General features: G+C 42.0%; 1 protein-coding gene across 1 annotated transcript; it reads left to right on the top strand.

The window, feature by feature from the left end:
• Positions 1-106429: 106429 nt before the first annotated feature.
• On the top strand, positions 106430-412383 carry ofcc1 (orofacial cleft 1 candidate 1; the record flags this gene model as incomplete). The annotated part of the gene is made up of 13 exons (XM_063042829.1): positions 106430-106486; positions 108976-109215; positions 153142-153405; positions 169768-169999; positions 190066-190154; positions 206056-206180; positions 265283-265498; positions 268612-268864; positions 286144-286307; positions 301137-301296; positions 325347-325553; positions 395938-396047; positions 412238-412383. Coding segments are annotated over 13 exons (2139 nt in total), but the record flags the coding sequence as incomplete, so codon positions are not given.
• Positions 412384-576716: the final 164333 nt, after the last annotated feature.

The raw sequence follows: 576716 nt of genomic DNA, 5'->3' as shown, positions 1-576716 counted from the left end.
GGCTAAAAGAAGGCATGATGTTGCCCTAGCAGATAAGGTGAAGGAGAATCTTAAGAGATTCTACAGATAAGTTAAGATAAAAAGGATTGCAAGGGACAGAATTGGTCCTCTGGAAGATCAGAATGGTAATCCATGCGTGGAGCCAAAAGAGATGGGGGCGATCTTAAATGGGATTTTTGCAACTGTACTTACTTAGGAGATGGACACAGAGTCAACAGAAATTAGGCTGAACAGCATTGACTTCATGCACCCTATATAGGTTACAGAGGAGGAGGTATTTGCTGAGTTGAGAGGCAAATTAGGGTGGATAAATCCCCAGGGCTTTACAAGATGTCTCTCGGACCCTGTAGGAGGCAAGTGTAAAAATTGCAGGGGCCTCAGCAGAGATATTTAAATCATCCTTAGCAACACACAAGGTTCTGGAAAATAGGAGGATAGCTAATGCTGTTTCGCTGTTCAGAAAAATGGGGCTGCATGGTAGCATTAGCACAACATTTTATTGAATAGGCGACCCAAGTTCAATTCCTGTCACTGCCTGAAAAGTTGATGAAGGCAAGGCAGTGGATTTTGCCTACATGGACTTTAGCAAGGCCTTTAACAGGGTCTTTCTTGTATGGGAGGCTGGTCAAGAAGGTTCAATCGCTTGGCATTCAAGATGAGATAGCAAATTGGATTTAGATTGGAGGCCTGTGACTAGTGGAGTGCCTCTGGGATCTGTGCTGGGTCCGTTGTTTGTCATCTATATCAATGATCTGGATAATAATGTGGTTAACTGGATCAGCAAATTTGCGGATGACACCAAGATTCAGGGTATAATGGGCAGCGAGGAAGACTATCAGAGTTTGCAGCTGGATCTGGACCAGCTGGAAGAATGGGCTGAAAAATGGCAGATGGAATTTAATGCAGACAAGTGTGAGGTGTGGCACTTTGGGAGGACCAACCAGGGTAGATCTTACACAATGAATGGTTGAGCACTGAGGAATGTGTTAGAACAAAGGGATCTGGGAATATAGGTATATAATTTGTTGAAAATGGCATCACAAGTAGATAGGGTTGATAGGTCTTTCATAAATCAAAAGTATTGAGTACAGGAAATTAGATGTTATGTTGAAGTTGTATAAGATGTTGGTGAGGCCTAATTTGGAGTATTGTGTGCAGCTTTGGTCACCTACTTTCAGGACAGATGTAAATAAGATTAAAAGAGTACAGAGAAAATTTACAAGTATGTTGCTGGGACTGGAGGACCTGTTATAAGGAAAAATTGAATAGGTTAGGACTTTATACCTTGGAACATATAAGTTTGAGGGGAGATTTGATGGAGGTATACAATAATTATGAAGGGTATAGATAGGTAGATGCAAGCAGGATTTTTCCACTGAGGTTGGGTGGAACGCCAGCTAGAGGTCATTAGAGTGAAAGGTGAAAAGCTTAAGGGGAATATGAGGGGAAACTTCTTCACTCAGAGGGTCAGGAATGTGTGGAATGAGCTGCCAGTGCAAGTGGTGTATGCAAGCTGGATTTCAATGTTTAAGATAAGATTGGAAAGGTACATGTATGGTAGGGGTAAGGAAGGCTATGGTCACGGTGCAGGTTGATGGAGTTGACTGTTTAAATAGTTGAGCATGAACTTGTTTCTGTGCTGTAGTTTGCTATGACTCCATGACTCTGGAAGGATGGTCTAGGATCTGAAGGCACAACCTCAGAATAAAGGAATATCCGTTTAAAACTGAGTTGAGGATTTTCTTCAGCCAGAGGGTCGTGGAGGCCAAGTCACTGAGTGTATTTCAGGTAGGGATTGTTAGGTTCTTGATAGGTAAGGAGATTAAAGCTAACAGGGAAAAGGGGGGAAAATAGGGGTGAAAAACAAGTCAGCCATGATTGAATGGTGGAGCAGACTCAATCAGTCCAATGGCCTAATTCTGCTTCTCTGTCATGTGGTCTCATGTTCTAATCTGAAACAAAAACTGGAAGTGCTGGAAGATTGTTGTAGATCAGACAGAGTCTATGGAAAGAAGGAGAAGCTAATGTTTGAGGCCAAAAGCTCGTTCTTCAGTTTAAACCTGAAATGTTAACTGTTTCACTTTCCACAGGGAGGGAAACATGCCTTCTTAAACCAGCCTGGACTAGATGTGGCTCCAGACACTTCGTAAAATAGCTATTTTTAACTGCCTTCTGAAATAACCCAATCAACCATTAGCTGAAGGGCAAAATAATGTAAACTTGAAATTAAAAGAGAAAATGTGTGGAAAACAGGACAAGCCTAGCAGTATTTGAGGCATGAGAAACAGTTAATGGGGCTGATTTAAGAGGAATAATTTAGAGTTAGAATTGGCTGAAAATGGAAATGCAAACCATATTTATGTAAATATGACTTTTTTTTCAGGTTCAGTAAGTGCACTGTTTCCAATTCCAAACTAAAGGAACAGACTCCAATTTAAAGATGGAAGCCGAGGACCTTGAGTTGGTAGGTGTTGCTGCAAATGACTTCATGGGTTGCTAGTTTAATCCTGTGTACTTTACCTGTTAATTACAAAAAGCCATTATAGACGGTTTTGTTATTGAAGGTAGATATGATGGACTAACCTTGTATTATGGTAGAGTTGAAATTCCCGTGACTCTTGCCTGTGAGAGTAAAATGAAACTGTAGCAAATTCCTCTCGGTGATGTTAGTAAAAACATAAAAAGTAGGAGCAGGAGTTGACTATTTGCCCCCCGAGCCTGCTCCTTCATGCAATAAGATCCTGGATGGTCTCGCCTTTGGTCACAGCTCCTCTTTCAGCCTGATCCCATGACATTTGATCAAAAAACAGGTGTGGTTTTTACAAGAATAGATTCTGAAAGAAATTAAATTTGTAGTACTGCCAAAGTAATGCCATCTATGTTAAGAATAAGAGTGTTTGTGGTTATTGAGGCAATGTTACGGTGGTTCATTCTGTTATACTGGCTTAGTGGCAGGCGATTGCTGCATCCCTCAAATGTCATTAATCTATTTATAGTTTTTTAAATGTATTTGTTTTCTTTAATTGTATGACTCTACAACCTATGATGCATTGTGTCATGTTTGATTGATAACACAATACTATTACATCCTTCTTCTTTCCTTCTCCTCACAGCATGACAATGTCCTCAGTTCTCCTTCACTCCCACCCTGTGTTGGACCACTGCCCTCTGCATTGCCTCATTTTTCTGTAACAGTTTTAATTTACGTAAAGGCTAGGAGTTGGAATTGCACTTACCAATAATCCTTACAATTGACATTAAAATCAATTTCCCATATTTGTTAGCTGCTAGCTTGACTCTTCTACTCCATCCAGGGCCGGATTAAGCTAGTATGGGGCCTGTAGCATATGTTATAAAGGGGCCCTAAATTTAAAAAATGCACATAAGTATTAAAACATAAATTATTTACTTGCATATTAAAGTAATTCAATTTTTTTCATTTGCTATACAGCCAGATAATACGACAAATGTCTGACACTTCAGTAATAGTTTTACAATTTAAAAGTTAGATTTTCTAGATTTAGCATGAGCAAATTTGTTGATGATACTGGAAATGTCTAATTCATGCAAAAGTTCATGTTCAATGCTCATTAGAGTGAGATTGTTCAATCTGTTTTGACCCATGGTGCTCCGTAGTTCATTTTTAATCCTTTTCAGTTTTGAAAATCAAGTCAAGTCAAGTCAAGTCACTTTTTATTGTCATTTCGACCATAACTGCTGGTACAGTAAAAATGAGACAACGTTTTTCAGCACCATGGTGCTGCATGAAACAATACAAAAACTACACTGAACTACGTAAAAAAAAACACAAAATCTACACTAGACTACAGACCTACCCAGGACTGCATAAAGTGCACAAAACAGTGCTGGCATTACAATAAATAATAAACAAGACAATAGGCACAATAGAGGGCAGTAGGTTGGTGCCAGTCCAGGCTCTGGTTATTGAAGAGTCTGATGGTTTGGGGGAAGAAACTGTTACATAGTCTGGTCATGAGAGCCCGAATGCTTGGATGCCTTTTGCCAGATGGCAGGAGGGAGAAGAGTTTGTATGAGGGGTGAGTGGGGTCCTTCATAATGCTTTTTGCTTTACGGATGCAGCGTGTGGTGTAAATGTCTGTAATGGCGGGAAGAGAAACCCCGATGATCTCAGCTGACCTCACTATCCGCTGCAGGATCTTGCGATCCGAGATGGTGCAATTTCTGAACCAGGCAGTGATGCAGCTGCTCAGGATGCTCTCAATACAACCTTTATAGAATGTGGTGAGGATGGGGGGTGGGAGATGGACTTTTCTCAGCCTTCACAGAAAGTAGAGACACTGCTGGGCTTTCTTTGCTGTGGAGCTGGTGTTGAGGGACCAGGTGAGATTCTCCGCCAGGTGAACACCAAGAAATTTGGTGCTCTTAATGATCTACATGGAGAAATCGTTGATGTTCAGTGGAGAGTGGTTGCTCCCTGTCCTTCTGAAGTCAACAACCATCTCTTTTGTTTTGTTCACATTCGGAGACAGGTTGTTGGCTCTGCACCAGTCCATTAGCCACTGCACCTCCTCTCTGTATGGTGTCTTATTGTTCTTGTTGATGAGACCCACCACGGTCGTGTCATTGGCGAACTTGATGATGTGGTTCGAGCTGTGTGTTGCAGCACAGTCGTGGGTCAGCAGAGTGAACAGCAGTGGACTGAGCACACAGCCCTGGGGGCCCCCCCACGCATTTTCTCCCATTGGAGAAAATGAGCGTTCTCCACTACATTTGGTAACCATAAGTGACAAAAAGATGCGCAAGGCATTTTCTACTTTTGGAAAACATGACTCTAAAGAATTGTCAGTTATCAAACGGTACAACTGTAACTCTACAAGGTCTTGTTTGGTGCCAATATGAGAAGTGTTAGGACCACGACACAGCAAGGAGCCAACACACGCCTGCACACATATACTGTACCATGCAGTATGCAGCTCCCCCGACATGACAACAACAGCGTTGCCAGATCGTCGTTGTTTTGGTGTGGATGAAAGCACAGAGCGCTGCGTTACCAGTAGGTACAAGGCAGATTCTTTATTCGACAAAACAAGGTTATAGCAGGCAGAGACCCCTGGCAGAACAGGTCTAACCGCTTTGTAATTGAGGCTCGATATTTATTTGCTAAACACAAAGGACAGTTCATAGTTACAAGTATAGACAATGCTTTCAAGTTTTCACATCTTTTGATTGAATTCATTCTACTGGTGCCAGTATGCCAGTATGGCATTCATGGCCTTTAGGAATGCAAGTGAAAATCCATAATACATTATTTGGTATGTTACGTGCTAACATAGAGGATGATTCATATTCAAAAAGCATAGATACGGTGTCTTCGTAACTACCTGTAAACTTAGCATTCTTGTCTCAGAGGCGCCAGAGATGCATTGTTACAAATGAAACTGGATTCACAGCTTTTAGGAAATGCATTGTTATGAACTCAATCCACAGTACTTTGTCAAAGAACAGAAGACTGATGGCTGAAGTCATTTATTTAAGTGTAAATGAATCGTCTACCCAAAACTCACTCTAACAGTCGTGAGAATACCGTGAGATGCTGATTTCACCAGCCTGCAGCTTGCAAGCATTTAGTGTGGGTTGGGGCCCTTAGCATATGCTACTTTTGTTACTAGGTTAATTCGGCCCTGACTCCATCCTTGACCTGCCTTCAAATTCCCTCAAACTGCACACTCTTGCTGCTTGTTCAGCCAGTTCTGTTCTAAGTTCAAAGTACATTATACAGCCTTGAGAATCACCTCCTTACAGGCAGTCACAAAACAAGGAAACCCAAAAGAATCCATAAAATAGACTATCAAACACCCAGTGTGCAAAGAGATTAAAAAAAAAACCAACTTATAAATGTCTCCAAGTCTTTGCTCTTCACTCTTTTTGCAATCAGTCTAGCCCTTTGACTTGTTACGTACCCCGTAACTGGGTTGCCAAACCAGCAGGAATGGATCACTCAGTTGGAGTCTGGATTACTAGAACTAAGAAAGTTTTATTAAAGAAACAAGCAACACAGTACTCTAATCAAAAGGATAATGAATGCAACAGTTCAGCAATGATAAACACACATGTACACAGAATTAAGATAACAGGATCAATCAAGCTCTATCGTTGTCTAGGGGTAAATGACCAGTTTCAAAGTGATGCAAAGTTCAGTTCAATTTAGTTCAGTTCAGTTCGCAGTAATCGCTGCTGTGGCGATGGACAGTGGGGGGAAGGAGAGAGAGAGCAAAATGAATGAATATTCAAAACGGCTTCCACACAGACCTTCGCAGTCAGCTTACGGGCGAGTCCTTTGTGATGTCATCTGAGGTCACTGACCGTGACCCCTCCGTTTCCAGATACGATCGTTTCTCTGCGGTGAACCTGGCACCCAGGCAAGGGTGGACACACACCAGGTTCCCGCCGATCGTGCCTTTCCACCCTGAGCGTCTATGGCTTGATCCCGCGACCAGCCGTCCAAGAACTTCCCACCGACTTGTGAGAGACGCACCACTTCCAGGGTCTCGTTACCTCGGGGTGTCGTGTGTGTCCTGCCTTAGCGAACCTGTCCCTTTTTATCCCCCTGCTGGGGTATCGCCTGTCCATCACTTCAAACAGTTCAGGGTTCAAAGGGGGAGCCGATCTTGACAGCTCTCCTTCCGTTACTCTCTCCCGTCCCTTCATTAACATCTCCAAGTGTTGCTCCATTGTTTTCCTTATCTCTCTCTCTCCTGAAGACAGGTGGCAGACCAACTGCTGATCCCACTGGTGCCAGCACAGGACAGCTAACATCTTAATCTATGTGTATTCTTGTCACACTTCCCCCCTTTAAGGATTTTTACCGGGGTAAAAATTACAAACATGAATACATTATTTGATACACACAAATACACATCTTTATCAGCTATTTGGCTGATACAGCGAATTTGAAGTTGTCAACACCTGACAGACAGTCAGCCATCACATTTTCTGTTCCTTTTATATGTGTTATTAATAATCCCTTAGACCAGGATCCAACTTGGCAAACTTCATAGTGGCCAAAAACACTGATGAATTGCGATCAATGTAACCTCTCATTGGGTTTCGTCCCGGACCACAATAACAAGGGTCGTCCCATTCCGACTTAGTTTTCTCTCGCAAGGGCTTAGTAGGAGGGGGAGGGGTTGTAACCGCAGAGTTATTGCAAATCTTTCTACAGTACCCCACCATCTCCAAGAGCCTTCTGAGAGCCCTCTTGTCTGTCGGGGTTGGGATGTCAAAGATAGCCCGCACTTTAGCTTGCATCGCTGCCAGCTGCCCCTGTGTCACCACAATTCCCAGGTAAGTGACCTTCGTGTGGCCGAACTCATTTTTTTCAAGGTTCACTATCAAGCTGGCTTCAGACAGCCGTATTACATCGCCAATACACACCTCTGTGTTCGTCAGCCCTTTAGTCACTGAATTACTCATTCTATAGCGGTGTTGCTCGCTAGGCTGGCCTAGTGTAACAAACATCACCCAGCGTCCCAGTTCTTTGCATCGCCTTGGGACAATCAAACACACGTGTGCGAGTCGTTTAATTACTTCTCCTAAAGAGTCACTTTGTTCGGGGATTAAGGGAGAGACCTTATCAGCAGTGCTGGCCAAAACAATAGCCTTCTCCCATCTGGTCGATACCATACTCATCTTTCCAAAATGGTTTTTTTCTCTTATCAGGGGGACCCTAGCTTCATTGATTTCCGCGCTAACACCGACTAGTTTTGTTAGCATATCAAAAGCCTGTGACCGTCTCAGTTCGCGTCAGCCATAATCAATAACATCCTTCCTCCGGTGCGGCCGGTAAACCTCTTTCATGATTCCACCAACTGTTTCCTCCAGCACCGCAAAATGTCCACCGGGGGGTACCTTGTGGGCCAGGTTAAAAATCTCATCCCCATAACTCTTTTGCACCACCCCCCATTCCTCATCTGTGGGTACGGTACTTGGTTTCCCTTTCTTCCTTAGCACTTCCTCCTCCACACAATAGCCTACTGGTTCCCTTGTTAATTCTGTGTCAGAGAGAGCTGTCTCTGCCAAAACCATCAGCCCCTCGTCTCGCTCCTGCGCCTGCACAAATTCTTTCCTGGCTAATGCTAAGTCTGTCTCAGCTCCCTCACTACCTCTTGTTTCACTACACTCCTTCTTTTCACTTTCTACCCCCTTCTTGTACAAGGCTGGCAGAAACGTCTCAGCTAAAGTTACTACCGCAGTCCCTGATGAACCTGTGAGTCCATGGGCGGGGCCTCAATCCTGGCAGGCTGACCTGTCAATCTCACTGCTGGGAACACGATTCCCCCAGCGAGGTCATTACCGAGCAAGACTTCCACGCCTTTCATCGGTAATTCGGGCCTCACCCCGATCGTGACTAGTCCAGAGACCAGGTTGCTTTGTAAGTGTATCTGGTGCAAAGGGACTGCCTCTGTCTCTTCCCCAATACCTTTGACCTTGATCTCCCCAGTCTGGGTCTCTGAGCTAAACTCTAATACACTCTTCAGTATCAGTGACTGACACGCTCCCGTGTCTCTCCAGATCCGCACTGGGACTGGTTTTAACCCCTCCTTCACTGACACCAATCCGGCCGAGATAAATCTCTCGCGCCCTTCCTGAACTTTGGCAGACCTGTCCCCTCCTAGCGGTTCGTTTACCAGCTCGATACAGCCAGTCAAAATCACTGTTTTTCCTTTTCCCGTCTCCTTCTTTGGGGCAAAGCACCTGGACGCAAAGTGTCCGACTTTCCCGCAGTTATAACAGACGACCCCAGGAGACTTCCTACCAGACTGCTCCCAGTCTACCTTATCCTTCTCACTAGTCCCCAGCTTACTTTCTGACTTTTCTGGCGGACTCTCCCCGCCGTCCTGACTACCCTTCTGGTAGCCTTTACTCGGGGCAAACTTCCTTTTATGCATCAACGCATACTCATCCGCTAACTTAGCAGTTGCGGCTAACGTGGCTGCCTCTTTCTCATCTAGGTAGGGCTCATACCCTCAGGGACACAACCTTTAAACTGCTCAATCAGGATCAGCTGTAGCAGTCTGTCATAATCCCCCTCTACCCCCTTCGAGGTGCACCAACGCTCACAATATGTCTGCATCTCACGGGTAAACTCTAAATACGTGCGGTCCCACTGCTTCCTCGCATTCCGGAACCTCTGCTGGTATGCCTCCGGGACCAACTTACAAATCCTGAGGATGGCCTCTTTCACCACCTCATACCTCTGGGCATCTTCCACGGACAAAGCTGAGTAAGCTTGTTGGGCTTTCCCTTTCAGTACACTCTGAAGCAAAACAGCCCACTTATCCCTCGGCCAGTCCTGACTGGTAGCAACTTTTTCGAAATGGAGAAAGTACCGATCCACGTTGGTATCGTCAAATGGGGGAACCAGCCTAACCTCCTGGGTCGCCCGGAACCCTCCATCTTGGTTCGGCACGGGCCCCTGCTCTGCCCTTATCCTTAACTTTTCCAGCTCGAATTCCCTTTCCCTCTGTTTCTCCTCTCGCTCCAACTGTCTCTCTCTCTCTCTCTCCTGCCTTTCTAACTGTTTCTCTTTCTCCCGCCTTTCTAACTCTCTCTCCTTCTCTGCTCGCTCCAACTGTCTGTCCTTCTCTTTCTCTTCTCGCTTCAACTGCTGTACCCGGAACTCGTGCTCGAGTCTCAGTTTTTCAAGCTGCACCTGTACCGCGTCTCCAGCAGGTTTTTCAATAGACACCACCTCCAGCTCGCCTTGGGGAAACACACCTTTAGATACATAGTGCTCTACAATAGCTCTGTGTATCTCCTCTCTCCTCATTGTCGACTTCCCCTTAGCAAGATTCAACCGGTTGGCCACAGCTACCAATTCCAATTTCCTGGCATCCTCTAATGCCTCCAAGGTCGGCGCCTTTATAAATTCCTCAGCCTCCGTTTCTGCTGTTTGTCTTTTCTTTCTTTCGGGAATTTTGACCCAATCAATTTACTCCGTCCCAAATTTAGCGTTCAAAATCGCCGACGAGAACCCCACTTATGTTACGTACCCCATAACTGGGTTGCCAAACCAGCAGGAATGGATCACTCAGTTGGAGTCTGGATTACTAGAACTAAGAAAGTTTTATTAAAGAAACAAGCAACACAGTACTCTAATCAAAAGGATAATGAATGCAACAGTTCAGCAATGATAAACACACATGTACACAGAATTAAGATAACAGGATCAATCAAGCTCTATCGTTGTCTAGGGGTAAATGACCAGTTTCAAAGTGATGCAAAGTTCAGTTCAATTTAGTTCAGTTCAGTTCGCAGTAATCGCTGCCGTGGCGATGGACAGTGGGGGGAAGGAGAGAGAGAGCAAAACGAATGAATATTCAAAACGGCTTCCACGCAGACCTTCGCAGTCAGCTTTCAGGCGAGTCCTTTGTGATGTCATCTGAGGTCACCTACCGTGACCCCACCGTTTCCAGATACGATCATTTCTCTGCGGTGAACCTGGCACCCAGGCAAGGGTGGACACACACCAGGTTCCCGCCGATCGTGCCTTTCCACCCTGAGCGTCTATGGCTTGATCCCGCGACCAGCCGTCCAAGAACTTCCCACCGACTTGTGAGAGACGCACCGCTTCCAGGGTCTCGTTACCTCGGGGTGTCGTGTGTGTCCTGCCTTAGCGAACCTGTCCCTTTTTATCCCCCTGCTGGGGTATCGCCTGTCCATCACTTCAAATAGTTAAGGGTTCAAAGGGGGAGCCGATCTTGACAGCTCTCCTTCCGTTACTCTCTCCTGTCCCTTCATTAACATCTCCAAGTGTTGCTCCATTGTTTTCCTTATCTCTCTCTCTCCTGAAGACAGGTGGCAGACCAACTACTGATCCCACTGGTGCCAGTACAGGACAGCTAACATCTTAATCTATGTGTATTCTTGTCACAGACTTTACAGGATATCATTGCTCTACCAATTTCCAGATCTAGATTGCTTCCAAATTTAATTTCTGTATTGTGGTGACTACAGACTCAAACGCTGTTCCTTATGGAACACAACACAGGGAAATCTGCAGATGCTGGAATTTCAAGCAACACACATAAAAGTTGCTGGTGAACGCAGCAGGCCAGGCAGCATCTCTAGGAAGAGGTACAGTCGACGTTTCGGGCCGAGACACTTCGTCAGGACTAACTGAAAGAAGAGCTAGTGAGGGATTTGAAAGTGGGAGGGGGAGGGGGAGATCCAAAATGATAGGAGAAGACAGGAGTGGGGGGAGGATGGAGCCAAGAGCTAGACAGTTGATTGGCAAAAGGGATATGAGAGGATCATGAGACAGGAGGCCTAGGGAGAAAGAAAAGGGGGAGGGGGGAAGCCCAGAGGATGCTCCCAGTGGCTGCACATTTTAATTCCACATCCCATTCCCATTCTGATATGTCTATCCACGGCCTCCTGTACTGTAAAGATGAAGCCACACTCAGGTTGGAGGAACAACACCTTATATTTCGTCTGGGTAGCCTCCACCCTGATGGCATGAACATTGATTTCTCAAACTTCCGCTAATACCCCACCTCCCCCTCGTACCCTATACATTATTTATTTATTTATATATACACATTCTTTCTCTCTCTCTCCTTTTTCTCCCTCTGTCCCTCTCACTATACCCCTTGCCCATCCTCTGGGCTTCCCCCCGCCCCTTTTCCTTCTCCCTGGGCCTCCTGTCCCATGATCCTCTCATATCCCTTTTGCCAATCAACTGTCCAGCTCTTGGCTCCATCCCTCCCCCTCCTGTCTTGTCCTGTCATTTTGGATCTCCCCCTCCCCCTCCAACTTTCAAATCTCTTACTAGCTCTTCCTTCAGTTATTCCTGACAAAGGGTCTTGGCCTGAAACGTCAACTGTACCTCTTCCTAGAGATGCTGCCTGGCCTGCTGCGTTCACCAGCAACTTTGATGTGTGTTCCTTATGGAATTCCATTTCTAAACCTCTCTTGCTCTCTCTCCACCTCTAAGTCTCTCCCTAAGACCTACCATGTAAACCAAAATTTCAGTCATCTGCAGTACTGTATTTCCGGAGTGCCAACACCATGGACAACTGGAACAGAAGCTCTCCTTGAAAATGATGGAAATCATCAAATATTCTTGTTTTAGCCTGCAACAGCTGAGAACCATAACTGCATCTATGATCTGTACAGTCAGTGATGAAGTTTTAATGTGATTAAATGATCTATCACTACTTAAAACAGATGGAAATAGACTGGACTGTGGCTGGCACACTGCCCCTTTAAGAGGCACCGGTGCAAGAGGGATCGATGTGCTGGTCGGATGGTGCATTTAAAAAGAAATGAGGTTTTCGACTCCCAGTGCCAACCTGTCTTGCTGGCAAACCTACAGTTTCTGGTAAATAAAATTGACGATCTCAGAGCTGGGGTGCTGTATCAGAGGGATGTTAAGATTGAACGTGTCCTTTGTTTTACAGAATCTTAGTTAAGCCCTTCCATGCCAGCCAGAGTGATTCGAATAGACAGTTTCACAATACTTTGTCAAGATAGGTTGGTCGAATCTCTCAAAAGCAGAGGTAGAGGCGTATGCCTCATGGTGTAGTAAAGTGTTGGTGACATTGCAATACGGTTCACCAGACCTACAGTACCTTGCAATTGAGTGCTGTCTATTTTATCTGCTGTGGGAGATTTCAACGATCACTTTGGTAGCAGTGTACATTCCACCCCAGGCCAAAGTCAAGCAGGCTCTAGACGAACTGAGCAGTATAATCAACAGGCATGAAACAGCACATCCTGATGCATTCCCCATCATTCTGGGGGATTTTAACCAGACTAGCTTGATAAAGTCAATAAATAATTATTATCAACAAATCACCTGTAGTACCAGAGGAAATAACGCACTGTTATTAAGTTCAAGAGTGCTTACCATGCTATCCCACACCCACACTTTGGTAAGTCTGATCACCTGGCTGTACTTCTACTCCCCGAGTGTAGGCAGAGACTGAAGACTGCAGCAGCAGTAGTGAGGACCAAGAAGGTACGGACCAGGGAAGCACAGGAGTGCTTTCAGGACTGCTTTGAATTGGTGGACTGGATGAGAATGCTGCATTTGTTACCGACTTCATTAAAACCTGTGTGGATGTGTGTGTGCCCACAAAAACTTGCTCCGCTTTCCCAAACCAAAAGCCGTGGATGAACCAAGAGGTTTGTAATCTGCTGAGGGCTAGATCTATGGCATTTACGTCTGGCAATCCAAGTATGTATAAGAAAACCAGGTATGACTTACAGAGAGTTATTTCAAGAGCCAAGAAACAATACTGAGTGAGGTTGAAGGCAACACTGAATAAATGTCAACCCTGGCAGGATTTGCAGGCCATTACTTCCTACAAAGCAAAACCCAACATCATGAATGGCAGCAATGCCTCACTACCAGATAAGCTCAACGCCTTTTATGCTGGCTTTGAAAGGGAGAATAAAACCACAGCTCCGAGGAACTCTGCAGCATTTGATGACCCTGTGATCTCTGTCTCAGAGGCCGATGTCAGGCTCCCTTTCAAGACAGTGAACCCTCACATGATGGCAGGGTCCAATGCAGTACCTGGTAAGCCTCTGAAAACCTGTGCCAACTAACTGGCGGGAGTATTCAAAGACATTTTCAATCTCTCACTGCTACAGTCGGAAGCTCCCACTGGCTTCAAAAAGGCAACAATTATACCAGTGCTCAAGAAGAGCAGTGTGAGCTGCCCCAATGACTGTTGCCCAGTAGCACTCATATCTATAGTGATGAAATGCTTTGAGAGGTTAGTCATGTTCAGAATGAACTCCTGTCTCAGCAAGGACCTGGAGTTTGCCACTGCAGTTTGCCAATCGCCACAATTGGTCTATAGCAGCTGTGATCTCAATGGCTCTCCATGCAGCCTTGGATCACCTGGATAATGCAAATACTCATGTCAGGTTGCTGTTTCTTGACTATGACTCTGTATTTAACACCATCATTACCACTATCCTGATTGAAAAGCAACCTGGGCCTCTGTATCTCCCTCTGCAACTAGATCTTTGATTTCTTAACCTGAAGACCACAATCTGTGTGGATTGGAAATAACATCTCCACCTCGCTGACAATCAACACTGGCATTCCACAGGGATGTGTGTTTAGCTCACTGCTGTAGTCTTTCTGCACCCATGAGTGTGTGGCTAGGCATAGCTCAAAGAGCGTCTGTAAATTTGCTGATGATACAACCATGGTTGGCAGAATTTCAGATGGTAATGAAAGGGCATACAGGAGTGAGACATACCGGTTAGTAGAGTGGTGTCACAGCAACAACCTTGCATTCAATGTCAGCAAGACCAAAGAACTGATTGTGGACTTTGGGAAGGGTAAGATGAGGGAACACAAACTAATCCTCACAGAGGGACCAAAAGTGAGGAGAGTGAGAAATTTCAAGTTCCTGGGTATCGATGTCTCTGAGGACCTTACCTGGATGCAGTATATTGATGCTGCTATAAAGGAGACAAGACATCAGTTATATTTCGTTGGGAGTTTGAGGAGATTTGTTTTGTCACCTAAAACACTCAAAAACATCTACAATGTACCATGGAGGGAGCATTCTGACTGGCTGCATCACTGTCTGTTATTGGAAGTGGGGGTTTTTGCACTTGATTGAAATAAGTTGCAGAAATTTGTAAAATTAGTCAGCTCCATCATGGGTACTAGCCTCAGGGAGCGGTGCCTTAGGAAGGCTGCATCCATCATTAAGAATCCCCAGCACCCAGGATGTGCCCTCAGTGTTCCCATTGTGAAGGAGGTACAGAAGCTTGAAGGCACACACTTATGATTCACATTGAACCCATGAACACTATCTCACTACTTTTTTTATTTCTGTGTTTTTTGCACTACTTACTTTAACTTAGATATTATATATATATATATATATACACACACACTCACACACTGAATGTATAGTAAAGTAAGCATGTGCTGTTATATTAAACCTGATTCTGATTATTTCCTTATTGCCAATGAGAGATTTTAATTTTATTGCGCTTATATTACATAAAATACTGCATGTTATTACAAAGATGAATTATTCTCTTAAAGAATACATTATTATCTTTCAAAGGAAGCTCAAAGTAGTTTGCTCTTGTCAAGATTGATATTTTAATAATTACTTAGTAGACATTTTTGCATAAATGCAGTCCAAAGGCAACAGTTGAAAAAATTGCATTGTGTAGAAATTTTTGAGCAAACTAAGATTTCATCCAAAAATCTGACATTTATAGAGTGACAGTTTTGACCTTCCTTTAGAGTCTGATCCACACACCGCAAGTCTGACCTTACTTATATCTACATGTGCAGGCTTTTCCATCGAGGTTCATGGATGGAAATATCTTGGGCTGTGTGTGGTCTTTCAAGACAGACTTTGTGCTATGTGCCTCTGCCATCTTCACCAGGTGCACAGGTTGCAAATCCTCTCACTATGGATAGCAAGAAGGAGGCTATTCAGCCCTTTGCAACTGACCTAGCTCTTTGAATATGCAGCCATCTACCTCATTCTAATCTTGCACTGAACGTATTCTTCTACTGTTACACTTCATTCTGTTTGTTTGTTCTACCTCATTTCACCTTGGAATGTTCAGACCTGTATGAACAGTATGCAAGACAAGCTTTTCACTGTATCTTGGTGTATGTGACAGTAATAAACCAATTCCAACTGCAGTTCCAAGCAGCTTGTTGACTGTAAGCTTGTGTATTCCTCCAAGCTGCTGACCAATCCTCTATAAGATTTGTTCACAGAATCAACTATCACTCCCCATGGAAAACACTTCCCATGCAAAATTCAGGGGAAAAAAATAAACCTTTTCTCTGATAAGGTCCCTAAATTGAATTTTAATTCCTGTTCCTCTCCATAGATGCTGCCTGTCTTATTGAGTGTTTCCAACATTTTGTTTAGTCTCAGATTTTTAGCATCTGAAGATTTGTTTTGATGTTCAAGAGTATTCCAGATTTTAACAGCTGTCTTGAGTAAATTTAATGAAACTCCAATAATCTGTTATTTGACCATGCTGGAAATCTTAATGGTTTGACATATGGCTCACCAGGTGATGTTTGTTGTGTTCCCTTCTGACTCCAGGGGTCCAGGGTTCCCATATGCCCTATAAACTCACCACACCATTTCCCGCCCTTCCTTTCTGCTTAGTGGGGCCCAAGTCCCCGTGCATCTTTCCCAACATCAGTGTCCCAGTTCCTGTGCTCCATTTTGAGCTCTGGGTCCCCAGTTCCTACCCTCTGTTCCACTAAGTGCCACTGCACCTATGCCCCATGCTCTCTAGAAACTCACTGTGGCTTTGTTTCCTACATTGCCATGAACTATCAGAGCTTTTCTGTTTACTAACAATCCCTTTAAACCTATAGGATTCACTGGTACACTTATTATTCTACTATGACATCTTAAAAATAATAAAACCGGATGACATAATAATGAATAACATCCAATAGTCTGCAGAATTTAATAGTCTGGCACCATCAAAGTCTCAAGTGTACGGATTAATGAAGTTTTGCTTGCTGAAGAATATCCTCATCTCCCCTCTGGACAGTCTTCAAGTGACTTAAAGTACTGATGTACTCTCCAGACGGACCCATGTCTACTCTAGATCCTAAATATTGCACGGTTCTCCCAACAGGACAACGGTACTACCCTTTCCAACATTTTCTAATCAAACACGGTCCTTCTTGGGAGCTTCTTGGCAAGTCATCTCGATAGCTTTATTGTCTTCAGGTTAGATTGTCTGGGTATGCATTAAGAGAAGACAGTAGTTTTATAAAGTGCTTTCTGCCCTTGGTTTGCATGTGGTGGGGAACCATGGTGGGGTGGTGGTGATTGTAAATGTGAGTGAGTTTGCGGCTTGTCCTGTCTATTGGTTTGTAGCTTGAGCTCAAGTCCTGGCACCTCCCTTTCACCGTGCTGGCCACCGAAGATGGGCGTGGCCAAGGAGAAGAGAGGGGGATGGGAGCTAAGAAGTTGTTGCAGGCCAAGATCCTGGTGCTTGGTGCTCCGATACCAGCACCAGATTAACTGGTGAGGAAGAGGGTTAAAACCATTCTGTGAATGGGGGAGGAAGGGTGAGTGGCGCAAAATTAGATGGTGGGGAAGGGGATTGAAGCTGCTTTGTCAGGGTGGGGTGTCTGATGCAGCCTTCAGATGAGATTTCCCAGCCTGTTTCATCGAGATGGGTTCCCATACCCCCCATCCTTTCAGCAGATGCCTTGAGTCCTATTAACTATATGGGTATTTAATGGGGCTCTTGCTTCTCACTGGCTTCAGGATCCAGGGGAAATGGATGAATTCTGGATCTATGGCAGAGCTGTTTTAACCACGCGTATTTAACTCTTTAGGGAGGGGGGGTTTAGCTGACCCCCAGTATTTGTGAACGCTGTTGTCTAGTTCCAAACAGCAGCAGCTTTAACTTGTTTGACAGTGGAATTGGCCCATGGACATTCCAAATGAGCTTATCTAAGACAACATACTTAGAGTTTCTGAAGGTGGTCCTGCCTCGATTAAATGGCACCAGGCTGCCAATCCAAGCCCTGATAGTGAGCAAAGTGGCCAGGTTTATTAATAGTCCCTTCCTTTCTGCCTTCTTGTCTTCTTGTTTCTCTCACAACATCAAGAGTCTTTTAATCTCTGAATTACTCCCATGCCGTGTGCTTGTCAGGGCAGGAATAGGATGATAGTACAGATGAAAGAGTGGCTGAGGAACTGGTGAAGGGTTTCAGATTTCTGGATCATTGGGATCTCTTCTGGGGGAAGGTGTGACCTGTATAAAAGGGACAGGTTAAACCTGAACCCAAGGGGGAATCAATATCCTTGTGGGCAGGCTTGCTAGAACTGTTGTGGAGGGTTTAAACTAAATTGGCAGGGGGATGGAAACTGGAGTGGGGCTGAGGATCGGTTAGTTAGTGTACAGGTAGGTGCTGTGTGTAGTGAGACTGTGAGGAGAGACAGACAGATGATAGGGCAAAATTGTATTCAGTGAGATGAATTGAAGTGTAACATGGGGGCAATGTTGAAAAAGGTGATGAATACAGGTCTGAAGGTGTTATATTTGACTGCATAAGGAATAGGGTTGATGATCGTGTAGTGAAGTTAGAGATAGGCTGGTGTGAGATTGTATATTACTGAAGATATACATTGCATCGAAAGGACTGTCAGGTAGGTGGAGGGGTGGGGTGGCTCTTTTGGTAAAAAAAATGAAATCAAGTCCTTAGAAAGTAGTGACATAGGATCAGAAAATGTAGAATCTTTGTGGGTAGAGTTAAGAAACTGCAGAGGTAAAAAGACTCTGATTGGAATGATGTAGAGGCCTCTGAACAGTAGCCAGGATAGGGGATATAAATTACAATTGGAGTTAGAAAAAGCACATAAAAAGGGCAATGTTACGATAGTCATGGAGGATTTCAATATGTGGGTAGATTGGGAAAATCAGGTTGGTGGTGGATCCCAAGAGAGGGAACTTGTATAATGCCTATGAGATGGCTTATTAGAGCAGCTTGTGGTTAAACCCACTAGGGGAAAGGCAGGTTTGGTTTGTGTGTTGTGTAATGAACCAGATTTGATGAAGGAGCTTAAGGTAAAATAACCCTTAGGAGTCAGTGATCATAATATGATAGGATTCACCCCATGGCGTGAGAAGGAAGAGATGAAGTCAGATATATCAGTATTACAGTGGAGTAAAGGGAATTACAGAGGCATAAGAGAGGAGCTGGCCAAATTTGATTGGAAGCGGACACTGGCAGGGATGACGGCTGAACAGCAGTGGCTGGAGTTTCTGGGGGCAACTTGGAAGGTGCAGGATAAGTACATTCCAAAAATAAAGAAGTATTCTAAAGGGAGGATGAGGCAACTGTGGCAGACAAGGGAAGTCAAAGACAGCATGAAATGAAACGAAAGGGCATATAATATAGCAAAAATTAGTGGGAAGTTCACGGATTTGGAAGCTTTTGAAAAACACAGAAGCTAACTAAAAATCTATAACGAGGAAAAAGATGAAATATGAAGTTAAGCTAGCTAGTAATATAATAAAATGATACCGGAAGTTAAATAGTAACAGAGAGGTGAGAGTGGATATCAGACCGCTGGAAAATGATGCTGGAGAGGTAGTTTACAGGGGAGAAAGAACTTAATAATTATTTTGTATCAGTCTTCGCTGTGGAATACACTTGCAGTATATCAGAAATTCAAGAATGTTAGGGGGCAGAAGTGAGTGTAGTTGCTGTTAATAAGGACAAGGTGCTCGGGACTGGAATGACTGAAGGTGTAGTAGGTAAGTCACCTGAACTACACCCTAGGGTTCTGAAAGAGGTAACTAACGATATTGTGGAGGCATTAGTAATGATCTTTCAAGAATCAGTACATTCTAGAATGGTTCTGGAGGATTGGAAAATTGCAAATATCACTCCACTCTTTAGGAAGGAAGGGAGGGAGGCAGAAGAAAGAAAATTGTAGGCCATTTCACTTGATTATAGTGTTTGGAATCCATTACTAAGGATGAGGTTTTGGAGGCACGTGATAAAACATACAAAAGTCAGCATAGTTTCCTTAAAAGAAATCTCACCTGACAAATCTGTTGGAATTCTATGAGGAAATAACAGGCAGGATAGACAAAGGAGAGTCAGTGGATGTCGTTTATTTGGATTTTCAGAAGGCCTTTGACAAGGTGCCACATGTGAGGCTGCTTATCAAGATAGAGCCCATGGTTTTACAAGAAAGATACTTGCATGGATAGAAGAGTAGCTGATTGGGAGGAGGCATACAGTGGGAGTAAATGGGGCCTTGTCTGGTTGGTTGCTAGAGACTATTGCTTTTTTGTAGGCATTGGTATCGGGACTGCTTCTTTTCAGATTATATGTCAGTGATTTGGATGATGGAATTGATGGTTTTGTGGCCGTGTTTGCGGACAATACGAAGATAAATAGAGAGGCAGATAACCTGGAGGAAACAGGGTGTCTGCAGAATAACTTAGACACATTGGGGGAATAGGCAAAGAAGTGGCAGATAGAACATCGTGTAAGAAAGTGCATGATCATGCATTTTGGCAGAAGGAATAAAGGTGTGGACTATTTTCTAAATAGGGAGAAAATTCAAAAATCAGAGTGGCAAAGGGACCTGGGAGTCCTCTTGTGGGATTCCCTAAAGGTTAACTTGCAGGTTGAGTCAGTGATAAGGAAGGCAAATGGAATGTCAGCCTTCATTTCAAGAGGACTCAAATACAAGTGGAAGGACGTAATGCTGAGGCTTTATAAAGCATCGCTCAGACCTCACTTGGAATATTGTGGGCAGTTTTGGGCCCCTTATCTAAGAAAAGAAGTGCTGGCGTTGGGGAGGGTCTGGAAGAGCTTCAAGAGAATGACCCTAGGAATGAAAGGATTAAGACATGAGGATCGTTTGATAGCTCTGGGCCTGTACCTGCTGGAGTTTAGAGGAGTGAGGGGTTTTCATTGAAGTGGATGTGGACAGGATGTTTATGATACTGTGTGAGTCTGTGACCAGGGGACACAGCCTCAGAATAGAGGGGCATCCATTTAGAACAGAGACGAGGAGGAATTTATTTGGCCAGAGGGAGGTGAATCTGTAGGATTCATTGCCTTGGAGGGCTCGGGACGCCAAGTCATTAGTTATATTTAAAGCAGAGGTTGATAGCTTCTTGGTTAGTCAGAACATTAAAGGTTATAGAGATGGCAGGAGAATGGGTTTGAGAGGAATCAGCCGTGATGGATAAATCATAAATCAGCCGTGATGTAACAGTGCAGCAGACGCGATGGGCTGAATAGCCTAACTGATTCTATCTTAAGGTCTTATGGTGCTTTGGACCGATGAAGTTTTTCTACTTTGAGGCAGCTGCTCTGAGCTGTGCTATCTGGCGGGTGGGAAGCTGCTTGTAGATACCAGGGTGTGCCTTAAAGAAGATTCTCTGGTCACCTTGGCCCCAGATGCTCCTCAGGTTCCATTCTTTCTGCTGATTTGGCCCTTCCTGTGGGTATGGAGCCTCCCTTGGCTCAAGGTTCATTGACTAGTAGATAGGGTGTTGATGAAGAAACACGGGCTGCTTACCATCATTAGCTGGAACATTGAATGTAGGAACGGGCAGGTCTTGTTTGTGTCATGGATAGAGTATTTTGTGTCCAGTTTCGCCTGTCTCACTGTAGGATGGGCGTGATTGCTCTGGAAGGGTGCAGAGGAGATTCACCAGGAAGTTGTCTGGGATGGGGAGTGTTGGGTGTGAGGAGAGTCTGGATAGACTGGGCTTGCTTTTGTTTTTTGGAACAGAGGAGGGAGGGGGACTTCATATACAAATTATGAGTGTGGCACTTTTCCCCACTGCAGAGGTATCTAAGATCAGAGAGCTTTGATTTAAGTTGAAGCTCAAGTGTGCAGTGACACCACCCAGGACCCCATCATTCACTGTGAATATCCTTCCCTGGTCTGACATTACAAAATGTAACACCTTCACTGGTACAGTAGTTTTAAGAAGCTGGTGCATTTATGAAGCATCTGATGAGCACTTGAATCACCACGGTATAGAAAGCTGCAGTCCAGATGCTGAGAAAGGAGATCATGAGAGATGGGTATTTGATGTTTGGCAGCAACATGATAGATTGACGGGCATGTTTCTGTGCTGTAATGGATCAATCTAGGGTTCACTGGCTCTGTATAACGATCATGCAATGAGGAAGAAGGAAGTTTAACCTCATGAGCTTACCAAACAGTGCAGGGAAGATGAACAGTGAAACAGAAATACTTTTAGAATATTAATGTCCTTGTGTTCATTCTGAGCATTCATGCTACAATTTGATTACTGATGTTGCTGCACCATTTTCAACTCATTATGGAGTGGCTTCGTGGCCAGCTCAGTGTGAAACTGCTGGGACTCATTAAGTATGGGTCTTTTGAAAGCAGGTTCCTGGGAACTTGTCTATGCAAAGCTGCTGCTTCTATGGAGCTAGCAGTTATGGTGCACACCATGAAACCAAGAGATGTGACATTTGTGGGTCAGGTGAGTTTGCTCTCACTTTCTAAGCCAGGAGGTAGACCAAGAACATATGGCAGAATAGCACGATAGAAGAATAAGCTCTTTTGCCCACGATGTTGTACCAAGGTAATTAATGATACCTAATCTCTTTGCCCACAAAAGGTCCGTATCCCTCCGTTCTCTGCACAGTCCCCTGCCTGCCTAAGAGCTTCAAAGCCCAATTCTGTTTTACGCACATAAATCAGAGCTGATTTCCTTCAGCAGGGCTCAATATTGTAGGTCTAAAGTATTGGAAATACTCAGCAGATTAGACTATATCTGTGGGAAGAGAAACAGAGTCAATACTACAGGTTGAAGACCTTTGGTGAGACCATGATATCATCAAACTACATTGAGTATTGGAAATACTAATGGGTTTCGTCCCAAAATGTTAACAATTCCATTCCACCCACAGATGTTACCATAGAACATGCTGAGTTTCTTTGGCAAATTGTTGCTACAGAAACTTGTAATTATATTTAATGTGGTAATACAACCATAATGAAACAAAATCTGACAAGAACAGTGTGTAATATCCCCATAAGGATGTAGCTACGGTTCCGGCATGAGGTCTTCAACTTGAAACATTAACTCAGTTTCTCTTCCCATGGATGTCTCCTGATTGCTGAGAATTTCCAGTAGTTTGCTTTTGTTCTGAATGTTAATCTGAGATCCTGTCTGCCTTTGCAGGCAGACTAAAGACAACCAAAGGCCACATTTTGAAGATGAGGAGATATTCACTTGGTTTCCTGGGTAATACCTAGCCTCAGTCAAGATCACAAAAGGGTTTTTTTTCTTTATGGGCAGTCCCGAGGGATTGAGGCTGACTTGCTACCACCTTTTAAGATGGTGCTGCTGGAGGCAGTGTTTACTTCGCTATGTACTGAACTGAGGCTGTGGCTCTGGGCCTGCTCTGGTTGCCCCAGGCGACGTCTCTGAAGACTCCCTTTTGTTCTAAATGCAATTTGCTTACTTTTATTGTTTGCACTATTTGTTTTTTTCCTCTCTCTCTGCATATTGGGTGTTTTTTTTATGGGTTCTTTTGGGTTTCTTGTTTTGTGGCTGCCTGTAAGGAGACCGACTTCAAGGTTGTATAATGTATGCATACTTGTATAATAAATGTACTTGGAACTTTGTGAGAGCTGTGGTGGCTGATGGGACTGATGTAAGAATAGCAGTCTGTTCCATGGCCAGGACAGGATGTGGCTGATGGGATGGGGTTGCATACTCTTGTTACTACCGCCGTGCTTTTGATGCATGGATTTGAGCTTCTCAATACTATAAGGTCATAAGACAAAGGAGCAGAATTAGGCTATTTGGCCTACTGAGTCTGGTCAGTCATTCCATCATGGCTGATTTATTATCCCTCCCAATCCAATTCTCCTGCCTTCTCACCGTAACCTATGACGCCCTACTAATAAAGAACCTATCAACCTCCACTTCAAATATATTCAATGACCTGCAATGTGGCCACTCTACATTGACAAGAGCAAGCGTAGACTAGGTGGTACCTGAAAAACGGTCAACTTGAGCTTCTGGCTGTATGTCACTTCAGCTCTCTTTCCCATCGCAAAACCAACCTGCCTCTCCTCAGCCTTCTCTGCTGCAATGATGAGGCCAAGTGCAGACTAGAACACCACCACTCCTATTCTGCTTGAATAGCCTACAGTCAATTGAACGTTGAAACTTTCCATTTCTGGTAACTCACCTCCCTCCTCCCTGTGTTTCTTTTCCATTCTCATTGGTCTACCCAGCTTTTCTCTTTCTCTGTTGACCTTTTCCATGCCTTACCTCTTCATTATCTAGACTCCTCAACTAGATCGATCTGTCCTCTCCCACATAACTGTTCACCTGGGTTTCTTCTCTCTTCATTCCCCTTTCCTATACCTCCTGCACCTAGATCTGTTTATCCATTGTCTTTCCTTTATCTGGTTCCACTTATCACCCACCAGCCATTGCCTCATCCCTGTTATCTTCCTACTGTACTTTCGATCTTGATGAGGATCTTATAGCAGTTTAATTTTTTTCCAGATTCCAGCATCTGCAGTCTCTTTTGTGTCTGTTCCCAGCAATTAATTTGGTCTTCATTTCTTGTACCCTACAGAGAGAGTGAGCAGTTTCAAGTTCCTGGATGTCAAGATCTCTGAGGACCTAACCTGGTCCCAATATGTCAATGCAGTTATAAAGAAGGCAAGATAGTGACTATACTTCATTAGGAGTTTGAAGAATTTTAGTATGGCAGCAAATACACTCAAAAACTTCTATAGATGTACCGTGGAGAGCATTCTCACAGGCTGTATCACTGTCTGCTATGGGGGGTGGGGGGAGCGTGGCTACTGCACAGGACTGAAAGAAGCTGCAGAGGGTTGTAAATGTAATCCAGTGATTCTCAACTCTTGTTTGGCCACGGCCCCCTTAGGATCTCTTCTCAGGTTTCAGGGCCCCCCTTTCAAACAGGGATACAACACGAACAGATAGACAGAAAATCATTTATTATTGTACACCAAGAAAACTTGAACATTCTGATATACTGGACAAAACTTAAAAAATGCCTGTATGAAATTAATCATCTCTCAGGCCTAATGCGATCCTTGAGCTTGGTGTTTTTCTGCAAGCTTCATGATATCGGACTCCAAATTAGACAATGACAGTCAGAGGTCACCTCTTGTTGCGATATCAATTCTGTTCCTGGATTTTGTCAAGGAAACTACCTTGCAGAATCTGCTCTCAACCAAATATGTTGAGAGAAAGGCAATAAAAAATCTTTGGGCTTTTTCCCACTGTGTTGTAAATTTATTCGGCAGGTCACTCTTGATCCAAATATCTTTTTGAGCTTGACTGAACTGACGACGTGCAGTTATATCACTCTGAAGATCAATCAAACTCTCTTGAATTTCTGCCTCAACTTGGGTGGGTTGTACTTCAAATGGATTCAAAATCCAATCCGGGATACCGAGGTTTAACAGGTCATTAAATCTTTCTTGCATATCTTTGTGTATCTGCTTGAGATGTTTCACATAAACAGTAAGGTCATCGTCCTCCGGTGCCTCTGCGATCATTTTCAGGTTTGGAAATTATAAAAATTCCCGACGTCCCATATTATGACAATAGACTTTGAGTTTCTTAAAGAAAGAAACAATGGCTTCCTTACAATCTACGAGGTTACTGTTGTTGCCCTGTAATGTCTTGTTTAACAAATTAAGTTTCTGAAAGATATCTGTCAGATAAAATATGTCCGCCTTAGCATCAACGAGTCTTTCTCCATGCTCTTTATCAGACATGAAGGAAACTGTGGTGTCCCAGAGTGTAACAAAACGTTGCAGACAGTTTCCCTTGGAAAGCCACCTCACCTCAGTATGCAGCAGCAGCATCCGGAAGTCTTCATCATTTTCTTCACACAGCTGCCGGAAAAGATGATCCCGAAGGGCTTGGGATTTGATGAAGTTTGCAGCCTTTATGACAACTGAAAGCGAAAGATTGAGACATCCTCCTAAGTTTCTAGCTACTAGGTGCTCCCTGTGAATGGCGCAATGAATAGTAAAGACAGAAGGTATAAATCTTTTTAGATGGGCGATGAATCCTCTATCGACCAACCATAGAAGCGGCACCATCAGTTGCACAAGCAATTATATTCTCCATTGGAATATTGTTCTCGTTTAAGGAACTTTTGGCATCTTCAAAAATAGGCAGTCCCTTAGTATCCGTTTTAATCCTCCTGGCAAACTACATCTCTTCCATCAGTTCGTTTCTGTTCCAGAATCTCACATGAGCCATGAGAAGAGTGTCGTTATCTTATAAAAACAACAGGAATTCTGCAGATGCTGGAAATTCAAGCAACATACATCAAAGTTGCTGGTGAACGCAGCAGGCCAAGCAGCATCTATAGGAAGAGGCGCAGTCGACGTTTCAGGCCGAGACCCTTCGTCAGGACTAACTGAAGGAAGAGTGAGTAAGGGATTTGAAAGCTGGAGGGGGAGGGGGAGATGCAAAATGATAGGAGAAGACAGGAGGGGGAGCGATAGAGCCGAGAGCTGGACAGGTGATAGGCAAAAGGGGATACGAGAGGATCAAGGGACAGGAGGCCTAGGGAGAAAGATGGGGGGGCGGTGACCCAGAGGATGGGCAAGAGGTATATTCAGAGGGACAGAGGGAGAAAAAGGAGAGTGAGAGAAAGAATGTGTGCATAAAAAGGAGTAACAGCTGGGGTACGAGGGGGAGGTGGGGCCTAGCGGAAGTTAGAGAAGTCAATGTTCATGCCATCAGGTTGGAGGCTACCCAGACGGAATATAAGGTGTTGTTCCTCCAACCTGAGTGTGGCTTCATCTTTACAGTAGAGGAGGCCGTGGATAGACATGTCAGAATGGGAATGGGATGTGGAATTAAAATGTGTGGCCACTGGGAGATCCTGCTTTCTCTGGCGGACAGAGCGTAGATGTTCAGCAAAGCAGTCTCCCAGTCTGCGTCGGGTCTCACCAATATATAAAAGGCCACATCGGGAGCACCGGACGCTGTATATCACCCCAGTCGACTCACAGGTGAAGTGATGCCTCACCTGGAAGGATTGTTTGGGGCCCTGAATTATAACGTTATCTTATAAAGTAGTTTCGTCTAATTGTAAAGAGAATTTCTTGGATTGTAACGAACTGACCAATCCTCTTCAATGTCCCGTGCCATCTCATCAATTCTTCTGGCAACTGTAGAATTACTCAAAGGAATTGCCTGAGTTGTTTCTTTGGCACTCAAATTCATGACATCAGATATTATTATGGACGCTGAAGGCTGGATAAGCGACTCACCAATCTTGTGAGCATTTCCAGTTTTAGCAATCAGTTTACTAATTTTGTATGATGCAACAAGACCCTTCTCTAATCTCTGTGACATTTGAGTAAGCATTTGTTTCAGTGTTGGCCTTCTCTCAAAATTATCTTGAAGGTTTTTGAAGAAATGTAAGTGTTTATCCTTCCCCTCTGGATGTGAGGTATCCAAATGTTTTTTCAATTTACTTGGCCTCATGCTTTTATTTGACAACGTGGTCATGCAGTTCAAACACATGGGCAAAGATGGATTTTGCGGAGATGGTGATGAAACCATACAATAAGTATTCCACTGAATACTGCCGACACTTTTTTTCGCTAAGGAACTCAAGGGTAGAATTATTTCTGAAAATAATAAGCACGCGAAATACAGATACATTACTGACAGAAAATGCTGTCACCTGGAGCCAGGGATTTTTTTTTCAGTAACCTCATATGCTGTAATAAACACTTTTCACAACCTTCCTTAACCTATAGTATATCCAAACACATATACTTTAAAGTTACTAGGCTGAAAAAGGTCTAGCTGATCTTCAGAGAATGAAGTATGGCGATAATGGATGCAAGAACCCTTGATTGAATATGTTGTCACGGTGCAGTCAGATTCGCGACTGACTCTGAAGTGAGTGGGAGGAGCTTAAACAATGAATCTACCAGGTGTGCCAAATTCAAATGGTGTGTTGGAAAGATATTATAAATAGGAGGGAATCTATTGACTCCAATGAAGGTTGCTGCTTGAGTATTTCATCAGTTCAGTTACCAGGGCCCCCATAAAACTTTGGGGCTCCCCTTCTCACAGTTTTCAGTCGGTGGTCCACTTCAAATAGGCCATGGCCCCCATTGAGAATGGCTGATGTAGTTGGCTCCATCTTGGGTACTAGCCTACAAAGTACCCAGGACATCTTCAAGGAGCAGTGTCTCAGAAAGGCAACGTCCATTATTAAGGACCTTCGGCACCTAGGGCATGCCCTTTTCTCACTGTTACCATCAGGTAGGAGGTACCGAAGCCTGAAGGTACACACTCAACGATTCAGGAACAGCTTTTCCCCCTCTGCCATCCAATTCCTAAATGGACATTGAACCCGTGAATACTACCTCACTTTTTTAATATATATTATTTCTGTTTTTTTCGCACTATTTTTAATCTATTCTATCTATGTATATATATATATAAATAAATATACTGTAATTGATTTATTTATTATTTTGTTATGTTTTCTCTTCTTCTCTATTATGTATGGCATTGAATTAATGCTGCAAAGTTAACAAATTTCACAACACGTGCTGGTGACAATAAACCTGATTCTATTCTGATTCTGTATCCATGGCTAACTATGTCTCTGTAAAAAATGCCCTTCCCTGTAACTCCGGCTAATCATCCAAACCTCCATACCTCTCATCCCTGATTTGAATTGCTCCATCTTGCCTTAACTGCTTTGACCCTAAGCTCTGGAAGTCCTTCAAAAATCCTCTCTCTTACTCAAGGCAGTTTCTTAATATCATTTTGACTAAACTGTGATCACAGATATTTCCTTGCTGAGCTTTATGCCAAGTTTGGTTTGAGATGGGACTATTTTATTTTCAGAGGAGTACAATAAATAGAAGGAAATTTTTGATGCATTGTGACCCAAGAATTACATTATATAAAAGGAAATACTTGGTGCATTGTGATTCAAGAATTACAATATATAAAAGGAAGTTGTTAATGCATTGTGACTGAAGAATTCTCTGTGCTGGGAGGAGGAATCGGTAACATTGAGATTGCTGGTGTGTTGCTTTGTGCATGAGCTTAGGTAGTTACCTGATAATATTTACTTCTGACTTAGAAAGAGGCCTGCAAGCCCTTCAGGTCGATGGTCTATGGTCAGGCCATTCCCTGAACCTATTTATTCTTGTGTGATTCTTGTTTGAACATTAAATCTTGTTGATTTTTCTATCACTCATCTACCCCAGGTGGTAAGTTAAGGTGGCCAATTAACCTCCCAACCAGCATGTCTTTAGGATGTTGGAGGAAGCTGGAGCACCTGGAGAAAGTTACTGAGGTCACTGGGCGAATGTGCAAAATGCACACAGTACATAGAGTACGATTTAACCTGGGTCACTGGAGCTGTGAAGCTGAATTATGCTACTGGCAATGAACTGAGCATGCCAACTGGACCAATAGAAACCTGAACTCCCCCACAATTATCCTGTCATTCCTTAATGCAATTGATTAAAGGTAATGGCTTCAAATTGACTACAAGTCAACTGGAACTGAAAAACAAATATTCTGCTGGTGGGACTCAGCAGGTCAAGTAGCATCTGCGGGAGGAAAGGAGTTGTTGACGTTTTAGGATGAAACACCTCAGAAGGTCAGTGATGCTGTCTAACATGCTGAGTTTCTCCAGCTTTTTATTTGTTGCTTCAAACTCTGCAGTCTCTTGTGCCTTAAGTGGAACTGAAGTTACTTTGGCTGTGAAAAAGAGGTATGGGTACCTTTGCAGCCTCAGCCTAGGAACTGTTTTATCTGTATGAACAACCTCACACCAATTCATCAAAGAAACTTGCTGGAGGAACTCAAGAGGGTCAGGCAGCATCTGTGGAATTGCTGACATTTTGGGTCAAAATCCTGCATGTTTCAGCTGAGGGGCGCACTGAGTGAAGACATTGGTTTGGAAAGATTCCTGTGTTACACCTTGGGCGTGGTCTCCATTGAAATGGGGGTTTGTGCAATATCTGGTGAAGGGCAGGGACATTGGGGAGAGCAGGTAAGTGAAGCAAGTTGACAGGCAATCTCTTGTGGCATTTGGCATTGACTTGGAACAAGGGAGCAGGAATTGTTGATGTCTTGTGTTGAAACTGCATCAGTTGACAGTTCCAGTCCTCTTCACAGATGCTGGCTCAACTCATCAAATTCCTTCAGCAGACGGTTTCTTGCTCCAGCATCTGATCTTTATCTTCATTAACTAAATGCTCACTGCAGTGTATATGATATTTCTAGAGTTATGTTCTTGAGAATGTACCTAGGACCGGACTATAGATCTGCAGGCATGAAGCCGAACCACACAGTGGTCAGATGGGCATTTAAATTCAATAATTAATTAAATTTGGAATAACTAAGTAAGCAAGAATCAGCAATAGTGGCCCAAAGCTTTGAGGTTATTGTGAAAGCCCACCCGTTTCACTGATATCCCTTCAGCCATTTTAATCCTTATCCTGTCTGCTTATGGAAATGCTCAGTGGGCCGGGTATATCTGTGGAAAGAGAAACAGAGTTTTTGGGCGAGACTGTGAAAGTTTTTCCAGAACATTTTTATATCAAGTTAGAGGACTGGTAGGAAATAGGTGCTCAGCACAAGCACTATTTGTATGCTGGTTTTCGTCACGTAGACAGAGGTCTTCTAATTCTAAGCAAACTAATTCTTCACACCAATGGAGGAGATGGTTCCAAGCATTAGTGTCAGAGCAAGAAGAGCTGATATCAAAACATACATAGGCCAGCACTTAACATAGTGTACTTACTGTACCTAAAGGGGTATGTAAATGAAGTGCTGTTGCAGTCAGTCAGAATTACTTCTGTGATGGATCATTGTACATGTTTATGAAGCTCCCTCATTTTCTAATCCACGACCTCAGCATTCCTTCACAGTTGTACAATTGAATCTGAGGAGCTTTTTCAGATGTTTATAGTCTTGCAAAGTTAAATTTCCACCTCACTAAATTGGCAGATTTGTGTTTGTCTTCTAAGCAAAGTCTCATTCCAGCCTCTTCACCAGGTGCTCTGTGCTTAATGCTGTCTCTCTCTTGGAAGGCCACTGAGCCTTGATTCTTCACTTCTCCATGTTTTATGAGGAAGAGCGGTGACATCTGAGAGCTGCACCAGAATGAAGGTTTAGTGAACCCTCTGACGTAATATAACCTTAAGCTCAGCTTCTGCACCTGCTTACCTTGGAAGGGCTTGTAGAAGAAGAAACTGTGCTAATTATAGATCATGAAAATAAACATGATTTCACTGGCACTTAACAATGAAGGTGGTGCTGTGTTTCCACTGTCTTAGTATGAAATATGAACTTAACAAATGACTTTCAGAAGAAATTTCTTATACTCCCATTGTAGTTACCCACTAATTAGCTTAGCCTCACAAACATAGTGGAGAGACTATCTGAAAATAAGTCACTGACTTGCAATTACGCCCAAAATGAGTGCTTTATTCATCAAGTTTGATGCAGGTTGAATTGGTAATTGGTTTATTATTGTCACATGTACTAAGATACAGTGTAAAGGTTTTGTTTGCATGCCATCCAGACAGATCATTCCACACACAACTGCATCGAAATAATATAAAAGGAAAACAAAACAGAATGCAGAATCACAAATAAGAGAAAATCTGCAGATGCTGGAAATCCAAGCAACACACACACAAAATGCTGGAGGAACTCTTTTTCATAGATGATGCCTGGCCTGCTGAGTGATGAAGGGTCTCGGCCTGAAACGTCGACTGTTTATTCTTCTTTCCATGGATGCTACCTGGCCTGCTGAGTTCCAGAAATGTATTGTTACATTTACAGAGAAAGTGCAGCACAGGTAGACATATCAAGTTCAAACCTTATGATGAGGTAGATTGGGAGATCAAGAGTTCATCTTTATCTTACAAGAGATCCATTCAAGCATTAGGTCTGGCATGTTTTGAATGAATAGTACAGATCTGTACTAATTAACTAATTCTCACTAAGAGTGAACTCAAGTCTGTACTAACCTATCACTAGTTATCCTACTTCTGCAAGTTTTTTGCCTCACCAACTTATGAAAATTTTGGGTTATTGATGCTTCCATCACTTCACAGGACTGAACCACCATACTGAAAAAGAGCAATTCTGCTCAGACGAAGATGATAGGGGGGAATTTCTGTGGTCTGGCTTTGGTTAAGACTCAAGGGTGCTGGTTGTGAGAGATTCAACCTGCATTATAATCCTGCTACCAATTTTAAGACATGAGGAGATGTGAAGACATGTACATACAGGATTGAGCACTGTCAGTAAATTGCTTACACATTTAAAGCTAATTGCAGACATAAACTCAACTTGGCATTACCCTATCCTAACAGAAAATCCCCTCACATAGTTGACCCCAATGGCTTGAAGCAGAAGCATAAAATACTAAAAAATTTTGATATAGATTGCGAGTAGCAGGGACTAAGCACTCATTCCTGAAGCACCATTTGCAGCCTACCTACTGGAGAAAGATGCATTTACTCCCTCCTTTGGCTGTATGTCCAATAACCAATTCTTGTTCCATGCCAGTGTGCTGACTAACCTTCTATATGGGACTTATGGAAATCCAAATGCAGTATGTCAACTGGCTATCTTTATCGTTTCCCTCTTTCCCAACTTCAGTGAGTTCGGTTGAGTGATTTTGCTCTTTGCAAGGTATTTTGCTATTAGCTCTTCCATTATACTATATATTCCAGCAGTTTCCCAGTGACTGATGTAGAATAGAACCAGTCACTGTGCTGGTTGAGCCACTGCCTCACAGTGCATGAGACCTGGCTTCAATCCTGACCTCTGCTTGTGTGGAGGTTGCATGTCATTTGTGAATAAGAGAGTTGAGCCTTCCATTTAGATGAGCATTTCAACTAGTAAAGTAAGGCTTGCTTTTCGAGTGATGGGCTGGTAATTGTTGATGTGGATTCCAACAAAATTTGTGTTTGATTGGTCTTGAACTTAGCGAGATAGAACTCACATTTTATGAAGTAGGCCCCACAGTTAGATGACGAAGAGATACATTTTGATATGCATTATGACCAGTCTATGATGGCTGACTTTTAGTGACACTGGGCCTCACAATGGCAAATTTGGTGCGACGAGGTTCATGTTTAGTGAGATAAGGCTCACTATTTCAGGTGAAGGGCCTTAAATTTATCAAGACAGCTTTCACTATCTGTGAAGTAGTTTAAGGCTCCCAGGGGGAGATTTCTGGGCTATAAATTGGGTAGCTGGAGCATTGCCACTTTGACCACGTACCACTAAAATGGACTTAGTTTTCCTTTGTTCTAATTGTGTTTTCATGTAAAAATTGTATATAATTTATGGTCATTTTTTATTTTTCTTGTGAATGCTGTTTATATGATGCAACAGTATGTGTCCATGATGTTGCTGCAAGTACATTTTCCATTGCAAATTGTACCTGTGCATATGACAATAATCTTGACCTTGACTTTGATACCAGAATATCATGTTGAATACTAGAGGACAAAGCTTTAAGGCTGGAGGGGAAGAGTTGTAGTTTGTAGGAGATTTGTGGAGTAAAATTTTTTAACACTGAGGTAGATGCTTGGAACGCACAGGCAGGGTTAGTGGCATTTAAGTGGCTTTTAGATAAACACATGGATATGTTGGGGATAAAGGGAAGAAGAGACAGTTTAAGTTAGCATAGTATTTGACATAGACATTGTGGGTGACGAGCTTGCTCAAGTGTGGTACTATCCTGTTCTATGTTCACAGTGGATGCTAACAGTGACTGCATATACAGCCATTGTTTTCTTTTCAAATTTGATTGGTTTGCTGCGTACAAGTTCTGGTCACATTATGGGAAGGGTATGATTATCTGGAGAGGGTGCAGCAAATATTGACAAGGACATTGCAGGGACATTGTTGGGACTGGAGGGCTTGAGTTATGAGGATGAGACTGGATAGGCAGGCAATGTTTTTCCTGGAGCAAAGGAGGCTGGGGGGTGGGGGGAGAGTGACCTTAAAGAGGTTTATAAAGTCATGAAAGGCATGAATAGGGTGGATAGTCATAGTCTTTTTTCCCCCCAGGGTAGGGGAGTCTGAAATTAGAGAGTGTAGATTTAAGATGAGAGGGAATGCTATCATGCTGCGTGCCTGTGATGCTGCTGCAGATAATTTTTCATTGCATCCATGCATACATCTTTATACAAATGACAATAAACTTGACTTTGAAGGTATAAAGACGGTCTGAGAGGCAAGTTTTTCCACACAGGGGATAGTGGTTGTATGGGACAAGCTGCCAGAGGAAATGTTAGAGGCAGGTACAATTACAGTGTAGAAAATGCACCTAGATGGATGCTTAAATAGAAAAGGTTTAGAGGGTTAAGGGCCAAACTGGCAGGTAGCTCAGGGAGGGATGAGTTAGACTCAGTGGCATGATTCACACTAGCCTTGCCCTTGTTTCAGTTGGCTTTCACATGTCTTGCATATTGCAAGGCATCCCTCCGTGGCCACACCTTCCATGAAATTGCTTCACTTCGTGACCTGAGCTAGTCCTATCCTCATAGCTCAAGCCCTCCAGTCCCAGAAACATCCTTATGAATCTTTCCTGCGCCCTCTCTATAGTTTGATCATATCCTTCCTATTGCACAGTGACCAGAACTGCAGAGTACTCCAGGTGAGGTCTCACCAGCATCTTGTACAGCTGTAACTTGGCTGTCTCTGCCTGTTTCCGCACTGCATTGCTCTCTGACTCCAGGTGCCTACAAGTAGCCAGTTGATTGGTGTAGGTTGACGACTTGGAAGCAGTTTGAAACAGATAGTTTACTTACTGTAACCATTAACTGGAGGAACTCTGTGAAGTTTTTGGCCTTCTGGAGTTCAGGAGTTGACGCCTCATGACAGTAACATGAGTATGATACAGTATGTGGAATGGTGGCATGCACCTGTAAGGGTGTGGCAGTGGGATCAACATGCAAATGCTCTTGGAAGAGTGCAACAAAAAAGTGGGATGAGATTGACTCTTTCTAGGTTAATGGCACCTTTGGCAGGATGATCAAAACTGAACACAGTACTCACTAATGACTTGTACGCCTGTAACATAACATCCTAACTTCTGGACCCAGTGCCCTGATTGATGAAGGCCAATGTACAAAAACCGTTAATCACCACCCTGTTTACCTGTGACACTACTTTCAACAACCACGTACATCCCTAGGTGCCTCTGATAATTTTTTTGGAGCATCAAGGAATTGAGGACCACGGGGATGTGGCACAGAAGAGGATTGGGGCCGAACAGCCGTGATTATGTTGAATGGCAGGGCAGTCTCCAGGTGCTGCGTGGATACTGCTGTGCATAATTTTTTGCATCTTTGTTTCACCCTGGAGCTGATTTAGAAGAAGCCCGGTGTTTCATGCACTACCGTGCTGACTAAACCGCTCCCCCCCACACCCCCTTTGATATCTTTGGAATATTTCAATGCTGTTTGTGGGGTTTTGCCATATTAATGAGACACCTTGCAAGGGGAAGGAATTTCATGAGAGGTGGGGCCAGGGAGGGATGGCTAGCAAAATGTGAAATGTGTGTGGGGCCAACCGAAACAGCTTCTAGCACTGGTGTGAATTGAGCCGCTGTGTTTCACTGCGGTCCAAAACTAGAGAGGAGGGTAACACCCAGTTGGTGTGGAAATAGGACACTGAGCCATGGGCCTTCTCTTCCCAGTTTACCCTCCAGAATGACGAAAATCATCTTGTGCCTTGACTTCTCGAAACAATTAAGCATCTTAACATTAATGAGGTGACGCTTACCAGGCTGGGTCAGGAGCCAAAATGTGGACGGCTCAAATGAACTAATTTTTTATGTCACTGTGAACTTACTCTTCTCTTTGACATATAATTTGCACATGGACTGCTGTCGGGAAACAGTAACTTTGTGTTTTGCTCCTAAGCTGTTGATAGGGTCTGTCTGTGTGATCTTTGTAAGGAGATAAGGGCAGTGTGGACAGCTTAAAGCAGAGCTTGTTTACAACAAGGCAGGCGCAAACAGACACAAATTAGGGCTGACGGTTTCATGAAGCACAATTGGTTGATTGCAGATTCAATGTGACTACCTTGAACTGAGCGTTGATCCGTACAGTATGCAAAACTCACTTCCTTACTGGTCTGTGCCCACCAGCCTCCAAGCAACTTTCCCAAAGCCCTCAGCCACTGCTTTGAGTGGAACCAGAACTGAACATGCCATTGTTGTCTCCAAATTCTTTTTGACAACAATCACGTTATTTTAAAAACTATATAGATTCTACTTGTCACTGGTTATAAATGAAATTTTTGCTACCAAGCAAGTATTCACCAAATTTTATTTTCAAATGCTGCACTGTAACTGAAACACATATTCGCAATTAAAACTTGTCTGTTACTAGAGCCATTTAATGCTCCCTGTTTTTATTTGTAATTTTAATACTGGCTGCAAGTTTAATATATTTATTTGCTTGGTGCATAAATCCTGGATTCTCCATAACTTTCTCTCTAAGCTGATATCCTGATATAACCATATTAGGCATGGTAGAAAAACAGCATTGCTTGTCCAAATTAGCAACCAGTGGGTGATTGATGATGAAAATTCAAGTCTCCATTTGAAATAAATGATATTTGTGCCATATGCTTATGTATAATGACTATTAGGCATGCAGTACTAATGATAGCTATTGTAGAAAATTCTAAATGATCATGACAATTATTTGCTTTAAAATTCGAACATTTTATCTGTGAAGGAAATAAAATTATTCTTGATTGTGTTTAGAGACAACACCTCAAAGCACTTTGCACGATGAATTAATTGTTTTTTGGAGCACTTTCACTGTTGCAAAGGAACATGATATCTCATCAGACTTCAGTGAAAGTACTTTCTATAATTTCCACTCTGCATTGAAATCCTACAGTGGAATGTCTCTTTCTGTGAATCACTTGATGAGCCAACAATTTATTCCTTGTGGGCTCTGTATTCTTAAGTGACTGGGTAAAACATGAGTTGATCAGATTTTTTTGCCTTAATCATTCAATGATAAGCAACAAATACGTGAGGGTATGTATACACAGAACAGTTTGATGCTGTGCATTGATAAATGTGCTCGATTGACAACCAAGTACAAAGGACGCTTGTGGGATATAATGTGCTCAGATACAACAATCACACCTAGAATATTAACTCATCCCTTTTTCTTTCACTGCATTACTGTTTGGACTAATTACTGATGAGCTTTCCAGTTCCTTTTCTCCTCTCTGTGATTAGAGTTACACTTAACATTAGACTTGAAAGAGTGTTTTAGGAATTGCCCCCAGATGGAATGAGCAGAATGGGAATACATGACAACAATTTTCTCCAGTCTGTTCACAGTGGAGTGAAGGAATTATCTAAAGAGCATAAAGTCAGAGAGTACAACATCTTCAGCCCATCTTATCCACGATGACCAAGATGCCAATTTAAGCTAGTCCCAGTTGCCTGCTAAGCCTTTCCTATTCATGTTCAAAAGTTCAAAGTAAATCTATTAAAGTACAAATACGTCACTATATACAACCCTGAGATTCATTGTCTTGCAGGGATAGGCAATAAATCCAATAACCATCATAGAATCAGTGAAAGACCGTATCAACAGCGCGGACAACTAGTGTGCAAAAGACAACAACCTGTGCAAATACAGAAAGATAAAAAGAGATAATAATAACAGTAATAATAAATAAGCAATAGATATCAAGGACATTGATTGGAGTACTGCGCAGGCGCAGTAGAAGTGTTCCTGTGCAAGTCCAGCGAAGAACGGTAGAAAGCAGGAAGCTTTTTCGACAGGAGTCATTCATTGAAGTACCACACAGATGCAGTAGAAGCGTTCCTGCGCATGTCCAGTGAAGAACTTTAAAAACCTAGTCTCCATAAAAGAGGGGTACCGTCTAGCATGGGGTTGGTTGTTGTTGGTCTGAGTCAGGTTGGTAAGGGTTTGACTCAATAGGGCTTTGGCGAGAACAGGCAGAGGCAAGGTAAGTAGGCTGAGAAGCATAAGGAACTGAAGAGGGTAGCTGTGGTAAGAGGGGACTCTATAGTTAGGGGGACAGATAGGCGATTCTTTGGACGCGGAAAGGAAACACAGATGGTAGTTTGCCACCCACGTACCAGCTTCTGCGATGTTTCCACAACATCCTGAAAAGGGAGGGTGACCAGCCAGAAGTCATGGTACATATTGGTACCAATGACATGGGTAGAAAAAGGGAGGAGGTCCTGAAAGCAGAATAGAGGGAGTTAGGAAGGATGCTGAGAAGCAGGACCTCAATGGTAGTAATCTTGGGATTGCTGCCTGTGCCACGTGACAGTGAGGATGGGAATAAAATGAGCTGGCAGATAAATGCGTGGCTGAAGAACTGGAGTAGGGGCAGGGATTCAGATTTCTAGATAATTGGGACCTCTTCTGGGGCAAGTGTGACCTGTACAAAAGGGACGGGTTGCACTTGAATCTGAGTGGAACCATTATTCTTGCGGGCAGATTTACTAGAGCTGTTGGGAGTCTCGTTTAAACTAATATGGCAGGGGTATGGGAACCAGTATGATAGAGCTGAGGATGAGCCAGCAAGTTCACAATAAATAGTGGATGTAAGTGAATATAAGGAAGGACAAGCCAATGACTGGGTACAAAAGCAGACAGAGCACAGTGTTAAATTGTACCACAGAGGTAAGATTCAAAAGGGTGAAGAATGCAGGATCAAAGGTGCTGTATTGAAATGTGTGTAGCATTTGGAATAAGGTGGACGAATGGTGGCGCAGTTAGAGATTGATCGGTATGAGGTTGTGGGCATCACTGAGTCGTGGCTGAAAGAAAGGCCATAGTTAGGAGCTTAACATCAAAGGATATACTTTGTATTGAAAGGACAGGCAAGAAGTCTTATGCAGTGGTGTGGCTGTGTTGGTAAGAGATGGAATTACATCTTTAGAAAGAGGTGACATAGGGTCAAAGAATGTTGAATCTGAGGGTGGAATTTAGAAACTGCAAGGGTAAAAGAAAACGTGGGAATGATATATACCTGGCATCAGTCTTTACCCATTCCTTCACTGTGGAAGACACTAGCAGTTTGCCAGAGGTCCGTGAGTGTCAGCAAGCAGGAGTGAGTGCCATTGCTATTACAAAAGAAAAAGTGCTAGGCAAACTCAAAGGCCTTACGGTAGATGGGTCACCTGTACTTGGAGACTAATGCTAAAATAAGTCAAAGACAGTATGGTTTCTGTCAAGGGATATCTTGCCTGACGAATCTGTTAGAATTTATCAAGGAAGTAACAAGTAGAGTGGACAAAGGAGAGGCAGTGGATGTCACTCACTTCGATTTCAGAAGGCGTTTGATAAGGTGCCTCACGTGAGGCTGCTTGACAAGATAAAATCCTATGGCGTTACAGGAAAGATACTGACGTGGACAGAGAAATGGCTGACTGTCAGAAGACAGTGAGTGGGAATAAAGGGGTCTTTTCTGGTTGGCTGCCAGTGACTTGTGGTGTTCCTCAGGGGTCAGTATTGGGACTGCTGTTTTTCACATTGTTTGTCAATGATTTGGTAATGGAATTGATGGCTTTGTGGCAAAGTTTGCAGATGATACAAAGATAGTTGGAGGGGTAGGTAATGCTGAGGAAGCAATGCAATTGGAGTAAGACTTAGACAAATTGGAAGAATGGGCAAAAAGTGGCAGATGGAACACAGTGCTGGGAAATGTACAATAATGCATTTTGGTAAAAGGAACAATAGTACGGACTGTTATCTAAATGGGGAGAAGGTTCAAACATAAGCAGTGCAGGGGGACTTAGGAGTCCTTGTGCAAGACTCCCAGAAGATTAATTTACAGGTTGAGTCTGTAGTAAAGAAGGTAAATGTAATGTTGGCATTTATTTCAAAGGGTATAGAATATAAAAGCAAGGAGGTAATGCTGAGCCTTTGTGAGATGCTAGACAGGCTGCACTTGGAGTATTGTCACAATTTTGGGCCCCATATCTCAGAAAGGATATGTTGTCATTGGAGAGAATCCAGAGGAGGTTCATGATGATTCCAGGAATGAGGAGGATAATATGTGAGGAGTGTTTGGCAGCTTTGGGCCTGAACTCACTGGAATTTAGAAGACTGTGGGAGGATCTCATTGAAACTTGCCTACTGTTGAAAGGACTAGATAGGTGGACGTGGGGAGGATGTTTCCTGTGATGGGGGTATCCAGACCTGGAGGGCACAGCCTCAAAATTGAGGGGGGACCTTTTAGAACAGAGGTAAGGAGAAATTTTTTTCACCAGAGAGTTGTAAATCTGTGGAATACTCTGCCACAGACTGCGGTGGAGGCCAAATCCGTGGGTATATTTAAGGCGGAAGTTGATCGTTTCCTGATCGGTTGGTGCATCAAAGGATATGGCAAGAAGGCAAGTATATGGGGTTGAATGGGATCCGGGATCAGCCATGATGGCATGGCAGAGCAGCGTTGATGGGCTGAATGGCCTAATTCTGCTCCTATGACTTTTGGTCTTATGAAGAGTCCTTAAAAGGTTGTGGAAACAGTTCAGTGTTGGAGCAAGTGAAGTTGAGTGAAGTTATCCCCTGTGGTTCAGGAGCCTGATGGTTGAGGGGTAATAACTGTTACTGAATCTGGTGGTGTGAGTCTGGTGGTCTGTGTCTTCTTTGTGATTGCAGCAGTGAGAAGAGGGCATTACCTGGGTGGTGGGGGTCTCTGATGATGGATGCTGCTTTCCTATGACAGTGCTCTGTGTAGGTGTGCTCAATAGTGGGTAAGGATTTACCCATGGTGAGCTGGGCTGTATCCACTACTTTCTGTAGGATTTTCTGTTCAAGGACATTGGTGTTTTCAGGATGTGCTGCAGCCAGTCAATATATTCTCTGCTATACATCTGTAGAAGTTTGTCAAGGGTTTAGATGTCATGCTGAATCTTCACAAACTCCTAAGGAAGTAGAGGTGCTGCTGTACTTTCTTCATAATTGCATTTACATGCTGGGCCCAGGATAGGTCCTCTGAAATGATAACACTGAGGAATTTAAAGTTGCTGTCCCTCTCCACCCCTCATCTCCTGATTAGGACTGGCTTATGCACCTTTGGTTTCCTCCTCCTGAAGTCAATAATCGGCTCCTTGAACTTGCTGACATTGGGTAAGAAGCTGTTGTGGCACCACTTAGCCAGATTTTCAATCTCCCTCCTATATGCTGATTAGTTAACCCCTTTAGTTTGGCCAAAGTAGTGGTGTAATCAGTCAACTTAACTATGGTATTAGCAAGTAGAGCAGGGGGCTAAGCGCACAGCCTTGTGGTATGCCTGTGCTGATGGAGGTTGTGGAGGAGATGCTGTTGCCAATCCAAACCGACAGGGGTCTGCAAGTAAGGAAATGGAGGGTCCAATTGCACAAGGAGGTAATGAGGCCAAGGTCTTGAAGCTTGTTGATTATTTTTGCAGGGGTGATGGTTTGGATACCATGCTCTAGTGAATAAAAAGCACATCTTCCAAATGTTGTTATTGTGCCTGCCTCAACTGCTTCCTCTAGCAGCTTGTTCCATATTCCTCAGGCAGCTCATTTCATTGAAGAAATTGCCCCTCGGATCCCTTTAAAATCTTTTCTCTTTCACCTTAAACTTTTGCCCTTTAGCTTTTGGTTCCCTTTCTCTAGGATAAAAAGATTTACTTCTCCCTCTCTATGCCCTCATGAGTTTATACACTCTGTAAGGTCAACCCTCAGTCTCCTGCAGTCCAAGGAATAAAGTTCTAACCTGCCTAAATCCTACCTGGAAATCAGGCCCTTAGGTCTTGCAGTTGTCTTGTAAGTCTCAACGCACTAGTTAGAAAATAGCAATTGGAGAGATGGTCTCAGAAAGTGTAATTAGATACCTGGTTCTAGCTGCATCTGCTTTGCTGTTGTACTTCCGTGCACCAAAGTCTTTCGCCAGTAAAGCTTGCCAGTTCGCCTCGGTGAGATCCTGCACCATGCAGGGTCCATCCTTGTGAGCAGTGTACAATCGAAAGGTCTTGAATGGACCACCTCTGCAGTGGCTTTGTTGGCCATCAAAGAATGCTCGCAGATTTTAGAAGCAATGATAAACGTTAGCTATCAATGAATGTTTGCATTAAATATTTATATATCTATTGGAACTCTAGTTTTCCATCCTCTGCCAAGGTGGATAACTCATTCATGTGTTCTGGCTCAAGGTTAGTGATCCCAAACTATCAGTAAGCAGCATCACGGGCCATGTCCGTAGAAAGCTGCTTCTCTATGGTTTACAGATAGCTTTCCAACACAAGACATTGGCAAGAAAATTAGAACCTCATGCATTGAATTTATTGAAGGATCTCAAGCATTAACGTTTGGACAACCATCACTGGCATCTGGGGCTTGGCTCATATGCTACCCAGTTTCTGTACATCTGTATGTTGACTCAACGTTTCTGAGTATAGGAAGTGATATTGTTAATTGGTCGGAAGGCTTGAAATGAAGAATACAATCAGGTTAGAAACTGTACATTTTTGGAATTTATTTTCATGTAGAAGGAAGGAGTCACAGATGTAACTGTGGAGTGGTTTCTGAAGGAAATAGTGGAATTTGCAAAGACATTCAGGGCTTTTCCAATGAATCTTGATCTGTAATGATCAGTAGCCCGATTGAAGTATTGGTTACTTACAAATTTTAGCGTGCCATGGTTGGGTAGCGGTTAGCATGACACTATTACAGCTTGGGACGTTCCAGTTTTCGGAGTTCAATTCTGGTGCCATTATAATAAGGAGTCTCTGTACGTCCTCTTTGTGGAATGCAAGGGTTTTTCCAGGTGCACTGGTTTCCTCCCACAGTACAAAGATGTACCGGTTAGGTTAATTGGTCATTGTAAATTGTCCCGTGATTAGGTGAGGGTTTATTGGGTTTGTCATGGGTTGCTGGGGCAGCATTGCTCAAAGGTTTGAAAGGGCCTACTTTGTGCTGTATTGTAATAAAATAGATTCAAAACAAATTGGAAACCTTGGAGCCGTCAACTAAAATCTGATTTAGGAATACAGTTAGAAACATTTGCGGATGTTTAAATTTCGGACCTCTGACATTTATATATCTAAAAAAAACCAAATGAAGAAATCTAAAGCTGTTGACCTTCATTGTATATTCAGTTTTAAGGATTTAATTATTGGGGCTATTTCTGCAATGAGTTTTCCATTCCTGTTGTTCAATTACTGTGTGACCCTTCAGCAGAGATGTAAATTAAGTGACATTTCCTTGTTGTCCTGTATTTAAAATGCAATGTTAGTTGTGGATCATAAATGATGATCTTCATTCTGGAGCTAATTTATTCATTTAACAATTTCCCCCAAGAAGTTCCAGCACAAGCCTCGAAAGCAAACTGAGCAGAAGAAATCAAAGTCGGCTGAATTTCTGATGGGTGAGCTTTGCTTGATGAGTTATTGCTCATAATTTGTGTAAGGATTAATTAACTAATTACAGACAAATGGCTGTAGGCTAAATTTTCTTCTTGCATGTCAGGGCACAGTTTGTAATTATTTTAATCATTTATTTTTTTAAGCTTCAGATTTAATTTTAACCTAATTGTGTTTTGGTGCCATTCGAGAATGATGTGTTTGTCTGCATATTTGATAAAGGAATGTTAAAGGAATTACGGGGAAAATTTTCTCTGGTTGTCATATGCATGTATTTCTTGTGTGTCGTGCAATCCTGACCTTCCTGTTTTTTTGACGGTTGCAGTAAAAGACATCAGATCTGGAGCAGACGGCATTGAAAATCCTGCTTTTAACATCAGTATGAGAAATCTTTCAGCATATCATAATTCAGCAGAAAAAGAAATTAGACATGACAGACATGATAGTACCCTTGCAGCTCACCAACAAAAACTCCTGCTTCGAACCTATGATCAAGCGAGAGGTGAGGTTTCAGCCTTGATTAACCTCAAAGTGACTGACAGCAGTTTTGTTCTCGGTCTAAACCTCACATTCCGGTGTCTAAACCTTACATTCCAACTTTGCGTGCTGGAGCACGTTCTTTCGAAATCGTTCTGTGAAAGGCAAAGAAAGAAAAAAAGATAGCAAATCCATTTGGAACTAGGGATGTATTTAACATGCAAACCTGGAGAAAAAGCTCCACTGGAATAGTTGATCTTGAGTGTCTTCTCTTTACCTACTTAAGCTAATTCTTTTAAAAGGGACTGTGAATAAGGTAATGAAAGTGGGCACCCTTTAAATGCCTGTATGTAACTTCACACACCTTTTCAAAGGACCTTAATCACAGAGCTTACCTCAGTTTTCCTTTTATTTTCAGGCTAAATCCCTTAATTATTTTGCCAAAATGTTCACCTCTGAGTACTAAAAAGTGCAATCATTGGATTAAACAAGCTTACAGCTTCTAAAGAAAAATATGCTGTACGTTGACAGGTTTTTTGATGGCCCAAGTAAATCTTCGGATAAGGAGCCTATCTTGCAAATGATTTTTTTTAGAGAAGGGAACCCTGTAATTTCTTCTATAAATGTTGCATTTGTTTTGGTGGCTCGAACAAAACACAGCACAATCATTAATGACCAAATCATGCCAATCATTTTACAGTATGCTTGTGTGACATCTCTCCCCTTTATAGAATAGTCTCTTTTAAGAACAGAGAGCGTAGCCTATTAAATTTGTCACAGTTTTACACTCTCGTTGCCCAAGTAGTCAAGATGACATGCTTTCTTGAAGATATGTGTAATGTTCATCACAGCTGTCAGTTCCAAATCATGTGCTTGCTGTTGCAGTGGAATAATATAAAGGGGCACACTTCTTTCAAAGAAAAAATGAGTATAAAGTAGCAAAATATATCCTTCAGAGGTGATATGGAAGATCTAATATTATCTGTAACAGTGATCCATGCATATTGTTCAAAGTAAATCTGTCATTTTGGAGTAACAGTGCCATGCTCTTCCCTCGAAATTGCCATGTGCCTAACATTGACAGACTTGATGTGAAGTTTTGTTAATAGCTCCGGTACATTGATCTCGGAAGTAAATTATACCATATTGTGCATAACTGCTGTAATGATGTGTTTCTTGGTCTACTCAGTTTTTGTTCCCGCATTTGTCATTCTGTTTGAGGCTTTGCACTGGTGCCATTAATAACCCAGTTAAATAAACAATTTTCTACTCTTTTTAAGAAATGCAAATATTTTATTACATCACTGATTGTAAGTTAATGAAAAAATAGCTGATAAAGTACTGGAGACCAGGAAATATTGAATTGAGATAAAGACCCATTTTCTTCACTTGCATATTTCAGAAGAAGAAATTAGCAACCTTTACCTAATATGTGACTCCAGCACTTCACCAAAGTAGTTGGTGCTAAACTGTCCAATGAAATGCCCCAATATCTGCTCAGTTTGATGGTAATTAGAGACGGACAGTAAGCTTTTTCCTGGATTAGAGGGTATGAGCTGTAAGGAGAGGTTGGACAGAGGTTATTTACTCTGGAGTGTCAGGGGCTGAGAGCAGACATGATGGAGGTTTATAAAGTTATGAGAGCATGGATATGGTGCACAGTCAAAATCTAGAGCGGCATGGTAGCATAGTAGTTAGCGCATCGTTCTGCAGCACCAGCTGCAAGATCAGGATTCAGTTCCAATGTTACCTGTAGGGAGTTTGTATGTTCTCCTTGTGACTGTGTGGGTTTCCTCCAGGTGCTCCGGTTTCCTCCCACATCCCAAAAATATGTGGGTTAGGGTTAGTGAGTTGTGGGCATGCTGTGTTGATGCTGGAAGCACGGTGCCAAGTGTGGGCTATCCAGCAGAATCCTCGCTGATTTTATTTGACACAAAATGAAGCATTTCAGTGTACATGTGATAAATAAAGCTAATTTTTCTTTCTTTCTTTTTCCTAGAGTTGAAATGTTAAATCCTAGAGAACATGCATTGAATGTGGGAGAGTATTTTTTTTTTAAAGGCATGAGGTTTTTAAAAGGAAAGAGAGTGGTTGAGGCCTGGAATGGGGTGCCAGGGATGTGGTGGGAAGCAGATGTGATAGTGGCATTTGAGAGACAAATAGTTGGGACATAGATGAGCAGGAAATGGAGAGAGATGGATAATGTGCAGGCAAAAATGATCTGGTTTGGACTGGCATTGTGTTTGGCTTTGTCATCGTGGGCTGAAGGATTTGTTCCTGTGCTGTACTGTTCTGTGTCGGTGGTCTCAGTGCCCCGTGATCAAACATTGCAAATGTTCTGCTGTCATGGCTTAAAAAAAGTTTCAAGGGGATTGAACAAAGGTAGTCCAACTATTCAGATGATACCATGCCTTGACAAAAATTTCTGGTCACCTTGACGATTTTAAAAGAATTAAAATAGGCACTGATGCTATCTCCCAGTTGGAGTTCATTTGCAAATGCATTACAACTGATTTCAGTGTGGATTTTAAGTTGATCTGAATCATCTTACAGTAGGTTTTGGCAAGAGTTTAATGTGCTTCATTTAGTCAAGAAAGTGTTTGACAGAAGTTTTATAATTGACCGTATTCAGAAGTGATGTTTATTTTAAGTAATCCAGCATGTGTATTCATTGAGATGCTCGAAGCCCCCCATTCCTTTTTACATGAGCTGCAATGTTTAAGTTTTTCATTGAACGAGCATTAGGAGACGCTCCTATCCTTGGAATGCAGGAGACCAAGCAGTGTCCTTCCGAGGTGTGTAAAATCGTGAGGGGCATAGAGAGGGTCTTTTACCCTGGGAAAGGGAATCAAAACCTAGAGGGAATAGCCTTAAAATGAGAGGGGAAAGATTTTAAATGATCTGAAGGGTGACATAACGCAGAGGACGGAGTTTATATGGAATGAGCTGCCAGAGGCAAGATACAGTAACAACATTTAAAAGACGTTTGGATAGGGACATGGATAGGAAATGTTTAGAGGGATATGGGCAAAATACAGCAAATGGGACTGGTTTAGATGGGGATGGTGGTCAGCATAGATGAGTTTGGCCAAGGGGGCTGTGCAACTCAATGAACAAATATTTTGCTTGTTGTAGGTTAAGACTGAGCTAAATTAAATGGAAGATAGAACAAAAACCCTAAGAACAGCTCCTGATCTTCCATCTTGGCACGTTGCAGCCTTCTGCTTTCGATGTCAAGCTGTAGTAAACTTCTACAGACGTAGCGTTGAAAGTATCCTGACTGGTTGCATCTTCGTCTGTTATGCCACTTTGAATGTGCAGGAATAGATAATAGACAATAGGTGCAGGAGTAGGCCATTCGGCCCTTCGAGCCAGCGCCGCCATTCACTGTGAAAGGCTGCAAGGGGTAGCTGTGCTCTCAGTCTGATGCATCAGTGACATACACTCCCCACCATGGAAAGTATTGACATGAAGTGCAGCTTCATTCTGGCTGGTGACTTCAGCTGCATCGTCGATGTGGCTGGACAATCCAGCAGCGACAAGCAACCGACTGGAGAGCTTCTCCAGGTTCCTGATGGAAATGGTTAAGGTCGCCAAGTCGCACAATGGCTTCAGCAGCCTTACAGGCGGAGCTAAGCCGCAACCCACCTGGTCATGATCGGACGCCTCAGCCCGGCCCTGGATCGACTTCCTTTACACGTTGGAGCCCGTCGCGGTCAGATGCACTGACGTCACGCTGGTATTCCTCTCTGCCCACTGCCTCATCCGTGCCTCCTGTCGCCTACAGGAGGACCAGAAGGCAGGTGGGCGACTCGGAAGCTGAACCCCAAGCTGCTGACCCCAGAGAACACTGAGGAATTAACAAGGGAGTATGCAGGTTGGAGAACCCCGAAAGCCCTCTTTGACTCCCACGTTCACTGGTGGGAAGTGACCAAGGAGACCATTAAGAGGTTTCTCATCCACAAAAAGGTTCGAACAGCAAGGAAGGGTCAGAGGGAACCGCGCAAACTCCTGACAGAGCTGCCGCAACTTCAGCTGCAGTTGAGAGGGGTGGATGTAAGGGAGGAGTTGCAAGTGGTGAAGAGCCAGCAATTTCCAGCTCTTCTCTGCAGAATCCACTAAGGTCATCTTCCAGTCAAGCATCTGCACCATGCAACAGCATGAGATGTGCTTATGCTTCTTCCAAAAGGTTGACAGGTGGTTTTTCTTTGATCCACAGCCTTACGGAGGAGGGCAGCTCAGTAGCATCCTCGTAGACAGACATAGTGAGGATCTGCATTTTCCATCTTAGGATCTAAAATAGGTCATATTGATGGATCTATTTTATTTTCAGAATCAGGCTTAATATCACAGGCATATGTCGTGAAATTTTATTTAGCAATACAGCGTGGAGTAGGCCTTTCTGGCCCTTCGAGGTGATTAACCCTAACTTAATCATGGGACAATTTACAATGACCAACTAACCTGCCTGCTATGTCTTCGGACTGTGGGAGGAAGCCAGAACACCCGGGGAAAACCTACGTATTCTACAGGGAGAACGTACAGACTCCTTATAGGACAGTGTTGGAATGCTCTGACCTATAATAGCATCGTGCTAATCGCTATGCTACTGTGGCGCCCAGTGCCAGTCTGTGTGGCAGAAAGGCCACAGACAGCACAGCCTCCCAGAGCTCCCTGTCCTCTATCATGGGAGGTCTTAGGCAACATCATGCTGGAGAGTCTGAATCAGCCAATTATCCTGGAGGAGCTCCATCTGTTCCTTCAACTTGAGTAGAACTACTGGAAGTGATGGCTTACTGGCTGAGTTATACTCATCTTTGTGGGACTGGATGGGCCTTGACCTGCTGGAAGTGTACTTCTGGCTGGTAGCATGTTTTTTCTCGAGGAAGGGTATTATTTCCCCCATCTACAAGCAGAACAGGGAAAGGGAAAATATCAGGATTGAATAGCCGTCTCACTGTTGAAGGTAGGATGCAAGATCCTGTCCAAGGCCATTGGCAACAGAGTTAAGTCTGCTCTGGGATGGGTAGAGTATGGGTGCTGTACCCGGCAGGAAGATCTTTGACATCCTCACACTACTCAAGAGATACCATTGCTTATGTGAATTACAGAGGGGTTGATGCCTGCCTGGTCATTTTGGACAAGGAGAAGACCTCAGACAGGATATCACACACATACATGATGAACATGCTCTCCAAAAACAGAATCAGGAATTGGATCCAATTGAACTACGCAAATATCAAATCAGTGGGTGGGGAACACACAACTTTCCTATCGAATCTGGAGACAGGCAGGATTGCCTACTCTCCCCTGTCCTGCTTGTGTGTTGCCAAAGCCACCTGGAAGTACGACAACGTAAGAGGGGTGATGCTGCCAGGAAGTGGAGGCATCCAGATGAAAACCTCCCTGTACAAGGACAGCTCGAAGCCCGAGATTGGTTTGCAGACTGATCGGCATCTGCAACCAGCTTGAATTGGCCTCAGGGGCCAAAGTTAACTGCTCTTCAGCAACTGACCGGACAGATTTAGTGTCCCTTTCGTCGTCAGGTCTGACTTCCTGAAGGTTCTGGGTATCTGGTTCAGAAGAACCATGGTATGCAACAAGAATTGGCTGGAGCAGATTGGGAAGGTGAAACAGTAATCGGGACTGTGGGGAGGATGCTCGTTCTCAATAAGTAGGAAGAACCTGGTCACTGGGTGTGAAGTGCTCTCAGGGCGGTTGTACTTGGCAGCTTGGTAATCACCTAGAGGCCATCTTACCATTCATCTGGGAATCCAACATGGAATAATTCAGATGGGTCACGATGCACAAGTCCCTGGAAAATGGGGGCAGAAATGTACCCAACATCACCCTCATCTGATGACTATTTTTGTGTGTGGCTAGATCAGGTGGTGTGTAGAATCTTAACTATGTAGACACCATGCATCGCTACGTGCTGAGGTTCTATCTGTTCCCAGTGTTGTGAAGGACAGGTCTTGACTGGTTGCCATGCAAAATTCCAATCCGTTTCTGCACTACCTGTCTTTCATGGAAAAGTTCTTCCAGACCAACACCATTGACCACAAGTCCATCAGGCAGTGGTCATTACAGAATGTCCTGCAGACTCTAGAGGAGAGGACTTGATGTATACCGTGGGGTGTTCTTTGAGCAGACTGTCCAGATCATTTGGTAGAATGCTTCAACACCAGATGTCAGCAATAGGCACCAAAATCTTGTTTGGTTGGTAGTCACATCCTTCCTGCATGCCCTGAACATCACTCCCACCACGCGCTACCTCCAAGATAACTCGTGGTGTCATGATGGTTGTGCACCCCTTTGTTGGCTGTGGGTTTGCGAAGAGCGTATGGAGAAAGATGCATGGACCTATGTCATGGTTTGTCCCAAGCAAATGCATGACAGAGGACTACGTGTTGTCCCTGGACATGGACATCAAGTGCTGCTAGAAGATCATCAACTCAGTGAAAGATGCCCTTTGCTCTCTCCGAAACTTGTTGGTCTGCCAGCACATTGAGATGTCCGTAGAGAAATGCTACTGATTGGCACATTCTAGGATGCAGGAGTACATGCTGAGGGACACACTGGTTTGATGCAGACTATTGCACAGTGTTCTTCCGCTGCTTGACAGGTGGAGGACAGACTGGGTGAGGAAGCCAGTCAATTATTGTAATAGTGTTCCACCTCAGGGGGCCACATGAGTGGCAACAGTCTTATTGGTTGCAAGCAATGTAATTTAACACTAAACAGATTGTCTACAAATGTAAGAATAAAAAGGCATTACATGGTTTATTCTTGTAAATATTTTTATTATGAATATAGTTTTTTGGGGGTAAAAATAAAAGCTTCTACACTGCACAGCAATGCTGGAAGATGGTGTCCTCACAAAGCTGGTGCAAAACACGTGCAAAAGTAACACCTGCCAGTTTTACTTCTCTCTACACCTTTGTTTCCATTGACCCGAGGCTGTCGACGATTTCACACATTTACGCTAATCTGCCGGGGCCTTTGGAGACACGGGAGACTGCTGTTGCTGGAATTCGAAGCAGAAAAATAATCTGCTGGTGGAATTCAGTGGGTCAAGCTGAATTTGTTGGGCAGAAAGGAATCTTCCAGTCCTGATGCAGCATTTCCTTCCCCCAGCACAGATGCTGCTCGATCTGCTGAATTCCTTCAGCAGATTGTTTGTTACTGTCAGGGTCTTTGCTGTTATTGTTATTTCCTCTTTATAGTAAATACTTTTTTGTTGTAAACCTGATTCTCAGCAGCAGAAATGCATTTCTGAGGGATTAGTAGCAGGTATGTCAGAGTTAGCAGTGTGCCATGTTAAATATTGCCACAGGAAAGGTGCATTGATTACGTGCCACATCATTCCTTGGCAGTCCCAGAATGTGTTTTTACATTTAGCGTTCTGGGCTTGTGAAAAGTGACAGTGCCAGTGCAGAGGCAGCTTTGATATGATTTCAGAATGGTACTATGTAAGACCCCTTGGGCTTGACACTTTGTGGTGCTCGACTCATATACTATGTCACGTTGAGGTTATGTAATGCTTAGGCAGTTCATTGGTTTTCCTAGACAATATGGGAACTTACGTCCTACTTTGAAACCATTCCGACAAAGCAATGAAACTAATCTAGCTCCGAAGACATCTGAGATTTGATAGAACCCCTACACATGTAAATGTGCTGAACTCTTGGAAAAATGGGAATTCATCTCCATAGAAGCTGCACACTATTCTTTGTAACTGTCAGTCTGGCACCACAACAAAATATAGACATGTCTCTGACCAAACTAGAGGCAAATCATACACGAGTATGGTGATGTGCAGATACAGTGAAGGATTTACTGCAGCAGCATCAACTCACAAAGGTACAACACACAAAACAGTTTATGCATAAATTATACAAGACAGTGAGGAGAGAGGAAGGACATGGTCCAAAACAAGACATTGTTGCAGAAAAAGAGACAAGGCCAGGATAGTGCACGAGGTGGACTGTGGTGTTCCATTGCTGAAGGGGGGTGGGGGACGGACGGTGGGTGGTTAGATTTAAGGTTGTGCAGGTTGCTTCAGGAACCTGATGGTTATAGAAAGGTACAAGAGGAGGGCAGGGCCCAGAGGATGGGGCTCTTTGAAGACTGATGCCGCCGTCTTGAGGCTGTGCCTGCTATCTACAGCAGTTAGTGGCGAGGAGGCTGTGCCTATCATAGACCAAGCTGTTTCCATGACTCTCTGTAGATCACTCTCTATTGTGCTATTGTGGATTGGAACTGCTAAACAGGCATCTAATATCCATGGTGACACACACAGTAAGGGAGTGGATAGTCAGTCATTTGAGTTGAGACCTTTCATCTGGACTAAAAGGAGATAGCCAGTATAAAAACACTTGTACGTGATTAAACTGCTTCACTCAACTGAACACAAGGGTCAGGATGTAGCATACAACTCTGGGCGGCATGCATATACAATTGAGTAAGAATAAAACCGAGAAGGAACTAAAAAAATACTGTAAGTACTTAATGCAGCAAACTTATGACAATTAAATCAAATATTCATAAGAAATTAGGAATATATGAACATGAGAAAGTCTGCAGCTGCTGGAAATCCAAAGCAAAACACACAATATTCTGAGGATCTCAACAGGCCAGGCAGCATCTCTGGAAAAGAGTAAACAGTTGATGTTTCTGGCCGAGACTCTTCTTCAGGACGCAAGAAGGGTCTTTGCCCAAAATGTTGTATGCTTATTCATTTCCATTGGAATATATGAAGCTAGAATTATATATAAAATATCCAAAATTATACACACCATGAGTAAACAAAGTTTTAAAGTATGTGACAAGATTAATATAATGTAAACATTCATTAAATTACCAAGGCTGATCAAACACTATACCAATAATCGGGAATAAACTTTATGTAATATTAACACAAAATATTGCTCAGAAACCATTTTCCATTATGAACTAAGTCAATACTTGCAGATGATGACTTATGATGGCATCAACAAAGGAAAGACAAAACAGGATTGTGTAAATGTGTTTCATTCTGACTGAAAAATGCCACCAAAGCAAAATGGCTGCTATCCTCACATGGTCCAACTGAATTTCAAATTTAAAGGCGGCAGCAGTATTGGAATTAAAGTCGGCATGGCTATATTTCAAAATAAAAGCCGGAACAGCACTCGTTCATGTAACCGCAAGAGGTGTAACACCTACCTCTGTACCTTCTTCCTAACCATGATCCAGGGCCCTAAATGGCCCTTCCAGACCTTCATATGCACTTCCTCCAGTGTTACTGATTGCATACTGTGCTCCCATTGTAGCTTCTTCTACGGTCGGTGGTGTCAGATGCAAACTGGGCAACTGCTTCCCTAAGCATCTTTGCTGTCTGCCATGCCCGTTTGGATCTCCTGGCTGCCAGCCATTTTAATCCTCTTCCTCGTGCTCATGCTGACGTATCTGTTCTCGGCCTCCTCTATTGCCAAGTTGAGGCTAAATTCAAACTTGAGGAACAACACCTTATATTTTGTATAGGTAGTCTGTAACATGAAATTCTCCAACTTCTGGTAACTATTCCCCCTTTGTTCCTTTTCTCTTTCCTACTGGCCCCGTCGCCCTATCTCTCACCACACCTCCGCCTTCGCCATCTTCCCATCACCGACACGTTCCTCTGACCTACTGTTGCCATTCTGCGTTTTTGACCTCTCTCCCTTTATGCCATAACCCACCTTCCTCTCCTGTCAAATTCCAGCACCTTCAGCTCTTTGTTACTTCCACCAATCAGTTTCCAGTTTCTGGCACAACTTGCACTCTTCCTACCCCTATTTTCCTATAACCCCACTGTATCTGCCAGCTGTTGCTCCACCCATTCCCACAACCCCTTTATGCTTTCCTTGTCTCCTCTATCCTTCAGTCTAGATGAAGGGTCTCACCGAAAATATCAGTTGTCCGTCTCCCTCCACTAATCTGCTTGATCTGCAGCGTTGTATGTATTGCTTTGGGTTCCAGTCTGGTGTCTCCATTCAGGGAGTGATTCAGATTACTGAGGTGTGGTAAATGGGTTGTTGCCTTGCTGGATAACCAGCAATGTCGATCCACCTGTGAAGTCACTTCCTCCTTACTGAGATCAAAGAAGATGAAACAATCTCTTTACGTGTGTGGCCTCCATTGTGTTTCTGATGCAGCAAGTTAAACGATGTGGTGGGGATTTGCTGGGGTTGCTTGGAAAGATCATGTGGTGAGAATGTTGAGAGTCAGTATGGACTTGAACATCACTGAGAGAGCAGTCTATATGGCCGTGTGTCTTCCCACAGCAGGATCTTGGTTTAGCCAGCCCTGGAAAATCAGAGCCTGTGTACTTGTTGATCATCAGAGAGTTCTTGGTAAGCTGTGGTGTCTCTGCAGATTGGGAGAGAATGCTACACAAATTGTTCCTGGCTGACCCTGATTGCCCAGCCTTGACCCTGACAGTGCCTGCAATAACTGAGAGCCACCACTGGTGTCACCACTGAGCCTCCCACTGAATGAGTACAGTACCTTGGCAATTAAATGCTGGAGAAAACATCAGCTTTGGTTTCACCAAACTCTGTGTACTTTGGAAGCCTGTGGCATTTCTGAAGCTGTGAGTGAAGTTTCCTGATGTCAGCAGAGATAATGAGTAAGCAACGCGTATGCTAAAGTTGGAATATGAGTGAGGGTGCCCTGGCCCCTGCACAAGGAAGACACAATGTTCTGTGGCAGATTGAGGAACACCTGCCTCCTTCGACTGGAAAATAGTTGATGCAAAGTTTGAGAGACTATTTAGGTTGGAGGTTATGTCAAAGTGGATGGAAATAGGCAGTGCCATCACTAAGTGTGTATTTGATACTGGCATGAGCTCTCATACAAGTGTCATTGGAACTGAAGATTGCTGGTCTAATTAGGCTCTGGTGGTAGCAAATCTGAGGCAGGAAACTTTTCTTTTAAGTCCTGTCCAGCCTCTGGGGTGGAGAAATCTGTGTTGAGGTTACAGTGCGGTCTGGAGTGCTGCGCTGATAGAACTGGAGACATTTTGGGTGAGATACTGAATTGAGGTTAAGGATGTCCTCCCAAGTGAGGTTAAGAAACTCCATTTTGAAGAACACTCTTGGAACCAGCATTTATCTCCGATGCATCATTACTGAAGCCAATTATTTAGTCATAAAACATGGAAACAGGCCCTTCAGCCCCACTCATACAGGTCACCAAGGATGCCCATTTAACCAGCCCCCTTATGCCTGCATTGTTCTCATATCTCTCTAGACCTTTCCTATCTGAGTGTCTTTTAATTGTTGCTATTGTACCTGCCTTAACTGCTTCCTCTACTAACCTGTTCCAATAATGTACCACCCTCTGCATGTAAAAGTTGACCCTCAGATTCCTAGAGTCATAGAAAAGTACAGCACAGAAACAGGCCCTTTCGCCCATTTAGTCTGTGCCAAACCATTTAAACTGCCTACTCCCATGGACCTGCACTGGGACCATGGCCCTCCATACTTGTATCATCCACGTACCTATCCAAACTTCTCTTAAATGTTAGGGCCATTAGTTTTAGTGGCACGTTTCATTTAGTTTCCTATTAAATCTTTTCTCTTTGACCTTTAACATATTTCCTCTGGTTCTTGATACCCCAACCCTGAAAATCAATGCCCGTTATGAATTTATGCACCTCTGTAAGGTCACCTTTTAGTCTCTTACACCCCAAGGAATAAAGTTGTAGCCTGCCCAACCTTTCCCTTGAATCCTGACAACATCCTCCTAAATCTTGGCCACACTTTTGCCAATCTAATGGTGAGAAAACTGGGTGTAATATTCCAAGTGTGGCCTCACTAAAGTCACGTACAACTACATAAGACCATCTTAACCTCTATACTCAGTCCCCTGACTCATGAAAACCAACTGCTAAACGCCTTCTTCACTACTCTCTCTCCCTGTGATCTTTATCACAACGCTGTTATTGTGGAGTTCCTTGCCCACAAACGATGAATGGGTTTTGTGCTTTAAATATACTGTATGACTCACGGAGTCATATAGCACAAAACAGGCCATTTGGCCCACATTCAGCACCTTGGACACCACGGTCACGTCGCGGTTAGTGCAACACTATTACAGCTTGGGGTGTCGGAGTTTGTCATTCCATTCCAGCATCCTCTGTAAACAAGTTTGTACGTTTCTTCCAGTGTGTGTGTGTGTGTGTGTGTGTGTGTTTTTTTCCTCGGATGCTTTGGTTTCCTTCCACAGTCCAAAGATATCCTGGTTAGTGGGTTAATTGATCATCGTAAATCAGCTCGTGATGAATAAATGAATGAATGAATAAATGACTGTTTCATTTCACTGTCCAGTACTTGGCTCATTGCCTTCTATGCCAAGGGATTTCAGTGCTCATCTGGACTCTTCTTAAATGCTGTCAGTAGCCCTTTTTTCACCTCTCCCTCAGGCTGTGTGTCCCCAGTACTCATCACTGTTAGTGAAAAAGGTCACTCTCAAACTCCTGTTACTTCTTTCAGCCCTCACCCAAAATCTGTGTTCTCCAGTTTTATCCGCCTCTGATCTGGATAACAGTGTGCTGCAGCCTACGCTATCTATAACCTCTTATGATTTTATTGATAGGAACATATCGATGCAGTTACGGAGAAGGAATGACAGCAGCTATGTATCATTAGGAGTTTGAGGAGATTTGGTTTGGTTTGTCACCAGAGACACTCACAAATTTTTGCAGATGTGCCATGGAGACCATTCTATCTGGCTGCATCACCTTCTGCTATGGGTGGGTGGGTGGGTGGGGGTTTGCTACTGCCCAGGATCAAAAGAGGCTGCAGAAAGTTGTGAACCCTGTCATCTCTATCATGGGCACTAGCCTCCATAGCATCCAGGGCATCTTCAAGGATCAATGCCTCAGAAAGGTAGCAGCCATCATTAAAAACTGCCACGACCCAGGACATGCCTTGTTCTCACTGCTACCATCAGGAAGGAGGTATAGGAGACTGAAGGCACACACTCAACAATTCAGGAATAGCTTCTTTCCCCCTGCCATCTGATTTCTGAATGGACATTAAACCCATGAAAACACCTTTACTCTTTTTGCACTACTTATTTAATATAACTACTTAAAATATATATACTTACTGTAATTCACCATTTTTATTATTCTGTATTGCAGTGTACTGCTGCTGCAAAAACAACAAATATCATGACATGCTGGTGATATTACTCCTGATTCTGATTCTGATATACCTCAATGATGTCCCCTTGCAACCTCCTCTGTGTAATAGCTGTACAACTTCCTCTGTGTAATGGCTGTAAACCTCCTCTGTGTAATGACTGTACAACCTCCTCTGTGTAATTGTTGTACAACCTCCTCTGTGTAATGGCTGTAAACCTCCTCTGTGTAATGGCTGTAAAACCTCCCCTGTGTAATGACTGTACAACCTCCTCTGTGTAATGGCTGTAAACCTCCTCTGTGTAATGACTGTACAACCTCCTCTGTGTAATGGCTGTAAACCTCCTCTGTGTAATGACTGTACAACCTCCTCTGTGTAATTGCTGTACAACCTCCTCTGTGTAATGACTGTACAACCTCCTCTGTGTAATGGCTGTAAAACCTCCCCTGTGTAATGGCTGTACAACCTCCCCTGTGTAATGGCTGTACAACCTCCTCTGTGTAATGGCTGTACAACCTCCTCTGTGTGATGGCTGTACAACCTCTTCTGTGTAATGACTGTACAACTTCCTCTGTGTAATGGCTGTACAACCTTCTCTGTGTAAGGAAAGTATTACTTACTTGGGTCCTGAGCTCCCAGTGGAGTATGGACCATCGATGACCACCGGGTTCCATTATCCTCTGAGGTCGATGGTAGGTTTGGAGTTCATTAATGCTTCTGCAATCCATTGCTTCCACTGTACTATACAACTTCACCAGAGTCCTGTTGGCTGGCTTTACCCATTTCCACTTCTCACGACGGGGAAGTTAAGGTTGGACTTTGAGAGGCTAAAATGAAAGTGTAATTGTGTCTAAATGGTTTTGGGCCATTCTGAAAGAGAAAAGGAAGAGGAATTACAAACAAGAGAAGATCTGCAGATGCTGGAATCAGAGTAATATGCACAAAATGCTGGGGGAATGCAGCAGGCCATGCAGTATCCGTGGGGAAGAGTAAACAGTTCACGTTTCAGGCCAAGACCCTTCGTCAGCACTGGAGAGAAAAGCTATGAGAAGAAGAGTAAGAAGGTGCGGGTTGGGGGCGGTGGGAGAAGTGGTAGGTGATAGATAAAACCGGGAAAGGGGGAGGGGTGAAGTAAAGAGCTGGGAAGTCGACTGGTGAAAGAGATAAAGGGCTGGAGAAGGGGGAATCTGATAGGAGAGGACAGAAGACTATGAAAGAAAGGGAAGGGGAAGGAACGCAAGAGGGAGGTGATGGGATGTAAGGAGATTAGGTGGGAGAGGGGAATGGGAATGTTGAAGTGGGGTGGGCAACCACCAGAAGTTCGAGAAACAAATGTTCATACCATCAAGTTGTAGGCTATCCAGATGGAATATATGGTGTTGCTCCTCCAACCTGAGTGTAGTCTCATCGCGGCAGTAGAGGAGGCAATGGACTGGCATGTTGGAATGGGATGTAGAATTGAAATGGCTGGCCACTGGGTGATCCGGCTTTCTCTGGCAGATGGAGCATAGGTGCTTGCAAAGTGGTCTACCAATCTACGTCGGGTCTCACTGATATACAGGAGGTCACACCGGGAGCATCGAATACAGTGGATGACCCCAGCAGACTCACAGGTGAAGTTTTGTCTCACGTGGAAGGACTGTCTGGGGCTCTGAATTGTAGTGAGGGAGGAGGTGTCGGGACAGGTGTAGCTCTTGTTCCGCTTACAAGGATAAGTGCCAAGAGGGAGATCAGTGGAAAGGGATGAATGGACTAGGGAGTCGCGTAGGGAGCGATCCTTGCGGAAAGCAGAAAGTTGGTGGGCGGGGGGGAAGGAAAGATGTGCTTGGTGGTGGGATCCCGTTGAAGATGGTGGAAGTTATGGAGAATTATGTGCAGGACCCGGAGGCTGGTGGGGTGGTAGGTGAGAAGGAGGAGCCCCATCCGTGGTGGGGTGGCTGATGGACGGGGTGAGGGCAGATGTGCGTGAAATGAAAGAGATGCGGGTGAGAGCAATGTTGATGATGGAGGAAGGAAAGCCCCTTTCTTTGAAAAAGGAGGACATCTCAGTTTTGGAATGAAAAGCTTCATCCTGAGAGCAGATGTGGCGGAGATGGAGAAACTGAGGGGAGGAGATGGCAGTTTTACAAGAGACAGGGTGGGAAGAGGTATAGTCCAGGTAGCTGTGAGAATTGTACTAGACATCAGTAGATAAACTGTCTCCAGAAATAGAGTCAGAGAGATTGAGAAAGGGGAAGGAGGATTCGGAAATGGACCAGCTAAATTTCAGAACAGGGTGGAAGTTGGAGGCAAAGTGGATGAAGTCGATAAGCTTGGCATGGGTGCAAGAAGCAGTACCAATGCAGTCGTCGATGTAGCATAGGAAAAGTTGGGGAGTGTAGACTTGAATGTTCCATGTAGCCGACAAAAGGCGGGCATAGCCGAGACCCATGGGAGTTCCCATGGCTACACCTTTTGTTTGACAGAAATGGGAGGAGCCAAAAGAGAAATTATTGAGAGTGATGACCAGTTCCGACAGACGGAGCTAAGTGGTGGTGGAGGGGAATAGATTGGGTCTGGTGTCCAGAAAGAAGCAGAGAGCTTTGAGGCCCTCCTGATGGGGGATGGAGATGTATAGATTAGATTATGAGGACATGCAGTCCTCTTTTATTGTCATTTAGTAGTGCATGTATTAAGAAATGATACAATATTCCTCTGGTGTGATATCACAGAAACACAGGACAGACCAAGACGGAAAAACTGACAAAAACCACATAATTATAACATATAGTTACAACAGTGCAACAATACCATATCTTGATGAAGAACAGGCAATGGGCACGGTAAAAAAAGGTCAAAGTCTCTCGAAAGTCCCACATCTCACGCAGACAGGAGAAGGAAAAAAACTCTCCCTGCCATGCCCGACCACAGTCCGACTCTGAGTCATCCGAAAGCTTTGAGCCTCCGACACCAAGCACCATCTCTGCCGAGCGCTTCGACCCTAGCCCTGGCCGCCAGCAGCAGGCAAAACCGAGGATTTGGGGCCTTCCCTCCGGAGATTCTCAATCGCACAGTGGCAGCAGCAGCGAACCGGGCATTTCAGAAGTTTCTCCAGATGTTCCTCCATGCTTCTCACGGCTGTCTCCATCAAATCAGAATTGTGAACAGTACCTTATTTAATAAATATGATATCACTTCACCAGAGAGGCTGTGCGCGCTGGCAGAGACCGGACATCCATAGTGAAAATGAGATGACCAGAGCCAGGGAATTTGAAGTCATCGAAAAGATCAAGGGTGTATGAAGTGTCACAGATGTAGGGAGGAAGGGACTGAATTAGCGGCGATAAAGCAGGGTCAGGCTATGCAGATATAAGTTCAGTGGGGCAGGAACAAGTGGAAACAATGGGTCTACCTGGACAGGTAGGTTTATGGATCTTGGGTGGGAGGTACAGGGTAAGGGAACTATGAATTTGGTGGTGGTGGATGGAAGTCCCCAGAGTTAATAAGATCAGTGATGGTGCGGGTGATACTGGCCTGGTGCTCCTTAATGGGGTCCTGTTCAAGGGGCAGGTAAGAGGAAGTATCTGAGAGTTGTCGCCTGGCCTCAGCAAAGTAATGGTCAGTGCGCCAGACTACTACCGCATCCCCCTTATCTGCGGGTTTGATGGTGAATGAAGACAAGTTCTTGTTATGACATTTAATTTCTCTTCGCCTTTTCATTCCCATTTCTACTCCTTCCTGCGCACTAGCTCAAAACTCGATATTCGTAGAAATGTTAACGCTTTTTCTCTCCCCAGGGCTACTGCCCAACTCACTGAGTGTTGCCAGTGCTTTATTTCATGTTTGCACCATCTGCAGTATTCTATCTTTGCTGTGTATTTGTGGAGCTTGTCAGCACACTTGATGTGTGGTGGTTCTTAGCTCGTTTTTTTGGATAATCTTGGGGAAGTTAGAAAAGGTGGTTTGAATTGCTGAGAACCACACTCTGTTGTCACTTTCAGTAGAAGGAAAAGGAAGTGTCTCATGAGCATTGAATGATACATTTGGTTGACATATAAGTCTTAAAAGTTTTCAATTTTAACTGACAGGGAAACTCCAAAGGCTTGCTTGAGGATGTCATGTTGTTTTTGTCTCTGTTAAAACTCAATCCTGAGAATAAATGTCAGTTGTGCTGAGCCAGATGCTTTTGTTTCAGGATGCTACAAGATCAAAAAATACAACTGCTGGAAATGTAAGACAAAAGCAGAAAACGCTAAAAATACTCAACAGGTCAAACAGCATCTGAGGGAAGAGAAACAAAATTAATAAAGAATCAGATGAAGAGTCTTCAACCTGAAATTTGAACTCTGTTTCTCATCCCACAGATGCTGCCTGACCTGCTGAGTATTTAGAACATAGAACATTCAAGTTCCACCTCCACTTAATGCCCTCCGAGCTCCACCACATGCTTAGGCAGTGTGTCCCAGACTGCAGTCATCTCTGGGTGAAAATTAGTTTCCTCAGATCCTCTCTAACCCTCTAATTTCTCACTTTAAATGCGCACACTTTGGCCTCCTTTACCGGGAAAAGTTTCTCACTAAAGACCATCTGTGCCCCTTATAATTTGCTGTACAGGTCCTGCTCAGGTAATAGCAGGGGTATGACCAGTATACAAATTGGAAAGGCAGAGACAAGCAGAAGATGCCTAGAGCCCCAATAAAGCTGGCAAATCCATCCTGCTCCAGAACGCTCACTCGTAGGTGGGGCTGTACATACGTCAGCCTTTTGTAACCTGGAGTGGACCTGTATTTCGATCATGCCCTCCTTCAGCCTGGGTTAGGTTTTATTCCCTTGCTAGACAGTGAGGATGGCCTGTGCTGTTTAGATTTGAAACCTGTTACAGGATAATTGTAGGAAATTACTTATCAGGGTAAGCTGGACTCTCTCCATGGCTTTAACAGGTAATTTTAGCTCTCTATGTTAAACAGCATTACAGAAATGATCACAAGAGGAATTTCAAATGACTACATGGGAGGAAGCTTGTGTGGTGGTACGCTCCTGTGTTTGTTCTACATACAATAACTACATGCAGAGTGTTCAAATACCATAACTCCCTTTCATTGCTATAATGATGAAGAACATCTATCTGGGCACAATACAGCCTTTTGCATTCAATATCAAGCTCCAATAAACTTCTACTGCATACTATTAAAAGAATCCTGACAGGTTTGCATCATGGTCTGATATGGCACTTTGCATTCGCAGGAATGCAAGCTGCAGAGAGTAATGGACTCTAGAGTACGTCGTGTGCACATCTCTCCCCACATTCAGTAATACCTACAGGAGGTGCTGCTTCAAGAAGTCAACACCTCATTACAATTCTACGTTCCATCTCATAGCTACCATCAGGCAGAAGGTTCGGAAGCCTGAAGTCCCACACCAGCAGATTCAAGAACAGTTGCTCCCTTCAGCTATTTGGTTCTTGAACTGGACTGCACAGCCCTGGTTGTTACCTTGGTATAGCTACACTATGACCACTTTGAACACATTGCTCGACAATGGATTTTGTTTTTGTTCTAATTGTGTTCTTTCTTGCATAATTTGTGGTTCTATTATGAATGATGTATATTTGGTGCTATGTGCCCGTGATGCTGAAATAAGTTTTTCATTACACGTGTGCATGTAACTATGACCTTGTCTTTGTCTTTGACTTTGACTTTTGACTTCAAGTTCGCCAATTTTAGGTAAGTTGCTCTTTGTATTTTTATTGGCACTAGCCATCTCTGTATGTCATTATTTTGGTGCTGATTTTGTTTTGATACCAGTTCAGCTGACCTGCAGGGCATGTTCCTCAGCCTCGTTAATACATTACACCTAGAATTGTGTAACTGACTATTGACACATTTGGTTTTGCTCGATCAGAGATGTCACCTTTGCTTTACTCATCCTTTTCCTCCTGTGTCTGCTGTTGTTTTCCTTCTTTCATTGTCATGATAAAGAGTCTCAGATCTGACATGTTAATTGTTTATTTTACCTTGGATGTTGCCTGCCATCTGCAGCAGTTTTGATCTTCAAGCAAGCTCCCAATGCTATTTCAGAACTATTGGCAAGAAATACGAATTATTTATTGTGAAGAAGTTGACACTTCTTTTAATTCTCATTTATTTTGACTCAAGGTTCACAGCGATACTTAAAAAATATGAAGTATTCATGTGGGGAAACCCACTCCTGCATTAACTCAGTAACACACCTAATGATGCGGACATAAGATCGCTTTTAATTGAATGCAAGCAGAGAGGACAGACAGAGGAAGGGCAGACTGTTTTGTTTTGCAGCACAGACAGCAAGGGCTATTTCCTACAGGGAGGAACAGCAGTGCTAGATGTAATAGCTTAGTGGTGTTATTACAGTACATAAGCCTTTGATTAGAACACAATCTGAAGGAGTTCCCAGCTGGATCAAGCTGCCTGGCCTCACAGTGGCACTTGTTACTCGCTGACAGATATAGAAATGAAGTTTAAAAACATTTGGATTTTCACTCTGTTTTTCTTTATTGAGCCCTGATAGCGAAGTGACTTTTACAACCCTTATTTACTGCTGTTATGTATTTTATGACTGATGTCCGGAATTCAGCTGTGCCCGATAACAGAGTTGGTGCAATTTGCCTTCAAATCTACTATTGAGCTGTGGAAAGTGGTGGTTGTTTACATCTGCCTGCTTTTGTACAATATTCGGAGGTCAGGACTTTGGAAATTATGCCTACAAAGCCTGCTTGACCCCAGCTGCTTTTCTGCCGAAAGATCCCTCTGAGGAAATGGCGACTTTATTTTAGAGCCTGTGCCCTTTCTCTCTGCGGCTCCACTCTTATCATTAGCCCATTTCAGGGCAATTGGTATCTAGTTTGACATCCAAATTTGTCTTTGCTCTGCCCCTTCACGTCTCCAGGCAACAAGGGGACATCAGCATGATGGCTTGATGTTTCGTAGTATGCAGTTTGGTGAACAGTACCGTGTTCTGATCTCCACAGCAAGCTGTCAAATATCAGAGCTGTTCTCATCGGATGCGACTGTAAATCTTAACTTGGGAGTTATATTTATATACAAGACAGGCATTTATAGTGTATGAGTAATTCTGATCAGTTGTGTTTCAGGGTGTTTGATTTCAATTATATTGCTTTCATTATATAATCTGCAGTAGCATAGAATTCTTGTTTAGTCATAAAGGTCAAGATACAGTTAGTTTCAAAAATAATGGATGTGTGCAGATATGAAGCAGCTTTCTGCAGTTTTAAAGAGCTTTCAAGTAGCAATTGGTACTGCAGCCTCACAGGCTCAGCCACCCAGGCTCGAACTTGACCTTGTCTGCTGCCTATGTGGAGTTTACACGTTATCGCTGTTTCCCAAAGGTGCAAATTTTGCCAACTGTAAGTTACTTCTCAGTGTAGATGAACGGCAAAAAAAGTCAAACGAGACTGAATGGGCATGCGTGAAAGGGGACAAGTTGCAGGCGGACAGAGAAACAGGAAAAAAAGGAATGGGATGGATAGGATTGCTCAGTCAAGGAGCACGTATGGACCCAGTGGACTGAATGGCCTCCTCTCTTGTCATTATAAATATAAAACAAGAAAACCCTTTGCTTCACAAAATTACGTAAAAATATAGAATAGTTAATCACATCATCTTGGTCCCTGGTTTTTTTTACGATTGCACACGTGCTATGATGAGGGGTTTGGGCTCACAGTCTAAGGACTGATGGTAGTTATAAAGTTAATGAAGGAATAAATTTCCTTCATCATGTACAGCATTGAAGTGCAGTAGCCAGCCAAGAGGATAAACTGTTAAATGGGTCTAAGAATCAAAAGAAAGAATTGTTTATGAAAGGAAGTGTCAGGATTGAATGATTGTAATTCAAGTCTAGAGTAGTTATGATTCACTTTAAGGATATATTTGATATATGGATGGAGCTTCAGTCATTGATGCTAGATAAATGTTAAAAATCTGCAGAAATATACTCAACCTTTGAACCTCCTTCATTTAAAGGCTTTTTCTCGAACTTCAAGTTATGATATGGTTTCAAAGATTGTCTTCTCCGACCTTTCCATTTTTGATAAGTGGGGCAGTGAATGTGTGAAAATCATTAAGTACAGAATCTAAAACTTACAAGGGAGCGGAGCTGACATGCTGTACTGGTATCAGCTTTAGAATTAACATTTTGGTTCATGTGCTTCTAATAATCAGTGACCCCTCCTTCGTGTGCTTTCCACAGGAAATGAATACTGCAGAAATTACTTTGACCTACAGATGTATGAGGGAATAGACCCAAGGCAGTATGGGATAGAGGTCGGCACAGAAGATGAGTGTGAATTAAGTATGTAATTTCTTGTCATTATATTCTCTTCAAATCGCTTTAATGAGGTGGGAATGACCGTTTTTTAGTCTAGCCTACTTTTACGGTTTAGTACTATAATTTGTTTTCTTACTAAAAGCGGGAATAAATACTGTTAATACCAAAAGTGCATTTTCAAAATGTTACTTTGGATATGTGAGACATCTGTGATTGTTCATAACCTGACATTAATATGTTAGATCAAACTTAGTGTTAGTTCCAATTCTCATTTTAAATTAGAGCGATGTCTTCACTGCCCATTTTCTTGAAGCTTATGAAACATTGCAGCAAACCGTGGTATTAAAAATGAATTAAATTGGCCCACATTTTAATTCTTGTATCAATTATCATAACATACCATTTCATTTCTCCAGTTCACTGAAAAGCCAGTAAATTGTTGGAAAAATTTATGAGCATTAAGTAGATTTTGACTAATTTATAGGATGTAATAGGATGATTTCTTTAAGCCAAACAAAAAAGATATGCTGTTTAATGGGACAATATATGTGGTTCACTGAAAAGAAGTTTGATAGGGGAAGAGTTACGAATAATGTTTGCCCTGGCTGGGGCATCTTAAACCAAAACTTCACACAAAAACAAAAATGCTGGAAGAACTCAGCCAGTCAAGCTACATCTGTGGAAAGAGAAGCTAGTTAACCATTTGGGTCAGGGTCCTTTCTTCATAATTTTAAAGTAAGGACTCAGCGGCTTGGGACAGAGTTGAGAATAAATGTCTTCATCCAGATGGTTGTCCATAAGGGAACAGAAGAAGCTCAGCAAATGAATATTCTATACAGGGATTGACAGCTTTTCAGATTTTCAGGGTGCCAGGGATATGAAGTTAGTGCAGGAAAGCTATGCTGAGGTAAAAGCTCAGCTGTAATCTCACTGAATTGCAGAACAGGCACGAGGAGAAGATTGGCTTACTTCTGCTCTGTTTTTTGACAACTTTAGTTCTTATGAGAGAAATGCCCCTCCTCACAGCAGCTAGGGGCACGTAAGAGGATTGGTCACTGAATATACTTACTACCATATACTTGGATGAGTCGACAACAAAGGACCAAATATGTTTGAGGCAAGCGCAGAACTTATGCACACAATCATGCAAGTCCCAGTATGTAAAAAAAGAATTAATTCTAAAATTATGCTAAACAAAGTAATCATCCATTTAACCCTTAGTATACTGTCATGGCCTTTCTGATGCAGCTGTAATTTTGAAGTGTTGATTCCTGATAAAAAGTACATTGGGTTTGAAGCACATAGCATGCGCTACAGTGCAACTCACGTTATGGTGCAGTTCTGAATTGCATTGTTGGAGGTGCTGCCATTTGGGGTGAGGTTTTAAGTTGAAGCTTCTCAGATGAAAATAACAGACTTCACGGACCTACTTTTAATGATCTCTGATGTATTGGTCCATATCGATCCTCCAATCAACACAATAACAGGAGGTAATCTGGGTCAGTTTGTCAAGAAAGCAAAGCAAACTTACTTCCTCAGAAAGTTAAGGAAATCCATAATGCCGCTAGTGACGCTTTATCAATTTTTACATATATGCCTTTGACAGCATCCTGTCCACATGCATCACAGCTCTGCCCAGGTATGGCAGCTGTTCTGCCCGTGACTACAATAAGTTACAGAGTTGTGGACGCAGCTTGCTCCATCATACGAAGCAGCTTCCTCTCCGTTCACTGTCTACACTCTGCACTGCCTCAGGAAAGGAGCCTGCATAATTACAGATCCCTTCCACCCCTTTCACCCCGTTCCATCAGGCTGAAGCTTGTATCCCACTCTTATCAGACTCTCGAATGGACCTCTTCTACATCAGTGATGAACTCACAGTCTGTTTCATCATTTTCCTTTGTACCTTATTGTCTACCTACTTTGCACTTTCTTTGTGACAGTATATTCTGCATTCTGTTACTGCTTTTCCCTTGTACTACGTAGATGTACTTATATATTGATATGATCTTTCAAAACAGTTTCCACTGCATCTTGGTACACATGACAGTAATAAACTAACTCCAGTATCAGCTTCATTAAAATGGTCGTCCACTTGGCTTGCTGTGCCCACATTACCTGCTGCGTTTCTCCTACCACAACTGTATATGTAAAAAAACACAAGAGTGAGAGCCAATGAAAAGAACAACTCTTGTTGTGTGTGAACAGCGAGAGTGTGATGTGTGTGAGGGCAGGAACCTTCGAAAAGAGCAAGTCTCGTTGCTTCTGTGTTTTAATTTGGCCAATAAAAAGACGTGAGGTTTAAATGGGGCGACCATTCTGTGGGAGAAGGCCATTTTTGAAGTTGGACAGAGTTAGTATAGGGAGCTGAGGCTTTGGCTTAAGAGGCTTTGGTGAGAAGAGGTGGAGGCCAAGGTCCCAGAGATCATTTTGGTTCGGCCATTGCATGAGTAGGCTAGTGGAGGAGTTCAAGATCTGAAGCTTTGTCTCAAAAGGCTTCAGCAAGGAGGTACAGGTGAGTAGCAGGTGAGAACAGGTAGTTGTTTTTTTATATAGCAGTTAGTTAAAAGTACAACATTACAACAGAAAATTAAGTAGGGGTGCAGGATCAGGTGATGTGTTGTAGCTGTACGATGTGGCAGCTGGTAGACCCTATTGTGGTTGCTTGTGGCCACATCGACGCCAAGTGATGGTTGCACGAGAAACTCAGGCTCAAAGTTGATGACCTGTCATCTGAGCTTCAAACACTGTGATGCAGCAGGGAGGAGATCTGCTACCAGGACACAGTGTTTCAGGAGGCAGTCACAACCATCAGATTTGGTCTGTCGCTCGGGGCAAGGTGGTGAGACTCGCAGGTAGGGGGAAACTCAGAAGTAGTGCTGGAGGGGTCTCAGACCTCGAGCTTGACCAACAGGTCTGAGATTGTTGCTGCCTCTGAGGATATTTGTGGGAGCTGTAGAAGGAAGGACAACTGAGCTATGGCATTGTGGTTCAAAGAACCGTTCAAGAGGGGGTACAGAAGAGAAATGTAATTAGCAATTATATAGTTTGAGATATAGACAAATTTCTGTCACAGTGATCAAGAGTCCAGAAAGCTGTATGGTCTGCCTGATGCCTGGGTTTGGGACAGCTCATCTGACCTGCAGAGAAATTTGGAGTGGGAAGGGAAAGATCCAATTACTGTAGTCTATGTTGTTGCCAACCATGTAGGAAGAACAAGAAAAGAGTTTGTGCTGAAGGATTTTGAGCAGCAAAGGGACTAAATTAAAATGCAGAACAAATAAGGTAATCTCTGGATTGTTACCTGAACCATATACAAGTTGGTACAGGGTTAATAAGATCAGAGCTAAATGTGTGACCTGAAATTTTGGGGTAGGAGAAATGAGCTTGAATTCATGGGACAAGTATTGGGGAAGGAGGGAGCTGTTCCAATGGGACGAGCTACATCTGAACAATGCTGGGATGAAGGTTCTGGCAAATCACAAACTGGGGATAAGACTTTGAACTACATATTAGGGTGTTGGGGTAGGATCTGCTTGGAAAAGTGTGGATAAAGTAAATGAGACGGAGAGTACAGGAGAGGTTACAAAGTCTGTAGAATAAAGAATAAGTCAAAAACAAATTAGAAAGGGATAAGAATTTAATTTCAGTTGACAATGAGACAAAATTGGAAAGGGTGATGAATGCAGGATTGAAAGTGTTATGTTTGAATGCGTGCAATGTACGTAACAAAGTAAATGATCTTCTAGTGCAGATAGAACTAGGCAGGTATATCATTGTGAGCATCACTGAGTTGAGGCTGAAAGAAGATCATATAGTAGGTGGGAGCTTTATATTCAAGGATACACATAGTATTGAAAGGACAAGTGGGTGGCGTAGTTCTGTTAGTAAAATTGAAGTCAGATTCTTAGAAAGGATTGACATAGGATCAGAAGTATATAATCCTTGTGGATAGAAACTGGACCCTGATGGAAGTTAGATGTGTACTTGTCTGAGCAGTAGCCAGGATGTGGGTACCAATTACATCAGGAGAGATTTACCACAGTACATAATTATCTATTTAAATGTTTATTTTGCTTTTATATCATCTCAATGTGTACTTAAGAATGTATAAATAATTGTAGTTTTATACATATAAAAAAATGGAAAAGGTTATATGTGTGAAAAAAGTACATGATAATTGTGAACTCCTTATCCAAATAAAAAAATAAAAGAAAAAAAAAGAAAAAAAAAGAAAAGGCATGTATAAAGAGCCATGTTATAATGGTCATGAGAAATTTCAATATGCAGGTAGATTGGAAAAATCAGATTGGTGCTGGATCCAAAGAGAAGGGATTTATACAATACCTACACCAAGAGCAGCGTGAGTCGAGTCAGCTAGGGAAAAGGCAATTCTGGATTGGGTGTTGTGCAATGAACTAGATTTGATTACAGAGCTTAAGGCAAAGGAACACTTAGGAGTCAGTGATCATAATTTCACCCTGCAGTTTGAGAGGGAGAAGCTAAAATTGGATATATCAATATTACAGTGGCGTGAAAGGGAACTACAGAGGCATGAGAGCGGAGCTGGCCAGAGTTGATTGTATTCGTTTTGAGAGGACTAGAATATAAAAGTGAGGATGTAATGCCAAGGCTTTAATGTACATCGGTCAGACCACATTTGCAGATTTGTGAGTAGTTTTGGACTCCATATCTAAGGATGTGTTGGTATTACAACGAGTCCAGAGGAGCTTTATGAGAATGAGAATGATCATGAAAATGAAAATGTGAGGAGCATTTGATGGCTCTGAGCCTGTACTCCCTGGAGTTTAGACAAATGAGGTGGGGGGGGGGGTTGAATCTCATTGAAGCATATTTAATATTGAAAGATCTAGATAGAGTGGACTTGGAGAGGATGTGTTGTGTCATGAACTAGATTTAATTAGAGAGTTTAAAGTAAAGGAACATTTGGAAGTCAGTGATCATAATATAACATAAAATAATATATATTAACATAATATAATATTATAGTGGAGTGAAAGGAAACTACAAAGCTTGAGAGTGGAGCTGGCCAGAGTTGATTGCATTCATTTTGAGAGGACTAGAATACAAAAGGGAGGATGTTATGCCAAGTCTTTAAAAGACTATTGTGAGCAGTTTTGGGCCCCATATCTAAGAAAGGATGTGTTGGTGTTAGAGAGGGTCCGGAGGAGTTTTACGAGAATGATTATGGAAGTGAGAGGGGTAACATGCGAGGGGCAATTGATGGGCCTGTACTCATTCAAGTTTAGAAGAATGACGGTGGAATCTTATTGAAACGCACTGAATATTGAAAGGCCTAGATAAAGTGGACTTGGAGAGGATGTTTCCAATTGTGAGAGAGTCTCGAACTAAAGGGCACAGCCTCAGAATACAAGGACATCTTTTTAGAACAGAGATGAGGAGGAATTTCTTTAGCAAGAGGGTGGTGAATCTCTGGAATTCAATGCCACAGATGGCTATGGAGGTCAAGTCGTTGGGTATATTTAAAGTGGAGGTTAGTAGGCTCTTGATTCATAAAGGCGTCAAAGGTTACAGGGGGAGAAGGCAGGGATTGAGAGGGAAAATAAATCAATCATGATAGAATGATGGAGCAGGCTTGATGGGCCAAATGGTCTAATTCTGCTTCTATGTCTTATGGTCCAATGGCCTAACTCTCGTTAGTTGGAGAGCATTTTGGGACATAGCGGGTGAAGGCAGGGACTACAGATACTCAAGTCCATTTCAATTGCCCAACCCATGACTTAAGCATTTTAGATTAAGAATATTGGAATGGGCTGAGGAGGAAGGATTAACATTTTTCTGTTGTAGTTTTCATTGTCTTGGGTGATGTGTAAATCTTAAGAACTGTAAGAGTATAATAAAAGAACTTAAGAAGTAGAAGCAGGAATGGATTATTGAGCCCTTGGCAGCTGCTCTACCGATTGGCCTGTTACCTCGGCTCCGCTTTCCATATTAACCTCATATCTCTTGATTCCTGTAATATCCTGCTCTTGCACTCAATTCTGGTTGTGCTGTTATAGGTGGGATGTGAGGATTTATACAATGACTTAACCTCCCCATATCTCTACGTACCCTCATGGGGTAGCTAGACATTGGAGAGGTGGAGCCATTTGTATAGATTCATGTTAGGCAGATTTTGGAACTTGGGAGGAAGCTAATTTTCTCTTTTCATGGTGACACCCTCCCCCCACCCTGCCAAGATGTTTTTAGCGGGTTGCTGCATGAACTCGTATACTGGTTTCCCAAAGCCCTTCAACCATCTACCTGGCACAAGTCAGGAGTTTAGTGGAATATGTTTCATTTCCTGTTGAAGTACAGTACCAATGACTAAAGAGCCTTGATACCACCCAGAACAAAGTTGCCCACATGACTGTAACCCCATACTCCACCTTCTCGCCCACTTCTTTCTCTCCTCAGCTGGTACACTGTGGCTTGATTGTGAACTGTCAACTTAGACTACTTTAACAGCACCTCCCAGCCCCAGGACCCAAGGACAAGGGCAGCAGGCTCATGGGAAAACCCCATCATCTGCAAGCCACAGTCTGACTTGGAAATATCCCTGTTCGTTATTGTTGCTGGGTCTACATTATGGCTTCCAACAGCACGGAGGGAGCACCTTCTCTTCTACTTTCTCAAGGACAATTAGGGATAGGCACTACATGCTGGCCTTGCCTGTGATGCCCAGAAAGGGCATCTGAGAGCACGTTCAGATCAAGCATCAACTTTACTCACCCTATACATTAATATGTATTAGGGATTTGCTATGGAGTGGTGGTGCTTCATGCAACTAAAAGATAACATTTAACAATTATGAAGTATAAAGAATTATATAAAAATAAAATCAAAAGTATGGATATTGAATAAAATGTGCATAAATACCAGCTTGTATTTATAACATAAACAGCATTATGAAAAAGTGTTTCAAAGTGTTTATGTGCAGTGCTGTGACCGAAGTAATAGATAGCGGGGGATGGGGGTGGGGAGTAGTGGGATAACTGGAATAGTTGATCTGATTATCTGCCCTGGGGAAGAAACTTTTAAGATGGCGTGAAGTTTTTGTCTTAATAGCACTTTCCACAGGGAGCTTTGGGAAAAGGCAGTTTGCTGGATGGGTAGTGTCTGTAATAATTTTTCCATTATCTTTATTTAATGGCGGAGTGGGTTCAAAGGGTAGACTAGCCAAGCCCCGCTTCTACTTCTTTTATTCCTGTGGACAGGGTGTTAGAACAACAGTAGAACCCAATTACTGAGACTATTTCATCATGCAGCACATTTGAATAATTACCAATAAATAATTGTAATAATTATATGCGCTGCAATGTCAAGCTGCTGCCTTCTTGTTTTCTGTGTAAAGTACTTCAAAAGCATCAACGAAGGTTGTTTATTCACCCCGGCTTTTTCTTAACAACATGTCAGTCATATTGTACTTCGGTAATGCAGAGTGCAGTGTGTTCCTGGGATTACTCTTGCAATAATCATAGTCTGTTTCACTGTTACTGTACTCTGCTGCCAATGGGTTCTGCAAAAAGGACATGTCTTTCATTATTCCACCTCTTTTGCGATAGCATAATTTATTGCACATTTTCCAGAGGTATTAGATTTCATTAGTATATTTCCTCTGTCCATTATTAAGTACAAAAATGCCTTGAGGGTTCTTTCCCAGCCTGTCATGTCTATTAAATATTGTGCACCCACAAGTAAAAATGGTTGTGCATTACTTGAGCAAACAACAGGTTTGAAATACAAGTGTATAATTACATCATCCTGTTTTGAATATGATGATACATGGTATTCTCTCATTTTAATTACGGAGCTCAAAATCCAACTTACGAGTAATGACAGTCTAATTATATGAGACTTGATTCTATATATTTTTTCGCAATTAATGTTAAACAATGTACTTGAATCATGAATTTAGTTCAGCAAATAAGGTGTGAAACAAATTAATTTAACCTTTAAGGGGTGAATTCCTCAGCAGCCTTTCACAATTTGGACTGTGAAGCATGGAGCTGAGAGTGGAAAATTAAAATAATCCCACTTAAATTTAAGACAAGCTGCCATTGCCGTTGCAGATCAGAGGTCTGCCAAAGTTTTACTCACATTTGTGATCTGGGAACCGGTTCTCTATCAGTGTGCTAAATATGGATATGTCAGAGTCTGTTATACACTTGTTTCTTAAATTCAGTTTCTTTGGAGCAGAATTTCATCAATGGTAGTGTGATGTTTGACTTAATTCATGGGCCAGGCAGAGATTCAGCGTAATGAATGGGAGATGTGCATTCATTTGCCACAGTGACAATTGAGAGGGGTTTGTTTAAGTTAACTCAGTGCATCTGCAGTAAGAAAATAGTGCCAATATTGATCATGAAGCCATGGTTTATAATAAAAAGTTCAAGTGGCTCACTGATGCCCTTTAACAAGGAAATCTACCCATCTGGTTTTGACTGGGATAACCATGACTTTGGGTCCTCATGTGACAGGACCTACTTTTGACTGTGGGCTGTCATTTGACTCAGAGCTATCATGTGACTCTGCACTCACACTAACCTGACAGGTACAGTATAAAAGCTTAAAATGCAGAGATCACGTATGACATGAGAAATGGTTCTAGCTTGGAACTATTCACTGTTAGTGCTTCCTGAGATACTGAGCATTTTTAGCAATTTCCCTTTTTACTTCAGATTTCCAATATCTGCAGTATTTAACCTTTGTAATATGCTTAATGACTGCAACCCCTCTTCAAAGTACTCCAACAAGTTACATAATTGCAAAAAGCAATTCTTTCTCAATGAATTACTACTGCCAACATTTACACTGCGTGTTTAGCATAAGAGAATTCTTTCCCCACTACCTTTATTTACATAATCATACTTTGATATCACCTTTGTGTTTTAAATTATTGTCCCCTTTTGAACATTTGCATCTGAGGGAACAGCCCGTGACTGATCTCTGCTCATCTCTCTCCTTTGAGAATACAGCTGGCAGAGCCATATACTTTAGGAAAATATAATGTTGTGAAGTCACACAGCATAGAAGCAGACCCTTCAGCCCACTATGTCCATGAGAATTAAGGAACTGTCTATGCTAAATTAATTATTAAAGTCCTGCAGCACTGAACTGCATAGGTGTGTCATAACAATTTTGATGCCAAGGGCAAAAATTGTCATTGAAATTCTGACAACACTCATAAATGATGTAAAATCAGACCCATGTTTAATGTGGGTGAGGGTAACGCCTGCATGAGGAAAGGGGACATATAAGAGGAGTTATTTTGCATATGTGTTTTTGTTCCTCAGAACCTGACACCAGTGATGATATGAACTTCTATCGAAAGCTTCTGAAATTTACAGAAGAGGTGGAAACCATGGATGACAGGGATGCAGGTAGGAGTTCAGTGGGTAGCTCCTGATGGTATTAACATATTTATGTTACCCTCTGTACCCTTATGTTCTGAGACTGGATCATCGTGCTGAGTGTGGAGATACTTTTCCCTTGTGTTTCGAGATTGGTCCACCAAGCCATGACTCCGAAAGAATGGGAAGTGCTGAGACTGGGAACACCTTTTGGAGATGGCTGAGGAAGTGGGAGTGAGGAAATGGGTGTATTTATCAAAGAAGTGACTGGGAATAGATTTTGAGCCTTACTGTCTCAGCTGTATGCCCCAGGTAGATGAAAGGGCAAACAAATGCGGAAAATTAGAAAAAAAAACTAACCAGGAAATAAACAGAAGGAAGTTTAATGAAGAAAGTCTGTCATCTTACTGGTCAGGTGTCCAATTGGGGCTCGCTATGTTTTTATTATTTTGGAGGACACTATTATTATGCACACTTTTCTTCCCTTTGCAATAACTTGCAGCACCCAATGCTGTTCTATTGTAGGTTAGAGACAATAATTAATAGTATCCCAGAAACATAGATATCAGTGTGGGAGATATTTTTCCCACAATACTTTAGGAAGGATGAGGCAGACCTTATCGTGCAGTACTCCTTTAAAAAAAAAGTCCAGTGTTTGTATGGGAAATATTTCAGCTAGTTAAAAATAAAGAAACCCCAGCCCAAGTAATTCTGTTTAAGTGTACATAGGTTGGTGGTAAAACCACATTCCATCACACACACAGTGTAAATTCTTGTGTAATTGGTGTGAGGATTTGCAATATTGTGGCTGACAAATCATCCATCATTTTTTTTTGATGAAGGTTGGGGAGAGGTGGGACATGTGGGGGAGGGTAGAAGGGTCGTAATCCTGTAATCTGAAAAGAAAATTATGTTTTGATATTATGCCGGATGCAGTGCTGAACTCACTTTAAGGACTATCAGACTATTATTTTCTCTGGAATCCATTGTTTGGACAAGAGCAAATAATGCAACAGAAATAACAGTTTGTGTTTGACATCTCACCACATGATTGAACCTCAGATTGTGGAGACACGGTCCATAGAAGTCCATGTGAATCAAATGTATGAATACATTTGGCTGGTTTTGCTTGAGAGGTGTCACTGGATATTTTATTAGTAAGCAGTTTAAAGATCATGAATACAGAATACAGAACATTATACTGCTGTTAACAGTATGCTTTAGAAATAGAGAGTACACAAGTTTAGGATTTAATAAACTCATTTCCCTGCATTAACAAGAAAAAAACTGGAAATGAGGATTCCAGTCGCCATCAAAGGGCTATTCTCCAGTTCAGATGTAAAACGTGATCTATTAAAGGCAAACTGTTTCTATTTGGGAGAGGGTAAAAAAACCCATAAATTACAGCTTCACCTTCCTCATCCAAATTAAGACGAGGAAGGTGAAGATGAGGAATATTCTGAGGGTAATATCAGCACATCAGAATATTTTTGTGAAATAAAAGCAGGAAATGACGGAGATAGTGCGTCAGACTATGGAGAGAGGAAGAGAGTTATCCTTTCAGGTTGAAATTCCACATCAATGCTCTTCCCGTAGATATATGTCGTGGGAGCAGTGGTTGCTTTCTTCCCCAGTGTTGACTCAAGTGGAAATGCTGTCAGTCTGAATAACACCTGTCTCATGTGCATAGGAAAAATCATGACAAGGTTGTTTAATTTTGTGGTTGAGAGAAAGGTGTGGATGTGTTAGTACTCTCTCCATTACATGTATGGAATTTAATTGAAATATACTTTGGTAATCCTGAGTTTCACTTCGTCTTTGATTGGGTTTCATTTAATGTAAACCTTATAACTGCTCAATAACCAATAACTGCAAACACTAATTGGAATCTTGCCTTGACATTGAATAAATAATTTAATAAATACTTCTGGCAGGGCCCCCCTGCTATACATCCTCCTAGCTTGCAGCCCGGTTCATAGATTACCGCTGATCCCTTTGGTGAACATTAGTGGCAATTGTGCCCATGTTTCAGACACGTGTAGGCCTCTGCTGCTGTGGCTGCGTGAGTAACACACTTCCCTTTCACTTAGTGGATGATGGGCTCAAGACTCACACAAAGAAATCCCGGCTGACACTCCGACGCAGTAATGGTGTTAAACTGAGGACCTGCCTGCTCGGTAAAAGATCCCATGGCACTATTTCAAGAAACTGAAGAGTCATTTCTGGTGTCCTGGCCACTATTTATCCCTCAATATTGCTTCAGTAGATTATCTGTTTGCTATCATATTGCTTTCTGTGGCTATGTTTCCTACATTATAGCGGTGACCACAGTTCAAAACATATTTCCATGGCTATAAAGTACTTCATGGAGCTCTGAGAGAGATGTGAGATGCCCCTGATAAATGCCGACCTTTATTATTGTGGTCACCCCACTGTCGCTGATGTCAACTTTGTTTTAATTGTGAAAACAGAGGAAGGGATTTAATTTGTGACATTGAAGTAATAGTAATGCCTTTTAATTGCTGTTGGTTCCACTGTCCAGTCATTAAGTTTTTAAAAAAATTTTCTGATAGCCCAGATCTGTCTGATTTTGGAACTATATAGAGCATACTGTGTGATGGATTCAGAATTATCACGAGGGTAGCATAAATGGCTGCTTTAGATAGTTAGAGTTCTTGAGGCTACCACTTTAACTATAAAGGTCAGCCATAAGGCACCTGTAGTGAACCAGGCTCAGCAGTTTTCTATATATCTGACGACAGAAACCACTGGAGCTTGCATGAGGTGCAAAAGCGCTGGAGTATGCAATAATATACGGGGCCTGCGGCAAGAGGTGGAGAGAGAGATGATCCCTCCTTATGTCGAACAGTTCGAGACGAGTGTGCAAGATGACATGATTCTGGTTGGCAGCCTTTCACTTGAACAGGTCAGACTTCAAAACTAAACAATGCAATCTTACTCCTTTCTGTTATTGTAATGTCAACGAACAGCCTAACAAAACCATTCTTTCTTTGTCAAAAGCTCTGCGTTGTTATAATAATCCATTAAAAATAATGTAGAAGAATGTACTTAATATGTAGTAACCAGAATTTTAATGTTGTAATTGCTATTTTTAATCACAAGTTACTAATGAAGGTCATTTACAGTTATAAATTAAGGATGTATTAATTGAAACCAAATTGAGAGAATGCTAACAGGTAGATTCAAAAATAATTTCTTTGTTTCCTTAAAAAGTACAACGATTAATTTGTAATATTGTACTGCTAAATAGCAAGAAGTACCTTTTTGATTAATGGTGCAGATTAACAAGTATATTTTTGTATAGAGGCAGCTTCCCCTATTTAAACAAAGGAATAATTATGGCTAAAGGTATTAAAAACATTGAGTAATATAATAATTACCCTTCCACTGCAATCTATAATCTGTCATGCCTGAGTAGGCCCAAGATCAACGACAGAGATTTCGTGAAACGCACATGGATTGCTGGTCGCAAGAGGAGCATCTGGTTCAACAACAAAAGCTGTCTGTCAAAACACAGGAGGAAGACACCAAGCAACGAGTAATGGCATTTTCAAGGGAAAAAACAAAGGTATCTAGATCCCTTGCTGTGCATGTTTCAATTGTAGATTGTTGTAGTCTGTATCCGAATATTTTACTAAGGTTTACGATTAATTTCTCAGCAACTTGGTGATTACTGGAGCACAATACAGCCAGAATTAAGTATTTCAGCCAGAATTAAGGGTTTCTTTTAGCAAGTTTTCTCTTACCTGCTCTCAGCACTATTTCTCTTGTAAAACCACTGTAGAATCAATTTATAGTGACTTTATTGACAGTATTGTATTTGAGAGCAATTCCACTGAAAATGTAAAACCCTGAATTTGGAATTATGAATGTGTTAAACAACCAATGTAGGCCCAGAAATAGGGAGTTTTTGAGTTGTGTGTGTTTCCAGTGATTATTTCATGATGCTATTGTTTGTTTTCTATAAGTTACAAGTTTAACTCACTCATAGTCTTTACTTCAAAGGCATTTTTCATCAAATGGATTCAAAACATTTAGAGATATTTTATTAGAACACAAAGCTTAAATGCAATACAAGTAGATCTTATGTCTGATTGGATTTAGCAATTGTGTTACATGACTTCATTTGACAGTTGTTTGTTTTTTTAAGGATTTAAAGATTAGCATTATTTGTCACGTGTACATTGAAACATTGAATCATACAATGACATGCGTTGTTGTGTCAACGACCAACACAGTCCAAGGATATGCAAGTGTGACCATGCTTCTGGCACCATCATAGCGTGCCCAAAACCGATTACTCTAATCTGTATACCTTTGGAATGGGGGAGGAAACTAGAGCACCCGGAGGAAACCCGAGTGGTCATGAGGAGAAACGAACAAGCTCTTCACGGACAGTGGTGGGGATTGTACCCTGATCACCGGTACTGTAAATCGTTACACTAAACAGTACACTACCATGCTGCCCGGCAATGTTTACATTCTTATATAAAGGAAAGTACTGCAACTTTTTTAAATTCCACCTATTTTCCACCGTGGAGGGGCTACTGCACAGCATCCAAGTAAGCTCCATCACGGGCACTAGACTCCATAGTATCCAGGTCATCTTCAAGGAGTGATGCCTCAGAAAGGCGGCGTCCATCTTTAAGGACCCCCATCACCCAGGTTATACCTTGTACTCATTGCAACCATCAGGAAGGAGGTACAGAAGCCTGCAGGCACACACTCACACTCAATAATTCAGGGACAGTATCTTCTCCTCTGCAATCTGATTTCTGAACGGACATTGAACCCACCATGAACACTACCTTATACTTTTTATTTCTATTTTTGCACTACTTATAATAAATGGTAAAAGTTAAAATTTTACATTATAATATATAATATAAATTAAAATTAAAATTTTATATATTATATATACAGAGTAATTTATTTTTTCTATTATTATTTATTGCATTGTACTGCTGCTGCAAAAGCAACCAATTTCACAAAATATGCAGGTGATCGCTGCAGAAGATTGTGAACACAGCCCAGCACACCACACAAACTAATCTTCCATCCTTGGACTCACACTTCACGCTGTCGGAGCCGTGCTGCCAGGATAATCAAGGACATGACCCACCCAAGCAACACACTTTTCGTCCCTCTTCCCTCCAGGAGAAGGCTCAGGAGCTCGAAGACTCGTACGGCCAGACTTGGGAACAGCTTCTTTCCAACTGTGATAAGACTGCTGAACGGATCCTGACCTGGGTCTAGGCCGTACCCGGACCTGCCTCTCAGTTTTTTTGCACTACCTTACTCTCCCTTTTCTATTTTCTATTTATGATTTATAATTTAAATTTTTAATATTTACTATCGATTTGTACTCCAGGGAGCAGGAAGCGCAGAATCAAATATCGCTGTGATGATTGTACGCTCTAGTATCAATTGTTTGGCGACAATAAAGTATAAAGTAAAGGTGATTCTGAATTTTCTTAACTTCAATTGAGTATTTGGGTTGTCTTCTCCTTGCTTAACAGACGGTGCAGGATCATTCTGAGGCAATGTCTCTGTCCACGACAGACTCTGAGCATTAATAGGATTGAGCCTTAGTCATGCAGTGGTTCTGTTTATGTTTGGTTTGTATGTTCTTCATGTGACTGCATGGATTTCCTTCAGGTGCTCCAGATTCCTTCCATGCCCCAAAAATATGCAAATTGCAGATTGATTACTGTAATTTGTCCCTAAAGTGGTTGAGTGGTAGAATTGTGAGTAGGCGTTGACATGAATGTGGGAAGAATAAATAAAGTGAGAGTAGGATTAGTGTAAAAATGGGTGTTTGATTGTTGCCATGGATATAGTGGGCCACAGGGCCTCTCTCCATGTTGTATTGCTTAATGATTGTATGAGATCCAAAGGACTGCTAATTCATATAAGCACTATTGAACAAGACCACATAAGGAAATATCAGGGCAGATGACCTTGATCCTGGTGATGCGAAACATTTTCAAGAGAAGGACAACGTATCAAAACGGAGAGGCTTAGAGGGAGTTTAATGCTTAAACAGTTGAAAGGACTGTCACTGATGGTGATTAAACTTAGCAATAACAAGTAGCCAAAATTAGAGAAAGTGGGGGAGGTTAATAAAATTCCAGAAATGATAGGTGAAGCGGGGGGGGGGGGGGGGGAGAGACCATGGACGAATTTGAAAACTTCGATGAGAATTTTGAAATTGAGACATTACCTAACTGGGAAACAATGTGGGTCAGGGTACATTTGGCCCATGGGTGAATGAGATTTGGAAAGCCAAGTTTGACATCTCAAGGATAATAGCTGTAGGGATATTTGCCTCCTCCTTTCCTTTGGCAAGGTAATATTTACGGCACTGGGTATGGAATTCTCTGTGGAAATTCGCCCAGCTTTAAAAGGAGGAAGAGGTGAGAATGAACTAGGGATCAGAGGCAGAGAATGAGCAAGATGAGGTGTTCCCAATAATTTACAGGCCATGCTAATCTAGGTGAGGAGTGGTGTGATAAATGAAGGTGCTGAACTATGGGTCTATGCCTGAAGATCAGAGGATGAGCTTATACATGTGCAGAGTAGGGTTAAGGACTTGGATTACAATTGGCTGTTTACCCAACGTTTGCAGTGCCTGGCTATTTCAAGCAATCACAGGACTCTATTATTATGGTCTTATAAGAGCCAGGGTGCCAGCTGCTTTATGATTGCCAACTGACTGGCAGACTCATCAGACAAAATGACAGATTGGTCTGTGCAGTAAGGTCACGGGGCACATCCTTTAATATGGTGACCTCCAAAGTAACCGTGACCCAGCTCCCTGTTTAATGTACTATGAACTCCCCTGTGGAGATTGCGGAGGCATTAGCGATTATCTTTCAAAAGTCGATAGATTCTGGCATGTTGCCGGAGGACTGGAAGATTGCAAATGTCACTTCGCTATTTAAGAAGGGGGCAAGGAAGCAAAAAGGAAGCAAAAAGGAAATTATAGACCTGTTAGCTTCACATCGGAAGTTGTTGGAGTCGATTGTCAAGGATGAGGTACGGAGTACCTGAAGGCATATGACAAGATAGGCAGAACTCAGCATAGTTTCCTTGAAGGAAAATCCTGCCTGACAAACCTATTACAATTTTTTGAGGAAATTACAATTAGGCTAGACAAGGGAGATGCAGTGGATGTTGTATATTTGGATTTTCAGAAGACCTTTGACAAGGTGCCACACATGAGGCTACTTAACAAGATAAGAGCCCATGGAATTACGGGAAAGTTACGTGCATAGACAGTTGGCTGATTGGCAGGAAACAGAGATTGGGAATAAAGGGATCCTATTCTGGTTGGCTGCCGGTTACCAGTGGTGTTCCACAGGGGTCCGTGTTGGGGCAGCTTCTTTTTACGTTGTACATCAACGATTTAGATTATGGAATAGATGGCTTTGTGGCTAGGTTTGCTGATGATACGAAGATAGGTGGAGGGGCCGGTAGTGCTAAGGAAACAGAGAGTCTGCAGAGAGACTTGGATAAATTGGAAGAATGGGCAGAGAAGTGGCAAATGAAATACAATGTTGGAAAGTGTATGGTTGTGCACTTTGGCAGAAGGAATAAACGGGCAGACTATTATTTAAACGGGGAGAGAATTCAAAGTTCTGAGATGCAATGGGACTTGGGAGTCCTCGTGCAGGATACCCTTAAGGTTAACCTCCAGGTTGAGTCGGTAGTGAAGAAGGCGAATGCAATGTTGGCATTCATTTCTAGAGAAATAGAGTATAGGAGCAGGGATGTGATGTTGATCCTCTATAAGGTGCTGGTGAGACCTCACTTGGAGTACTGTGGGCAGTTTTGGTCTTCTTATTTAAGAAAGGGTGTGCTGATGTTGGAGAGGGTTCAGAGAAGATTCACTAGAATGATTCCGGGAATGGGAGGGTTAACATATGAGGAACGTTTGTCCGCTCTTGGACTGTATTCCTTGGAGTTTAGAAGAATGAGGGGGAACCTCATAGAAACATTTCGAATGTTGAAAGGCATGGACAGAGTGGATGTGGCAAAGTTGATTCCCATGATGGGGGAGTCTAGTGCAAGAGGGCATGACTTAAGGATTGAAGGGCGCCCATTCAGAACAGAGATACGAAGAAATTTTTTTAGCCAGAGGGTGGTAAATCTATGGAATTTGTTGCCACGGGCGGCAGTGGAGGCCAAGTCATTGGGTGTATTTAAGGCAGAGATTGATAGGTATCTGAGTAGCTAGGGCATCAAAGGTTATGGTGAGAAGGCGGGGGAGTGGGACTAAATGGGCGAATGGATCAGCTCATGATAAAATGGCGGAGCAGACTCTGGGCTGAATGGCCGACTTCTGCTCCTTTGTCTTATGGTCTTATGGGTATCCAGTTGTTGCCTCTTCCTGTGTATCTTGCAGGTGGAACCTGAGCAGTGTGCTAATGGAAGTTTGTAAGGCTGAAGTGCTGGCATTTTCCTGCTAGTGGCTGTGTTGGAGGGTGCCGCTGCTGCTGCCCTTATTTGAGCCTGTGCTAATGTAAATGCGTAGCTGTCACCCCTCACCATTGCAGTGAAGCCCCATCAACCGCCCTACACAACTTTCTTAACACAGAGGCGGAGGTGGAGTTAAGATGGCACTAGTCATAGTCATAGTCATACTGTGTTGATCCCGGGGGAAATTGGTTTTCGTTACAGTTGCACCATAAATAATAAATTGTAATAAATAGTAAATGGCGACTCCTTTGCTTGCATCTTCCAAAACAGCTCTATTTCCATCTTTAATATCTTTATTTTTCCCTTTCAGGGTTCTTTTGAAGACCCTGACCTGCAGTTACATGCAGACTTCAGTTCTTTGCGGGAATGGGACCCGTTCTCGGGGTTTCAGGATTGGCCGTTGTTTGGCACGCCAAGTGTTCGGCCTGTGAGTCCGGCTCGGGTTTGGAAGTCTAAGATCTCGGGGCTTTAGAGATGGGTGGATTGAGGGTCGGTGTCACGGCAGGAGACCCGTGTGTCATTGGGGGAGTCGGAAAATCTACTGCTGTGGGCCCAAAGACCCGAGATCTTTGCGATCTTCAGGCACAGAGCTCGAAAAAAGCAATGTAATGGACTTTTAACATTGTAAACCAGCGAGTTGTTGTTATGTCTCCCCGCTCGCTGGGAAAATGGAGAAACCTTCCTCTCCCTTATCAAGGAGAGAGAGAACCTGTGGTATGTCAAATGCCGGATGAAACGCGAAGTTTTTGTGGTAACTTCAAGACTGTGTCTTTGCTATTGCCTTGCTCACGCTGGAGTGCTTGTTGGCGGTCCCGATGCTTGCTTTTTATTTGCTGGTGGGGGGGGAGGGGGTTGTTGCTCACTGCCGCTTACGCGTGGGAGGGGGGAGTTGGAGACTTTGGGGTTCTCACGTTTAACTGTTGTTCATTCTTTGGGGCACTTCTCTGTTTTCGTAGATGTTTGTGAAGAAAAAACATTTCAGAATGTATATTGTGTACATTTCTCTGACATAAAATTGGACCTTTGAACCTTTGAGTGTTCCAACTCACTCAATATGTAGTGCTTGACTGTAGTAATGATGAATTGACTGCACTTTCAGATTTTTGTCTCTGGGAATTTTGGATGTACAGAGGGATCTTGGAATGTAAGTCTCTAGCTCACTGAAAGTGGTGATGCAGGTGGAGAGAACAGTGAACAAGAAATCTGGTATCTTTGCCCCCAGAGGCTGATGCATTGAGCGTAAGAATTGGAATGTCATGTTGCAGAGATACAAAACATTTGGAGTATTGTATATAATTCTGGTTGAAACCCTGCAGGAAGGATGTGGTAGTAATAGAAAGAGTTCAGAAGAAATTCACCTGGATGGTGTCTGGAATAGAGGGCTGTACTAGAGGGACAGGTTTAGAGTGAGAGTGGAGACGTTTAAAGGAGATCTGAAGGATGTGGTTTTCTACACAGTGGTTATCTGGAACAAACTACCAGCAGTGGTGATAGGGCAGGTGCAATTATGGTATTTAAGTATCTTTTGGACAGGTACAGAAATGGTGGCCATTGCATGGAGCAGTAGAGGCAAATGGGATTAGTGCAGATGAACATCACTGTGGCATGGATGGATTGGACCTCTTTCTGTGCTGACACCAGATCTCATTGGATTCAACAGCATCAGGAGTTCCAGTCAAGAGGCAGGGTTTCCACCCAAAATGTTATGTTGAAGTTGTACAGGACATTGGTGAGGCCTAATTTAGAGTATTACGTGCAGTTTTGGTCACCTACCTATAGCAAAGATGGAAATAATGTTCAAAGAGTACAGAGAAAATTTTCAAGGATGTGGCTGGGTCTGGAGGACCTGAGTTATAAGAAAAGATTGAATAGGATAGGAATTTATTGCTTGGAACATAGAAGATTGAGAAGAGATGTGATAGAGGTATACAAAATTATGAGGGATATACATATATATGTATGTGTGTGTGTGTGTGTGTGTGTGTGTGTGTGTGTGCGTATGTATGTATGGTAAAGGCAAGCAGGCTTTTTCCATTGAAGTTGGGTGGGACTACAATCAGATATCATGGGCGAAGGGTGAAAGATGAAAAGTTTAAGGGGAACATGAGGGAAAATTTCTTCAGTCAGAGGGCTGTGAGTGTGTGGAATGAGCTGCCTGCACAAGTGGCGCATTCGAGCTTAATTTCAACACTTAAGAGAGGTTTAGATATGTGCATGGTTGGTAGGGGTATGGAGGGCTATGGTCTCAGTGTAATTCGATGGAATTAGGCAGTTTAAATGGTTCAGCATAGACTAGATAAGCCAAAGTACCTGTTTCTGTGCTGTAATGTTCTATGACTCTATTACTCAATAAAATGTTGACAGTTTCTTTGCTCCCATCGATGCTGCTTGACCTGCTGAGATCTTTCAGCAAGTTGTGTGTTGCTCCAGATTCCAGCATCTGGAGTCTCTTCTGTCTCCATCGGTTCTTTGCTGTGCTTTTTTGATGATGCTAAGTTCCAGGAGCATGATTAAAGTCTGCTCAGTCAGCAATAACAAAAAAACACTTTTCTCTCTTGAAATTGACCCTACAAATACTGAGATCTCATTGCACAGTGCTTCAGTGAATGAATCTTTAAAAAGGGGCCTTCGAAAGATTCTTTCTGTACTTACTTACCTACTGCCTGTTACACCACTGGAGTTTTGTCCAGCAATGAAGATCCTCCATCTCTGTCTGTCCTTGGTGGCAGTGTTCAGTGCTGCCTTTGTGGAGTCAGAGGCTTTCACTACTGTCAGCCATGCAAGTCCCGGGTGGAGACGCAGGAATACTGTCATACACAGAAGTAGAAGAATACTTCATTGCTTTTTCCATAACAGTTTTGCTTGATCAGTCAAGGTTAGCCCTGAGCTGCACCCCCAAATCCGGAGGACTGGTGGACCACTCTTAGTCTGCCTGTACCCTTTGACCTCTCTGGCATGGGTGACCCTACCAAGAGCCAAAGCATAAGGCCCTGACTCCAGCCAGCATAGCTCTCTGAGTCATTGAGGCACACAAGCCCCCAAACCATGACAAGATTGTGGTTCTCTTGCAGGATTCTTTCATTAGTGTGATGCATTCTGTGGCACAAGTGACATGAAGTGTGATTGGTGGAGACAGGGGGCTTTCTACAATACACTCCAGATCTTGCATACTGATGTTCAGAGTTGACAAGTGCAGAAGCAGCTTTTCAGTGAGGCTTGGGTCATGGTGTTGGCGTCTGGTTGATGTCTGGGCCTCTTTGCTGTTGAGTGACCACATGTCTGCATGGAAAGCCTCAGAGTTCCTGACAAGGCTTCCGTGACCTTCAGGATACAACTGTAGTTCTTCTGCTCTTTGCAGGGGACATGGCAGTTTGAAAGGTCACAGAAGCAGTAAGCTTGACAGCCTGTGATAGAAGTATACTCCAGATGTGGCTTCAGCAGCGTACAGATTTATGTGGCTGCCTGTTTGCAAAGTGCACTCTCCTCCGTGAAGGTGATTTCCTGCATGTGCAACCAGGAATGTCTGACCCTGTAACGACATAATGACGGATGAAGCAGGTGCAAAGAAGGTGCCAATATACCCGTCTGACATGTTTCCTCCGACCCTCCTTGTACGCAGCCTGTAAAAAGTAGAGAATTTCAAAGAGACTTCCTGCACAGTATGAAGACAGACCAGACCGCCTTTGGTGGTGGTTGCAAAAAGAGCTTATCATGGAAACAGAAATTTACAGCACAGATGGAGATCATGTGGAGCACTGTGTTGATCCTGGATGAGAAAGAGTTATCCAGCTTAATTCCACTTAACCAGATCTTAGCTCCCTGCAGGTTACAACACTTAAGCTTTTTTAAAAAATGAGATGCAGATATTTTCCTTAATTATCATTTGAGGCAGTGAGCTTTGCACTCTCAAGTCCCACCCAATCCTTCCCCCAATCACCATCTTCTCTGTTAAGTAAAACGGGTCACGCCTTCCCGTTCTATCTGGTTCATTCACAAATTGTATGCAGCTCATTTAGATCTTCCTTCAGCTTGCTCCATTCTACATCTTGGAGGATCTATCCTGCACCCAGCACATTGATGCAATCACAAAGAAGGCACGACAGGTGGATCTACTTTGTTAGAATATTGAGGAAATTTGTAAGGGTCACCAAAGACTGTGGAGAGCATTCTGATTGGCTGCATCATAGCCTGGTGTGTCGGCTCCAATGCACAAGATCGCAAGGCGTCGCAGAAAGTTGTCGGCACAGCACTCCCCACCATTGAGGACATCTTCAAGAGGCAATACCTCAAGTGCATCCATCACTAAGAACCTTCACCATCCAGGGCATCCTGTCTGGGCGGAAGTACAGGAGTCTCAAGGCCCACAGTCACTGACTCAGAGACAGATTCTTCACCTCCACATTAGATTTCTGAATGGTCCATGATCCAATGAACTCTACCTTGTAGTCAAAGCTCTTGCTAAAATCCATGTAGACAACATTCAGTGCCTTGTCTTCATCGGCTTTCCTGATAGGTTCCTCGAAAAACACTGTAAGATCGGTTAGACATGACTTAACATGCACAAAGCCATGCTGATGATTCCTAATTATGCCTTACCTATCCAAATACTTCTATACAATGCCTATAAAAAGTGTTCACCCCCTTGGAAGTTTCATGGACTGATCATCCTATGGGTGACAAAAGTTTATCCTCAGGTTTGTATTAAATGTATTCCACCTCACCTTAAACCTATGCATCCTGTTCTTGATCTCCCAAACATGGAAAATCTACAGTGCCTGTAAGATGTATTCCACCCTTGGAAGTTTTCACGCTTATTGTTTGACAACATTGAATCACAGTGGATTAAATTTAGCTGTTTTGACACTGATCAACAGAAAAGGATGTTTTTTGTGTCAAAGTGAAAACAGATCTCTGCAAAGTGATCGAAAATAATTACATATATAAAACACGAAATAATTGATTGCATAAGTATTCACCCCCCCCCCGCCCTTTGGATATGACACACCAAATCATCACTGCTGCAGCCAATTGGTTTTAGAAGTCACATAATTAGTTAAATGGAGATCTGGTTTTGGACACTGTGTGGAGTGGAGATGTATCAATTGACTGTAGTAAAAATATACCTGTATCTGGAAGGTCCAGCTGCTGGTGAGTCACTGTCCTGGCAAAAACTACACCATGAAGACAAAAGAACACTCCAAGCAACTCCACAAAAAGGTTATTAAAAGCAAAATTCTGGAGATGGATACAAGAAAATTTCCAAGTCAGTGAATATCCCTTAGAATACAGTTAAGTCAATCATCAAGAAATGAAAGAATATGGCACAACTGTAAATCAGCCTAGAGCAGGCCACCCTCAAAAACTGAGTAACTGTGCAAGAAGGGGACTAGTGAAGGAGGCCACCAAGAGACCTCTGACAGCTTTGGAGGTTACAAGCTTCAAGCAAGTCGAGATGTTGCTGACCCTAGTATATAGGAGGCATGATACTATCCAGGAGTCTCATTCTTGTCTACAGAGCCTCCTTTCTGTTTCCCCTGAACAGCAAACCCTCTTTCACAACAGCTCACCTCGTTTCCCCCCTTCCCTTCTGAGCCACAGAGCCAGACTCAGTGCCAGATACCTGAATGCTTTGGCTGTCCTCTGCCAAGTCATCCCCCCAACAGTATCCAAATCAGTGTACTTGCTTTTGAGGGGGATGGCCTCAAGGCTCTGCACTGGCTGCCTATCTCCTTTCCCCCTCCTGATGGTCATCCAGTTATTCTGTGTCATTCACCTTGGGTGTAGCTCCCTCCCTGTATTGTCCTATCTAGTAACCTTCCAGCCTCCTAAATTATCCAGAGTTCATCCAATGTCAGCTCCAACTCCTTAACAGGCCTGTTAGAAGCTTCAGCTGGATGCACATTGCAGGTGTAGTCACTAGGGACACTGGAGGTCTCCCACCCTTCCCACATCCTGCAAGAGGAGCATTCCATTATCCTGTCTGGTATCCCCATGGTTCTAAATGTGCAAAAAGATAGAAATAATGAATAAATAAGGAAAAATAAATCTACCTACAGCCTGTGCCTCTCGTAGCCGAATCCTCGATGAGCCAAAGCCTTTATTCCCCACTCACACAATGTCTGCTCCCACAATGGCTGCTCCGTCTAAACCTAACTTCTTTTTATTGGTCCTTGCAAAGTGCCTAATTATGTGTAATCCTATGTCTGCTCAGGAACTGTGCTATGCAAAAGTCACTCACAGCCCTTGCTCAGTTCTTTTAAACTCTGTCTCCCTCTATGCAATGCGGTGTCTCCTGTTCTCATCCAGCCTTATATCTTGGTACACCTTCGTTCTTACCATGCTCAGTTCTCATCTTTCCAACACTGGCTGCCATGTCCTTACCTCCCTGGGCCCCAAGTTGTAGAATTTGTACTGAAACATTTTTGTCTCTCTGCATCTCTTTCCTCAATCGAGTCCCCCCTTTAAATCCTACCTTTTTACATCATCTGATAGGTGGGGAACCAGTAACTCGCTGTAGTGTGTGAGGTCATAACATTCAGAACTCTTTAAAGCAGTTAAATAGTTAAAATAAATTTTACCTTATTTCAATTACTTAGCTCCCATAACACCCTCATTCACCATGCACTACTTTCTATGCCTCCACTCAATCACAAACCATATGTTTTATGTTCAAGCTCTTTCCATCAGCAAGTGATAAAGTCAGATTTTGACTCTACTTTTTCTCTCCCCAACACCCCCCACCACCCCCCACCACCCTGATATTGATGCGTCAGTTATTTCCCACACCATGCTTTTCCACATTTTTCTTATATTCCTTTGTTTGTCCAATCTCCCTCTCCCCTTCTCCCCCTCCCTCTTCCCCCTCTCTCTTCATCTCCCTCCCTCTGCCTGCTTCATTAATCTATCAACCAGCTTATCATTGGGATAACACTTACCTCACACTAACACAGATATTACTTAGAATCATAGAGACATTGAAAAATACAGCACAGAAACAGTCCTTCGGCCTATTTAGTTCATGCCAAACCATTTAAACTGCCTACCCCCATCGACCTGCACCAGGATTATAGCCCTCTATATCTCTACCATCCATGTACCTATCCAAACTTCCCTTAAATGTTGAAATCAAGCTCACATACACCACTTGTGCTGGCAGCTCACTACACACTCCCACAGCCCTCTGAGTGAAGTTGTTTCTCCTCATGTTCCCCTTAAACTTTTCACCTTTCATCCTTAACCTATGACCTCTGGTTGTAGTCCCACCCAAACTCAATGGAAAAAGCTTACTTGCATTCATCCTATCTATACCCCTCAAATTTTGCATGCCTCTATCAAATCTCTTCTCAATATTTTACATTCCAAGCGATAAAATCCTAACCTATTCAACCTTTCCTTATAACACAGGTCCTACTTTGGTCCTATCTATCCCTGTTCCTCCGCCTCTGCAACCGAAAATGAAATTGCTTTTCACTTCCCAGTATTGCCGTTGTCTTTGATCTGATATGTTCTCCGTTTCTCTCTCCTCAGATGCTCTTTGACCTGATGGGTGTTTCCAGCATTTCCTTTCTTTAGATTTGTGGTGTCAGCAGATTTTAGATTTCCAATAATTGAGAAGCAAACAAATGCATTAGCTTAAACACCTTACAGTCTAGTGGAGGAAAGGGTTTCATGAGCTGCTGAATTTGTCATTGAAAGAATCTCAGGTGCCCACGAGATGAGCCGGTTCATTCTTTGTAATGCTTCCATTCATTGTTGAGTTGTCAGTGGCACCTCCTGTTGATCTATCATATCTCAATTTCATCCTCTTTCACCATCCTTTCTCTGCCCTCCTTATGAGCACAAACCATCTCCTATATTAGCTCCTTGTCTCACCATCATTTTACAATCTGTTCATCTCCAACTTCTTCCAGTTCTGATGAAAGTTTGTTAACTGGAAGCCTGCTGTTATCTCCACAGATGTTGCTTGACCTGCTGAGTATTTTCAGTATTACCCTGAACTTTGTAAGGCAGTTCAATGTACGTTTCTGTGTCACGTTCTTGCTTTTTAGTTCAAAGCTAGGTATCAGATGTGATACCTGCTAACTAGAGTGTTACACAAAGCCCCTACCTGCTCTCTCAAGTAGATGCTAAAGATCTCGTGATGCTATTTCAATGAAGAGTAGGAGCGTTATCCCTGGTTTTGGGTTGATATTCCCTAACACGAGAAGACAACACAGTACTGTCGGTGGGAGCTTGCTGTATCACATTTCTAACATTATATTAGTGACTATATGTCATTACTTGTAAAGCAGTTTGGGTGCTGAAGTCAGGAAAGATGCAGTAGAAATGTAAATCTGACTCTTGTCTCCTTGTCACAAATGGAGAAACCTGTGGATGCTGGAAATCCAAGAATCACACACAAATGGCTGGAGGAACTCTGCAGGCCAGGCAACATCAGTGGAAGAGAGTAAACAGTCAATGTTTCAGGCTGTGTACACGGTGGGAACAGGAGCCATGGACACGGGTTTAGACAATGGACCTGGTACATGGCCGTCTGATCTTATGTTGCAGAGGTGTCTCTGGAGTCGCACAGCATAGAAATAGGTCAATACTAGTTGTTGCATGAGTCTGTAGTAATCCCATGTAACGTATTAGCCCCATAGCCTTCCCTGCATTGTTTGTCCAAAGAACGTAGAACAACATATACGGGCAAGTGATACAAGGTGCACAACACAGTACATAAAATTCACACACAACACAAGTATTATTACCATAATTAAACTAACAAATAGTTAAATATTTGTTTGTGTTGTTGTTGTTTGCGTAAAATATATTCTAGAAGATTGACATTTAGCATAAGGTGCCTTTATAATACAAGTTTAAAAGTAAACAATGTAACACTCCTGGTGCTTCCTATGAGACAAGATCTGGGCGATGGCAGGGAGTTCATTCATCTCACGGCCTGGGGGAAGACTCTGTTTCCCATCCTAACAGGGCTTGTCTATGGTATTCTGTGGTATGCTGTGGTATGCTATGGTATGCTATGGTACCCGCTGCCTGATGGTAGGGGTCAATGAGATTGTAGGACAGATGGGAGAGATCCTTGTCAATGCTAAGGGCCTTGTGTGTCAGGAAATATAGAAGAGGCATGATCCAAATGGAGATCAGTTGAGATGATTTAGCAGTGAGCAATCACTTTAAAATAATAAACTGCAAAATAACAGGTCACAAAGGGCCACAAAACAAAAGGAAATGATACTTAATGCAACAAGATAATTGAAGGCTAGGAGCAAATGTTTGAGGCTGGCTGGTTTGTATGAGTGAACGAGGATTGTGGATGAGAGCTGGGTTTAAATAGGCTGCAGGTAATGAGGTGGAAATGGGTGGCAGGAAACTCATGGAGGCTGGGAGGAGCTTGCTTGTGCAGGCCTGACACTGTGGACGCAGTACTCCTGATAAATATTTTGGTTGGGTGGACGAGAGACCCTGCAGATCCTCTCAGCAATCCTTGCAATCCTTTGTTTGGCAGTATAGGATCTTGCGGTCACATACATTACGATTTCTGTACACTCTGAGTGGTGCTCCTGTAAAAACGGGTTAGAATGGCAGGAAGGGGGAACCAAGCTTGTTTCGATGTTCACAGGAAGTGGAGACGCTATGATGTTTTCTTTACTATGGAGGTGGTGTGAGGGACCAGGTGAGATTATCTGTTATGTGCACTTTCAGTAATTTGGTGCTCTTAACTGTCTAATGAAGAAGCTATTTATATGCAGTGAGGTGAGGTCAACCTGCACCTTCCTAAAGTCCACAATCATCTCTTTAGTCTTGTCCATGTTGAATCTCAAGTTGTTGAGCTCATACCATTCTACCAGCCACATTACCACCTCTCTGTACACAATCTTCTTGTTGTTGTTGATGAGACCAACCACTGTTGTCTCATCAGCGAACATGGTGATTCGCTTTGAGGTGGATCTAGCAGTGCAGTCATGCATCAGCAGAGTGAATGAACACCAGTGGGCTCAGCACACTGTCCTGGGAGGTGCTGGGGCTCAGCGTGCTGGAACTAGAGATGATGCTGCCCAGTGCAGACTGATTGTGGTTGTTCTGTTAGAGAGAGGTGTGGAGAGCTGTCCTTCAGCCAACAGTGCTTTTGCCAACTATGATGAAGATCCTGATTTATCCCATCTGCCTGCATGTGATCTATATCTCACCATTCCCTACCTGTTCATGCCTCTTTAACTTCGCCATTTTATCATTTTCTACCACCTTCCAGACACCTACCACTCTGTGTGAAAGAAAACTTCCTTCATTAGTCTCTATTAAACTTGTATTTGACTTTTCCATTCTGGGAAAACGGCTCTGACTATCTACCTTGACTATGTCTCACATAGTTTTAAACATGAGAATTTCTGCAGATGCTGAAAATCAGAGTAACACATACAAAATGCTGGAGGAACTCAGTCGGTCAGGCAGCATCTATGAAAAGGAATAAACAGTCGATATTTTGGGCTGAGAACCTTAATTTTAAAGTTTAAAATAAATTTATTATCAAGTACATGTATGTCACCATATAAAACCTCGAGATTCATTTTCTTGCGAAAATACTCGGTAAATCCAAGAATCATATTGGAAGGCAGCACCCAAAAGGGCAAACAACTAGCGTGTAAAAGACAACTAACTGTGCAAGTACGAAAGGTAAGAAAAAAGAAATAATGGTAATAAAAACATGTAAATAAGCAATAAATATTGAGAGGATGAGATGAAGAGTCTGTGAAAGTGAGTTCATATGTTGTGGGGACAGTTCAGTGATGGGGCAAGTGAAGTTATCCCCTCCAGTTCAGTACTGAAAAGGGGTGGGAGAAGAAGCCAAAGCTAGGCAGGGTGGGGGAAGGAAGAAGGAAAACAGGAAACAGTATAAGCTAGAAGGTGATAGGTGAAGCCAGGTGAGGCAGAAGGTAGGTGAGTGGGGGAGCGGGGATGAACTGAGAGGCTGGGAGTTAATAGTTGGAAAAATTAAAGGACTGAAGAGGAAGGAATCTGAAAGGAGAGGTGACTGGACCGTGGGAGAAATGGAGGAGGGGGGCACCAGGGGGAGTCGATAGGCAGGTGAGGAGAAGAGAAGAGGTAAGAGAAGAGGTAAGAGAGGAGCCAGAGTGTGGAGTGGAAGAAGAGAGAAAGAGGAGGGAGAAAAATTACTGGAGGTTAGAGAAATAGGTACTTATGCCATCAGATTGGAGACTACCCAGACAGAATATAAGGTGTTGTTCCTTTAAGCTGAGAATGGCCTCATTGTGGCAGGGAGGAGGCCATGGACTGACATGTCGGAATGGGAATAGAGATTGGAATTATAATGGGAAATCCGGCTTGTTGCAGATGGAGTGAAGTTGCTTGAGGAAGTGACCCCCCCCCCCCCACAGTCTACTGTATGTTGGGTCTCACCAATGTAGAGGAGGCCATACTGGGAGCACTGGATACAGTAGTTGACCCCGACAGACTCACAGTTGTAGTGTTGCCTCACCAGTTAGGGGCCCTGAGTGAAGGTTAATAGGCAGGTGTAGCACTTCTTCCACTTGCAGGGATAAGTGCCAGGAGGGAGACAAATGGACAAGGAAATTATGGAGTGAGTGATCCCTGCAGAAAGCAAGGAGTGGAAGGGGGAGGTAAAAATGTGCTTAGTGGTAGGTTCCCAGTGAAGATGGCAAAAGCTGCGGAGAATGATGGACTTCAGGAGGACACGGAACGACCACTCTCTGCTGAACACCAACGACTCCTCCGTAGAGATGGTTAAGAGCACCAAATTTCTTGATGTTCACCTGGCGGAGAATCTCACCTGGTCCCTCAACACAAGATCCATAGCAAAGAAGGCCCAGCTGCATCTCTACTTTCTGCGAAGGCTGAGGAAAGTCCATCTTCCACCCCCCATCCTCACCACATTCTACAGAGGTTGTATTGAGAGCATCCTGAGCAGCTGCCTCTCTGCCTGGTTCGGAAATTGCACCATCTTGGATCGCAAGACCCTTCAGCAGATAGTGAGGTCAGCTGAGAGGAGCATCGGGGTCTTTCTTCCCGCCATTACAGACATTTACACCACACGCTGCATCCGTAATACAAACAGCATTATGAAGGACCCCACGCACCCCTCATACAAACTTTTCTCCCTCCTGCCATCTGGCAAAAGGCACCGAAGTATTCAGGCCCTCACAACCAGACTATGTAACAGTTTCTTCCCCCAAGCCGTCAGACTCCTCAATACCCAGAGCCTGGACTGACACCAACCTACTGCCCTCTACTGTGCCTGTTGTCTTGTTTATTACTTATTGTAATGCCAGCACTGTTTTGTGCACTTTATGCAGTCCTGGGTAGGTCTGTAGTCTAGTGTAGTTTTGTGTTTTTTTTATGCAGTTCAGTGTAGTTGTTGTATTGTTCATGTAGCACCATGGTCCTGAAAAACGTTGTCTTGTTTTTACTGTGTACTGTACCAGCAGTTATGGTCGAAATGACAATAAAAAGTGACTTGACGACTTGAACTAGATGTGGAGGATCATGGAGTGCTCGGTAAGGGCAAGAGGAACTCTATCCCTGTTAAGGTGAGGACAGATGTTTGAGCAGTAGAGGAGATGTGGGTGAGGGCAGCATCAAAGGTGGAGGAAGAGAAACACTGCTGTTTAAAGAAGGAGGACATTTCTGATGTTCTGGAAAGGACAGGCCTCGTTCTGGGAACAGATGCAGCAGAGAGTGAGGAACCGAGAAAAGCAAATAGAACTTTTAAAAGTGACAGGATGGGAATAAGTATAGTCAAGGTAGCTGTGAGAGCCAGTAGGTTTATAAAATATTCCAGTAGACAGTATGCAGAGATGGAGACAAAGGGGTTGAGAGGTGAGAGGTAACAGAAATGGACAAAGTGAATCGAATGGGAGGGTAGAATTCAGAGGCAAAGTTGATGAAATTGAGGAGCTCAGCATGTGTGCATTTAGCAGCACCAATGCAGTCAATGTATCACGGAAAGAGTTCGGAAACATTACTAGTGAAGGCTTGGAACATAGACTGTTCCACATAGGCAACGTAAAGGTAAGCAGAGGGCAAAACTTCACGTACGAGTCTGTTGGGATTGTCAATGTCGACTGTACATTCCTTTTCATAGGTGCTGCCTGACTTGCTGAACTCCTGTATTTTCTACATTTTACTCACATATTTTATCTACTTCTGTCAGGTTGCTCAAGCCTCCGATGCTTCAGCGAGAACAATTCAAGTTTGTCCAGCTTCTTCTAACACTTAATACTATCTCTCCAGGTACACTCTTCTATATCCTCTCCAAAGCCTCCACATTCTTCTAGTAATGTGGGAAACACAACTGCACACAGTATTCCAAATGTAACCTAATCAAAGTTGGTTACAACTGCAATATGACTTTTCAACTTTTATCCTCAACAGCCTGGCCGATGAAGGCAAATACTTTGTGTGCTTTCTTTACCACCTTCTCACCTGTGTTGCCACAGTCAGTGAGCTGTGAACTTGCACCCCAACATTCATCTGTATACATAACCTTTAAGGTCCTGCCATTTACTGTATAAAAGTGCTTGTTCAAGTTTCAAGTGCTTGTTTAGATTCTTCATAGATACTGCGCGAGTACCTGTTTCTATCACTTCCTCAGACAGCGTGCCTGAGATTGTAGCCATTCCCTGTGTGAACTTTGCTACTAGCCTTCTTCCACCTGTCAAGGCATTCATTCACCCAGTCGCCACTGAACTGTAACATAGCTCCATCCATCTGCCTACATTAGACTAAAAGGTGAATGAATTTAAAATATTTGTGGATAGAAATTTTGGGTAAATATGTTAAGGCAGTCAAGATTTTTTTCCCCTGGGTAGATGTTCAGGTACTAGAGGACGTGCTTTAAAGATGAGTAGGGGAAAGTTTACAGGAGATGTGAGGGGCACAACCTTTACTCAGAAAGTGGAGGGTACCTGGAATGAGCTACCAGGGTGAGTGATGGAAGGCGATAAAATCGTGCATTTAAGAGGTGATTAAACAGATGAATATGCAGGGAATGGAGTGATATTGATCATGTGCGTGCAACTGAGATTTAGTATAATTTGGCATTATGTTTAGCACAGGTATTGTGGGCTGAAGGGCCTTTTCCTGTGCCGTACTGTTCTATGTTTTAATATTTACTGCAGCCTTCATTAAAGAAGAGAAAATAGGTTAAGAATTCATTGTGTGTCAACATGTGCATAGAAACTGTTTAACACAATAAAAACAGTCATACAAATTATGTTAAATTATCAGTATTACACCAAGTTTATTAAACTCTGGTTTAATGATGTGTTTTATTTGCTGAAAGCAGCTTAAATATTAAGCATTTCCTTGTACTGTACAGATTTGTAGTTAAATTAAAATGTCAGGATAAAGTGTATTTACTGATATACACATTACATTTCAGTTGCACTCTACTGCATGTGGGTGGTTTTGATTTTGCTTTTTAAAGCATTTATTAAGTATGTGCATATGTTTCCATTTTTAAGAATTGCAATGTATCATGCACCCATTTTGTCGTTGTGCTTTATCCTTTTGATAAATTTGTGTTAAGGAAACTCGGTTGAAAATTGAACTAATTTCAGGATATGTCATGTTTCTTCAACTTTACAACCCAGTACTAATACAGTAACAAATCTCAGGCACATTACCTGTCTACATATATCTTCATTTATGCATCATAGAGTTTAGTACTTTGTTTTCTTGTCAATGATGTAAGGGGAATCCCAGCTTTGAGATTCCACATTGATCTTGGAATTATTGTCCTCACTCCATCTGGTACAGTCCTGGATCAAAGACACAGCTAGTTGAGCTAACTCACAGCTCCAGTGGTTCACTTGAGCTTTCAAGCTCCTGTATCTTCTCCCAGAAAGTAGGAGAGAGGAAAGGTAACAGCCAGAGTTGCAAGCATCCTCGACAATACTACTAGCTTTCCTGAAACAATGCAATTCTGAGCACTGAGGAGGGAACTTGCATTGTGAGAAAAGTCATAAAACTAAAACATAAATTTATCCCCCTTCTTCATATTGTAAAACCACATGCAAGGCCTGGAATGGGAAGAGCCAACAGAAAGAAGTCTCAATGGGTCCATTAGAATTGATTACTACCCAGCAGTGGAGATAAGAGTTTTGGGTGGATATGACAAGCACGTAACCCCAGAGCTCAGCAATCGGTAAACTAGCAATAGAGAAAAAACTGGTCGACCTGACTTCACCTGCGAGTGATAGCAACCATTCCCTGTCTCCGTCCTACCTATGCATAGTTCACACATTTTGCTGTGGCGGGATGCCACCATTCCTCAGTTGTGTGAGTTTTCTACCTGGCGGCACTTCGGGCAGCTGTTTGTCTAATGTTCCAGTGGCGCCTCACTCTATACTGGTTTCTATTTTATTCAGGGCGTGAAGCCGCAGGAGATCAACTCTGAGCAGTTAGAGTTTCTCCAGGCAAGTCTTCGTTCTGCCTTCCAGAAGTAAGTTCCATCATTGTGAGGCATCGGCTCTGGGTACATATGTGCATGTGTGCATGTTGCTCTGTGATTGTGTGTATCCTATGTTACACGCATTTGGATTTGTATGAACATCTCTGCCTGTGTCCATATAATTGTCTTTGCATATATGTGTTGTGCATATCTGCGTGTGTTGAGCATAGAATATAGAACCGTACAGCACAGTATAGACCCTACAACCCACAATGTTGTGCCAACCTAACCTACTCTAACTTCCTTCCCACAAAGCCCCCCCACCCTACACCATATTTCTTTCATCCATGTGCCTACCTAAGAGATTCATAAATGTCTGTAATATACTGTATCTGCCTTTCCACCACCCCTGGTAGTGCGTTCCACACATATACGTGACTTCCCACCTTATATATATAAAGATTGCAGAAGTTACAATCACCTCTTTGCTGTTGCACAGAATTTTATTGCTAAAACTTATTGAAACAATGAACGCTAAAAAGAAATTATTTTCATTAGTAAGTGGAAAATACTTTGCAGCCAAAGTACTACTGAAGATTGTATCTGTTCCACTCTCTGCCTTATTGCTTGGATAATTTAATAAAGACAATTGAAATAATAATCTCCTGCAGTATTCAGGTAAATTGTGTGCGCCCGGTGTTAATTACACATACATTTTGGAAATAGAACCCTTCCTGATCACATTGATTTCTAAAAATTTCTATGAAGCAATTGTATGAGAGAAGCAGCTGTCTAGTTCGGACACATACAATGGTAGTACCACCCACAAAATGTGGCCCGAGTCTTTTTCAGCACCTCCAAAACCTATTGGTTATGGGGCAACAAGCTAATATGAACACCATCATTTGCGGGGTTTGTTCTATGTTTTGATGCATCATTCCCTCAGAATTTAGAGATTAAAAGTGGTGGAACTCCAATTAATAGCATCCTGGGAGGCCTATTACTACATGGACTGCATAGTGCAAAGTTGAAAGTAAATTTATTATCAACATACATATATGTCACTACCTACAACCCTGAGATTCATTTGTTATTATATTGCAGTAATACAAGAAGGGAGTGATGTGCTAAATACATCTCAGAGCACTTCACTTTTGTGTCTGAAGGTATATCCATCTCAAACTTTGAGGCCTTCGTCAGTCAGAGTTGACTGTGGTTATCGCATCCTCGCTGTGTAGATACTTAAGCCTGGGCAGTATGACATGGAGAGCAAGCTGTTGCCCATGTAGCAAGCTCCCCTTCTCCATACAACTGACGAACCCAAAGGAACAGCACAGACCTGTACAGTTTGGTACCAGCAGCATTGCAGGAGTTGCCAGTCAGCGTTGAACTCAATGTAAGATTGCCTTAGGCACTCCATCTCTGGATTTTTCCCTCAGGGGTTACTCCCGAAGCCTTCCCCATGAGTGGGTATTGCCGGAAGGCGGCGGAGGTTTGAGATCAGAGTTTTCCTTCTCCTAGATGAGCTGTCAACCACAGCTGATGAGCCCCATCTGCCCGACGCGACTGGTTCGAAGGCACCAGTAACCAGCCTTTGCCCCTTCTCCTGTCAGTAGAAATGGTTCCATCGGCTTAGTGGCTAAACCACTTGTGAAGGCCAGGAGCTGGACTTGGTTGTCAGAGGCTATTTGAAGTGCAAACCTCTGGGAGCATTTAATAGGTAGTGAGAGCTTGACACCATTACCACCCCCAGTTATAACAATCTTAAGGAACCAAACTCTATCGAGCTATTTGCCCATCAACCCATAGCTTGATGGCGCTCACCAGTATTGCTAATTGTTGAGTTTGTTCAGCCTAGTTTCCACATCTCAACCCTCCCTTTCTCAGTCTTCTGCAACTCTCAGATTTATCAGTGCTTCTCCACTTCAGGGCTCTTCATTGTCACTGAAATTAATCTTTCTGTCTTTGGTAGCTGTAGACCTAGAATCTAGAGTTTGCAACCACCTCTAATCTCATGCACACCTTTAAGGCTCTCATTACACTTCCTTGAGCAGTAATGTAGTTTGACATACATTTTTGTTTGTGAATTGTTTCTGTGAAGCATCTTTGGATGTCCTGCTCTCTCTAGTGTACAATCCACACAATTTTTATTCAACAGTTGTGGTTGAAGGCTACTTCTGGCAATGTGTCAATCACACTGAAAGGCATTTTCTCCCAAATTAACTTCTTAATGGATCTGTCATTCTAGTGATCAGAAAAGAATTGTGGATAGGCGCAGTGCAGAAGGTGGAAATTTGGCCCGTCGTTAGAGTCAACCTATGAAGTTCTGCATTTTCCGTTCTTTTCCTGTACTGTGTCAAAGTTTTCCTTTTAATAAAATACTGTGTAATTAACAATTAAATCTTCCAGTTTAAGATGGGCTAGTGAAACACAGTGACGCCTCACTGGCATCAAACAAATCTAACTACTCTATTAATCCCACTTTTTCTGGACAACGATCACTGCAATCAATCGCCTGTAATTTCCTTTTCGGAGATGAGCTTCTGAACTGGTCGTACAACCTGGCATTTTTGCAGTGTGAAATGAAATCTTGAAGATTCAGGACGACTGCGGCATGACGTATATGGGCCGAATCGAGGTGGCAGGGCCCCAGTCCAAGAGCAAAGAACTAGATAACGTTTGGCCATTGCTGGAGCAGATGTGAAGCTGATTTGAAGCAGCAGATCCGGGGCAAGTCGAGGCAGTGGGGCCCAGGCCCAGAATTGAGGAAGGAGCCGATGTCTGACTGATTTAAGCACCCAGTCAGATTGGAAAGGTTGGCCAAATCAGTGTGGTGGGGTCTGAGCCCGAGAGCGCACTGAGGCGTCAGGGACCAGGTCATTTAAGTGCTGGGTCTGATTGAAAAGGCGAGGCTGTTGGAGCCGTGGGTGAGGGACAGGCCAGTGCTCAGCTCACTGCTCAATGAGGTTTACTCGTCTCTGTACTGAACTGAGGCTGTGACCTGCAACTAACAGGCTCCTGGACCGGCTGCAGTGATGACTAGCTTCTGGCTGTGAACTCACTTTCTGAACAGGGACGTAAAATTTGCATGGTCAGAGAACTTTGGGATTGTGCATTACAATTTTCTTTTTTTTTTAGTAATTGTTAGGTGGTTCCACTTGCCAACATGTCCCAGTCCCGATACAGAGCTTCAACCTGAGTTGTCGAAAATTCCTTTCCCATTATGGATGCTGCTTCCATTGGGTTGTTTATTGCTTCAGGTTCCAGCATCTGCAGTTTCTTGCATCTTAGTCATGCCACCTTGGGATCACTTTCCTTTGAGTACGTGAACAAGTAGTCCCTGAGCTTCCATTTTGTGGCATATGCGTAAGCTTGAAGAAAACTGCGCTCAGCAAGCTAGTGATCTCTCTCACAAGGGATTCCTTGTTACTGGTTTTGGATGCTGCTGTCAAGCCTCAGATCGGTGAGACACAGCCATTATCATCAAGCTAACAGTACAGTAAGTAAATAGCGCAGACTTCAGCAAATCAGGAAACAACACAATGCTTTTATTGAATTGTCTTTAGCAATAATTAGAGTGTTCCAATGTTTATGATTATAATATCCAGGTTGGATTATGGTAAAGTCGAACTGTTAGATTTTTTAAGATCCCTATTATTTTTAAATATTAATTTGAAGGAATTATAATGCTCATGTACAAATATAGGTGGAGGGTTGGAGAGGCAAATGAGGGGGGATAGGTATATGAAGGGAAAAAGATGTCAGAAGATTGGAGGAGATAGGTAGAAATGACAAAGCTGAGATTGATGGAATCTGATAGGAGAGAATGTGGGGGTGGACTAAAGGCAGGGAGGTGGGGAGGAGTGTGTGGTTGAAGAGCAGATGGGAAATGGAGAGAGAGAGAGAAGGTAGGTAGGGAAGAGGAAGAGGCTGGGGGAAGGGAAAGGCATGGAGAGGTGTGGCCCAGTTAGAACAGGAGGAGGAAGAAGAAATGAAAATAAAAGAAAAAAAACAGCAGTTACTATAAGTTTGAGAATTCAATAACAGTGTTGTTGAGCAGAAGGATCTTGGGGCCCAAGTTCATAGATCCCTAAAAGTGGCTATATAGGCTGATAGAATGGCTGAGAAGGCAAATGACATTGCTTGTCTTTATTAGTAAGACACTTAGTTCAAAAGTCAGGAACTTAAGTTGCAGCTTTATAGAACTCATGTTAGGCCACATCTGGAGTATTGGATACAGTTCTGGTCGCCCCATTATAGGAAGGATGTTGAGGCTTTGGAGAGGGTGCAGAAGAGGTTTACCAGGATAATTTTCTCTGGAGTGGTGGCTACTGAGGGGATATCAGATAGAGGTTTGTAAGATTATGAGGGGCATGGACAGAGTAAACAGACAATATTTTTTCTAAGGGTTGAAATGTCTAATACCAGAGGGCATACATCGAAGGTGAGAGAGGTAATTTCAAAGGAGATATGAAGCGCAAATTTTTTACACAGAGAGGGAAGGGCGCCTGGAATATGCTGCTTGGGGTGGTGGTAGAGGCAGAAATATTAGAGACTTTAGATGGACACATGAAGGTGAGGAAAATAGCAGGATATGGACATTGGGTAGGCAGAAGGGATTAGTTTAGTTAGCTATTGTTTCGACATGACATTGTTGGCCGAAGGGCCTGTTCCTAAGCTGTACTGTTCTATCTTCTATGTATTCATTCTGCCCGGTTAAAGACTCTTCAAGCAGAACATAAGTGTTGTTCTTCTAGTTTTCACTTGGATTTGACCTGCCAGTGGAGGAGACCATGGACAGACTTGAGAGTGTGGGAATGGAAAGGGGAAATGAAATACCTGGGCATCAGGAGATCCCAGCCGAAGCAAAGGTGCTCAATGAGTGACTTCTCTGAGGGATTTCACTGGGATTCTCTTGTGTGCAGATTATACATTTGCCAATGCTTTGAGTTAAAGTTGACAGCACCACGGTAGCATAGCGGTTAGTGCGGTGCTAATCCAGCTCGAGGTGTTCTGGAGTACAGAGCTCAATTTTGGCGCCGCCTGTGTGTTCTCTCCGTGTTTCCTCCGGGTGCTTCGCTTTCCTCCCACAGTCCAAGGACATACTGGTTAGTAGGTTAATTGGTCATTGCCAATTGCCCCGTGATTCGGCTTGAGTTAAATAGGTTGTTGGGTGGTGCGGCTCTTTGGGCTGGAAGGGCCTGTTCTGTGCTATATCTCTAAGTAAGTTACTAAATAAATATGTCATAATATGCTGAATTTAGAAAGGCTGAAGTACATTAATGCATTTATATAATTATAGGACTAAAAATAATTACTTAACAGCATAAAATCAGTTTCTAGAAGTTACAGATTCAATGTGAAATGATTGTCGTTGTGCATCGCAGAGCAGAAAGCCAGTTACTAAAAGCCCTTGAAAGCCGCAGGGGTGAAGTGGTGACTCTGTACGGTGACCTGACTGAAGTCAAAAAGCAATACAATGGTGTGCAGGGCTGTCGCTGGAAGGTAAGGGGACTACATCAAGGCTCATCTCTAGCTTTATGACACCCCCTTCCCTCAGTGCAGCACTAGAGCTGGTTTGAGTGAAACCTTTCAGCAAATGAGGAGCATATCTGTCGCCTTGCAAATGAGACACGCCTGGAGATGTAATGAATCCTCCATCAACCTTTCCTACCAGGGTGACAGCTTGCTTTGAAAAAGGTTGTAAATGCAAGAGAGATTGTGGTATAATTCCTCAGACTGGCATTTCTGCCCCCCAGTCAGCATTCGATAATCTTCCAAATTGCTGTGTTTCAGAGAGATAAAGATTTTTTTATGGCTTTCCGTCTTGAAACATACAGTATAGTCAGAGAAGCAATGGCAATCTTGCCATGCATAGCAATTCCATTGGTGAAAGACAAGATCTTCATTTATATAATTCTGAACTTAGGACAAGGGTGGGTGATGGGAAGTTGCTGGGAGTCGGGAGGGTGGTGGGGGGGGGAAGAAATAATATAAAATGTCATGTTTGGCATGCAAAATTATCCAAATATATTTCTGCACAAAATTTGTTGGGGGTGTTTAATTTAGAATGTGTTTAATATCTTTAGACTGCCTGCACCAGTAATCCTGCCTAGAGGTTTTAAAGAAAGATTACCTCCATTTTTCATATAATGTTAATTTTGGGTTTCAGCAAGCAAAATATAAAATTTAGATTTTTTTTCTTCATTAATTAAAATTTTGCAATTAGAATGAAGGTAATTGACATGTTGCTTAGTGCTTTAAAAATGAGATTTAAGTGTACAAAAGGATCTGGGAACTGCAGACAATTTCTTGCTGAAATTTACAATTTGTAACCTTTAAAGGTGTGAAGTAATGCTGCATAAAATCCAAACCAGCTTTTGGAGACACACTTCCCATGATTTGCCCATGAAATCCTGTAAGGGAATGATGACGTAGTAAAATGTTTGAGGGTGGAATTCTGGACTGGATTTACAAAGACATGTCGTAAAGGCTGTTTTTTTTTCCAAAGGAGAGCAAGTGCTTGTAACATATTTAGGATTTGATTTTGATAGTCTCTTGGCTACACTGGTTCTCTACCCTAGAGGGTTATGGAGAAGAGATCACTGGGGATATTTAAAGAGAAAATAAACGTATTTTCAAAAGATCAGGGAATTGAGTACCATGGGGAACTGGCAGAGGAGAGGAGACAAGGCCTAAGGCAGATCAGCCATGATTGTAAGGCAGGCTTGAGGGATTGAGTGACATATTTTTGTTCCTTTTTTCTTATGTTTTAATTGCTGCCCTTGCATGCTGACTTATTACAGTTTGAAGTTTGCAAAGATAAATCCTAGAAAGTGGTAGAAATGTTCAGCAGATTAGGCAGCAATCTGTTAATGAGAGAAGCAGAGTTCATGGGTCAGGCTGGGGAACTCTTGAACAGAACTGGGAAAGAAGAGAGAACCCGTTAGATGGGAAAGACATGGATGGAACAAAAGGAATAACTGGGATTGGCTGAGGCCAAGGTTGCCTTGGTGATAAGATGTTGATGAACCCATCGAATGGATGGTTAATGAGAGAAGCTAGAAAGAATATGGAGAAACCTGTGGAGTACAGGGTTTTAAGAAATGCCCAGGTAGCAGAGAATACTGTTGGATGGTCAACAGGAGAACTGACCAGTCCTGATACAGAAAAAGTGAGCCTTTGAAGTTGTTGTGAAGTTTACCTTTATGTTAGCTTTGTGACGTTATTACATGTGGATATAACAACAGTATTCCCCTTGCTATCAGAACTAGGTTCTGTAGATAAGAATGACCACACTCTCTAGCTGAAGAATCAACACTGAACATCCAGCATAATGACAATAGAAAGAGTGCAGTATATATTCTGGGTAAGGAACTTCAAATCACCAGATATCACCAGTGAGTTCACCACTTCATGTTCCTAGATGTAGCTTGGCCAAGTACAAACCACAAAGAAACGCTATGGCCAAGAAAGCACCCCAGTGCCTGTACTTTGTCTATTGACCCTCATCAATCTTTATGGACGCACCTTGGAAAACATCTTTATCCAGATGCATCACAATTTTTCCAAGACAGCGAGAAATTACAGAGAGCTATGAACATAAGTCAGTCTGTCACGAAAACCAGTATCCCCTCCATGGATTCTATATGCACTTCCCATTGCCTTGGAAAAGCGGCTGACCTAACTAAAGAGCTCTCCCACTCTGTGCATTCTCTCTTCTCCCTCTACCTACGGGGCAGAAGATACACAATCTTGAAAGCACATCAAGCTTAAGGACCGTTTCTATCTCAATGTTAAAAGACTGTTGAACAGATCATGAGACCGTAAGACATAGCAGCAAAGTTAGACCATTCAGCCCATTGGGTCTGCTCTGCCATTCCACCATGGCTAATTTATTACCCTTCTCAACCCCATTTTTTTGCCTATTCCCTGTAACCTTTGATACCTTTACTATCCAAGAACCTATCAACCTTGCTTTAAATATACCCAATGACAGCAGTCTGTGGCAATGATTTCCACAGATTCGCCATCCTCTGGCTAAAGAAATTCCTCCTCATCTCTGTTCTAAAAGGGTGTCCCTGTATTGTCCTCTGGTTCTAGACTACCGCACAACAAAAAACTTCCTTGGCATGTCCACTCTGTTTAGCCCTTTCAATGTTTGATAGTTTTCAATGAGATTCCCCCCCCCACCCCACCATTCTTCTAAACTTCAGAACCATCAGTGCCCTGATATGTTAACCCTTTCATCCCTGGGATTACTCTCATGAACCTCTTCTGGACCCACTCCAGTGCTAGCATATCCTTTCTCAGATCAGGAGCTCATGAGCTCAAAACTGCTCACAATACTCCAAGTGCGGTCTGACTAGTGCCTTACAAGGCCTCAGCATTACATTGTTGATTTTTTTTAGATTATGAGGACACACAGTCCTCTTTTGTTCTCATTTAGTAATGCATGCATTAAGAAATGATACAATATTTCTTCCCGTGTGATATCACAAAACACAAGACAGACCAAGACTGAAAAAAACTAACAAAACCACATAATTATAACATACAGTTACAACAGTGCAACAATACCATAACTTGATGAAGAAGTCCATGAGCGCAGTAAAAGTTCAAAGTCACTCAAATGTCCCACATCTCACGCAGACGGAGAGAAGGAAGAAAACTCTCCCTGCCATACCCGACCACGGTTCGACTCTGAGTCATCCGAAAACTTCAAGCTCTGATCAGCTCTCTGACACCGAATACTGAGCGCCATCACTATCCGAATGATTCGACCTCCTTCTTGGTCGCCAACAGCAAGCAAAGCCGGGGATTTTGAGGCCTACTCTCCGAAAGATTCCTGCTCACACAGTAACGGCAGCAGCGAACGAGTGTTTCAGAAATTTTTCCGGATGTTCCTCTGTGCTTTCACGTCATCAGAATTGTCCACGGCCCCTATTTAACAGATATGATATAATTTTTCATCGGAGGGCTGCGCACGCGCGGCACGCTGCTTCTCTTCTCCTCCCACCTAAATAATTTTATATTCTAGTCCTTGAAATGAAAGCCAACGTTGTATCTCCCTTTCTTACCACCAATTCAACCTGCAAGTTAACCTCAAGGGAATCCTGCACGAGGACTCCCAAGTCCCTTTACACCTCTGATTTCTGAATTTTCTCCCTGCTTAGAAAATTGGCTACTCTTTTATTCCTTCTACCAAAGTGCACCACCGTATACAATACTTCCCTCCACTATATCGCATCTGTCACTTCTTTGCCCATTCTAAGTCCTTCTATGGACTCCCTGCTTCTGTACTCTACTGGCTCCTCCACTTACGTATCTTTGTCTCATCCACAAGTGTGGCCACAATGCCACAAGTTACGTCATCCAAATTATTGACATGTAGCGGGAAAAGAAGTGGTTCCTACATCGCCCCCTGCAGAACACCATTAGTCACTGACAGCCAAGCAGAAAAGGCCATTGTTCCCACTCTTTGGGTCCTGCCATTCAGCCAGTCTTCTATCCATGCTGGTATCTCTCCTGTAATGCCATGTGCTCTAATTTTGTTCAGCAGCCTCATGTGCAGTACCTTGTTAAAGCCCTTCTGAAAATCCAAGTGAACAACATTCACTGACCCTCCTTTGTTTATTCTGCCTGATAGTTCCTCAAAGAATTCCAACAGATTTGTCTGGCAAGATATCCCCTTAAGGAAACCATGCTGACTTTGACCTATTTTATCATGTGTTTCCAAGCACCCTGAAACCTCATCCTTAATAATGGACTCCAACATTTTCCCAACCACTGAAAACAGGCTAACTGGCCTACAATTTGCTGTCCTCTGCCTCCCTCCCCTTTTAAAGAATGGAGTGATATTTTGACCTCTTGACCTTGCGACCTCGCAATCTGACTCACCATGGCCCTTACTCCTTATTGGTGTATTTGCACTGCACTTCCCTTATAACTATATTCTGCATCTGTTGTTGCTTTTCCTTCGTACTACCTCAATGTAATTATTTTGTGGATAGATGGCATGCAGAACAAAGTGTGTCGTGGTAAATGTGACAATAATAAATCAATTAGCAATAACCAATTCATGCAGCCACAGGGAAAACATGCAAACACCATGCAGGCAGGACTCGAGATCAGTATCTGGATTCTGCCATCTTGGCATAAGGATATTGTCTTGAAAAAAGTAATGGTAAAACCAAAATCAGTTTTTTTTTGCTTACATCATCGAATCTCGCAGCATCAAAGCAAGCCCTTTGGTTTCGGTTATCAGCTGAAAGTCTTCCCCAGAGCTGGAATTCGGACCCAAACATTTGAAGCTACTTATATCTAATTATTTATATCTTTCTTCCTTCATGGCCCCAGAATGGGGAGGTGCATTCTGGGTAAAAAGATTTTCCAACTCTTCCCTTTCCACAACATTGTACCTTCTGGTTGTCTACCTTAACTCCAAGAGAAATGGATTCTTCCACTTGAGGCCAATCACAACTTTATGTGTCAAAGCTTGAGAAATTAACCCTGAAGCACTGAGTTGTACAGTACAGAAGTAGAGCCACAATGTCTGAGCCAATCATTGTATGTAACTGTACTAATTCTGTTTCCCATTTATCTACCAGCCTATCGAAACCTTCCTCATATCTAAAATCCCCCAATCCTCTGAGAATGATAGGGAGAAGGATTTCAGATGAAAGTGTTTGGATTTCTGAATACTGTTCTGTGTTAGTGTACTTATGCAAAGTGTTGTATTTAGGTTGAGTGGTCTGGGACTCCTCAGCCAGCACAGATCCATCTGAAATGCCTACGAGGTGTGAAGGACAAGCTGCCTAAAGGACGGTACATCCTCAGAGTTTGCCTGCACAGCCGGCTCGGAGGCTCTCCTCTGCATTGGTCTAATTCGAAGGATCGGCACTGGGCACAGGCAACCCTACCTGTCCACCATGACGGCAACTTCTACGACGTTGAACTAAGTTTCAACCAAAGCATTACCATGGTAAGCAATGTTAAAGTGTTTACTTTGGTGGAAACGTGTCCTTTGTTAATGGTATCTTGCACGTTCAAGACAGAGATTCATAGGTTTTTGGACATTTAAGGGGATCAGAAGGTATGTGTTAGTGAGAAAAGGTGTTTGAGGTAGCTGCTTCTGCAAGTCTCCTGCAACCTGGGTTTGACCCTGACCTCAGGTACTTTTTGTGTAGAGTTTTCAAGTTTTCCCCGTGACTGTGTTTTATCCGTGTGCTTTGATTTCCTTTCACATCCAGAGGACATGTTGGGAGGATAAGTAGCTGCTGCATTTTACATGTAGAATAGGTAGGTTTCAGGAGAATTAGGGTAGCTGAAAGAATGTTATTGGGAACTAAGCAGGGGGATCTGACTGATGCAGATATTCTGAGAACTGGCATGGACATGAAGGGTCAAGTGGCTTCCTTCATAATGAATCATGAAAGTACATGCTCTCATTGATTAGTAGAATAGGAAATTTGGGCTCTGTTTTGTAATTATGTTCCGCTAAGTAAGATGAGTTGTTTGTTTGAAGGAATTCAGTCTGCCTGGCCTCCCATGGAGTTGTACCTGCTCATGTTTCTATTAGCACTCAACTTGGATTGATTATTTTGGCAGTTGAGCAGTTGGAACTGCACACTCCTTAACCTCAGTGTATGAGCCTGCCTGAGTCCCGTCAGACTGATGGGTAGAGCAGCCCAGTGCAGTGAGGTGAACACAGCTGAAGAAGATTTGACTAGACCAATAAAGCTCTGTAAAATCACATTGTTTTTATGGAGTTACAGGGGAATAAATTGAACCCCAGTCAGTAACATTAAATGCACTCTGTTTTTATAACACCATTTCAAAATCTGCCTCAGAAATCCAGTTCAGGGGAATGGTTTTTGAGTCAGCAGGTAATACCCTGACATGCTTGTGTAGCAGGGGATGAGTTTCTAAGTGCCTGCTCTTGACCTTCTCACTGTCTACTTGTGAATGCCTCTAAGAGGACCAAAATGCTGTCACAGAATTTGGAGGCTTCTGTGCTTTGAGGACTTTATGCTTTGGCTCTTGGTAGGGTCACCTGTGCCAAACAGGTCAGAGTGTAGAGGCTGTACTAAGAGTGGTCCACTGGTCTTCCAGGGTTGGGGGTTCATCTCAGGGCTAAACAACACTGACTGGTAAAACAAAACTTGTTACGCAAACAGCAATGAAGGATCCTTCGACATCTGAGTGTGATGGTATTCCTGGGTCTGATAAAATGAACAAACGTAATTTTATTCGTTTTCTCTACAAGTTACCGAGGAATGGCAGCTTCCAACTGCATTGATAAGTGCTGAGCTCCTATATTGGTGATGCTTGTGAACTGCAGGTGATTTGAAACAGAGTGGCTGTCTTTTTATTTCTGGAGTGTCAACATAACTGAGAAGGCCAGCATTTATTGCTCATCCTTGATTGCTCGTGAACTGAGTGACTGGCCAGGTCATTTCAATGAGCACTGAAAAAGCCGCCACATTGTTGTGGTCTGGAATTGTGTAGATGAAGGTCAGTTTCCTTCTTCTATGCATAGACAGTAGTTAACCAGATGGGTTTTAAGAGCAATTCATTGAATCATGATTGTCATTACTAATGCTAACTTTAGTTTAACTTTGTTAAGTAGCATAGATTTGTTGGGGAGATTTAAACATCCATCTCTGGATTATTTGATTTGGATTGTTTCAATTGCAACAATTGACAGCATCCAAATAAACTTACTTGCACAATAATTGTACTTTCAGGAAAGCGCTGTCACTCCATGATTTTGTTCTTATCCTTGCTATCTCCATGACTTCTGTGCTCCACTAATTCCAGCTTCTTGGCCATCCTGGAATTCAAGTGCTCTGTACTTGGCGGTGTAGGTTTCCGCAAATAAAACGAAGTGAGGTGTTTTAGGGGTAACAAAATCCATAAAACATTTTATTGAACTCCAAAACCTATACAACAAAAGCGCGCTAAAAACATTTTACGTAATAACATTATCACGTCAGACCAGCCTATTAAAACGAAAATCCAACTCAGTGTCGGTAGTTGTGAATTATGTCCATTTCTCCCAATTACGTTACCCTACAGCAGCACCTTCGGCTGGCAAGACCTTAAACTCTGGACTACCCTCCCCACACTTAACTCCTCTCTTCTCATTTAAGATGCACCTTGAACCTCTACTCTTTGACCAGATTTTCAGTTACATTCTCTAATTACCATCTCGGCTCTGTAAATTTGAAGGTGGTTGATTGATTGGCTGGTTGTCAGTCGTATCCAATGATGATAGTTAGATTTGTGCAGTTCTGTTGGGTGTCCGTAGATGGCTGCTTAGACCAAGTTGTGAGCGACATAGATGTCCACAATGAGGACATGAGAACTCTGCTGGATCTGGAAGTAGAGGCACTGCTATTGCCTTCCTCCTTTGTCAAGCAGCAATTAGTACTGCTCAGCGTCTCTCCTCCAGTTTGTTGTGAGTGGTTCTAACCAAGGCTCGCCAGCCACTCCAGTCTTGCGCACTCTGTGCCAGCCATTTCGGTACAGGCATTTGCAGTGTTAGCATTCACGCAGTCCTTGAACACTTACAAGGCCTGCCTTGATACCTCTAGCCCAGCAAAAGCTCACCAAATGGTAGCTGCTTGGGGATTCAGGATTCCTGCACGTATGTGACATGCCCCGTCCACCGAAGCTGTGCTTTTACAATCATACCCTCAACACTCGTGGTCCTCGCGCTGTTGAGGACCTCTAGGTTTGTGACTCAGTCCTGCCAACGGATAACAAGGATTGACCTCGGACGACGCATATGGAATCCCTCTAACATTTTGAGCTGTCTTCTGTATGCGTCTAGGTTTCACATCCATACAGGAGACAGCTGAGGATAACAGCTTCGTACACCTTTAGTTTTGTGGACAGACGGATGTTGTGCTGGTTCAAAACATGTGATCACAGTTGACCAAGGCTCTAGATGGCCTTGCAAATCCTGGCGCTGACTTCTCTGTCTAGCGAGCCATCACTACAAATAGCACTGCCGAGGTACTTGAATTCTTCCACTGTTCTCAGTCTTGTTCCTTGATAGTGATAGAGGGGATGGTAGCAGCTGATCCAGGACCAGGTTGAAATAGGACTTCTGTCTTGTTTAGGCTGATGGTTAGACCAAAGAGACACGAGGCTCTGGCAGATTTGTTGACAATTAGCTGAAGGTCGGACTCAGCATGAGCCATCAGAGCACAGTTGTCGGCATAGAGGATGAGTTTCTTGACGATCTTCGTTCCGTCGCTCAGATAACGCAGATTGAAGCGTGATCCATTAAGTCTGTACTCCAGGTAGACACCACGTTCGAGGTCTTCGATTGCATGGTTCAGCACATATGTGAAGAACAGGTTGAACAGCACACACCCTTGATTCACTCCGTTTGAAATACTGAATTTTTCTGAAGTATCACCATTGGAGAGGACTTGGCCAGTCATATTGTCATGAAGAAGGTGGATGAATTTGAAGATATTGCCATGTCAGTGGGTCTGTACACCAGTCAAATTCCAATTATCTGGAATATTTGGGACATTGATTGTGCCAGACTAGCAGGTTTTCAAGAATATTGAATGTTATTTCTCTTAATACCCCAGCATAATTGATTTAATTAATTCCCCATTCTTCCCAATATACTTATGTACATCAAAACTACAACACCTTAATGAGCTTAATTAACCAATTGACTTTTATTGGGTGTTACATAGTATAATAAGTTTTCTGCTGAACCAGTTGAGTTTAAAGGGAACTCAAGAACCAGGGCTTTGTTGGGTGGAAATTGTGTGTGGAATCTAGGGTGCCAGTGAGTGGGGAAACAGTGCATGAACTGGGGTCTTTGTGAATGGACAGCAGTTCAGCAAATACATCCCTGGTGAGTCAGGTGCTGAACCATTGAGATCTTCACATCATTCGAGTTTGATTGTAAATGGAAGATTATATGAGGCAACAGCTGTAAAACCATAACAAATCTGGAGGATGCTAGATGTCTCCACAGGCAGGACCTGTGGAGAGAAACAGAATCATGCTTTTAACTCTTTGATTGGAATATTCGTGATATTAGAACAGGACCATCAGATAGTACCATGCCAAGGATAGCTAATGTTTCTTCAGTGGAAAATAAATAAATTTATAAGCAAGATGCTATTAAACTGGAAAGAGTGCAGAAAAGATTTACAAAGATATTGCTGTGACTTGAGGGTGTTATAGTGGGGTGGCAAACCTTTATGAGAGTGTGTCCAAATTGATGATAATTTTTAAAAAAACATTAAAAAACTATAAGATACAGGATCTTCTAAAAAAAATTTCTCCTGCAGGTAGATTAGGAAAATCAGGTTGATGTTGGATTCCAGGAGGGGAAGTCTCTAGAATGGCTATGAGATTTTTTTTTAAGAGTAGCTCGTGGTTGAGCTCACTAGAGGATCAGCTGTTCTGGATTGGGTGATGTGCAATGAACTGGAATTGATTAGAGAGCCTAAGGTAAAAAAATCCTTAGGTAAAGTGATCATGATACGATCAAATTCACCTTGCAATTTGAGAAGGAGAAGTTAAAGTCAGATGTATCATATTACAGTGGAGTAAAAGGAATTACAGAGGCATGACAGAGGTGTTGGCCAGAATTCTTCAGTAAAGAAGACTGGCAGGGATGACGACAGAGCAGTAGTGGCTGGAATTTCTGGAAGCAATTTGGAAGGCACAGGATATGTACATCCCAAAGAGGAAGAAGGATTCTAAAGGCTATCATGGTTAACAAGAGAAGTCAAAGCCAATATAAAAAGCCAAAAAGAGGGGATATAATAGAGCAAAAATTAGAAGGAAGTCAGGGGGTTGGGAAGCTTTTAAAAACCAACAGAGAAAATAGTCATTAAGAAGGTAAAGATTGAATACAAAAGTAAGCTAGGCAATAATATTAAAGAGGATACCAAAAGTTTCTTCAGATACTGAGTGTAAAAGAGATGCAAGAGTAGATATCAGACCACTGGAAAACAATGCTGGTGAGGTAGCAAGGGAGGACAAGGAAATGGTGGATGAACTGAATAAGTATCTTTCATCAGTCTTCAGTGAAAGACACTAGTAGTATGGTGAAAGTTCCAGGTGGCGGGTATCATGAACTGTGTGAAGTTACTATTATTAGGGAGAAGGTTCTTGGGAAACTGAAAGGCCTGAAGGTAGATAAGTCATTAGGATCAGATGGGATGCACCCCAGGGTTCTGAAAGAGGTGTCTTAAGAGATTTTGGAGGCATTAGATCTAACAAGAATCTCTAGATTCTGGAATGGTTCCGTAGGACTGGAAAATTGCAAATACCACTCCAATCTACAAAAATGGAGAGAGGCAGAAGAAAGGAAATTATAGGCCAGTTAGTCTGACCTCAGTGGTTGGGAAGATGTTGGAGTTGGTTGTTAACGATGAGGTCTCAGAGTACTTGGAGGCACATGATAAAATAGACTGTAGTCAGCATGGTTTCCTCAAGAGAAAATCTTGCCTGACAAATCTGTTGGAAGGCTTTGAAGGAAAAACAAGCAGGATAGGGAAAAGAGAATCAATTGATGTTGTGTGGTTGGATTTTCAGAAGGCCTTTGACAAGGTGCCATACATAGAGCTGATAAACAAGCTATGGGCCCATGGTATTACAGCAAAGATTCTAGCATGGATAAAGCAGTGGCTGATTGGAAGGAGGCAAAGAGTGGGAATAAAAGGAGCCTTTTATGACTCGCTGCTGGTGACTAGTGGTGTTCCACAGTAGTCTGTGTTGGGATTGATTCTTGTGTTACATGTCAATGATTTGGAAGATGGAATTGATGGCTTTGTTGCAAAGTTTGCCCACAATATGAGGATAGCTAGAGGGGCATTTAGTTTTAAGGAAGTAGAGAGGCTATAGAAGGACTTAGGCAGATTAGGAGAATGGGTAAAGGAGTAGTAGATGGATATAATGTAGGGTAGTGTATGCTCATGCACTTTGTTAGAAGAAATAAAAGGGTTGACTATTTTATAAATGGAGAGAAAATACGACAATATGAGGTGCAAAGGGATTTACGGTCCTTGTTCAGGATTCCTTTAGGGTTAATTCGCAGGTTGAGGCTGTGGTGAGGAAGGCAAATGCAATGTTAGCAATCATTTCAAAAAACTAGAATATATAAGCTAGGATGTAATGTTGTAACTTTACTGGTGAGGCCTCACTTGGATTATTGTGTTCAGATTTTGGCCTCTTATCTTGGAATGAATATGCTGAAACTGGAGAAGGTTAAAAGGAAGTTCATGAAAATGATTCCAGATTGAATGGCTTGACATATGAAGAGCACTTGATGGCTCTTTGCCCGTATTCACTTGGAATTCAGAAGAATGAGGGGTGATCTAATTGAAATGTATCAAATGGTGAAAGGCCTTGATTGAGTGGTTGTGGAGAGGATGTTTCCTATGGTGGGGTTGTCTAAAACCAGAGGTCACAGCCTCAGAGTAGAGGGGTGTCCTTTTAGAATGGTGATGAGGAGGAATTTCTTTAGCCAGAGTGTGATGAATCTGTGGAATTCTTTGCCACCGGCTGCTGTGGAGGCCAAGTCTTTATGTACAAACGTTTGTATATTTAAGGCAGAGGTTGATAGATTCTTGAGATTGGTCAGGGCATGAAGGGATATGGGGAGAAGGCAGGAGTTTGGAGCTGACAGGACAAATAGATCAGCCATAATGAAATAGCAGAACAGACTCAATGGGCCAGTGGCCTAATTCTCCTCCTATATCTTATGTTATGGTCTTCTGGTCTATGCCATGGTAATCTTGACAGCAATGGTGTATACATCAAGGTGCTCTCGGCAGTCAAGACTATCATCTGCTCAAGACTAATCAATAAGCTTCAAGATCTTGGCCTCAATACACCTTTGAGCAATTGGATCCTCGATTTTCTCACTTGCAGACAGCAGTTAATTTGGATAGGCAATACCGTAGATGTGTGGTGGAGGGAATATTGACTGGTTGCATCACAGACTGGTATAGAAACATCAATGCCCTAGAAAAGCTAACAAAAAGTAGTGGAGCAACACATACAAACTGCTGGAGGAACTCAGCAGACCAGGCAGCTTCTATGGAAAAAAGTACAGTCAACATATCAGACCGAGATCCTTCAGCAGGACTGGGGGAGAAAAAGCTGAGAAGTAGATTTAAAAGGTGGGAAGAGGGGGGAGAGAAACACAAGATGATAGATGAAACCTGAAGGGGGAGGGATGAAGTAAAGAGCTGGATAGTTGATTGGTGAAAGAGATACAGGCCTGGAGAAGGGGGAGTCTGATAGAAACATAGAAACATCGAAACATAGAAACATAGAAAATAGGACAGGAAATAGAAGAGGACAGAAGACCATGGAAGAAAGAAAAGGGGGGAGGAGCACCAGAAGGAGGCAATAAATAAGCAAGGATGTAAGATGAGAGACGGAAAAGGGGATGGGAAATGGTGAAGGAGGGGGGCATTACAGGAAGTTCAGGAAATTGATGTTCCATGCCATCAGGTTGGAGGCTACCTAGGTATTATTCCTCCATTCTAAGTGTGGCCTCATCACAGCAGTGGAGGAGGCCATGGATAGAGATAGAGGAATGGGAATGAGGAGTGGAATTAAAATGGCTGGCCACTGAGAGATCCTGCTTTTTTCTGGTGGTTGGAGCATAGGTGCTTGCAAAATGGTCTCCCAATCTACATCAGGTCTCACCGATACACATGAGGCCACAGGGGGAACACCAGACACAGTATATGACCGCAACAGACTCACAGGTGAAGTGTTGCCTCACCTGGAAGGACTGTTTGAGGCCCTGAATGGTAGTGAGGGAGGAGGTGTAGGGGCAGGTGTAGCACTTGTTCCACTTGCAAGGATGTGCCAGAAGAGAGGTCAGTGGGGAGGGTCGAATGGACAAGGAAGTTGTTACGATTTTGTAAGGTACCAGCAGCAAGAGGTGAAAAATTGAGTTGGGTTTTAATATTCAAACCACTGTATTTATTTACATCTACTCAAAAATATAGAAAACTAAATAAACTACTTTCTTAAACAGTTAACAGTGTTATGAGTCTACAGCTCCCTTACAGTCAAACGTAGAACCCGTTCTTAACAAATCTTACTCAAGCACAGTCTTAAAGTGGCAGTTCAGAGAGTCTCAGTAATTCACGAAATGGGTGAGAGGAGAGACTTGTGGATTCACAGTGCAGCGACGAGGCAATCATGACGAATTCCAAAGATTCCTTGGCTAGTGAACGAAGAAACAGTTGCCGAAGATCCCAGCTGAGGAATACTGTTCAGAAGTCTACGAAGAGCGATTTCACAAAGTGACTGTCATGAAATCCACACCCATGGATCATATGAAAGACAGACACGTCTCCAGAATGCACAGTGTGCCACTGATTAACCCAATCCTTTGGGTCTGGGTAAGCTTTAAACTTTACCCTTCTCGATCGTGAGCTGCTCCCAGATAGCTCTAAGTCTACAATCTTCACTCTCTCTCTTTCTTTCTTTCGACTCCTTCTCAGCACTATGCCCACGTTTCTTTTATACTGTCTGCATATGTCATAAGCTAACGCTCACAGAAATGAAACTGTGGACTCCCAGTAAAACGAAACTACGGACACGTAAGAGCAAAATTTTAAATACAATCTACAATATGTGGACAATACATATACGGTTATCATACAGCACACTACAAACTAATACAACATATTTCAGGAGCATATACAAATATTAAATTTCACTCCATTATTAAAATTACATTGCAAGTTTAACATCTGGAAAGATAATCGGCAATTACATTATCTTTGCCTTTAATGTGAGTTATCATGAGATCATATTCTTGCAAAATCAAACTCCAATTCAGCAACCTTCTATTTTTGTTTTTCAGCTTACTCAAGAACACCAGTGGATTATGACCTGTATAAACCACAAGTGGTTTCTGAGCTGTGCAAACATACACATCAAAATGCAACAAAGTTAGAATAAATGAAAATAATTTCTTCTCTATGGTGGAATAATTTCTTTGATGCTCATTGAATTTCTTTGAAAAGTAAGCCACAGGATGGTCAACATCATCATAATCATCCCTTTGTAGTAACACTGCTCCTGCAGCTTTATCACCAGCATCCACAGCTACGGTTTGGCAAAATCAGGTGACCTGAGCACAGGTTGGTGACATAAGATAGCTTTCAATTTATCAAATGCCTCCTGACAAGGTTCTGTCTAAACAAACTTTTCACCCTTCTTCAGGAGGTTAGTCAATGAGAGAACAATATCAGCTAAGTTCTTATAGAACTTGCAATAATATCCGATCATTCCTGGAAATCTTTTAAGAGCCATTTTCCCGGCTGGAATGTGAATCTTGGAAATAGCCTGAACTTTTGCCTGAACAGGAGCCAACCTGCCTTGACCTACAGCATAACCAAGATAGGTCACAGTGGCATGGCCAAATTCACTCCTAGCTAGGTTAATTGTAAGGTTGGCTTTTGAGAGCCTTTCAAACAGCTTTTCCACTGAAGAGATATGGGCTTCCCAGGTGTTATTCCCCGTGACTAAATCATCAATATAGGCATCTGTTTGTTTTAACCCTTGAATTACAGAATTAATCATTCTTTGGAATGTTCCCGGAGCATTTTTCATTCCAAATGGCAGGACATTGTACTCATACAACCCAGAAGGCATCACAAAGGCAGAAATTCCTCTACCTCTATCTGTTAATGGAACACACCAATATCCTTTTAACAGATCAATCTTTGTAAGAAACTTAGCTTGTAGAGGGTTTGTTTGTACAGGAAACAAACAAGCACTTTATCTGCTGGCTTGAATGACCTCATTCTGGCTTGTTTATCATACCAACTTTTCATTCTTTCTTGGGCTGATTTTAAATTTTCTTTGCTAGGTTGCAAGCCCTTTGCAATTTGTCCTTGAACTTCAAAACATTATCTAGCAATTTAACATGCAGGTCATTATTAACCCACTGTTCCTTTAACAATGCCAAAGATCCTCTGACCTGGTGACCAAACACAAGTTCAAAGGGACTAAAGCCTAGGGACTCTTGTACTGACTTCATTGCCGCAAATTGAAGCAAATGAACTCCCTCATCCAATCCTTCTCGTTTTCAATACAGAATGTCCTAACCATGGTTTTGAGGGTAGAATAGAATCTCTCTAAGGCCCCTTGGGATTTTGGATGATACACAGACAACGTAATCTGTTTGGCTCCCAGCTTGTAAGCTACCTGCTGGAATAATCCTGACATAAAATTACTCCCTTGATCAGACTGAATTTCTTTAGGCAAATCAAATAAAGTAATAAAAACTTTACGAGAGCCTTCGATACAGTTTTGGCTTTTATATTTCTGAGAGGTATTGCTTCTAGAAATCTAGATGCTGTACACAAGATAGTTAGCAAATACTGACGACCAGCTTTAGTCTTTGGCAATGGGCCAACACAATCCACAATAACTTTAGAAAAGTGTTTACCAAATGGAGGAATAGGCTGCAGTGGGGCCACTGGGGTGACCAGATTAGGTTTACCCACAACCTTACAAGTGTGACAAGTCCTGCAAAATGTTGCAATATCTTTCCTCAAACTAGACCAGAAGAATTGTTTAAAAACTTTGTTCACAGTTTTATTCACACCTAGATGGCCACCCAAGGGTTTACTATGGGCCAAAGTTAAAATCTCATTCCTATAGGCTTTAGGAACTACAACCTGGTGAACAATTGCCCATTGCTCACTTGCAGGAACATCAAGCGGACTCCACTTCCTCATTAAAACTCCATCTTTGAAATAATACCCTACTGGCACTTTATCAGTATCCTCACCTGAGAGAGCTTTTTCTCTTAAAGCTTCAATCTCAGGGTCTCTGCTCTGTTCTTATCTAAACTCCTTCCTAGATAGAGATAGATCTTTATTATCAGATTTAATACCTGGATCCTGGCAGAAAAGTCCCTGACAAGTCATCAAAACCTGATTCCCTATTTGGGCTATCATGAGTAGCGGAATCATGCTGCACAGGACCATCTGCATTGGCAAGTTTCTTGGTCCTAGCTTGGGTTACTGCACAAGAGGGATAAATGATAGGGTCTATCTTTGAATCATTATTGATTGGCTTAGTTGTCAGCTACACTTTACCACCTGCAAGGTCGTTCCCTAACAACAAAGAAACACCTTCCATCGGTAAACTGGGTCGTAGGCCTATTTTAACAAGTCCTGAATCTAACTCTGACTTCAAAATTACCTAGTGCAGAGGTACTGAAACAATGTCACACCCAGTACCCCGAACAAAGTGACTCATGAAATCCACACCCATGATTCATACGAAGGACAGACACGTCTCCAGAATGCAGGGTGTGCTGCTGATTAACCCAATCCTTTGGGTATGGATACCATTAGACTTTACCCTTCTCGATCGTGAGCTGTTCCCGGATATCTCAGTCTTCAGACTTCACTCTCTCTCTCTTTCCTTCGACTCCTTCTCAGCACTATGGCCACATTTTTTTTATACCGTCTGTATAGGTCATAAGGTAACGCTCACAGAAACGAAACTGTGGACTCCTAGTAAAACGAAACTGTGGACACGTATCAGAGTTATATAGGGAGCTCTCCCTGTGGAAAGCAGAAAGTGGAGGGGAGGGCCCCATTCAGTTTCACTTACCACCTTGTGTTTCACTCTCCCCTCCCCTCACCTTTTAAATCTACTCCTTAGTTTATTTTCTCCAGTCCTGCTGAAGGGTCTTGGCCTGAAATGTCGACCGTGCTTTTTTCCATAGATGCTGCCTGGCCTCTTGAGTTTCTCCAGCATTTTGTGTGTGTTACTTGGATTTCCAGCATCTGCGCATTATCTCTTGTTTGGAAAAAGTAGTGGACATATCCCAGACTATCATGGGTAAAACCCTCCCCAACACTGAGCACATCTACATGGAGCACCGTCACAGGAAAGTGGCATCCATCATCAAGGACCTCCACCATCCAGGCTATGCTCTGTTTTTGATGCTGCCATCTAGAAGGAGGTACAGGAGCCTCAGGACCAACACCAGCAGATTCAGAGACAGTTATTATGCACAATCATCAGGCTTTGGAACCAGAGGGGATAATTTCACCCACCCCATTACAGTTCCACAACCTATGGAATCACTTTAAATGACTCTTCATCTCATGCTCTCTATATTTATTGCTTATTTATTTATTTATTTATTTATTTATTTATTTATTTATTATTTTCTTTTCTTTTGTATTTGCACAGTTTGTTGTCTTTTGCACATTGGTTGTTTGTCTGTCCTATTGGGTGCCATCTTTCATTGGTTCTAATGTGTTTCTTGGATTTACTATGCATGTCCACAAGAAAATGAATCTCAGGGTTGTATATGGTGATACATATGTACTTTAATACCAAATTTGTTTTGAACTTTGAACTTTTGATGTTGGCAAATGGGACTAGCTTAGAATGGTATCTTGGCTGACATGAACCATTTGAGCCAAAGGGCCTCTTTCCACGCTGAATGACTCGATGACTGTTTATTTTTGTCTTGCTCCATGTTCTGCAGTCTGAGGTATTTGATCCTCTCACTTAAAGGTGGTTATACATGCGATAGAATGGGTGCAGTATTAGGTGACTAGATTAATCCCAGGAATGATGACTTAAGAATCATAAAATTATAACCCACCAATATACTTCTGCTGGTAAAATCCCACTGGTTGAAAACCTGGAGCTTTTGGGCAGCTTTGACAAAGATAGATCAATATGGAAAATCTATAATCAGATGAGTGTACAAATGACATTATTTGGAAGTAGGGAAATAACAGATCAGTATTTCAAGAAAAAAAATTGCTGGAAACTTTCTGTAAAACCATATAAACCATGCATGGGATTCTGCTGAGTAAATTATTCTGAAATCAGTTTAGCTTCGCCAAGAATGTTGAATTTTAAGTGCTGATTCTAAATTTTATGCAATTGTGTATTTTGAATTAACTTTATATGCATTACAGATTATTATTTTATCCGTTTGAGCTTGAGTGAGGAATATCCAATTACATTTTTATAATACCACCACGATATTGTACAATGTTAGTCAGAGAACACGTTCTCTCTGGTTTGTCACATTTAATACATTATTTCACAAAATTATACAATAATGAAAACAAAAGCCATTCAGCCCATTGTACCTCTGCCCACCCTTGGAAGGAGCAATTCAATAGTTGCTGCAACTTTGTTTTTTTTTATAGTTATTTTTTGAATTATTTCTTTCTGCTTTCTCTCTTTTGCTTTTCCTGTTATTGTACATTGCCACTTCAGTGTTGAATCGAGAGAGTGCAACACTGTCAAAGGCCCCATCTTTTTGAGGAGACACTGAAGGCAAAAGATTCCATGGCACCATAGTAATGAAGGATATGTATTTCCCGAATAGAAATCAATAGAGAAATGGGTATGTAAATGACATTAATTGGAAGCAGGAAAATACCAGACCAATATGAAACAAAATCTTAAAATGCTGGAATCACTGAATAGGTCAGACAGAATTTATAGGGAGAGAAGTATATGGAACATAAAACATTTAGCAGTACAGCATGGGCTTCTTCTCCCTTCCTTTCCAGTCCTGATGAAGGGTCTCGGCCCAAAATGTTGACTCTTTATCCTCTCCGTAGATGCTGCCTGATCTGCCGAGTTTTAGTCGGAACCAGCACTTGATGTGTCTAACAGAGGAACAGGCACTTCTGCTCACGATGTCTATGATGACCATCATGCCGACTTAAACTGTGTATCTGCATGCATGTGGTCTATATCCCTCAGTCTCTTGCCTGTTCATGTGTCTGTCTAAACGCCTCTTAAACATTGCTATTGCATCTGTTTCTACCACTTCCCCTGCTACCTACCACTGCCCCATAAATCACCATTACAGTTTCCCATCCTATCTTAAAGCTCTTTCCTCTGGTTCAGGGATTCCAAACCTCTTTTATGCCATGGACCAATACCATTAAGCAAGGGGTCTATGGATCCCAGGTTGGGAACCCCTTTTCTAGCTTCACATCAGTGAACCCTCACTAGAATGGTGAGGAAAGGTCATTTTTGATGAAAAGTTATTGACTGGAAGAGCAGATCCACTTTCACCATGGTTGTTGAATGGCTGTGTTATTTCAAGTGCCCGCAGGCTTTTGGTCCAGTTTTTGCCCCGTTATCCTGGCCGATAGTCAGACCTTATTCATTACCATTATGTGCTGTGTGGCATGACGTGGGCAATCATGGTCTCATGATCATGATTGCTGTTGGCAACTTTATCTACAGAAGTGGTTTGCTACTACATTCTTCTGAGCAGTATCTTCACAAAGTAGCTGACCCTCAACATTATCAATACTCTTCAGAGACTGACTGCCACCTGACGTCTGTGGTCGCATAATCAGGACTTGTGCTATGCACCAGCTGCTCATTCAACCTTGCACCACCTGCGCCCATTGCTTTAAGTCACCCTGATTGGAGGTGGGGGAGCTAAGCAGGCGTTACATCTTGTCAAGGGTGACCTGCAGGCTAGCAGAGGGAAGGGACGCCTTACACCTCCTTTGGTTGAGGTGTATCTCCACCCTCATTTAACATCACTAAAGCAGGTTATTTAGCCATTGTTGATTGCAGTTCATGGGCATTTACTCTGGTGTTTCCTATGCTATCACACTGATGACAAGGCTTCATTGGCTATATAGAGATTATAGAGTCATACAGTACAAAAACAGACGATTCTGCCTCACTGGTATATACCGACCAAGAGTTCCCATTTTAATCCCATTTAAGGTAGTCCCATTTGCTAATATTGAATCCATATCCCTCTAAACCTTTCTTATCCATGTATCTTTTAAAAGTTGTTAATGTACCTGCTTCAACCGCTTTCTTTGGCAGCTCGTTCCATATACTGACCATCCTTCGGGTGAAATGTTTGCCATTTACATTCCTATTAAATCTCTGCTCCCTCCCCTTAAACTTGTGCCTTCTAGTTCTTGATTCTCCAACTTGAGTAGTAAGTGTGAATCCCCTCATAATCTTACACTGCTTTGAACCCATGAAGTCCTTTGAAATGTCTTGAAAGGGATGTGAAAAATGATAAATGTGCCAGAGAATTTTTTTGACGCTGGAATATTTTTGTTTCTATGCCTTTAGCCATTCACTTTTTGTATGCCAAATTTGTTTAATTGGGCAGCAGTCCTATAATGAATCAGAATATTGTGAGTTCAAGGCCTACTTCAGCAATCCAAGCATAAGATGTAAATTGACACTGCAATGCATTGCTGAGAGAGTGCTCCCTTTCCAGAGGTGCCCCCTTTACGTTATTGCATTAAATTGAGGCCCTGTCTGTTCAGGTTCTGTGGACTTCCTGTAAAAAGATTACATTTATTACATCAGTGAAAGGAAAGGCAGCATCTAATATCCACCAACATTTACCCTTCAACCAGCATGTCTGAAAGCAGTTCCTACGTAATTACTGACATGCCTGTATGTAGGTGTAACTTCAGGATTACGGGATATGTCAAGGCAAGTTAAGTGCAGTTCATTGTCATGTGCACAGGCACTGAGGTGCAGGTGAAAGGCTTGTTTGCAGTAGCACCACAAGCATGTGGGTTCAGACAGCATGCAGAATATAGATTATATATGAGACAAATTGGCGAAGGCGGAGAGGAAGTAGATTGCGTAAAAGCAAGACCGAGCATAAAAATCAAAGAACAACTGGAGACAAGGCCATGATGGTGTAATCTTCCATTGCTGAGGTCAGGGTTAAGGTTCTGCAGGTCGGCTCAAGAACGCAAAGGTTGTGGAAAGTAGCTATTCTCCTATGTTTCAATTAAAGTGTCGGCACCATCTTAGAGATATGCCTCCAAGCTCAGGCAAACACATGCACTGCCTGTATGTTGCCGCTCAGCCGTTGAGGCTTGGATAACCCTGATTCTGCAGAATGAACAGCTGTAGGTTGAGTTTTCAGAACTAAGGGGAGGGAGACGTGCACAGTGAAGAAGAAAAAGACTTTGCATGCAAATTTAATCAATCCATCAGAAAAGACAAAAATCTATCAAAAAGCAGGTAGTGGAAGTGGCAAATAACCCAGAGACAAACCAAAAATGAAAGAAGCATTTAAGTATCCCAAAGGGCAGAAAGAAATGTCATTCTGACATAAATATTTCAGAGCACATTTAAATATTCTTATGAAAACTACATGATTTTGTATAATTACAAATATCTTATGGCACTGCTCACGGTAAGTCAATATTCTGTGAGAAGAGGTACTATGTCAAATTGTATTATCAAGAACACTGATTTATTAACGTTTCACCCCTGGTATTTTCTGACTTGTTGGGTATCCAGAATTTTAAGATCCAAGGCTCATGGTACTCAGAAAGAGTTCCAGTTTTTCGGGGAGACAGGGGCTGAGGATACCTCAAAATATTAGAGACGAGGTATGGGAGATTATATTATAGGTTATGTTATGTCCTTTTGTTCCAGGAACTATATAAGAAATAAGGAAAAATGAGTAAGTTCCTGAAATCAGCATTCACTTAGATTTCTATCTTTCTATGCCTCGCCTATTCAAGTGCTCGTGTAAATATTTCTTAAATATAATGATTGTATCTTATCCTACCTGCTCTCCTGGCATGAGTTTCAGGTATCAACCAGTCTCACTGTAAAAAAAAACTTTGCCTTCAAATCCCTTCTGAAACTCTGTCCTCTCACCTTAAATCCATGCCCTCCTGTTTTTGGTGCACCTACCACTGGAAAAAGGCTCTTGACAATCTACCCTACAGATGCCACTCATAAACTTATCACGTCACTCGACAGCCTCCATCACACTGGGAAAAACAAGGCCAACCTATCCAGTATCCTCCATATCTGAAGTCCTTCAATCCTGATGACTCACTCTCTCTCTGTGCTCTTCCCAGCACAGCCAGATAGAGTCACTAAGTTATACATTCCTGTTGGCCCAACTTTTGCCTGCTGGCGATGTTGCTCAGTGAACTAGTCTCATCTGCTTGTGCTTGATCCATAGCTCGCATTGGAAAGGTGATTTAAAAAAAAAGATTATATGATCTATAATGGAATTCCTGATTGAGTAACAGAAGGAAATTTAATTTTGTGTGTGTGTGTGTGTGTGTGTGTGCATGGAGGGGTGGGGTGCGTACTATAACATAGCAGTTAGCAGAACACTTCACAGTGCCAGCAACCGGGGTTCAATTTCTGCCACTGGCTGCAGGAGTCTGTGCGCTCTCCCTTTAGCTTTCTGATGCTCCAGTTTCTTCCCACATTCCACAGATGTGTGGTTTAGTAAGTTACTTGGTCACTTGAGTGCAATTGGGCAGCGCAGGCGCCTTGGCCCAGAAGGGCCTGTTACCGTGCAGTATCTCTTTCTCTAAATAAAGTAATGTCCAAGAGAATCATATAAAGCCTCAGGCCCATGATCTCTCAGAGGAGCAGGAGCATCTGGGATGGTTTTGAGGATCTTGAGTGCATGCATCACGAGTGTGATAGATGCAAGGGATGGACCATTCCAAAACTACCCACAATTCACCCCCTCAGCAAGCCCCTTCCCATCTGTGTAAGTGCCTACAGTTCCAACATTAGCCAAAACCACCTTAGAATCAGAGTGGAAGCTTGTCATTCTCATTTCTCTGAGAGTGCATAAGCGGAAGGGGAAACATGTCAACCATAGAACGTGCTTCAGGTGAGAAATTGCAGCAAAGTTTTTGACGGTGAAATGATGGATTCAGAGAATGAGTTTGAGGACATAATTTCACCATCAATAAGGTTATAGGTGTTGATGAAGTTGTTAACAACACATAGAATCCTTTGTTTCAGAGATATATAGAATTGATGACCTCAAGGGTTAAGCATGGCCTGCATTACCATGTTCACATGCTGTTACACTTCCAAACTCCAGCCTTGCAGACTTGCAAATTTAAGGAGGAGTCCGCACAAATTGAATATTTAGTCCGTGCAACTCAGGACAAAACTTCAAACCTGAGGACGTTTTGCTCAACCTTCACATAAATGGCAAAACTTACAGCAAGAACAGTTCCTCAATTCATGGTATCTCATTCTATTTTCTCTCTTGGCATGAAGAGTGTAAAACAGTTTTTCAGAGTTGGGACCAATGAATAAGAGATTTCAGTTATTTGGAAGGACTAGAAATGCCAGAAATAGCTACTTTTAGCCCAATGATGAATTGCAGGAGTAGCAGTTATGTTCAAAATCAAAAGGCTTGGGGAAAAACTAGTTCTACTGGCGAAAGATTTGGTAAATCAAAAACATAGATTAAGGGCATTGTATGTGGTAGTGGTGTTCAAATAATTTTAAGATAGGCACATGGATATGCAGGGACAGAGGGATATGAATCGTGTGGACAGAAGGGACTACTTTAATTTGGTATCATGCTTGGCACAGACACCATAGGGAGAAGCACCTGTTCCTATGCTGCACTATTAAAGAATTGGTGAGGAAAATAAAAGATTATATGATCTGTAATGGATTTTGGACAGTGTACCAGAAGCAAATTTAATTACAAGTTTCTGAAAAATGACGAGTTTATAGAGTGGTGGGAGATTGATTGGAAATTCTAATGTTTATCCAACACAGACGTGATGGGCTGAATGATTTTCTCAGTTTTATCGAATTTAGACAAGACAGACACATTCTCAGGCGATGAGCTTGTATGAACTGTTCAGCCAGGTGAGGGGAAAGGGTCCCACCTGGATAAACCACAGCAATGTAGGTTGAACCACATGATATTATGAGATTTTACTGGCTACTCCAGAGGATGAATCCATTGCTTCCATGCTAACCATCACATATGTTTTCTTAAGTTTCTGATAAGGACCCACTGTGCATACTGAAATAATTCGGTTGGATTTTAATTAAACACAGGCATCTTAATTGTTTTAACCACATCCTGAAAACAAGCTCTGGAGTCATACTACTAATGCAATCAAACATGGAACATTTAATTAATTCAGTCTCGAAACTATATTTGAAATTTGTCAGATTAAATGATTTTCCTGTCAGGTTGATAATCCAGCTTTAATGAATTTCTGCTGTTTGTCAGAGAACAGAATAAACATAATAATTCGCTTTTTAAAACAAATGACTTAAAGCAGTTCCAGCATCCGGTCTCTCAATGAACAATAATTTCAAATTATAGTTTTTTTTGTTTCTTGAATTTAGTTTATTGCCCTATTGGTGCAGGTCCTCCCAGATCACGGCAGGGTTCTGTTCTTGTGAACTGTGCATAACCCGCCAGTGGGGCCAAAAGTAAAGTTTGTACATGCGAGGTGATGCCGACAGCCTCCTATCTGCTCGTAAATCCATTCCACTGGTCTCTCAAATGCTCTTTTATATGTATGGGATGTACTTAAGATAGGTATTTGTTACTGTGGGAAGTCCTGGAGTTGTTAATTTTGCCTCTGCAGTTGTGTGAGAAAGCAGATTTTTTTAACTTTCAAATCATTTCCTTGTTTGGCATTACATAAGATCATAAGACATGGAAGTCATTCAGCCCATTGATTCTGCTCCGTCATTCCATCATGGCTTATTATTCCTCTCAGCCCCATTCTTCTGCCTTCTCACAATAGCGTTTGATGCCCTGACTGATGAAGAACGTATCAATCTTCACTTTAAATATCCCCAATGACTTGGCTCCACAGCCATCTGTGGAATTGAATTCCACAGATTCACCACTCTCTGGCTAAAGAAATTCCTCCTCATCTCTGTTCTAAATAGACGTGCCTCTATTCTAAGTCTGTGCCCTCTGGTCGTAGACATCTCCACTGTAGGAAACATCCCCTCCACATCCACTCTATCTAGACCTTTCAATAAGTTTCTATGAGATCCTCTATCATTCTTCTAAACTCCAGTGGGTACAAGCCCTTGACTATCAAACTCTGTGATAATTATATTCCCTCTCTTTTGTTTTTGTTACTTTTTCGCAGTGCAGCAATGCTTGTTGAAAGAAGACGATGCACAGCAAGGTGCATACCAGTGATTTTCCATGTGCGCTTGTTGTCTTTCTTATACCGTTAACTTAAACCCAAATTTTAAAGTAATAAGATTGAAAAAGTGCCTTTCAAGGTAGTTGAGAACTAAAGTAATGGAGCTATTTTAGGCCATTTATTTTTTTAAAACATCAGGAACTGAAGTAAGAGGAGGCCATTGAACTCTTCGTGCTTTTCTGCATTTTGATGAGCTCATGGTGGATCTTTTTCCTCAGTTCCATGTCCTACACTAATTCCTTATTTTCAAAAATCTGTCTTAACCACACACAGTGACAGATGTCCAAAGGTTCACTAAGCTCTGGATGATGTAATTTCTTCTGTATCTCCACCCTGAATTTTAGACGGCGACCCATTTCAAAGTTCAAAGTTCAAAGTAAATTTATTATCAAAGTACGTACACTATATGTTAGTATACATCAAGGTTCAATTTCTTGTAGGTATTTGCAAGAAAAATAAACTCAGTTTTACAAAAAAGCTGTACATACTCAGACAAAGATTGACAAACAACATATCTTAAAAAGAAGACAAATAAGAAAATAATACAGAGAGCATGAACTGTAAACGTCCCCAAAAGCGAGTATGTAGGTTCAGATCAGAGGGATTGAAGTTGTCCCTGTTGGTTCAGGAGCCTGATGGTTGTAACTGTATCTGTACCTGGTGGTGTGGGACCCTAGGGCTTCTGTACCTCTTGTTTGATGGTAGTAGTGGGAAGAGGGCATTGCCTGAGTGATGGTGGTCTCTTGAGGATGGATTCTGCTTTCTTGTGGCAGCACTCCATGTTTTGTCAATGCACTGATGTGATGAAATGTTCTCATGGATGTTATGCAGATCAAAGTTTCTCACTGTACCTTGGTACATGTAAAAATAACAAGCCAATTCATCCTTTCTTCTAAACTTAAGAGAATAAATGTCTGCTTTATTTTATATTCTCATTGTTGAACAACCCACCATCCAAATAATCGATCTAATATCCATCACAGTGATCATCTTCCTTTGAGAAAACACACAACATGGTGTGCTGTCATCATAACTCCTTATCATTGTGATAATACGTTTGTAGCCTTTTACTCAAATCATCTTGCAGTGAAGGCCAACATACTTCTTGCCTTTCTGATGGCTTGCTGCAGCAGAATTGTCAGTGGTTTGTGGACAAGGACATTCAGGTCATCCTGAGTATCAACCTCCAATCTCTTACTTAAAAAAATAGCTTTGCCTTTCTATTTTTTTCTACCAATGTTGATAACTTCCAACGTTTCACTATATATTTCATCTCATTTACTGTAGCTTGCCAATATCTTTCTGAGACCTCGCTGGGTTTTCCTTACAATCCATACTAGCACACAATTTATATTATCTACAAACTTAACGATAGGCTCCCTAGTAAGGGTTGGGCCAGCTTGTTGTGACTTTGGAAGAAAATGCACGACTCAAAAAATAAATATTGTATTTACATGTCCAAACCAATTGTGTAGGAGTGTAACCTTCTCACCGTGGCCTGTAATAAAACTAGTCTCTCGCTAACTCTGGCTAACAGGCACATGACTCAGTATTGCATGGGTACCAGTGAGAAAGCCACCTTCTGTAAGCAACACAGGTCTAGGGTTGGTATGATTTGAGTTCAACCAAACAGTAAAGTTGGAATGTTCTGATAAGTGAATACTGCCCCATGCAAAGTTGTCCTTCAGCAGGAAGTAACAGATCATACACTGGCATAAAATAAAAGTAGAAGTGTATTACAGGTATGTGCCAGCATCAGCGCCGGACTTCAGAGCGAAGGCTCCGGAGTTGGAATCCAGCCGGCTCCCTTGCACGCTTTCCATCCGTGCTGGGTTGAGCGTCGAGTGAGCAACTCAGCCTTCATAAAAATAAGAAAGCCTGCTAAAAAAAAAAATGCCATCATGACGGTGTCCCGATGACTCCACTTGGAGTTAAGGTCCTCATCCTCATCCTCATCCTCATCTTCCTCTTCCTCTTTCAACTTTAACAAGTGGTTAATAGAAAAGGAAAAGAAAAAGGGCCCATTACCGTTAAACCACTCTAAATGTGCACAGAAACGTTGGAGCTAATTTCTGAAGTAGTCGAGTATATCGCTTTACTCACGGTGCTGGACCTACGTCACCCACCGCAGTTCAAACTTCCCTTGAAGAACGTTATGAACAAACTGGCTAACTCAGAATTATTGGCACTTCCTCCTTGGAATTGTTTGGCTGTTCAAAGCACTTCTTGCAATAGGTTCTCCCCTTTGCGCAGGGTTTTTCAAGCGTCTTCCCTTGTGCTCTTCTCTGCACCCACTTCTCTTCCAACACCTCCCAACAAAAGATACAAACCCAGAACACAGTCCCTCAGAAATCTGATCCCACCCAGCTCACTCAAATGTTCCATGGCATCCACTGAACAGAGTGTTATAAAACATTAACAAAACAAACCCAATTGGCTGACACAACATTCCTAAGCTAAGCAAGAAGTTCCTTATCTATGCCAAAGCCAAAGCACTCGTCTATGAAGCTTGACTATCAACACAATACGTTTGCAGAAAAACTGCTAACATAAAATATCTAACAGCGTAGCAGTAAAACATGTCTTTAGCCAGGAGTTTGCAGGTTAGGTGCATGTTTTGTATTGTATTGTAAAGCCAGAATGGGCTGGGACTCATGATACTAATGGTCTGGTTGGGCCAGGCATCAATATAATTGCTGTGGGTGGTCAGAGGTGGATGGGATATGGTAAGTTTATGGTTTTAGTTTTATTACCCTGAAAATCTCTACAAAAGAGGGTAATTTTCAATTCCAGTGTGTTTTCATGTGGCAAAACACCTTGCCTGCAATGTCTTCTATATTTTTCTGTAAAGCAGTACTGCAATACTTCACATTTTGTTATAAACTTGTCGTAAAGGCTTACTTTGTCTATAAATGTTCTGAGCTTCATGCCTGAGGATGATCCTCGCAAAGGATCTTTATTACTGCTGTTCATACTCCAGAAATAATGCTGAGTAACAATCCAAAATGAACATGAGAACACAACCCCAGGAAGGATAGCTGAATTTGCATTTGATTAGGGAAACTAAGGTAAAAGAAACCTTAGGAGGCCATGATTATAATATGAGAGATTTCACTTGCAAATTGGGAGAGAGAAGCTAAAGTCCAATATATCAGTATTACAGTGGAGAAATTTGATTGGAAGGAGACACTAGCAGGGTTGACAGCAGAACAACAATAGCTGGAGTTTCTGGGGATAATTCAGAACGTGCAGGATACGGTATACACATTCCAAAGATGAAGAAGTCTTCTAAAAGGAGGATGACAAGGGAAGTCAAAGCCAACATAAAAGCAAAACTGAGGACGTATAATAGGGCAGAAATGAGTAGGAAGTTAGAGGGTTGGGAAACTTATAAAAACAAACAGAAGGCAACTAAAAAAGCCAAAATGAGGGAAAGATGAAATTGAATGTAAGCTAGCCAATAATATCAAAGAGGATACCAAAAGTTTTTACAAATATAAATAGTAAAAAGAGGCGAGAGTGGATGTCAGACCGCCGTAAAATGACTGTAGAGGTAGTAATGGGGAATAAAGAAATGACAGAGGAACTTAATAAGTATTTTGCATCTGTCTTCACTGTGGACTACACTAGCAGTATGCGGGAAGTTCGTGAGTGTTGGGGGCAGAAGTGAGTGCAGTTGCTATTATTAGGAAGAAGGTGCTTGGAAAGTTCAAAGGTCTGAAGGTAGATAAGACACATGGTCCAGATGGATTTCACCCCAGGGTTCTGAATGAAGTAGCTGAAGAAATTATGGAGCCATTAGTAATGCTCTTTAAAGAATCACTAGATTCTGGCGTGGCTCTGGAGGACTGGAAAATTGCAAATGTCAATGTACTCTTTAAGAAGGCAGGGAGGCAGAAGAAAGAAAATTATAGACCAGTTAGCCTTACCTCAGTGGTTGGGAAGATGTTGGAATCGATTGTTAAGGATGAGATTTCAGGGTACTTAGAGGCACATGGTAAAATAGGCAAAAGTCAGTATGGATTCCTTAAAAGGAAAATCTTGCCGAACAAATATGTTGGAATTCTTTGACGAAGTAACAAGTGGGATAGACAATGGTGAATCAGTGGATGTTGTGCACTTGAATTTTCAGAAGGCCTATGACAACGGCTGTACATGAGGCTGCTTAACAAAATAAGAGCCGATAGTATTACAGAAAAGATAGTAAGGTGGATAGTGCCTTGGCTATTTGGCAGCAGGCAAAGAGTTGGAATAAAGGAAGCTGATTGGCTGCTGGTGACTAGTGGTGTTCTGCAGGGGTTGGTGTTGGGACTATTTCTTTTTATGTTGTATATCAGTGACTGAGATAACAATTGACAGATTTGTGGTCAAGTTTGTCAATGCTACGAAGATAGGTGGAGAGGCAGGTAGTTTTGAGGAAGCAGTAAGGCTGCAGGAGGACTTGAACAGATTAGGAGAAGGGGCAAAGAAGTGGCAGATGGAATACAGTGTGGGGAAATGTATGGTCATGCGCTTTGGCAGAAGAAATGAAAGGGTTGATTTTTTTTTAAACTGGAGAGAAATACAAAGAATTGAGGTGCAAAGTGACGTGGGGGTGCTTGTGCAGGATTCCCTAAAAGTTAGCTTGCAGGTTTAGTCAGTGGTGAGGAAGGCAAATGCAATGTTCGTATTCATTTCAAGAGGACTAGAATATAAGAGCAAGAATGTAATGCTGAGGCTTTATAAGGCATTGCTCAGACTGCACTTGGAATATTGTGAGCAGCTTTGGGCCCCATATCAAAGAAAGGATGTGCTGACATTGGACAGCGTTCAAAGGAAGCTGATGAGAATGATTCCTGGAATGAAAGACTTATTATATGGGGAGTGTTTGCTGGCTCTGGGCTTATGCTCGCTGGAATTTAGAAGGATGAAGGAGATCTCATTGAAACCTATCGAATGTTGAAAGGCCTAGTTAGAGTGGATGTGGAGAGGATGTTTCCTATCATGGGGGAGCCTCGGACCAGAGGGCACCACTTCAGAATATAGGGACACCCATTTTGAACGAAAGTGAGAAAGTATTTCTTTAGCCATAGGGTGGTGAATCTGTGGAATTCGCTGCCACAGGTGACTGTGGAGGCCAAGTCATTGAGTGTATTTAAAGTGGAGGTTGATAGATTTCTGATAAGTCAGGGCATCAAAGATTACAGGAAGAAGGCTGGAGAATGGGTTGAAGGGAAATGGATCAGTCATGGTGAAATGGTGGAGCAGACTTGATGAGCTGAATTGTCTAATTCTGCTCCTATGTCTTGTGTGCTTGCAGAATTGGATTTCTTCTCTTTCATTGTGCTGAAATATTGTTGCATATAGGCATGTCTTCACAATCATCCACTCACTCCACCGAAGTACAATAGCAGCAGTTTGCACCATTTATTGGATGCCGTGCAGTATACCACCAAGGCAACACCTTTCAATCCCACAACCTCTATCAGCTAGAAGGATAAAGGCAACAAAAATATGAGAACGCCATTACCTGGAAGTTGCTCTCCAAGGCACACACAATCCTGACTTGGAAATAGATTGCCATTCTTTCACTGTCACAGCATCAAACTCCTGGAATTCCTCCTTTAACTGCATTTTGGGTATACCACCACTCAAGGACCACAATCGTTCAAGAAGGCAGCTCACAACAACCTTCTGAAAGGCATTGAGGGCTGGGCAATTAAATGTGACTCACCCTGAGAAGCCCTCATCCCCTGAATAATATGTATGTTTAAAAAAAAACATGGTATTAACTGTAAAGATTACTTCCCTTTGCAGTATTTGGTTAAACTACTGTTCAGTGAAGGGAAATGGAAAATTACATAGTAAATTTATTTGATATTCACATTAAACAAAGCAAGAATTTGGATGTTACCTGCATAACTAACATCCTTCTAATCTGATTTGCATAGTGCAATAGGATATTCTGGAGTGATATTCTCTGAGTGAATATGTAATAAGCTGTTAGTAAATACCTTCCCTGGGTTTGGTTATGCAACAGACTAATAAATAGATTGAAATTAAGCGGTTGTTTTCAAACAAGTGATTGGGGGTTGTTAATGTCCTTGCTGTGCTGCAGAGTGGTGGTCAGAATTCATGCTGTGAGACTCATCGTGGTCTCAAATTCACTGAAAAATATCTGTGTCTGGAACAATGTGCCAGCATACATACCTTTTACACACTGTAATATTCGCTAATAACCTTCTCTTACCCAGAGTGTCAATAAAAGTTCCTAATACTCTGGACACCTTCAGAGCAAATTACATGGCCTTTTGCTCTGGCTCCAGCCTGGACCTCAGCCATCAGCATGTCCAGGCTGAGAGTTTTTTCGCTGCCGCTAGGCCCCTGGGTTCTCCATCTCCCATCACCACTCTCCAACCCCAGGTCTCTCAGGCTCCACCATCACTTCTTGGGTTTTTGGAGCCAACATCTTCCTCCCACCCCACCTCCTACTCCTTTCCCCTTTGGCACCACCAACTCTCTTCCTCCTACTGATCCCAGCTCTAATCCTTGTCGTGTCTTCACCATTCCCTCTGCACTACCCCCTTCTGAGCTGGGACGTTCTGTCCTCAGCAAAGGTCTTGCCTTTGTCCCCCTTCAGCAAGCTCCATGCCTGCCGTGACACCGAGCTCTCCTGTCACGTCCTTCTCCAAGCCCACTTCTTTGGCAAGAATTCCACACCCCGGTCTGATGACTCCTGCTCCCATCTCCAACCCTCCTCCTCTTGTTGGACACCCCGCTCTGGATCTTATCATCGTGAATTGCTGACGAGTCATCAACCGGCTTGATTTCAGCACTTCCCTCTCCTCCTTGGACGTTACCCCCTCTGAATGCACTGCCCTCCTCTCTCGCCACACCAATCGCAGCCTTACCATGAAACCCGAAGATAAAGTGGGTGCTGTTGTCGTGTGGCAGACTGAACTCTACGTTGCAGCAACTCTCCGACACATCCTCATACCGACCCCTTGAAGAGGACCCCACTCCAGACCATCAGAAAACGCCTCTGACACTACCACTGACCTCAACAACTCTGTAGAACTCCCACCCACCGCCACCAAACTCATAGTACCCTTACCCTGCACTGCTCGCTTCGACCTCCTACCCAAGATCCACAAACCTGACTCTCCGGGTAGGCCTATTGTCTTTGCCTGTTCCTGGCTTACTGAACATGTGTCCTCATACCTCGATTCCATTCCATTCCCCCCCCCCCCCCGCCCGGTTCAGTACCTTCCCACCTACATCCATGATACTTTTCATGCTCTCGATCTCCTCACTAACTTTCAATTCCTGATCCTGACTGGCTCATTTTCATCATCGATGTACAGTCCCTATACACTTCTATCCCCCATCAAGAAGGCGTTAAAGCCGTCCGCTTCTTTCTCAATAAAAGAACCACTCACTTCCTCTCCACCATCACCCTCCTCCATCTTTCAGAACTGGTCCTTAGCCTCAATAATTTTTCCTTCGGATCCTCCCACTTTCTCCAGACTTATAGGAGTAAACATGGGCACCTGCATGGACCCCAGCTCTGCCTGCCTTTTCGTTAGCTACATATAACAGTCCATGTTCCAAGCCTTTCCCAGTAATGCTCCCCAACTCTTCCTCTGCTACAGTGACAACTGCATTGGTGCTGCTTCATGCATCCATTCTGAACTCACCAATTTCATCAACTTTGCCTCCTTCTTACACCCTGCCCTTAAATTCACTTAGTTCATTTCTGACACCTCCCTTTGCTTTCTCGGTCTCTCTGTCTCCATCTCTGGAGACAAATTGTCAACCGATATCTTTTATGAACCTACCAATTCCCAGGATTATCTTGATTATACCTCTTCCCACCCTGTCTCCTGTAAAAATGCTGTTCCCCTTTCTCAATACCTTCGTCTCTGCTGCATTTTCTCCCAGGGTGCGTCTTTCCTTTCCGGGACGTCAGAGATGTCTTCTTTCAAAGAATGGGGTTTCCCTTCCTCCACCATTGATGCTGCCTTCACCTGCATCACCTCCATTTCCCAGACATCCATGCTCATCCTATCTTCCTGACACCTTAATAGGGATAGAGTTCCTTTTGTCCTTACCTACCACCCCAGTACATTTACAGAAACTAGTATCTACCATAACACAGAGAGCGAAAGACTTGGCCTAAACTTAAACAAAGAGAAAACTGAAGTAATGGTAGTATCACAGAAACCTGATATCCCAAACGGTAGGATCATATTGGGAAATGAAATTCTGAAACAAGTTCACAACTTCAGGTACCTTGGATCATGGGTAATATCTGATAGCAAATGCGAAACAGACATAAAAGCAAGAATAGCAAAGGCAAGAACAGCATTTACAGGAATGAGAAACTTCCTAACGAACAAGAAAATAGCAATTGACATCCGCCTTAGAACTCTCAGCTGCTATATTCTTCCTATATTGATGTATGGCTGCGAGTCATGAACCATCACAAATGCAATGGAAACAGAATCAACGCAGCAGAGATGTGGTTCCTCAGAAGAATGCTATGCATATCATATACGGACAGGATAACCAATGAAGAAGTTCTACAGAGAACGAAAACAGCAATCAAAATTCTTTGGATACATCATGCGAAGAGAGACATTAGAACACTTAGTTACAACTGGAAAGCTGGTAGGGAAAAGAAACAGAGGCAGACAGAGAATGAAAATGACAGATAGAATAACATCATGGTTAGAAACAGAGGAGGCAACAACTACAATTCGGAGGGTCAGGGACCGTGATGGATGGAGAGACATGATCGCCCACGTTGAATGGCAAGGCACCTGAATATGTATACCACTCCATGATCCTTTGCATTCAAGACATCTTCCTCCACAACTTGCACCATCTCGAAAAGAATCCTACTACTAAATAGATCTTTTCCTCCTAACCTCACTCTGTTTTCTGCGAGGATTACTCCTCTGTGATTCCCTTGTCCATTCGTTCTTCCCCACTAACCTCCCTCCTGCTACTTATCCCTGCATGCATGCCAAAGTGCCACACCTGCCCATCACCTCCTCCCTCACCTCCATTCAGTGCCCCAAGTATTCCTTCCAGTTGAGGCAACACTTCACCTGCAAATCTGCTGGCCATCTATTATGTTTGGTGCTCTTGATGCAGGCTCCTCAACGTTGATGAGAACCTTTGTAAATTGGGGACTGCTTCGTCAAGCACCTCCACTCCATCTGTCAAAAGCGGAACTTCCCGGTGGCCAAACATTTTAATTCAAGTTTCCATTCCTGTTCTAATATGTTTGTCCGTGGCCTCCTATTGTGTGACGATGAGGCCATGCGCAGGGTGGAGGAGCAATACCTTATATTCTGTCTGGGTAGTCTCCAACCTGATGGCATGAATATCGATTTCTCCTTCTGGTTAAAAAATGTATTCTCTCTCCCCCTCCCCTCTTCTTCTATTCCCCATTTTGGCCTCTTACCTCTTCTCACCCGCCTATCACCTCCTGCTGGGCTGTGTTTTCCTGCCATTTATCCTATGGTCCACTCCCTTATCTGATTCCCTCCTCTCTAGCACTTTACCTTTCCTACCTACCTGGCTTCACCTATCACCTTCTCAGCATCCTCCTTCCCTTCCCACCACCTTTTTATTCTGTCATCTTCCTCTTCCTTTCCCATCCCAAAGAAGGGTCTCAGCCTGAAACACCAACTGCTTATTCATTTCCATAGATGTCGCTGGAACTCCTAAGTTCCTCTAGCATTTTGTGTGTGTTGCTTTGGATTTCCAGCGTCTGCGGAATTTCTCATGTTTACATTGATAAAGTGTTCTGTTTCATTCCACAAAACTGTAAATTGGTTTTGGAGAGATTTTTAAAATGTCAAAACAGAAATTGGAAACAATCTTCTCTATCCTTTCTCTATTTCTATTTCTATTTATTCTTGTTATTCATTGGACTGCAACGTAGTGAGAGGTGATCTTGTAGAGGGACATAGATATGATCAATGTGCAGATTCTTTTTTCTAGGGTTGGAGAATTAAGTTGTCATGGTCCCGACTGAACAGTGGCAGGCATCCAAATTTCGACACACTAGTTCCCTGGAGTGTGGTTAGCTGCCTCTGTCCCTTTAAGACTCAGACTGCCAAATATTGCCTGCCACATTCCTTCATGGGATGCCTTTACTTAAAGGCCTCATGCCAAGCAGTCAGTGCTTAATTGTAGGAGTTCCATTTCTAGTTCTACTGTTTGTGATCTTGTTTTTTGGATTTTGTTTGTGTCGTCTTGTTCATTTTGAGCCTGAGTTAACTCTAGATCTTACTCTGCAGGGGTTCACATAATCAGAGGGCATAGATTTAAGATGAAAGGGGAGAGATTTAATACGAACCTGGGGGGCAACTTCTTTACCCACAGATTGATTGATATATAGAATGAGTTAGCAAAGGAAGTGGTTGAGGGAAGTACCCCGAAAATAGTTAAAAGACTCTCAGACATAGGTAGTACATGGATAGGAAATGCTTAGTGGGATAAGGACCATTCTTGGGCAAATGGACATCTTAATCTGCATGGAGCTGTTGAGCTAAGAGCCTGTTTCCTTTTTATATGACCCGATAACTCCATGACACTAATCTTTTTCTCCCCTCCCTTTATTTCTCTCTCCATCTCTCTTGACACTGAATTCATTGATTCTAATTCACTCTCTTGATCCTCCATCTATTTCTTAATCCTATTATCAGGCTTCAGCAAGGAATCAGATTGCGTCATTATCAGCTTACTCACGCAAAAGAAAACTTGCCAGGCAACATGTTTTTGAAACCTAAATGTGTCCAAACATGTTTAAGTAAGGACATCTACTGCAACGTATTGAGCCACTGTCATAACTTGACTTCACATAACTTTGTAACTTTGTTAGCTCTTAGACACATCAGGGTTGATTCCTGTCAATATCTTGACGTAAATCCAATAAAGTAGATTTCCTGACTCATATAGACATGCATTGAAAGCAGTATATTGAAAATACAGAACAACAAACGATGCTGCAGAAACTTAATTGATCACAAGACTATAAAACATTGGAGCAGAATTAGGCCATTTTGCCCATTGAGTCTGCTGCACCATTCCATCATGGCTAATTTATTATCCCTCTTAACTGCCTTCTCCTACCTTCTCTCTTTAACCTTTGATGCCCTGACTAATCAAGAATCTATCAACCTCTGTTTTAAGTATACCTTGATACTTGGCCTACACAGCCACCTTTGGCAAAGAATTCAACAGATTCACTACCCTCTGGCTGAAGAAATTCCTCCTCATCTCTGTTATAAATGGATATCCCTCTAGCCTAAGGCTGTGCTCTCTGGTCCCGGAGTCACCCACTGCAGGAAGCATCCTCCCTTCATCCACTCAAAGTTCAAAGTACATTTATTATCAAAGTATGTATACTTTATACAACCTTGAGATTCCTCTCCTTACAGACAGCTAGAAAGCAAAGAAAATAAGTACACGTCTTTAATCTTTCTACCGAAGTGCATGATCATACACTTCCCTACACTACATTCCATTTGCCACTTCTTTGCCCATTCTCCCACTCTGGCTAAATCTTGTTGCAGACTCTCTGCTTCCTCAACACTACCTATCTTTGTATCATCTGCAAACTTAGCCACAAAGTCTTCAATTTTGTCCTCCAAATCATTCACATATAATGTGAAAAGAAGTGGTCCCAGCACAGACCTATGTGGAACACTACTAGTCACTCTCAGCCAATCAGAAAAGGCTCCATTTATTCCCACTCTTCGCCTCCTGCCAGTTGGCTGATCGTCTATCCATGCTAGTGTCTTTCCTGTAATGCTATGAGCTTTTACCTTGTTAAGCAGCCTCATATGTCGCACCTTGTCAAAGGCATTGTGAAAATACAACTCAACAACATGCACTGACTCTCCATTGTCCATCTTGGCTGTAATTTCCTCAAAGAATTACAACCAAGTTCTCAAGCAAGATTTCCCCTTAAGGAAAGCATGCTGACTTTGGCCTATTTTATCATGTGCATCCAAGCACCCCTAACCTCATGGTTAGTAATGAACTCCAACATCTTCCCAACCACTGATGTCAGGTTTAGATTATAATTTTTTTTCTTCTGCCTCCCCCCAGTCTTCTTAAAAATGGAGTGACAAATTTGCAAATTTCCAGTCCTCTGGAACCATTCCAGAACCTAGTAATTCTTGAAGGATCATTACTAATGCGTCCACAGTCTCTTCATCTACCTCTTTCAGAACTCCAGGGTGTAGTCCATCTAGTCCAGGTGATTCATCTACCTTCAGACCTTTCATCTTCCCAAGCACCTTCTCCCTAGTAATCACTTCTGTCACCTGATACGCTCAAGTTTCTGGTATACTGCTAGTGACTTCCATTAGTGAAGATTGGTGCAAAATATTTATTGAGTTCCTTTGCCATTTCTTTATCCCCCATTGCTACCTCTCCAGTGTCATTTTCCAGTGGTCTGATATCCACTCTCAACTTTCTTTTACTCTTCTTATATTTAAAAAAATATTTTGGTATCTTTAAATAATACTATATTTAAATAATACTTTTACATTATCAGCTAGCTTGCCCACGTATTTGATCTTTTCTCTCTTTATGGCTTTTTTAGATGCCTTCTGTTGGTCTTTAAAAGCTTCCCAATCCTCTAACTTCCCACAAATTGTTGCTGTATTGTATGCTCTCTCCTTTGTTTTTACACTGTGTTTGACTTCTGCTGTCGGCCACGGTTGCCTCATCCCCCCTCCCCCCTCCCCCCTTTAGAATACTTATTCATCTTTGGGATATTTCTATCCCGCACATTCCAAATTGGCCCCAGAAACTCCAGCCATTGTTGTTCTGCCGTTATCCCTGCTAGTGTCCGCTTTCAATCAACTTTGGCCAGCTCTTCTCTCATGCCTCTGTAATTCCCTTTATGCCACTATAATACTGATATATCTGACTTTATCTTCTCCCTCTCAAGTTGTGTGGTGAATTCTATCATTATTATGATCACTGCTACCTAAGAGTTCCCTTACCTTAAGCTCCCTAATCAAACTTGGTTCATTACACAACGCCCAATCCAGAATAGCTGATCCCCTACTGGGCTCAACCACCAGCTGCTCTAAAAAGCCATCTCATAGGCATTCTACAAATTCCTGCTCTTGTGATCTAGCACCAACCTAATTTTCCCAATTTAACTGCCTATTGAAATCCCCCATGAATATCGTAACATTGCCATTTTTACATCCCTTTTCTATCTCCCATTCTGTTTGTATCTCACATCCTGGCTATTGTTACGAGGCCTGTATTCAACGCCCATCAGTTTCTTAACCCTTACAATTTTTTATCCTTGCAATTTCTTAATTCTACCTAAAAGGATTCTAGATTATCTGATCCTTTTTCACCTCTTTCTAAGGATGTGATTTCTCTTTTACCAACAGTGTCAACTCACCCCTCTGCCTACCTGCCTGTCCTTTCGATACAAGGTGCATTATTACATGTTAAGCTCCCGATAATGATCTTCTTTCAGCTAGTGCTCAGTGATGCCCACAATGTCGTACCTGCCAATCTCTAATTGTGCTGAAAAGACACCTTGAGTCCTGTGTTCACCACCCTTTTCGATTTTACCCCCATGTTACACTTCAACTCATCCCACTGACTGCAATTTTTCCTTATCATTTGCCTGTCCTTCCTCACAGTCTCACTGCACACTGTATCTACTTGTGTACCAACTGCCCCATCCTCAGCCTTATCATTGGAGTACCCATTCCCCCTGCCAAGTTAGATTAAACCCTCCCCAACAGCTCTGACAAGCTTGTCAAATCAGACTACATCTGAGGAGGGAAACAGAAAATTGATGTTTTGAGTTGAGACCCTTCGTGTAGACTGTAATGAAGTGTTGATTGGCTGTGTAATATCTCTTCCATTGACCTGCCCTTGCCCTAAATGATACCATTAGCTCTCCCCTGGGAGCGTGGTAGTGCTCCTTAAATGTCACTGTGACTTGGATGTACCATGTCTTTTCTTCATCACAGCCAGGTCAGAATGCTGAAGTTTGCTATCTAGCAGAATGAAAGAGCATCATCACCACAAGTATTGCAGCGATTCAAAAGGCAACTCAGCACCAAGGAGAACTAGGAATGGGCCTCCAATCTTGCTGTGATATATTTCAGGATAGGTGCATCACTGACAAGATAAACTTTTGTTAGCCATGCATAGATGATCTCGAGAAGGTGGTGGTGACTATCTCCTTGAATTGCTGCAGTTCTCTGGTGAAGATGTGCACATAGTACTGTTGGGGAGAAGTAGCAGGATTTATGCCAACAATCATAAAGAGACAGCAATATATTTCCAAATCAGCATTTTGTACGTGGTACATATTGTGGCTGGAGTGCACTCATGTGGAAGGGAATGATTGAATAACCAGAGTGGTCAGGGGCTTATGTGAATCAAAACATTAACAATGGGTAGATGAGTCAACACACAAAATCCATGTAAGTATCTAAGGGTGCCTTGTGCTGCATAATACCCAGCTTCTTGAGTATTGATGGAACTACTGTCTTTCAAACAAATGCAGAGCATTCTGCCACACTTATGACTTACGCGGACCTTGTAAATGGTGGGAAGCCTTTGCTGTGTCAAAAAGTGAATCACACGCCAGAGGACACCCTGCCTCTGACCTCCTCTTGTAACCACAGGATTTACAGAATGCACAGGGCATTCCTTATCTTAATTCCAAAAGAAACTATGAGCAGTTATCTGTCCCATAAGAAAAGATGTGCTGGTCCTGGAGAGGATTTGGAGGTTTACTAGAATGACCCTAGGAATGAAAGGCTTAACGCATGAGGAGCATCTGATGGTTTGTAGCTATTACTCGGTGAACTTCAGAAGGATGAGGGGAGGCACATTGAAACCTTCCAAATACTGAAAGGCCTGGAAAAAAATTGGTATTTCCATTAATAGGAGAATCTCGGATCTGAGGGCACAGCCTCAGAATAAATAGAACTGAGACATGGAGGAATTTCTTCAACCACAGAGGGATGTGAAGAGCAAGCCATTGGGTGTAATCAAGGCAGAGATTGATAATTTTTTGACTGTAAGGAGGTTAAGAGAGATGAGCAAAAGACAAGAGATTGAATAAAAACATCAGCCATGTTTGAATGGTGGAGCTGACTTGATGGGCTGAATGGCCTAATTCAGCTCCTATATCTTATGGACTTATCGGAACATTAATCAGGCTCTGATGCTATAGTTTTTTCCAAAAGTTCATTCAGTTAAAATGCATTGACATAACAAATACAGACAAGAAACTGAACAGCATGCCTCCATCATTGTCTACAGGCATCAAGCAACTGCTGAATTATAATTCAAATATAAAAAGCATTATTTTACTAATACATTCCCTTTTCCTAAAATACCCATTTATAAGCAAAACTGTCTTATGTATTCTTTGATCCAATAATTACATTCTTGTCTATGGTACTTTTGTGCTGTGTGTGATTGGGAAAACTTGTGAGGTAGTGTTAAGAAATCTGCAGAAATGACATTACATATTTCACTGCATTTGTATTTCATTTTATTCATAATAAAAAATACCGTGCCCTTATAATAATGAATAATAGGTCTTGAGTGATTTATAGACAAGGATTAAATGTCAAGTTTGAAAAGTTGCTGTTTAAATCATGGTGGACCCCCTAGGGTGAATCACGTGAAGTATCTAAATACAATCTAATCCTCTGCATTTGTCCGGATTCCAGATTTATATATGAAATAAATTAGAATGAGAGTGGAATTTTTTTAGATTGCATTGGTATCTATTTGTGATTCTAAAGTGTGGTATAAACTAACAAGCTTAAATTAAACAATTGAACATTGTAATATACAAACTTAGACATTACACAGTGTGATTTTAAAAATAACATTGACCAGCTTTCCCAGTGAGTACTGATGGTAATGATTCACATAAGGTCTTGCTCACTCTAGTTATTACAACCCATGACATGAGCACATCCGTCTATTTCTTTCTCCTTCATCCCTATTCCAGGTTCCTCTTAAGCTCCACTGGAAGTACAACTCTCACACAAAATTTGATTCATTCCACGATTATGTCAATGGCATTCTTTACTGCTCCTCCTATTGTCTTCAAATTGGATGGCTTCCAATTCAGAGGACATTTGAGACTAAGCCACATTGCTGGGGTCTAGGATCACACACAGGGCAGGCCACGTCTTTCTCCTCACCTCTTTATACTAGTTATTTCCCCTCTACTTTTTAAACCCAGATGAGTGGTCTTGACTAGAAATGTTGATTGCCTGTTTCCCTTTACAGAAGCTGCCTGATAGCTGAGTTTCTCCAGTATCTTGTTTATATCTCTGTATCCTGTTAACCAATAATATGTACGAGGACTTGGAGGTGGTTGTCCCTCCATTTTTTCAGTGAATACTACTGGTGTGATTTAAGGAAAGAGGTCAATGGAGGAAGCTAATGCTGTAAATCACACTACATAGTCGTGACCTTGCCTCAGTGACTATCACCCAGTTGCATTTACATGCACAGAGATGAAGTGTTTGAGAAGTTGGTGATGAAACATATCAGCTGCTGCCTGAGAGAGGCGACTTGGATCCGCACCAATTTGCCAACTGCCGTTATCGTTTATTGGCTCTTCAATCAATCCTGGAACATCTGAACACACATTCATCAGGATGCTCTTTATCGACTACAGCTCAGCATCCAATACCATCATCTGCTCCAAGATTTTGGACTCAGTACCTCCTTGTGCAATTGGATCCTGGATTTCCTCACTTGTAGACCCTAGTCAATTTTGATTGGCAATTACACCTCTTCCACAATCTCCTCTAGCACAAGTGCACCACAGGGCTGTGTGCTTAGCCCCCTGTTCTACTCTCTTTACACATATGACTGTGTGGCTAAGCATAGCTCCAATGCCTTATTCAAATTTGCAGATGACACCACTGTCATGGGCAGAATCATAGGTGGTGATGAATCAACATATGGGGTTGAGTGCTGTCATAACAACAACCTCTCACTCAATGTCCGTAAGACTAAGGAGAAGGAAACCTGCCCTCATCAGAGGATCAGAGGTGGAGAGGGTTAGCAACTTTAAATTCCTGGGTATTACTATTTCAAAGGACCTGATCTGGACCCAGCACGCAACTGCAATTGCCTCTACTTCCTCAGGAGTTTGCAGAGATTTGGCATGACATCTAAAACTTAAACAAATTTCTGTAGATGAGTAGTGGAGAGTGTATTGTCTGGCCGCATCACAGCCTGGTAAGGAAACACTGATGTCTTTGAAAGGAAAATCCTGCTGAAAGTAGTGGATTCGGCCCAGTCCATTGGGGTAAATCCCTCCCCACCATTGAGCACATCTATATGAAACTGTGTCGATGGAAAACAGCATCCATGATCAGACATCCTCCGACCAAGTCATGCTCTGGCAGCTGGGGCTGGGGTCGAAGCGCTCGGCAGAGATGGTGCTCGGTGCTTGGTGTCGGAGGGCTGGTCGGAGCTTGAAGTTTTCGGACAACTCAGAGTCGGACTGTGGTCGGGTATGGCATGGAGAGTTTTCTTCCTTCTCCCGTCTGCGTGAGATGTGGGACTTTCGAGAGACTTTGAACTTTTTTACCGTGCTCATGGCCTGTTCTTCATCAAGTTACGGTATTGCTTGCACTGTTGTAACTATATGTTATGATTATGTGGTTTTTGTCAGTTTTTCAGTCTTGGTCTGTCCTGTGTTTCTGTGATATCACACCGGAGGAATACTGTATCATTTCTGAATGCATGCATTACTAAATGACAATAAAAGAGGACTGCGTGTCCTCATAATCTAATCTAATCTAATATCTTCTCATTGCTGCCATCAGGTGGAAGGTATAAGAGCCTTAGAACTTGCACCACCAGGTTCAAGAACAGTTAAAACCCCTCAACTATCAGGCTCTTCAATAAAAGAGGATAACTACACTCAACTTCACTTGCTCCATCATTAAAATGTTCCTACAATCAATAATCTCACTTTAAGGACTCTTTATCTCATTATCTCATGTTCTCATTATTTATTGTTATTTATTTATATTTGCATAGTTTGTAGTCTTCTGTGCTCTGGCTGAACTTTCATTGATTCTGGTATGGTTACTATTCTGTAGATTTACTGAGTATGCCCATAAGAAGATGAATCTCAGGGTTGTATATAGTGACATATACTATAGGTACTTTGATAATAAAATTTATTTTGAACCTTGAATCCAGATGAAAGGTCTCAATTTGAAAAGTTTACGGTGAGTTTCCCTCCACAGATGCCGCTTGACTTGCTGAGTTCCTCCAGTAGTTTATTTCTTGTTCTAGATTTTAGCTATGCAGTCTCCCGTGTCTCCAGATGAAGATTGTTGTTTCTCTTTACTAAATTACGGTTGTGAAGCGGATGTAACAATCCAGTAGCTTCACAGTTATTAACATAATTATTAGCTTTTAATTAGGTGTACTTAGGTTTTGCAATGGCTGCAGTGAGTTCCGAATTTGTTTCAGTAGATCAGTGATTATAATAGTATAACCACCATCTCTATTAACAGGCACCGCAACACACTACAGCCCAGAAAGTGTATTGCATACTGCTTGTTTCTTCAAAGCAACATGATCTAAAATTGATCTAGCCTGAAGTATACCTCATTGCTGATCACTTCCAGGTGAAATATTACGCCATTAGCAAAAGCGTAAGGGCCAATTCCATCAAGATCCATGCCAGCTTATCTGACATTTTCATTGCATCAGACGCACATCTCGTGACATCATTTATGGAGAGCAGTGAGCGGTGTTTATGTGTTCTATATCTGTGTTTACATGCATGTCTGCCAATTCTTATGTATGGCAGTGTGCCTTTCACTGTGTGTGTGTATCCGAATCTATCGGTCTATGTGCATTCAGTGTCTTAGTGTGGTTGTGTGTGTGTCTTGTCCATGCTTGTATACACTAGTGAAAAGCAGCTCAATTTGGACTTTGACTTTGTTCAAAAGAAGAAATTTGAAGCCGTCCGAGTTTAAGCTGGGGCTTCAAGCCCCACAAAACAGCAGTCATAAAAGAACAAATAACATACATAGAACATAGAAATCTACAGCACATTACAGGCCCTTTGGTCCACAATGTTGTGCCAACCATGTAACTACTCTAGAAACTGCCTAGAATTTCCCTGCTGCATAGCCCTCTATTTTTCTAAGTTCCATGTACCTATCGAAGAGGCTCCTAAAAGAACCTGTTGTATCACCTTCCACCACCTCTGCTGGCAGTGCATTCCACGCACCCACCACTCTCTGTGTGGAAAAACTTACCCCTGACATCCTCTCGGTACCTATTTCCAAGCACCTTAAAACTATGCCCCTTCGTGTTAGCCATTTCAGCTCTGGTAAAAAGTCTCTGGCTATCCACACGATCAATGCCCCTCATCATCTTGTACACCCTCTGTTGCTCCAAGGAGAAAAGGCCAAGTTTATTCAGCCTATTCTTATAAGGCACGCCCTCCAATCCAGGCAGCGTCCTTGTAAATCTCCTCTGCACTCTCTCTATAGTATCCACATCCTTCCTGTAGTGAGGTGACCAGAGTGGGGTCTGACCAAGGTCTTATATAGCTGTAACATTACCTCACAGCTCTTGAACTCAGTCCCACGGCTGATGAATGCCAACACACCATACACCTTCTTAACAACACTGTCAACCTGCATAGCAGCTTTGAGTGTCCTATAGACATGGACCCTAAGATCTCTCAGATCCTCCACGCTGACAAGAGTCTTGCCATTAATATTATATTCTGTCTTCAAATTTGACCTACTGAGATGAACCACTTCACACTTATCTGGGTTGAAGTCCAGCAGCCACTTCTCAGCCCAGTTCTGCATCCTATCGACGCTCCGCTATAACCTCTGATAACCCTCCAGACTGTCCACAGCACCCTCAACCTTTGTGTCATCAGCAAACTTACTAACCTACCCTTCTACTTCTTCATCCAGGTCATTTATAAAAATCACAAAGAGGAGGAGTCCCAGAACAGATCCCTACGGAACACCACTGGTCACTAACCTCCATGCAGAATACAATCACTCTTTGCCTTCCGCAGGCAAGCCTAGCCTGAATCCACAAAGCAAGGCCTCTTTGGATCCCATGCCTCCTTACTTTCTGAAGGAGCCTTACATGGGGAACCTCATCAAATGCTTTACTGAAATCCATATACACTACATCTACTGCTCTACCTTCATCAATGTGTTTTGTTACCTCCTCAAAGATTTCAATCAGGCTCGTAAGGCACTACATGCCCTTGACAAAGCCATGCTGACTATCCCTAATCAGATTATGTCTCTCCAAATGCTCATAAATTCTGCCTCTCAGGATCTTCTCCAACAATTTGCCCAGTACTGAAGTCAGACTCACTGGTCTCTATCTCTACTCCCTTTCTTGAACAAGGGATCAACATTTGCAACCCTCCAATCCTCCGGTACTTCTCCCATCCCTATTGATGATAAAGATCATCGCAAGAGGCTCAGCAATCTCCTCCCTCGCTTCCCACAGTAGTCTGGGGTATGTCTCATCTGGTCCTGGTGACTTATCTAACTTAATGCTTTTCAAAAGCTCCAGCACATCCTTTTTCTTAATGTCTATATGCTCAAGTGTTTCGGTCTGCTGAAAGTCATCACCACAATTGCCAAGGTCTTTTTCCCTGGTGAATACTGAAGCAAAGTATTCATTTAAGTATCTCTGCTACCTCCTCCAACTCCATGCACACGTTTCTAGTATTGCTTCTGATTGGTCCTATTCTCACATGGCTCATCCTCTTGCTCTTCACATACTTGTAGAATGCCTTGGGTTTTCCTTAATCCTGCTCACCAAGGTTTTCTCATGGCCTCTTCTGGCTCCCCTAATTCCATTCTTAAGCTCCTTCCTAGCAACCTTGTAACTTTCTAGAGCTCTAACAATACCCAGTTTCTTGAACCTTTCATAAGCTTTTCTTCTTAACTATATTTTCTATATACTTTGTACACAATGGTTCTTTAACCCTACCGTCCTTTCCCTGCCTCAATGGAACATATCTATGTAGAACCCCATACAAATGTTCCCTGAACATTTGCCACAGTTCTGCCGTGCATTTCCCTGACAACATATGCTCCCAATTTATGCTCCCAAGTTCCTGTCTAATAGCATCATGTTGCCCCCTACCCCAATTAAATGTTTTCCCAAATTGTCTGCTCCTCTCCCTCTCCAGTGCTATGGTGAAGGAGATACAGTAGAATGATGGTCACTATCTCCAAATTGCTCTCCCATGGAGACATCTGACACCTGACCAGGTTCATTTCCCAATACCAGATCAAGTACAGCCTCTCCTCTAGTTGGCTTATCTACATATTGTGTAAAGAAACCTTCATGAACACACCTAACAAACTCTACCCCATCCAAACCCCTTGCACTAAGGTGATGCCAATCAATATTAGGGAAGTTAAAATGACTTGATTTTGTTTTTTTGTGGAGGCTATTTAAAATAGCTCCCAAACTCACCTGTAATGTTCGCAGATCTCCCAAATTGATCAGATGATGCTGCAAAACTACTGAAGTTTACTTCATGGAAAAGTGCTGAGGAACTCGGTCTCTCAGTGGGTGTCTCCATTCATGAGGACGAGGGCCCTCTTCTCCAGTTTAGTGAGAGACCTTCCCATCTGGAAGACCTCCTTCCTATCCCTGCCGGATTCTGACTAGAGTTTCTTTTATTTATGGAACCTGATGGGGAATTGGAAGGGAGGGGGACTATTGGGTGTAGAGACTGGTGTGAAAGCCATAGGATTCTTGGTCTCATAGCCACGTTATGCATCTGACTACCATAGTTCTATTCCTGATCGATGGTAACCTACGGGAAAAGACCAAAAGACCACAAAATATAGGAACAGAATTTATGCCATTTGGCTCGTTGAGCCTGCTCCGCCATTTCATCATGGCTGATTTATTACTCCTCTAATACCCATTCTCCTGCCTTCTCCCCGTAACCTTTGATGCCCTTACTAATCAATAATCTATCAACCTCCACTTTAAATATAACGAATTTTTATATTCGTTAACCTCCACAGTAGTCTGTGGCAAAGAATTCCACAGATTCGCCACCTGATAAGGAAATTCCACCTCATCTCTGCACTTAAAGGGACCTCCCTCTATTCTTATACTCCCCCACTGTTAGAAACATCCACTCCACTCTATTGAGGCCTTTCAATATTCGATAGGTTTCGATGAGATCCCCCCTCATTCTCCTAAACCCCAGTGAGTACAGACCCAGAGTGTTCATACGTTAAACCTTTAATTCCCAGAATCAGGATAGTTTGGGGACTCAGTGGTGGTAATTCCATTGAATGTCAGGGGATGAGAGGTGGATGCCTGGTACATGTTTGCTTTGAATATTACTTGTTTATTTCTTGAGTGTTGAACCAAGATTAATAAGAGCAAAAGCCTTGATGCTAATGAAACAGTTGACCACGGGGGTACAATATTTGACCTATTACATAATGCTTGTCATCTTGATTCCAATAGATTATTAAAGAATATGCTATAAATATTCAGTGAAAATAATCATTTTATTTCAATTGTCTTCATTAAAGTACTCTTTTCAGGTCTTCTCTGAGTTGTGATAACATCAGAATATCAGATTTCCAATCAATAATCTTGTGAGCAGCTGCTCGGACTTAACTTAATATTCACTCTCCATTTCGCTTGGGTGAATAAGTTTTTGGGGAATTTAATGAGGTGTAATTACCTTCTTTGTATATGAGCTGATCTAGAAGTTGATGTCAACAGTATCTATAATCTTGACAGCAAAAGAAGTGTTTTTAAAGCTTGGGAGAGAAAAGACAAAATGGAACAGGAAATGAGAGAATCCCTTTTCTAAGAAGTTGGAGTTTGAGCATAGAAAAATGGGAAAATTAGAAATAAGACATTGTTAAACCAGTGGGTTTGGAATGCTAGTGGAATGCTAGATTTTCTCCACTGTTTGATCTTATTCCCATTAATGCCCAACACACTTTTCTCATTTTGTTTTGAGAATTACGCATTAGCACAATACATTTTTCAATAAACCTGATAGGTTTAAAGAGAGCACTGGAAAGGGAGCACTGGTGAACTAAGAGAGAGTGAGAGGAAATGGGGCCCCAGAGAGTTTAGAGCAGGGGTTGCCCACCTAGGATCCACGGACCCCTTGGTAGGGGCCCAGGGCATACAGAAAGATTGGGGACCCCTGCTTTAGAGGGAGAACAGGAAATGGTGCCCAGGAGGGGTTAAAGGGTATGCTGGAAATGGGAGCACAGGAAATAGAGTCCTGGTGACTTTAAAGAGAGTGGAGGAAATTGGATCTAGACGTGTTTAAAGGGAGTGTGGGAAATGGACTTTAGAAAGTTTAAACTTAATGCGGAAAATGGGGCCCAAATGAGTTTAATGGAATTGCAGGAAAAGGGGCCCTGGAGTGTTTAAAGCGAACATAGGAAATAGGACCCTGGAAACTTCGAACAGGAACATTGGAAATAGAGTTTGCTGAACCAGATTCTGAGGCTTTGGGATTTCTGAACAATACGATAATGGAATTTTATTATCATGTCTGACTCACTCAGCATTAGTTGTAACACTGGGGCAAGGAGAAGGCTGTTTCTGTTCACCGTGTATTCTTTGTATGCACTTTTATGATATGGAGTAGCAGAAAAATGTCTCTCACCTCACTGCATGGTTTTAATTAACTAGTCCCAGTGAGGCAAGCTCTACTTTGAAGTGCTGTGTACACTTCTTTAGAATAGAGAAGAATACAGCATGGAAGGAGTCCATTCAGCCCATTTAGAGTATGTCAGAAAGAAGTTTAATGTAAACTTGAATCTAAAAGATATAATATTTATCTCTCCCACTAGGTGTTACCCTCTGTGAACAATACCAAACCAGGAATGACCTTCATCTTCGATCTCTTCCTACTGCATGGAATTAGTAGCAGCGTTGACCGGGCAGTGGCATGGGGTGCATTTCCCATCTGTAACGGCAAGTTGGAGATTCTGGAAGGAAAATATAAATGTCCCCTTTTAAGAGGCTGCCAGGATCTCAGAATAGATGAATTCAGAAAAATCGAGGATCTTATGTCGTCAGATATAGATCACTGGCTCTGCAACCTCTATTTTCAGGTACAGAGGTGTGAAAATGGTAATTGTGTTTGTTACCAAGCTTTAGTACAGTGAAACCACAACACTGTCACCTTTGCAAATCTAGCAACTAATGAGCTTCAGTCACCATTAACACCTTGGCTATTCCTTAAAGGGTTTTCTAACATTTTACTTTGATTGCCAAGTAATGTGGTGCTCTGTACATTTAGTTCCTACTGAAGCTGTGGTTATATAATAAAAGTTAACAGTAAGATAAAGTTAAGGGAGTGTGTTTCCTTGCCATCTAGTTTGCTGGGAAAGTGGAAATGAGGACATGCAGCACTTGTGGCATCCCTGCAGTACTCTTCGAGGAATTTTGTGACATTCCAAGAAGAATTGTGGTCAGAGTTGAACCAGGGAGGAAGAACTGATCGAGCCCAGGTTCAAAACAACAGACAGTCTGCTGGAGGAATTCAGTTGGTTGAACAGCATCTGTAGTAGGAACGAAATCGTCGAGATCCTGATCCAAAATGTCGACAGTTCCCTTCCCCCATAGATGCTGCTTGGCTTGCTGTGTTCCAACAGCAGATTGTTTGTTGCTCCAGATTCCTGCATCTGCATTCTTTTATGTCTTCGATCCACTGTGGAACCTCCTGTTGTCACAGAATTATTGGATGGATTTTTAAGTCACAGAAAGTGGACAGTCATCTCATTGAGTTTAATGTCTTCTCTTAGAATTCCATCAGCACCCCGCCCCCCCGCCCCCAGCTCCATCCAAGTTGCCCAGTAAATTATTCTTTCTCAACTACCTTTCTAATTCCATCTGTTCTGGTACCACACCCCAGTGAGTTCTGCATTAAAAAACAGATTTGCCCAAAATTATAGATCTCTTCCTCCCTGACACCTGACAATCCTCTAAAAGCCAACCAACTTTGTTCTCTTTTTAACCAGTTTAAGTTTCACTCTTTTTCTCAGTGTGACTTTCCTCTGACTCTGTGCGTGTGGGTGACAGGGTGGAGGGGCACTGCAAGAACCTGGGCACACAAGGGTGTTGGTGTGAGCATTTGCTGCCATAAGCGTGACGTGGTTCAGGTTGCAAGGTCACCTCAGGAAAAACTTTGGTAGGGGTGAGCGAGTCTTGTTAGAATGGTGCTAATGTTGAATGCCACCAGAGGACTCATGATCATTTGCACAAATTTAGAGAAGCAAAAGGCAAGAATGAGTAGAACCTGGAAGGACTTTACTGGAGGAGTGTAGAGATGCCTTCTTCCTGTGGTTAACAGATTGGAAATCAATTGATACAGAAAGTGGGAATGGGGAGGAATAACAGTGAGGCTGGGAGTGACAGTAGGAATGGAGGGATTAACAATAAGGGTGGAGGGAGTGACAGTGGGGGTGAAGGGAATGGCAGTGAGATGGGAGGGAGTGACAGTGGATGTGGATTGAGTGACAGTGGGAGTGGAGAGAGTGACAGTGACAGTGAGGGGTGAAGGAGTAACTGGGGTTGAAGGGTGAGTGAGATGGGAGGGAGCAACAGTGAGATGGGAGGGGTGACAATGGACGTGGAGAGCATGACAGTGGGTGTGAAGGGAGTGAGTAGGGGTGGAGGAAGTGATGGAGAAGAGAGTGACTGGGTAGTGGAGGAAGTGACAGTGGGAGCGTAAGGGTGGATAGTGGGAATAGAGGGACCAGTTGGGCAGGAGTGATGGGGAGATAAGTGTGACAGTATGTGAGCCTGTAACTAGAATCAAGGGTCTCAGCCTGAACCGTTAACTGTTTATTCTCCTCAGTAGATGCTACCTGATTTTCTGAATTGTTCCAGTATCTTATGTGTATGGATCATTACCAAAATGTTTCCCATTTAATTCAAAAGCCATAATGCTGAGTTCTTAGCAAAGTACTGCCAGTTGCATGAGTTGTACTGGTGTGTAAATTATTCTCATTCCACGTCCCTTTGTCCATCTCAAGCACTATCTTGCTGTAAACTTGACCTGCCCTCTGATGATACGTACTGTACTGGTATTGATTCTGAATTTAATTTGTTTAACTTTAGCTCTTTAAATCCATCAGGTTGAAGCAAATGGAAACCTAAGTCCTAGGGTGAAAGAACTGTAGTCTGATCCATTTTGCCATCGAGATCCACAACTGTGATGATTATCATATAAAAAATGCAAGTGACACTCTCCCAAATCAATACAAATACATTTAATACGCGAGTCTTACACAAGGGACGTATAAGTTAGCCCTGGCTAGATAATTAACATTGAAGCAAAAATGTAATCTATCAACTTTATATGCTGGTAAGATTAAAGATTTTAATAATAAGAAATCAAATTAACATAACGTATTACCCTCTGTTTATCGGTGATGAAGTGTACATGCTAAAAGCAAGTGTGTAGGTTTTATCCTGATAATGGTTGGCTCTGTGAATTAATACAGAGGGACCACATGGCAAAAAGTGGACACAGATCTCATATCTTTTCTGAGAGGGCAGTCCATGCACATTAAGTTGCACTTCCATCATTTTGGCCAGCAATAGAAAGCATTAAGGTTGTGCTGACACCACCATAGTAGGCCAGATCTCAGACAGCAATGAGATGGAGTCCAGGAGTGAGATAGAGAGCCTAGTGTACTGTACAGTAATGGCTAGCATAATGCTCTACAGCGTCAGCAATAGGAAGATCAGGGTTTAATTCCCACTGTTGTCTATAAGGACTTGTACATTCTCTGTGTAACCACATTGGTTTCCTCTGGGTAGTCAAAGTACAAAGTTCAAAGTAAATTTATTACCAAAGTACATATATGTCACCATATACTACCTTGTGATTCATTTTCTTGTAGGCATTCAAGGCAGAACAAAGTGTCACTGAAAAATTACATGCAAAGACTTACAATCAACCAAAAGAAGACAATATGGGCAAATGAATAAATAAATAAAGAGTACTGAGAACTTGAGTGTAGAGTCCTTGAAAGTTAGTCCATAGATAGTGGAATCGGTTCAGAGTTGAGGTGAGGGAAGTTATCCATGCTGGTTCAGGAGTCTGATGGTTGAAGGTTAATAACTGTTCCTGAACCTGGTGGTGCAGGACCCTAAGGCTGCTGTACCTCCTTCCTGATGGCAGCAAGAAGAAGAGCGTATGGCCTATACGTTGGGGCATCCTTGATGGTAGATGCTGCGCTTTTTGTTGCCGCACTCCTCAGTGTGCTCGGTGGTGGCGAGGGCTTTGCCCATGATGGACTGGCTGTAAGCTTTTCCATTTTAGGGCCATGGTGGAACCAGTCAGGGTACTCTCTGCTGTGCATCTACAGAAGTTTGTCAAAGTTTTAGATGTCATGCCGAATGTACGCCAACTTGAAAGAAAGTAGAGGTGCTATCGTGGCTTTGTGATGCCACCTACATGCAGGTCCTGGGACAGATCCACTGATATGATAACATCAAAGAATTTAAGGTTACTGATCCTCTTCACCTCCAATCCAGTGAGGACTGGCTCATGGACCACCAGATTTTTCTGTCCGTAGTCACTAATCAGCTCTTTGGTCTTGTTAACGTTGAGTAAGAGGTTGCTGAGGCACCACTCAACTAGACTTTCAATCTCCCTCCTATATGCCGATCTGTCACCACTCTTGATTCGGCAAGACAATAGTGGTGTCATCAACTAATGTAAATACGGCATTGAAGTTGTACGTAGCCATGCAGTCACAAAATACGATCAGTTTCCTCCCACATTCCAAAGGCATGTGGGTTATGGTTAGTAAATTGTGGGCATACTGTGTTGGTGCCAGAGACATGGCAACACATGTGGGCTGCTTCCTGCATATCCTCAGACTGTGTTGGTTGTTGACGCAAAACGACGCATTTCACTGCATGTTTTGATGTACGTATGACAAATAAAGCTAAATTTATCTTTTGTGGCATGGTGTCAAGAAAACAAATTCTCCCTCAATGTCAGCAAAACAAAAGAGCTGGTCATTGATTTTTGGAAATGGAGTGGAGCGTACACCCTTGTACATTAATAATAATAATAATAATGCCTGATGGTCTGCATCCCAGGGTACTTAAGGAGGTGGCTCTAGAAATCGTGGATGCATTGGTAATCATTTTCCAATGTTCTATAGATTCAGGATCAGTTCCTGTGGATTGGAGGGTAGCTAATGTTATCCCACTTTTTAAGAAAGGAGGGAGAGAGAAAACAGGGAATTATAGACCAGTTAGCCTGACGTCAGTGGTGGGGAAGATGCTGAAGTCAATTATAAAGGATGAAATAGTGGCACATTTGGCCAGCAGTAACAGGATCGGTCCGAGTCAGTATGGATTTACGAAAGGGAAATCATGCTTTACTAATCTTCTGGAATTTTTTGAGGATGTAACTATGAAAATGGACAAGGGAGAGCCAGTGGATGTAATGCACCTGGACTTTCAGAAAGCCTTTGATAAAGTCCCACATAGGAGATTAGTGGGCAAAATTGGAGCACATGGTATTGCGGTTAGGGTACTGACATGGATAGAAAATTGGTTGGCAGACAGGAAACAAAGAGTAGGGATTAACGGGTCCTTTTCAGAATGGCAGGCAGTGACTAGTGGGGTACCGCTAGGTGCTGGGACTGCAGCTATTTACAATATATATTAATGATTTAGATGAAGGAATTAAAAGTAACATTAACAAATTTGCAGATGACACAAAGCTGGGTGGCAGTGTGTAATGTGAGGAGGATGTTATGAGAATGCAGGGTGACTTGGACAGGTTGGGTGAGTGGGCAGATGCATGGCAGATGCAGTTTAATGTGGATAAATGTGAGGTTATCCACTTTGGTGGCAAGAACAGGAAGGCAGATTACTATCTGAATGATGTCAAGTTAGGAAAAGGGGAAGTACAACGAGATCTAGGTGTCCTTGTTCATCAGTCACTGAAAGTAATCATGTAGGTACAGCAGGCTGTGAAGAAAGCTAATGTCATGCTGAAAGTAATCATGTAGGTACAGCAGGCTGTGAAGAAAGCTAATGTCATGCTGGCCTTCATAACAAGGGGAATTGAGTATAGGAGCAAAGAGGTCCTTCTGCAGTTGTACAGAGCCCTGGTGAGACCTCACCTGGAATATTGTGTACAGTTTTGGTCTCCAAATTTGAGGAAGGACATTCTAGCTATTGAGGGAGTGCAGTGTAGGTTCATGAGGTTAATTCCCAGGATGGCGGGACTGTCATATGTTGAAAGATTGGGGTGACTGGGGTTGTATACACTGGAATTTAGAAGGATGAGAGGGGATCTGATGGAAACATATAAGATTATTAAGGGATTGGACACGCTAGAGGCAGGAAACATGTTCCCGATGTTGGGGGAGTCCAGAACCAGAGGCCACAATTTGAGAATAAGGAGTAGACCATATAGAACGGAGCTGAGGAAAAACTTTTTCACCCAGAGAGTTGTGGATCTGTGGAATGCTCTGCCTCAGAAGGCAGTGGAGGCCTATTCTCTGGATGCTTTCAAGAAAGAGTTAGATAGAGCTCTTAAAGATAGTGGAGTGAAGGGATATGGGGAGAAGGCAGGAACGGGGCACTGATTATGGATGATCAGCCATGATCACAGTGAATGGCGGTGCTGACTTGAAGGGCTGAATGACCTACTCCCGCACCTATTGTCTATTGTCTATTGTCTAAAATAACCCCTAGGAGACAGTTATTACAATATGATTTGAGTTCAATTTGAAATTTGATAGGGAGAAGGTAAGGGAAATACAGTGGTAGGAGAGGGGAGTTGGCCAAGGTGAAATTGGAAGGAGATGTTGGCAGGGATGACAGCAGAGCAGCAATGGCGTGAAAAATAAGAAAGTGGAGGATAGATGTATTCCAAAAAACAAAGAAATGCTCAAATGGCCAAATAGTACAACCTTCGCTGACAAGAAAATTCAAAACTAACGTAAAAGCAAAAGAGAGGGCATACAACAAAGCAGAAATTAGCAGGAAGATAGAGGATTGGGAAGCTTTTGAAAACCTACAGAGAACAACTAAAAAAATATGAAATATGAAAGCATGAAATATGAAATATGAAAGCAAGTTAGTAAACAATATCAAAATAGATAATAATAGCTTTTTCAAGTATGTAAAAAATAAAAGGGACATGAGAGTGGATATAGGACCACTAAAAATGAGGCAGGAGAAATAATAACGGGCGACAAGGAGATGGCAGATGAACTAAATGAGTATTACGCATTGGACTTCACTGTGGAAGACACCAGCAGTGTGCCAGATGTTGAAAGGTGTGAGGGAAGAGAAGTGAGCTATTACCAGGACAAAGGTACTCTAAAAGCTGGAAGACATAAGTCACTTGGACCAGAAGAACTGCACCCTAGGGTTCTGAAAGAGTTAATGGTAGAGATTTTGGAGGCATTAGTAATGATCTTTCAAAAATCATTGGACTCTGGCATGGTGCCAGTGGACTGGAAAATTGCAAATATCACTCCACTCTTTTAGATTAAGATTAAGATAAAACTTTATTTATCCTGAAGAAAATTATTGTTGCAGAGTTGCTCAGTCAGAAGTACATATTTTAAAATACAGAATGTAAGCATTGAGATATGAAAAAGAATGCAGAATGTGCATTAGAAAGTAATAGTGCAAGATACAGATATGCAATGTAACCATATACAGTACTTATATACTTAAGGATGGGGAGTTGTAGAGTCTTATAGCCACAAGGAGAAGTGATCCCTTGTGGCATTCAGTGGTGCTCCTCTGTTTGTCCAGTACGTCATGGTGAGAGGGATTGTGTAATGCTCCATAGCTTCTGCAGCATCCTCCTCTCAGACACGACCACCAGGGAATCCATTTCCACCCCCAGACCAAAACCAGCCTTCCTGACAGACTTAGCGATATTCTTGGCATCAGCTGCTTTCATCCTGCTGTCCCAGCACAGGCTACAGCATAGAATAGAATGTTGGCCACCACTGAGTTGTAGGACATCTGCAGCATGGTACTGCAGACGTTGAATGAGCGGAGGCCTCCTCAGGAAGTTCAGTCAGCTCTGTACCTTCTTGTACAGAGCCCCCGTATTTTTAGTCCAGTCCTTTTAAGAAAAGAGGAAGGCAGCAGGAAGGAAATTATAGACCAGTTAGCCCTACCTCAGTGGTTGTGAAGATATTAAGGGTGAGGTTATGGAATACTTGGTGACACAGGACAAGATAGGACAAAGTTAGCATGGTTTCCTTAAGGGAAAATCCTGCCTGATGAACCTGTTGGAATTCTTTGAGGAGATTACAAGTAGGATAGACAAAGGGGATGGAATGGATGTTGTATCTTTGGACTTTCAGAAGGCCTTGAAGTGGATTAAACTAATATGGCAGGGGGATGGGAACCAGTATGATAGAGCTGAGGATGAGCCAGCGGGTTTACCAGTAGATGAGGTCATATGTAATATGAATGTAAGGAAGGACAAGCCAATGATTGGGTACACCTGCAGATGGAGCAAATAGTTAAGTTGTACCACAGAGGCAAAATTCATAAGGGCGAAGAATGCAGGACTGAAGGTGCTGCTTATGAAGAGCAGCATGTGCTTGAGCCTGCTCAGAGAGAGTCTGCCTTACATTGGATATTGTGTCATAACCCAGATCTTATTAGGGAGCTTAACATAAAGGAACCCGTAGGAGGCAGTGATCATATGATTGAATTCATACTGCAATTTGGGAGGGAGAAGCACAAGTCAAATGTGTCAACATCGCAATGGAATAAAGGGGATTACAAAGGCAAGAGAGAGGAGCTTGCCCAGGTGGACTGGAGGGGGATACTGGCGGGGCTGATGGCAGAACAAAGGTGGCTAAAGTTTCTGGGAATAGTTCACAAGGCGCAGTATAGATATGTCCCACAGAAGAAGTAGTTCTCAACTGGCAGGCTTAAGTAACCGTGGCTGATAAGTGAAGTTAAGGACCAGATAAAAGCCAAGGAAAGGGCATATAAGGTAGCAAAATTGAGTAGGAAGTTGGATGATTGGGAAGCTTTTAAAATCTAACAAAAGGCAACTAAAAAAGCTACAAGAAGGGAAAAGATGAAATATGAAGGCAAACTGGCTGATAATATAAAGCAAGATACTAAAAGATTTTTCAGTTATACAAAGAATAAAAGGGAGGTGAGAGATGATATTGGACCACTAGAAAATGATGCTGGTGAGATAGTAACAGGTGACAACAAAATGGCAAATGAACTTTCTAAGTACTTTGTTTATGTCTTTACTGTGGAAGACACTAGCTGTATGCCAGAGGTCCATGAGTGTCAGGCAGCAGGAGTGAGTGCCATTGCTAGTACAAAGGAAAAAGTGCTAGGTAAACTGAAAAATCTTAAGGTGGATAAGTCTCCTGGACCAGATGAACTACATCCCAGAGTCCTGAAATAGGTTGCTGATGAGATAATGTATGCATTGGTCATCATCTTTCAAGAATCACTTGATTCTGGCATGGTCCCAGAGGACTGGACGATTGGACATGTCACTCCACTCTTTAAGAAGGGTGGAAGACAAAAGGAAGGAAAATATAAGCCAGTTAGCCTAACCTCAGTGGTTGGAAAGTGTTGGAGTCCATTATTAAGGAGGAGGTTTCGGGGTACTTGGAGACTAATGATAAAATAAGTCAAAGTCAGGATGGTTTTTGTAAAGGGAAATCTTGGCTGACAAATCTGTTAGAATTCTTTGAGGAAGTAACAAAGGAGGTAGACAAAGGAGAGGCAGTGGATGTCATTTACTTAGGTTTTCAGAAGGCATTTGATAAGGTGCCTCACATGAGGCTGCTTAACAAGATAAAATTCTATGATGTTACAGGAAAGACACTGGCATGGATAGAGGAATGGCTGACAGGCAGGAGGTAGCATTTGGGAATAAGGAAGGCTTTTTCTGGCTGGTTGTCATTGACTAGTGGTGTTCTTCAGGGGTCAGTATTGGGACCATTACTTTTCACATTGTTTGTCAGTGATTGAGATAGTGGAATTGATGGCTTTGTGGCAAAGTCTGCAGATGATACGAAGATAGGTGGAAGGGTAGGTAGTGCTGAGGAAGCAATGCAATTGCAGCAGGACTTAGATTGGAAGAATGGACAAAAACATGGCAGATGGAACACAGTGTTGGGAAATGTATGATAATGCATTTTGGTAAATGGAACAATAGTGCGGACTATTATCTGAATGGGGAGAAAACTCAAACATCAGAGGTGCAAGGGGACTTAGGATTCCTTGTCCAAGACTCCCAGAAGATTAATTCACAGGTTGAGTCTGTGGTAAAGAAGGCAAATGCAATGTTGGCATTTATTTCAAGGGGAATAGAATTTAAAATCAAGGAGATAATGCTGAAGCTTTATAAAACACTAGTCAGGCCACACTTGGAGTATTGTCAACAGTCTTGGGCCCCTTATCTCAGGAAGGATATATTGTCATTGGAGGGAGTCCAGTGGAGGTTCACGATGATTTCGGGAATGAAGGGGTTAACATATGAGGAGTGTATGACAGCTTTGGGCCTGCTATTGAACTTCAGAAGAATGCAGGGGGATCTCATTGAAACCTACTGAATGTTGAAAGGACTAGAAAAGGTTGATGTGGAGAGGATGTCTCCTCTGGTGGGGTTATCCAGAATTAGAGGGCACAGCCTCAAAATTAAGGGGCGGCTTTTTAGAACAGAAGTAAGGAGGATTACTTTTAGCCAGAGCGTGGTGAATCTGTGGAACACCCTACCACAGACTGTGGTGGATGCCAAGTCTGTGGGTATATTCAAAGTGGAAATTGATAGATCTCTGATTGGTTAGGATGTCAAGGGTAATGGTGAGAGGGCAGGTGTATGGCGTTGAATGGGATCCAGGAAATGCCATGAAATGGTAGAGCAGACTCGATGGACTGAATGGTCCAATTCTGCTCCTATGTCTTATGGTCTTATAGCCTTTGACAAGGTACCACACATGAGGCTGCTTACCAAATTAAGAGCCCCATGGTATTACAAGAAAGTTACTGGCATGGTTAGATCATTGGTTAATTGATAGGAGGCAGCGAGTGGGAATAAAAGGATCCTTTCCTGGTTGGTTGCCAGTGACTAGTGTTATCCTGCAGGGGTCCGTGTTGGGACTGCTTCTTTTTACGCTGTGTGTTAGTGATTTAAATGATGGAATACATGGCCTTGCTGCCAAGTTCACAGATGATATGAAGATTCGTGGAGGGGCAGGTAGTGTTGAGGAAACAGGTAGGCTGCAGAAGGACTCAGAGAGATTAGGAAAATGGGCAAGAATGTGGCAAATAAAATACAGTGTTGGAAAATGCATGGTTGTGCACTTTGGTAGTAGAAATAAATGTGCAGTCTGCTTTCTAAATGGGGAGAAAATCCAAAAATCTGAGATGCAAAGGGACTTGGGAGTCCTTTTTCAAAACACCTTAAAGGTTAACTTGCAGGTTGAGTCAATGGCGAGGAAGGCAAATGCAATATTAGCATTCATTTCAAGAGGTCTACAATACAAGGGTAGGGATGTAATGCTGAGACTTTATAAGGCACAGGTGAGGCCCCACCTTGAGTGGTATGAACAGTTCTGGTCTCCTTATCTAAGAAAAGATGTGCTGGCATTGGAAGGGGTTCAGAGGCGGTTCACACAGATGATTCCAGGAATGAAAGGGTTGTCATGTGAAGAATGTTTGATGGCTCTGGGTCTGTACTCACTGGAATTTAGAAGAATGAGGAGAATCTTACTGAAATCTTTCGAATGTTGAAAGGCCTAGACAGAGTAGAAGTGGAAAGGATATTTCCCATGGTGGGGGAGTGTAGGATAAGAGGGGCACAGCCTCAAGATAGAGGAGCATCCATTTAAAACAGAGATGCAGAGAAATTTCTTTAGCCAGATGGTGGTAAATTTGTGTAATTTGTTACCACAGGCAGCTCTGGAGGCTAGGTCGTTGGGTGTATTTAAGACAGTGATTGATAGGTTCTTGATTGGACATGGCATCAAGGGTTATGGGAAGAAGGCTGGGGAGTGGGGCTGAGGAGGGACAAAAGGGTTCAGGTATGATTGAATGGCAGAGCAGACTCGATGGGCCAAATGGCCTAATTATGCTCTTATGTCTTATGGTCTTATAAATCAGGCTCTCAAGTCCCAGCAACATCCTTTGTAAATTTTCGCTGCCCTCTTTAAATCTTATTTACATTTTTCCTGTATGTAGGTATCCAAGACTGGACACAATACTCCAAATTGGAACTCACCAATGTCTTATATAATTTCCAACATAATATTCCAACTCCTGTACTCAGTACATTGACTTATGAAGGCCAATGTGCCAAAAGCTTTCTTTACGACCCTATCGACCAGCAAAGCCATTTTCAAGGAATTATGGATTTATATTCCCAGAAGCCTCTGTTCTACCGCACCCCTCAGTGATCTGCTGATCACCGTGTACCTATCCTCATTGGTCTTCCCAAAGTACAACACTTTACACTTGTCTGTATTAAATTCTATTGGTCATTTTTCCACCCATTTTTCCAGCTGGTCCAGATTCCGCTGCAAGCTTTAATAGTCTTCTTTGCTGCCCAATACACCCCTAATCTTGTTGTCATCTGCAAATTTGCTGATCCAGTTTACCACGTGATTTTGTCCCTTGCTGTCCTTTTGCTCTTAATATATCTGTAGAAGCCCTCAGGTTTCTTCTTCATTTTGACTGCTAGAGCAACCTCATGTCTTCTTTTAGTCCTCTTGATTTCCTTCCTAAGTGTTCTCTTGCATTTCTTACACTCCTCAAGTACCTCATTTGTTCTTGCCTGCCTATATCTGCTAGGCCGCTCCCTCCTTTTCTTAACCAGGGCCTCTCGAAAACCAAGGTTCCCTAAATCTGTTATTCATGCCTTTATTCAGACAGGAACGTACAAACTCTGTATTCTCAAAATTTCAGTTTTGAAGGCCTCACATTTACTAAGTACACCTTTGCCAGGAAGCTACCTATGCCAATCCATGCTTGCCAGATCCTTTATGATACCATTAAAATTGGTCTTCCTTCTATTTAGAATCTCAACCTATCATTTTCCATAATTACCTTGAAACTAACGGCGTAATGATCAGTAGATGCAATTTTTTTCCCTACACAAACTTCTGTCACCCGTCCTGTCTCATTCCCTGATAGGAGATCTAGTTGGGACTTCTATGTATTGATAAAGGAAAATATAATGAACACATTTGACAAACTTTATCCCATCCAGCCCTTCTACAGTATAGAAGTCCCAGTTAATATGTGGAAAATTAAATTCACCTACTACCACAACCTTATATTTCTTGCAATAGTCTGCGATCTCTCTTCAAATTTCCTCCTCCAAATCCTGCAGACAATTGGGTGGTCCATAATATAATCCCGTTAATATGTTCATATTTCTTACTGCTTAGTTCTACCCATAAATCCTCACCAGATGAGCTCTCCAGTCTGTCCTGGCTGATCCCTGCCATGATATTCTCCCTGACTAATAGTACCACCTCTCCCTCTTTAATCCCTCCCACTCTATCATATCCGAAGCAACTGAACTGTGGGACATTGAGCTGCCAGTCCTGCCCCTCATGCAATTAGTTTTCACATAAAGCAACAATTCCATTTACTGATCCATGCGCTAAGCTCACTTGCCTTTTCTACAATACTCCTTGCATTGAAATATACACAGCTCGGAACACTCATCCCAGTTGACTCCTTTTGATTCTTGACTGTATGTATAGGTTTAAACACATCTTTCTCCACAACCACACCACTATCTATTCCTGCGCTCTCATTCTCATCAACTTGCAACTCTCATCTCCTGTCACTACAGCTTGCCTCGTCCTCTCACTTTCCTTTTGAGCCACAGAGCCAGACTCAGTGCCGGAGACCTCACTGCTGTGACTTTCCTCTGCTAGGTCGTCTCTCCCAACAGTATCCAAAGCAGTATACCTGCAGTTGAAGGATTGGCCACTGACAGTATTGCCTACCTCCTTTCTCCCTCCTTATGGTCACCCAGTTACCTGTGTCCTGTATCTTGGGTGTTAACTACTCTTTGTGTGTCCTGTTGATCAACCCCTCAGCCTCCCGAATGATCTGGAGTTCATTTAGTTCCAGCTCCAGCTCCTGAACATGGACTGCTAGAGGCTACAGCGGGATGCCCATCTTGCAGGTGTAGCTGTCAGGGACACCGCGTGTCTCCCTGCCTTGCCAAATCCTGCAAGAGGAACATACCACTATCCCACCTGGCAACCCCACTGTTCTAAAAGCACAATAAAAAAGAAAGAAAGAATAGAATAAATAACGCCTTTGCCTCTTCTCACCGAAGTCTTGATGCGCAAAAGCCTCAGTTCCCCTCTCTAACACTGGCCCAGTCACATAATGGCCACTTCCACAATGGCTGGCCTGCTGAAAAATAACTTCTTTTTATTGGCCCTTGCTGAGTGCCTAATTGTGCATCATCCGCTCATTTGTTTTAAGCTCCATCTCCCTTTGTGCATTCCGATATCTCCTTGGGAACTGTGATCTGCAAAAAGTGCCGACTACCCCCACTCGCTTCTTTTAAACTCTCTCTCTCTCAACTCAATCCAGTGTCTCATTGGAAACTGGCACGCAAAATGTGCAAAAAGGGTGTCAAAATGATGGAAGAAGGCAGGAAAATGGGGTTGAAGGGGATAATAAATTAGCCCTGATTGAATAGCGGACCAGACTCAATGGGCAGATCACCTAATTCTGCTCCTATGATCATAACAAGATAGACATATACTTGAAGTTCACTACGATGAAATACTTGCTCCAGAGTATAGGTTGGCTATTTGCAGGTCTTTTTCTATTTCACTTCTTGGATCTGCCTTCAAGGCTATCCGGTAGCTGGAAGCAGGGATCCACTCTCTGACTGGTAGTCTTTCATTGATCTCAAGAGCTATAAGCAGCCATATTTCCTACAGTTTGAATGTGTAGCAACAGTTCTACCATGTTTGCATTCCCAATGATAAATAAATTCTGAGGAAGGCTTTGAGGGGAATCCCAGGATTTATCCTTCACATTGTTGCAGTATTGCATGTGTGTGTGTCTTCTTGCTGCCTTACTATTCTGCTAATAACCCTCTACATCACTCACTCTTCAATAACCAGGCACCAACAAGGGGCTGAGATAAAAGTTTATTTTTCTGGCCCCTTTTCATTTGGAAGCCATCAGATATATTGACTTTATAGATATGGCCCAAACCATACAAATGTGATATTACTTAATCATAGTCATTAACATTGGACATAAAGCCTGCACCTTTTCTATTCGGAAACAGCCTTCTATGGGTGTGTGACATTTATGTTGGGTTTGATAAAATCAATTGAAATTTTTAGATTAGATTTTGGATTATGAGGATACTAACGAGGACAAATTTTGTTAACGTTTTAAATTTTCTCGACTTTTCTATCAATTTCCAGCTGTTTCATTGTTCTTAATAATGACAGTGACTTGATTTTTTAAAAACTGTTTTAAAATTATTGGAATTTATGGTTAAGAAGAAGGCCATTAAGCACAGCGTTTCTCACCCAGCCAAGAAAAGCTTTTTGGCTAATCCCAGTTTCCAGCTCTTGTTCCCAAGCCCAGGAAGTTATAGATCCAAATGCTTGTCCAGATGGTTGTTGAATTTGATCTAGGGTATTGTCCCCACCATGGTTTCTCCCCTTTCCCATTAGCTTGAGGATTTAAAATATTTTCCATGAGCTTTAGATTGGAGAATAAGGGATGACATTATAGAGGTGTTCAAAATTACGAGGTACATAACTTTAAACCAGTCAGAGAGTTGAAAGTGCATTGTCTTTAACCCAGAGTTTAGGAGTCAAGACGAGGGCAAAAGTTTAAGGTGGGAAGGGTCAAGTTTATTATGATCACGAGGGCATATTTTTCACCCAGAGAGTAGCCAGTGTATGGAATGAGCCGTCTCAGGAAGTGTCTGAGGCAGGTACATGAGCAACATTTAAAAGGCACTTGGACAGGTACGTGGATAATAAAGGTTTAGAGGGAGATTGGCCAAATGCAGGCAAATGGACAAGTTAGGCCGAAGGGCCTGTTTTCAGACTGTATGATTCTACTACTGCCTGACCCCTTAAATTTCATCTTAACCTTTATTCTGTGTCCTGCAGTCATTGTCCGTTCTTTTAAGTGAATTTGACTATTCATTCTGTCTTGGCCTCCAGTTCCAAAATTTCTGTCTAACATTTAAGATACATTTGCAATACATTGTCATGCTTTTCATTATTTATTTATGTATTGAGATTTGGTGTGCAATAGGCCCTTCTGGTGCTTCAAGCCAATCGCCCAGCAATCCCCCAATTTAATGCTAGCCTAATCATAGGACAATTTACAATGATCAATTAGCCTACCAACCGGTATGTCTTTGGACTGTGGGAGGAAACCGGAGCACCCGGATGAAACCCACCTGGTCACAGGGAGAATGTACAAACACCTTAAGGCAGTGGCAGGAATTGAACCCTGGTCACAGGTACTGTGAAGAGACGTGATAACTACTACGCTACTGTGACACCCTACTTTTATATTCAACTTCCCCTTTCTTCAACAATGAATAAAGTCATTCATTCATAGCTTGTCACACCAGACAGCCAGCCACTCTCATGTTGTTTGGTTGACGTTGAGCAGGTCAGTGTCAGCTAAATCAGGTGAGAGTGGGCCGTTGCGCAGAACATGTTCAATGTTCTGCAGCCTTTCGCCACACTCACAGGATTCGTTGGTCTTTAAACCCCACTTCACCATATTGTCTCCCATCCTACAAACTCCCGGTCTCGATCTGTTGAGAGTGCACCACTTCCGTCTGTCAAGCCGTGCCTCGTTTGGCAACATTCCTGTGGGGCCTTGCACTGTATTGTTTGGTGGGGTTCTGGCTTCTGTTTGTTGCCAGAGGTCAATCCTGTATGTTTGGGGGAATGTTCCGTGCAGTGGTTCCTCCACTGCAGCAAAGCTTTTCCTCGATTTTAGGCGGTTGGGAACTGGCGCATGATGATGTAGTGGGTGCCGTGGATCCGAGTTCTGTCTACCTTTTTCAATTTCTGTTGTAGTGTGTCTTCGGATCTCTGGGGGAACAATGCTTGCAAGTCTGTAAATGATGTTAGTGGTTAAAAAGAACGAATAATGTAACTTAGCACTTTCAAGATCCTCATTTCTCATAGAATTGATCTCCATAAATCTGGCTGATAATAGATTCCAGTGAAGTACGCTGGAGTTTGGAGGTTATAATTACAGCCTGACAAGCTTACAATGGCCAGTGCAGAACATGAAGACAGTCTAATATATAAGGCACAGAAGTTTTTGACACACGTGAATTTAATACTTTCTATAGCTGCTCCCATAAAAGTACTACAATCTGAATATAATATGGAAGGCCATCTTATCTGCATTGACAAGTAACAGTTTGATTTGGAACTCTTTCACAGATAATGAAGCTCCCCAGATCCCTTTTAGGACAGGAGCAATGTGCAGTGGGACTGCAGCTTCCTCCGCAACTGCTCACTTCTCATGAGTGCTCTAACTCCACGAAGCAACTGAGGACCAGTGAGAACACAGTGGACCATACCCATGAGCCAAAGGTTGTCTGGACCCAGCAGTCTGAATTTCGAGATCTCCACCTGCTGCCTAAATGCAGTTGGCCTTCTGGTCGACCACAAGGTTAGTGACCTGAATGACTGAATCAATGTGGGCACTGTGTCTTTAATAGTGGTTTCACACTGGTTTTCTGTAATTGGAGCGTGATGAATTAATCATCTGGCCATTCTTTCCACCTCTCCAACAAATGATATCTTCATCTTCATAGTTAGATTTGTTTCCTCTCAAACTCTTGCATATAACGATGCTTACTGAAAAGTACCAATGGGAAGTTACCTGGCATGGAAAAGTGTCCAGATAGATCATAATGGCTATGATAATTTAATTCAAATGAAAAGACTTCGTTTGATATATGCTTATCATTAAAATGATAAGGTGGGACAATTTTCAAAGGATAGACTGAAGTAATAACTGCTTTTCTTTTCGGATAATCATGACCTAGTTTATCGAATTATAGATAATCCTTTTATTGGTCGTTATGTGAGAATGCACTTCAGCTGCCGTATTTAATTGTAGTATTTTCTTGGAATTCTTGACTATCTTGTGCTCAGTATCTTGTGTTCTTGTTAAGCAAAACGATGAGCATTTATGTAGTACCTACCCATCTCGAAGTACATTATGCTTCCAGGTCTTTGATCAAGGGACTTCGACATGAGTGTTATCTTTATAACTCTTTCCATGGATGTGGCATGAATTGCTGAGTATTTCCAGCATTTTGTGATTTTATTCTGGATTTTCAGCATCTGCAACTTTTTACATTTTCACTTGAATCGCAATGAATTGCAGGAATGTAAGAGATGTATGGCAGATACTGTAATTTTCACACAACCTACTCCCAAAAGAAGTAACATAATAATGATTGAACAAACTTTCTGAATGCTTTATGTTGAGAAATAACTGTTGATCCAGATTCCATGAATAATTCTGAGTTCATTCTCACTATGAGTGGCTGGTGATTTCCCAATCCACTTGTAATGTAGGACAGGCCCTTGGTTTAGCTTCTCATTATGGAAGGGGCGTTACGGTAGCATAGTGGTTAGCACAACGCTTTACAGTTCCAGTGACCTGGGTTCAATTCCCGCCACTGCCTGTAAGGAGTTTGTACGTTCTCTTGTGACTGAATGGGTTTCCTCCAGGTACTCCAGTCTCCTCATACAGATTGGTCATTGTAAATTGTCGCAGGATTAGGCTAGGATTAAATCGGGGGCTTGCTAGGTGGCATGGCTCGAGGGCCGGAAGGGCCAATTCCGTGCTGTAAATTAAGCGCAGATGTTCGGTGAAGGGCCCCAAACTGTCCTTTCAGGTGAGGTAACACTTCACCTGTGGGTCTTTTGGGGTCAACTACTGTATCCAGTGCTCCTGGTGTGGCCTCCTGTATATCAGTGAGACGCAACATAGATTGGGAGACAACTTTGCTGAGCGCCTACGTTCCATCTGCTGGAAAAAGCGGGATCTCTCAATAGCCAACCATTTCAATTGTACTTTCCGTTCCCAGTCCGATATGTCAGTCCATGGCCTCCTCTACTGTCACAATGAGGCCACACTCAGATTGGAGGAGCAACACTTTATATTTCATGATGGCATGAAAATCAATTTCTTGAACTTCAGCTAATTGCACCCCCTCCCTTCACCATTCCCCATTCCTGTTTCCCTCTCTCATCTTATCTCCTTACCTGCCCATCACCTCCCTCTGGTGCTCCTCCTCCTTCCCTTGTTTCCATGGTCTTCTACCCTCTCTGATCAGATACCACCTTCTCCAGCCCTTTATCTCTTTCACCAATCAACTTCCGAGCTCTTTACTTCACTCCCCTTCCTCTCTCCCAGTTTCACCTACCACCTGCCACCATGTACTTTTTCCTCCGCTCCCTCCACCTTCTTACTCTGATTTCTCCCTTTTCTTTCTAATCGTGATGAAGGATCTTGGCCCAAAACGTCAACTGTTTACTCTTTTCCATAGATGCTGCCCGGCCTGCAGAGTTCCTCCAGCATTTTGTGTGTGTTGCTGTGGATGTGCTACATTTAGGTTTACTGAAGCTCTTTGGTAAGATTCCACATAAGAGATTATTAAACAAAATTAAAGCATGAATATTGCGAGTAGTGTAGTGGTACACATTTCGGGCTTTATAAACCGATGGAGGTTGGAGATGGTTCAGGTGTGGAGTGGTCTAGCTGGCCCACTCTTGTTCCTATTGCTTACATCTTGTGTTTCAAAGTCAGCTTCCCTATCAGTGCCAGCCTGGATTTCTGTCCTCAAGCATCCAGATCATGACTTGACCCCCATGATCTTCTAACTCAAAACAAAAAGTGTTATCCAATAGTATTGTGATCACTAAGAGAAAATTGGACTTATTAGCTGTGTGCATTACATCTATTCTTACAATCGAAGGAAAAGATTAAAAAAAACTGCTGTGCAAAGAAACATAAAACTAGTGAAAGGGAGAAGGTTTATTGGGTTAAACGAAAGCAGCAAGAGAAAGTAATGGGATAAGTTAGGCAGATCTCTAGAAGCTGCAACATCAGCTGTTCATTTCCTTCTCTCAGGCACTGCCTAACCTGCTGAGTTCCTCTTGCATCTGATTGATTATATACAGTAGGTATTCAGGAAATGAAAGAAAAATTAGACACTCTCTGGATTTAGAATTTGTACACTTTAGGTGGAAAATTGCAAATGTCAATCCATTATTTAAGGAAAAGGACTGAACAAAAGACATATTATTAAAAGAGAATTCATATTAGTTTAAATTTCTCCGCGGATAAAGTACTTTATCCAGATTTCTGAAGAGTATGCATGTTTGATTCAGTGAGTTGAATTCTGTTTTCTGAAGATTGGTTGTGGCCGAATGAATATTTTCAGGTGGGCTGCCCAAAGACTGTTGGTAAGGTTCCTCAAGAGAGACTATGACCAAGAAATATGAGTCCATATAATGGGAGGTAAACTTTGGCATAGATTACAATTGTAGGGAAGGAACAGAGCATAGTGGTAATGGATGAATTTTCCAATTGATGCATGGTGACATGTGTTATTCTATCTGTAATGCAGCCTTAACGTTGAGCCAAGGGTCCTGGAGGAAGAATTATAGCTATAGTCACAAATTTACTGAAAATAATTGGACACCGTGGTTTACATTTATGGGCAAATCTAAGGGCACATGTAAATTCATCCACTTTGGATCTGAGAAGAACAAATCAAATGATTCCAATAATTATATAAGAGTAGGGTGTTATCGAAATTTGGTGTTCTTCTTTCAGGATGCTCTCAGCAGATGTTGGTCACAAAGACCCATGCTTTACTTGTCCAAGGTGGGCACCTGGTAGATATCCTGCTTGCTGAGTATATAATATTTTGATTAAAGGCCTAATGCATTACTTCTCTCAGGAAATAAATCTATGCACTCAGTCTTTTGCATGGTTGGTGAATCAAGAACCAGAGGGCATAGATTTAATGTGAAAGGAGAGGGATTTAGTAGGAATTTGAGGGGCAACTTGTTTTACATGGAGGGATGTGGTGTATGGAATGAGCTGCTAGTTAAGTGGCTAAGACTGGTACATGAACAACTTTTGAAAGACATTTGGACAGGTACATGGTTAAGAAAGGTTTAGAAGTTTATTGGCCAGACATGAGCAAATGGAACTAGTTTAGATGGGCACTTGGTCAGAATGGACCAGTGGGGCCAAAGGGCCTGTTTCAGTGTGGTATAACCCTTTGACTCAATGGCCCAGACAGCTCTCTCACAAATTGTTCACAGTAGGCGAAACAGCCCAACACTCAGTCCCAGGTGAGATTTCTAAATTCTGGGTTGAATCAGCAATCAAACTCTCGGGTCCTTGGAGAGCACAAGGCCTTTGTGAGGTAAACATAAGCTATTTCTGATAATTGACTAATATTATGGATAAATTTAATGATATTGCTTCCATTTTCCCTACCAAATTATCTTCTCTTGCAGATGTTCTTTAACTAAATGTACCGGCCTGAATGGGAAATGAAAATGTTAATCATGGTAATTGAATTATTTTGTTGTTGCTCGTTCTGGATTACTGGGTTTAAAAAAAAAGATTAATTTGATTAGATGGCTTTGCAGTGCTTGCTAATTGATGGTTGGTAGCTTTTCCCATGAATTGTCAATGGAAATGTTTTTTTACTTGGGTCATTGGGATGTTCATGCCATTGAGCATGGTTAATGTACTAGATAGTTATCTGAAGTAGTCATAATATAGCTTGATTTTTATGCGTTATTCTTCTGTAATGCCGTACAGAGGCGTTAAACACAAGGTTTTTCAGTTCATAGACATTCATGGCTGTTGAGATAAATGCAGTTGTCTTAGTTTCAAGTTTTTGTTGATTGTTGTGCATTTGGAAGAAAGTAAATATAACATTGTCACTATAAAAGCCTTGAAATTTGCTCAAACACAAGTGAACCAATGTCAATATTCTCTGTCAGGCTCGCATCCCCTGATAAATTACAATGGCTAAACCAATTATTTGCATGCCCAATACCAGACTCCGAATAAAATGACTTTGTTCTGAGCTGTGCCCTTGAAAAAGGTGATCAGGCAGAGAGAGGGGTGGATTCAGGGCTGTGCTCAGTCTCCTTGAAGAACTGCAACATGTTCTCTGACTCATGAGAATCCCAATGACCATTCAAGGTGGATGCGGAGTATTTGGGATGCTGTGGCTAATCTCGAGGTCAACCATCAAAACACATGGAGGAAATAATACACCATCTCTCGAACTACCCACTTCCCTGTCCCTTTGGCAATCTCCTGCCCCATCTGTGGCAGTGACACTGGTACCCATATTTCAGAATCCATCTAAGTAGAGTGAACATAATCATTCTCAATCCCAAGGGGCAACATTTGAGAATGAGTGGCTACTTGAAACTATTCATTTAATAAATTCCATTGATGTCCCTGTGTTTGCTGTAGGCAGGTGCCAGGCCATGGTTGTTTCCACAATGGATAGATCTCACTACTTACTCTTTAACTAACACCATTGAGTGCTCCACTGACAACATCTTGAAGTTCACTATTGACCATGAAATCAATTGGACCGGTCACTTGATCTGTGCTCTGTCCTTGTGGCTACAAAAACCCTCATGGCTGTTGTTTGCTTCAGTTGTTTGAATGACTTGTATTTTTTTCTTTCTCTTGAGCATCAGGAGTTGGTCTTTTATTTTTATTCTTTTTTTTCTTTAAATTAGATTCTTTCAGGTTTCTTGCTTTGTGGCTACCTGTGAGCAAACAAATCTCAAGGTTGTATAATCTATACATTCTTAAATGATAAATGTACTTGAAATGAAATGAAGATTTTGTCAGAGATGGGGTATCTTGCAATGAGTGACTCACTTTCTGACACTCTTTCCACCATCGACAAGACACAAGTCAAGACACTTGAAATACTCTCCACTTCCCTGAATGGGCAGAACTTCAACAATACTCAAGAGCTTGATACCACTAAGGCAAAGCAGCCACGTGATTGGCACCTCATCAAATATACTAGACATTCATTCCCTCCACCAGCAGCACACGATGCCTGCGGTGTCTACCATCCACAATATGCACTGCTGTTGCTTGCTGTGGCTGTTCCAAATGCTCCCTTCAAACACATAATCCCAACCACCAAGAAAGACAAGCACATCTGTGAACATCAGCAGCTACAGATTACCTGTCATGACTTGGAAGTATATTAGTATCCCTTCACTGTTACATGTGATAAAATGATTCTGAATCAGAATCTGAATTATCTACCCAACATTATTTTAGGAGCATCTTATTAAGGAGTACGGATATTCAAGAATGTTGCTCACCACCACCTTCTTCAGGGCATTTATGGTTGAGCAACAATAACTGTCCATGCAAGAGTGATTAGAAAATGGTTCAAATAACTATTAGGATTTTCTACCATTTTCTGGTTTTGTATTGGTAACAAAGCATTGTGGAGTTCTAATGAACCTGGGTGTGTCCTGCACAAATTTTCCTACAAATAAGTCAAATGGCCATGAAACTTCACTGGAATATGAAAGACAGCTTGGTGCCTAACTGGGACTTTTATCTGTATCGGGTTGGTGTTGAATCACAAGAGAGGGTATTTGTTGAATGCCTACGAGATGGCTTTTTAGAGCAGCTTGTGCTTGAGCCTACTCGGGGAAAGGCTGTCTTAGATTGGGTGTTGTGTAATAACCCAGATCTTATTAGGGAGCTTAATGTAAAGGAACCCTTAGGAGACAGTGATCATAATATGATTGAATTCATACTGTAATTTGCGAGGGAGAAGCATGTCACATGGGTCAGTATCGCAGTGGAATAAAGGGAATTACAGAGGCATGAGAGAGGAGTTTGCACAGTTGGATTGGAGGAGGATAGGAGCAGGGATGATGGCAGAGTGGAGGTAGCTAAAATTTTTGGGAATAGTTCACAAGGCGCAGGATAAATATGCCACACAAAAGAAGTTCTCAAATGGCAGGGGAATGCAACTGTGGCTGACAAGGGAAGTTAAGGCTGCATATTAGCCAAGGAAAGGGCACATAAGGTAGAAGAACTGAGTGGAAAGCTTTTAAAATCCAACAGAAGGCAACTAAAAAAGCTTTAAGAAGAGAAAAGATAAAATATGAGGGCAAACTAGCCAATAATATAAAGCAGGTCACTGAACATTTTTTCACTTATATAAGGAGTAAAAGGGAGGTGAGAGTTGATATTGGACCACCGGAAAATGATGCTGGTCAGATAGTAATGGAAGAGAAAGAAACGGCAGATGAATTTATTAAGCACTTTGCTTCAGCCTTTACTGTGGAAGACACTAGCTGTATGCCAGAGGTCCTGAGAGAGGTTGCTGAAGAGACAACAGATGTATTAGTCATGATCTTTTAAGAATCACTTGATTCTGGCATGGTCCCAGAGGACTAGAAGATTGCACATGTCACTCCACTCTTTAAGAAGGGAGAAAGGCAAAAGAAAAGAAATTATAGGCCAGTTAGTCTAACTTCCGTGGCTGGGAAAGTGTTGGAGACTATTATTAAGGATGAGGTTTTGGGGTCTTTGGAGACTAATATTAAAATAAGTCAAAGTCAGCATGGTTTCTATCAAGGGAAATCTTGCCTGATAAATCTGTTAAAGTTCTTCAAGGAAGTAACAAACAGAGTGGACAAAGGAGAGGCAGCGGATATCATTTACTTGGATTTTCAGAAGGTGTTTGATAAGGTGCCACAAATGAGGCAGCTTAACAAGATAAAATCCTGTGGCATTACAGGAAAGATACTGGCATGGATAGAGGAATGGCTGATGGGCAGGAAGCAGTGAGTGGGAATAAAGGGGGCCGTTTCTAGTGGTGCTCCTCAGGGGTCAGTATTGGGACCACTACTTTTCACATTGTTTATCAGTGATTTAGATAGTGAAATTGATGGCTTTGTGGTCAAGTTTGCAGATGATACGAAGATAGGTGGAAGGGTAGGTAGTGCTGAGGAAGCAATTAATTGCAACAAGACTTAAACATATTGGAAGAATAGGCAAAAAAGTGGCAAATGGATTACAGTGTTGGGAAATGAATGATAATGCATTTTGATAAAAGGAACAACGGTACGGACTATTATCTAAATGAGGAGAAGGTTTAAACATCAGAGGTGCAGAAGGACTTAGGAAAGTCTTAGGAAAGACTTAGGAAAAACTTAGGACTTAGACTCCCAGAAAGTTAATTTTCAGGTTGAGTTTGTGGTAAAGAAGGCCAATGCAATGTTGGCATTTATTTCAAGGGGAATAGAATATAAAATCAAGGAGATAATGCTGAAACTTTATAAGACACGATTCAGGCCACACTTGGAGTATTGTCAACAATTTTGAGCCCCATATCTCAGAAAGGGTGTGTTGTCATTGGAGAGGGTCCAGAGAGGTTTGCGGGGATGATTCTGGGAATGAAGGGGTTAATATATGTGAAGCATTTGGCAGCTTCAGTAGAATTTAGAAGAATGTATGGGAAGCTCATTGAAACCAACTGAATGCTGAAAGGACTAGATAAGGTGACTGTGAAGAATATGTTTCTTATGGTGGGGGTATCCAGAACTAGAGGGTATAGCCTCAAAATTGAGGGGCAACCTTTTAGAACAGAAGAATTTTTTTAGCCAGAGAGTACTGAATCTATGGAATGCTCTGCCATAGACTGCAGTGGCGGCCAAGTCCGTGGGTATCTTTAAGGCTGAAGTTGATATATCAATGGAAATAGTAAGAAGGCAGGTGTATGGGGTTGAGTGGGATCTGGGGTCAGCTGTGATGGAATGGCGGAGCAGACTTGATGGTCTGAGTGGGCTAGTTCTGCTCTTATGTCTTATGTTTTATGTCATCACTTGGTAGGCTGAAGAAAGATATGCAAACAGGCAATAACTTTCATGACCCCAACACATCTGAAAGCCATTGGAGTAGATAATGAAGTGAAAACTCTCTGATGTACCACACATAGTTGCTAGTTTTCAGAATAGCAAGCTCCCATGAGCAGAAAGGGCATATTAATTAAGTGTTAGCTTTACAGAATAAATTTCGGCTGGGAGATTAGTGATGACACCTCTGTTGTTAAAGATGGAACCGGTTTGTTTTATGTCCTATTCAAAGGATAGCAGCTCTGGCTAAGCCTCATATCCTCAGTACCACTTTGGATCATCAGGTTAAGGGCTTGTGTCTGGAGTGGAACTCAAGCCTTTAATTTTCTGTTTATTAACAGAATCACAGCTGACATGAATAACCCTACCTATGTCCCAAGAAGCATGTGCTTTTTTGTAGAGTGAAAGGTTAACATGAATATTCAACTATCACATATTGAAAGAAAAACTTATGCACTTGAATCTTTTTCATTTAATTGTTGGTTAGCACACAAGCATTGGATTAGTTCTTGTTTAAAAATTTTTATAAGTGCTGTAATGCAAAAAAATACCTTAAGTTCCTAGCTGTCGGTTGCCAAATTGATCTCTGGTGAGAGATAAATATTTTCCAGCCTCTTAGGAGACGAATGAACTCTTGCAATATTATGTGATGCAGCCAGAGAAAATAGTGGGATACAACGAGTTATAAAAATGTGATAACCATTATTGGATTACATTGTAATTGTTGTATTTGTGATGGGTTGCAAGGGAAATCTAAAATTACTGCTAGAGTACAGCTGTGCCACAGAACTTAAAGTTTTGTTAAACTCAGGACCTTTCCCAGATTAAAGCTCTTGGTGAACAGACTAGCAGTCATTTATATTAATGTGTAAGTCCACTTAGGGATCATTATGCTGCCTCTGAGGTTCAGAGGTCTATGCTAACTTGAGTAAGATCCCATTAAGATATCAACAAGGAGCCTATGATGTGTGTGGTCATTTGACATGAATATTACTTACATCCTCATCTATTGCAGTGAGGTTACCAAGTTGCTTCTGGCGGTTGGCTTTTATTCTCGAAGGACAGTTTTTCATCTTGCAGTGGAACACTTTTGTGGATCTTAAATGTAATACATTTTTAAACATGTGGTCTGAAGATATATGGAATCCTTTGATTAATTTCTTAGCAAATTATTTGAAGAAAATTATTTGAGCTGAGCTGAATTGCTTTTGTGTCCAAAATGCCTCCTTCCAATCTTTACAAGGGGAAGTCTCCTGTCTCACAGGCACGGTGATCTTGAGGATTTCACTGGTCGCTGTACAGGCAGAAACAATAGAAATGGTCTTACATTTCAGAGAAATCCATCTTCAAAGCTATCAAAGTAGAGGTGATGTTAAAGAAAAGTTTACCGATATTTTGAGTGTCAGTTTGTGATACGCCTTGCAATCTAGAAAATTTGGATGAAGAACTTTTTTCACCTTGGTGGTCTTATCAGTCATGAAAATACTTTTTTTGCAGCACTGCTTGTTAAGTATATATTTTTTCAGCTATATCCTGTTTTAGCAAGCATCACAATTAACACAGATTTCCTTGTTTTTATTAAATAATATTCATGTGTTTGCTACCCTAGGTTATCTGTGGGAAAACAAATTGAACATTTGTGTACCCTCGTTCCTAGCTGATTTGTTGTGTGTACTGTAGAGGAGATAAAGAGGATGTTCATCCCAACATCCCTGTGCCAGCCCTTTGAGGGCTATCAAATATACTCTAATTACCTTGCCTTTTCATTACAGCCCTACAAATTTTTCATTTCAAGTGTATATGACTTGACAAGCTACAACATTCCATAGTTTATTCGTATTCTATCCAGATACCTCTCTATATAAGGTTTATATAATGTGCTAGCATAGAAAAGAACTTGTCCAATGCAATTAGACATTTTTTTTACCTGAACACAATTAAGTTCCTCAGTCGTCAGGTTTTCCTTAATTGGCGAGTTTGGAATTTGTACAGTTAAATTTGAATTTGCACCCATTTGCACTTTGAAGTTGGTTGTACAACAATCTATGTTATGGGACTTAAATATTTAATTTTGTTATTATATAACATGTGTGTTAGTAGTTTAAATTTATTACTGCATGCCCCAGAGTGATGTATGGGGAACAGTGGATCAGCCTGCTTAGGGCCTCCTAACCTGGGGTCCACGGACACCTTGCTTAATGGTATTTGTCCAAGGCATAAAATAGGTTGCGACCACCTGAATCAGCTATCTCTCTACAGAGGTGGTACAAGATGAGTAGGATTATCCTATTTAAAGGTAGATTATTACCTGACCAGGGAACGTTTCCTTCAATGATCTTGCGGACTCTTCTGAGCGTCTTGCAAAGTTCCTGGAGGAAGGCTTGGCAGTCTGATCCAGCCTATTTTTGATAGACTTTGTCTACTTATGTCTGCACGGAGCCACATGAAATCAAACCCATGTGCTGTAGAGTGATGTTGACAGCAACAAAAAAGATGCTGAAGATTACTATCTCAAATTATCAAATCCATAGGTACAAATCATGATATATTTAAATAAGGAATTAAACATCGGAGTTGTATTAAAGTCAAAGAATGGTACAATAAAATAAACAAGCAGATTAACAATTTTAAAGTTCTCAGAAGAATAAGGGAATTCTTAATTTGCTTCAATGAATGTCTGAGTTATGATGAGTTTTACTTGTGCTGCATCTTGAGAAATTGTAAGCTCAAACATTATAGGTTACGTTGCCTTCTTGCGAGTATATACAGACTGTACTAATAGGAGTCCTTCTCAAAGGAGCTCCGTTTAACATCTCCCACTATAAAATGTAAATATATGCAACAATGTACTGAATAAAATCTCCTCTCAGTGCCAAAGGAAGCAAATGGATTGATTTATATCCTGCAGTTAAATCTGATCCTTGTGCAAAAAGGAAAAATTATTTTTGTGTTTAAACAACTTTGAAAGTTTTCAAAGTTAACTTCAAACATCATTTGCTGATATATGTGGCATGTAGATTTAACTTACTAGAACAGTAAAACTTCATAACTAAATACAGCCAGTCTAATTATAAATTGAATTTGACAGGCATGTTATATTGTAACCTGGCCCATTTTAAAATGATATTGGCTGACAACCCCATACAACTTTTAGAGCACAAGAACATGTGGAAAAAATTGTTCTTTTACATTTCGCAGCTTGTCACTTCCTCTCCAGGGCAACCTTTGACCCTCCCAAAGAGATCCTATCACCCACAAGGGAAGTATTCCCACTGGTGTAAAGGAAGTGGAGAGAGATTTTCATGTTGTGTGTGAGAGAGAGAGAGAGAGAGAGACATGCAAAACAAGCACAAAGAGAAAATGAAATGCAAAAAGGAAAAGTTATTAAAATACTTCCATCAGGTTGGACATCTGACTTTATTTTGATGTCATAGGTATCACCACATTCCTTTGGATACCAAATGAATTGTGATTAAATTAGCACTGTTTTCTTTTTGGTGAGTAGGAGCTGCAATAAGGAATGTTTGGAAAAAGTGATGTGAATTTAAGGCATAGCTAACTGCTTGGTGGACCTTGGGTGTAATCATAAAACCATATAGCATAGAAATAGGTTCTTCAGCCTAGCACAATCAAGTGCAGTCATCCTATACCAACAAATAATTCTTGATAGCATTATTCTAAATGTTAGAGTTAAAATAAACAAAGCTAAGGCTACAGAAACTGAGAGTTTTATGTCTGCAGTTGGTTTAACCAATTGCATTAAATAAATAATTTCATCCCTGTTAAGGGAGAGTTTAGCCAGATGTTTGCAGATGTCATACAGATCACCTTCTGCAGCACATAATTTAGTATTATTGCAGCAAGACATTTATTATAAAGGCATGCGTCAATTTACAGTTTAAAAAGTCTTCCTTTGTAATTTAAGTTATGAAGAAATCATCTGACAGAAAATTCTCTCTAATCATCACTGTCAATTCTTGGCAGGAGAATGTTCCTGATGTGTGAATCTTATGCCTTATTCAGCTAACAGGATTTAAAATGTTGCCTCTTTGCATTGGCCTTTACAGAGCACTCATTGTCAAATATTTCACTATTTCATTTTAAGAGGATTCAAGAGGATTGCAGTTAAATACTTCTTCCAGTTATTCATGCCCCCCCCATAACAATTGACTATTTAAGGGTTTGATTCATTTCTTTGGAATAGTAAGTTGTGTGAGAAACTAACATGCATTATTCTAGTTCTTGCATAAAGTAACTGTTATGGTTAGTGAGCTTTGTTTTGATTAAAGTGTGATTTTGGTCATCAGTTTTCCAGTCTGGCTTTGATTAAAATTTATTAATCTGAAATGTTAACTCTGTTGCTCTCTTTGCAAACACTGCCTGACCTGCTGAGCATTTTCTGGTCTTAACTTTCGTAATATTGGAGGCTACTTCCATATTAAGGTAGTACAGATTATGGAAATTTACCCTTACAGAATTCGTAAATCAACGTCCAAATATTTGTGAAACAGGAGAAAATTTGCCCCCTCAGACTTGTGTGAAAAAAAGTGTAAATAAATAAATACACAAAATTTATCTTTCTTCAACTTGTTTTTCTTGATATATGCATTACGGAGAATCGCAGTATGCCTTGTTTTAGAGCATAGAATATGGAACATAGAACATTATAGCACATACAAGCCATCTGGCCCACAACGTTGTTCTGACTATTTAGCCAACTTCGAAATTAATCTAACCCCTCCCTCCTACATAGCTCTCCTCTTAGGAAAGCTTCCTGTAATGACAGGTTGCCTTAGTTAACTGTCACAGTATATGAGTGGTGCTAGCAACACCAGCATTTATTGTCCATTCTTTACTGCCTTGGAACTTTGGAGGCAGTTAAGGGCAAATCTTATTGGTGAGTCTGGACCCACCCATGGATCAGATAGACTAAGGAGAGGGGATTTCTTTCCTAGTTTGACATGATTGATCCAGAAGTGTTATTTCAATAATTCAGTGTTTAATGAAACAATGTTTTGAGTGCAGATTTATTTAATTACTTGAATTTATATTCGCCAGTTATGACAATAGGATTCAACTCACTTCTCTGACCAATGAGACAAAACTCTGATTGCATAACTTAACTGCCATGTTTCTATTCCCAGATCACATCAGTTGTTGAATACATTTTATTCTATTCATGAAGAAAATTTTGCCAGCTTATACAGCAAAGCTTTCAGCCCTTGTGGACCTTTTTAGCCAGCTACACTAATCCTATTTGCAGGATGTAAGACTATATCTTTTGTTCCTTATCTATGTATATACTTGGATTGGAAAGGTTTAGAAGGACGTGGGTAATTGGGAATAATTTAGATGGACATCTTGGTTAGTAGGGATGGGTTAGGCCAAAGGGCTAGTTTCCATGCTGTATTACTCTATAACAATTTAACTAAGTTTAACCACTTGTCTGCTGGAATGTTCCAATGTAGCAAAATTTCATTGTAGGTTTAAGTGCCGAAGAAAATCTAAGTCAATAATTTACGGTTAAAATATGAGCTAGCTATGTAGAAATAATTGTTGATGATAGATTTATTATTCTGGTTTGCACTCATTTGTCATGCAAACATGGTACTTTGCCTGAGATGTGAATTGGTCATTAAGTTTGGTTTTACAATTTTCCTTTCCAAATGCAACTATCTCCAGCTGCCTGAGGAAGAGTTGTTGCTAGTCCTGTTGAGTTTGTTCCAACTATCCAGTCTCTGTGGGTGAGCTGTTGCAGTGGATGTCGGTATGCTATTTGTTCTTCAAGTATCTCTTATTAGAGAGGCTTAATGAATACTGACCATGGCTTGGACTTTCTGTTAGTTCTTTGCCTTTAGATTTTGGCTCATCAAAAGCAATGGTTCAGTCCATGGATGAGGTCTATACACCTTTTAAATATATGCACTCTTCATTTAACATGTTCATTAACAGGAAAGCTTTTAAATTCTTTTCAAGAAATAAAGGATTAGATCGTCCGTGGACTCACTTTACACCGCACGCTGTCGGAGCTGTGCTGCCAGGATAATGAAGGACATGACCCACCCAGCCAACACACTTTTCATCCCTCTTCCCTCCGGGAGAAGGCTCAGGAGCTTGAAGACTCGTATGGCCAGATTTGGGAACAGCTTCTTTCCAACTGTGATAAGACTGCTGAATGGATCCTGACCCGGATCTGGGCCGTACCCTCCAAATATCCGGACCTGTCTCTCGGTTTTTTGCACTACCTTACTTTCCATTTTTCTATTTTCTATTTGTGATTTTAAATCTTTAATATTTATTAATTTTTACTATTTTTAATATTTAATATTTGTAATCCAGGGAGTGGGAAGCGCAGAATCAAATATCGCTGTGATGATTGTACGTTCTAGTACCAATTGTTTGGCGACAATAAAGTATAAAGTATATAAGTATAGACAATCAGAATCTGTTTTTGTTTCTACGGTTGAAAGTTCAAATATTAGTATACATACATTTAAGATGAGAAGAGGAAAGTTTAAGAGAGATGTGCATTTCATTTTATTACACGCTGAATGGGCTGTTGAAGTTGTGGTGGAACCAGATGTGATAGTGGTATATTAGAGGCTTTTAGATGGGCACTTAAAATACATGGAATGAAGGGATATAGATCATGTACAAGCTGAAGAGGTTTAGTTTAATTTGGCAACATGTTTGGTGCAGGCATCATGGGCCAAAACGGCTGTTCTGTTCTATATTTGATCTGTGTTCAGTAAATAATTCTGTAGAAGTGCATAGAAACAGGCCATTGAGCCCAAATCATGCATGCTATTATCTCTGCTCCAAATGAGTTTCCCCATTCTGTCCAAATGGCTCTCAATATCTCTTTTATTCATTATCTCTACTCATAAGCTAAACTAATTACCTTTCAAAAATATATTTGCTTTAACAGTTTCTTATGGAAGTCATGTTCTTTATTCTGATTATTCTTGGACCAAAGAATTTTTCCCAGTTTGATTTTGTTCCATTAGGTGTTTTCAACTTATGAACCTTATTCTTATTTGCATATTTTTGATGTTCATTACTTCCACAAGTTTACAGTCTTAAATAATTTCTTGGCTTCCCTGGAAAAAGGGCAGTAACTGTTCAATCTGGAACCTCGTAGAGCATTAGATATTCAGGATCATGTTCCTGAAATATTACTCCCACCTTGAGTTCTCCATAAATTCATCTTGCATTCGAACCTGCTTAAGTACTTTCAGCGTTTCAGGTTTTCAACTCCAGCTTCTACAGCACTTTTGCTTTTTGGCTAAACTTCATACATGAAGCTTGCCATTTTATTGGCAATTTGCTAATTGAGGAATTTGGGGGGAAAAAAAACCTCCATTGGTTACATGTGCTAAATCTGTTTAATTGTGTCTGTGCACTGCTTGTAGTGAAGTCAAAGGAGCCAAATTTTGGAAATAAAAGTGCAAATGCAGAAGCTGCATCAGATTGTGCATTTAATGGCTCTTGGTGCCGTAGAAGAGATCATGCAGCCAAGTTACTCTGTCACGCAAAGTTGAGATCTTTGGAAAATGCCACAGATAACTAAGTTTAAACTTATGTTTTGTGAATACTGTGTGTGAAATGTGATATTCATTTACTATTACACAAAGTATGTGGATGTTAACCTAAGTGCTTTAGGTCTCTTGTTGATTGTTTGCCTTTATTCCGAGTAGCTGATTATAGTAGATATATTTGAATCCTGAAGCAAAAGAAAAATTATATCGGTTTAGAATTTTCCATATTTATTATATTGCTGGGACTGACTGCAAAAAGAAATTTCTTGTATTGCAATTTTTGCATGCATCAAGCAAAGGTTTACTTAATTAGAACCTTGAGGCAATGAAGAATTCTTTTTTTACATTCTGTGGGTCTTAATATGCTAAATAATGCAAAGCTTCAACTCTTCAAGCATGAGACACACATCTGGTGGCTTAACATTTAAATTACAGAAAAAACACTTTGGTAGTAATTTTCTAGCAAGAGAAGAATGGAAGTTGTATTACAACTAAATTTAATTTCTTTTTAGATTTTTCATCTTCTTTAATTGCGAGCGTTTGACTGATTTTCCTTATATGTTTTATTCAGATCTCAGTGCAAATTATATTGAACTTCAATTTGAGGAGCTCCTTGCTGTTGTTGCGGGAGAGAAATTATTGTTATTGCGTTTTATTTAGCAAATTATTACAAGATATTTGGAGAGTAGGAGTTGAAATGAATTCAGCCAGCCAGTTTTGCAGCATTGGGTAATATTACTGAATCTCAAACAAAAGGGAGAAGAAAGGAAATAATGGCAACCTTGTTAAAAAGAAATTGAACTTACTAGATTATTTTTTAATTCTATCACTGTATGCTGTGTCAGTGTAAAGCCAATGCATACAAAGGAAAACTGCCCACAGAAGCAGTAATTGCTTTGCTTGTTAGTGTGCCTTGCTTTACAATGTTTTAAATAGGATGCGACACCCTCCAGTTTAAGTTTCATTAGTGTAAGGTCCTAGACTGGATGGGAACAATTTCACTTGAAAAGGAATAACATGTAACCTGAGAGCCAAGCGTGGTTGCCCCAAACATTTGTTATAGTCCTCTTTCTATCAAACCATAATACCTTTAACTATTTGTGTCAGCTTGTAGGTCAAAAGATACATTAAAACATTGTAAGTGAATAACTAATTATTGTTTGATTCATAGGATTAGTATATCCTTTTGATTTAAGTGAAGCACAGTGGGATGTAATGGAGAAAGAATTAACAAAATCATAAGCCCTTTGCAAAGAATTAATTTGGATGCTACCATTATATACTGTGCAGATTTTTCTCTTAATTAAGAACGTTGGCTCACAGAGCCAGGCATAAACTATGCAGATTTCTTTATTGAGTTCTTGTACATCTTGGGCTGTTGCATTTCCTCCGCAACTTTCAAAAAGCAAAACATTTGATGTTTGCAAATGTTGCAAAATAGCTTAAAACAAATACATGCCATAGCTCCTTTGTTTTGTGTGTGTGTGTGTGTGTGTGTGTGTGTGTGTGTGTGTGTGTGTGTATGTTACAATGTTCTTGGAAATATGCAATGAGAATAACATTGGTCTTTACCCTCAGAATGCTTCTTCTCAGATAATTTTGATTCTTACCTCGAAGACTTTGTAACTGTTTCAGAATAACCGGAAGAGGTTTCTTCTGGTTGCCATGACCAAAGCAATGTTCCATGTGCTTACAGAAACCATGTGCTTGATTCTGTAAGAATACTAAACAGGGGAAATCTTTGCAGCTCTGACCACAGTATAATTGGGCAGAGTGATCAGAGGAAATTTTGCTCCCTTTCTCTGGAACCTCATGAATCAAAAGTGGCGAACAATCTTGTAACATTACAATATCAGCATCCAGCTGATTTGCTTCACCCTTTTTAAAACTTTATTCATCCTTTTTTCTTTTTTCTTCATCATTGTGTTTTTATCTCATTTTAAGCATCCTACACTGGTTTGGTTTACCAGTTAAATGCTGGTCTCTTGCATACGCTACACTCTCCAACTTTTGACCTCTGTTTTATAGATGCGACACCTCACTTATTGCTTAGTGTTTTCTCACATTTTTCTCCAGATATCTGTTCAAAAACTTGCCGGAAATACTTCTACTATACATTCTGGTCTCTGAATCCATTCTAAATTACTTTACCAGATTAGTTCTAGTTGTAATGGAAATCGCTCCATTTTCAGACTCTCATATAAAGGAAAAGAGATTGTTGCATGGATGCTGGTGGAATTGTCCACTGGTATTCTTCTTCTGGCAACCAGTACCATTGAGGAGAAAGGGTGTCGTCAATAGCATATACCAGTTGCTTTGCCTAAGAATGCATGAAATTGTAGAGCGGTGTACACAGCCCTGTCTATCATGAAAACTGTCCTCCTCTTCATTGACACAGTCTGTACTTCCTGCTGCACTTGGAAAGCACCCAACATGAGCAAAGACATCTCTCACACTGGTCATTCTCTCTTTGCTTGCTCCCATTGGGCAGAATACAAAAGCCTGAGAAAACACTCCACCAGGCTCATCTCCCATTGATAGGACACTTGAATGCACCACTTCAAAGTTCAAAGTAAATTTATTATCAAAGTACATATATGTCACCATATAGAACCCTAAGATTCATTTTCTTGCGGGCATGCTCAATAATAGAATCAATGAAAGACTGCACCAACTGGATGTGCAAAAGTCAACAAACTGTGCAAAGAAGGAAAGAAAGAAATAATAATAATAAATAAATAAGCAATAAATATAGAGAACCTGAGATGATGATTACTTGAAAGTGAGTCCATATGTTGTGGGAACATTTCACTGATGGGACAAATGAAGTTATGTGAATCAACTCCTTCTGTTCAAGAGCTTGGTGGTTAGGAGGTAATAACTGTTCCTAATCCCGGTGGTGTGAGTCCTGATGCTCCTGAACCTTCTTCCTGATGGCGGCAGTGAGAAGAGAGCGTGATCTCGATGGTGGGGGTCCCTGATGTTGGATGCTGCTTTCCTGCGACAACACTTCGTGTAGATATGCCCAGTGTTGGAGAGGGCTTTACCTGTGATGGACTGGGCTGTATCCACTACTTTTTGTAGGATTTTCTGTTCAAGGGCATTGGTGTTTCCATACCAGGCTGTGATGCAGCCAGTTAATATACTCTCTACTACATATTTCTCGAAGTTTGTCAAAGTTTTAGATGTCATGCTGAATCTTCACGAACTGTTAAGGAAGTAGAGGCACTGCTATGCTTTCTGAGTAATTGCCCTTACATGCTGGCCCAGAACAACTCAGGGGAATTTAAAGTTGCTAACCCTCTCCACCTCTGGTCCTCCAGTGAGAACTGACTCATGGCCCTGTGGTTTCCTCCTCCTGAAGTCAATACTCAGCTCCTCAGCCTTGCTGACATCGAGTAAGAGGTTGTTGCTTTGGCACCACTCAGCCAGATTTTCAATCTCCCTCCTGTATGCTGATTCGTCGCCACCTTTGATTTGGCCTACAACGGTGGTCTTGTCAGCAAACTTGAATATGGCTTTGGAACTGTGCTTAGCCTCACAGTCATAAGTGTAAAGCGGGTAGAGCAGGGGGCTAAGCACACAGCCTTGTGGTGCACCTGTGCTGATGGAGATTGTGGAGGAGACGTTGTTGCAAATCCAAACGGACTTGTACGATAAAGCTGAACTCTTGATCTCAGTCTTTCTTGTCATGACCCTCACCATTAATGTTCTACCTGTATAGCACTTTCTCTGTATAACTATTACTGTATTCTCCATTCTGTCATTTTTTTTTTATCCTTTACTACGACCTTAACTTTTGGAATGATCTGTCTGGATAGCATGCTAAAAAGTTTTTCACTGTCTCTAGGTACATCTGTCATTAATGAATCAATGACCAATTAACCCCTATTTACCATTAGAAACAAAAAACTAAGGTGTATTTTATTTAGAGATACAGTGTCAAACAGGCACCAGCAACCCCTGACTTAACCCTAGCCTAATCATGGGACAATTTATAATGACCAATTAACCTACCAACCGTTATATATTTAGACTGTGGGAGGAAATCGAAGCACACGGAGTAAACCCACGCGGTCATGCGGAGAACATACAAACTCTTTACAGAGTATGCAGGGATTGAACTTTGAACTCTGGTGGCCCGAGGTGTAATATCGTCATGCTGACCGCTACACTACTGCAGTGCCCCAATGTTATCTTGACTACATTTTTGCTCAATTTTGCCTTGCAGATCACAACACCTATGGAAGCAGCTCCGAATGTGCAAAGAAATTTGACGAGCTAATTGGAGTTCGTGGCGAGGGCAGAGTGTTCCTGAAGGTGAAAACGCTGTCTGTACACTTGCATGCATGACTGCTATTGTCAGCTTAAGATCTGTCATTTTTTTTTACACCCAGCAGTGTTAGTGATCTTCAAAGGTGCATTTGATATGTTTGACAAGGTGAATGAAGTCACACTTGGCGAAGTTGGTAATGCCAACAGTTTATTGTTAGAACATGTCTATACCGGGCCGGCTGGTGGTGCAATGACATCGGCGCTGGACCCGGGAGCGGAGGTTCCCGGGTTCAAAATCAGTCGGGTCCAATCCCGAGTACGCTTTCCATCCATGCCGGGTTGAGTGTCGAGATCGCAACTCGACCTCGTAAAATAAAAGGGAAAAATACTGCGAAAATGTCTGTGTGAGGAATGGCGGGCCACACAGTCTCTCTCTCGCTCCGTGCCTTGTAAAAAGCCATGAAAAAGACATCATCATGGACGCATGGACAGATGCATGCACAGACGCGCACGCAGACGCACACACAGAGGCTTGCACGCATGCAGACACGCGCAAAAAAAAAGAACATGTCTATACCAGGACTTCAAGAAGGCTTAGCTAAAATTAACTAGTCCTTACTGTAATTGTTGTGCAAGTGTTTTGGCTTTGGCATGCCTCACTGTATAAAATGAGAAGATTGTTCATTCAGAGACTCACAGTTCTGTTTCCTGACAGTGTAGCTTCCTCAAGTATTTTTCATTTCCATCTTTTCTTTATCTGCTGTGTTTCCTTACACCTGTATTTGATGCATGGTATGCATATAGTGAGGAAGACCTTATAGCTGGTAGCCTTCAGAAATCAGAAACATTGTAAATGTTGTTCATCTACTCATTAACAGGAGTTTCCTGTGAAATATTGTTTTTCATAATAAATCCTGCTATGCATGGAAGACCTAGCACCCACCATGAAGGAGGAGAAATCCATCATTAAACGTGTGCATAATGCTGACCTCTACGAGAAATTGCAATACAACCTCAGCAAAGATCTCAGCGATGCCAAGAGACAATAGCAGTCCAAGATTGAGTTCCAGACCAGTTGCAAGTTGTGCCAGGGCTTTATTCTGTAATGGGCTACAGAACAGCATGGCCATTTGTGCATCCCTTCCTGATGAGCTTCATGCATTCAATGCTCATTTTGAACAGAAGGGAGTTAGAGCATCACTACCGCCCTGGCAGCGTCTAATGCACTTGAACTCACAGTCACCATTAAGGATGTAAGATCAGCCACGCCCTGTCCACGTCCTTAGATCTTGTGTAGATCAGCTGATGGGTGTATTGGAAGATAATTTTAACCCCTCTCTGCTTCAGTCACATGTTCCCAATTACTTCAAGAAATCCACTTTCATCCAGGTACCAAAGAAAAATAAGGTTGTGCCTGGTGGCTGTGACATTCACCATCATTGCAATTTGCCTACATTGAAAGCAAGTCTTCAGTGGACACCGATTCCCTGGTCCTACACTCATCTCTAAAGCATCTGGACAGTAAAGTCACTTACATTAGAATATTGTTTACCGACAGAAGCTCCACCTTCAATACTATAATACCAAGCAAACTCATCTGCAAGCTCCTAGACTTAGTACTCAACACCTTCCTTTGCATCTGTATTCTTGACTTCTTAATCAACAGACCACAATGAATAAAAAGAGGCAGTAAAACCTCTGTCATGATTATTTCCAACACTGGTGCCCCACAAGCTGTGTTCACAGCCCCTATCCTACTTCCTACACATTCATGATTGCTTGGCCAGATTCTGCTCAAACTCAATCTACAAGTTTGTAGATGACATCACTGTGGTGGCCCCGGAGATACAGGACTTGGTGTAATTGTATCATGACAACAGCCTTTCTCTCAATATCATCAACGCAAAAGAGTGGGTCATCGACTGCAGGAAGGTGGGAGGAGCAGTGTACATGCACCTGTTTACGTCAATAATGCTCGGGTAGAGAGGGTTGAAAACTTCAAGTTCCGAGGAGTGAACATCACCAAAACCCTGTCCTGGTCCGGTCACGTAGGCACCATGACCAGGAAAGCTCACCATTGCTTCTTGTTCAGGAGGCTAAAGGAATTTGGCATTTCCCTTTCACTCTAACCAATTTTTATCGATGAACCTATCCAGATGCATCACGGCTTGGTACGGCGAACAGCTCTGCCATGACCATAAGAAAGGGCTGTGCGAAAACAGCTCAGCACGTCAAAGAAACCAACCTCCCATCTGTGGACTTCATCACTGCTTCTTGCTGTTTTGATAAAGCACCCAACATAATCACGGACCCAAATGTTCTCTCTTCTCCTCCTTCCCATTGGGCAGAAGATACAAAGGAAGCGTGAACCACCAGCGTTAAGAACAGCTTCTATCCTGCTGTCAAAAAGACTACTGTGCAGCCCAAAGTATGATAAGATGGACTCTTGACCTCACAATCTACCTCATTATGGCCTCGCACCTTATTATATGCCTGCATTACATTTTCTCTGTACCTGTAACACTTTATTCTGCATTCTGTAATTGTTTTTCTCTTGTATGACCTCATTTTACTCTTGTAATGAAGTGATCTATATGGATGGCATAAAAGTTTTTCACTGTATCCTAGTACATGTAACTATAATAAACGATTAGCCAATTTGATAAGTATGCTTATCAGGCGGCTACATGTTCAAAGGTTCCATTTAATATCAGAAATGTATACATTATACAACCTGAAATTCTTCCTCTTTGCAGACATCCGCGAAACAGATGAAAACCCCAAAGAATGAATGACAGGAAAAACGTTAGAACCCCAAAGTTCCCCTCCTCCCCCCATGCACAAGCAGCAACAAAGCACCAACCCTCCTCTGCCCCCTCCCCCACTTGTTCCAGCAGGAAGCATTAGTCCCTCCACCACCCACCAGGCAAGCAATAGGAAAGCCCTCAAAGAGACCATGATCTAGGTCCATCAAACACTACAGTCCATAATCCAGCACTTCAACATCTCTCTCTCTCTCTCTCTCTCTCTCTCTCTCTCTCTCTCTCTCTCTCTCTCTCTCCCCCCCTCCCTCCCTCCCTCCCCCTCCTCTCTCTCCCCCCTCCCTCCCTCCCTCCCCCTCCTCTCTCTCCCCCTCTCTCCCTCTCCCTCACTCACAGAGGTGTTACCCCTTACAGAGCAAGGGGGTAGACCAACAGCTTCCTGTTTCAATGTTAGTCTGCAATGATGCTTATTCAAGCTCACCCGACTCGAGAACCATCGAAGGGGAGAGAGGGAGAGGAGAGGAGAAGAGGAGAGCAGGGGCCTCCAACAGCCGTACCTGTTGTCTCGATGCTCCAATCTCCCGCAATGCTTCAGTTGGCGACACTGGCAAGGAGTCAGTCATCCCCCAAGCCTCACCCCGTAGGCACACGTCCCCAGCCACCTTCAAAAGGAAAAAAGAGACATTAAAGAGAGGAATTTAAGCTGTGTTGCAGATGAGCTTGAAGTAGTCACCCTCTGGTGCCATCTTAGCTCCTCCCACCTGGAGTCTCCTGTGTGACAATTTATTGAGTCACTGAAGGCCATCGAAATATTGGCCATTCTGAGGTCTTCTGATTGTCCTACCTCATGGTGAAATCCAACCTGTTTCCCCTGCTTTTGGGATCTCTCAAGCCTCCTTCTCCCTCCCGTCATCCACAGAGAGATATTTGCATCTTCTGGGGAGAAGTCTGATTTGGTAAAAATAAGTGAGGCTCAGGTGATAAGTGTTCTCAGTATGAGAACTCATCAACACCACTGCTTCTTTCACCCCACCCCCTACTCCTGAGTTAAAGTTGTGGTTACTCTTCATATTTAATGGCTTCTTTTCTCTCTACCTATCACAACAGAAATTGTAGGTGAGTTCCGATATAAGTTTCACTTTCCAATGAATCCCACAACTAGATCCTGAAAGATCAGAATGTAGGCTGTGCCTTTCCTTCTGGATGTTCATCGTATTTCTCACTGATGCGATCCACAATCGTTTCTACGCCAGACCCTCCCAGACATCCGAATTACAGAAGAAGGGCTGAATGTGCATGGGAATATCTCCAGTGGCAACTTCCACTCCAAAGCATAGAACATTCGGACTTTGGCATTTACTATGTTCCTTCATGGAGTCATACAGCACAGAAACAGGCCCTTTAACCCAACTGATCCGTGGTGACCAGGATTCACATTTAGGCTAGTCTCATTTATCTGCATTTGGATCATACCCCACAAAACGTTTCCAATCCATCTACCTATCCAAGTATTTTCTAAACATTGTTAATGTACCTGCCTCAACCACTTCCTCTGGCAGCTCATTTCATGGACTGATCATCCTATGGGTGACAAATTTTATCCTCAGGTTTGTATTAAATGTACCCCATCTCACCTTAAACCAATGCATCCTGTTCTTGATCTCTCAAATCTGGGAAAGAGACTGTGTTCATTCATCCAATCTACAGTTCCCATAAGATGTATCCACCTGCCCTTGGAAGTTTTAATGCTTATTGTTTTACAACATTGAATCATAGTGGATTTAATTAGGCTTTTTTGACACTGATCAAAAGTAAAAGACTCTTCTGTGTCAAAGTGAAAACAGATCTCTACAAAGTGATCAAAATTAATTACAAATATAAAACACAAAAATAATTGATTGCATAAGTATTCACCTCCTCCCCTTCAATATGACACACCAAATCATCACCGGTGCAGCCAATTGAATTTAGAAGTCACATAATTACTTAAATGGAAATCTGATTTTGGAGACCTGTGCACAGTCAAGGCATTTCAATTGATTGTAGTGAAAATACACCAGTACCTGGAAGGCAAAAACTACCCCATGAAGACAAAAGAATACTCCAAGCATCTTTGTGAAAAATAGTTATTCAAAAGCACAGGTCTGGAAATGGATACAAGAAAATCTCCAAGTTACTGAATATCCCTTGGAGTACAGTTAAGTCAATCTTACAGAAATGGAGAGAATATGGCACGGCTGTAAATCTGCAGAGAACTGGCCATCCTCAAAAACTGAGTGACCGTGCAAGAAGGGGATAGTGAGGGAGGCCACCAAGGGACCTATGACAACACGAAAGGAGTTACAAGATTCAGTGGCCGAGATGGGAGAGAGTGCACATACAGCAACTGTTGCCCGGGTGCTTCACCAGTCACAGCTCTGTGGGAGAGTGGCAAAGAGGAAGCTACTACTGAAAAAAACCCTCACATGAAATCTTGGTTAGAGTTTGTCAGAAGACATGTGGGAGTCTCTGAAGTCAGCTGGAAGAAGGTTCTATGGTCTGATGAAACCAAAATTGGGCTTTTTGGCCATGAGACCAAACACTATGTTTGGCGTTAAGCTGAACACTGCACATCATTAAAAACACACTAGCCCTACTGTGAAGCATGGTGGTAGCCATATCATGCTGTGGAAATGCTTCACTGAAGCAGGTCTTCGAAGGCTTATGAAGGAGAGGGTAAAATAAATGCAGCAAATATTGAGAAAGTAAGGAGGCATTGGATCCAAGGGGCCCTTGCTTTGTGGATTCAGAATTGGCTTGCCCACAGAAGGCAAAGTGGGTCGTATTCTGCTTGGAGGTCGGTAATCAGTGGTGTGCCTCAGGGATCTGTTCTGGGACCCCTTCTCTTTGTGATTTTTATAAATGACCTGGATGAGGAAGTGGAGGGTTGGGTTAGTAAATTTGCTGATGACACAAAGGTTGGGGGTGTTGTAGATAGTGTGGAGGGCTATCAGAGGTTACAGCGGGACATTGATAGGCCGCAAAATTGGGCTGAGAAGTGGCAGGTGGAGTTCAACCCAGATAAGTGTGAGGTGGTTCATTTTGGTAGGTCAAATATGATGACATAATATAGTATAAATGGTAAGACTCTTGGCAGTGTGGAGGATCAGAGGGATCATGGGGTCCGAGTCCATAGGACACTCAAAGCTGCTGCGCAGGTTGACTGTGTGGTTAAGAAGGCATACAGTGTATTGGCCTTCATCAGTTGTGGGATTGAGTTCCAGAGCTGAGAGGTAAAGTTACAGCTATATAGGATCCTGGTCAGACCCCACTTGGAGTACTGTGCTCAGTTCAGATCACCCCACTACAGGAAGGATGTGGAAACTATAGAAAGGGTGCGGAGGAGACTTACAGGGATATTGCCTGGATTGGGGAGCATGCCTTATGAGAATAGGTTGAGTGAGCTTGGCCTTTTCTCCTTGGAGCGACGGAGGATGAGAGGTGACCTGATAGCAAGAAGTGTATAAGATGATAGAGGGAGGTGTATAAGAGGCATTGTCAGAGGCTTTTTCTCAGGGCCGAAATTTCTAACATCAGAGGGCACAGTTTTAAGGTGCTTGGAAGTAGGTACAGAGGAGATATCAGGGGTAAGTTTTTTTATGCAGAGAGTGATAAGTGCGTGGAATGGGCTGCTGGTGGTGATGGTAGTGGAGGCAGATACAATAGGGTCTTTTAAGAGACTCTTGGATAGGTACATGCAGCTTAGAAAAATAGAGGGCTATGGGTAGCCCTTGGTAATTTCTAAAGTAAGTTCTTGTTCGGCACAGCATTGTGGGCCGAAGGGCCCGTATTGTACTGTAGGTTTTCTATGTTTCTATAAAATAAAGGCAAATCCAGGAGGAATGCCTGATGCAGTCCGCAAAAGAACTGTAACTTCGGAGATTTATGTAACATGCTGTCTGGTTTCACTGATAATGTAATGGTTTCTCTGTAGCGCAATGTTTGGGTTGTGACTAGAGATAACGGGGTTTGGAATGTTGTTGCTCTTTCTTGTGAGCTGGAAGAGAGATTTTCGTGGTCTTTTGCCGGGGAGAGATGAGAAGAGAAGACGCGAATGGAAAGAGTTGGTAGACCGCCAGACAGGGTGGACTTGGAGCGAGGGTCTGAAAGTCAGCGACGATTGGTGGACGATCGACCTATCAGTGAGCTCCAACATTGCGCAACAGACTGTTTGATAAGATTGGGCCCTTTGTTTTCTTTTACTCGTTTCTTTACTGACCATATAGTCAAAGTAAGAATTCTAAAGCTTAATTGTTTAATCGCATATTGTTTACTGTTTGTTATTTCGGGGTACTGATTTGTAACAGGGGACACATTGTGCAGCATCCACCCAAGCAAGATTTCTTAAGTTTGTCCGGGCTGGGGGCTATCACCCCCTATATTAAGCTGCTAGCCGAAGTGAGAGTTACATTTGCTTTCCATCAAGACAGTGACCCTGAGCATAAAGCCAAAGCTACCAGGAATGCCTTAAAATCAACCAAGTTATGTTCTGGAGTGGCCAAGTCAGAGCCCAGACCTCAAACCAATTGAGAATTTGTGGCTGGACTTGAAAAGGGCTGTTCACTCACAATCCCCATGCAATCTGACAGAGCTTGAGCAGCTTTGTAAATAAGAATGGGGAAAAATTGCAGTGTCCAGATGTGCAAAGCTGATAAAGACTGATCCACACAGATTCAAGGTTGTAATTGCTAGCAAAGGTGCATCTAGTGAATACTGACTTGAAGGGCGTGAGTAATTATGTAATCAATTATTTTGTGTTTTATACTTAGATTTTATATTTTGTGTTTTAATTTAGATCACTTTGTAGAGATCTGTTTTCACTTTGACACAAAAGAGTCTTTCTGTTGATCAGTGTCAAAAACGCCAAATTAAATCCACTTTGATTCAATGTTGTAAAACAATAAAACATGAACTTCCAAGGTGGATATTTTTTATCGGCAATATATGTCCCTCACAATTTTGCGCACCTCTATTAGATTGCCTCTGGATTTCCCATGCTGCTATGAAAACGGTCCCAACTTGTTCAACCTTTCTCCAACTCAGTTCTTCCACCCTCAGCAAATCCTTGCAAATATCCTCTGCACTCTTTCCAATTCAATGACATCTTTCCAAAAACAAGGTGTCCACAATTGAACACACAACATACCAAATGAACACAATATTCCACAAGTTTCTTGTCACAATGTCTAGATCCTGGAGCTCCATATACTGTATTCAACATTAAGATATACAATACAATTTGGGCAAACATGAGGAAATCTGCAGATGCTGGAATTTCAAGCAACACACACAAAAGATGCTGGTGAACGCAGCAGGCCAGGCAACATCTATAGGAAGAGGTACAGTTGACTTTTTGGGCCGAGACCCTTCGTCAGGGCTGACGAAGGGTCTCGGCCCGAAACGTTGACAATTCAATCTGGGAATGTATGCACAAGTTCCTCCTATTAATGGGATTAGTATAAGCAGATGTATGATGGTTGGTATAGACTCAATGGACTTTGGGGCTTTAATTAGTTTCTATTTATTGAGATACAGCGTGGAATAGGTCCTTCCAGGCCTTTGAGCTACGTCGCACAGCAATACCCTGATTTAATCCTAGCCTAATCATGGGACAATTTACAATGACCAATTAGCGTACCAACCATTAAGTTTTTGGATTGTGGGAGGAAATCAAAGCATGTGGAGGAAACCCATGTGTTCACAGGGGAACATACAAACTCCTCCCAGGCAGCATTGGGAATTGAACCCAGGTCGCCTGTAATCTGCTAACCACTATGTTATCGTGCTGCCCTTGTATTACTCAATGCAATCTGTGCTGTTAGAGATAGCTATTAAGTCTTAGAATTAGAGGGAGGAACAGGCCTTTCAGCCCATCTGGTCCATGCTGACCACCAAACACCCATTTTTTTTTAACACCAATCCTGCCCTAGTTCTATTCTGTTATCCATGTTCTCATGAACTGCCCTCTGGATTCTTCTGCTTACTTAAACATTAGGTACAATTCACATAAGCAAATTAAATTTACAACCCACACATTTTTGGGATGTGGCAGCAAATCAGAGCACCTGGAGGGAATTCATGTGGTCAGAGGAATAATGTACAACCCCTACATATAGCATCGAGGGTCAGGATTGAACCCATAATGCAGCAACTATGATATAGTGGCACTACCAACTGCACCTGTATATCGCCCTATGGGCTTGACTGGCTTGGGTCTGGGAAGAGCACTTCATAAAACTAGAGCTTTGTAAGGACTAAATCTTTGTTCTGCAGACCAAAATCTGTTGACATTGCAGCTTGCACTATGTGCAAGTTAATGGGAACATTCACATAAACTTAATAGTCTAGAAATTACTGTTGGCAGTATTAGCAGACGAAAATTTAATTTGCTTTTCAGGTGGATGTTCTAATACTGATGTTGACCCTCCGCCTGACTTCCTGTGTTTCTATCAGTGTGTCCCTCCCTTTATGCCCATGTCCTGTGGCACTGTCCTGTAAAATTTACATTGCATCTCTTATCCATTTCCTATATTCCTGTAGCATATATTGGAATGTAATGGGCCGGTTTGTAGCTGTAATGACAGCAAAATGACTGCATTTTCTGGATTTCCAATTGATGCATCTTTTAATCCATCATGAAAACAAGTCTCCCCTCCATGGACTCTATCTACATTTCCTGTTTCCTTAGAAACATAACCTAAGGCCCCACCCACCCTGGTCTTTCTCTCTTCTCCCCCTTCCCATTGGGTGGAAGATACAAATGAAAACACACATCACCACACCACTGACCTCCAGGCCAGTTTCTAACCACTGTTGGAATACGACTGAATGAAATCTTTTGAATGATAAAGAGGAAATCTTGACCTCAAATGTCTTTTTCCATTACTTTGCAAATGTCAGCTATTAGGGGACATGCAGTTAAGGTGAGATTGGGAAAGTTGAAAGTAGATGTACGGAGCAATTTTCTTTTACCTGGAGTGGTAGGTGCCTGGAATAGGCTATTATGGGGTAGTGGTAGAAGTAACATGATATAGGCATATAAGAGGAGGCAGATGATTGTGTGTGGCGGGGGGGGGGGGTATGGATTATATGCAGAAAGAAGAGATATTTAATTGTTCCTGTGCTTACTATTCTATGTTCATAATCAAGAGGCTTCAGTTGTAATGATTTATTAATTGGACAGTTTTTTTTTGGTTTTTTGGTGTATCTATGTGGGTAGACTACCGTGAGCCCATGAAATAGTCATCTTGTGGGCCGCCTTTGTAATAACGTACATTAAAACTGCACTAATCCCCTCTAACTATTCAAAATCCCAGGTAGTTCCCTATCTGGGTTACAAGGTGGTATTTGCAATTTCCTCCCACCAGAGCCCTGGTATCCGCATTCCTTTTAAACTCACCTGCTTCTGCTGGCCGCACTTCCTTGAGATTTAGCCAGTCCTGTTTCTCACAGTCCCTTCAAACAAATTGGGTTCACCAAAATATTTATGTGTTATGTCTGTTAGAAAAGCGAATTAAGCATGTGTTGGAGTGTTAACAAATAGCCCAGAAAACTGACGAGTCCAGTACTGCCAAAGTCCCAAGCCTACTGGATTATTGGATCTTTGCTATATCACCTCAAGGTTTGAAGTCTCATTATGCATATAGCATAAGTTTACAGCCATGGGTATAAACCAGTATCTCTTTCATTGAACACGTAGCGGCATAATGCATTGGTAAAAATATCGCAAGTAATTACAAATGTTCTTGCTGTAATATATCCAGAAAGTGCGCCTTGTTACATGAAGTCTGACTGTTTTTAATGGTGCACAATTCCATAATTACAGATTGGCAAACTACTCTTTATGTATGTTTATTTTTCATTCAAAAAACTTAAACCTTTCATATAAAATAATTATACTTTTATCATGATATTCCATCATCTGTCTTAATCTTACTTGTACGTGCATGACTTCCAGTGGAACTGAATTTGAAGCAGAATCATTTAGTACAAATGGCTGAGGAGGAACTTTACTCCAGTCTATCCACTGAATTGTCTTTTGATTTTTCTGATCCCTTGTAATATTCAATTGATCACCTCAGCCTCTCTTATGGACCTAGGCTTGGCAGTTTTGAAAAGAGCTCAGTATCTTTTTGCTGCCTGAGCCTTTACTATGTGGCTAATGTCAGCAGTTTACAGGACTATTCAGTCAACTGCATTGAGCCAACTTCTGGCCCATCTTCTCCATGCTACTTTAACTGTAGGAGCCATGTATCTGTAAAAGGGTCTAGTGCTTTCCCGGTGTATTTGATGAACAAGCTCTTCTCGGGCTTTCAGCTGGATACAGGTATCGATTATAATTAAAGTTTCAATGGCAAACTCTGCCATCTTCTTCAGGGATGATGCCTGGGTATGTCTTGTCGGGTGGTATTTATACTCTTATAGTCCATCCCTCCTGATTGGTTAGTCCTCATCCAATCAGGTTTCCACTCTCCCACCTTGTTTGCAATGGAATTTCAATTCTTACTTAGAGCGACACCTTTATCTTTGTTAAAATTCTTGTTCTTTAATTTTATTACAATGGCTTCTTTTACTGGGTGGTCCCAAAAGCCATTGGCATGGCACCATAGTTTTGTGCCCAGACAGATACATCGAGGAGCACAGGAGGTGTATCCATTTGGGTTACCCAGAGAAATCAGCGGTAGCAGAACGCTGCATTCGCAACGGTCGTAGGGTTGACATCGGCACAAATGCTAATCCTATATGCCCATGTTAGACCTGTACCTCTTTATGCCATTCCTGTCCAAGTACCTGAGAATAAAAAATCTTTTTAAAAGGAAATTTTAATTTGTGATTTATTTTTAAGTTGAGATTGTATGTGTGGCCTACTCCTGACACTGTTCGGTGATGGCCCAAGAGAGACACAGCAGCAGAACGAGCAGTTCACCGAGTGTTAATAAGCACTGTACAAAACAAAAGGAAATATAATAAATGTTAGGCTAACAGGATCACTAACTAAAACTCTCAAATTTAAATCTAATGCTGTCACCGTGGCTCAGAAGCAGTAACTTAATACTGAACTAATACTGCTCCTTTGCAGCATCAATCTAAATTGTAATCTTCTTTCCTGGAACATGGACAAGGTGGACAGGGATCATTGCTGTCACTATGCTTTGGTCAGGACTTGACAAGACTGAAACAAGAGGAAGAGTATAAAATACAACCACAAAGAAACTCTGATAGCCTGGAACGTGCATACCTACGAGACACCTGAGATCTGTGCCCAATGGATGGAAGACTTGCTCAGATGATACGAGCCAGAACCCAAAAACATTCCTCTGGACCGTACCCCTTTCAATCAATGAGGTAGTAGACCCTGCTCCACACTCGGCGGGATGTCAGGAGGCACCGCACAAAATAGACCAGGGACCCATCTATGAAGTGGGGAGAAGTTGGGGGGGGGGCGGTGACTGGAGCATGGAGGGGAGGAAGCTTGAGCTGGGAAACATTGAACACTGGGTGAATCTTCATGGATGATGTTGGTCAGGGAAGATTGGTGGCTGGGACATGCCAGAGGAGGATGTCTAGAGGTTATTGTGGACAATCTCTGTGCAAACCAGTTGGGAGCTCCAGGTTATGGGGTTGGAAGAGACAAGACAGTACAGGGATGTCTTCAGCTCCTGATTCTCTTTCTCAGTCTGGTCTTTAGATTGGGGGTGGGGGGAACCAGATGAAAGGCTGACTGTGGTTCCCAAAAGAGAACAGAAAGCCTTCCAGAACCGAGATGTGAACTCTGGCCCTCGATCAGTCACTTTCCTGAGGGAAGACTTGCATCCTGAGCATGTGCTGGACCGTGAGGATGGCAGTTTCATCAGCCCTCAGGAGCGCGGGGAGAGCAATGAACTGGGCAGCCTTGGAGAACCGGTCTACAACAAACAGAATGGTCGTGTTTCCATCGGATGGAGGCAGGCCAGTGATGAAAGATAGGACCAGGGGAGGTGAGGCACTGTCAGCAGGCAGAGCCGACTGGCAGGGAGCTGTTGTGATGTTTCGTTCAGGGCACAAATGGGACAGGCAGAGGTGGAAGTAGTGGACATTCTGGGACATAGATAACCACCAAAATCGGCTCTATCAATTCCAGAATTTGTTGAATCCGCAGATGGGAAGAGTGACTCCACTCCAATACTCTGGGGCACACAGTGGCAATGACAAGTGGTCGGTTGGGACAGGGGACAAACAGCCACCTGGGCCTGGATCCAACCGTTGGGCAGCCCTCACCTCTGCTTCTGTTCCCCCAAATCATCAGGGGAACTGCACGAGTGAGGAAGGATGTACTGTGGATTGATGTTGTCCTCAGCGATAGCAAGCTGGTGGGAGGGAGCATCACTCATAGTATTCTGTCTGCCAGGGTGAAATTAAACTGACTGAAGAAGAGAGCCCAGTGGGCTCGATGGGTCTCATTTTGGATCTCCCCCTCCCCTCCCACTTTCAAATCTCTTACTAACTCTTCCTTCAGTTAGTCCTGACGAAGGGTCTTGGCCTGAAACGTCGACTGTACCTCTTCCTAGAGATGCTGCCTGGCCTGCTGCGTTCACCAGCAACTTTGATGTGTGGGGCTCAATGGGAGTTGAGTTTCTTGGCGACACCAATGTAGGAGAGGTTCTTCTGCTCTGTCCATGCCAGAAAGGGGTGCGCTGCCCCCCTCCAGTGCCCCTAGGGCCTCCTTGACTGCCTTGGTTCTTGGTTCCTGACATCATAGTTGCACTCTATGGGAGTCAAAGGACGGGAAAGTAAAGCACAGGGCTGCAGCCGATTTTTTAGCAGAAGAACACTGGGACAGTGCAGCTCCAATGCCATTGTTGGAAGAACCAACATTGTTGGTATGGGGGGGGCGCTACTGCACAGGACTGGAAGAAGCTGCAGAGGATTGTAAGTTTAGTCGGCTCCATCTCGGGCACTAGCCTGCAAAATACCCAGGACATCTTCAAGGAGCGGTGTCTCAGAAAGGCAGCGTCCTTTATTAAGGACCTCCAGCACCCAGGGCATGCCCTTTTCTCACTGTTGCCATCAAGTAGGAGATACAGAAGCCCGAAGGCACACACTCAGCGATTCAGAAACAGCTTCTTACCCTCTGCCATCTGATTCCTAAATGGACATTGAACCCTTGCCCACTACCTCACTATTTTAATATGTATTATTTCTGTTTTTTGTGCAATTTTTAATCTATTCAATATACGTATACGATTTACCTATTTATTATTATTATTATTTTATTTTGTTTATTTTTCTTCTCTATTATGTACTGCATTGAACTGCTGCTGCTAAGTTAACAAATTTCACGTCACATGCCAGTGATAATAAACCTGATTCTGACTCTGAACATCTGATGCATTAACTTTGATGATGAATGGTTAGGATGGGTCCAGATGTTGCAGGACTGGGGAGGTGGTTAAGCATTGCTTTAGTTCTGAGAATGCTTGGTTTGCTTCACTTGTCCATCGAAATCCTGTAGAGGTCTGCTTGGTGAGTGCATTTATGGAGGCTGCAATGAAACTGGAATTTCTGATGAAGCAGTGAAAAAAGTTTGCAAAACCCATGAAGCGTGACTGTAGTTGGCTTGGGCCACTCTGTGACTGCCTGAAATTTACATGGGTCCATTTGAACACTGGAAGTGGTGAGGATGTAGCCCAAGGATAATGCCTGCTCTTTGTAGAGCTCACAGTTCTCTGGCTTGGCATACACATCTCAGGACATGCTGGATGTGTTCCTGATTAGAGCAGTAATAGATGAGAATGAAGTCCAAATACACACAAACAAACTGATTCAACATGTCCTGGAGCACATAATTGTCCAGGGCCTGAAAAATGCCCAGGGATTTGGCCAGACCAAATGGCATCACAAAATACTCATAGTGGCCACTGGAGGTATTGAATGCTGTCTTCCACTTGTCCCCTCCTCGTTTGTGAAGAGCGTAGCGGTTCTTCACCATGATGTTGTTGAGGGACTGATAATCAATGCAGGGGCAGAGCTTGATAAAGACAAAGAAGCATAGGCTCCTCCACCAACTATGTACTATGTAGTGTGAGAGAGGGTGAAGACGGACCATAATCTAAAATGTAGGAGGCTGGGGGCATTGTCTCACTCTGCCATTGGTTGCCCAGTTGTGTATTCAAATTGCCAGATTTATCAGGTCATCCAGGCTGTCCAGTTCATCTCATGCAGGACACCTGCCTTCAGCCCATGTTGGAAAGCAATGATGAGGAATCTCTCGTTCCACCCCATCTCAACCACAATCATGCATAACTTTACTGCATCGTCCCTCACTGTCCCATTCCCTTGACGTAGGTCTAGGAGTTGGTAGGCAGCTTCCTGACCCTTTACTGGAAGATCAAACACCCTCTTGAACTCAACTGTGAATTGTTGGAAAGACTGGATTGCAGGGAAACCTTGTTCTTGTAGAGAATTAGACAGTTTGAGTGTGGGTCCATCTAAGAGATTCTCCATGTAAGCCAGTTTTCATGCATCATCACCGAACCAACCTGACTGGGTGTGGAAAGTCAGCTCACACTGAGTAATAAAGTTGCTGTAGCCTTTCAGGTCATTGAAGTATCTGCCTGGTGGAGGAGTAACTTAATAATAAAGTAATACCGCTCCTTTGCAGCATCAATATAAATTGCCATCTTCCTTCCTGGGATGTGGACAAGGTAAGCAGGGAGTGTTGCCATCTCTGTGCTTCAGTCAAGACTTAACAAGACTGAAATGAAAGGAAGGGAGTGAAATACAACTACAAAGTAACTAATTAGCTGGAACGTGCATACTCAAGAGAGCGATTGCAGACCCCTTTCAGCTGCCCACTTGTGAGGGTGCCCAGACTCTGTGGTTGTGACAACTCCTGCTCCTGTTTTTAATTGTTCTCTATCCTGGAACCAGCCTAATGAATCTTTGCTGCACTCCGTCTATGGCAAGTACATGTTTTGGATATATCCCTCTTTGAGCAGGTTGTTGACTTTCCCCAAAACATCCCCAATGGGTGGCTTTGCATCAGTTTTTGTTTGATAATGTTGAAGGGGTAGCAAAAGGAATGTTTTTAGTTGTGCAGCATCTGTTGTTCGTAGTGCAGCATTTTTACAGTGATGGACATTACACATTTTGCCTTTTGTTTGCAGGGAAGTCGACATAACCTGGCCGAGTTTAATGGGAAGGATAAGTGCCAGAGCCCTGTTGAACAAAGCAGATTCTCTACAGAGTCACCATGCCTAGAAGACTTGGACCAATACCGATTCTCTATTGTGTGAGTGCTGGTTTAAAACTATCCATTCTTAAAAATGTAGTCAGAGCTTTGCAGTGCAATCTTCAAAAATGCTTTCATTATCTTTATCTAGGTTATCCTTTTGGCACCTAGAACTGGGTTTAATTGGTTCCCTTCCTAATCTGCTGCATAGCTCAAAGCAGGGGGATTATGGTACCTGTTCTTTGATTGACTTTTCTATTATGAAAAGATCAGTGTTAAAAAATTGTGTTAATTAGATTAACTAGGTACAAGAATAAAGTTAAAAGTGCCATTGTCAAAAAGAAACTAAATCTTACCTTTGAATACTGATTATGTGAGGTAGAAGTATATGCGTGTAGTTTAACTGTGTACAAACCAGAAGAAAATACATTCTGATCTTACAAAGAGTCACATGGAGTCACACAGCGTCAAAACAGTCTGTACAATCCACCATGTGCATGCTGACCACCAAATACTTTTCTAATTCCATCACCATCTGCAGCTTTCAATATGTTGACCGTTCAATTGCTCATCTAGATACTTATTAAATGTTATAAGAGTGCATACCTTCACCACCCACTCAGTCACAGTATTCCACATTCCAGCCGCTCTCAGGGTGAAAGAATTCTTCCTCAGAACCTTTTTAAACACACATATCTTTACCTCCCCCCTTCCACTTTCCACAGGGTCACTCCCTTTCGTGATTCCCTTGTCCATTTGACCCTCCCCACTGATCTCCTTCCCCGCACTTATCCCTGCAGCGGCCTACATGCTACACCTGCCTGAACATCTCCTTCCTTGCCTCCATTCAGGGCCCCAAACGGTCCTTCCACTCTTCACCTGTGAGTCTGCTGGGGTCATCGACTGTGTCCGGTGCGCCTGATGCTCACTTCTTCTACATTAGTGAGACCCGTCGTAAATTGGGGAACCATTGCATTGAGCACCTCTGCACCATCCGCCACAAGCTGGACTTCCCGGTGGCCAGTCGTTTTAATTCTGACGTGTCGGTCCCTGGCCTCCTCTCATGCCAAGATGGGTCCACCCTCAGAGCGGAGGAGCATAACCTTGTATTCTGTCTGGGTAGCCTCCAACCTGATGGCATGAATATCGATTTCTCCTTCCAGTAAGCTTATTCCCCCCCCCCCTCCATCTTTCCTCTATCGCCTACTCTGACCTTTTACTTCTTCTCACCTACATATCAATCTCCCTGGGCCCCCCTCCTCCTTCCCTTTCTCCTATGGTTTACTCTCCTCTCCTATCAGATTCCTTCTTCTCCTGCCTTTCCCACCCACCTTTATTCACCTATCACCTTCCAGCTAGCCTCTTTCCCCTACTCCCTCACCTTTTTATTTTGGCATCTTCCCTCTTCCTTCTCAATCCTGAAGAAGGGTCTTGGCCCTAAACATTGATTATCTATTCATTTCCATAGATGCTGCCTGACTTGCTGAGTTCCTCTAGCATTTGGTGTGTGTTATCTTAAATCTTATCCTGGTTTCCCATGATCTCTTTCCAATATTTTTATTAATTTATATATAAGAATACAGAGTACAGGATAAAAAACATATATGTCAATACATTAAACTAAATCCCATATAAAGACTCCTTACCCTATATTCGTACAAATTAATTAGTTTGTAAGATTGAAAAATAATAATTTTTTTATATTAAAAAAATCTAACCCACTACCAAGACCGAAGCTGAATAAGAGAAAAAAAAGAAAAAAGATTGTTAGTCATCATCTGTGCTTTAACAGCAAATCAAAGGTTTTGAAAATAATTCAGAAATTGTCCCTACAATGTTTGAAAGTCTTGATTAGATTCAAAGATTGAACAGTGGTTTCCCATTATCAGTCCTATCTATACCCCTCCGAATTTTGTTCACCTCATTCGGATACTCCCTCAGCCAAGCCAGCTTCTCCAGTCTCTCCTGATAACAGAAACACTCTACTTCAGGCCACCTCTGGTGAATCTCCCCAGTGCAATCACGATCATAGTGTCTTATTGTTAACATCTAAGGGATTGACTTGCGGTACTGAATTAACAGCGAAACCCAATTGCTTGTGACTATTCAGTTGTTTGGTTGTAAGTGTTCTTGTGTATCATTCGTATAGAAAGCATTCTGGGACCTGGATTACCATCCCATGTCAAACATTGCACATTTCATTCTGCTGCTGCCTCTGGTTTGCACGTGCAGAATGGAAACAGTATGGACCACAAACAGAGAGGCAGGCTTTAACAAATTTAGCACAGCACGCAAACTGCTGGAGGAATTCAGGGTCCAGATGAACATGTTGACCCAAAACATTGGAAGTCCATTTCCCGCCACAGATGCTGTCTCACCCACTGAGTACATCCATCAGTTCGTGTGTTGCTCCAGATTGCAGCATCTTCAATCTCTTGTGTCTCCTCTTAAAGGGACCCAGCCTTAACTTGCATCTTTGATGGGGGTGCAATTAAAGCAACCACTCATAGGGTCAATTCTGAAAATCTGAAACCATCTTTTGAGTTCTATATTAGTGCAGGTGTGCAAGTGTTCAGATCCTCTCTCCAATTATACAGCTTTCTTGTCACAATTTCAGGATATATTACCAGCAGGGTGGGGAACCTGCTTCTGGTATTTCTCAGTGACAGTTCACCGAGAGACTTCCAGCTCTTCCAGGATGCTACTATTTTAAGAGGTCCAGATGGTATGCCAAGTAGTGTAGTTTTGTTAGCAGCAGTGAGCAAACAAGAAGTTGTTGCTCTGCTTCCTCCCTAAAAGCCTGACATAATGTGTGCTTGGAAATCTTCTCTAGTAATGTGCAGACAGATCACTGGAGCATATCTGTGCACTGGTATTTAGTGGAGCTCCTTACCCACTAGTGAATGTATTTCAATTTATGGTGATCTAAGTGACTTTGACCGTAGAATGAATGTTGGTGTCAGATGGGGTGGTTTGAGTATCTCAAAAAGTGCTGATCTCCTGGACGATTCACACACGGCAGTCTCTAGAGTTTATAGAGAATAGTACAAAGAAATCCAGTGAGCAATAGTTCCGTTGCCGCAAGTACCTTGTTAATGAGAGAGGTTAGAGGAGAATGGCCAGAATGGTTCAAGCTGACAGGAGGGTGACAGTAATTCAAATAGCCACACATTACAACAGTGGAGTGCAGAAGAGCATCTCTGAATGCACAACATGTTGAACCTCGAAATGAATGGGCTACAGCAGCAGAAGACTATAAACACGTACTCAATGGCCAATTTATTAGATACGGGAGGTACCTGAAGTGGTCCCTGAGCGTAAATCTTCTATTGTATGAAGCTGCAAAATCGTACTGCCTTCCAGTACTTGTCGAATCGAGTGAATTGAATCTCTGTGCTAGTTTCCTTACTCGTTGACTGTAACTTTATTGAACTGTGGTTATAGTTAGTTATCTTCTTCTTCATGTGCCGTGCGCGCTACACGCCTGGGCGATCATGACTCTCCACATCGAACAATCCCTTGCAGCGTCAATGATATCTCGCACTCTTAGATCTGTTAGTTCTTTCACAGTGTCCATATATTTTCTTCTTTGCCTTCCTCTTCCGTGTTTCCCAGGCATATGGCCTTGTAATGTAAGGCATTCTATTTCTCCCTTCCTGATGACATGGTCCAGGAACTTAAGTTTCCTCTCATTTAATGTTCTCATTGAAGATCTTTTTGTATGGGACGTTGGAGTACTGTCTCATTAGTTACCCTATCTCTATATGATATTTTCAGCATTCTTCTAAGAAACCACATTTCTGTTGCTTCTAAGTTTCTTTGGAGTTCTGGTGTTATAGTCCATGTTTCAGAAGCATACAGCAAGATTGACCAGATGTAACATTTTAGTAGCCTAAGCCTTGTTGTCATAGAAATGTGTCTGTTGGTAAAAATGGGTTTCATTTTTTGGAAGTTGGTTTTGGCAATGGCAATTCTTCTTTTTATTTCTACTTTACTTCTAGCATCTTGTGATATAAAGCTACCAAGGTAATTAAAGCTGGTGTTTTGTTCAATCTCTTGGTTACCGATGTACAATTGGCAGTTGGGAGTATCCTGCTGTTTTGATATTACTGTACATTTGTTTTTTTCACAGTTGACGGTTAGACCAAAATCTGCACTTGTTTGTACTACTTTGTCTAGGAGGATTTGTAGGTCTTCTGCAGCACTTGCTATTAGGGTGGTATTGCCTGCATATCTTATATTGTTGATGTTAACACCTCCAATTTTTATCCCATCTAGGTCTTCTATTTCTCTGAGAATCATTTCGCTATAGATATTAAATAATTCCAGTGAGGCAATGCATCCCTGTCTTACTCCTCTTTGAATTTTAGTTATACAGGATTGAAAAGGGGCCTTTTGGCCCAACCTGTCCATGGTAATGAAGATTCATAACTAAGCTGGATCCATTTGCCTACATTTGGCCCATGTGTCTCTAAACCTTTTTTTTTTAATTTATGTACATGCATTTTAAATGCTGTGATTGTTCTCACCTCTGCAAGATCCTCTGGAAGCTTGTTCCATGTAACCCCCATCATCTGTGCACAAATCCTGCTCCTTAGATCACCATAAAAACATTTTTCTCTCACCTTAAACCAGTACCCTGTTGTTTTCAGGTTCCCCTGCCCTGGAAAAAGATTGTGCCCATCACCACTCATGATTGTATAAGCATCTATAAAGAAACCCTTCATCCTTCTTCTGTTTGTGGAAAAAAGTCTAAGCTTGTCCAGTTTCTCCTCAAGCCCTCCAGTCTCTGCAATCGCCTTATGAATTTTTACTCTACCTTCTTCGGCTTATGCATTTCCCATAGTATTATGACCAGATCTGCACACAATATACTCGGTGTTGCATCGCCAATGTCTCATAGGGCTGTCATATGATATCCCAGCTCCTGTATTCATTGCAAGTATGCAATACACCTTCTTCGCCTCTGTCTGACTTTGCCACCACTTCAGGGAACTATGTACAGTATTCTGCAAAAGTCTTAGGTCTAGTACTGTAGCGATTTATGTATTGCACTGTACTACTGCCACAAATAGCAAACAAATTTCATGACATATGTGAGTGATATAAACCCGATTCTGATATGAGTCTCTATTGTGGACTGAGAGTGTGGTGGGGAAAGGAGAACGGAGAGGGCTGGAAGCACCTGAGAGACATTCTGCAATGATCAATAAACCAAGTGCTTGGAATCAAATGACCTTGCCTGGAGTCTCAGGACTGGATGTGTCTGCACCCACACCACCCCTTGCCACTACTCCTGACACTCCTTCTCTACCACCAGTTCCACACCCCTCCCACGGCACTCCCTCCTCACCATTCCCAACCTTATTTGCTCCTGCCAGATTTACAAACTCGCTCTGCTCCACATTGACAAATACAGTACTGTGCAAAAGTCTTAGGCACCCTGGTTTATTTATATATCTCTAAGACTTTTGCACAGAACTGTATTTTAGATCACTTCTAGCTCTGGATCATGTCCAGCAAAGGCTTCCTTTTGGTACTAAGAATACAGTTGGCCCTCCTTATCTGTGGGGATTAGTTCCGGGATCCCCCGCGGATACCAAAAAACGCGGATGCTCAAGTCCCTTATATAGAATGGTGTGGTATTTGCATATAACCTATGCACATCCTCCCGTATACTTTAAATCATCTCTAGATTAGTTATAATACTTAATACAATGTAAATTCTATGGAGATAGTTGTTATACTGTATTGTTTAGGGAATAATGACAAGAAAAAAAAGTCTGTACGTGTTCAGTACAGACACAACCATCATAGGTCTTCTGGAAACACTGATGCTGCCTCGGCAACAGCCAATGCTGATTCTCCCGTGATCTTTAAGTTTTTGAGGCTGTAGCACTTTACAGAGCTAGCCAGCCATCCCTTACTAGCCTTAAACTCCTTCCAAAGTAGCGACCGAATGGGACGCGACGCGAACAATGCTCAAACAACGAGTGCTGGAGAGAGAACCTCCGGGTTTTCCCGATCGACGGTTGGTTGAATCCGGACATGCGGAACCCGTGGATAAGGAGGGCGGACTGTAGTATCATCTGTAGGCAAGTAGTGGAGCTGGTATCTTACTGACAGCGGCCTGGGCTCAGCTCTGACCTTGGGTGCTGTCTGCGGGGAACTTGCACGCTCTCCTTGTGACCATGTGGATTTTATCCAGGTGCTCCAGTTTCCTCCTACACTATAACACAATGATAGCTTCCCCTGGTATGCAGGTGAGTGGTGAAATCCATGGAGAGCTGATGAAAATGTGGGGTGAGTAAAAATACAGGGTTAATGTAAATGGATGGCTGATGTGGAGCCGGTGGATGGAAGGACCTGTTTGCATGCTGTATCACAGTATGACTATGATTAGATAATAGGATGTGGGTCGTCCTGCCCCACAATGCCTACGGGTTCAACTGGCAGCAGTTATGAAGACTCAGAGAAAGGCCACACATCTTTCTACTCTGTGCAGTCTCATCCTGATCCAAGTGGGGTTCTGGTACCTGCCACCCATGGAGCAGATTGTAGCTGTAAATGAATAGCGATGTGCCACCATGGGGCTGTTTGATGAGTTGATTGAGCAGAAAGGTGCCACTTATAACTGGAGAGCGTCTACGATGCAGCACTACCGGAGGTTGTAGTAGAAACGAGTTGGACTGGAGAGCTGGGCAAGTATCTGAAAGGACAGAAGTTGCAGGGCTGTGGGGAAACAGCGAGGGAGTGGATTAGCTGGATTGCTGTAGGGCCAATACTAACTTTTTGGCAGAATAGCCTTCCATGCTGTAATCATTCTGTGATGCTGTGATTGATTAAGGATGTCTTTCTACACTCAAAGATGATGGGATCATCTTTACAGCAGCCAAGCACAGTTATATTCTTTCAAAACCCATATAAAAGGCACAAGGCTACGAAGGTTTAGATCCAACCATTATAAGTTTTGACTTTTGTCATAATTGATTTTTTGTAGTTATAAATGATTCTGAGCACATGAACACTGTTCAAAGGCACCTTCCTTCTGGGCAAATAACATCATTTTGCAGAGGTAAGTGACGCTGGTGTGGCAGCTGCTGATGGCTGCTAATAGAGTGCCTCCACTCAGCCACCTTTTGGCTGAATACAACAGCAGCTAACTGGTGACCGAAGAACCCATTGTCAGTTGCAGTGCCTATGTGAAGCTTGGGAGCTGTTGGAGCAGGCATTCAGTGGGTTCTGAAACTGCGCACTCAGGCCAATAAATAACATAAATAACAAGAAAAAAATAAGTAAAGCATCGAGATAGTGCCCTCTGCTCCTAGATGCACTGATGATACTGTTCTACTGTGATTGCAATTTGCTTTCTAAAGATTCACAGGCAGATAGGATGGTTAGAAAGACTTTTGGCACACTGGCCAAATGTCATCCGTCAAGGGACTGAGCATTGAGCATAGAACAACAGGAATTCTGCAGATGCTGGAAATTCAAGCAACATACATCAAAGTTGCTGGTGAACGCAGCAGGCCAGGCAGCATCTATAGGAAGAGGCGCAGTCGACGTTTCAGGCCGAGACCCTTCCTGAAACGTCGACTGCGCCTCTTCCTATAGATGCTGCCTGGCCTGCTACGTTCACCAGCAACTTTGATGTATATTGAGCATAGAAGTTGGGATGCAATTGTGTAAGACAATAGTGAGGCCGCATTTGCAATATTGTGTTCAGTTCTGGTCACTCTGCTGCAGCGTAGGTGCCATTGAGTTGGAAGGAGTGCAGAAAAGATTTATGGGGGATATCCCCAAGACTTAAGGAATGAGTTTCAGGGAAAGGTTGTGCAGGATGAGGCTTCATTCCTTGGATGTGGGAGAATAAAGGGTGATCTTATGTATAAAATCATGAGTGCATAGATCGAATGAATGCATATAGTCATTTTCCCAGCTTTGGAGAATCAAAACCTAGAGGGCAAAGGTTTAAGGTGTGAGGAAAGAGATTTAATAAGAATCTGAGGGGCAACTTTTTCAACCAGAGGATGGTGTGTATATGAAATAAGCTGTCAGAGGAAGTGGTTGAGGCAGGCACCATAACAACATTTAAAAGACACTTGGATAAATATGTGGATAGGGAGAGGTTTTGAGGCTTATGGGCCAAATTCAAGCAGATGGGACTTGCTTAGATAGGCAAGTTGGTTGGCATTGACCAGTGGACCGATGGGCCCTTTTCCATCCTGTATGACTCCGATATTTGTTGGGAAATGTGGATATGAGTATTATACACATAGTGACATCGCTATACCTGTATGTGTCCAGTCGAATTTTGTGATATGTAGGATTTTACTTGGAAATGATTGCTGGAATGATCTCCTGCAAGTCAAATGGATTTTAATGTGATTGATGCAGAAAAAGAATGTGAATTAATTGCTCCAAGTTCTTGATTTCTGTGTGAGGCTCCCATCTCTGCACTGGCAGTGCTCTCATCTCTGAGAAAAGGAGGCTTTGGATTCAAATTCCACCTCTGAGACTTGGCAGGACAGAACTGAGGAAGTGCTGTCTTTTGATGAGAAAATAATACAAGGGCTCCTCTAGCTTCCTGGTCAAATTTATAGGTGCAATATCAGTTACTTAAAGGAGGAAAGATGTTATACCTTGAGTCCTGCTTAGCACTTGCACTTGAAATCAACTTATCTAGTTCTAATTCTGTTGTAGGATTTTGTAAATAAAAAAGCAGAGGCGTTTTAAGTTTAAGGGAAACTGTAACACCTCGCTTTAATGTCGTCCAAACACAAAACATAAAGCGTGGTAAAAAAAAACTTCATATCATTACATTATCGTGTCAGACCAGTCTCTTAAATGAACCCTAGTTTAAGAATAGCGGTTGTAAATTATGCATATGGTTTCACCCCTACATTACCCTAAACAGGCTCCCACCAGAATTAACCAAAGCTAGCATTGTGAGCCCGTCCAGATTTCAGACAAGGCGCCTGGCTTGGATCTTGTATTCCATGGGTGGAATAACAGCAGGTGCCTCTGGCTAATCCAGAGGTGTGTTGACACTCTTATGGTCCTGTTGTAATGCCAAGGGCATGGTAGTGGAATCCTCCAACTCTTGGTGGGCTGGTTTAAGGCGATCTACCAAAATACCTTCAGATGTACCCTTCCTATCTATGATAAAAGTCTTTTCTTTCTGATCCAAAACACAGAACGGGCCATTGTAAGGGGGCCTAAGGGGATGCAGGTGTGCATTGTGGCAGAGGAGAATGAATAACGCGGTGTGTAGGTCAACAGGAACACAAGAGTGCTATACGCTCTGATGGGAGGTAGGAATAGATACAGAGGAATTGAGTTTACTGGGGAGGGTGGAATACTGCTGAAAGGCCGACCTGGCGGTCGTGGTGTCAGGAATAAAATCAGCTGGAACTTGTAACGGCTGCCCGTATACCAACTCAACCAGGTTCTACTGCAGGTCCTCCTTTGAAGCCATTTAGAGCCCCAGCAGCACCTGCTGGAGATGACATGCCAATACTCATCATTAGGGAAGCCCTCAGAGCAGCCTTTAAGTAGTGGTGAAACCACACAGGCCTTTGGACTGTGGGTGATATGCCGTGGTGTGATGTAGCCTAACGCTGAGGTTCTGGGCCATTGCATCCCAGAGTTCTGATGTGAATTGGAGACTGCAGTCAGAGGAATTATCAGATGGTGTGCCAAACTGGGCAACCCAAGTGTTGTTGAACGCCCGGGCCATGTCAGTGGCCTTTGTCGATGGTAGAGGGACGACCTCTGGCCACCTGCTGATAATGTCCACCGTGGTAAGGAGGTGCATGAAACTGTGGGTGGGGGAAAAAAGGACCAACAAGATCCACATTCACATGGTCAAACCATCGCTCAGGGATCTCGAAAGGAATCAATGGTGCCCAAACATGATGGTTAGTTTTTGTCCGCAGGCACTCAACACAGGCTGCACTCCAGTCACGCAGGTCCTTTCTAAGGCTGTACCACACAATCTTTAGTTGAACCAGTTTCTGTGAGGCCTTTGGGCCAGGATGTGAGAGGTCATGAATGGAGCTAAAAATGGTACCCCTCCAGTTTGCGGGCACCAGGGTGTGAGGATGACCAGTTGAGACATCGAACAGGAGAGAAACCCCAGCTTCCCCAAACTTACTGTCAGCTGATGGCACGGCTGTGACTGCTCTTTGGTTAGCCTGGACCTCTGGGTCAGTAGCTTGGTCAGCTGCCACACCGGCATAGTCAACGCCTACGTGTATGGCCTCAATAGCTGGCCGTGAGAGGCAATCAGCCAGGGCGTTATTTTTCCCCTTGATGTCACTCGTGAACTCAGATATGTCGGCCAGGTGGTGTTGCTGCCATGCAGACCAAGGGTCTAATATTTTGGCTGTCACGTGCATGAGGGATTTGTGGTCAATGAACACTGTTCAATAGCGACCCTGTAGTAGAAAATGAAAATGGTGGACAGCCAGATAGAGTCGAGAAGCTCACGGTTGAAGGTGGTGTACTTCCTTTCAGGAATCGGAGCTGCCAGCTGAAGAAGGCGAGCAACTGCCACATGACTCTGACCTGCTGTTCCTGCACAGCACCCACAGCTTAGTCTGAAGCATCGGTCGTAATGGCAATGGGTGCATTTGGGAGTGACTGTGCCAGTAGGGTTGCTTTGGAGAGAGCTCGTTTGGTGTCATCAAGTACTCTGGTCTTGTCCATTGACCAGTCAAGTACACGATTTGGGGCATTGCCTTTAAAGGCAACACACAAGGGGAGCACAAGTTCAGCAGTTTATGGAATGAAACGGTGATAGAAATTCACCATACCTAAAAAACTCTGCAATTTTTTTGTAGTGCGGGGCGGTGGGAAATCCATAATAGCGGTGATTTTTGCTGGGAGGAGTTTCTCACCTTCTGTGGAAATGTGATGGCCAGGAAATTGAATAGCTAACAACCGAACCTGGCATTTAGCAGGGTTTCTGATCAACCTGTGTTGGCTTAAGTGCTCAAAGTGTGTGGATAAATGTTTGGATTTGGATGCACTGACGACAAATACGTCATCCAGGTAAACAAAAGGAAAATCTTAAGTCATTACCAGTCGTTGGAAAGTCTGTGCTACAGTTTTCAGCCCAAACGGCATGTGCAGAAATTCAGAGGTCAAATAGGGATATCACCCCCACTTTGGGGATGTCCTCCGAGCACGCAGGCATCTGATGGTAGCCCCTGTCTAAATCAACTTAAGAAAAGAATGACTTTCCAGCCAAACGTGTTGAAAAGTCTAGGATGTGTGGGACAGGGTAACAGGCAGAGGTGTGGCCTTGTTAAGCTAATGACCACATGGGTGGCAACCACCATCAGACTTTGGGACCATTGTGGAGTGCTGAAGCCCAGGGAGTATTCAACCTGCGTACAATACCAAGCCTTTCCACATTGGCAAACTCAGCCTTCACGGTTGCCTGCTTTTCTGGGTCCATTCTGTGCGCAGGGGCACGGACTGGTGGGCCAGTTGTGGAAATGTGGTGCTCGACCCCATGTTTTGTGACTGTAATGTTGAATGTGGGCTTGATGAGGTTTTGGATTTTGCCCAGCAGTCGAGGAAACGCATATGCGGTGGTGCATGCACTTGACAGAGTTGTTGTGGGAACTTACTGGGGAAGCAGGATAATGACCCAAACTCCTTGACATCCACAAGCCGGCAGTTCTTAAGATCAACCAACAGTCCTTGGGCACACAGGAAATCTGTGCCGAGCTGAGGTCTAGCCAGGACAAAGTCCCTTGTATAATGTCGCCCACTGAAGCAGAGCGTCACCCATCGTGTCCTGTAAGTCTGGATCCTGTTGCTGTTGGCAGCTTCCAGTGAGGTTTTGTGCTCTTTACCTGGTAGCACGCTCATCTGAGCAGCTGGGTCCCATAAGAAATGTGGCCTTGAAAGGGTCTCCATAATGAACAGTAGATGACCCTGGCAGATGGAATCCACGGTATTCACAGACTTCTGATGTCCTGATGTGCTGGCACTTTTGGAGCTGTAAGAGGGTCAGCACTTCCTGGCGTTCGTACCAAAAGGAGTTTGGTAAAAGCACAGACCTGACGTCTATTCTGCTGCTGTGGGCATGCGTGTGTTGGAGAGCCCTACTGACTGGGCTTATTGAGGTAGGGAAAGGAGGAGGAATTATGCACCTCTGCCTGGCTGAGTGTAGACTAGCAGCCATTTTAGCAAAGCTCCCTGTAGTTCTTTATGGGTGCATCAGCGAGGGCAGTGTGAACATGATCAGGCATTTGCTGCATGAAGAGTTCTTTAAAAATAAAAAAAGGACGGTGATTAGCAGGAGAGGCAACACATGGTCCATTAGCTCTGAAGGCCGAGCATCCCCAGGCAGAGTGAGGGGAGCAACTGTTTGGCGTGCTCAGATTCTGATAGTCCGGAAGTCTGTAATAGGCGAGTTTTTGACGTGCCATACTTTTTGCATTCAGGTGAGTGTTCAAGCAGACTCACCATTCTCACTGTCGTGGAACTACTGAGCGACACGATCACGTAGTAATATCTGGTGCCATCTGTGGAGATTTCTCGCAGTGCGAATTGGACCTTGCTTGTACAAACCGAACCACGGCATTTTGCTCCCAAAACTCCAGCAGTTTCAAAGCAACTGCATTGGCCGATATGTTGAGTAACTATCCTAGGAAATATCCTAGAACATCCACATTACCAACGTAGGTTTTCTTAAATAAAACAACAGAGGCTTTTTAAGTTTAAGGGAAACTGTATCAACTCATGTTATTTTCAACCAAACACAGAACATAAAGCGTGGTAAAAGACTTATCGTCGTTACATCAACACGTCAGACACAGCCTCCTAAAGTGAACTCCAGCTCAGTGTTGGTGGTTGTGAATGATGCGTGTGTTTCCACCACTTACATTAACCTACACTGTAATGCATAAATTGGTGGTAGCATTACTGATGTTACAGAGGTGACTACAGTTAATTGACTGTGATAAGTTTTGTAATGTCCTAAATAGGATCTGGAAGGGACTACATTAAAACACTTTGCAGCACACACAAAATGCTGGAGGAACTCAGTAGGCTAGGCAGCATCTACAGAAAAGTGTAAACGGTCAATATTTTGGGCTTAACCCTTCATCAGGTCTGGGGAAAAAATGAGGAGTAAGAAGATGGGGGTAGGGGAGGAAAAAGTGCAAGGTGGTAGGTGATAGGTGAAACCAGGGGAGGGGGGTGAAGTAAAGAACTGGGAAGTTGATCAGTGAAAGAGATAAAGGACTGGAGGACGGAGAATCTGATAGGACCATGGAAGAAAGGGAAGGAGGAGGAGTGCCTGAGGGGAGTGATGGGGAGGTGAGGAGGTAAGTCGAGAGAGAGAAACAGGAATGGGGAATGGTGAAGGAGAGTGGGTGTGGGGGTGGTGTAGTAAAATACTTCTACTCATTCTTTCTCCTTTAACCCTGGCATGCAAGTGTTTCCTGCTGTGGCTGTGGTTTCTTGCATTATTTTTGTAATGCAAATTGAGTTTATTTTGCATAGCAGTAGACACTTTACAAAACATCCCTGTGTGCCACAAAAAATAAGGGCAAGTTACAATTCTATATTTTCATGGTGTATTTTATGCCCACCTTGAGAGGACCACTGGATTAATGAGATGGTGGTTTCCTTCAGGCAACTATGTTGGTTCATAACATTTAAGTGATATTTACACACCAATTTGAAAAATTACTCTGCTGTGAGGGCAAATTATCGACTAATATAATATGCTCCTGAATTCTTACTTCCTGTTGCACTGAGACCTTAGTGCTGCAGTTTCATTATTCGGATGCGTAAATATGTACCACAGTTGCGAATATCAGTAGTAAAGATTTGCAAAGTTTCATTTGCACCATTTGACACTGATTCTGCCAAGCCACATGTGTACATTGCGATCGTGACATGGTTGATTGCAAAGAAGATTAAAGACACTGATTAAAAAAGCTATGAACACTTCTTTGTAATCTGGACCTGCTACATTAACATGGGTTTAATGAAATAAAGTAGAATGAATACCAGGTCATCTGTAGTCTCCATGCCTGGATAGTTGGACATTTGTTTGTTGGTTACATATAGTGTTAGTAAAAATTACATGGGGAAGAGCATAGTCAGAGATCCCATGAGTGACTTTTACACAGCTGAGGAATCTGGACATCATTTTGTGTACAGAAGTCGTCCACATTCTTCAAGGAAACAAAGCCTGCCAGTTTGAACATTTTTTTTGTACTTACACCAGTCATTACATGGGTCTTGGAAGGAGTGTGTGGCAGACAGAATGACCATAAGAGCCATTAAATGGCTTAACAGAATCACATTCTTTGTTGCATGTGGTTCTCACACCCAGTCACTGGTTGTCTGTTATGTAAGCATAAAGAAAGCACAAATATATGAAGCAGGGGACACAAGAGTCAACATTTTTACTTTCTGTTTGTCCCTTTTTTCATGTTTCTATAAGATCCCTCTCTGAATTCCAGTGAGTGTAGTCCCAGGTGACTCAATCTCTCCTCTTAAACTAACCCTCTCTTTTCCAGAATCAACCCTGTGAACCTCCTCTGTACCACCTCCAAAGCCAGTATATCTTTCCTCAAGTAAGGAGATCAGAGCTGTACGCAGTACACCAGATGTGGTCTCACCAGTACCTTGTACAGTTGCAGCTAGACCTCCCTGCTGTTAAATTCAACAATGAAGACCAACGTTCCATTTACCTTCTTGTTAACTGTTGCAGCTGCAAACAAGCATTTGAATTTCATGCACAAGTACTCCCAAGTCCCTCTGCACAACAGCATGCTGCAATCTTTCACCATTTAAATAATAATCTGATCTATTTTCCTCCCAAAGTGAGAACCTTTCCTTTACCAACACTGTACTCCATTTGCCAGAAGCTTGCTCACTTACTTAACCTGTCTATAACTTTCTGCAGACTCTCCACAATTTGCTTTAACATTTGATTTAGTGTCATTGGCATACTCAAATTCGCTACACTCTGGCCCCTCTTCCAAATTGTTAATGCAAATTGTGTACAGTTGCGCACCCAGTACCGATCCGTTCAGCATTCCACCCACCACTGACAATCAACCAGAGAAACACCCATTTTTCCCAACTCTCTGCCTCATATTGGTAAACCAATCCTCTAGGCTTATGATTAAGTCTTTTATGCGCCACCTTATCAAATGCCTCTGTACTTCCTGTACCTATTAATATGGCCACTGAGTGATTGTTCATGGTCTTCTGCTGCTGTAGCCCATCCACTTCAATGTTCAATGTGTTGTGCATTCAGAAATGCTCTTCTGCAGATCACTTGTAACACACGATTCTTTCGGTTACTGTCACCTTCCTACCAGCTTGAACCAGTCTGGCCATTCCCCTGTGACCTCCTTAATGAACAAAGCATTTTCACCTACAGAACTGCTGCTCACTGGATGACTTTTTGTTTATTGGACCATTCTCTGTAAACTCTAGAGACCGCTGTGTGCGAAAATCCTAGGAGATCAGCAGTTTCTGAAATATTCAAGCTACTCTGTCTGGAACCAACAATCATTCCACGGTCAAAGTCACTGAGATCACATTTCTTCCCCATTCTGATGTTTGGTCTGAACAACTGCTGAACCTCTTGACCATGTCTGCATGCTTTTAAGCATTGTGTTACTGCCACATGATTGGCCGCGGATTACATTTTTGCATTAACCAGCAGGTGTACCTTTTAAAGTGGCCACTGAGTACAACATCCTCCTGTTCCCCCCTATCCTTTGCACTCATTGTTTCCTTCAAGATCTTCAGTAAGTTTATCAAATATAAGCCACCCTTCATGAATCCGTACCGTGTCTGCCTGTGTGAGCACTGCTATCCAGATGTCTCATTATTTCTTCCTTAATGATAGGTTTAAGCATTTTCCCAACTACAGGCTAACATAACATAACAGGCAGCTAACATAAAAGGCGGGTAACTATAGCTAATTATAGTTACCCACCTTTTGCCTATATCCTTCTTTAAACAGTGGCGTGACATTTGCTGTCTTCCAATCCGCTGGGAGCTGTCCAAAGTCACCGATCACTGAATCTCCAGTCTTGATGAAAAACCTTTTGTTTTACAGCATGAAGAGTTCTTCTGGGAGGGCATGATTATGTTCCCTGGGCCAGGTGCACCATATTTGTCCATAAATTGAACAAAGGAAACTTCAAGTTCAAGTACATTTATCACAAAAGAATGTATAAATTATACAACCTTGAGATTTGCTTGCTCACAGGTAGCCATAAAGCAAGAAACCTAAAGGAACCCAATTTAAAGAAATAAAAAGAATAAAAATAAAAATAAAAGACCAACACTCGATGTGCATTTATAACAAGTACAGTTAATTAAACATCTCATCACTGTTGGCCTTCAGACTCAGATATTGATTTAGCAATTTCAGAAAGTGATCCTGTTACTCCTATTTACACCTCTTCCGGATTATTCTTTTGTTTTTTTACCTCTCCAATAACCTATCCTCTAAATTGTGCCAACACCCCTTCACATTTTCTCTCTCCGCATTTGTTGTGTGTCATGTTGAGCATTCTGTTTAATTCCTGCTTTTTGTCTCTGAAACGAAGAAAACTCACAACGACATGCCTGTTTTTACTTTGATCCGAGGATTTTAGAGCACCAACCCTATGAGCCATTTCAATCTCCGGCAGTTCCACGCAAGCCTCTGGAAATAAAGATTGAAACATTTTAGCAAAATAGTCCAGTGTGTTGGCGGATTCCAATTTCTCTTTTAATCCAACAATTCGAATATTGTTCTGACGAGAGCGAGCCTCCAAATCCACGATCCATTGTTGAGCCTTTTCCAGAGGGGAAGAAGTATCACCCACATTTCGACTCACCTCTTTAAGATCAAGGCTCAAAGAGTCAATTTTTTCCTCCAAAGGGGGAAATCTTTCTTTCAGTTCAGTTAATCCAGTAACGATATAGCTGATTGGAGACTCTAATCTATTTACCCAGGGTGGCTCCTCCGAAGTCTTGGCAACTTTTTAGGCTTACCTTTGGCTGCCTCAGGATTTCATTTGGTGCTTCTTGTGTTAGACATAATTATAACTGTCACTCTACAAAATCCGACTGAATAAAGTTAAAATTTCAAAGTTTGAGTCGGAAAAGGGAGAAATTAAAGGCGGACATAAAGAAACTGTGTTTTACATGTCCACAGGCGGAAGGCGGAGTCCTAATTTCTGCTTTTAATGCAGTACTGTATATGATTTTGTTCAACAGTTTGATCCTGAAATAAAATTAGCCTCTGGACACCAATAGAATTTAACTCCTGGATTCCTGCCAGTAGTTTAACACCAGTATAGCAGAGTGAACCAAAGTTTGTCCCTGATCTAGATGGATCATAAGCTGCATTTTTTAATTTGCTTATTGCCCTGATGTTCCCCTACATGGCCATTGACCTTAGAAGTGTAATAATGACAAAGAAATTCTGATTTGAAACGTCCAGCTTCACCCCCAACTGTGTTCAGATCCAGGTCGATAACCACTGAAATACAGCCCTTCTCCTGGAACTATAGATTCCTTCAACCATCTTGGCTCACATTTTTCTTTCCTTCATGATGCTCGCAAAAACTTATCTTTCTGACCTGACTTTTAGTCACCTGTTCCAATGTGGTGAGGACAATGGGTGTTTGCATCCTCAAATTTAAATTTCTAGATTGTGCATTAATTGTTGATTTCAGAGAGCTGAGTGCAACACTTAGGCTGAAACCGATGAGGTGCGGATATGCTGAGAGAGTTATCTTTCATATCAAACGTTGAACTGAGGCTCCATCTTCGCACTCACTCGTTCATGAACAATCCATTTGCTTTATATGAAAACCTGCATGGTGTTCTCGGCCGTCTCTGGTCAATTGGAGGTTCCCAGTTGCTTTAAGAAATATACTATTATCCTGGTGCCAAAGAAAAATAAGATAACTTGCCTTAATGACGACTGGCAGCCCAGACTTCAGAAAGATCCTCACTAATTTTTACAGATGCACTATTGAAAGCATCCTATGCTGATATATCACAGTTAGGTATGGCAACTACTCTGCCCAAGATACCGAAAAAAATTGTAGAAAGTTGTGGACACAGACATGAAAACCAATCTCTTCTCCATGGACTCTCACTGCCTTAGAAAAGCAGCCAATATAATCCTATCCTGGACATTCTCACTTCTTCACTCTTCCAACGAGCAGAGGGTACAAAAGCTTGAACATACATGCACAACAGCCTCAAGGATAGCTTCTACTGTGTGCTGTTAGACTCTTGAATGGACCTTGCATAGCGAAGATGAAAATTTGACCTCATTGTAGCCTTTCTACGTTATTGTCAATCTGCACTACACGTTCTTTGTACCCAACAGCGTATACTGCATTATGTTAGTTTTTCCCTTGTATTACTTCAATGCGATTTTGTTTTGAAATGATCTACATAGGTGACATGCAAAACAAAACGTATCACTGTACCTCTGTACATGTGATAATGATTTAACAAATTCCAATACAATATTAATCCCACATCGATTTAGTATTTTGCACAAGCAATTTGCTGGAGGAACTCAGTGTGTTAAGCAGTGATCTGTGCAGTGAGAGGATTGGTACAGTGTTTTTGACCCAAAATGTCGAGTGAGTGTAGGACTGAATAGAAGTAGAAGTTGGAATATGTGGTTGGAGACGGAGGAGTTTGGTGAGATACATTTTTGTATTTAATAAATTTTAATAATAATAATAAATGCAGAAAATGTCAAGAGGAAAACAGAAACAGTCCAACACATTACAGGATCCTGTAACAGTTTAACTCAATATGATTACTTACACAGCACAATCAAGTGGCAAACATCATTCACCAAAATCTTGCTTTAAAATACAAACTCATAAAAGAATTCATACCTTACTGTAAATACAAGCCTGGTCCAGTTTTAGATTCAGAATCCCACATATTATATTATGACTGATCCATTATTATAGATAGGACAAACCATAATAACTATTCGGATATAATAATTCAGGATAAACAAGCAAGAACAACTTACTTAATAGATATAGCCATTCCAAATCAACAAGTGAAAAATACCAGAAAAATGCTGAATTAAAAGAGGAAATTGAAAGACTTTGGAACATGAACAGGGTATACATTATCCCAACAGTAATATCTACAAGTGGTATCATTTCAAAGACACCACACAGTACCGTTAAACAAATAAGGCTACACAGCAATATCTATATAAGTTTTTAGAAAGCCATAATACTAAACACCACTGGAAGAGTCTGAAAGTTCCCAGCAATTGAGAAATGAGCATGCTTGACTATCCCTGTACCTCAGGTTTTAACAGCCTGAGCTGAGATAAAATGTTTTATAACAATATTACTTTGCTTCAGTATCCACCAATGAGAGAGAACTTGACGAATGTGAAGACAGCATAGGTCAGGCTGATATGGAACATAGACCATAAGACATAAGAGCAGAATTAAGCCATTCAGCCCATTGAGTCTGCTCCACCATTATATCATAGCTGATTTATTATCCCTCTCAATCCCATTCACCTGCCTTTTCCCTCTAACTTTCGACAGCCTGACTAATCAAGAACCTATCAACCTCTATTTTAAATATACTCAATGACTTGGCCTTCATGGCTGGCTGTGGCAATAAATTCCACAGATATACTACCGTCTGCCTAAAGAAATTCATTCTGATCTCTGTTCTAAATGGGTCTCCCTCTATTCTGTGGCTGTGCCTTTTGGTCCTAGACTCCTCCACTATAGGAGACATTCTCTCCATATCCACTCTGTCTAGGCCTTTCAATATTTGATAGGCTTCAGTGAGATCTCCCTTCATTCTTCTAAACTCCAGTGAGTATAGGGCCTGAGCCATCAAGCATTCCTTATACATTAACCTTCTCATCCCAGAATCATTCACGTGAACCTCCTCTGGACCCTTGCCAATGCCACCACAGTTTTTCTTAGATAAGGGGCCCAAAATTACTCACAATATTCCATATGTAGACTGACCAATGTCTTATAAAGCCTCAGCATTACATTCTTGCTTTTATATTCTAGTTCTCTTGAAGTGAATGCTAACATTGCAATTTCCTTCCTTACCACTGACTCAACCTGCAAATTAATCTTTAGCCATTAACCTTTATCATTATTACATAGCACTGCATCATGCACCCGTGCTGAGCTTGTTCAGTTTATCAACTTTCCCTCTGGCTTCCACCCTGCCCTTAAATTCACTTGGTCCATCTCTGACACCTCTTTCCCTGTTCTCGATCTCTCCTTTTCCATCTCTGGAGACAAAATGTCAGCCAACATCTTTTATAAACCTGTTGATTCCTATGGTTACCTTGACCATATCTCTTCCCACCCTATCTCCTGTAAAAATACTATTCCCTTTTCTCAGTTTTTTCACCTCCACCGCACCTGTTCCCAGGACATAGTTTTCCATTCCAGGGCACCAAAGATGTCCACCTTCTTTAAATTACAGGGTCTCCCTCCCTCTGCTATTGATGATTTCCTCACCTGTATCTCCTCCATTTCTCGTTACAAGCATTCATCCCATCTTCCCACTGCTTTAACAGTGATAGAGTTCCCCCTGTCCTTACCTACCACCCCATCATCCTCTGCACCCAACAGTTTATCCACCACAAGTTTAACCATATCCAAAGGGATCCCACCACTAAACATATCTTTACCTCACCCCCAACTGCTTTCCGCAGGGATCACTCCCTCCAAAATTCCCTTGTCCATTCGTCCCTCCCCATTGATCTCCTTCCCGGGCACTTAACCCTGCAGTCAGCCTACGTGCCACACCTGCTCCCTCACCTCCATTCAGATCTGCAGGCAGTCCTTCCAGGTGAGGCAACACCTTACCAGTGAATCAGCTGGTGTCGTTTATTGTTCTCACGATATGGCCTCCTCTGCATCGGGGGACCACTTCGTCGAACACCTCCGCACCATCCACCACAAGTGTGCCACCCTGGTGGCTAAACATCTTAATTCCAATTCCCATTCTTGATCTGACCTGTCAGTCCATGAGGAGGCCACCCTCAAGGTGAGGAGCAATACCTTATATTCCGTCTGGGTAGCTCCCAACCTAATAGCATGAATATCGATTTCTTCTTCTGGTAAACAAATTCTGCCCACCCACACCCCCCCCCCCAACCTTCCTCTATTCCCTACTCTGATGTTTTTACCTTTTCTCACCTGCCTTTTACTTCCCCCGGGTCGCCTCCTCTTTCCCGTTCTCCTATGGCCCACTCTCTTTTGTATCAGATTCCTTCTTCTCCAACCCTTAATGTTTCCCACCCACCTGTACCTATCACCTTTCTAGGTAGCCTTTCCTCCACCTCCTCCCCCCCCCATCTTTGTATTTTGGCACCTTCACACTTCAGTCTCAGTCCTAAAGAAGGGCCTCGGCCCGAAATGTCAACTATCTATTCATTTCCATAGATCCTACCTGACTTGCTGAGTTCCTCCAGCATTTTGTGTGTGTCAACCTTTATGGAAAACTGCACGAGGACTTCGAAGTTCCTTTGCACCTCTGATTTTTGAATTTTCTCCCCATTTAGAAAATAGTATACGCCTTTGTTCCTTCTACCAAAGTGCATCACCAAACACTTCCCTACAATACATTCCATCTGCCACTTTTTTGCCCATTCTCCCAATCTGCCTGCCCTTCTCCAGACTCTCTGCTTCCTCAACACTACTTGTCTCTCCACCTATCCTCATATCATCTGCAAATGTGCCCTGAAAATCATCAATTCCGTTATCTAAATCATTGACATATTACGTGATAAGTGTTTCCAACAGCAACCCTGGTGGAACACCACTAGTTAACGGCAGCTAACTAGAAAAAGTCTCCTGTAATCCCACTCTTAGCCTTCTGCCAGTCAGCTGATTTTCTATCCATGCTAGTTTTTTCCCCTGTAACACCCCAGGTTCTTATCTTGTGAAGCAGCTTGTCAAAGGCCTTCTGAAAATCTAAGTGAGCAAAATCCACTGACTATCCTTTGTCAATCCTGATTGTTATTTTCTCAAAGAATTCCAACAGATTTGTCAGGCAAGAGTTCCTCTGAAAGAAACCATGCTGATTTTGGTCATTTTTTATCGTGACACCAAGCACTCTGAAACCTCATCCTTGATAATGGACTCCAACATCTTCCCAACCACTGAAGTCAGGCTAACTGGCCTATAATTTCCTTTCTTCTGCCTCCCTTCTTCTTAAAGAGTGGAGTGACATTTGTAATTTTTCAGTCCCCTGGAAGCTTTCCAGAATCTAGTGATTCTAGTAAATTTAAAGATCATTACTAATGCCTCCACAATCTCTTCAGCTACCTTTTTCTGAACCCTGGGGTGTAGTCCATCTGGTCCAGGTGACTTAACTACCTTCCGACCTTTCAGCTTCCCAAGCACCTTCTCCTTAGTAATAACAACTCCACTCACTCCTGCCACCTGACACTCTTGAGTTTCTGGCATATTGCTGGTGTCTTCCACAGTGAAGACTCACACAAAATACCTATTAATTTCATCAACACACATAAAAGTTGCTGGTGAATGCAACAGGCCAGGCAGCATCTCTAGGAAGAGGTACAGTTGACGTTTCGGGCCGAGACCCTTCGTCAGGACGAACTGAAAGAAGAGCTAGTAAGAGATTTGAAAATGGGAGGGGGAGGGGGAGATCCAAAATGATAGGAGAAGACAGGAGGGGGATGGATGGAGCCAAGAGCTGGACAGGTGATTGGCAAAAGAGATATGAGAGGATCATGGGACAGGAGGACCAGGGACAAAGAAAAGGTGGGGGGGGGGGGAAATCCCAGAGGATGGGCAAGGGGTATATTCAGAGGGACAGAGGGAGAAAAAGGAGAGTGAGAGAAAGGTGGTGTGTATATAAATAAATAACGGATGGGGTACGAGGGGGAGGTGGGGCATTAGCGGAAGTTTGAGAAGTCAATTTTCATGCCATCAGATTGGAGACTACCCAGACAGAATATGAGGTGCTTCATTTTACAGTAGAGGAGGCCGTGGATAGACATATCAGTATGGGAATGGGACGTGGAATTAAAATGTGTGGCCACTGGGAGATTCAGAATGGGAATGGGAATTCCATCCACCATTTCTTTGCCTCCATTATTACTTCTCCAGCGTCATTTTCCAGTAGTCTGATATCCACCCTTGTCTTTATCTTACTCTTTATATATCTGAGAAAACCTTTGGTATCCTCTTATGTATTATTGGCTCCCTCTTCACATTTCATCTTTTTTCTCCTTATTTCTTTTTAGTTGTCTTCTGTTGATTTTTAAAAGCTTTCCAATCTTCTAACTTCCCACCAATTTTTAATATATCATATTACTTCTCTTTTGCATTAGGCTGTCTTTAACTTCCCTTGTCAGCCACGGTTGTGTCATTTGCCTTTTAGAATACCTCTTCATCTTTGAAATGTATCGATCCTCAACCTTAAAAATTGCTCCCAGAAACTTCCTGCATCTGTCAGTGTTCCCTTCCGATCAACTTTGGCCAGCTCCTCTCTCATCCCTTTATAATTCCCTTTACTCCACTGTAAAGTGATGCATCCAAATTTAGCTTCTCCCTCCCCTGCAGGGTGAATTCTGTCATATTATGATTACTGACACCTAAGGATTCCTTTGCCTTAAGCTCCCTAATAAAATCTGGTTAATTACACATCATTCCCCAAGTGGGTTCAAGCACAAGTTGTTCTAAAAGTACATCTTCTAGGCATTCTACTTTGTAATATGCTGGAACATGTCGACATCAAGAAAGAGGATGTGTTGGAGCCTATGAAAAACATTAGAATAGATAAAGTCCTCAGGATTATACAAAATATCTACCAGGTTACTGCAGGAAGTGAGTGAAGAAATTGCAGTACCCTTGGTGATGATCTTTGTGTCCTTGCTGACTACAGGAGTGGTATCACAGGATAGGAGGGTATGAAATGCAATTTTTTTGTTAATGAAAGGTAATAGGGATAAGTATGGGAATTATGGACCATTGAGATTTACGTCAATGGTGAGAAAACTCTTGGAGAGAATGATCAGACACAAGATTTACGAGTAATTGGCAACGCAAAGTCTGATTAGGGATAGTCAACATTGGTTTGTGAGCTGCAGGTCGTGCTTCATCAGCCTAATTGAATACTTTGAGGAACTGGCAAAACATATTGATAAAGGCAGAGCAGTGGATGTGGTGTATATTGATTTTAGTAAGGCATTTGATAAGGTGTATGGTAGGCTCATTCAGAGAGTCAGGAAGCATGGGGTTTTGGGAAACTTGGCTGCGTTGATTCAGATTTGGCTTGCCCACAGAAGGCAGAAGGTGGAAAGCAGATGAAGTATATTCTGCTTGGTGACCAATGATGTTCCACAGGGATCTGTTCTGGGACCCTGCTCTTCGTGATTTTTATAAATCACTTGCATGAGAAAGGGGGAAGGGTGGGTTCGTAACTTTGTAGATTACACCAAGGTTGAGGATGGGGTTTAAAATAGAGTTGCAGGGGGCTGGGAATCAGAGCGCCAGAACAGACAGTGGAATGGCTGTGGAGAATGATGTTGTTCAGCCTACATACTAAGTCAGGAATCAAAAAGTTGAGCACGGCGGGACTAATATTCTGAGCTGTATATGTTTCAACACAAGGAGTATGGATCAGCAGGTGGAATTATGATATTGTAGCCATTAGTGAGACTTGTTTGCAGAAGGGGCAGGACTCAATGTTATGTGGTTCTGTTGTCTTAGAGTGAGAGGGATGAAAGGGGGAGGGGTGGCATTAGTAGTCAGTGAAAATATCGCAGCAGTGTTCAAACAGGACAGACAACAATTGGCAGGATTTAGAGGAAATTTGTAGAGAGATTTCAGGCTGTTACAAGAAACATAAGGTTTTGATAGGAGGTGATTTTAATTTTCCACAAATTGACTGGGACTCCCATACTGTAATAGGATTGGATGGGAAAGAGTTTGTCAAATGTATTCAGAAAAATTTCCTTGATCAGTACATAGAAGTCCCAACTAGAGAGAGTGTGATACTAGATCTATTGGGGAATGAGACAGGGCAGGTGACAGAGTTTTGTGTAGGGGAATACTTTGTATCTAGTGATCATAATGCCATTAGTTTCAAGGTAATTATGGGAAAGGGCAGTGCTGGTCATTGGGTTGAGATTCTAAATTGGAGAAAGGCCAATTTTGATGGTATCAGAAAGTATCTGGCAAGTGTGGATTGGGACAGGTTGTTTTCTAGCAAAGGCGTACTTGGTAAATGGGAGGCCTTCAAAAGTAAAATTTTCTGAGTATGGAGTCTGTATGTTCCTGTCAGAATGAAAGGCAAGGATAACAGTTTAAGGGAACCTTGGTTTTCGAGAGGTATTGAGATCCTGGTTAATAAAAAGAAGGAAGAACGTAGCAGAAAAAGGCAGGTAGGAACAAATTAGGTACTTGAGGTGTATAAGGAATGCAAGAGAACATTTAAGATGGAAATCAGGAAGGCTAAAAGAAGGCAAGGAGATGAGGTGAAGGAGCTTCTACAGATATATTAAGAGCAAAAGGATAGCAAGGGCCAAAATTGGTCATCTGGAAGATCAGAGTGGTAATCTATGTGTGGAGTTGAGAGAGCTGGGGGGAGAAGTTGAATAGATATTTTTGCATCTGTATTTACTCAGGAGATGGGCACAAAGTCAGAATCAGAATCAAGTTTATTATCACCAGCATGTGACGTGAAATTTATTAACTTAGCAGCAGCAGTTCAATGCAATACAAAATCCAGCAGAGAGAAAAAAATCATAATAATAAATGAAATAAAACATAATAATAAATAAACAAGTAAATCAATTACGTATATCGGATAGATTTTAAAAATGTGCAAAGACAGAAATACTGTATATTAAAAAAAGTGAGGAGGTGTCCAAAGCCTCAATGTCCATTCAGGAATCAGATGGCAGAGGGGAAGAAGCTGTTCCTGAATTGCTGAGTGTGTGCCTTCAGGCTTCAGTACCTCCTACCTGATGGTAACAGTGAGAAAGGGCATGCCCTGGGTGCTGGAGGTCCTTAATAATGGACGCTGCCTTTCTGAGACACCACTCCCTTAAGATGTCTGGGTACTTTGTAGGCTAGTGCCCAAGATGGGGCTGACTAGATTTACAACCTTCTGCAGCTTCTTTTGGTCCTGTGCAGTAGCCCCTCCATACCAGACAGTGATGCAGCCTGTCAGAATGCTCTCCACAGTACAACTATAGAAGTTTTCGAGTGTGTTTGTTGACATGCCAAATCTCTTCAAGCTCCTAATGAATTATAGTCACTGTGTTGCCTTCTTTATGACTACATCAACTTTACTTTATACTTTATTGTCGCCAAACAGTTGATACTAGAACATGCAATCATCACACCGATATTTGATTCTGCGCTTCGTGTTCCCTGGAGTACAAATTGATAGTAAATATTAAAAATTTAAATTATAAATCGTAAATAGAAAATAGAAAAGGGAAAGTAAGATAGTGCAAAAGAAACCGAGAGGCAGGTCCGGATATTTGGAGGGTACGGCCCAGATCTGGGTCAGGATCCGTTCAGCAGTCTTATCACAGTTGGAAAGTTGCTGTTCCTAAATCTGGCCATGTGAGTCTTCAAGCTCCTGAGCCTTCTCCCCGAGAGAGGGATGAAAAGTTTGTTGGCTGGGTGGGTCGTGTCCTTGATCAATATGTTGGGACCAGATTAGATCCTCAGAGATCTTGACACCCAGGAACTTGAAGCTGCTCACTCTCTCCACTTCTGATCCCTCTATGAGGATTGGTATGTGTTCCTTCGTCTTACCCTTCCAGAAGTCCACAATCAGCTCTTTTGTCTTTCTGACGTTGAGTGCCAGGTTGTTGCTGTGGCACCATTCCACTAGTTGGCATATCTCACTCCTGTACGCCCTCTCGTCACCACCTAAGATTCTACCAACAATGGTTGTATCATCAGCAAATTTATAGATGGTATTTGAGCTATGTCTAGCCACACAGTCATGTGTATATACAGAGTAGAGCAGTGGGCTAAGCACACACCCCTGAGGTGCGCCAGCGTTGATAGTCAGCGAGGAGGATATGTTATTACTAATCCACACAGACTGAGGTCTTCCATTTAGGAAGTCGAGGATCCAATTGCAGAAGGAGGTACTGAGGCCCAGGTTCTGCAACTTCTTAATCAGGATTGTAGGAGTGATGGTATTAAATGCTGAGTTATAGTAGATGAACAACATCCTGACATAGGTGTTTGTGTTGTATAGGTGGTCTAAAGCTGTGTGGAGAGCCACTGAGATTGCGTCTGCCATTGGCCTATTGTGGCAATAGGCAAAACGCAATGTGCCAAGGTCCTTGCTGTGGCAGGAGTTCAGTCTAGTCATGACCAACCTCTCAAAACATTTCATCACTGTCCATAGAATTGAGGGAAGTGAAAGCAGCAGAAAGGTCATGGTTAGAGAGCAGGAAATGTTTGCTGTCTCGAGGCAAAGTTGGGTGGATAAATCCCTAGAGCTCAACAAAGTGTTCCATTGGACCATGTGGGAATCTAGTGCAGAATTTGCAGGGGCACTAGCAGAGATATTTAAAACATCTTTAGCCATGGCTGAGGTGCCGGATGACTGGAGGATAGATAATGTTGTCCCATTGTTTAAGAAAGACTCTAACATTAAGCTTGAAATTATAGGCCAGTGAGCCTGGCATCGGTAGTGAGAAAGTTATTGGAAGATATTCTAAGGGACTAGTATATGTATTTGGATAGATAAGGACTGAAGGGTTTGTCAACATGGCTTTGTGTATGGTAGGTTGTGTCTAACCAATCTTATAGAGTTTTGAGGAAGCTACCAAGAAAGTTGATGAAGACAAAGCAGTGGATGTTATCTACATGGACTTCAGCGAGGCATTTGACAAGGTCATGGATGGGAGGTTGATCAAGAAGGTTCAGTGCTTGGCACTCAAAATCAGATAGTCAATTGGATTAGACATTGGCTTTATGGGAGAAACCAGAGAGTGGCAGTAGATGGTTGCCTTTGTGACTGGAGTCCTGTGACTAATGGTGTGCTGTAGGGATCGGTGCTGGGTCAGATATTTATCATTCATCTCAACGATCAGGACGGTAATATGCTAACTGGATCAGCAAATTTGCAGATGGCACCCAGACTGTGGCTGTCGTGAACAGTGAGGAAGACTATCAGAGCTTGCAGAGTGATGTGGACCAGCTAGACAAATGGGCTGAAAAATGGCAGATGGAATTTAATGCAGACAAATGTGAGATGTTGCACTGTGGGAGGAGTAACCAGGGTAGGTCTTATATGGAAAGCAGTAGGGCTTTGAGGAGTGCAGTAGAACAGAGGGAACTGGGAATACAGATCCATAATTTCTCGAAAATGGCTCCACAGGTAGTTGGGGCCGTAAAAAAAGCCTTTGGCATATTGGCCTTCATGAAGTTGTATAAGACATTGTTGGGGCCTAATTTGGAGTATCGTGTGCAGTTTTGGTCACCTAACTACAGGAAAGATGTAAATAAGATTGAAAGAGTGCAGAGAAAATCTGCAAAGATGTTGCTGGGACTTGAGGACCTGAATTATATGGAAAGGTTGAATAGATTCGGACTTTATTCTCTAGAACGTGGAAGATTGAGGGGAGATTTGATTGGGCTATACGAAATTATGAGAGGTATAGATAGGATAAATGCAAGCAGACCATTTCCTCTGAAGTTGGGTGAGACTTGAACCAGAGACCATGGGTTAAGGGTGAAAGATAAAATGTTTAAGGGGAACATGTGAGGAAAAATACTTCAATCAGATGGTGGTGTGAGTATGGAACGACCTGCCAACGTAAGTGGTGGATGCGGGTTCAATTTCAACACTTAAGAGAAATTTGGATAGGTATGTGGATGTGAAGGGGTTATGGACGGTCATGCTCCGGGTGCAGGTCCATGGGACAAGACAGATTAATGGTTCAGTATGGACTAGATGGGCAAAGGGCCTGTTTCTGTGCTGTAGTGTTCTATGATTTTATGGGTTGTTGTGGATAGTGTAGAATGTTGTCGTAGGTTACAAAGGGACATTGATAGGATGCAGTGGGACTTAGGAGTACATTTTCTTAGTTCCCTGAAAATGGCAGCACAGGTAGACAGTGTGCTGCAGAAGGCAATTGCCACAGAGGCCTTTATCAACCAGAGCATTATGTACTTAGACTTTGTTTATATTGCCAACGTTGGTAATGCCACACTTGGGAGTATTGCAACAACATACATAGCACTAGAGGAACTCATTGTGCCAGGCAGCGTCCCTGTGGGGAAATGGTCAGTTAATGTTTCAGGTTGTGATTCTTCATCTGGGTGCTATCAGACCCACAATGAGTTTCTCCAGTGCTTTGTGTGTAGCTCCAGATTCCAGCATCTGCAGTCTCCGGTGTCTCCTGGAATTTTATATACAGTTTTATGTTACCCTGTAATGGAATGGACATCACTAAGTTGCAAAGAGTGTAAAGATGATTTACAAGAATGTTGCCAGGTCTCAAGGGCCTGAGTTATAGGGGCAGGTTGGCTGGTGAGGACTTTATTCCTTAGAACATATGAGACAGAGGAGTGATTTAAAATCATGAGGAACATAGGGTGAATGGACACAGTCTTTTTTTCCCAGGGAAAGGGAAAGAAAAATGATTTGGCAAAAGTTTAATGTAAGATGGGGAAGATGTAAAAGGAACTGGAAAAGAGGGTGTTAACTCCTTCATGCAGAGGATGGTATAACTGAAATGAACCGCCGTAAGAAGTGGTTGAGGCAGATACAATGACAATATTTAAAGGTTATTTAGACAGGTGTATGGATAGGAACATTTTTGGCTCCATCCGCCAAAAATCAGACTCCTTCTTCTCCAGCCCTTGATCTTACTCAGCCACCTGCCTTCACCTAACACCTTCCAGTTAGCCTCCTTCCCCTCCCACCACCTTTTTGCTCTGGCATCTTCCCCGTTCCTTCTCAGCCCTGAAAAAGCGTCTCGGCCTGAAATGTCGACTGTTTATTCATTTCTATAGATGCTGCCTGACCTGCTGAGTTCCTTCAGCGTTTTGTGTGGGTTGATATAGATAGGAAAGGTTTATAGAAGTAAGAGACAGGGAAAGATATGGGCCCTAACTGAGGAGAATGGGGCTAGCTTAGATGGGCATCTTGATCAGCATGGATGAGTTGGGTTGAAGAGTGTGTTTTTGTGTTGTATTATTCTATAGCTTGATGCTATTGTATTACAATGTGGCCTTTAGCAATTCAATGGAGAAAGGATCTACAGCACTATGTTATAATATTCTTTGTTTACTCCACATAGAAATGTGTGGAAGTCACCAACCTCATGGAGAAATCCATTAGAAATTTGATCCATTTTATTCTAGCATATTTTAATTGCTAATTGATATAGTCAGGTTTTTGTATGTACTAAATAATACCAATGAACACCATGGTCTCCTGTCTATCAATGTGGTGTCAGCACGCTACAGTGTATTGTGTAGCAGAATAGCTGTGCTGAAATGGAATTTCATCTCCTTGCTATAGAAGTGACCTCAATGTCTTGCTGTCAAGAGACTGAGAGAGAGAGAGAGAGAGACTGAATCAATTCCTGATTCTGGTTTGATAAGGTCTGAAATTTTTAGTTTTCTTTTGTTTCATTTCTGGGATGCTTTGTAATTTTCTAAATGTGTTTGCAAAAAAATTAATTATTTTTTGTTATCAAAAATATTTCCAAAGGATCAATAGTCAAACTATTTAAAGTTCAACAACAGTTGAAACTGTTCAAATGATATCAATTATAGGCCAGTTCGGACATTACCCAAGTTACTTCTTTAGTGATAACATAACCTTCCTTTTGTGTTTCGCTAAGACTTCTTAGTTTTTCCCCTGTCACCACTCACAGTGTAAGGCTTCCGCCTTTTTACACCATCTATTGTTTGGTAGTCCCTATGAGGATTTTCAAAAACACATATGACATTCATAAAGCAAAACAAATGGGCCTAATTGTACTGGATGTGGATGGGTCGTTCTGCTTGCTGTGTGTGCTTTCTGGCGCTCAGGTGACTGTGCTGATGGAAGCTTCCTTCTCACCTTGCAGTTATGGCCTCCTACAGAGCTGAAGGAATGACTAGGCTTCAGATGGCAAATCCTCAGACCTCCCTTTCAGCTTGTTCTCCGAAACTCCTTCTCACCTGTCCTTAAATGCTTCTGATGAGATATTTAAACAAAGGAAATTCAGCGTGCCTCTGTTGATCCTCACCAGTTTTTACAGATGCATCACTGATTTTTACAGATACATCAGAGAAGGCATTCTATCCAGATGCACCACACCTTGGTATGGCAACTGCTCTGTCCAAGACGGCAGTAAACTGCAGAGAGTTGTGAACATGGCCCAGTCTATCATGCAAACCAGCCTCCCTTCCATTGAGCCTGTCCACATTTCTCACTATCTCAGAAAAGCATCCACCTCAGCCATTCTCTTTCTTCTCATTCCATTAGGCAGAAGATCCAAAGGCTTGAAAACATGAGCCACCAGGCACAAGGGCAGCTTCTATCCCACTGCTATAAAACTCTTCAACGTACCTCTTGCATGTTAAATATGAACTCTTGACCTCATAGTCTGACTCATCACAGCTCCAGCCCCATATTGTCTACCTGCACTGCCCTTTCCTTGTAACTATAACACAATATTCTACGTCCAGTAATTGCTTTCCCTGAATGTACTCCTACTTTGAGATCATCTGTATGGACGGCATGTAAACCAAGGTTTTTCATTGTGTCTTGGTATATGTGACAATAATAAGCAAACTTCAGCTGCAATGGTTGGAACAGATTTAAATTATTAAAAATATTTCAAAGCGTATTTGAGCCCATGGTTAACTTAAAACAGTGGTCTCCAACCACCGGGCAGCAAAGCATGTGCTACCGGGCCACGAGGAAACGATATGATTTGGCGATAAGAAACAATACGAGTCAGCTGCACCTTTCCTCATTCCCTGTCACGCACTGTTGAACTTGAAATAACCTACCAAATCATACCGAATAACACATATAACCTAAAATAACACTAACATATAGTAAAAGCAGGAATGATATGATGAATACACAGCCTATATAAAGTGGAAATAATGTATGTACAGTGTAGTTTCACTTAACAGAATCAGGAAGATTAAGCCAAAACAGATTTGTAAAAAAAAATCGGCACGTACACGCATGCGCACACAGGGGCCCGCACAAAGCTTCATGGTCATGGTAGTCTTTCTCGGGGCAAACACAAATGTCCTGTATTTGACTGCTACTTTTGTCCCTTATTTGGGAGTGAGAAAGTTGGCAACCCTACTTGAACCCCCCCGCGCCTCCGTCGGCCGGGCCACAAGAATATTGCCAATATTAAACCAGTCCGTGGTGCAAAAAAGGTTGGGGACCCCTGACTTAAAACATTACGTTGCCCTTAAATATCCTTAATGAGTAGAGCCACTGCCTCGGAGCATTGATGACCAAGGCTCAACCCTGACCTTCAGTGCTATTTGTATGAAGTTTGCATGTTCTCTCTGTGACCACATGTGTTTCCTCTGGTTTATCCAGTTTTCTGCCACATCCCAAAGACAAGCAGGTTGGTAAGTTGATTGACCACTGTGGACTGACCTTGTGTTCTGTAGAGTGATGGGAATCTGAAGGTGGCTTATGAGAAAGTGCGGTGAATAAGAAATGGAGTTGATATGAGTGTAAATGGGTTGTGGATGGTTGGGACAGACTTAATGAGCTGAAGGGTCTTTATTAGTTCTGAATGTCTTTAACTCTAACGTTATGATGCTAACTAATTTATAAAAATACACCTACTTGCACTTGGACTCGGTGCTGATTCCAGTTTGGGAGTAGGAATTTGGATTCCTGCTGCTGTCTATATGTACATTCTCCCCGTGGTAGCGTGGGTTTCCTCCGAGTGCTCCGGTTTCCTCCCACACTCCAAAGACGTACCAGCTGGTAGGTTAATTGGTCATTGTAAATTGTCCTGTGTTTAGGCTACGGGTAAATTGGGGTTTGCTGGGCGGCGCAGCTTGAAGGACTGGAAGGGCCTATTCTGCACTGCATCCTGGTAAGTAAATAAATAATAAAGCCGATATTCTGGAATCTGATCTCCAGATAGTTCTTCACTTCTGCATTGCAATGCGCAGAGCTCAGGAACAAAGTCACTCATGCTTTGTACCCCACTGGCGATTCGCTGCACAGCCGATGTGCGGGCTAGCCCTGTGAACACCTATTTTCAGCTGGATTGAATTTTACCGATGTCTTACTGGTGAACTAAAAATATGCTGTCTTGTTCAGGTTTTATTCATCTGAAGCAAAAAGAAACAAGCTGCACACATGAAAGATGATGTAAATCAGTCGATGAGAACTTGTAGTCAGTGGTAGGACAGCGGACCTCACCACTGCCCTTGCAACTATGAAAAGGTCTCTGCAGACTGAACTTCCACTGGTGAGATACCTGCTACTGTCAGGCACCACATCAAAATGATCTCTGGTGATCTGCAGCCATGCCGTCATCAAATTTGCAATCATGTTAAACAACAGAAATACTCACAAAGGCAGGAAACTAAAAGCCCAATTGTTAATTATGTCATTGCCAAATTCAATCAAGATAAGATCTTGGAAATAAACTATGAAAAAAACTAAAAAATCTTTACATTGTTTTGAAAGCCAGCCTCCCCCCTATTGACACTGTCCGTACTTGGCAAACCAGCCAGCATAATCAAAGACCCCTCCTATCTCAGTCATTCCCTCTTCTCCCCCATTTCATCAGGCAGAAGATACAAAAGCTTAGGAAACACATACCACCAGCTTGGACAGCTTCTATCCTGCTGATACAAGACTCTTGAACAAATCTCTTGTTTCGCAATGATGATCTCCTGATTTCTCATTCTACCTCATCGTGACTTTTGCGACTTATTTGTCTACGTGTGCTGCACTTCCTCTGTAAATGAAACCCTAATCCTATATTCTGCATTCTTTTACTGGTTCCCCTTTTGTATCTCCTTGATGTACTTCTGTTTGCGATGACCTGTCTGGATAGCATGCTAACAAAACCTCGATGGTGTGTTTCGGCGCAAGTGATAATAATGACTCAATTACCAATGACCAATTTTTATTTTGCAAAACCTGTCGGGGAATTGCAGTACACTGTTGAAATTGCTATTTAGGACCAGATAGTTTGCTGAGCAGCATTTCTGACTAACTATACTTCAAGGACATTTGACCATCGTCTAATATTGAGTAAGAGTTTCAGGATATTTTAATGTGTTTTTTTCAAATGAATCTGGCGTTTACATACAAGTGAAAATCTGCAGATGCTGGAAATCCGAGCAACACACACAAAATGCTGGAGGAACTTGCATGTTTAATTTGGTGGAATGTTCTAGAAAAACTGCAAAAGGTATAAGCTACAGAAGAGCATTAAATTACTGATAGCAATTTTCAGATTTTCTGTCTTAATCCCACGTGATTAAATACAGAAATTGTTACTAGTTTAATGGATTAATTATTGTGAAATAAAACCAGAAACAGTCAACAACTCATGCAGCATTTGGAGAAAAAGACAGCTAATGTTTCAGGATGAAGATCTGATAAAGAATCTTGGACCTGAAACATTAATTCTCTTCTTCTCTCCACAGATGCTGTCTGACCTGCTTTTATTTCAGACTTCCAGCCTCGGAAGATTTCTTCTTTGTCATAATAATGGCACTAGGTCTGAGGTAACATAGGCCAAAATTAGCCTGCTACTTTTGCAAAAGGTGCATTCGAATACATTTCCAAAAGAGAAGTAAAATACATAACAGTGTAATGAAAGTTATTTCACCTGCTTCGTAAACTTGTTTTTAAAATATTGGGCTGAATTGCCTCTTTCCTTGTTGTATGACTCCATGACTCAAAATATATTACCAATTCTTACCTTTTTAACATACAAGCAACTTGAGAACTATTGGTTGAAGACTGCATCCAGGTGTTCAGTTGACAAAACAGCACGGGATAACTTAGTTGCCACTTCTCATCATTGGTTTAATAATAATGACCTACTTGTGAAGTTACAAAACCATTTGCTTAACTCTTAATCCACGAGAGTGCTTGCTCGAACCTAACAACTGTATAATTTGGTTAAATCCAAATAATCTAATTATGCAGGCCCTCCATAATAAAGCTGCTCTTACAGGCCTTTCGACAAATCTGTGATGCACTGTTTAACGGATCAAAAGGCTATGATTCCTTTTTCCTTTCTTCTTCAACATTCAATTGCAGAAGTTAAGTGCACTTGCTAAAAGTTTCATGAAGGAAAATTAACACATTGTGAGGTTTTGATGTTCACAATTTACATGTATTGTAAGGCAAAAAAAAACATCTGTGGGTAGTGACTGCGTCTTGTCTAATCTGCATTTTGCTGCTTAGCTTTATTTGAATTCCATTGCAATTGTAATAATATCAAAACTGAAGCCAGGCCCTTTGGCGAAGGGATTAGTTATTTGTCTGCAGTGTTTGATTAATATGAGACACACTATTTTCCAGGCTGTGTTTTGCAAATGCATGAATAAATCTTATGTGCAAAGAAAATATAAGAAAATTGGTAAAGTATTGTTGGCATAATTAATTTTTTCTGCCTGTCAAGAAAGTCGCACAATGTCTCTTACTCACTTATTGGTATTCATTACAACACCTTGGGGCATGCAGTTAATCCACACAGGTGTGCACCCTTTACAGAACTTGACTCATGATTTTCAAATTTGTTTATTATACTATATTATAAATGACCAGTCTGTTGCAAAGAAGTCCACTTAATTCATAACTTTAGCTGGCATGCTCTGCAAAGACAAAGAAAGCCTTTTATTTATCAGCGGCCTCCACATCTTCAAAGTGCATAAAGGACATACTGTTGAATTGTAGTCACTGATGTAGTATGGGAAATGTAGCAATCAATTTGCACACAACAAGCTCCCAGCTGCAGTGATATGAGCAGGATCAACTAGTTTGCTTTTGGTGAAACGTAAAGGATTTAAAGGATGTAATTCTCCTTCGCCTCTTCAGAAAACCTTATCTGTGTCACCCTTTGAGTGCAGTAAGGGCTTCAGTCAGCGTTGGAGCCAGAAGCAACGATGCAGCACTCCCTCAGTATCAGCCTCATTCTTTGTTTCGGGAGTGGGATGTGAACTCTCAACCTTCAGACGTGGAGGCGGAGAAGCTACCAGATGACTGGTGATGGCTTAATAATTGTGCAATGATCACACCCTTTGTTACAGCATCATCAGCTTTAACTTTATGATAGCTGGCTTGATTTGAACTTCTTAGCTTTCACAACTCAGTAGTAACTTCAGTCTGAACAAGTCTGTTGGGTCAGTCTTTATTTACATTGAACTGCAGAGGCAGCTCATTCAGACCAGTTGGTCTACAGCATTTCCAAAGAAGCCTGCTCCCACCACACATACATCAAACCATTAGCAAATCATTTCATTATTTTCTCTGTCATCATTTCTTGCCTGTAGATAGAGTCAGAATTGTACAACACAGAAATGAATCCTTCAGCTCAACTCATCCATGTCATCTGTGTCTTCTAGTTGACTCTTCCTAACTAATCCCCACCTTTCCAAGTGAACTTAAGACCTATCCCTTAGAATGTTTTTTTTCTAGTCATTTCTCTCCTATTGATGTAAGGCTCACTGCCCTGCAGTTTCTTGGCTTATCGCTATTGATTTTTTTGAATAAGGGAAAACCACTGACAATTTGCCACTCACTGGTACCTCACCTTTGGGTAATGAAATCCGTTAGAGTCTGAAAAATGTCCCCCCTTGCTTCCCGTAGCATACTGGGATTGGTCCCATTCTGCCCTGGAATTGAACCACCTAAATATGTACCGATATCTCTCACACTTCCTTCTTCATGACATAGAGATGTTCCAGAATATCAGCACAGTCTCTCAATCCTCCGCATTTTTCCTCCTGTTGAATACCGTGAAAAAGTACTCATTTAGGATTTCTCTTATGTCCCCTGGCTCCTCAGATAGATTTCCTTTTGGGTTCCTATAGGGATTGAACGCTTTCCCGAACTACCACACATTTTCCCCCCTTCTCATAGCAATGTCCACATTCTTACCATTCCCAAGTTGAAGAAATTTATCCTTAATTCCTTCTTGGACAACAAGTAACACCACTGATCCTGGAACTTGCAACATAAACAAGTGTTGGAAGAACTCATCCAGTCAAGCACATCTATGAAATGTGAAACCAATCGATATTTAAAGTCATTTGGTAAACCATCCACTTTCCACACGATCTGAGGAAGGGTCATTCACTGAAAGCATTAACTGCTTTCTCTTTCTGCAGATACGGTTTGATTGGGTGAATTCTGATTTAGTTCTTTATTGAATTTATTAGCATCTATTTAATATTTCTGACACACAGATTTGCATTTCTTTCAACTATATATACTGAATGCATACCTGTCAACCCCTTCATAATTGCAAGGACCTTTCTTCATTTACCCTCTAACCTTCTTTGCTGTTTAATGCCGACATGTTCTTTAAAGTAATTTCTTTGTTAACTGCCTTTCATGATCAATGTTTATTTTTTTGGTGATTGTATGGTATACATGCCTTCACTCAGTCCTCCTTCATTCCCAACAGCCTCATCTCTTGTGTATTTCACTCATTCGGACCAGACTCTGGTCACATGCAGGAAGGTATACTTGTGTATTTGGAACAGGACAGCAGCTGGTCATGGGACAGATTTTAGATGTGTGCCAGGTCCTCTGCTGTTCACAAACTTGTCTCATGGACTCATGGTTCTGTGGCTTGATAGTTCATTGGCCCCTCAAACCAAGCAGGGACCAGGTACACAGCACATCTGTAATTTGCACCTGAACATCTGCTATACTTTGCCTCTCTCCTTAGCATGCAAAAGCAATCATTAAAATTAATCCTTGTGGGGAACAAATGGAATGCATACAGGTTAGATCACTTGGCAAGATATTGATGTAATCAGCAGAATTCTGAAACAATAGACTAAATTTATATACTTGGATAGAAACACTAAGGTATACAGTAGAGTTAGAGAAATCAGTGGTTAGGAATCTGAGTCCTCAGATGTTTTACATTAGAAAGATTAAACATTATCTGCTTATACTTTTACCTCTAATTCTGGCTCTAGTTAGCCATTGCACAAGTATTGATTTTTCCCCATATTTAGCAGGCAGTGGTTATTGGCATTGGTTTTACTATTGCCACATGTACCAAGGTGTTTGCACTTTTGTTTGCATGCCAGTCAAATCATGCAAATACATCAGGATAGTTAAAGGATAGACAATGCAGAAGACTGTGTAGCAGCTACAGAGAAAGTGTAGTGCAGGTAAATAAATGTAGTGCAAGTACCACAGTGAGGTAGACTGGAAGAACAGCTGCAGGATAGAAGCTGCTCTTTGAATTATCAAAAGTTTTTAGTGACCATTTCCATAATGGGTGTCTTTCTGCCATTAATCTGACAAGAACATGGGGTCACATTGAAACTGTGACTCCACCGGCATGGAACTACAAAGGATTTAGCTACTATTGTTCATCTTTCCACTAGTCCTGAGTATATTGTGTTAGCCAAAAGACAAGTGGTCTCTTTTACTTGATCTGAATATGGCGATACAAGACATATCCTCCCATGAAGAGGTATTTGAAAATGAATGACTCAACCCAATCAAAGAGCAAGTTAGTAAGAAAATTAGAGTGAAGGAAACAACAGGCAGACACTATTAAATCATATAAGGTTAGGAATGATGGGCGGTGTGCTCCGGTTATGAGAAACTGGTTGAATTAACTCGGCTGGTCCAAGCTATAGTGCTGCCTATTCATTGTGAAGTAAGACAATTTATATCTGGCTGTTTCTCACCAAGTTTGGGCTCAGCCCAGCTTTGGAGAATTCATTAAACAGAAATATTTTCTTCATGCTAGGACTTTTGATGTATTACCAGGTTTCTCACTTACTTTGCATGGCTTTTGGTTACTCTTGGAAGTTTCAAACTCTGAGAACAGTTGATACAAGTGTCTTTTTAGTGTCCTATGGTAGATGGCTCTTCAAACTCTGTCCTAGATGATCTCAGTGCCATTGTTCATTTCATATGTGGATGCCATGAACTGGCATTTTCTATTCAGCATCTTGTTTATGGGGAACAACTGAATGCTAAAGACAGTACACAATTGTTTTACTTTAATTAACTTTTCAATATTGTTCTATCTTAGGCAATTGATCTAGGTGGTATGGCATGGTACTATGTTGAAAACATAGAATATAGCACAGTACTGGCCCATCAGCCCTCAATGTTGTGCCAACTCTTTAACCTATTCCACGATTAATCTAAACCTTCCCTCCCAAATAGCCCTCAATTTGTCTAAGAGCATCTCAAAAGTCGCTACTGTATGTGTCTCTGCACGTCCCTAGCTGTGCATTCCATGCACTTATACCACTCTCCATGTAAAATACCTACCTCTGGCATCTCCTCTATGCTTTCCTCCAAACACTTTAAAGTTATACCTTTCTGCTCTGGGGAAAAGTCTGGCTGTCCACTCTATCTTTGCCTCTTATCATCTTGTACTCTTCTATCAAGTCACCTCTATCACGTCCTCATTCTCTCCAAGGAGAAAACCACCAGCTCAGTCAAACTATCCTCACAAGACATACTTTCTAATCCAGACAGCACCCTACTAAATTTCCTCTGCGTTCTCTCTAAAGCTTCCTTTCAAACTGAAGTGACCAGAACAGAACGTAATACTCCAAGTGTGTTCTAACCAGAGTTTAATAGAACTGCAATGTTACCTTGTGGGTTTTGAATTCAGTCCACTGACTAATGAAGACCAACACACCATACACCTTCTTAACCACCCTATCAACTATCACTGCAACTTTGAGGAATCTACAGATAAGAACCCCAAGATCCCTCTGTTCCTTCACACTGCTAAGAATCCTGCTGTTAACCCTGTATTCTACCTCTAAGCTTGACCTTTCAAAGTGAATTGCTTCACACTTTTCCAGATTAAATTCTATCTGCCATTTTTCAGCCCAGCTGAGTTCTTATTCTTTCTCTCTTTGTCTCTCTCTCTCTATTTTGCCATTACAATAATGTTATAAATTAAAATATTCAACTTACGCCATGCCCACAAAATACAAACCTAAAGGTCAATGGGATTATGCATCAGTCATGCATTCTTCATCTCTGGTGAAGCATTCACGAAAAACTTTGAGAAGCTGATAGAACTGAACAACTGGGGCATTGCAAGAGGCAAAGACAAAGTCCTCACTTGGGCCATGACTGGGTCCATAGTGGAAGCAAGTGAGAGCAAAGTTAGAAGGGTATTTATTAAAAATAGAGAAATAATGATAATTTTAGAGAGAATGCTAATGTCTATGTATAGTGTATTTGAAAACATTTGGAAGTGTTAATATAATTCAAGTTTATTGTCATGGGCATACATATCCTCAGTATAAACATCACGGAAATTAGGTTTTTGCATCAGCAGGACAGTATATTATAAGTATGACAAACATAAATTACTCAAACTTAAATTAACATAAATTATACATAACTTGTATTAAAATGCAAAAATAAACATGACAATATTATTGGAAGTTGAGGCAAATATATTCCGAAGTCAAATTTTTCAACATTGGGCGTTGCAGGTCGGTGCAATTTGGAATCAGTGTTAATCATTGGAGTGTCACCCTTAACTTCAGGACGGTCACAAATGTGGAGTTAAGACATTCCATGCTACAATTTTGATGGATAATTTGGGATTATCCCTGGTGTTGATGTCTGTATTTGTCCCTCAGTATACATCACATCAATTAATTACTTAGTCATTAGTCCATTGCTGTTTGCAGGAACTTAATTTGTAGAAATTGTCTGCACTCTTATCTGTATTGTAGCAAAGTACTGAGATGGCCATAAAAAGCCTGAGAAAGTTTTATGGAGACTGAGCTGAAACATTACCACTGTTTCTTCTTCCAGAGCCAACTGTCTGATTTGCTGAGAATTTCCTGCATTTGTTGTTTTATTTTTTTACTTTTACACAGAATGCAAATAATTTAAAATGCTAATTATGAATGTTAGAGCAGGAATTAATGTTTTGTCAGCATTGACAGCTTAGGCAATAACTTCAGAAAGGTGCATACCAAGAAAAGGATGAGTTGTGCAATACCGATGTGTCATGGAGTCAACTTACCTCCAGTTATGAACTATTTTTACATTTATAAGCCAAAACTAAAGTTGTTAATTTATCCCTACTGGAGAACTCCTTCAGGGCCATAAGCAGACAATTATATTGGGTATGGTGTGGAAATTTAGAACTACAGTCCGATAAAAAGTATTCACCCCCCCCCGCCCTTGGAAGTTCTCATATTTTATTGGTTTACAACATTGAGCCACAGTAGATTTAGTTTGGCTTGTTTTTACACTGATCAACTGAAAAAGACTCTTTCATGTCAAAGTGAAAACAGACCTCGACTGTGATCTAAATTAAATTGCAAATATAAAACATCATGACGTAAATATTTAACCCCCCTTTAATATGACACACCAAATCATCTCTGGTGCAGCCAATTGGTTTTAGAAGTCAGATAATTAGTTAAATAGAGATCTGTTTTCAGAGACCTATGTGCACTCAAGGTGTTACAAATGATTGTCATAAATATACACCTGTATCTGGAAAGTCCAACTGCTGGCGAGTCAGTATCTTGCCAAAAAACTACGCCATGAAGAGAAAAGAACACTCCAAGCAACTCCGCGAAAATGTTATTGAAAAGCACAAGTCTGGCGATGGATACGAGAAAATTTCCAAATCACTGAATATCCCTTGCAGTACAGTTGAAACAATCATCAAGAAATTGAAAGAATATTGCAGAGCCGTAAATCATTTGGCAAGTTGGAAATGTAAGTGCCTACCCCAAATGTTCAGTTACCAAACCGTACACATGAAGGTAGCCCTGGCATAACCTTGAGAGGACCCGACATTAAGAGTTTGTCAAGCAAAGGTTGCTAAAAGTACTCAGCAGTTCATGAGATGTCTACAGGGAAACTGGATCGATGTTTCACAGTAAGGGTGCTTTTGAATGGATAGGTAGTGTGGGGGATGTTATGGAGAAAGCAGAAGGGAAGTCTGTGATGAGATGCAGGTGAAAGTTGTCAAGGTAACAGTTAAAAAAGTGGGCAGTCGGAGACAGGAAGGACCAAAAAAGGAAACAACTTGTAACATGGAGATAGAGCCATCTGCAGAGAGAGAGATTCAGAAACAGTGATTACCAAAAATTATTAAATTCATTATTAAGTACTAATGACTTTGACATACTAGACCAAAGGTGAGGTGCTGTTTTTCAAACTTCTTTCAGGCAATGTTTGTGATATAGAAGGCTGGAGAGAGATTGGGATTGGGATCCAGGCTTGCAGTATGTGATGCTGGGGACCACTAACTTTGCATATTAGCCATAGAGCAAATAAGAAGAAAAATCTCGATCCACAGTGAATTCCCAATCCTTTTTCCTGGTAGTTTTTCCTGATCAAAATTATATCACGTAGTACATATACACTTTGCACAACATGATAGAATTTCTGGGTCACAAACTGAAAACTTGTTCATTTCTGCTTAAGAGTTACAGCCTTGAGGGTGCAGGTCAGATGTATTTGGTGCAAGGCCGAATACTTGGCTTTTGCTGTTTGTGGGGTTTGTGTGATCTTATCATGAGTGACACCCAGTCAATGGGGTAAAGGCTTAACTTTTGCAACTAGAGCTTGCCATTTCATACTGGTCTTGAAACTATAATCACCTGATTGCATTCTTTGTTGAAGCTGTAATACATTTTTAGACAACTGGAATAGTTCTGGAATATGATTTATTACTTAAGCAAACCAAATTGGTGAATTTAATCAGTTGAGTAACACTCCAGTTTGACAAGTTTTCTTGTACATGTAGTTCTCCGTAACTATTGGCAAATCTCATTAGAACTAAATAAATATTTCATTTTGAGAGAAAACAGCAGGAACTGTTGGATGCAAGGGTACGTACACTTTGGGATTTTTACTGACACAATTATTACTTTGACAGTTCTTTATTGTTGATATTAAACTTTGAATTATTTGTTGAGTTGTGCTCATTCAGAATTATATACAAATTTTCCCTCCTCTGCCACTCACAACATTCTATCTTGGAAGTATCTTCTTTCCTTGTCACTGGGTCTAACTTCTGTGATCCCCTCGCCAATAGCACAGTGGGAACTCCTTCATCAGAGCTGGTCCAGAGATAGCTCACCACTGTCTTCTCATGGTCAGTGAGGGCACTATGATGGAGTGTTGTCAACTCGTGCAGAAAATTCTGATGTAGATGTCAAATCATACTGAAGCTGGCATTCATAGACTCTCCTAGTTACAAATTTGCCTCTTGGGCAGTCATTCGACCTGGATCACTGTGAGGTTGAGTTGTGTAGAGCAAAAAGCATAAATACAGAGATTCCTGATGCAGCTATGGTGTGTAGTAATTAGAAGGGCTGATGTTAACCATTGCAGGGGGAATATTTAGATTATGAAGACACGTAGTCCTCTTTTATTGTCACTTAGTAATGCATGCATTAAGAAATGATACAATATTTCCTCCGGTGTGATATCACAAAACACAGGACAGACCAAGACTGAAAAAACTGACAAAACCACATAATTATAACATATAGTTACAACAGTGCAACAATACCATAACTTGATGAAGAAGTCCATGAGCACAGTAAAAGTTCAAAGTCTCTCAAATGTCCCACATCTCACGCAGACGGGAGAATGAAGAACTCTCCCTGCCATGCCGACCACAGTCCGACTCCGAGTCATCTGAAAACTTCGAGCTCTGATCAGCTCTCCGACACCGAGTACTGAGCGCCATCTCTGTCCGAACGATTCAGCCTCAGCCTTGGTCGCCAACAGCAGGCAAAGCCGGGGATTTTGAGGCCTACCCTGTGAAAGATTCCTGACCATGCAGTAACGACAGCACCGAACGAGCATTTCAGAAATTTCTCCAGATGTTCCTCTGTGCTTTCACTTCCATTCTCCATCAAATCAGAATTGTCCACGGCCTCTATTTAACAGATACGATATCATTTTTCACTGGAGGGCTGCGCACGCACGCGGTGTGCTGCTCCCATTCTCCTCCCGACTATTTGAGTGAGTTAACTTTCCATATTGCCCACATGTTGGCAATTCTGCTTGGAGCTGGAGATGGTTTACAGAAAGAAGGTGGACATTGCTGAATGAAGATCAAAAATACTTTCAACGATGTCTGATAGAGACATCCCAGGAAGAAATATGTTGCTGTTAGGAGAAGATTCTCTTGCACAGATATTTTATGGGGTTCATCAGGCTTGGCACATACATAAGTTGGGAACTATTACAATCTCTGTAAGTTAGCATTTCATCTTTGTGTACAAATGTGGCCCATCTGTTTGTGCTGCAAGATGGAGTTTACAGGTGATGGACAAGGAAGAGGAAAGGGATACCTGGACTATTACCCTATGGTTCACCTGTATTTATAGGGTGTTTCAGAGTAGCAGTGGCCACGTGTGGAATAGCTGTACAAGTATGCTACATGTTTTCATCCTACATTTGAGACTTGGACAGAGAATCCAGATATGTGATACCACGTGAGTGCTATTTTTTTTTGGAGAGGACAATAGACTAATGCCTCATATACTCTCTCAAGGTCCCCTGACACAATATAGTCCCTTAGCCAAATCGTATCACTGAATTTAGATCGCAAACAGCAGATGACCCTTGGATCTATCCCACTGTTGTTTGTGGGAGTCTGCTGAATGCATATTGGCTGATGTGTTTTCTTTTAATCATTGCAGTTATTGAACTTTAAAAGTACTTCACTGTAAAGTGATTTGGGAAGGTGTGCATAATGCACATTCATTGCCTTAATCTATGTTACCTGTAATACTTAAGATATGCAACGCAAACTCTCAACAATGTAAATACCTGAATTACCTTTACCCCTTTATTCAGAATTCGGTATTCAGAATCAGGTTTATTATCACCGGCATGTGTCATGAAATTTGTTAACTTAGCAGCAGTTCAATGCAATACATAATATAGAAGAAAAAAAATGCAATAATAATTGTAAAAATAATAATAATAAATAAGTAAATCAATTACAGTATACATATATTGAATAGATTAAAAATCATGCTAAAACAGAAATAATATATATTAAAAAAGTGAGGTAGTGTCCAAGGGTTCAATGTCCATTTAGGAATCGGATGGCAGAGGGGAAGAAGCTGTTCCTGAATCGCTGAGTGTGTGCCTTAAGGCTTCTGTACCTCCTACCTAATGGTTAACAGTGAGAAAAGGGCATGCCCTTGGTGCTGGAGGTCCTTAATAATGGACGCTGCCTTTCTGAGACACTGCCTGAAAATGTCCTGGGTACTTTGTAAGCTAGTACCCAAGATGGAACAGACTAAATTTACAACCCTCTGCAGCTTCTTTCAGTCCTGCGCAGTAGCACCACGCCCCCCCCCCGCCCCCACCCTCGTACCAGACAGTGATGCAGCCTGCCATAATGCTCTCCAGGGTACATCTATAGAAGTTTTTGAGTGTATTTGTTGACATACCAAATCTCTTCAAACTCCTAATAAAGTATGGCCACTGTCTTGCCTTCTTTATAACTGCATCGATATGTTGGGACCAGGTTAGGTCCTCAGAGATCTTGACACCCAGGAATTTGAAACTGCTCACTCTCTCCATTTCTAATCCCTCTATGAGGATTGGTATGTGTTCCTTCATCTTACCCTTCCTGAAGTCCACAATCAGCTCTTTTGTCTTACTGACATTGTGCGCCAGGTTGTCAGGTTGTTGCTGTGATACCACTCCACTAGTTGGCATATCTCACTCCTCTATGCCCTCTTGTCACCACCAGATATTCTACCAATGATGGTTGTATCGTCAGCAGATTTATAGATGGTATTTGAGCCATGGCGACTCATGCAGTCATGGGTATAGAGAGGGTAGAGCAGTGGGCTAAGGACACACCCCTGAGGTGCACCAGTATTGATCGTCAGTGAGGAGGAGATGTTATCACCAATCCACACAGACTGTGGTCTTCCGGTTAGGAAGTCAAGGATCCAGTTGCAGAGGGAAGTACAGAGGCCCAGGTTCTGTAACTTCTCAATCAGGATTGTAGGAATGATTGTATTAAATGCTGAGCTACAGTCGATGAACAGCATCCTGACATAGGTGTTTGTGTTGCCCAGGTGCTCTCAAGCCGTGTGAAGAGCCATTGAGATTGTGTCTGCCTTTGACCTATTGTGGCATGAGGCAAATTGCAATGGGTCCAGGTCCTTGCTGAGGCAGGAGTTCAGTCCAGTCATGACCAACCTCTCAAAGCATTTCATCACTGTAGATGTGAGTGCTAACAGGCGATAGTCATTAAGGCAGCTCACATTATTCTTCTTAGGCATTGGTATAATTGTTGCCTTTTTGAAGCAAGTGGGAACTTCCACCCATAGCAGTGAGAGGTTGAAAATGTCCTTGAATACTCCCACCAGTTGGATGATACAGGTTTTCAGAGCCTTACCAGGGACCTTCCACCTTGCGAGGGTTCACTCTCTTTAAAGACAACCTAACATCACCTTTAAGACAGAGATCACAGGGTCATTGGGTGCAGCAGGGATCTTCACAGCTGTAGCTGTATTCTCCCTTTCAAAGCAGACATATAAGGCGTGAGTTCATCTGGTAGTGAAGTATCGCTGCCATTCATGCTATTTGGTTTTGCTATGTAGGAAGTAATGTCTTGCAAACCCTGCCAGAGTTGTTGTACATCTGATGTCGCCTGCAACTTCATTCAAATTTGTCTCTTTGCCCTTGAAGTAGCCCTCCGCAAATCATACCTGGTTACAGTTCTGCATCTTTTTCCTATTAAGTGCGAGGGTGGAAGGTGAAGATGGACGTTTGGGAATGAAAGAGATCATTGGTGATCATATTGAGAGGAAGATTTCAATGTGGTTTATTCACCTGACAACTGCTTAAGCAAATTACCTATTTCCCGGTTTGCACTGTTCAATCAGTGTCAGAATTTCACAGACTACTCAATTCTCCTGTGATAGCAAAAGGCACAGTTATTCATATGATATTATTATTCACTGCTGTGCAGTCTTATGTGCTTTTTATGTTATTGCTTTTTCACGAAGTGTATCTAGTATCCATGCTGCTTCATAATTATTCTTGCCAGGCGTAGCATCACGTCGTTAGGAAGAACAAACATTTTAGTTCTTAAAAGCTCTAATTCTGTTTGATTTAATGATTCTTCCAGTAAGGAATTGGAAGGCCTTGCAGTAATATTGAAAGTTCTAGTGCAATAGCATATCCTAAGCAAGCTTTCTGCATGGCAGAAGTGCATACATTCAGACTAGTTTTCCATCTGAGGTCATTATAATGCATGCTTCAATAGGCCCAAATAAATTTAGAACACAGCATTTGTAACATTGACCTAGACTTGCAGAATGTTTGTAATGATGCTTCTTAAAAAAATGAAGAGTTATTGTTTCAAAGTTCTTGTGCTGTTTCAGTATCATTGCCTGGTAAAAGACCAGTTCGGGTCGAGACTTGCAGCCATCTGCATCAAAATTCCAGTGATTTTTTTGTAGTTAGCAAAGAGATGATTGACCTCTAACATTAAATTGTTTAAAATTCAAATAAGAAAAAATATAAGTTGAAGTTATTGGAGGAAATCGTGTCCGGGAAGCATTTTATTGATCGATTAATTAATTGAGAAACAACGCAGAATAGGCGTTTCTGGCCACTCAAGCCATGTTGGACTGTGGGAGAAAAAAAGAGCACCCAAAGAAAAGCCATGCATTCCACAGGGAGACGCCTTCCAGTGGAAATGGAACTCCGAACTCTGATGCCCCGAGCTGCAGTAACGTCACACTGAGGTATATTTAAACTGAGAAAAGCAAAAACTGAAAGGATTCATGGGAATGGATGTTAGGGAGTAGGTTAAGTGGAAGGGGCAGTATAGTTCATGCTGCTGTCACAGCTACAGTGACCTGGGTTTGATTCTGCCACCTCTGCACGCTTTTTACATGTTTTTTTGTGTGACTGCATGGGTTGCCAGGTTAATTAACTACCATAAATTGTCTCTAGTGTAGATGTGTGTTATGAGACTGGGAAGGGCAAATATTACAATTGTGTGCAAAAATTGGTTACAGGGAAATAATTGTGGCAATAATATTGATGGGATCAGGGGTGCAGTGGTAGCCGGAGCACTCTGAAATGCGTTCGGCACCTCTTTTAGAAAAAAGCTGAAATAAACAAGCTAATTAATTAAGTGCCACCCAGGGTGATGTGGGTCTCTCAGAAACTGCTGATCTCCTGGAATTTTTACGCACAACATACTCTGGAGTTTACAAAGAATGTGCTAAAAACAAAAAAAAAATCCAGTGAGTGGCTGTTCGGTGAGCGAAAACATCTTGTTAAATCCATTTGCTGGATTTTTTTTTTGTTTTTGGCACCATTCTTTGTAAACTCCAGAGTATGTTGTGCATAAAAATCCCAGGAGATCAGCAGTTTCTGACAGACTCAAATCACCCTAGGCGGCACCTAATTAATTAGCTTGTTTATTTTGGCTTTTTCCTTAAAGAGGTGCCAAATGCATTTCAGAGCGCTCCGGCTACCACTGCACCCCTGGATGGGATTAGATTGAAAGATAACACAACTTGATGGACGATACGGTCTCCTTCTATGCCTTCAGGAGGTGTGAGCGGGATCAGTTCTGAGTTAACCACCACGCAGCATGTATTGATGTGAAATATTGCATCACCACATGATAATAATTTGAGAGAAGCAAGTTTCAGTTACTGCTGAGGCTTTATAAGGTATTAGTCAGACCAGTTTGGAGTACTGTGAGCGGTATTGGGCTCCTTATCTACGAAAGGATGTGTTGGCATTGGAGAGAGTCCAGAGGAGGTTCATGAGAATGATCCCAGGAATGAAACGGTTAACGTATGATGAGTATTTGATAGGTCTGGTACTTTATTGCTGGAGTTCACAAGAATGAGGGTGGATCTCATTGAAACATACCCAATATTGAAAGACCTAGATAAAGTGGACGTGGAGAGGATGTTTCCAATAGTGGAAGAGTCTAGGACGAGGGGCACTGCATCACAATATAAGGAAGTCCCTTTAGAAAAGAGATGAGGGAGAATTTCTTTAGCCAGAAGGTGGTGGATCTTTGGAGTTCATTACCATAGAAGGCTGTAAAACCCAAGTCACTGGGTATATTTAAATCAGTTGATAGCTTCTTGATTAGGTACATACGTTTGTAGATAGATAGATACTTTATTGATTCAAAGAGATTTGCAGTGTCACAGTAGCATTACAAGTGCACAGATATAAATATTAAAAGAGAAGTAGAAAGAGTAAAAAATAAGTTACCTCAAACAGTCTAACAGATGGGGATCATCATTTCCCCGCTATAGGTTGACTCAATATAGAGCCTAATTGCCAAGGGTAAGAATGACCTCATATAACACTGTTTAGAGTAGCGTAAGGGCAGTAAATGTTATAGGGGGAAGGCATGAGAATGGGGTTGAGAGAGATAATAAATTATGGAATGGTGGAGCAGACTCTATGGGCCAAATGGCCTAATTCTGCTCCTGTGTCTTCTGGGCTTATGGTTGTAATACCCTGTAAGATCTTCCCTGAGCCTCTGACACTCTCAGAAAATAACCAGAAATTGTTTAATCTTTCCTTATAGCACATGCCCTCTAATCCAGGCAGCATCCCGGTAAAATTCTTCTGCATTCTCTCCAATGCCTCCACATCCTTTCTACAATGGGGTGACCAGAACTGGATACAATATTCCAGACGTGTTTGCTCAGTAGACATTATGAAAATGATGGAATGTGCAAAGTGTTTGGAATCAGAAGGGAAGTGAAACAGACCTTGGAATTTTTGCGGGAGCTTTATGAGTCAAATCTAACACTGGGTCATAAAAGGAGATATTTGGGCAGGTGGCAGATTGCTTGCCTGGAGAGCTGAGCTCTAAGATGCCTTTTCAGAGAGGCATGAGACGCAAAAATGCTTAAGAAAACAGTTTGAGTGTTTAGGGGTTGGCCAGCCCTTTGCTGCCCGCGGTAGAATGATTTAATTCAAGGATTGGAGAAGTGCATACACATGTGGTGTGGTGACAGGGAGGGAACGAGGCCATGGTGGGATGTGATAGCAACTTCCAAACAGAGTCATTGCTTAACCAGGCTCCAACATCAAGCAGTAAGCTCAGGCATGCTGAGCATATCTCGAGCAGCCTAAGGCTCTTCAAACTAGTTTTGCCGATTAAGAACCTAATAATGACTTAATGATCAACCCTTTGTCTCAACTCAAGCTCTGTGCTCTATTCCACATTTCACTACACGTCCAAGTATATGATGTAAGATTATTGCAAGAATGATGGAAAACGGTGGGGGCTGAACGGAGAACACCGGCACATAAAGAATAGATGTAAGCCACTTGAATCGGTGCTGTCATTCATGAAGATTATGGCTGTTTCAATTTTTGATCTCAACTCCACATTGCTGTAAGATATCCATAACAATTACAGTCCAAATCTCTCTCAGCTAAGGACGTGTGCAGTGACATACTCATTAACTGTTCCTCAGCTCTCTGGGAGTAGAGAAGTCCAAAGAATTACAGTCTTCTGCTTTGGGAAAAAAAAATATATTCCTCCTCATATCACTCTTACATCAGCAAACCTCTATCCCGAGAGCCTGCCCTAGGTCTACGTTCCTTCTTAAATAGAACAACACAGGAGCAGGTCCTTCAGTCCATGATGTGTGTGCTGAATCCAATGCCGAATTAAACTAAATCTGTTCTGCCTGAACATGATCCATATCCCCAGAATCCCCGCATATTTATGAGTCTACCTGGCAGACTCCTGACATCAATATCATATTTGCTTTCACCACAAACCGTCTCCTCTGGCAGTCTGTTCCAGGCACCTTCGCGTGTAAAAATACTTGCCTTGCACATCTTCTTTAAACTTACCCCTCTCTCCCCTTAATTGCATGTCCTCTATTACTTGACATTTCTATCCTTAGGGAAGAAGATTCTGTCTGCACTATTTCTGCCTTTCATAATTTAATAGATTTCTATCAGGGCTCCCCTCAGCTGCTGACAATCCAGAGAAAACAAACACCAGTTTGTACAATCTCTCCTTATCACTCATACCCTCTAATCCAGGCAGCATCCTGCTAAATCTCTTCTGCACCCTTTCAAATCCTCCACATCCTTCCTGCACAGCATACGCCAAATGCAGCCCAACCAACGTTTTAAATAGCTGCAATGTGACAGATATTTAATGTCTCTACCAATGAAAGTAAGCATGCATGCACCTTCTTTAATGACCTATCTAATTGCATGGCCACATTCAGAAAGCAATGGACATAGCCTGAATATCTACCCTGTCAAGCCTTTGAAGAATCCTTTATTTTTCAATAAAGCCACTGCTTATTCTTCTAAATGTCAGTAAACATAGGCCTAACCTGCTCAGTCATTCTGCATAAAATATACTCTATGTTATTTCTGAGCCAAAGGAGACTAAAATCAAATGCAGTGTTCGAGGTGTGGTCTGACCAGTACAGGCTTAGCAAGACTAGGTATTTTTACTCTACTCTTCTTGCAGTAAAAGCTGTTTTTTTTTTGCCTCTCATTAAATCAGAAAGTGTTGGAAACAGTCAGCAGGTCAGACAGTATCTGGAAGGAGAAGCAGTTGACATTTCAGGTCAGAGACCTTTTGTCAGAATGAGAAAAGAGAAAACAAGTCAGTTTTGGAACTTTCTCAGTTTTGGATAGAACCAGAAATATTAATTGTTTCTCCCTCCACAGACACTGACTAACCTGTTAAGTATTTCTTGCATTTTCTGTCTCTAGCATCTTTAATTTTATTTTTGATCTTTCATTACAGTTGTCTTTATAATTACTTCCTGTACCTGTACTTAAACATAACCAGCTAACTAGAAAAGTGTTATCCCAACTAAATAGTTTTTTGGTTTACCAATCTTCTATCCACGTATTTAGATGCCATATTGCCTCATCTTGTGGAGTAACCACTGTAATGTGTTACAGCGCACTTAGCCTGAATGACAGCCCTCATAAGAGGCCCTGAAAATGGAAAGTATTTTCCTTTTCACCACTGATGCCCTCACCTTGATCAGTACTAAAAGGAAAGTAACTCTGAGTGCAACATTGACCTGAGCATCTGCTATAACTAATTAGCCACTAATTAACCTGAACACGGAACAGCAATTACACCTTGCTGGCTCACAGGGACAGAGCAAGTTGTACACGACTACATTGTGAGCTGTGAGCTAGAATGCTCCTGTCTTTGTGAACCAATGTGCCCTCCAACCTTCAAGGAACTTATCAGCAGCTTAAAAATTAGGCATGAGCAAGACGTTGCCCAAAATATTTCCTGCTTAATTCAAGGTGATTGTACTGGATGGCAGGGAAATAAATCAACTTTCCAGTAAAGATGCTGCAGCAATAGGCTGGAGTTTTGCTTGCCAACTTTTGTTGGATACTTTCCAAGAGGTATCTTGACCCTTCCCCCTTCAGTTTCACATCACCTCTCCCAGTCAAACAGACCTCCTTTTCCCATTTCCAATATTTCTATAACTGGTCAGTAGACATGTTCTCAAATGAGAAAAAAAATGCCATGCCACCTCTTTCATGCTTCGACAGTTTTTTTTCTCTGTGGAGTTCCTGGACTGATCTGTGACCTGGAAAAACTGACGTACAAAGTGAGATTGGGTTGATAAGGACAATATTCGCCACAGTTAAGTATAATGAAAGGGGATCTCATTAAAACCCTTAAAATTTTAACAGGACTGGATAAAGTAAATATAGAAAGATGCCCCGGGTGGCTTGGAAGTCCAAGATCATAGGTTATTAGACCTCTACGGATAAAGATAAGAGCAATCTTAGACTAAGATAAGAAGTAATGTCTTCTCTTCTCGGGTGGTGAACTCACAGAACACTCTACAACAGAAAGCAGTTGCAGCCAGCTATATTCACAGTGGAGTTAGATATCGTTCTTAGGGCTAGAACATAAAGAACATGAGGATCATATATGAATAATGCAAAGAATTTGGATGATCAGCTGTGATGATGTTGAATGGTGGTGCAGGCTTATCCCTGATCTATGTTTCTGTGGCTGTAGATCCTAGTGATTCCAGGACAGTCCTGGAGAGTTGGAGAACTTCTGTTCCATGTTGGTCAAGATTGATGATGACCTCTTGCTGAGCAGAATGTGTACAACAGAATGTGTACCAGTTAAGTACAAGGAAAAAACAGGCCAATGAATCCCTTGAATATTGTTGCCAATTATTCTTCTGTGCTTATGGGTTTAGGTCACAATAAGAGACATTTGTCTGTACTAATCAGGGTTAAGTGTCGCAAGATGACAGCTGTTAGATGCACTCATCACTGCAGTTTGGTTCCATTGACTTCAATGTAGTTTCAATGCATCCATGACTTCACTACCACACTAGAATTTTATCATTATACTAGACTTGCACACTGAAAGCATGCACCATCAGGCTCAAGGTCTGCTTCTATCCCAACGTTATCAGATTCTAAAACTGACGTCTTGTATGATAAGACAGACTCTTGACCCCACAGTTGACATCATCATGATCTTGCACTTTATCGTTCGCCTGCACAACACTTTTCTTGGTAGACTTTACATATTATTCTGCATTATTAGTGTTACCGCACAAAGAAGCACCTGTACAATGACGGGTCTGCAATCAGACATTTGTCCACAGATGCTGTATGACCTGCTGAGTGTTTCCATCATTTTCTGCTTCTAGATTGCCAGCATATATTCTTTTTAAATCTTCATCCACTTACCTATGGATAAGAATTAGCATCAATATATTAGACATTTTACAACTAAGGAGAAACAGCAGTTCATTGTGAAATGGTTTGTACCCTTTCAGTGATAGACTACAGCATGTGGAATTTCCTTTGCAGAATTCCCCAATGAGATTTCAGCAGAAGTTCTGTGGTCCTAAACTAATAAGAGGTTAATGTTATTTTCCTGCCATTGTTAAGTCAACTGATTGTGTAAGCCATCTGGGCAAATTTTAAGTCAAACATTTTGGGAGGCCTTGGGATATAAAGAACATCTTGCATTTGTTGCCTGTTTGTCAGCTATGTTGCAAGCCTACACTGGTGACAGTCCTGCACTTTTCCTATGCTACATCAATGACTGCATTGGTGCTGCTTCCTGCACCCATGCTGAACTCATTGATTCATCCACTTTGCCTCCAACTTCCACCCAGCCCTGAAGTTCACCTGGTCCATTTCCGACACTTCCCTTTCTCGATCTCACTGTCTCTATCTCTGGAGACAGCTTATCCACCAATGTCTATTATAAACCAAAGGACTCTCACAGCTACCCGGACTCTACCTCATCCCACCCTGCTATTTATAAAACCACCATCCCCTTCTCTCAGTTCCTCCATCTCCACCGCATCTGTTCTCGGGATGAGGCTTTTTGTTCTTGTAAAAAGGAGCAATCCTTCTTTTTCAAAGAAAGGGACTTCCCTTCCTCCACCATCAATGCTGCCCTCAACCACATCTCTTTCATTTCACACACGTCTGCTCTTACCCCATCCTCCTGCCACGCTACCAAGGATAGGGTTTCTCTTGTCCACACCTACCACCCACCAGCCTCCGCATTCAGCATATAATTCTCTGAAACTTCTGCCACCTTCAACTGGATTCCACCACCAAGCACATCTTTCCCTCCCCCTTACTTTCTGCTTTCCACAGGGATCGTTCCCAACATGACTCCCTTGTCCATTCATCCCTCTCCACTGATCTCCCTCCTGGCACTTATCCTTGCAAGCGGAACATGTGTTCACCTGCCCCTACATCTCCTCCCTCACTACCATTCAGGACCCCAAACAGTCCTTCCAGGTGAGGCAATACTTCACCTGTGAGTTTGTTGGGGTCATATACTGTGTTCAGTGCTCCCGGTGTGGTCTTTTGTATATCGGTAAAGCCCAGCGTAGATTGGGAGACCGCTTTGCTGAGCATCTACGCTCTGTCCACCAGAACAAGCGGGATCTTCCAGTGGCCATCCATTTTAATTCCACTTCCTTCCCATTCCGATATGTCCATCCATTGCCTCCTCCACTGTTGGGATGAGGCCACACTTAGGTTGAAGGAACAACACCTTATGTTCCTTTTGGGTCTCTCTGTATCTGACTATCCATCCCATAGGATGATGATGGTTCCTTTCAGTCAGTTAGTGGGGTGGTACCCCACTCCTCAGAAAGGAACAGTGTGAGCGTGAATGGATTTTAGGCGAGTAAGGGGTTGCACAGGTCCAGACCCACCCTCTCGACATCCCCTCCCGGATCCAGCGGCATGGTGGGGTCCAAGACAGCTGGGGGAAGTTCTGTTGCAGTGAATGGCCAGACCAAACTTCGATGCAAGGGATGCCCTTTCCGCGCTTCACGGCACGTGTTTGCTAGATGGCCGTTGACCCTACGAGAGGGTTCATCCGCCCTTTGACAGGTCTTGTTTTTCGTCCTTCGGGGTGTCTAGCCACCCTCCCCACCAGGCAAGCCTGGTGGGGGAGCCGGTTTAGTCGCCGACCACCCGACCATGCGACAGGTAGTACTGGTTTACATGGTACCATTAGCACTCAGACGAGTGTCCTTTTGGGTAGCCTCCAACCTGATGGCATGAACATCGATTTCTCAAACTTTCAGTAATGCCTCCACCACGCCTCCCCCCCTTCACCACTTCCCATCCCCTTGTCCCTCTGTCACGTTATCTCCTTGCCTGCCCATCACCTCCCTCTGGTGCTCCCCCCCACACTTTCTTCTTTCTTCAATGGCCTTCTGTCCCTTTCACCAATCAACTTCCGAACTCTTTGCTTCATCCGTCCCTCTCCAAGTTTCACCTATCGCCTGGTGTTTCTCTTTCCCCTCCCCCCACCTTTCAAATCTACTCCTCAGCATTTTTCTCCAGTCCTGACGTAAGGTTTTGGCCCTATATGTCGACTGTACTCTTTTCTATAGGTGCTGCCTGGCCTGCTGAGTTCCTCCAGCATTTTGAGTGTGTTGCTTGCATTTGTATAGTTTCTTGTACACCTCCCTGCCTGCAACGTGCTTATTGGTTTAGTATTCTCACAAGTACCAAGACACAGTGAAAAGCTTTTGTATGTATGCCATCTAGACAGATCATTCCATACATAGATGATAAGTAAATTGAGGGAAAACAATATCATTATCAACCCACACAAAATGCTGGAGGAATTCAACAGGTCAGACAGCATCTATGGAAAAGAATAAACAGTCAGCATTTTGGGCCGAGACCCTCCTTCAGGGCTGAGAAAGTAGGAAGAAGATGCCAGAATGAAAAAGTGGAGTGAGGGGAAATTGGCTAGCTGGAAGGTGTTAGGTGAAGTCAGGTGGGTGGGAAAGGTCAAGGGGCTGGAGAAGAAAGAATCTGATTGGAGAGGAGAGTGGACCATAGGAGGGGATCCAAGGGGAAGTAATAGGCAAGTGTGAAGAAGTAAAAGGTCAGAGTGGGGAATAGAGGAAGCGTGGGGGATTTGCTTAGCAGAAGAAGAAATCGATATTCATGCCTTCAGATTGGAAGGTAATCAGATGGAATATAAGGTGTTGCTTCTCCACCCTGAGGGTGGCCTCATTGACACAGCAATATCAAAGTACCAAATACAGTGTTGCGGTTACAGAGAGAGTGTTGTGTAGCCCCCCTGGCCAGTCTCAGGGTCGCTGTCATCTAGGGAAACAGCCCTCAGCCCGCCAAACTGGGTAATCAGTTTGTGTGGATGCTGTGTGATGTACCCCACCCCGCCCAAATAACAGACAATACACCAGATACGATTAAATGATTTACAGTTTATAGATATTACTGGAACTATATAATTAATAGAGAATAAAATATAAAAGGGAAAAAAAAGGCGCCACACTTATCAAAGTTCAATCTCTTCGTGCACGAATAGCTGGAGCTGAGGACCCTTGTTCTTCACCCTGCGACCCCTCGGACCACCTCGACTGGCCGCCTGGGACCAACAATGGTGGTCGACCAGACGCTCTTCATGAGTCCATCTCTCCTCGCCGAACGCCCCGCTTGGGGTCCGACCCCGTTAGCGGACTCACAGCACCTGGTCCATCCTCTGTCTCTCTCTCCCACTTTCTCCCCCCAAACCCCGCGCACACAATATCTTACAGACACACCAAAAGCATAACAACTATTGCAGTTGGTTCGTAACATCTTCTTATCAGTAACGTGATCCAAATGAACTGCTAGCGGGAGGACTTTCTCAGCAGTTAACATAACAAAGAAGCCCTTTCAATTATATCATAACAAAGAAGCCATTTTAATTAGACTACACAGTGACATAAGAAAAAGAAACCCCCTTACAAAAGTAACAAGTGCCATGATGAGGTGGACTGAGAAAACAAGAGTTAATCTTTATTGCATGAGGTCAGTTAAATAGTCTTCGAACAGCAAGGTAGAACCTGTCCTTGAGGATGGGCATTTATGATTTCCAGCTTTTGTATCTTCTGCCCGATGGAAGGAGGGAGGAGCAAGAACGACTGGGGTGGGAGAGGCATTATGTTAATTGTTCCCGAGACAGTAGGGAGTATAGACGGTGTCAAAGGAGAGGAGGCTTGTTTCCGTAATATGCTGCTGTGATATTTCTATTGATTGATTGATTGATTCAGATACAGATAGGCCCTTCTGGCTCTTTGAGCCATGCCGCCCAGAAGTCCCCTGATTTAATGCTAGCCTAACCACGGGACAATTTACAATGACAATTAACCCACCAACTGGTGCGTCTTTGGACTGTGGGAGGAGACTGGAGCACCCAGAGAAAACCCTCACACGGTCACAGGGAGAACGTACAAAATCCTTACAGACAGCAGCAGGAATTGAACCCCGGTGGCCTGTACGGTAAAGCATTGTGCGAACCACCACATGGCCAATATGTGTCTTCCTTCAGGGAAGGTCTAGCCAGTCAAGGTAAGGGTGAATTCAAGTCTGGAGGCAGCATCCTTGTTAACTTTACAGCAACAGCTTTTGGCGAAGGTCAGGCAGCTGGTTGATCGGAACTGGCGTGGCTCACATTCTGTGCAGCAGCATTAGCAGCAGAAGAGGGAGAGGCAGGAGCCAGTTTTGCCAGTCCCTATCATTAACAAATGAATAACTCAAACCAACATCCAATTGCTTTCAAGCATCTTCCCCTCACAAGTGCCACAGATTGCTTCTGTATTATGCTCAAAGAATATCCAATTTCTGTCCCAGTTTATTTGTCTGCTGGCAGTGTGTAGGAATTGCAGTATCAAGAGACATAGGATGAAAACAGGTCTTTCAGCGCATCAACTCCATGCCAACCATCAACCTACTTCCTACATTAATCCTGTATTTTATACTCCTCAGCTCCTCTCAGAGCCTACTCCTCACATAACAGACTAAGAACAAATTTAAGGCAGCAAATTAAACTACCAAGTGGCACTGCTTAGGGATGTGAGAGGAAATTGGAGTAGCCAGGAAAATCTCACAGGTCAGAGGGAGAATGGGCAAACAGCACCAGAGGTCGGGATTGAACCGGAATGTCTGCTGTCGGAGACACTGGTTCTAGTTGTGCCACTCTACCTCTGTGAGCATCTTTTGAGAGAAAATATGAGGGAGACCTTAACATATGTAAGTTTTACGAAGTGTTTTTCTCTCTCATTGGGCCTGATAACTGCCCACATCATTCCATCAGTTCAGGATACGCTTGAAGTCATTTCAGTGCACCATATTTATGGAAAGAGGGATGCCTAATTAAAATCTAGAACCATGATTTCCATTTTAAATGCCTTGAAATGCATCCCTGTTTGTTTGCAGTAAGGGCAGCCACGTAGTACTGTCAGTTGCATTGAGAGGTCCAATTGCTAATTAGCGCACACACACACACACACACACACACACACAGCAGTATCAAATGGCATGAATTTCTAGGCACGTTTTTTGATTTTATTTTGGAATACAATGTCATTGTAACTTTCCAGGTCAGATTCTTGCCCCGACAAGACCATGGAAACTCTCGCCTGGCATGCTCGGTTCGTGAGCCAAATATTCCTGGATCAGCTCAGAGCTTCGCAGTGGTGTTCGTCGGAGACCTGTCTGCTTCTGCTGCTCGTGGCCTTGGTCTGGTTTGTGCGGCTCTACCTGCATCACTGCAGTCAGTGGATCTACCTTCAGGCGATCGGTGTCACCGTCAACAAGTGGGTCCTAATGTTTATGTATGATGCTAGGGATCTGCTTAAAGCAAACTTTTGCAGCCACAGTAACTAGTTTATTGCTCTTCATCGGAGGAATCAAAATGACATGACGAATGTATTTGTGTAGAAAAAAGACACAAGGTATCAATTTTATGTATTTATTATACCACATTGACCTCTGGAAGTGTTTATACTGAGAATTCTTATTTATTTTTGAAACATTGTTCATAACCCGCTGGGTGGCAGTTGTAGGATAAAGTTTGCAAAGTAACCACAGGCTGGTTAGAATTTTAAAGTTGACAGAGACTTGCTTTTCTTGTGACAATGCCACCTAATTAATGCTACACCATCAATCCCAGATGGTGTGCGCCATTCTGCCTTCATTTAAAATTGCTTGAAAGCGCGATTTTCATCCATCAAGTGCACACCTTACATCCCTTCTCTGCCTTTGCAGAATTTAGCATTCAAGACTTAGAACAGTCACTGCAAAAGGGAACTGTCTTCATGAAAAAGTGTCTTCATTTCTTTTCAAACCTATGGCATCAATCCCATTGAAATGCTACATCCCGTAACTGGCACGTGAGATTGGAACACAAATCATGCTCAGCTCATTCTGCTTCTGTATTTTTTCTTTCTCTCTCTCTCTCTCTCTCTCTCTCTCTCCTCTCTCCTCTCTCCTCTCTCTCTCTCTCTCTCCTCTCTCCTCTCTCTCTCTCTCTCTCTCTCTCCTCTCTCTCTCCTCTCTCCTCTCTCCTCTCTCCTCTCTCCTCTCTCCTCTCTCCTCTCTCTGTCTGTCTCCATTTCTGAAACATACTGCCACACAACAATTTCTCCTCCAATTAAAAAACAATATGTATAAACAAGCTCAGAATTACACTGTGGTGTGCGACAAAGGGAATGCTTCAGACATTCATTTGATGTTCACATATACACTGTTTGACCAGAGCCAGTAATCTGTTTAAATTAAATAAGATAATGCCTTCATTGGGACAGCGCAGAGAGAGGAGCCTATGGCAAATCCTTCACATGGTAATTTTAAGCCTTGATAGTTTACAGATTCAATTTGACTTTATGGAACGTGGACAGCCGAGATTTATTGCCTATCCCTACTTACCCTTGAGAAGGTGAAGCCTCGATGGTGTTTTATCCTTTCGATGTAGGGATTGGTACATCTGTGCACTGCCAAATCACTTCAGGTGGCACTCAAGAGCCAACCTATTGTTTCAACTCTGGAGTCAAAGTGGGTGAAGCTATTTCCTTCAAGAAAGGACATTAGTGAATCCAAAGGATTTCTTGTCAACTGTTACATTTAATTCAGAGAACATTTAACTGAATTTTAAAATTCTATGTAACTATGTTGAGGTATCTCCTGTTGTTAGTTTAGTTTATTATCATATATGCCAGTGTGCAATGGAATTCCTTGCTCACACGAGGCTCACAGAGTTAACATTTTAAAATATAAATACAACAATAAATATAAGCAAAAGGGCAAAGCAGTAGAAAGGTGCAAAGACAGTAGTGCAGGAGGCTGTTCTAGGAGGAGTTGCATCCAAAATATTGATGCTTTCTGATGCATTAAATGCTTTTGATTACTACTTTTGAATTAATTACTGCTCTAGTGCTATTCCTAATGCTTACATTAAATGTAATCATCCAAAGTAGAAATGAACATTTTTGGATTCCTTGAAATCTTTTCTAATCACAATTTATCCGATGATTGGAATAAAAAGGAAGGAAAACATTTTGACTGGGAACCTGGCAACATTTATTTCAATGGTATACGAAATGTCTTCTTTCCTTACAGTGTAGAGGAATGTTGTTTCTGGTGAGGTCTTGCAAAATATGTGTATGGTCATTGCTTTTCTAATGAGTTTGCTGTGCCAAACGTTTATATGTAAGTGGATGAAGACCTCCAGTCTGAATAATAATAGTTCAAACAGATCCAAAATCTAAATGCTTGCACTTGTGGGTTCCTGAAAAAAAGACTTTCCAAATGTCATTGCTTGCATTTTCAAGTACTGTTCTCTGAATCCCATTTTGTAAATACATTAAGTAAGTAGTTTTGGATATTTATAGAGTAAACAGGAGTGTTGCAAATAAATACTACTTAAAATGAACACTGCAGACACAGCAAAACTTCAGCTAAAGATTGACACAGATCTGTAATCTGAATATGCCAATACTTTATGTATTGGAAAGGAGATCTGGAATTGTGTATATTGCAGGGCAGCTGACCCAGAGCTGTGTCAGAAATATAAGATCAAAACCTAAAACATTTCAACTAAATGGATCGTTTTTATTTATATTTGTACCTGTTTTTTTCTTTAACCAATTCCTCATGTCTCCCTTCCCCGGGGTTTCTCTCACTGGTGGACCATCTGCTACCAAACTGCTTTTAATGATGCTACGTAACTGTCCTCTTGGAAATGTCAGGTGGGCTGAGGTGACTCCACCCACCCATTAAAATCTTCCTTCATGTGGAAAGATGTTGCTTTCCTGATGATGCAGCCGGTTGCCCCATGGGGACAGCATGGCAGTGAGCTTACCTTGGCAAATCAACCATCTTGCCATTTATGAGGACTCTACAATTAACCATCAAAGCATTTAAGCTGATTCAAAGATTGTTATATATGTTCTCAGGGTGAATGCACGCAATCTTTCTCCCCAGGTTCGATAATCAAGAACTAGAGGACATAGGTGTACTTTAAAAGGGGAAATATTTAATAGGAATCTGAACGGCAACTTTTTCATCCGGGGGGTAGTCCTTATATGCAATGAGTTGCTATGGGAAGTGTCTGAGGCAGGTACATTAAAATATTTCCGGGCAGGTATATAGATTGGACAGGTTTAGAGCAGGGGTTCCCAATCTGGGGTCCACGGACCCCTCAGTTAATAGTAGGGATCCATGGCAGTAAAAAGGTTGGGAGCTCCTTGTTTGGAGGAATTTGGGCCAAAAGCCAAAGGAAATAGTGTAGTTGAGAATCTTGTCAGCATAGACTAGTTGGGACAAAGGGCCTGTTTCCTCGCTCTGTGAATGTACCCTTAAGTTCTCGATAAATGAAATTATACACAGAGGCATAATCATATGTATATCGGTTGTCTGTTTTCTTTTTAAGATTCCACTTTTATCCACACACAGTCGAACTTAGCTACCAGAGTTCTCTGCTGGAGACGTGTGCGGAGTTGACCATCGTAGCCCTGGGACCCCTGTCCTTGAACGCTGTGCTGCTTATTATGGCTATAATCAGATGGGTCTGTCATCGACAATTTGGCTCATTCCCATCCTGCTTGTCAAGGTTTATCACAGCAATGGGATTTTGGACAGTGCTTGACCCCCTGGCAACATTTATTGTGGATGGTATCCTCGGGGTAAGTCAGTTAAAATAACTCCTATGTACAGACTTAAAATATAATTCTGTGTATCTCAAAAGAAAAATTGAATGCTAGCTGTACTGTGAGGAAATTGTTACAAATGATTAACATTTTATCAATAGGTGGAAGATCAACATCTCCGAGGCAGGAAGCACTAACCCGGATCTGGCTATGTTACATCCATACTTACTCAGCCCTGTCGCCATCAACCCAAACTTCAATGATTTGGATCCTGGCTGAAACTACCCTGAAGCTGTGTATTTTGGCCACAATTAGCACACGGGCTTTGAGTGCTGTTATCAGCTGGTATGGGGGTACTGGAACAAGCAGCACCCATTAAACTGCTGTGGTTTTCTATTGTGTCCAGTGCACTTGATGTGGCCTCCTCTCCTTCGACAAGACCCATCGTAGATTGGGGGACCACTTCCTCGAGCATCTCTGCTCCATTGTGAAAAGCAGAACTTCCTGGTAGCCAAACATTTTAATTCCAGTTCCCATTCCAGTACTGACAAGATGAGGCTACCCTCAGGGTGGAGGAGCAACACCTTATATTCCGTCTGGTTAGCCTCCAACCTGATGGCATGAATATCAATTTCTCTCCCCCTATCCTCTTCCTCTGTTCCTCACTCTGGCCTTTTACCTCTTCTCACCTGCATATCACTTCCCCCTGGATCCTCTCCTCCTTCCCTTTCTCCTATGGTCCACTCTCCTCTCCTGTCAGATTCCTTCTTCTCCAGCCCTTGTAACTTTCCCACCCAATTGCATCACCTATCACCTCCCAGCCAGCATCCTTCCCATTCCCCTACCTTTTTTTTTCTGGTGTCTTCTCCCTTTCTCCTCAGTCCTGATGAAGGGTCTCGGTTTGAAATGTCATTTATTTATTGATTTCCACAGATGCTGCCTGATCTGCTGAGTTCCTCCAGGATTTTGTGTGTGTTACCCTTTAAACTACTCAGGAATGCTCTAACAGTTGGCTAAGCCACACCCCACGTACCTACCTCTGAAGCTGCCAAGTTTGTTCAATGCTCCTCATTTCCCTAACATTTTGAAACATCTATTAAAATAAAAAAAATACAATTAGAACCATTTAAATTACTAAAAGAAGGCAAATGATTTTAAAAATTGAAACAAATTAGAGCAATCACAGTTAAAAATTGTAAGTTATTTTCTTTCCTTTATATTATGCAGGGCAGATCAAGTGTTACTAGCTTGACTGAGTTTTTCAAGGAAGTGACTAAAGTGATTGATGAAGATAGAATAGTGGGTGTTATCTACATGGATATTACTAAGACATTTGATGAAGTTCCTCATGGTAGGCTTCTCCTGGAGATTAAGATTCACGAGATCCAATGTGACATTAGATTCAGAATTGGCTTGTCCGTAGAAGATAGGGGGCAGTGATCGATGGCTTTCTGGCTGGAGATCTGTGACCGTAGTGTTCTGCAGGAATCCATACAAGGACCTCTGCTGTTTGAAGTATAAGTAAATGACCTGGACAAAAACATAGGTGCTGAAGGGTCTTGGCCCAAAATGTCAACTGTACTCTTCCCCATAGATGCTGCCTGGCCTGCTGAGTTCCTCCAGCAATTTTTCTGTGTTGCTTGGATTTCCAGCATCTACAGATTTTCTCTTGTTTGGATGGGTTGGTAGGTTTGCAGATGATATGAAAATTGGTGGTGTAGTAGATAACGTGGAAGACTGTCATAGGATACAGCGGGATATAGGTCAGTTGCAGTTATAGGCAGATGGAGTTTAATCTGGCCAAATGTGTTGTGCTGCACTTCGGGAGATTAAATATCAAGGGAAAGTAATGGCAGGACTCTTGAACAACATTGATGTACAGAGGGATCTGGTCCAAGTGCATGGTCCCGAAAGGTGTTCACACAAGTCAGTAGGGTGGTAAAGGCATATGGCGTGCTTTCCTTTATTAATTAAGACATTGAGTTCAAGAGTTAGGAAGTTATCTTGCAGCTTGATAAAACTTTCTTTAAGCAGGATCTAGAGTATTGCATTCAATTCCGGTCGCCCCATTATAGGAAGGATGTTGAGACTTTGGAGAGGGTCCAGAAGAGGTTCACCTGGATGCTGCTTGAATCAGAAAGCATTTGTTATGTGGAGAGGCTGGACAAACTATGGTTGTTTTATCTGGAGTGCTAATGGATGAGGGGACAACTGATAGAGGTTTATAACATTATGAGAAGCACAGACAGAGTTGACAGCTTCAAAATGTCTAAAACCAAAAGGCATGCATTTAAGGTCGGAGAGGGAGAGATTAAAGAAGATTTGTTTTGCACAGACAGTGGTGGGTGCCTGTAATGCCCTGCCAGTGGTGGCGGTGAAGGAAGAAATGATAGAGTTGTTTAGGTAGGCACATGAATGTGTAGAGAACGGACCATGGACCACGGACCATTTGCAGGCAAAAGAGATTAGGAATAATTAGATAAAAGTTGCTGGTGAATGCAGCAGGCCAGACAGCATCTCTAGGAAGAAAATAGGAAGTGCCTCTCACTATACCCCTTGCCCATCCTCTGGGTTCCTCCCCCCCCACCCCCTTTTCTTTCTCCCTAGGCCTCCTGTCCCATGATCCTCTCATATCCCTTTTGCCAATCAATTGTCCAACTCTTGGCTCCATCCCAACCCCCTCCTGTCTTCTCCTATCATTTTGGATTTCCCCCTCCCCCTCCCACTTTCAAATCTCTTACTAACTCTTCTTTCAGTTAGTCCTGACGAAGGGTCTTGGCCCGAAATAGGGACTGTACCTCTTCCTAGAGATGCTGCCTGGCCTGCTGCGTTCACCAGCAACTTTTATGTGTGTTGCTTGAAATTCCAGCATCTGCAGATTTCCTCGTGTTAGGAATAATTAGCTCAATTTGTTTGGCACAACATTGTGGGCAAAGGGTCTGTTTCTCTGTTGTACTGTTTTATGTTCCATTTCTTGCAGCCATACAGTGAATAGTGCAGACTATTATCTAAATGGGGAGAAGGTTCAGACATCAGAGGTACACAGGGACTTGGGAGTCCCCATGCAAGACTCCCAAAAGGTTAATTTACAGGTTGAGTCTCTGGTAAAGAAGGCAAATGTAATGGTGGCATTTATTTCAAGGCTAGTAGAATATAAAAGCAAGTAAATAATGCTGAGCCTTTATAAGACACTAGTCAGGCCCTACGGAGTATTGTCAACAGATTTTAGATTAGATTAGATTATGAGGACACACAGTCCTCTTTTATTGTCATTTAGTAATGCATGCATTAAGAAATGATACAATATTCCTCCAGTGTGATATCACAGAAACACAGGACAGACCAAGACTGAAAAACTAACAAAAACCACATAATTATAACATATAGTTACAACAGTACAACAATACCATAACTTGGTGAAGAACAGGCCATGGCACAGTAAAAAAGTTCAAAGTCTCTCGAAAGTCCCACATCTCACGCAGACAGGAGAAGGAAGAAAACTCTCCCTGCCATACCCGACCACAGTCCGGCTCTGAGTCATCCGCAAACTTTGAGTTCTGATCAGCCCTCCGACACCGAGTACCGAGCACCATCTCTGCCGAACGCTTCGACCTCAATCTTGGTCGCCAGCAGCAGGCAAAGCCGAGGATTTTGGGGCCTTCCCTCCAGAGATTCTCGTTCGCACAGTAGCAGCGGTAGCGAACCGGGCATTTCAGAAATTTCTCCAGATGTTCCCCTGCTTCTCACGTCTGTCTCCATCAAATCAGAATTGTGCACGGCATCCTGCTTATAAATACGATATCATTTCACCGGAGAGGCTACGCACGCTGCGTTGCGCCGCCATCTTCTCCTCCCGCCCCGTATCTCAGGAAGGATGTGTTGTCATTGGAGAGAGTCCAGGGGAGGTTCATGAGGTAATTCCAGGAATGAAGGGGTTAACATATGAGGAGCCTTTGGCATCCTTGGGCCTGTACTCACTGGAATTTAGAAGAAGGCTTGGGGATCTCATTGAAACCTACAGAATTGGCTATATTTAAGAGGGAGATAGATATGGCCCTTGTGGCTAAAGAGATCGGGGGTATGGAGAGAAGGCAGGTACAGGGTTCTGAGTTGGATGATCAGCCATGATCATACTGAATGGCTGTACAGGCTCGAAGGGCCGAATGGCCTACTCCTGCACCTATTTTCTATGTTTCTATGCTCCTATGTTGAAAGGACTAGATAGGGTGAATATGGAGAGGATGTTTCCTGTGGTGGGGGTATGCAGAACTGGAGGGCACAGCCTCAAAATTGAGGGGTGACCTTTTAGAATGGAGGTAAGGAGGAATTGTTTTTTGGTCAGAGAGTTGTGAATCAGTGGAATGCTGTGCCGCAGACTGCGGTGAAGGCCAAGTCTATGGGTATATTTAAAGCAGAAGCTGATTGCTTCCTAATTGGTCAGAGCCGCAAGGGATATGGTGAGAAGGCAGGCATATGGGGTTGAGTGGGATCTGGGATCAGCCATGATGGAATGACGGAACAGACTCAATGGGCTGAATGACCTAATTCTGCTTCTGTGTGTTATGGTCTTATAGTCTCATATTTAATTGGTATATATTAAGCTCTCAAAGGATTACAAGTGCTGAGGAATTTTTCCACCAGTGTGGAATCCTTTGGTGAAGGGTGACCAGGAAGTGATTAGTGGACATAGTCGGCAGGGTGACAACTTCCCCGTTTTTTTTGTGCAAGAGTCCCAAAAGTTGCAAGACCTGTTGTCATATCACACAATTTCTAGGCTGTTGCATTATTTGCGGGTTTCACTGAATCAGGCCACTGATCCGGAATGCTGATAGCATGCAGAAGACTGAGTCTGGACCACCATGTCACTTGTCCTTTGGCACATCAATAATTGTGTAGTCACTCAAGAACAACAATAAAGCAGATTAATTAAAATAAATTCCAAAGCCAGTTTAGAATGAGAGGTTCTAAAATCTTCCTCTTGTGCACCCTTTCTTGAAAAGAGCTAATCCAGGTAAAGCCATTGACGATGATTTATATTACTTATTGTTCCACCTGCCTATGCTTGCCATGATCTCCATCCTCAGTCTGCTAACTGTTCCAAATAACTTGTGAAGTTTTCAGTATTTCAAGATTTTTTGGACAGCAGGTAACTTCATTCATAGCCCTATTTTCCATTAATGATAGAACCTTTTCCTCACACCAGATCTGATTTGTCTTTGCATATCTCACTTGCATAATTCTTTTGTTATTCTAAAACAAGTCTCAACTCGATAATCTGATAGCAGGGACACACTGGGGTGCCACCATGATGGCATTAGTCTTGTTGCTTTACAGTTTGTTAATTATTTTGCAAAATTGCTTTTCTTTTATTAAATTAGTTAGGATTACTTTGTAATTCTTTTATTTAATATTATCCCAGATATAAAACAGCCTCTGAATCAAACCATGAGATTGTGAACTTTTGAAGCCAGATTGTTTTGAAATGGATAACGTTTCGTGGGCTTTATGATCTTTTGTGTAAGGCTGTATGACCATGTAACACATTTGATGTAGTGCTCCCAGTGAGACCCAAAGCAAAGTTTTATACAAGGTCAATGCCGTATGTTTTGCTTTACATTGAATCCACTCATGATGTGCCTTCTAATACCTTCCAACTACTAATTACTCTGGCCGTACATCTGAAAAGAATTTTGAAAATTAAAAGAAGATTGCTCAGTTTAGCATCTTTCCAAATAGTCATCAGCTTGTATACAGTAGAGAGTAGAAACACTGATTGTTCATTACCTGGGCACATAATATGGTATTTATCCAAAATCCAAGTGGAGGTCCTTAATCCCCCATTTCACTGAGATCTGTCTGCAGTGTATTCTCATCCACATGGTCATTACAAGTGAAACTTTGTATCAGCCACAAACCTGTTGATTAATCCATTCATAGAAGTCATCACTACAGAAAATCACATAACTCGTCCAGAATTAATTCCAAACATTAAGCATGCCCTTCTCGCTCATCCTGGTAACTTCATAAAAGCCTTATTTGTGCACAGACATGTTGAGGGCCTCTGATAAGACTTTCTCCAGCCAAGTGCTCATGAAAACAATTATTATTCCATCTGACTGCTTTTGATTGAAATAGGTTTCTTTCTATTGTTAGTCAACCAGAATGCAAATGACATCGACATGAGCATTCTTTCAGTCCAAATTCAATTCTAACAAACTCCTAAGCTGTGTGCCCCAGTTTGTTCAAGTATCCACAGAATGCAGCCATATCTTCTGGACCAGAATAATAGAATTGGAAGCAGGCACCACTTGCCCTTCCTCTCCACCATCTTGCAGATTTAGTGTCTCAGACAAAGCCAATGTTCTATGAGGAGCTTAATCAGACAATAAATCAATCCAGAGGCACACTATACTATACCTGCAGACCCAAATATTAAATACATGCTCGATTACCAGGGCACTAAGGCAGATCTGGTACCAGGTGCTGTAAGGTCACCAGAGACTAACCTATGGTTACATTTGTTTAAATTGGCAAAATTCAGATTAAACTCAAATTTAAATTTTATCTCTTCATTTGTAGGAAGTGAGATCGTCAATAAAGTCAACATTTAATGATCGTACCTAAATATACTAATTAACTGAATTTAGGGGAGCAGAGCTGGGCAGCTAGTATGAGCCTCTGCCTTGCCACGTGGCCAACCTGGGTTCAGCCCTGACCTCAGATGGTGTGTGTTTGTGTGTGTGTGTGTGTGTGTGTGTGTGTGTGTGTGTGTGTATGTATATATATATATATATATATATATAAAATGAGTCTACACGCGCTCCCTGTGTCCATATGACTTTCCTCTGCATACTCTGATTTCTTCCCACATCGCGCAGACGTGCAGGTTAGTAGATTTATTTGCAACTGTAAATCGCCCGTTGTGTGTCAGTGAGTAATGGAATCTTGGGGGAGCTGGTGAAAACGTGCAATGGGATTAATGTTGGATTAACACAAATGATTGGTTATTCATTAGCACAGTCTTGGTGGGCTCAAGTGCCTGTTTCTCTTTGATTCTGACTCTGAGATTACTCAGCTGCCCTGGTAGATGTAAACTTGGGTCTTTGGACCATTCATCACTCTGGATTACCACTTCAGTGATGTGCCTCCTATTCCACCAAACCCACCTTACCTTTATTTTGTGGAAGTCTAGGTTTGTGCATTCTGTATACGTTCATGCTCTGTCTTCAGCAATGGACAATTTCCCATTCAGCATCCCCTGAGATATTTTTTGCACTTGTTGCTTTGCACATTTTGTTTCTCTCTGTAATTCTGGCAGGTAAACAATTGGCTTTGGATTTGCAAGAATACTAAAATAGAATTGATGGTCTGTTACCCTACTTATTCCTGCACTTGCTCCTTAAGGTTTTTAATTCAGATAAGAATACTTGGCTATGGCATGGCTTTCTTTGATTGAAAACAAAAATGCTTTAGGGTATCTCAGACTGAAAGGAGCTACAGCATGAGGAAAACCAAATGGCAAGCAATATCATTATGTACTACTGCACAAAACAAATGAATAAAAAATGTGTTTCATGTTGGCCAGTTCAACATACCTTTTACTACAAAGTGATCATAGGTGATTCTGAAATCTCTGAAAGCACAAAATGATATATTACCGACTTCTGCATTTTGCTTCCTGGATTGTCTGCACAATATTGGTGTAAATACAAGAGATTCTGCAGATGCTGGAAATCCAGAGCAACACATACAAAATGCTGGAGGAACTCAGCAGGTCAGGCAGCATCTATGGAGAGGAATAAAAATTCAACGTTTCAGGCCGCGAGCCTTTATTAGGACTGGTAGGGAAGGGGGGAAGATAGCATATTAAAAAGGTGGGGGGAATGAAAAGAGGACAAGCTAGAAGGGCAAGAAGAGTTGAAGTAAGAAACTGGATAATTGGAAAAGGCAAAGGGCTGGAGAAGAAGGAACCTGATAGGAGAGGAAAGTGGACTATGGGAGAAAGGAAAGAAGTAGGGGAACCACAAGGAGGTGATAGGCAGATAAAGAGAAGATGTTCCTGGCCAGAGTGGGAAATAGAAGAGGGAAAGTGGTGGGGGGGGGGAGAAATACCAGAAAGAGTGATCATTTTTATTGCTTTCAGATTGGAGGTTTCCTAGACGGAATATCATGAGTCGCTCCTCCACTCTGAGAGTGACCTCGTTGTGGCAGAAGAGGAGGCCATGGACCAACATGTTGGGAAGGGAATAGGGATAAGATTTTAAATGTTTGGCCACTGGGAAATCCCACTTCTTGTGGCTAGAGCGGAGGTGCTCGACTGAGCGGTTCCCCAATTTATATCAGGTCTCATCAATGCACAGGAGGCTGTATCGGGAATCACTGGATACAGTAGACGACCCCAACAGATTCATAGGTGAGGTGTTGCCTCACCTGGAAGGACCGTTTGGGGCCCTGAATGGAGGTGAGGGAGGAGGTGAATGTTCAGGTGTAGCATTTCTGTTGCTTGCAGGGATACGTGCAAGGAGGGAGATAAGTGAGGAGAGACAAACAGACAAGGGAATATAGAGGGAGTGATCTCTGCTGAAAGCAAGGAGTGGGGGGTGGTGGTAAAATTGTTTGGCGTTAGGGTCCCTTTGAAGATGGCAGAAGTTGTAGATAATGGTATGTTGGATGCGGAGGCTCATGGCCTGGTTGTTGAGGACAAGATGAACTCTATCTCTGTTAAGGTGGTGGAAAGATGGTGTGAATGTGGATGTTCAAGAAATGGAGGAGATGCAATTGAGGGCAGCATCAATAGTGGAGGAAGGGAAACACCCTTTCTTTGAAAAAGGAGGACATTTCTGATGTCCTGGAAAGGAAAGGCTCATCCTGGGAATAGATATGGTGAAGACGAAGGAACTGAGAAAAGAGAATAGTGTTTTGTTTTTACAGAAGGTTGGGTGAAAAGAGGTATAGTCACAATAGCCGTGGGAATCAGAGGGATTATAAACGATGTTGATAGACAGTTTGTCTCCAGAGATTGAGAAAGGGGAGAGAGGTGTCAGAAATGGACCAGATGAATTAAGAGCAGGGTGGAAGCTGGAGGCAAAGTTGATGAAATTGAGAGCTCAGCATGGGTGCAGGAAGCAGCACCAATATATTGGTCTAACAATGCATTTCCTTTCAATGCAAAACTAACACTATTTTATTTAAGTCTCAATCATAAACCTTAGCAAGTCAAAGTGCTTTAGCAATTTTTAAATAACAAGCATTTAAAAACTTGGAAATGAACAGAGTTTAATCTCTAATAGGAAGTTTAATATCTGTCATAAAAGCAAGGAGGAAAGTGCTTGCACTTCTGCGGAACCTTCATGACAATACAGTGTGCAGACTGCATTAGAGCCAGTGATATACCATCACCATTGTAATACAGGAAATACAACAGCCTATCCTAGACAGAAAGCAAACACTGACAAAAATGGGATAAGAGAAAATTAGGTGAATACAGCACAGAAGCACTTTATAACCTGACCACTCCATGCTCTCATGTATCCATCCTCAAGCTGTTGTCTGTCTTTCACAGCTTTCAGTGTCACCCTGTACCCCCTTCTCCCTTATGCACCCATCTTGTCTCTCATGAACTGTGTGTTTCTATCCATAGGCTTCAACTATTCTATGTTGTAGTGAGTTCCATATTACTGTTCCTGTTTGGGTAAATATGTTTCCTCTAAATTCTCTGTCCTTTGTTCTCTTTCCCACATATGGACACATTTTCCCTGAATCCATTCATTAGAAAAAGGGTCTTGGAGCCGAAGTGTTACCTTCATACCACTCAATATACTCATGCTTTCTTGAAATGTGTACCATTGCATTCTTGGTATTACTCTTCTCTGCACCCTCTCGTTCCTCTGTATTCCTGTTATGTGGCAACCAGAGCTCAAAGGCACAAAGGACTGCAGTTGATGGCATCTGAAGTAGCACTGAAGGGTCTCAACCCGAAATGTAGACTGTCTACATAGAAGCTGCCTGAGCTCCTTCAACATCTTGTTTGCTGCTTCAAACTTTCAACAGCACTGGTTTTGCACAGAGTTAGCATAACTTCCCTGCCTCTTTAATGTCATTCTACTGTAGAAAAATCCTGTTGGTTGATTTGCTTTATATATTAATTCTGCTTTATTTGTGTTAGTTCAGAAAAGTAGGTAGAACCCCAATGCTTGGCTTTGAAATAATGCCTTTTGGTCCATTTTGAAAGGCAAACAGGACTTTGGTTCAATATATTATTCCAAGGACAATACTTTGTGTGATCCGTCCTCTCTTGAGTGTCTGGATTTTGTTCTCACATAGGGTTTTATATCTGACTCAGTGAGTGCTAAAAAAGTGGTGTTCATCCTAATGTACCATTACTAAGAACTATGAAATCAGTTCATGGTAACCGGTCATGAAAAATAATCTGCAGATATCATTAGATGTGATGGTGGGACATTCCAATGCGGGATCGAGAGCACGATATATTGGTTGCACATTGTTCTTTGTTTCCAAAATTTCCTTTTATCAACTGCAATCAAATTTTAAAAGTAGAGGATAATATGCACCCACAACTATACTGCACAATTCTATGAGACTTAAGAGTGAATGTTAGCACAATGCTATGAAAACATTGAAAACATCACTTCCTTTCCCTCTTAAGGGGTGAACTTGACTTAGCAAAAGTAGGGACCCTTATGGGCAAGAGCAAAAGAGTGAGCATAAATACAAAAGTAACAACTGTGGATCTTAAGAACCTGGAATAAAAACAGAAAGTGCTGGATGTTCTTTGTTGGTCGGACAGCATGAAGGGGGAGAAACAATGTTAACATCTTTTTTCAATGCCCCCTCATAGAATCATAGAAAAGTACAGCACAGAAGCAGGCTCTTCAGCCCATCTAGTCCATGCTGAACCATTTAAACTGCACCCGGACCATAGGCCACCATACCACTGCCATTCATGTACCTATCCAAACCTCTCTTAAAAGTTGAAGTTGAGCTTGCATGCACCACTTTCACTGGCAGCTTGTTTCACACTCCTCTGAGTGAACACGTTTCCCCTCAAGTTCCCCTTAAACTTTTCACTCTTCACCCTTAATCCATGACCCCTGCAAGGTGCAGTCCCGCCCAATCTCAGAGGAAATAGCCTGCTTGCTTTTAGCTGATCTATAAACGTCATAATTTTGTACAGATCTATCAGATCTCCCCTTAAACTTCTAACATCCCAAGGAATAAGGTCCTAACCTATTCAATCTTTCCTTATAACTTCGGTCCTCCAGTCCCAGCAACATCCTTGTAAATTTTTTCTTTACTCTTTTAACCTTATTTACATCCTTCCTGAAGGTAGGTGACCAAAACTGCACACAGTACTCCAAATTAGGCCTCGCCAACATCTTATACAACTTCAATATTACATCCCAACTCCTATACTCAGTACTTTGATTTATGAAGGCCAAATTGGCAAAGGTTTCCTTTATGATCCTATCTATTTGTGCCATCTCTTTCAATGAATTATAGATCTGTATTCCCAGATCCCTCTATTCTACCATGTTCCTCAGTGCCTTATCGTTCACTGTGTAAGACCCACACTGGTTGGTTCTACCAAAGTGCAACACCTCACACTTGTCTGTATTAAATTCCATCTGCCATTTTTCAGCCCATTTTCCCATCTTGTCCAGATCCTGCTGCAAGCTCCGATAGTCTTCCTCGCTGTCCACTACACTCCAATCTTCTTGTCATCTGGAAATTTGCTGATCCAGATTACCACATTATCATTCAGATAATGATATAGATGACAAACAGTAATGGATCCAGCACTAATCTTGGTGACATTCCACTAGTCACAGGCCTCCAGTCAAAGAGGCAACTATTTACTACCACTCTTTGACTTCTCCCACAAAGCCAGTGTCTAATCCAATTTACTACCTCATCTTGAACACCAAGTGACTGAACCTTCTTGACTAGCTTCCCATGCAGGACGGTTTCAATTATGAATGATTATGGATTGAAAAATTAACCCAGTTTCTCTCCTTGGCTTGCTTAGTACATCAAACACTTTTGTTTTTATTTCTTATAGATTCGAATCCAGACACTGAGAGTGTGCAAACTAATGGCCACTGTTAAATGCTGGCCATGGAAAAGAATGATTGAAATACAAAAGAGAAAGACTGGAAATAAAACATTTGCTTAAAGGTGTAAACGTTTTTCAGCCCTGTAAAACTCAGCCAAAACTGCAACGTTGTGACTGGATAATTGTAATTTCTTTTTTGTCCTATAATAAGTTACTTTCAGCAAATTTAAACTTGTCCTAACTCATACATAACTACTGAGATTGACATACAGTAGTGATCACCCACTCTTCCAGTTTTACCTTTCAGGATACTTGGACAAGAAAAACAGAGTTTAGAAACTATTGTTGTACATGTGAGCTTTTTGAGATGTCACATGATGTAGTATCAAGTCACATGATCCACTTCAAGAATATATCCAACCTGTGTCAGCATTCACTGCATAAGGGAGCAGTGTAGTGCATTCAGCTACTAAAACTTTTTCCACCGTTCAGTTAGATTTTGGAAGGCTTATGGCTTAACTCCTGTTACCCACCCTTGTTCAGTAATATATGCTTGTCCAATAAAAATCCAACTTCCTCAGTTTTGTAACCAGAACCAAATCTTCACTCCCAACATATTTTGAGATGGAGTGTGTTCCAGTTTTCCATGTAGCCACTGATCAATATTTTAGCACAATACCTCAATAAATTATCAGCACTAATTTATATGCTGCCTGCATGGTGGCAGTTTCAGTATTAAATACAAAATAAGGCAATGTGCATTTATTATTAAACAGAAGATATTCTAGCTTTACCATTACTGAATATTATAGAGTTAAGACAAACTATTATATGTATGTCACCGTCTCCTACTCATTTCTCTGCTTGAGCCTTCTTTTATTTATCAGCTTACTCTTCCTATTTCTTTCTCCCTCATATACTTATCTAACTTTCTCTCCGAGGAAGTTGGATTGTCCCCACAGAGAGCTGGCATTCACTCAGTTGGCCAACGGCTTCCCTTCTATTGGACCTATGATTCTATGAGCCAGTTGTACCTGTGCCAGGTTCTAAGTGGTCTGTGGATAACTAGGTTACTTTCGAATGATATTGTATTTATATTGAACTTTCTGTCAAGACTGATACAATATATACTGAGTAGTTATGTCCAGTAATTACTTGTCTCAAGAAAAATGGAAACTTCTGGCGATGTCAAGGAATTTTCATGCCAGTTCACTACTTTCAGTTGAATCATGTTTCTGTTGGTGAATTGCTATCTTATTTTGGCAAACAAAATTAACATTATGCCAAATGGACTAGGAACAATGTCAAGTATCTGCCAGTGAATTTGTTTTAGTGAGACAGATACTGAAGTACATTTCACCATTCTCAGTGTAGTGCTGCAGAAAGATACTGGTCACCACTTTAGTTGATATGTATGGGACATTGATGACAGTTATCAAAGGACAAGAGCTTTCCTGCCAGCTCCTAGTTGCTCCAAGGAACTTAAGACATAAAGAAAGAGAATCAAGAGAATAACTTCACTGAAAGACCCGGAGATACAATAAAGTGGGCAGTCATTACGGTAAGGCAAAGACTCTGCAAACTTGGATGACATTGAAACTGACCTTGAGTGAGAGACTCCCAGGAAAAGAGTCATGGTTTCTCCAACCGCCATAGGCGAGCTTTGTGATTGCCAATTACCTTTGGAAGTCTTTGCCATGTTGTAAGCTTTTACTGAATTTGAGCCAGCTCCTCGATTCATTGTTTCCATTGTCACCACCTGTATCTGCTGAAATTAGACAACTTATTCATACTGGCCAGCAAGATCAACTTGTCCATTCCCCATAAATATCTTCAACGAAAGCTTCACATACATAGTGCCTGAGGTATTGCACGAAGTCTGTGGGGATTCTATGCCACAAGCTTTATTTATAGTTGTCAAAATGTGTTTTTTTCCCTTTTTTCTTATTTCTTTTCCAGGATCCAATTTGGAAGGCCAGTGTGTATTACTTATACCAAGATATCCTTTAGAATTTTCCACAGTGTGAGAAGATGCCTATGTTGTAGCTTACCGAAACAGCTGAGCCGGAAGCGGGGCTATTCCTGGAGTCATGTCACAGGATACTCAGCTACTGCTCTGCTCTAATGGCCAGAATATTTACGTAGCTTCTTCAAACTAAGGTCCAGTGGTGAGCCCCCTGCCTGGATGATGATGAATTACTTGGCAACGGTAACACCTTTGAAAGTCAAGGGTAGATGGATAGGCTCGTTTTTGATGGAGATGGCCACTCCCTGGCACTTCTTTAGTGTGAATGTTACTTGTTGCTTATCAGACTGTGTCTGAATGTTGTGTAGGCCTTGTTTTGCATTTCATTCCCATTGACTGCAGTTTTGTCTTTGCTTCTTGATGCTATACTTGCTTAAATGCTCCTTGGATGTAACTCGCAGCACATGACTCGAACTTATGTCTCTGGTCTATGTTTGGAGTAGGCTGAGGTGAAACCCTAACTGCTGGGTTATTAGTGAGTAAGTGCCACTAGTAGCACGTTTGATGGTGTTTTGCATCATCTTGATGATTGGCTAATTAGATGGTATTTATCCAGATTAGATTGGATTGTCCTGTTTTTCATGAAGTAGACATTCCTAAATAATTTTTCACAATGGCTAGAAGGTGCCCAAGGCAGCTCTACTGAAAAAGCTTATCCGGAAGCAAGGCTATTCCCGGAGTGCAGGCCTGAAGACCGGCAATCAGGATGTGGTCTGCTTGCATAGTGCTTGCTGTAACCAATGGTCTTTGCTACACTATTATATCAAATAGACTGAGTCTAACTAGCTTCAGAATTAGTGGAGAATTAAGGAGAAAGCAGGAATGGATCATACACTTGACAGTCCAGGCTGCATGCTTCAGTTTTGTCTGATGTGCTATCTTTCGCTGGGCTGTGAAGTTGTTAAAAATGAATACTTGGAGCCTCCTATCATTGGTGGATGAATTATCCATTACCATTCAGAACGACATACCGAACTTCAATCTGATCCATTCGTCGTGGAATTCCATAACTCTGTGCATTGCATTCTATTTTTGCTGCTAAGCATGTAGCTATCCCTGCATTGCAACTTCATCAGCATTGCACTTCCTGTGCAGGCATCACTGGTTTTGATCCAGGGTGGTCTTTCGCTCTTTGATTCAGGTTGATCCCTTAACTGCTGTAATGATAGTGTAAGGGATATGCCTGATTTAAAGTTACTGATTGTAGTTTGTATATTCCTGCTGCTTATGGTTCATAGTAGATCATGGATACCCAGTTTCAAGCTGCTAAGTCTAGCATGATGGACAGTGTCCTTGTAATGATGGTGGGACTTGTCTCTACCAGGACCATATAGTGGTCAATTTACCAAAATCATCATTAAATGAAGCTTCTGATTGGTAGATTAGTGAGGATGGAAACAAGTGTGTTCATCCTTTGTGTTGGTTTCCTCACTAATTACCACAGACCCAATCTTCGGACTTAGCAACATAGTCAGTGGTAGTGCTACAATTCACATTTAGCAATCAATATTGAAGATCCTCCCCAAGGATTTGTTATTTTTTTTTCTTGTACTACGTTAATGTACTTGTGTTTGGAATGGTCTGGATGGTATGCAATGGTTTTTAGTGTACCTTGGTACATATAACCATAATAAAGCAATTGCATACTACCAATTTTTTTTTAGGGACGACCATGTTAGACTTATAAAAATAGAAAATGCTTAGCAGGCCAGGCAGTATTTATGGAAAAGAGTACAGACAACATTTTGGGCTGAGACCCTTCATCAGGCCCTGCTAAACGTCAACTGTATTCTTCTCCAGAGATGCTGCTTGGCCTGCCGAGTTCCTCCAGCATTTTCTGTGTGTTGCTTGGATTTCCAGCATCTGGAGATTTTCTCTTGTTTGTGAAACACTTAACAGGTCAGGCAGCATGTGCGAAGGGAAAAAGAGTTAATGTTTCAGGTAGATTATCTTTCAACAGTTATTGCCTTGAAATATTAACCCTTTTGCTCTCTTCACAGATACTGCCTGTCCTCCTGAGTATAACTAATATTCTCAGCTTGAAATGTCGACTGTTTATTCACTTCCATTGACGCGGCCTGACTTGCTGAGTTCCTCCAGCATTTTGTGTGCGTTGCTTTGGATTTCCAGCACTTGCAGATTTTCTCTTGTTTATAACTAATATTTTGAGTTTTTATTTCAGATGAACAGCATCTGTTGTCATTTGGCTTTTGCTTTACCTCTGGCTGTGACTCATCTGTGGAGACAGCTCTGCCAGAATTTAGACAGTAGTCTTCCGATTTTAGTGAGAGCTTTGCAAGATTCAGTAGGTTGCTTGCTGGTGGACTAGCCAGTTATCGTTTCTCCATTTCAGTATAACAGTAATTATTCAATGGAGAAGCTTGCCAAACCATTTCAGAGTGTGTTTATGAGCAAACGATTATAGGTCTGGAATCAAATTATCATCTTTTTGGGATAAGGCAAGCAGATTTACTTCTCCAAAGGGTACTTTTGTGAGTCACATTGGCTTGAACAACAATCCTGTGGCTTTTGGTTATCATTTTTGATGCTGAACTTTCCTTTAAATTTTGAAGAGTAAGGTGTCTTTAATAGTTCTAGCATCAAGTCTTTGTGCTGCTTAAAGTCAAAATGCTTGTTACCTGATCTTGTCAAAATCAAAGGTGAGTTTATTGACATATGCACAAATATATGTGTGTACAGGTACAATGAAAAATTTACTCGCAGCAGCATCACATGCACATGGCATCAGAGACAGAACGTTCACAAGTGAAACATAAATTAAACATCAGTTTTCCCAAAGAACTTCTTCCCCTCCAATCAGGCAAACAGCCAATCAACAGCACAAGTATGACTTTACTCCTCCTGGCCTATTCATTTAAGCCCCATGGACCAATGGACTATTTGATTTGTACACATGTGATTAAGTGCAGGTGCCGAACACTTTGCTGCCCAAACTAGCTCCTCACACGTTGAGTACATTTCGGACAATGGGTGAGTTAGCAACTTACAATGTAACAACCAGAAAAAATGCTGCTAAAATCAAATCTGTTTGCTGGGTAATACTGCAGCATGTAAAACCACAAAGGAGAGGAAATAAACTGCAAGATTATTACCCACTACCTAAGCTGTGTTGTGGATGTGTCTAGAGCTCGTTGTAAACAGAGGAACAGAGAGAAGTCATTGTGTGCAACTCTGATTGCGTATCTTTCTTTTCAGCGACTGACTTACAGCACAACCCGTCCAATAGGAGACGCAGCCAAGCTTTATTGGCTCTTTTACAGAACACAACATTCTGGCATCCCTGGCATACTGATCACAGTCATCTTGTACATTCTGATTTTCCTCTGCTCCCTCAGTATACTGTATTTGCATTTATTAAGGTAAGAGTATTTAAATTAAAATCTAATGATATTTAGGATGAAGTATGTTATTGTGTTTAATTTCCTCTCACTTAGCCCACAGATAAAGGGAAGACCAGCTAATGAAAGTATCAGCTGTAGTTGGGAATCTAGGCTTGAGAGTAACTTTGATTTTACTGTGATTTACACCAGTGGGTCCTGTCTTGAAGTGAGCAACCTTTCTCAGGGACGGATCACCACAGCTTTCAAGTGTCTGTTAAATCTTAATAATATTGAGATGTTTCAGCTGGGGAATTCATAAAAATAGAAGATAAATAGAGCTACACACTGGCTACCTGGCCATAGGAGTATGGGCAATTCCCCCAGAACTTCCAAGAAGAACTGGTCCGTGTCTTAATCTGGTGTTTATGGGCAATCTGGTATATAATTTACTGAGTGAAGAACAAGCAGAGCTTTCATTCAAAAAGGTTGTGGACCATTAATTTACAGAATAGCAGTATGTTTGACTTAGCACAAACATTAATATCTGTCAACGTATGTTTAAAACTCTTCTTGGAGGGTTGTGTACAAATACAGCAACATACGCTGATAATTCTACAATCTGCACTTCAACAGAAGGTTGGGTTTGCATGTGAGGGGGAAGAAGTCTGTCAAAGTGCTTTGCACTGCTTTGAGCCGAAAAGCTGTCTGGCCAATCAAGCTGGTACTTTGTGGCTTCTGTTTTACATTATTCCTTCACTGTTTCTTTTGTACCTCATTGCGGTCTTGTTCCCATTAGACAGATTGATGTTGAATTTATACCAGTTTGATTTGGAGCTCTATACTTTATTGGAGGTTTTCTCCGATCGAAACTTGTATCACTATATTAATTTGATTGCCCGGAAAACGCACTTCTAGTTGGAAGCATTAATTGGCAGTTACACTTATGTGCTCTACATTGCTTCTGAAACTTTGTTTTATTGACTCAATGGGTAAAACATTCCGCTGCCACCATGTGGTGCACTTGGCATTGGGGTGATTTTTGAGGCTTAATGATTTTATCTTTCCCTCCTCTACTTATCCTCTTAAAATGATTCATTGCATTTCATCTCATCTGGATTTAATCCTGCTACTCTCAACCCAGCATTGTTGTAGGAATGCCTTTACTTGGATGGCTTTAGCAATGAACAAAACAGAGAAAAAGTTCTTTAAGAAAATCTGAAAAGGGAGGAAAAGAGGAAGTATAAATGAGAGACACTAACAGTGGAAAGGGACAGAAGAGAAGGAGACTAGAGCCCTGAAAGGAGAAAGAGCCAAGGGATGGTTTGGTGAAATGAAAAGGTTTAATAGGGTTGATGTAGAGAGGATGGCTCACCACTCCCTTCTCAAGGACAAAGAGGGACTGACACTAAATTCTGGTCTTGACAACAATGCTTACATGCCAACAAACTTATTAGAATAAAATTGTGTGTTTTCTCTAGAACAGGGGCTCCAACCTTTTTATGCCATGAACAAATCCCTCTAAGCAAAGAGTTCATGGACCCCAGGTTGGAAATCCCTATTCTAGAAGAAGATTCCAATTGGGAGCTGGTTCTACGGTATTTTCTAACAACTGTCTGAGTAAAGAGGATTCTGCTGGTTCTACAGTATGTTCGAACACATACAAATTTGGAGAAACAAATTTGTAGAGAGATTGCAGACTGTTGCAAGAAACATAACGTTGGTATAGTAGGTGATTTCAAATTTCCACATATTAACTGAGACTCCCATACTGTAAAAGGATGTAATGGCATAGAGTTTGTCAAATATGTTCAGGAAAGTCTCCTTAATCAGTACATAGAAGTCCCAACGAAAGAGCATGCGATACTTGATCTGCTATTAGGGAATGAGCCAGGGCAGGTGACAGAAGTTTGTGTAGGGGAACACTTTGCATCTAGTGATCATAATGTGATTAGTTTTAAAGTAAATATGGAAAAGGATGGGTTTGGTCCTCAAGTTGAGATTCTAAATTGGAGAAAAGCCAATTTTGATGGTATCAGAAAGGATCTGGCAAGTGTGGGTTCGGACAGGCTGTTTCCTGGCATAGGTGTACTTGGTAAGTGGGAGGACTTCAAAAGTAAAATTTTGAGAGTACTGATTTTGTATGTGCCTTTCAGAATAAAAGGTAAAGACAACAGGTTTAGAGGTTTAATAAGTCCTGACGAAAGGTCTCGGCCCGAAACGTCGACTGTACCTCTTCCTAGAGATGCTGCCTGGCCTGCTGCGTTCACCAGCAACTTTGATGTGTGTTGCTTGAATTTCCAGCATCTGCAGAATTCCTCGTGTTTAGGTTTAGAGAACCTTGATTTTCATGAGATATTGAGGCACTGGTTAAGAAAAAAGTGAGATCATTGCAAGTATAGGTAGGTAGGAACAAATTAGGTACTTCTGGAGTATAAAAAATCCAAGAGAATACTTAAGAAAGAAATCAAGAAGGCTCAAGGTTGCCCTAGCAGACAAGGTGAAGGAGAATCCTCAGGGAGCAGAAGGATTGTAAAGGACAAGGTTAAGGGTGAAAGGTGAAAAGTTTAAGAGTAATGTGACAGGAAACTTCTTCACTCTAGAGAGTCTTGAGGGAGTGGGACGAGCTGCCAGTGTAATTGGTGCGTGCGACTCCGATTTAAACGTTTAAGAGAAGTTTGGGTGGGTGCATGAATAGTAGAGGTATGGATAGCTATGGTCCGGGTGCAGCTGGATAGGACTAGACAGTTCAAATCGTTCACCATGGACTAGATGGGCCGAAGTGCCTGTTTCTATGCTGTATTTTTCTATGACTCTAACTTTCTGGGTAATGAGATTTCTGCTGGATTCACCTGAACAATAGCAGGTATCCAAGTTTTGGCACTTCAATAACCCAGAGTATAGTTAGCAGTCACTGTCCCTTTAAAACTCAGACTGTTAATTATTGCCTGCCATATTCCATCATGGAAAGTCTGTACTTAAAGAACTTGTGCTGCCCTCTCCTTTCTGGAAGAGCTCTTGGGGATAGCTCTACATTTTGTTGTCCCAGAGAGAAAAAGCCATGGAGGACTACATCCAAGAAGCTCTGATGCTGGGTTTATTCAACTGTCCACATCTCCTTTTGGGCTGGGTTTTTCTTTGTAACCAAGAAGGATTGTGGACTAAGGCCTTGCATAGACTATAGGTAGCTAAATAAGATCAAACTGGTACCCTCTCACTCTCATGAACGTGGCCTTTGAGATTCTCAAGGGAGCTTCAATATTTACCAAAATGAACCCCTGTAGCACCTACAACTGAATCTGCATTTATGAGGGAGATGAATGGAAAATGACATTCAACACACTTGCAGGCCACTATGAATACTGAGTCATGCATTTTGGGTTGGCAAACACTCCAATGGTATTTCAAGCCTTTATCAATGATGTGCTCCAGGAGATGCTACACTACTTTGTCTATCAAGACGATAAACTCATTTTCTTCCAGACCACTCAAGAATGTGTCCAGCACATCAAGCAGGCTTTACAATGGCTTCTTCAGAATCAACAATTTGTCAAGCTTGAAGGGTGAATTCTATGTAATTAGTCTCTTCCCTTGTGCTTTTACATATAGTAACCGCCTACAAATGGACGTCGATAAAACCCAGGCTGTGTGGGATTGGCTGCAACCCACCTCTGAAACAACTCCAATGGTTTCTAATTTTTGCCAACTCTTACAGAAGGCAATTACCACAATTTTAGTTCAGTGGCAATGCTGCTCACCAACCTCATCAAGAAATTGACTGAGCCCTTCCGCTGGACCATGGAGCCGGATGGCTTTTGCAAAGTTAAATCAAAGGTTCATATTCACACCTATCCCGGTTCCACTCGGACTTGCCTTTCGTGGTGGAGATCGACACGTTGGACATTGGAGTTGGGTCCTTCTTGGCCCATTGACATGCCTTGGACCACAAACTGCATCCCTCTGCCTTTTTCCCATGGGGTCAAACTATGACGTCGGGAATTGGGAATTGTTGGCTGTTAAACTAGCACAGGAGGAGTGGAGGCATTGGTTGGAATGGTCCAAACATCCATTTGTGATATGGACCCACCACAAAAACCTAGCCTGCATTGAGGATGCGAAGAGGCTGAATTCCAGACAGGTACTTTGGTCCGTATTCTTTAATAGGTTCAACTTCCTTATTACTTAGCACCCAGGATCAAACACTAGATGTCCTCTCTTGACAGTTTGAAGCACCTAATGGGGAAGAGAACCCTTCAGCTATAATTCTCAGCTCCAGAGTGGTGGCGCCCATGTGCTGAGCCCAAGAGTAAAATGGGGCAGACCTGGGTAATGGTCCTCTCAGATGTAACTTTGTTCTCAAAGCTGTTCATTTGGAGGTGCTCAACTGGGAACACGCTTAAAACCTGGCTAGGCATCCAGGGTGGCTTGCACCCTAGAGTTCGTCGCGAGGCATTACTGGTAGCCAGGCATGACTAAAGATGTCTGGGAATATGACTTGGCGTGTGATATCTGCACACGAAATAAAGAACCCTGAGCACAGCTTCAAAGTATGCTTCAGCCTCTCCCCATTTCTACTCACCATTGGCTCCACATTTCTATGGACTTTGTTACAGGTTTTCCAGCATCTTGGAGTAATACAGTAATCATGGTGGCGTAGACTAATTCTCCAAGTCTACCGCTTCCCAAACTACCGTCAGCTTCAATGGCTGCCAGGCTCATGTTACAACACAACTTCAGGATTCATGGTCTCCCCCACGACATTGTCTCTGAACATGGCTCCCTGTTTGCCTCTAGGTTTTAGAAGGCCTTTTGTGAGCTTACTGGGGCCTCTGCCAGTCTGTTGTACGGATTCCTTCTGCAGACCAATGGGCAAACAGAGAGGGTCAACCAGGACCTAGATTAGAACATACACGTGTCTAGCCTCAGGGACCCCTACCACCTGGAGAGGCAACCTTATCTGGGCAGAGCTGACACACAACACCTTTCAACATTCGTCAATTGGGATGTCCGCTTTTGAACGCCATTTTGGGAACCATCCTCCACTGTTCCTGGAACAAGAAGTGGAGATGGGGATTCCATCAGCAGAACAACTGGTACTGAGATGTCACCAGGAGTAGGTTAAGAGAGAAGTTGTTGGTCAATTCGCGGCGGCAGCAACAAGACCAGGCCAACTGCTGGAGAAGGCAGGGACAAACACTTCTTCCCAGTCAGCAGGCCTGGTTCTCAACTAGAGAGCTCCCAGATGAATCCAGAAAATTGGCCCTCCATTACATCTGTCCAGTCAGAATCCTGTGATGCATCTACCCAGTTACTCTTGAGCACTGTGTGGATTTGTCCCACATTCCATGTGTCCCACCTCAAGCCTTTGAGTGTCCGCCCCTTGGCTCCAGTTCCCAAGCAATTCCACCTCCCAGAATTGTTGAGGGACAATCTGGCGAGTTTTGGACACTCGCTTTGTTAGAGGTAAAGGGCAGTACCTCATGGATTGAGGGGGATATGGCCAAGAAGAATTGATATCAATTTCATATAATGAAAGACTGGATCGACTAGGCTTATACTCTCTGGAATTTAGAAGATTGAGGGTGGATCTTATTGAAACGTATAAAATCCTAAAGAGATTGGACAGGCTAGATGCAGAAAGATTGTTCCTGATGTTGAGGAAGTCCAGAACGAGGGGTCACGGTTTAAGGATAAAGGGGAAGCCTTTTAGGACCGAGATGAGGAAAAACTTTTTCACACAGAAAGTGGTGACTCTGTGGAATTCTCTGCCACAGGAAACAGTTGAGGCGAGTTCATAGGCCCTTTCTGGAAATTGGCCCTTCAGCTCGACAAGTCCATGCTAAACACAAGCACCCATTGACAATAATCCTATTTTAACCCACCTTTACTGTTCTCACGTTCCCATTAAACCCATCACCCACTCCCCAGCCTACCATTCGCCAGCACACTAGGGGCAATTTACAGCAGCCAATCAATCTTTCAGCCTGCCTTTGAGATGTGGGAGGAATCTAGAGCATGCACAGCCCCACACAGTCACAGAAAGCAAATGCAAACTCCACACTCAAGGTCAGAATTGAACTATGAGCTGCACTACTATGCCCCCTGATAAATACCACTATACTGATCTGTGGAAAGATTAACAGGGTATTAAAATATTTACTTTTTCATCATTTTTCTTTAACACTTTTGTTTATTAATTAATAAACAGTGCCTGGCATTAAATTAATTTTTATTGATCTAATATATTTCAAAAATTATAACATCCTAAAGCACTTAGAACCAGCACTTAGACAATTCCTGAATTGTCATGGCGATAACGTAGTTAATTTGCACCCAACAAATGCTCCCTAGAAGCAATGAGCGAAGTTATCAAATAGTCCCATCTACTAATACTGGTTAACCGGTAAAAGTATATTGATGAAGATATTCTTAGAGAGATTGTGCTTGCACATCTATAGAGCAAGATGTGTTCATTTGGTTACAGCATCAAAATTTGTTCAGTTGTGGCCAGAAAGAATTACATGACCAATTTGATTTACAAACCATTTATCTAATTATCACCAAACACTGTTTTTAGTTTTGACCTGACGGACAATTCTACTAAGTAATGTTAGAATCATAGAGCACCACCGCATAGAAACAAGCCCTTCGGCCCATCTAGTCCAAGCCTGGATTATTACTCTGCATCAACCTGCATCTGGTTCATAGCCCTCCTTACCTATCCTGTCCATGTACGTATCCAAATTTCTCTTAAATATTGAAATTGAGCCTGCATCTACCACACTCGTTCCACACTCTCGCCACCTTCTGAGTGAAGAAGTCCCCCCTGCCATGTTCCCTTTAAACATTTCACCTTTCACCCTTAACACATGACCTCCAATTCTAATCTCACCGAGCCTCAGTGGAAAAACGTCTGCTTTCATTTACCCTATCTATACCCTCATAATTTTGTATACCTCTATCAATCTCCCCTTATTCTCCTAGACTCCAGGGAATAAAGTCCTAACCTACTTAACCTTTCGCTATGATTCAGGATCTCAACCCCAGCAACATCCTTGCAATTTTTCTCTGTACTCTTATTGATATCTTTCCTATAGATAGATGGCTAGAACTGCATAAAATACACCAAATTAGGCCTCTTTAATGTGTTATATAACTACAACATAACATCCCAAATTCTGTACTCAGTACTTTGATTTATGAAGGCCAATATGCCAAAAACACTCTTTATGATTCTATTGATCTGTGAAGTTATTTTCAAGCAATTATGGATCTATATTCCCAGATCTCTTTGTTCTACCACTCTCCTCACCACCCTACCATTCAGTGTGTAAGTTCTATCCTGATTTGTCCTCCCAAAGTGCAACATCTCACATTTGTCTGAATTAAATTCCATCTGCCAGCCCATTTTTTTCCTACCTCTTCCAGGTTCCACTGCAAACTTTGACCAGACTGTCCACTACGCCCCCAATACTGCTGTCATCCTCAAATTTGCTGATCTAGTTTACCACATTATCATCCAGATTGTTGATATAGATGACAAACAGCAATGGATCCAGCACAGATTCCCGTGGCACACCACAAGTCACAGGCTCTAGTCAGAGATGCAACCATATACTACTACTACTCTGTTTCTACAGTAAAGCCATTGTCAAATCCTATTTACTACTGTATTGGGTTTGCTGATTGGAAAGATATAAACTCAAAAGATCTTAAGCCTTATCCAATAAAGATAGCTGTGAGTATCCTCACTAAGGCGAGGTTATAATGTAACCACCCAATCCTCAAAGTCTAGTTCAATCCTCCTTGGCGATTTTAGAAGCCAATAACCACTACTTAAATGATGGTTTTGCCCCCTCCTTACCAAGGAGGAGATACTTCCAGCTAACGAAATTGTTTAAACATAATTCATACACATTTAAATTTAGATTAAAAACAGATTTAAAACTCAGAGGGTTTTGTCTTGTAAAAAGATTTCCAAATTACAAATGATTTCTAAAACACAAAGGATTTCCAAAACTTAGGTACAATTCCTATAAGCTAAAAGGATATACCAATGAATTGCAGGTGAATGAGCTGTCCATTGCAGAAGTTGAAGGCAGAGGAATGGATTCAAGTTTGCCCCATCTTTCTGTTATTTCTCTTGATGTTCCTTGACCATTCCTAACAAGCTTGACTGCTTTCTTACATTTATACTGTTTTTTTGCCACATGGGTGACCTCACACATATGATAGCTTTTTCAAATACCTTTTCACATAAGTAGTCTAAAAACTTTTGGGGACAGATACAGGTGTCCCCCGCTTTTCGAACATTCGCTTTATGAAACCTCACTGTTACAAAAGATCTACATTAGTACACTGTTTTTGCTTTCAGAAGGTGTTTTCACTGTTACGAAGAAAGGCAGCGCGTGATAAAAAATCAGTGCGTGAAAAAATCGTGCCCCGAGCAGCCACTCTCCCCCGGATTCGGAACAGCATTGCTTTAACACGTTGCGTTGAGCAGCCGTAAGCAAGATGAGTTCTAAGGTGTCGGAAAAGCCTGAAAGAGTAAGGGTGTTACACTTAGCGTAAAACTAGACATAATTAAGCGTTTCGATCATGGTGAACGAAGTAAGGACAAAGTGAGTTTGGCTTGTGGAAGCTGACGAAGATGATGTTGAAGAGATTTTCACATCCCATGACCAAGAACTGATAGATGAAGAGCTGATGCAATTGGAAGAGGAAAAGATAACAATCGAAACCGAGTGCAGAAAGTGAAGCAACTGCGTGAGATTTTCGTTGCAATGATAAAGTACAACTTTAATTTTGAAAGGGTACGTAGGTTTAGGAGATATTTGCAGGATGGTTTGAGTGCTTACAAACAATTGTATGATAGAAAAATGCGCGAGGCTCAGCAGTCAGGCAAGCCTTCCACATCAGCCACAGCAGACGATGAACCTTGACCTTCGACATCGAGGTGGGCAGTCATAGGAGAAGATGAGCTGCCTGCCCTGATCGACGATGAGATGACACCCCCATGTCCCACCACCCCAACACCTGGGCCCTGGACAGATACTGTACTGATTTGCGAAGAATGCAGCGGTAGCCGGGAGGCACACAGCACATCGTTAAGAAAAAAGCCGAAATAAACATGCTAATTAATTAGGTGCTGCCCAGCATGTAATTGTCGGCCCAGATCAGAGGCGATGCAATCGGCAATCGCCTCTGATCTGCACCGAAATTTACGTGCCGGGCAGCACCTAATTAATTAGCATGTTTATTTCGGCTTTTTTCTTAACGATGTGCTGTGTGTCTCCCGGCTACCGCTGAGTTCTTCGCGGCAATGTATGGGGTCGGCAGCCTGGAGGGTGGGGGCCACTGCACCACCCAGCCTGCGACGACTCAGTCTAACACACCATCATCAGTGTGCTCGGCACTGTTTTCCCAATTCCGGTAAGTGATACTACACTGTACATACATTATTTCTACTTTATATAGACTGTGTATTTTTACGTGTTATTTGGTAGATTTGGCAGCTTCATAGTTTAAAGGTTACTGGAGAGCGCGTTTATGCCAACAGCGCTTGCATGAGATTTTCTGCTGAGAGCGCTTGCGTGAGATTTTCGCTACGGAGGTCTGTTCAGGCAATCGTTGTAGAGAAGTATTTCTACTTTATATAGGCTGTGTATTTATCATACCATTCCTGCTTTTACTATATGTTACTGTTATTTTAGGTTTTATGTGTTATTTGGCATGATTTGGTCGGTTATTTTGGGGTCTGCGAATGCTCACAAAATTTTCCCATATAAATAAATGGTAATTGCTTCTTCACTTTATGACATTTCGGCTTACGAACCGTTTCATAGGAACGCTCTACCTTCGCATGGCGGGGAAACCTGTATCCCATATACCGCAAATTAATGCTGTGAGAGGTGACCCTCTGAGTCCTCATATCATCCAACTAATCATAGATCAGCTATTTGATGTGCTAAATGATAGTATCAATCTGGTCTGCAAGCTTCCTTGATCTATATACAGACCAATTAATAGACCCCCATTGTTTTACACTTCAACCAACTCCATGCTGTGGACCAGCATCCTGTGCTCTATAGACAGTGCTGTATGCCTGCAAAGCTGTCCTTTTAACTACAGATTGATTGTTGCTTGTCACTTATGTTAAGCACTGAAGATTGACTCCTGTTTACAACAAGCAGCCAAACAAAGTATATTGGTTGGAAGTTTAACTTATTCAAAAAGAATGCTTTGATTTCCACAAGTGTCAAATGCTGTATTAGAAAGCTGAGCTTGGCAAAAAAGCCACCTAGCCCTGAACAGTGAATATCCATCACATTACCCTAAATATCAAGTGGCTGAACCTTCCTGAACAACCTGCCTTGCGGGACCCTGTCGAAGGCCTTGCTAAAGTTGGTCACTGCTGGAAAATATACAGAAAGATATTGTGGATTTGATTAGGGTATTTTATGGAAGCCTTTTTTCTACCAATGTGAGTGATTTCATGTTAGTCTCTTTCCTCACCCAATCATTTGTCAAAATACCCTTAAAACATTTCTGAATTATTTGCCATTCAATTCCATATTATCAGTGAACTCCAGATAGTTGATTGAGATTGCAAACAGGATGACCCAGCAATAATCCGTGTATCCCCATAGAACACATTTGCCTTTTTATTGTCATGAAGGGCTCACACATCTCGATGTCAGTCATAAACAATCTTTAATACATGTCCCAGGACAACGGGAAAATACAAGAAGTGACACAATATTCATCCTACAAGCAGTAGATTGAAAACCATAATGGTCTGTGAGCTACCAAAATCTGTGCTGATTTACTAAATTTTAGTTCTTTAAAGCAGAGGAAACACTATGTATTTCTCTGTGGTAGTCGTTATTGTGAAATTATTCCAATAGATGCCACTTGTATCTCTGTAAATGGCTTCCCTTAAGGACTAATCTTGAAGTCTAACTCCAGTCTTGAAGTGATGAATGTGAATTTGGATTATTTTCCTCCAATTTTTATGTGGGCTTCATTGGCAATGCCTGCATTTAATGCCAATCCTCAAATGCCCATACAAGGAGAATGGTGAACTGTAGCAGTAGTGAAGGTATTACCATACTGTTGTTGGGTAGAGAGAAGAGTTAATAGTCAATGTTTCAGGCTGAGATGAAAGGTCTTGTCCCAAGATGTCAACTGTTAATTCCCCTCCGTGGATGCTGTCTGACCTCTGAGTTCCTCCAGCATATTTTGTGTCAGGCAATTGTGCTGCACTTTGTAGATGGCACACAATGGTTTTGCCTAAAACAAACCAAAATGCTGGAAGAACTCAGCCAGTCAAGTAGAAATGGGGGAAAGAAAAGACTTAGCAATGTTTAGTGTCTGTAACCCTTCAGAACTACCATGCCTGTTGACACCAGTTAATAAATATTTGATCCTGGCAGAAGGAGGCCTAGATGGAGATGACGGTGTGCTACCTAAAAGCAAGAAGCTTGGTAGCTGGAAGACTCAATCGCGAAGCAAAGAGTGGTGGCTTTTTTGGCTTTTGGCTGATCCGCTGCAGAAGTCATAACAAGATTGATGTCTTCGAAGCTAAAGGAAGTGGAGGAGCCCAGCATCGGCGTGCGTATCTCCTTAAGATGCAACCACTGAAGAAAAGTTGGTATAACTGAAATCCTGTCCGACATGTAGTCTGAATGAAGGTTGCCATATGCCCTGTGGCAGACTGTGGTAATAGGTGACACCTGTTACCACAGGTGTGAAGGGCACTAACTCCCTTCACACCTTCCAGCAGGTTACACAGCCCCATGACAAGCACTCCACTAAAATTGATAATCCTGTGGTGTGCACACCCACTATTAGAAGTCCACTTATCGACCTGCTATAGTGGAGGTCTAAAAGGTGTGTGCATTCTCTAAAGCTGCCCTCCTTGCTGGACCACTTAGCTATCCTCTAAGGCACAGGCTGGTGATTGTTAGGGTCAGAGGGAGTGGTGACACAATCCCAGAAGCAATCTTCCTTTTCCTCTACTGCCACCTAGATCTGGAAGGAATGGCGAAAATGGTTGCTTGGTGGGGGCACCGGTTCAACACAAATATAGAGCAGTGATGAGTCAAATGAGGACAAGGATAAGTGAGGAGAGGAATGATTGATGATTTGACCGGAATCCCTGTTGAACAACTTCTCCTATTTCGCTCACTGCTATGACTCTGACTCCCCACAACCCCACCCCCGAAAGAATTCCTCCAAGGATCTCCTCAGCAAATAAGAGCAACTGTGTATCTCCCTGTCCCTTGTGCTGGGAGATGGTTCATCCCAGTGGTGTGATGGGAGACTCACTACGAAGACCATTCCTGGTTGGAAGCCTCCAGATGGATCTGGATCCTCCTCACCAGGTGTTTCCAAAGTTCTGGAAGGACAAGGGCATAGATGGGAAGCACTGTTGTCAGGAAACATAGAGGAGACTTGACCCAAAAGCAGAGCAGCGGAGACAGCTTAGCAGTAAATGATAATGTACTAATAATTTGCAAAATAACAAGTCACAAGGGTCATCAAAACAAGAGAGAACAGATACTTGACACAACAAGGCGACTGAAGGCTAAGAGAAACTGGTTGAGGCTGGCTGGTTTGATGGGTGAACAAGGCTTGTAGATGAGGGCTGGGTTCAAACAGACTGCAGGTGATGAACTGGAAATGAGTGGCAGGTGACTCCTATGAGCTGAGTGGAGACTGGCAGGTAGCTGCCTGTGTGGTCCTGACAACCGCTACTGACCAATGCTGTACAAGTGACAAGCCTGAAAGTCTTTTACCAGTCCTTCCAGCACAAATGCCAGTTTCATTTCAGGTCTGCCTTCCTCGTAAGAGGTGCATGCTGCAATGTCTGGTGTTATGTTTGACAGAAACCCCTCAGTCCAGTGGGTGAGCTGATTCATTTTCCAGTCAGATCCCAGATAGCAGTTCCTGCATAAATGAAAAGGAGAAACCAAAGTTATTATTCCTGCTTATCCCATTAATTGATGATATTGAAGGTCTCCCCAAATCCCTCACTCCATTCAAAATTTTAACATTAATTTTATGGATGGAAATGTAAATTTCAACTCCACATGATTCAGTTGTCAATTAATCACCCTTAAATATATTATACTTGTTACAATCATAGTCATATGCTATCAACTTATCTATTACAAATTAAATATTTTGTTTGGAATCTTTTTTAATTCAGGTTTTGATACCCATCCCTTGGATCATATTTCTTCTTGTTGTCCCACTCAATCAGATAAAGCAATTAATGGGTTACAGACTGCCTCCTTGCTGTGAACATGGTGAGGAGTGATGTCTGAAACACAAATGGAGTGTGTGATATTTAAGTTAGCATTTCTGGACTCTGGTGTGTGACCACTAATGATGACCAAAAATTTAAAAGCCACAGAAAGGCTAAAGGGGGCCTTACTTACGAATAACCCTTAACTAATATTGAGAAGCAGAATAAAAGTCCTTGAACTCGTTTTGTTCTCTGCAAGCAAGAGAGATGGTCTGCCAAAGAGAGAGGGTTAATAAGCTAAACACACACACACGCACACACATATATATAACTGGCTTTCAGGCATCCAGAATAGCTATAGCATACCTCTGGGTTTCTGTCTTTGAATATACTCTTTCTCATTTCTTCAATATCAGTCTCGGGCATCAAAGCTGAGTCATTTCCCCATTAATATCAGAAGCACATGTTCACTGCCTAATGTCAGTTTTATCTAAGTGACCAGTGTTAAAACACAAGACAAAAATAATGGCTTTTGCCACTCACAGTGCAGTGAATTGTTGCAAATGTAGGCCACTGATGTGTCTTGACTCAGAAGCTGCCGCTTCCTATTGGCTGATATCAGAACTTGTGACATAGCGTATGACCTATTTCTAAAAGAGAAAGGCCTCAGGCAGCATACCAAGATGGGCTGTGCTGTTATCCTGGTTTTAATTACATATTAAAGAGGTACACTGTTTTCTTGAAAGATTGCACTGGTTTCATATCACATTTTTAGAAGAAAGTGAAGTTATAGCTCGGATGTTGTTAGAATATAGTGAAAGATGGTAGACTGGAATGTTGTCCATTCACACATGTCAAATATGCATTGTAGTAAGGTATGTAATGACAACATCCCCCCCCACCCCCAGCATCCTCTGAAAATCAGCTCCATTGAGTCAGTGAAAACAAATTTCACAACTGTGGTTCAATGGTCACTCATTAATACATTGTGCATCCGGCACATACATCTGAAGAAAATTCCCAACTTTAGTAATTCAGAATTTTTTAATTGTAATTTTTAATTGTTATTAAACCATAAGACATCGGATCAGATTTAAGCCATTTGGCCCGTCAAGTCTGCTCTGGCATTCAATACTCCTTATGTGGTCTGAATAATGCCTTATAAAGTCTCACCATCCCATCCTTACTTTTATATTCTAGTCCACTGGAATCGAATAGCAACATTGCATTTGTTATACTTATTACTGAATCACACTGCACTAGGACTCCCAAGTCCTTTAACACTTCTGATGTCTGATTTTGCTCTCTATTTAGAATATAGTCTATGTTTTTATCCCTTCCTTTGGAAATGCTGGTGTCAATAGCAAGGCCAGCATTAGCTGCCTATCCTTAATTGTAGTTAAAAAGGTGATGTGATTTCATATCCAGCTGCTGGTTTACATTGACAGGTAGTTGTCCTGTGGATTAAAGGACTAGAGGGCAGAGATGTTCATTAATATTACAGTAGTGAACACAAGAAAATCAGATTAATCAGTTTTAATCCAAAAAGCCAAGTTCTGCAGATGTTGGGAATATGAAATAAATTGCAATATGTTTTAACACATTCCTACCTTTTCAAGCCTGCAGACATCTGGGCAGCTGGTGGATTCCTTCTACCGACTGCACTCCACTGAAGAGAGGTTCTTTGTTCCTCTGGACCTGGAGCTGTCCAATCAGGAGTTGAGCCTCATAGTGAAAAGAGCCGAGCAGTGGAGGGGGATCAACGGTGAGAAAAGGAAGGTGAGTATACACATAAACAGAGCTACTGAATACATTAAGGTGGATAGCAAAATAACATTTTAGCAATGGAGAAGAACATACTGTATCTTTCTTTCATTTGCAAACAGCCGAAGCTTAGCAGGCAATTGAAACGACACATGTGCCCATCTCCTGCTCAAGGACCACTTCATCAGAGTGCCAGAGACCGAGGTTCAATCCTAGTTCAACTACATGGACTTTTAAGGATCCCTGGTTTCCTCCGTATCCCAAAAATGGCTATTGTAATTGGCCACTATAAATCATTCTGGAGAGTGGAAGAATCTGGATGGAGTTGATGAGAATGTGGGATCAAAGTCAAAGTTGAGTTTATTGTCGCATTGGAATGAAAAATGGGATGAATAGACAATTAGTGTAAATAGATGGTTGATGGTCAGTACAGACTTAGTGGGTGAAGCATCCATTTCTGTGTTTTATTTGCTCTGTGACGTCATGACATGGAATTATTTTAACATTCAGATACACCAATTTATTAAAAAGGCAGTGGAATGTTGGCCTTTGTTTTAATAGCTATAGAGTACGAACAAGGTTAAGTCTTGCCATAGCTGTGCAGATTGTTGAGATATATTTTCAGACTTGGACTTTTTCAAGGGTTTGGGGTCATTTCATTGAAGGCAATTCAGCAAAAGTTCTTGAGTTTGGGCCTGGAGAATAGGTTGGGCCTGTTCAGCTTGGAGCATAGGTGAATAAGGAGCAACCTTAATGAAGCATAAAAGATCCCGAGGCACCCAATAAGATGCAAGGATAATTCTCCTCATGGAGATAATAATGAACTAGCGGTCGACCATTTAGAATTGAGATTAGAAAGTTATGAATCTTTGGAAATCTTAATCTAACACAGCTGTGGAGATAGAGTCTTTGAATATATTGGAACTGAGGTGCACAGAGTTTTGGACTATAGGGGAATGGTTATGGGAAACAGGCAAGAGGGAGTTGAGGCCATGATCGTACTGAATGGTTGAGCAATTCTCGCTGGACTGTAAGCCCTACGCCTGCCCTTATTTTCCATCATCTTATGAATGGTTATGCAGATAGTCTGTCTCTTCAGAGCATCTCGGTGATCTATGGTTCACCTCCACCCAGAGGCAGGCCTATTGAAACTGTGTGTTTTCTCTAGCTACAGTGCGATTTTTGGAGATACTTTGCATTTATCCAACCACCCACCTGCCAATTCCATTGACAGTGTCCAGTGCTGCCAGCTTCCAAGCAAGGCCTGCGTATTAGAGGATGCTTTGTTTGAGCCAACATTACATTCAAGGCTGGCTGCACTCACATATTCAGCAGCAGACGCTGAGAGCCAAGCTTGCTGTGCAGGATTACATTAACATATTTACTGAACCCCAGAATGGGCTTCTCATTCTTTCCTCCCACAGTCTGTGAAGGCCAGTTCTCGACCATCTTTCTCAGGTCCATTTGTTGGTGGAACTTCAGGAAGAAAAGGGGATCCAGATAGTAGATGGGAATACATCACTGCTTAGTGTAGCAACGGCTTTTCCAAGACTGAAACAAGTTGCAAGAAGTTGTGAATGCTGCCCAGTCCTTCACACAAACCAGCCTCCCCTCCATTGACTCTGCATGCACTTTCAGGAAAGCAGCTAACATCATCAAGGATCATTTCATTTCTGGTCATTCCCTCTCCCCACCCCCCAGAACCTTCAATCAGATAGAAACTACAAGAAATACAGAGGAAGTAATGCCAGGTTACGATCCAGCTTCTATCCTGCTGTTATAAAACTCTCGAATGGATCTCTTATGTGATAAAAGTAATCTCTTGATCTGTCAGTCGACTGCATCACGGCCAGTTGCACTTTCATTTGCCCACTGGTGCTGCACTTCCTCTGTAACTGTAACACTCTATTCTGCATTCTATTTTCCTTTCCACTACCTCAATGTACTTATATATCAGAATCAGAATCAGGTTTATTATTACTGGCATGTGACGTGCAATTTGTTAGCTTAGCAGCAGCAGTTCAATGCAATGCATAATCTAGCAGAGAAAGAAAAAAAATCATAATAAATAAAATAAAACATAATAAATAAACAAATAAATTGATTACATATATTGAATAGATTATTAAAAATGTGCAAAAACAGAAATACTGTATATTTAAAAAAAGTGAGGTAGTGTCCAAAGGTTCAAAGTCCATTCAGGAATCAGATGGCAGAGGTGAAGAAGCTGTTCCTGAATCACTAAGTGTGTGCCTTCAGGCTTCTGTATCTCCTACCTAATGGTAACAGTGAGAAAAGGGCATGCCCTGGGTGCTGGAGTTTTTTCATAATGGATGCTGCCTTTCTGAGACACAGCTCCCTAAAGATGTCCTGGGTCCTTGGTAAGCTATTGCCCAGGATGGAGCTGACTAGTTTTACAACCCTCTGCAGCTTCCTTTGGTCCTGTGCAGTAGCCCCCACCCCCATACCAGACAGTGATGCAGCCTGTCAGAAAGCTCTCCACTGTACATCTATAGAAGTTTTTGAGTGTATTTGTTGACATGCCAAATCGCTTCAAACTCCTAATAAAGTATAGCCGCTGTCTTGCCTTCTTTATGACTACATCAATGTGTTGGGACCAGGTTAGATGCTCAGAGATCTTGACACCCAGGAACTTGAAACTGCTCACTCTCTCCACTTCTGATCCCTCTATGAGGATTGGTATGTGTTCCTTCATCTTACCCTTCCTGAAGTCACAATCAGCTCTTTCATCTTACTGACGTTGAGTGCAAGGTTGTTGCTGCGACACCACTCCACCATTTGGCATATCTCACTCCTCTACGCCCTCTCGTCACCAGCTGAGATTTTACCAACAATGGTTGTATCGTCAGCAAATTTGTAGATAGTATTTGAGCTATGCCTAGCCACACAGTCATGCGTATACAGAGAGTAGAGCAGTGGGCTAAGCACATACCCGAGGTGCGCCAATGTTGATCATCAGCAAAGAGGATATGTTATCACCACTCCGCACAGATTGTGGTCTTCCAGTTAGGAAGTCGAGTATCTATTTACAGAGAGAGGTACAGAGGCCCAGGTTCTGCAACTTCTCAATCAGGATTCTGGGAATGATGGTAGGTGGAATAATTTATATTGAGGGCATGCAAATGAAAGTTCAAAGTTCAGAGTAAATTTATTATCAAAGTACATATATGTCACCATATACAACCCTGAGATTCATTTTCTTGTGGGCATTCACAGTAAGTACAAGAAACAATATGGAACCAATCAAAAACTGCAACCAACAGGACGGACAAACAACCAATGTACAAAAGACAACAAACTGTGCAAATACAAAACAAAAATAATAATAACAATAAAAAATAAACAATGAATATTGAGAACGTGAGATGAAGAGTCCCTGAAAGTGAGTCCCTAGGTTGTGGGAACAGTTTAGTGATGGGGTGAGTGAAGCTGACTGCAGTTATCCCTTCCAGTTCAACAGCTTTTCACTGTACCTCAGAATACACCATGTGATAATTATAAATAAGTTAATAATTTAAGAGGTAGAGTTGAGCCATGATGGGAAGTCATTTGAGATGTGAGGAGTTGAACAGAATTGATGTCAGGGCTGAAACTCACTGGCCTCCCATGATCAACAAAACTTCACCATTACCGAGAGAAGCTTTTTCCCTGCTAGTCAAGAAGATGCATGGTGGCAGTAGATGACAGTGGCAGAACTACAAGTAAAATATAAATCCATTTAAAATTCCAATTTAAGCATGATTTGGTTGTTGTTTTGACCACAGTTTAAAACCCATTTAATATTTCTCGGGTTACAGAAATATCACTATTTCAATGGTTATAAAGTGCTTTAGGATGTCCTCAAAGGGGAGGCAAGAGCTGCAACAGAAATGCAAGTCTTTTCTTAATTTCTTAAAGTCTTTTAATTTCCTAAAATTAGACAAGCTTGCACATTTGAATCTAATGATATTGAGCATGTTTAAAAATAAAATCCGAGTATCATCTGCTTGCAAAGACAACGCAGTCTAGAACTTAGTAAAAAGGAGACAATTCAGTCCATGGTACTGGAATTGAGTACTACTATCCTTTTGCTATTTACCTGTGTAATAAAGACAGACTTGAATTCTGTGCTGTAGTATAGTCTTTCATTTTTGTTTTTTGAGGCATTTGTGGATATATCCTTTCCAAAGATCAGCGTGGCATTGCTTAAATTGTTGTGTTCATGTGGTGAGATAAAACACAGCACCCAATTAAACTTTCAGATCAGACCGGAACAGTTCAACATCGAGAAAACAACTTACTTACAGCCAGTCTTCTGTATTATTACAACAAATTCATTTTTGGTAACAATTTAGACTTCACAGGGAGTTCAGGAAACCTGATTACTTTTGTGTTTATGTAATGTTTCTTATGGGTTGTTCTCTGTAGGCTTTTACCACTAGTTTACCAGACTACTACCTGTATCCCGGGCACATTTCCTTAAGCAGAAATGAGCAAATTTTATTGTAGAATTTAATGACTTGTGCAAAAATAATTTGAAATGTAAAACACAGGCCTGCAACAGCTGAGCTTTGACAACATTAGCTTTAATTAAAAAAAGTAACAAAATTGGGGAAAAAATAAGCCAAGAATTTGCTCAGTTTAATAATATCTACCAAATAAAATTTTCCATGTAATCCATGTTAACTTATGTTTCAAAAAATATGATCCAGTGTTTGAGATTTAATAGTTATGATAGCTTGTCAATAACCTTGGACCTGCATTAAAAATAACTCTTCCTTGTTGTGGAAGTGATTTGCTTTTTTTTAAATCATCACTACCATTCCTCAAGTAAGTGTTCCCCTATTACCACTCTGGCCTGTCAGACTGTAATGTGATATCTTCTTGAAGGCAGTGTGTTACTGCTTTCTGCTGCCTCGCTGCACAATATCACTATTCTTCCCATCTGCCAGTGACTTCTGTGTGTTTTACTTTCAGTAACACTGAGTTGTGAATACAACAAGGTGCCTCTGTAACTGACAGATTTCAAGGGGGAGCTTTGGCAAATCTGATCTCATCATTTGATATGACATGTGCTGATTTAGCAGGGAAAATATCTCTCCTTGAAGGTGGATTCTATCAAAAATGGAAGGAAATGCACTGGAAAATGTTTAAAAAGCTATATTGGAATTCAAAGTGAAAACAGCAAAATCCATATTTTGAGATGGGTGAATTTGATGTTACAGTATTTGGAAGCTATTAATGGCTACACTTACGCTAAAATGAGTTTAGCAAAATGTGGTTCAAGTGGCTTGATGGTATTTGGATAATTTGTGACATTATTTCTGCAGTTGCACTGCTTTTTAACTTCTAGAATATTAAGATTTCCTGTCAGTCCACAATAAAACAGCTAATAAATTGCAGATGTTCATGTGGAAAATATCAGAGCATGGAGACGCTTTCAAAATACACTTTGAAGCAAGGGAGATGCAACCTTTTTGGTGACTTTAAATTTACTTTCTGTGTTCTATTTTGCCCGTGCATCAAGGAAAAGAGGAGCATTCTCAGTTTGCCCAAGTGGTGTAGGGCCTGGGAGCATATTTACATCAGATCCCAACTGAATTGTTGGATAGAATGCCTCAATGTTGCACAGGAATGCATCCTTTTAGGGGCTGATTGTGGAAGAATAAAACCTCATGCAAATTCGGAGGAGTCATGGGCTGCATTGTCACCCTTGCTCCTGAGTGAGAGGGTTAATTTAGCCACAGGAGCTTTTCCTGTGTGTCGTAACGTGGAGAAGTGAAGGAGATAGCAAAATAGTTTGCTCTTTCTCTTGTGTCAGAAAAAGAAGAAAGATGTCCAGCAATTAGGGGAGCGCTTCGTTCAACTGGCATGTTTAATAATGAATTTATAGTTACACAGTGCCATTTAAGAATTGGCCCCATTTTAATTTTATAAAGATGCACAAACCAGCATTCAAATTAAAGTTGCATTAGAGATGGCGTGGCTTTAAAGCACACAGCGTTTATTTTAGGAAACAAAATGAAATGCATTAAAGCCGAACCATGGTCTTTTACTTTGCAAGACCCCCTGGGGCTGATGGTATATCCTCAGCAAAAACAGAATCCGACTCTACTTATAATGCATGCAGGTTTCCGACAGCGCATTGCACAAAGAACAAAATATAATTTGCTTGGACTTTTAAATGTTCTCTTCTGTTTGATTCAGCTTGAAGAGTATAAATTATGAAGTCAAATATTTTTGGCAATAGATTTCTTAAAGCCATTTAAATTTTAGCATTAGAGGGATGCTGATTGGGCAATTCATTCAACACCATTGCAATAATTCCTATAGCAACTTGTAAAATCTCTGCTTACCCATCTACGGAGATGTGAGTGGTGCATTGTCATAACATGTTGTATTTTAGCATAAGTTTGCTGCCAGCAGCCTACTAAAACATATTAGAATTTAAGTACTTTTGGCATCATGATGAAAATGCTTATTTGTTTCACTTCAGTCTCTTACACTAGGTTGAGGTGTGGTATTGTTCAAGACATCTGCCTTCTGTTTATAGTTTTTTTATTCCTTTGCCCAGAATAAGGTCACTTTCTTCAGTCAAATAAGTCATCCTCCTATTAAACTAATTTGCCTACATGCAAATTTTGTCATTTTTACCTCATTAACTATTTATCATGGAATAAAAAAAATTTATATTCATGAAGGAGAAGCCAGCAGCTTGATGGAGCGGGAACTAATATTTTGCAACTGTAATGATTTTTGCATCCTTAATTAGGTGGAATAAGGTTGATATGATTAGGTCAGGATGTAGTATTTTTCATTAAAAATACATTTCAGGCTCTGTATTCATAATATGTCCTTGCAATTAAAATAAAGGAGCAAATGTGATTCATTCTTTGCTCCTTGATTAATGCCAGAACTGTGTTGTTTCATTTGCAGCCCCTGCACAATACAGGTGTAGTCGTGAATATTTTGTTTCAGGTAAAGAACTCCAATCAATTCAAGTTCATAATGAACAGATTAATTATTTACAAGCAGCCAAGCTGAGGGATCTAATTAATTGTCTCATGTCACCCTTGTGATTATTGTTTCGGCTTTATTGAGGAGAGGAATAAGATTGTTGGTGGAGAGAATTGCAAATTTCCATAATGTTTCTGTAGGTTTACAAACTATTTTGTAGACTTTGTGGACAATGAGGGAAAGGCTATCTGTAATCTCTGATGCAATTTATATGAAACTTTGCTGACACATGTTAGTAGTAGCTGATTGCCCTCAAGATGTTTTCACAACAGAAATTTGTAAGTGCTACATCAAAGTTTCTTCAGTCAAATAGTTTTTTTCTCACATCCAGATAATCTGCGACTACAGGCAAATATTTGAAAATAAGGTGGATTGTGATTATTCTTTTGGATAAATCTATCATCAGTTAGATGGTCAAGGATTGGCTTCCTAATGAAGAGTAAGCACTCCGGCTTCTTGTGATTTATATGCAAGAAATCCTTTCTTCATGATATGAAGAAGGTATTATATTCGGATTTATTTTATCCCCTGAAATCTGTCTTCCAGCAGAGCCTTTCCCCTGCATATTCCATTCACCAAGGTTGTGATGATTTGAGAAAGAAACAAGAGCGTGATAGTTGAGTCATTGTGGCTCCCCTGATGTTGCACCCTTCAGGCAACAGCTTCAGGTGGGTTGCCTGTTTTCAGAAAAACAGACAACGATCGCCAAGTTATTTCTTGCATAACAGCTACCTTTAGTTCAAAATGATGCAATGATTCATGTTGTTGGAAATGACTTTAAATGCCTGTCATAATGTTGGACAGGTCAACAAATTCTATGACCAGCTAGCTTTTTAAGAAAGCAATTTAATTGAAAACTTGCCTTAATTGAAATAATGATCCATGGATTTGGAGTATGAATTAGTATATCCTGTAAATCTAGTTTTTCAGGTAATTTACTTCAAACAAGAGTAATGCTAACGTTGTTTCTTTTCTCTGGATATGTTTCATTTTGAATTAGCACTCTCTTGTATTTAAGTGATTCTTCACTGTTCAGTAAACAATCTATCCTAGAAATAGAAGGTGCATCTCTAGAAATAAAGCATTATCATTAGTGCTGTCCTTTTAAAATTCATCACATTGACCTAAATGGAACAGAATTTTGAAGGCAGTGCACAGTGTGCTGACACTATTTTCTGATGCCTTTAACAGTATTATAGCAGGATGAAGTTCTCAGTAGCCTTGCATTGTTTACTGATGTAGTCTCTTATCCCTTATTTTCTCTGTGTTACAGGGGAATGGAGAGCAACGCAGATAGATTCAGCTTTCTTTTGCAGAAGTTTTAAACGAAAACTGATTGAGATGAGAGAAAAGATTATCAAACAGTATAATAATGAGGGGGCAAAGTATCTTCTAGAAATGTAGCACGACAAACTAAATTTAAAAAAAGAATAAAAAGTGTACACTGAGTTACTGACTTCCTTCCATATAAACTATTTCCAGTACAGCATAATGCAGTGAAGCATATCATTGGGATGTAATAACAGAGGAACAGGTCAACCAACTCTCAGCTATTGTTACTGATTATATGTCTCTTCACCCAATTCAGTGAAGTTTAATCTTCATTGTAAACTGGTCTGGTTGCAGAATAAATGCTATATTGCAGCGTGTTTCTAAATCTGATATTTAGCTATAATTTTTTTTCAGTTTTTCATCTTGAATTTTCACTTTACTGTTTTTGTTTCAGTGCTGCAGCCCCATTGCATTTTATAAAAATGCCGTCCAAATGCATTTTTGTCTCATCACATTACCTCGAGAGCCTGCCCAGCATACTGAAATGATGCTTCCCTCTCTGCATTTCCTGAAACTCGTTTCTCGTTCAACAGGCTTCAAGCAAATGCTTTTTTTTTTAGCAGAAAATAATGAACCATGAGAACCAGCAGCTGAACAGGCGTCCAAATGTGTTAAATTGAAATACACAATATTGGTGACTAGTGATGCCTGTCTAAATATCTACTGGTTACTTTGCGACGGTATTGTCATTCATATAAAATCAAGGCAGAGTCTCCTAAGTGTTGCTGCACTGTTTCCCTTTCAACATCCAAATGATTAGGTATGTTTCACTGTGCTTTATTTTAAGAGCTCTTCGAAAAAATGTTTTCCTTTCCAGTCACAGGCATGTGAGGCAACGTTTAATTTTAAATGCGCCGGGCATCCAAGCTGGAAATATCTCTCAAATGTGGCCGACTCTCCAGCTATTTTTTTTGTTGCAGCAACAGCTCCTGGCTGGGATATGCTTTTCCTTACTCCAAGTCAAGACTGGAACCGGCAGGGGGAATACTGAGAGCCCCGGTGTTGTTTGTAGCTAGCCTGTTCTCTTTTTTTTTCTGCTGTAAAGTACATTTGAGCAGGCTGACGGGCCTCAAAACCAGAGGATTAGTTGCAGAATTTAATGTGGGTGAAGCCTGCTGTCCATCTTGAAGGCCAGGCCACTCTATAAGAATGACACATAAATAACCTATTATGTCCCCCACCCATGGAAATTCAAATGCACCTGTCAAATTGATAAAGCACTCGCCCAGAGGGAAGCATTGTTTACATTTTCACTCTAGTCTTCTGAAAAGTGAGATCCTAATTATTTTTTCTTCCCTCAGAAATTAATGCCGGGTGCGACTGAAGTGCAAAAAAAAAGCCTGTAACCTATGTTTACACTGCACACTCATTACTTTCTTAATATGCAGTTCATTGACTACAAAAGGAAAGGTTAAAGGAAAGAGATTGTGTTGTGCCTTTATATGTCATAGATGAATTCAGAAATGGATCTACATAAAACTTACAGGCACATACATACAGCAATACATCTATAATATGTGGTCATGAAATGTATTTATGTATGCATAAGATATAGACTGAGAAACAATCGAAAGGATGATAATATGTTATGTGTGTGTTTGCATCCTGACTTTTACTCTCATCTTACAAATGGTGATTAACCCTCAACAACAAAAGAGAATTTCTCTCCTGAAGTTTCAGAGTCTATTAATTTCTTCCCCCCCATGTGTCTTTCAATCAAATTCAGTTGTCTTTTGTAACTTTCCGCCTTCATCCATCATCTGTTACGTGGAGGATCGAAAAGGGAAGGGCCAGTGTGAGGGAAATTCACACTTGACCTAGGTCTCAGACTGGGTGCTGCTCTTCATCCATAAAGACATTTATATGTCTAGTTCAGGTTGGGGAAGCAAAACCAGGCTGAGTTCATTATCTTCCTGTGTTTCTTCTTCTTCATGGTTCCTCTCTGGAAGGGCAAGAGGTGTCAGTGTTGAGATTTGCGAAGTCAGTAAACGGCAGCATTACAGGGTAACTCACGCTGCAGTTTTCTAACAGTGGATCTCCCGTGGGACTGCTCATGGCAAATTGGATGAAACTTTCATCTCAGATGACAGGAAAATGATACTGTGAGTTACTCTGCTGCTGAAGTGGCGATGGGCCCAAACAGGTTGGTTAGTTTAGGCAGTCAGGTCTAGTTCCTGCATGGCAGAATTCAGTTGTGGCTTGGTGAGAAAGCTTAGGGGATTGATAAAAAAACATAGAAAACCTAGAGCACAGTACAGGCTCTTCAGCCCACAATGCTGTGCCGAATATTTACTTACTTTCGAAATTACCTAAGGTTACCCATAGCCCTCTATTTTTCTAAGCTCCATGTATAAACACTAGAACATTTCTGAAACTATTCAGAAAGCTACAAATAGATCCGAAAGGTAAGAAAGGGTGGAAAGATTGAATGTAGTGGCTTAAGGTGTGTGTGCAAATGTGGCTAGAGAATAAGCAGCAGGAAACAGTGGGCCTATGAATGGCCAGGTGTTTTCTCTTCCTAAAGTTCGAGTGTAGGACCAGGAAAAATTTTTACTTCTTCTGAAGCCTGTCCTATTCGTATGAGCTGTTCTTTATCTCACTCAATGTATCTGCCTTAATTCCACTCTAATCCATCCTTACTTAGGAGAAGTCTATCAAACTCACAGCAAGAGACTATTCAGCCCATTGAGTCAGTGCTAGCTCCAAGTAGATCAATCCTGTCAGACCCTTACTCTTGCTCTTTGTCTGTGGTTCCCTCTCAAGTGCACATCATCTTCTTACTTGAAAGCACAGTGTTTTACAGATGCATGAATATTCAGAGATTGGAGAGATATAGAACATGTGTAGGCAGAAGGGATTAGTGTAATTAGGTGTCATTTGTTTAATTATTTTTACACAACATTATGGGCTGAAGGGCCTGTTCCTCTCCTGTTCTTTGATTCTCTTCCCACCGTCCTTACAGACAGTGACTCCAGAACTCAGCTACCTTCTAGTGAAAATATTCTTGCCCTTTTGGCCCAACTGGCTAATTCAGTCTTGGAGCCTATTACCTCTGGATTCCCAACACTTTGTGTGAAAAACATTGATTTAGGTCTCTAACCCTGTAATCCACCATGTGACATGATATGCAAATCTTCCTTCACTTGCACTATCTTACATTGTCAAAGAGATTGTAAAAGTTCACATTGCCGTTGCTTTGTGTTTGATTTTCTGCTAGAGCCAGTAGTATGTTTGTATTTGTCAAGTTCCTTAATTACTTTACAATATTAGAACATAGAACTTAAAACACACGTCTGCACCAAACATGATGTGAATCTAAATAAGCCCATCCACTTGCACGTGGTCTATATTCCTCCATCACTTAACTGTTCATATGACTGTCTAAATGCCTGTTAAACGTTGCTATCCTATGTGCTTCCACCACCTCCTCTGGCTGCACGTTCCAGATAGCTACCACTCTGTGAAACAAAAACCTGTTTGCACATCTTTCATCTTATCACCGTGCCCTCTAGTATTTGACATTTCTGGTCTGGGGAAATGGCTATCTATCCCATCATGCCTCTAATAATTTTATACACCTCTTTCAGCCAGAAACATTTTGATCAGTTTTAAAACTCCAGGGAATGAAAGCTAGGTTGTTGTACTACTTGTGTGTACCCCTTATGTACACTGACATCTTTATGAAATGTTGTTCAACCCTTTCCAAGGCTATTACATCAAAATGCAGTACCCCACATGGGATCTAATAGTCTAGAATAGAGTGGTGACTTCCTCCCTTCTGTGTTTCAGCTTCCCTGAGTTAAATGCTATTCAATACGTTGAGTAACTTTTACCTTGTGTCCACCAGCTCATATTAATTTCTATAAATGGGCACCTAAATCTTGCTGCTCTTTATAGCTTAATTTTCATTGAGCGACAGTGTAACTGTAAAGGGGTGCTCCTACCGTGATACTCCAGATCAGGGATTACCTTGATTCTGTTTCAGTTCTGTTTTGGGATCTTGGCATCCTTGTCAAGTCCAAAATTTACTTGCACGTCTCTCTTCATTTACAACTGAACAGCTTGGTGGGACACTGCTGAGAAATTAAAGGACCGTCCACTTGGGTTGGAAACCTGACCATGCAAGAGCAGATTTCTTCCTCTGCCCTTGCCACAAGATGTTTCAAGGATTATATGACAAAACGATAGTTTCATGGTCTATTTTTTACTCTACTTGGTATTTTCTTTTTGTTTCCAAATTCCAAAGCTTCCATGAAGGATTCTCAGTGTGGAGGGGGAGGCTCTCCAATTTCCACACTGGTGGTTTAGCTACTGCATCAACATGATACTTATTATATATTTATGAAGTACTCAGTAAATGAACTATTAGGAAGGCAGAGGTTTGTTCAATGTGGAAGTCAGTTCTCCAGTGGTAGATGTATTAGTTACCTAAAGCAGTTAAGCTGAGTGATCCATTTGAGCAAATGGCCAAACTAACACCCAAGCTCTTGATTTGGGACAACACCATTCATGTAGACAACACACACAAAATGCTGGAGGAACTCAACAGCCAGGTAGCATCTGTGGGAAAGAGTTCAGTTGAGTCCTTTCAGTGGGACCTGATGAAGGATCTCAGCCAGAAGCATCAACTGTACTCTTTTCCATAGATGCTGCCTGGCCTGCTGAGTTCCTCCAGCATTTTCTGTGTGTTGCTTGGATTTCCAGCATCTGCAGATTTTTTCTTGTTTACCATTCAGTTAGAGAAGCCTTTTTTTTCTTTCGCATTGGCTACATGTTACTTGATGTCAATAAACTTTTTTTAACAAGCAAATTTTAATCAAGAATGGAATGCTAGGAAATGTGATGTATTTTATTGTGACAGAGAGTTTGGATACAGGGGCTTCAATTTCACCTTTCTGCATGTCATTAATGTAGTCCTTTGACCCAATAAGTCAATGACATCTCTCAGAGCATTCCCATCAATCTCATTCGCTAATCTATTTCTTTATAACCTGCTCCCTCTCATGTGCTTCTGAACTTCCCCCCACCTATGATGCGATCATTTGCAATAACTAATCAACTCATCTGTTAGTATGTATTTTGGATGTGGACAAAAGCTGGAACACTCATGTATTCTGAAGGGGAGCATACAAACTAACGGCAGAGTTGAAGGTTAGTATTGAACCAGGGTTACTAGAGCTATGAGGCAACATCTGGACTTCCTGCATCATTCCTTTCATGCCGTGTTGTGTCATGTTGAGCCATTGAGTTGGTTTCCACCCAAAATGATAACAATTCAACTCCTCCCTCAGATACTCTTCGAACTGCAGTGTTTCCCCAGCAGGTTATTTGTTGCTTCAGTTTTCAGCATCTGCAGTCACATTTTTCTCCATTGCACTGACTGTACACAAGTCCCTTAGTACTGAACTGGAGTATAGTTATGGTCCTTCATGCTTATTGTTGTAAGGGGACTTAGCTGCAAATTGAGGGGCCAGTCATTTAAAACTGAGATGTGTCAAAATTTCCCTGAGAGAAGGGAATCTACAGAATTTTCTGCCCCTGATGGTGGTAGAATCCAGATTATTAGATATACAGTGGCTTCCTGTAAATTGGGCTGTCCGTGAAAATGAAATGATTTCACAACTTCAGTAAGTCAGAAACTATGAAGAATTTGAAAGTATTGGCAATCATCTTGAATGTTATAATGAAAATGAAGATGTGGAGCATGCAATCATTGACAACGTTGTATGAAAGCAGTCCATTATCTGCAGTAGGTGTCTGCACTGATTTTGTTCATTTACAGTCAAAAGAACATGACATGGATGAATTCCTCTATTGATAAGTATTAGGAACTAATACATAGTTTTATAGTACTGCAGTAGTATTGATAGTGTTCTAATTTGTTCTGGATTTCATTTAAGTACATAATTTATTACTCTTTTTGTCTATTTTATACCTTTTTAACCATCTCCATGAAACTTAGGCATCCACTTAATTGGGCCAAAATGTACTGGTCCCAATGTGTCCCAGTGAACCGGATCGACTATATTTAGGTGGAGGTAGATAAGTATTTGAGAGATCAAGGTATTAAGGGTCATGGAAATTGGTACAGAAGAAGTGCTGAGGCCAGTATGCATCAGCCATGATGGTGTTGAATAGCGGAGCAGGTTTGAGGAGCTTGGTGGCTTCCTGCTCCTCTGTTCTTGTGTTCTAGTTTTATTTTTAATCTCTGCACTAGTAAATAACTTCCAGTTCACAGTACCATACATGGAAAGTTTTGTTTTTAACAATCATACCCAATTCCAGATTTTCAATTCTGAATGTTATCCACTAGCTACCAAAATTATGTATCATTCTTTAAGCCAATCTAAATTAACAGTACTGGCGTGACTAACCTCTGAAATCATCATAAGGTTTATCACTTACCAGTGTGACATTGTAATCCCAGCTTTCACAATTTGTTAGCGTCTTCTACGTTGTCATCGAATCTAGGGCTTTAGGGCTTTTCTCTTTAGAGCAAAGGAGGATGAGAGGTGACTTGATTTAAAGATAAGGGTATACAAGATGATAAGAGGCATAGATAAAGTGGACAGTCAGTGCCTTTTTCCCAGGACAACAATGGCTAATAGGAGCGGGCATATCATTTTAATGTGATCAACTGATTTTGGAGGAAAGTATATGGGGGATGTAGAGGTAGATTTTTTTTTATGCAGAGTGGTATGTGCATGAAACCCACTGCCATAAGTGATGGTAGAAGCAGAAACATTCGGGCATCTAAGGCATTCTTAGGTAGGCACATGGATGAAAGAAAAATGGAGGGTTACGTGGAAGAAAGAGTTAGATTGATTTTGGAGTAGCTTAAAGGGTTGGCACAACATTGTGCGTCAAAGGGCCTGTACTGTTCTATGCAGCAATAAAAATAGAAACTGCTGCAAATACTCAGCACGGCAAGGCGCATCTGTGGGAACAGAAACAGTGCTAATGTTTCAGATCAAAGATTTCATTTAAATTTTGATAGCAATTTTTATTTGATTTGCAAGAAAGAGTTACTGATATTTTCCATTGTAATAAAGCTTAATTAATGAGTTAATTAATCAGTAAATATAAAAGCAATTAGGTTTTCGTTAATATAGTAATTTCATTAAGCTCATGGTGATGTGGAAATGATCTTTGAAATTTCCAACTTCCTGTTATCAGTGTGAGTGTTTTTATGATTTTAATTCTCTATTGTGGTCTGCCACCATAAATTAAATCAAGATTGGGGTTTAATTAGAATATTGTTGCATGCAGCTTATCCTTGTTACACTGCCAAGGGCAAGCAAGGACATGGACATCCATAATAACAACTTGAAAAGAATGTGATGAGTGTGCACGTTTACCCTGTAACATCAAGAATCCATACCCGTAGCTGCTCAAGAGTTAGCAAGTTTAAATTCCAACCTACCCATTCATTCCCTAGGATCAGTGATACATCGCTTAGAATGCTACACATCTGGTAACCTGCTATAAAATAGGCTCCACAAGCTATTCTCAAAGTTTTATTTATGAAGAAAATTGAGATTTCAAAAGCTGTTTCAACTCTGACTCTTATATTTTCCCCAACAGGGTAGAAGGAAGAAGATACGTTTCTAACTTTGCAGAGATGAAACTATTTTCCCACACATTTCTGCAAATACATGTTGTAAATGAAGATAAAAATTCTTTTCTAAACAGCCTTAAATATTATTCTAACTGCCAATCAGGTGTTGGATAGAAATGTTTCTGGCTTTGCAAGTACTAAATGTGCAATGTCGTACTGTTCATGCATTATTCTCCAGGTGCTAGGTTAGAATCAGAGCTAATATGATGTCAAATTTGCTGTTTTGTGGTAGTACAACAGTGCAAAGACATAAAATTACTATAAATTAAAAAAAATAAATGGTGCAATTAAAGATATAACCAGGTAATGTTCCTTGGTTCATGGACTATTCAGAAAGATGATGGCAGAAGGGAAGCAGCTTTTCCTGAAATGTTAGGTGAGTCTTCAGGCTCCTGTACCTCCTCCCTGATTGTAGTAATGAGAAGTGGGCATGCCCTTGCTGGTGGGGTTCTTGATGCTGGATCCCACCTTCTTGAAGCACAGTCTCTTGAAGATGTCCATGGTGGTAATTAAATCCCTCCTGTCCCATTCCTGTACCCTCTGTTGCAGAGTGGCAGCCTCTCACTACCAGTCCCAGCCAATCTTCTCCACAAATGAAAAGTTCTGTTGCTTCCCAGACCTAGCCTTAGGCTCCACTGAAGCCAATGAAAGCAAGTTTAAATGTACCATGCAATATGTATATTTCATAGTTATCAGTTGCTCACAAGTTTCTACCAATTATGTTGGGAAGGCAGAGCTGTAGCTGCCTTGGACCCAAGACTGGAATACCTCCCTTTTTGCCTTTCATGTCTCCTCCTTTCAGATGCTACTAAAAGCCCATGTCTTTGGGCAAGCTTTTAGTCAGTCATCTGATACCTCCTTTTATGCTTCTGTTGAGATATATCTAACGTGTTCCCAAGGAGCTGCGGATAACTTCTACAACAGATTTACAAATGAGCCCTATGAATCCTGTTCAGGCACTACCTCAGAGGGGCAGCGTGATGCTTCACGGGACAGGCATTTGGCTTGGGATGTTCCTGTTGCTTGCTCCTGGACTCCACAGACTTCCATTATGAGCCTAGCAGTGCTCACATGTTCCTGGACGTTTTTCGTAGTTTGATTGCCTTGCAACAAACTTCCAATGTATTATTGAACATGTCAGATTTTACATTTAATCATAGAGGTGATGATGACATCTTTGGAATTATTTTCCCTATTACTCTGAAAATCTCTTGTCTTTACAAATCTTGAGAATGGAATTCCATATTTCAGAAATCTGCTGTTGTTCCTTGTGAATGCTGTGGCCAGCCCTCCAGAGGTGGAAGTACAGTGATAAGGGTCTCAATGTAGAGGCTATTGTCTGGGAAGGGGAAGCCGACCTTGGTTCAATTTTTCACTGGTTACATTTGAAGGATCTTATGGACACCGCACTGGTGATATCCCTCTAGTGCTTTGAACTGCTGGCTGCAGTTAATTCATGTCTCCAAAGCAAATGGGAGGATGGGGATGGCTGGTGTCCTATAGAACACAAAGTTGGGACCTTGCCTAAATTCTTCGTCCTCAAGCATCCTTTATCAAAGATGGCCAAAGGCTGCGATGCTGTACTGAGGCAGTGATGAATTTTGTCATCAGTTCCATCATCATCAAGAATATGAGCAGAGATCCGTCTTTGTGAATCTCTATTGTCAGAGGGTGGTGAATATTATGGGGAGGGGCGAACAATGATGTATAATTTAACTCCCATCCTTTATTATGGTTCAGTGAAAGAATCAGTGATGGTTTGGAATTCAGATTCACAAGATACTTGCGGCCATTTCAGTTAAGATTGTGATTGTAGACGAGGCCCCGTTGTCTATCTGAATTCAAAGTAACCAATAGGGATATGAAAAAAAAGCCAGTTGAAATAACTTTTAGCTAAATTGTAGATCTTCATATTTTGTTGACTTAGAATTGTCCATTTCTTTGAAAGAAGAATTTTCTCATTGTTTGAGAAAATTATTCTGTGTTGCTTAGTAACCCACAGGAAAGCCCCATAAATCTATTTTTTGCCCTATTTAGCAATACAGTGCTAGAGGGGCGAGCTCAGGACCTTGAAGAGCTTACTCAGATCAAATGTTGTCATAAGGGAGATGTGGAAGCCTATTGGTATAAATGACAGTAAACCTCCTGCTAATGAGATGACAAAAGAGTCATTGCAGGTAATGGCCACACAGACAATATTTGTGTCTGTTTAGTTAGCTAAAAGGCTCTCTAATATGGCATTAATGGCAACACAGTGGAGCAACTGGTAGAGTTGCTACTTCATAGTTGAGCGATCTAGTTCAATCCTCACTTCCCCTGTTGCCTGTTCTTCCTGTTACTGCATGGGTTTCCCTTGGGTGCTCTGGTTTCCGCTCCGCCCCCATAACTCAGGCATGTTGGTTGTTGGATCAAACTGACTAATTGTCCCTAGTGTGTGTGGGTAAATGGCAGAATGTGATGGGAATACGGGGGGTGGGGGGAATAAATTGGAATAATGCAGGATTAGTGTAAATGAGTGGGACTTAGTGGGTTGAAGGGCTTGATTCTGTGCTGTGACTCTTAAGCAAACATTTGAAACCTCACCACATAAGATATGAGGAAAGATGATCTAAGGCTTGGTCAGTGAGGTAGTTTATAAGGAGCACCTGATGGAAGGGGAGAGAGTGGAAGAGTTCCATTGCCTCAGGCCCAAGCAGCTGTTGGTTGACATCATCAATCTACCTCATAAGATATCTGTAAGTAGGTGGATGGATAGATAGATAAACTGACAGACAGTTGTAAAAGGATATTTTCCTGAAGGCGGAGGAGTGGCAAAGTGGAGAAGCCTGTAAATTCTTATAGTTGTACTTCAGGTTTAAACAATCAGGAACAGATTTATACTAATAGAAATCTTGTGGGAGAGGAGCGAAGAAAACTATAACTTTATTGACGTGAGATGTAGTTTAGAGGGAGCAAGTTCATCTATGCTTAGTAACCTATAGTAAACGATCTCCAGTGAACACAATGATGACTTTGTATTGTTATATGATGCACAATGAAAACACTTTTAAAAGAAATTACATTAAAATGTTCTGATAAATACTATCTTATCTCCTGTACACCTACTTCCCATATCAATAGGTTTGGGTTTGCAATTTATAGCTTGCTAAATCATTGTATTCTAACTAGTTTCCTCCTCCTAGTTCCTGTTGAAATACAAAACACTGTACTCATTTTCTTCGTGGATTCTAGGAGTTAGAGAAAAACTTTAGACAGAACTGAGGCTGATGGAGTTACAAAGGAAGGGTGGGGTGCACACATAATATTAGGGTAAGCAAAATACTATATATGACTGCTGGTTCCTGGACAGTGACTCAGAAAGGAAGTGACTGCATTAAAGGAATACATAATGAAAACCAATTCTGGCAATTTGTTTTTAATGATGAAAATGTTGGGAAGTCACATTTGTGAGAACTTTAATGTTGTGCAGTTAACGAGCTAATCCACAGAACTATTCAACTTAGCTTTGATCTTTACTGTTGAAACGGACCATACTAATGCAGTGAAAACTATGCACTGGATGTTCACATGCATGCGTTGTTATATCATCACGAGTTTCGAGTGGGTAATTTCCAACGTCATTCATTTGTTGATGTGTAGGATTATATGGCTGTCAGAGGTTACAGCGGGACATTGATGGGATGCAAAACTGGGCTGAGGAGTGGCAGATGGAGTTCAATCCAGAAAAGTGTGAGGTGGTTTATTTTGGTAGGTCAAATACTCTTGGCAGCATGAAGGATCAGAGGGATCTTGGGGTCCGAGTCCATAGGATACTCGAAGCTGCTACGCAGGTTGACTCTGTGGTTAAGAAGGCATACGGTTCATAGGGCTTCATCAATCGTGGGATTGAGTTTCAGAGCCGAGAGGTAATGTTGCAGCTATGTAGGACCCTGGTCAGACCCCACTTGGAGTACTGTGCTCAGTTCTGGTCATCTCACTGCAGCAAGGATGTGGAAATCATAGAGAGGGTGCAGAGGAGATTTACAAGGATGTTGCCTGGATTGGGGAGAATGCCTTGTGAGAATAGGTTGAGTGAACTCGGCCTTCTCTCTTTGGAGTGACGGAAGATGGGAGGTGTCCTGATAGAGGTGTATAAGATGATGAGAGGCATTGATCGTGTGGATAGTCAGAGGCTTTTGCCAAGGTTGAAATGGCTAACACAAGAGGGCACAGTTTTAAGGTGCTTGGAAGTAGGTACAGAAGAGAGGTCAGGAGTAAGCTTTTTTACACAGAGAGTGGTAAGTGGTAAGTGGAATGGGCTGCCGGCAATGGTGGTGGAGGCAGATATGATAGGGTCTTTTAAGGGACTCCTGGATAGGTACATGGAGCTTAGCAAAATAGAGGGCTGTGGGTATCCTTCAGTAATTTGTATAGTAAGGACATGTTCGGCACAGCTTTGTGGGCCGAAGGGTCTGTATTGTGCTGTAGGCTTTCTATGTTTCTATGGAGCCGAGAAGTGGTCACTTGATCTAAGGATCACAATACACTGCACACAAGTAGGACTTGTAATGCTGTGACAAGGAAAATTTTGGTATGTCTCCTGTGACTGTCACCAGTTTTTACAGATACATCGTAGAAAGCATCCTATCCAGATGGATCACAGCTTGGTGTGGCAACTACTCTGTCCTATATCTCAAGGAAGTTAGAGTTGTGGATATTGTCCAGTCTATCATGGAAAACAGCCTTCCATCTGTTGACGTTGTCGACACTTGCCCCACTTCAGGAAAAGAGCTAACATAATCAAAGACCCCTCCCAATCATTCTCTGTTCTTCATCCCCCCTCCCCCCCAATTAGGCACAAGGTCTGAAAGCGCATACCACTAGGCTCAAGGACAGCTTCTATCCAGCTGTTAAAAAACTCTTGAAGAGACATCTTATATGATAAAGATAAGCTTCTAATCTCTCAGTCTACCTTGTCATGGTTCTTTCACCTTATTTGCCTAACTACGCTGTACTTTTTCTGTAATTGTAACTGTATATTCTGTATTCTGTTATTGTTTTTTGTTTTTACTGCCTTAATGTCATTATGTTTGGAAAGACTAAAGCTTTTGACTGGATCTTGGTAGATGCAACAATAACTTATCAATTACCCATTAACTAAGTGGAGTTTCAGCCATAATCAAAAAGATATATACATTTCCCGGGCTTTGCTTAAAAACAAATAACCTTTTTGGATATTGAGTACAATCTTGCATGTTAGGATCTGGGTGCGGAAATTGCAAAGCAATAAAAGCAGAGAAAATAAGAAAAGGGCGCAGAAGTGGGCCATTCGGCCCTTTGAGCCTGCTACCCCATTCAACAGCATCATGGCTGATCGTCTGCTTCAGTATCCTGTTCCCACCTTCTACCCATATCCTTTAGAACTTGTGGCATTAACAAATACAGTACAACCACCTTCATCTTGAATGAACTTGTCTTCTTTGGTGGAGAATTCCATAGATTCCTCAGCCTGCGTGAAGAAATTTTACCTGATCTTGACGATGTGGTCCCTGAACTCTCCAGCCATTGGCAATGTTCTCCCTGCATCTGCTCTATTCATACTGTTAACACTTTATACTGTAGGTCTCTCTGACTCTACCTGCTGTTATTCTCTACTCTCGTGAATATCAGTCCAACCAATCCAATTTCTCTTCAGTCCTGACACACGAAGAATCTATCGAGTAAACACATGCCAGCTCCGAGAAAACATCTTTTGTCCAATAAGATCAAAACTGCATACAAAACTCAAGACGTGTTTGGAAATAAAAGCTGCAGAACTTGCAGCCTTCTGGGAGTTTTTATTCCAGATGTGATCTCCCATGGTACTATATAGCTGCATCAAGACATCTTTGCTCGTGTACTCAAATCTTCTTGCAGTGAGGGTCAATATAACCTGAATAGTTGCTTTGAGCATCTGTTCAAAGGTTCCCATGTCTTGTTCCACTATTAACTCCCTCCACACTTTGCACTGGGATATGTCAATGATCATGCAGACCATTATTTTCTGTCTGCTCCCTCCTCCTTACCTGCCTGTGGTGTTAATACTGAGGGCAAATCTTGTTGGCCCAATGCACACCACCATCCACTGGCAGTGCACCAACAAGGTAATATTGCCAGAACATCTCTAACTTGACTCACCTTGGTACAGAAGACTACAGACCCAAGTGCTGGTGGATGGGATTATTATGGTTGTTGTCCTTTGGTCAGCAGAAAGATAGTGTGCTAAATGGCCTGTTTCATGCTCAATGGTTCTATGGATTAAATGGGTAAATACTCTCTGCTCCATTTAGAATTAGCCAGCGAAACTTTAACCACTTTCAAGGACTCTTCATTTCATGTTCTCAATATTTATTGTTTGGGTTTTTATTGGCACAGTTTGTTGTCTTTTTCACCTTGGTTGGGTGCGGTCTTTCATTGATGCTATTATGGTTATTGAATTTATTGACTATGCGCATCCGCAAGAAAACAAACCTCAAGGTTATATATGGTGACATTTGTACTTCGATAATAAATTAACTTTGAACTTTGAAATCTGGCACAGAGTTACTGTGGCCTTTTCTTATTCTGCTCAACCACGTGGTCTAGCTATCCAGGGAAGGTAGCAAACACAATTTTAAAACACGAGCAAGAAATTCAATCTGAAATTTATGCGTCCAGGGAACAGTCTTATTCTGAGACAGCAGTCTTTACAAAGACAAGGATTCAAATCAAAGTTTAGCCTATTTTTTCAGCATTTTATTTATTTAAGCGCTTCTGTCATTGGTGAAGTTAAATGAATTTATCCCACTTTTCGTTCCTTCACTGCTCATTCGCAGTGTTCACATTAGTGGAGACTTGGAGTGACACAAAATGGAAACAGACCTTTCGGCCCAACTCCTCCATGCTGGCCAAGGCATCCATCTAAACTGATTCTATTTTCCCCCTGTGTAAGTCATAATCCCTCTGAATTTTTCCTATCAGTGAACCTCTCCAGCTACCTGTTAGGTGTTGTATTGTACCTGCCTCAACCACTTCCAAATACACAACACCCACTGTGTGAAGAAGTTGCCCCTCAGGCCCCTTTTAAATCTTTCCCCTATGCCCTCTAGATTTTGATTCCCTTTTCCAGGGAAAAAGACTATATGGATTCACCTTAACTATCCCCCCCCCCAATGATTTTACACACGTCTATAAGGTCACCCGACAGTTTCCTGCACTCCAAGGAATAAAGTCCTGCCTTGCTTAACCTCTTCCCATAATTCAGGCCCTTGTGTCCTGGCAGCATTCCCGTAAGTTCTCCCTGCACTCGTTCCATTAGGAAGGAAGGACTTGGACACTTCTTGCACTTGTACAGAAAATGCAACATCAGGCACTTCAACAGACCCCTGTGAAGGGCTAACAAACTCCTGCAAATGCATCGAATTTGAAATTGGGAGGGTGGGGAGCAGACAAGTAGTACCTTTCAGAGCATATCACTGAACATGTTTATAGAACTGCAGTGCATTCCAAGAAACCTCACTTGGAAATTTGGGAGCCAGGACTACATCAAACAAGCTTGCAAAATACTGACCTGTTATTACTTGCCTTCACTGTCAGATTTTTTTAATATTTATTTTTACAGTGGAAGGATGATTTTTCAATGGCTTGTCAACATTCATTTAGAAAATATTTTGTGGTTTGCCACTAACTGCAATGATGTGCCTTGGCCATGAGAACGCCACTTTCTCGGAAGGTCTTTGACCACATCTCTTAATTGGGGCGAGGGTTCATTAATTATGCTCTTGCTTAAAAACTGTCAAGTGCTGCATTTCCACTGAGTCTGGGAATCACTGTCTTGCAACATGCAGTTGAAAACCCGTTGAACTTAGCATCTCTCCACTTCCTTATTTTACATAACTACATGGAATGCATGCCAAGTGCTTTAAGCTGTCTTGCCTAATGTAAAATATTAAATGATAATAATCTGATTCAAATTCATGCTGCAACTTTACTAGAATTTTCAATGAGCTTAGATGTGCCTATGAACAGTGACTAATCAAGCACATATGGGTGGGGGTGGGGGTTGTGGGTGATTGGGGGGGGGTCTTCTTTATCTCACTAGGTGGCAGTGTATGATTACGTCTGCAATGATGAGCTCACCGAACGCCTGTCCCATGCCTGTGGACTCCAGAAGCACAATCAAGCCCCTGGATCGGAGCCTAGCCAGGAAAACACCACCACTCATGTGTTCATCTACACCGTACACCTCAGCGGCCTACAAGAGCTGTATAGGCATTTCCTTCGGCTGCGTAGTGGTGCCATTGTTGAGGTATTTAACCAAAGTATACAGATTTTATAATCTTATTCGAAAGCTGTTTGAAACTGAAGTGTAAGTGGTTGCGCTTCAAACAAATTGCCTGTGTTTCCACATACAATTTTAACCCTTATTTTCTCTCCTCTTACACTCAGTATCTTGTTGAAAGCACGATTTGTGGGAAAATGGCCTGGTTGTTAAGTGACACAAATAACCCTGTCTTTTAGACTTAAAAATAATGTTTTTGTTGTAGTTCCTCACCAATTTATCTCAACTCTCTTCACTGGAGTAGGGTGTTTAAATGATTCTCCACTGTAAATTGTTACAAGTTTTGTGGCACTTCTTTCACCTCATTGAAATGCCATATAATAGCACTCCACACAGCCTATTACAGTACAATGCTTATTATCGGCAGTAAATAGCAAATAATCTGCTAACACAGACTATCATATATTCAAATATTTCTTTATAGTTGGCCAGTCCAGAAGAGGGAATCAGGGCTCCTAATGCTGTAGCTTTGTGGGACAGAAGAAACTAAAAGGGAGTAGTTTAGGTTCTGGCTGAGTTTGAACAGCCTCCCCACCCAAGGCTGCTTAAGGAGGCAAAACAACTTAGTGGTGTTTTCCCTCGCCGCAGCCTGTCCCTATAACTAATGGAGGGTGGTCCTTAATGTAATGTAGAAAATATACGTAGCAAGCTCCCATGAGTTGTAATCATAGAATAGGGCATTCTGGTTTAGTATAATTTCCTGGATTTTGCATGGTGTGCTTTGATTTATGTCACTCTGAATCCCAAGGGGTTTATTATCTCCTTTTAGAGATAGAGCTACAAACAAGACATGCTTTGTTGGAGGAAATGACAAGTATTGCCTGCACACAACATTGAACACTGTTATTCTGCAATATTTGTGCACAAGCATGTCTCAATTTCCATCTCCTTAAAAACATCGTCTTTCCTCATTTTTCCTGCCTTACTTTTCTGTGTTTGGGACTTAATAGTTCCACTCTCGGCTTATCTTCTCTTGAAGTCCATTCCTCTCTCCCCCACCCTTCACAACACTTAAGGCTTTGTGTCATCTGTAACTTTTAATAAATTCGATTGAGAGTTAAATATTAACCAGAGCAAAAAGGGACCTTGAAATAGTGCCATGGATTTTTTTTTGTGTCCACTTGAGAACATAAATGGAGTCTCAATTCAGCTTCTTATCTAGATGCTGATAGTTCAGCTCTCTCTCATCCCGTGTTGTATGGTAGGCTTTGATGTCTGAGTCTCCTGTGTGAAACTTGGGACTCACAAACCTCTGATTCAGAGGCAGAAGCACTAACCACTAAGCTGCAGCTGATCGACAACATGATGAGATTTGCCAAAGAAAAGTGAATTGGGGTTAGCAACCCACTGTAGACCAAAAAGCACCTTAACATGGAAGATCCACGGGTATTGTTAATTCAGACTGATCCAACACATAAGCCTAGGTTTTGTGTTTTGTGATGAGTCAGCAGTGTCCTTGATTCACGTCAATAAAGGTCACACATTTTAACCTTCAGTGATCTTCACAACTTGAACCATTGGACAAAACACTGGAAGACTTTTACCACACCCTCTCCAAATGTAGTACAGTGATGTAGTTAGAGACATGAGAAACTTCAAATGCTGGAATCTGGTGCAACAAACAAGTTACTGGAGGGACTTTGCAGGTCAGGCAGTGTCTGTGAAGTGAAATAGACAGTCGGATTTTCAGGTTGAGACCCTTCGTTTGGACAGAAATATAGAGGGGAGGTAGGCAGTATAAAGGGGTGAGGGGAAGGGGATAGAGCAAGAGCTGGTAGGTGATAGGTGGGTCCAGTTGAGGAGGGGTGGTAGGCAGGGGGGGAACGGGAGAGTGGAAATAATGACAGAGGCTGGGAGGTGATAGATGAGGCAACAATGAGCTGAAGATGATGAATATGATTAGAGAGGAAGGTGGAGCACGGAATCAAAGGAGGGAGGTAGGATGGAGGGATGGGAAAAGTGAGGGGAGGAGTATGTGTGTGAAAGGAAGATGGAGTGGATGGAAAAGAGGAAACAAGGTGATGGGGAGGGGGGCTGTGTGGATTTAGGAGAGAGTGAGTAGATCAGAAGAAGAGTGAAAAGGAATGGGGAAGCAGTTAACCTGAAATTGGGGAACTCAGTGTCCAAGCCATCAGACTGTAGACTAAACAGATGATGGTGTATTTAGTAGAGCTCCTACCTCACAGCTCGAGGGACCCAGGTTTGATCCTGACCTGTGTACGCTTCCTCCTGGTGCCTGGGTATTCTGTATGCCAGAGGCATGCAGCATCTTGGACCAATTGTCCTCTCTAGTTTGCCCCTGGTGTTTAGGAGGGTGGTAGAGCCTGGGAGGGAATTGCTGGGAATGTGGGCAGTTTAAGGGCAGCACAGTGGCATGTGGTTAGCAGGGTGGCTTAGTGGTTCAATAGCCACTGCTGCCTGTAAGGAGTTTGCACGCTCTCCCTGTGGCCACAAGTGTTCCAGTTTCCTCCCACAGTCCAAAGATGTACGGGTTAGTCGGGTAATTGGTCATTATCAATTGTCCTATGACTAGAGCTGAAATGGAGATTGCTGGGTGACACAGCTAGAAGGGCCTATTGCACACTGTGTCTCAATGAATAAATAATTAAACCGGATCAGTGTATATAGGCATTTGATGGTCAGCCAGAAGGCTTGTTTCCATGATTTTAAACGTGACATCACACAGTTCAGCCCCACACACTCAATTGTCCAGAAGACTAGTAGACTTGGTGTGAATGGCATAGAAAAGTGAGCTATATTGAAGCTTACTTAAAATATTTTAAAACTTTCAAAAAATGTTGAAGCATTTGTAAACACATCAGCCGTCTATTGTATTAAAATCTCTTTCCGAGATATTTTTTAGTGCATTCTTAGAACTGGTGCAAAATCATTGGTGGTATTCCCATTGATTTCAACTTCAAAGCCTGCAGAACTGTATCAGATTACTGGCAATGGCACTGCATTGGACCATGCAGGTTCTGAAAAGTGGCAGTCACTGCTGATTCTGCCTAGTAATGATAGCAAAGGCTGTCATTGCAATTGCATGGTTCAGGCCATTTACTTTCCACTGTACTTCCACCCAAGTGACTGAGTAACTTCCTCACTGATATCATCAAACTAAGAGGAAAGACTTGTGCATTTCCCAGGAGATAGGTGGGGTGTAGGAAGCATTGGGTTTCTATGAAAATTGGCTGCATCTGCCTGCTTTAAAAATTCTAACAAACTGCAGAGGGTAAGGTAACCTTAAAGTTAGCAGACATGTTGAGGAGATCTGAAACTCCAAGAATTATAGCGTTAATAAGTCAGAGTGCACCTGATGCAGCAACAGTCCTGGCAAATTACAGGGCAGCTGCATGTTATTCTGTCTTTTATATAAGTTTCACAGTATGTTACACAGTCTTCTGGAACTGCTGTGCTGCTGACCTTCTTAAAAGACACTATCGCAGATACGGTAGTGTCTTTTAAGAGACTTTTAGATTGGTACATGGAGCTTAGTAAAATAGAGGGCTATAGGCAAGCCTAGTAATTACTAAGGTAGGGACATGTTCGGCACAACTCTGTGGGCCGAAGGGCCTGTATTGTGCTGTAGGTTTTCTATGTTTCCATGTTTCTTGGAAGATAAACCTGATCGTAGTCTGCTCCTAACAGTGTTGTGCAATATAATTATAAGGCTTTAATACTGGACCAAATCAAGAAAACAGTTACTTCGTCCTGCTTAATAGGCACAATGGAGAAGGCTTTTTGTTCCCTCAATCCTGAACTTGATGTTGGGTATGGGCCCCCTGTACACAGGGATGAGCATTTGGGGGACCATTGGGATGAATGGGGATGAATTTGTCAGCTACTGCAGTTGTGCCAGGTGGGAATGAGGTACCCCACCCCACAGCCAAGTGCAATAATCGGGCTGGGTTGAGACAAACAGAGCTGGAAGCTCTGAACAGATAGACACACTCACTGAGCCAGTGAGAGCGTCTGGCAGCTGACTCCTTGCACCTGTCAGAAGCTGTTTCTAGCTTACAAGCAGGTTACGGGTGTGGAGCCCTGTCATAACTTGGGGACTTCTTGTAAGTTAAAGGCTGGCCGCCATCCACTCAGATCAATAGTTGATCTTTTCCCTACCGCTAACAATTCCTTTTCTCCCACAGATGCTGCTCAACCAGCTGAGTTCTACCAGCAGGTTGTTTGTTGCTCCCAATTCCAGCAGTCTCTTGTGTCTCCGGCCATTTATGCTGGCCCTTACCATTGCTGACTAAGATAAAGCTGTCAAACTCAGGTTAAAATTATTGGAATACCTTTCCACGAATAGGTGTCACCGATTCCAAACTTAAGCATGATTTCAAAAGCCCTAAATCTGACCAACATTTCCCTTGCAAGCAACAAACTTCTGGAAGAGCTTAGTGAGTTAGGCAGAATCTGTGGATAAGGCAAATGGACAGTGAATGGCTCAGGTCAAGAGTCTTTAACTTGCTCGGACTAGTTTTTCCATTTTCCTACTCAGATAAGGCTTGACTCACTGAGTTCTTCCAGCAGTTTCTTTCTCGCTGTCAATTCCAGCATCGGCAATCTCTTGCGTCTCCATTTCTTTGCAAGACTTGACTTGATTGTAAGTGTGTTGATTAAAACTTCTGGAGAATTCAGAGACAAAGCAAAATCATGATTTCCTTGGAACCAGAAACACTTTTTTTTTACCAGAATCAGATTTATTATAATAAAAACTGGTGTGTGATAGGGAAATTTCATGGTGATTTTCATGATCAGCAGCCCAAGATCCATAAGGTACACCCAAAAGTGTTCAGGAAGCAAAGTTTGTGTTGCCCAGGGTTATCGCTGAGATGTGATGTGGAATTTGTTATTTTGCAACAACAGTATGGTGTAAAAATATGAAGATCTATAAACTACAAAAATAAATAAATAGAAAAATCTTATAAATACATAAATTGCAATAAAAGAATAATGAGATATTTTATTATTCAGCTCCAAGATATAGGAGCATCACCGGCAAAGCTAGCATTATTTATCCATGTCTGTCTTTGGGGATGATGGGTTATCTTCCTGAAGGCATTCTATACTTGTGTACTGGGAGGGGTGTCACTTGCATCCCTTTTCCCTTCAGTTGGTGTGTAATTGATAGTTTATTATTGTCACGTGTACCAATATACATAAATGCTATCCAGATGGATCATTCCATACAAAAGTATATTGAGGTAGTCCCAAGGGCAAATAAAAAGTATGCAAAATATCCAAAGTATCCAGGTCATGCTCCGTTCTTGCTACTTCCATTGGGCAGGAGATAGAGAAGCCGTAGGTCCCACACACTAGGTTCAGGAGCAGTTATTACCCTATAACCATCAGACCTCTGAGCCAGTGTGGATAACTTCAACATCATTACTCAGAATTGATTCGATGACCTGTAGACTTTCTATACAAGGTATCTTCTCAGTATTTGCACAGTCTGTCTTTTTTTTGCACATTGACTGTCAATCTATGTGGTTTTTTTTTGTAAAATTTTATTGTATTTTCCTGTAAATGCCTGCAAGAAAATGAATCTCAAGGTAGTTTATGGTAATGTATATGTACTTTGATAATAAATTTACTTTGGATTTTGAATATACAGTGGAATGCAAAAGTTTGAGCACACCGGTCAAAATTTCTGTTACTGTAAATAGCTAAGCGAATAAAAGATGATTTCCAAAAGGCATAAAGTTAAAGACGTTTCTTTAATATTTTAAGCAAGATTACTTTTTTATTTCTATCCTTTACAGTTTCAAAATAACAAAAAAGGAAAAGGACCCGAAGCAATCGTTTGGGTACCCTGCATGGCCAGAGTCTGTTAAATCTTCCTGAAGGTCTTTTGCAGTCAAACGGGAGTTTTGATTTGTCTTTCTAGCAATCCTACGAGCAGTTCTCTTGGAAAGTTTTCTTGGTCTTCCAGACCTCAACTTGACCTCCACCGTTCCTGTTAACTGCCATTTCTTAATTACATTACGAACTGAGGAAACGGCTACCTGAAAACGCTTTGCTATCTTCTTATAGCCTTCTCCTGCTTTGTGGGCATCATTTTTTTTTTTAGTTTTCAGAGTGCTAGGCAGCTGCTCAGAGGAGCCCACGACTGCTGATTGTTTGGACAAGGTTTGAGGAGTCAGGGTATTTATAAAGCTTTGAAATTTGCATCACCTGGCCTTTCCTAACGATGACTGTGAACAAGCCATAGCCCTAACAAGCTAATTAAGGTCTGAGAGCTTGGTAAAAGTTATCTGAGAGCTCAAATCTCTTGGAGTGCCCAAACTTTTCCATGGTGCTCCTTTCCTTTTTTCACTGTAAAATTGTACAAAACAAAAATAATACTGACGGAGGGCCTTGGCCCGAAACGTCGACTGTACCTCTTATAGATGCTGCCTGGCCTGCTGCGTTCCACCAGCATTTTATGTGTGTTGCTTGAATTTCCAGCATCTGCAGATTTTCTCATGTTTGCGATAATCTTTCTTAAATGTTGAAAAGAATGTTTCATCTTTAACTTTATGCCTTTTGGAGATCAGTTCACCTTCTACTCACTTAACTATTCACAGTAGCGGAAATTTTAACCAGGGGTGCCCAAACTTTTGCATACCACTGTAGTGTTACAGTTACCAAAGAAGTGCAGTGCAAGGGCTATGATGAGGTAGACTGAGAGATCAAAAGCTCATCATTATAGAACATAGAATAGTACAGCACAGTACAGGCCCTTCAGCCCACAATATTGTGCCGACCCTTAAACACTGCCTCCCATATAACACCCCACCCCACCTTAAGTTCTTCCATATACCTGTCTAGTAGTCTCTTAAATTTCACTAGTGTGTCTGCCTCCACCACTGACTCAGGCAGTGCATTCCATGCACCAACCACTCTCTGAGAGAAAAACCTTCCTCTAATATCCCCCTTGAACTTCCCACCCTTTACCTTAAAGCCATGTCCTCTTGTATTGAGCAGTGGTGCCCTGGCGAAGAGGCGCTGGCTATCCACTCTATCTATTCCTCTTAAAAATATCTTGTATACCTCTATCATGTCTCCTCTCATTCTCCTTCTCTCCAGAGAGTAAAGCCCTAGCTCCCTTAATCTCTGATCATAATATGTGTTTTCAATAATAGGAGCTGTCCTTGAGCCTGATGGTATGTGTTCTCAACCTTTTATGTCTTCTTCCAAATGCAGGGGAGAGGAAAGAATTTGCCAGAGTGAGAGGAGCCCTTGATAACGTTAGCTGCTTTTGTATTGCCGAGGTAGCAGGGTGCGGAGGAGGCTGGTTTGTGTGATGGACTTGGCTGCACTTACAATTCTGCAATTGCTTGCAGTCTTGGGCAAAGCAATTGCCATAACAAGCTGTGATGCATCTGGATAGAATCCTCTCCATGGGAAGTTATGTCAAAGAAACAGTTACTTTACCTGTACATAGAGAAAAACCTGTGTCGTTTTATGCTAAACATCCATTGAGCCATCTGTTTCAGTTGGACTTCCCGGGAGCAGATGTCAATGGAGAACACTCTGATTTTCCAGTTTTGTTTGCTCTGTTTTTCTAAAATAGGCAGACAAATTCTCAGGAGGTTATCGATAATCAAACTTGGAATCACTCAGAGAAATTGACAAGATGAGGGAGTGGAACTAACAGAGACATTCAAAATGACAAGCTTACCCAAGCTTAATCAGGATAAGTGGCTTTCTACAGACCTTAATTCACTCCCTCAACATGGTTAGATATTGCAGCCCGTCCCCGTGGATCTACCTTTAGAACTTACAAAGATAGAAGTTGATTCAATATGCAGAGATAGAAATCACCCTGCACTTCCAACTTCATTAGGTAGGGTGGCAGCAATGATTTTAAAATGCAGCCATCCTCTTCTTCAGGGGAAAAGGCTCCTTAACACTACCAAGTGCAGCTGTTGTTTGCCTGAGAAAGACCATTGTCTCCTGTGTCAGCAGCAGGGAACCTGAGTATGTTGAGTAGAGTCTGACATTGGTGTGGGTTTCTTGATCGAAGTATAGAGAAAATGGTCATGCCCCCTTTCTGTCCTTCACTCCCTGTTGAGAGCAAGCATTGATCAACACAACCTGTGGTCCTTCATGGTGTCAGCTTAGCAAAAGCCTTGATCCATAGAAATAGGCCCTTTGGCCCATCAAGTCTAAGCTGATCATTGTGCCTGTCTGACTAATTCCACTTGCCTGCATTAATTCCATATCCCTTTATGTGCTGCTCATTCAACTACTTGTTCAGATACCTCTTAGATATTGTACAGTGCCTGCCTCCTCATCTCCTCCAGGAGCTCTTTCCTGATGCCAGCTTTTTTTTTATTCATTAAAGGGATGTTGGCCTCCCAGGCTGAGCTGGCATTTAATTGCCGCCTCACTCCTGGACAAGCTAAATGTTTCTTTTGCTCGATTCAAGGTTGATAAAACTGAACCCCCAGGGAGAGCCGCCGACGAGACCTTCTCCTTGGTCACCTCCAAGGCTGAGGTACGTAGGACATTCCAACGTGTCAACAACTGCAAGGCATCCCAGGGCGGGTCCTCAGAGTGTGTGCTGAACAGCTGGCCAGTGCGTTTACGGACATTTTTAATCTCTCCTTCTCCCAGTGTGTAGTGCCTTCCTATTTCAAATTATCTATCATTGTCCAAGGTAGCATGCCTGAACAATTGGTGCCCTGTCACACTCACTTCAATTATAAGCATGCTACCACCCACACTGGACCCCTATAATTCACCTACCAATGGAACCAGTCTACCAGTGACCTCATAACCACAGCACTACACACCATCCTCACTCACCCAGAGAAGAGGGATGCATACATTAGAATACTGTTCCTGTACGACAGTTCAGCATTCAACCACCATAATTCCCACCAGACTTGACAGGAAGCTCAGAGACCTCAGCCTGCACCCTGCCCTGTGCATCTGGATCCTAGCTTTCCTATTGGATTGTTGACAGGTGGTAAGGATGAGCTCCCTCACCTCTGCCCTCTGGCCCTAAACACAGATGCCCCCCCCAGGGTTGTGTCCTGAGTCCCTTCCTCTACTCCCTGTACACCCACGACTGTGCTGCCACACATAGCAACAATCTACTGATCCAATTTACACATGACACAACATTGAAAGGCCTTATTTCTAGTGGTGATGAGACAGCCTACAGTGGAGAAGTTAACACTCTGGCACAGTGGTGTCAAGATAGCAACCTCTTCCTCAATGTCCGATCGTGAATTACAGGAGGAATGGAGACAGGCTCACCCTGATGAACATCAATGGGACTGCAGTTGAGAGGATGAGCAGTTTCAAGTTCCTCAGTATACACATCACCAATGATATCACCTGGACTGTACACACTGGCTGTGTGCAAAAGAAGCACAATAGCATCTCTTCCACCTCAGGTGACTGATGAAGTTCGGCATGGGCCCCCAAATCCTCAAGACCTTCTACAGGAACACCATTGAGAACAGCCTGACTGGCTGTATCAACACCTGGTCTGGGTACTGCAGAGAGTGGTACAGACAGTCCAGTGCCTCCGTGGATGTGAACTTCCCTCCACTGAGGACACTCACAGCAGCAGGTGTGTAAAGAAGGCCTGGAAGATCACTGGGCACACCAGTCACCCCAACCATAAATTGTTTCAGCTGCTTCGTCTGACAAACGTTATCGCAGCATTAACACGAGGACCAACGCCATGGGACAGCTTCGTTCTGCGAGCCATTAGACTTATAAATTCAGATGTGCGTACATGGCAGCGGAGTCATAATGCAAGGAAGTTTACTTCCATATATTATGGGATGGATGTAAGATTTCAATAAATTCAATTCAATTGACTATTCCCAACTACCCTTGAGAAAATGGTGAGCTGGCTTTTTCAATTGTTGCAAAGGTGTGAGCTTACCCATTAGAGAGGGAGTTCCAGGATTTTGACCCAGGATTGGAAAACGAAATGGCAATATATTTCCAAGTCAGAATGGTGTATGTCTTGGATGGCAACTTTGAGGTGGTGGTGTTCCCATGCTTTAATTGTTTTTGTCCTTTTAAGCTAGTTGAGGTTGTGGACTTGGAAGGTCCTAACGAAGGGTCTCGGTCCGAAACGTTGACTGTTTACTCTTTTCCATAGATGATGCCTGATCTGCTGAGCTCTTCCAACATTTTGTGTGTATTACTTTTGTAAGGTTTCACTGCTAATGTAATGGCCTCTCTGTAATGTTTCACTGCTAATGAATGGTTTCTCAGTAGCAGCAATGTTTGGGTTATGACTAGAGATAACTGGGACTTTGGAATGCATGTTATCCAATGAGAGGGATGTTGTTCTTTCTTGTGAGTCTGGAAGAGAGATTTTCGCAGTCTTTTGTCGGCGAGAGAAGAAGAAGAGAGACGTGTATGGAGGGAGCTGGGAGATGACTGGACAGTGGACTGGGAATGAGGGTCCAAAGGTTGGCGACACTTGGAGGAGGCCAATGGTTGATGAATAGCCATATCAGTGAGCTCCAACATGTACTTTTGACGTTTTTCCTTAAAATGGGCCCTTTTTATTTTCTTTACTAACCCTATATTCAGATTAAGGTTTATAAAGTTCAGTCATTTAATTGCATATGATGTATGGTCTGATATTTTGTGGTGTGGATTTGTAACCGGGCAGCACATCACGCAGCATCCACATAAACGAGATTTCTCGGTTTGGTCGGGCCTGAAGTTGTCTTCCCCTAGACAAACGCGTGCTGGCCGGGCCTGGGGGTTACACTTAGATTTCCAGCATCTGCAGATTTTCTCTTGTTGTCTTCATAATCAGAATTAGGTTTATTATCACAGTCTTATATGACTTGAGACTCTCTGTTCTGCGGCAGAGGGACAGTGTAAGGATGCTAAAATTACTATAAATTCCAAAATTAATGGTTGCTGTACTGCACCCTGTAGGTGGTACAAATTGCTGCTACTGCGCATTGGTGGGGAGTAAGTGAATGGTAATGGATAGGGTGTCTATCTACAAGGCTGCTTTGTCTTGCATGGTTTTGACTTTTTTTTATTGTTGGAGCTACCCTCATCCGAGCACTCTTTGTGTGGATAATTTACCCCTCATTTCACCTCCGCCTAACATCAGACTGCTCACCTTAAACCTACGCTCTCTATTTGAGACATAGGTACTATAAGAAAAGCATCAGGATATCATCAGGGGTAGTGAATTTCCCTCACCATAGTGCCTGTTTGGGTGGGGCAAGCTGCCCCAACCGCACGTGAACGGCAGCTAGCGACAATTCCCCCCTCCCCCCACCCCCACCGGCAAAGAAAAAGCAAGCATCAGCACTGCCACCGAGCAGTCAAGCATGAGCAAAGCAATAACGAAGACACAGACATGCAGTTAACCCAAAACCTTCACGTTTCACCTAGTATTGGACATACTGCAGGTTCTCTCTCTCCCTAATAAGGGAGAAAGAGATGTCTGCATTTTCCCAGTGAGCACAGAATATTGATACTGGTATTGATTTATTATTGTCACATGTACCAAGATACAAGTGAAAAGATTTTATTTTGTATCCCACCCAGACATGCCATTAAATAATTATAACAATGTCACCAGCTGACTGATGGGAGGGGAAGTAACAGTTATGTATTCTTATATACTTTGACCCTCATGGATTGCTGTCAGGCTTCCCGTTGTGTTGAATACTGAATGTAACGTGAGAGGGAATTCCACGTAGGTAACTTACAAGTAAAGTGTGCAGCAACATGGTTGTTCCCCACCTCTCCGTCTCTCCTGTGTGTTATTCATGGCCAACTGGCTTCCCAGTGCCACTAACATAACAACTGGTGATGAGGAGACAAGTCCTCACGTGACATTTATTGTTTTGCTCCCTTCGGCAAGAAAAGTCCATGCGCAATGCCAGCGGTGTACCGCTGTGCGGTAGGGGTGAGCGCACAGAAGCCGGCTGCAAGAAGCATGGTGAGTGAAGAATCCGAGGGGAAAGAATGAGAATGGGACAGTTAAATAAAGCAAATAAGAGAGAGAGAGAGACAGATAAGAGTAGTTAACTTTTCTGGAATGTTAAACTTGTGTTTGAAAATGATGTCAATGTTTGGAAGTATTGGGCCATATGATGAAAAGACAGAGTGATGTAGTTCTGAAAGATTTGAAAGTTTTACACTGGCAAGTCAAATTTCAGATGATATTCATGTTCCAGTTTTCTGACTGTGATGGGCGCAAAAACGTTTAACTAATTACACAGTCTAGTGCAACCTGCTAAGCCTGTTGATAGCCCTTGTGAGGACATAGTGAAAGTGTTAAAGGACCACTAAGCCTTTGATTATTGCTGAGAGATTTAGATCTCATGAAAGGGATCAAGAGGAAGGTGAGTCTGTTTTATACTTTGTGGCAATGCTGAAGCAATTGTTTAAACATTGTGATTTTGGACAGTCTCTAAGTGACAGGTTACGTGATCGACTTGTATGTAATTTGCAAGGTAAGGCAATTCAGAAAAGTGTGCTTACAGAAGACAAACCAACATTGCAGAAGGCATTTGAGATTAGTACATCTATGGAGATGGCAGCTAAAGAAGCGCGGCTTTTAAGCACATTTTCCCAAGTTCATGAAGTTTCTACTGACTATAAGAATAAGACACCTATTGGCCATCAGTGTTACTGTTGTGACAAAACTGGGTGTTCAGCAAAAGAATGCCGGTATAAGAATTTAGATTGCTGAAGCTGCAGCAAAAAGGAACATGTTGAACTAGCCTGTAAATGTAAAAAGATGCTGTCAACCAAAAACACTGTAATAAAGAAAAATTACTTGGATAAAACAGTAAAGAAACATTTGAACAAGATGGAGCATACTAAGGGATGGACTGCGTGACTCTCACTCTGTGGCTGAAGAAGCTTTGCATGCTTTATCTGTTTCAGGACACAAAGACAACTATTCGGTGACTCCACAGTTGGATGGGGCTATAGTGAGGATGCAGGTGGACGAGGCTGCTGCAGTATTGCTGGTGTCATTGACAGCTTACAAAGAAAAATTGCAGCTTTTCACCCCGGAAGGGGCAGGGTTGACTTCAAAGGCTGACACTGATAAGTTTGTTCCAGTGACAGGAGCAGTACATGTTACAGTGGAGATTAACAAACTGAGAAAGAAACTTCCACTGTATATTGTTAAAGGTAGTTATCCAGCACTTCTGGGCCACTTATGGTTGGAGCAGCTCAAACGCAACTGGTACAAAGTGTACTTGGTTGGTAGGAGCACTGGTCTACTAGGGGTATTGAAGAAACACGCAGAAATATTCACGGAGAACTAGGCAGTACGAAAGGAATCTCTGTTAAACTGGCTCTTAAGCCCAACACAACACCCAAATGCCTGAAGCTAAGACCTGTCCCATACACCCTCAAACCAAAGGTGGAAGCTGAATTGGAAAGACTGGTTCAGAGTAAGAGAATAGAACTACTGTGTGTAAGTAGATAGGTAACTCTAGTAGTTCCTGTCCCAAAAAAAGGATTTGTCTTTAAGGCTTTATGGAGACTTCAAAGTAACCATTAACTTGGTTCTTACAGTTGAACAATGCCCTCTTCCCTTCACGGATGACCCATTTTGCAGGTTTGGCTGGAGGACAGATATTTAGCAAGATTGATTTGTGTCAAGCATACTTACAGATGCACGTGTGGCCAGGGTCACAAGAACTGTTGACTATAGTGACTCACAAAGGAAGGTTCAGGTACTGTAGGCTTCCATTTAGCATCTCCTAGGCCCCTGCAATTTGTCAACAAGCGATGGACCAGATCCTGACTGGGTTGACAGGGTTGCAATGTTATTTGAATGACTTGCTTATTGCTGGGAAAAATGAGCACGAGCAGCTTTCAAAACTTGGATGCTACACTGCAAAGACTCATGGACTATGGGCTAAGGGTCCAGAAGAACAACCATGAGTTCTTTTGACCCTCAATTGAATATTTGGACCATGTGATCCACAACTCAGAGCTTCACAAGGTGTCATCAAAGGTGATGGCAATTGTGGAAGCCCCATCACCACAGAATGTAAGTCAATTAAGATCTCTCTGAAGACTATGAACATACTAAGCAAATGTTGTTCTTAACCTAACTAGCATACTGAAATCACTTCACGAGCTTTTAACTACGTCAGCACACTGGTAGTAGACAGATTACTGTGAAGAGGCTTTTAAAAAGGCCAGAACAGTTTTGACGCAATCTGAAGTAATCACACACTTCACCCATCATTGCCCATACAGTTGGCCTGCAACACCCCATCTTATGGTGTTGGGGGCAGTTGTCTCACATATCATGCGTGGGTGAAGAGCATCTGATTGCATTCGCATAAGGACATTATGCAAGGTACAAAGCTACTATGCCCTGATTAAGTGGAAAGCACTCACAATTGTCTTTGATAGATCGTTGCCCCTTGATGTCAATTTTTGGTCCACATATGGGTATTCCTTTGCTGGCTGAATGCAACATTGGGCTTTGCTCCCATTAGCTGTTACGTCTCCAGTGCCATCCCCGAAAGAGATCTTTTACTTCAAGGAAGTACCAACAAAGCCAATAACTGTGGCACAAGTCCAGAAGCGCACACATACTGACCCTGTTCTATTAAAGTGGTGGACATGGTAACTCATGAATGGAAAGGAGAGCCAACTATAGAATTGAAATGTTACCAGGTTGGATGGAAGGAGCTCACAGTCCAAACAGGATGCTTATCATGGAGCTACTCTATTGTTTTCACATAGATTTTGCAGGACCCGTAGAAGGGCATATGTTCTTTGTTGTAGTGGGTACACTCAGCAAGTAGCCCGAGGTTGTCATCATGAAGAGCTCTACATCTGAAAAATGCATTCCGGAGCTAAGTTCCATCTTCACACCCGGCTTGACCTGCTTAGACCCCAAGCACAAACAGATTGTACCAAATGAATAGAAAACCCAAGCAGAGATGTGCCAAAGTGCAGTACAAAAGTTTCACAGCAGGAGAGAGAGTACATCCCCAGATCTACATACCTGGAACCCCCAGGTGGATACCTGTGACAGTGGTGGCACAAACTGGTTCTGTATTGTATACAGTGGAAACTAGTAACCACAACATCTGGAGAAAGCATGTTCTCAGCTGTTGCCCACTTCTGAGGCTGCTGAAAACCAACACAAACTGACCAATCCAGATCCAGTGTGGAACTGGGGCAAGATTCTGAGATAATGATTGCAGAACCTCTGTTAAGATTAAATGACATAGCCTGTGCTCCCCCATCACCTGAGATGCCCCCTATTGACAATGCAGTACCCAAGCTAAGATCTATACGTACAGCACTAAGAGATAAAAATGACTTTGGCGTCATCCCTGGGTTGTCAGTACCCTTCACAGGAACAGGCAGCCTCCAGACAGACTGAGTCTCTAGTGATCATCCCTCTGCACATGGGACAGAATAATCCCCACCATTATGTCTAGGAATACAGGCCATCTACCCTCTTTCTCTACTTTAGAAAAAGAAATGTTTTTGTTGTTGGTTAACTTTGATGATTATTTCATTGAATGTTAATAGTTCCGCAGCTGGTCTGCATATGGGAAGGGGCAGAAACCTTTACAATAAGCGGGGAGGGGTATGTTATGTATTCATGTATATTTTGACTCTTATGAGTATTGTCAAGCTTCCTTGTGTGCTATGTACTGGATGTGATATGTGACAGAACGATCTGGGTAGGTGACTTACAAGCAAAATCAACAGCTGCACGTTTGTTTCTCTCCTCTCCGTCTCTTCTCTGTGTTGTTCACGGCTACCCAGCTTCCCAGTACCACAAGCATAACAGGAAGAGGAAACGACTGGGGTGGGAGAAGTCCTTGATCATGTTAGCTGCTTTCCTGAGGCAGTAGGACTATTTGTCTGTTGGTAGAATCCAAGGGCCAGTGTTGGCTAATGGAAAGTTTGGCATACTGTTCAGTGGTCATGTTTCCCTTTACTGTCATAACTGTCCTTGCTTCCTCAGCTACGAAGAAGCTAAGCTATCACTTTGATGTGGCTGTTATGGATAATATAGAATGCAGGAGAGGTAGATCAACTAAATGATTCTTTAATCTCCACTCTCACATTCTATTCTGTCTGTCCTAGATCCTCTGCAGAGATAAAATTCGGATGAGGTTAGTATATCATTAGACATCCCATAGTAAACTTAGGGCTGGATCAAATTAAGGGAATTACCTGAGTTCCTTTGGAGGTTTGTGCTGGAAAGTGGTAGTAGGATTGTAACAAGCTTATTTTGAGTGCCACTATGAATTATTTTATATGAGGTGAACTCATTCATGTATGTAAGTTAAAGTGAGCAGAGATTTGGCCACAAGCAGGAGATTACAAAGGACATTTTGCATCTGGAATCTCTTTGTTGTGGTATTTTTGTTTCCAGTATTAGTCGCAAACAGAATAGGTTTTGTGTGAAGCACGCTCTGAATCTGGGTGCAGTCACTTACCTGAACCTATGTTGCATGACCAACGGCCATACTGAGAGGTGAATATGAAGTACAAGAGGACGTGAATTGGGCTCTTCACCCCCTCTGCAATAGCAATAACAACCTACATTTATATAGTCACTTTAGTGCTGTCAAACATCCCATGAACACATACATACACACTCTCTCACACACATACCTGCATGTATGCACACTCTCTCTCTCTCTCTCTCTCTCTTCCTTTCTCTACCAGTCAATCTCTTACTTTCCCCTTCTCTGTCTACATCTCTTAATCTCTTCTTGCACAAATACTTCATGAGCGCCTGCCTATTCCTGACTCGACCTGACACTTGGTTTGGGTCAGGTACTGAGGTGGTAGCAGACTGATTAAGTTAGAGGAGAAGGAGTAACTGGAACTTGCTGCAAGTTAAACTACAGGCAGCGATCAGGCTTTCTCAAGGTGTGAGATATGAACCTGATCCAGGTATCTAATTCTGACTGTACAGCAGTAAGCGGTATGGGCCAATGAGATGCAGCAAGGAGAATAGGCAGTCAAACAGTCATTAGGTATGTGCTAAGGGCATGCAATTTTTTTTTGGTGCACACAGTTTAGCTAGTGGTAGTGAATTGGCAGTGTATCAGGCAGTAAGTGGTAACAAGAGCATTAATGTATGGTAAATAGGAGGCAGTTTGAAGCATTAAAATTTGATATGTAGATCAGATAATGTACTTACTTGGGTTTGAAAGTTAATTGAAAGTGACACACAGAGAATGAATTCAGAAAAAAAACAAGAAGATATTAACTGCATAAATGAACTAAAATTATCTGTGATAAATTATATCGAGCAATTGAAACATTGCAATGAACTGCAGGTTAAACCACATGGTGATTAAACCATTTAAGCTTACAATGTGCCCTAAATTTGCTTTAAAATAGAGGAAATTTGTTGAGGATGGAACCAATTTGTTCAAATTGACCCAAGGAATAATTTTTGTAATGACAAGTATAATGATTGACAAGAAGTTACAGACTAGCATTATACCATTAATGCTTGAAATATTGTCTCAAGTCATTGCTTTTAAAAATAACTGATGTTTGTAATAACATCTTCATGAGACATTTGAAATATCACTGATGCTAAAATGTTCCACAATTAAATTGTATAATTAATTTGAATAACCACTTACATGTACTATATTAAGGCAACTTGGCATTTTCTTTCTGTAAGTTGTGAGTAACCCTTCTGAGTATCTGTGACAGGTTGCATGCTGTGGTGTGACGAAATGTCTCATTTTAAACAGGATAGCTTGTGTGGAGGCCAGACTAATTTGGCACGGGATGGGAGCCAGACTGATAGGACTGAGGATGGGGTAATTGATATACAAGTTGATGCATTGTACAAGGAAAGACAGACAGATGACAGAGCAAAATTGGTTACAGTGGGATGAGTTGAAGTGTAACATGGGGGAAAAATCATAAAGGATGATGAATACAGGACTGAAAGTGTTATATTTGAATGCATACAGTATACAGAATAAGGTAGATCGTCTTGTAGCACAGTTAGAGATTGACAGGTATAACATTGTGGGCATCACTGAGTCGTGGTTGAAACAAGATCATAGAACATCGAAGAATATATATTATATTAAAGGGACAGGCAAGTAGGCAGAGGGCAGAGGGGATGGGTGGCATTGTTGGTAAAAAATGAAATCAATTCCTTAGGAAGAGGTGACATGGGATCAGAGGATGTAGAACCCTCGTTGGTAAAGTTAAGAAACTGCAAAAGTAAAAAACCCTGATGTGAGTTATATACAGGCTGCTGTACAGTAGCCAGGATGTGGGTTACAAATTACAACAGCAGATAGAAAAAGCCATTAAATAAGGGCAATGTTACAACAGTCATGGGAGATTTCAATATGCTGGAAGATTGGGAAAATCAGGTTGGTGCTGGGCCCCAAGAGAGGGAATTTGTAGAATTCCATCTTCTTCATCATTCTTCATTCTTTGTCTGTTAAAGCCAAAATCCCACAACAGCCCTTTTTTAAATCTCTCCCTCCCCGAACTGCATGAGGTCTCCTCCGCAAATTCGACTGCGACTCCAAACAAAAAGCCGATTTTAAACAGCACACTTCAATAACAGCTAAAATAGGACATAAAGCACAATTGCACCAAATAGTCCACTTAAACATTTCTCTCCATTTCGTGATTTGAAAGGAAATTCCTGACTTAAGAAATTAAGATATAATAATCAATGTATTCCTTATGACCTGAGTTTCAGAATGACATGTGATATTTCTCATTACTAATGTTGGTTGGAAACCAGTGAGCATGGAACCAATATTAGCTAAGTGGTAATGAGGAATCTCAAGATAAGGGTCTACCATATTTCTAATTTTTCCTAACACTTGGCCCATCGAGTTTGAGAGAAATCTTCTCTCACTTAATTCACGCTCAATGTTGGAGGAACTCAGCAGGTCAGGCAGTACCTATAGAGAGGAATAAGCAGTTGATGATTTGGGCTAAGACCCTTCATCAGGACTGAAGTAGCTGTGCTAAGCTTTCTTGACTGTCTGACTTCGGATGGCATTCAAATCCTTGATTATTTCCCTAAGTTGTACAAATATTTGATCTGGTTTATAAAGAATAGTGTCATAATTTAATCAATGATGGTGCACTGGGAAAAAGCAATGTGTGTCACAAACACCATAAAATTGCATCACCACCAACGAGGAGTCTTGATCCAAAACATCAGCTGTTTATTCCTCTCCATAGACGCTTGACCTGCTGAGTTGCTCCAACATTGTGTGTGTGTGTGTGTGTGTTACTCTAGATTTACAGCATCTGCAGAATCTCTTGTGTTCTCTCACTTATTTCCCAGTGACCTATTCTTTATCATATGCATGTCAACTCCACCTTGACTCTCCTACCAGGCGCCTACTAACCAGTATGTTAACTGGATGTGGGAGGAAACTGGAGCATTCAAGGAAAACTCAAGGAGAATATGCAATCTCCACAGAGGCAGAACCTAAGGTCAGAAACATACCTCGGCCTTGTTGCAATTTTATGGTGTTTGTGACACACATTCCTTTTTCCAATGCACTATCAGAGATTAAATTATGAAGCTATTCTTTATAAACCAGATCAAATATTTGTATAACTTAGGGAAATAATCGAGAATTTGAAAGGCATCCAAAGTTGTTGGAAAACCTCAGTCAGTAGGGGAAATTTAGCAGTTACTTCAGTCTTGACTCAACAGTGTTCGTATCTGCAGATTAGCATTTGTGCACTTTTTGTGCTCACAGTTCCCGTAATGTATCGGATAATCTCTCAGTTGGCTAATGCTAATTATTTATGGATACGTGCTTCAGACACCCTTAGCAGCTTTGCTGTAAAATTTTGAACAAAAATAAACTCACAACGTATGAAGATGCACGCTAGCCTATCTGGGATACAAAATAGGAGCCAATATGCTGAGTGACACCTAAAGGAATAAAACAGCAGCTCCAACCCATTGTCAGAAGTGAAGTTGACATTTCTGTTTTATTATTACTGAGAGACATCCAATGTTTTGGTGTTATGAGACAATGCTTTCTTTTCTTTACATATTTAATACAGTTTCACAGAAAAAAATACCCTTGTTTTATTTATAAAGATTTGTCTAACCATAAGGAACTGACAATCTCTTCAGTCGAATAGATCTTCAGAAAGTTTATTGAAGATGGATTCTCATTTGATTTAAATACTGCTTGGAAGGTAACTTGCTATGGTAAAGGTGATGGTGCCAGAAAATGTGGCAGAGCTTGGATCCTTTATGTATGTGGTTCAATATTACTTGGGGTTCTTACTACATTGACCATTGCTGTTCCTGTCATGTTACTAGCTGCTCAGGGGCTTCAGCAGACGTTAAATGACTTGAGTAAACAGACAGCTAGGAGTCCTACTCGTACACTGTGATACAATGAGGATGGTGCAGCCATAGCTATGGACTGATTGCTGTTTTCAGTCACATCATGAATATTCTCCAGGAGAAGTCAACAGAATTTTCCTCTAGTACTTTATTAAAAAATCAATAAAACTAAATGCAGGTTGTAAAGGAAGCATGAGGCATCTCTTATGGAATGAAAAGTTTTACAAAATTTTATAAGGGATATTTTTCTTTCTGGTCGATATCACAAGCCACTATAAGTTATTGTGGAATCAGAATCAGTGTTTGCAACCTGGCGGCTTCCAGAATGATGAGATGGGTAATTTTGCTGTCGCAATATGATGGGATCTTTGAACATTGCTCTTCTCTGCAAACTGTAAACACTGAAGAAAGTAGAGAGATCAAATATATTTAATGTACAACATGTGAACAGAAACTTTCTAATCACAGCTACAGAGACACAACTCAACGAGATGTAGACGGTATACCTCATTAAACATCATAACTGTTTGAATTCCTTCTGAGAATGAAGTGGACTAATTCATATAAATGTGCAAATGTTGGTATGGTTGCATAGTGACTAGCATGATGCTTTACAGTACAGGCAACCCGGGTTCAATTCCTGATGCTGCCTGTAAGGAGTTTGTAAGTTCTCCTTGTGATCGCTTGGATTTCCTCCTGTTACATAGTCTAAAGATGTACTGGTTGGTAGGTTAATTAGTCATTGTAAATTGTCCCGTGATTAGGCTTGGATTAAATGGGGTGATTGCTGGTCAGTTTGTCTCAAGGAGCCTAATCTGCACTGTATCTCAATAAACAAATAAATATGTGTATATGCAACAGAAGATACATATTGCCAGTTATTTAAGGATAATTTTAGAGCAGTCATAGAACACCAGTCCTGAGGACATGCATCTTATACTCTGAACATACTCACATTGTGTGTATGAAACTACTGTATTGCCTGAAGCTTTGTATATTGCGAAGGTATAGAAGATCTTGTGTGAACATAAATAATATTGTAACAATGCAGAAATATATCAGGTAGGACAACATCCAAGATGTGGGTATTTCATATATTCTATAAGGTTATTGTCAGAAGGACAATGGTAGATTGCTGGTTGCTATCATTGCATATTCTAGAAGATGGAAACTAAACTTGTTGGATCTTGCTTTATAATGGAACATTCAGTTGAAGATTTGAAACAAAGTTTTAGATCTCCTGGCATACTTGTAGAATTGGTGTCAGATGACACAGCTCAGTTAACATCATATCTGTTTGAGTTCCTCCAGAGAGTGAATGATATTAAAGACATTTTCCTTCTCCATTCCTGATGGCCTGCGGTGCAGACAAAAGTTCTGGCTGCATTTTCAAAGAAGGCTTAAGGGGCAAGTTTACCAAATTTGTTTGAGTTGAGCTGTGAATCATTATCTGGCCAACTTTCTGTTTATGTATCAGGCAACACCGCAGGATTTGCCTCAACAAAGCTGTTAATGCATGACACATATTGAGTGCTAGAATTTAATGCAGCCTAGCCTGGAGAAGGGAGTGTGCAGGGACAGCAGTCAAAATAAAAGCAAGCTTGGAATAATAATAACTCTTTGGCAATAGGTAAAGAGAAGCACTTCAAGTTACAGAATACAACAAGGGAAGTGAGACCAGCAAACCAGTGTAACTCAATGGAGTTGGGTGTTGGTGAAAATGTACAATCTATATTCTGAAAATATATTTAGTACCCATTAGAGAAACAATCAATAATCTCCTTGTCTACCAAATGTATGCAGCATGGAGGTACCAGGAGATGGTGGAGAATTTGGTGATGAAATATTTATTCCAAACTTGAACCAGCACTGAAGAATTAAGAGCAAGATTAGTAGGGATGCCTCACTGGAACCTGCCACAGGCCAGAAACCCAACCACAAGGCTCAATGTTGAAGGAAAATCAATTAAATGACTGCCATTGTATAAATATCGGGGAAACGCATCCCAAGGAAAGAAGACAGTACGGTATGTTTGTGTGTACATATGTAAATGAAGCACATGAATGTTACATTGAGATGTGATTCTACATGTGATGTAAGCATACAGTTTAGTGGTTAAGTGGCACCAATGGCATTAGCACATGTTCTGAAGAGTTCTTTGTCTACTGGGGTTATTGACAGGTGTTCAGATTTGTTTCTGCTGTGATATCAAAACCTCCTTGTAATATCATTCAAGAAAACAAAAAAAAAATAAGAGCAGGAGAAGGTCTTAGAGATCATCAAACCTGCTTTATTATACCACGTGATCATGGCCTCAGTTCCATTTTCCTGCCTGTTCCTCATAATCATTGACTCTCTTATTGTACATTATGTTAGAGATTTTGACCCATTCAACATTCCAGCTGCCTTCATTGACTTATTCTGGTTGAGTTTACCCTCTGTGCAAGATAGGTATCAATAGACAATAGCCAATAGGTGCAGGAGTAGGCCATTCGACCCTTCGAGCCAGCACCGCCATTCACTGTGATCATGGCTGATTATCCACAATCAGTACCCCGTTCCTGCCTTTTCCCCATGTCCCTTGACTCCGCTATCATTAAGAGCTCTATCTAACTCTTTCTTGAAAGCATCCAGAGAATTGGCCTCCACTGCCTTCTGAGGCAGAGCATTCCACAGATCCACAACTCTCTGGGTGAAAAAGTTTTTCCTCAACTCCATTCTAAATGGCCTACCCCTTATTCTCAAATTGTGGCCTCTGGTTGTGGACTCCCCCGACATCGGAAACATGTTTCCTGCCTCTAGCGTGTCCAATCCCTTAATAATCTTATGTTTCAATCAGATCCCCTCTCATCCTTCTAAATTCCAGTGTATACAAGCCCAGTCGCTCCAATCTTTCAACATATGACAGTCCCGGGAATTAACCTTGTGAACCTCCGCTGCACTCCCTCAATAGCAAGAATGTCCTTCCTCAAATTTGGAGACCAAAACTGTACACAATACTCCAGGTGTGGTCTCACCAGGGCCCTGTACAACTGCAGAAGGACCTCTTTGCTCCTATACTCAACTCCCCTTGTTATGAAGGCCAACATGCCATTAGCTTTCTTCACTGCCTGCTGTACCTGCATGATGTATCCTGTGAGGTATAGTGGATTCAGCAACTAGGCCTTTGGATTTATATTTAAATGTCTCTGATACTCAAAACAACGATCCAATGCACTCATCATATATTCCCACCACCCAGGCCATGCTCTCGTCTCGCTGCTGCCATCAGGTAGAATTTACAAGAGCCTCAAGATGCACAACAACAGATGCACAACATTACAATCCCTCAACCATCTTGAATAGAAGGGGGTAACTACATTCACTTGCCCATCATTGAGATGTTCCCACAACCAGTGATCACACTTTAAGGACTTATTATCTCATTGTCTCATGTTCTCGTTACTTATTGCTATTTATTCATATTTGCATTTGCACAGTTTGTCTTCTGTACTCTGGTTGATCTTTCATTTTTTTCCTGTTGTAGTTGCTATTCTATTGACTTGCTGTGTATGCCCACAAGAAAATGAATCTCAGGTTTATATATGGTGACATATATATATATACTTCGATAATAAAATTGACTTTGACTTTGGCTTCATATTTAAGTCTCCTGTGTCTTCAAATGTATATACCAATCTCAATTTTGCACTTGGTAAAATATTTCAATTTGTAGCTAAAAGTAGTGCTCTTTCTACCCCGGTTTGTTGCCTGTGGCTGCTGGGTGCCAGGCATCCCTTTAAACAGATGTTTCAGCGCAGCAGGGCAAGTCGCTCTTGATTTAGTTACATTGGGTCCTCTGCCATTGACCAAGCCTTCCTGGCTGCTGTTGCTGTCCCTTGCATCAGACTCTTGCTGCTCCTGAGTGGAATCCAACATCCTTGCAATTAAAACCACATCAGGATATGCAGAAAATTGCTTGTGAGTAGCACCTTATCTAACTGTTCCTTCAAGGAGACAAGAGCAGAATGAGCTGGTGTAAAGTAGTCATTCTCAGTGATTCTCCAATAATCAATACCTTTTGAGCTGCATCAATCCCATCTGACCAATAGGAAGGTGATGGGTATGAGCTGCAGCAATCCCATCTGACCAATAGGAAGGTGATGGGTATGAGCTGCATCAATCCCATCTGGCCAATGGGCATTTAGTAAGCACAGTGATGTCATGAGTGAAATCAATGAGGGTATTGATTTCACCGTTGACATTACTATGCTTAGTACATACCTCAGAACCTGTAAACTAGATACAGAGGAGAGATTGTGTTGGTGCACATTTCCTCAAGGTCAGCCAAATCAGTGGAATTAGCAAGTGTTAATCCAGTTTAGATGCTGGTTTAAAGACATGTTTGTATTGAATGAATATGGATCTATGTTGGTGTTAGCTCCAGTGCGCTATCTGTGATTGTTCTAATGCATCACTGACACCATTCTATGTAGAAATCACATATTGTGTGATAGAATCTGAAAATAAACACAATACAATCCACAGACCTCAGTGTTAGAAACAGCTCAGGGAACAAGGAGACATGAAAATCACACTGTGAGATAGCCACACACAAACATTGGCAACCACCCTCGAAGTTTAACTGTCAAACGCTATTTAAATTCAGTTATACTTGTAAAAAAAAATAAAATTTCAGTTCTTCACTGGTGATCCTTTGACGAAAAAGGCTAATATTCTTGATTAGAGCCATTATCATTTATACAAATCTGACTGTGCCAGTTTGCCTCTCCTAAGTATCATCATCATCATCAGGTGCCATGCCCAGTTTGAGCTTTGACTACCATGGCCCACACAATCCTGTTTCGGGTCAAGTGGATCAATTCATTGGTATTCATTTCCAGTTCTCTGGCTGCTGTCTCCATCATCATTTGTCTTTGTCTTCCTTTTGCTCTCTTCCCTTCAATCTTTCACATAATTACCGTGCATTCTAATTCCTCTTTCCTAATCACATGTCCAATGAAGTTACGTTGCCTTTTCATGATCTCATACATTATTTCTCTCTTTGGTCTTGCTCTGTTCATGACATCCTTGTTGGATATTCATTTTGTCCGTGATATTCTTTGCATCCTCCTCAAAAACCACATCTCTGCTGCTTCAATTCGTTTCCTCATGTTACTAGATATTGTCCAGCATTCTGAGCCATATAACGTAGCTGGATAAACGTAACATTTCAGTGCTCTGAGGCGGGTTGTCATGCCTAGTTTAGTGTTGGTCAGTATACTCTTCATTCTCGTAAAGGTGTCTTTTGCCATCTCTATTCTTCTTTTGATGTCCATGTGGCACCTGCCATCTGATGTCACCCAGCTTCCTAAGTACCAAAAGTTTTGTACTTGTTTTATGTCTTCCCCTTTTATTTTCAGCCTGCAGATAGGATTCTCCTTCTTTTTGGATATCACCATACATTCCGTATTTTTGCAATTGATAGATAGACCCATTTTTGCACTTTCTTCAACAACTATATCAAATAAGTTTTGTATTTCTTCCTCCGTATTTGCAATTAACACAGTGTCATCTACATATCTGAAATTATTGATGCTTTCACCACCAACTTTGATTCCCAAGATGTCTCTTCTTTTTTTTGTAATATTATTTCACTGTACACATTAAATAAATCAGGGGAGAAAACACACCCCTGTCTAATGCCTCTCTTGATTTTCGTAAACTGACTCACTTCTCCATCTATCCTTACAGCGGCAGTTTGTTCCCAGTACAAATTTATGATTAGGCAGAGGTCTTTCAAATCTAGATCTAGAGATTATTGTAATATTTCAAATAACTTATTGTGCTTCACTTTATCAAATGCTTTTGTGTAGTCAATAAAACAAACAAATCTTTTTGCACTTGAATAGCTCGTACTGATAGTATCCTTAACATCCTTAACATCAATATCACGTTTCTTGTACCTTTGTCTTTCACAAAACCACATTGTTCTTTACCTACTTCAGCTTGTATCTTACCTTGTCATCAAAATTCTTAGAATGATCTTAGTTATATGACTCATTAAACTTATGGCCCTCTATAATTCACATTCTATTGCTTCAGGTTTCTTAGGATGGAAGAAATGAGGATATAGATTCTATGAAAAGCTTGAACAAGCAAAGAATGGATGCAAATCTCAAGATATTGTTATCGTCATGGGAGATCTCAATGCTAAAGTAGGACAAGGTGCTGATGGAAATACTACAGGAAAATCTAGACTAGGGGAAAGAAATGAAAGAGGTGAGAAATGGGTAGAATTGTGCAAGATGAATAATCAGGTCATTATGAATACCTACTTTAAAAATCATCCACGGAGCTTGTGGACCTGGAAAAGTCCAGGTGATAGCATCAGAAATCAAATTTACTTTATTACTATAAACCAAAGATTTAGAAACTCAGTGACTCAATGTAAAACATTTCCAGGTGCAGACTGTAATAGTGACCATAACCCAGTAATATGTCACGTAAAAGTAAAACTTAAAAACCTAAAGAAGCAAAAACCTGAATAATCCCTTGACTACTCGCAATTAATTAAAGAAGAAAACTTAAGACAAAAATTTACAATTGAAGTAAGGAATAGATTTCAAAGTCTAGAAATAGAATCTGTTAGAGATGATGGCAATCATGTAGAAATGAAGTTTCACTCTCTGAAGGATGCCTTGGTAGAATCAGCAAAGTCAGTGATTCCTAAAAAAGAAAAAAGCACAAAGAATAAATGGATCACAGATGAAATCAAAAATCTAATGCAAGAAAGGAAACTGAAGAAAGCAAATCTGATGGAGTGTAAGTCCTTAGATAAAAAAAGTTAAAAGCATATGTCAAAAAGCCAAAGAAGAATGGTTAAACCAGGAATGTGAGCAACCAGAAAGAATCCCTATTATTGATCCAAAAAGGTTACAAATCAAGAATATCACTGGTAAAAAGCCCTTCTGTTCTTCAGGTGGATGTTTGAAAGCAAAGGACGGTACCATTATCATGGAAAAAGAGGAGATTATGAACAGATGGTCTGAGTATATTCAGGAATTGTTTGAAGACAATAGAGGTGAAAAACCAGAAATTAAGAAGAACTTTGAAGGTCTAAGTATTTTAAAATCTGAAGTTCGTAATGCAATAAATAAGATGAAGAAAGGAAAGGCAGCAGGTCCTGATGAATTAGTAATAAGAACAAATTATCGCCCTTGAAGATTATGGAATTGAAAACTCTAAAGTGTACCAGGGATTATTTTGCAGTGCCAAAAATAACTACGTTCTAAAATGCTGCGTGATTGTGGTGGCTCATGGAAGATTTCATATTTGATGTTTATGCAAATAAGCTTGCTGAAGCTTGAGTGAAAGTTTTCTTCTAAGAAAACTGGTAGTATTTTGTGGGTAATTTACTCTTGGATTGTTGACTGTCTCCTGAGGGAAACTCCCAAACCTGATCTCAGCTGAATTATCAGGGAAATGTGCATTCCTGATTCATAGCTAGCCCAAATATGTTGATAGAACAATTCTTCTGCATTGATGCACATTCCAGTAATTTGTCCCACCAGTTCTGCTGTTCTCCAATGATACTGGTGGTGGCAGAGAGGAAGAAGCATAGAAAGTATTGAGAGCAAGAAGCAGATGGTTTTCTTTTAAAAGGCAGATCTTGTGTCTTTTGAGAGGCTTTTTAGAAGGGTGTGCAAAATTAAACCAGGCCCACACTATACTGCTTTGATTACTAAATGCTGTAAAACAGATGTTCTTGAAAAATGAAAAGGAAATATGAATCTGATGTCGACAAGCACAAACATATTTGTGCAATTCCCAGTTCCTTTTAGTTGTCTCTGTCAGTTTCAAACTGGGGACTAGGAGGCAGAGTATGGAACGTAGTTATCTCATTTACCCATTACCACAGGCACAGAGCTGTAAGGAAATTAAACTGATTATTAAGAGCTATGAGAGGAAGGTAAATTATAAAGTTTATGACCGGGAGATGGGGGACAAAAGGAGATAAATGCAACAAGGTGGTTGCCCCATTTTAAGAGTTAACAGTATCAGTCATATTGCTGCACAAGGACACAGTGGTATTGGTTTATTATTCATCAAAATACAGTGAAAAGCTTTTGTTTGTGTGCTAGCCAGGCTGATTGTGCTATACATAAATACATCAAGGTAGTGAAAAGAAAAGTAGAATGCTTTAGCTGCAGAGAAAATACAAAAGCGACAATGAGGTAGACTGTGAGATTAAGAGTTAGTATGGACCAGGGTTAAATTAGCAGTGCTGAACAAAAATAGCAATGCTGGAAGAACTCATCCAGTCAAACAGCATCTGTGGAAAGAGGAACTAATGATGGTTCAGATTGAAGACCCTTCAATGGAACCAAGAAAGAGAAGAAGTGAAATGGAGATGCAAGACATGGCAGATGCTGGAATCTACTGGCATCTGTTTGGAACATTTTATTCCTTCATAGTACTTGCACCAAAGCTGGAGGAACCTAGCAGGTCAGACAGCATCAATGGAGGGAAATGGACAGTCCTGATGAAGGGTTTTGACCCAAAATGTTGACTGTTTATTTCTGTAGATGCTGCCTAACCTGCTACAGTGCATTCCTCCAGCATTTTGTGTGTGTGTGTTGCTCTAGATTTCCAGCGAATGCAGAATCTCTTATGTTTAGGAAATGGGCCTCAATGATTTGGGTCAAAGCCCTTCATCTGGACTTGGAGACATCTCTCCATTGATGATGTCTAACCCACTGAGTTGCTGCAGCTTTTTGTGTTTGGAATAAGAAGTAAGTTGGTCTAGGTAGCAAAGAGGGTAGGGATGTGCAATGGGTGAACAAAGGGAGTGTCTGTAATAGGTGAAATGATATAGCCAGTGAATGGATGTGTATGCAATATGTTGCTAGTGTATCGAAATCTGTTGCTCAATCTAGTCTACTGGGATGTACTAAGTAGACCAAAATATTTAAAACAAGGTTGGATAGATTGTTGCATAGTAAGGGAATTAAAAGGTTGTGGGGAAAAGGCACGTTGGTGGGGATGAGTCCATGGCCAGATCAGCCATGATCTCATTGGAAGGCAGAGCAGGCTCGACAGGCTAGATGGGCAATTCCGGCTCCTATTTCTTATGTTCTTATACAAATGAAATAAAGAATAGCCAGCCCAGTTACAAACAGAAAGAAAGAGCAAGTTTGATGACGCTGGCACTGATAGTGTCTTGACATTGGACTCTGTCTAGAGGCTCAATGGACTCTATACTGTATCATCGAAGAGGACCATTCAGAAGTCTTATAACTACTTGATAGAGGCTGTCCTTGAGCTGAGTGGTCTGGGTTCTCAAATTTTAGTATCTTCTGCCCAAAGGGAGTAGGGAAAAGAGAGAATGACGGGGGCGGGGGGTGTGGGGGGGTGATCTTTGATTATGTAAGCTGCTTTCCTGACCTGTTGTAGATAAAGGTAGATAAAACTAGAGGAAATAGATTTGGTGCAAGGGGAAAGTGGATTTTGAGGAGAGAGAGTGATAAATACCTGGAATGTATAGCCAGAAAGTGTGATTGAAGCTGGGTGACTGACGGCATAAAGTGGCCAGATGAGTAATTGAATTGCTTATGTATGGAGGGCCATGGACCAAGTACTGGGAGGTGGGATTAATGCAGAAAGATGCCCTCTGGTCACTCTGACTGAGTTGGGCTGAATGGCCTGCTTCCATTCTGTTCAATTCCTTGACTCTTTGTCTTTGCCAACAGATACAGAATTGACGTTTCATGGCCGAGACCCTCTGTCACTCTTCTACCTTCTCAGTGTTTTCAGCATTTTCTACTTTATTTCAGATTTCCAGTAACTATTTTTAATTTTCCAGTTCTTCATACTTAAAGCCAGTGCCAGCCACCTTTCTTCCAAGAATGTTCTTCCCAACACAATGTTCAATTACGCACTCATCACCCAGTTTCTGTCAATGCTTTCCTGATTTCATTGCAAAAATCTGTTCTTCTCACTCTAGCCTATAAAACTCCAGTGCCAACAGACCTCAATTATGGGTTTACTTGCCAGAGAATCATAAAAAAACCATCTGATTCATTAATGTCCTCCAGTAAAAGAAATGTCTAGCCAGTTGTCACTGGTAATCTCGACTGCGAGTCCAATATAGTTTCAGAGACAGTATTGCCGGCTTGGTGCTGTTGTTTGTTGGGCCAACGTTCTGCATCAAAGTTTTGAACAGACCTCTCATACACTGGAAATGAACTCTTGATTTCCCAGTCTGTCTGGTCATGACCCTTGCACTGTATTTATCTACCGGCATTGCTCTTTCTGTATTACTGCTACACTATATTCTGCATTCTTTTACTACTTTGATGTACTTATGTCTGGAATAATCTGCCCGAATGTCACACAAGCAAAAGCTTTTGATTGTATCTTGTTACACATGACAATTATAAACCAGCAGTAAATCAAAAATAGTAAGCCACAGGTCCGTTTGACTCTGATCACCTTATTTAAGAAAGAATTTACTGGCAGTGGATGCAGTCCAAAAGCTAATTGCTGGGATGAGAGGGTTGTTTTTTTTCATAAGCAGCTGAAGAAATTACTTCAACACGCATAAAAGTTGCTGGTGAACGCAGCAGGCCAGGCAGTATCTATAGGAAGAGGTACAGTTGACTGTACCTCTTCGTATAGATGCTGCCTGGCCTGCTGCGTTCACCAGCAACTTTTATGTGTGTTGCTTGCAATTCCAGCATCTGCAGATTACCTCGTGTTTGAGAAGAAATTACTTCTATATCTTTGGAACGCAGAAGACTGAGGGGTGATCTTATTGAAGTATATAAGATCCTGGTGGAATATGACAGGGCAGATGTCAAGATGTTTCTGCAAGTGGGAAATGAGAGCACATAGTTAGCAGATTAGGGGACTGTCACTTAAAACTAAGATGCAATGGAAAGTCTTGTAGAGGTCGATGAATCTCTGATTTTCTCTACACAGAAGGAGGCTGTTAGTGATAATGAAGAGAAAGTAGAAAGAGTTTTGAAGGATCAGGGAATGGTGATGTTTAAGGAAGTACACAGTGGAAGAGATGAGGGCTGGGGGAAATTAAGCCCCAACATATTGAATTGTGGGGTAGGCTTGAGGGGCCAAGAGGTCTTCTCTTGCTCCTATTTTGTTGCATTTGGGTGGGTGTTCAATAATATTATTGGATGAGTATATTGAGAGTAATATACCTCTGGCATTCTGCCCCTCACCAATACTTCTAAGAACAAATTATCGCTTATTTCTGGTCCTTTAGTAGATCTTGCTCTGCACCAAACCAGCTACAATTCAACAGGGTAGATTTTGCAAATCCGTGCCAGAGCATAAACTCGTCCTGGTTTATTTCCAAGAGCAGTGCAAGCTCACGGTAAACAGTTAACAAGCAGCTCAGGTGCTAATCCACTGCCAGTGCATGGACTGATTGTTTTGGTGTCCACGTGTTTCAGCAGAAGGGCTGTGAGCCTTGGACTTGATGTGAGTGAAGTATGCCATTTGCAGCATTACATTCAAATTAAAACAAAACTAAAAGGCAGGCAACAGGGGATGCTGCCTGTTCTGATTTATCACCTCAACAGCAACATAAACAAAGACACACTTCCCATAAGTTTATCACACAACAGAACATAAGGACAGAGCAATGAATTACTCATGTTGTGATAAATATTACAGACTGTTCAGTTTTGTAGCCTCACGATATCAATAAGGGACATATCTGGATCCCGATCTCAGATCTGTCTCCAGTGAATGATAGTTGCCTATCATTAATGATGACAACTACCATTCAAATGGTGCCTTTTCACTGCAAAAAGTAAATGCGCAAAATAATTTCATGGGCTCAAAAGGCACGGGCACAAAATCGCAACCAGTGTGGATGCTGCCACAGAGCTCCAGTGTCAGCTGTGTAGAGTTTGCATGTCCTTCCTGTTGCTGTGTGGTTTTCCCCCAACTGCTCCGGTTTCCTCCCACAGTCCAAACACATGCGAGTTGGTAGATTAACTGATCTCGGTGACTGGTAGAACCTGAGCGCGGGGGGGGGGGGGTGCGGTGGGGGGTGAGTTGAAGGGAATGTAGGGAGAATAAAATGGGATTAGTGTAGGATTGGTGTAAGTGAGTGCTTGATGGTTGGCCCAGACTCAGCGGTGCAAAAGGACTGTATCGTAATATCTTGGCCCAAAACATCAACTGTTCATTCACCTCCATCAATGCTGCCTAACCTGCCGAGTTCCTCCAGCATTCTGTGTGCGTTGCTTTGTATTTCCAGCATCTGCAGACTTTCTCATGTGTATATTAAGAATCCTTCTGGTAAAGGTGTTCTCGCAAAGCTGATGGCAGGGAGTTTCAGGATCCGCGGTAGATCCAACAATGGAAGAATGGGGATATGTTTCCAAATTAGTATGCTCCATGACTTGGAGAGGAGCTTATAGATGGTGGTAGTCCCACATACCCCGAGTTGCAGAGGTCACAGGGAGAGCTGTTTTCAAAATACCCAGGGCAAGCAAGTGCAGTGCATTTTATAGGTTGTACTCTGCAACCCCAATAAATGTATAAATGTTGGAAGCAGTGAATAGATATAAGTCAAGTGGGCTGCTTTGTCTTGGTTGGTCACCTTTCTTGGTTGTTGTTGGAGGTGCGCTCATCTAGGCAAGTAAAGAGTGTTCTCTCACACTCCCAATGCATGCTTTTAAGATGCTGGAAAACTATCTATGGTGGGCACTCAGCACAGGATACCTACCCTCTGACTTGTCCTCATAACCACAGTATTTATATTGACAGCAGGAGATCTGATGTCTAGTGTGTTTTTAGAAAGCTAGATTCTTCCCAAAAGGCCACAGAAAATGGCAGTGCAGAATGGAATTGGACTGGTAGCAATCTGGAGCACATTCTCACAAATCATTAAAAATATTATAAGTGGAATTGATAAGCTACTGTTGGGAAAGAGAACACATTTTGTAAAGGCAGTTCTGCTACAGGTCAATTATGATTAATTTAATGATAGGACAGGTGAAAGGGGCTGAATGGCCTTTTGTTTTCCCTACTGAATTAGGCAAAATCCCTTTTTATCACCTACGAAGCCACCTGGCAGGAAGATTGTGATTGGATGTAATACACCTTGACGCTGTTGACAAATTATTTCACCAATGTATCATTGCACCTTACACCCCAAAGGTAGCATCTCTGGTGAAGGGGCAGCTCCCTCACCTTTGGGCCCCGCTGATCAGCCAGCTCTCACCTGTGGCTCCAAGTAGCTGTTTGCATGCGACACCCAGTACCCAGACAAGCTAAACCAGGTGAGGGTAGTTTGCAGCCTCATACCATGAGGAAATGGGGACATGCCTGTCCTAACGTGCAAAGTCAGCTACAGCGGACTGGGCAGATGAGATCTACAGTGAGATCCAATGTCCAGGAAGGCAGCAACACTCTGTGGAGAGTGAAGCGCATGACAAGGGGCAGAAAACGTCATGGTTATCCACTGCAACCAAGGAAGAACCCAGCTTGTGATGTTTGTCCGTACCATTGGACCCAGACTTCTGAGGTCGAGAGAGTGGAACTACCCCAGGGCAGTGGCTTTCCCACTTTAAAAACTCTCCCGCACAAGTTCCTGTCATCATCAGACATGATGGACAAGCACCATCCCACCTTGGACTCACTATGAAAGATGGAACTTTGCAGGAAGCTGAAGCTCAGATAGCAATGCATCTGGGTATCAATTTCACCGATTGACTCAACACTGAACCGAGCAAGTGAACAATGACAAGGTCCCTATGACAACAAACTTAAGTAGACTTGAAGAGAGGGGTTCTAATACCACTTCACATCAGGGCCATAGTCTTAGGACAGGGACAGTGAGGAGAGGAACGGTGGCTCCATTCATTTAATATTATTCAAAGGAATGAATAATGGTTTGAAACCATTATTGTCATCAGATCATTCGGATTCTATGTCTGTTACTTGAGAGTTTTCTATTTAAAAATGTGGAAGCATTCTGTTCTGTTTCAGCTTGATCTTCAGCTGACAAGCAGCAGGAAGTGCCTGACTCTTAATTGACTTTAAACTGTGTTTTTAGTGGATTGGGGCTATGGAGAGACTGGACAAACTTGGGCTGTTTTCTCTGGAGTGTCAGAGGCTGAGAGGAGATCTGACAGAAGCTTATAGAATTAGGAGAGGCATAGATAAAATAGACAACCAGAATCTTTTTCCCAGGGTAGAAATGTAAAATACCAGAGGACGTGCATTTGAGGTGAGAGGGGAAATTTTAAGGGAGCTATGTAGGACAAGTTTTTTACACAGAGAATGGCGGGTGTTTGAACAGACCGCAATGGGTAGAGTTGGAATGAGATACAACAGTAGCACTATAGTGGCACAAGAAGCTTTTAGATAGACATATAAATATGCAGGGAATGGAGGGTGTGCACTCCATTTAATATCAGAGAATGTATACAATATACCACCTGAAATTCTTGCTTTTCGCAGTCATCCACAAAAACAGAAGAGTGCTTCGAAGAATGAGTGAGACATTAGAACCCCAAAGCACCCCCCCAACTCCGCCCCTTTCAACACACACACAGCAGCAAAGCATTGGCCCTCTCCCTCCCCACTTACTACAGCAAAAAACAACAGCCCTCCACCCACCAAGCAAGCAAAAGCAAAGCCCTCCGAGAGAGACTATCATCTGCAGTACAACAAAAACTAATCATTCATCCGACAATGCTCTCTCTCCCTAATAAAGGGACAGAGTGGTGTCACTCAGTGAGCAGGGCGACAAAAAAAAACACTCGCTGATTTATGGTGTTAGTCTGCCACATCGCTTTTTTTTCTGAGACCTCTGCCTCGAGAATGGACAACAAACTCTCCCCCAACAATGAGAAAGAGAAAGAGAGAGAGCGATCTGAGTACAGAGGCCCTGGCAGCTGATCTGTTATTCCCAATAAACAACACACATAAAAAATGCTGGTGAACACAGCAGGTCAGGCAGCATCCATAGGAAGAGGTACAGTTGATGTTTCGGGCCAAGACCCTTCGTCGGTCTCGGCCCAAAACGTCGACTGTACCTCTTCCTATAGATGCTGCCCGGTCTTCTGTGTTCACCAGCATTTTTATGCGTGTTGTTTGAATTTCCAGCCTCTGCAGATTTCCTCGTGTTTGTGTTATTCCAAATATTCTGTTTTCTCCTGTGATGCTTCAGTTGGTGGCACCAGTTTAGGATCGGTTTGTCCCAAGGGCTGCAAAGCCTCAGTACCCCACAAGTGTGGTGGTCATTGGGATATTGAAAAATGCCCGTTCCGTGAGCCCCAAGAGTGAGAACCAACATCATAAAGACTAAGGTTTGAGTGCAGCTAGAGGTCACAGTATTCGACAGAACCCCATCCACCTTGAAAATGAAAAAGAGAAACATTAAAGGTAGAAATTAAGCTGGTTCTGCAGTCGAGCTTGAAGAAGTCACTGTCTCGTGCCATCATAGCTTTGGCATAATTTGGCATCATATTCAGCATAGACATCGTAAGCCAAAGGCCTATTTCTGTATTGTACTGTGCTATGTTCTCATTAAACTGATTGTAACTTATAAAATATTTTAAATCTTATTTTAGGAGATTATTTGAATCTATTTAAATAGTTTTTATACAACTCATTGAACTACTTAAAAAAAACCTTTGAAAAAGTACCATGGCCTCAGAGAGTTGTTAAAGGCCTTAAACTAATTCTGCCTGGGAATCCAGGTTTAAAATTTTCTTACATCTCTGAGCCTACTCCAGTCATACAGAGGGTCAGTTCATCCAGCCTTATGCATCTGGAAAATTTGCATATCGCTCTGCTTGAAGGAACTGTGGATGGGGAATCTGGACAGCTGTAGATCCAAGAAGAACAGGACACTTAAGTCTGTGACTCAGCGAAGGGGGAATTAGATAATTTTTCTTTTCTCTTGAAGTGTTTTCAAAACAAGTTTTTAAATTTCGGCTGAAAATAAAATTATAAACAAAAGAGAACTCTTTCCATGTAGTTAATAATCTTTTATTTGGAAGAAATCACCTCAGATAAGAGTGGTTTGGGATACTCTTGTCAACAATACTGGTTTGAAGCCTTTTCTTGTTATTTTGCAATGTACTTTTAGTAAAATGAACTAAAGCTCGTTTCTCTGAATAATAGATTACCTGTTGCTGTTGGGCAAAAATAAGTTTTAGAATTTTCTTTAAAACAGTGATTGGAACATCAAATGCACTGAAAATTAAGTTCAAGTCCTGCAGTGTACAGTGAAAAACTCATTTCTAATTAAAGTTATGAGACATGGCATTGTTTGTTATGCTAAAAGTTCCCTCCCCAGTAATAATGGATAATTACTGTGGAAGGAAGTTTAAAGATAAATAATAAATTGCGACAGATTTTATCTCCCTAATTGAGAAAAGATCTCTGTGTGGCATGCTGGTGGTTCAGACGATATGGGTGTCCAGGACCAAGAGAGTTAGTATTTCCCAAATGTATCTAGGGGAGAGTCCAAGCATTTGATCACAGGAACATGATAGCCCTCCCTCACTACCAATTAATCCTTCTCCATTTAGCTTTTGCTGTAGACATGCTTTCCCTCCTTTCACTCTCTCTTCCTCTTTCTTTCTCTAATAATGAAACACTGCCAGTCCTACATACTGTCCCCCTGCCCAGACCTTCACATTTTCTCTGTGTAGCTTTTTGGCAGTTTGTTCATTATCTCTCTCCTTTCTTGCTCTGAAACTTTTTCACTTTCAGCTTTTCTCTTTCTCTCACAAATGCATACACACACACACACACTTTCAATCTCCCTCTCATTCCTTCTTTCCCTTATTCTCTCATTTTCTATCTCTTTCTGCCATCTCTGAGCCTGTTTTCCTCTGGTCCCCTCACTATCTCACTGAGCAGAGCATTTCTGTGTAAAGATTCTAAGTACCGAAGTTGAGTAATTAGTGATTCAAAGTCAAAGTTGAGCTTATTGTCATATGCACAAATACATGCATACAGAGGAGAAATTAAAAACTTACTTTCAACAGCTGTGGGACTTCAAATCTCTGTCTCTGCTCAATAGTAGTTGTGAAAAGATGGCTGTCCTGATGGTGGGGATCTTTGATAATATACGTTGACTTCTTGAGGCAGTGTCTCCTGTGATCTTCAAAACTTGGGCCGGGCCTCTGTACTTGCCTGTGCAACTGCATCCTTGACTTCCTGATTGGGAGGCCACAGCCAATGCAGGTTGAAAATAACATCTCCCTGCTGACAGTCAATGCAGGCTGGATGCGTGCACTTCAAGGATGCATGCTTAGGCTACTGCTCTACTCTGTCTACACTGATGACTGTGTGGCTAGGCACTGCTCAAACACTGTCTAGAAATTTGCCAATGACATAACTGTTGTGTGTTGAGAAGGCTACAGGAGTGAGATAGATCAGTTGGTTGAGGGGAAGTTGGAGAACACACACCAGTCCTCAGTGGCCCACCGGTAGAAAGGGTGAACAGCTTCAATTTCCTGGGCATCAGCCTCAGAGAATCTATCCTGGGCCCAACATATTGAAGTAATCAACAAAGAAGGCACACCTGTGGCTATACTTCATGAGGAGATTGAGAAGATTTAATACGTTACCAAAAACTCGAGCAAATCTCTGCAAATGTGCTGTGGGGTACTTTCTGACCTGTTGCATCGCCGTCTGGTATGGATGCACAGGATTGAAGTTGTAAACTCATCCAGCTTCATCATGGGCGCTAGCCTCTCCACCATTGAGGACATCTTCAAGAGATGGTCACTCAAGAAAGTGGCATCTGTCTTTTTAAGGACACTCACCATTCTGGACATGACCTCTTCTCATTACTACCATCAGGAAGGAGGTACAGGAGCCCAAAGATGCACATTCAACATCTTAGGATTAGCTTCTTCCTCTCGGCCATCAGATTTCTGAACGGTCCATGAACCCCACTATTTTGCTCTCCTCTTGTACTATTTACTTATATTTCTTTCTGTAACTTGTAGTAATTGTTTTAGGTATTGCACTGCATTACTGCGGCAAAACAATAGATTTCACGACATCCATCGGTGATAGTAAACCTGTGTTCTGTAGATTCTACCCGTGGTGGGGAGGGATGCACCCGCTTGGCAGAATCCATTATTCTCTGCAGCTTTTTATATTCCTGCACATTTGAACTATCACATCAGAGCACGATGCAGCCAGTCAGCATGCTTTGAACAGAACATCTATAGAAGTTTGTTAGAATGTTCGATGGTAAGCTGAGCCTTCTTAACCTTTTATGAAAGTAAAGGCGTTGGCACACTATCCTTATGATTATATTTACAGTATGCACTGGGTCAGGGTCATGTCATCCCATACATTGATATCCAAGAATTTAAACCTCTTTGCACCTCTGAGATAGAAAATAATGCAGCATATAGGGGAGAGAGAGATTGAAAATCTGGTTAAATAGTGCCACAACTACAACCTCTCAGTTAACGTCAGCAAAATCAAAATCAATAATTATTGACTTCAGGAGGATGAAACCAGTGAACCACAAGCCAGTCCTCACCAGGGGATCGGAGTTGAAGTGGGTCTTTAACTTGAAATTCCTTGGTGTTATCATTTCAGAGCATCTGTCCTGGGAGCAGCATGAAAGTGCCATTACAAAGAAGGCCCGGCAACACCTCTACTTTCTTTGAAGTTTGCACAGATTCAGCATATCATGTAAAACTTCGACAAACTTCTATGGAAGCATGGTTGACGGTATCCTGACTTGTTGATCATGGGCTGGTATGGAAACACCAATACCCATGAACAGAAAAGCCTACAAAGGGTAGTGGATACAGTCTACTTTATCACAGGAAAAGCCCTCTCCACCATTGAACACATCTACAAGGAGTGCAGCATCCATCATCAAGGACCCCCATTATCCAAGTCAGGCTGTCTTCTGGCTGCTGCCATTGGGAAGGAGGTAGAGGAGCCTTATGTCCCTCACCACCAGGTTCAGGAACAATTATTACACTTCAACTATCAAGCTCCTGAACCAGCGTGGACAACTTCACTCACCCCAACACTGAACTGGTTTCACAACCTATGGATTCACTTTCAAGAACTTAACAATTCATGTTCTCAATATTATTTATTGCTTATTAACTTATTACTATTATTATTATTTGTATTTGAACAGTCTGTGTTCTTTTGCACATTGATTGCTTGTTCGTGTTTGTGTGTAGTTTTTCATTGATTCTATTGTGTTTCTTCGTATCTACTGTGAATGCCCGCAAGAAAATGAATCTCAGGGTAGTATATGGTGACATGTACGTACTTTGATAATAAGTTTACTTTGAGGTTTGTACTTTGAACATAGCCTAGTCCATGTTTACCCTGCTTCCCCTTCCGGAAGTCAAAAATCAACTCTGCAGTTTTGCTGACATTGTGCGAGAGATTGTTTTTGTAGCACCACTCAACCAGGTGATTTATCTTGCTCAGGTACGTATGTTGGCTCTTTGCCACCTGTGATTCATCCAACAGCAGCAGTATTATCTGCAAAGTAGTCAGACAATCATGAGTATATGGAGAGTAGAGCAGGAAGCTAAGCATGCAGCCTTGGGCATGTACCTGTGTTGATGGTCAGTAAGGAGATGTTATTACCAGTCCTCACTGATAGACTTCTAGTAATAAGGGAGTCAAATATCCAGTTATAGGGTGAGGTACTGAGGTCCAGGTCTTGAAACTTGATGATGACTTTGGAAGAGATAACTTTGTTGAATGCTGAGTTGTAGTCTGTCCACATATCTGTGAATCTCATGTTGCACTGATGTAAGTGGCAAATAGACTATTCTATACCTAGAAAAGTCCATGATCCAAATTCTCTATTTCCTAATTGTGAATTGTTTCAGTATAAATGCAAAATGTCATACTGGAAACATTTCATATTCTATTTCCTTACAACAGAGATGTAAGGATCTTTGAAACATAGAAAATTCTTTGGGTACTTATCACATTAGGTGCAGGTAGGATGTTTCCTCTGGCTGAGGAGTCCGGAACCAGAAGTCGCAGTCTCAAAATAAAACGAAGAAAAATTTGTTAACTCAAAATGAGATGTATCTTCAGAATTATTTATCCCAGAAAGACTGCAGTGGTAATGTTACAACATAGTATTTAGGAATTATCCAGTTGAAGAATTAAATTGGGAAATCTACTCAGTGTAGATGGAACATAGAAGGTTGGCATGGACAGGGTTGAGACAAATAGTTTGCATTTATGCTATATGACTATGGCCAATCCTCATCTGCCTCAGGGATAGTATACTTATCTGCTGTTTTCAACCCCAGTTTTGAAAGGAATTAACCCTTGTGTTATCTAAAGATAAGTCCTTTCATTGACATGTAGAGGAAAAAGATGGATGAGCGGCTTTCATGACCTCAGGATATGGCATTAGATTTTACAGGCAGGGAATGTGGTTACTGTTATAATATGGATAATCTGCCATCAGCAAGATCCCACACATATCACTATGAAAGTGATTGATTATCTTTTCTCACTGCTGCTATCAGGTAGTGAGGTACAAGAGTCTCAGGACTCACATCAACAAGTTCAAGAACAGTTACTACACAATAACCATCAGGCTCTTGAACAAAAGGGATAACTACACTCACTTGGCCATCCATTAAGATGTTCCTACATCCAATAATCTCACCTTAAGGATCTCTTGTTATCTCATGTTCTTGTTACATATTGCTATCTATTTGCTGAGTGTATCCACTGGAAAATGAATCTCAGGGTTATGTATGGTGAGATATATGTACTTTGATAATAAAATTTACTTTGAACTTTGAACTGTTTGTAGTAATGGAACATAGAAACATAGAAAACCTACAGCACAATACAGGCCCTTCAGCCCAGAAAGCTGTGCCGAACATGTCCTTACCTTAGAAATTACTTAGGCTTACCCATAGCCCTCTATTTTTCTAAGCTCCATGTACCTATACAGGAGTCTCCTAAAAGACCCTGTCATTTCTGCCTCCACCACTGCCGCCGGCAGCCCATTCCACGCACTCACCACCCTCTGCATATAAAACTTACCCCGACATCTCCTCTGTACCTACTTCCAAGCACCTTAAAACTATGCCCTCTCGTGCTAGCTGTTTCAGCCCTGGGAAAAAGCCTCTGACTATCCACACAATCAATGCCTCTCATCATCTTGTACACCTATGTTAATCAATGGGTAACTTCTCCAACTGCTCTGCAGAATAGTATTTGGGGTCTCTAGTAACAATGTGAAGAGCAGGCAGCTGCTCCACTTAGCAGCCGATACAAAGGATCACACCTCCTGGGAATAAACTGGAATATCAGCCCAAATTCTTGAGTGTTCATTGACCCAGACATTGGAAGAAGAAGAAATGACTGTTCCTTAAGTATCGTATTTCAACAGGACATGGGATTTATTAACATGTTCTAGTCTAGTGGAAGCTATGATAACAAACAATGCTTTACTGTTGTTGTAAATAGGCACTTATGCCTGGTCACCAGGAATTTTTTGCAATCCATTAATGCCTGGTGGGATGACACTATCTGACTTTTATTGCAAGAGATAAAAGCTGCTGATGTCACAGGACGATGTAAACTGGAGAGTGTCAACTGCACAGAGATCCCCAATGTCAGCAGAGAGACCTAGTTAGGCAGAATAAATTGCAAGTGTAATACAGGAGCAAGCATGCCTTCAGTATAAAGGCTGGTTGTGTAACTTTGCTCAACAAAGAAGCCTGAATGACATCTCAGGTGACCTTAGGTTCATTAAGGCATCATGACTGGAAGCCCGAAGTCATTTCTTTGATTGCTGTTATTGAATTAATTTCCAAACCATATCAATAATTTCTCTTTAGCTCTTTAATCTTAGTTAACAGCATCTTATGAAGAGCTTCACTGAATGTCTAGAAGTCCACATGCATGGTAGCTTCCATGGCATTCCACTGATAGAATATTTGTTGCTTAGAAACAGAAACAGGAAAAGGCGATTATTGTCCCTTCAGCTTGCTGAACCATTCTGTAGCACCTTGGCAGATCTTCTCCTTTGTCCATTTTCCTGCTCGTTTCCATTTCACTTTGTTTCCCTTGAATTCAACTCTTTTTTTCTTGATCTCACAATCTGTTGATAAAACCCAATGGGCAAGCAGCATCTCTGGGAGGGAACAAATCATCAGTTGTTTCAGATCAAAATACTGTATCAGGACTGTCAATACTTGTGATCGAAACCCTGCATCAGCACCATTCCTCCCATGGATTCTTTCCCCTCACAGATGTTCTTTAACCTGCTGAGTTCTTCCAGCAGATAATTTGTTGCTGAAGCTTCCAGCACCTGCAGTCTTTTGTGTTTCTTTCCTTTTAGATTTCAGCCTTGGATGTATCCACAGTTCCATGTGGTGAACTTCCAAGTGTTCACAATCCAAGTGAAAAATTCCTCCTCACAGTCTGGTGGGCTGCCACCTTTGCTGGCACAAATGTTACTCTGCTTGCATTAACTGTAGTGAGTCCCAACCCTAATTTAATATTTCTGTGGGAGACCATTATTTTCAAATGAACACAAAATAATTATTCAGCAGATAACTTCATCTACAATGTCATTTGTAAATAACAACCTGTAATAATCATTTAATTAACAGTATGTGTGGTAACAGCCTAAGCTACAGCTGTGCTTGAAGTGACTTGCTTGTCCAGTTATGAGGGCAGTTAACTGCCAAGCACATGAATGTGATCAGGGCCATAAATAATCCAAATAAGTATATCCATTTTTTATGACAATCCAGTAGTTTCATGGTCTCCATTGCTGATATTAGCTTTTCATTGGATTTTTACTTTACTAATTAATTGAGGTTCTCTTCTTGTCATAATAGATGGAATTCATATTCTCAATCACTCTGAGTTCTGGAATTTAAATGCTTCACTACCATAATCAATAAACACTGCTTATAGGGACATATAATCAAGCTTCTGAATTGGTGTACATGATATAGCTCTGATGGTTATGAATTTCTTTTCTTGCTGCTGCCATAAAGTAGAAGGTACTAGAGCCTCAGGATTTGCACCGCCAGGTTCAAGAACAGTTACTACCGTTCAACCATAATATGTTGTCTTCTATGCTCTACTTGATCTTCCATTGATCCTGTTGTAGTTGCTATTCTATAGATTTACTGAGCATGACCATGGGAAGATAAATCTCAGGTTTTTATGTCATGACATGTATGTCCTCTGATAATAAAATTTACTTTAAACGTTGAACTTTTTGAATTTACCATATCTGACACAAAATCTTACCATTTGCTTCTGCTTGTTCTCTAATCACAAGTTTAAAGTAGTGGCGCCCAATGTTAAATTGGTAAATTGGTTTATTATAGTCACATGTACTAAGGTGTACTGAAGAGCTTTTGTTTTATTTGCCATAACAATAAGCAATAAGAGAATGCGGTATGCAGTTACAGTTACAGAGAAAGTGCCATGCAGGCAGATAATAGTGCAAGGGCCTGACAAGATCACAGAGTCCATTTTATTGTACATGGGACAATGGTTTAATCGTCTTACAACAGTGGGATAGAAACTGTCCTGGTGGTACATGTTTTCAGGCTTTTCTATTTTATGCTGATGGGAGGGTGGAGAAAAGAGAATGTTCAGGGTGAATAGGGTCTATGATTTTGTTGGCTGCTTTACTGAAGCAGAAAATTGAGCTGGTAGACATAGAGTCATGGAAAAGTATAAATCAGACACAGGCACTTCAGCCCATCTACTCCACACTGAAACCATTTAAACTGCCTATTCTCATTGACCTGCACCAAGCCCATAGCAGTTCATGCCCCTACTATCCATGTACCAGTCCAAACTTCACTTAATTGTTGAAATTAAGTTTGCATGCACAACTTGTGCTGGTAGCCCATTCCACACTCTCACGACCCTCTTGAGTGAAGAAGTTTCACCTCATGTTCCCCTTAAACTTTTCACCTTTCACCCTTAACCCATGACCTCTAGTTGTAGTCCCACTCATCCTCAGTGGAAAAAGCCTGCTTGAACCCTACCTATACCCCTCATAATTTTGTAAACTCTGTCAAATGTCTTCTCAAATTTCTACATTCTGTACTCTTTATCTGTACTTTTTCAACTGTACTTGCATCTTTCCTGCAGATAGGTGACTAAAACTGCACACAGTACTCCTAATTAGTCCTCACCAATGTCTTATACAGAGGAGGGAACGTCAACTCAGACCGTGAGAGGCCTGGGTCAGGCATTTTCATGCCTTACAAGGCACAGATTGGAAGTCTATGTGGGGCGCCACTCCTCACACAGACTAGAGCAATGTGTGATTAAGTGCCTTGCTCAAGTGCACAAACATACTGCCACAGCTGAGGCTTGAACTAGCGACCTTGAGATAACTAGATGAATGCCTTAACCACTTGGCCACATGCCCAACACCCTGTCTTATACAAGTTCAACATAACATCCCATCTTCTGTACTCAGTACTTTGATTTATGAAGGCCAATGTGCCGAAAGGTTTCTTGATGATCCTGTCTACCTGTGATGCCACTTTCAATGATTTACGGAACTATTTCCAGATCGCTCTATTCTACACACTCCTCAGTGCCCTACCATTCACTGTACGAGGCCTATCCTGGTTGGTCCCACCGAAATGCAACACCTCACACTTGTCTGCATTAAATTCCATCTGCCAATTTTTTAGCCCATTTTTCCAGCTGATCGGGATGCCTCTGCAAGCCATGATAGCCTTCCTTGCTGTCCACTCCATCCACAATCTTGGTTTCATCTACAAATTTGCTGATCCCGTTAACCACATTAATATCCAGGTTGTTGATATAGATGACAAACAACAATGGACCCAGCACTGATCCCTGCGGCACACCACTCCAGTCAAAGAGGCAACCATCTACTACTACTCTCTGGCTTTTCCAACAAAACCAATGTCTAATCCAATTTGCTACCTCATCTTGAATGCCAAGCGACTGAACCTCCTTGACCAACCTCCCATGCAGGTTCTTGTCAGATGCCTTGCTAAGGTCCATGTAGACAACAGGCACTGCCCGGCCTTCATCCACTTTCCTGGTAACTTCCTGGAAATACACTATAAGATTGGTTAGACATGACCTACCAGGCATTAAGACATACTGACTATCCTGAATCAGTCCATGTCTATCCAAATACTTATATATCTGGTCCCTTAGAATGCCTTCCAATAACTTTCCCACAACTGATATCGGACTCACCGACCTATAATTTCCTGGTTTATGCTTAGAGCCTTTCTTAAACAGTGGAACAACATTGGCTATCCTCCAATCCTCTGGTACCTATCCTGTCACAAAGGATGTTTTAAATATTTCTGTTAGGGCCTGTGCAATTTCTGTCTCCTGTAGGGTCTGAGGGGACATCTTCTCAGGCCCTGGAGGTTTATCCACCCTAATTTGCCTCAGGACAACAAACACCTTCTCCTCTGTAATCTGTATAGGGTTCCTGAAGTTCATCCCGCTTTGCCTCACTTCTATAGACTCCGTGTCCATCTCCTGAGTAAATACAGATGCAAAAGAAATATTTAAGATCGCCTCCATCTGTTTTGGCTCCACACATGGATTGCTATTCTGAGCTTCCAAAGGACCAGTTTTGTCCCTTGTAATCCTCTTGCTCTTAACATATTTGTACAATCCCATAGTATTCTCCTTCATCTTGTCTACTAGAGCAACTTCATGCCTTCTTTTAGCCCTCCTGATTTCTTTCTTAAATGTTCTCTGGCATTTCTCATAGTCCTTAAGTATCTCATTTGTTCCTCCCTGCCTTTACCTGCTATGCTTCTCCTTTTTTCTCTTAACCAGGGCCTCGATATCCCCTGAAAACCAAGGTTCCTTATACTTGTCATCTTTACCTTTTATTCTGACAGACACATACAAGCTCTGTATTCCCAAAATTTCACTTTTAAAGTCCTCCCACTTACCAAGTACAGCTTCACCACAAAACAGCCTGTCCCAATCCGCAATTCCCAGATCATTTCTGATAACACCAATATTGATCTTTCTCCGATTTATAACCTAACCCTTGGATCAGACCTATCTTTTTCCATATTTACTTTGAAACTAATGGCATTGTGGTCACCAGATGCGAAGTGTTTCCTTACACAAACTTTCCCGAACACACCTGAAAAGCTCCATTCCATCTAGTCCTTTTACAGTATGGGAGTCCCAGTCAATATGTGGGAAGTTAAAATCATCTACTATAATGACCTTATGTTTCTTGTGACACTGCAATCTCTCTACAAATTTGTTCCTCTAAATCCCTTGGACTGTTGGGTGGTCTGTAATATGCCCTATTCACGTGATCATCCATTTCTTGTTTCTCTGTTCCACTCATAATGCCTCACTAGATGTTTGAATATGCACAGCTCCAGACACTAGTCAACACGCATCCTGCTCAACCTTTTGATTCCTAATTTTGAGGTCTTACCAACATCTGTCTGCACAATCTCTCCACCAACTTTTCTAGCATTCTGGTTCCCATCCACCTGCAACTCTAGTTTAAATCCCACCATGCAGTATTAGGAAACCTTCTCGTGAGGAAAAGTTTGGTAATTAGTCCCTTTCTTGTTCAGATGCAAAACACCTCTTCTATACAGGTCCCACCTTCCCTGGAAGAGAGCCCAATGATCCAAAATCTTATGCCTCCCCTCCTACACCAACTTCTTAGTCATGTGTTGAACTGTATAATCTTCCTATTCTGGTCTCATTAGCAGACAGCATGGGTATCAATCCTGGGATCACAATCCTGGAGATCCTGCTATTTAACTGAGCACCTAACCCCTGAACTCCCTTTGGAGAACCTGGTCACTCTTCCTACCCAGGACATTGGTACTTACGTACATGGACCCCGACTGTTCACCCTCCTGCTCAAGAATGCTGAGTACTCGATCCAATATGTCCCAGACCCTGGCAACCAGGAGGCAACTTACCATCAGGGAATTTCGTTCTTTCCACAGAACCTTCTTTCTGAATATGCTATAACATCAACCTAAACAGACCACTAACTATTCTAACGCAACTGAAATACAATAATTATCTTTGCCAACTCACCAATTTGAAAACACTTTGAAATGAAATTGATGTGTTTTTAAGAGGTGCCATTCAAGTATGGTTTAACATTCTGTTGCATCACATCTCAAAGCAACACCTGTTTCTACCAATCTATTTCTCTCATTGTCTTTCTCCAAAATACAGTTTGGCAGACTGGGAAATAGCATTGCTTGCCTGAACATGCTTTTTGTCAACTGAAATCTAGCTGGAAAGATTCAACGGCAACATTACATGAGTTGGCTTTGGTTGAACGCGTTATGTTTTAAATGTCTATTCTCTCTAGTGTTTAAAACCTTTAAACAAATAGTAGCGTCTGCACATTCAGTTCTTATTTGTTTTAATTCTGTGGTTTTATGGTACATAAGTTCTGGTCTTTACACATGTAGATTATTTTCCTTTTAAATAATTTTCTTCCTGTCCTAGGTAGGTTCTTGGTTTGAGGATGACCTGTTTCCACGCTGTGGGTTCTAAGATGGCTGATGAGGTTACTGTGAGATTTGCAGTTAACCACAGGTGATGTATGAAGTACTTTATAGGACAAGCAGGTGGGTGATTTAGGAGATACCACCTGCTATTCAGGACCTCTGAGTACCCAACCAAGGGGCTTGAAGTCCTCAATGCCGTCCTGAATAACCCTTCCCTATTCTGAGTGATTATTGGCCAGAGATTTCCAGGAATAGGTGGGGATTTTACAGATATTCAGTGAGGCATTGAGAACAAGTTTGAATTGTTTCCTTTGTCTTTTTGCTAATTTATTGCCTGGCAAAAGTTGGAAGAGAGTGCCTGTTTTGAGAGACTGCCCATATAAACGAGAGCCTGTTGAGCATGATCAGAGCTTCAGCACTGGATTTGTTGGCTGATGTTGACTTACTTATCCTGTCAGTGGATTTGGAGAATTTTGTGGAGACGTTGTTGAGAAGCCCACTGTAAATATAGCATGTCTTAAAAATGCTGCGGCAGCAAGACAAACCATGACCTTTGAAGCAGTTTTGAAGTGTTGAATCTTCTAATACTCTTTTCCTCAAGTAGTTAGGAAAGGGAGCATCAAAGAGGCATCTGGAGAGGATTTTCTGGGCAAGTCACAAAGGAATATAGAACTGATGCAAGCAAGTGGGTTTAGTATTAGATAGACATGATGGTTGCCATTGGGAGCAAGGGACTGTTTCTGTCCTGTGCAACTCTATAACTCTATGTCTCAAATAATGCAATATTGATGGATTTCATCATCAATAGCCTTTGCTGTGCTGTGGCTCCCGGGATATGGGGACCTGTCCATGCCTTATGAGTCTTGTCATAGAGTCATAGAAATATACAGCATGGAAACAGGCCATTTGGTCCATCGACCGTGTGCTGGCCATCCATTAACTATTTACATTAATCCTACATTAATCCCATTTTTATTTTCTCCCACCTTTCTATCAACTTCCCCCAGATTGTATCACTCACCTACACACTAGGGCAGGGGTCCTCAACCTTTTTTGCACTGCGGACCGGTTTAATATTGACAATATTCTTGCGGGCCATCGGACCGGCCAACCGGGGGCGGGGGTGGTAGTTCAAGTAGGGTTAAACTCACCTCAACATGTCTTTTACAGTTAGGGTTGCCAACTTTCTCACTCCCAAATGAGGGACAAAAGCAGCAGTCAAATACAGGACACTTGTGTTTACCCCGAGAAAGACTACCATGACCATGAAGCCTTGTGCGGGCACCTGTGTGTGCATGCGTGACGTGCGCATATGTGATGTGCGCATGCGCGTACGTGCTGATTTTTTTCCACAAACTGGTTTTGGCTTAATCTTCCCCACTACACTGTACATACATTATTTCTACTTTATATAGGCTGTGTATTTATCATATCATTCCTGCTTTTACTATATGTTAGTGTTACAGGTGTCCCCGCTTTTCGAACGTTCGCTTTACAAAACCTCACTGTTACGAAAGACCTACATTAGTTACCTGTTTTCGCTAACAGAAGGTGTTTTCACTGTTATGAAGAAAGGCAGCGCGCGAAAAAAGCAGCGCGCGCCCGAGCAGCCGCTCTCCCCCGGATTCGGAACGGCATTCTAGCCGGCATTGCTTAAACACGTGCCTGTGAGCAGCCATTAGCAAGATGAGTTCTAAGGTATTGGAAAAGCCTAAAAGAGTTCGTAAGGGTGTTGCACTTAGCATAAAACTAGACATAATTAAGCGTTTCAATCGTGGTGAACGAAGTAAGGACAAAGTGAGTTTGGCTTGTGGAAGCTGACAAAGATGATGTTGAAGAGGTTTTGGCATCACATGACCAAGAACTGATAGATGAAGAGCTGATGCAATTGGAAGAGGAAAGGATAACAATCAAAACCGAATGCAGTAGCGAAGGTGAAGTCGTCCAGGAACTGAACGTGAAGCAACTGCGTGAGATTTTCGCTGCAATGATAAAGTACGACTTTAATTTTGAAAGAGTACGTCAGTTTAGGGCATATTTGCAAGATGGTTTGGTGCTTACAAAGAACTGTATGATCTAAAAATGTGCGAGGTTCAGCAGTCAAGCAAGCCTTCCACATCAGCTACAGCAGACGACAAACCTCGACCTTCAACATCGAGGCGGGCAGTCATAGGAGAAGATGAGCTGCCTGCCCTAATGGAAACAGATGACGATGAGATGACAGCCCAGTGTCCCACCACCCCAACCCCCAGGCTGCGGACAGATACCGATTCGCGGAGAATGCAGCGGTAGCCGAGAGGCACCCAGCACACCTTTAAGAAAAAAGCCGAAATAAACAAGCTAATTAATTAGGTGCTGCCCAGCACATAATTGTTGGCCCAGATCAGAGGCGATTGCCAATTGCATTGCCTCTGATCTGGGCTGACATTTACATGCCAGGCGGCACCTAATTAATTAGCTAGTTTATTTCGGCTTTTTTCTTAAAGATGTGCTGAGTGCGTCCCGGCCACCGCTGTACCCCTGCTTGCTTCGCGGATCGGTATCCATCGGCGGCCTGGAGGGTGGGGGCCACTGCACTACCCCAAACTCTGACGACTCAGCCTAACACACCATCATCAGTGTGCTCGGCACTATCTTCCCGATTCCCATAAGTGATACTACACGGTACATACATTATTTCTACTTTATATAGGCTGTGTATTTTTATGTGTTATTTGGTATGATTTGGCAGCTTCATAGCTTAAAGGTTACTGGAGAGTGTGTTTTTGCCATCAGTGCTTGTGTGAGATTTTCTGCTGAGAGCGCTTGGGTGAGATTTTTGCTATGGAGAACAGTGCCGGCAATGATTGTGGAAAAGTATTTCTACTTTATATAGGCTGTGTGTTTATCATATCATTCCTGCTTTTACTATATGTTACTGTTATTTTAGGTTTTATGTGTTATTTGGCATGATTTGGTAGGTTATTTTGGGGTCTGCGAACGCTCACAAAATTTTCCCATATAAATAAATGGTAATTGCTTCTTCGCTTTACGACATTCCGGCTTATGAACCGTTTCATAGGATCGCTGTACCTTCGGATGGCGAGGGAAACTTGTATTTTAGGTTTTATGTGTTATTTGGTATGATTTGGTAGGTAATTTTTTGGGTCTGGGAACACTCAAATATTTTTCCCATATAAATTAATGGTAATTGCTTCTTCACTTTATGCCATTTTGGCACGAAAGGTTTCATAGGAACGTTCTACCTTAGCGGGGGAAATATGGGACAAGGGCGGTCTCATATGGGACAAACCAATTTAGCCCAATATACAGGATGTCCCGGCAAATACGGGACATTTGGCAACCCTATGTTCAAGTTCAAAAGTGCGTGACAGGGAATGAGGAAAGGTGCAGCTGACTCGTATCATTTCCTCGCGGCCTGGTACCGGTCCGCGGCCCGATGGTTGGGGACCGTTGCACTACAGCAATTTACAGAGGACAGTAAGCCTACTGTATTGCCAAAGGGCAATGTTGCTCAGCTGGAACCTTTGATAGAGGACTGTTACTTTAAACTCTTCTGGGGATTCCAACTGGGTAATTGATTATAACTGACGTTTCGATGACAAACTTTGCCATCTTCTTCAAGGTTTGAAGATGGCAGAGTTTGTTATCGAAACATCGGTTATAATCAATACCTGTACCCAGCTGAAAGCCTGAGAAAAGTTTGTTTGCCATACATGCCGGGAAAGCACGAGATACTTTTTTTGACTGTTATTTTGCTAAATGTAAGGCTCATTCCCTTGAAGGGTTCAGTGGACAAGTGGTTGATGATTTCTACTCTGGGATATGTGTACCCACAAGCATTGTCTGTGCACTGGGTGACTGAGAATCTTGTGACCTGAGAAGTAACAATGGTTGAGAAGGTTCTCTTTTTGCAGATTAGTTCCATTCTAGAGGGAAGTGTGTTGGAGATGATGTGCAATGTTTTTGCAAGGAAGTTTGACTGAATTTGGGGCGATGATACAGATTTTCATGGGGCTGCTCTGCAGTAAGATGGGGCCTGGTACAGACTCATTGATGAAGATCATGTCATGCCAGCCAACATGCAGCAAGTGGAAGATGGAGGGAGATTTCGAAGGCAGTCCAACTTAAGAAGGATTTTCCATTGTCTCCATCAGTCCTCTGAAAGGACATTATTAGCAAGGATGGAAGAGGATAATGTATTCCAAAGAAGCCCTTCTTACAAACTGCTTGTAACTTGATATTGTCAAAGTTGAGCTTATTGTCATATGCTCAAGAATGCATGGGTGTAATGAAAAATTAGTTGCAGCAGCATCACCAACACATAACATCTGATACACAACATTCACAAGAAGAGTATAAATTACACAAAAGTATAAAAGAATAAACACAACTAGAACAAAAAAATCATTGTAGTTGAGAGTAATCGAGGTGATCACAGTATTGCTGTACTGAGGTAGTGATTAGGGTTATGCTGGTTGGTACAAGAACCAGATGGTTGAAAGCCAATAGCTGTTTCTGAACCTGTTGGTGTTGGACTTTAGGCTTCTATACCTCCTGCCTGATGGTAGCTGTGAGAAGATGGCATGGCCTGGATGCTGGAGCTCTTTGATGACGATGTTGCCCTTCCTGAAGCAGCACCGCATGTAAAAACTACTGGTCATGGGGAAGAATATGCCTTTGATATACAGGGATGAGTCCACTACTCTCTGATGTTCTTGCACACTTGAATGTCCTACCAGACCATATTGCGGCTTTCAAACAGTACATCTGTTGAAGATGACATCCTAATCCTTCTTAACCTTCTAAGAAAGTAGAGATGCTCGCGTGCCTTCCCTGTGATTACACCTGTGTATGGATGCAGGATAGCTCATCCACGATGTTACCACCCAAGAATTTAAAGCTGCTGACCTTTTCCATCACTGATTCACCACTGTAGAGTGCACACATTTGCTCTCCTTTCTCTTCACGAGATCAACAATCAGCTCTTTACTTTTACTGACACTCAGCAAGAGATTGTTCTCATTGCAGTACCACTCAACCTAGTATCCTATCTCATTCCTTTACCCTGACTCATTGCTACCTCTGATTCATGCAGCAAGAGTGATGTTGTCACTGAGTTTGTATATGGCATTGGATCCATGCTTAGCCACATAAATGTGTGTATAGGGGGTAGAGCAGCATGCTAAACATGCAGTCTTGAAGTGCACCTGCGTTGATGGTCAACAAGGAGATGTTGTAACCAATCCTCATTGACTGAGGTTGCCAGTGGGAAAGTCAAGGGTCCAGTTGTAGATTACCAACACCAGGTTCCACAAGAGAGCTAAACACATCATGTAATGGGGACATATCTAATCCACATCACCTATATTTTATCAAGTTGCAATATCTTTTGGAGTGACCATTGACTAACAACCCTGCATCTCCATCAATGAACAATCTAATGGGGAACTCAACAGGTCGAGCATTATCAGTGAGGAATAGGAACTATTCCCTTTGAAACCCTGTTCCTCCATCAACTTGCCCCAACACAACTGCTATCAGAAGGAAATCTATGTAAACACTGTAAAGAAACCTTTTCTCAGCAGTGCCTCACAAATGACCTCAGGATTCCTAACCTATTGGAGCTGCAGAGTGTCAACTCTTCTGAATGGCTCTGGCGTCAACTATAATTAGCAGCTGCAAGAAAACTCTTTGCTTCTCTCTGAGAATCTACCTGTATTGGTTTGATGAGAATGACTGGCTAGCCACGAACAAGAAAACATTCTTGCACTGGAAGCGCCACCATGCCTGGAGAACATGTTCGACAGACCCCTTAAGACCAAGGCCAGCAGAAAGCTGATGGCCCAAAGGGCAGATGGATAGATGGAATACGGAAAAAAAAACACAACTTAAAGATAGCTATAGTACGTGGGGTCGTGTCAGTGCTGTCAAAACTACCTATGATTCATATGCCCAGGGGACATGCTGAGAGACAGGAATCCATACGGGTATATTTATAGTGGAGGTTGATAGTTTCTTAATTAGTAAGGGCATTAAAAGTTATGGGGGAAGGCAAGGGAATACTTTTGAGAGGAAAATAAATCAGCCATGATCGAATGATGGAGCAGACTTGATAGGCTGAATGGCCTAATTCCGCTCTTGTCTTACTGTCTTATATCCCACTAATCCTTTTCAATTCATGAACCAGTCCAAATTACTTTTAAATATGGTACCTGCCTCTACCATCACCTCAGACAGCTCATTCCATTTACACACGGTATAGAGAGTTATTCCTCACTCAAAGTTGCTCATCTGATGGTTTTCACACTGTTGTTTCAGGGTGGTTGCTGTGCACAGTTTATATTCATTGTTGTGTGCATTAGGAGAGTGAGTATGCTTTAAAACTGTCCATCAGTGGCTGGAAAATACTTTGGATATCAAGAAGTTTGGCCCCATTTCAATATGACATGGGACGAAATAACAGTTCTAGGTTTTCCTGTTTTCCCACAAAACACCGGCTGATGTATCCCAGTCATATACACGCAGTTTTAAATCCTTGAGCCCAACCCTATTTCAGAGTATTGAACATATTAATATTTGAATACAAATAACCTTTTTAAATAAGATACAAAATTGCTGGAAGCTACAGTGATTGGCAGAAAATGTATAAATTATTTGTGGCTATATTATTTACCCTTTAATTATGCACATCAGTGACATGGAAAGAAAACCTCAATATATATTTCATTAACTGTAAGGTCATTAGAAAATTATGCTGTGCAGAAAATCTATATCACACTGTACTTTGGAGAACTTGTGAGCATGTTTTATTAAATACAATTGATCATGTTGAATTACTAAATTACATACTGGTTGCTGCCCATTTTGTGGGGAGGGGTGTAAGGTGAACTCCACCATTTCATCAATATTGTTTAATTTATTTGATTTATTAAATCAGCACGTCAGAGCCTTTGAATGGAAGTTAATCAGAAGAATCAAATGGATCGCTTTTTTTAAATCAAGTTTGCAATGTCCCGCAAGAATAGGAAGCTTGCATGAATATCAGAGTTAGAAATACTGGGCAATGCTCCTGTTTAGGTTCCCTAAGGTGACACAGCTGATAATGGTAGCCAAAATTGTACCGAGATTTGGGAAAATAGTTTTCCCTTTTGAGTCTCTGCTCAAAATTTATTCACATTTCATAAAGTGCACTATTTGCAACACTTATTATAATAGGACAGCATGTCATTTTTCATTTGAAGAAAGGTATTGGCTTAAAAGTTAGCTACGGACATACACTCAGTGTCCACTTTATCAGATACATTTGTACACCTGTTTGTTAATGCAAATATCTAGAGGAGGAGGAGAAGATGGCGGCGCGACGCAGCGCGTGCGGCCTCTCTGGTGAATGATATCTGTATTCTAAGTAGGGGACCGTGCACAATTCTGATTTGATGGAGACAGACGTGAGAAGACGGAGGAACGTCTGGAGAAACTTCTGAAATGCCCGCTTCGCTGCCGCTGCTACTGTGTGGTAACCGGAATCTCCAGAGCAGAAGGCCCTGAATCCTCGGCTTTGCTTGTTTTGGCGGCCGGGGCTATGTCGAATGCGCTCAGCAGAGGATGGCGCTTGGGAGGCTGTATCAGAGGGGCTTGTTGGAGGCTTGAAGTTTTCGGACGGATGGACTCAGTGTCGGCTGTGGTCGGCTGCTTCCAAGGCATCGGCAGTTGTTGGAGCCTTGGAGGTTTATGGCAGGGAGTTTCTCCCTTTTGCCGCCTGCTATCGGGGACTCGGGAATCGATCAGGACTTGAGACTTTTTTACTGTGCTCATGGTCTGCTCTTTATCAAATTATGGTATTGGTTTATACTGCTGTAACTATATGTTATAATTATGTGGTTCTGTCAGTGTTAGTCTTTGGTTTGTCCTGTTTTCTGTGATATCACTCTGGAGAAACATTGTATCATTTCTTAATGCATGTATGCATTTCTAAATGACAATAAATGAGGACTGAGTGTTCTCACAATCTAATCAGCTAATCGTGTGGCAGAAACTCAATGCACAGAAGTATTTAGACATGGTCAAGAAGTTTGGTTGCTTATCACAGCAAACATCAAACTGGGGAAGAAATGTGATCTAAGTGACTTTGACTGTGGAATGATTAGTAGTTTGAGTATCTCATAAGCTGTTGCTCTCCTGGGATTTTCACACAATAATATCTAGAGTTCACATAGAATAGTGCGGAAAACGGAAAACATCCAGTGAGCGCCAGTTCACCTCATTAATGAGAGCAGTTAGAGGAGAATGGCCAGACTGGCTCAAGCTGGAAGGAAGGCAACAGTAACTCAAATAACCACGTGTTGCAACAGTGGCGTGCCAAAGAGCAATTCTAAATGCACACTTTGAATCTTGAAGTGGATGAGCTACAGCATCAGCAGGAGACCACACAGGATTCCACAGGAGATACCAAATAAAGAGGCCACTGAGTGTTCTCAAGAGAGGGGATTTAATGCAATTTAAATAATGCTATTGAAAGTAGCTCTATGGCAAAAACAGTGTTTTATAATTACAGTGATTAGATAAATAGAGCAATGGGGAGTCTCAGCAAGACTCGGTTTTCTGTGTAAGTCTGAGAATTCCAAATTCATTGGCCCATGTGGGTAAGTCCTGTACGTCTCTATTCTGATTGATCCAACAAGAACAGGACCCACCACCAGCCATTGTGGGTAGAATCTCAGACGGAGATGGGAGGGTGTACCGTAGCGAATTATACCAGCTAGTGGAGTGGTGCTGCAGCAACAACTTTGCACTCAAAGTCAGTAAGATGAAAGAGCTGATTGTGGACTTCAGGAAGGGTAAGACGAGGGAACACAAACCAATCCTCACAGAGGATTCAGAAGTGGAGAGAGTGAGCAATTTCAAATCCCTGGATGTCAAGATCTCTGAGAATCTAACCTGGACCAAACATATCGATGCAGCTATAAAGAAGGCAAGGCAACAGCTATGTTTCATTAGGAGTTCAAAGAGATTTGGTTTGTCACCTAAAACATTTTAAAACTTCTATAAATATATCATGGAGAGCACTCTTGATGCACCACTGTCTCGTACTGAGTTGGGGGGGTGGGCATGAGTTGCTACTGCACAGGACCAAAAGAAGCTACAGATAGTTGCAATTAACTTCATCTCGTGTAATGGCCTCTGTAATATCCAAGGCATCTTCAAGTTGCAGTGCCTCAGAAAGGCGGCGTCCATTAGTAAGGACCCCCATCACCCAGGACATGCCCTCGTGCCCTTATGGTTATTCATATCTATATACATTTATGTCTATATTTACCACGTATTGCAACGTTCAGCTGCCACTAAGTTAACAAATTTCATGACACATGCCGGTTCTGATAAACTTGGTTCTGATTGTATCTCATGGGAGACAGAATCCTTCTGGCTACACCAGCTCAATAACTACCACTGTTGTTTTTCTATGTCAGACGTCTGTGGGTACCTATCCCAATTTGTAGACGTTTGTACAGGTACTGAGGCTGGTCCTTAGTGCAGGGTTCCCTGTAGCTTTTGTTATTAGGCAACCCCTATGACCTTCTATCAGTCAGCAAGACCGAATTCTGCTTCCTCTGGTCTCTGTCCTATCACAGACCTTTCCTTTAGTTCTCTCTGCCTCTCCCTGCCCTTCATCTGCAACATAAAAAAAATTAACTTTTAATTTTTAGAAAATTTTTTAAGTTATTAAAAAATTTAAGAACTCTCTTAACATTTCCCAGTTCTGAAGAGCGTTGTTTTTCTCTCTCTACAGATGCTACCTCACTTGCTGAATTTTTCCAGCATATTCTAGTCTGATGTTAATGGTATACTTGTCTTATATAGAGCACTAAAAAGCGAATTGATTACAAATTATTAATTAATTGCTAGGCACAGTATAGTATCTATAATCAGTTTTCTTATTGTAATAAAGTACATTCAAATCTTTAAAACATGCTTTTCCATCCAATGAACCCGTGTTTGCAAAATCTACAAATTAGCACACTAGTATAAAGTTGAAATAATGTTAAAACATTGGAAACAGAAGCAGGGATCATCAAGTTATACAGCATAGAAATGGACTGTGTGACTCAATTGATCCATGCTGAGCAATATGTCTTGACAAGCAGGTCATAGTTTTCAGAAAAAAATGGCCCACATTTCTCCAAAATTTTACTATTGATGTGCTTGCTCAAATGTTTTTTGAATGCTGGAATTGTACTTGTCTCTACCACTTCTTCTGGAAACTTGTCCATGTACCCACCATCTTCTGTGAAAAACTTGCCCCTTGGATCCCTTTTAAATCATTCCCCATCATCTGAAACACATGCCCCTGAGCTTTAGCCTCTTATACCCTGTGGAAAAGACTGTGGCAATCCCCATTATGTGCATCTCTTATTACTTTATCAACCTCTTTAAGTCCTCTCCCCACCTCACCTGGGAAAACAGTCCTTATCTATCCAGTTTCTTCTTGTAACTCAGGCTTTCCTGTCCCAACAACATCTTTTTGAATTTCTGAACCTTGTCTAGCTCAATCAAATCCTTCCTGTAACATGGTGAACAGACCTACACACAATACTCTTAAGTGTGGTCTTAACACCATAAAACCATGATCTATGGGAGTAGAATTAGGCCATTTGGCTCATCGAACCTGCTGCACCATCCCTTCATGGCTAGTCTATTTTCCCGCTCAGCCCCAATCTCCAGCCTTCTTCCCGTATCCTTTCATGCCTGACAAATCAAGAATCTATCAACCTCTGTCTTAAATGTACCCTGTGACTTGGCCTCCACAGTTGCCTGTGGCAACGAATTCCACAGAAGTCTTCAGTGTTTTGTTTTCCTACTTCCTTCATGTCAGACTTTCCAACGGGACAATATATAAAAGTCCTTTTCCCACTCTCGACTTTCGCCAGACCACCAAACACACCTTTCCCTCCCCCTCCCCAACACTCTCCACTTTCTACAGTGATTACTCTCTCCATGATTCCCTTGTCCGTTTATTCCTCCCCACTAATCTCCCCCCGGTACTTATCCCTGCAAGCAGGAAATGTGCTGCACCCACCCATTCACTTCCGTTCAGGGCCCCAAACAGTCCTTCCAGGTGAGTGAGACAACGCTTCATCGGAGAATCTGTTGGGGTCGTCTACTGTATCCTGTGCTGCCGATGCAGCCTCCTCTACGTTGGTGAGATTCGACATAGACTGAGGAAGTGCTTTGTCGAATACCTTCGCTCCATCCACAAAAAGCAGAATTTTCCTGTGGCCAACCATTTTAATTCCAATCCCCATTTCTATTCTGACATGTCAGTCCATGGTTTGCTCTACTGCCACGATGAGGCTACTCTCAGGTTGGAGGAGCAATGCCTCATTTTCTGTCTGAGTAACCTTCAACCTGATGGCATGAACATAATTTTCTCCAGCTTCTGGTGATTTATCCTCCTCCCCCTCCTCTCTTCTTCAATTTCACATTCTGCCCTCTCCCCCCTTCTTCAATTTCACATTCTGTACCCCCTTCCCCTCCTCTCTTTTCAACTCCACATTCTGACCCCTCTTACCTCTCATCTTCTCCTCACTTGCCTGTAACCTCCTCCTGGTGTCCCTCCTGCCTCCCTTTCTTCCATGGTCCACAGTCCTCTCCTTTCATATTCCTTCTTCTCCAACCCTGTACCTTTTCCTCTTTTCATCTGCTACCTTATCCCACCCTCCCTCGCGCAGCTGGCTTCACCTATCACCTTCTTTGTGTTGCACTGGATTTCTAGCATCTGCAGAATCTCTGGTGTTTTCCCCCTTCATGCTGTCTAAAAGGAGCCCAATGATTGTACCAGAGAAGGACAGCGAGGCTGTGTCCATGCCCTACTTAATCCTAATGTCTCTATCAATATCCTGAAGCAGATTGGCTGTTTATTATGGCAATATTTTTGGTGGGAGCTTGCGGTGTGCAAATTGACTCCTGCATTTCTTCATTTACAATAATTCAGAAATCAGGCATTTTGGAGCATTTTGGAAGAAACATAGCAGGCACAATAGGTATGTAATAACACACACACAAAAATGCTGGTGGAACACAGCAGCCAGGCAGCATCTCTAGGAAGAGGTACAGTCGATGTTTCGGGCCGAGTCCCTTCGTAAGGACTAACTGAAAGAAGAGAGAGTGAGAGATTTGAAAGGGGGAGGGGGAGGGGGAGATCCGAAATGATGGAAGAAGGGGGAGGGATGAAGCTAAGAGCTGGAAAGTTGATTGGCAAAAGGGATACGAGGCTGGAGAAGGGAGAGAATCATGGGATGGGAGGCCTAGGGAGAAAGAAAGGGGCAGGGGGGTGGAAAGCCCAGAGGGTGGGCAAGGATTTATAGTGAAAGGGACAGAGGAGCCTTTCTCACTAGCACAACGGCAGAGTCAATGACTTTAAAAAGCTCAGAAGAGTAACCTGGGACAAACTTTCACAATGTTGGCATGCTAGAACAAACCTTCTAATCTTGTGACAAGCTTTAACTAGATTGCTGAGAAGTGATGAATACTTCTGTGTCATTAGCGAAAGTAAGAAAATAGAAGCATTCTGATAAATATTTAACTTTTTATTTTATTGAGAAAAAGCACGGAGTAGGCCCTTCCAGCCCTTCAATCCACGCCACTCAGCAATTCCAGATTTAACACTAGTCTAATCACAGGACAATTTACAATGAACAATTAACCTAGTGACTGGTATGCCTTTGGACTGTGGGAGGAAACTGGAGCACCCGGAGGAAACCCACATGGTCACAGGGCGAACGTACAAATGCCTTACGGGCAGCGTTGGGAATATATAACATTAGGTCACTTACTCACCTCACAGAACTAAGTGTTATTCTGTGCAAAAAAAGGATTATTGAGAGTGGCATTCAGTAATCAATGTTTTATTAATGGTAAATTTGTGGAACTTCATAGATAGAATTACTAAATGTTAAATCTGTGTTCAGTGTGTGTCTTTTTGCCAGTTAAATCAATATAGCCAAACAAGGCAGTTAATAATATTGGCTCATGCAAAAAGATTTTTGCAATGTTTTACAATTTATATAGCAATCAATATCTGATAATAGCCCTCCTTTTGGGAAACAAGCTTTATTAGAGAAACCAACTATTATGTTTCTATTTTATATGAAGAGCTGTGCCAACATCAATATAACATCAGAATCTATCCTAAGGACCAAATCCCCTACAGGATTCCTGATAGTTCCATGTAGAACTACTGGTATTTACCTCTGCAGCTGCACAAATGTCTGGAATTCATGCAATTTGTGTGACTTTTCCCTAGCATACTCTGACTTTGGAGAGAGAACAACAAGCAAAAGGACAGCAGAATTTTTCTTTCTATAAGATAGACGACTGGAGAGCTCATCTACTGAGGTTATTTGGATGGAACTGAGGAATAAGAAAAGAATGAGCAGATTAAAAGGATTATATTATAGACTTCTAATAGTCTGCAGGATTTAGAAAAGCACATTTGTAGAGAGATGGCAGACTGCTACAAGAAATATAAGGTTATGATAGGTGATTTTAACTTTCCTCATATTGACTGGGACTCCCATACTGTAAAAGGGCTGGCTAAATGGAACAGAGTTTGTCAAATGTATTCAGAAAAGTTTCCTGAATCAATTCATAGAGGTTCTAACTAGAGAGATGCTAGATCTCCTATTAGGGAATGAGACATGGCAGGTGACAGAAGTTTGTGTAGGGGAACATTTCTAGTGATCATAGTGCCATTAGTTTCAGTATAATTACTGGAGAAGGTTACTGTAGATCTGGTCAACAAGTTGAGATTCTAAATTGGAGAAAGGCCAATTTTGATGGTGTCAGAAAGGATCTGGTAAGTGTAGACTGGGACAGGTTTTTTCAGGCAAAGGTGTGCTTATTAAGTGGGAGGCCTTTAAAAGTGATGAGTACAGAGTTTCCCTGGTTAGAAGGAGATACATAGCAGGTATACGAAGGCAGGAACAAATGAGGTACTTGGTGAGTATAAGGAATGAAAAGGAACACGTAAGAAGGAAATCAGGAAGACTAAAGATTGATCTAGCAGACAAAATGAGTGAAAATCCTAAGGGCTTCTACAGATATATTAAGCACTTACATCTACAGTGATGAAATGCTTTTGAGAGGTTGGTCACGACTCGACTGAACTCCTGCCTCAGCAAGGACCTGGACCCATTGCAATTTGTCTATCACCACAATAAGTCAATGGCAGATGCAAACTCAATGGCTCTTCACACGGCTTTAGACCCCCTGGACAACACAAACACCTACATCAGGATGCTGTTCATCGACATTTAGTACCATCATTCCTACAATCCTGATTGAGAAGTTGCAGAACCTGGGCCTCTGTACATCCCTGGATCCTCAGCTTCCTAACTGGAAGACCACATTCTGTGCAGATTGGTGATAACATCTCCTCACTGACGATCAACACTGGTGCACCTCAGGGGTGTGTGCTTAGCCCACTGCTCTACTCTCTGTATACACATACCTGTGTGGCTAGGCATAGCTCAAACACCATCTATAAACTTGCTGACGATACAACCATTGTTGGTAGAATCTCAGGTGGTGATAAGAGGGTGTACAGGAGTGAGATATGCCTACTAGTGGAATGGTGCTGCAGCAACAACCTGACACTCAACATCAGTAAGATGAAAGAGCTGATTGTGGACTTCAGGAAGGGTAAGACGAAGGAACACATACCAATCCTCATAGAGGGATCAGAAGTGAAGAGAGTGAGCAGTTTCAAGTTCCTGGGTGTCAAGATCTCGGAGGATCTAACCTGGTCCCAACATATTGATGTAGTTATAAAGAAGGCAAGACAGCAGCTGTACTTCATTAGGAGCTTAAAGAGATTTGGCATCTCAACAAATACACTGAAAAACTTCTATAGATGTACCATGGAGAGCATTCTAACAGGCTGCATCACTGTCTGCTATGAAGGGGCTACTAGACAGGACCGAATGAAGATGCAGAGGGTTGTAAATTTATTCGGTTCCATCTTGGGTACGAGCCTACAAAATACCCAGGACATCTTTAAAGAGCGTTTTCTCAGAAAGGCACTGTCCGTTATTAAGGACCTCCAGCACCCAGGGGATGCCTTTTTCTCACTGTTACCATCAGGTAGGAGGTACAGAAGCAGGAAGACATTCAGCGATTCAGGAACAGCTTCTTCCCCTCTGCCATCCGATTCCTAAATGGACATTGAACCCTTGGACACTATCTCACTCTTTTAATATATAATATTTCTGTTAGGTTAGGTGCTGGAGAATTGGTGGATAGCTAATGCTGTTCCTTTGTTGAAGAAAGGCTCTAAAAATTAGTGGGGAAATTATTGGCCAGTGAGCCCGACATCAATCATGGGTAAGTTATTGGAAGGTAGTCAAAGGGACCAGATATATAAGTATTTGGATAGACAGGGAGAGATTAGGGATAGTCAACCTGGAGTTGTACATGGTAGGTCATGTATAACCAACCTTTTTTTGAAGAAGTTACCAGGAAAGTTGAAGAAGGCAAAGTAGTGGATGTTGTCTACATGGACTTCAGCAAGGCCTTTGGCAAGACCCCATATAGGAGGTTGGTCGAGAAGGTTCACTCACTTGGTATTCAGAATGAGGTAGTAAATTGGATTAGACATTGGCTTCATGGGAGAACCAGAGAGTAGTAGATAATTGGCCCTCTGACTGGAGGCCTGTGACTTATAGTCTACCATTGTGATTAGTGCAGGGTCCGTTACTGTTTGTCATCTCCATTAATGACCTGGATGATAATGTAGCAAACTGTAACAGCAAATTTGTGGATGACACCAAGATTGGGGGTGTAGTGGACAGTGAGGAAGGCTATCAAAGCTTGTAGCGGGACCTGGGCCAGCTGGAAGAATGGGTAAAAAATGACAGATGGAATTTAATGCAGACAAGTGAGAGGTGTTAAACTTTTGGTGGACAAACCAGGGTAGAACTTACATGGTGAGTGATAGGGCACTGATGAGTGCTGTAGAACAGAGAGAGCTGGGAATATCGATCCATAATTCCTTGAAAGTGGTGTCACACGTTGATAGGGTCATGAAGAGAGCCTTTGGCTTCATAGTTTTGTGTATTGAGTAAAATCAAAGTATTGAGTACAGGAGTAGGGATGTTATATTGAAGTATATAAGACGTTGATGAGGCATAATTTTGGAGTATTGTGTGCCCTATCTGGTTATCTACCTACAGGAAAGATATTAAGAAGATTGAAAATTTACAAGGGTGCTGCCAGGACTTGAGGACCTGAGTTATAGGGAAAGTTTGGATTGGATAGTGGAGCATAGGTGTATGATGGGAGATTTGACAGAGGTATACAAAATAATGAAGGTTATAGATAGGGTAAATGCAAGTAAGGTTTTTTACTGAGGCTAGGTGAGACTAGAACTAGGGATCATGTTTTAAGGGTGAAAGGTGAAATGTTTAAAAGGAACATGAGGGGGAACTCCTTCACTCAGTGGCTGGTGAGAGTGTGGATGGAGCTACCAATGGAACTGGAGAACGCGGATTTGATTTTGGAGAAATTTGGATAAGTACGTAGATGGGAGAGGTATAGAGAGCAATGGTCCGAGTGCAGGTCGATGGGACGAGGCAGTTTGGCACATCCAGATGGGCCAAAAGGCCTGATTCTGTGCTGTAGTGTCCTATGACTCTAAGATACTTTTTTCTCTATTTTGTTTTCAGTGTCCTGAAATAATTCAACATTTAAAACCCTTTTTTCAGCTAAAATAAAAGAATTTACCATATACTAAATTGATCTTGTACTTATGATGGGAGCCAACCAATCCCAGAAAACTCATTCCAGGTTAGGAAGAGGGAAGTGACCAAAATGCATGGGTGGTGTTGTTTATCAGAAAGTGAAGATGAGTCTTTCAAGTTCAAGTTTATTGTCCAGGGTATAAATGACTTGTGCATCAGCAGCATAGTACATTGCAAACATGACAAACATCAATGAAATAAACTTAAATGAACATAAATAATGCAAAACTTGCATAACAAAATAAACATAAATATCATCACAACATCAGTAGAAATTGAAGGAAATATAGTATGGGAGAGAATTATGGCTTTTAGGTTGGTTCATGAACCTGATGGCTATGTGGACGAAGCTGTGGATGTTGTTCAGATGTCATAGACCTGGATTCTGTTGTTGCACCTTAGTGACGTAGGGCAGGTCCACCATCATGACCGTGAACCTGCAGCAAATTCAGGAGTTCTGCACATGCCTAGTTTCACAAAGAGCTCCCAGAGGCGCTGTATAAGTGATTTGACATTCCTGCGTAATCTGTACAACCTTTGCCACTGAAATGAAGTCAGCTAAAGTAAAATAAACAATGTATCAATGAACTCGCCTTTCTTTAAAATACCCGGAAAATCTTATTTAATAGCTTACTGAGCCATAATTATTAATCAGTAAGTTCCATGACTCTTAAAACAACTAAATCTGTTGATTGCAGTTTCCATAGACAAATATTTTCAACAAATAATATATTATTGTAAGAAAAATATGTGGTATTTAAGCTTCTGTTTTAACCGCAATGTGGCAGTTTCAGACTTTACCTCATGGTCTGTAAGATGTTAAGAGATGCCATCTATTTTGAATCCTTCAGCCAGTTTGATGTTTCTACAAGTCTATTCCAGGTTTTAAATTGCTGTAGATGAACTACTGTGTCCTACGAAGGACAAATGGCTTCTATGAGGAGTTAGAAGAGTTGGACTTGTTCTCCATTGCAAGCAAAAGTTAAAAGAAGGTTTAGAGCTATTGCTGGAAAACAGACTCTTCAGCTCACTGAGTCCACACAGATAACCAACCAATCTAATATATAGTCATCCTACTTTTGTTCTCCCCACATTCTCATTGACTTCCTCCACACCTACCGCAAGTTGATCCGGTATTGGGAAATGAACCTGGTGTCAGGTGTCAGGTCTCTCAGTGGGAGAGCATTTTGGGGATAGTGATCACAATTCTATCTCCTTTACCATAGCTTTCCTAACAGACAAGTTAGGAAAGCGTTTAATTGGAGTAACGGGAAATGTGAGGCTATCAGACAAGAACTCGGAAGCATAAATTGGGAACAGATGTTCTCAGGGAAATATACGGAAGAAATGTGGCAAATGTTCAGGGGATATTTGCATGGAGTTCTGCATAGGTACGTTCCAATGAGACAGGGAAAGGATGGTAGGGTACAAGATCCGTGGTGTACAAAGGCTGTTGTAAATCTAGTCAAGAAGTAAAGAAAAGCTTACGAAAGGTTCAAAGAAACAGGTAATGATAGAGATCTAGAAGATTATAAGGCTAGCAGGAAGGAACTTAGGAAAGAAATTAGGAGAGCCAGAAGGGGCCATGAGAGGGCCTTGGCGGACAGGATTAGGGAAACCCCAAGGCATTCTACAAGTATGTGAAGAGCAAGAGGATAAGACAGGAGAGAATAGGACCAATCAAGTGTGACAGTGGAAAAGTGTGTATGGAACCGGAGGAGATAGCAGAGGTACTTAATGAGTACTTTGCTTTAGTATTCACTACGGAAAAGGATTTGGCAATTGTAGGGATGACTTACGGTAGACTGAAAAGCATGAGCATGTAGATATTAAGAAAGAGGATGTGCTGGTGCATTTGGAAAGCATCAAGTTGGATAAGTCACCAGGACCGGACAAGATGTATCCCAGGCTACTGTGGGAGGCGAGGGAGGAGATTGCTGAGCCTCTGGCGATGATCTTTGCATCATCAATGGGGACAGGAGAGTTTCTGGAGGATTGGGGGATTGAGGATGTTGTTCCATTATTCAAGAAAGGGATTAGAGATAGCCCACGAAATTATAGACCAGTGAGTCTTCCTTCAGTAGTAGAGCAGTAGATGCAGTGTATATGGATTTCAGCAAGGCATTTGATAAGGTACCCCATGCAAGGCTTATTGAGAAAGTAAGGAGGTATGGGGTCCAAGGGAACATTGCTTCGTGGATCCAGAACTGGCTTGCCCACAGAAGGCAAAGTGTGGTTGTAGGTGGGTCATATTCTGCATGGAGGTCTGTCACCAGTGGTGCGCCTCAGGAATCTGTTCTGGGACCCCTACTCTTCATGATTTTTATAAAAGACCTGGATGAGGAAGTGGAGGGATGGGTTAATAAATTTGCTGATGACATAAATGTTGGGATAGTGTGGAGGGCTGTCAGAGGTTACAGCGGGACATTGATAGGATGCAAAACTGGGCTGAGAAATGGCAGATAGAGTTCAACCCAGATAAGTGTGAACAACAGGAATTCTGCAGATGCTGGAAATTCAAGCAACACACATCAAAGTTGCTGGTGAATGCAGCAGGCCAGGCAGCATCTCTAGGAAGAGGTACAGTCGACGTTTCAGGCCGAGACCCTTCGTCAGGACTCGGCCTGAAACGTTGACTGTACCTCTTCCTAGAGATGCTGCCTGGCCTGCTGCGTTCACCAGCAACTTGGAGTACTGTTCTCATTTGTGGTCGCCTCACTACAGGAAGGATGTGGAAACAATCAAAAGGGTGCAGAGGAGATTTACAAGGATGTTGCCTGGATTGGGGAGCATGCCTTATGAGAATACGCTGAGTGAACTCGGCCTTTTTGCCTTGGACTGATGGAGGATGAGAGATGACCTGACAGAGGTGTATAAGATGATGAGAATCAATGATTGTGTGGATAGTCAGTGGGATTTTCCCAGGGCTGAAATGGCTAGTACGAGGGGACACAGTTTTAAGGTGCTTGGAAGTAGGTACAGCAGAGATATCAGGGGTAAGTTTTTTACACAGGGAGTGGTGAGTGCGCGGAATGGGCTGCCGGCGACGGTGGTGGAGGCTGATACGATAGGGTTTTTTAAGAGATTCTTGGATGGGTACATGGAGCTCAGCAAAATAGAGGGCTTGGGTAACCCTAAGTAAGTTCTAAGGTAAGGACGTGTTCGGCACTGCTGTAGGTTTTCCAAGTTTCTAACTACACACCAGGGCCAATTTACAACAGCCAATTAACCAAACAGACCCCATGTCTTTGGGATGTGGGATGAAACCAGAGCACCTGGAAGAAACCCCTACAGTCATAGGGAGTCCATGCAAAACAGGGGAAGTGTGCACAATGCACATGCACAGCACACAGGTCAGGCCTGCACCTGGGTCTCTGGCATTGTGAGGCAGTGGCTCTACTTGCGGTGCGTTTTGTTAAAGACTGAAGCAGTTTTCAAAGAAAACAAGTCTAAAAAACGTGTTTCCAGCAGCAGGGGAGTCATAACCAGGGGAAGCAGATTTAAGGTCATCGGCAGAAGACACTAGGAGAATTGTTCATGCGGCAAGCTCCAGAACGGGTGGCAGAAACAGGTTTCTAACGTGCCACAGCAGTATTCCAGTTTAAGTTCCAACTTCAAAGAAGTATTATGCATCGAACTGTGTGACAGTTCCATTCCCCACACATTGTAATCAGAACTGATACCTAAAAGATATTTTTAGCATTTTCCTTCTTCGTCATGGGCTTCATCCATACTTACTTAACATAAATATTGCCTAACATTGCCTTCAGCATTGTGGAAATAGCTGACAAGGTGCATTTGTGTGGCACATCTAATAATGCCTCTGCCATGGAGGCATTCTCAGATCATTTCTCCAGACCGCAAATGCATCGTCTTCCAGTCAATATCAAGGGGAGGCTACAAGTACCTAAGGGTGTGGAACGTGGATATTGGATCCATCTTAAACATCAGAGTCTTGTTTAAACATAATGCCAGTTTTCCCACTGAACCAGCTGCATAGGTACTCTGGCCAAACCAGTAAGAGAAAGTCAAGTTTGAGTTTACTGTCATATGTACAAGTACCTTTGCGCACAGGTGCAATTTAAACCTTACCTGCAGCCACAACAGTAGGTCAGAGACTGTGTGTATTGTAACGTGTGACCTGCTCCCTGACTCTTCCCAGCCTCTCCACCGTGCCTCAACGGAGGAGTGCAGCTCTGTCTGTTCTCAGGAAGCTTGCCATCACCCAGGACGAAGCAGCCCTCTTGAAGGACTACGGCCCCATTGTAAACATTCATTCCCTTCATCACCAGTACATAGTGGCTGCAGCGTGCGCTAACAAAAACGTGCACTGCAGTTACTCACCCAGACTTCTCCCGAATAACCGGACAAGCCCATGAACTCTATCACCGACAGGGCCAAGAGTAGCAGATGCATATGGACAGCACTGCTTGCAAATTCCACTCTGAATTGGACACCATCCTGACTTGGAAATGTTAGCAATTGATAATTGTTTTATTTTTATCACATGCACCATGGTACAGCGAAAAGCTTTGATTTGCATGACATCCATCCAGATCATTTCATCACATCAGTACGTTGAAGTGGTACAAGAGAAAAGCACTAACAGAATGCAGAACATAATGTCACACTTACAGAAAAAGTCCACCGCAGACAGACAACAAGGTAAATTATGATTATGAGGTTAAACAAAAGAACATACATTTTCATCGCTGGAACAGTTACTACCCCACAACCATCAGGCTCTTGAACAAAAGGGGATAACTACACTCACTTGCCCATCCATTGAGATGTTCCCACAACCAATTATCTCACTTTAAGGACTCTTTATCTTGTTATTTCATATTCTTGTTATTTATTGCTATCTATTTATATTTGTATTTGCAATTTGTTGTCTCCTGAGCTCTGGTTGATCTGGTTATAGTTACTATTCTATAGATTTGCTGAGAATGGCTGCAGGAAAATGAATTTCAGGTTGTACTTGGTGACATGTATGTTCTCTGATAATGACATTTACCTTGAATTTTGATCTACATCCTGGAATTTCTTCCTCAACAGTGCTGTAGGACAACATTCACCTGAGGGCCAACAGAGATTCAGGAAAGTGCTGAGCATCACCTTCTCAGCAGTAATTAGCAATGGACAATAAATAAATGGAGACTTTGACAGATATGCTCAGATCCCGTAACTGAGCAACAATTTCAGCTAATTGGGTGAGAAGGTGCGAAGATGCACGAGGGAGCTGATTCAGAGACCCAAAGCTCTAGCATCAAGCTCAAATCCAAGGAACACCTCTGCCAATGTAACGGACAAATAATTTCACAATGACAACCTTGCCTCTTTCAAGGTTCGGGCTTCACCAGGTGTATTATACTGTTTGACAGTAGGGAGCTGGGAACAATATGAACAACAAAAAAAAGTCATTCATAGAGACTAGCAAACACCTGCTCCTTATAGTCATTGGATAAGGGATCTAATACAGATGTAACATGTACAATGGGTGGCATGGGGACAGGGGGCTGACTGACCTACTTTAGTGTTACTTGACTCTATAATTCCATGTTCCACCTGCTTCTTCTCCGTTTCTCCCTCTTCCTCTCCTCCTTCTGCTTATGCCAACTATGGTGGGTTTACAGTGGTGTGGAGCTGGTAGAGGAGATAAAGTCAGCCTCATCCTTTCAGAGGTTAAATGATCTTTCTCCTTCTTCCTTCTGTAACTGTCTCAGGTATTCGGTGCCGAGAACAGCGCACATTTTGTGCAAAAGCGAGTGAGCGGGCTAGACACTGGAAAGCAGCCCTCCACACCCCCTGAGCTCCGAGAGAGGCAGAAGAAAATGTGAGTATTATCATGCAGTGATAATGCAGCATTTTGGAACAGTGAAATGTCTCAATATATTTCATGGAAACTGCCATCATGAGACTATGGATTGATATCGATTGTTACTTAATGTCACCATAGATATGGTAGGCCAAAGGGTCTGTTTCTGTGCAGTAGGAGCCGAAGGGCCTGTTCCTGTGGAATATGAGCCGAAGGGTCTGTTCCTGTGCAGTACGAGTCGAAGGGCCAATTCCTGTGGAATATAAGCCGAAGGGCCTGTTCCTGTGCAGTGCGAGACGTAGGGCCTATTCCTGTGGAATATAAGCCGAAGGGCCTGTTCCTGTACAGTACGAGCCGAAGGGCCTGTTCCTGTGGAATACGAGCCAAAGGGCCTGTTCCTGTGCAGTATGAGCCGAAGGGCCTGTTCCTGTGCAGTGCGAGACGTAGGGCCTATTCCCGTGGAATATAAGCCGAAGGGCCTGTTCCTGTACAGTACGAGCCGAAGGGCCTGTTCCTGTGGAATATGAGCCGAAGGGCCTGTTCCTGTGCAGTACGAGCCGAAGGGCCTGTTCCTGTACAGTACGAGCCAAAGGGCCTGTTCCTGTGGAATACGAGCCGAAGGGCCTGTTCCTGTGCAGTGCGAGACGTAGGGCCTGTTCCTGTGGAATACGAGCCGGAGGGCCTGTTTCTGTGCAGTACGATTCTATGAAGAACAAAATAAGGAATAGGGCAAAATAAGAAATGAATAAACTGACGACACCCTCTCGCTCACTGCTCTTGAGGGAAGGTCCTTGCATTTGATTGATCTCTCTCTCCCTCAATGCCTTCCGAGGATGGTACCAGAACAAGATTTAATTGTGATTTGTGGATTTGGATTCCAACTCAGCTTTACGATGTGTTCTAGGTCTGATCACTCCATTTTTTGTTGCTACTTCTGGGTGATTTTTGAGTCAGGGCGGCCTGCAGATAACGAACACTGAGCTGAACTGAAATATGTCTTTTGATTTTGTGTTTTATATTCTGTGCTGGCCCTCATTTTTTTAAATTGCCATTTGCATGATCTTTTTTGTGTTGGGGGGACAGTGAGGGGTTGATGTTTTTCTTTGAATGGGCTGGTTCCATGCTTCTTTGTTTCTTGGCTGTCTGTGGGGAGGATGAATTTTAGGGCTATATACTGCATACGTACTTTGATAATAAATGTGATTTGAATCGCTGAACAATGGTGCTGTCAGTAATGCTGCTGCCTTGCAGCACCAACAGACCGGGTTCAATCCCGACCTCCAGTGCTCCCTGTGCAGATTATGCACGCAGTCATTGTGAGGACTTCTTTCGGGCAGTCTGGTTCACTTCCACAACCCTAAGACATATAGGTTGGTAGCTTAATTGTCTGCTGTAATGTCTTTGTGGATAAGTAAATAGTAGAAATAAGCATGGGCTGATGAAAATGTGAGGAGAATAGGCAGCAGGGAGAAGCTAGGAAATGGGATTTCTCTAGGTGCAGTTACTGCTGAACTGGGCCCACTTTCCAAGGTCTCTTAGAAATGATTAAGTACTAAATTAGCTTAAAATAATTAAAATAGAATTTACTATTGTACCAGGTTAATGTAGGGTAACCCTGGCAAGACTTGTCTGAATGCATCATTACAGTGGGTCCTTATCAATTCAAATGTCGGAATGTCAGCGATTCTCTTCAGAACTATCAGCCACGGTTAGCGCAGCTCTCTATAGTAAATAGACAATCTTAACAGCAATGTGATTAAATTCATCCTCTGATTTGTCTTTTGCATTAATTAATGGCTTCACCAAATGCAGAAAGCTCACCAGAACAAACATCAATTAAACTCAAACCAAGTTTCTCAATATAACTTCACAGTTAGATGGTAGCATTTCTTAGAAGCTGCAGTAATTGATTTGTTCATGATTAAATGAAATAGGAACATTGCCAAATAAGTAACTGCATGACAACAAAAAATTATACAGTATTTACAAAGTGTCTTCAATAATAATAAAGTATCCTTTGGTGCTTTTGAGGAGCATTTTCCAATATCTAAGAAGTTATAAGGACAGGTAACCAAAGATGAATTGGTTTTAACAAGCATCTTAAAAGAGCGTAAAGAGGTAGAAGTCAAGATGTTGAGAGAGAAGTTCAAAAATTAGGCAACTGAAGACATGGCAGTGGTGGAGCAGTGAAAATCGAGGACATGACAGAGGTAACAAGGTATCATAGAAACATGCAGCACAGAAATAGGGTCTTCACCCACCTACTCCATGCTGGGCAACAAAGACCCATCAAGGACAACTTAAGATTGACAACTAAGTGGTGGCTTAGTCTCTGAAGACCACACACTTTGAATGGGTACAAAAAAATCTCTAGAACATAGAACAGTACAACATAGTTACAGGCCTTTTGGTCCATGAAGTTGTGCCAGACTTTTAATCTACTCCAAGTTTAATCTAACTCTTCCCTCCTACATATTCCTCCAGTTTTCTTTCATCCATGAGTCTATCTAAATGTGTTTTTAAATGTCCCTCTTGTATTGGCCTCTACACTACTTCTGGCAGTGCATTTCCTGTCCTCACCACTCCCTGCATAGAACACCCACCCTATGCTTCCTCCAATCACATTAAAAGTGTGTCCTTTTGTATTAGCCATTGCACTCAAAAAATGTGATGACTGTCCACTCTATCTATGCTCCTTATTATCTTGTACACCTCTGTCAAGCCACCTCTCGTCCTCCTTTGCTCCAAAGAGAAAAGTTCTAGTGCGCTGAACCTTTCGTTGTAAGACACGCTCTTTCATCCAGGTAACTTCTGGTAAATCTTCTCTTCAGTCTCTCTAAACCTTCCACATCATTCCTATATCAAATTTCAAAGTAAATAATGACCAGAACTGAACACAATTCTCCAAGTGAAGTCTAACTGTAGTTTTATAGCCTCACCCCCTGACACTCTAAACAACCTTTATGTGTGCTTTGAGGCATGTAACATCACTCCAACCACGAAAGGAACCCACCTCCCAGGTGAGCAGCGACTGTCTGTAACAAGAGGAGATGTAGAAGGACTCTGCAGAGAGTCAAACCCCCACCCACCTTAGGCGGCTGGGCCAGACAACATCCCAGGCCAAGTACTCAGGAAGTGTGCATACCATCTCACTGATGACTTCACACACACTTTCAACACTTCACTTATCCAGGCTCCTATCCCCACATGCTTCATGGCCACGATCATCCCTGTACCAAAGAACTCTAAACTTTCAGAACTAAATGACTACCACCCAGTGGCACTGACAGTATGGTAATAGCCATATCAAAACTGCATTTCTGCCACACTGGACACTCGCCAATATGCTTTTTGACAGAAACTTTCGTGGGGTCCCAGAACACGTTCCACACAATCAAGAAGGCTCACCAATGCCTCTACTTTATATGGAGGCTGATAAGATGAGATGAGAGGAGATCTTATAGAAACATATAAAATTATGAAAGGGGTAGATAAGATAGAGATAGGAAAGTTATTTCCACTGGTAGGTGAGACTAGAACTAGAGTACATATCCTCAAGGTTCAGGGGAGTAAATTTAAGACAGAGGTGAGGAGGAACTGTTTTTCCCAGAGGGCGGTGAATCTATGGAATTTTTTAGATTATGAAGACACGCAATCCTCTTTTATTGTCATCCACTACATAGTGTACTGGGTGGGCACAGGAGTACATTCAGCCAGAGACTCATTCCACCGAGATGCAACACAGTCATAGGAAGTCATTCCTGCCTGTGGCCATCAAACTTTACAACTCCTCCCCTGAAGGGTCAGACACCCTGAGCAAATAGGCTGGTCCTGGACTTACTTCCTGGCATTTACATATTACTATTTAATTATTTATGGTTTTACATTGCTTTATTTGTACTCTACTCTTGGTTGGTGCAACTGTAACGAAAACCAATTTCCCTCAGGATCAGTAAAGTATTACTATGACTATGACTATGACTAGTAATGTATGCATTAAGAAATGATACAATATTCCTCCGGTGTGATATCACAGAAACACAGGACAGACCAAGACTGAAAAACTAACAAAAACCACATAATTATAACATATAGTTACAACAGTGCAACAATACCATAACTTGATGAAGAACAGGCCATGGCACAGTAAAAAAATTCAAGGTCTCTCAAAGTTCCCACATCTCACGCAGACAGGAGAAGGAAGGAAACTTGCCTTGCCATGCTGACTACAGTCCCACTCTGAGTCGTCCGAAAACTTCGAGCTCTGATCAGCCCTCCAACACCAAGTACCGAGCACCATCTCTGCCGAACGCTTTGACCTCAGCCTCGGTCGCCAGCAGCAGGCAAAGCCGGGGATTTTGAGGCCTTCCCTCCGGAGATTCTCGATCACATAGTGGCAGCGGCAGCGAACCGGGCATTTCAGAAATTTCTCCAGATGTTCCTCTGCTTCTCACGTCCATCTCCATCAATTTTCTGCCTAATGAAGCTGTGGAAGCTACCTCAGTAAATATATTTAAGACATGGAATAGATTTTTGCATAGTAGGGGAATTAAGGTTTATGGGGAAAAGGCAGGGAGGTGGAGATGAATCCATGGTTAGATCAGCCATGATCTTTTTGAATGTTGGAGCTGTCTCAATGGGTCAGATGGCCTACTCCTGCTCCTATTTCTTATGTTCTTATGTAAAGAGCTGGACTATGTACATCTATACTTAGATCCTTCTATAGGAGAGCATCCTAACATACTGCAGAGTACAGAAACTTCACAGCTGCAGGCAGGAAGGCTCCGGAACAGGTAGTCAAAACTGCCCAACACAACACTGGCACCAGCCATCAAACGATGTAAGTACAGAAAGGTACCGGAAAAAGTTCAGCAATATCATGAAGGATCCCACCCATCCTGCTCACTACGTAGCATCCATGCAAGGGCCACCAGTCTCAAAAACAGTTACTTCCTCCAAGCAGTAAGGCTGATCAACACCTCCACCCACCAACCCCCACCACAACCACCACTTTATCATTTCCTGTCAGAGCCACCTTATGTACAGACACTCCTGTACCTAGTGTCACTTTATGGATATACAATCAATCAATCTTTGTATATAAGCTTAGGTATTTATTTTTTATTATTGTGTTCTTTATCAATCATATTTTTATGCTGCATCCAATTGGGATTCCATTCTCCTTTACCCTTGTGTACTGGAAATGACATTAATCGATCTTTATTCTTAAATCTACAGCTTCAACATTACCTTGCAGTGCTTGAACTCAACCACACCCCCCCCAATTAACAAAAGGAAAACATCATACACCTTATTTACCACCTTGTCAACTTTTGCAGCAACTTTAAGGAACTGTGGACTTGGACTCCAAGATCCCTATGTTCCAACACACTGCTAAGAAACCTGCATTAACTTTGTACTCTACTGCCAAGTGTGACCTACTAAAGTGAATCACTTCACACTTTCCTGTATTGAATTCCACCTGCCACTTCTCAGCCCACCACTAATCCTACATTTTCTTTCTCCCTGTGTTTTCATAAACTCTTCCCATACTTTACCGCTCTCCTACATTCCAGAGACAATGTACAATAATGAATTAACCAATCTTAGCATCTTTGGGATGAGGGAGGAAACCATAGCACCCAAACAGGGCAAATGTGCCATGGAGGAGCTTGTAATCAGTGGGAAGTATGTGTGAACAAAGGTTTTACTGATTGAGAGCTAATGATGTTTTCCCTCAGTGGAAAATTCTAGCTCCAGAAGGCATAGTTTCAGCAAGAGAGAAGATGGAAATGAGATTCTCTTTTCTCTCTGATAGTCATGATTTCATAGGATACTCTACCCAGAGAGCAGCAGAAGCAAAAACTTTGAAACTATTCAAGTCCAAAGTAGATTTTTGGACTGAAAAGTTTCAGGACTGAATAGAGCCAAGAGTATGTGGAGTAATCAAGTGGTGTTGGGGCCATAATTAGATTAGCCCTGACCTTAATGAATGGTAGTGCACCCTTGAGGGGCCATATGGCCTATTCTAGCCTACATTTCTTTGGCTCTTAAATAACAAATGCAAATTTGTTAAAGTGACAGATTAACTTAAATATATGTTTTGTCACAAATATTTTTAGCTTTTTGAGTCATGGAATATTTTCCTTTGGTTGTATGCTTTATTTTGAACAACCTTAGTTTTTATAAATGTCAGCACTACCCTGTTCGTGGCATCTTTGAGGGTAAAGAAAGCCCATGGCAATTCCAACTGCTGGCTTCCATCTTACATTAGCGCCGCTAGGAATGTGAATGACTCTCTAATTTTATTTCATTCCTTGTAAAATTATGTTATTAGCCAAGGCAAATGCATAAATGAAAGCATAGCAAAAGGGAGTAATTAGATTCTAAACATTACCGCATCCATAAAAGCTTATAGCATTCACATTGACAGTAGACAACCTGTAAATGGTGAATTGTGGTTTTAAGCTGCATGAGACAATTATTAACATAAGAACATAGGAACATAAGAAATAGAAGTAATAACAGGACGTTCAGCTCTGCTAGTCAGTAGGGTATGTCTGATCTTTTACCTCAGCACCACTTTCAAATATAAACCCCCATATTCCTGGGAAATACAATGTTGCTGGTCAGGTACACAGGTAGGAAAGGTTTAAAGATGAGCCAAATGCAGGTAAATGGGACTAGCTTAGATGGGAATATTGCTTGGCAGAGACTATTTTGGTTGAAGGACCTGTTCACGTGCTGTATGACTCTACTACTCTGATTTCCTTATTTTCTAAAAATCTATTGATCTCTATCTTTAATACTTAATAACTAGACCACCATAGCATTCATGGACAGGGCCGAAAGATTCACTGACTTTGTGAGTGAAGGAACTTCCTCTCATCTGCATTTTGAATCATATCCTTTTTTTAACAATTCATATCCCTGGTTTGCAATACCACATCCAGAGGGAACATCATCCCTGTGGTTGTCTTGGAGGAATTTTGTATGCATCCCGACATGTTGAAGAAGAAACTGGATATGGTTGCTTGTATGTTATCCCTCATGAAACAAATGCTTAGATGACGTAGGCAGATCTTAGAGACCAAGTTCTTAGCTCACTGAAACTGGCCACACAAGCAGATGAAGAAAGTAATGAAAGCATGTAGCATGCTTGCCTACATTGGTTAGGCCAATGAGTATGAATCAGGAAGTCATGTTGTAGCTATATAAAACTTCGACTGGGTTGTACTTAGAGTATTGTGTGCAATTCTGGTCACTCAGCATCTGAGCTACAAGAAGAGATTGGACAAATTGTTTTCTCTGAACCATTGGATGCCAAGGAGAGGCCTGGTAGAAGCTTATAAGTTTATGAGAGGCTTAAATGGAGTGGGCAGTCAGAATCATATTCCCAGGACAGAAATACCAAGTACTGGGGTACATGCATTTAAAATGAAAGGGGAAAAGTTTAAGGACGATTTGCAGGGCAAGTTTTTACACAGAGAGTAGTAGGACACTGGAATAGGGAGAGTGGTGGAAGCAGATACAATGGTGGCATTTTAAGAGGCTGTTGGATAGACACATGAATATACTGGAAGTAAAAGTATATGGATCTTATAGAGATAAAAGAGAATTAGTTTAGCTTATCATGGGTGCAGATATCATGGAACTTTGGGCCCATTAATCTGAGGTACTGTAATATATGTTCGTTGAATGGAATGCTAATCAAATTGTATGACCCAATGACTGAAAATGAGCTAGCCATTATTCCAATATCTGCTGCGGTCACCTAAAATGGATGTTAGTCTCCTTTGCATGAAACAAAATCTTTCAATTCTGTTTGAGACAATTCATCGGGGCTGATAAGGTAGAGCTGAGATAGCCTGTACAAAAGAGCTGAGAGTGGGGGCAAGTTATGAGCTGGCAGATGATAGGTGGATCCAAGTGAGGAGGGATTGATTGGGTCAGGTGGGTGAGGAAAGAGTTGAAATAGCAACAGACACTGGGAGGTGATAGGTGGAAGCAACAAAGAGCTGCAGATAATGGAATCTAATAGGATAGAAAGGTAGAGCAAGAAATCAAATAAGAGTAGTGAGGAGAGCAGACAGCAGCAGTAGATCTAGTGCAAGCAGTGTGTATGGGTGATTGGCAGAGTGAGTTGGGGAGGGGGAGAAATAGACTGATGTGTTTGCTTGTGGTGTTTTAGGAAGAAGGGTGTATGAGATGACCTGGGTAGATCGTAAGGAAAGGGAAAGGGGCAGAACGGGACCTGAAGTTGAATTCGCCAGATCAGAGAAAGTGGGATTATGTGGCGATGCATACTCCATTCCCCATCTTCTGTCTTAAGAGGACACTAGTTCACAAGACTCTTATTGTGTCCTGTTTGTGGTATCACAGCATCATAGCATTAATCACTTCACATTCTGACTGCCAACTAGTCTATTGTCTCAATAACAAAACTCACTGCAATTTACAATTACTTCAAATTTGATTTTCTTATATTGTGAAAACTGGCAAATACAGTGTCCACCTGCGTCACTTATGTATCAGAATAGCCATTAAATACTGTAAAACTAGACTTGTTAAAGTGTGATATTAATTTACTTGCTGTTGCCTGTATGAAGTAATGCTTTTTCACCTTACTGCAAGTAATGAAAATGTGAAATATAACACAGTTTTTGAGGAAAAGCTGGACGTATTTTAAACCAAGAAAGCCTTTATCCTAATATTAAAGTCCCCAAAAAGAGGAGGTGACTTAGAGGCCAGGACACTTTACACACTGATGTGGCAATATTGTTGATAAACATAGTAATGTCAGACGGCATAGATCCTTTCAATTGCTTCTTTGCTCTTGTGATTCTTTTCTTTCAAGAATCTTTTCATTTTTTTTTCATGAATCTAAGGCACTGAAATATGCTGGATTGTTTCCCTTTGGATTGTGTGAGGCCAAGCAAAGGAGCAGGCTTACTTGTAACTAAATATTTCTTGATTAAAATTTCAATGGCATGAATTATAGTTGACTTGGAGTGTGAAGTATGAGAAAAATTATCTCATCTTTTTCTCTTTCATTAACTAAATGATGAAACTTCAAGCCTCTGTTCCTCTGCTTCAAGCCAGAGAACACGCTCTCAAACGTAGCAAAAAACACAGCGGTTATTCTGAAGGATAATTATGGTTGGGTCCCTTAGGCCCTAGTACTAACTGGCTAGGGATACCAAACAGGCTATTAGCAATGATCTATACAGCAATGATCTCAATGCAAAGGCATTTAATACTTGATCCGCTATAATGTGCTCTTGCATTTAAAGACGGTACATGTAGGAAGACGGATCTTTCAAGCTTCTAAGCTAATCAAGTTCTATAATTAGAAATAATTGAGTCTGCTTTCCCATTCTGGAGATGCGTTAGAGTTTCATCAAACTCTGGAAAAGAATGGAATGGAGCAATGCAGATGTCCCAGATGATTCACAATACTCCCACAGGCTTTGATATTCCTCTGAGACACTGGTGTGCCCTTGTCGCATCATAATATAAATAGATCAATGGGCACATGTTCTCGCCATTAACAGCATTTGTCCGGGAAGGTGAGGATCAAGCCAGACTCGATGTATCGAGACCTGACATCGGGCAGCTAGGCATAGCACCTGATTGGAAGATGGTGGCAGACTTAGGCCAGAGCCTCTGCTTTCCAACTGAAATCGCAGAAACCAACCTCAGACCAGACCTTGTGCTAAGGTCGGCCTCACTCCATCTGGTTTACATCATTGAGCTTACAGTGCCCTGGGAGGATGCAGCGGAGGAGGCAGACGAGCACAAGGAGCTGAGGTACACTGAGCTTGCAGCCGAGGTGCAACAACATGGCTGGAAAGCAAGGGTCCGACCGGTCGAAGTAGGCTGCAGAGGATTTGTAGCCACAGCAACATCAAGGTTACTCCGGGAGTTGGGAGTGCGAGGGAGGACACAACGACAAAGCAGTCAAAGACCTCTCCAGAGCTGCTGAAAAGGATAGTCAGTGGCTCTGGTTGAAGAGAAAGGATTCCATCTGGGCCCCCAGGTGAGTGCCCGGGATGCCGGGATTCACTGCTGAACCCTCCGGAGGTGTCGTGGGCCTATCAGCGAAACACTGAGGAAAAAGGGCGCCCACTTGATAACCCAGAAGATGCCACCACTCACTTGGCCACCCCACAGAGTCTAGGCAGCATGTGTCAGGAGTGCAAATAAGGGATATTAACATCTAGTCCTACATGACATACCTTGTCGATGGAAAATGAAATACAAATCACTCTAGTGGCCATGCCAACCAAACTGAACCACATACTAAACCACCTCAGTCGTTGCTTCAGTGGAGAAGAAGCGAAAAGACAAAATCTCTCTCCTGCTTTTCTGTGGCTAATGGTCCATGACCAGGCACTCAATTCTTGGTTACATTATTATATACTGAAAAGGAGAAAATGACAAGCTTTTACACAGGGAACAGCGCACTGCTAGGAGAGGTGGCAGAAGCAGATACGATGACAACATTTAAGAGGTTTAGACAAGTGCATGAACAGGCAGGGTACAGAGGGATACAGACCTTGTACAGGCAAATGTGTAGTTTAAATTCGTATCATGTTCAGCACAAGCACTATGAGCCGAAGGGCTATATTTAAGAAAACTCAGGCAAAAATTTAATAAGCAAGGTATGAGAGTATACAGTCCCAATGTGGACAAGTGGGATTAATGCAAATAGGCATAAAACACTGGCCAATCTCAATGCTGTAGATCTCTGAATCTGAAATCCATGACTCTAAAATCCCTTACTCCTGGAATTATTTTAACACTTCTGACATTTTCTAAAGTGCCACAAACCTTAGGAAGCATCTTTCCCAAAGTCTGGTGCCCAGGTGAGCGTTATATTCCGGCTGTTTCAGAACCAGCCTTTTATAAAATTAATCGTGACTTTCAGGTATTTCATGCTTCTACTTATAAAGGTCAGAATCCCTTGTGTTTTTTTTTAAACCCATTTTCTCAGCTGACACTCTCTTTCAGGAAACTACTGTGCACATGCTAATAGATCTCTTTGTTAGATCCCTTTAAAATTGTTCATTTTTTTTCACTCTGTCACTTCAGCACATAATTTCTTCTCCTTCACAGGCAGTCCCTCAGATTCAAGGATGACCCGCTTCCAGGACAAGGCTCTCAGGTGACTGATGAGGTCAATGGAGTAACTCTTGTACAGGTTGGGCAGAAGGTGCCTAATGGGATGAGAAGGTAGTTTCTCAGCTGGTGCAGCCCCTTTGCCACATCCTCAGTGCCTTGTTCTGCATGTGATGTGTGGTCTGACAATTCATTACATCGTCCCAAATGCTTATTCTCCACTTGGAATGGTCATGGGCCAGATTCCCAGGAGTCAGTGGGGATAATGCATTTCTTCAAGGAGCACGTCTTTTCCTCTATCTATCAGCTAATCAGTCTCTGTGACAGCGCTCCGAATAGAATGTCCACTTCAACGGTCCGGCCTAGAGTGTGTGCAAGCAATTGAGTGGAGTGTACTTATACTGACTGAATTTCCAGCAAGATGCTTGTGATGTGTTCACTGTTTGACATGGTACACATTTCTATTCGGCTGCTCAGGTTTCTTGTCATCCTGCTCTGATGCGTCACAGCTTGATATGCTCTGCCAAACATCACAAGAACTTGCAGAGAGTTTTGAACATAGCCCAGTCTATCGCACAAAACCAGATTCCCCTCCATTGACTTTGTCTACACCTCTTGCTGCCTTGTGAAAGCAGACAGCATAACCAAGGACCCTTCCCACTGAGGTCATTCTCTCTTGCCCTTCTCTCATCAAGCAGAAGTTACAAAACCTTGAGAGCATGTACCACCAGATTCAAGGGCAACTTCTATCCCACTATTACAGGGTTGAACACTGAACGATGAGCTCCTGATCTCCTAATCTACCTTGTCGTGGCCCTTGCACTTTATTTGTCTAACTGCACTGCACTTTCTCTGTAACTGTAATGCTGTGTTCTGCATTCATACTACCTTGACGTATTTAAGTACGGCATGATCTATCTGGATGATATGCAAACAAAATCTTTGCACTGTATCTCAATACATGCAGCAATAATATTATCTGCATCCTGAAATATCTTCTTTCAGCTGCATATAAACTCCAAATGCCATTTTATGCCTAGTTATATCCTCACGTGATCTTGTTGGAATAAAGGTCAGACTGCAAAGTCGAGAGGAGGCTGTGAAGGAGTCGTGAATGTGGGAGCCTGGCACTGCCATCTTCTGAACGCAAGCAAAGCAATAGCATCTGCTTCTCAGAGTTAGTAACAACCTCCAGTTTGCAGCCAACTTGCTTTCCCCTTTTTCACCAGACTCTGCAACTCGTGTGAAGGAAAAGTGCAGCCCGAATGTGTTGATTTGCATGCTAATGGTGCTTGCTTGTAACACAGGGCAGGTGTAACACAGAGCTGGATCTCATCAGGACAGTTCAAGCTGTGCTGTGTTGTTGGGTGATGCCATAATTTGACGCACACGACGCCAGGACCCGTGTCTCTTGGAGAACCTACTGCTTTCTCACAGATTAAAAACAGATGAGCTAGAGGAGATATTTTTTTCTCTCTGAAGCAGCTTCTGTTCCTTTATTTTCAATTTCCCTTCACAAAGTGTATTAAATTCTCCCTCCTTGCCAGATGACAATTTGCCACACAAAGAGTTAAGTATCCTTCCTAAAGAACAATGAATTGTAAACACAAGTGATTGTACAGATGCTGGAAATCCAGAGCAAGACACACAAAATGTTGGACGAACTCAGCAGGTCAGGCAACATCTATCGAAATGAATAAACAGTTGACATTTTGGGCTGGGGCTCTTCTTCAGGGCTGGAAAGGAAGGGGGAGGACAGAAGAATAAAAAGATGGGGGGAGAGGAAGAAGGACTAGCTAGAGAGTGAAACGTGAAGCCAATTGGGCGGGAAAGGTAAAGGGCTGGTGAAGAAGGAATCTGATAGGAGAGGAGAATGGATCATGGGAGAAATGGAAGAAAGAGGGGGACCAGGGCCAGTTGGTAGGCAGGTGAGAAGAAGCGGTAAGAGGCCAGAGTGGGGAAGAGAAGAAGAGGGAAGGAAGAAGGAAAAAAATTACCAGAAGGAGAAATCGATGTTCATGCTTTCAGGTTGTGTTTGGTGGTAGGATCCCGCTGAAGATGGTACAAGTTGCAGAGAATGATGTGTTGGATGTGAAGGCTCGTGGTGTGGTAGATGAGGAGAAGAGGAACTCTATCCCTGTGAAGGCAGTGGGAAGTTGGGGGGAACGGAGATGCAGGTGAGGACAGCATCAATGGAGGAGGAAAGGAAGCCCCGTTCTTAGAAAAAGGAGGACATCTCTGAATCAGTCGGATTATAAAAGATGTCGGTAGACATTTTGTCTCCAGACATGGAGACGGAGTGATCAAAAAGGCAAGAGAGGTGTCAGAAATGGACCAAGTGAATTTAAGAGCAAGCTGTAAGTTGGAGGCAATGAAGCAGCACCAATGCTGTCATCAGTATCGTACAAGAAGAGTTGGGGACCATAACCAAGGAATGGATTAATTACTAGGAACAATGAATTGTGCTGGAATTGTAATTTCCTTTCCTATTTCACTCTAGATTTTTGCCTTTCTTTTAATCCTACACATCCTTAGTGTCTTGAATTTTGGGTTTTCCTCTCCAATCCTCATTTCCTTCAAGCATCTCAAAACTTACCACTTCATCCAAACTTTATTCTTCTCTGCTGCTACCTCCTTATGTGGCTGAAGATCAACTTAACGTTCCAGGGCAATGTCCAGAGTATTTTGCTTCATAAGGAGTAATATATCAATGTAATTTATTGTTGCTTTAGTCATTGGACTTATGTCCAGTATCAATAAGAAATGAACAGGATAGCTTCTTTGCTTTATTTATTCCCTGGTTATGAGACAACAGATCTGTAGGAGGAATTGTGTACAGTGTATAGCATTAGATAAGCAACATTCACAAGAAAAACATAAACAAAACACAAATTGTACACAATTATAGAAGAAAGAACACAATTAGAACAAAAGCAGTGCATTCTAGTGCAAAGTGATCAAAGTGCTGCAAAATTTGTAACACTTGGTTCAGTTGGTTCAAGATCTGAATGGTTGAGAGGAAGTAACTAATCTTGAATCGGATCGTGTCGGTCTTCAAACTTCTGTACCTCCTGCCTGCGGGTCGCTGTGAGAGGTGGCATGGCCCGGGTGGTGTTCTTTGTTGGTGGATGTTGCCTTCTTGAGGTAGTATTTCCGGTAGATATGACTGATCATGGCAGAGGATATACCCATGATGCATTGAGCATAGTCTACTGCTCTCTGCAGTGTCTTACATTCTTGTGCATTTGAATTGCCGTACCAAACGTGATGTAGCAGACAGGGTACTTTCAACAGCAATTCTGTAGAAATTTGTTGCAATGTTCAGTGACAATCTCCTAATAACATAAGGACTCTAGTACACCTTCCTAATGGTTGCATCTGTGTGCTGGACCAAGGACAGGGTCATCTGATGTGTTAATACTGCTGACTCTCTCCACCAATGCAGACCGGTGCGTGCTCACACTCCTTCTTGTTGAAGTATAAGTACACTCAAGAAGGATTTATAATTTATTTTTTAGGGCTAGTGGGATGAAGGGATGTAGGGAGAAAGTTGAAACTAGTTCCTGAGTTTGGATAAGCAGCCTTGATTGTAATGAGCAATGGAGTGGACTCAAAAGGCTAGATAGTCCCTGCTCTTATTTTATGTTTCTACAACAAGCCATTATTCTATTGGTGAGTGAAAGTGGCGATTTGTGCTTTTTTTTTCTGTACGCTGAGAGATTTGGGACAGACCATTTGATGATATTCACAACTCTTGCTGCTCTGTGCAGGTTAATTAATACGACGTGATGGCCCACAGTTTCAGTCCTCACAGAGAAACAAAATAGCCCAAGCATGAGCTGTACTAATGGATTTCTGTAACCAAAAGAGATTAGAGCATGTCACGTACTCCATCACAGCAAGAACTGAACAAATTTAAACTACCTTCAGGAAGTTAAATTATTTACTTATAATTTAGCAATGCAATACTTTAATTTGCCAACAAATCAGTTTTAAATGCTGAGCGCAGCTTAATTCAATTACATTCAATGGTTTTATCCTTGCTTTTGGGTAATAAATTGTTGGATTCCAATGCAAGAAAAACTCACTAAGTGTATTAATGGTTAATGAAGTGCAATTGATGGGGTTGTTCATTTATAACCAGGAAGGGCTCTATGGAACACAGTGGGAATATATTCAAGGTATAGCAAACTCATAGTTAACACATCAGCCACATAAGTATATACCACAGGCTGCTTATTATCAACCATCATTTTTAGTAACTGTTCATGCTTTTACTTTAATTGTTTTGAAGTGTAAATCAAGGCAGAACTGTGGCACAGTTGGTAGAACTGCCTCCGCACAGCTTCCGCAACTCGGGGTCACTAATGACCTTTGGTGCTGTTTGTATGGGGTTTGCATGTTCACCTTGTGACCGCCTAGGTTTCCCTAGGTGCTCCGGCTACCTCCCACAGCCTAAAGAAATTCAGGTTAGTGAGTTAATTGGCTACTGTAAAATTTCCCCACACACATAGATGAATGATAGAAGCTAGAGCAACTTGATGGGAATATGGAGAGAATAAAATTGACTAGTATGAATGGGTGCTTGATGATTGGTGTTTACTCAATGGGCCAGAGGATCTGTTTATAGAATATGACTGTAAGTGTTTCCATGCACAATAACTATTATAGTGGCAAAAGCATCCATTTATATATCTCACTGAGTATAAAAAAAATCCAAAGGCATTCCACACAATATTTAATAGATGGAGGGACTTATGGAGGGAATACAATGTACCTTTACAGAAGTCCAGGGTGAGCATTGTCCCGTGGGCTAAATGTTCAGAAACAGTCAAGTATGAGCTAGCATCTGCTCATTTCCCTACAACATCTACTGGAAAACTTAGAGATAGTTATGTAACTTGAGATGGGCATTCAGATCAAAGCATTCAGTGTCAGTGATCCCACCCCACCAGTGTTGCACAATTGTAGCGTGCAGAATAGATGCTTGGATCGTGTAAAATTGATCATGCAAATCCATTGTTTGTGTGTTGGACATGGAAATGTGCCATCATTCCTGAGTTGCCAATGTCTTTTCTATTTTTCAGATTTGATGCCATAGGATCTTGAAGCCCAAATGAATAAGACAGAAAATCATTTGCATCATCTGGATTTATCTTAAAAAATATCTTGTACATCTCTGAACTCTACTTGAAGCATTATGTCAAGCTATAAATTGTTTTAATAAAGTGTACTGGGAAACTATTTTTCTACCATACCTTTTAGAATGCTTCAAGTTCAAGTTCCGGTTCAGCTTTAATTATCATCAACCATACATGAATACCTATGAATACAACCAAAGGAAACAGTTTTCACTGAGGCCAAGATGCAAAACATAGTCATAACACAGCACAAGGCATGCATAGCACATATAAGATACCAGTAAAACATACAGTCACTAAAAATACTCTATATATGATAACCCACGTCCCTGAGTGACATGTCCTATAAATTGATGGTGTATGGGTGCTATTGGCAGGAGCAAGCAGTTCTTAGCCTTCCGCAGACAAACATAAACATGCATGCGCACACATATATCCATCTTGTCATTCCACCGATTGAACACTAAAAGGCTGCAATGAGAGAAGGGGCCAGCCTCCAGCCCAGCATGGACGCCGCTCTACACCACCTCTGCCATCTCCTCTCCTGGACTGTTGCAATAGGCAAGCCTGACTTTTGAGGCTTAAACCTCGATATGACTGAGGCCACGCAGCTCCCACGCCATCTGTCTCACCAATAAACAAGGGGAACAGACTAACAGCATTTTAAGTTATCAATGTTCAACAGGGTCTTCAGATCGCAAGAGAAACATCCAAGAACATTTAAGACAACAAGGTGCTGTTAGACAGCCAACCTCCTTTGCGCACGGAGTCTGATGGCAACTTGCAGCACATAATCTACACCAACTCCTCTGCCAAGAAGCAGCTCACTGATGGAGTAGACCTGCAGTACCTAAAGTTCTTCATGTCCAGCTTTGTCTTGCGATCGTAAAAAAAAGATGATTAAAAAAGACGGAAACACCTTTGGTTCGCCTCTGAGAGGCCACTTGCATCCAAACGTGCCACCATCTTCCCATCAAGATTGGAAATTTGTCAGTCAATGTAGCTGATTTGGTGATATACTCAAAGAGCTATCACCATAGAAGGTGATGATGAACTACTTTCTTGAGCCTTCTGATACATGTTGGGTGGGGAGTTCCTGGAATTAGGTCCCATGATGAGGAATGAGAGTGGTGTATTTTCAAGTCAGGACAATGTGCAACCTGCTGACCATTTCATTTAAAAGCAACATTAGTCTCTGCTGTCTGGCTGGTGGTGTAGTGGCATCAGCTTTGGTTTTATCTCCATTTTGCCATAGCAAGCAGCACACTTAGTAGTCAGCTGCCTCACTGCGCCAATGATCCGATTTCAATCCAAACATCTGGTGCTGATGTGTGCAGTTTGCATCTTTTTCCTGTGACTTATTTCGAGTACTCGTTCCCTCCTGCAGCCCGAAGACATGTAAGTGGGTAAATTGGCTGCTGTAAATTGCTCCTAGTGTGTAGGTGAGTGCAAGAATCTATGGGAAGTTGATAGGAATGCAAGAAGAATAAAATGGGATTAATGTAGAATTGATTTGTTATTAATGTTTAATCATCAGCATGGACACAGTGGCCTGTTGCTGTACAGAGGTGTGTCTGTCTTAAACTACAACTTGGAAGATCAGTTCAATACTGCCTCAGTGCTCTACCTGAGATGGGTTTATGTTTGAAAATAAAATCTGTCAAAACTAAAATCAGGTTTATTGGTATATACACAAGTATATGTATGCACGGGTGCAATGAAAAACTTGCAGCAGTATCACAGGTCCATGGCATCAGATGCATGCTATTCACATGAAAAACATAAAATAAACATAAATTATAAGACCAAAAACCATAAGACAAAGGAGCAGAATTAGGCCATTCAGTCCATCGAGGTCTGTTCCACCATTCTATCATGGCCGATTTATGAACCCTCTCAACCCCATTTTCTAGCCGCCTCCCCATACCCTTTAACATCATGACTAATCACAAAATCATCATCCTCCACTTTAAATATTTCCAATAGCTGTCTGTGGCAATGAATTCCACAAATGCATTGCCCTCTGGCTAAAGAAATTCCTCTTTATCTCTGTTTTAAATGAACACGTCCCTATTCCGAGCCTGGTCCTAGACTCCCCACAATATAGAAAATGATCTCTCTACAACCATGCTCTCAAGGCCTTTTAATATTAGACCGGTTTCAATGAGATCCTCTCCTAAACTCCTGTGAATGCAGGCCCAAAGCCATCAAACGCTCCTCAAATATTAACCCTTTCATTCCCAGAATCAGTCTTGTGAACCTCTTTTGGACCCTCTCCAATGCCAGCATATCTTTTCTTCAATAAGAGGTCCTAAACTGCCCACAATACTCACTGACCTATGCCTTATTAAAGCCTTACCTTTATATTCTAGTCCTCTCAAAGTGAATGCTAACATTGCATTTGCCTTCCTTACTATTGACTCAACCTGCAAGTTAATCTTTAGGGAACCCTGCACAAGGACTCCCAAGTCCCTTTGCAATTCTGATTTTAGAATTGTTTTCTCTGTGCAGAAAATAGTTTATGCCTTTACTCCTTCTACCAACGTGCATATACTTCTCAACACTGTATTCCATCTGCCACTTCTTTGCTCATTCTCCCAATCTATCTAAGCCCTTCTGCAGACTCCCTGTTTCCTCAACACTACCTGCCCTTTCACGTACCTTTGTATTATATGTAAACTTGAAAGCAGAGCCATCAATTCCATCATCCAAGTTATTGACATATAACATGAAAAAATGTGGTCCAGACACTGACTCCTGTGGAACAACACTATTCCCCATAAGCCAAGCAGAAAATACACCCTTTATTCCCATTCCTTGCCTCTAGCCAGTCAGCCAGTCTTCTATCCATGCTGACATCTTTCCTGTGATACCATGGGCTCTTATCTTATTAAACAGTCTCATGTGTGGCATCTTGTCAATGGACTTCTGAAAATCCAAGTAAACAACATACACTGACTCTCCTTTGTCTATCCTTCTCATTAGTCCCTCAAAGAATTCTAACAGATTTGTCAGGCAAGACTTTCCCTTATGGAAACCATACTGACTTTAGCCTGTTTTAGTATGTGCCTCCAACAGCCCTGAGATCTCATCCTTAATAATGGATGTCCAACATCTTTCCAACCACTGAGGTCAGGCTACCTGATCCATAATTTCCTTTCTTTTGCCTCCCTCCCTTCCTTCTTGCAGAGTGTAGTGACATTTTCAGTTTTCCAGTCCTCCAGAGCCATTGCGGAATCTAGTGATTCTTGAAAGATCATTATTAATGCCTCCACAATCTCTTCAGCTACCTCTTTCAGAACCCTGGGGTGTAGTCTATATGGTGTCTTCCACAGTGAAGACTGTTGCAAAATACTTAAGTTCACTTGCCATTTCTTTGTCCCCTATTATTATCTCTCCAGCATCGTTTTCCAGCAGTTCAATGTCCAGTCTCACCTCTCTGTTACTCTATAAATATCTGCAGAACCTTTGGTATACTCTTCGATAATTTTGGATGCCCTACCTTCATGTTTTAGGTTTTCTGGCCTTATGGCTTTTTTAATTGTTTTCTGTTAGTTTTTAAAAGCTTCCCAATATTCTAATTTCCACTAATTATTGCTATATTATACGCCCTCTCTTTTGTTTTTATGCTGTCTTTCACTTCTCCTGTCAGCCATGGTTGCATCATCTTCCCTTTAGAATACTTTTTCTTCTTTGGGATGTAGTTATCCTGTGCCTTCTAAAATGCTCCCAGAAGCTCTAGCGATTGCTGTTCTGTTATCATCCCTGCTAGTGTCCCCTTCCAATCAGCTTTAGCCAGCTCCTCTTTCATACCTGTGTAATTCTCCTTACTCCACTCTAATATTGATACATCTGACTTTAGCTTCTCCCTCTCAAGTTGGAGGGTGAATTCTATCACATTATGATTTCTGCCTCCTAAGGGTTCCTTTATCTTAAGCTCCCTAATCAAATCTGGTTCATTATACAACACCCAATCTAGAATTACCTTTCCCCTAGGAGGCACAATCAGAAGCTGCTCTAAAAAGCCAACTCACGAGCAAACTACAAACTCTTGGGATCCAACACCAACCTGATTCTCCCAATCTACCTGCATATTGAATTCACCCTTATTATTGTTACTTTGCTTTTCCTACATACCTTTACTATCTCCCATTGTAATTTGTACCCCACATCTTGGCTACTGTTTGGATACCAGTATGTAACTCCCAACAGGGTCTTTTTACCCTTGCAATTTCTGAACTCTACCCTGAAGGATTCTACATCTTCTGGTCCTATCTCACCCCTTTTTAAGGATTTGATTTGATTTGATTGTTTACCAACAGAGCCACCTCACCCGCCTCTGCCTACCTGCCTGTGGACCAGATTTGAGCAATCTCTGACCCTGGTGTCCGGGAGGCAACATGCCATCTGGGTATCTATTTCACATTCACTGAACCTCCTGTCAGCTTTTGATATTAAGCTCCCAACAATGATCTTCTTTAAGTCTTGATTTAGTGATGCCCACAACACCATACCTGCCGTTCTCTAACTGCAGTAAAAGATCATCTACCTTACTCTCCTTAATTAGCTGCATTCAAAAGTAGCACCTTCAGTCCTGTATTCATCACCCTTTTCAATTTTACTCCCATGTTACACTTCAACTCATCCCAATGACTGCAATTTTGCTCTATTATCTGCCTGTCCTTCCTTACAGTTTCAGTGTACACTGTATCTACTTGTATAGCAACTGCTCCATCTTCAGTCCTGTCACTCTGATTCCCAGCTCCCTGTCAAATTAGATTACATCCTCCCCAACAGTTCTGTCAAACCCGCTCACAAGGATATTGGTCCCTCTCAGATTCAGATGTAACCCGCCATTTTTCTATCGGTCATACCTTCCCCAGAACAGACCCCAATGGTCCAGAAATCTGAAATCCTGTCCCCCGCACCAATTCCTCAGCTACACATTCATCTGCCAAATGACCCTCACTGGTGTTTGTCCCAGGCAGTAAAAAGGAGATTACTACCCTAGTCATAGTCATACTTTATAGATCCCTGGGGAAATTGGTTTTTGTTATAGTTGCACCATAAATAATAAATAGTAATAAAACCATAAATAGTTAAATAGTAATATGTAAATTATGCCAGTAAATTATGAAGTAAGTCCAGGACCAGCCTATTGGCTCAGGGTGTCTGACCCTCCAAGGGAGGAGTTGTAAAGTTTGATGGCCACAGGCAGGAATGACTTCCTATGACGCTCTGTGTTGCATCTCGGTGGAATGAGTCTCTGGCTGAATGTACTCCTGTGCCCACCCAGTACATTATGTAGTGGATGGGAGACATTGACCAAGATGGCATGCAACTTAGACAGCATCCTCTTTTCAGACACCACCGTGAAAGAGTCCAGTTCCATCCCCACAACATCACTGGCCTTACGAATGAGTTTGTTGATTCTGTTGGTGTCTGCTACCCTCAGCCTGCTGCCCCAGCACACAACAGCAAACATGATAGCACTGGCCGCCACAGACTCGTACAACATCCTCAGCATCGTCCAGCAGATGTTAAAGGACCTCAGTCTCCTCAGGAAATAGAGACGGCTCTGACCCTTCTTGCAGACAGCCTCAGTGTTCTTTGACCAGTCCAGTTGTCCTGCATTTCAGCTTTCTATCCAAATCTCAATATTCCCTCTTCAGGACCTCCTCCCTTTTCCTGCCTATGTTATTAGTATCAATATGAATCTTGACATCTGGCTGCTCACTCTCGCCCTTTGGAACGCTGCAGACCTGATCCGATACTTTCCTGACCCTGGAAGTCGGAAGGCAACACACCACCCAGATATCTCTTTCAGATCCACAGAGTCTCCTGTAAGCTTCTCTAACTATGGAAACCTCTATCACTACTGCCTCTTGCTCCCCTCCCCTTCCCTTCTGAGTAACAAAGGCAGACTCAGTGCCAGAGAGTCTTCTTCACTCAGAGGGTTTTGAGAGTGTGGAACAAGCTGCCAACACAAGTGGTGCATGCCAGCTCGATCTCAATGTTTAAGTGGAGTTTGGATAGGTACATGAATAGTCGGGGTATGGAGGACTATGTTCCCAGTGCAGGTCACTGGGAGTAGGCAGCTTAAAAGGTTTCGGCATGGCTTAGATAGGCTGAAGCGCCTGTTTCTGTGCTGTACTCTATTACACCACTTCCTCAAACACTCATTCATCTCTACTATCATCATGTTCCTGCCCTGACTAGCTTGTGGCCCCAGGGGTAATCCAGAGATCGCTACCTTGGGAGTCCTTTTCTTCAGCCTCTTTCTTAACTCCCTATTCCCTACACAGGGCCTTGCCCTCCTTCTACTGATATCATTGGTGCCAAAGTGCACCACAAAACCCTCCACCTTGAGAATATTCCGCAGCTGCTCCGAGACATCTTGGACCCAAGCACCTGTGAGGCAACACTACACCCTTGCATCTCTTTCACGGCCACAGAGCTTCCTGTCCATTCCCCTGACCATCGAGTTTCATATCATTATCGCTCTGCCTGTCTCTACCCTTCACTGCTGGTCCTCGGAGCCGGCCACAGTGCCACTGACCTGGCAGCTGCTGCTGTGCCCTGATAGGCCATCCCACACCCCCAGCAGTATCTGAAGGGGTATACTTTTTACTGAGGGGCATGGTGACAGGGGATCCCTGCATTGACTTGTTTCTTACTGCTCCAGGTGGTCACCCATCCACTAACTGAAGCCCACCCTCTGGGTGTGACCACCTCAGTAAAAGAGAGCCCACGATGAGTCCACTACTCTCCTTAACTTCAAACACTCCTGCGGATTTGAATTGCTGTGCCAGACCAGGACGTTGAACGTCAAGATACTTTCAAGTTCAAGTTTAATTGTCATTCAACCATACATGAATATGCATGAACACAGCCAAACGAAACAGCATTCTTCTGGGCTCAGGGTGCAAAACACAGTACCCACAATCATACACAGCACAAGGCACATATAATCCTGATAGCAGTGAACATACAGTCGCATAAAAAATAACAATAAAGCTCCAGATCCCTAAGAGTCACGTTCTGTAGATTGAAGGTGTGTGGGATGTAGTTGGCACGACAAGCCTGCAGCACCCCAATCATCATGTGCTAGTGCAGTCACAGGTTAATACAATTCAACTTGTCTTCCCTTGAGCGAACACTGGAGGCCAGCGCCAATGGAAGGGGCAGCTTCCAACCCCGCGTGGACACTGTACCACACAGCCTCTGGTGTCTCCTCCCCTTGATGGCTGCAACAGGCAACCCCCCAAAGTGAAAGCCCAGTACTCAATAGTATTGAATAGTACATCTATAGAAGTCTTTTAGCATATTCAGATAAAGTGATGAACTGAGTTTTAGTCCAAGCAAATGGATGGATCTGGATGATCTCATGTAATTTTTCCAAAGCAGGCCATTGAAGATTGCTTAGCTTTCCTGGGGCCAATATTTTTCCCAGAATCAACATTACGGAATAGCCATCACCTGGTCGATATACACGAAACGTTGTGGCAGGCAAGCAGCATCCATCATCAGGGGCCACCACCATGCAGGATATGCTGTCTTCTCCCTGCTTCCATCAGGGCGAAGGTACAAGAGCCTCAGGACTCACACCATCAGGTTCAGATATAGATATTATCCCTCAACCTTCATGGTCTTGATCCAAACTTCACTCGACTTCTCTTGCCCCATCATTGAAATGCTCTCATAACCTATGGACTCACTTTCAAGGACTCTTGACCTCATGTTCTCAATATTTATTGCTAACTTCTTTATTATTATTAGTTTTTTTTTCGCATTTGCAGTTTGTTGTATTTTTCACACTGGCTGAATACCAAGTTGGTGCGGTCTTACATTGATTATATTGTGGTTATTATTCTGTTATGGATTTGTTGTGTATGCTTGGAAGAAAATAAATCTCGGGGTTGTATATGGTGTCATATATGTACTTTGATAATAAATTCACTTTGACTACGTGTTGCTAATGGGAGCTCGCTATTATAAATTACCGTATTTTTTTCTGAAATTAGAACACTGCATTAGCTATGATACATGTTGAGGGAGGTTTTAACCAGTGCTACTGAATATAAATATAAATTGCTCCTTGGTGAAAAATCTGAATAGGAAGTTCAAGGTTTTGTGGCTCACTTGCAACTAGGTTCAACTAAATACAACACAGTTGAAAGAGAAGGAGAGAAACTAACAGAGGAGAGGGAATTTAGTTGTTTATTCAGTGTCACCAATCATCATTCTTCATAATTAAAAAAACTCAGAAAGTTTAGAATTAACAAAACCTAATGCAAGGTCATTGAAATTGCCTCTGAATAAGCAGAACTTGCTTTTGCAGCATTCTTTCACATTTATTCAGTCATAGAACACCACAGCACAGAAACATGTCCTTCAGCCTGTCTTAGTCCATACTGAACTATTAATCTGCCTAGTCCCATTTACCTGCACCCGGGCCTAAGCCCTCCATACCCCTGCAATCCATGTACCTATCCAAATTTCTCTTAATTTTTGAAATTGAATCTGCATCCACCACTTCCGTTGGCAGCTCATTCCACGCTCTCACTACCCTCTGAGTGAAAAAGTTCTTCCTCATGTTCCCTTTACCATTTCATCTTTCACCCTTAACCCATGATCTCTAGTTCTAGTTTCATCCAATGTCAGTGGAGAAGCCTGCTTGTCTTTACCCTGTCTATAGCCCTCATAATTTTGTACACCGCTATCTAATCTCCCTTTATTCTTCTACACTCTAGAGAATAAAGTCCTAAACTATTCAACCTTTCCCTATACAACAGGTTCTTAAGTCCTGGGAACACCCCTGTAAATTTTCTGTGCACTTTTTCAATCTTATTGACATCTTTCCTGTAGTTAGGAGACCGAAACTACACACAATACTTCAAATTAGGCCTTACTAATATCTTATACAACTTCAACGTAACATCAGAATATAAGATTCCTTCATCTCCTGTACTCAGTATTTTGATTTATGAAGGCCAATGTGCCAAAGCTTTTTTACGACTCCAGCTACCTGTGATGCCACTTGCAAGGAATTATGGATCTGTATTCCTAGATCCCTCTGTTCTACTGCACTCCACAATGCCCTACCACTCATCCTGAATGTCCTACCTGGCGTGTGAAATATAACACCTCATACTTGTCTGCAATAAATTCCATCTGCCATTTTTCAGCTCATTCTGAGAAATTTTCAGAATGCAGTGCTTACAATGAGATATCTTTGATGCACATTTAATTTGAGATTTTTTGCAGCCATTGTGTGGAGACCAAGGTTGCTGAGGATGTAATGTCTTTGATGGTTTTGGCTTTACTGAGGGAGGACATTAGCAGAGGGATTGTGACTGCCCATCTAAACAAAAGAAAGTGGGATCCAGGTTTCAGGAGGCCAATTCCTCCCACTTGCTCAAGATTCGGTATGGCGACATTACAAAATTAAACCCAGCATGATTTTTATCATCTCCTTTTTTCAGATTTTCAACTTGTTTGTTTTCTGGTTGAAGACTTCAGGAAACTCTTACAGCAGATATATATTTATGTGAAACAAATTCAGCATTTGAGTAATAAAGCATAACGCAATTAATGAAGAGTTAATTGTATGTATGTCATGAAGCCTGATTTAATTTTGAAAACTCTAGTCAGGAAATAATCATAGCACTTTCAATAATTTCCTACATAACACTTCAATATGCTTCATTGGGTGTCAGGTGCTTTGGGACAATCTAAGGTTATGAATGATGCTTCAGAAATGCAAGGCATTCTTTTTAATCTACAATTAGAATGGCACTGTTATTTCTTGATATTAAAGTTTGTATATTATTATGTATTCTAATTATTACAGACTAAGAAAGGGTCAGTAGATTAGCACTGAACCTTTGAGTCCATGGATGGAGAGCCAAATCAATAATTTTGTGACAAGCAGCGTCCTTAAAATTTAAAATAAAATTTTACATGCTTGATGCAGCCAGGTCATTGCCCTTGACTGAGGAGTCTAGGGCCAAGGGAGGCAGTTTGAAAATAAATGGTGGGTGGTTTCCATATGAAATGAGGATGGTAAAAATTGTAACTTTACACCCCGTGAGAGCCATGGAAGTTCAGTCATAGACATAAACAGATTCTCGATATTGAGGGAATATTACCGGAAAGTTATATTGAAGTAGATCAACCATTATCTTGAAGAATGACGGAGCAGCTGGAGGGGTCAGCTTCTCTGCCCTAGCTGAGAGAAAGAAAGTTTTCCAAAACCACCAAGTTTGAGTCAGGAGGTACCGACAATCGTGGTACTGAATACACTTGAAGCTGACTGCCTGATTGATGTTGTGCACTAGAGCTCAATCCACGGAAGTATTCAACAAATCGTGGTTTAATGTGAATCTGCTTATTCATACTGCTCAATTAAATAATGTGCTCTTATTAACATGCGGTTGGCAGTGAGCAGTGCAAGTGTAATCTGTAATGCTCGTCTTTGTGAATGAAGTGGTGCAAGTTTTATAGATAACCTTGCTTGTTAAATTGGTCCTCCGAAGAAGCTGTCACTTAATAGTATCTTTCGCCAATATTGCTTATCGCTTTGAAATGGAGCAGAGTTGTGCTGGTGTGACCTTATTGATTAACATTGTGTTGCACAGCACCATTATGGCTCATAATAAACGATGCTATCCACCTTCCAGAGATCAATGGTCCTTATTGGAGAAATGCTGTTCACTATTTTGTTGTGAACATTTCTGAACAATTGTATTAAACAGGGCGATTGAAGTGGCAGTCCATAGTGTACATGTCCTGATACTCCTTTCATGGATTTACATGTAAGTTAAATCTCTGAGGATGATAGTGTAGGCTGCTGACTAGCTATCAGTATTCGCTTGTTTGAATGGTTCCTGGAAATGGTCTGAAGGGTGATTTCTTAGATTTAAATTCAGCCTACACTGATGAAACAGCCCCACCAGTCCATCATCTTCTTACCCTCTCAGTTGGCTCTGAGCTTCCTGTTGAGCCTGGAAGGAATTATGGTGTTGAATGCTGAACTGTAGTTGAAGAACAGCATTCTCACATAAGCATCCCTCTTCTCCAGATGTGTAAGGACGGTGTGTAGAGCGGTGGCTATTACATCGTCTGTTGATCTGTAGTGTCAGTAGGTGAATTGTAGGGGGTCCAGTTTGGATGGTAGCATGGTGCAGATGTAATCCTTGATCAGTCTCTCAAAGCATTTGCTTATTATTGAGGTGGGTGCGACAGGGCACCAATCATTCAGGCATGTAACCTTGGTCTTTTTGGGTACAGGGACAATGGTGGATGTTTTGCAGCAGGAGAGCACTCTACATTGGGAGAGGGAGAGATTAAAAATGTCGGTAAACGCACCTGCCAGTTGTGCAGCGCACAGCCTGAGTACCTGCCCTGGGATCTCATCCGGTCCTGCAGCCTTGTGACTGTCCACCCATTGGAAACACCTGCGTACTTCAGCCTCAGAGATGACCAAGCTGCTGGTCACATCATCTGCAGTTCTCCTCAGGGTCTCAGAATTGGTGACATCGAATCGAGCGTAAAAAAGATTTAGCTTATCTGCGAGAGAGGCGTGTGTGTGTGTGTGTGTGTGTGTGTGTGTGTGTGTGTGTGTAGAGTAGCAAATCTATAGAACAATAACTGTAAATTGTAAACATCAGGAACTGTAACTGTAAACAAACTGTGCAAATGTAGATATAAATAAGTGAGAAAATGCAGTGAGAAAAAAGCATGGCCTGGATGGTGGGGATCTTTGATGATGGATGCTGCTTTTCTACAGCAACATTTCATGTAGATGTTCTCAATGGTTGGGAAGATTTCACCTATCATGTACTGGGCCGAATCCCTCACCTTTTGTAAGATTTTCTGCTCAAAGGCATCAGTGTTCCCATAGCAAGCTGTAATGCAGCCAGTTAGCACACTTTCCACCACACTTTCGACCACACAAGTATAGAAGTTTGCCAAGGCTTTCGTGCTTTCTTCGCAATAGTATTTATATGATGTGTCCAGGATAGGTCCACTGAGATAGTGATACCCAGGAATCTAAAATTACTGACCCTCTCCACCTCTGATCCTCCAATGATTAATGGCACATGGACCTCTGGTTTCCCTCTCCTGAAGTCTACTATCGTTTCTTTGGTCTTAGTGACATTGTAATGACACCACTCAGCCCAAGTGTTCAATCTCCCTCCTGTATGCTGATTCATCAATCCCTTTCATTCAAAAGAGGTGAGTTAGCTATCAGGAGCACACAGCATGCTGTACATTTTTTTTTAGTTTGCTGAGATTTCTATCAAAATTAGTTCAATATCAGAATCTCATGACTGCCCTGTAATCTTCTGATTGCCTGGCAACTGCTGCCTCTTGAGTTGGTCTCACATCCCATTAGCAGTGCGGTATAATGTGAGGAACACTCACCTGCTTGAAGTACCTGCTGTGTAGAATAGCAATAAATGCTGCTACGTATCTCCGCCAGAGAGCTGAACAAGCAGAAACACTTGTTTCATACTTTTTATGTAACACATTGAACTTTAATCTAGAGAATATGGTTTTAAATTGGACTGTAGTAATTGGAGAATTCAGTGTTTAAGATGGTGTAAGTAAGAAGCTGCTGTCTGCAGAAGTGGTGGCACACTTGTTTAAATGGGATACCACTGCTTGGTCCTCAAAGAGAAGGCTCTGTGCTCAGGTTGACAAGTATGTGAGTCCAACGCTTCACTCCCTTGATGACCGCAGACTCTTCTCTGAGACTCACAGTCCACTCAGTTGTGTCAATCTCAACACTTGAAAAGAATCCTCAGTTCTGTGTTGCTACAGGCTGCACACAGTTGCCACTCAGTAGAAACTGCAGCCGTATTCAACTGGACAACTCCTGTAATTTTATTTAGAAAATCTCTTTCAGGGAGGCACCATTTACTGGTCTAAAACAGCATCTAATGTCATACAATATATATAGACTGCAAATTACACTGCTTTGTTTTATCTTTCATCAGCTCTTGTATTTTAACTAAATACAAGGAACTGACATGAAGCACAATGACAGAAATGTTGACAGTCATGTCTGCTACAATAAACTGTTAGGGAAGCATTAATGCCATGTTTGTACAGAAAAAATACAACCTACTTATTTTGCTACAAATTCTGGTTAGCATTCTTTCAACAACTTATCCATTTTATTGGGTAAGGCATTGACTGATTTGCATGATCCCTGCTAATTTATGAGCAAATACAAGTGTTCACACAGGCATTTGTTAATGACAAAAGAAGCTTGTCAATTTCATCAACTTTGCCTCCAACTTCCACCCTGCCCTTAAATTCACTTGGTCCATTTCTGACCCCTCTCTCCCCTGCCTCAATCTCTCTTTCTCCATTTCAGGAGACAAACTGTCTACCAATATTTTCATAAATCTACCGATTCCTAGGGCTATCAAGACTAAATCTCTTCCATCCTATCTCCTGTAAAAATGCTTTTCCCATTTCTTTGACTCCACTGCATGTTTTCCCAGGATGAGGCTTTCCATTTCCAGAACATCAGAGATGTCCTCCTTCTTCAAAGAACGGAGTTTCTCTTCTTCCACCATTGACGCTGTCCTCACCCATATTTCCTAAATTTCCTGGACAAATGCCCTCACCCTATCTTCCCATTGCCTTTATAGTGATAGAGTTCCTCTTGCCCTTACCTACCACCCCATGAGCCTCTGCATCCAATCATTATTCTCTGCAACTTCTGACCATCTTAAATGGCTTCCTACCACCAAACACACCTTTACATCCCTCCATCTCTGCTTTCTGCAAGGATCATTCCCTCTATCATTGATCTTGTCCATTCATCTCTCCCCACTAATCTCCCTCCTATAAGTGACAAAAGCACTGTACCAACACTTCACCTGCAAATCTATTGAGGTCATCTACTATATGCAATGCTCCCATTGTGGCCTTCTCTATGTTGGTGAAACCTGACATAAGTTGGAGGATTGCTTTGCCAAGCACGTCTGCTCTATCCACCAAAACCAAAATTCCCTGGTGGCCACCATTGTAATTCTTATCCCCATTCCTATTTTGACATATCAGTCCATGGCCTTCTCGTTGGCCATGATGAGTCCACTCTCAGGGTGGAGGAGCACATCTCATATTCAGTCTGGGTAGCCTCCAACGTGATGGCATGAACATCGACTTCTCCTTCTAGTATCTTCCCCTCTTCCTTCCCTCTCCTTCTATTCCCCACTCTGGCCTCTGAGCTCTTCTCTTCACCTGCCTATCACCTCCCCTGCCAGGCCTTCCTTCTTCCCTTTCTCCCATCGTCCACTCTCCTCTCCGATCAGGTTCCTTCATCTCCAGCCCTTCACCTTTCCCACCCACCTGGCTTCACCTATCACCTTCTGGCTTGTCCTCTTTCCCCTCCCAGTCCTGATGAAGGGTCTCGGCCTGAAATATCAACTGTTTATTCATTTCCATAGATGCTGCCTGACCTGCTGAGTTGTTCCAGCATTTTGTGTGTGTTTAAAATAAAAGCACATTTACTGTGTTACTCACATGTATACATCACTTAGAAAGTGCAAGAACATAATGTGAGATTTTCAGGAATTAATGAATTGAGTTTTTTTTCAGGGAAGTGGGGTGGAGGGCAGTTTAGGAGGTGATGCACTCCTTCTTCCATTTTGTTTATGATTCTATGTGTTCCCAACATTGGGATTCAATGCTTTCAGTAGCGCTTAAGCACCCTTTCTCCATTTTAAACAATTATTGGTCAAGAATTCCCAGGAGTTTCTGGTGAATTTGCAACTCACCGGAGCTGACTGAGTGCAATTGGGACATTTAAGCTGATGAAAGATCATTGAGCTGAAATGTTAGCTCTGTTTCACTCTCTACAGATGCTGCATGACCTGTTGAGTATTTCCTGCTCTTTCTGTTTTTACCTCAGTCCTGGAGGTGATGGCTTGGGAGAGGATACTGATGTTTGCTTTTCTTGCCAGCAGGTTTTGCAGATGTAATAGTGTACTTTCCCAGTGTTTTGAAGGGCCTGTTGTTAATAGTCCATGTTTCTGAAGCATGCAGGTAGACTGGGAGCTTTGTGTCAAGTTTGAAGTCTTTATAACGGCACAAATGTACAGTTGTATAGCACAGAAGCAAGCCCATCAGCCCACCACAATCATACTAACCCTTTTGCCTGTCTACTCTAATCTAATTTACCTGCATCTTTGAGCATTTTTCCTGGTAGGACCAAATACGGAGTTGAAGGTGATGGTGTATTTCATCATCAGTCTGATTTCACTGAGAGGCGGCTCTCAAGATAAGAGAATTGGTCAGGGTCTCTTTGTAGAACTTTACGTCAGGGGTGATGTTGTGGAGTAGAGACTGACTTGTTTCTAATTTTGCCAGTGTTTTCTCATACACTGGTGATGTGTTGAAGCTCAGCCTCTGTAAACGGGCAGCAACAAAAAAAAACAAGAGACAGATTGATGTTCAGGAGATAGATGCCACTGTTGGAAAGGTTCAGGCAGTGGAAACAGCTGCATGATTAAAAAAAATACATTTGAATTAAATACTGATCTGGGAACTAGAGAGCTTTTTATTTTCTAAAGCTATGGATTACAATTAATTTTAAGTGCGCAGACATTCGGAGCTATCATGAGGCTGTAGTTTTCACAGCTATATAGATGATTAAAAAGACATTTTCTCAAATGTTCTCACTGGAGTTTTTTGGAAGAAAAACATTTAATTGCAGCTATAAAGCACATATGCTTTCTGCACAAAATTGTAATCTGTATGGTGGTGTGACATGGTGTGTCATATTTCAATTCACATAATTCCCAATTGTACTTACACAGTGCTATCATTATTGGCTACTGATTGGAAAAGGAAGACAACAATTTATCACTTCTTAATGCATCAAATCAAAATCACAAGTCACCATCCCTTAAAGAGGTTTCGAGGTCTCCAGGACTTTTAATTAGGAACACCAGCAAAGAAGGTATACTCAGTGTTGCTCCCTCAATAGCTGGAAGATACGTCTAAGGGAAGAAGATATCCATTCCTTTCCACCCATAGATGCTGCTTCAATCACTGAGATCAACCAGTCGATAGTTTATGTCTCGAACAATATGTCAGGCTGCAGGAGTACATGCTGAGGGAAGCACTGAAGATTGATGCAGCCAATGCAAGGGCTGTGGGGAAAGACTACAGTCTAGGGCCTTTCTGCTACTGGGCATTGAGGGGCTGGGTTTGGTGGGGATGCAATGGAGGTTTATTACCCCAGGGAGCCACATGATTGCCAATGATGCTACATTAACACTACTGAATATATTGACCAAATAACACCCAGAATGTAAGGTTTTGTACTGCCATTTTGTTTTTATTTAATGAATAAAGGTTATATTTGAAATTAAAATTCTGATGGTAAGAAGTTGTAATATTTCCAGTCAAAAAGGTACACACTTCACTCTGGAAGTTAGTGATGCAATATTCCTTTCTTCTATTGTCCTAATAATTTCTCCGAATGAGAAAACTTTTGTCTAATTACTGTGCATGGCAAAATAATTTAAAATTTTCCAATGAAACAGGCTTTATTACAGGCAATTTTACTGGAATTCACAAGGAGAGGAAGTATTCCTGCTGTGTTATGGTATCATTAACATACAGCATATAAACCAAATCTTCCTTCGTAATTACTATTGAATCGACAACAGGGGATTGTGAGGGACGCAATTAGGACACGTGCATAGCATTGAAATGAAGAATGGCTGTACACATAAAGGTAGCATAATTTTAGATGTTGTTGGACTCGTAGCATTGAGCTGTCACAACCATGGATTCGGCAGGGCAGTGGATACGGCAATTATGCTCGTGAATATGCACGTCAGCTAATTATTTCAATGTGATAGTATTTAACTCCATTCATTCCGTCATAGTCTTTGTTGGGACACAGGCACAACAACACTTTACTGCCTGATTGCATTCCGCCTTGCCTGAGAAATTGGACTGTCGAGTCAGCTGACTCTGAAGACCAGCGGTATCTGTTTTATTCTTAGTTGTTCTTTTCAGCTGCAGTGTAGGCTTCATTTATCATTAGAGAGTTTTAGCTAACAGCCCTGTTTGGCCCAGTGCCTATTGTTTCCTTTTCCCTATAACACTGTTTGCATTAAAGTCGGTGAAATATTGACCCACTTCAGTGTCTCCCACTCCACACTTGGGCCATATCCGAACTTTGGTGACATGAGGCTTGGAGATGCGAGTCCAAATCCTACTACAGCAGCTATAGAATTTAATTAATTAATTAAATCTGATCATTAGCCAGCAAAAAACACCTAAAGTTCACCAATGTTTTTAAAGAATGCAAATCTGCCATCTGATCTCTGGCTAAATGGCTAATTATCATTCAGTTCAAGGGTATTTAGGGATGAGTGCTAAATTCTGGCACAAGAGACTACAGATACATAAATTTGGAGCATCTTTCAAAAAGCTGGAGGAACTCAATGGGTAGGGCAGCATCTGTGAAGTGAAAAAGACAGTCACTGTTCAGGTCTAGACTGATGAAGGATCTTAAACCAAAATGTTAACTGCCCATTTCACTCCACAGATACTGCTGAGCCACTGAACTAGAACATAGATGATAGAACAGTACAGCACTGTACAGGCCCTTTGGCCCGCAATGTTACGCCAACCTTTAAACCTACTCTTAAGATCAATCTAACTCTTCCCTCCCACACAGTCCTCCATTTTACTTTCATCCACGTGCCTATCTATGAGTCTCTTAAATGTCCTTAATGTATCTGCCTCTACCAAAACCTTTGGCAGCACATTTCACATTCCTACTACTCTCTGTGTGAAAAACCTACCTCTGACATCCCCCCATACTTTCCTCTAATCACCTTAAAATGATGTCTCCTTGTGCGTGTATATATAAGGACAAATGAAAGTAGTTAAGCTAATCTAACCAAAGCAACTGGAGAACTCTTCTTGTTCTTCCTCCAGCAGCCAATGTCTTGCATTGATCTTAATGGCATTTCTCTACTGCCCTAGATTTGACTCAAGATGACTAAGCAATTTACCTGACTGATCTTTAGGCAAATCTTGGGAGGCTAGCACTACACTAGTACCCCAGGGATTCCATCTTTAGAACGCATGGCTGACCGATAGCTCACTATTGCGAATGGCCTTGTTATGGGCTTATCTGCAAGCAATTCTAGTCAGAGCTTAGTGAAAGATCTTCCCCAAATTAAATTTGTCTAACCCTGTGCAGTCGATGCCTTGGCACTTATATAGTATAGAAAGATGGTTTGGTGGCAAAATCTGATCATGGGTTTCAGAAAATAGAGAGAAATGCCAAAAGAACATCCTTTTTTGATGGCTAACTCTCAACTACTGGTAGTTCCTGGTACAACAATGTATCTAAAGTTACAGCACATGGTACTCTCAGTTCTTAGTTTTCAATGTAATGCTGCCATCATGTTTTATGGCATTTATGTCCTGTGTGTTCATGCCCATCACGATAAACATCAACTTGAACTTGAACACAAGATTGAAAGATGCTAAAACTACCACGAAGAACCAAAATGGGGGTTGAATTTTACCTAAAGTGCCTTTTGTTTCCTGTACTTATTGATTCTGAAGTCGATAAAATGATAATAAGCCACGTTGAGGGACTTCTCCTTTATTGCCCATTTTAAACCACCTCTTAAGGTCAAGATTATCTCTCTATAAATGAGAGAACACTCCAAAATAAAACCTGACCATTCATGCACAAGATAAAATGACAAAAGCATCAAAGAGGTCACAAGAGGTAAGACCAATTCACTATGGCATGCTCAAAGAGGACTGGAAGATGATCTGAGGGGGAGAAAGTTACCAAAATGATACCCTCATTGAGGAGAGAAAAGAGGAAGATTAAAGAGGTGATGAGTTGATGTCATTGAGAAGGAGAGGGGAGAGACAGAGAGCTTATAATTAAAGTGGATAAAGAGACATAATTGGAAATGCCCTCTGTTTGAGATGTTTGCAGTCTTCAGGACTGTGACCTGGATCAGTGATCAGGGAATGTGAGTTTCAATGCAGAGGATTAAATCAACTTGTAGTGAAAGGTCATGAATCAACAGTAATGTCATAAGCCCACCTGGTTCACTAGCATTCTTTGGGAATGGGAATCCTACATTGGCTTCAGACCACAATAGTTCAGTTGGTTTATTGTGGCCAATAGAGGTGAACATTTAATATCAATCTTGCCTGTGACATTCATATCACATGAATGAATAGAAAACATTCATAGATAGATTGATAAATAGACATACTTTATTGATCCCGAGGGAAATTGGGTTTTGTTACAGTTGCACCAACCAAGAATAGAGTGTAAATATAGCAATATAAAACCATAAATAATTAAATAATGATATGTAAATTATGCCAGATGGAAATAAGTCCAGGACCAGCCCATTGGCTCAGGGTGTCTGACCCTCCAAGGGAGGAGTTGTAAAGTTTGATGGCCACAGGCAGGAATCACTTCCTATGACGCTCTGTGTTGCATCTCGGTGGAATGAGTCTCTGGCTGAATGTACTCCTGTGCCCAACCAGTCCATTATGTAGTGGATGGGAGACATTGTCCAAGATGGCATGCAACTTGAACAGCATCCTCTTTTCAGACACCACCATCAGAGAGTCCAATTCCATCCCCACAACATCACTGGAAGGAACCTAACTGACTTGAAGGCAGGTGCCTTATATTGATTTTGCTATTTCATCTATTCACCCAGCACAGAAACAGGACATGGGAGATCCAACATACCCATATGACAATCACATGTATCAGCACTTGTTCTGTAACCTTTTATGTATTTATAAATCAAGTACTCATCTAGATACTTCGTAAATTTGTGAGAGTGTCTGCCTCCATCATCCATACAGGCAGTGTGTTCCAGATTCTAACCACCTACAGGGTTAAAAGGTTTTTTTCTCAGATACCTACTAAACCTTCTACTCCCTATTCTAAACCTATGCCCTCTAGTGTTAGACATATTTGTTGTGGGGAAATGTTTGTAAACTTGGCATTCCGATATCTTCAATGGGACTTTCAGACTAAATTAAGACAAATTAAGAGTGTTATTTAAAAAAAAGAGTATACCTCAGCTTAGTGTCTTTATTGTATTTCAATGTGATCTCAAGCATTTTTGTTTTCTAAATTTTTAAGGAGTACCAACATAATTGTTCAAATTTTTGCAACATCACAGGTTTTTTCCCAAGGTAGTGGAGTCTAAAACTATAGAGGTCTCAGATTTACGCTGAGAGGGAAAGCATTTTAAGAGGGCCCAAGGAGCAACTTTTCCACCAAAAAGGTGGAAATTTTTTGGTACAAGTAGCTAGAAGAGGTGGTAGAGGTGGGTACAATTATAATGCTTAAAAGACCTTTGGACAGGAACATGGACAGGAAAAGTTTAGAGGGACGTGGGCCAAATGTGGGCAGACTGGATGAGGTCAGGTAGACACCATTGTCAGCATGGGTCAGTTGCGTAGAAGGGCCTGTCTCCATGCTATAACTCTATAACCTGAGACATGTGACATCATTGGATAGATTTTAACAGGATATGAGACCATGCCTCCGGTTTTGTCAGCTGCCAAAAGCCAATCTTGTTCTTTGGAGGTGGGTCCTGGCTGGGCTCTGACAGTTTCCTGACTATCAGGCGCAGAGGCCACACTGATTGGTTCTTGAGTCTGGCCTGGTAAGTGACAGCAAATGTGAAGTCCATCCAAGTCCAGTGCAACCTGCTGCCCGATTGCTTCAATCTGTGGCACTGTGTTTGGAGGGCGTCCCATTGAAGTCGCTGAATGGTGAAAGAGAGGATGAGCGAGCCCACCCCTGCTCAGAATGTACAATTAACACTTGCTCAGAACTTGGAGCTCCTGTCTCAAAACATTTACTGGTTTCTCTTTGCACAGATGCTGCTTGACCTGCTGAGTTCTTCCAGTATTTTCTGTTTTTGCAACAGATTCCAGCATCTGAAATTTTATTTCTTTTCCAGCCCTCATCCCAAATCAAGCAGTGAAGGTAGGTAAACCACTTCCAAAAGAACATCAACATCTATGCAGTATCACAGTGATTTTACACCACAGACCATCCCTGTATGTTTCTCTTTCTGTGCTTTTGCTCCATTATTCATGTTGAACATTTTCACAATGACCGGCAGTTAATTACAACTTCACAGTTCTTTATTGTCAAATAGTTACAATTTGATGCACACTAACCTGGTGAAGTGGATGCAGTTGAAACAACAACCTCTGAAAGGGAAGAATTAGCAGAAGAGCTGGTTGGTGAGCATAACTACTGGGAGACTCTTTCAAAGGGATAGCACGGTGAGAATGGGCTGAATGGCTTCCATGCTGGACCCTACAAGAAGGCTCTCCAGCAGATAAAGAGAGACAGCTGTAGGTGATGCTTCAGTTGTTTGCAAGGAATGACAAGTGAAATTCCTGAGATATTTCAGCTCCAACATACCTACTTAATATAAGCACATATAAAGCAATTAAGCTGTTCATTTTGGGAGCCTGTCACATCAGTCAGTGGTTGAAAACATAAGATAAACCGACAGAGAGATAGATTGATTAGATAGCCAGGCAGAATGGCAGAGACAAAGAGAACTATAGACAATAGCTTGTGAAGAATGAAGTTACCTGTTGGTTTGTATTTTTTGATTGATGGCCACAGACGACAGTGAAAACTTTAAACTGAAAATGCAAAGGCAAATCCATAAGATTAAAAGATGCAACTGAGATATCTGCTGCATGTCTGCGCAACCTTTTCAAATGGTTTTTTGCAACAAGCAGACATGTGAAACAGAAGTGGGAGTTTGCCTTTTTTTGGTCCCCGGATCTTTTCTGCTATTTAATAAACGCATGACAAATCGGACTGACCATGGAGCTCTGCACTCCAACCTGTCCCTCCTTGCTTATGAAGAATATATAACTACAGCATAACAACATTTAAAAGACAAATAGAAATATTTAAAAGCTATTTGGATAAAAACAAAGATAGGAGGGGTTTAGATGGATATGGGCCAAATGCGAGCAAATGGGACAAGCTTAGTGGGCACGGTGGAGAGCATTGAAGTGTTGGGCCAAAGTACCTGCTTCCATGCTGCATTACTCAAAGACTCAAAATATATCTTTCCTTAAACCGCCAGCCTTTGAGAAAGTGCATTCCACGACACTTTGAGAGAGTATATTTTCACTCATCTCTTAAGTAGGGTGATCCCTTATTTTTAAGCACTGATCTTTATAGCTTGCTCATTGATCAGATTTCATTCATGTTAAATGTTATCATATGGGACAGAATAAACCTTTGGTTGTGATTCACATTGTCCGATGCACAATGTTAAACTCTTTAATGGGCTTTTGTAATTAAATACAATATCTGCAGTCATAACACGTAGTCCTGATCACCAGTAGATACGGTCTTCTACAACATCAGAAAGGAAGCAGCCCTATTTTATTCTGCCTGTGGATAGCACACGTCATTTTAATGAAGTACTGTTCATGGTGGTTCTAATTTCAGCTTTTTTTCCCCGAACCTCTTACCTATTTGCATTTCAGCGAAGAAGCACAAACATTCATCATGGTATAACCGAGAGCTAGTTGGATCTAAATTACCCTAATCTGGCACCACTCCAATACACTCTAAATGGAGTAATTGTCCTTGACTATAAAATTTGCATTTTTTGTCTTTAATTGCTATCATTAAATTTTTGTAATTCTATTAATTTACCCTATGAGAAATTTTGCATTTAATACTGTGAATTTGCATAGAGAAATGTTGGCTTCAGCACTGATTTTCACGTTGTGTTTGATTTCTACTGTTGCATGAACATTTCTTGACTATAATGCAGTGAAGCTACAATTAATCAGAAGAACAACCCTACACACCCCTTTGAACTACATTTCCTGCTTCAGAGCCGACACTGCATTTTCCTGCTCAGTTTTATTTTATTTATGTGCACATTTGTGGCTTTTATTGCTTCTGTGTACTTCAAATCAGCACTAAGCATTATTAGGTCAGTGACAATAGTTGGCCCAGTTCCCTCCTGAATGCAGCCTCAGTCATTAAATGAGTAACATCTGCTGCTGTGAGTCCTCCATTTATTAAACCCAGATCCTCTCTAAGTGGGAATTTTGTCAAATAAGGAGCTGGACTCTGGTCTAGAAGGCGGCTCGCTGGAGCTATTAGACTGACTGAAATTGAGACTGCCGGAGCTGTTTTTACATTGGAGCAACTAGAGCCTTCGGTGGGAGTTGCACTTAACCCCTTATTTGAGCAGCTGAATACAAGAGATGGAGGATATTGTGTCTTTGGGAACTTGCCACATTCAAGGCAAGCGGCTGAACCATAAGACACCCCAGTGCATTGATGCAGGAAGTGTTGGTGGTATGACGTTTAGCTGCTGATCCGTCAGGTAAGGTAAATACCAAGGAGTAGCCCAGGGTAAGGCAAGGAGCTTGAGGCTTCTCAACTGAAAACTGGAAGACTTGCATTTATATAGCAACCTTTGCATCTTTGTAGAATTTTCCTAGACACTCGTAGCCAATTAGATATTCTTTCTGTGATGTGGCCAGATTGTTACACAGGATGTGCAGAAGCCAGCAATATGATAGAGACTAGATAATCTCTTGTATTTATGTCGGGGGTGAATATTGGTCAGGGCAATGGCGATACATCAGAAGGCAAAGTACTGCAGATGACAGAAATCTGAAATAAAAGTAGAAACACTGGAAATGTTCCTCAAGTCTGGCAGCATCTGTGGACTTCTGATCTGAAACATTAACTTTGTTGTCCTCTCCACAGATGCTGCCTGACTTACAGAGCATTTCCAGCATTTTTTTGATATGTAGTACTAACTTCCCCTGATCATCCTCAGAATAAGCCATGGGATCCTTTATATGCACCAGAATGGCTGGACAAGAAACAATCTGCTGGAGGAACTCAGCAGGTCAGGTATTATCTGTGTAAGGAAATAAATGGTCAGTCAATGTTTTGGGTTGAAACCCTTCACCTAGACTGAAAGAGTAGCTGGCGTAAAGAGGAGAGGGCAAGAGCTGGGAAGTGATATATGGGTATGGATGAGTAGGGGTTGGTTAGCAGGTAAAATCAGGTGATAGAGGGAAGAGGGTGGGAGCTGGTAATTGGAGGCAACAAAGGGCTGCAGATGAAGGAATTGGATAGGAGAGGAAGGTTGATCATGGAACCAAATAGAGAGGTGGGAGAACTCATGGGGACAGAAGTGGGGAGGGACCTACTGGGGAGAATTGAGCAGTGATTCGCAGATTGAGTGGGGGAAGGGAAAGAACCTGGTGATGGGGTCAGTTGGGGTATGAAGGTGGACCAGGATAGATAAGGAAGAGAGGAAAAGGGGCAGTTGAGGGGAATGGGCTACCTGGAGGGACCTCGGTTTAACACCTTGTGGTATCCCTTACAGTGCAGCACAGTAGTGGTGCTCCAGCCTGGGTTTTCATACTGCAAGCTCTGAAGCTGTATGAATTTAAGGATAGCTGAGGTATTTTAACTGAGCACCACTCACAGGTGAATTGACAAATAATCTGCACAACTGTCCACATGTCATTAGAACCTGTCCTGGGTTTTTCTATTGTCCTCTGATCAACGCAATGCTATCCTTTAAGGAGATAGTGACAGGTGAAAACAGTTTCCTCACATCATACGTTGTGATTGTTGAGTGGAATAGCCCCCCCAATTCCAGTGGCCTAGGTTTGATCCTTACCATCCCTGCCTCCCGAGTTTGTGTTTGTTCTGTGTTCACACGGGTCTTCTTCTGAATACTCCAAATTCCTCCCATATCCAAAGCAAGTTTGGAAACACAAGAGTCTACTGATGCTGGAACTTGGAGCAAAAAAAAAATTGTTAGAGAAACTCAGTGGATCAGGCATCACTTGCAAAGGGAAAGGGTTCGCCAACATTTTGGGTCAAGAACCCTGCATCAGAACTAAAGGTCAAGAAGGGGCAAAAGGCTGGAAGGTAGTGTCCAAGAGTAAGAGTGATGGAAATGGGAGAAAGGGTCATCAGTGGGGAGTAGGGACTCCTTGCCAAGGAAGAAGGCACGGAGGCAAAGGAGAGCTCAACATCATGACAGCCCGGCCATCTTATAGAGCCTTTGCTTGCTTTTGTATTTAAGAAATGCATGGGCTGGTAGTAGTAGATCCTGTCAATTGTCACCAGCATGTAGATGAATGGAGCTAATGGAAATGTGGGGCAATTAAAATGGGACTAGTGAAGGATTACTGTAACTAGGTGTGGACTCGAATGACTGAGGGACCAGCTTCTGTGACTCTAATTAATCGCAAAACATCATTTCACCTTGTGAGCACCAACACAGCCTACTTAAGCACACAGCAAAGACACACGGATATCAAGGTTGATGCAATCTTCTCACAGATACCATAGAGCAGAAGGTACAGAAGTCTGAAGACCCACACCACCAGGGACAAGTACAGAAATTTCTCTTCAATCATTCGCTTCTTGAACCAACCTGCACAACTCTAACCATTACATCAGTATAGCAACATTATGAGCACTTGGATCACTTTGCAATACAACAGATTTTTTTTTTGTTCTTCTTATGTTCTTTCCTGTAAAAACTGCATAACTTATGTTTTCTTTGTAAATGCAGCTTATCTGTGATGCTTTGCACCTTTACTTGGCATAGGACAATAAACCTGACTTTGATGTTGAATTAATCTGTTGTAGTGACATTGGTTGTTGACCATGACTTTGGAAGAAATCCCTGCTCTTTTTTGTCACTGTACAAACCTAAGATTAGCTAAATTTAATACCAATTTAAAAGAGAATAGCAGGGACATGCCTCAGGATCAATGCAGAGAGATGGTGTGGGAAGTCAGGTAGGTGAAAGAGAAGGATAGGTTGATTAGACTGAGGAGATAACGAGCATTACACCTTGAGTCAGAAGGGGCACTGGGGGGATGGTGTAATGCCTAGTTTTGAATATACACTCAATTCAATGAGGCTTAAATAATCAAAAAACATTAAAATCTATTTAGTAAAGTAACAATTTTAATTAAAGAATCTAAAATATTTGAGAATTAATTAAGAAAAGGCTAAATACAGAAAAAGTAAATTTGCCAATTCCTCACTGTTCTTTACTTTGGGTTGCCATCAAAAATGCTCACCATTGCCACTCAGTAAGAGATAACACTGGCATATTGATATCCTAAACTTGTAGATCTTGCAACTCCTGAGAGAACAACACTGTATGCTGACCCTTGTTTGAAATGCTATGAATGTGGTTTGCATACATATTACCAAGCAGTCATTACACAGAACCGGACTATCCAAACTGCCAGCACTCATTGCTCATTTGGGGCTCTTTCCATTCTTCTTCATGTAGTCTCTTTAACAAACCCCTTTCATTCCTATCACCCCCATATCCAGCTGCCACTTAAATACATCTCTGCCCATCACCTCAGTGACTTCTACGTTCAAGTCACATTCCGGATAAAGAATATTCTTTTGACTTCATCGTTAGATTTGTGGCCTTTGGTTTAATCCCACTAATTTTGAAATGTATTTTCTTCTTCTGCCCTGCCAGATCCTTCTGTTGTCTTAAATACCTCTTTTAGCTCACCTCTCAGTCTTTTGTTTCCTAGACACAATAACCTCAACCTGTACAGCTTTTCCTAACACTTCTCAGTATTGGTATAATCTTTTGTAAACCTTTCACCATCTCTGGTATACTACTTTGAAAATGACCAATTCTTCCTTGTGACCTTGTCAATATCTGTCCATCAATCAATCAACATCATCGAAAGAGTTGGACACATCATTGTCCCACTTCTGTGTCTGTCAACTCACTGCAGATAAATAGCATTCTCCCCAATTTACCAATGCAAAAAGACTTCAAAACCCCTTCTTAGAGGATTGTTGGGATATCAAAAATTATCAAAGAGAAAGCACTTTCTTTTATTTATTCCTAATTTAATTCCTAATTCCTATTCAATGCATGTCCCTAAATGCCAATTAAAAATCAGTAGTTTTGTAACATCGTAGGTCCAACAATGCAGCTTCATTCTATAAATGAGTGAGTGCAGGGTAGGTTGGTGACTATGAAAGCCAAACTGATTTTGATAATGATAGTATTTAAAAAAAAATATTGTACTGACAGCGCCAAGTTCAGCTGATAAAATTATCCAAGCTTCACAGCTTTGAACACAGAAATACATTAGCTGTCGTTTTACATGTCTATCTGACCTTTAATGCATTATTCTCCAATTATGTTGCTAAATGCTGCAAATGTGCCAAAATGTATTAATCTCATTAATGTCTTCAGCTCATTTAAAGGGAAATAATAGGGTATATGTTAGATAGTGTCAAGCCCTAACATGTGAATAAATGTCGGGATGGGGGGAGGTGTGATACTAGAAATGTCAGGTTGAACAAAACCTTTTTTTACTTAAATCTGATATTTAACTTAATGAAATGACGCAAAAGGTTTAGAGGGGTACCTACTCCTGTTGGACCTGGATAAGCTGTAGCTATATCCTTTGACGAGTTTGTATCTATCTGAATCAAAATTTATTTCCTGCATATCTGAAGTACTAGAAATGTTGTACCAATGCTGTCGGAATGAAGCATTGCTCTTCAAATGTATCATTGTGTGGATTGCACATTCTAGGCTTCAGCCCATATCTTTCCTACTAGTATCTATCACAACTCATTGGGTAGCATCCTAGCATCTTAGTTAGAATGTTCTGGGTTCAAGTACCCCATGTTGGAGAATTAAAAAATAGGATTAATGTACGATTCATGCAATAAATTTGGTGATTTGTTGGGATGGCCACAAAGGTCATATTTTCATGCTCTAACTCTCTATGATTCTATGACTCTAAGAGCAGGGGAGATACCATAGAAACATGAGAAAAGGAGCAGCGTTTTCAGTATAGTTCACCCTCTTCATTCCAGATATTTAAAATCTAATTTCAGTAGATAGCAAATTGCTCCTGCATTCTGAAAATCTAATTTTTAGGTGTCTTTTTTTTTCTGTCTCAATTAAATCTTTTTATTTCCCTTTCCACCCCAGATATGACGCTAATTCACCTGACACCCATTTTTCTCTTTTCTTCGATCATTCAATTGAAATGAGGAACTTCTACAAGTTCGACAAAGTCGGTTCAGGGAAGCTGTTTCCCCAGACTAGGGTGTCCAGAAAAAGGCATAGAGCCTCAAAATTAGCTGTTGTCTGAGATGAGACTGAGGTGTGAAGAAATTTCTTCACCCAGAAGTTATTGGAATACTTTGCCCAGGACACTGGGCAGGGCAGGGTCAGTCTCTAGCTATAGTCAGGACAAATGATGATAATTATTTGCATGTTAATCAGATGAAGGGATAGAGGGTTAGCGCCCCTTGCAAAGCTCTATACTTGTTTCACTGTATGAATCTCACATTTTGAATTTTCTCCATCGCATGAACAATGTATATGGAATTCAGATAAAATCCAATAATTTATTTTAAAAGATCTCTTCGCGTATTAGCTGTTGTCGTTAATTATGAATTGTAAAGGATGTTTGGAGGACTGAGGGAAAATGTGTCCAGATGGGAGTAAATGAATGGACTACAGGTACCAAGCAATATTGATCTTTCCCATTCCAATTCCGACATGTCAATTCCCATTCTTGTTCCAGCATGTTGGTCCATAGCCTTCTCTTGTGAGGTCACCTCAAGGTGGAGGAGCAGCACCTTATATTCCATCTGAGTAGCCTTTAATCTGACAGCATGAATATTGATTTCTCCTTCTGGTTAAAATAAATTTTCCATCACCCTCCCCCTTCTTCTATTCACCACTCTGGCCTCTTACCTCTTCTCACCTGCTCATCACCTCCCACTAGGTCCCCTCCTCCTTTCCTTTCTCCTATGGTCCACTCTCCTTTCCTATCAGATTCCTTCCTCTCCAGACCATTATCTTTCCTAACTACCTGGCTTCACCTATCACCTTCTAGCTATTCCCCCTTCCCCTCCCCACACTATTTTATTCTGACGTCTTCCCCCTTACTTTACAGTCCTGAAGAAGGGACTCAGCCGGAAATGTTCATTGTTTATTCATTTCCATAGATGCTGCCTGGCCTGCTGAGTTCCTCCAGTGTTTTGTATGTATTGCTTTGGTTTTTTAGCATCTACAAACTTTCTCATGTATATGATCATTTTCCTTAGTTGGTTGATCTCTGGTGACAGAATGTGTGAACTAGTTCCTAATATTGGTTCACCAAGGACATATGAAATCTGTATTGTCTCATTATCCGCTGTCTTAGTTTACTCCATGAGTTTTCTGCCCTTACAATCTATTTCTCTCTCTTCAAACTCTGCTCAGCCGAAATACATTCGAACAGCAGAACCCACTAATAGCTGTAAATGGCTTTTCGAGTTTAAATTAACCAATGACAAATTGAACCGTTTTGACTTCCATTCCCTTATTCCCAGAATGTCTCTGTAAATCATGTTAATCCACGCTGTGCTTTTCGTTTTTAAAGAGCATGAATTCCAAAAATTCTGCGGTTAATTTTCTTATAAGTTTTATTGTCACAACCTGATAGTATTGAACCACAAAAGCAATTTGAACATTTTGGCATACCAAATATACATTTCAGGGATGAAGATGACAGAGTTTGTCATCAAAACATTGGTTGAATTCGATGCCTGTACCTGGCTGGAAGTCCAAGGAAAGTTTATTTGTCGTATACGCCGGGAAAGCACAAGATACTTTTTACAAAGATACTTAGTTTAGCTTGATTCTCATTAGAGCACTGACTTGGATATTGATATGAGTACTGAGTCACCCGTGCTGACTACAGTTCCCTTGATTTGTCCAGTATACCCTTTGCTCATTCCCCGTTGAGAGAACTTAGAGAAATAGAGTGATACAGGACAGAAGCAGGTCCTTCAGTCCATTCTCACTAATTTAGTCTAATCCTACATTAATTTCCCAAAAATCTATCTCTCGCCTACACACTGTAACAGTTTACAGCGGCCAATTAATTCAACCATCAGCATGTCTTTTAAATAAACATTTTCGAAGGCAACTCATGCAGTCACAGGGAGAACGTGCAAACTCCACACAGACAGCAACTCTACGGGTTGAACCTTAGTCTTTGAGTGCCTGATGTTGTGACGCAGCAGCTCTACCAGCTGCACCACCCACAATGACTTTGACTTAAGTGATGGGCCACTGTTCTACTGTAAATACCATGCATAAATCGTGCTGGTGGAAGTGGAAGAAGAGGGGAGGGTGTGTTTCACCAATGAAATTGTTGAACTATGTTGGCAGCCAGTTTACCTCACTGCTAAAGTTTTCAAATGGCTTTGAATATTTTTGAATGCTTTGGAGATTCAAACCAGTCAAAAGTCCCTTTTTTCCTCAAAAGTGAGTCAAAGTTTGGAAAATTGTTAAAAGTGAGAAAAAAAACAAATATTCAATTATAGAATTAAAATATGATTCCATTAAGGCATGTTGCCTTAATGGTACATGCTGTTTCCCCACTACCCCCACCCAAATCTTTGCACCTCCACCCATCCTTCCCTACCAACACACCCTAGCCATCACTCTCAACCCCTCTCTGCCACCAATTCTCTCCAATATACCCCATCCATCCTTCTCTACCCTCTCCATCAACCCTGCCCATTTCTCTCTCCCACCCAAACCCCTCCAGCACCTCCCCACACACTATTCTCCAACATAAGCCATCCACCCTTCGCAACCCCTTTTCCACATACACTCCTCTCCATTAATCCCCACTGACCCCTCATCCCCACCTATCCCTTCAACCACCCCTCTCTGCTGCTTTGCACCACCCAGCACTCTGGGTAATATTTAACCAGTCGGTGTTAGAGCTGGAGGCCTGGAGTAACAGAGAGTTACTCTGTTACAGAGAGTAACAGTGACATCGTGATAAAAATTATCGGTGGACGATTGGCAGGAAGTTCAAGAATTCTGCTTTTGCAGGCCAGGTACAGGAGTCTTAAACATGAAGCACTCCTTGAAGAATGCCAGCTGTTCCTCCCCTATAAGCATTGCATAAGGAGCATTTTGAAGGATATAATATTGATGGCAGAGATTGGTGAAAACGCAGGAGAGTTTTCAACAGAGATGCTGGGGCATCCCTTCAACTGAACGATCTTTGCTTTCTTTCAATAACATGGCATGTGCACACCTATCTTTGTCTTTCAACACCAACCCTTCTCAACAGCTCTGCAATAATAAACATGTGTCTAAAGGTCAGCACTAATTTTCAGGTTCACTAACAGTGCAGGGTCACCAATAATCATAATATCCCTTACCCTGACAAGTGACTGATGCAAAAATAGCTGTGCCTGGTCACCTGTTCCATGGCGAATTGTAATCCCTGGGATCTTTTTGTAGTTAATCCAGGTGTCCTTGTTTGCCTCTCACTTAATATCATAAATCAGATTACATTGTTGTTTGTGGGAGCACGCAATGCACAAATTAGCTCCTCTCTTTCAAACACTTCAGTGGCACCTTTAGCTGTCAAGGACTAAGGGATTATCAGAGGTGCTATATGAGTGCATATCCTTTATGCATCTTGCTGTGAAAACCATGTGCACTTATACAGTATCTGGAAATGGTGGCATGTGTTAGAGTTGTGACGGTTCAACGTGAGTCACAACAGAACAGACAGAAGGTATCTTATCACAGTCTCTTACAGAGCCATACCACGTTAAGTCATTCTTACAATCACTGAACGAAACAAAGATATTTTTAAAAGCATCAAAACCTCAAAATGGTGAGTCCGCCTTTTTTATACATGTCAATAAAAAACTCTCTGGAGACACAGAGTGCAGATGCTGGAATCTGAAGAAACAATCTGCTGGAGGAACTCAGCGGATCGAGAAGCATTTGCTCGTGGAATGGAGTCCTGATGCAGGCTTTCGACCCAAAGCAGTGACAATTCCTTTACCCCTGTAGATTATTGAAATCTTTGTGATGTGCTGTACCAAGAAGTCCTGAATCTGCTTGGAACAGGAGAAGGCTCTTTAGGCCCTCAAGCCTGTTCTACCATTTTGGCTTCACTTGTTTTTTATAAACTCAGTCTTACATGATGTAACACACCATCTGCAACATACTCTGAGCCAATCCAGTCTTGGAAAATTGGTTAAATTTTAGTTCTCGATGTTATTATTTATTCATTGATTTCAATAACTATGTAACACCGTAGACTGTTGATTCAGCAGAGGGAGTCTGTGCATGTTACACCAGTCAGTTAACTGTGATGAAGATGCTGTATGCCTTTGTTAGTTTTTAAGTCTAAAATCTAAACTTGAGTCTATTATCATATGCACAAGTACATGTAGGTGCAAGAAAAATCTTACTTACAGCAGTATCACAGGTATATTACATCGGATACACAACATTCACAGAAAAAAAAACATAAAATAAATTATGCAAGAAAGAACAGAACAAAACCAAACAAAAAATGTCCATTGCAGTACACTAATGCATGTACACAGGGTTTCGTTCAGGTTGGTATTGACTGTGCTCTGTTGACAGTGATGAGAAAGAACAGCTTAAGTCGTCACACGCTTTACAGAGAACGAGAACGCTCCGTCCCTTACACTCGATTGTCACAATCGCATTACAAATCCTAGTCTTCATTGTGCATCTGCATGCTGCAGGGCAGAAAGCCAACCTGTTCAGTATACATTATATACAGTGGCAAGTAGTTGGTGCTGAGTGTGAAACTGCAATTCAATCATGGGTCGATCTGCTGATGTTTCTAACCTGTTTGAGCTTTGCCCTGGTGGTTTATGATCTGATCAGAACCCATTGATTGAATTAGAGGCTTGCAAAGGCCCCACAAACTATCCATTATCCAATGTGTAATTTATTGAGAGGAGTCAGCGGGGGGTCACATTAGCGGTAAGGAGTTGCATTATGCTGCGTTTGAAAAGCAGTGGAGAGCCCCTATTGCTCTGCTTGTGACAACAGACACTCTAATAGCAGTTTTCTTTTGTGTGGGAGATGAACTCAGCTGCATGAATGATGACCAGGATTATACTTAAATATAGGGTCGAGGTTCAAGTCTGCCAATGCTTGGGTCTGATAATTTGTGGCATCAAAAGAAGAGCCTATACTTATTTCTTCAGGGAGTCGGTTAGAGCTGCCTGTTTGGATACGGCTGGGAACATTGAGACCGCATTTGACCGCAAGTAGTCAATAAAGACAATTCTTCTACCAGATATCGGGCAGATGATCATCATTTGCAAAACATTATTTTGTACATCTAATTATGTGCATAACCCCAAAATATTTATTCTGTTCATGCAATGTCAATTATTTTTGTTCAAGTTTGAAGAATGGCTTTATATATGGAAGAGGAAGGAGATTAAAATGAAGGCATTTCTGAGAAGATGTGCTCCCTTGGATATTAAAAGGCAACTTGGAGACTCCTCCTGCACCCAACCCTCCATACCTGACGTACTTTAGGTATTGCTGGTTCCAAATGCCGAATCTATCATCTGAAGTCCCCAGCTTCTGGGCCATGCCATTTTCTCACAGCTACCATTGGGTACCAGGTACAGAAGCCTGAAGTCCCACACCACCACCTCCAAGAACAACTACTTCCGTCAACCATCTCGCCCTTGAGCCAAATGGCACAATACTAATCACTACCTCCGCTTAGCAACACTTTGACCACTTTGCACAACAGTGGACTTTGTTAGTTCTTCTTCAAATTGTATTCTTTCTTGTATAATTTTGTTTAATTTATTTTTTTGTGAACTTCTGTATCTGATGCAATGTGGCTATGATACAGCAGATGGTAAGATTTGCATTGTACCTGTGTGTACATGCATTAGAGCACAGGACAATAAACTCATCCTTGACTTTTGACTTTGACTTTGAATTAATTCATCATTAGTGATCATGCCCTCAGGTACCCAGCACTGAATTCAGGAAATCCCTCCCAAAGCCTCTTCCCTTTAATCTCCTCATTTTTACATTCCAGACGGAAGAATCCTAAGGTTATGTTACTGAATGAAAGGATACATTTACCTGAAAATGTATACTGATGTATTGTGTTTGGGACAACAGGAAAAATAGCCAGTGGTGGCAAATGCAATTTTTTTCCTAGTGCTAACATAGTCACATACTCCAAAATGGATCACTGAAGCATTATCAGGAAAAAACTGGCACTGATTCAAATGAAGAGGCTTTTTAATGTGACTAATTACTTGGCAAAAGAAGTAAACATTAAGGAGTGTTATAAAGGAGGTAAAAATGGCAGAGAGGTTTAGGGAGGGAGATCTAGAACTTAGGGATTCTGTAGCTGAAGGACATACTGCATACTAATGGTGGAGTGAATGAAAGTGGCATTGCTTAAGACAGAGCTGGAGATGGGGAAATACGTGGGCAGTGACCTTAAGGACTCATTGGAGTGTTCAAGGGAGCATGTCTGTGCTTCCTGACAAAGTACTTTTGATGGTCTTCCCTGCTGAGGGGTCCTTGGGAAGGTGACACTCAACCCTTGCAGTAAAAATAACCTTGTAACATTAATGACATCAGAAGACCATAAGACCATCATGATCACCATAAGACATGGGAGCAGATTCAGGCCATTTTGTCATTCAAGACTGCTGTGCTATGTGATCATGGCTGATCCATTTCTCTCGCAACCCTATTCTGCTGCCTTCTCCCCATAAACTAACAACTGACTTATCAAGAATCTAGCAACTTCCACCCTAAATACATCCAATGATCTGGCCTCCACAGCCACCAATGGCGACAAGTTCCACAGATTCATCATTCTCTGTCGAAAGAAATTCCTCTTTCTCTCCATTCTAAATTGATATCCAACTATTTTGAAGTCGTGTCCTCTTGTGCTGGGCTCCCCTAGTGTAGGAAACATCCTCTCCATGTCCACTCTATCTAGAGCTTTCGATATTCGATAGGTTTCAATAAGATCTCCCATTGTTCTTCTAACTTCCAGTGAGTAGAGGCCCAGAGCCATAAAACGCTCCTCATATGATAAGCCCTTCATTCTCAGAATCATTTTTCTGTGCCTCCTTTGAATTCTCTCCAGTGTTAGCACATCCTTTCTGAGCTAAGGGGCCCAAAACTACTCATAATACTCCAAGTGAGGCCTCACCAGTTCCTTACAAAGCCTCAGCATTACATCCTTGTTTATATTTTATATTCTAATCCTCCCAAAATGAATGCTAACATGTATTTGCCTTCCTCACCACCAAATGAACCTGCATGTTAACCTTTGTGGAATCTAGCACAAGAATTCCGAAGTCTCTTTGCACCTCTGACTTTTGAATTTTTTTTCCCATTTAGGAAATAGTACACACTTTTATTCCTTCTACCAAAGTACATGATCATCATCAGGATCTTATCTGATATGAATTAGGTTCCCAGCTGTCATCAGCTGGTGGTCCTCCCATGCTCTCTTTGAGGCAAGGTAAGATGGCAGAGGAGCAGGCGAAATGCCGTGCAGGGAAAGCTGGAATCATTCAGAGGCTGGAAAAACATTTTACACCCAGTATCTGTAACTGTAACAATATGTTCTGCATCACACACAAAATGCTGGAGGAACTCAGCAGGCCAGGCAGCATCTATGGAAAAGAGTACAGTCGATGTTATGGGCCATAGCCTTTCTGAAGGGTCTCGGCCTGAAACGTCAACTATACTCTTTTCCATAGATGCTGCCTGGCCTGCCGAATTCCTCCAGCATTTTCTGTGTGTTGCTTGGATTTCCAGCATCTGCAGATTTTCTCTTGTTTGTGATTGAATGTATCCTGAATTTTGAATATTTTTTTTCCTTTTGTGCTACCTCATGTATGGAATAATCTGTCTGGGTGGCATGTAAACAGAAGTTCTTCACTGTATCTCAATGTACCATTTCCTCCAGAAATTGGGCACCAAAAGCTAGCCTAACAATTCGCTGTAGGACAGGTGAGAATGATTCACTACCACAGGGTTTTTTGTAAAGGATTTTAAACCAAGACCCTGTTACTTTGTCAGATTTTGTAAAAGGTCCTGTACACTATTCCAGAATATGGCCCCGGAGTCCTAGCCAATACTTATCCTACCTTGAACAGGGTCTCCATTCTGCTTTGTGATACCTGCTACAGGCAAATTGGCTATGCAATTCCCTATATATATTAAATGACTTAATGGTTTTGGAATGTTCCGGAAGAGCTGTAAAAGGCATTATATAAGTCTTGCTTTCTACTCAAAGAAAGATCCTGTCCATGAACAGAAAGATTCTGTGAAGTCTTGGCTGCAGCAAAGGGCAGTAACGCTGAGGTGTTTGACATACATCAGCCAGATTTCAGCACCAGTGTGACCCCCCACCCCCCACTGCCTACTTTGTTTTGGACCCTGATTTGTCGAGCAGCTTTACTCCATCTATCAGAAAAGCCAAGCTTTCCTGATGATGATCCATTTTAATTCTACTTCCCATTCCTATTCCAAAATGTCAGTCCATGACCTCCTCTCCTACCACAATAAGGCCACTCTCAGGTTGGAGGAACAACACCTCAGGTAGCCTCCAACCTAATGGCTGAACATCAATTTCTCCAACTTCTGGTAATTTCTCCCCCTTCCCCTTCTCTCTTTTTCCATTCACCATTTTGGTTCCTCTTGTGCCCCTCCACCTTCCTTTTGCCCCGTGGTCCACTCTTCTCCCTCATCAGATTGCTTCTTTGTCAGCCCTTTACTTTTTCCATCTATCACCTCCCAGCTTCTTAGTTCATTTCCCCTCACCCATCCACCTACATTCCCCCTCTCCTGGTTTCATCTATCACTAGTGAGCTTGTACTCCTTCGCCTCCTCCACCTTCTTAATTTGTCTTCTTCCCCCTTTCTTTCCACTTATGATGAGGGGCTGGAGCGTGAAACATCAACAGTTTCTTCATCTCCTTGAGTGCTGCTTTCCCTGCTTCATTCTTCCAACATTTTCTGTTTGTTTCTTTTAGACTCTGTCTGGTAAAGCAGGGCATGTTGCTTTTCAGAGGACTTTTGGAATACTGGTTCCTCTAGTCATAACTACATGAGCTGAAAACTCAGCAGAGCTGAGACAACAACAGGATCAGCCTTGACTTTATTAAATAGTGGAGTAAGTGCAAGGAACAGAGTGGGCAGTCTGGGCGTGTGCTTATCTCCTTCTTCAGCCTCAAGCAAGGTGGTCATTCTTTGGAACTTCTCCTGTTCTTGGTCACGTTGCAGACTCAGTGGAGTTACATCTGATGTTCCCATGCAAGCTGTGCTTTCGGCCATCAGCACTAATTGCACAGTCCAGTTGAACACAGGTTTATGTGGAGGGACCGTGGAGAAAACCTCGCAGAAAGCTTGGGCGGAGATCAGGATTGCAAGTGCGTTTAAGGAAACGGGGTTTTAAACTCCCTGTACCGACGATCTTGCTGGTGAACGTGAAGTCTCTGGTGAATAAAATCAATTATCTCAAAGCCAAGATGCTGTATCAGAGGGACATCAAAGGAGGAGGAGAAGATGGTGGCACGACGGCAGCTTCTTCCCCTCTGCCATCCGATTCCTAAATGGACTTTGAAGCTTTGGACACGACCTCACTTTTTTAATATACAGTATTTCTATTTTTGCACATTTTTTAATAATCTATTCAATATATGTAATTGATTTACTTGTTTATTTATTGTTTTATTTTATTTATTATTACTTTTTTCTCTCTCTCTGCTATGTATTGCATTGAACTGCTGCTGCTAAGTTAACAAATTTCACATCAAATGCCAGTGATAATAAAACTAATTTTGATTCTGATATTTGGATTCTGATTATGTTGCTAGGACTTGAGGGACTGAATTATAGAGAGAGGATGAACTTTATTAATTGAAGCATTGGAGACTGAAGGATGATCTTATAGAAGTGTATGATATCAGGAAGGGCACTTAAAAGGTGACTGTACATAGACTTTTCCCCAGATTATGGGAGTCAAACTAGAGAACATAAGTGTAAGGTGAGAGTGGAAAGTTTAAATTGGAACCTGAATGGCAAATTTTTCATTTAGAGGGTGATCAGTGTATGCAATGAGCTACCAGAGGAAGTGGTTGAGGCAGCTACTGTATCTTTTATTAGTTAAGGATTATATAATACACACAGCCTCAGAATAGAGAGATGACCATTTAAAATTGAGATGAGGAGTCGTTTCTTTAGTCAGTGGGTGACGAATCTGTGGAATTCTTTACCACAGGGGGCTGTGAAAGCCAGGCCATTGGGTGTATTTAAGACAGAGGTTGAAAGGTTCTTGATTAGTCAGGGCATGCAAGGCTCTGGAGAGAAGGGAGGAGAATGGGATTGAGAGGGAAAATGGATCAGCCATAATGAAATGGTGAATAAGACTCGATGGGCTGAATGGACAAATTCTGCTCCTATGTCTTATGGTCTAAAAGCAACTTCTGTGTGGAAATGTGAATTCTTTTTGTTGCGATACGTAGAGACTCAGATGTAAAATGAATGAGCAAACACCTTGCATGGCTCTTCCCATCGAGGACGATAACAGCGACTCTGTTTTGCAGCCGAGATGTCAAAATAACACAGATTGCATGGTCTATATTGGCCTTGTCAATGCCACAGAGATTCTGGATGAGGTACAGCAGCAATAAAGGGTGGCAGAACATCAGAAAATTCAATAGATTCACTCAGCAACATTGCAAACACTTGTATTGGCACTGAGAGGCTGATCAATTTGGGGAGGAGGCAAATTGATTTTAAGTTTTGATTGTGGTGATTCGAAACTGCATGAGATAGAAGATGTTCCTCCAAACATTTGGAACAAACATATTTCTTGGGGAAATGCGTGGGAGGTTATCTTCCATATCTTCTGAGGATGTTGGATACTGAGAGCGCAGCTGTGCCACTGTGGAAAAGATGGAGAAGTGATTGCAAGAGCCGCCGCAGCTTAGCAAGAAGTGTCAGGAAGCAGTGCTCCTGTGCTGAAATGTCCGTGTGATGACAGATTGGTGTGGAGTGACTCTGCCAGGGTGCCTGCGAGAGAGAGGTGCAGGTGGATATGGTGGAGGGTGTTGATGGACTGTCTCTCCATCAGGAAGCTGAGATCTTTCTCGCAGCCGTGGCAAAGAGAGAAAAATAATGGGCTTGAAAGAGCAGTTTCAGACCCAGATCAGAATGTATTGGGGGTTGACGCTGCTGTACTCAGTCAGAAATGTACAAGGACATCAGGCACGGCTCCAGAACTATTATCACATTGCAGTGGGTGCTAAGAAAGAGCTATTAAAACACATCAGTACACCTTCTGTCTGACAGACGCCACATTTTGCCTTCGTACCCTTCCAATTGGCAGAGTGAATGAATTAGACTGACTTGTGAAAGTAGTTCAGTGAGCTCGGATATGGAAAATGGCAGTGAGAGAGCTGGGTGGGGGAGGGTGCCACCGAGTTTAACATCAGATGGGCTGGTAAAATAGAACGAGATTTATACCTTGTTTCTCTGTGCCTGGGCTTTGTTTGAGCTTTGTCCAGTGCTGTTACCACAGGATCAGCTATTGGTTTCAGCTAGGGCATTTCAGTATCAATGGTCCCACAGAGGCATGGAAGTTGAAATGATAGGAGCAAATTTTAATAAGACCATCGGGTATAGGAGCAGGATTAAGGTCATTCGCTCACTAAGTCTGCTTTGCCATTCAATCATGTTTGTTTTGTTTTCGTCTTTTCAACCTCATTCTCCTACCTCCTCCCTGTAACCCTTAACTCCCTTACCAATCAAGAGCCTATGAATCTCCTCTCTCTGCCAGAAGACTCCTTTTACAATCCATTTCAATCATAAAAAGGATACAGGAAAAGAACTGTGTCATTCTACCCCTCCAAGTTGTTCTGTTGTTCATTAAGAATATGATAGATTTGATGATCCCTGTTCCTCGTAATCCTCTAGACCAAAAAACTGTCTATTAATCATGTCTCCTCAATCACCCAGGCACCAAAGTGTTGAGGTAGAGAAGTTCAAAGATTCCCAGTCCTCCTCACCTCTTCGTGTTCTGAATCTGTATCCTTTTCTATATTACCTCAGAGGGTAAACATGCTCTCAACATTGACACAGAAGAATGACATTGGCCAGTGTATGAAAACAGTAATCCACCATTCTCAAAGATTCCTGGACAACTGGTTGGATTTAAAATTTCTTCATTGCATATGAAGGGAGGACAGTCCTTCTCCTTCCTTGCATTTTCCTCCACCTCTCAACACCAATAAAAAATAAGCACATTTGATCCAGGCAAGTGCAACGCTGAACGTCCAGAACCTTGTTCTATATTAAATTTGCAGCTCATATGCAGACAGGTTTGGATTCAAGATGTCATTCACCAGTACTTTGAATCCATTTTACCAGTGGTGTGAATTACTAGATTGGGTCTTGTGAGATGCTTGGTCCCATGTGTTTGCTGTAGTAATAAAAGGCCTGATTTGAACTATTGCCATTGTTCAAGTCAGCCAAAAAGCTATCTCTTGGTCACGGTACTACTGCAGTTGTACAAGGCCTTGGTGAGACCACACCTGGAGTATTGTGTGCAGTTTTGGTCCCCTAATCTGAGGAAAGACATCTTTGCCGTAGAGGGAGTACAAAGAAGGTTCACCAGATTGATTCCTGGGATGGCAGGTCTTTCATATGAAGAAAGACTGGGTGAACTGGGCTTGTACTCGTTGGAATTTAGAAGATTGAGGGGGGATCTGATTGAAACGTATAAGATCCTAAAGGGATTGGACAGGCTAGATGCGGGAAGATTGTTCCCGATGTTGGAGAGGTCTAGAACGAGGGGTCACAGTTTGAGGATAGAGGGGAAGCCTTTTAGGACCGAGGTTAGGAAAAACTTCTTCACACAGAGAGTGGTGAATCTGTGGAATTCTCTGCCACAGCAAACTGTTGAGGCCAGTTCATTAGCTATGTTTAAAAGGAAGTTAGATATGGCCCTTGTGGCTACAGGGGTCAGGGGGTATGGAGGGAAGGCTGGGTTCTGAGTTGGATGATCAGCCATGATCATAATAAATGGCGGTGCAGGCTCGAAGGGCCGAATGGCCTACTCCTGCACCTATTTTCTATGTTTCTATGTTTCTATGGCTTCAGGACATTCCAATGGCCTCCCCTCTATTGACTCTATCTACATGTCTAGTTACCTTGAGAAAGCACCCATCATAATAGTATGGGTCCTTGATTCTGGTCATTCTCTCTTCTTCCCCCTTCCATTAGTCAAAAGAGAGCATAGAAACATAGAAACATAGAAAATAGGTGCAGGAGTAGGCCATTCGGCCCTTCGAGCCTGCACCGCCATTTATTATGATCATGGCTGATCATCCAACTCAGAACCCAGCCTTCCCTCCATACCCCCTGACCCCTGTAGCCACAAGGGCCATATCTAACTTCCTTTTAAACATAGCTAATGAACTGGCCTCAACAGTTTGCTGTGGCAGAGAATTCCACAGATTCACCACTCTCTGTGTGAAGAAGTTTTTCCTAACCTCGGTCCTAAAAGGCTTCCCCTCTATCCTCAAACTGTGACCCCTCGTTCTAGACCTCCCCAACATCGGGAACAATCTTCCTGCATCTAGCCTGTCCAATCCCTTTAGGATCTTATACGTTTCAATCAGATCCCCCCTCAATCTTCTAAATTCCAACGAGTACAAGCCCAGTTCATCCAGTCTTTCTTCATATGAAAGACCTGCCATCCCAGGAATCAATCTGGTGAACCTTCTTTGTACTCCCTCTATGGCAAAGATGTCTTTCCTCAGATTAGGGGACCAAAACTGCACACAATACTCCAGGTGTGGTCTCACCAAGGCCTTGTACAACTGCAGTAGTACCTCCCTGCTCCTGTACTCGAATCCTCTCGCTATAAATGCCAGCATACCATTCGCCTTTTTCACCGCCTGCTGTACCTGCATGCCCACTTTCAATGACTGGTGTATAATGACACCCAGGTCTCGTTGCACCTCCCCTTTTCCTAATCGGCCACCATTCAGATAATAATCTGTTTTCCTATTTTTGCCACCAAAGTGGATAACTTCACATTTATCCACATTAAATTGCATCTGCCATGAGTTTGCCCACTCACCCAACCTATCCAAGTCACCCTGCATCCTCTTAGCATCCTCCTCACTGCTAACACTGCCACCCAGCTTCGTGTCATCCGCAAACTTGGAGATGCTGCATTTAATTCCCTCATCCAAGTCATTAATATATATTGTAAACAACTGGGGTCCCAGCACTGAGCCTTGCGGTACCCCACTAGTCACCGCCTGCCATTCTGAAAAGGTCCCGTTTATTCCCACTCTTTGCTTCCTGTCTGCTAACCAATTCTCCACCCACACCAATACCTTACCCCCAATACCGTGTGCTTTAAGTTTGCACACTAATCTCCTATGTGGGACCTTGTCAAAAGCCTTTTGAAAATCCAAATATACCACATCCACTGGTTCTCCCCTATCCACTCTACTAGTTACATCCTCAAAAAATTCTATGAGATTCGTCAGACATGATTTTCCTTTCACAAATCCATGCTGACTTTGTCCGATCATTTCACCGCTTTCCAAATGTGCTGTTATCACATCCTTGATAACTGACTCCAGCAGTTTCCCCACCACCGACGTTAGGCTAACCGGCCTATAATTCCCCGGTTTCTCTCTCCCTCCTTTTTTAAAAAGTGGGGTTACATTAGCCACCCTCCAATCCTCAGGAACTAGTCCAGAATCTAACGAGTTTTGAAAAATTATCACTAATGCATCCACTATTTCTTGGGCCACTTCCTTAAGCACTCTGGGATGCAGACCATCTGGCCCTGGGGATTTATCTGCCTTCAATCCCTTCAATTTACCTAACACCACTTCCCTACTAACATGTATTTCGCTCAGTTCCTCCATCTCACTGGACCCTCTGTCCCTTACTATTTCTGGAAGATTATTTATGTCCTCCTTAGTGAAGACAGAACCAAAGTAATTATTCAATTGGTCTACCATGTCCTTGCTCCCCATAATCAATTCACCTGTTTCTGTTTGCAGGGGACCTACATTTGTCTTTATCAGTCTTTTCCTTTTTACATATCTATAAAAGCTTTTACAGTCCGTTTTTATGTTCTCTGCCAGTTTTCTCTCATAATCTTTTTTCCCCTTCCTAATTAAGCCCTTTGTCCTCCTCTGCTGAACTCTGAATTTCTCCCAGTCCTCAGGTGAGCCACTTTCTCTGGCTAATTTGTATGCTACTTCTTTGGAATTGATACTATCCCTAATTTCTCTTGTCAGCCACGGGTGCACTACCTTCCTTGATTTATTCTTTTGCCAAACTGGGATGAACAATTGTTGTAGTTCATCCATGCAACCTTTAAATGCCTGCCATTGCATATCCACCGTCAATCCTTGAAGTGTCATTTGCCAGTCTATCTTAGCTAATTCATGTCTCATACCTTCAAAGTTACCCCTCTTTAAGTTCAGAACCTTTGTTTCTGAATTAACTACGTCACTCTCCATGTTAATGAAGAATTCCACCATATTATGGTCACTCTTACCCAAAGGGCCTCTCACGACAAGATCGCTAATTAACCCTTCCTCATTGCTCAAAACCCAGTCCAGAATAGCCTGCTCTCTAGTCGGTTCCTCGACATGTTGGTTCAAAAAACCATCCCGCATACATTCCAAGAAATCCTCTTCCTCAGCACCTTTACCAATTTGGTTCACCCAGTCTACATGTAGATTGAAGTCACCCATTATAACTGCTGTTCCTTTATTGCACACATTTCTAATTTCCTGTTTAATACCATCTCCGACCTCACTACTACTGTTAGGTGGCCTGTACACAACTCCCACCAGCGTCTTCTGCCCCTTAGTGTTACGCAGCTCTACCCATATCGATTCCACATCTTCCCGGCTTATGTCCTTCCTTTCTATTGCGTTAATCTCTTTTTTAACCAGCAACGCCACCCCACCTCCCCTTCCTTCGTGTCTATCCCTCCTGAATATTGAATATCCCTGAACGTTGAGCTCCCATCCCTGGTCACCCTGGAGCCATGTCTCTGTGATCCCAACTATATCATAATCATTAATAACAATCTGCACTTTCAATTCATCCACCTTATTACGAATGCTCCTTGCATTGACACATAACCATGATACATAAGCATGTATCACCAGTCTCAGGAAATCTTCTAACCTACTGTGATTACACTTTAGAAAGGACAATTTATACAACAAGGATGAACTCTTGATCTCTCAGGGTACCTCATCAAAATCGTTATTTGTCAACTTGCACTGTACGTTCTCAGTAACTGTAGCATAATATTCTGCATTCTATTTTGTTTTCCTTTTGTACTGCTCTTTGTACTTATATATAGTTTAATCTATCTGGATGATCATGCAATCAAAAGCTTTTTACTGTACATCTAATTACCAAAGCATCTTACAATCAATGAAGCACTTGGAAGTGTAGTCACTGTCATAATGTAGGAAACGTGACAGTCCTCACCCTCATGAGAAATAAAATAAGAAGCTGCAATGAATCTGGAAAGATTCAGTATATAAACATTCAGCAACATCTTTCGAAAGAGAAACACAGATAACATTTCACATCAAAGAGCCCAGTCCTGATAAAGAGTTATCATTCTGTGGCATTAACGGTTTCTCCTTCCCCAGACACTGCCTGACATGATGAATGTTTTCACCACTTTCTGTTTTTATTTTGGATTTCCAGGATCTTCATTTTCAAATGATAACCTGTTTTATTACTGCTCGATAACCTGATTACCTGTTTTATTACTACTGACTGAGAGAGCTCTCTCCCTTTGAAATAGTTTCTGTCATCTTGTTGGTCCAGCTGAGAGCATAACATTAATATCATTTCTGCAAACACAGCAGTGGTTGTTGACTAGTCCCATAGTATTACATTCAGGTTTGGGCCTGGAGTTTTATGCTTAATTCTCTAAAGTGGGACGTTGGTCTCTACTCAGGAGTTGGAAGAGCTACCATGTGAGCTGGAAAAGATTCAGAGGTATCAAGTTGATGGCACATCAGTTAGTCAGCTGCTTCTTTGTGAGTGGGTCTAACCAGCCCAGGGCAAAGCCCCATCAAAGTGAAGGAAGCACAGTGGTACAGTTAATTAAGCTGCTGCCACTCAGTTCCAGTGACCTGGCTTCAATCCTGACCTTTGGCATTTCTGGGTGGAGTTTGTACGTTCTCCATGCGACCCTATTGGGTTCCTATGGAAGCATATTACCCAAAGATGTGAGGATTGGTAGGTTAAATGGCTGTTGCACGTTGTGCCTGGTGAGGTGATAAGTGATAAAATCTGGGGAGTTGTTGGGAAATGTCCAGCAAATAAAAGCGATCAGTGCAGGATTAAGGTAAATGGGTCCTTAATGGTCAGTGCAGACTCAGAACATAGAACAGAAAGGCGCAGAAACAGACTCTTCGGTCCACAGTGTTGAACACAATGAAAAATGAATTTCAATTTCTCCTGCCTGCACATGATCCACATTGCTCCGTTCCCTACATATCATATCTATCTAAAAGTCTATTCAATACAACTATCGTATTTGCTTCTGTCACTACTCCGGCATCTACCACTAAGGTTGTCAACTTTCTCACTACCAAATAAGGGACAAAAGTAACAGTCAAATACGGGACACTTGTGATTACCCTGAGAAAGACTACCATGACCATGAAGCCTTGCACGGGCACCTGTGTGCGCATGCGTGACATGCGCATGTGTGTACGTGCCAATTTTTTTTCTACAAATCAGTTTTGGCTTAATCTTCCTGATTCTGATACACTATACATACATTATTTCTACTTTATATAGGCTGTGTATTTATCATATCATTCCTGCTTTTACTATATGTTAGTGTTGTTTTAGGTTTTATGTGTCATTGGTAGGTTATTTTTTGAGTGTGGGAATGCTCAAAAATTTTTCCCATATAAATTAATGGTAATTGCTTCTGCACTTTATGCCATTTCGGCTTACGAACGGTTTCATAGGAATGCTCTACCTTAGCGGGGGAAATATGGGACAAGGGCGGTCCCGTATGGGACAAACCAATTTAGCCCAATATATGGGATGTCCCAGCTAATACGGGACAGTTGGCAACCCTATCTACCACTGTGTTAAAAAAATTGCCCTGCATATCTTTGTTAAATCTTTCCCCTCACCTTAAAAGCAGGCCCTCCAGTATTTGACTTTCTAGTCTGGGATAAAGTTTCTGACTCTCTACCCTATCTATGCTTTCTATAACTTTATCAATTTTTCTGGGCTGAAGACCTGTTTCCCGACTAGTAACACCCCGTGATTCTTCAACATTTAACATCTCCCTCTTCTCTCTTGGGGAATTTGAATAGAGGGGTTAAAAGATAGGGTTGTAAAGAAAGCTGCTGGCACATTGGCCTTCATAAGTCAAAATATTTAGTACAGAAAATGGGATGTTATATTGAAGTTGTATAAGATATCAGTGAGGCCTAATTTGGAGTATTGTGTGCAGTTTTGGATACCTACCCTACAGGAATTGCGTAAATAAGGTTGAAAGAATACAGAGAAAATTTACAAGGATATTGCCAGGACTGGAGGACCTGGGTTATAAGGAAAGGTTGAATAGGTTAGGACTTTATTCCTTGGAAAGTGGAAGACTGGGAGGAGATTTGATAGAAGTATACAAATTATGAGTGGTATAGATAGGATAAATGCAAGCAAGCTTTTTCCACTGAGGTTGGGTGGGACTTCATGGGTTAAGGGTGAAAGGTGAAAAGTTTAAGGGGAACATGAGGGGAAGCTTCTTCAGTCAAAGGATTGTAAGCAATGTTCCCTTAAATTGCAATGGCCAGTGTGAGCAAAAATCTTGTGCAGTGCATTTTTTTTCCCAGTGACAACAACGTGTGTGCACTGAATAACTTCTTCAATAAAAACAGTATAAATAAGCCAGTTCTAAAATCTGCAGACAGATCATCGTAAACTCCATGTTGTCAATACTGACTGCTTCAGAAACCGGAAAAGGAAACGTGATTGTGTATGATTGTGAAGTATACTTAACAAGCCAACAAGGCAGAGGGTGACGACCTTTCTTGCCCTAGTATCAAAAGATACACACGCACACACCTTAGAGAGAACATTGGTTGTGAGAGTGTGGAATGAACTGCCAGCACAAGTGGTGCATGGAGCTCAATTTCAACATTTAAGAGAAATTTGGAGAGGTACATTAGTGGTAGGGGTATGGAGGGCTATGGTTGATGGGACTAGGCAGAGTTCATTTTGGACTAGATGGGCTGAAGGGTCTGGTTCTGTGGTGTGTTTCTCTATAATCTTCCTGCTACCCAATTCCTTGTGAAATTAAAATATTTGATTACCTTATCATAAGAAATGCTGCACTCACTCTTTTCATTTACAGGATCTAGATATCACTGACAGTTGGTAATTGGTTTATTATTATCACATGTATTGAGGTACCTTGAAAAACTGCTCTGCAATCAATCAATGATGCGGATACGATAGGGTCTTTTAAGAGGCTCCTGGACAGGTATATGGAGCTCAGAAAAATAGAGGGTATGGGTAACCCTAGGTAATTTCTCAGGTAAGGACATGCTCAGCACAGCATTATGGGCTGAAGGGCCTGTATTGTGCCGTAGGTATTCTATGTTTCTTTGTTTCTAATGCATCCTTCGCCTATTCATCACATCAGTACATCAAAGTAGTTCAAGGGAAAAACAATAACGGATACAGAATATAAAGTTACAGTTACTGAGAAAGTGTAGTGTAGTTAGACAATAAGTTTTAGGAGCCATGATGAGGAGATTATGAGGTCAAGAGTCCATCTTATTGCAGAAGAGCTAATTTCAAGAGCCTTCTAACAGCGGGATAGAATCTGTCCACTCCCAGTCAAATGGGCATTCAGGATTTTGTATTTTCTTCCGAATGAGGTGGTGGGAGGGCAGAAGAGAGACTATTCGGGGTGGGAGGGACCATACTAACATTTATTGTCCATCCCTCATCCTTTGGGTGGAGTTGCTTGATGGTTCACTTCTGAAGGCAATCAAAAGTCAACTATGTTACTGTGGGTCATGAGTCACATAAAGACCAGAGCAAGGAAGGTCAGCATATTTCTTTCCCAAAGGGCATCAAGTATGACAAACCAAGAGTCAACTTTACCAAGGGTAGTTTTTCATTCTAGTTATAGGTGATTAAGTCCTCCAGGTGCCTAGATTGTGTGTGAAATTGAATTTCCAAATTACTAGTCTAGATCATTCAACCGCTAGTTAATAATTCCACCATAAATCTACAGAACCCTTGCCAGTGGAAATCCTTACATAAGTAGGGTTTTGATTTCACATTAACCTGATATCAAACCCAACGGACGTGCCATCATTCCAACCCAGAACTTAGTACTCAGAACTAAAATTTAGGGATACAACAAATAATACAAATTTGCATACGGCAGCTTCACAGATGCTGGAACCTGGAGCAAAATACAGACTTATGAAGGGATTCAGCAGATGGATCAGAGGGAAATGGGCAGTCGATGTTTTGGGTTGAGACCTTACACAGCATTGGCTTCTGCTGATGGGTGGCACTGGAGAGCAAATGCTGAAAGAAATGACATGGTTGCCATTAACTGGACGAGCAGAACCCTGCACTGCAACTTGTTTACTCATTGTGGTTCTGAGTGAATTAGATACCTTAAAAGCAAACATGGACTAATTCAGGCAGAGCAAAGCTTGATGTAACGTAATATAATGCAGCATAGTTGGTTAGACTGAAAATATGCCAAGACTAATGTTGAAATTAGATGTTTGATTTGGCAAGGCTGCATAGTAGCACAGTCTCAGTGTAAAGTGGTGTCAAATGGTGCATGTGTTCATTAGAAGCAACTCTCAGATTTGGAAGTATTTTTGTTCAGTGCATCCAGTTTTCACTCACAAACACCTGCTGTTATTAATGTATTACTTGGTTTTGCACACAAATTATGAGTGCAGAAAATATAGATCATTTCAAACAAAGAGGATCACTAATCTGATATGCACAATAGGCTGTTGAAGCTGAGCTAATCTCCTTGTTTAAAAACTGGGGAGTCATAGATTTCAGTGACTGTGATGCAGGAATATTTAACAAAAAACAGATTATGACAGCGAGAGACCCATTCCTTGTCAGTGCTGTTCATAATCAAGGCTTGGAACCCTCAAGAACGTTTCAATAAATTTGTTTCATTTTAAATTATCAATAATATAAATATTGTGGTAATCCATTGGGTCAGTTAGTAAGTAAATTCCCAATTTATTGCTCATCAGGTTAAACATTCAGGGAGCCTGTCATCTGTTGCTTTGCACTTTGAAAACAATAAATCATTGTGCTTCAATACAAGTTAACAGACTAACACCAACCAAAAAGTTTGCTTCAATTTACAACTGAGAAAATGTCAGCGCTTTAGGAGTTATTAACCTCATTAAAAGTCTTTAATATATCCATGTGTAATCATTGTTACTGTAAAAAAAATGTGTACACCATAATAAATGTTGCTTTTGAATGAGCCATTTTGCATTATTAGGGTAGACTGTCCCGTGCTCTAATGCCTGAACCTGTGACACATATATTTTGCTTTCACAGGGCTGTGCGCTCCAAGTGCTTTCCCACAACCCAGCTCAGCACAGAGGCTGTCCCAGCGCCAATAGTTGGCTGCTCTCATTGGAGGACTTTGATAGCTGGTAAAAGTCCGCCTCCCTTTACCTGCCAGGCATTAGCGCTGCCAGTGTTAGTGAGGTTTTGACCTTCACAAATATATTGTATCTGTTACAAAAAACATGTTAAAAATAAATTTAAACGCAAACAACAAGAATTCTGCAGATGCTGGAAATTTAAGCAACACACATCAAAGTTGCTGGTGAACGCAGCAGGCCAAGCAGCATCTGTAGGAAGAGGTGCAGTCGACGTTTCAGGCCGAGACCCTTTGTCAGGACTAACATGTTCATTAGTCCTGACGAAGGGTCTCGGCCTGAAACGTCGACTGCACCTCTTCCTACAGATGCTGCTTGGCCTGCTGCGTTCACCAGCAACTTTGATGTGTGTTGCTTAAAAATAAATTTATTAGCTTTACATTTGCAACACTAAAAAGCACACACAAACATTTTACTTAAGCACAAAACAAACTGCATCCATTAGTGTCTCATGAGACCATGGATTTGCGTCTTGGAAGGTTTCCAGGGTGCAGGCCTGGGCAAGATTGTATGGAAGACCAGCAGTTGCCCATGCTGCAAGTCTCCCCTCTCCACACCACCAATGTTGTCCAAGGGAAGAGCATTAGGACCCATACAGCCTGGCACCAGTGTCATCGCAGAGCAATGTGTGGTTAAGTGCCTTGTTCGAGGACACACATGCTGCCTCAGCCAAGGCTCGAACTAGCGACCTTCAAATCACTAGATGAACTCCTTAACCACTTGGCCACGTGCCAAGACAAAACTGCTGGAGGAATGCAGCAATCAGGTTACATCTGTGGAGGGAAATGGACAGTTGAAATTTCGGGTCAAATCTCTTCATGGATGCTGAGTTCATCCAGCAGTTTGTTTTTGTTTCAAGTTCCAGCATCTTATATGCTCACAGTTTACTGAAAATGAGGGACATCTTATCGGCCAAATCTTCCAGAGAGGAATAATATTTAAAATAAAGAACCATGTAGCTATTGAGACATCAAAGAAAGACTGAGTGTTGTGAAGAAAAAGGGGTAAGAAAGGAATTGAGAGAACGTCATACAAGATATGAGAGGAGAGAACAGACTGTTTCAGAAATGAAGGCAATGAAATGTCAATCAAATTTTGTTTCATTTTTTACACTCATTTTGTGGAAGAAAAGATTATATTGGTACAATGAATAAAATAATGCTCTTTCAAAAGGAAATAGCTCAAGCGGAGTGGCCTGTGGAAAGCGGCCAGTGAGTGATTAGGCCAGTGAAGGAGTGGAGCTTTGAGGCTTTGACTCGAGAGATTCTGGCAGTTTTGGCAGTTGGTCTGTACAATCAAGTCAATCAAGATTTGAGTAGATCAGCAGAAAGCCGTTGATTAGACAATCAAGATTTGAATAGCTCAGACTCAGCAGAAAGCAGCTGATTGGGCAATCGAGGTCAGGTGACCAAACATTTTGAAAAGCTCAAATGGGTAAATAGAGGGATAGCTCAAGCGGAGCGGCCTGTGGAAAGCAGCCAGTGAGTGAGTGAGCGAGCCAGTGAAGGAGTGGAGCTTTGAGGCGGAGGACGAGCTTGCTCGCAGTTAGTCTTTACGATGTCTCCTGAGATGGTGATGTGCCTCTCATGTGAGATGTGGCAGTCTTGGGGGAGCTCCCCTCTCCCGCAGAGCCACATCTGCCAGAAGTGCATACGGCTGGGCGATCTGGAAGACCGTGTAAGGAATCTGGAGCAGTACCTGGATGACCTTCGACTCATAAGGGAGAATGAGGCAGTCATAGATGAGAGCTACAGGGAGGAAGTCACACCTAGGCTGTTGGAAGCAGGTCATTGGGTGACAGTCAGAGAGGGCAAAACGAAGGTAAACAGACAGGTGGTGCAGAGCACCCCTGTAGCCATTCCCCTGAATAATAAGTTTACCGTCCTGGATACTGTTGGCGGGGACGACCGACCAGGTGTGAGCCACGGTGGCAGGGCCTGCGGCACTGAGTCTGATCCTGTGGTGCAGAAGGGTGGGATGGAGAAGAAGAGAGCTGTTGTCATTGGAGACTCTATAGACAGGGGAGCAGACAGGAGATTTTGTGGATGTGAGAAGGACACCCGCATGGTTTGTTGCCTCCCGGGTGCCAGGGTCTGGGATGTCTCTGACCCGGTGCACGACATCCTGGTACGAGAGGGAAAGCAACCAGAAGTTGTGATACATGTTGGGACCAACGACATAGGCAGGAAGAGGGATGAGGTCCTGAAGTGTGAGTTTCGGGAACTAGGCAGAAGGCTGAAGAACAGGACCTCAAGGGTGGCGTTCTCAGGATTGCCGCCAGTGCTACGTGATAGTGATGGTAAGAATTGGAGGAGATGGCAGTTGAATGCGTGGCTGAGGAGTTGGTGCGGGGAGGAGGGTTTTGGGTTTTTAGATCATTGGGATCTCTTCTGGGGAAGGTGGGACCTGTACAGGTTGGATGGGTTGCACCTGAACTCGAGGGGGAGCAATATCCTTGCAGGTAGGTTCACTGGCATGGTTCGGGAGGGTTTAAACTAATTTACAAGGGGGATGGGACCCAGAGCGATAGAGCAGTGAAAGAAGTGCATGGAGTAAAGCCAGATCTAACATATAGAGAAGCTTTGAGGAAAGAGAAGCAGAATAAAGGGTGTAAAGGTAGTAAGGTAGAAGGGCTGAAATGTGTGTACCTCAATGCAAGAAGCATCAGGAACAAAGGTGATGAACTGAGAGCTTGGATACATACATGGAATTATGATGTAGTGGCCATTACAGAGACTTGGCTGGCACCAGGGCAGGAATAGATTCTCAATATTCCCGGATTTTAGTGCTTTAAAAGGGATAAAGAGGGCGGAAAAAGGGGAGGAGGGGTGGCATTACTGGTCAGGAATACTATTACAGCTACAGAAAGGGTGGGTAATGTAGCAGGATCCTCTTTTGAGTCAGTATGGGTGGAAGTCAGGAACAGGAAGGGAGCAGTTACTCGATTGGGAGTATTCTATAGGCCCCCTGGTAGCAGCAGAGATACAGAGGAGCAGATTGGGAGGCAGATTTTGGAAAGGTGCAAAAATAGCAGGGTTGTTATCATGGGTGACTTTAACTTCCCTAATATTGATTGGCACCTGATTAGTTCCAAGGGTTTAGATGGGGCAGAGTTTGTTAAGTGTGTCCAGGACGGATTCCTGTCACAGTATGTGGACAGGCCGACCAGGGGGAATGCCATACTAGATCTAGTACTAGGTAATGAACTGGGTCAGGTCACAGATCTCTCAGTGGGTGAGCATCTGGGGGACAGTGACCACCACTCCCTGGCCTTTAGCATTATCATGGAAAAGGATAGAATCAGAGAGGACAGGAAAATTTTTAATTGGGGAAGGGCAAATTATGAAGCTATAAGGCTAGAACTTGCGGGTGTGAATTGGGATGATGTTTTTGCAGGGAAATGTACTATGGACATGTGGTCGATGTTTAGAGATCTCTTGCAGGATGTTAGGGATAAATTTGTCCCGCTGAGGAGGATAAAGAATGCTAGGGTGAAGGAACCATGGGTGACAAGTGAGGTGGAAAATCTAGTCAGGTGGAAGAAGGCAGCATACATGAGGTTTAGGAAGCAAGGATCAGATGGGTCTATTGAGGAATATAGGAAAGCAAGAAAGGAGCTTAAGAAGGGGCTGAGAAGAGCAAGAAGTGGGTATGAGAAGGCCTTGGCAAGTAGGGTAAAGGAAAACCCCAAGGCATTCTTCAATTATGTGAAGAAAAAAAGGATGACAGGAGTGAAGGTAGGACCGATTAGAGATAAAGGTGGGAAGATGTGCCTGGAGGCTGTGGAAGTGAGCGAGGTCCTCAATGAATACTTCTCTTCGATATTCACCAATGACAGGGAACTTGATGATGGTGAGGACAATATGAGTGAGGTTGATGTTCTGGAGCATGTTGATATTAAGGGAGAGGAGGTGTTGGATTTGTTAAAATACATTAGGACGGATAAGTCCCTGCGGTCTGACAGAATATTCCCCAGGCTGCTCCACGAGGCGAAGGAAGAGATTGCTGAGCCACTGGCTAGGATCTTTATGTCCTCGTTGTCCACGGGAATGGTACCGGAGGATTGGAGGGAGGTGAATGTTGTCCCCTTGTTCAAAAAAGGCAATAGGATTAGTCCGGGTAATTATAGACCTGTGAGCCTTACATCTGTGGTGGGAAAGCTGTTGGAAAAGATTCTTAGAGATAGGATCTCTGGGCATTTGGAGAATCATGGTCTGATCAGGGACAGTCAACATGGCTTTGTGAAGGGCAGATCGTGTCTAACAAGCCTGCTAGAGTTCTTTGAGGAGGTGGGGGTAGTGCAGTGGATGTGATCTATATGGATTTAAGCAAGGCATTTGACAAGGTTCCACACGGTAGGCTTATTCAGAAAGTCAGAAGGCATGGGATCTGGGGAAGTTTGGCCAGGTGGATTCAGAATTGGCTTGCCTGCAGAAGGCAGAGGGTGGTGGTGGAGGGAGTACATTTAGATTGGAGGATTGTGATTAGTGGTGTCCCACAAGGATCTGTTCTGGGACCTCTACTTTTCGTGATTTTTATTAACCACCTGGATGTTGGGGTAGAAGGGTGGGTTGGCAAGTTTTGCAGACGACACAAAGGTTGGTGGTGTTGTAGATAGTGTAGAGGATTGTCAAAGATTGCAGAGAGACATTGATAGGTTGCAGAAGTGGGCTGAGAAGTGGCAGATGGAGTTCAACCCGGAGAAGTGTGAGGTGGTACACTTTGGAAGGACAAACTCCAAGGCAGAGTACAAAGTACATGGCAGGATACTTGGTAGCGTGGAGGAGCAGAGGGATCTAGGGGTACATGTCCACAGATCCCTGAAAGTTGCCTCACAGGTGGATAGGGTAGTTAAGAAAGCTTATGGGTGTTATGGCAGTTATAATGGGTGACTTCAATCTACATGTAGACTGGGTGAACCAAATTGGTAAAGGTGCTGAGGAAGAGGATTTCTTGGAATGTATGCGGGATGGTTTTTTGAACCAACATGTCGAGGAACCGACTAGAGAGCAGGCTATTCTGGACTGGGTTTTGAGCAATGAGGAAGGGTTAATTAGCGATCTTGTCGTGAGAGGCCCCTTGGGTAAGAGTGACCATAATATGGTGGAATTCTTCATTAACATGGAGAGTGACGTAGTTAATTCAGAAACAAAGGTTCTGAACTTAAAGAGGGGTAACTTTGAAGGTATGAGACATGAATTAGCTAAGATAGACTGGCAAATGACACTTCAAGGATTGACGGTGGATATGCAATGGCAGGCATTTAAAGGTTGCATGGATGAACTACAACAATTGTTCATCCCAGTTTGGCAAAAGAATAAATCAAGGAAGGTAGTGCACCCGTGGCTGACAAGAGAAATTAGGGATAGTATCAATTCCAAAGAAGTAGCATACAAATTAGCCAGAGAAAGTGGCTCACCTGAGGACTGGGAGAAATTCAGAGTTCAGCAGAGGAGGACAAAGGGCTTAATTAGGAAGGGGAAAAAAGATTATGAGAGAAAACTGGCAGAGAACATAAAAACGGACTGTAAAAGCTTTTATAGATATGTAAAAAGGAAAAGACTGATAAAGACAAATGTAGGTCCCCTGCAAACAGAAACAGGTGAATTGATTATGGGGAGCAAGGACATGGCAGACCAATTGAATAATTACTTTGGTTCTGTCTTCACTAAGGAGGACATAAATAATCTTCCAGAAATAGTAAGGGACAGAGGGTCCAGTGAGATGGAGGAACTGAGCGAAATACATGTTAGTAGGGAAGTGGTGTTAGGTAAATTGAAGGGATTGAAGGCAGATAAATCCCCAGGGCCAGATGGTCTGCATCCCAGAGTGCTTAAGGAAGTGGCCCAAGAAATAGTGGATGCATTAGTGATAATTTTTCAAAACTCGTTAGATTCTGGACTAGTTCCTGAGGATTGGAGGGTGGCTAATGTAACCCCACTTTTTAAAAAAGGAGGGAGAGAGAAACCGGGGAATTATAGGCCGGTTAGCCTAACGTCGGTGGTGGGGAAACTGCTGGAGTCAGTTATCAAGGATGTGATAACAGCACATTTGGAAAGCGGTGAAATGATCGGACAAAGTCAGCATGGATTTGTGAAAGGAAAATCATGTCTGACGAATCTCATAGAATTTTTTGAGGATGTAACTAGTAGAGTGGATAGGGGAGAACCAGTGGATGTGGTATATTTGGATTTTCAAAAGGCTTTTGACAAGGTCCCACATAGGAGATTAGTGTGCAAACTTAAAGCACACGGTATTGGGGGTAAGGTATTGGTGTGGGTGGAGAATTGGTTAGCAGACAGGAAGCAAAGAGTGGGAATAAACGGGACCTTTTCAGAATGGCAGGCGGTGACTAGTGGGGTACCGCAAGGCTCAGTGCTGGGACCCCAGTTGTTTACAGTATATATTAATGACTTGGATGAGGGAATTAAATGCAGCATCTCCAAGTTTGCGGATGACACGAAGCTGGGTGGCAGTGTTAGCAGTGAGGAGGATGCTAAGAGGATGCAGGGTGACTTGGATAGGTTGGGTGAGTGGGCAAACTCATGGCAGATGCAATTTAATGTGGATAAATGTGAAGTTATCCACTTTGGTGGCAAAAATAGGAAAACAGATTATTATCTGAATGGTGGCCGATTAGGAAAAGGGGAGGTGCAACGAGACCTGGGTGTCATTATACACCAGTCATTGAAAGTGGGCATGCAGGTACAGCAGGCGGTGAAAAAGGCGAACGGTATGCTGGCATTTATAGCGAGAGGATTCGAGTACAGGAGCAGGGAGGTACTACTGCAGTTGTACAAGGCCTTGGTGAGACCACACCTGGAGTATTGTGTGCAGTTTTGGTCCCCTAATCTGAGGAAAGACATCTTTGCCATAGAGGGAGTACAAAGAAGGTTCACCAGATTGATTCCTGGGATGGCAGGTCTTTCATATGAAGAAAGACTGGATGAACTGGGCTTGTACTCGTTGGAATTTAGAAGATTGAGGGGGGATCTGATTGAAACGTATAAGATCCTAAAGGGATTGGACAGGCTAGATGCAGGAAGATTGTTCCCGATGTTGGGGAGGTCTAGAACGAGGGGTCACAGTTTGAGGATAGAGGGGAAGCCTTTTAGGACCGAGGTTAGGAAAAACTTCTTCACACAGAGAGTGGTGAATCTGTGGAATTCTCTGCCACAGCAAACTGTTGAGGCCAGTTCATTAGCTATGTTTAAAAGGAAGTTAGATATGGCCCTTGTGGCTACAGGGGTCAGGGGGTATGGAGGGAAGGCTGGGTTCTGAGTTGGATGATCAGCCATGATCATAATAAATGGCGGTGCAGGCTCGAAGGGCCGAATGGCCTACTCCTGCACCTATTTTCTATGTTTCTATGTTTCTATGTTTCTATGTTAGCTTTCATAGGTCGAAGGGTAGAGTTTAAGAGTCGCAATGTAATGATGCAGCTCTATAAAACTCTGGTTAGGCCACACTTGGAGTCCTGTGTCCAGTTCTGGTTGCCTCACTATAGGAAGGATGTGGAAGCATTGGAAAGGGTACAGAGGAGATTTACCAGGATGCTGCCTGGTTTAGAGAGTATGGATTATGATCAGAGATTAAGGGAGCTAGGGCTTTACTCTTTGGAGAGAAGAAGGATGAGAGGAGACAAAATAGAGGTGTACAAGATATTAAGAGGAATAGATAGAGTGGATAGCCAGCACCTCTTCCCCAGGGCACCACTGCTCAATACAAGAGGACATGGCTTTAAGGTAAGGGGTGGGAAGTTCAAGGGGGATATTAGAGGAAGGATTTTTACTCAGAGTGGTTGGTGCGTGGAATGCACTGCCTGAGTCAGTGGTGGAGGCAGATACACTAGTGAAGTTTAAGAGACTACTAGACAGGTATATGGAGGAATTTAAAGTGGGGGCTTATATGGGAGGCAGGGTTTGAGGGTTGGCACAACACTGTGGGCTGAAGGGCCTGTAATGCGCTGTACTATTCTATGTTCTATGTTCTATGTTCTATGAGATAGGTTACCCACCAAGTCATAATGAGGGGGAACAGGAATTCGCAAGTCAAATCAAGTCAAGTTTATTGTCATGTGTACAAGTCCAGTGAGGTACGGGTACAATGAAAAATTTGCTTGCTGCAGTGTCACTGGCATGTAGATTCAGACAACACACAGAATGTAAATTATATGTAAATTGAACAAGACAGTGAAGAAAAAATCTTCTGCATGATAAGACTGTTAAACAAAAAAATACAATCAGAGATTAGTCCATGGTAGTGCAAGAGGTGGTTCATAGTGTTCCATTGCTGAGTTACGACTAGGGTTCTGCAGGATGGTTCAAGAACCTGATGGTTGTAGGAAAGTAGCTGTTCTTGAACCTGGTGGGGTGGGACTGACAGTGGCGGCACCAGAAATTTTTTCTTGCTGGTGCTACAGTGGGGCTGAATTATTCAGTGATGGTGCTGAGGGATGTACTGTATGGTAATATGTATTCGCAAGGCCAGATGCGTGGCGTTCAAAAGTCAATTTCAAGCATTATGTGCCTACTATAAATGCCTCTGTTGATTCACAAGCAACAGCAATTGACAGATCTAATATAGAGGTAAACTGTGACAGTGTCAACAGCATTGGAGACAACCCGGGCTACACAGAGCATAAACAAACAAACCAACAGAGCATCCGACCCACAGCGCACAACGTGAAACATGCACCAATACCGCAATCAGCGTCAAATGCATGCTTTTCAACTGAAAAACGCAACACTAACCCACAATGTCCACTGCTGTTCACATTACATAGACAGACAATGCCAAAAGATACAGTTATTAAAGTCAAATAAGGCAAACAACAGATGCAAGGCTTCACCAGGAGTTGGACAAATCGTACTCTGACCATGCAATACCTCAATTAATTCAGCTTTTGAATTTAAAACAAAAATCAACAGAATCACCGCTTGCAAGTCTAAGCAAAACCAGTAGGCTTAATAGCAGTAAATGTAATATTTTAGGATTTGCAGAAAACATAAGGACTATGGGGTATCCACCACAAAATAATAATAATAATCAGCATTAGTCTTGGCCCAAATTTTTTAAAAAGATCAACTGCACTCACCACTGATGTTTTCAGAGAGCACAATCCATCTGTTGTTGTGATTGGTTGCGAAAGCATCAATGATTTTCTGGATGTCAAGTGCTTTGGTCCTCCAGCTGTTTATGGCCAACAGGGCCGAGTTGCTGTTCCGAGCATCGCCACTGCTATTCCTTAGGTAGTTTTTGAGGCGTCTGAGACAAGAGAAACTCCGTTTGCATGAGGCAGATGTCACAGGTAGAGTCAGTGATATGCAGATTAGTTTGAATAAATCTATAAATGCATTGCGGTAGGGTCTCATTCGAGCTAGAAATTCCACTGTATCATTCACTGTCTGTCCTTGCTTTTGTTTTGTTTCCAGCAGACGCCGAACCTGATGTAGCTCTACAGTCAGCTTCACTTCAGTCACTCCATAGTATTGGGCCACTGGCCTAAGACAATTCTTGTCTAGGAAGAACTTGTGTTTGGGACTCAATGCTGAGACTCCAGTCAGAACACCCCTGTCTCAATTGAGAACCGCGTTTTCATTTCAGTCAGAAGTCTCTCTGTCTGGTAGAAACAGTGGTTGCGAAGGTCATCAGAGGATGTGACAGGTGTGCGTTCAGTTTGGGCCTCAACAACAAAATTATGTAGGCGGCGGGGTGGCTGGGCCTATCTCCTTTCATGTGGTCTGCTCTGTATTCTGGCCCTGACGCACAGGTCCCTAGGTCTTGCCTGAATTTCTCTCCACGATTCCTCTCCCCATTTTGCTGAGAGTGCATCGATAACAGACTGAGCCAAGTCCACAGCGGATGAAAGCTCTAAACTGGGAGATTGTAGCTGGTCTGACATGAACTTGGTGACTCGGAATAAATCCTCAAACAGAGTGATAAGTAAAGCTAACTGCTCGTCAATCAGTCCATTTACAGCTCTGGCCTCCGTTTTCCTCTGTACATTTGGTTGACCCATAGTATCCTGTAGTGTAGCTAGAATGGCAGGGAGTGATTTCCTTATAGCCCACAAAGCTGTATACTGCCAAGCCCAGCGTGTATCTGACAATTTCTTCAACTCCATGGGCTGTGCAGTTGATTCCAGTTCTCTTCGTTTCTTCATGAAAAGATCGTGGGCAACAGAGTTTGAAAAGAAGTTGTAAAGCAGCTGCACAGTTTCAAAAAACTCACCCACCTGCTTGTGGTACATTGCTCACAACATCCACGGAAACAAGGTTAAGTCTGTAAGCATGGCAGCGTGTATATAGTGCCTGCGGGACCTCTTTCCTGAACCTCTCTTGTACCCTGTTATTGCACCCGGACATCACTGCTGCCCCGTCATAACACTGACCTATACACACGTTCTTATCAATAACACACTGGGCGAGTGTCTGTTCAATGCTTTTAAGAACCGACTCTGCGTCCAACTCTTCTGCTGGAGTGAAGTGCAAGAATTCTTCAAGCACTGTTTCGTTATACGAATACTGCACCACCACTGATATTTGCTCTTTTTTACTCAAGTCTTTACTTTCATCCACCATGATGGCAAAATATCCAGCCTCTTTGATTTCTGCACTTATTTGACGTCTGAACATATCTGCCATAATACCTATAATTTCATTTTGGATATTGTGATGGGTGTTTTTCTGCATTTCCAGGATTGTCCTCTATTTTTTTAGCTACAGTCTTATCAAACTGCCCAATTACACTGAGCAACTCAACAAAGTTTCCCCTATTGCCAGATCCATCATTCTCCCTGTGTCCTCGCTGGGCAATGCCTTGGCACGCAGTATAGCGTAGAGACTCAACCACTGCTCTCATATACTCACAATTTTCTTGGGCAATCTTTGCATGTCGTTTATCAAGCATATTTCCCAATCTTGAACCATCTTGTTTTCTCAATCTGAATTCGATCCATGCCTCCATAGCAAACTTATGAGCTGCACTTACATGGTGGGTTTTGAAAGCTGTTGTAGTTTTCCGCCAGTTGCGGTAACCGGTGACAGTGAAGGTAGATTCAGAATGAAACCCATGTCCTCCACACAGGAAATGCCTGCATGTGAAGCAGAATGTAGCATCTTTTGTGATTGAATATTCCAGCCAGTCAAACCAGCCACGAATAAAACTCCTTTGCTGATTGCCAAACTGTTGCGAGCAGCGAAGGGTACTTTTTCAATGCTGGCCGACGGGGTCCTTCCTCGGGCTGCTGGCTAACATCGCTAACAGTATTCACACTAGCACTAAGAGCAGCTTCATCCACGTTCTCTTCCAAATCCCGCTCCATTTCTTGTTCCTCTATTTCGCCCTCACACTCCTTTGATGAACTGCTGTCGTCCTCATCCCAACTTACTTCTTTCTGCATGTCACTTTCAATTAAGACAGGCTCAGGCTGAGACACCACTGATTCCTCTGGATGAGGTCACTTTCTCACTAAAAATCGATCCATTTTTCACGCCGGCCAAAATAACGCACGTTCCAGGCCCACGCTAGCTTGTAAAAGCAAAATATGTGTGTGTGTGTGTGTGTGTGTGTGTGTGTGGCATCCATTAGTCTCGCTAGACCATGGATCTGCACCTGGATGTATACTATCAATCTCTCGCGTGAGTGAGAGTGACTGACATCACCACCTTAAGTGATTTTTAGATCAGCTTAACTGATCTGAGGACAGCAACGGCAAGACATTGACAATGAATGAATAAGCAGAAGTGTAGAGTGGATCTGACAGAGTTTATAACTTTATTGTTGTGTTGGTGCTATGGTAATTGGGGATGCTGTTTCACTGGATCAACTGGAGAAACAAGCTGTATTCAAAACTATACAGAGAAAGCAAAGCAACTGCAATTTGTATGTCAAGTTTCACTTAATTTCTTAGTGGTGCTACAGTGGTGCTATTGTAATTTCTGCTGGGGTTATAGCACCAGCAGGCACCACCTCAGCACCGCCCCTGGGGACTGACCAAAAATAGCCATGAGCAGATGGCAAGACCTGGATGGTGGGAATCCTTTATGAGAGATATCACCTTCCTGAGACAGTACTTCATATAGATGCTGTCAAAGGTGGGGAGCTTCTTGCATTCCTCTGCACTGGAATTGCCCTACCAGGTTGTTCTGCTGATGGACTCCGTAGCCTTTACAAACCAGCACGTCTTCAGCTCCTTATATTATTTGCAATAATAGTCACATCGGTAAACTAAAGCTTTGCTCTCGACTTTATACCAAAAAATAAAGACATAATAAAGCAAATAAATTGAATCTGAGCATTAGCTGAAAAGTATTTTGCCTTAAAGAAAACACAAACTTTATAGACTTTTTTTCAATAAAAGACATCAACAATCCGTTAAATTTCATTTAGTCTAAATGTCATGAATGAAAGGTACTTTCTCAGGAGCTGGCTAAATTCTGTCATCAGCTCTCGACCCTGGATACCAATTTAAATTAATTTTAAGCTGTTAAAATCTTGTAAGTGAAGTGAAGAGTAACTGAATTCCAAATAGTCAGTGTGAGAAGATTACCCCTTTCAGTTCCTTTTATAGATGGTAACAGGAGAATCAAGAGAGACATACTGGGAAAGGAAAGCTGGGAGACAAGTGAAAAAGACAGAAAGTGGCTAAGAGCTAGTGTGTTTGGAAAAAAAAGCATTGAGGTTGATACAGAAAGCAAGGAATACTTTGGTTCTCATTAGGATGGCTAATGTTGCTCCATTGTTCAAGGAGGGTACCAAGGACAGACTAGGACTCTACAGGCCAGGGCACCTGACTTCAGTTGTAGGGAACTTACGGGGGGAAATTCTAATGAAGGCACATAGCGTGCTTGTCTTCATGAGTCAAGCACTGAGATCAAGAGTCAGCAACTTATGCTGCAGCCTGATAAGACTCCAGTTAAGCCTGATTTATACTTCTGTGTCAACTCGACGCTGTAAGTACTGCGTCGCCACAAACCCTACGCAGAGCCGACTCGGATCCCTATGCCAGAGCCTGACGTACACCTCTCCCAAAATGTAACCATGCGTCGCGGCAACGCAGAATGCAACAGCTGTGATTGGTCTGCTTGGTAGCATCGCATTTCCTCCTACGCTGCAATAGCTTCCCATTGGGCGACTGAAGGGCAGGGAAGGAACTCTGGCTGCAATGCTTTCCATAAAGCTTTACAGACCTCTGAAATTATGGAGGACACATTTCGCTTTTGTGAAAAAAGGCGCTTGCTTCTTGTTTACCCCGAGAAAGACTGCCATGACCACGAAGCCTTGCACAGGCAGGTGTGTGCGCATGCATGATGTGCGCGAATTGCAGAGCGATGCAGACACACCAAAGCACAAGTATAAATGCTCACAACGCATGTAAATCACTTGCGTAGGTTACGGCGTCGAGTTAATGCAGAAGTATAAATCAGGCTTCAGGCTGCATCTGGAGTGCTGAATTCATTTCTGGTCACCCCTCTTGAACAGTAATCAGAATCTGGTTAATTATCACTGACATATGAAATGTGTTGTTTTGTACAGTACAGTGCAACATATAAAAAATTACTATGTTTCAAAAATATATATAAAAATAAATAGTACAATTAGGGAACAAAAATAGTGAGGTACTGGTTATGGAGTGTTCAGAAGTCTGATGATGGAGGGGAAGAAGCTGTCCCTAAAATGCTGACTGTGCATTGTTAAGCTCCCGTACATCCACCCTGATGAGAAGATGGCATGACCTCAACGGTGAGGATACTTAGTGACGGATGGCACCTTCTTGAGACCCCCCCCCCTTTTGCAGATGTCCATGGTGACACAGAGGCTGGTGTCTGTGATAGAGCTGGCAGAATCTACAGCCCTCTGAAGTGCTTTTCAGTCCTGTGCTTTGGAGATACTAAGTGGAGATGCAAGCAGTCCAAATGCTCTCCATGGTACATCTCAACATAGAATGTTTCTATGTTCTTAATGCATGCATTACTAAATGACAACAAAAGAGCACTGCGTGTCCTCGTAATGTAATCTAATCTAATCTAACCTAAAATGCGCAGCAGCTTTGAGTGTCCTATGGACTCAGACCCCAAGATCCTTCTGGTCCTCCGCACTGCCAAGAGTCTTGCCATTAATACTATATTCTGCCATGATATTTGACCTACCAAGATGAACCACCTTACACTTACCTGGGTTGAACTCCATCTGCCACTTCTCAGCCCAGTTTAGCATCCTATCAATGTCCCGCTGTAACCTCTGACAGCCCTCCACACTATCCACAACACCCCTAACCTTTGTGTCATCAGCAAATTTACTAACCTATCCCTCCACTTACTAACCCATCCCTCCACTCCCTCATCCAGGTCATTTATAAAAAGCATGAACAGAAGGGGTTCAAGAACAGATCCCTAAGGCATGCCACTGGTCGCCGACCTCCGTGCAGAATGTGACCCATCTACAGCCACTCTTTGCCTTCTGTTGGCAAGCCAGTGCTGGATCCACAAAGCACTGTCCTTTTGGATCCCATCCTTCCTTACTTTTTCAATAAGCCCTGCATAGGTACCTTATCAAATGCCTTGCTGAAATCCATATACACTACATCTACTGCTCTACCTTCATCAATATATTTAGTCACATCCTCAAAAAATTCAATCAGGCTCGTAAGACATGACCTGCCTTTGAGAAAACCATGCTGACCATTCCTAATCATGTTATTCCTCTCCAAATGTTCATAAATCCTGCCTCACAGGATCTTCTCCATCAACTTACCAACCACTGAAGTAAGACTCACTGATCTATAATTTCATGGGCTATCTCTACCCCATTTCTTGACTAAGGGAACAACATCTGCAACCCTCCAATCCTCCGGAACCTCTCCCATCCCCATTGATGATTGAAAGATCATTGCCAGAGGCTCAGCAATCTCCTGCATTGCCTCCCACAGTACCCTGGGGTATATCTCATAGGATCCCGGTGACTTCTCCAACTTGATGCTTTCCAAAACTTCCATCACATCCTCTTTCTTAATGTCTATATGCTCAATCTTTTCAGTTCGCTGTAAGTCATCCCTACCATCACCAAAGTCTTTTTCCGTAGTGAATACTGAAGCAAAGTATTCATTAAGTATCTCTGCTACCTTCTCCAGTTCCATACACACTTTTCCACTGTTACACTTGATTGGTCCTATTCTCTCATGTCTTATCCTCTTGCTCTTCACATACTTGTAGAATGCCTTGGGGTTTTCCTTAATCCTGCTCGCCAAGGCCTTTTCATGGCCCCTTCTGGCTCTCCTAATTTCATTCCTAAGTTCCTTCCTGCTAGCCTTATAGCTTTCTAGATCTCTATCATTACCTAGTTTTTTGAACGTTTCATAAGCTTTTCTCTTCTTCTTGACTAGATTTTCCACAGCCTTCATGCACCATGGTTCCTGTACCCTACCATCCTTTCCCTGTCTCATTGGAACATACCAATGCAGAGTGCCACGCGAATTTCCCCTAAAGAAATTTGTAGAAATCTGTAGAAATTTGCTACGAGTCTTTGGTGACAGACCAAATCTTCTCAAACAGTTAATGAAGTGTAACTGCTGGCAGGCTTCTTCGTGATTGCATCAATACATTGAGCCCAGCGTAGATCTTCTGAAATTTTAACGCCCAGGAGCTCGATGCTATTCACCCTTTCCAGTGCAGATTCTTCGATGAGAACTGGCATATGTTCTCCTGACTGCCCCAATCAATAGACAGCAGCCTGACATAGGTATTGTTGTTGTACAGGTTGTCCAAGGCCAAGCAGAGAGCTAGTGAGATTGCATGTACTGTGGATCTTTTGGGGTAGTAGGCAAATTGCAGTGTGTCTTGTTCAGACAGGAGTTAATTCTAGCCACAACCAATCTTCAAAGCATTTTATTACAGTAGATAAGAATGATGCTGGTGATAGTTGTTGAGGCAGTTCACTTTTCATCCTGGGCACTGGTATGATCGATGTCCTTTTGAAGCAGGTGACAACCTCTCCCTGCAGTGGTGAAAGATTGAAGATATCCTTGAACACTCCAGCCAGTTGGTTGGCACAGGGTTTTGTTGCCCTGCAAGGCACACCATTGAGGCCCGACACCTTGCAAGAGCTCACACCTTTGAATGATGCTCTGCTGTTGGGTTCTGAGACGAGGTATCACAGGGACTCCAGATGCTGCAAGAATTTACACAGGTATCATTTTACTTGACTCTTCAAAGTGTGCATAAAATGTGCTGAGCTCATCCTGGAGTGAAACATCAAAGCCATGTATGATGTTAGGTTTCTCCTTATAGGTAGTAATGGCATGGAACACCCTGACACTGTTGTTGTGCATCTGATTGGGTCTCTAAAACTGCACTTGGAATTGCTTTTTAGCTCCTATGTACCTGGACTTCTTATCGAGTTCTGGATCACTGATCTTGAAGAGCTCATTTCTAGCTCTCGGCAGACTGCGAATCTCCTGGTTCATCCAAGGCATCTGGTTAAGAAGGACTCTTGACCTCGCTATTTTGATATGACCTTGTACTTTATTGTTTACCTGCTCTCCACTTTTTGGTGGCATTTACACTTTATTTTGCATTGTTATTATTTGAGATTCTTCTACTACAAAGTTGAAAGTTCAAAGTAAATTTATTATGAAAGTATGTATGTCTTATCATATACTACTTTGAGATTCATTTTTCGGCAAGCATTTATATGAAAACGATAAACAAAATAGAATTGTATGGAAAACCATACATAGACGGACAATGTCTACAAACTCCAATGTGCAAAATAAGACAAACTGTGCAGATAAAAATAACACAAAGATCATGAATTGTAAAGAGTCCTTGAAACTGAGTCTGTAGATATAGAATCAGTTCAGAGTAGTGGTGAATGAAGCTATCCACGCTGGTTCAGGAGCCTGATGGTTGTCAGGTAATAACTGTTCCTGAACCTGGTGATGTGGGACCTATGGCTTCTGCACCTCCTGCCTGAAGTGGAAGGCACAGCTTGATGCTGTGGGTTTTTGATGATGGACAGAGCTTTCTTTTGTCAGTGCTCCATGTAACTGTACTCAATGGTGGGAGGGATTCAGTTGTGAGGGACTGGGTTGTACTCACCACACTCTGCAGCCTTTTCTTTCCCTAGGCATTGGTGTGTCCATACCAGGTCATAATGCAACCGGTTACGATACTCACCACTGCACATCTATAGAAGTTTACTGAAGTTTGTCAAAGTAGATCAATGCACTGTGCAATGATTTGGTCTGTATGAACAACATGCAAGACAAGCTTTTCACTGTATCCTGGTACATATAAAGATAATAAACCAATTCTAATAAGAAAGATATGGATGCTTTGGAGAGGGAGCAGAAGGGCCTTACTAGGATACTGCTGGATTGGAGGGTATGTGTTATGAGGAGACATTGACAGAACTTTGGTTCCTCCGAAGAGGTCTAATTGAAATATATAAGATCATGAGAGGCATAGACAGAATGATTGGCTGGTGTCCTGTTCTCATGATTGAAATGCTTTATATTAGAGGGCATGCACTTAAGATGAGAGGGTCAAAATTCAAAGGAGTTGAATGGGGTAAGTTTTTTTATACAAAGGTTATGGGTGTAAGGAATGGTGGTGGAGGCAGATATGACAGAGGCGTTTAAGGTGTTCTTTGATTGGTACATGGACATGCAGAAAATAGAGGGATATGGACATTGTGTAGGCAAAAGGAACTAGTTTAATTAGGTGCTATTGTAGATTTTCACAAGTGAAACAGCGTAAGTGTTTTATGTTTAAGAAACCAAAAATATTGAACACAAAGCGCAGTAAAAGTCCTTTACATAATGACCTCATCACGTCAGACCCACCACTTAAAGTGAATCCTAACCCAATGTTGGTGGTTTTGAATTCAGTACATTTCCACCAATTACTTCCTGAGGAAGCTAAAGAAATTTGGCCTGTCCCCTAAAACCTTCACTAACTTTTATAGATTCACCGTAGAACGCATTCTTCTAGGGTGCATCACAACCTGGTATGGAAGTTGTCCTGTCCAAAACCGGAAGAAGCTGCAGAAGATCGTGAACACGGCCCAGCACATCACACAAACCAACCTTCCGTCCTTGGACTCACTTTACACTGCACGCTGTCGGAGCAGTGCTGCCAGGATAATCAAGGACACAACCCACCCAGCCAACAAACTTTTCGTCCCTCTTCCCTCCGGGAGAAGGCTCAGGAGCTTGAAGACTCATATAGCCAGATTAGGGAACAGCTTCTTTCCAACTGTGATAAGACTGCTGAATGGATCCTGACCCGGATCTGGGCCGTACCCTCCAAATATCTGGACCTGCCTCTCGGTTTTTTTGCACTACCTTACTTCCCCTTTTCTATTTTCTATTTATGATTCATAATTTAAATTTTTTATATTTACTTTCGATTTGTACTCCAGGGAGCGCGAAGTGCAGAATCAAATATCGCTGTGATGATCATACACACTAGTATCAATTGTTTGGCAATAATAAAGTATATAAAGTATATGAAGTATAAAGTATTACATTACCTGACACAGGCCTCCTCCAGAATTCACTAAGCCCGGCACTGTGAGCTTGACGGAGCTCAGGCGAGCAGCCCATTTTGGGTCCTGTGTTCCATGGGTGGACGAACAGCAGGTGCTTCTGTCTCTTCCAGAGGTGTGTTGACATGGTCATGTCGTGACAGCAGAGGCATGGCAGCAGAATCCTCCAAATCCTGGTAGGCCTGTTTTACTAAAAACACATTTAGGTTTACCCCTATTATCTATGATAAAAGTCTTTTCTCTCCATTCCAAAATACGAAATGGATAATCATAAGGGGACCTAAGGGGATGTCGGTGTGCATCATGGCCAACAAAACAAAACAAGGTTGAATGTAGTTCAACAGGAACCGAGGAGTGTTGTACGCCTTGATCAGAGGTAGGAATAGGTGCAAAGAAATTGAATTTACTGAGGAGGGTAGAACGCTGTTGAGAGACCGACCAGGTGGTCGTGACATAGGGAATAAAATCACTTGGCACTCATAATGGCTGCCCTTTTACCATTTCAGCCATGAAAGACAGCAGGTCCTCTTCTGGAGCTGTTCTGATCCCCAGTGGGACCCGTGGGAGACGATTATGCCTGTACTCATTGAAGAGGGAAGCTTTCAGAGCAGCCATTAAGGAGTGGTGAAGCTGCTCACACAGGCCATTGGACTGTGGTGATACGCTGTGATGTGATGTAGCCTAATGCCAAGGTTCTGGACCATCGCAGCCCAGAGGTCTGATATGAATTGGGGACCGCGGTAAGAGGAAATATCAGATGGGCTGCAGAACTGAACAACGCAGATTCTGAAGAATGCCTGAGCCATTTCTGCAGTCATCATCAATGTTAGAGGAATGACCTTTGGCTACCTGCTGGTATGGTCCATCATGGTGAGGTGCATGAAACCGTGGGAGGGGGGAAGAGGACCAACAAGATCCACATTGACATGGTCAAACCTTCGCTCAGGGACCTCAATAGGTGCCAATGTTGCCTGGACATGACGGTTAACTTTTGCTTGCTGGCACTCCACCCAGGCGGCAGTCCACTCACATACATCCTTTCTAAGACCATGCCACATAAACTTTAGTGCAACCAGTTTCCGTGAGTCTTTGCGATCCAGTTGCAAGGGAGCACATATGGAGTCAAAAACAGTCCTCCTCCAGTTTGCGGGCACTATGGGGCGAGGGCAACCGATTGAGACGTCGCATGGGAAAGAAACCCCCAGCTTCCCTGAATTTAATGTCAGCTGACCGCAGGCCCATGAGTGCTGTTTGGTAAGTCTGGACCCTTGGGCCAGTAGCTTGGTCAGCTGCCATGCCGGCAAAGTCAGCCCCTACGTGTACGACCTTAACGGCGGCTGTGAGAGACAATCAGCAACAGCATTATTTTTCTCCTTGGTATGTTATATATCAGTTGTAAACTCGGATATGCAGGCCAGATTTGCTTGTGGCAATTTTTGGGATTATCCCATTGGAAGCAGGAAATATTCCTGTTTCCGTTCAACGTATGATAGCCTTTTCGACCTTACTGGCTAGGAGAGCCATTTTATTGAAGTGGAAGGATTCTAATCCACCTACGGTCTTTTATTGGTTCTCCTCCATTATGTCCTGTTTAAGTTTAGAGAAAATAAGAAGTTGGATATTTGATACATACTTTAAATTTGAGCAAATCTGGTAACCTTTTAGCCAATAATTTCATTTAATTTGATTTATTACTCTTTCAGTCTTTTTTTCGAAGTTTTAGATTTGATCAGAAAGTCTTTCTTTCTTTTTTTTGATCATATCCTCAAAATGGACTGCCCAATCCCTTTTTTAGGGTTTTTTTTTTGTTTTTTTTTATATAGTGTAGTGGTTTTTTTTCCTCTTCATTTAAAACTCAATGTTTTTTCTTTTCTCTTCATAAACTGATAAGAGAAGAATTGCTATTTTAATTTTTTGTTATATATTTCATACTAGTTTAACAATATCTATGATTTTGACAATGTTTATCTTAATCTCGGTTTATATTGTTACCGATATATATGTTTGAGATAATTCTCCTCTTGATTGTATTTATGCTCCTTTTAAATCAATAAAAAGATTAATAAAGAAAGGATGTGCAGGCCAGTTGGCGTTGCTGCCACGCAGACCATAGGTCTGATATTTTGGCCATCACATGTACGAGGGGTTTGTGGTCAACGATCACTGTGAAATGGCGGACAGCAGAAAGTGACGGAGAAGCTCGTGGTCAAACGTGATGCACTGTACTTTCTTTCAGGGGGTGGAGCTGTCAGCTGAAGAAAGCAAGCAGATGCCACACACCTCTGGTCAGCTGTTTGTGCACAGCACCCACAGCAAGGTCTGGATGGGTCACTACTAATGGTGTGTTGGCAAGTAGGGTCATGTTGGAAAGAGCTTGTTTCGTGTCATCAAATGCTCTGGTCGAGTCCACTGACCAATCAAACACATGATTAAGGGCATTGCCTTTAAGCACACTACACAGGGGGAGCCTAAGTTCTGCAGCTCGTGGAATGAAGCGATGATCAAAATTCACCATGCCTAAAAATTCCTGTAGTTTTTTAGCAGTGCGGGGCAGTGGGAAATCTATAGTAGCGGCTATTTTTGATGGGAGGGGTTTCGCACCTTCTGCAGACATATGATGGCTAAGAAAGTCAATGATTGACAACCCAAAATGACATTTAGTAGGGTTAATAATCGACATGTGTCAGCTTAAGAGCTTGAAATTGTGCGGAGATCTGAGATAGTGGCTTGGATTTGGATGCACTGTTGACAAGTACGTTAACCAGGTGAACAAAAAGAAAATCTAAGTCTTTTAATACAGGGTACAATAGCCGCTGGGAAGTCTGTGAGGCATTTTTCAGCTGAAATGACGTGCAAAAACTGAAAGCAGCCAAACAAGGTTATCACAGCTATTTTGGGAATATCCTTAGAGCTCAAAGGATATTCCCAAAACAGCGTAGATAACCCCATTTGCTAGCCCCTAACTAGATCGACCTTGGAAAAAATTAACTTTCTGGCTAAACTTGCTGAAAAGTCTTGGATGTGTGGGATTGGGTAATGACTGGGAGGGGAGGAAGGGTGAACTCATTAAGGCATCGGTAATTGCCACATGGGCGACAACCACCATTGGACTTAGGGACCATATGGAAGGGCGAAGCCTGGAAGCTGTTTGACTGGTATGCAATGCCAAGTCTTACCACGTTGGAAAACTCAGCCTTCACGGTTACCAGCTTTGCTGAGTGCAGTCTAGCCGCGTGGGCACGGACTGGCAGGCCAGTTGTGGGAATGTGGTGCTTGACCCCATGTTTTGTAACTGTCATGGAGACTGTGGGCTTGGTGAGGTTTGGGAATTTGACCAGCAGTCGAGTAAACCCACATGCGGTGGTGCATGCACTTGACAGAGTCATTGTGGGGAACTTACTGGGGGAGCAGGGTAATGACCCAAACTCCTTGACATCCACAGATTGGCAGTTCTTAAGATTGACTAATAGTCCTTGGGCACACAGGAAAATCTGCATTGAGCAGTGATCTAGGCATTTAGGCTGGACGAAGTCCCATGTGTAACGTCACCCACTAAAGCAGAGAACCACCTGTTCTGTCCTGTAGTCTTGAATCCTGCTGCTCTGAGTAGCCTCCAGTGAGGTTTCATTGCTCTTTGCTTTCTCATCAGTAGGCGATGCTGGCAGTACATTCATTTGAGCACCCGTGTCACACAGGAGGCATTGCCCTGAAAGTGTGTCTGTAATAAACGGTAGATGACCCTGGCAGCCGAAACCCACTATGTTCACAGACCTCAGATGTCCTGATGTGCTAGCACTGTTGAAGCTGAAAAGCAGTTAGCACTTCCTAACATTCGTACCAAAGCAAGCACAGTCCTGGCGGTGTCTGTTTCACAACCATAGGTGTCCTTATGTTGAGGACCTTGCTAACTGGACTTATTGAGGTAGAAAAAGGAGGAGGGTTGATGCACCTCTACCTCGCTGAATGTAGACCATCAGCAATTTTAGCAAGCTCCCTGTAGTACTTTCCGGGTGCATTAGTGAGGGCTATGCGAACATGATCAGGCATTTGCTGCATGAAGAGTTCTTCAGAAATTAAACAAGAATGGTGATTTACCAGGAGCGTCAGAATGTGGTTCATTAGCTCTGATGGCTTAGCATTACCAAGGCCAGGCAAGGAGAGTAACTGTTTGGCGCGCTTGGATCCTGATAGTCCAAAAGTCTGTAAAAGGTGAGTTTTCAGCAATCAATATTTATCATGTTCATTCAGGTGTTCTAGTAGACTCACCTGTCTTACAGCTTTGGAATTACTGATCTACGCTAACCACAGAGAAATATTTGGTGTTTATGGCAGTGATTTCTCACAGCGTGAATTGGACCTCAGCTTGGACAAACCAAGTGACGACATTTTGCTCGCAAAACTCCAGCAGTTTCAAAGCAACTGCATTGGCTGACATGTTGAATAACTCTGGAACTGTCCTAGAGCATCAGAGTCACCAGTGTAGGTTTTCACAAATGAAATGGCGGAGGCATTTTATGTTTAGGAAAATCTGTAGCAACTCATATTTTGAACACGAAGAAACTGAATACAAAGCATGGCAAAAGTCCTTTACCTAATTATTTCATCATGTCAGAGCAGCCTCTTAATCTGAACCCCAACCCAATGTCAGTGGTTGTGAATTCTGTACGTTTCTACCAATTACTTTATTATTAGTTTAGTTAGTTCAAAGATTTATTATCAAAGTACATATTCAGCATAAAACCATGAAATTTGCCCTCCCCACAGACAGCCATGAAACAAAGAACCATGGAACCAACCTGTTCACAGAAAAACATTAAATTCCCCCACACACAAAAAAATCACTCAAAGAGCAACAAAAAAAAAGAAGCAATCAGAACTAGAACACATCATAAACCTGAATTAGAGTCCAAATCTACAACCGCGGTGATTAAACCTTACACCATCCGCTGACAGCATCAAGGGCGGGGGAGGAGAGAGAGAGAGACAGAGAGCGAGAGAGAGAGAGAGAGAGAGAGAGAGAGAGAGAGAGAGAGAGAGAGCACGCACTCGAACTCAAGGACCTTTCCTGGAGAGTAGTGAGCAAGAGGGAGAGAGAGCGAGAGAGAGAGAGAGAGAGAGAGAGAGAGAGAGAGGGAGAGAGAGACCACCACACACAGACACCTTCCTCTGGCAACAGTGAGTGAGAGGCTGGCAGATGGCACAGAGCACTCGCTCGCCTTCTGCACTTCCATGGGACGAATGGCTTGTTCTTGTGCTGTACTCTTCTATTCAAGTCACAGTTTCCGCTTCATCTCATTCGAAAGCAGTCAAATAATTCCCAATTCTCTACTACTTTTCATATCTGCCTCCAAATCTTTTTCTTCTGGTCAGCACTCAATTTCCTTTTGAGGGTTATCAGCCTTTCTGACAGTATATTCAAATTCTAGACACTGGGGCCGTGCAGATGGTGCTTGTTTATTTGCAGCCTGAGCCCTTTAGTTAGCAGTCATTCGAAATAGTTATCTTTATTTTACCCTATCATAATGATTCATGAATCAACTCACCACTCAGACTTCTCTGATGCAAGACAACTATATTTTCTCCTGTTTATTCATTGTAATGTCCATCATTCTTCCCTGGAACCATTTAGGTTAATCCCTCTGTGCTCCATAAAATGCCTTAACATCCTTAAGAATACCACTTTTTACTGGACAAGATATGCCACTTATTTATAGCATTCACTTCTTCTGCTACCCTTACTCTGTTATTTAGTGCAATCTACAAAAATATCAGCTCCACACTTCTGAAAAGACTTGATGTGGTTTTAGCTGATAAAATAATAGCAGGCAACTGTGCAAAGAACAATTAAGATCTCTTAGTGGCAGCAGGAATCATACCTACGCAGTTTGACTAATCACCAGAGTTGGTACCTTGTTTTATGGCTATCTGTCAACGTTTTTTAATCCAGCACAGTAACGGACTTGGGTGGTTCTCCAAGACGACAAGTGAAGCAAGTTTGCTATTCTGAAACTGAAGTTATCATGTGAGTGAGTGCATGTGTGTGTGTGTGTGTGTGTGTGTATAATAAAATTAATTCTGAGTCTCTGCTTTCTAGCCTGCAGCGACCAATGTGGAATCACTCTCGTATGTATAATAGATCACAAGAGTTGTTCATGAATAATACAAATGCTTTGGGTATATACACCAGTGTGAGAAGATGTTTATCATTGTGTGGAATCAAAGCAAACATGTAATATTCCAATCATAAGTTCTGATGAATTCAGTGGGAACTTCTCTTTGCAATTGTCTACTAATTTCACGAGAAAGGCCTGGACAATAATTGGATTTCCAATAATGTTATGATTATTCCAACATTATAATTTAATTGCAGCTGTTTTTTTAATACTGTACTGTATAATTGTAAATTTGCTATTATAATACATCAACATGCAGATTTTTCCTCTGCTACTTCAGACACGTCGGTAACTCAATCTTCAATGTTTTTTCTTTCATCTCTTCATTGTTGTGCAACTTTACACATCAAAGGTGTCTGAGGTTAAGATTATTTCACACCTTATTTCCAAAGAGTAAAGCATCTCTTCATGCCTGAGAAGAAATGAAAAATAGATTCTCTATCTAACCTAATAGCTCTATCAATAGTCACAAGCATAAAGATTTGTGTTGTGGTTATGTTGTGGTACCTATCACCTTGTAGCTAACCTTCTTCTCCTCCCCCCACCTTTTTATTCTGGCATCTTTCCCCTTCTTTTCAAGTCTGGAAGAAGGGTCTTGGCCCGAAACATCGACTGATTGGTCATTTCCATGGATGCTGCCTGACCTGCTGAGTTCCTCCAGCCTTTCCTGTATGTCACTTTGGATTTCCAGTATCTGCAGGATTTCTTATGTTGTGGTATGTTTATGTAAAAGCTCTAGCTAATCGAAACATAGTTAGTCAGTATTGATTGCATCGACATTGATAACCTACTTCCTTTGAACTTGCTGCCATGTCAAGAGAAACAATAAAAGATGGCCCCGATAGATCAACATGTGTCTATTATTGAGTAAACTGTTAGATTCCCAGAGATAAATGGTTCAATTGTTTGCATTTTTAATGGTAAAATTGGAAAGATAGAGTGGTATAAAATTCATTCAGAAAGCACGGTTAGGCTCTATACAACTGTTCAAGAATTATTATAGACAGAATATTATCATTATGCTAGTTTAGTGCATGGCAACCTTACCTCTGTTTGGAGTGTTCTAAATTTGCTCTGTAGACCTAAGCAACAAACTCTTGTCGTTGCCATAGTAGAATTCTTGGGCAATACTGGAAGGTCAGTTTAAGTTTTTGTACAGAGTCCTGAGTAGGTTGTAGAAAGAATGCATCTGCTCAAAATCACCCAGCACCTGCCTCATTGCCCACCCCTTGTCTCATCTGTGGTAGTGCCTTTTTGGCCTCTCGGCTGCTTTTGAACCCAAGCAACTGGAGTGAAAGTAAATCATTCTTTTTTCCGTAAGGAGCACTGAAAGAGAATTGCACTGAGACAGGTGCTACGCTTCAGGTGAAGTGATGAGCCATACAAAGAGAGTCAAAGACTCACAGCAAGATACAACATAACAACTGGTCTCCAACCTACCAAACAATCAAACAGCTATTTTCACACTTACCATACCCTAATCCATTTTATTCCTATATTTTTATCAATTCCCTCCAAATTTCTAGCACTCACCTATAGGATAAGAGCAATTTACAGTGGACAATTAACTCCGGTGGGCAACTCTGGCAGGGTTTGCAAGACTTTACTTCCTACAAAGCGGAACCCAATAGCATGAATGGCAGTGATGCTTCACTACCAGATGAACTCAATGCCTTCTATGCCTGCTTTGAAAGGGAGAACACAACTACAGCTGTGAAGATCCCTGCTGCACCTGATGACTCTGTGATCTCTGTCTCAGAGGCTGATGTCAGATTGTCTTTAATGAGAGTGAACCCTCGCAAGGCGGAAGGTCCCAATGGAGCACTTGGTAAGGCTCTGAGAACCTGTGCCAACCAACTGGTGGGAGTATTCAAGGACATTTTCAACCTTTCACTGCTATGGGCAGAAGTTCCCACTTGCTTCACAAAGGCAACAATTATACTAGTGCCTAAGAATAATAATGTGAGCTGCCTTAATGACTATCGCCTGGTAGCACTCACCTCCACAGTGATGAAATGCTTTGAGAGGTTGGTCATGACTAGACTGAACTCCTGCCTCAGCAAGGACCTGGACCCATTGCAATTTGCCTATCGCCACAATAGGTCAACAGCAGATGCAATCTCAATGGCTCTCCACATGGCTTTTGACCACCTGGACAACACAAACACCTATGTCAGGATGCTGTTCATCGACTATAGCTCAGCATTTAATGCCATCATTCCTACAATCCTGATCGAGAAGTTGCAGAACCTGGGCCTCTGTGTGGATTGTTGTAACATCTCCTCCCCTCTGACGATCAACACTGATGCAACTCAGGGGTGTGTGCTTAGCCCACTGCTCTACTCTCTATATACTCATGACTGTGTGACTAGGCATAGCTCAAATACAATCTATAAATTTGCTGATGATACAACCATTATTGGTAGAACCTCAGGTGGTGATGAGAGGGCATACAGGAGTGAGATTGATTGATTGATTGATTATTATTATTTTTATTTCATTTATATATTTTTATCTCCTATATTATGTATTGCATTGAACTGTTGCTGGTAAGTTAACAAATTTCACGTCACATGCCGGTGATAATAGACCTGATTCTGATTCTGATAACCTATCAGTCTGCACATTTTTTGAGATGTTTGAGAAAACTAGAGTGTCCAGAAGAAACCTATAAGGTCGTAGGGAGAAAAGGCAAATTCAACACCAATAGCACTGGAGGTCCGGACTGAACTCCGGGTCACAGGATCTGTGAGGGACCAGCTCTTATAGCTGAACCACTGAGTTGCCCTTAATGGCAGTTTCATGCAGAAGTCCTGATTTGCTGTCCTCTGTCAACTTCCAAACTGCCCACCAACATTCGACAGCTTCTGGAATTCAGTGGCTGAGCATGGATGTACAGTACTTACTGTGGGGTTAAAGTGCATCAAGTTAGAACAGGTTAGACCAGGTGTAGGAACAGCAGATCACTTCAATACAAACAACAAGGGTAAGTGAAAGGTAATTTATATGTCTTTGAGGAAGTGATTTGCTTTCTACTGAATGTTTAAAACTGTTCCGTTTTATAAATATCTATTGATATTTTAGCTGTACGTAATGTTATTAAATTGTTTCACTGGATGTTTAAAGTTCAAAGTTCAAATTTATTATCAAAGTAAATATATTATCAAAGTACACATATGTCATCATTAACAACCCTGAGATTTATTTTCTTGTGGGCATGCACAGTAAATCCAAGAAACACAATAAAATCAGTGAAAGACTGCACCCAACAGGATGGACAAATAAAAATGTGCCAAAGAGAACAAACTGTGCAAATCCAAAAGAAAAAAAACACAATAAATATCGAAAACACAAGATGAAGAGTCCTTGAAAGTGAGTCCATAGGTTGTGGGAACAGTTCAGTGATGGAACGAGTGAAGCTGGGTGAAGTTATCCCCTCTCGTTCAAGAGCCTGATGGTGGAGGGGTAATAACTATTCCTGAAATTGGTGGTGCAAGTCCTGAAGCTCCTGTACCTTCTTCCTGATGGTATCAGTGAGAAGAAATGGATTTTGAATATATGTATTTCTGGACTTTAACAGATGATCCGATTTGATCCTAGCACATAGATGCAATCATAAGTAAAGAAGACCAGCAAATTTACTTTCATAGGAGGTTAATGAGATTTGAATTGTCACCAAACACTCGAACAAGTTTCTGGAAAGTTTGTGCAGTTTGTACTGTTGAAAAGTGCCCTAACTGGTTCCAACGTGGTTTGGCATGGCAATTGGAAAGTACAGGCATCTAAGAAACTGCAGAGAGTAAGTGGACTCTGCCCAATATATCATGGGCACATCCCACCCCACCAGTGGTGACATCTAAAACTTGGTACTGCTTTAAGAAGGCAAAATACATGATCAAAGATTGCCACCATTTCCTTGCAGCTACCATAGGGCTCACCAGCAGCAGCAAAGGATAGCACATCAAAACAAGGGTCTCACTCTCCCATACAGTTTAATTGAAAAACCAGGTAAGTTAATACGGTGCTTTGCCTCAATTCTATCCCTGAATGAAGATTACTGAAAATAGATGAACTCATCTTAACTGCTGTTTAAGGGATATTGCAAAGTAATAGTTGGCTCATACATTTTTCATATTAATCAAACGACTACACTTCAATAAAATTCTTAATCGGTGGCAAATCGCTTTGCGTGATCCTGAAAGGGGTTTGAAAGATACCACACAAATGCAAGACATCATAAAATAGGGATCAGATTGTGAAATTTAGTGGGGCATGAACGTTATTTTCAATCATTCAGTGCATATGCTGTTCATTTACTTCTTAATACTCATATTTTAAAGCACCATTGGGACTTTAGTTAATAGTATGATACCATATTTTGGTTGAAGTAAAAAGATACTCATACAGTTAAATAGCGCCTGTCAAAATTCAGGAGTAAAATGAACAGCCTATTTGATTGACATCATCTCCATTTTAAGGATTCCCTTCCTCCACCGCCAGCACTGTGGCATCTACACGCTTTAAGATAGATAAATCACCTGGACCAGATGGATTACACCGCGGGGTTCTGAAAGAGGTACCCGAAGATCTTGTAGGATTCTCCAGGAAATTGCAAATGTCACTCCACTCTTAAAGAAGGGAGGGTTGAATAAAGTAAGGAAATTATAGGTCAGTTAGTCTGACTTCAGCGGTTGGAAGATGTTGGAGTCCATTATTGAGGATGAGGTTTCAGGGGTACGTGGAGTCATATGATAAAATAGGCAAAAGTCAGCATGGTTTCCTTAAGGGGAAATCTTGCCTGACAAATCAGTTGGTATTCTTTGAGGAATTAACAAGCAGGATAGACAAAGGAGAGTCAGTGGATCTTGTTTATTTGGATGTTCAGAAGGCCTTTGACGTTGCCACAGATGAGGCTGCTTAACAAGCCAGGAGCCCATGGTATTACATGAAAGATACTAGCATGGATAGGAGATTGGCTGACTGGCAGGAGGCGAAGAGTGAAATAAAGGGGCCTTTACTGGATGGCTGCTGGTGACTAGTGGTGTTGGGACCGCTTCTCTTCACATTATATGCCAATGCTGTTTGCATGCGACAGCGGCCACACCCCGGGCAATGGCTTCGACAAGCTGGCTAAACCAGGTGAGGGTAGCCGACGGGTCTCAAACCCTCGGTGAGATAGGGAGTTGTCTATCCCAGCATGTGAAGACAGACTCCGGCTGACTGAGCGGACGAGACCAATGGAAGGTCCAACAGTCAAGAAGGTGGTCTCTGCAACGCAGAGAGCACGACAAGATAGAAAAGACATCCTGGTCATCCACTGTGCCTAGTCCCATCTCCAACTGTCTCGACTCTTGTCTTGCCACTGGATCCAGATGGGAATTGGGAAGAGAGAGTGAGGCTGACGCTGCGCAACTCCCCCTCACATAAATCCAAATTAAGTGCTAGTCTCGGCACCATCAAGCCAGCTGGTGGCGCAGTGACATCAGCGCTGGACTCCAGGAGCGAAGGTTCCTGAGTTCGAATCCAGTCGAGCCGCTCCTGGGCACACTTTCCATCCGTGCCTGGTTGAGTGTCGAGCTAGCAACTCGAACTCGTAAAAAGTACTAATGGTGTCGTGGTCTTCATCGATGACGATGGGCGAACCTTATGTCAATGATATGGATGAAGGAATTGATGACTTTGTGGCAAAGTTTGCAGATGATAAAGACAGATGGAGGGGCAGATGGTGTTGAGAATCTGGGAGTCTACAGAAGGACCTAGACAAATTGGGAGAATAAGCAAAGAAGAAGCAGGTGGAATATAGTGTAGGGAAGTGTATGGTCATGCATTTTGGCAGAAGGAATAAAGGTGTAGACTATTTTCTAATTGGGGAGTAATTTCAAAAAGCAGAGGTGCAAAGGGATTTGGGAACGCTCGTGCAAGATTCCCTAAAACTTAACTTGCAGGTTGAGTTGGTGGTAAGGAAGGCAAATGGAATGTTAACATTCATTTTGAGAGGATTAGAATATAAAAACAAGGATGTAATGCAAAGGCTTTATAAGGCACTGGTCAGACTGTACTTGAATTATGCTGAGTGGTTTGGGCCCAATATCTAAGAAAAGGTGTTGGCGTTGCAGAGGGTCCAGAGGAGGTTCACAAGAGTGATTCCAGGAATGAAAGGGTTAATGTATGAGGAGCATTTGATGGCTCTGGGCCTGTACTCGATGGAGTTTACAAGAATGAGAGGGGGTCCTCATTGAAATCTATCAGATATTGAAAGGCCTAGACAGAGGGAATGTGAAGAGAATTTTGCGTATAGTTGGTGAGTGTAGAACGAGAGAGCACAGTCACAGAATAGAGGAACGTCCTTTTAGAAAAAAGATAAGAACAGAAAATGCTGCAAAAACTCAACAAGGCAGATAGAACCTACCTATTCCTTCCTTGCACCTACCTATTCACCAGAGGAAACTGTTGAGGCAGGTACAATAATGATATTTAAATAACTTCTGGACAGGTACAGTACATGGATACAAATGGTTTAGTGAAATATAGGCCAAATGTGTGCAAATGGACTAGCTTATGTGGGCATCTTGGTCACCATGGAAGAGCTGGACTAAAAGCCTGTTTCCACTCTATAACTCAATGCTAACTTGTTTCTTTCTTGCCTAGTTTTGTTGAAAGTCCCATTAAGTGTTTCTCTTTACACAGGCGCTGCCTGACCTGCTGACTCTTTCCAGCCTTTTCTGTTTTTAATTCAAATTTTGAGCAATTGTGATTTTTTTAAAAATATTTCATTTACTGGATATTTATTTCTCATGTAAGGCATTTTACCAGAGAGGATGATCATTATTCCAAGTCCACTTTATACTGCACTTGTGGAATCTGTTGTAAATCATGGTTTAAAATTCTTTAATCTGAGCTCCACCAAACACATTAATACTACTTGCAATTCAAGTACCTGCTTTTCTTTCTTCGTTTACCGGTATCAATTTATTACTGATATTCCCTCTTTTGCACAATTTATTTCTATGTATTGTGACCTATGCTAATTTGTTATGCCCGCACTGTACTGCTGCTACAAACCCAACAAATTTCACAACTAATATCAGTGACAATTAGCCTGATTCTGATTCTAATTTTGATTTCATCACGTGCAGAGCTTGCTTAAAATAGTTTCAGCATTGTCCCAGTTAGTAGTCTTCTTGCTTCAGAGTTAGAATGCTCTGAGTTCAAATCCCACTCCGGAGATCTTCGCCACAGTACTAAGTGGGATGTGCACTCTGACAGAGCTGCTTTTTGGGTAAATGCAAGATCTTTTTCCAACGCAGAGGGATGTAAAAGTCCTGATGGTAACATTTATGAAGAAGAGCTGTCCTGGCTAATGCTTACTGAGTAATCTGTAGTTTGATAAGGTAAATATCTGGTTTCTGTTTGAAAGAAGTTGTGCTTAAAATGGCCTTAATATTACCTACAATTTAGCACTTTTTAAATTTGTCACCAAAAAGAGCAGCTGATACTTGTTTTCCCAAGATAATACTGAGACACCTTCCATTGTTGCATTCTTTCCTTTGAAAGTATTCCAAAAAGGTGATAGATGAGATTGTTCCAGGAAGTAGAACCATCAACAATAATGCCTCTCTGAGCTAGGATGGTATCTGACATGGAAGGGGTGGTGTACTTTGGGTGGTGCCTTGACCATCTTTGTGGCAGAGGCTCAGGACAGGGAGATGCTGCTGGTGGAGCCAAAGCAATGACTTTCACTATATGCTGTAAGTGCGGCACGTTGCAGCCTCTGTGCACAGGTGAGGAAGGGGATAAACGTTTAGGATAGGAGATGGCGTACCAGTTAAATGGGTTGCTCTGTTCTGCATTATTTTGATCACCTTGGGCATTATTGGAACTACAATCATCCAGTCAAGTTGAGAATATTTAATCAGATTGCTGACTTGTGCCTTACAAATAGTGAAGACGTATTGGCATATTAGGACTGAGTAATGCAGCACAGTATGCCCAGTCTCTATCCTGCTCCACTGTCCACAGTATTTATGTGCCTGGTCCAGATGAGTTTCTGAACAATGCTGACCCCCATGGATGTTTTTGATGGGGAATTTGATGATGGTTGTACCATTAAAAGTCAAGGTAACCTGTTTTGGCTGTCTCCTGTTGAAGATGGCCATTGTCCAGAACTTCTGTGGCACAAGTGTTACTTGACACATCTCAGCCAATTCCTGAACATCTTCTGGCTATTGCCGTACACAGTCTTGAGCTGCATCATTTGCTGAGGAGTTGCGAGTGCAATTGAATATTGTGCAATGATTAGTGTGCACCTCCATTTTAACCTGTGATAGAAAGGAGCTCGTTGATGAATAGATCTGGGACACTGCTGTTTGGTTGTGCTGGGCTTGGAGTGATTGACCTTCAACAATGGCAACCTTTTCCTTTAAGTGAGATACAACCACAGACACTGGGATGCTCTGTTGTTGATCTTTCACACATCTTCTACAGGGAATGAAATATAAAACCATAAGACATAAGAGCAGAATTAGGCCATTTGACCAGTCAAGTCTGCTCCATCATTCAATCATGGCTGATCTTCTTTTCCCCTTCCTCAGCTGCCCTCTCCGGCCTTCTCCCTATAACCTTTGGTGCTATGTCTAATCAAGAACCTATCAAGCTCTGCCTTAAATACACCTAACGACCTGGCCTCCACAGCTGCCTGTGGTAATAAATTCCACCAATTCACCACCCGCTGGTTAAAGAAATTTCTCTGCATTTGTTTTAAATGGTCGCCCCTCTATCCTGAGGCTATGCCCTCTTGTCCTAGACTCCCCCACCTTGGGAAATATCTTTTCCACATCTACTCTGTGTAGGCCTTTCAACATTCGGAAGGGTTCAATGAGATCCCCCCTCATCCTTCGAAATTCCAGCGAGTACAGACCCAGAGCTATCAAACTTTCCTCGTATGATAACCCTTTCATTCCCTGAATCATCCTTGTGAACCTCCTCTGAACCATCTCCAATGCCAGCACACCTTTTCTTAGATGAGGAGCCCAAAACCATTCTCAATACTCGAGGTGCCTTATAAAGCCAAAGCATTTTTGCACTAGACAGTCCATTTCATAATCTCAGAATATCCCAGTGCACTTTACAACTAAGCAAGTGATATTGCAGTACAGCCATTGGTGTAACACAGGAAAGATGTGTTGGTTGTCCGTCGTATCCATCAATGACACAGGAGACCTATGCAGGAGAGTTTTTAAAGTGGAAAAGCTGTTGTAATGGGAGAGTTCTACTCTCTCGACCTTGGGCGTCTGGGTCCAGTGGTACAAGTAGTCATCGCAAAGTAGGTTACTGCTTGGTTGCAGTAGATGGCAATGACTCCTTCTGTGCCTTATCATGCCCTTCGTTCTCCATGTAACATTGCAGAACTGCTTTTCGGGCTGTTGGATCTCACTGTTGATCTCATTCACCCAGTCCGCCAGAGCTGACCACATGCGAGGGCAGGAATGTCCCCATCACACCGGGGAATGAGGTCCACTGGCTACCCTCATCTGGTTTAGCCTGCCTATCAAAGCTGTGTACCAGATTGTGGTCGGTGGCACATGCGAACAGCTACTGGGAGCCACAGGTGAGAACTGAATGTTCAGTAGGGACCAAAGGTGAGTGAGCTGTTCTGGAATGGACATGACAAGCCCCTTCACTTCCCTGGACACCCCATCTCAGCAAAGTTAGTAGTTAATTAATAGACAACAAGGCCACAGAAGAGGCTAGGTGAGAATGAACAACTAAACGTTAGTTTGCCATGATGTTGTAGAGTTAATGAACTAAACTAACTGATTCAAAACCATTCAGGTTACAAAAAAAAATCTAATATTGTGAATTTGTACATCAAATTGTTGAGTTTACATAACCCTTTTGTAAAATAATAGAGGGAATGTGTTTATGAATTACACTCCTCTCGCACTGCAGGCCAGATTTTGACTGTATGACTTGGAATTTGCAGCCAGTGATGAAGCAAACCTGTTTATTCCTGACCTCAAAGTAAACTTTCCACAAACTATAACAATCCCTGTCAAGGTGTCAGTTCAAGGGGATCACTGGCATCCAACAGCTATGATGTCATCGAGTTAGTTGAACAGCTAATTGTATTCGCACAAATATTCTGGAAGCAAAAAGGAAAAAAAAATCATCAGCTAACTTTAAGACATTGGAACATACTTGTGTAATTAAATTGAAAAAATAATGACCATTTAATGATATTTTTGAGGCAACTTTAATATACAAATATTAATTTAGACATTTTTCAAGCTGAAAAGCTTTCTAAACTTTAAGTACCACTTACTTCACTATTGGAAACTTGCTTACACCTTTTAAAATGTGGCATAAACCTTTTAGACTACCCTACAGTGGGACCACTTTGTAAGTAGCATAATAATCACATCAATGTTTTCTCTGTCCCTTGGTTTTGCAAACAGTTCAGCCTGTGGAGGTGGACTATATCATTAACATCAAACTGGGTTTGGCTATGTTAGACTACATGTGGAGATCACAGGTCTGTGTTCGATCCATGAGTAATGTTGAGCAACTGTGGTGATAATGATGTGAAAGGTATAATGGTAATAGCTTAACGTCTTTCAGAGTTTCACGGATAAGAGAGAATCAGGAAGTAATGATTCACTGGTGTGAACTATGGAAGCAATTAGTTACTGGATAATTTATATCAGGAGTAAAAAATGTCCACATTACCCCAACAGCACTTTGTTTCCTACTTAAGCATGTGTGCTGAACTATATCTTGTAAAACCTTCAGAAATGGTAAATTAATTATTATTGGTTGAGTTTTTCAATGTATCGTTCAAAGGAAATTAGGAAAATATTTCATACAAAAGAAATGCAAAATTACCTCCATTACATTTAAACTCTTTAAAGTGAGATATGATTTTTAATAGTCTGAAATTAACACATTTTAACACAATCCCAATTATTGCAAACCTGCATTGTAATAAAATCCAAATTATGATTGCAATACTACACAAGTTTTAAGTTATGCACTAAATTATGATCCAGTTCAGAATCAAAATATCAGCCTGAATTATAAAACACTTCAGGATCTAAATTGCAACTTGAGTTATAATCCATATCTGCATTTAAAGTACAATCTAAATTAGACCATAAGATGTAGGAGCAGAAATGGGACATTCAGCCCATCGAGTATGTTCCGCCATTTCATCATGGCTGATCAAAATTAGTCAAATTATAATCCACAATAAAATCTAATTATCAGTCTGAATGAGAATCACATTAGAATCAAAGTTACAAACTGATTTATAGTCTAAATTAGAATCCAAATGGTGCCTGATTTTAAAATATGGTAGGATGCAAATTATAAAACAAATTCTATCTGAAAGTAATACCAAAATTCCAATCCTAAATTTTAAAACACATACAAAACCAAACAACAGGAATTCTGCAGATGCTGGAAATTCAAGCAACATACATCAAAGTTGCTGGTGAACGCAGCAGGCCAGGCAGCATCTATAGGAAGAAGCGCAGTCGACGTTTCAGGCCGAGATCCTTCGTCAGGTTAGTCCTGACGAAGCGTCTCGGCCTGAAACGTCGACTGCGCTTCTTCCTATAGATGCTGCCTGGCCTGCTGCGTTCACCAGCAACTTTGATGTATGTTACAAAACCAAACTGCAGTTTAAAGCGTAGTCTACCTCAAAATCCATTTACAATCTGAGCCATTATAGATTTCAGAATCCAATTTGCAGTCTGAATTAAAATGTGAATCTTAATTCCATCTGAAATCTGATTTACGATATATATCTAAATCCAAATTATGATAGGAATTATCATGCACCTATGAATGATGGGAATAATCTGAATTTAATGACATAAATTTCCAAAATATAGATGGAATTATATTTAAACCAATTATATCCAGATCAATATCCAAATTTCAGTTTTAATTATGCTTGAAATCAGATTGCAAGAAGTAGAATAACAGCAATTTGGTACCGGATTCCAGTTTGAAAATTCAAGGTGTGTTGTCATTCAGGGATTGGATTCTGTTGCAAATTATATTTCAGACAGTAAAATAACTCTGTATTTGGGTATTTTCCCTGAACCTGACTATTTCTTTTTCTCAAAAGGAAGAAAACCCCTAAGAAAAGCACCCAGCAAATTGATCTTTTCTAAATAATGTCATATCTTTCTCTCATTATCACTCTTGTTGTGGTCGGGATTAAGCTATTCATTTTAGAACGATGCCTGAATTAGCAATTCCTTATATATTACAAATGATTATGTGTATTGTCTGAGAACATACATAAAACATATGAATAGTTTGTAATACATAAGGAATCCTTAAATTCATGCATCATTCCAGAATGAATAACTTAATGCCTACCACAACAAGAACGATAATAACACGATGTGAGATGTGTACATAATAGCACTATGTATGGAAAAGTGAAAACAGTTGGAAATTGCCTTATAATGTAATATTACAAGTTGAAATATTGTTTCTAAATCCAGGCTTTGGTTATACAGCAATGCAATAGAAGGCACAAATGAGCAAGGGGCAAGTTAAGGAAATCCATTTGTACCATACCCTAGTATTCAGTGTGTATTACCATTTTCAAATCTTATTGTACTTGGGCCTGACCGGTGACTGGAGCTGTTGAAAGGCCCCCGAATCTCTGTTCCTGTAAAGATAGGCTGCTATAAGAGAAATAATCCTGCCAGATATAAACTGTACCCAGTTTATAATCAGGAAAACAAAACCACACAATGAAACACATTTGAGAGAGGAAACTCGGAGGATAATTTTCCCCCCGCTTTACTGGTGCAATCCATCTCTTCTCTATTGATTTACTGCGTGATCACTCCGTTTACATGCTAATTACATGTGACTCCAGTGAATTTGTTAGTGGTGACACATTGAGGCACAGTGGGACTACAACTCATTATATGGTGATGTCCAGATACATCAGATATTATTAACTGTCATTAATCTGCCATACCAGCACTGAATGCACAAGTATAGCAGGCAAGAAATAAAATGTGCAAATGATGACTAATAGCACCTTGACCCAGGAGGTTGAAGGTCACAACAGGCAGGGAGAAAAAAAAATGCTTTTAAAAGACAAATCTAGTTGTTGGAACTCTCTGGAAAGGATGTAAGTAAATGGAGACATCCAGTCAGAGTCTGTGAGCCTCATTAATACAAGGTTCAGGTGAAATGATTGTTGTTTGATGAACCCTTGAGCTCCCACTGGTTCAATGTGGATATTGAATGAAATGGAGTAAATGGTATAATTACTATGATCTTTCTTTAAAATCAATGTGGAGCCTTTTGGGTATGGTGCTCAGCAAATTGAGTTCCTTTTGTGCCAATTGAATGAGGTTTGTATAAACTCTGGGGGTGCCTTTCAGTTCCCTCCTAAGCAGGAATGGCAAAGGGGGAGGGGAGGTCAACCTGTTTCCCTTTGTTGTAAGCAATGAATAGAGGGGGAACAGCGGACTACAAGGAACGATCGGTGGGACAGACTGAACCTTCTAATCCACAGCCTATTCTGCGTGTTTTCTTTCTTTTAAGAAAGAAAGGCAAATACTGGCTCCAAATGAACGCAAGGCAGCTTGCCTGTGTATCTGACTGCGTTGAACCTATCAAGAAATGAAATATACACTATCCTTCCTTTCATATACCTCAGGATTTTCTTACAATTTCCTCCACAGTTTATATGCATTTAATCTTCAAAAGGTGATGGCACCATCAATTATTACTGAAATGTTGCCGGCCATCTTTTCCCTCTGGGACCTGAAAAATTACCTCGGAATCAAAAGGAGAAAAAAGAAAACCTCCTTTCCAATACATTTTCAGACAAGCACAAAAAAATAAGGGCTGGTGTACAGAGTATTTTATGTCTAATGTTCAGTCACAAAATAATGTCTTAGGAGGTCAAACTATATGAATAGTGAATGCTATTGAAGGCTCATTTGAATAAAGCCCCCAATATATTTTATTATGCTATGATTCCCATTAATGGAGTCATTACATGGAACATCCAAGGCAAGTTTGTCTGTTTTTAATCATCCCACATTTTTCATGCAAGATGAATAAATACTGATTTATATTCCACATTCATATTGCAAGAATTAATTAACTTGCCTAGATAATAATTAAGCTGTAAACTACAACTGCTTGCTGTGACCCTTGCTTATGTTATGAGTCAGTGACACAATGTGAAAATATTGCACAGATTTACAATAGAAACTATTTAAATATAGTTAATTTAAAGGCTAGTGTTTAGGCCAAAATATCATGGTTTACCTCTAGATTCTTAAATCTACATCTATTAATTTCTTTTTTACTCTCATTGTGCAACATAATTTTTTAATGATTTTTTTTGCTATTTTCCTTGGTTCTATGCTGGTGTACATATTAACACATCAACTGCTGTTGTTTAATAATGAATACAACTGAAAGATCTTTTGTATTGCTGTGGAGATAACCAAATACTGATGATTTTTTTATACAAGTCAATTGTACTATTTTAGAGATGGATAAGTTCACTGCAAGGATTTGTAGATCTGCATCAGGAATTACAGATCACATGGTCTCTTTCAAACTTACGATGATCATTTTTCTAAAAGTTGTAGATGATGTAAATCTGAAGGAAAAATTTAAAAATAAAAAATAAATAAATAACAGGAAATCTCGCATGTCAGGCAATGTCTATGGAGAGAGAAATGCAGATCTTGCATCAGAAATGGAAAAGCATCAGAATTAATCACAAACACAAGAAAGCCTGCAGATGTTTGAAATCCAAAGCAACGTACGCAAAATGCTAGAGGAACTCAGCGTCCATAGAAAGGAATAAGCAGTCGATGTTTAGGGCCAAGACCCTTCTTCAGGATTGAGAAGGAAGGAGAAAGATACCAGAATAAAAAGGTAGGAGGAGTGGAAAGAGACTAGCTGGAAGGTGATAGGTGAAGCTAGGGGTGGAAAGGTTAATGCTGCTTAAAGAGTGCTTCTCCTTTTCTACAGTTTAAAAATTCTTTGATTCCTTACTTTACCTTAGTAGGATATAAGGTTATTGAACTATATTGTAATGTTAACTTTCTTTCTCACTCCACAGATGCTGCTTGACCTGCTGAGTCCTTTTTAGTATATTCTGTTATTATTTCATGATGAACATGTTGTATCACATTTTTAAAAAAGAACGCTATCTAGATCTTCTGTAACCATTCTACACTACATGTATTGAACATCAGTCTCAATGCATTGGGTTAGAAGCATGCAAGGAAGTCTTCTGATTATCGTTTACCATCCTCTCTCAGTGTCCCTATTGAACACTGCTTGAAAGAAGTGAAAAGTAACAGTGCAATGATGTACTCTGGATGGGGGTGTCAATATTCATCAAGTGCAGTTTGATAGCACCACCACTGAGCTGCCCCAGTCCTGACGAATGTACTGTGGTTACCAGACTGGGTCTGTGACAGGTTGTAAGTGCAGAGACAAGAGGGATAAGCTGACATGACCTTTATCTTCATTAGTCTTTCTGTGACAGATGCAGATGGACATTGTAGTATTGATAGAAGTGATGTCCACACAGTGCTCGTGGAGAATACATCATAAAGCATCCTCTATTTTTAGCTGATAGAGCATGATAGATGGAGTACAGCACGGAAGCAGGCCCTTCAGTCGACAAACAAGCCCTTTGGCCCACCAGATGTTGTTGTCTCTATCAGTATTACCAGGCTGGGGTGAATAGGGTGTCAGGGAGGGTGAGCATCTCTGGTGTGAAGACCTGTCATACCTTCCAAGGTAGGTCCTCCACCTTTGGTACTCACCTGGCACTCAGCTCTCACCTGTGGCTCCAAGTAAGCTGTCTGCATGTGTCAATGGCCTCATCCTGGGCAATGCCAAGCCCAGCGAGAGTAACCGTTGGGGTTTTATTTTTGAACTCTTGGTTACTTCAAGGTTGTCTACCCAAAGCATGTGAAGACTGGATTTGGTGGACTGCGTGGAGAAAACTCCCAGCTGGTTCAACAGGCAGGAGGACATTTCCCAGTAAGTGATGTGGGGCACAAAGAGCACAGCAAGACACATGGATCTTCCTGGTCATCCACCGCATCCTGACCTATTTCTAGTTGTCTTGACTCCTGTCTTTCCACTGGATCCAGATAGACTAGGACAAGAGAGTGAGATTGACGATCTGCACAACTCTCACTCACTTTAATCAAACTCATGTACAAGTCACGATATCACAAACACACCCACCCAAGGATGTCAGTGGTCCTCATCGCTTGCCGTGGACAAACACACTACCAGCCTAAATGGGGAAGATGCAGAACAAATAGAGCAAATGGAAATAGAATGTCATGAAGCACTGAGACCATCAGCAGCAGATTTACATTCCACCACTGTCTGTACCCCAATATCTGCCACTCTGGCATTATGATCAAACCAGATATGATGTTGGTTTAATAAGAAGTCCAGAAGTAGACATGCAGCAGTAAGTAGCAGGGGCATGCTGAAAATGGTAACAATACAGTGAAGGATTACCTGCTAACTTAATTGGGAATGGAATGAGAAGTCCAGAGAGGACAGTGAACCCTCAGGTTTTGAAGAATTGAAGCTTTTCAGTCATACTAAGGAGCCAATGTGAGGAGGAGGTTTCATCACTATCCCTACCTCAATATCTGGGACAGGGGTGTGTCCAGGATCTGAGTGGAACAGATGATGTCGAAACATCTCCTATCATTTGAAACCAACAGATCCGATTGCAGGATCCATCTCAACCGCTGCTTTTGACATCCCCACCAGTTGAGAATCCACTCACCCACCAATTCAATTCATCCCACATGTAAACAAGAAAAGGTGAAGAACAGTGTTGCAGGACTACCTCCAGACGTGTCCAAGCTATTCAAGTACAGCTGCAATACTGTGATCCACCCAGCATTGAGAATTTTTGAGTTACACCATGACCACGGACAGCAGAACAAATTTAGTCTATTACCACCATGTCAGTTTGAACTAACCATCAGTAGGTACCATTGACAACTATATCCTCCTCGCCAAAAATGTGTGCATTGATGCTTAGTTTGAGGGCTTCAGTCCTCTTTGGAATTTTCCTCCAACCACAAACCAAAGGCTGAATTCTAGAGGTAAGGTCAAGGCGCCTGGCATTGACATTAGGACAATAATTAATAGAGTGTAGTATCAAGGAGTCTTGGTAAAATTGAAATCAAGGAAAAACATTCCACTGGCTGGGATTATACCTTACACAAAGGAAGGTCGTTGTGGGTGAGCCTCTGTCTCAGAATTTGCTGTTGAACTTCATCAGATCAGCGTTAAATGTTCAAACATCTCCCACTGCTTCACTGATGGCATGCTTTCCATCCTATCATTAGGAGAGAGAATGCTTGGTGACAATTGCACAATGTTCGATTCCCATTCTAATTAGCATGTAATCCTTTAGCATATTGTTGCCATTTTCAGCATACCCCTGCTACTTCCCTGCATATGGCAAAACATAGAAGGCATCTGGACGTAGGTTTACATGTGGCAAGCAGTGCTCATGGAATACGAATTTATTGACTCCAAGCATCTCCCTTTGATATTCAATGGCCCAGCCATCTCTCCGGGATCCCATCAGTAACATCTTTGAAGTCACCGTTAATCAAAAACCATGGACCAAGCACTCTCACTGACCAACCATATAAATACCATGGCTATAAGAGTGGATGAGAAGCTGAATATTCTTTCTTGGTGAGAGTCTCCTGTTCTGATATGCCAAAGCACTTCATTGGCAAGGCACAAGTCAGAGTATTTAGGGGTACCTTCCTCTTACCAGGATAAGTTCCATGATGACACTCAAGAAGTTCAACACTATCTATTCTACAACAGTTAATCTGTTTGGCTCCAAATCCATTTCAATGTATTTATTCTCTTCAGCAGTGGATTCCATGTATGCTTTGGCAGCTCGCCAAGATTTCTTTGATGATACCATACAAAACTACAATATCTTACCTCCTCGTACGTCAGGAACACAACTCCCAAAATTTCCCCTTCAAAGGGGATGGAAGGGCAATTCTGTCCTGGATGAAGCATTCTGTCCCATTTATCCAATGGTTCTTCACCAGAAGGACTGCAGCAGTTCAAGAAGTTGGCCAATTGTAACCTACTCGGGGACTGATGGGTGAACAATACAGTATATCTTCGCCTTGCCTATAACCACAGATGTCATAAAATAATAAAAAAAAACAAAGTTCTTTTTTTTTCTCCGTGTGTACCCTGCCATTTATACCATTAAGATTTGACATATTTGTCAGGAAACATTTTTCTTTCAATCCGTGTGGGCCCTGCATTTACTTTCTGATCAGTAGCTTGCCACCTGTGCTTGTTATTGATCAATGTACTAAATCCACACTTACTCACTGTGCAGTGACAACATAAGCTTGCTGGACAAAGGCATCAAGTTGCTAATAGTCAGGTTCTAAGTAACAAAGGGCCCAATAACAAAACTGAGACATCAAAATCGGGCAGCTTAGACCAATGTTTGCCCATGAAATAGCTGAAAAAACATTGGCTGTCTAATTCACGCTCAAGGCTTCACCAGCTGCCAAATCTGTTAAAAGCTATGAATGTTTCTGAAAGTTTAATACAAACTGAAAGAAACTGTTTGATTTTCAAAAAAACAGTTAAACATATTAAGTGATTATTTTGTTTAGAAAAACAAATCTTAAAATCCAAAATAATTAAAAATACTAATTTAAATTAAATGAATTAAGGAGTCTGTCAACTAATAATGAATTTGCTGTCCCCAAACCAGGTAGAACCTGATAGAGGTTTAATGGGTAGATTTCACTGTGTAATCACTGAGGACCTCACACTCCACTGAGTTAACTATCAGAAGGTCAGGATAGCGTCAGGAAACTGACCAGTAAGTTGGGAATATGTGTATTGGAATAGAGACATAAAAAAACAGTCCACTTTTTACAACAGTCCACGATGACCAAGATTCCTATCTAGTTCCATTTGCCTCTATTTGGTCCATATCCTCTAAACCTTCAATATTCATGTACCTACCTATGCATCTTTTTAAAATGTTGTTAATGCAGCAACCTTAATCACTTCTCTAGCAGTTCATTCCATATGCTAGCTATCCTCTGGGTGAAAAAATTGCCCCCCCCCCACAAGTCCTATTAGATCTGTTCTCTCTCATATTAAACTTATGCCCTCTAATTCTTTCTTTTTAAATCTTTTTATTGAATAAGTATACAAAAAAGTAAACCATATAAATGCCCTCTAATTCTTGATTCCACAATCCTGGGAAATATTCTGTGTGCAACAACCATGTCTATGTCCCCTCATAATTTTCTATGCCCCGATAAGTTGACCCACCATTCTCATGAAAAAATGTCTCAACCTGCACAACCTCTCTCCATAACTTAGTCTCTTAAGGACCACTAACATCTTTGTAAATCTTCTCTGCACTCTTTCTTGCTTAATGGTGTTGCTTCTATAGCAGGGTGACTTAATCCAGTACAATGTTCCATTTACAGCCTCACCAGCAAATTTTACAATATAACATAACAGCCCAACTTCTACTCAATGTCCTGAATGATAAAGGCCAGTGTGCCTCCTGCTGAAGGGTTTTGGCCTGAAATGTCGACTGCACTTTTTTTTTCCATAGATGCTGCCTGGCCTTCAGAGTTCCTCCAGCATTTTGTGTATGTTGCTCCTTCTTTACCATACTGTCCATTTGCGACACCATTTTCAGCATTGTAGCCCTCCCCAGGGCCCTCTTGTTCAATATGAAAGTCCTACCTTGTTTTGTCTTCCCGAAGTATAACTCTTCATATTTATCCAAATTAAACTTCATTCTGGGATTCCTGAACTTTGTGATCATTCACCACAAAATCCAAGCCAATGAGATTTGCTGACATTTCCTGATAATAGATAGACCATAAGACATAAGACATAGGAGCAGAATTAAGCCACTCAGCCCATCAGGTCTACTATGCTATTCCATTATGGCTGATTTATTACATCTCCAAACCCATTTTATTAACCTTCTGCCTGTAACTTTTGATACTCTGACTAATCAAAAACCTATCAACCTCTGCTTTAAATATACTCAGTGACTTACTTGGCCTCCACAGCCATCTGTGCCAATAAATTCCACAGACTCCCTGCTCCCGGCAAAAGAAATTCCTCCTCATCTCTATTCTAAATGGACATCCCTCTATTCTGAGGCTCTGCCCTCTGCTCCTAGACCCACTCTCCACATCCATTCTATCTAGGCCTTCCAATACACAAGGGTTTCAGTGAGATCCCCCCCCCCACTGCCATTCTTCTAAACTCCAGCCAACAAATGCTCCTCATGTGTTAACCCTTTCATTCCCTGAATCATGCTTATGAGTCTCCTCTGGCCCCTTGCCAGTGCCAGCTCATCCTTTCTTAGATAAGATACGAAGATGTTATTAATTAAGAATGACAGACTAACTGCCCCTGTTTTTGCCCTCTTACTATCATTTTATTCATGGGGATTGCTTTGGAATACAGGGAACTCTGAAAGATCCATGCCAATGAACCCAGTATTTGTTCTCCCCTTCTTTGAAAGCTTTCAACCAGCTGAAGGGATTTATCAGCTTTCCATCTGGTTGTACTGCAGTCCACAAAAGCACAGAGTAAATAAGTAGCATCCAGCTAGCACCATCCTTCAGTAAGGTTAGTTTACATCAGTGGCTGTTTGAATAAATGGTGTTGACTATTACACTGCAAGTAGTGATTTGCTTTCAGTGAAATACAAAATAGTTATGTCACTGCACACGGTGAAAATATTACATTCTTTCCTATCCTGCCACACTGCCTGTTTCGATACCAAGTGAGCATATATAAATCAGCTGAGGAGAGATGGATTGCCTATGCAAGTCGATATCTTAGCCACTTCTTCATGAGCAGCACACAGCATTTCGACATTTTTACACTTTAAACCGTGCTTTTGGAAAATATAATTGATGTGAATCATACTAGCTTTGAGTTGGAGCTCCCGCACAAGGCCCACTGTAAGTCCAGGACAAGCTGAGTGACAGATGTTGCTGCATCTGTCACTCTGCTCCATCAGTAGACTCCACATGGAGCCCTTCTTTGACAGGATCCCCTGAATTTGAACTGGGAATGCAGCATTTCAGTCCCATATCAAATAGGTTTCGTGTAGGGTCAGACTCTTCATTCATCTCAATGCAGTTTATTGGGAAAAGGTCCTATCTTAAATTAGTTTGCTTTAATAGTCTATTGATTAATGCATGCCTTTCCTTTGTTTATATTTTTAACTTTTTAAATTTATTTTTAAAATTATTTTGTGAGTTCCCGGTGTGTTTGAAAACTGTCAAACAGCTGTATAGGTTTTGACAGGGGGTAAAACTCTTCCCCCAGCTCTGACTCCTGTCAAAAGGGGTTAATGTGTTCTTGACATAGAGCTTCATCTGTAGCCCATCTAAGGACCACTCACTACTGAGGTCTCATTAACTGACAATTAGTTTATTATTGTCATATGTTGTACAGTTTTGTCTTGCATGTCTTCCTATGGATTATATTATTACATAAGTACAGTGAAGTAGTACAAAAGAAAAGCAATTCAGAGAAAGGGCAGTGCAGACAGACAATAAGCTGCGAGGACATAATGCAGTAGATTGCGAGGTCAAGAGGCCACCTTATCTTATAAGTGGTCTATTCAATCATCTTGTAACAGTGGGATAGAAGCTGTCCTTGAGCCTGGTGGCATGTGTTTTCAGGCTTTTGAATTTTCTACCCAATGGAAAGGGTGAAAAGAGAGAATATCTTGAGTGGGAGAGGTCTTTGATTATGTTGGCTGCTTTACCAAAGCAGAGAGAACTGCAGACTGAGTCCATGGTCAGGAGAGGCTAGTTCTTGTAATGTGCTGAGCCACGTGCACAACTTTCTTGCAGCCTTGGACAGGGCAGTTTCCATATCAAGCAGTGATAGAATTCTCTATAAAAATTGGTGATGGTCGATGGGGACGTGCCAAATTTCTTTCATCTTCAGAGGAAGTAGCGATGTTTAGTATCAACACCCAACTTCCAGTTGCAGAAGTACAGTGGGTGGGCTCCAAAACCTTTTAGGGTGTGGGTTGTGAAGTCAAAAGCAGAGACTTCAGGACTTTCCCATCAGATCCCACAACACTCTATAACTCACATACACACTAGGGGCAACTTCCAAGGCTCAATTAACCTAACAACGAGCATGCCTTTAGGACCTGGGAATCTATGCAGTCACAGGGAGAATGTGCGAATTTCTCCGTGAAATTCCTTATAGTTGGGATCTATCTGAAACTAAAACCAAAAGAGAATTCTGTATCTGTTGTAAAGCCAGAAAGAAGCAGCTTAGGTATACAGCAGGAGAAAGAAGCAGAATAGTGAAACTTTGATATATCTCATACTTCAATGTTATGAGTAGTATACTCATAACATTGAAGGATGAGATATTAACTTCAAACTTTCTGCATAATCACTCAAAGAGTTGACCTACATGTGCATGTAACGAGAGATGTATAATTCATCTCCTTCTACCTTAGGCCATGAACTTATCAATCACCCATCTGTGGACACTTTATGGAGGTCCAAGATCCGAATGCTCCACGACCGCTGGACTAAGTGTGTAAATGTGGGAGGGGACTATGTTGAAAAATAAAGGTGCTAAGGTTTCTAAAATTGACTGCTTCTACCTTAGGCCACAAACATATCAATCACCCCTTGTACTGTAAATTTAGTAGCCACTTTATTATGTACCCTCCTATACATAGTAAAGAGGTCACCAAGTGTATGTTCATGGTCTTCTGCTGCTGTAGCCCCTCCACCTCAAGGTGCAATATGTTGTTCATCCAAAGATAATCTTCTGCACACCACTATTGTAACGTGTGGTTATTTGAGTTACTGCTGTTTTCCTGTCAGATTGAACCAGTTTGGCCATTCTCCTCTGACCTCTCTTATTAACAAGGCATTTTCACCCACAGAAGTTCTTCTCATTGGGTGACTTTTGTTTCTTGCACCATTCGCTGTAAACTCTGGAGACTGCTGTGCATAAAAATCCCAAGAGATCGGCAGCTTCTGAGATACTCAAACCACCCCATCTGGCACCAATAATCATTCCACATTCAAAGTTACTTAAATCACATTCCTTCCCCATTCTGATGTTTGGTCTGAAAAGCAACTGAACCTCTCCTCTGTGTTTGCATTGTGTTGCTGCATTATGATTGGCTGTTTAGATATTTGTGTTAACGAGCAGGTGTATAAGTGTGCCTGGTAAAGTAACCATTTAATGTATGTGAGTGTAACTTGGAAATGTAAATCCATTCTTCACATTTTGTTGTTGATTAACCTACATCTAATGGTGAATGTTATTTGATGTTACTGCAAGAACTAACTAAAATTTCTTGATCAAGGTTGTAACTCAGCTTTGAAGATTCAGAATTCAGATATTCAGAGGCATTATTTACCACCATAAGGACCTGTCTGATGGCTGTCCCTCACTCCCCTAACACTGTCAGAGAGCCAGGAAGTTGGCCCAGTGATGGTGAAAGGTTGGGGGCGATCAGATGTGGACAATAAATGCCAGTGTCACCAGTGACATATGAACCCTGTAATAAAACACAAGGTGGTGGCAAGCAGAGGCAATGGCATCCAAAACCAAAATGGACAATGTGAGCTTACAGTCCTACGTACCCCATAGTATTACAGGCACATCTGCATACCTCTTTGCAAACTGGCAAATTTAAATTAATTTCACTTGTCTTCACAGACTTGTGCAAAGGACATCCATACTCTGAACTGCTTCACACAAGACTTAGATCTGTTTCTGGCTGCAACAGAAATCCTTCGGAAGGTAAGCTGGCCACTGAGAAGCATATTTTGATGTTGGTAACCAAAGGACACAGATTTAAGTTGACAAATACAAAGTCAGAGGTGAGACATATATCCATTGCCTTGTGTTGTTATGCTCTAAACATATTATTCAAATAAGTGGTGAATGCAGGTTCAAGAAGGAATTGGATAAGAGATCTACAGGATTCTGAGAAAAGAGCAATGGACTCAAAACAATTGGACATCTTCAATGTTCACAGGCATGATGAGTGACTGGAATTTCTGGAAGCAACTTTGAATACACAGGATATATACATCCTAAAAAGGAAAGATGACACAACCGTGACTAAGAAGAGAAGTCAAAGCCAACATAAAAGCTAAAGACAGGGCATATAATACAGCAAAATTTGGTGGGAAGTTAGAGGATTGGGAAGCTTTTAAAAACCAACAGAGGACAATTAAAAAAGTCACTAAGAAGATAAAGATGGAATACAAAAGTAAGCCAGCCAATAATATTAAAGAGGATACCAAGAGTTCCTTCAGATATATAAAGTGTAAATGAAAAGCAAGAGTGGATATCAGACCCACTGGAAAATGATTCTGGAGAAGTAGTAATGGGGGACAACAAAATGGCCAGTAAACTGAATAAATATTTTGCATCATTCTTCACTGTAGAAGACTCTAGCAGTATGGTCAATTTCCAGGTGTCGGGTCATGAAGTATGTGAAGTTATCATAAGTAGAGAGAAGAATCATGGGAAAGTGAAAGTTCTGAAGATAGGTAAGTCACCTGGACCAGATGGTGTACACCCCAAGATTCTGAAAGAGGTGGCTGAAGAGATTGTGGCGGCATTACTATTGATCTTTCAAGAATCATTAGATTCTGGAATGGTTCCAGATGACTGGAAAGTTTCAAAAGTAACTCCGCTCTTCAAGAAGGGAGAGAGGCAGAAGAAAGGAAAGTATAAGCCAGTTAGTCTGACCTCAGTGGTTGGGATGATGTTGGAGTCAATTATTAAGGATGAAGTGTCAAGGTACTTGGAGGCACTTGATAAAATGGGCTGTAGTCAGCATGGTTTCCTCAAGGAAAACCTTGCCTGACAGATTTGGTGGAATTCTTTGAAGAAATAACAAACAGGATAGACAAAGGGAGACTCAGTTAATGTTGTGCACTTGTATTTTCGGAAGGCCTTTGACAGGATGCCACGCATCAGGCTGCTTAACAAGCTACAAGCCCATGGTATTACAGGAGATATTCCAGCATAGATAAAGCAGTGGCTGATTGGCAAGAGGCAAAGAGTGGGAATAAAGGAAGCCTTTATACACTATATGTCAATGATTTGAATGATGGAATTGATTACTTTGTTGCAAAATTTGCAAATGATATGAAGACAGGTGGAGGGGCAGGTAGTTTTGAGGAAGTAGAGAGGCTACAGAAGGACCTAGACAGGTTTGAAGAGTGGGCAAAGAAATGACAGATGGAATACAGTGCCAGGAAGAGTATGGTCCTGCACTTTGATAGAAGAACTGAAAGGATTGACTATTTTCTAATTGGAGAAAAGATACAAAAAACTGAGGTGCAAAAGGACTTGCGAGTCATTGTGCAGAATTCCCTAAAGGTTAATTTGCAGGTTGACTCTGTGGTGAGGAAGGCAAATGTGATATTAGCATTCATTTCAAGAGGACTAGAAAATAAAAGCAAGTATGTAATATTGAGTCTTTATAAAGCACTGGTGAGGTCTTATTTGGAGGATTGTGAGCAGTTTTGGGCCCCTTATCTGAGAAAGGATGTGCAGAAACTGGAGAAGGTTCAGAGGGTGTTCACAAAAATGATTTCAGGATAGAATGGCTTGTCACATTAAGAGTGTTTGATGGCTTAGGGCCTTTATTCACTAGAATTCCGAAGAATGAGGGGTGACCTCATTGAAACCTATCAAATGGTGAAAGGCCTTGATAGCGTGGATGTGGGGGGATGTTTCCTATGGTGGGAAAGTCTAAGACCAGAGGACACAGCCTCAGAATAGAGGGACATCCTTTTAGAACGAAGACGACAAGGAATTTCTTTAGCCAGAGAGTCGTAAATCTGTTGAGTTCTTTGCCACAGGTAGCTGTGGAGGCCGAATATTTATGTATATTTAAGGCAGAGGTTGATGGGTTCTTGATTAGTCAGGACCTGAAGGGATAGGGGAAAAGGCAAGAGTTTGGGGCTAAGAGGAAAATTAGGTCAGCCATGATGAAATGGCGGAGTAGACTTAAAGGGTCAATTGGCCTAATTCTGCTCCCGTATCTTATGGTCTTATGATGGATGTATGGTCTCCTTCTATGCAGTAATGGATAATTAATTCATTATAGATTTATCACTTTGATGTATACTGAGATACAATGGAAGGCTTTATTTGCATGCTGTTCATACACATCACGCTATACATAAGTACACTGAGGTAGTACAAAAGTAAATATATAAGTTCAGAATGTAGCATTACAGTTACAGAGAATGTACATGGCCATTAAGCAAATAAAGTGCAAATGACATGATGAGATCAGTTGGGAGATGGAAGAGATCAACTTTAGTGTATAAAAGATCTGTTCAAGAGTCTGAAACAGTGGTACAGAAGCTGTCATTGAGCCCAGTAGTATGTGTTCTTAAGCTTTTGCACCTTCTGCCTGTTAGGAGGAGGAGATATCAGAATGACCGAGCTCCTTGATTAAGTTGGCTATTCTGAGGAAATATGAAGTGTAGCATCAATGGATAGGAGACTGAATTGTGTGAAGAACTGGGCTGTGTTCACACCTTTCTGCAATTTCTTGCTGTCTTGAGCAGAGCTCTTGCCTTATCAAGCTGTGATGCATCTAGATAGGTTGCTTCCTATGGTACATCTATAAAAAACTTGGTGAGTGGCACTGGAGGCATGTCAAATTTCCTTAGACTTCTGCGGAAGTTTCGGCACTGGTGTGCTTTCTTGGCCACAGTGTCCACATGGCAGGACCAGTTCAGATTGTTGGTGTTATTTGCACTTAGGAACTTGTATCCTATGCCGATAACATCTAATGCCAAAATTAATCACTGCTAACTCACAGCAAAGTTTCAAGTATTGCTCAGTTCACCACTGATCCCTGGAGACAAATTACTTCCCAGATAAGAGTTTCTGAATCATATTGTTCTATTGATCTGTGACCCTAAAGAGAAGAGCCAGGCAAACAGGAGCAACAGATTATTTACATCTAAGCTATGCAGCTGGCTGAAGTCCAGCCCTCTGTTGCAGCCTCTCGTAAGCTAGTTCATAATAAGCCATTAATTGGACAGACAAGCCACTAAGTGTGAGGGTCATAAACATTTCAAGAGTTATAAAACTTTCATTAAGTTCTCACGATAACACGCCAGATGCTGACCTTTCCTATACTAGGAGTGCAAAAATAAAAGGGGACCTATTTAAGACATGAACAAATAGGCTCTTTGTGCAACGACATCATTACAAAATTATCACAGCCTCTTGACTTGGCCTAAGACTGAGATCTCCACAGTGTAAAATGGTAATACAAAGACTCACTTTAATTTCTTTTATTCAAACAAGTTTGAGGGTTTGGAGGAGATAGTATTGTATGCAAGGCCTGTTAATGCTGACCTCTGGAATGGAAACTGGGGGCTCCATTTAGTGGAGTGCCCCTTTGGTTTTCAGGGCAAATATTTCACATTGTCAATTTAACAACATTCACAGCCATTTAGCCTTGTATTAAATGCAGATCCCAAGTACCTCACTGCATAATCAATCACACAGTATTGCAAAGTGGTAAAGAGCAGTTCTGCTTTAGAGGGGTAAACATTTATAAGAAATATTTGATCGTTTTAGGATCATAAAGTACTGATAAGGGAGAAAGTCCCCTTCACTGATCACTCCTGTGTTGCTGACCTACAGCAGATCCCAGAATGACATTTTATTTTAGGAGTTCAAATCCCTCCATAGCCTTGTCCTTCCTAATTTCTCCCTCTACCTGCCTTTAGCTCCCTGCTCTCCTTCACTTACAAACTCCCAATTTTCATCATTCTGCTTTTGACAGCCTTCCACTATCTTAGTCCTGTTCGTAGGAATTCCCTCCCCCTATCCCTTTCATAGAATTCCTTAAAACTTTTCTCTTTGTCCAGTCTTTTGGTCCTTTCTGTATCATGGTGGTTATATTTTTCCTGATAGTATTCATATAGCCTGCCTTTGATTATTTTCCTGAGTTAACAATGTGATATGAATGCTGTTTATTTTTATTGTAAGGATCTTGAGCTTCCAGTGGTCTAATTTTCAGATATTTATTTAAGAAATCAACTAGGCTTGTAATACCTACAGAGCAGAGCTGACTAAAAGGGAAATCTTTGTATTTTTAAATGTTATTTGTGATTATTGGAGTCACTTAGAACACAGTGAAAGTAGAAAGTTATTATTCTACCCAATTCAGCAAATGATAATTGCCAATTTAGGTTATGTTAAAATGTAAATAACATGTAATTGATGAAAACCGTTGCACACACAAAGTATCGCCAGTGCTGCCTGTGGCTAAAACCAAGGTTCATTTGCTTTTAATCTGATGTTGGAAAAATAACAGTTTCTGTAAAGTCATTAGAATCATGTTAGTCTTACAGAAGGCTGTGAGTTAAAGCTTCCGGATCTTGCAGCATTAAAGGCATTGAGGTGAGAAGACATCAGGCTAGTTTCCTCTTTTGTGCTGTGTGAGCTGAATCCAGTGGACTATCAGTGATTTAGTGCTTAGCTGGGGGATGGGGTGAGGGTGCACGAAGATAAGTGGAGTCAACACCATGGGTGCAGGATTGAAGCACCAAATGGCTTATTCCTACACTGTACGACTAAATTTGAAGAGATAGTTTTTGTGCAAAGCGATACAAAGTCAGCCACTGTTGGCTCATTGACCCTGCTGGAAGTATCACTTCAAGTTGCTCAGGTAATGTAGGACCACAAGCAAAGGAGCAGGGAGGAGTTGAATGTTTGTGTGAATGTGAGTGTGAGGGAGTGTGGGCAAGGGATTAGAGTGACATGAATGTGGGAGCTGAGGTCTGAGACTGAAATTCCTCCCTGGTAAATTTTAGATTTTCAGTAGGGATCTTCTCCAAAGCCTTGTTATTTATTGTTGGCATATGGACTTCTCAACTATTTATATGTTATGGGCTAGGCTGGGCTGGATAGTTTATTCTGGTATGGAGTCAAAGCACTCATGGCAAGAGAGTCACAGTATTCTTTCCAGCAGTGCTTCTGTGCCTTTAATCATTTTACCTCTGTGTCCTGAGTTCCCTATTTGATCTTGGCCTTCAAATGTTTGTTTTTTCCTTTTCTGTTCAGGTTTGGTGGGGTCATCAATGCCTAACGGTTGTGGATAATTATCTGTGGATCTCCTGGTCATTCTCATCAATCTAGTGCTGACATTGTTGTTGGGTTGAAAGGACTTTTTGCAAATAATTAATTATGGACTTCAGAGTAGTTCAGACACAGTGGACACCCCTGGAGCTCATGTTTGTTGGACGATCCCGGATTGTACATGAGGCAATTCTGGGATAGCTTTCTTTATGGTATCATTGAGACCTTCAGTATTAATTTCTTTGAGGTCTCATGTCTGTTACGACCTTTGATTTGGGGCCAAGTTGATGAAGATAACAGAGCTGTTTGAAGAGTAGCTGATGTTCATTGGTATTTGAGCGTGAAAGCCTTTGTATAAGTAAAAGAGATTGTATGATTGAGTGCATGAGTGTGTGGGAGTGTTTGTGTGGGATAATGCACAAACTTACATTTCTGTGAATTTACATGCGCGAGTGGGTGAGAGGTCGTATGTGCGGGAGAGGTTCTGTGTTAGAATACATGCAAGGTTGTATGTTACTTTTCTCTGTGTCTGAGTGTGTGTATATGCATGAGAGTCTGGGAAAGTGCGTGAGAGACTATGGGTGGGAGAGTGGGTGAGAGAGTATTGGTCAGAGAGTGTTTTATAGAGACTGTGTATTGTGGGGCTGAGAATGTATATTGTGTTGGATTTTATATGAGCATGTGCTTTAGGCTGTGTGCAGTTGGACACTAAGTTTGGCATAGATGTGGTGGGCCACAAAGTTCTTTTTTGTGCTATACAAGGGTTTGTGACTCTAAAACTGCCAGGGCTGCTAGATGTAGGACTTCAGTCAAATTTCACTGGGGACATAAGAATTCATTCACCAGGTCCGCTCCACCATTCCATCATGGCTGGTTTATTGCCCCTCTCAATCCCATTCTCCTCACCATAGCCTTGACACCTTTATTAATTAGGAACCTATCAGTATCCACTTTAAATATCCCCAATGGTTTGGCCTCCACAGCCATCTGTGGCAATAGTTTCCACAGATTCACCATCATCTGGCTCCTTATCTCTTTTGTAAAGGGACACCCTTGTATTCTGAGGCTGTATTCTCTGGTCCTAGACTCCCTCACTATAGGAAACATCTTCTCCCTGTCCACTCTATCTAGGTTTTTCAATATTCAATAAGTTTCACTGAGATTCCCGCCACCCACCCCCCCAACTCATTCTTTACAACTCCGGCAAGTACGTGCTGAGAGCCATCAAATACTCCTCATATATTAACCCTGTCATTCCTGGGATCATTCTCATGAACGTCCCAATGTCAAAACAAACTTTCTTAGATAAGGGGCCCACATGGATCTGGCAATGGCTAAATAAATGATACCACACTCAGATTTAGTGCTTTGGAGGGGTTACGTCAGATTGCCACATTCACATAGACAGAGTAAATCAACAGTGCATCTGTGGACAACTGAATGATTCTGGCTTTTGCAGGTGTTTTTTTACCAAATGGAAAATCATTTCTGGCTAAAAAAGATATGGAATGATTTCCCTCATCAAAATCAAGATGCATAGTGGGCTTTACTTATCACCCAGGCTGCTTGAAGAAAGAAACAGATTATTTGTGTACTCTCAGTGTGCAGAAGAATGACAGGAAATCTCATAATGTTCTTATGCATCAGCAAAACTGTATAGCTCTATAACTGTAAAATGTCAGAAGCTGGTGGGAAAGTAAGCAGACAGTTTCGAGGACAGATATGCTGGGCTCGTAAAATGGTGAGAATTAATGACGATGAAATGATGAGATTTAAATCAATCCATAAAATAAATGATAATCATGCAGGAAATTGGAAAATGAAGCAGACAGAAATCCCTTCTCTTTAAGAGCGTACAGAGGCTCCTTAGCACAATGTCCAGTCAAGTTTAGTGTTTTGATCAATTCCAACTTTCACACTATGAAAAGAAGAATCAGTAGCTTTCACAATCTTAGTATATCCGATAGCACCCCACAACCAAAGCAACACACCTCAAATTTGCTGGTGAATGCAGCAGGCCAGACAGCATCTCTCGGAAGAGGTACAGTCGATGTTTCGGGCCGAGACCCTTCGTCAGGACTAACTGAAGGAAGAGCTATCAGTCAGTCCTGACGAAGGCTCTCGGCCCGAATCTGCTGCATTCACCAGCAAATTTGAGGTGTGTTGCTTGAATTTCCAGCATCTGCAGAATTCCTCGTGTTTACGTTTTTAAATCCACAACCAAAACAGTACTTTTGAACAGCAGTCACTGTCATAGAGGAAAATTGGTAAGTTGGTAAATTAGTAAGGGATTTGAAAGTTGGAGGAGGAGGGGGAGATCCAAAATGATAGGAGAAGACAGGAGGGGGAGGGATGGAGCCAAGAGCTGGACGGGTGATAGGCAAAAGGGATATGAGAGGATCATGGGACAGGAGGTCCGGGAAGAAAGACAAGGGGTGGGGGGGGGACCCAGAGGATGGGCAAGGGGTATATTCAGAGGGACAGAGGGAGAAAAAGGAGAGTGAGAGAAAGAATGTATGTATAAAAATAAGTAACAGATGGGGTATGAGGGGGAGGTGGGGCATTAGCGGAAGTTAGAGAAGTCGATGTTCATGCCATCAGGTTGGAGGCTACCCAGACAGAATATAAGGTGTTGTTCCTCCAACCTGAGTGTGGCTTCATCTTTACAATAGAGGAGGCCGTGGACAGGAGGTCTTTTTCTCCCTCTGTCCCTCTGAATATACCCCTTGCCCATCCTCTGGGTCCCCCCCGCTTGTCTTTCTTCCCGGACCTCCTGTCCCATGATCCTCTCGTATCCCTTTTGCCTATCACCTGTCCAGCTCTTGGCTCTATCCCTCCCCCTCCTGTCTTCTCCTATCATTTTGGATCTCCCCCTCCCCCTCCCACTTTCAAATCCCTTACTCACTCTTCCATCAGTTAGTCCTGACGAAGGGTCTCGGCCTGAAACGTCGACTGCACCTCTTCCTAGAGATGCTGCCTGGCCTGCTGCGTTCACCAGCAACTTTTATGTGTGTTGCTTGAATTTCCAGCATCTGCAGAATTCCTGTTGATAAGTTGGTAAATTGATTTGTTGTTGCCAAATATGCCGAGGTCCAGACAAAACCGTTCTTTTGCATTCCACCTATACAGATCATTACAACACATCAGTCCAGCGAGGTAGTACAAGGGGAAAGCAACAACAGAATGCAGAATAAAGTGTTACAGTTAGAGAGAAAGTACAGTGCTGGCACACAATAAGGTGCAAGGTAGATTGTGAGGACAACAGTCCATCTTATTGTACAAGGGGACTGTTCAATAGTCTTACAACAGTGAGATAAATGCAGTTGCCAATTTGTGCACAGCAAGCTCCCACAATTGGCATTATGATTGTAACAAATAATAACTTCTCAATATCATTTGGAAGATAGATACTGGGTCGGACAACACTCCAAAGATCACTCTCCCACTCTTCTTCAAATAGTGTGCAGGCCATCCCCAGGTTATGAACACCCAAATTATAGATGCCCCTTCATAGGGGCAAGATCGCATGATACTCTGTTCAAAAGTCTGATAAGCATAACTTCATTCAGACAAATGGCAGATCCTTTTGTTCCTGCTTTTATTAGTAATGCTTTCTTATTTATCTTATGTGTGTTTGATAAATACTATGGAGGTATGGTTACCAAATCAAAAAAATTTTGTGTATTTTCCTACTTACAGGCAAAATAGACTGATGGACTCTGTAAAAACTGAACGTATTTGTAACCTGAGAGGCCTATACTCTGATGCTTGTTTCCATCTAAGAGGGTGTGGTGACAGTGTAATGTTTCACGTGAATAACACGACCTCCAAAAGCGAGATGCAATGTAACTCACATGTTTGATTTCAAGTGTCAGACTGAATGTTCTGATTGAGGGGCAAGAGTGCCTACTCTAGTCACCTAGCAACAGCACTCGAGTTAAATTAAATAGGGCACTATTATCACTAATTTACCCCACCATTTATATCCGCGGGGGGGGGGGGGAGTCACAATTGACCAGAAACTGAACTGGTGAACTGGACTAACCACGTAGATCCCATGACTATAAGAGTAGGTCAGATTTGGATACCCTGTAGTGAGTAACTCAGCTTCTGTCACCTCAGACCTCGTCCACCACCCACAAGACAAAAGTTAGAAGTGTAAAGGAATATTCCTCAACATACATCCAAGTTGCTGGTGAACGCAGCAGGCCAAGCAGCATCTGTAGGAAGAGGCGCAGTCGACGTTTCAGGCCGAGACCCTTCGTCAGGACTAACTGAAGGAAGAGTGAGTAAGGGATTTGAAAGCTGGAGGGGGAGGGGGAGATGCAAAATGATAGGAGAAGACAGGAGGGGGAGGGATAGAGCCGAGAGCTGGACAGGTGATAGGCAAAAGGGGATACGAGAGGATCATGGGACAGGAGGTCCGGGAAGAAAGACGGGGGGGGGGTGACCCAGAGGATGGGCAAGAGGTATATTCAGAGGGACAGAGGGAGGAAAAGGAGAGTGAGAGAAAGAATGTGTGCATAAAAATGAGTAACAGATGGGGTACGAGGGGGAGGTGGGGCCTAGCGGAAGTTAGAGAAGTCAATGTTCATGCCATCAGGTTGGAGGCTACCCAGACGGAATATAAGGTGTTGTTCCTCCAACCTGAGTGTGGCTTCATCTTTACAGTAGAGGAGGCCGTGGATAGACATGTCAGAATGGGAATGGGATGTGGAATTAAAATGTGTGGCCACTGGGAGATCCTGCTTTCTCTGGCGGACAGAGCGTAGATGTTCAGCAAAGCGGTCTCCCAGTCTGCGTCGGGTCTCACCAATATATAAAAGGCCACATCGGGAGCACCGGACGCAGTATATCACCCCAGTCGACTCACAGGTGAAGTGATGCCTCACCTGGAAGGACTGTTTGGGGCCCTGAATGGAATATTCCTCACTTGCTTGGATGTGTACTGATCCTACAGCGCTGGAGAACTTCTACACCGTCCCATTTGACTGTACCCCATCCATCACAGAGACACAGTGGCTGCAAGCTGTGCCATCCACAGAACTTGCCCGGGCTATACCAGCAAATTGAAGCAAACATAAAGAAGACACACATTCAGTTATTATTTTTATACGACCGTGATCTACTTAATCATGGAATGATCTGTCTTGATGCCATGCAAACAAAAGCTCTTCACTGTATCTCAGTCCATGTGAAACTAACCAGCAAGACTAGGAAATGGGAGCTCAATAACGTTGGTAGACTATTCTTGCTGGCATGGTTGAATGGGCATAATTCCCTGCCACAAATTTTTTATTATTCCAAGACTGAACAATAAAATGTTTTCACTGTAATACTACTTCAAATGAGCAAGGTGTAGTCAGTAGTACAGCTTCAGTAAAATCGGTGGGCTGTGGGTGTTTGATGGGACTGCCGTTGTAGGAATCTTCGCAGAAGAGCCCTCTCTTTGATCCAGTACAGTTGGAATGTTAATTGGGAAAGTAATCCTTTTTACCTGGTAGACATACTTTGCTTTGATCTGAAAATTATAATGCCATTGTCATTGTTGTTTTCTTTGCCACTGGTGACGTTGTGCAACTTCTGCCTTGCAAACGGTAGCAATGCTGTTGCAGCTGACTTTTTTTTTTGCATACAAGAGAACGTTTTTAAAATCATGTAATGCTATTTAAGCTGGCCAATTGGCTTCACAACACTGTGAAAAAGACAGCAAAATGGCAGCTCATTGTATCCAGGTGCAGGAAGCTTTTTGTCTGACAGGGGTCTGCCTACATCTGTCAGATAATATGACGTGAAAGAGGATTTGACTCCCACTGTGCTCCTACAAGGAGCCCTATTCAGAATGTTGTGTGCGGTTTGTCATTTCTGCTGCCTCTGCTCAGGGGACGGGCTCTGTTTCGGATGGCAGAACGATCTGCCTCTGTTTAACTCAAACTTACATTAGCTCTGGCTCAACCTGTGGAGTGAGGGACGCACCCTGACACGTCGACTGTACTCTTTTCCATAGATGCTGCCTGGCCTGCTGAGTTCCTGCAGCATTTTGTGTGTGTTGCTTGGACCTCCAACACCTGAAGAGTTTCTCATGTTTGTGAGTGAGGATATGGGCTGAAGTTGCACAGGCTTGGACACATATGTTGAGACTGACTCTTCCATCACAAAATAAAGATAATCTCATTTGGATCACCTCTATAAATCAAGGGAGAGTTAAAATATCCGATAGTTCCACTTTCAATTCTTCCCCCGGGTCATACTTTCTCAATCAAGATTGTGAAGACACAAACTATTGCGTTCCCAGTAGGTTAGATGCATCTGAATGCCATGCCTTGCTACAGGATGGCTTAAATCTCTTTGACCAGAGGGTGGTAAATCTGTGGAATTCATTACCACAGATAACTGCGAAGGCCGTCATTGGCCAGACTTAAAGTGGAGGTTGATAGGGCCTTGATTAATAAGGGCTTCAAAGGTTACAGAGAGAAGATAAGAGAATGAGGTTGAGAGAGATAATAAATCAGCCATGATGGAATGGTCGAGCAGACTCGCGGGACCGAATGACCTTATTCTGCTTCTATGTCTTTTGGTCTGATGGTCTTATGGCACAATGACAGAGTGGCCGCTGCCTGCCAGCTCCAGGTATCTGGGTTCCTCAGGTGCTGCGTGTGTGGAGTTTGCAAGTTCTTCCTGTGATAGCATGTGTTACTTCCTGGTGCCATTGTTTCCATCCACTTCGCAGGTTAATTGGCTACTGTAAATCATCTCAGAATATAAGTAAGAGGTCAAAGTATCAAAAGGAAGTTGATGGGCATGTGATGGTAAATAAACTGAAGGATTACAGTGAAATAAGAGCATGGAAATGAGACTAACAAGAGAAAATCTGCAGATGCTAGAAATCTAAGTAATGCGTACAAAGTGCTAGAGGAACTCAGCAGGCCAGGCAGCATCTATGGAAAAGAGTACAGTTGACGTTTCCGGCTGAAACCCTTCGGCAGGACTGGAGAAAAAAATCTGAGGGGTAGATTTAAAAGGAGGGTGGAGGGGAGAGAGAAGCACCAGGTGATAGCTGAAACTTGGAGGGGGAGGGATGAAGTAAAGAGCTGGGAAGCTGACTGGTGAAAAAGACAGAAGGCTCTGGAAGAAAGTAATGGGGTGAAAAGCACCAGATGGAGGTGATGGGTGGGCAGAGAATAAGGTGAGAGTGGAAAAAGGGGATGGGAAATGGTGAAGGGGGGGTTGGGGGGCTTTCCCAGAAGTTTGAGAAATCAATGTTCATGCCATCAAGTTGGAGGCTACCCAAACGGAATATAAGGTGTTGCACCTCCAACCTAAATGTGGCCTCATCATGACAGGTGTAGGAGGCCATGGATGGACATATCAGAATAGGAATGGGAATTGGAATTAAAATAGGTGGCCACTGGGAGATCCTGCATTTTCAGGCTCGGCAAAGCAGTCTCCCAATCTATGTTGGGTCTCACCCATATACAGGAGGCTACACTGGGAGCACCAGATACAGTATATGACCCCAGCAGACTCACAGGTGAAGTGTCACCTCACCTGGAAGGACTGTTTAGGGCCCTGAATGGTAGTGAGGGAGGAGGTGTAGGGGTAGGTGTAGCACTTGTTCCACTTGCAAGGGTAAGTGCCAGGAGGGAGATCAGTGGGGAGGGATGAAGGGAGTAGCATAGGGAGCGATCCCTATGGAAAGCAGAAAGTGGGGGGGAGGGAAAGATGTACTTGGTGGTGGTATCCCGTTGGAGGTGGTGGAAGTTTTGGAGCATTATGTGCTGGATGCGGAGGCAGATGGGGTGGTAGGTGAGGATAAGAGGAACCCTATCCCTTGTATGGTGGCGGGAGGGAGGGGTAAGAGCAGACATGCATGAAATGGAAGAAATGTTGTTGAGGGCAACGTTGATGGTGGAGGAAGGGAAGCCCTTTTCTTTGAAAAAGGAGGACATCTCCTTCATTCTAGAATGAGAAGCCTCATCCTGAGAGAAGTTGCAGTGGAGACGGAGGAATTGAGAGAATCAGATGGTGTTTTTACAAGTAACAGGGTAGGACAAGGTATAGTCCAGGTAGTTGTAAGAGTCCATGGGTTTATAATAGACATCAGTGGATAAGCTGTTTCCAGAGATAGAGACAGTGAGATCGAGAAAGGGGAGGGAGGTGTCAGAAATGGACCAGGTAAATTTAAGGGGAGGGAGGTGTCAGAAATGAACCAGGTAAATTTGAAGGCAGGGTGGAATTTGGAGGTAAAGTAGATGTAGTGGACGAGTTCAGCATGGGTGCAGTAAGCAGCACCAATGCAGTCGTTGATGTAGCGTAGGAAAAATGCAGGACAGTCACCAGTGTAGGCTTGGAACATAGACTGTTCCACGTAGCTGACAAACAGGCAGGCAAAACTGGGACCCATGTGAGTGCCCACGGCTACACCTTTTGTTTGAAGGAAGTGGGAGGAGCCAAAGGAGAAATTATTGAGAGTGAGGGCAAGTTCCACTAGACGGAGGAGAGTGGTTAGGTCTGGTGTCCAGAAGAAAACAGAGAGCTTTGAGGCCTTCCTGGTGGGGGAGAGGGGTGTATAGGGACTGGACATCCATAGTAAAAGTAAGATGATGGTGGCCAAGGAACCTGAAATCATTGAAAAGATCCAGGGCGTGTGAAGTGTCATGGATGTAGGTAGGAAGGGACTGAAGTGGGAAGGTAAAACAGAGTGGAGGTGTGCAGATATGAGTTCAGTAAGGCAGGAACAAGCTGAAACAATGGGTGTACCTTGACTAGCGAGTTTGTGAATCTTGGGTAGGAGGTGGGAATATGACTGATAGGTGCTGGTATGGAGCTGAAATCCTTCTTTCTGCCTTTTGCTAAGTAACCATAAATAGGTGCAATTGGGATGTTGGGAAATGACAACTGTACATGTAAATCCAACTCTTGATTATTGAACAATTTCCCTGGATCTGCCAACATACTTTGATTTTCATGTATCTCCCTCTGCAGCTGGATCCTGGGTCTCTTCATCTGGAGACCACAGTCAGTGCGGATCTGTAATAACATCTCCTCCTCACTGACAATTAATACAGACACACCTCAAGGATACATGCTTAGCCACTGCTCTTCTCCCTCTACACCATCAAACACAGGTCAAAAACCATCCATAAATATGCTAATAACACCACTGCTGTTGGCTGAATTTCAGATGTACAGTTCACAACAATAACCTTGCAATTGACGTCAGCAAGATCAAGGAACTGATTGTGAACTTTGGGAAAGGGAAGCCGAGCAAACATACACAGTTGTTTTTGAGGGGGTCAGCTGTTAAAAGCATGAGCAGTTTCAAGTTCCTGGGCATCAACATCTCAGAGGATCGAGACTGGACTCAACATATTGATGCAATCACAATGAAGGCACGCCAACCACTCTACCTCATTAGAAGTCTTAGGAGATTTGGTATGTCACCAAAGGCTCTAGAAAATTTCTACAGATGTACCGTGGAGAGCATTCTGACTACTGTAATCACAGCCTGTTTTGGAGGCTTCGATGTACAGGATCGAAAGAGGGCACAGAGGTTTATTGACTCAACCAACTCTATCCCAGGCACAAGCCTTCCCACCAGAGAGGTCATCTTCAAGATGCATCATCATCATCATTAGGACTCTGACCATCTAGAACATGCCCCCTTCTCATGATAATAAACTGATATTGATTCTAGGGGCAGTCTCCAATCTGATTTCATTGCACTGGCAGTTGTGGTGCTGTATGAATTGATACTGAAACCCTGGATAAAAATTTTTTGTTGGTGATTGTTGAAAGTGATACTGGAAACATTTTCCCAAAATTAAGGGTTGAACCTCCGTTATTCCAATTAAAATCAATGAAGATAGGATTAGAGAGTGAAACTCCCTCACTCTTCCCTGTCTCTGTAATATCCAACCTGATAATCCCTCAAAATTCCTGTAATTCTGTTCAGATCCTTAACTCTGAGTTTAATTGGCTCCAATCTACTGGAAAGCCTACAGCAAGAGTTCTCACTGGCATCAAGTCAGAACCCATTACATGAGGAAGGGTGTCATCACCCACACATGACATGACGTAGACCACCGTCACTCTCACCTATGGGCATAAGGGGAAGAAGGAAGAGATTAGAAATTTGTGACACATCTCACTATTAAATATGGATTGTAAGATTCTGTTCAAAGGCATTGCCGAATGAGTCAAGTTTGCTTTGGGGAATGTAATTCCAGGAGACCAGAAAAATGCAATACTTGAGTAAAATTCATCTGACAACCTATGACAGACAATGCGTAGAGCAGGGAGGTGGAGATTTATTTGGTCCTCTTAAACCAGGGCATAAGACCAAAAGATACAGGACCAGAATTGGGCCATTTGGTCCATTGAGACTGCACTGACATTTCATCATGTTTGATCTATTTTCCTTCTCAACCCTAATCTCCTGCTTTCTTCCCATATCCCTTCACTTCCTGACTACTCAAGATCTACCAACCTCTGCCTTAAATATACCCAATGAGTTGCCCTCCACAGCTGCCCGTGGCAACAAATTCCACAGATTCACCACTCTCTGGCTAAAGAAGTTCCCCTTCATCTCCATTCTAAAAGGACACCCCTCTATTCTGAGGCTGTGTCCTCTGGCCTAAGATTCTGCCACCATAGGAACATCCTTTCCATATCCACAGTATCAGGGCCTTTCAACATTGGATAGGTTTCAATAAGGTCACCTCTCATTCTTCTGAATTCCAATGAGTAGAGACCCAATGCCATCAAACACTCTTCATGTGACAAGCCTTTCAATCCCAGAATCATTTTCATGAACCTCCTTTGAACCGTCTTCAATGTCAATACATCCTTTGTTAGGTAAGGAGCCCAAAACTGCTCACAATACTCTGAGTGAGGTCTCACCAGTGCTTTATAAAACCTCAACATTACATCCTTGTTTTTATATTCTAGTCCGAGGACATGAACTTTGATGAACACTGCATGTGTCCACGATGAACCTGCTCTCCAAAATCAGGATTGGGGAGGGGATTTGTAATCGGATACTACTGTTCCACACAGACATTAGCAGCACAGTCCGATTCGATGGATGGGAAATAGATATCACGTCTGGAGTATGGCTTGTTTTCTGTCATGTTCACGTGTTGTATGGAATCTTTCGTCAGATCCCATGAGGAGGGACATGGAGAAAAACAGAATTTCAAGCAGCTGAGGCACTCAGATCAAAGACACCCTGTACATGGATTACACAATCATCTCCTGCTCAGGTTCACGGTTGGTTCACAGATTGATCAGTATCTGAGTCTGGTTTGAACTGGCCTTGGGGGCCAAAGTCAATCACAGCAAAAGCAATGTCATGTTCTTTTATAACTAACTTAACCAACTCTCTGTTTCTTTCAGTGTCCGTTCTAATTCCCTGAAATGTGCTGGGAATCGGGCTCAGAGGAGCGGGATATGTTGTAAGGATCGACCAGAGTGGATTGCCAAACTGAAATGGAAACTGGGAATATGGGAACTGTGTCCCTTTGGTGCTGTGTACACTGTACTGGTGTGGCTCATGAACACTCCTGTGGCATGACATCCTCCATTTCATCTGCATCTACAAATAGATGGCATTCACTGTGATATGATGTAGAAATCTCAAGAGAAAGGGGAGAAATTTTTGCCCTCATCCTTGTGTAAGTATGGCTGCATTACCTTGTGCATAGAGCTTGGATATGTAACCAGATGTCACTGGGTCAAAACATGAAAAAACAAGAGGAAGTCAGCAGATCATGTAGCATCTGTGGAGGGGAATAAACAGTGACATTTCTGGCCAAGGCCCAGGACAGATGAAGGATCTCGGCCTGGAATATCATATTTGTTCCCCTCCATAGAATTTTCCTGACCTGCTGAGTTCGTCCAACATTTCGTTGCTCAAGATTTCCAGCAAATGCAGAATCCCTTGTGTCTAGTGTCACTAGATTCTAAGGTTCTACCTACCCCTAGTGTAATGAAACATGAGTCTGGCCAAGTCATCCCAGAATGTTCCCCTTAGCTGGGCCATGTCACACTACTAGTTCCTCATAAAATGGTTTGTGCTAAGGAACTTCAAAGGTTGTGCATGTGAAAGAAAATGGGATAGTGGGAATAAGTGGTATTGATGGGATTAGTCAGTGAGCTGGCTAATGACTCAATGATTCCCTCTCTGATCGCGGGCAACTTAAGAATGAGAAAAATCTTTGAACACAAGTCTATCAGCCCAGCAAGAAAAGGAGAGATTGGAATTGGAACTGTTTTATTATTATCACATGTACCAAGACACAGTGAAAAACAATAGTTTTGTATGCCATCCATACAGATCATATCAATCATAAATATAGTAAGGGATACATGGAAAAAGTAATAGCATAGTACAAAATAGAGTGTTACAGTTATAGTTCCAAAGAACGTCAGTGCAGGAGGACAATAAAGCACAAAGGCTTTGGTGAGGTAGACTGTAAGTTCAAAAGTTCATCTATAGCATACAAATAGGACATTCAAAAGTCTGATATCAGCAGGATAGAAGCTGTCCTTGAGGCATGTTTTCAAGGTTTTGTATCTCAATGGGAGAGCAGAGAACTGAAAATGTCTGGGCTGGAAGTGTCTTTGATTATGCTGGCTGGTTTTCTGAGGCACTATGTAGTATAGGCACAGTCCCTGGAGAGGAGTCTGCATTTTATGATGGATTGAGTTGTGCCCACAGTTCTCTGAATTTCTTGTGGACTTGGGCAGGACAGTTGCGGTGACCCATCCAGATCCATTAATTATGCATCTATAAGAACTGATAAGAGTCAATGGTGACATACTGAATTTACTTAGCTTTCTGAGGAAGTAGAGGCATGGGGCGGATCCAGTTCCCAAAGCAGATAATCAAGGTCATTAGGCAGAATTCCTCATAACCAGAATTTTTGAACAAACAGCAAACCTTGCTTGGCTGGTGCTGATAAAGGCCCTTGTGTACAGTTGGAGTCTTGATCTCATTGTGCATAGTTCTTGGAATGAAATCTGTCTTGGCCAGGCAGGTCTGGGAAAGAATGCAACAGTATTTGTTGAGGTTCATCTCATCCAGCTTCACATTATATGGTACCTTGTGTTCTCTGGGTTATTCCTCGGGATGCATCCTGAACCAGAGAGCTGAAACTTTGATGAAAGGTACACATTGGTCACTTTTAGAGTGCAGGAAGTATCGACAACTGAAGCTGCCCTCTTGGATTCTCCAAGATGCAGAAGTGCAACAATCACAAAGGCTACTGAACAGGGCGATTTGCCACGGGACCCCTGAGGACAAGAATCCTCTATAATAACCTTCCAGACTTAGCATTAATGGAATGAGAAATTGATGGCCTATGGAGATAATATAAATATTGTATGCAAATGTAATCATGATGCTGATGTAAACATCAACTGGAAGATCATCATCTTAGCACAATGTGTATTGATAAGTATTCTGTGTTGTATAATTTTCAAAACTTCATGAAATAGATTTTTTGTGAATCTATTTAGTTTAATGGCTCTGTAACGGACAGCCACATTTTGGGCTGCCAAAAGGCTCTCAGCTCTGGAATGCCCTCCACAAGAAATTGCAGAGAATTGTGATCACAACGAAAACAGCCTCCCCTCCAAGGACTCCATCTACACTTCAAGCAAGGACCACTCCACCCTAGTTATTCTCTCTTCTTCCATCAGATGGAAGATGGAAAAACATGAGAGCATGCACCATCAGATTTAAGGATAGCTTCTCTACCACTGCCATCAGACCCTTGAATGGATCTCCAATAAGTTAAAGATTTAAAATGAATTCTTGATCTCTCAGTCTACTCCAGCAAGGCTGTTGCATGTTATCTATCTGGACAACACTTTCTCTGTAGTTGCGATGCTATATTTTGCATTCGGTTTTTTTTTAACTACCTCAATATAACTGTGCATTGAATGATTTGTCTGGATAGCATGTAAAGCAAAAGCTATCTCAGTACATATGATGATAGAAACCAATACTCATCCAATTAGAATTACTGTCTCAAATTTTGACTTAAAGGCACTCTTATGGTATTTTTCAATTTTTAACGGTGTCAATTTTGTTACAGGTGTCATTTAAATTGAAGTTATTGTTATGAAATGAAAGCTTTCACGTCTATGTAGGATCTCTAGAATGGATGGGAGCTCTGGAAAAAATTGTTTGGTGGGGAATTTGTTTTATACCAAACAATTCAGAATCAGAATCAGAATAAGGTATAATATCACTGGCATAGGTCATGAAATTTGATAACATAGCAGCAGCAGTACAATGCAATAGATGATAACGTAGAAGAAAAAATAAATAAGTAACTCAATTAGAGTAAGTACTGTATGCATATGTATATTAAATAGTTAAATTAAAATTGGTGTGTAACTCTCGCTTCGGCTAGCGGCTTAATCTAGGGGATGATAGACCCCCGGCCCAGCCAAACTTAAGAAATCTCATTTGGGTGGATGCTGTGTGCTGTGTGTCCCCTGTTACAAATCAGTACCATGAAATAACAAACAGTACACAATGTGTGATTAAACGATTGAGCTTTATAATTCTTAGTTTGACTATATGGTTAGTAAAGAAAACAAAAAGAAGAAAAATGGCCCATTCTCATGAAACAGTCTAACGCACATTGTTGGAGCTCACTGATAAGGCCGTTCGTCCACCATCGACCTCCTCTGATCATCACTGACCTTCGGATCCTCACTCCAAGTCCACTCCGTCCAGTGTCTACTAACTCTCTCCATTCGCGTCTTCTCTCCTCATCTCTCCCTGGCAAAAGACCCGCAAATTCCTGGCTCCCAGACGCACAAGAAAGAACAACATCCCGCTCATTGGCTAACATGCCCCGTTATCTCTAGTCATAACCCAAACATTGCTGCTACAGAGAAACCATTACCTCAGCAGTGGAACATTACTGAGAAGCCATTACATTAGCAGTAAAACCTTACAGTGTGTTACAAGAACAAAAACAGAAATAATCTATGTAAAAAAGTGAGGTAGTGTTCGCAGGTCAATGGATCCGGTGGAGGAACCTACCACCCCACCAGCCTTCGCCTTCATGTCCAGCACATAATTCTCTGAAACTTCCGCCACCTCCAATGGGATCCTACCACCAAGCACATCTTTCCCTCCGCCCCCCCACTTTCTGCTTTCCACAGGGATCACTCCCTTGTCCATGCATCCCTCCCCACTGATCTCCCTCCTGGCACTTGTCCTTGCAACTGGAATAAGTGCTACACCTCCTCCCTCACTACCATCCACAACCCTAAACAGTCCTTCCAGCTGAGGCAACACTTCACCTGTGAGTCTGTTTGAGTCATATACTGTGTTCAGTTCTCCTGTACATCGGTGAGACCTGACGTAGATTGGGAGACCGCTTCGCCGAGCATCTATGCTCCGTCCGCCAGAACAGGCGGGATCTCCCAGTTCCCATTCCCAATTCCGATATATCCATCCATGGCCTCCTCCACTATCGTGATGAGACCACACTTAGGCTAGAGGAACAACATTTTATACTCTGCTTGGGTAGCCTCCAACCTGATGGCATAAACATTGATTTCTCAAACTTCCGGCGATAACCCCCAACCCCCTCCCTTCTCCATTTCCCATCCACTTTTCCCTCTCTCACCTCGTCTTACCAATCAACTTCCCAGATCTTTACTTCATCCCTCCCCCTCCAGGTTTCACCTATCACCAGGGGGATCTCTCTCCCCTCCCCCCACCTTTTAAATCTACTCCTCAGCTTTTTTTCTCCAGTACTGCCGAAGGGTTTCAGCCCAGAACGTCAGATGTACATTTTTTTCCATAGATGCTGCCTGCCCTGCTGAGTACCTCCAGCATTTTGTGTGCGTTCATGGGTTCAGTGACCATTTAGGAATCAGACAACAGCAGGGAAGAAGCTGTTCTCATCTAAACTAAGCTTTGTGGGATGCAGACAAGGATGAGGCACTGTTACATCTGCAGCAAGCACTGCTTCCCATTGGAGGCAATTGGGATGAAAGAACTACGCAGAACATTACTAAATACAGCTTGTTTTGTAGGAGGGTGGTGAGAGTCAAATCCTCTTTCACATTGCGAAATCTGGCAGGCGTGAGTGGATCCTTTCATACAAAATACTCAGTGTACCTGGACACAATGATTACCCATTTTGTTGTCAATTTTACAACGTTACAGGACCAATTCGCTGGCTTAAATAGTTTTGCATGATTGCATACATTTCAAACACTCTCTTGACTGCATTGTGTTGAAGATGTCACAATTTTTACTCTGATGGCAATTTATGCAGCACTGTTATTCTCCAACGATGTCTCTGCAAGGTCGTATCGGAGGAGGAAGATGGAGGAAGGTCGAGGAGCTCCTGTGGCGCAGGTGTGTACTGAGGGTGTGGGGTTTGCACATTCTTCCCCTGACAGTGCGCTCTTTTCCGGGTGCTCTGGTTTCCTCCCAAATCCCAAAGGCATGCAAGGAGGTTAATTAGTCGCTGTAAAGTACCTTTGCTGTAGGTGGGTAGTAGGAGAACCAGTGAAGAGATGGTAAGCATGTGACAGTGAGATGAGAGCTGGCATTAACTCAACATACTGAAAGGCTCATATTATAAGCAGTCAGAGTTGAATTCCTACCACTGTCTGTAAGGTTCTCCACTGACCGCGTGGGTTTAGTTTGTTTATTTATTGAGGTACAGTGTGGAGTAGGCCCACCTGGCCCTTTGAGCCACGCTGCCCAGCAATCCCTCAATTTAATCCTAGCCTAATCACGGGACAGTTTACAATCTCCAAATAACCAACCAGCTGTGATGTCTTTGGACTGTGGGAGGAACCTATAGCACCAGGAGGTATCCCATGTGGTCACGGGGAGAACATACAAGCTTCTTACAGGCAGCAGTGGGAACCTTCTGGTGCTCTGATTTCTTCCCACATTGATAAGAGATATGGGTTAGGATTAGGGTTAGTAAGTTGTGGGCATGCTATTTTGGTGTTGGAAGCATGGCATCACTCTGGGCTGACCCCAGAACATCCTTGGACTGTATTGATTATTAATGTAATCGGCACTTTTCACTGTACATGTTTCAATATACATACAATAAATAAAGTTAATCTCTAATCCTTAAAAGAATATGACAGCAACTGTCAATTTGTGCTTCTACAGGAGCTTGAGTGTAATTGACCAATATTGGCCATATGGGTGATTGCAGAGTTATAGATGTGCCAGAACTCAGAAGGGGACAGACAAGTTACAAATGGCTGTGGAGCTTCCTTCCAAATGAAGGAAAGAAGAAAGGAAGTAAGGTGAGGGAGAAGTGGCTGAAAAAGAGAGAGAATAATAGCACAGGGAGTAAAAGCAACAATGGAAGACACAACATTGACAATCGTGCAGCCAGTAGATCCATTGCCTCAAAGCAATGGCATCCCAGGTTAGATCCTGAACTTTTGTCCTACTCAACTTTCTCCTGCTTTCTCAGCAATTTAAAACCAACTGGTTTTTGCTCTTTCTCACTCTGCTGAAGGGTCTTTGACCTCAAACGTTAACTCTGTTTTCTCTATCCACAGATGCTGCCTGACCTACTGAGTACTTCTAACATTTTCTGTTTTAGTTTCAGATGTCCAGTAACTGCAGAATTTGTGTTTCATTTTCATTTATAACTAGAAATGGACTTCTTACTTCTTGTACTAAAATGTGATAAAGTTATAATTTTATGAAAGAAGAGAAAACTTACATTTCTGAAACAGTTTCACAGCAGCTGGAATCACTTTGCAGCCAAAGAAATACTTGTGGTGTGTGGCTACTGGCTTGACATCAATCAATTTGTGCACAATTAGCTCCCATAAGAAGAATTAATAAGTAGATTATCTGTCTCTTTGCATTGATGTGGAATAACTCCCCCACGCTTCTTCAAAGTAACATCCTTGGATGATTCACAAGCAACTAATGTCACATCTAAAGACATCACCCTGTGACGCTTCAGCTCTTCCTCAGAGCTGCAGTGGAGCATCTCACTGGACTGCTGCGCATGGGCCCACTAGAGCGGGTCTTGAACTCACAGCCTTCTGACTCAAAGGCAAGAGTGTTACTCACTGAGGCCCAGCTGACATTGCAGATCGTCAATTGCAATGCTGTGCTTTGCTTTTTTTTTCCCTTTCCCTTCCCTCTCTCCCTCCCAAGTGACCCACAGCAGCTGCACAGCAACCTGCTCCCGACTGGCATAATCGGAACATATGCCCTCTCGGTCTCCGGAGAGGCTTGTTCCAGCCTCCCAACACAATGGAAAGTAATATCTTATCAAAAGCAGCAAGGAAAGGCTTAAACACTTCCATTGTATTAAATATGAATGAGTATTTATTGTTGAGCACAGTATGAGAGGATACATGATGATGTCGATTAGCCACATGATTAAGCAGATGACACGATATGGCTGCTAAGGTAAATAAAGCAAGCCTTCTGTCACTTCCTCCCTGGGGCCTCGGGAACATTTTGTTTGGTAACTTTGCCTGTGGAAGCAAATTGACTGGAAAGGAAAAGTGACTGTGCTATAAACTCGGGGGATCATGAGCTTCGTCCTTGCAAATATCTTTCTCTTCTCCCACACATTCCTTCCTTTTCCCAGGCATGCCAATTAAAACTAGGTTAAGAGTGATAGTGGTGGATTAACTGTGACACTGGATGCTCCTGACCCTTGTTTTTGAATATAAAATGGAGTGTTCGATCTTCTGCCCAGGCATGGGTTCTTCTGTCAGACTTGCCCCACATTTTGTTGGAAGTATTTTTGTTCGCTGAAATCTGGAACAAGAAAAGAAAACAACACTTATAAAACTCAGCGGGTCAAGCAGCATCTGTGGAGGCAAAAGGTGTAAGTTTCCCACTCAAGCTGAGACTCCACTTCAGAACTGAGAGCGTGGAGCAAACATCGCCTGTATACAGCAGAGAAATAGGGAGGGAGATAAAGGCTGGAGAGTGATAGGCTGAACCAGACGGGGAGGAAATGATAGGCGGATGGAACCAGGTTGGGGGTGGGGGCGATAGGAAGGTGAATAAAAAGAGAAAAAACTAGGTGGACACGTGAGTGTGTGTTGAAGGAGAACTGTGGCGGGGCAGAAGGGTGTTACAAGGTCTCCACAAGAACTCTCAGCTTACACCTACACCTCTGCAGATGCTGCTTGACCGTTGAGTTCTTTCAAAATTCTGGGTTTTTCTGTCCTTTATTCAGTGCTAGTGTGGTTTAAAACCAGCAGTGACTTCCTCTGTCCAAGAGTACAATGAGAAAGCATAGATTTTCACAGAGATTTCTGCTCTTGTATGGGCAATCTGTTCTCTGGGTAAACCTACCACAAGTTCAGCAGTCTCCATGATATTGGTGGGGGGAAAACAAAACAGTTGCCAGGAGAATGGCAAGTTGGCTTTCTTGATTTGTTTAAACAGCAACCTTTGAGTGTTTTATTGTGTTTTTATTTTCTGAAATTTTATAATTTTATTTTCTTCTTTTTTTAAACTTGCCAGGTGCTTTTGAATGCATGTCACATTCAGTTTTGCTGATAGCCTTGACAGCTGGTGAAGTTGGAGGTGGGGCCTCACCAGCTGTCAGAATCTTTCTAGGAGAGCAGCCAACCTCAGGCCCTACACCTCACAGTGCTGGTGGAGATGGATGTGTTGAGAGCTGGCATCACACTGGAAGACTGGCATCCTACTGGAAGAAAGGGTATGGCTCATGTGCAGGCACTGAATGACACCCGGGGTCAGTGAATGATCTCCCTGTTCTGTTTATCAACTTTGATTAACAGATTCATCTATGAGAAGTCATGTGTAACCTGAATGCATTTGATTTCATTTGCATTCTGGTTTAACCAAGTTAAAAAAGGTCCCAGTGCTTCATCGTTGTTAGATTAATATCTGGAGACACAAGAGATGACAGATGCTGGAATCTGAAGCAACAAACCAGTTAGTGGAGGGACACAGTGGGTCAGGCAGCATCTGTTGAGGAACACGGACAGTCAATATTTCAGGTCTAGACCCTTCATCCCCAGACTGAAGGATAGAGGGGGGAGAGTTTGTGGAAAGGGATGAAGGGAAAGGGTATAGCATGAACTGACAGCTGATGGTTTGATCCAGATGAGGAGAGGTGATTCACAAATAGAGAAGGGGAGAGTGGAATTTATGATAGAGACAGGAAGATGACAGAAGCGGCAAATGACAACAGGTGCCGGAACAGGCTGAATGGTTGAGGTGAGGTTAGGTGTGACCAATCTAAAACCATATTGAAAAGCAGGCTTCAAAGAGAAAGAATGACTTCTATTTAAATGTTGCCATTCATGAAATTGAAAAATATTTTATGACCATTAAATGAGTTTGTGAAGTCAGGGATGTGTGTTTGAGTGTGTGGTGGAAGGGCGAGGCGGGTTGTGGCTGGGAAGTGACAGGAGTATCAGAGATGCCTCCAACCATAGCGTCAAAAAATACATCTCATGTGAGTTCTTGAAGGTGAATATACATAACATACAAAGGTTTTTCACTGTATTTCATTGCAAGAGAAAATCATGAACTAGTTACCAAGCTCCCCTCATAACATTAAGGACACATGGATGAGTTCTGCCAGACTGAAGGTTTGCTTAAGCCTTTGAAGTGCGGTCACAGTTGGAATGGATGCATTATCTGAATGCACCTTGGCTTGGTATGGTAACAGCCCCAGCTGTGACTGCAAAAAACTGCAGAGTTGTGAGCACAGCTCCGCACATCACAGAAACCAGCCTCTCCTCCATGGACTCTGTCTACACTTCTTCCTACATCTGTAAAGCACCCAGCATAATCAAAAACCCCACCCTCCCTCAACATTCTCTGTCCTCCCACTTCCATCAGGCAGAAGATACAAAAGCCTGAAAGAACACACTACCAGGCACAAGGACAGTTTCTATTCCATTGTTATATGACTATTGCGTGGTCCCCTTGTACAATAAGATAGACTCTTGACCTCAGGGTCTACCTTTATTGTCCATCTGCACTGCACTTTCTCTGTAATTCTTTATTCTGCATTTTGTTATTGTTTTACGTTGTACTACCTCAGTGTGATGTTGCTATGAATTGATCAGTATTAACAGTATTCCAAACAGGTTTTTTTTACTGTACCTCAGAAAATGTGACAATAATAAATCAATCTATCAATTTCCCAATGTAAGGCAGAGCGAACAACCGGTTTCAACAAACTGATTTATTCAACCTTTCTCACAGATGCAGCAATATTCTCTGCAATCCCATTCTGCCCAGAGTCATAACAGAGGCAGAAATGCCTAATTGGACCATTCAGATATGTTTGGGAAAATAAAAAGCTAGTTAATTAGGGCATTGAGTAGAGAATTTGGGATGCTATGTTGCAGTTGTACAAGATGTTAATGAAACCGTATTTGTTTTCAGCTTTGGTTGCCCTGACTTGAATGACAGAGCTATGAAGGGAGGTTGAGCATGCTGGGGCTGTTGTATTACTCTAAAGCCTCTCTAACCCCTTTGACAATGAAAACTTGTTCAAAACCAGGCTAACATCTACCTTCTTTCAGTTCAATTTATGCCCAAGGCAGCAGATGCCATTTTGTTGGCTCTTCACTCAACCCTGGAACACCTGATCAGCAAAGATGTATATATCAGGATGCTTTTTATTGATTACAGCTCGGCACTCAATACTAGCATCCCTTCAAAATTAATCACAAGCTTCAAGACCTTGGCCTCAGTACCTACTTTTGCAATTGGATCCTCGATTTCCTCACCTGCAAATCCCAGTCAGTTCAGATTAACAACAAAATGTCCTCCACAATCTCCATCAGCACAGATACACGGCAAGGCTATGGGCTTACACCCCCCCCCACTGTTCTACTCACCCTATACTCATAACTGTGAGTTTAAGCTCAGCTTCCATGCCATATTTAAGTTTTCAGATGACATCACTGTTGTTGGCCAAATCAGAGGTGGTGATGATTCAGCCTAAGTGAGGGAGATTGAAAATCTGGCTGAGCAGTGCCACAACAACAACCTCTTACTCAAATTCAGCAAGACCAAGGAGCTGATTATTGACTTCAGGAGGAGGAAACCGGAAGACTATGAGCCAGTCCTCACTGGGGGATCGGAGGTGGGGGTGTGACAGCAACTTTAAATTCCTCAGTGTTATCATTTCAGAGGACTTTTCCTGGCCCATTGTGTAAGTGCAATTACAAAGAAAACATAGCAGCACCTCTACTTCCACGGAGATTTGTGAAGATTCGGAATGATAATAAATTTAATTTGAACTTTAAAACTGCCTGCAGTACTCGGTCTTTTTTACGGAAGTAACTGCTGTGGGACAGAGGAGGGACACCCCTTTCCAAAGTATAGGTGGTCTCACGGTGAGGAGGCCTGACCCCTGTAGATTCTGCAAGGTCATCTATTAACACCATGTTTCAGCCAGTGAAACCTGGACAAAAACGCTTGAAAGAAATGGGAACAAAAAGCCATTGATCTGAAATTTGTTCCTCTCTCCAACTTGCTGAACGTTTCCATCATTGTCTGTTCATATCTTTTAAATGCAGTTTTTAAGAGAGCTCTCAGTGACTGGAGAGGAGTTCAGGAAATGCCGTGCAAATGTAAGTCCTGTGCTCCTGAGCACTCTACAACTGTCACATAGATTCCTCACCACTTAAAGACAACAAAATTAACAAGGATGAAGAAGAGTCAAAATAATAATCATGAAACAATGCTTCCACAGTACAATAAAATATTCACCTAATCTAGTAGCATTGACCAGGATGTACATGTAAATTCCTGATTTCCTGAGCACATCTGTTTATGGTTCCGCTGGTTGTAATCTAGATCGTGCCTCCATTCACAAGGTCTCAGGACATTCAGGTAACCAATCTGCCTTTGAATGTGTCTCTGAGGAAACTGTCCTAATTAGTATTTGAATTTACTGCCTTCAGTTTTATTGACTTGTCCCACTTCTTGATAATTAACTAACGAGTAAAGTAATGAGCTATGTCAGTCAGTCCTGCTGTTCAATTAAAGCTGGGAATCAATTATTGAAAATAGTTGCAGATAGTTCCAATGTCGGGAGGTGTGTGTGCATGTTAAATATGGAAGCAATTATGTCCCAGTGTTCAAGGAAGGCAAATACTGGGGAGAGTAAAGGGGAGAGCAATAGTCATTGTGCTGGCATACAGCAGTTCTGTATTCAGTACATATATTAATGAGATGCAAAGCATTGTTATTAATCCCAATAAGTACCATTTAACATTCATTGAAGCAAAGAGATTGCATGGCCTCTTAAATTATTTACTTTGCAGCTACTAAATTGACCTTTTTTTTTCCCTTTTTTATCTTGGCAGTTGATGCTTGGTGATACAATAAAAATCACCCGTAGTGCTTCTGACTCCACTAATCCAGCAGAACGTCGGTAAACACTTGACTCTAACACTTGGGAGCTTGCTGCAGTTAACTTTTTGATTGACTGCGCACAGACCCTTTAACATGCTGCAAGGTTATATCAGTACACAATCTCCTGATGCGCTCTTGAGAAACTCGTCACTTTGCTAATTTTCTGGAGACCGTGGTCAGTTTATTTTAAACAGGTTGATGAGGGATATTGAAGAGAGCGAAGAAAGGGCTTACTTATACCTGCAATAGGTTTTACTGATTTAATATCACTTTAGCCTCAAAGATTGGCCTTTTACTTAAATATACCATTGGGAATAGCTTATTGTACCCTTTCCCCCCTGAAATTTGACAATGAAAAAGGAAGAGTATTCCCACACACTGATATCAAGCAGTCCAGTTATCATTACTCTAATATCATTGCTATCTTCTCACAGACAGTAGATTCATATTAATCAGAAGTCATTGTTATCTGTTACTTGTCTCCAAATGACTGATATAAGATTAATCATAAACAGCATATTCCCCCCTGCAAAGCCTAATGTTCCTCCTGACTCAAATGCCCTTTAAAAAACAGATTATCAAACGGCATACCACGTGTGGCTGTGTCATCTCTGCTTCTTAATGTGGCACACACTTTATTGGCTCATAAGAAAATGTAAAAGACCTGAAGTCTAATGGCCATAAAACTGATAACTAATTACCACATTAAACATTCCTATATTTAACTTAATTATTAATTAATTTAAAGAGAGGGTGAGGTTATAAAACTACTAATTAAACTATTCTGTAAAACTGAAGTGGATGATTGAGAACGTCTGAGGATTTACTAAATGATAAATCCCCAAATGATTCTGTTGCTATCATTATTCTATTAATACACAGTATGCTAGTGGTCTTGGATACTATGCCTCTCACAGTTAAGAGGATGTGACAAGCATATAAAGTACCAAGAATGAAGGACATAAAATGCAAAATGACAACAGCCTTGGAGATGATGTAAGCATAGTCTTCCCATATGACAGATATCTACTTTAGTTCCATGTTATTTCCACAAGCCCGTAATGCTTTTGGATATTATTGCCTTATTCATACTGTCAGTTATTGCAGCTTACCTCTGTATTTTTTTAATTATCACAGCCAATGAAGCAGGGAACGGAGCCCAAAATTGCATCATCTACATGCATTAGTGCAATTTCTTGTGCAAATAGGGCTTTCGTAGCTACTTATCCCAGACTAGAATAATCAAGATTAATCTCCATAGTTATGACACGCACTGTTCTCCAAAGAACACACAGAACAATTGCTCAGGGCAAGCTTCATTAGTAAATCTGATAAAATTTGTAAAACTGATTATATTTCAAAACTTAGCAGCGGCATTAAATGTAATTTGGGAGCTTTCATTAAGGCAATTTGACTCGTAGCAAAAAATCAGCGCAGTAATCTTGTGAAAGATGAATACCCTAAACACAGAGATTCTGGCAGATCAAGTATGGTGCAGACTTTGCACAAAAAAATTATCTGTGCTCCGTAAAAATCGGAGAAGTAAGTTTGTATTTCAGGTACCTGAAGAGGAATGGTGGTTGGGGATCTGGTGAAAATAGCAACAATACTCTAGACTCTGATTCTTCCACCTAATTTCCTTAAGGACATTGTCTTCAGAGTCCTGATCAACTGATCCCAGACCAGCAGAGAATGTTGTGCTGAAACTGACATTGTTAATTTCAACATTGTGCTACTCTGGGAACTTCAACCACTCTTGAGTACCTCGCAATTAATATTCTTGCTATTTGCAAAACTTTCACAAGATAACTTAGTCTTGACTGAAAGGGAGCTGAAGCTTTTCTGTTGCCGTAGAGTCTTAGGGATGAAATGAGACACAGATTTGAAGAGAATCATCAGAGTTTTACTGATAAATCTGGAATTAGTTTTACACAAGCCACAGAAGAACAGAAAATGCTGGGAATGCTCAACAACAGCTCAGGGCCCATCTGTGAGGAGAGAAACACGGCCACACAAACCAGGCAGTATGCTGGAAAGCCTATAGATTGTCCTGGACCAACCATATAAATGCCATGGCCAAAAAGCATACCAGTGCCTCTACTTCTTCAGGAGGTGAAGGGAATTCAACATGACTGCATTGACCTTCATGAATTTTTATAAAAACATCATAGAAAGCTTTCGATCCTGGTACAGCAGGTGTGCTACCCGAGACCACAAAAACTGCAGATCGCTGAGCTCAGGACATCATGAAAACTAGCCTTCCCTTTATGGAATTTGGAATACATCTCACAGACCCAAAAAAGCAGCTGATGTAATCAAATAACCCTCACACCTCTGACATTCTACCTTCCCCGCCCCCAACTCCTATGAACTGAAGATATAAAAGCACATACCACCAAACTCAAGGACAACTTTAATCCCACTGCTATAAGATTATAAAACAGAATCTTGCACAATATGAAGGAGTCTTGACCTTTGCTTTGTCATGGTCTTACATTTTATTGTCTGCCTGCCTTGCACTTTAACAAACAAATCAAAGTTTTTCACTGTACGTCAGTTGTCAAATTGTACATCCACTTCAAACTAGAAAAAAAAGAATGTTTGCCTTGGATAAAGTGACTGGGCTGTTGTCTAAAATCCTGGACTATTGGTGTAAAGTAATGATTTCAGATCCTATTGAGACATTTGGAACTATTAAAGTTGCAAACTGGATTTAAAATTGGTTGCGGTCTTGAAACTTTTGCTACAAAAGCCTGTCTCGTTTAGGTTTGTTGTTCAGGAAAGGAAATCTGCCAATCATTCCTTATCCTTTTCTATGTGGGACACAACACACAGCAAAATGACTGACTCTTAGCAGCTCTCTGAATTAATCTTGGGGTAGGGGGTGGGTGGTGATTTTCCAATACACCTCTTGAGGCTGGATTCGTGAATCTTGATGCAACTGGCTTACTCAAAATGATGTAGGAAATAGAAGCACAAGCACAAGGAAATCTGCAGATGCTGGAAATTCAAGCAACACACACAAAAAAATGCTGGTGAATGCAGCAGGCCAGGCAGCATCGATAGGGAGAGGTACAGTTGATGTTTCGGGCCGAGACGCTTCGTCAGGACTAACCGAAAGAAGAGATAGTAAGAAATTTGAAAGTGGGAGGGGGAGGGGGAGATCCGAAATGACAGGAAAAGACAGGAGGGGGAGGGATGGAGCTAAGAGCTGGAAAGTTGATTGGCAAAGGGGATATGAGGCTGGAGAAAGGAGAGGATCATGGGAAAGGAAGCCTAGGGAGAAAGAAAGGGGGAGGGGAGCCCAGAGGATGGGCAAGGGGTATAGTGAGAGGGACAGAGGGAGAAAAAAGAGAGAGAGAAAAAACAGGGAAAAAAGTAATAATAATAAATAGCGGATGGGGTACAAAGGGGAGGTGGGGCATTAATGGAAGTTAGAGAAGTCAATGTTCATGCCATCAGGTTGGAGGCTACCCAGACGGAATATAAGGTATTGTTCCTCCAACCTGAGTGTGACTTCATCTTGACAGTAGAGGAGGCCATGGATAGACATATCAGAATGGGAATGGGACGTGGAATTAAAATGTGTGGCCACTGGGAGATCCTGCTTTCTCCAGTGGACAGAATGTAGGTGTTCAGCGAAATGGTCTCCCAGTCTGCGTCGGGTCTCGCCAATATATAGAAGGCCACATCGGGAACACCGGATGCAGTATATCACCCCAGCCAACTCACAGGTGAAGTGTCGCCTCACCTGGAAGGACTGTCTGGGGCCCTGAATGGTGGTAAGGGAGGAAGTGTAAGGGCATGTGTAGCACTTGTTCCACTTACAAGGATAAATGCCAGGAGGAAGATCGGTGGGAAGAGATGGGGGGGGATGAATGGACAAGGGAGTCGTGTAGGGAGCGATCCCTGCGGAAAGCAGTGAGGGGGGGGAGGGAAAGATGTGCTTAGTGGTGGGATCCCGTTGGAGGTGGCAGAAGTTACAGAGAATTATATGTTCGTTGGAGGTGGCAGGCAACTTGGTGCAATGGATAGAGACAGCTTCATGAATCTGAGTGTGATCACTACACAGGATCCATGGCAATCTTTTCTGCATCAAGCTGTACCTGCTAAGGAAGTGAGGTACCGTGGCTGAGAATAGGTGGAAGTTTTTCCAATGGTCTTTCATGCTTATTGGAAGTTCACAGCTGAGAGAAGGGGCCCAGAGTCTTCCAATTGACTCGGTGAGCATTGACAGACAAAAAGGAAGGTAAGAGAGAGGTCTTTTATGTGTGAAGAGTCCGGAGAACCACTAGGTAAAGGCAGAGGACTGTGACACTCAATGTGAGAAATCAAGCTTCAAGCCTGTGGATGCAACGTCAGTGAGCAAAATGCTGTGTTCAACACATATAACTTAATATCACATATCCCACCAGATGCATTCCCGTTCCCTGCTAACATTTCATCACCCACTATCAACACACTTTCCACGCCTTAAATCTTGCAAACAGACCTCTAACACTACACCCATTGTCAGTCATTCAACCATATAGGAACATCATGCCATTACATCAATGATACGCATAGACAGACTTCATGACCTCATGGCGCACAGCTGATACCTTCAGTGAGCAACAGTTGAGAATGGTGGTGCCATGGCACGTGGTATTTAATAAAAATGAAACAGGCTGCAGATGCTGAAAATCCAAAGCAACACACATAAAACACAGGAAGGTCAGATGCTGCCTGACTTGCTGAGTTCCTCCAGTGTTTATGTGTGTTGCATATGGTATATAACATCCTCTTGAGGAAAGGGTACCATCCATATTGGAAGTCGTGTCACAGAGATGTTGGAAGATATCTTCTACGTCTCTCAGTTTCGACTTTCCCATCACTCTACAATAGAATCTGATTGCACATGAAGATGGTGGGAGGACTCTGCATAAAGCACAACCTTAATATGATGCCTCTTGTTGCCATAGAGTCATAGATTCATGGATTACCATAGCCTTTTGACCCATCTCTTCCATGTTGACCATGGTGTCCATTAAGCTTGTCCCATTTGTCCCATATCCCTCTAAACACTTCCTTTCTGTGTACTTATCCGAATGTCTTTTAAATGTTGTTGCTGGACTTGCCTCAACCTCGTCCTCTGGCAGCTTATTCCATCTACTGACCATCATCTGGATGAAGAAGTTACCCCTCAGATCTCCCTTAAATCCTTCACCTCTCATCTTAAACCTATGCCTCTAGTTTTAGTTCCCCTAGCTGTGCATTCAACCTATCTATACCCCTCATGATTTTATACACTTCTATAAGGTCACGCCTCAATTTCTTAGATTCCAGGGAGTAAAGTTTTAGTCTTCCCAATCTCTCTATATAACCCAGACCTTCAAGTCCTGACAGCATCCTTGTTAACCTTCTCTGTACTCTTTTCAGCTTAATGACGTCCTTCCTATAACAAGGCGACCAAAACTGTAAGGAACGCTCCAAGTGTGGTCTTACCAATGTCTTGTACAATACATTGTACATTGTGTTGTGGTTTATGATGTGCCATGGGGCCAGAATGAGCTTTCATTACAGGATCACAGGAAATCAATCATATTCCCATCAGAATGTTACGGACCTTCATTTTGTGAGTGCCTCCCGGACAGTGCACATTCAAACATAAAATGAGCACTTCTAACCACTGTCCCGATGCTGGCAGTACTATTTCCCACATCTGGAAGATGTAATAGAATCTGGAAAAGGATTGCCAATTCGACAATAGTGATCTATGTGATGCAGGATACAATGGTGGGGATTGAATGGGAAGTATGGGGGAGGCAATGGGGAAATCTATTCAAAGTGTGAGCATTCATTGTACTATATCTTAAAGCATAAAGAAAGATTATTCCAGAACTAGGTAAATATTAGTTTTACTTCTTCTGTGGGTCGTTTTTATTGTGTGTGCTACAGTTGTCCCTAACAGCTGTTATAGTGTGGTTACACTGTATATGCTGTTAATGCAAGGCAGATATTTAATCAAAGTATTCAGTCAGAAATATTGAAACATGGTTGTATGGACAAGTAACTTTGATTGCTTCCAACTAGGGAGTTTACCCACAATATTTTGACATTCAATGATTTTGCATATCCCACCATCAACTGGATCAGACACATAAGCACAGTAGCTACAAAAGAAGGTTAAAGCACGGCAAGTGATTCATCTCTGGATGCCGACACTCTTCCTGCTTTTTCTGTTAAGGCAGATCAGGAGTGTAAGGGAAAAATCCCCACTCTTCTGGATGAGTGCAAGGCCGGTCAGACTCAAAGTTCAACATCATCTGTGACGAAGCAGCTCATTAGATTGGTATCCCATTCACCACCCTAATCATTTATTGCATTTTCTCCACTGTGCCTGCAGTGTTTTCTTTCATAAAATGCATGCAGTTACCTAGGCCACTCAAACATCACCTCCCAAAACTTGCAAGGAAGGTCAAGGGCAACAAGTGCAAGGAATCACCCCAGTGTGCAGGTTTTCTTCACCATCCTGTCTTGGAAATACAATAGATTCCTTCATTGCAGTGAGTCAAAATCACGGAGCTCCTTTTCCAAGCACAGCACTGGTGCACCTTTGTCAGTCGGACTGATTGGTCATGCAAATATCTCACCACAATCTTCTCAAGGTTAATTAGTGGTAGACAGTAAATGATAGCCTTTCAAATGGGGCACAGATCCAGAAAAAAATGCATAAAGAAAACACTGCAAATTATTGGCAAGTCAGATATCCATCCAACTGTTCTTTAAATATCTCCAGTCTACCTACATATTTATCTCCTGTTCCACTCTCAGCAACAAGATTTGACGCTTCCCTTTTTAACTGGATCCAACATCATGACTCCCATAAGCCCTATTTTCCTGTTATCAAGTATAACACTGGTCAGCTTGAAACCCATTTGAATTATCAGACATATCAGATATGCTCTAATAATATAACTATGATAATGTGAACAAAATAAACCAAAATGTGGAACATATTCCTGGGAATCTAAAGTATCCATTGCACCTCCCATTAACAATTTATTACAGGAGATTCAGAAAACTGAGTCAGACACTGTCAGTATTTTATTCTCTGTTGAATATGCATTATGTTATTTTACTGTTTATCCAATGATTTTTGTATAGGTCATGATATTCATGCATCCAATTCTTGTCTGGTGTTAATGCAGATCTTCATCCATCTGTCCGCATATCATCTGTGCTGTGTATTAAATCTTCCATAAACACATGAATGTCAGATTCTGTGCCAGGCAAGTTATTTTGTTGTGACATATCCTTGAATATCTTTCAAAAAAGACTAATAATAAACTATAAAATGAGCTGGTAAACACTTTGCAAGGACAAATATTCTCACTTGACTCTTAAGACAAAATGTTGAATTCATTTCTTTGCCATTGTCACAGGCACGATGGTCTGTGTGAACAGCACCCCAGTGTGATTTTGGAAGAATGTCCCTTAACTCTTGGCTGGTTGTTAAACAACATCAAAAGCATAAATTACAATGTCTGCTTTGCAAATGTGGACCTAGATTTTCTTCATGTATAGCTACAAATGTTTGTATTTCAAATATTGCACTATAAAGTGCAATAATATTTGCATATACCATTACTTTTACAACAGAGAGCAACAAAATTAATTTCAAGTTTCAAAAATATCTCCAGTCTGAATTGAAGCTCCACAAGGTGCCCATGCTGCAACACAAAGAGCTTTATGGATTGAATTTAAAATGAACTGCAAGTTCATTTCGATTTTTGTTTTAATCATCTGTATAAAATAATACAGATTAGTTCAAGGTACGTTTTAATTGATTTTAACCTGGACCACTTGTAATTTCAAAAGCCTCAGCAATGTGGTTATTTCTGAACTGCCCATTGCAATACAATTCATTCAGAAAAGGTAATAGATAATGGCCATGCTGCTCATATCCACACTTCACGACAGAAATGGGCACATTCTGTGACGGACAGAATCAAGACAGTATTATCCTTTATTCATAAACCATTCTTTCATTTGAGCTTTTAACTGATATAATGCATTCAGAAAACTAACAGATCTTTTTATAAACTTGATGTAAAGGAATTGGGAGAATAATTGATGCCTAAAGAAATTAAAATGAATTCTCGTCTATTTTTCATGAACATTTTGATTGTTCAATTGTATATCCTGTCTGAGATGAAAAACTATTGGTTCAAAGATTACCCAACAGTATATATTTCTGAACTTATTAAAGAGTTTTCTCAGGGCTTTCAGTAAATGACATTGGCACATTACAATATATTTAAATAATGGTCCAAACATGCATTTAGCAATGAACCATCCATTCTTGCTTCTGGCCAACAATTAATGTTTAGATTTAACCAGGATGATACCCTTTAGCCTGAGCTTGCTTTCTGGAGCTGGCGCCGTCTCTTCATAGCAGAGAGCCTTCTACAATGTAATAGGCTAGTTCGGACTATTCTTATACGCTTATATTTCTTTACGAAATAGGCAAAGCATATTCAACCCACAGAGTTTACGGTGGCTCTCAGAGTAATCACAATAATCCAAGTAACCCACATTTTCCCTGTAACCTATTCTCTCACACGTGCTCATCAAAAACCCTGAGTTTCCTGTTGTCGGCCTACATGGGTGACAATATTTAAGCCTGCTAACCTGCAGGCCTTAGGGGTGTACGTGGAAACCGGAGTACTGGGAAAAACACATTGTTTGTTTGTCCGTCATGCAACAATGACTAGTCATCCACAATTTGTAGGGGCTGGGCTTGGACTGGTCTGTGGGTACCCAGATCCATGCAGGGGCTAATCCATGCTCGAGAAGTTCTTTAGCAGAGAGGACAAAAGATGGCAGCCACATTGGGTTAGGGGTCGCTGTCTCAGGCTTTTCTGGCCAGCCTCTGTCTCTCTTCCGCAATTGCCCTTTCTGCCTCGTGTCACTGCACACTTCTGGAGGGAGGCGCTCCACTCAACCTGATCCTTGTGTTCCCATATGTCTGGGTTGATGCCAAAGGCCTTTAGTGAAGTTTTCAGGGTGGCTTTATAGTGTTTCCTTTGGCCTCCAAGGAAATGCTTTCCTCTCTGTAGTTTTCTGTAAAGCAGTCTCTTAGGCAGCCAATGGTCTGGCATATGAGCTGCATGGGACTGCATCAGGATGATGTAGATACTGGGCAGGCCTGGCATGGGAAGTACCTCAGTGTCAGGAATTCAGTCTTGCCACTTAGTGTTGAGAAGAACTCTGAGGCAGACTGTTTGGAAATGGTTCCGTTTCTTGGCATGCTGTTGGTACAGTGTCCCTGCTTCACAGGTGTAGAGTAGGAAGTACTGTGGCCCTGTACACCTTCAGCTTCATCTGTAGATTTATGTCTCTTCTGTTCCAGAACTTTGTATAAAGTGTGCCGAAGGCTATCACTTTCTTTGGCGATCCAGGCACTTACTTCGTCATCAACGATGATATTCTAGGACAGTGTGTTATGGGGATATGCAAACCTGTTCTCTTAGACTGTTGATTGTGCTGTTTGACTCAATGTATCATTTCCCTGGAGCTGGCTGATGCATTACTTCAATCTTCTTGGTACTCACGTTAAGCCCAAAGTTGGTACACACATCAGAAAACTTGTCGACGCTCCACTGCATATCAACTATTGAACCAGCATTGAGGGCACAGTCATCAGCAAAAAGGAAGTCTCTGCTGATGTCTGACATTCATTTTTTGCTTGGAGCCTCCTGAGGTTGAACAGTTACTCGTCAGTGAGGAATCTGACTGCCAATCTCTATGCTACCAGGTCTGAAGGCATCAGTCAACATGGAGGAAAACACCACGATGAACAGCATTGGCAGTAAGACGCCGTCCTGCTTGACCCAGTTTGGGACAGGGAAGAGCTTGGATATCTCACTATTGTCCTGAACTCTAGCTTGCCTGCCATCATGGAATTGCTGCACCATGGTGATCCATACTTCACCATGATCTTCTACAGACCCCCTCTGCTAACAGTATTGAAGGCCTTAGTCTGATTGACATAGCAGGAGAACAGGTCAGCGTTTTGCTCTTGATATTTCTCTTGCAGCTGCCTTAAAGCAAAAGCCATGTCAATAATCCCATGCTCTTTCCAGAATCCACACTGGCTCTCTGGTAGGAGTCCCTAGTCAAGGTGATATGTGGAATGGTTGAGGAGAAGCCTGGTGAAGATTTTGCCTGTGATAGACAGCAAGGACATTCCCTGATAATTGTCACAGAACTACACACACAAAACGCCGGAGGAACTCAGCAGACCAGGCAGCATCTACAGAAAAGAGGAAACGGTTGATGTTTTGGGCCAAGACCCTTCAGCGGGACTGGAAAAGATGCTAGTGAAGGCATCCTTCTTTGACATGGATTTAGGATCTCTGAGGAAAACCTTTTGAAGATGATGCTTTTCATCCAGGAGTTGTTTGATGTCAACTCGGTTTTCACCAAACCAGTGCACTGGGGAAAACACTTAGGGTTCTCGGAAGGGTATACAGTCTCTAAACTCCAATCTTGTGGCCTGATTGAACATACGTAAATTAAATTTAACCAGGAAAATGTTCTTTTCTAAATAAGAGGTTTATGAATTTAAAGTTAATTTAATTTTTGTGTTCTTTGGGAGGTGAGTGATCTCTGAACCTGGATCACTCGAACAGCGAGGCGGTATCGATACCTACTGCCATGGGGCACCATGAGGCATCCTGGGTTTGGGGTGGACAGGAAGGAAAGGAAAGGAAAAAACACCCACCAACAAAAATAGAAAATAACAGTTGTAGCTGACTAGGTCACACATCTGTCCTGGATGGCTGTCAAAGATGTCAAGGTTATAAACACAAGGGATTCTGCAGATCCTGGAAATCTTGAGCAACACACATAAAGTGCTGGAGGAACTCTGGCAGCATCTGTAAACAGTCAACAATTTGGGCCGAGCTCCTTCATCAGGACTGGAGAGGAAGGAGACAGGATCCAGAATTAGAAGGCTGAGGGAGGGGAAGGAGTACAAGCCGGCAGATAACTGGCAAAACCAGGTGAGGGGGAAGGAGGATGGGTGGAGAGGGCAAAGTTAATTAAGGAGCTGGAAGCCAATAGGTTTAAGAGGTGAAGGGCTGAAGAAGAAAGAATCTGATGGGAGAGCACATAATTTTCCATAGCTTCCACCATCTACAATGGGATCCTACTACTGAACAATTCTTTCCCTCACCCACACTCTCTACATGGCCCCCATATCCACTCATCCATCCCCACTTGTCTCCCTCCAAGTACTTATCCCGGCACATGGGACAAGTGCCATACATACCCCCACACCACCTCCCTCAGCACCATTCAGAATCCTAAACAGTCCTTCCAGGTGAGACAATACTTCAGTTGTGAATCTGTTGTGGTCATCTACTGTACATGGTGCTCCTGTGGAGGTGAGCTCTACATTGGTGAGACCCAAAGTAAATTGGTGGACTGCTTTGTCCGGTATCTTTGCTCTGTTGGCCACCCATTTCAATTTGACTTTCCATTCCCATTCCCAACATTTTTGTCCATATCCTTCTCTACTGTCATGATGAGACCATAATCAGGTTGGAGGAGCAACACCTCATTTTTTTGTCTAGTTAGCCGCCAATCTGATGGCATGAACATTGATTTCTCTAACTTCCAGTAACTTTCATTACCTCTCCCTTCTCTCTTTTTCAACTCCCCATTCTGGTTCCCCTTGCACCCCTTCTCTTCTCATCACCTTCCCATCACCACCCCCAGGTGCTCCTGCTCCTACTCTTTCTTCCACGGTCCACTCTCCTCTCAGATTCCTTCTTCCTTAGCCCTTCACTTCTTCAACCTGTGAACTCCCAGCTTTTTACTTCACCCGCCCTCCTCCACCTTATTTTTCTGTCCGTTTTGGAAGTAGCCATTGTTGGAGAGGGCTGGTGTTAGGCTTTGGCTAGAACAGGTGGAGGCAAAAGGTGCTGGGTCATTTGTTCACATTAATTTTGATTGTGGAACTTGGGCTGGGGAAGTTGGAGCCAAAGGTATATCAAGCTTGGCGAGAGGATGCTGAGTAAGTGACCTAGTAGGTGATTGCAAAACTCAAAGGTTTCAGACAGAAGCCACAGGTAAGAAGAGGTAAGCTTTTTTTTTATATTGTCTGTAAATCCTTAGCCCTCAAATCCGTGTAGGCAACATAGTTCAGGCAGTGGACTGCTTTTCCTTTCAGATGTGGGATTTCAGATCACCTGGCAGTGTCCCTGATGACTACATCTGCAGGAGGTGCACCCAACTTCAGCTCCAGACTGACAAGGTCAAGGAACTGGAGCTGGCAGGATGAAAACCTCATATATGAAACTTTAACATGGATGACCACCAGGAGAAGTAAAGAGAATAAGCAGTTAATGCAGGTTTCCCCTGTGGCCATTCCCCTCAGCAACAAGAATTCCCCTTTGGTTTCTGGAGGAGCATGACCAGGGTTCAGCAGTAACAGTCAGCCGAGTGGCACTGTGGCTGGCTCAGAGGTTCGGCAGTGAAGGTGAAGTCAGGCAGAGGAATAGGAGACTCGATAGTTAGGGTGATGGACAGGCAGGATTAGGGGGATGGACAGGCAGGATGGTATGCTGCCTTCCATTGTGCTGGGGTCCAGGATGTCTCAAAGCGGCTGCAGAACATTCTCAAGGAGGAGCATGAGAAGCCAGAGGTCATGATGCCATTAATAACGTGGGTAGAACGGGGGAAGAGGTCCTACGCAGAGAGTATATGGAATTAGGAAAGAGGCTGAAGAGTAGGACCTCCAAGGTGGTAACCTCTGGATTACTCCCAGTCAGGATAGGAATGGGATGATAGTACAGATGAATGAGTGGCTGAGGAACTGGTCGAGGGATATGGTTTCTGGGGCAGGGGTGACCTGTACAAGAATGACGGGTTGCACCTAAACTGGAAGTGAACCAATATCCTGGCCAGGAGGTTCACTAGTGTGACTCCAGAGGGCTTAAACTAGTTTGGCAGGGGGTTGGGGGTGGGGGGGGGGGAGTGAAATCAAAGCACCAGGTCAAAAAGTGGAGGGATGGAAAGGAAGGTAGATGTCAGGGTCAGTAAAAACAGGCAGGAGAAAAATAATTGATACGATAGGATGGATAGTTTGAAATGTGTGTATTTTAATCCTACAAGTATTATGGGTAAGGGGGATGAACTTAGAGCATTGATTAGTACGTGGTACTATGATGTTGTGGCCAATACAGATTTTTGGCTGCGAGAGGGATGGGAATGAATGCTTACTTTCCCAGGATTTTGATGTTTTAGAAAAGATAGAGAGGGAGGTAAAAGGGGGTTTGGGTGGAGAGTCGCAATACTGATCAGCAGTAATATCACAGATGCACTCAGAGGAGACAGAATGGAGGGCTCACTCTCTGAATCTATTTGGGTAGAATTCAAAAATAGGAAGGATGCAATCACTCTGATGGGATTGTACTACAGACCTGGTACCCACTGGGACATTGAGGAACAGATATGCAGGCAGATTAAGGAAAGATGTGAAAACAACAGGGTCATTGTCATGGGGAACTTCAACTTCCCTAATATAAACTAGGACCTTCTGAGTGCAAGAATTTTAGATGGGGCAGAATCTTCTAGGTGTACCCAGGAGGTTTCTTAAATCACCATGTGCATAGTCCAACAAGAGGAGGGTCTGTACTGGATCTGGTGTTGGGTAATGAGCCTAGCCAGGTAACTGGACTCTCAGTGGGTGAACAGTTAGAGAACAGTGATCACAACTCCTTAAGTTTTAAGATAACTATAGATAAGAGTAAGTATGGACCTAATGAGAGAGTATTAAATTAGTGCAGGGCAAATTATGAGAGCATTAGACAAGAACTAGGGAGTGTTAATTGGGAACAGCAGTTTATGGGCAAGTCCACATCGGACATTTAGAGGATGTTTAAAAATCAACTGCACAGAGTAACAACTTTATTTATTTCCATAGATGCAGCTTGACCTGCTGAGTTCTTCCAGTGTTTTGTATGTGTTGCAGATGGAATTTAACCTGGCCAGCTGTGAAGTGTTGCACGTTGGTTGGTTGAATGCAAAGAGACAGTATACTGTTAAGTGCAAGACCCTTAAAAGTGTTGATGAACAGAGGGATCTTGGGGTCCAAGTTCATAGCTCCCTGGAAAGTGGCTACACGAGTTGATAAGACCGCTAAGAAGGCAGATGACATGCTTGTCTTTTTTAGTTGAGGCTTTGAGTTCAAAAGTTAGGACGTTAAGTTGCAGCTTTATAAAACTCTCATTAGGCTGCATCTGAAGTACTGCATACATTTCTGGTCACCCCATTATAGGAGGGATGTTGAGGCTTTGGAGAAGATGCGGAAGTGGTTTACCAAGATGCTGCCTGGATTAGATGGCATGAGCTATAACGAGAGGCTGGACAAATTTGGGTTGTTTTCTCTGAAATGGCAGTGGCTGAGGGGAGATCCAATAGAGGTTTATAGGATTATGAGAGGCATATATAGAGTAGACAGAGAGTATCTTTCTCCAGGATTGAAATGTCTAATACCAGAGGGCATGTGTTTAAAATGAAAGGGGGTAATTTTAAAAGTGACATGACAAGCATGCTTTTTACAGAGGGAGTGCTGGGTGCCTGGAATGTGCTGCCTGGGGTTGTGGTAGAGGCAGATACATTAAAGATCTTTAAGAGATGTTTAGATAGACACATTGATGGAGGAGGGCCACCTGATTAAGCGATTAGCTTAGTTATCCATTTGGTTACTAATTTATTTTGTTTGGCACCACATAATGGGCTGAAGGGCCAGTTCCTATGCTGTACTGTTCTATCCCCTTCCCTTCTAGTAATGATGAAGGGCTTCAGCCCAAAACATCATCTGTTTATCCCTTCCATAAATGTTGCCTGCCTTGTTGTGTTCCTCCAGCACTTTGTGTGTGATGTCAACATTATAAATGTTTCTGACATTCAGAAGTATTCAATATTATTAAAATCTACTAAAACTATCAAAATTAAAATGAAATAACATATAAAAGCTAACCTGAAATACTTAATAACACAAACACTTATGTACACTCGATTTCAGCACAATTAACAAAATTTTTCCATGTGAAGTTCAGTTTAACATACAGTGTTCCTGAAATTCTAGCATTAGAGTACACTGAAAGAGAGCTGACGCTTTTTCATTATACTCTTGTGTGTAAAAGCAGAACATTGCTTTTTTGTTGCAGAACATTGTTGATGCCACAACTTATGAGTTGTGTGATCAACGGCACCACTTGTTGCCCACAACAATGAATTGGAACATCAGGGCCAGGAACTTGACCGGGCCTTTCATCCATACTCTGCCAATCAATAAGATGATAACTGAACTTAGATTTCAGTGCTATTTCCCTGTACACTATACCTCTTGATTCAATTAAAATGTAAAAACCTATCAACACTGCATTAAATATACTCAATGACTGCACCTCCACAGTTTCGTATGGTAGAGAATTCTAAAGATTCACTCTCAAGGGTGAAGAATGTTGTCTCATTTTAGTCTTGAATAGGTGTGGCCTATTTTGAGGTGATATTCCCTGATTTTAGACACTCCATCAAGAGGGTATATTTAGCCTGTAAAGACCCATGGGAATGTTTAATGTTTCAATGAGATCACTTTTCATTGTTTAAAAGTGGAGAGACCATCAATCATGTCTGCTTAATGCCTCTGCATATTGCAAATCCACCATCCCAGAAATTAATCCAACGATCCTTGCTGCAGTTCCTCGATCACAGATATATCCTTTATCAGAACCTTACATAATACACACAGTACACTCCCAACAGGTTTAAGTAAAATTAAATCCTTTTGGATTAGGATCAAGAAATTGTTTTTATTGTGTTTTTCATTGTAGTTTAAGCTAGCTTGTATGTTTGTATAATTACCTGTTTCTCTGTAAACTTTTGGTAACTTGTAATATGTTTGGCTCTCTGCTTCTGTAGTTTCTTTGTCTGCAAAGCTAAAGTGTGATTCAGCCGGTACCTGTTCAAAGGTTTGTTATCTACATCAGTTCAGGCCAGTTTGCAGTGCAAAAGGAAAGCGTGAGCTTAAGTTGTTACTTCTTTACTTGTCTTGCTTGCTGGTGTAGGCTGATTTGTATGACCAATACTATGATGAGCATCCAATAAAATGGCAGTAACCACAATCTTTTTGCATCATTCTTGACTTCCAAAGAACTTTCTGAAATATAATCTCCAGATCTAACAATCCTGACAAATACCTGCAACTTCAAGGCCAAAGGCTTTAACATAGCAAAGTGTGAGTTGTTAAATAAAAGTGCTAATTTTAACAGTTGGTAGTAATTATGGCCCAAGTTCAGATGGTGTTATGAGTTTACATTTCTACTTTAATAATGCACTGGTCAGTCAACCCTGTCACTGGAAGGCTTTGACCATAGCTCTGGGCATGATGATTTGGGTATCCAGAGCTAGCTTTTAGGTTCAAAGATGCGTCTCTTTGATTTTGTGAAAACCTGTTGCATGGAAGACTTTTCTGCACTGGAGGACTGCATCTATTTTCAGTAAAGAAAGGGGGTACACTATCTTCTAACTAATATAAAGAATGGATGTCACTTTCTAGAATGCAGTGGGAGGATGAGGTTGGGGGAAGCAGCTGAGTGGAACATTTAGGGCATTGAGTATGAAAGTTGTAAAGTCCAAAGGTCCTGTTTCCCTGCTGTATGACTTAATCTAGAGGAAGACCTTAACTTCTCTTATGCTTGTTGTAAACTGGGAGAATGGGGAATACCCAAAAAGTCTTTTATTTTTAGAGCAGACATTACAATTAAAAACCATGGTATTTTCTTAAGGTGGGTTAGGTTATGTCCTATCAACTGATTAGGGGGTATTTCCACATCTCTAGGAACCAAATTACTTCCAGAACACCAGAACATTAACTGGTAGAGATTTTTTTGTTTTTTCATAATTGATAAAGATGCCTGTCATCTATGTAGCATTTTTTTTGTGGCTGTCTTAGATCCAAACCTACTTTACTCATTCACTCCAGTTTTACCAGTTTTTTTTTCCTGGTAGCTAACTGGATATAAGAAGGCTCTATTTCAACAATATCTGTTTGCATCAACTGTATCCTGCAGCTGACATCAGAGTTCCCAATTACAGAGGCTAACAAAACCCTCTCACCTGGATAAATCAATCCTCAGCGAGTATTGGTGCTTGACCAATAGCGTGCAAGGACAGTGAAATGGGGAAACAGAAAGCCCGCAGAGAGACTTAGATAGTTTAGGAGAATGGGCAAAGAAGTGGCAAATGAAATACAGTGTGGGAAAATGTATGGTCATGCACTTTGGTGGAAAAAAATAAATGGGCAGACTATTATTTAGATGGGGAAAGAATTCAAAATGCATCAAAGGGTATGGGGTGAAAGCTAGGGAAGTGGGGATGACTGGAAGAATTGGATCAGCCCATGATTGAATGGCAGAGCAGACTCGACGGGCTGAATGGCCTACTTCAGCTCCTATATCTTATGGTTTTATGGATTAAAACCACACCTTTCTACACTCTTGCCTTCAAGTAAGCATTATACAGAATTAAGCAGAAGTCTGGCTCAGTGCTTTTTCAATGCTTTCCTTGCCTTGTGATCATTTTGTCAGTGTCATGTGTAACTGAGCTATTACAATTGTTAATAGTTATTGTCTCCCCGTTGTTCCTTAAAACCTGTGGGTTGGTTGACAGTTAAGTGCACAGAAGTTCCTAGGCTGTTTATGATGGAACATCACAGATGCACTTAGACAGTAATTCCTAGTGTGGCAATGAATTTGCGGCATGCTGGTATCACTGGCACAGATTCCGTGAATTTTATTCAAATTTAATCTTTTTGATACTGTCTTTTTAATTGGAACATAGCTTAAGTTTTATGAGGTAATTATTACTATTGTTTAATTACATGAATTATATCTGTGATATCCACTGGTGTAATGTCCCATTATTCGCAGCCAGTGGTGGAAAATTCACTTGAAAGCAACATCTACTGGAAAGCTGGGAGACTGAGAGCAGCATTGTAATCATTTGATTTACAGGTACAAGACGTTCCTTTAAGTATAGCTGCCCACATAGTGCTGCTGAAGGATCAGAGCACAGACCAGAGCGACATGAATGTGCTGGCACTCTAATGCACTACTGAAGAACTGCTGCAGTGTCAGAGCACAGCTGCCTGCTGGATGAAGAAAGACGTTTTATTTATGGAATCTTTCTGTGCATTACGTGGTTGCTACGTTTCCCCCATTGCAGCAATGACTGCACCGACAGTCAGTTTACTGGTTTTGGAACCGCCAGTAAAGGGATGTCCTGATTGCCATAAAAGCACAAAGTTTCTTTCTTTATGAGATAATAGATTCCAGCTGAAATGGTCTTACGTTATAATTGTTGTGGTCTTCGTTGGAAAAGAATTCTTGATGCAAATGTAAGGTCAGATTACAATAGAAACCTCAAGCTGCTAGAACTGAATATACTTTTCTAGAAAATTTCCCCGGATGATAACCTATGTCTCAGATGTCCTCTCTCCTAAATAACAACATTAAGATGTATTTGGACAAGGACATTTATAGGAAATGTGTAGAGATATCTAGGCCAAACCCAAGCAAATCGGCCTAGTTTAGGTCAGCATGGACTCGAGGGCACATTTCTGTACTGTAATACTCTATGATGCCAATAATTTACCCACTGTTCCTCATGTAATACGACAATATGGTCAAACGGCAGAATCTCTGATCTTTGACTAGCTGAGTGATAAAGCAAACTTTTGAAAATCTTCCTTCAGCTGTAGCTTGGATGCAACCGTCCTTGGAAGCTACAGACTGTTGTTCATTTTTTGCAGCAATTGCTGAGTTTTGCTAAGTTGTCTATGATCAATTAAGTTACATACCTTGCCTGAAGTGTGTTACTAATATTGGTGTCCTGATGACATGCATGAGCATGATTACTATATACCGATGTACCATTGCTGCAATACTGGGGGTGTGCCTAACACTTGCTTCATAACAGCCCAGCCAGCGCCAGTGCACACTCCAAGTCCACTGCCAGCGGCAGATCCATACTTCTGCATTCTTAAACTTGACCTACATTATCCAGCATATTCCCCAATGTCAGAGATGGTTTTAATTAATGCCTGCTTGCATCTGCAAGGCATAATTATGACACACACAGCATCTGCAGGAGAAATACTGAACATGGGCTATGAGTGGAATGATCTGTTTGCAAAGTCCTGTGTTCATGCGTCCGCCCACATTCTCAAAACACATATGCACATTTTTAAGAAGCTGCATATTGTAGTTACTTATTCACAAGTAGGATCCTTAGCTAAATTTCATGAGTCGCGCACTGATGTGAGAATGTTTTCTAATACAATATTTATTCACTGGAGAAAGGTGGCAAGAGAGTGCAGTGGTAAGCATAGTACCAGTGACCCGGATTCAATTCCTGCTGCTCTAGGCAAGGAGTTTACACATTCTCCCAGTGATCACATGGCTTTCTTCTAGGTGCTCCAGTTTCCTCTCGCAGTTCAAAGAAATACAGGTTAGGCTTAGTAAGCTGTGTTGGTGGCATTTGGTGGCATCTGCAGGCTGCCTCCAGCACATCCTCGGACTGCATTGGTCATTAACGAAAACGACACATTTTACTGTACGCTTCAATGTACCTGTGACAAATAAAAGCAAAACTTTTAATCTTTAAAGTCATCACCCACACATGAAAGCCATGGATTAATTCATTCAGAGCTACAAAGGCTTGATTGCGCTCGTACTTGTGCAGTACTAACAGACTCAGCTTCAACCAAGATTGTCTAAGCAGGAGAAATGTTGTACATTCTAGATGCACAATAGGGTGTTGGCTTCCAACAGACAGTGTCACTGATTTCAATGGGGGCAACTTTTAAAAGCACAACAACATAGAGCTATCATCATAATGCAAGTGTAGCAACGTGACTGAAGAGAGATTTCTACTCTCTGTTATTATAAAGTCTGTGATTACCCTTTTCCTTATCACAGAAACTTAATCTTAACCCCTCAGCAGTAAAAAACTATTTCCCAACTCCACCCACGCTCCCCTCCTTAAACTGTCACAATATGCCTGTCATTTTACATCCTACCTCAGTCCACCAATCATCAGTCACCTCAGGCTCCCGTCCCACCACTCCCCTTCCCCTCTTTATACTCACCGTCTTTCCCTTCCACTCTTAATCAAACCAAAACATCAACAGTTCCTCCCACTCCCCCAACCCCCACCCCAACACTGAATTACCCCAGATTCCAGAATCCACAGTCTCTTATGTGTCCTAAAAGGAAGCATTTGCCAGGTTATTTCTCCTTAATTGATGGTGACATTGTGTGGGCATGTGGCCAAGTGGTTGAGGCGTTCGTCTAGTGATCCGAAGGTGGCCAGTTTGAGTCTTAGCTGAAGCAACGTGTTGTGTCCTTGAGCAAGGCACTTAACCACACATTGCTCTATGTCTGTGTGAGGAGTGGCACACCACACGGTCTTTAGATCCGTGCCTTGTAAGGCATGAAAATGCCAGACACTGGCCTCTTAGGCCTAAGTTGACGATCTCTCCCTCCCCCAATGGTGGCAGTCTGTAATAAAACAGTGTTTATATTAGTAACAATTTCACAAATTTGATTTTATTGTAATCTATGTACTTTGTCCAAATAATTCTACTATTTACTTTGACATTATAGGGTCATAGAGCTGTACAACACAGAAACAGGCTCTTGGGCCCAACTCATCCATGCCAACAAAGGTGCTTTTCTGGGACAGATCCATTTGCCTGCAATTGGCCCATGTCCCTCTAAACCCTTCCTATCTGTGTACCTTTCCAAGTGCCTTTTAAATGCTGTAATTGTACCCGCCTCCTCCCCCAGTTCTTCAGGAGGTTTGCTCCATATACCCACCGTGGACATACTGGACAATAAACGTACCCCTCAGGACCCCGTGAAATTGTTGCCCACTATCTTTAAGCCCAAGCCTCTCTAGTTTTAGACTTCTCTATTGGAAAAAGACTGTGATCTCTCCCCTCATGACTTTTTTAAACTGAGGTAGCAGTTGGAGAAAATTATAACAGACTCTAATCTTAGTCTTTATGCCATGTGAAAAAAAGATATATAACTATTAAAATATAGCTGTGTTAAACTGCATTTTCATTAATACTGAAACAATTAAATGACCTATTATTGTTAGATTGTTTTCAATAGAAATAATTTAATAATAAGTTCAAAATGAAGCAGTAACCAAATTCTTAATTACGTCTATTTAAGGCACATGAATTATTGTTAACTCTATTCAGTTGGTGTGATTCAGTTGAGAACTCACTTGTATCCAACTTAATGGAATTCCATTGTGAAGAGGGGCTGAGGTTTATAATGAAGGTGCAGTAGGGAATGGCAAATGATGATTTGACTCCATCATTTATCTGTGCATCTAAGATTAACATAACTAACGAATTACTGCCATTCACAGCTCACTAATCTGTTGTATATAACGTCTTGTTCAGTTGGTGAGCCGTTGAAAAGTTAGTATGTTGGAAAACAAAGTGACCAACAGTAAATACGTATACCTGGAGCAGGCTATCACTTTGCTCCTCGGGCAAGTTATAACAAACATAAAGATCCCGATGTGTAAAGACACGAGGATCCCATTTGCACCCAATTGCTATTTCCCCGGTTGGCCCGTGTATGTTTTTATACATTTATTACAGTGAGGAGGAGTCTGTGACCCACCTCTTTGCACACTGTGGTTTCGTGGAGAAGGTGTGGAGGAGGATGGACGGGCTAGTGTCACGCTTCATCCCCAGCAGCTGCATAACAGAGGACTCTCTGATCTACGGGCTGTTCCCAGGGACGCACACAGGGACCAACATCCGGTGCTGCTGGCAGATCGTCAACTCGGTGAAAGACACTCTTTGGTCGGCCCGAAACTTGATGGTCTACCAGCACATGGAGATGTCCGTGGGAGAATGCTGCCGACTGGCACATTCTCGGCTGCAGGAGTACGTGCTGGGGGACGCACTGAAGCTTGGTGCAGGTACAGCAAAGGCCCGGTGGAGAAGGACCACTGTTTAGGGTCCTTTTCCCGGGGGAGTGGGAGGGGTCGGGTGGCGGGGAGTATACCCCTCAACAATGATGGGTAAAGATGAAATAACATAGTGCCACGTGAGTGGCTGAAAGTGTAGAAATGTATAGAATGTAGTGGAACACTTACAACACTCTGGAGGAACTCAGCAGGTCGGGCAGCATCCGTGGAAACGATGATTCGACGTTTCGAGCCGGAAGACGAAGTGTTCCGGCCCGAAACGTCGACTCATCGTTTCCACGGATGCTGCCCAACCTGCTGAGTTCCTCCAGCGTGTTGTGAGTGGTGCTTTGACCCCAGCATCTGCAGATTATTTTGTGTATAGAATGTAGTGGAAACGTCTGTAAAGGATTGACAGTCATTGAATGGTTTATTGGACATAATTTTATTTCTGAATAAAGTATATTTTGTTAAAATAAAAAAAAATTACCTTTCTCAAGAGCCTACATGGCTACTCAGAAGGAGAATATGAGCAGTTTTTAGTGCTGAGCTCAGGTCATTACAGTGTATGATGCAGGCTCAACAAACTAGCTGGTCTTTTGATTCTTGCCACTACTGAATGTGGGCAATAGCCTGATAACCTATTGCTTCTGAAACAAGTGCTGGGTGAAAGCACTTGGAAAGATATTTGTTATTGAGGCAAATGGGGTTCAGATCTACCATCACAGAAGCCAGAAAAATGTACACAAAATGTTGGAAGAACTCAGCAAGTCAGGCAGCATTTGTGGAAAGGAGTAAAGAGTTGACATTTGAGCGGAGGGGTTCCCAACCTTTTTTATGCCATGGACCCCCAGCTGTAACTGAGAGGTCCGTGGATCCCAGCTTGGGAACCCCTAGGCCTGAGACCCTTCCTCAGGGGTCCTCCAGAATTTTGTATGCGTTACTCTGGATTTCAAACATCTGTAGAACCTCTTGTGTTAAGGAAGAAGCCAGTAGGAAACTGATTATGTGAGAAAATGTATGTGAAATTTCTCTTTGATCCCTCCAGGTAATCAAGCCAAAAGATCGTGATTTATATTAAAGGTAACAACCCGTTATAGCTATCATAGCCTCAGTTAAAGACTTGTCCAACTTGTGCCTTTAGTAAAGGAGCATTCAGTGTAAAGACAGCAACTACTTATACTCGTCCGACCTTTGATGTGGTGAAAACGTCCCAAGGCTCTCCACAAGACCATGAACAAAATCAGCACTGAGCCAAGTTAGAAGATCTTAGGACAAGTGACCAAAAGCTTAGGCAAATATTTAAGTTTTAAGGAGTTCCTTAAAGAAAAGAGAGGTAGAAAGGTTAAAAGCTTGGAACCAAATCAGTAGGAGCACTGACTACTAATGATGCAGCAATTAAGTTTAAGGATTTTCAATAAGCGGATATAGAGGATTGCTGGGACTTCAAAGGGTTATAGATGGCAGAGGTAAGTCAATATGGTTGTAAGTACTGGCTCATATGCTCCCTAACCTACACATTGGTAACCAGTTACACACACAGAACTTCCAGAACTTCCACTATCACATGACTCAAGGTGTGTGGTATAATCTGATTCTTTATTTTGTAGACATTGGGAAATGGCATCCTGGGTAAAGTGGTACTACTGGAGTCACAAGATACTGCAGATTTTTAAACCTGGAACAGCACACAAAGTGCTGGAGGAACACAACAAGTCGTCTAGGGAGGAAAATGGACAGTTGATGTTTTGGGTCAAGGCCCTTCATCTGGACTGAGATATAGAGAGGATATGGCGAGTATAAAATGGTGTGTGGAAGAGGGAGGAGAAAGGGCTGGGAAGTAATAGGTGGATCCAAGTGGGGAGGGGTAATGGGGAGATGTGGGGGGGGGGGAGTGAAAAAATAGTGGAGATGACAAAGGCTAAATATGATGTAATCTGACAGGAGAGGAAGGTGGAACATAATATGAAGTGAGGGAGATGGTGATAGCAGATGGGAAGATTGCAGAAGAAACAGTGGGTGGAATGTCTTGCTACCTGCTGGCAGTCTGGTGCTAAACACTGAATCTATGGGAAGGGGCATGATCAATAATTTGGACCAAGTTAATATCACCATCCCTCTGTCATTCCCACCCTGTCCAAGGTTCAAAGTTTTTAGAACAAAATGAAAAATTATTTTCAATTCCACTGATTGTTTTAATGCTCATTAAACTAAAGCATTCTCTGGCAGCAGTGGAATACTTTTCTACTGCTGTATTGGGTCAACATTAAGTGCTCCCAGGTCAGTTGTAACGTGGTTCAGAGAAAAGTTAAACTGCTTCTTTGAATTCACAATATGCCTTTATCGTAACAGCAGAAGTCTATACTCTGTGACCCCATTGTGACTTTCCCACAGTAGCTAGCCTTATAGCCTTGCTAAGTGGGACTGTCAATTACAATTAAAGCAAATTACAGACTGTTCTCTAATTTGGAACTGGCCGTGCTAAAAGCAGCACCAGAGTACCTGTGATCACTTTATTTTGTACTCCCGAGGTGAAAAGGTAAATGTCGACAGTAAGGATGAAGTTCCCTCAAGGTAAAAGGCAAATTAACAGCAAAATCCAAACCTTGTCATCACTTTCACTGCTGTCTCTACCTTTTCTACCACAGGCCTCACAGAAGGTTTCACACATTAACGTTTTCCATACCTGCCTATGACATAGAAAGATGTCAGAGTAATTCCAGTCTTTCACTAATTTTTGCTGTAAATCTGATTAGTAAAGGCAGATATAATGGTTCGCATGGAGTTGGTGGACTGAAGGATCTGTTTCTGTGGTGTACACTCTTTAAGATCCAGAGGAAACCCACGCAGTCACAGGGAGAGCACGGAAACTCTACACGTACGGTACCAGAGGCCAGGATCGAACCCTTGACACTAAAGCAGTGAGACAGTAGCTCCACCGTGCAGCATCACTACGCTGCAAACATGTTTTGGTTAAGTACTTAGTACTTCAGATCAATAGTGTGCTGTTGGGTGCTTTTTGCTCTGCTCAGTGGGAAAATGAAGGCTATGACATTAAACCCACTTTACTGATACTAGGTTCATAGCTAACTATGCCTTGGTGATTCAATTGCTCACCCCAGATACTTGTTAGAGTCGTCCACCTCTAATACTTTCTCGGGCAGTGTATTCCAGATATCAGCCGCACTCTGGGAGAATAAATTCTCCCTCAGATCCTCTTTAAACGTTTTTTCTTCATTGTAGACCTCTGATTTTAGAAACTTCTGCCAGGGGGATAAATTCCTTACTATCTACCCTATCCATGCTTCTCACAAGTACCACAGCAAATACAAATGTGAAGTATCATAGGTACTGAAACCTTACCCTCCCAGTGGTCTGCATATCTGCAGGCAACAGGAGATGCCAGGAAGGCATTACTCTGCTGATTCCCCACTTTTCCCTGCCTGGCATATCTGGAGAATAAAATTTACGAGGTCAAATTCATAGTCAAAGTCAAGTTTATGCACAAGTACTGCACGTGTATGTGCAGATGTGATGGAAAACGTAACCTGCAGCAGCATCACAGGCTCATAACATCATATAAGCAGCTTTCACAAGAAAAACTCCATAAATTATATATAACATATACAGTTTTTACCAAGAAAGTACACAATTAGAACAAAACAAAGTCCATTATGTTTGCAAAGTGATTAAGGTTGTCAGTGTTACAGAGGTAGTGTTAGGACTGTGCAAGCAGGTTTAAGAAGTGAGTGGTTGAAGGCAAATAGCTGTTCTTGAACCTGGGGTTCAGAGTTCAAAGTAAATTTTATTATCAAAGTACACGTATACCACCATGTACAAACCTGAGATACATTTTCTTGCGGGCATACTCAGCAAATCTATAGGATGGTAACTATAACACGGTCAATGAAAGATCGAGCAGAGTACAGAAGATGACAAACTGCAAATGCAGATATAAATAAATAGCAATAAATAATGGGAACATGAGATATTGAGAGAAAGAGTCCTTGGAAGTGAAATAATTGGTTGTGGGAACGTTTCAGTGATGGTGTGGGACTTCAGAATTCTGTACTCCTGTCCAATGGTAGCTGAAATAAAGTCCCATGGCCCAGATGATGGGGACCTTTGGTAATAGATTACCCTGGGTTAAGTGCTACCGACCTAGTTCCTCTGCATGTGACAGAGGCCATCAGCAAATATTGACCACAATTAATGCTGAACCACTAAACAGTGGCTGACTTCACTAATCACCAACTCGGTCACATACAGATCCCAAATCATTCCCCCTCCACCACAACTCCCCCCCACCCCCAACGTCCCAACATCTGCAAGTATCTTGGCTGGCAGTCGAATATTCCGTTTGGGTCAAAGTAAAAGAAACTTCAGAGAAAACTTGGGTAATGGAGCAAAGTAAATGTTGTCTGGACGAATCTTGCTACAGTGAGGGCTTGCATAGACAGAGTGAGCAGGAGCTCTGACTGTTACCTGGCAACTGGCCCATTCTCTTGAATCCAACTAATGTCAGCCACCCAGCAAATTTCCTGCGTAACCAAGCTGACAGAAGCTTTACTTAATCTTGTTATCATGATGAGGCAATATTCAAACATCAGGGCAGATCAAATCAATTTTAGAAGTTGGGATAACAATCCAAGGTGGATTAAAGTCATCCACCTTTTGGTAGCCGCAGTCGGTGACCTTGTTCTTTTGTATGCTGTGCCGTTTTAAAATAAAATAATTCCTCCCCTGTGTCCTCAGAGAAGAGCAATGATGACTACCGACAGCAGGAACAATCATATCCGACGTGCCCATGTATGTGTGCAGAGAGAGACTGCTTTGATTGTTCCCCGGTGGATGTAATTGGGATCATTACTGCCCATTCAAATTTCATCACTCGATTATCACAAAAGCCTCATTACTGTTGAAAAGAATGCTTGCTAAACTGTTCATTCCTGGTTCCCTCTCTCATCAGCCTATGAAAGTGATTGTGGGGCCTGCAGAAGGGCAGGGGGTGGAAGAGATGAAGAGAGCTCCTCTTAGATTTGATTAAAGACTGTGATACAAATCGATATTTAATAAAGTGGCTACCGTCCTAATAAATGCAAGCACTTTCCCCGGGTGAGCTGCATTGTTTTCTGCTGATGTAGGCCAAAAGGCAAAACCAGTTTGGTATTTGGCAAGAATCTCTTGTTTATATAATAGGCAATACATGTACAGCTATTCCTCGGCACATGAAAAGGATAGATTCCTGAGAAAAATTTCATGCACTGAAATTTGGTAAATTAGCAAGGCTCAGTGAAATACAACATTGGATACTTTGGTTCAGTGTGCTTCCATGGCAGGCTGTTCATTACCTTGAGAAATGGATTCGTAAATCAAAAAGACATGCCCTTGAAAGGTCAATGTCTTAACACTGATGATCTGCAAATGGAAGGATAACCACAGTAAGGAAACACAGGGAGGCTTATTCACCCAGCAAGAGGTTGCACCAAGAACGGTTGCACTGAATATTGGGTGGGAGAAGAATATAAGATAAAAGGTAGATTAGTATCAATGCCCCATAACTTTACAAACTTCTGTTAAGTTCCCCCTCAGTCCTGGAATTCCAATGACAACCCATGATTGTTCAAGCTGTCACTTCTGCTCATAAGCCTTAATATACGCAGCATCCTGGTAAGTCGTACCTGTATCTTGTGACACCGTCCTGACTGTAATAGGGGGATCAGAATTGCACACTTTACTCCAAGTGTGGCTCAGCAATCTTTCATGAAACTGCAATAGGAGTCCTTTGATCTTGTGATGACTGCTCCAACCAATAAAGACAGCTATGTCAAACACTGTAACCATTCTATTTACTGGTATGGCCTCATTCTGGAACATACAACAGAGAGAAGTACAGCACAATGTAGGCCATTCACCCACAGTGTGGTGCTATCCTTTTAACCCACTCGAAAATAAATCTTAACTCTTCCAGCCCACATAGCCCTCCATTGTTATTTTATACTTGTGTCCATCTGAGTCTTATAAGTGTATATAATGTACCTTCCTCAACCACCACCCTTAACAGTGTGTCCCACGCATCTGCCATGCTCTGTGTGTAAAAGTAAAACCTCTGAATCCCCCACCACCCTATAATTTCCCTTGAATTAGCCATTTTCTCTGGCGAACAGTAGGCAACTGTCCACTCTATCTATGACTTTAATTATCTTGTATACCTCCATAAAGTCACCACTCATCATCCTCACCAGAAAGAAAAGCCCTAACTCGCTCAACCTATCGTCATGAGGCCCTCTCTCTAATCAAGGCAGCATCCTGGTAAATTTCATCTGCGCCCTCTTTAAAGCTTCTATATCCGTCCAATAATGATTCAAACAGAACTGAATGCAATGTTCCAGTAATGAGTTCTCAAGGCCTGTTGGAGGCACTGGAGAGCATGCTTTCTTTGAAAGAATCGTTCTTTGAGTTCTTTGTGTTTTTCTGAAGCAACTCACTCTTTGTAAGCGGTCTCCTGGTTTATTTTGATAGGCTCAACAATTCCGTGTTCCTTCTATTTGAGCCGATGTCCAATTAACGATAATCTCCTGGTTACTTCTTGCACTGTTGCTTGACCGATGTACTTTTGGAATTATTATCAATAAACTCTTGTCACCGTCTCTTCATTGGAGTCTTGCCTTTCTTCTGTAATTGGGTTTCGATATTGCGGATGGTAGTTTGCCTCCCAGGTGCCGGGTCTGGGATGTTTCTGATCACATCCATGATATCTTGAAGTGGGAAGGAGAACAGCCAGAGGTTGTGGTACATATTGGTACGAACGACATAGACAGGAAAAGGGAGGAGGTCCTGAAAGCAGACTACGGGGAGTTCGGAAGGAAGGTAAGAAGCAGGACCACAAAGGCAGTAATCTTGGGATTACTGCCTGTGCCACGTGACAGCGAGTATAGGAATAGAAAGAGGTGTAGGATAAATGCGTGGCTGAGGGATTGGAGCAGGGGGCAGGGATTCAGATTTCTAGGTCATTGGGACTTCTTTTGGGGCAGGTGTGAATTGTACAAAAAGGACGGGTTGCACTTGAATCCGAGGGGAATCAATATCCTGGCGGAGAGGTTTGCTAAGGCTATTGGGGAGAGTTTAAACTAGAATTGCTGGGGGGTGGGAACCAAACTGATGTGACAGAGGAAAGGGAGGTTGGCTCACAAATAGAGAAAGCTTGGAGACAGTTCGAAAGGGAGGCTAAGCAGGTGATAGAGAAGGGACGTACTCAGACCGATGGTTTGAGATGTGTCTATTTTAATGCAAGGAGTATTATGAACAAAGCAAATGAGCTTAGAGCGTGGATCAGCACTTGGAGCAATGATGTTGTGGCCACTAGAGTGACTTGGATGGTACAGGGACAGGAATGGCTACTTCAAGTGCCAGGCTTTAGATGTTTCAGAAAGGACAGGGAGGGAGGCAAAAGAGGTGGGGCCATGAGAGGCCATGGGAGGGAGGCAAAAGAGGTGGGTTGACCAGAGATAGTGTCACAGCTGCAGAAAAAGAGGAAGTCATAGAGGGATTGTCAACGGAGTCTCTGTGGGTGGAAGTTAGGAATAGGAAGGGGTCTATAACTCTACTGGGTGTTTTTTCTAGACCACCCAATAGTAACAGGGACATCGAGGAGCAGATAGGGAGACAGATTCTGAAAATGTGTAATAATAATAGGGTTGTTGTGATGGGAGATTTTAAATTTTAATCTAAAAAAAATACTGATTGGCATCTCCCTAGAGTGAGGGGTTTAGATGGGGTGGAGTTTGTTAGGTGTGTTCAGGAAGGTTTCTTGACACAATATGTAGATAAGCCTACAAGAGGATAGGCTGTGCTTGATCCAATATTGGGAAATGAACCTGGTCAGGTGTCAGGACTCTCAGTAGGAGAGCATTTTGGAGATACTGATCACAATTCTATCTCCTTTACCATAGCATTGGAGAGGGATAGGAACAGACAAGTTAGGGAAACGTTTAATTGGAGTAAGGGGAAATATGAGGCTATCAGGCAGGAACTTGGAAGCATAAACTGGAAACAGATGTTATCAGGGAAACATAGGGAAGAAATGTGGCAAATGTTCAGGGGATATTTGCATGGTGTTCTGCATAGGTACGTTCCAATGTGACAGGGAACGGATGGTAGGGTACAGGAACTTTGTTGTACAAAGGCTGTTGTAAATCTAGTCAAGAAGAAAAGAAGAGCTTACGAAAGGTTCAAAAAACTAAGTAATGATTGAGATCTAGAAGGTTATAATGCTAGCAAGAAGGAGCTTAAGAATGAAATTAGGAGAGCCAGAAGGGGACATGAGAAGGCCTTGGTGAGCAGGATTAAGGAAAACCCCAAGAAACACATTCTACAAGTATGTGAAGAGCAAGAGGATAAGACGTGAAAGAATAAGACCAATCAAGTGTGACAGTGGAAAAGTGTGTATGGAATCAGAGGAGAATGCACACTTTGCTTCAGTATTCACTATGGAAAAGGATCTTGGCAATAGTAAGGATGACTTGCAGGAGACTGAAAAGCTTGAGCATGTAGATATTAAGGAAGAGGATGTGCTGGAGTTTTTGGAAAGCATGAAGTTCGATAAGTCACCAGGACCGGACGGGATGTACCCTAGGCTACTGTGGGAAGCGAGGGAAGAGATTGCTGAGCCTCTAGCAATGATCCTTGCATCGCCAATGAGGATGGGGGAGATCCTGGAGGATTGGAGGGTTGCGGATTTTGTTCCCTTATTCAAAAAGGAAATTATCTGCCAGTGAGTCTTACTTCAGTGGTTGGTAAATTGATGGAGAAGATCCTGAGAGGCAGAATTTATGAACAGTTGGAGAGGCATTATATGATTAGGAATAGTCAGCATGGCTTTCTCAAAGACAGATTGTGCCTTACAGGCCTGATTGAATTTTTTGAGGATGTGTCTAAACACACGGTAGAGCCGTAGGTGTAATGTATATAGATTTCAGCAAGGCATTTGATAAGGTACCCCATGCAAGGCTTATTGAGAAAGTAAGGAGGCATGGGATCCAAGGGGATATTCCTTTGTGGATCCAGAACTGGCTTGCCCACAGAAGGCAAGGAGTGGCTATAGATGGGTCATATTCTGCATGGGGGTCGGTGTCCAGTGGTGTTCCTCAGGGATCTGTTCTGGGACACCCTACTCTTCATAATTTTTATAAATGACCTGGATGAGGAAGTGAAGGTATGGGTTAGAAAATTTGTTGATGAAACCAAGGTTGGGGGTGTTGTGGATAGTGTGGAGTGCCATCAGAGGATATAGCAGGACATTGATAGGATGCAAAACTGGGCTGAGAAGTGGCAGATGGAGTTCAACCCAGATAAGTGTGAGGTGGTTCATTTTGGTAGGTCAGAATACAGCATTAATGGTAAGACTCTTGGCAGTGTGGAGGATCAGAGGGATCTTGGGGTCTGAGTCTATAGGACACTCAAAGCTGCTGCGCAGGTTGACTCTGTGGTTAAGAAGGCATACGGTGCATTGGTCTTCATCAATTGTGGGATTAAGTTTAAGTGCCGGGACATAATGTTGCAGCTATATAGAACCCTGGTTAGACCCCACTTGGAGTACTGTGCTCAATTCTGGTCGCCGCTCTACAGGAAGGACGTGGAAACCATAGAAAGGGTGCAGAGGAGATTTACAAGGATGTTGCCTGGATTGGGGAGCATGCCTTATGAGAATAGGTTGAGTGAACTCGGCGTTTTCTCCTTGGAGTGACGGAGGACGAGAAGTGACCTGATGGAGGTGTACAAGATAATGAGAGACATTGATCATGTCGATATTCAGAGGCTTTTTCCCAGGACTGAACTAGCTAGCACCAAAGGGTATAGTTTTAAGGTGTTTGGAAGTAGGTACAGAGGAGATGTCGGGGGTAATTTTTTTACACAGAGAGTGGTGAGTATGTGGAATGGGCTGCCAGTGATAGTGGTGGAGGCGGACACGATAGGGTCTTTTCAGAGGCTCCTGGATAGGTACATGGAGCTTAGGAAAATAGAGGGCTATGGGTAAGCCTCGTGAGTTCTAGGGTAAGGACATGTTTGTCACAGCTTTGTGGGCCGAAGGGCCTGTATTGTACTGTAGGTTTTCTATGTTTTATGTTCTATGTAGATGATGGAGAAAGTATTGGAGCCTAGAGTCATATAGCATGGAAAAACGCCATTCAGCCCACTGGTCTATGCTGATTGAGATGCCTGTCCAAGCTAGACTCATTTGCCTAGATTTGGCCCATTACATTCTAAGTATTTAATATTCGTATACTTGTCCAACTGATATGCAAAAATTGTTTTAGTATGTGTTTCAGCTACTTCCTCTGACAGCTAATTCACATAGACACCATCCACTCTGTGTGGAGTATAAATACTGTCATGGACTAATCAGACTGAATGTTTTTTTTTATTCAGTTCCATTTTTGGAATGTAGGATGTAACATTTGGGAAACATCAAGGCCCAAAAGTTTTAGACCCAACATAACTGAAAGAAGGACTTCCCAATACTAAAAGTTTGCAGAGCCGTTAATGTTACTCTTTCACCTGCTGAACTGGTAAGAGGCTACTATGGGCAAATCCATAAATGTTCTAATTAGTATTTTGAGATTTAAGATTACTTATTGTGCATTTGTTTCTATTAATATTCCACTTTGGATAAAGAACCTATTTAGTCAATGCTAGTTTGTTTCAAGAGCAATCCATTCCTATCCCTGACGTGGCAGATGCAATTTTCTCTAAAACTTGTCATTGAATATTGTTCAGTTCATGCCAGGATCTTCAAAGCTCTGCCTGGAACTTTGGTTCTTTTCTAGTTACTTCGTCTGATTCCCACCCAATTTCCTGCAGAAGCAGGTTTCCCTTCTTTATTCTGTCAAAATCTATCACAAATTTGAACACTGCCATTAGATCTTGTTTTAACTACCTCTATTCTGAAAGCAAGAATCCCAGTTGGTCTATGTTAGTGATTTTTTTATTCTTGGAATCAATTCAATAAAACCCTTTTGATAAGGGTAGACAGTCTGTGTAAGGTGTCCAGCATTGGATGCAAGGCTTCTCTGTTAAAATGACTTCTTGACGGAAAATATGTTTTTACAAGTACTGAAGTTAACTATTTATTAAAATCATTTTCTAAATCTCAAGGTTTTAGATTCAAATCCTACTTGTAAGACTAGAGAGCTCTGTAGTTATGGGCTTTTTACACATTTGGAGCTGGTAAATAGTATCGCCTGGCCAGTGCAAACCCTTAAACGTTTATAAAATTGTCAGGGTGGTAGTAGAGGCAAATACATTAGGGGCATTAAAGAAACTCTTAGATAGACACATGGATGATAGAAAAATGTAGGGCTATGTAGGACAGAAGTGTTAGAAAGATCTTAGAGTAGCTTAAAAGATTGAAAAGCCTGTACTGTGCTGTGGCATTCTATTTTCTTCGTTTTATGTTTTCTCTTCAAAGGTTCAAATGTACAATTTAATGGCAGAGAAATGTAAACAATATACATCATGAAATGCTTTTTCTTTGCAACCATCCACGAAAACAGAGGTGTGTTCCAAAGAATGAACAACAGTTAAATGGTAGAAGCCCAAAGCCCCCCCCCCGCAGCTCTCCCTCCCCCTGCGCGTAAGCGGCAGCGAGCAACAATCCCCCCTCCCCCCACCGGCAAAAAAAAGCATCAGCACCGTCACCGAGCACTCAAGTGTGAGCAAAGCAACAGCAAAGACACAGAATTGCAATTACCCTAAAGACTTCGCGTTTCACCCGGTGTTCAACATACGCAGGTTCTCTCTCTCCCTAATAAGGGTGAAGGAGGTGTCTCCATTTTCCCAGCGAGCGGGGAGACATAAGAAACAACTCATTGGTTTACGATGTTAAAAGTCTATTACTTCGCTCTTTACAAGCTCTGTGCCTGAAGATCGCAAAGATCCAGGGTCTCCAGGCACACAGCAGATATTCCGACTCTCCCGATGACACACGGGTCTCCTGAAGTGACACCAAGCCTCGAGCCACCCGTCTCCAGAGCCCCGAGATCCTAGACTTCCGCATTCGAGCCGGACTCTTAGGCTGAGCCTTTGGCATGCCGAGCAACGGCCAGTTATGGAACCCGGAGAGCGGCTCCTGCAAAGAACCGCAGTCAGCGTATTACTCCAGGCCGGGGTCTTCAAAAGAACCCTGAAAGGGTAAAATAGAGATATTCATCATTATTATTAAGTGCCATGTTGTTTGACATACAGTAGGTGATCATGGTCTATGACCTTGATCATTCTTAGCAAATGTTTCCACAGAAGTGGCTTGCCATTGCCTTCTTCTGGGCAGTGTCTTTACAAGATGGGTGACCCCATCCATTTTCAATGCTCTTCAGAGATATTCTGCCTGAAATCAGTAGTCAAGCAACCAAGACGTGATATGAACTAGGGGCTTATACGACCATCCACCACCTGCCCCCATGGCTTCAAATGACCCTGATCTGTGGGTGTGGTGGGGGAGCTAAGCAGGTGCTACACCTTGCCCAAGGGTTACATACAGGCTAGCGGAGGGAAGGAGCACCTTACACTTCTTTTGGGAGAGATGTATCTCCACCCTGGTTCTATGTTAGTTTCATTAAAAATGAGGATAGTTTATACGGCAGGGGTTGAAGTTGTCCCCCAACCACCTTAATTATGTGAAAGGACAAAGAACAATATAATGGTGTAAATTAAGCTTCACTAAATACTGGTAGACAATTAAGAAACTTTTACCATAGGAGAAAACTTTTCCAAACGAGCACATTTGTGATTATAAACCATAGTTAATTCTCAAATTCACAATTATTCTTAGATTACAAGTCCATTCGAATGGTCACCCATGGTGCTTGGGTGTACTTTATTAGGTACACCTGTACATCTGCTACTTAATGCAAATATCTAATCATGTGTCAGAAACTCAATGCATGAAAACATGCAGACCTGGTCAAGGGGTTTAGTTGTTTGGACCAAACATCAGAATGGGGAATAAATGCGATCCAAGTGGCTTTGCTGTGGTGCAAAACAGAGTGGTATGAATACCTCAAAAACTGCAGATCTACTAGGATTTTCATGCACAACAATCTCCAGAGTTTACAAAGAATGGTGCAAAAAACAAAACAAAACAAAAATCCAGTGTGTGGCAGTTCTGTGGGTGAAAACACCTTGTTAATGAGAGAAGTGAGAGGAGAATGGCCAGAGTGGTTCAAGCTGACAGGAAGGCAGTAGTCCTTGAACATACAGTCCGTGGCCAGGAGCTACCTTATATTTACCAAGAATTACATTTGCCAAGAATGATCAAGGTCCTAGACCATGATCACCTACTGTATGTCAAACAACATGGTACTTAATAATAATGATGAATATCTCTATTTTACCCTTTCAGGGTTATTTTGAAGACCCTGACCTGGAGTAACACGCTGACTGCGGTTCTTTGCAGGAGCCACTCTCGGGGTTCCATAACTGGCCGTTGCTCGGCACGCCAAAGGCTCAGCCTAAGAGTTGCGTTCACCAGCATTTGATGTGTGTAGCTACCTTATAAAGTGGACACTGAGTGTACTTAGATGTTAATTAGACCATATGTTATATATTCGGGGAAAATTGTCTCAGGAAAGTGACTCAATTATCATATAATTTCCCATGACATCTCTTACAATCCACTTCCTGTCTCAGAATCTTAAAAATATATGCCCTTTTAATTCCATTTCTTGGTCATGTGAAATAAATTCCTCATGCTCTGATAGTTATTCCTTCAGTTATTAGGGGCCCAAGGTCTGGAGTTTCCTCCTTAATCTTCTCTGCCTCATTATCTCACTCTACTCCCATGAAGTTTACTCTTGCTACTTCTTTGGGCAAATCTTTAGCCATATGCCTTATTTGTCTCAGGAGGGCTTTGCTGCATTGAAGATTCCAGAGAAACGTACATTTTGTTTACTTGAAATGCCGTAATTTTGGCAAAGTAACATTGAAAAGGAAACATCTCTGATAGTTGACATTGAGGGAGATGATGGTTAACTCAGAAGCATGCAGTAGTAATAGCAAGAGTGTCTGGATCTGTGAATCTGTCAAAAGTGGTTTCTTCTGACACATGCAATACAAGTCTCAGGATTAAAGGCTCTGTCACTAGATGAACTAAAATTTCTAGTCTTGCTTCAAAATTAATGATATACTAACAAAGTTATGTAATGTGTGGTTAGGAGTCAAATTATTCAAAGGAAAGTGTTTTATTAATGATTAGTTAATTGTTGGAGAAACTAGATATTCTTCTAAGAAGAGGACATTTGATCTTCATGAAGACGTAATGAAAAGCTGAATGCAAGAGAACGAAGTAAAACAGAAACAGATGCTCAGGATGCAGGTTAAGTATTTCCTCAGAGCAGCTGTTATGGGGAGATCATCCCCAATATTCTAGCCACTAGCCAGATGAAACTAACACTTTGTAATGGATGTAAATTCACACATGTCTGCATTCAGCCATCTACACTTACACGCACTCTCAATTCCATATACACATGCATAGACACACAAACCCACATATGCATGTGTGCACATGCATGCACATGCACACAAGCTAGCACAAGAACAAAGACCCATTAACACACACACCCAATCCCCCCCCTCTCTCTCTCTCTCACACACACACACTCTCTCTCATACAAACATTTACAAAGACATACACTGACAAACACACACATAGATGTGCAAACATACACACTCACACACAATCATGTACTTTCTATTTCTCTCTCTCTCTCTCTCACACACATACACACACACACAGAGTCAAAATACTAACATGAAGAAGCTGTAGTTTAGACCATAAGATACAGGAGCAGAATTAGGCCATTTGGCCCATCGAGTCTGCTCTGCCATTTCATCATGGCTGATCCATTTCCCTCTCAGGCCCAACCTCCTGCCTTCTTCCCATATCCCTTCATGCCCTTTTACAAACAGAATGATCTCCCATCTCACTTCATGTTGTTTTATCAACATAACTCTCTTTTCTTTTCCCTTTTATGTATGTAGGCAGCTTTTTCATTGAGATGTTAATGCTATTCTCTTCACCAGTCCACATAACAACAAATGGGGGCAGCAAGGCAGCATACCATTTTGGTTTTCGCTGTGAGGGTGGCAGCAACCCATGTTCATTTCTGCTGCTGTTTGTAAGGAGCTTGTATATTCTCACCATGATTGCACAGGTGTCCTCTGGGTGCTCCAGTTTCCTCCCATATTCCAAAGATGTATGGGTTAGTAGGTCACATTGGTGTAGTTGAGC

This window comes from Mobula hypostoma, chromosome 1 (assembly GCF_963921235.1).
Source record: "Mobula hypostoma chromosome 1, sMobHyp1.1, whole genome shotgun sequence".
NCBI classification, from domain to species: Eukaryota; Metazoa; Chordata; class Chondrichthyes; order Myliobatiformes; family Myliobatidae; genus Mobula; species Mobula hypostoma.
Note: the sequence above shows the minus strand (reverse complement) of the source record. Positions and strands in the feature narration are given on the sequence as shown.